The 576,716-nt window shown below is 44.4% G+C and overlaps 7 protein-coding genes and 1 long non-coding RNA gene across 19 annotated transcripts; 4 read left to right on the top strand and 4 right to left on the bottom strand.

The window, feature by feature from the left end:
- Positions 1–114,107: 114,107 nt before the first annotated feature.
- KLHL28 (kelch like family member 28) lies at positions 114,108–127,272 on the bottom strand. 4 transcript variants are annotated; one of them, XM_080397272.1, is made up of 5 exons: positions 127,159–127,272; positions 123,304–124,202; positions 119,850–120,293; positions 116,921–117,129; positions 114,108–116,290 (listed from the first exon to the last, which is right to left on the bottom strand). In XM_080397272.1, exons 2-5 carry the CDS (start codon positions 124,200–124,202, stop codon positions 116,127–116,129), a joined length of 1,716 nt encoding a protein of 571 aa, XP_080253398.1. In that variant the 5' UTR covers positions 127,159–127,272; the 3' UTR covers positions 114,108–116,126. The 4 variants fall into 4 exon arrangements, with proteins under 4 accessions (XP_080253398.1, XP_080253399.1, XP_080253400.1 ...); XM_080397273.1 differs by lacking the exon at positions 127,159–127,272 and adding an exon at positions 126,239–127,139; XM_080397274.1 differs by lacking the exon at positions 127,159–127,272 and adding an exon at positions 126,297–127,139.
- Positions 127,273–127,553: 281 nt separating this feature from the next.
- On the top strand, positions 127,554–172,628 carry TOGARAM1 (TOG array regulator of axonemal microtubules 1). Of its 3 annotated transcripts, none has more exons than XM_080397262.1 (22): positions 127,554–129,121; positions 140,357–140,513; positions 141,827–141,961; positions 144,013–144,306; positions 146,281–146,546; positions 148,473–148,705; positions 150,762–150,862; positions 154,318–154,476; positions 156,507–156,605; positions 157,043–157,212; positions 158,385–158,553; positions 158,908–158,985; positions 159,698–159,851; positions 160,455–160,560; positions 160,967–161,202; positions 164,999–165,157; positions 165,724–165,850; positions 166,158–166,276; positions 167,810–167,999; positions 168,936–169,155; positions 169,928–170,014; positions 172,085–172,628. In XM_080397262.1, exons 1-22 carry the CDS (start codon positions 127,646–127,648, stop codon positions 172,336–172,338), a joined length of 4,989 nt encoding a protein of 1,662 aa, XP_080253388.1. In that variant the 5' UTR covers positions 127,554–127,645; the 3' UTR covers positions 172,339–172,628. The 3 variants fall into 3 exon arrangements, with proteins under 3 accessions (XP_080253388.1, XP_080253387.1, XP_080253389.1); XM_080397261.1 differs by having other exon boundaries at positions 158,851–158,985; XM_080397263.1 differs by lacking the exon at positions 154,318–154,476 and having other exon boundaries at positions 127,555–129,121; positions 158,851–158,985.
- A 391-nt stretch (positions 172,629–173,019) lies between these two features.
- On the top strand, positions 173,020–189,292 carry PRPF39 (pre-mRNA processing factor 39). Of its 7 annotated transcripts, XM_080397267.1 has the most exons (15): positions 173,100–173,147; positions 174,412–174,474; positions 176,234–176,597; positions 176,857–176,982; positions 177,623–177,741; positions 178,520–178,687; positions 179,464–179,629; positions 180,289–180,396; positions 182,534–182,698; positions 183,016–183,142; positions 183,236–183,504; positions 184,108–184,292; positions 185,678–185,752; positions 186,374–186,494; positions 188,455–189,292. In XM_080397267.1, the coding sequence occupies exons 3-15, from the start codon at positions 176,268–176,270 to the stop codon at positions 188,503–188,505; spliced, it is 2,010 nt and encodes a 669-aa protein (XP_080253393.1). In that variant the 5' UTR covers positions 173,100–173,147; positions 174,412–174,474; positions 176,234–176,267; the 3' UTR covers positions 188,506–189,292. The 7 variants fall into 7 exon arrangements, with proteins under 7 accessions (XP_080253391.1, XP_080253392.1, XP_080253393.1 ...); XM_080397265.1 differs by lacking the exon at positions 174,412–174,474 and having other exon boundaries at positions 173,020–173,147; XM_080397266.1 differs by lacking the exon at positions 174,412–174,474 and having other exon boundaries at positions 173,067–173,161.
- Positions 189,293–189,869: 577 nt separating this feature from the next.
- FKBP3 (FKBP prolyl isomerase 3) lies at positions 189,870–194,739 on the bottom strand. Its single transcript, XM_080397283.1, has 7 exons — positions 194,578–194,739; positions 194,402–194,503; positions 194,216–194,326; positions 193,745–193,880; positions 192,684–192,751; positions 190,976–191,073; positions 189,870–190,105 (listed from the first exon to the last, which is right to left on the bottom strand). Exons 1-7 carry the CDS (start codon positions 194,689–194,691, stop codon positions 190,051–190,053), a joined length of 684 nt encoding a protein of 227 aa, XP_080253409.1. The 5' UTR covers positions 194,692–194,739; the 3' UTR covers positions 189,870–190,050.
- Positions 194,740–200,852: 6,113 nt separating this feature from the next.
- On the bottom strand, positions 200,853–214,667 carry LOC308067818 (heme-binding protein 1-like). Its single transcript, XM_080397282.1, has 5 exons — positions 214,405–214,667; positions 208,026–208,117; positions 206,615–206,756; positions 205,061–205,244; positions 200,853–204,614 (listed from the first exon to the last, which is right to left on the bottom strand). The coding sequence occupies exons 1-5, from the start codon at positions 214,628–214,630 to the stop codon at positions 204,443–204,445; spliced, it is 816 nt and encodes a 271-aa protein (XP_080253408.1). The 5' UTR covers positions 214,631–214,667; the 3' UTR covers positions 200,853–204,442.
- Positions 214,668–226,187: 11,520 nt separating this feature from the next.
- Positions 226,188–270,722, top strand: FANCM (FA complementation group M). The gene is made up of 16 exons (XM_080397264.1): positions 226,188–227,331; positions 231,016–231,209; positions 231,939–232,145; positions 235,027–235,261; positions 240,297–240,454; positions 241,093–241,251; positions 255,867–257,628; positions 259,799–259,878; positions 259,997–260,065; positions 260,616–260,753; positions 263,321–263,477; positions 264,437–264,540; positions 266,565–267,125; positions 267,847–268,231; positions 269,737–270,028; positions 270,478–270,722. Exons 1-16 carry the CDS (start codon positions 227,247–227,249, stop codon positions 270,620–270,622), a joined length of 4,731 nt encoding a protein of 1,576 aa, XP_080253390.1. The 5' UTR covers positions 226,188–227,246; the 3' UTR covers positions 270,623–270,722.
- Positions 270,723–272,128: 1,406 nt separating this feature from the next.
- On the bottom strand, positions 272,129–299,596 carry MIS18BP1 (MIS18 binding protein 1). The gene is made up of 16 exons (XM_080397259.1): positions 298,933–299,596; positions 295,874–295,999; positions 294,159–294,664; positions 292,366–292,442; positions 290,288–290,418; positions 285,686–285,773; positions 285,103–285,263; positions 283,772–283,938; positions 282,710–282,818; positions 280,316–281,144; positions 279,233–279,405; positions 276,632–276,774; positions 274,303–274,466; positions 273,563–273,647; positions 272,864–272,921; positions 272,129–272,667 (listed from the first exon to the last, which is right to left on the bottom strand). Exons 1-16 carry the CDS (start codon positions 299,459–299,461, stop codon positions 272,570–272,572), a joined length of 3,444 nt encoding a protein of 1,147 aa, XP_080253385.1. The 5' UTR covers positions 299,462–299,596; the 3' UTR covers positions 272,129–272,569.
- Positions 299,597–299,682: 86 nt separating this feature from the next.
- LOC308067810 lies at positions 299,683–505,962 on the top strand. Its single transcript, XR_013929746.1, has 5 exons — positions 299,683–308,752; positions 313,494–338,639; positions 393,292–393,404; positions 501,455–504,560; positions 505,081–505,962. It is a non-coding gene; the product is annotated as an uncharacterized lncRNA (long non-coding RNA).
- The last annotated feature ends 70,754 nt before the right edge of the window (positions 505,963–576,716 follow it).

The following is a 576,716-nucleotide window of genomic DNA, read 5'->3' as shown; positions in this document are numbered from 1 at the left end:
AAAATCTGAACCTACACAATAATGGAGCTGGAAACCAGAAAGAGAGACCTCTGAGAAGGTAAGGCTTTGCCAAACACACCTCAGTGCTTCCCATTTACTGACCTACAAATTTATTGGTGTCTTGGCTGGAAGCAGCCTACATCAACTAAGATATAAGTCCTTTCATAAGGAGTTTGATTTAGTTCTACAATACATTTGAACAAATAGCTTCCTTTGGCTCTTTCCAGCCCTCATCTCCCCAGCTGCTAGCGAGAGGTAATTGAATTTCAGATCTACATGGTGGACATTCAGCAAAAGCTTTAGCAGTGAGAGGAAATAATTTCTGGGTAAAAATCTGAATTATGCGGTGTGATCTTGGGTTTAATGAGTGGGAAGGCCAACACACATTACGCGGAAAAGCGTTCTAGGTTATTAGTAACTTCCAGGGAACAATACAGAACTGAAAAATCTGTATTCAGAAATTATTTGAACAGGGTTAATTAAGCTGACTTGTGCCCTAAATCTCTCTGCAGCACCCAGCCCTGACCACTCACCCAGATTTGTGCTTTCAGGCAGGAAATAACACTTTTCTATGTATAATTTTCCCCAAAGCTTTCCCACTGGTTTAGCAGTTGCCTCCTCTCAATTCTTATTTAAATCCATTATCCACCTTTGAATCATTTCTTTCCTTAATGGAGTTGTATCTGCTTCCTTCTCAAACATTCAAACTAAGTTTTTCTGTTCCATTTACCAAACCTCTAATTTCAGCAGCTGTGGCAGCTCTCCAGCCTACAAACAAAATGAAACAGAAATGAAGAGGCATCTCCAGGAGCAGAGGGGTTACTGTGAGGCAGCAAGGCTGGGGTCAGTGAGGACTTCAGGACAGATTGTGGTAGATCAGATCGCCCGCTGTCCCAGCCTAACAGAAGAAAGCATTGCTTTCTCCTCTCAGTGAGGCATCAAGAGCTGAAGCTCCTCTTTGAGCACTTCAAGCTTTTGAAGCCATCAGACCAACCCTGTCTTATCTCGGTGCCACTGGCTGCAGCACCCCTGCTCAGCTCAACAGAATCAAGCTTGGAGGGGGGGGGGGGGGGGGGCCTTGGGGAACCGTCCTCCCCCAGCACCCTTCTCTCCATGCAGGAATGCGGTGCCTGACCCCACTGCATGAGGGCAGAGCTGATAAGAGCCATCTGCCCCTGAAGAACACAATGGGCAAGCATGCATGGCATGAGCAGATGGAGCCCAGGGTCTTATCCTTGGGCTTCACCTGCTTTCATAAAAATAAGTCAGATTTAATATCAAACAGAAACTTTGATCAAAACTAGAAACATCTGAGCTGTGCTGCAGTGACATGGGGTAGACAAAGATAACGTGGGACCAAAAAACTTCTGCAGATAGTTGAGAGGTCAAAAAAATTAATTTAATTGGTAGAGGAAAAAGCAACAGGCTGCACTGCTCTAAGCTCTCACAGTTATTAGCGGCTAGCAGCACCAGGAGAAGGATGGCTGGAGAGGGTTTGTTTCAGCATCATAGTTGTTTGTCCTATTACAGTTTGAAAAACCTACCATGACAGTAGTTGGGTCTTCATCAAACGGAGGAGATGCTCCAGTGACATTGCCCATCCCATTGTGCCACTGCCTTCAGTGCTGCAGGTAAGATGTACCTCACTGACAGTTTTCATACTCCTCATTATGTTTCTTTTCCCAACTCAATTTTTTTTTGCTTTATTTTTTCCTGTTTACAAAGATTTGTCTATAAGGCAATTAAATACAAATTCATTCTCAGAAATCTGTGGCACCAAAGAAGACAAGTGTCTCACCATTTGTAGAGCAAACCTGGAGTAGTTAGAATCATAGAATCATTTAGGCTGGAAACGACTTTTTAGATCATCAAGTCTGGCCATTAACTCAGGACTGCCACCTTCTAATTTTGAAGGGTCAGCACGCTCACTTTTTGCAATCATCCTTCTGTTTCAGGAGGAAACCAAACAACAGCTGGATAGTATTTGAGAAAGAAAGATGCAGCTATTTTAGGGGAAAAAACAGCCCCTGACTTTGCCAGTAGTCACCTTTGCCACAGCAGACTCAGTTCAGCTTTGGAAAAAAGGAGTGGACTTCAGCACCAGCACAGGGGTCAGGCCGCCAGCCCATCTCAGTTAAGTTGTTTTCTTCTTCAAAAGGCAGAGAGATCCTTTTTGGAAACTTTCTCCATCTACAAAGAAAGGGAAAACGAGGATTTAGAATTAAAGCTTTCTTTAACCCATCGCATTTCCGATGTCTTAACTGTTTGACTATATTTCATAATTTTTTTTCAGTCTCATCCCTTTGGAATAAGTGCAATCTGCAGAAGATGCGGCAAATAGCTGGAGGACAGGTTCCTGGAGAAAGTGTCGTAAATGTAAGAAGGCAGAGTGCATGTAAGAGAAAGCTCTGGGGATTACCTGTTCTTCCATCCAAGAAAGAAAGGCGGCACAGGGAAATGGGAAATTTCAGGAGGGAACTTGGATATGGTCTCTATCGGTGAGGACTATTAATCCCTGGAGCAAAGCATTGCTGCTCTTCCCATGTGCTGGGCTGGACTTCCATGAGCTGGCAGGGCATGGAGAGGACACCATGCACGGGCTGGCACCAGCTGCTTCTCCCCGAGAGCTGTGCACTACCCTGCTCCAATGCTCCTCGCCCAGATCCAGGTCTCTGCACCGTCCCCATCCCTTGGCATTCTCCATTCAAGCCTGAGAATGTTGCTGGGGTACGTGCGTCAGCCAAATGCAGGTGCCCAACCTCCACATAGGAATAAACAAGGTGGAACATGGCTGATACCATCAGAAGTTTCTGACTGAATGCCATCAACATGCTACGAACCTTTATGAACACACTGTGAACCCTTATACAAATACAGACAGATAGGAGTTAGCTGGGGCTTAAGATTTATTAGAAAGATAATATATTTGGATTGGTGTGCAGAAAGTCTGGTGATTCTGATTATATTAATGTTATTTGCAACTGTTTAGTTGTTACAGATATTTAGGGAAAATATGTTTGCCTAAACCACAAATTGTTAGCTTATGGTAGTTTATCTTGAAACCAGCTTGACACGATACATATACCTACATGTGTGTGTATACATATTATCCAAAGATCATATGGGGACATAACAGTATACAAAATCAGACGATAGTGAGGGCTAACATGATAAAAATTTGATATTTGAACTTAATATTTTACCACCTACCTGTACTGCAACTTGTTTAGGTTTTACTCTGCTGATCTCCCAATGTATCTTGTACTCTCTTTTTCTACATGGTAAAATTTCTCCTGTGGGAGTCTCCCATAAGGATACATCAAGCTATGAGATATACACAGATGTTAGCTATTCCTGGTTCTGACAACTTCTGATTCAATAAAATATCTACATTGCAAAATGGAAAATGGAGTCTTTTTCTCCTCAAAAGCAGCAGCAGCAGGGAAGAAAACACTGAGACTGAGTTTCAACAGACACATGGATCTGGACAGAGATCCTTGGCCAAGGAGAGCACAGAGGACTCATAACTCAACAAAAATAAACAGGACAAAGAAGTAAAGAATTCAAGGAAGGCTTAAGCTCCTGAATCCGAACATCTACCTACAACCCATCTTCTGCTTCTTCTATGCCCTTATCTCAGTCATGTTACTTTCAGGATTGACATAATTGAAACAAAACTAAAAACACATCAAGAGCACAGGCATGGGACTGCACTGCAGGAGTGGTACTGTCCAGCATCCCCCTGTCCACTGCTGACCATGGTGTCTCCTAAGGGCTGGTAGAAATCAAGCATTTTCCCACTCATTTTCTACCCCCGTGCACTGCACGCCCTTGTGCTTTCAAGGGGGAGCAGAACAGACCCTCCCCGTGCATTCCCCGCACTGCAAGAGATGCTATTGGCACCTGCCCCGACATTGACATGGACACGTTTTCCCAGTACTTTCAGGTCCTGCATATCCATGGGTCAGCCAGGCCCCAGGTGACCACCGGTGCCTTTGGCCAATTTGGGCAAAACCACCCAAAGTCACATTAGTGACCATCATGCACCGCCGCAGCTGCCACAGCTCTTCTTGGCTGCTGTCCTCACCGTGCCCACTGGAGGCAATGGGTTTTCCACAGCAGGTGGGTGGAAAGGGTGAGATTACAGGAAGAAAGAGGGGCAGCAAAAAAAAAAGCTTTGTGCCTCGAAACCACCTGGGTGGCTTCAACAGTGAAAGAAAATAACTGCTAGACCCAAGAAACAGCAGCTCCCTGCCTCCTCCTGCTCAGCAGCCAGTGTACGCGGGGATTAACTCAGCTGGAGATGCCCCGAAGAGGCCATTAACCTGGAGACAAGTGCTGCAGGACAGTGTGGCGACACCACCAGCTGCCACAGACCAAACCAGGCCATGGCCGCTTGGTGGAAACCACAGCTATATTTACATGTCACCAGGAGCATTGCAGACCCTTTTTGACAAACCCCTTTGCTTTGGCACCAGTGACCCAAACATCTGCCTTTCAGCATGCAACTCTGTGTACAAGCGCTGCAGCAGGACTTCAAACCAGACACATTAGATCAAATGTTCTTAGTCAAATCCTTGCTATAATCCTCAAAAATTCAGCGCTATGAAGTTCCCATGACTGGAAGATGTGGCGGGAAGCGGGGCCCCATAGCAGCCAGGACCTCCATGTGTGGACACCCAGGCAGAGGTTTCTGCCATGGGACACAAAGGCTGCTGAGGTCCCTCAGCCCAGGAAGACACCAATGGCTCTGTAAGAAGCCATGTGCCTCAGAGCACAACATCCCCTCCATGCCAGCCCAGGTTTCTCATGCACTGTGGCTTGCAGCTCTGTATGCTGCTGACTGGGAGGTGTATTTTCTTTTGGAGGTGCATTTGGGGGTCACTGAGCCTACATATATTTTGGCCTAATATGAGAATTTTCTGATGCATTTTTACCTTTTGCCTTCCATCTTGAGCCCTTGCCTTTTTTCAGTTTGGCCAAAACCCCCATCTAACAATTCCTTAAATCAAGTACCTACACATTCTCCCCATGCATTTCTTGTACCTTGTAGCTCCTACCTCTACTTAAACAAGACTCAGGCTTCACTGACCAGCGCAAACACAGCATCCAGCAGCATTAATCCCCAAACATCTATGGAATTTTGAGGCGTTTGCTGCGGGTCAGACCACACGCTCATGTCTTCGTTAATTGCCTTATCCCCTAGCTATGTGCACAGGGAAGCTGCCCAGCAGCATGCCATTCTCAAGTAAGGCTCTGCATTTGGGGTATAGCCTTGTCCTTACGGTGGTTATTTTAAAAAGCACCCATCAGCCAGGGCAGTGGCACCAGCAGAATAACCTCATGTCATAAATGCAGGCTGAGGACCAAGCGATGGGCCATGCACTGTCCCATCTGCTGTTACTTTTAACAGCTGAGAACACAGGAGGGCATAGTACTAAGTGTATTTTCACAGCACATTACTAAATCTGGGGGGAGGGAAAAAAAAAAAAAAAAGAGCTATATAAACAACTAAATCAAAAATATATGTACTTTAAAATTATTAAGTTGGAGTGATGAAAACTGGGTTGTTTTAATTTTTTTTCAAAGATATGTAAATATATTTATATACACCACTGCCCTTTCTCCTTCCCCCACCAGACTTCACAGCTCCAAGTGATGTTTGATTTTTTTAATAATATGACTTAATACTCTAGCTCAATAGTCAGGGTTTTTTTAAAGTAATGTAATCCTCTCAGCTTAGCTTTTTAATTAAAAAAAAAAAAGAAAGCAAATATCTGAGCTCAAATAGGTTAGCAACTACAGCGAGTCTTTGCAGAATGGTGTTACCTTTGAAGAAGGCAGGGAATTCTTCATACCACTCAGGTTCTGACTTGAAAAATTTTCACCTCCTGCCACGTGCCCCCTTTACCCCCACCTCCTTAATGGAACAGGACTTTAGGTAAAAATTTCAGAAGAGCTGAAAAATTAATGCACCTGAAACATCTCAAACACCAGCTGCAAAAGACAGCTGGGTGCTTTGGGGTCTGAGTGAGGCCAAACTGCAGATTTACAGCCTCACATGCCCTGGTTGGGGGGGGGGGGGGGGGGGGGGGGGGGGAGCAGCTGCCAGCCCCCAGAGCATCACAGCTGCTGTACCTGTAGCAGTGCTCCCTCAGACTAGTTTAAAGCTTGTTCATGTATAATTACATGAGATGCCATTGCACCTCTAAACTGCAGATTGCCTTAAGTTATTTTTCACTCAAAAGCCAAGAGCATTTCAGTGAAGAATATGTCAATTACAAGCTGATATGAGGAAACATGATATATCATTGCTAATGGATACAAAGTTTTCTGCCAGACTGCAGCCAGAGACCACGGCTCCTTGGGCACATGGGGGTCCTTGCTGCCTTCCAAACCCTACACTTGGTATATTGAAAATAACATTAAAAAACCCCAAACCACCAGCTTCTAAAATGTGGATCTGCTTTGCTTGACCACCTTCATAACTCAACCAATTCACAATTAAATTATCTCAGATCAGGAGTAGCTGTTTGTTGTTCCTACCCCTGATGCCATTTAGTGCTATTACGGCACTGACCAAACTCAACCAGGGATGGACACCTGTGGGGCTGGGACCAGAGACCTTGCTTAAAACCCTAACATTCAGGACACTGACCACGGTCCCTGTCTCACATGGCACTGGTTAGCATCTGGGGTGGAAGTGAAAGGTGTGGAGGACAAGGAAATATATACAAAGACATACAATCTCTTTCCTTGTCCCCCCATAAACCAGAAACCCAATAGGTGGGGTGTCAGGTCACTCACTGGGTACATAAAATACAGATTTATGTCCTTGCTCAACACCACCAAGCAACACTAGCAGCAAGGACCATTAATGTTAAGACCTTTTCTCCAGCCCACCTGAAAACCTTGTGGTTCTTTTGTTCTCCCTTCCGTGGCAAATTATTACAGTTCTTGATTTCAAGTGCTACAAAACAAGAAGTGTTGAAATCCAGAAAAGAGTTCAGAGACAACACATCAAGCTCAAATCAGATTTAATTATAAACATTTTCTGTTGCTGCACTTTGGACGCACCATAAATCTTCAACTGTTTCTAAAGTTCCAATACCAGGCAGCATGTTCCTGTGCCATCTGCTGCAGGGTCACTCCTATCCTTGCTGTCTAAAATAAAACCTTGGTTCCCTGGAATGTCTCTTTTCTGAAGAGAAAGAATACCCTAAACACTTTGGGGGGAAATTCATCCATTAACACTTTCTCACATTTGCGGCTTCATCCAGGAGCCGAGGTATAAAAAACTTGCCATTAAGGAAAGTAATATTTGAAAGGAAACACTCTTAATACAGTGCAAATTGAAATATTCCTGTTAGATGAATGTAATATTAAGGCTGTAAAGTGCATTTGGACTTTTATAACAGCTATTATCTATGTAGACTTGAGGTCAGCAGTGACCATGCAGCATAGAGGTAACATCATGATACAAGTCATTCTGTCTAGTCTTCAGCAGTAATAAAAACCAAATTGCATAAACTGGCAATTTATTTGCTCATTTCCATTACAACTAAAATTTCTTTGAACAAGACCGCTGGAATTGTGTTACCTAGCAAGCTGCAAGGCCACAAGTTTTCTGTGCCTAAAAATGAGGCTGAAGAATCTATTTCCAGCTAGAAGTCCCCAGCTTGCAAAGGGAAGATGCTTTAGCAGCCTTGGGGGTTCTCTGTGGGGGTATTCAGGCTCTGTCAAACTGAGAAGACTTTGGTGTTTTTTTGCTTTAAATCCTTCCCATGCTGTTAGGGATCACATTTGGTTTACAAGCAGTAAGAATCAAAATCCTGGAATGGGAAGCTGAGCCAGGAGTGCTTGGTCTAACACCACTCAAGGAGGAGGGGAAGGTCCTGAGGCTCAGCTGGACCAAAGGTGCAAAAGTTTGGATCAGGGAGGATAGGACTGGTGTACCTGCATGGGAGAAGGTGGCCAGTTAATACAAGTACAGACCTAAATCTTTTAGGTATCAGTCTTTCGGTTGTGTTTTATCTTCATAAGATACCTGATGTTACATTTGCCATTTTCTGATTAAAGGGAGAGTATTTCAGTTTTCCACACCTTAATTTTGGGTAAGACCTAGCACCTTCAGATGACACTGCCTTCTTGGGGCATGACAAGTCCCAGGCCTCCCACTCCAGAATGCTATAAAATTCACATGGGATCACTTCTATTTCCATCATAGGCTGGGAATTCTAAACCTGAACCTCAGGTAGCTTTGCTTAAATGATGATGAATTTATCCTTGAGTTCAGCTGCACAGCTGAAATTCTCAACTCTGCTTTGGAGGTGACAGAGGCCTCACATGAATGATCCGGGGCTACTCCTTCCTAGGTCTGGGTCCCTGCCCCCTGCCTGCATGGTCTCCAGCTTTCCCACAGATGGCCCGACCATGGTCCCACACTCACTGCCCCATGGATGCCCCATCCCTGGCAGTGCTCAAGGCCAGGCTGGATGGGGCTGGGAGCAACCTGGGCTGGTGGGAGATGTCCCTGTCCGTGGCAGGGAGGTTGTAACGAGACAGTCTTTAAGGTACCTGTCAACCCAAACCATTCTGTGATGCTGTGGTTTTTGCCTGTTGCTCCTCACCTTTGGCAGGGGAGGAAGGAGCTCTGCGCCAGGAAGGGGCCAGACCACCCAGAGCAGGGGTCAATGCCAGACAAGCTCTCCAGTTACAAGCCCCAAAGCCACTTTCTTTTTACAAAGTCTTACTCCACAATTATCTCAGCAGCCACAGGACTGGAAAACGCTTTCCCCTGGAAGAACTCAGCATCCTAACAAACAGCTACACCCAGTGCCCACAGGTAGGGCAAAGAAGTCCTACCTGAAAAGCATTTGAAAAGGCACTGAAGGCATCATTTCTGGTCCCTGAATTCTAGGAAAAACTGCTGGATCCAGCTGAAATGTGAGCATGGGTGATGGGCTTGACAATTTATCTTCTGAGCCTGTAGGAACAGCAGCGGCACCCTCCTCTCACCAAACCTCAGCCCATGAGCTGTTGGGGGCTCCCATCTCCCAGAGATGCTGCCACATGGCTTGGGCTTCCACACTGAGAGCTTCACAGCACAACCCCGTAGGAACACCTCTGATCAAACATTCATTTGAGTATTTGGTCTCCTGGGAAGAACCAGTAGTAGCAATAGTCAGAAAGTGAGATGGCCAGCTAGGCCACCCAGCTCCTCTGTAGTTTTACAATATCATCAGCTCCAGCACAATCACTCAGCCCCATGCACAGCCCCATCAGACCAGAGTCAGGAAAACACCAGAAGGCATCAGAGCTAGCTGTACAGCACTGAAACCTAGCAGTTATTTTCACAAATGACTTCACAGCTCAAAGAAGCCATGTGCCACCGAGATCCGTGCAGTACCAAACCCAGGCTTTACAAAAGGGGCACGCTCCCCCCGCGTGGCTCAGCTGCCCATGGTACCCAGAAGGCACTGGGTCTGGATCTCTGCAACAGCCTGCCCACCTGGTGCCAGGTCACAGGGCTTAAGAGCTTTGAAAGCAGAGCGCTGCTGGGCTAAGGTGAGTGTGCCCGTGCTACCCCCAGCACACCTGCCTAGTTATACCTAAAGTACTTTTTCTTCCAGCCAAGTACTTCTAAAGTACAGCAAGGAGAAAAATGCTGAAACTTAAAAAAAAGAAGAATTCAATATAGTATAGTTAATTATTAATAGTTCTCTATTAGCTTTATCTGTAGTCCCAAAAGTCAGCTTGTTTCCCCGAGTGCCGGATGATGGACTGCCAAAATCTAATCTTTTTGGATTTACAGCATTCTGCAATGCCTATTTGCTCATCCTCATTTCTAGGAAGACACACTTGTCCCCACAGGACCACCAACATTTGATGCAGATTTTTAACCCAGGGTCATATTCTGATTTTTTAATGGAAGAACCATGTTGGTCACCCTCCCTTGTCCACTAGTAAGTACCAGCTCCAAGGTGAGGCAAGAAAACACCGTGCCAAGGAAATTACACAGAGAAATCTCCAAATAAAGTGCCAGTGATGCTGTGTGCTCAGGAGAGGATAGCTGTTCACACCCATACACACAGGTTCGGTTTGGTTGGTTGGTTGGTTTTTTTCTCTCCCCAGGACTTTCTAAGTCTTTAAGCTTAAAACCCCCCACCTTGTAGATCTCAATGTTACTTGTTGTTTGTGTTCATATCATAGCTTTTCCAGTCTTCTTCCCTCCCCCAAGGCCCGGAGACGAGTAAAAGCTTGGATGAACTGGTTACCAGCCCAGCTTTCAATAGCAAATGTCCTCAAAGGCTGCTCCCTCACAGGGACCCCTCACGCCTTCTGGGCCAGCAGCTCTAATTTGCATTGAAACACAGGCAGTAAAGAAAATCGCCTGTCAGCCTGCTAGAAACACCCACCAGTAGAGCCAGAAAAAGCTGCATTCTGTCCTACTTCTGCACTTAAAACAGGTGAGAAACAACAACAAAACAAGAGTGACCACCTGCCCCACAACCTGGAGCGATGCTCCTGCAGAGCACGCCACAGGCAAGGCAGCTTGTAGGTGCACAGGGGCCTTCCAAGGAGCAGCAGGCATTGCCTCGGCAGTATGGGGATCACCCAGCTTGCTGAAGCCCTGGGGGCCACCAGTGCCAATGCAGCACAACCTGTGCAGGCTCGGATGGGGGCATTTTTATTGACATTATTATAAAGCACTGAAGAAAGTGGGCCACTGGGAAAAGCAAGTTATAATGAAATTCTGGCAGCAAGAACTGAATGGAAGAGTTAAAACAGCTGCCAGATGCTTGTGTGAAACCCAAGTAAACCTCAAAAGCCAGTGCAGGCTGAGGGCTCTGGCACAGGGGTCTCACCAGCACCGCAGATGCATCTCCAGCTGGGCTGTCACCGCAGCAGCAAAGGTACCCGAGGCATCACCTGGCACAGGGCTTCCCAAGCTTCTTGAAAGGAGCTGTAGGACTGGGGATTTTAGGAAAAGCACAACTCAGACCATGAGATATTACACCAGGAGACAGCACCAGTCACAGGGGAGACAAGGCAGCCAGGGAAAGGAACATTAGAAGTTACGAGCAAAGAGACTGCTACACATTTGCATCCAAGGCCAGTGGTTTAGACAAGCTCAGAGCAAAATCTCCCATATTTGAGCTGCCAAATAAAGGCACATAACTCCTGGAAGGTCTGAAGACTTGAAGCTCTTTGCACCTGGAAAGCAGGTTTCAATGGGCTTTGAGTTTTCTTTGATTTGAATTGTCATGATAAAAGGCTTATCAGCATAGGAAGCCAGCTGAATGTCACACACATGCAAATCCCCGGCTACAATCTGGAAGCCAAATACCAGGCTCATTTCCTTCATCTTTCAAGAAAATTCTTTTACTCACCATCAGCAGTGCTACTGTGAAGGTCAGAAGCAATGCTGGGGGGACACCAGGACTAGCAGGAGAACTCTGTCACCCAAGGGACTGGGATAACTTGATGGAAGCTACTTATGGCACCACAGAAAACCATATTTTATCATAGAAATCTAATTGAACTCCACAGAAGGATGCTGTAGGAAAGCTTTTGTAGCAAAGGGCTCACAAGAGGTGCCAGATATTTCCCAAGAAGACCAAGCACAGTTTTCACCACTATCTATTAGAAATGTACACAAAAGCACTCAAGCCATCAGTTGGACTAGTGAGGAATGAAAAAACCCAGAGGCTCCCAGTGCAACATACCTCAAAAAGAGAGCAGGGCGTGAGCCAGCTTGCACAGCACCATATGGAGCAAGGGCTCCCAGGGGGATGAGACAAGGGACCCCAGCATGGGAAAAGCACACAGGGCCTTGCAGAGGCAGAACGAACCAGGGACAAGTCATAAGGCTTTGGGCAACTGTCCATCCTTTTAAGGAGAACCAAAAGTAAGGCTGCTCCACAAAGGATGGTTAGCCAGGGGCTTAGAGTGATCACAGCACAAGGAAAACCCTCACCAACCTAGCAGATCCAGCAGCATCCCAGACAGCACAGGCTGGAGATAGCAACAGGCATCTCTGAGAACCTGGTCATCCTTAGCCAAGGTGAGGTCTAGAATCCAGAGCAGCATAAGACACAGTAACCTACAACATGGGTTTAGGCTGAGTCAGAAGACTGAGCACAGGCACCAACAGCAAACCCCCAGCCAGGTCTAGGACCCAGGCTGAAGCTTAAACAGAGTTCAGCCCATGGCCAGGGAGGTGGGGCTGCAGGGTGGTGAGGCTCCAGGTGGAGCTGGTGAGGGTGGTGGTGGGGCTCCAGGTGGGGTTGGCCAGGACAATCAGCACCTACAAGGGCCACACACACTTTGTGGTGCCCCTTGCTGGGAGGCTTGGGGTCAGCATCACTGCCACTAGCTGCATACCTTGTGCACCAAGGCAAGCAGAAAGCTGATGTGGAGCATTGAGGAGCAAACGCTGCTTCTTCCCTGCTTGCCTTTTTGGGGTCTTCCTAGCAGCAAATCCTTGACTGTCAGATGCTCCTTCCCCTCCCCGTGTGGACTGATCTGATCACCACAGGACGAATCCATGAAGCCCCTGGGGACAGGTCCTTCCTGAGGTTTAACACCCAAAAACTGCACAGCCCAGCGCTGCAGGCAGCCCCAGGCAGCAATGTGCTGGGGGTGAGGTGTCCCCACTGTCCCTTGAACCCAAAGGACACCACGACCATCAGCAATGGGCTCGGGGAGGCAGAGGTGTTTACAGCAGCTGTTCTTGGGGGACACAGCAATGCCTATGTTGTAAAGAGCATCCCCAGCTCTGATGCAGCTGTAGTGTGGGGACCTGAACAACCCCCGCAGATATGAGATTAAGCTGTCACCTGATTAGTTTTTCATGAAAATGGCAAAAAAAAGAAATCAGCAACTCTTTTATTCTCCTGAGTTGGTTTACCAAAAGAACATTTTTCTTGACTTTGGTGCTGAGCTGCTGTCATAACCTTCCCCAGAACTGTTTATTTCCAGCAGTGAATAATAAACCTGCAAGACCCAGTCACCTTGTACTAAAAGTCAGAAACTAAGAAATTCTTAGTGATGCTGGGAAAGAACATTTTGGACCTGGTACCACAGACACTTGCTGCTGCATCGACACCAAACTTGTGCTGGGGGGGTGTGTGTGTGCGGAATTGCCAAAGCAGGCCAAAGCCTGGCCAGGAGATGGCAGCTGCAGTTCTCAGCCCAGAGGTCCGTGCAGGGGGTGCATGTAATGTAATGATATGGGTGATGAATTGTTGGTCATAAGGAGGTGGCCTGAGAAAGGAGGGTTTGAGGGACAGCTGTGCCTCAATGGCAGTCACATCCCAAATCTTCTGTACGCTGACTCTGCTGGGGCTGCATCCCCCCTGTGGATTTATGGATGCTGTCCCTGGAGAGGGGATGCCTGCGGTTCCCCATCGCCTCATAACCCCAGTGTGAGATTGACTGCACCTGATGCAGCGTGACCTACTGTTTGGCATTTCTGGTCTGGCTGGGAAAGCTCGTTTGCTCACTGCTATTTGGGTCAGTGGCAAACATAATTACTCTTACTGATTAGTTAGGAACTGCACACACAGCTATTGTACCTCAGACCAGTGCAGTTAATATTGCTATCCATCTCCCCCGAGCCACACGCCTGGTGGACTGTGACCTCGGAGAGGCAAAACCTGCACATCTAGAAATACATAACAAAGTCCTCAGGCATCTTTGTGATAATGCTGCTATTTGCTAACCACGATGGCGAGTGTGTTGTGTTATTTATAAAAGAGGAAGGAAGCATCACTGAACAGAGCACCCATCCTCCTGCCGAGAGCCAGGACCCACCGCAGCATTGCCCAGGTTCGCAGACAACGCTGAAACCAGCCTGGCGCATCGAGCAGGCCACCCAGCAGCAGGAGCGCTGTGTCCCTGTCCCAAGGACCTGAGAAAAACATTCCCCCATGCTTAACCTGTCCAGCTCCTCTGCAGTTTACACGGTAACATCTGCAGATGCTCAGAGCAGACTTCTTATACGTTCATAATGTTCATAAACATTTTGGGTATTCACCATGGGAATGGCAGCCAGTCCCCAGCTGCCTGTAGTTACTCATGAGGCATTTCACATCACCCACCGGGTAGCCTGTATGTGAGACATAACCCGTATCTGGAAATGACTAGTTATATTGTGAAGCATACTCAGCCTAGCCACTTTCTCTGATCCTTTTGTCTTGAATTATCTGCCTTGTACAGACAAAAAAAGTGTACATATGCAAATGTTTAAACTCCCTAAACTATAACCCTATTGTATCACCAGCTTGGTAGTTTTAAATCTATATATCCACCTAAAGACTAACCCATTTTCAAGATTAAAGAGGAAAACAAAAATAACTCAGTACCTTCCAGCTCAGAGAAAAATATATTATTCACTACATTAATCTAAATCTAGGTCACTTACTAAATACACATACTATTAAGGAAGACAAATTAAAATTTTCTCTTAATAATAGCTACTATTTCAGAAACTTGGTTTTATGCTATAAAGCTGATTTGCAAAAATGTCAGTACTGTCAGCCAACACCAACGCATTGCTAAGAGTTAAGCCTCTCACTGTCCTTTTAAGAAGGATGGAATGAGAGGAAAAGCCTGTGCCCGGTACCGTGAGGCTCTACCAGAGATGCAACAGAGGTAGAGCCCTTCAGAGCCCCCAGCACTGCTGGTGCCACGTTGATGAGGCTGCTAATGAAACGGGTCTGTGTGGAGGAGGCGGTGAGAAGCTGGCCAGCCACCCTCTCATTGTTACCTTGGATGAGAGCACCACGCTCCTCCTGCCCAAGGGGCTGTGGTAGAGCTGGGGGAAGAGGTGACAGACGGGAGTGCAGCATCCCCTGGGTGACTGAGGGTGTCCAAGGGGTGCATGGCCATGGGTCAAAGCTGGGGTAGTGTTATTTTCCGGGAAACGGACTGCTAAATGCAGCTCACTGCTACGCCAAGCCTCAGCATAACACAAACTGTGTCTGCCCCAGCAAGCTCCCAGCATCTGAGCTACATACCAACAGAGGCACAGGGTGGACTTGACATTAAGTCTTCCAGTGCTTATTTTTTCAAGATATTCTCTGAATGGTGTACACATTCAGGTCTATGAAATGGTCTAGGGCTGCAGGGACCAGAAGGAGTGACAACCAGATGGAGGGGGAGCAAAGCAGATGCACTTTTCTCTCCACTCATGGAAAACATCTTTTCTCATGAGGGGCAAAATCTGTGCCTGCCTAGTACCTCTGAGCATCTCCCTGCCTGGGCCAAACAGCTGCCCGGCCAAGTCACTTGAACATGCATGAAGAAACAGTTCAACATGCATAAAGCACGAAAGGAGAAGCAAAACCCAAATCAGGCACTCTACTGGCATCCAAGAATCCTCCTCCTTGGTTTTCTTTAATGAATTTGAAACATTGTGCTGCAAATCTTAATTAAATTCACATTTTCCAATATTCAGGTGCGTTACCAGAAAATGTTCAGCTAGGTCCTTCCACAGGAGCACAAAGAAGCTTTCTAAGTTTTTAGGACTTTGTCTTCCTATTTTCATTCTTAAAAGGTACTTTATGTTCTTCATTCTTTCAGATCTAGACTCCAGGCACTCAGGTTTTGCAACTTGCACATTTTTTTTTCCATCGTAACCAATGTAGTCTTTAAAAAAAATAGCTATAATTCAAAAGTTTCTGTTTTTCACTCAAACCTTGTTTTTCTCAGCTGTCTCCTGGGTTGGCTATACTTTTAATGCAAATTTTCTGTGATTATGCAAAAAGATCTAATTAGATTGATTGATATTGTCATATCAACAAAACCCAGACCTACTTTCAAATCCCTATGAAATAAGTGTACCAGCAGTATTATCATTTCAAGCTTTTTCTTTGGGGACTCTGTTTTGCATTTATCATTGTTTCGGAAACAGTGGTTGCTCCTCACACCACCTTGCTTAGAGATCATATTTCTTTAATCAGAGCTTTCATTTGTGGTGCTAATAATTTCAGAATTTTCCAGATGGCTTCGATGCTGCCAAAGTAAGGGGAGTGGTGCTGGGCCATTGTGCCTGCACAGAGAGCAGCAATAACTGCACCACTATGAGACACAGGGCCAGAGATGAGCGTATCCCAAATTTTCCTTGAAAATATGAATTCTGGGGGTTACATGTTGAGATCAGTCCTGGTTCCCGGAGAAATAGGAGCTAGCTGGTCCCAAGGTCAGATCAGTGTAGCTCAGAGCTTGAAAATTAAGTTTTTCTTGGGTGGAAGAAGCAGGGAGCACCAGTCTTTAAATACAAGCTCATGTGGGTCTGGTACATCCCACACATGTGACAAGCCATCAAGATGGAAGGGGAAATTTTCTTCCCCAGCACTGTGAGTCTGGCAGACCTCAGGTCCCTGGTTTGGGCATCAGCAGTGCCTGAGCCCTTCACACACCCTGCTGCAGCCCCCAGCCCCTTCCCAGGCAGACCTTAGCATCATCTGCATAAGGCAGCCAGCCCACACTTGGCTGCTTTTGGCCACTCAGTATGTAGCCAGAGAGGCTGTACGGGCAGGAAAGGTGCACAAAGCCAGGCAGGGAGCACAGCACCCATCAGTAAACCCCCTGCTCCCCCTGCAGGAGTGCATACAGACACCGCCAAGGTGTCCGACACTGCTTCTCACGAACACTGAAACTCTCACTCTCCAAAAAAAAATCCTGTTGCTACTGTAAGTCTATTCTACGTGCACCCAAATCCAGAGGAGTGGAAGAGCAGCCTGAAAAGGAGGGGACCTGCGAAGGCAAATCCCAGGTCTCACACAATGATGCTCTTACCCAAGAAAGAGCATCACCGAGGGTGTGGAGGTCAGTCCTGCAGCTGCCCAGCAGCTCTGCCTCCCTCTCCCAAGCCCTGAGCGAGGGTCTGCACCTGCCAGCAGCCAGCACAGCCTTTGTGACAAAGTTATGTGACACAGGATTTGGCAAGGGGTTGAGATTTTGACTGCAGCTTAGTAAGAGCTGTACGAACGAGCAGCATCCCAGCGGGGAGAAGCAATGCTCTGCAGCATCTGCCACATTCAGCCACGCAAAGTGCATGGCAACAGCCTCATCTGCCCCTCGTCCTCTCCCTCCCTGCTCTCCCACAAGGTGGACGGCGAGCTCAGCTGCGGGGTAACCTGGGAGTCGCTGAAGGAGGAACATCTCCCTACAAAATCCCACCTGGTTAAATTTTTGGTGAAAGTTAAGAGAAGCGCAGTAAGCTCTGCAGGTTTTCAAAGCAATACAACCCTGCTGTGAAAGCGGCTGGTAGCGCGTGTGAGCTGCAGACCCCGGCTCCACAGGACTCCCCAGGAGTGCGGGGACGGGAGCGTGGGCATCGGGGGCTGCCCGGGCCCTGCGCTGCACCGGGATTTCCTCAGCTGCAGGAACGGGTCCTCCAAGGATTTCACACAGCTAATTAGTGGCTGCACAGGTATTAAGCAGCTCAGAATACGGAGTGTTTTGAACTCAGTTTGCTCCACACCACTGAGCTTGAAGGGGGAAAGCAATCAGTGTCATTTTTACAGCGGGAGACCTGTACCTTTTACAAGTGGGAACCAGCAGCTTCGGAGGAGACTGGTTAAGCCCAACCTATCACTTGGAGATCGACGGTACGGTAATGCTTTTTTTAAGGGACAGGAGAATGCAACCGGACAGTGACAGATATGGGAAAAGGCTGTCCTGCATCTTGTTGCGCTTAGTTCAGAGCTGCACGGTGGTACACTCTGCAACAGGATGGACTTCAGGGCTGACACTCTAAAATCCCCACTGCCCGTGGGAGAAACATGCTGGACAAACAAAGAAATTCATCCCACCCACCTGCAAATAGCCCCCTCACTTTGCTGGAGGCCTGTGAGTTCCCCACAGACCCTCCCAAGACACAGCAGTTGTCTCCTCCAGTCACTGCCAGTGCATTTTGGTGTTCCCCAGTTTCACACCAGGAACATGTATGGAGGGAAATGGCCACATTTCAGCCTCGAGCTTAATTCAGTGGCGATGGTACCAGCTTCCTGCTCTCCAAACTGCAAAATGCAGCCTTTGCTTGGGACCCGATGTTGTGGTCATTGGCACTGCACTGCGAAGAGGGGCAGGGACAGCAGATGACTTAATTTTACCGGCGGTTCCATGCTGATGAGAGCAGCAGAGCTGGCTGCTATCCTCAGCCCTATCACCAACACCGCAGGAGAGCCCGGAGGCATTGCTACCATCTCTGTACTGTCTCTTCCCTCTCTGCAAAAGAAGGGAGAGACATGCTAATATTGACATAGCTTTTCAGGCAGGCTTGGAAACCCGCGGATAGAAAGTGATTAAGTTAGCATTGTTATTAATAGATTTCCCTGCTAATTCACATAAGTGGAAAGATTACTAAGAAACAGAGTGAGTGTAATGCTTTGCAATTACCCTGCAAGTAAAGGCACATGATAGCCGGAAAAAATCTGCTTAAACACTAAGCATGCTTAGTAAGCCAGCTCACAGGAGGGTACCCACCGCTGCAACTCAACAGTTTCTCTTCACCTAATTCTTGTATTTTGCCATATCAGGAATATGTATGGAGGTAAATATTTGTGCCTGACAATAGCAAGAAGTGCCCAGATCAAAGAGTGCAAAATAAATTCTTTCTCCTCTGCTTTGCTCAAAGGTGTTAGACCTGGGGAGGCATGGGGATGCATGTGGTGCCCGTGGGGTCTCCAGGGCAGAGGAGGGGAGGGACTGGCCGGTACTGACAAATGACCACTGGAGGTTAAGTGAGAAAGCTCTAATTTCCAGTGAGAATATGAAACACAGAAGCCTAAAGAAATGAGAAGAATAAAATATTACCTAGCTTGGAAAGCTGCTAGCCACCCATCTGAGGAAATAAGGAGAATAAAGATAAATATACTGCAAAAGGAAAAACATCAAGCCTTTAGAGAGCTGATATTTTTGCAGTACGAAGCAGGGCAAAAAGCTCAAGAAAAGTGTCTCTAGTCTTTTTAAGTCCTGCAAGCCTCTTTAAAGCCATGTTTCATAGTAGTTCTTATTATTTCTTCAGATACTAGTATTTTACCCCATTTCTGCTTTCCCAGTACTGAAGATCATCCAACTCTTCCTCTGTTAGAACGATGCCTCCCAGCTCATCGTTACCAACACATTCCCTTGGCATATTTCTGGTTGTTGCACCAGCATTGCTAAAGACAATATTAAATAAAATTGGTCCTCACTTTTGTCTTTCAGAAAATCCTCTGGAAGCCTACAGCTTCCACTAACACCGTTGTTTTTAATCTCTCCTCTAGGCAGTTATTCATCTCCTTGGTCATATTATGGCTTTTCATTATTAGCTATCCTCTCCTATTTAAGCAGTAATATCCCATCTGGTACAGCGGCAACATTTTTTTTCCCCTAGTCCCTATGTTTAACATAAACCATCCTTATTGAACAGAGAGGTGATGCATGTACTTCGTTTTGGCCAGTGTGCAAGTAACTTGTAAATTCTGTTCATCCTCTCCACTTATTCCTTTATTTCTTTTTACTTCTATGAACTTTTTATTTATATGAACATTTAGTGTTTAATATCCCTTATGAGACATGGCTGAGCCTGTCTTGAGGCACTCATCATTTCTCTCTCTGTTTCCTGACCTAGGAGCTGCTGGATTTGATAGCTGGTTCTTTTCTTCATTCATTGAAGACTTATCCTTAATCCCTTTCTGAGGCGGACTTGCATTTTTTTACCTTGAGACCCAATTTTGATTAGTTTTGGCACTGTGGACTCAAACAAATCGGAGTTTTATCCATATTTAACTACCCGAGTTCTTCCGACCACGTAATTTTACTAACAAACTCCCTGGGGTCTCAGTTTGTCCCTTTAAGATTTAAAGCTTGCTTGAGAGCTCGGTCTCTTCATTAGCAGCACAGCTCCAGCCTTTTTAATTCTTTCAAACACTGTAATTTGAACTGAAGTGACTTGCAAGTGTTCAGGTCAGGGCTTTTTCTCAAAAAAGACACCCATTCTTTACAATGTTCTCCCTGCTTACACAAACACTCAAAATACCATTATCTCCTATTGATCAACTGACTGCCAGGTAAATAAATCATTTGACTCTATGCTCTGAAGTATTATTGACTTGCCATTATTGCTGCAACTTTTTTGTCTTATTTATGCCTGGGAAGATAAAGTCTCTTCTACTGATTTTATTCTCATTTACCCGTATGAAGGCAATAAATGGGCATATTTCCACCTGCCTCCATACCCTCCCCACAGGCCAAGATCAGGTTCCTCTGTTATGCCAAAGAATCATTTTATCCGCTTTTATTTCTTTTTTTTTAATCTTGTCATCCAATGACTCACCCTCTTTTCCGTAGCTGTTGCTGTTTGTTATTATTGCTTGATTATCTGGTCTCTGGACCATGAAATCAGAGCGATATAATACCAATAAGAAATATCACAAGAGGGAATGTCAAAAAATAAAATACTTAATGCTCCTTAAATATTTTTATAATAGTATTCTACATGGAAGGAGCAGAGGCTGTTGGCAATGCTCCTTTGAATTAATGATGCTTAAATATACCAAATTTTGCTTTGATCTTATTAATTCCTATCAGAAATGAAGCACGGCTTTCACTCTGGGTTGGTTTTTTTTTTCTTTCCTGAAAAAGATCAAAATATATCTTGTGTCTGGTAATTAAACAGTTTGTTTCTAAAGTCCATGAAGTTTAATATTCCACTTGAAATACAAGAATAGGAAGCCTATTAATTGGAAATATATTAACCGTGCTTTATGCTGAGCTTAAATATTTTGCAGTGATACATTAAACTGATTTTGACTTATTTAAAGGTTTCTGAAAAGTGAAAAGGCAGAACAATGCTGTTCCTGGAAGAGAGGTGACGTGCAGTTCAGAGCTTCCATCAAAACAGTCCATAGGACATGTTTCTGAATTTTTTTTAAAAACCCAACAAAACAGAAAATAGAGCATTGCAATGCAGCTCTCCTTGTGTGGTATTTATGTGTGCTTTAATTGCATACCAAATGCTTTGTACAGCTAGAGATACTGTGTTATGGAAATGCTTTCACTGAAAGTCCCACATGGAAACAAGCCTTTCACCTGTGCAGGTTTTCCCAGGTGGCAGCTGTGCACCGGCTCAGCCTCAGACCTCAGAGCTGCTGCTTTTGTTGCACTTTCTTTTTAGAAAATAACAAGTTGAGCCCTTTGTAGATAGTTAGAACATAAAATTGAAGAATATTAGTTTACCTTACAGGCTCAAAGCCGGAAGGGAGCATTGGGTAATTTATTCCTACTCCCTTTACAGCAATATTCAGGGGCTGTATTTTTTCTTTTTTCTGGAGCCTTTTGATAAGCTGGGCTAAAGCACACTTGCTAAAAGTGTAACCACGCCTGATGTGAATACAGCAGGAGATGGAACATCTACTAAGTTTATTGGTGGTTTGTCCCAGCAGCTCGTTCAGCCACAGTAGGGCAATTAGCAACCAAAACACCATGTTTGCCCGGAGATCCTTTACCTGCCGTGATCACTTTGGGGGATGGGAAGATGCTCTGTGCTTTGCACAGCCAGTCCTCTAAGCAGCTTTTCTCAGATGGCAACGGCCCAGCAGCAGCACCTACAAGGAGCTAAGATTCTTTCTCAGAGGAGCTTGCATTACTTTGCAGGAAAACAAACGTTATGCCTCCTGCTGTTCTCCTGATGTAGCAGGCAGGAGTGTTCCCCTGGGGTACCAGACCTGCCCAGTTCCTGTTGCTCATCCTTACGCTCCTGCGCTGAACGCTGCTGGCCAGCCCCACTCTACCAGGAAATGAGTCCGGCAGCTCCAGCTGCTATGAGCGGGTCCTTCCCAATTCCAGCAAGCAGCTCGGCCTGCATCGTTGCCGGAATGGCTTTGCATCTGTCATCTGACATGCTCAACAACACACATTTATTCTTTAATAAAGTTCAGCAAAAAAACGGTATTTGCTTTCTGTTTTGGTGTTTCATCTCACTGCTGACTTTTATGGAGTTCTCATAAAGCTTAAAAGCTCATCTTGTAGTGTAATCAAGCTAAAAAGTCATGTTATCACAACAATGTGATTGCTTATGCAATATGTTAGAGGCGTTTTAAAAAAAACATATGTTCAGTCTGCTATAGAAGAGCAACAGGATGCTGTAAAGTTGATGCCTGTTGTTAAATCTGTCATAAACTATAATTTTTTATTTAACTCCAAGTAAAACTCAGCTGACAAAAATACTTTATGGTTGCCTATTAATGTGAATAGGAGCTGTGCATCATCACTAACGCAGGAAACAAATCATGTGGGCCAGCTGTTTAATAAGAAATATCTTTTGTACTGTATTTATCTTTGCCATCTAGCCCAACAGCTTTATCTTGTGTAAAGGTTCTTCCCTTGCCTTGTTTGTACTGAATATTTGATGTCACTGCTAAATGCATTAATTTCTGCTGAAAAGATAAGAAATATTTCCCTAAGTTTATTGGGGTGTCAGAATACAAACAAAATGGCTGTAATTTATGCACGAAGCCCACTGAGACAAGTTTAGCACAACCTCCCAAGAAGGACCAGCCCTCCCTTTCCTGGGAAGCCCAGGGAGAGAGTCTCCACAGCTCAAGCCAGAAGGCATCAAACCTCCCGTCCACTGCTCTCTTCCCAGGCACGTGGGTCCCCCCAAGACCGCTCCATCTGCTGCCGATGAGCCACCACAGAAAGCAGATTGATTTTAACATCAGACTCCGCTTTGCCTAATTACGGCAAGAGTTGTTTTGCAGAGGTGAAAACATCTCAACTGAATCCACCCTTTCCTCTCCCCAACTCCTCCCACTAAAGCGGGCGACCCACGCAGCCGTCACACAGGTGATGTCCGTTCAGGCTGTCAGCACGTGCTGAGGGGAATATAAGACTGCATAAGTTGTCATGCCCCTGTAACACTTCGGCCAGTGAAATATTTCCAGATCACTAATCTCCCTACCCAAACAAGAACACAGCATCAAAGCCAAAGAACAGGCTATCGGCAAGACAACCACAACACAGTTGGGCAATAACACACATGAGTGACATCAGCTACCTGGATGCTTGTTCTCTTCTTCAACCCTCTCGTGGGCCACATCCACACTAATTAATTAAATGGGGCCAGAGGGATCCAAACCCATAAGTTTTCCCTTGTGCCCAGGATGTGTTGTTTTTCTCCCTTCTATAAAAATTTTCAGAAATGAGCGGTAAGTCTTTCATCTGGAGTTTAGGGTTCAACTCACCTCTGCAAGCTGTCATTTCATTCGCTTTGAAGAAAAATTTCTTCTGACATGAAACCTCCTTATCTGTGTAGATTATTTCTATTTCTACAACCAATTATTCAAAAGATAATAAGTGTGGAAGATACAACAACTAAATATCAGGAGACAATCTCTTAACAATTGGGTGTTTGAAGGCACAATATTCAACGTAGGAAAACTAGTGACTTGCGTAGCTGGTCATGTCAGCTGCTGTCAGAAATAGCTACAAGAGGGAGCTCAACACACCCCGAGCAGGCAGGAAGAGGAGCAGCCACCGGGCAGGATCCTGAGTGGCTCCTCCGAGCTTTCTCCAAACCAGAAAGAAATGCAGGGTACAATCACTGCCTGGCCCTTGGCATTGGAACATTTGTCTTGGTTGAAAGATACTTCAAATGAACAGAGACACTTAATTTAAAGTCTGAAGAAAGAAAAAAACCCACCAGACTTAATGTGTGAAACCATCAATTATATCAGATATATTGGATAATGGGCCTTGAGAGCAAGCTGCAAGAAACAAGGAAATTCTTGCTCAGGGTCATTAGACTCAGTGCCTACATACGTGCATGCTCACATGTATAGGTATATAGTGATATACAAATGCACTTACAGCAGAGGAAGGGCTGTATTTTCAAATTACTATGTTTTGCAAGAACATAAAAGTAAATTCTTACATTGGCGATAGCAGAAACGCATTTTCAAAATGAAGAGGACACAGATGTGCACCCTGGGGCATGTGCTAACCCAACCTTCCCACCCAAATGCCCGTTTGAAGCATTGGTGTTGCCACCACCCCAGGGCAGCAAAGAACAAACCCTCCCAGAGTATTTCTGATGAAAATAAGAGGGGACTCAGCAGGACACTGCATGCTGAAACCCCCACTGTAAAGTCATGGTGATGCTTTAACTGAAACACCCGACGACGGCAGCTCTTTGAGAAGCCTGTGCAGAAGTGTCCTTAGGAAAGGAGACAAGAAGAACACAGACTCTCTGTGCCACCCAGCAGTAAAACAACCTGGAAATGGGAATGGAAATCATTTTATTATGCAGCTCATTTTGCCACAACACTCAACTTGATGCATGATGCAATTGATGACTCACAGGTACGTTGTGCTGCGAGAAGAGGACTCAGGCGTGAAGCTGTGGTGGTGGCATGCAGAGGGAAAGAGAGGGGCAGCATCCGCAAAGCCTGTTTCAGAGCAGAAGGAGGTGAGAGAAGGACAGGCTGTGCAGGAGCAGATGCTGGGGATGGAGGGGGATGCTCCACCAGTTATCTTTACAGATTCCCTTTGCCTGCTGTAAGCAGACAAATTATTTTTTTTGCAGCATTGAGTAGCACAAGGATTTCTTCTTCCTTGCCTGCACTCTCCTTTCTCACCCATTAGCATCCTGGATATGAGCTGTGCGGGTTCCTGCAGGGCCCTGAAGACCCACTAAATCCTCTGCCTGAGGCTCTGCACATATGCAGCAGGAAAGAGGAGCACGAGGGTCAAGCTGAAGGCACTTGTGCTCACATAGCCTGTTTCTGACTTTCAGGCCCTCCCTTGCCACGGTTCCTCAGAAATTTTGAGCTGAGGTCACAGCAAAGCCGACGGCTGTGGAGGGACTGAGCGGCGCTGTGCCTGCCAGAGCTGCTTTTACCAGAGGCACAGCAGGGAGCATGTAGCTGGAAGATGCTGGTGGAGCGGTGGGTGAGGTCTCTGTTGTCTGCTGAGCAGAGGATACCAGAAACGTGCCCTGGGGCATGCGGGGGCTGCTTGCCACTGATGGGAGGTGAAAGGGGAGCCGATACCTACACTCAGCTGTCAGAAACTGCTAGGCTCAAAGAAGTCAAGCTGGCAGCTTCCATCTCTCCTCAGAGATTCTGAAAAGGTCGTTGCACATTACTTGCTCTGTCCTCTTCCATGCAATGGGGGAACATCAGATTTTGTCATGTAAATGCAACTGTGAATTTTGCTAGCAAAAACTGATGGGTTTCTGAAGTGGAAGCAGCCTAGACAAGCACTGGGAGGACAGCTGAGCACCTCTCCTCCCAGTACTTGGCTGGCTCAGTACTCAAGCATGTGCAGTTTCTCTGACCAGCATATAAGAAATAACCAGAGGTTAACCCATAACCAGAGGTTAACCCAGAAATAAACCAGAGGCTAAAAGGAGTGGCTGACTCTCGACCTCAAGGCCTGATCTTTCAGCTCAAACTGTGTAATTTGAATACAATGTTCATTTATTATCCTTCATGATATGATGCATAATGTTGTACCAAAGTGTCTTCAGCAGGCTGTAACAGAGAAAAGCAGATGGAAGCCAGAAATGTGCTAATTAAGCTCGATAATAGAACTGTTAATTAAAAAACCCTGAAGAGGAAAGGACATTCTGTAATATCCTGGTGCTCTCAAGTGATGCAAACATGTCCAGCTGGAAAAAGCAGTCTTGTTAAGAAACAGTCGGGCAGGAATCGCAGGGATGGACTTTGTCCCAATCTCTGACCCCAAAGCCCTCCCCAGGGAGGGAGCAGGGCATGAGGCAGGGCCCATCCCAGGGAGTCGAAGCAGCTGTGCATTAGGAACAGCTTCGGGAAGGAAAGCCATTGTCACGGCTCAGCCTCATCCCTGCATCTCCTTCCTCCCCGCTGGCCACCAGTGCCATCCCACTGTGCTACAGCCTGGAAACTGCTCCAAGGGCTGTGCTTTGGGGAGCTAGGGGGCTTTGGGGAGGAGGGGCATTGAGCAGCAGCATGCTCTTAACTCCACTGAATGATTCCTGCCGTTGAGGTGGTCTAGGTTCTGACTCTCGCTTCCAGGAAAAAAAAATTAAAATAAGGTTAAAGTTGAATAAACTGACAGATCATTATTGTTTCATAAATTAGACAGAAACTGTAAAGCAACAATTCTTCTGAGACACTGCTGATTGCAGAAATCTGTCACTTCTCAGGTGACTAAGCATTGCTCTTGCTGAGTATGGGACTTAAAGTTATCTGACCTAAACAGAAAGGATGGTGAGTTCAAGAGGAACTGCTGCAGTCCCCAACCAGGAGGAGCCCTCAGCTGCAAAAACACCCTGTGCAGCCTTCAGCCACTTTCCCTGAACCCAGGCAAGGTGTCTTTTGGGAGGAGACTTCAGTCAAACACAAACCAATGAGTGCAGCTGGGAGACATGGCAGTGCTGGCATGACGACAGTGTCCAATATTGCAACAGGCCCCGCAGAGGCTGGCATCATCACAGGACCTGTCTGAATGCACCAAAAAAGCCACAGACACACTCTCTTGATTCCATGCCCTGGTGTTATGGATGTAAAAAGGAGACAATACTTGTTGGGCATAAATCTACTGAGAGCACAGCTGCAGCCAGGCGTCCCTGGGCAGGTTTGGAGGCTGGAGAAGATTGATGGCATTTGCTGGACAAATTACTCAGCTCCGTGCAAGGCAACTTGGTTATCGTGCTTATTAGCTGAAGTTGAGTGCAGAGTCGTATGAGAGGCACATCAATTAGCAGGGATAAAATATATTTCAAAGATCCTCTATAATTTATCAGTCAGCTGGATTAAACCGGGGAGCAAAATTAGCTGAGTCAGCAAGTGCCTGTATTATCTCAGTGCCTCTCCAAGATGAATATCAAAACCTTTCTTGGGCTGCCTCAAAAGGAGTTCAGCTGAAACAAACTTAATGAAACCAAATTATCAACAGGAACGTACTTATCAGGATAACCCTTTAATTCTGTAAAAAGCTGCTGTGATAATTGCAGGTAATTAAAGCATGGAGCCTCGGCCAGTGGAGAGGTCCCATTTGCACAGCTGGGAAGGAGATGCTCCAGACACGCTGCTCAGATGTGAGTTCCTCTGGGTGCGGAGCAGTTGGCTCTTGAGCTCTGTCTCCACCCCAGTGGTCACTGCAGAGTTGGTGCAGGAATGAGGCAGACTTCATCTACCTGAATGTCCAGCCTGGCCTCATTTCGTGATTTAATGCTACACTGGCAATGAGAAAAAACACACTTTTCCAATAGGAAAGTGATGGGGTAGATGCTGCAGAAGCTAGCGTGCCTAGCTACCTAGATGCCCAGATGTGGCGGGATTTCAAGCTTTATAACCTACTTTTTCTGTGTTTTCTCTTCCCTTTCTGCTGTATCTGTCTTCGAGTCACATCAGTGCACAAGAAGCTCCTTAGCTTAACAGAGGACATAGCAGCATAGACAGAGGCCGTGTTCTTGCTGCCCTTCCTCTGCCTGAGCTCTACTCCCGCAGCTGCTCAGCATCACTGTCCTGGTCACTCCATCTCCCATCCCATTCTGCTCTTGCAGGTCAGAGACTGGAGTCACTGAAGTGTTCAGAATACCATGTCCAGCCCTCCCGTCTTCACCCCCCTGCCTATATCCCTCTCTCACCCCGACTTAGCATCGGAGGTGCTTCATGAGTCTCTCAGGAACATGCAGTGTGTTACGTAGTGTGGGAAAAACACTTTAATGACAGTGTCCGAAGGAACACAGATAACACAAACCATACAACTTCCTTCAATTAATTCTCATATAACTTTTAAGAAAGTATCCAATCTTGATTGTATTAATTTCCAGTGATGGACAGTCCATTACAACTCTTGTTAGGATGTTGCAGTACTTCATTACCTCCAGTGATTTCTTGCTTCTGATTTGAACTTATCCCGTTTCAGCTTTGGCCACCAGATCTCATTAAGCATTTATCTCCTTGATGGAAACACTCTGTATTGATAGCAGTCCTACACTTATGCAGGTACCTGGTGCAGGGATCAGGTTATTTCTTAACTCTTTCTTGAACTAACCATCCTTTTCTAAGAGACGTACTCACACCCACTTTTCCTTCTGCTGGTTCTCCTCTGAGCCAGTGTCTTTCCTGACTTTCCTGATGTCAAAGCTGGACATCACCTGCCAATAACAACACTGCTTAGCACAAGGTAGTATAACTTCCATCCACTTGCTTCTCAGATGCTTTGTTATTTTGTAGAAGAATATACTCACTATGTTCCGGTTCTAGTAAACAGAAGATTTCTCCTTAGTGAGAACTGATTTGCAGAGATCATCTATGAAAGTCATCCTCAGAGAAGCTGTTCACGTAGCTTGAGTACATCCTTGTTGCTAATGAATCCCGTCTATGCTGTCCCACAGCAGCTCATATAGGCTGCCAGCCATGGTGGCTGTCACCATGTCCACATGGGCATCAGCTGTCTTTCAAAAGCCATACCATTTCATTTGCAGCAGTGGCCTTCAGAATTGCCTCAAGGCTTTTGCTGGTGACATTAATACAAAAAGCGAGACGTTAGAAGTGAGATGTTAGAAGGCTTTAGGGGAAAAAAGTTGGGTAAGTTATAAGTTAGGTGGAACTCAACAACTCCCCCACCCCCGCAAAAAAAAAAAAAAAAAAAAAAAGAAAAAAAAAAGAGAAGGAATTTAGGATAGGTCCTGAAAACAATGGTAAAAAAAGTGCTTTAAAAACCACTGTAAGGCCTTACCTGTCTCTCTCCTGGTTGAAGAATTTGTCATGGGACACTTTCATAAATGCATAAAAGCAGGAAGCTTTTATGATCCCACCAGATACCATGTTCCAGCCCCACCATGGGAAGGGGTCCTTCCCAGCAGAGAATGATGCAGCCAGTCCTTTAAGGAACATAAGGACAAACCAAGTTCCCATCCACTGAACCATAACAGACTGAGACTCCTGCTGCTGGCCCTCAACCACACCAAGGGTCTGGGTAGCATTACATTTCCCAGGGAAGCACATTTTGCAATAAGTAGAGGAGGTCTTGATACCAGAACTGTGTCAAGATGGCCAACATAATCACAGCTACCAGCAGCCCTTGCTTTATCTTGACTAAGACATGCAGAGCCAGAGGAGTAGATGAATAGATATATAGCAGTCTTCCTACCCATTAAAACCAGGAAAAGTGTCAACAGAGACTTGTGGAACGTTTCCTGGGCCAAATCCAACATTTCTTGTTGGTTTTCAAAGCAAGCTGCTTCACTTAGCTCGTCTTCCATATTTAGAAAAATTTCTATGGGGATGCTAGATGAAAACTTCTACCGTCATGCAGCACACAGTTGAACTTGATGAAAATTCGGTCAGTGTTACTCAATCACTAACAGCTAGACACAAGTGTACCACCAGTTCCACCTACTTCAGACCACACAGTGTCCTTCACATGCAAAATAAAATTATCTTCTCTCCATGAGCTTTAGGAGAAGCTTTTGGACCATACCCCCATGTAGGAGTATCTTCTGAAGTTCTGCCAGGGCTCTACCAGCTTGCCTTCCACACTGCAGATTGAGTTTTACTCTTCCTCTTTTTTTTTTTCCTTTCCTTTTGTTGCAAACCATACTCTAGATGTTTTTGCCTGCTGATCATGCTCTGCTGCTCAGAGGCATGCCCTCCCCCAGAAGGTGTTCTTTGGGTGGCATGACTTGACTTCCATTAGGTCAACAGATGCATTTACCTGTGGCTCTGTGGATGCAAAGCATGCGAAACAGCTTTAGAAGAGACCACTGGCATGAGATTCACTAAACGGAGAAAATCCAGACTGATCAGGAGCGAAACCCCCAGATGACGCGATGTACTGAACAACCACCCAGACAAAGCGAGGCCGCTGTGATGGGTGCCTGCCATGAAGTCCACTGCCTCCACCAGGCAGCGTGAAGGAGCCCAGATGATGCCAAGGATACTCTGTCTCACAAATTCACAGCCAGACACCAGGCAGGACACTCATGATGTGCCCTCTGGGATATCAGAGCGTAAGAACAACCCAACCTCTACCAGTAGGGCACAGGTACGCCCACAATGTACGTGTAGACATAGGCTGGCAGCAGAAGACAGAAAAAAACCCTGCACCCCCCTATGCTCTCTTCCCTCTATCAGTGTCTCCGTGAGCATCAATGCTGCCTGCTTAGCCAGATCTCCATGGCAACCGTCCAGGCTCAAATTAGCTAATGGCAGAGATAAGCTGGAGAATACTTAGGAAATTCTTATCAAATCATTACTGCTATTCCAGTTTGCTTCATTTCACAGTGTAAAAATGTCTTCCTGCTTGTGCAGAAATTACATGAGAACGCATTGCAAAGTGTTTGGTTTTGTGGCTTGGCTGATTTCCCCATAACAAACCTGAATGAATTATAAAAAATACAGAGTGCTTACAAGCACGAGAAACTGAAGTTTTATTTAGGTCATTACAAAAAGCCTCTATTAACTCACCTTGAGAAGAGTGCATATTAAAATGAAAGTATGTCTCTTCCTTAACTGCCTGTATCTACTCACTAAACTGGCTGTTTTTCATGCCACATACTATTATAAGTGCAATAAGTTGTGTAAAATGTTTCTTATTGCTTGTTGTTTGTCCTGTAGTTCCTAGAAAAGCAGACTCCAGCATGCATGTTAACATGCAGTGTGGCTTTTGGGCTTGCAGCTTACATGGAGACAGAGGCTCATGCTCACTGCCAGATGTTAGCTCCTGACCCTGCGATCATCTCCTGGCTGGGCAGACTCTTTTTGACCCCCAGGATCAGAGGACCTGTGCTTTGCCACATTACCTTGCAAGTACAAAGCTGTTGGAACTCTTCTGGTGCTATCTTCCTTTTTCCAAATATTGCTACTTGCAGCATCCAAACCATAGTTTTCCTTCATATCTCCTTTGCTTGATGGGTAATTGCACCCTCCCAATGGCTGGTGACCTTCCCTGGAAGCAGACGAGGTGATCACGCCTTACACTGGTGTCCTGTGCCATCCATCCATCTAAGAAGCTATCTAAGGCTTCTTCTATTACCTGTGTGAATTGAAACCCAGTGGTCCCAAAGCAGACAAATCTGAAATCAATTTTCTATTTACTGGTGCCTTGGTTAGTTTGATTTGTACTTTGCTCAGGCAATTGAAGATCAATGGTTTTTGCCACCTTTGGAAAAGTTAGTGGGAAGTGATGGTGCAGGACAGGAGCAGGCAGCACACGCCAGTGCCAGTGCCACAGCTGTGGAGGAGGATGCCTTCAGCCAGAGAGATGCCTACATGCCCGTCTTCCAAATCGACCCTCTGCAAACTCCAAAAACCCCCAAGTTATCTGAAGCAGAAGAAACTAGACATCTGTTAAAAATCTGCAGTTTTAGGAAGGGCCGCAAACTGATGCTCTGAATTCAGTGCTTTGGAAGGGGGAGGCTTGTCTAAAGCTCCCACACTGGCCAGCTGGATGCTCTGTATATGGAAGCAACATGAAAGAGGAAAAACCCATGAACCTCAAGGACTGATGGCTAGGGGATGTCACCGGAGCTTTGCTTGAGGTGACACCTGAGACGAGGCTGCCCTTGCCCTGGAGCGGTGATGCACAGGGATGTTCCCCAGGGTCCACTGCAGCTGCAGCATCTGGATTCTGTCCCACCAAAATGCCGTGAGAGCAGTAAATGGGAATGTCCTGGGCTCAGAGATAAAGCTGACAATCGCATCACGCCTGTCGCAGTTGGGCAGGGTCTTTCCACCGGGGGTGGGACAGTTCCCTGCTGCAGGGCTGGAATATTAACTCCAAGGGAGAAAAAGTACCATTGAGGTATTTTTTGCTGTCACAGCAAAAAAGAAAGAAGAAGTGCTCTGTGCTACAGCATGCTGAATAGAAAACAAGTTTTTTAAGCATGAAAGCAGTCTTTTCTATGCTCTTCACCCCTCATCCCACCCCCCCCTCCCACCCTAGTCTTTTTAATTCCGTGACATACAGACTAGAAATAAGAGGGACCCCAGGGTGGTACGCAGCCTCCTAACAACACAGCAAGCTAGACAACAATGAATTGCTTTGAGCACTTTTCTTATGAATTTTAGAGGGGGTAAAAGGGAGAACTTTTCTCTATTTAGGCTTTCTTTCAGTGCTGTCATATTCAGACTCACCTTTTCGCTCAGAAGCTTGCTCACGTCTGCTGGGATAAACCACACATGCTGAGGAACAGAAAGCGTGCCCAGGCTTAGCCACCTATGGAAAAGAAATGTTATTAAATTGTTCTCTTTCTTCTCCCTTTGTAGTCCACTGATCCTGGAAACGAAGATGACTGCTGGCTTATTGAGGCTTGTACATCCTGGGCTGTCATAAAGGAAATTGCCTTCTTGATCCGGGACGTGTGAGCCTGAGCAGATAAAAGGAGTTGGTGAGCGGTGGGTCAGAAAAGGCAATCCACTGCTGTTTACTGGGCTTCTGCAGCCTTATAAAACTTGGCTATGACTTGAAAAGAGATCCTCATTTAACGTTTAAGGTTAGCTGCAATGGATGGCTGTTCCCTTCCCCTAAGTTAGGAGAAAGAGTCATAAATATTTTACCACCAAAAAATTGCGTACCGAAGACATGACTACAGACCTGGCCTGATTTCTACAGCCCAGATGTTCCTTTTGCCATAGGTACTGCTGCACTGAGGGATTCTTGAAGAGGGGTTCTTGGGGTTTGTTCCTTACTGTATAATTTTCTTTGCTTTAAAAGAAGAAATTTATTACCCATAACTAAAAAAATAGAGAAAGCTGGAGAGGTATACATCATTTGTCCATCACATCTCTTAAAAACTCATTGTTTTTTCATTTACAGCAAATAACCTGAAAAATTATGTGAAAATAAAATCCTATCACAATAAAAATGGCTTTTTAAGGAGTTGGTAGAGACAATTTCAAACTAAGAAAAATAGAACACTGGGAAATAACTTGATATTCAAGATATCAGACAATCTTTATCAACCTGCATTACTAGATCAACTTGTCAATGGAAAATCTTGATTTAGTGTTTCTTGCAGAAGTCCTATGACTTAGTTATTGAAATTTTCCAGTAAATAAAGTTGTACATGTGGACAGATCAGCACCTTCTGTCAAAGCATTTGCTTAGGGATTTGATTTGTGAGTAGAATATCTTATGACATTTATTGTCAGATCACTGAATGACAAGTTTAAACTTCAGTTAAATATTCAGTCTTCTTTTAATATGGTACTTTCACTGTTTATGTATATCAAAGTATATTTATCATTCAAAGAATAAAGTTCAGATATGGGAAAATAAGCACAGGAAGAAGAAAGTCCAATATTGAAGAGCACTGAGTATGTTTTAGCTGTACTGCAAGCTAATTTTGAGAGTAATTACTCACTGAAATATTGTCTTTAGGAAAATTTTGTTAACTTGCAGCATATAGGGTAATTATGATTTATTATAATTTCTCTGGGTCCCCATGAATATTCCTGGTAAATGCCCAGTCAACCTCCTGGGCAAGGACATAGGACCCATCTAGAATATTTAATATGTCCCAACAGGATCACATCACATGATTCTTTTCATAAAATGCTAAACTTCATCTTAAAATGTACTACACGCTTTTTTTCCCATTTTTCCTATTGGGAACTATTCTACAATTTATTTTTCTGAATGCCATAAAGTTTCTTCTACTTCCCAGCCTAAACTTATCCATGGAAATTTTAAAATCCACTTGTCCTTGTGGCAACAGTGTCCTTCAGGACAAATATTTCCCTTCCATCCCTGGTGTCCAGTCCTCAAAGTATTTCTCCAAGGCAATCATATCCCCTTTCAGTGCCTGCTTTGCTCATTTAATTAAGCCATCCTTTTAGCCTCATATCAAGGGAGAAGCTCTTCATTTCAACTTGTTTTAGACAGAATTAATTTTCAGGGGACGCAAGTAGGACACTTAGGCTGCTGGTCCGGCTCAGAGCCTGACCTCCTCCCAGCTCAGGACCTGGGATCGTATTTTCTTCTACTCCTACGTGACTCCACAGCTTGCCAGCTCTGGTTTAGCAACGTTTGATGCCTTCTGCACCTACCCTGCAAAACAGATCCCAGCACACTGTGATATCCATCTGCTGTCATGCAAATAAGTGAGGAGGGAACAAGCTGTCCTTGCTCGCACCGAGTTCATTACTTCTAAGTGCAGATTGTGACTCTCCGAGGCTCCTTGTTTTCACTTCTAATGAAACAAGCTAAATTCCTCTCTGTTATCTGTAGAATACACGTGTATATAAAACAAAATAAGTACAAGAAGCCAGGGTGAGAGTATTTAAAATAGTAATCTCTAAGTGTTTTACTGAAGCGAGCCTATGAATAAAACCGATACCACCGCACAGGAAAAAGAAGTATTACCATCAGAAATAAACTTCACCAGCTGACAAGCTCCTAGAGGCACTGACTGAGAAAACCAGCTTCAGCACTAAGCATTAGCGCAGACACAGAGACCCCCGAAAAGGTTGCACGTGGAATTAGAGGTGTTGTTTCACCCATCAGCTTTTACAAGAGGGTTCAGAACAGTGAAGTCACTTTGAATTTCCAGTTCGTTCTGATTCCTTTTGCTGATGAAAAAGGCTTCAAGCAGTTTATTTGTCTGTCACATGCACCCTTTACCTTACAGCACATCATCAGTGAGCACACTGGTAATGTGATGTGTGTCACCTGCTCTCCTGCCCAGCCAGACAGGCTGGTGTCTCCTGAGGATGCAGGAGACAAGCAGCTCTGGCAACCATCAGCAGCCCCGTGGCACCCTCGGTCCTGCCAACAGGACATGGCTGTGTAGGAGTGACACGGACAGACAAGGTGGTTTCTCCCAAGCACACAACTTCTCTGTTCAGTGTTACTGTCATGGCAAGAACGTTCAGGGGTCCTCAAGGAAAGAAGCAGTGGAATAAGTAGCTGACTCCTTTCTTTCACCATCTTTCATCTGGAGAGCTTAGAAAGAGCTTGGAGATGTTAATTACCTTCCCCAGCCCTTGGAGACGAGTGCTTCGGTTCACGTGCACCAGAAGTGCATGGTGGCTGCTCACTCAGAGTCTCGTGCGGTGGCCAGGGGTCAAGGCAGGAGCCCTGGCACCAAGTTCATCCTCTAATCCTGGAATCACAGAATCACGGAATCATTTTGGTTGGAAAAGACCTTTAAAATCATCAGGTCCAACCGTTAACCCAGCCCTGCCAAGCCCACCACTAAACCATCTCCCTAAGTGTCACATCTATTAAAACATTCAATTACTTCTATAGAATTAAAAAAATTACAGCCAAAGAATGGTGCACCGGTTCATGGCTTGTGTGATGATGACCCCAGGTGTGGCAACCTATAGATTGTCCTCAGACACCAGCCCATCTTCGTGGGATTCTGAACATAGGGCTTCACTGGCGCTCGGGGCAGTTAGAGCAGCAGAAAGCTGCCCACACACCACCAAGGTATGGGCAGCTCTATATAAGATGGTCTCTTATCACCAGACCCTGGTATGCTGCTTCCTTCAGCAAATGTCACAAAACCAGGAAGAGAATAAACTAGATTTTCTTTTTATGCCAGAGGGATTCAAAGCAGTTGGAACAAGTCCAGAGGAAAATAAATCAGTATCCTTTGTACAGAGAAAGGAGTGCATATCTCAGCCCCCTTGTAGCAGTGACAGATTAATGGGTTTTTTTCGCTTGTAGGAATCAACCCTATCGCAAAATGCATCTGTAACACAACTTGCAATACCTGCCACACATTATAATGTAGTGTGTTACTTTAAAGCAATGTGTACTTTAAAATGGAGCAATGTGAAATAATAGAAAGAAATCTTTTTCATTAACACCTGCATGGCCTGACTGCCACCAAACACAGGAGCCACTGTTTGACCTACATTGACAAGACTCCTTCATGCCATAACCTTGTCCAGCAAATTATTTTTTCTCAGCTCTCTGCCCCTGGAGCTCATCTGTCCCATCCCCAGTGTGCCTGCAGCCCCCCACCTCCATCGTACCCCCATAACGAGGGCAGGGAGACCCTTGGACACAGCTCAGCTGCATCTTCTCAGGACCTCTGCACCACTGTTCACCATGGGCTCATGGCCACAAGATCTCTGGTGGCCTTTCACCACCTGAAACACTCCCAACGATGGACAACACTTCTTCGCTGCCACTGGAAGCCAAACTGCTAACATCCTCTCCAAGATAATAAAATACGGATTCACACACATCTCACCTCCAGACTGGGAAAAAGCATCTCCAGCCTGGTCTCCTTACAGACAGCACCCACCAGTGCTATGGAGCAAGAACAAGATGGGTTTTGCTTGGGGCATGCAGGCATGTGTGCATGCATGTGTTTATATGACACTGAAGCACATTTTTGGCTCCCACTAAAAGAAACCACATCAGATAGACCGGGTACATCTGCCCTTCTGCATGGAGGAAGCCCCAGGACCATGTGCCCCAAAGCCAAGCAGTTGGACAGGCTTCTCAGCAGACAGAGAGCACGTCGCCTATTTGGCGATGTCTCAGAGAAAAAATAGCCCTTCTTTGGAGCCCAAGAACCACTGACCCTTCCAACCTTGCAATTCGGGGTGAACCATTGCTCCTGACACTTCTGCTTTGCCTGAAATTGCTTTGGCAATCTCCAGTGACATTGCTACAACAAAGCAACCAAAAACTCACCCTAAAACTGGATTTGCCACTTTCCCACACCCCTGGCTGGTCATTCAGAGACCATGACTGGTTTCTTAATGGTATGCAGCCACCACCACCTTGTCCAGCAGCCTGGGAGCATCCCAGGCACTGCTTACACCTCCTCCGACCTCTGAAGCCATATCAGGCTCTATTTCAGACAGTGGAGGCAGTAACAGGTTTCAAGGACGTGGATCTCTCTCCAGCCAGCTGAGATATCCCTGGAAGGCAGCGGAGCAGCTGGCTGGGCTGGCTCAGCTCCTTCTCAGCCCCAGTGATGTGGTTAAAAATTGCTTCCTCAATTTCCCCAAGACAAAGATTTTTTCCTCATGAGGATGGCAGAAGAAAAAATTTGTTCTTGTCTATAAAGGGCTTTGGAGATGGAAATTTCCAAGTATTGTAATTTGTATTACTTAATTACACAAGGACTGAAATTTAAATTAGAACCAGGTTTACCTTTCAGTGTAGCGTATAAAAAGCTTGCTGTGTTTTCTTCTAAGCTTTCTTCATCTTCACCCCCAACTGCCCACCCACCCACCTGAGAGCAGGAGCAGGCACCCCTCCCCACCCCATCCCTGCAGTCGCACACCACTGCCAATTCCGCTCCACCACTCAAGTTTAATGAGGTGTAACAAGTAAGGATGAATCAAAACAATCAGCAGATTTTCAGCATCTTTAGAGCTAATGGCTGTTTGAAAGCTCATCAGCAAAGCAGATGTTGCATTTGATCTGCAAACTGGTGTGTGGCACTGTCTTAAGAAACCCCACGATGGCGAGCCAGCACCAGTAGCATGGGTGCCACCGAGGGAGGCAGACCTGCCAGAGGATTGTTGAGCACATTTGCATTGGCTGTTTGACTCCTTCAATGAGGAAGGAAAAATATGGTCCAAGCACTGGTGGAAACATCCCTTTACCAGGGTGTGCATTGCAATGCTGCAGCCACATCCATCAGGGGCCAGCGGTACGGCACCCCCTGTGAAGGCCGCGAGAGTGTATTTCCTTAATATATTTCATAAATTCATGTTATGGTGACACAGACGCCAGAAGAAGAACTAGGCAGGAACAGCTTTGTGGAGAAGCTGCCCACACTCCTGCGCTGCCTGCAGCCCTTCCCCTGGCCACTCCTGCTCCCCGCTTGCCCTGTGGCACCCTGGCACCAATGTTAGAAGATACCAATGTGTAACCAGTTACACCCTGTCACTCACAGCAGACACTGACGTCCTGCAGCATGTCCAGAGAAGGGCAACAAAGCTGGGGAAGGGTCTGGAGGAGTCTGATGAGGAGCGGCTGAGGGAACTGGATGTGTTTAGCCTGGAGAAAAGGAGGCTCAGAGGAGACCTTCTCACTCCCTACAACAAAGGAAGAAGGCTGGAGAGGGGTGGGGTCAGTCTCTTCTCCCAAATAACAAGTGACATGATGGGAGAAAATGGCCTCAAGTTGTGCCAGAAGAGGTTTAGATTGGATATTAGGAAAAAATTTGTCACAAAAAGGGTTGTTGAGTATTGGAACAGGCTGCCCAGGGATGTGGTGGAATCACCATCCCTGGAGGTATTTAAGAGACGTGTAGATGTGGTACTCAGGGACATGGCTTAGTGGTGGGCTTGGCAGTGCTGGGTTTATGGCTGGACTCAATGATCTTAAAGGTCTTTTCCAACCTACATGATTCTGTGGTTCTATGGCAGCACTAGCCACTCGTGTATCAGCACCTCTTCTGCAAAACCAATCCCAACTAGCATGGAGGCACAAGTGGAGATAGCATCTACCAAAGCCCCATGACCCCCCTACATGGAACAGATAATGCTGCTGTCAAAGTGGTATGTTGTGTCCTAGGATGAGGTCTGGGGGTGTTTTTCTGGGAACCTTACCTACAAACGGCAGAACTGCGCGTTACCAGGCTTAAACACGCACAGTTTATGACCATACACAAATTCAGGGATGAGTCTTTCTGGCAATTTATTTGGAAGAAAAGGGACGTGTGACCTATCAAAACTCACTCTTGCTTTAGCAGCTTGACATGATTAAAGGCTTTGCCGGCTCAGCAAGGCCGCAAGGTTGTCTGAGAAAGACACCGAGAACAAAGAAAACTGGATCTTTGGCAGTCGAGCAGGCAGAAAAAACAGGAGCTGAGTTGGGAGCTGACAACCACAGGAATGTCAACAATTCTAAAAATGGGATTGAGTGCTTGTATGCCTTTAACCAATTAGTATATCTATAACAGCGTGTGAACAGTGTATGTAACCGACAGAATTAAGGTGACGTGTATGGATATGAAAATTGTATATAATTTTGCAGAAACTTAAGTAAAGCGTCCTCAACTAGGATCAGATTGATAGGTCATTGAGTCCATTATTTCACTCCTGCAGGTCTCTACCATGCTGCACATCTGTCTGCAAGTGCGGGACCCACCAGCTGCATGGGTGCAGAGGCACTGCTCATCCAGGAGCACTGCAGGGGCAAGGTGTGTTGAACTGGGTGCAATTCACACACCACATCTCCCTGGCCTCCACACAGGCTGTGCAGGGCACAGCATGCCACGGTGCTGCTCATGGTATTGGATGTCCTGGTGTAAGAAACAGGACCAGAAGAGTCATGTAGCAGCCAACCGTAAGCAGCATGCTCATCATCTTCTCATCAGGTATTTAGGGCCAGGGACATCATGCCAATTGGCCTCAGCTGTCCATCTAATCCTGCGTGACTCAGACTGGAGCAGGTATTTATGCATTTCTCATATGTGCACCCAAACCCCTGCAGAGACTGGTGCCTGTAACAGAAACCTGTGAAGGAACAGGCACAAGTACTCAAGCTTCATGACTGTGTGAAGCTCACCTTCAACTCAGTGATGAAGATCAACATAATAATGCTGATCAGAGAAAAATTTATGTGCTCAAAGCAGGTTTTCAACAATACACAATAGAGCTAGAAATGATGCAATTAAAACAAGAAAAGAAAAGAAAAAGAAAATATTGATTGCTGTGCAATAAGATAAGTCCCCACTGAAGCTGCACTCCATTGGAGGTCAAAATCCTATGGAAAACAGAGCACATAATCATTTTTATTGCACAAGAGAGGCAGGTTGCAGAAGGAAGTCATCTCTTTCACTGTTGCCACTTCACTATTTCTTCCAGCTATACCAATTGACATAATAAAATAAACCAAAATAAAATAAAAGAGAGCTATCTAATTAAAAATAAATACCCTGAATTGAATTCTGCAGAATAAGGAATGGACAGCACGTCATTCCTGCCATTCCAAACATTAATGCTTGAGTAGTGCCCCAAACCACATAATTAGAGCATCAAGCTAAAATCACTGCCACAAGGAGGAAACCTCTAGTACATGAGGAATGCTCTTAGGAGACAGAAATGCATCTTCAGCTTCAACGGTAAACACAGCTCTTAGTCTACCATGCAGGGGATTTCAAGTGGCTCTTACCTGCAAATGAAAACCCATTAGAGGAAGGATCAACAGCAACAGCAAAACTTCCCTTTCATACAAAATACCCAGCTCAGCTGCTAATCTTGGAGCTGGACCTGCCACCGGTGAGCAGCCAGCCAGCCAAGGCGCATGGGAAATTGGCAAAGGGGAAAGAAGCCAAAACTGCAAGACCTGTTCCAGAGAACTGTGAAGAGTGGAGCTCCTTCAGCTGGCTCCAAGATACGCTAGGACCTTCACAAGGAGATCTTCCCCGTGGTATGGAGCAGCATCTCCGTCAGCACAGCTCTGGGGGAGCTGGGGCTGACGTATGCCCATCTTGGCTGTGCCACTGCTGCCATTGTTGGCAGGCCTGCAAGGAATTTGGTGCCTCCGGGAGGGCAGCTAGGTATAGCACAAGCTTTTTATTTATTAAGATCAGCCTTTATTAAGGGGCACATTTATCATTAGTGAGTAATTATCCTTTAGCTATGAGTCCTCTGTATTTTCAGAAAAAGAAAAAAAAATAGGAAAAGCACAAGAAAAGAGGAGACTTCCAACAGCTCAAGCACATATATCTAAATTCCACCCAAACACAATCAAACTGTGGCTTTCTCTCTCCTCAGCTCCTCATTTTACTATGCTAATAACCAACAGCACAACACAAAGCCTGCCTTCCGAAAGCGATGGGCTTCAGCTAAGGAATTTCTTGGCATCTGAGCCAGTGCCGCTTTAAGTCAATGTCCTTACCTCGGCATAGGGACAAGCAGAAGAAGTGGGAGGTTGGGGGTGCCCCCAGCCCAGCCAGCGGCAGAGCCCCCCCTGTGCCTGCATCAGCACCCGACAGGTGGCAAGGGGCTTGTGACACCACTCCTGCGCCCTTACTGTAACTGCAATTCTGTATCACTTGTATTTTCTAAATCAAAAAATGGGGATAACTATTAAAGCAGCATTATGAGACCTTTTAGATTTATACAGTGCATGCATCAAAAGAAATGGATGGCTACATTATAATGAGAAAGGAAGAAAAACCTTTTCCAGAGCCCATTACAAAAAGAAAAATCATCAATGTCTTTTGCTCTACAAAAAAACCCTCTAATTCAAAGTTTATGACAAACATGACAAAACAAGCGCACACTTCGTAGTATCATTCATGAAACACAGCAATAGACTGAAGAAACAGCCATAAGTAATGCAGTAAAATTTTGTTAATTAAACATTTAATGTAACAGACCCCATGAGCTGGCATGGGGTTTCTCTGCAGTTCTATTTTTAGCGCTTGCTGAGCTGAGCAGCAGTTCATCTACACACACTCAGAAATTATGGACTTGGAGTTCATTACAGATTTAGAAGTGCTACCTGAGAAATTCATTTTTATGCAGACCAAACAGTTAGACAGGCAGATGTCTGGTGCTGGCCGGGCTGGCGTGACTGCTGGTGCCGGCGCCCGCGTGGGGCTGGTGGGGTCTGTGCTGGGAACAGCGCTGAGCACACAGGGCTGTTCCAGTCGCTGCTGAGCGGGGCTTGCACAGAGCCAAGGGCTTTGCTGCGCCTCACCCCACCCCACCAGCGAGCGGGCTGGGGGGCACCAGGAGCTGGCAGGGGACACGGCCGGGACAGCTGAGCCCAGCTGGCCCCAGGGACGGCCCCGACCATCCGGCGTCACGCTCAGCATGTAAAGCTGGGGAAGCAGAAGGAAGGGGGGGCGCTGGCAGGGATGGCGTTTGTCTGCCCAAGCCCCCGTCACCGTGATGGAGCCCGGCTGCCCTGGGGATGGCTGAGCACCTGCCTGCCCTGGGCAGCGGTGGGTGAACTCCTGGGTTTGCTTTGCTGCTGTGCGCGGCTTCTGCTTTGCCTCTTAAAGTGTCTTTGTCTCAGCCTGGGAGTTTTCCCACTTTGACCCTCTGGTTCTCTCCCCATCCCAGCAGGGGTGAGTGAGCAAGCAGCTGTGCAGGGCTGAGCTGCCGGCCGGGGATAAACCACAACCGTAGACAAGGGAGAGGCGCTTCTCCTGCAAACAAGCAACTTCCCTGAAGCCCCATCGCCCCTGGTGCCTTTGCCTCCTTTCTGCCTCGGACTCCCTCTGAAATGCACCACCCACAATCGGCAATTGTTCCTATTTCAAGTGGCAACCCCAGGGAAGAACAAAATAAAGTATCCTTCCTCTTATGACAGCCTTATTAGTATGTGTGTTCAAATGCATCAACCTAATGAGGCCGTGCCACTACAGCAAACTGCTGGTTTGAGTATTGTTGAAACCTCAGAATATCAGAAGAATTTTAGGGCAAAAGAAAGGCTATTAGTTAAACACAAATAGTCACAAAGTAATAGTGAAGACTGCCAAAAAATACATTCTTTTCACTAATAACTGCTGTGCAAAATGTAAAGGGGAGATTTTAAACATACTCATATTTTATTTCAAGACATGAATAGCTACAAGCTACTCTCAGAGCAGCACAGACCATATAGCACTTACATAGCACAGGCAAGATCTATCACAGCTCTCAGACAGGAACATCTGAACCACACATTAAATTAGGCAAGATGAAAAAAGGCACATTATTCTAAAATGCCAAAGACACTCAGCTTCCTTTTCCCTTCAGCATTCAGCCAGTTATTGCAGATGAGGCTAGAGCTGAAATTGGCTTCAATGAGAATAAATGGGCATTCACAGCACGGCAGGGAGGGAGCAGAGAAATCTCCACGTGCCCTAGCCCCCAGGAGCACGGGGTCAGAAATGTCTGATAGAGATATTTAAGAATATCTATCCCTAGTAAGCTTTCAGCATTTTTGTTATTTTTGCTATTCAAAAACAAAGCTTGGGGGAGAGGTAATTCATCACTGAGTCACTGAACTGGGACTCGGGAAGCAGCCAGCCAGTTTCTGTCTCCAGCAGATCCACTATGAGACTTCAGGGAAATTGTTCCTTCTCAGACTGCCTCTGCCTGCAAGCTATATTTGCATCTTCCTAAGGAGGTAAATGGGTATTTATTATCCCATAATTACAGTGAGTTTTAACCCAAACAAGCAAAAAACTTCTCAAGAAACATGTAGGTGGAAGAGTAAAACAGTCAGATCTGTCCACTCTTCTACAGAAGTCTCCACTTTCCCACCGCCTGCACAAGCTACTTGCTTTGTGGAGCAGACTCCAGTCACCAGGAGTTTGTGTCAGTAGTAAATTTTATTACAAAAGAAAACAGCAATGGGGAAAGTGACTGCCATGAACTGATGAGCCAATGCCATGACCCATTTCTAGCAACCCACAAGACCTTCCCTGAAACCATCACTTGCCTGCAAATATTTTAATAAAGCAATGTCCCTATTGCACTTGAATTTTATTTTGTCTTTTATGAACCGTGTCATCTCCAGGTAGCCAGATGTCATGCTGATGCTCCCAAACTTTTGAACTAGCTCCTTCCAGCAGAAGCAGAGCGGGGGGACATCCACCCCTGGGCAGGGGTGCGGTGGGCACACAGGCACCCTGACATTAAGGGCAGAGGCTAACAAAAAATAAAATTCTGAAGACAGTTGAAGCTATCCACGAACTTTTATCACGGCAAATACATCGTGACATGTAATTTATTACTTGCCAAACACTTTGATGCACCATTAATAAACTACGTTATATAACAGGTTTTTATTTTTAAGGAGCTCAGAGCTTCTTGCAGCAGAAACCACAACTTGTCATTTATTCAGGACCAAAATATATTCAAAAGCATTCATGCTGTGTATTGAGCAGTCTGTTTGTGCCTGATACTCTAGCAAAACTGCTGAAGAACACTTTATTCCCATGTAAAGATCTGCTTTGTAACGCTGACGGTGGCAGCCAGGGCTTGGGTTATCTGCCGCCTGCTTGACAGCCAGGACAAAAGAGTTTTGAAGAAGCAGTTTTAACTTTCCAACTCTTTCTGAATCCATAATGTGATTTCTCAGTGAAGTTTTTTTGGGTTTTTTTTTTTTTTTGTAAAGTCTGCCACAGCCTTTAAGACAGGCAGCCCTGCTCCCTGCTCATGCCCCAAGGTGGCCACCTCTAGAGGGATGCAGGCCTCAGAGGTGGGAGCCTGCTTCTGCCCTGCTGTGCTGCAGCAAATGACCTCCTCAGTAAAGCAGGCTCACAGTGCCCAAGCAAACCAGCCACAACACTCTGGCACTCCTCTAGCTCTGTCAATGTCACTGGGCTTCCTCCCCTGAGTGATCCTCTTCCTGTCAGCTCACCCCCATGGAGCTCAGGGATTCCCTTTTGCCTTCTCGCTGCTGCACATTGCTCACTGGCATGCGCTGAGCCGCCGGTAGAGCCAGACCTCTTGGTTTCAGGGGTTTTGCAACACCTCCCTTTCACAGGGTTCTACATTAGACCCACAGCTGGTTCGTGCCTTCAAAAGCAGCAGCAGATGCAGACTTTGCTTGCAACAATTGCATCCTGAAAGGAGATGCTTGCCTCCAGGGACCAGCAGGTAGGATCTTCTCTATAGTTTAATCGCTCATTCAAATGGTACAGATAAATACCCTTTAAAAGTATTTAACAAATATGGGTAGAAGCTTTCCAACTGCAAAATGACACTTGGCTGCATTCATGAGCTGCATAAAGACTGGGATTTATGTCTGCCGAGTTAAAGGGGGCAGGATGCCAGCTACAGTTTTAAATCTTGCCCACGTAAGCACAGCAAAGGAGCAGATGCCGGGAGGTCAGCCCACAGGAAGGAGCCCTCAGACCACCGCTCCACACCACGTGGTGATGCCAAGATAAGCAATGAGAGCATAGGAAGCACATAGTGGCTGTCACACAGTAAGAGGTAGGGTGCTGAAGGATGCAAATAATGTTTTGATAAACAGAAAATAAAAAGGTTGATGCCTTGATTGAGGATCGGCACCAGGACACCTACCCTGTAGCCCACAGCCAGTGTTTTGCCTGTAAGCCCCGCCAGGGCTGCCCACCAGCATGGAAAGAAGAGCTGAGACTGAGGCGTGCGGCTCTTTGCTGTGCATTGCCTGCCCAGCAGTGCCTCTGCTCACACTCAGGACTCCTGAGCAAGTTAGAAAAGCAAAATTTTAAATAAAAGATTTTTACTGACACATCGGTAAAAAGGCTGTACAAAGTGCTTTGTTGAAGTACTGCATCCAGTTTCTGGGTTTAGAGTCCCGGGGTTTAGGAGCACCTTTTCTTCCCAGTCTCTGCAGCAAGTCCTCGTGCTCTGTCCCCGGCTCAGCTGCTTTAGTGGTTGTTCTTCCAGGCTGCCAGCCTCTTGCACTCACTCAAAGCAAATCACCCCTCAGAGCCCATCAAGTCCCAGGAAAAGCCAGAGGCAGCACCAGAGGAGCTGTGAACCCCTGGAGAAAGTAAGGGGGGGCTGGGACAGTAATCATGGCAACACCAGCACATGCAGAAACATGCTCGTGGGTCAGACACCTTCATCCCTCTGGTCTGGACTGGCTCGTACCGTGCCAAAGCACCCAGTCCACCAGCAGAAGCCCTGGGCTGAGATTCCTCAGCTGCCAAGATGGACCAGTAATGCCATGGACACCAGTAAACCCTTCCCTGGATGCAGCAGAGCCCTCTCCCCTATGCTTTTTGAAACCCTCCAGCAGCTTATTGCGCAAGGAATGCTGCTCATTATACAGCAGCTCTAAGCATATGGTTCGCAGTTGTGAGCATAAGGAAACGCTGAGCTAATTGCTGCTCTCAGAGTGGGAGTGCTCTCGGCAGCCTGCAGTCACCAGCACGGAGCTCCAGACTGGATGGAAATAAACCTCTCTCCCATCTCCTTCCCTCAGTGCCCTCCTTACAGAAGGCGCATGCTGCCCTGGACACAGCAGATGCTCTCGTGAGCGCCCGCTGCACCCACGCCGATCCCCGCACCTCGGTGTGGGGGGACAAGGACAGGGAGAGAAATGGGCTGGGAGGGCACTGAGGGCACCCCAAAGCGAGGCCGTAAGATGCAGCTGGTGGGGAACGGTTTCTTTGGCAACAGAAAATTAAAATATGAAAAGTACGGTTTGGAAGAGCCACTGTAAAGCAAGGGCTGTGCAGCCATCTCCATCACAGACTGGGCTTTTTATTAATCCTGCACTTTTCAGGGGTGGGTTATGAGTTGCAGAGCTGGGCAAAGCCCAGCAGCAGCTGTCGCTGCAGAAGAGCCCCAGCCTTGGAGCAGCCCGGGAGTTTTCCCTGAACCTCCTGGGCTCCGCAGTTAACTGCCTGGTCCTCAGTCAGAAACAGAGGCAGGACAATGAGAAATCATGGAAAGAAAACAAACCACAATACTAAAACAAATCTGCCTAAATTATTTAACAACCCTGAAGGTGTAAAACCAGTGAGCTGCAGAGATGCTGGATCATCCCTTAGTGCCTAACACAGGTTGGTTGTTTATGCCCAATGAAAGAGATTTCAGATCAACCAGCACCCATTTGCCCTTCTATCCATTCCCATCACTGAATTTTGCCTTGAGATGGCTTCTCGAGCATCTTCTCTGATAGCACTCCCACCCACACCAGTGGAGCTTCCGCCTGTGTGACAGCGCCAGGTCCAGCTGCTGTTTACACCACAAGACCTAGAGTTCCCAAAGCACAGTGCTCCTTGGTAAGGTAACTCCATCACCTCAGCTGAAGAGCTGACCAGCTCTCTTCTCTTGCACCTCACAGGCATTGCCTCGTTAGGGCAGCGGCTCTGCGAGATGCTTTGAGTTTGGAGAGTACACTGAATTCTAGCCTGCAGGTGCAGATCTCATTTAGGCAGAATGCAAAACCTGGAGCAGCACTGGTAAATTGGAGGAGAACCTGATGACAATTCACCGGGCCCTTACACAGACATAGTCGGTCTGGTCCTTTTCAGACCATCCAAGAGGCACATTTCCATCTTCCTCCTGCTGCAGCGCATTGCACAGCCATCACAGATGAGCTGCGGTCTTTCATTACACCTTGTTCCAGTGCCAATGGGACACGGTAATTTAGGATTTGCAGGTGCATTCAGGATTTTGCATTTAGTCTGTGTTCAGAAACAGGAGGGGAAAAAAGTAATTCCCACCCTTGGTTCTGAGCTCTTGTCTGAAACATTATGACAAAAAAATAAAATTCCTTCCTTCCCCTACCTCCAACACACATGATGATTGCTTTCTCACTTCCATTTGGGAAAGTTCAAAGGTAGCTAATAAAGGTACCACTGCACGGTGCTAGCAATCAGCTCGCAGAAGAAAATTGCTAGAGCCAGACAAATTGGCAAAAGCTGGGTGCCTTTCTGTTACATCTTCATGTGCCAATTACAACAAACTATGAAACCTTACTCTGCAAAACAGTATGTGATTTTGCTACAAATCTGGGAAGGCTGGACTTGCAGTTGCATGGGAAGGCTGGACTTGCAGTTGCATGAGCTGTGTTTTCCAAGGAAACATGGAGAGATCATTCCCATTCCTTTGAAGGTAACCGAGGAAAATGCAAGCAGTTGCCTCACCAAATAGAACTAAATTCCTATTTTTTTAAATTTAAATAAATGCAGCAGACCAGCAAGTTATCTGTTTTACCTTTCTGCCACCCTAGGAATTAAAGCCACAAAATGATTTACGCATATAAACACGAGACCCACAGACTCAACCCTCCCTTTGGCTGTCCCTCTCTGAGAGCACCCAAATTTCACCTCATTCCCAAGCCACAGCACTCTGCCTACGTGCCGGCACCCCCACTGCCCAGCCCTACCCCACCCCCCACCCCCAAAACACAGGGCAGCTCCACAGCTGGAGACATGAAGGGAGGGAGATTTCACTTCTCCATTCTCTTATTCCTGTTTCTCCAGATGTTTCCTCCGTGCTGCATCCTCTGCCATACATCTGGCCCGTGCCTGCAGGGTTAAACTCGTCTCCTAAACCAGGAGCGTTCTCCACGTTGATTTACTTAGAGGCCACGACCAAGCCACATCTTAATTCCTTTCTCTAGGATACCTGAGATGTGTCCTGGTAAAGCATGCTTCCCAAACCTCTCGCCATGTCTCCTGCCACACCGTGCTTGTTAGGTGTCATCAAGAAACATTTTCCTGAGCTCAAGAAAACAAAAGAAGGAACACAGAGTTTCTACCCTAATTACGAACAGGTTGTTTCCTTTTTTTGTTTCTCTTGTTTAGTATAAGACCACTGACTATTATGGCAGACACGCTGAATAAAAGGAGCAACCTCCAGAACCATGTACTTGCATTTTTGGAAAAAAACTAATTTTTTTGAAAGCCATTCTGAAGGGGCAATATTATACCGTTCCAAGCATATAAAATCATTTAGACTTTACCCTTCTCGCTAACCTGAGAGCTTACAAACAGAATCACTAACGCAAAACTCTGAAGTCTGAATACATATTTTTTTTCATCACACTGATGTTAATACTCAGCTCCTGGCCAGCATCAGATAAACAGCTCACACTGTCACCAGCAGAAGCAGTTCCTCCTGCTTCAGAAACCGCCTGTTGCAAGTGAATTTGGAGTGAGCATCTCCCCTCACCTTTTTTGGAAGCATGGCTCAGGTGTGCAGAGGGATTTGGGAGAGATGCTCAGAAAAGGTAGGGTGCTTTCAGATGGCATTTGTAGGAATAGGCAGGAGGTGAGTTTGCCATCCTGTGCGTTTGTCCCTGCGATGGCCAGCTGATATGATGCATCTTCGTTTCTTTTGTAGAAATCTCAATAAGTCTGCTACTTTCACTCCCATTTCAACTGCAGCTGGAGAACCTGCATTAATTTCAGCTACGAGAGGGTCCTCCAAATCAAAATCTGATGCGTTGCCAATTAATGTTTCAGTTGCCAGCTGCAAATAATAATTCCATGGATACTTTAATCTGTCCCTCTTTATATTTTATTTTTTCAGGTTGAGCCTGAATTCCTTGCTTTAAATGCCAATCACCAGAGAATGTCCCAACCACCTCCAGGCCAGAGGGTCCCTGCACAGTGCCTAGCAGCGGGCTGACTCTCCTCCACAGCGAAGGTTTGGCCTCCTTGTCCCTACAAAATATAGATTTTACCAAAGGCAGAGGTAGCTCACAGTTCCCTTTGCTGGTTAGGAGCTACTTTCATATATTTTGAGAATGTAACCAATGGATCAGGATTTTCTAGAAATTTTTCTTTGCTCACTGTCTTGCAGCGGGTGAGGGAAAAGCATGAGTGGGTTGTGCCACGCTGGCTGTCAACTCGCACGGCCAGGTGACGGCAACCAGTTTCATCTCAGCATGTCTGTGAAACTCTGGGAGCTTCCATGAGAATGTTGTTTTTCAGAGAGGAAGTTTAGCTTTAACATTGTCCAGTTATTTATAAAACAAGAGATCCATTAGTACACAAACAGCAGTTAATGCTGTTTTTATCGAAAACCGTAATCTTTTTGGTATGTTGCATGGCTATGTCTCCTTTTACTGCCTGGGGGAGTGCAGTCACACAGCTGGATCCTCCATGCTCATCTGCTTGCACCCGGTGAAACATCCCCATCCAAAGGTGACATTAAGTAGGTGCAAGGGGCGAAGAGAAGCTGGAGACACTGAGATAACACCGCTGTTGTGAAGAGCTGGGGCAGCAGCGGCAGATGCAGTCTCATCCCTATGCCTCTGAAAGCCTTCCCCAAAAAATAAAAATGTTTTCTGAGCCACACAGAAAAGTGAAAATAAAAATACATAATCAAGGCAGCTGGGATAACTTCCAGTGAAGATGTATCCGGCTTTTCTACTGCTTTGACTCACTAGTTAGAGAGGAGTGTAAGCTTTTCCCCAGCGTCACCCATGTGAGCATTCCCATGCAGGTTTTAATGATGTTTACATGACCTGCTTCATGATCTCAAAAAAAAGAAACAAAAGAAGTGAAGCTGATTTTGCTGGTCTGCTAGGTGAAAGCAGATCTCACCACTCTTGGCTCCCTTCTGCAAATAAGATTTCAATAGCGTTAGTAACTTGGGTCATGTTCAGTGTGGTCAGGTCCAAACCTGAGCACAGGGTCCCCTCAGCACAGTGGGGCCAGGGTGGCCGCATGCCAACCCAGTGACATCATCAAGCCTGACAACGGCAGTGCTACCATCCCACTGACCCTCCATCCCCGTTTTATCCTGTGGCTCATTCCACCTGTGACGATAGAGAAGCTCGTCCTGGGTCAATCACTTCAGCCATCCATGTCAGCACCAAGGGATTCCCCCAAACCCCTTTTTCCCAGTACAAAACATGTCAGAAATCCAAAGAGAATTGATACACGGTGACCTTTACAACACTTCATTGATAAAATCCCTGGACTGCTTTGACCTGAAATTGTTAGCACGTATCTTCCTAATTCCACCGAAACAGTGTAGGACATTAAAGTCCTAATTAGACCAAAGTCTTTTAAAATACTTATCAAAGTCATTTTACACACAAGATAAGGCACAATGCAGTAACGTGATAACAATTACACAGTCTTTTTACAGCCTGTTTTCCAATGGCCACAGTGCAAACTAGCAGATGATGTTTCCTTCCTGAAGAAATCTGTCTGCAAGGAACTGTCTGGAGATCTTAATTCTCAAAATAATGAACTTTGGGAGCCTCAGCTGATGAACAGCCAGGACTCTAGCTCATTTACCCTTCTATTATGGACATATCAGCTTTAATAGTGCAAAACAGCTGTGACAAGACAGTGCCAAATTTTTTCCCTGATCACATTTGGCCATCAGTACTGGCCATGACACCCACCAGTTCAGCGTAGCCTCAAGGAGCAGCCATCAGCTGAAAGAGGCACCGGTGTTTGAGGACTTCACCATTGTACATCTTTGCAGCTGGGCTGGAAGAGCTTTGTCTGACACGATGCAGATTTCTTTAAGCACCTTCCCCTTCAGCATCTGCACGGGTGGCTCTGAGGTCCCCTCCCCACAGGAAGGGCTGGGGGCACAGGAAAGGCTGGAAAACAGCAAAAGTTCAGCAGCAAAGTCTGCTCAGCAGAGGGACCTGATGGCTGAGGTCATCCCGCTGTGATGAGCAGCCAGCAGCGTGTGATGTTTCCTGTCTGAAAAAACATTAACCCCTGTGTACTTTCAATTTTATTGTGATTCCCACAAGAATATTATTCTACATTGGTATTTTGGGGAACGAGTGTGCAGCATGCCGCTTAAGCACCGTCATTGCTCGAAAACAAGGTGATTTCATGGCAGATGGATCGAGGCACTGGCTCCCAGACACAAATGGGTCCCACTAAGCCTCAATAACTGGCCAATAGCTGGTGAAAACTGCCTTGTAAAGAGAGCCCTCAACTTGAAGCTGGAGGATAAGGGTACAGCAGTGGCAGCTCATGGCATACGGGGAAGACTGGCAGTAACCCAGGGAGTCTGAAGCCCTCAGTAAGAAATACTTTTGTCTTTTGCACTTACAATTTCTATTTTAGATGTGTATGTATTTCTAGTTACTTTCATGCTATGCTACAGGTTTCTAACATTTTGTCTTTTGTAGAACTTCAAGACATCAAATGGACTTGCATTTTAAAGCAGGATGCAGATTTCCAATACAAACTATGCTTTTATGCCCTCTTTTCCCCGAATCCCCCACTTCAAAAAGCAATAGCTTAGTGCTGCTGTAAATTTCCTTTAAAATACATAAAACCATAAAAATCCAAGTTCAAGGAGGGAAACCAAAAGCACTATGTAGCCCTTCAGAATTAAAGTCAGAAAAAAACCCAACATCTAAGTGTATAAAATTAAGTCAAAAGGCTGCCAATGTTGATGAAAATGGTTTGAAGTCACGGTATCTAAAAAACCAATAGTAACTCTTGGGACTTTCTGTTTTCTTTCTGGAATCTAAATCTTTAGGATTTCTGTTTTAAAGCTTGATGCTACAAGCTGAGGGTTTGCTTTGGATTTAAAGCAACCTTTGAAAAGTAGTGTTGAAGGGTAAAAAGCTCACAACATCTTAAGAATTAGGGAGCTGGTGCTTTAGGAAAGAACTAAATCCTGCAAGGCTGCAGACGAAGCCGTGCAGGGGAAACCAGCATGGTAGGGAGCCCTGCACCCCTCCCGGCCACGCTCTGCTCCGGGAGGAGAGACCAGTGTAGCCAGGACGGGCAGTGCGCGGGTGATGCGCAGGGAGGGAAAGGGTCCTCTTATGCAATAGAATATATTGCCTTCTCATGTTGTTCATGCCTAGTGTAAGTCTAGCTCTATATTGCTTTTCTGTTCTGGTTTTGATGGGAGATGTGGCAAGCCAGGCTTTGCCTTGGGATTGCATTATCAATTCCTAGCTGTGCTGAGCTTCCCCCATTCCCCTTCCTCAGCATCATGCACTGCAGACCTATCCCAGCTGCCAGCGGAGGAGAGGGTGTGGGAGTCTGGTCTGGAAGAAAAATATTCCCCAGCAGAATAAGAGTTCAAGGCATTTTTTTTATTTATCCAAAAGCCTCTGCTGGGTTTAGAAAACTTTTGCTTTCAGCATTGTACATGCACAGAGGGTCAGGACAGCTGCTCTCCTGAAGTTTTCATCATCTCAGTAAAGCACAAGAGAAAGGAAAGCATGCTTGTCCCCATTTATGGGTGGAAAAATGAAAAAGGAGAGTCTGAAGGAAAAGTGGGGCCTTTCCAGGACACAAGGGACCAGTGGCTCCAGATACTGGCTATTGGTGTCCAGCTGCAACTCACAACAGGGGCTTGCTGAAGTGCAAACCCAATACCATGGCTGAGCAAGCGAGCCCAGGAAAACAGGTGGGATGGAGGACCTTGACTTGCAAACAAAGGTAATGAGGATAAATTCAGTGACTACATACAGTTGTTTTCCATTTTCTTTTATTGTTTTTCCTGTTTGATGTGGGTTTATTCCTTTTGACAACTTGCAGCTGTTATTTTTGGTCTTCACTGTTCTGCCTTTTCTTTTCATGTCCCAGATGATGATTTCAGTACTCCCTGGACCCATGCCATCTCTACCAGCTCCTCTTCCCCATCACCTGTAAGTGTCTCTTCCTTGCTGCCACTCCTCACAGAAGGGTTTTGCTCTTCTCGCCCGTGAAGCGGCTCCTGGCCCCGTGCCTTGCCCCTGAGCTTGGCAGAAATCAAACCAAACCTTGTGCTCAGCCAGGCAGCAGTGCCGCTGTGCCCACGGACCACACGAGGCTGAGGGGGAGCTGACCCAATGTCCTGAGGATTTAATGCTGATGCCTGTGTAAATGGTGTCTGTGCATCCTGTTACTGGCAGGGATGTAGCTGAGATGAGGGTATTAGAGACCATGACCCCTCTGAGCAGTGTGCAGAGACCTGTGCAGCAACAAGCATCGTTCAAACCCTCTGGTGAGGTTTTTACAGCCAGAAGGTACGTGTCTCCTCTCTTACTAAAGTATATCAAGAGAAAGATGTTAAACAGGATAAACTATGCTGACATACTGGTGACCTTTGTAATGGCATCACAGCACAAGCTAAGCTGTTATATTTCTATAAATGTAATGAGGTTACTAAGTCAGGGGCAGAGGTGTGCATGAGGGGGGGCAGCGAGGCTGCAAGGGGAGTAGAACAGCTGGAGAGGTGAGAGCAGATGCTGCCCCGTCCACCCCTGCCCTTGCCCCTGCCAGCCTGCACGTAGCCCTCTCCTGCCTGTGCTGGTTGGAGAAAAAACTTTCCGTGTACCAAAGGGAATTTTTTGTGTTACTCTTCAAGCTGCAGATTTTTGTCACCCAGTTCCTCTACAAATGCCCCCACTCCCAAGCCTGGCAACCCTTTGCATCCGGGGCTCACGCTGGGATTTCTTCAGCCGTTCCCTGTCAGCCGTGGCAAGGCAGCTGGCTGCTACACGGGGACATTTGCCCGTGAAGTTCTGGTACATCCACACCTGACAGGTGGTCTGGGGTTCACCCCACTCTTGCTCACCCCATGTGCAGCCTCCAGCTGCCTCCCTGCTGCTGCAGCATCCTGCTTCCCTCTGCTCCTGCACTGTGTCACTGCCTTTCTGCAGAGTGGCGACACTCATCTGTCGGCTTTTATTCTTCAGGAATTTGCCTGTTCTCCTGATCCAGAGACCCTTCCTCTAGAGAAATAACACTCTGTGTCTGCTGAGCAAACCTCTGGGGCTGTGGGAGGCAGCCGGGAGCCCTGAGGCAGCTTCTCCACTTTTGTCTGCCCCACCACTGTGCCAGGACTCAAGTCCCACCACTTGCAGCATTCCCTCATCTGGCTCACTGCACACCTTGGGGATGCTGGTGCCCCTTCCCTCTGGGACTGCTGCCTGGCAGGGTGCTGAGCTGTTTCATGGATTCTCTGAGTTACAATGTCACCCATTTCTTCATCACAGCTGATCAGGATTTTCCTTGTTCTGTCCATCCAGGTCCCTCCCTCCAGAGACAGGAGGCTGCAGGTCTGCTCCACTTCCCCTAGCCCAGCTGTGGAGCCCTTGAAGAGCTGCTCGGTGTGTTCTTCTGCTCTCACCTGATTTTTCTTTCTCCAAGGTTTAGCTGTTTGCTCCTCCACCACAAGCTCTATTCCCTGCAGATTGCCACACTTCAGCTTGAGCACCAGCAGCAGGCTGCTGTCAGAGGGTGATGCAGAGCCCTCACTTTGCCTGTCGGCTTGCCCTGACTCCTCTTCTCCAGGCTGCTGGGGCCGTGACTGCTGCCCTGGGACCTGCTCACTGCCACACCATGACTCCTGCTCCCATACCGGCTTGCTGCCATGCCGTGATTGCTGCCCTGATACCTTCTCACTGCAACGTTGTGACTGCTGTCCCAAAGCCTGCTGGCTGCCATGCCGTGACTCCTGCCCCAATATCTGCTGGCTGCTGCACTGGGACTCCTGCCCTGGGACCTGCTCACTGCCATGCCTTGCTGGCCATCTTGTTGTTTCAGGGCACATACCTGAAATTTCTCTTTCTGCCCCATTTAATGATTTAATCTCTGCATCAATACTGCTCTCAGATATTTGAGCAGGGGACTTCAGGATTTCTGCCAGAGCCTTCTTGCTCCAAACTCTGCTCATCTGCTGGCTCCTGTTCATGACCTCTCTGGTTGTTTTTCGGCTGACCCAGGTCATCCCATCCTTGGGGCAGTAGGCCACCCTCCGCACTCGCTGCTGTCTTTCCCTGGAGCCAGTGCTGAGCGGCACCTCCTGCCACGGGGGCTGGCAGCCACTGTGCCACGGCTCGTCCCCCAGCCAGGACTCTGGCCCCAGGGGCTGCCAGCTGCCCTTCCTGGAGATCCACTGAGGGCTGTGCCAAGAGTCCTGCCAAAGGGACCACTGGGATGCTTTCCGCAGATACTCCTGCTCCCGGGCAGGTCTGCAGGTTTGCTCCAGCTCAGAATCCTGGCCCCAAAGTTCCTGCCTTTGAGAAACATCCATTTCACTGCCAGGCTGCTGAACTGTGTCACCCATCTTACTGCGTGAACCTTTACTCTCCTGAGTTTCTCAGGCATCATCTGCTGGTTCTGGTCCCATTAGGTGTTGGCTGTGGTGCTGATGCTCTTGTCCCCATGCTTGCTGGCTGCTACCCCACAACTCCTGTCTCTGTGATGCCAGCCCCTCTGCTGCAGCCATTTCAGGATGTATATCCAAATTTTTCTCTTCCACCCTGTTTACCAGTGTATCCTATGTATTGATGGTTCCCTCCTGGTTTTGAGCAGGGGACCTTGAGGTTTCTTCCAGAGCCCTCTTGCTCCAAATGTGACTCGACTGGTGGCTGCTGCTTGCCACCTCCTTGCTGGCCTGAGAGCTGGTGCAGGCAGACCCTCTTCTGCACCCACACGTGGAGCTAGGACAGGCTCCTTTGCATCACCTGGGAGTCTCCAAGTGAGGGAGCACCGGCTGCTTACCCCCTCACTCCCCAGCAGACCATCCTGGGGCATGAAGCCCAGCACGTCCCCATGCAGGGGCAGCTGGTGGTGGTGTGGAGCCGGTGGTGGCGATGGGTTCCTCTGCCTGCCCCTGCCCTTCAGAATCTCCCACCACTATAAGGTCACCAAACAGCTCCACTGCTGCCCGGCTGCCACCCCCACCCCCAGCCACACTGCTATCCCCAGACTGTGCCTCCACAACCCCACAGCTATCCCAGCCTGTCTCCCCATCCCACAGCCTGCCCCTAGCTAAACACCCGCACTGCTCTCCACGTCTTGTACCCCCCTGCCCATGCAGCCCCTAATTGTCATCCCCGCTGCCCCCAACTTTCCCAAGCATTCCTCCCTGCAAGCTGTTCCCTGCTGCCAGCCATACTGTGTTCCCAGAACCTGCATTAATAACCTGTCTTTTTTATTTTCCCCCTCGTTTATGTTTAATTGCAAAATGAATTCAAGTTTTAAAAACCTTTAGCTCATTGCCTGGCTTGTTTGTTTTGTTCAGCTTATTCTGGAGAAACGTCTGCTTTAGAGTATTTTGGCAGAGATGGCTTCTCACAATCTGCAGCAGACGGGGAAACTGTAATTCATGAGCCAATACTGCTCCTTAACAATCTTGCACTCTTACGTGCATAATTTTTTTAAAAAAAATAATATTAAGAACCCTGTGGCTGCCTACAAAGATGTAGATGAACTGTGTGCCTCATTTGGGCTGTATGTACAGCTGAAAATCCCTTTTTAATTTGCTCTGTCACAGTTAAATATTGCTGCTCATACAGCATATAACATCTTTTACGGCAGTAAGACAAAAAAATAATTTGGATAAAAGAACTACAGAAAAAAATTTCCACCCAAATCTCAGTGCAAACAAAACCCCATTCCTAGTTCATGGTATATAATCAAGGCTTTATTAAATCTAAATCAGCAGGTATATGTAGAGGTATAATGCAACAAAAAGGTTAATAAAAGATTTTTTAGTGAATTCACAACATAAGGACGCTAAATTACTGAAAGGCAAAAGTGCCCAAGGAAGCAAATGAAATCTTAAGGTGTAGAGGCCAAAACTCCAGGCTATAGCCACTGTGATATGTGCCCAACATAAACCTGAAAATATCCATAAGCCCTGCCAGGAGTGACAGGACCTGGCCAGGTTGCAATGAACTGGAGCGGGTAGTGCTTTCTAAGCAGCGGCAGACACGTCACGCTTACGCACGATACACTGTGCTCTACCCTTGCTCTTCCCAACAGATCTGTAAAAAACCCATGCAGAGAGCGAAGGCAGAAGGAAAAGTGGGTTTGTCCCAGCTGGTGGAAGCGGTGCTGCTTTCCTCACCCGCTGGAGCATCACACCGTGAGAGCTGCGTGCCAAGCGAGCAGGTCGCCAGCCCCAGAAAAGAAATAATTCACTCATGCTGCACGCTGCATTGTCATGCGATTGCATGACGGGGTATGGCGGGGATGGTTCCCTCTGCCGCCACTTTCACCTGGCAGCCAGAGAGATGTGACCTCCTCCAGGTGCATTAACCACTGAGGTGTGAGAGCCAGAACTGGAGCCGGACTGCTGTGCCCTCATCCCAGGATGAGCACCCAAGGGTGCTACCCTGTGCCCTGGGACCAGGACCACATAGTCCTTTGTTCTTCATCTTTGTTTTGACCCAGCTGCGATCACCTTGCTTCAGAGTGGTCAAATGACATATGAAGTTCAGACTAATAGCAACCAACTTACCTAGTCTCACAATACTAGCAGGTAACTACACTACTGATAGCCACTAACTATACTAATAGCCACCTTACCTGTAGCTTACTTGTTTCCAAAGTGCCAGTTTACCATATGCCACCAACTTACACGGGCAGAATTTCATGTTAGCAGAGAGGTGGGGTTTGTAATCAGTATTTTTCTCCCAAGCCTCGTAAGATTTGGCTTGTTGAATTTTCTTGCTTCTATTTCTTTCCAATGTTTTAGAGTAAAGTAGCAATTACATTTGGTTGTGCAGGAGGTCATCTGAGCAACACCCAGTGGTATTTCACCACTCCTGGTAAATCCACTCTGTGCAACACCATCAACCTGCTTCAAGGTCCAAGGCCATTGCAATATAAATACTGTGAGTTTACACAGCTTGAAAGGGAGTATTTGAAAGACGAAACACTTCCAAAAGTACTGCTGGAGAAAAACATGCAGTTTTCTCCTTCCTTTGCAAGCCTCTAGTACTTGCTGGAGCACTCAAACTTTTGTGGAGGATTGACCATGGGGTAAAGCACATGGCCAAGCTTTTTACTTCTCTCAGAAAAGCCACAGAAAAATCACAATCCACACATATTCCCTATAGATTTGTCAAGCCTTTCCAAGTAAAATTCCCAAATGTTCTGTCCATGCCAAGCATGCTCCAGCCCAGGATGGAAGATCTGCCACTTACCCTGTCACTGCAGCAGCCCTCCCCAGTGCCCAGCACACTCACTCCTGATGTCCTCAGCCATGAAGAAGGAGTTGCTCCTCCAAAAGCAAAAGAGCAGCAGAGTGGAGGAGCTGCAGATGCTCCCACATTGAGCAGCAGAACAATATTCCTCCATCCCATGACGTGCTCTGAAGGTGGTTCCACTGCTGCCAGTGCAGCCCCCCCGGTGTCACAGCAATAGCCATAGCAAAGCCCAAAATTCCTGTTTCAGAAGAGACTGCAGCAAGCTAGTTCTGGCGAGGAAGGGCAGCAGAAAGGGGATGCTAAGTGGTTATCCAAGCTGCACTGAAACCATCAGGGTGAGACAAGAAGACTGTGTGGTGGTGATGTAATTAAGGACTTGCACATATGCAGATGGGGAAGCTAAAGCGAAGGTCTGGCTGCCCAGCAGCTTGCTGATGTGCTCAGACCACAGCTCGCCATGCTGAACTGTGTGCTTCTTCCCCTGCCTACTCATATATTTAGGCTCTGCCTCTTGTTTTATATTTCAGAAGCAGCCCTTTGGGGAGAGAGATCATCTCCTTGTTTGACATTTTGTGGAAATTAGTTTGCATTTGCCGAGTACTAAATCTCCATTCCTCGGCTAGAGAGTTCAGAAAAGTGCTTTTCCTGGGGACTACCGTCTTGAGCATGTATTTTCTCCCTACAGAAAAAGAATAAAAGCAGGAGAATTCCTCCATCTTCTCTCTTTCTCTTCTCCTTTGATTTATTACTATTGGCTGTTTCAGGTTAGAACTAGATATCTGTGTATAGACATATATATATGTGTGTGTATACAGGCATATATATAAAAATATAAAATACCTATCAATCACTTTGAAATTTTATTCTTTGAAAGTAGGCCAAAAACAGTATCATTTTTTCTCATCTACTTACAAAAAACCTCCAAGGTAAAAGTTCTCAAAATTACAATAATTTCCTGCCAAGAAAGTCAAATTTGACATTTGAAGCAGACACTTGGGTTCTCACTTCAGTAAGCACAGGAGAAATGCACACCTACATGGATTAGAGAGTGTCTTTTTGAGGTTGTTTGGATGGCTAGCTTTGCTTAGTTTGGGGATTTTTATCTAACATATTTTATAAAAGCATCTGAAAACAGGTTTGCACATGGAGTACTTTCATTATATATTATGAAGGACCAGTGTTTTGATCGTTATTTTAGAGTTCAATTAAACAACATGAAAACCTGTAAGAAAAACTGTAAATCAATCACTCAAGTCTTCAGAAGCAGCTACACCAACCATCTGAGCAAGAAAGACAGGATTGCTCGGTACGACACAAACTTTGTTTTCCTGGTGCAACGCTGCAGCACTAACGATGCACTAAGGGACTGAGCCACAGGCTCAACAGAGATATCAAAGCAACACAGGGCTGCAGGAGCAACCTGCATGACGTTTTGCAAGAGGAGAAGGAAGATGGTGATATTCATACTGAAATAATACAGCCAAACATCCGTTTACCACTTCAGGGACTTAACATGTGGGATTTAGGCACACAGATTTGATCTGTTCCAACCTACCCATTGCTCAGAAGACAAACAACCCTTTGAAATTTCACCAGGAAATCTCACTTTTGCATCATCCATAGGTATGCCCTTTCCAGCAGTTCTGTCTCTAAAAAAAGCACCCAAGCATTTCAGCTTTATTGAGGTGAAACGGGATCATCCCAAGTTGGATAATATCCAAGGGGGGGTGCACCCACTCCTCTCCGGACTGTCTTTCTAATTCCTACACATTTTGGGAAGTTTGGCCACCAAGATAATTTCCAGTGGAGTTGGTGTGGCCATCACTTCGGAGTTAGCAAAACATGCAGACACTGTTTCTTTGGGCATGTTACCCCTGAGGATGGGTATCAATCTGCTCACGGGCACCAGTCCCCGTTGGCTTAGTGCTGTGATGTGTTTGCAGCCGTGGTCCCTGGCATCCAGGCTGTTGTATATACATATGACTCCTCAGATGTCTGCTTACAGGATGGATGTGTGCTCCTAAACTGTCACCTGGCCCCCACACACCATCCACCTTCACAGGAAAAAGATTGATAAATGCTTTGCACTTCCAGCTTGCTCCTGTTGTAAGGTCTGTGTTGCAGGAGGAAGCCTACACGTAGAAGTGACCATGCTCCTCCAAGAGTTAACATCTCAGCACAGCAGGCTGCACTCTGCCCACTCTTTCTACTTGAGCCTCTCATCCAGCAGTCTCAGACTTGGCGACATGGAGGATCTAAAGTGGAAAAATGATGAAAAAGAGAAATCTGTGCTCAAGTTGTGCTCCCTATAAACTGCCGTAATTGGATTTGTGAATCCAATTACAACTGTAGCGTATAAGGCCACAATTGAGCTCTGTATTGTGCTTGTGAAACTGTGCACCTTGTGTCTGAAAAAAAAAGTGGGCAGAAACGAGCTAACTGCTTTTACCCTGGAACAGCTTGAGAAAATACCTCCTGACCTAATTCTAACCTCACTGAAGTCAACAAACCCAGAGCCTGAGGCACTCTAATTAGAAATCCCCAAAATGTATCAAGCTAGGGTTTAAATAAGTGCAACTCCTCCAGTAGAGCACTTGCAGATCTCACATTGTAAAGGGACCAACCCAGAGCTCAAAAGACATATATAATTAGAAATAATTCAGCTGAGTTACAAATTTTCACAACTGCAATAGGTGACAGAAGCCAAACAATATTGGGGGACAGTGGGTAAACTGCTGGCAAATAAGGAAGGTGGGAAAAATGAACCAAGCAAAATGAAATAAATTGTTAAAAAAATAATAAAATTAGTGGGTTCACATTGCTACGGTAGAGAAGGTAGTGCCTCAAAAATCTGTTGCAGTCCCTTGATGACACCAACATCTCTGTGCATAAAGGTGGGTCGGTCAGTCTAGCGTCTTGGGCATTAAAAACATCTTTCATCAAGAGCTTTGGAGAAAAGAACCTGTTGTAGGACAAGAGGAAAGTCTCTCTCCTGGGTCACTTTGTAGGGAGAAGACGACAGGCAGTCGGCCAACTAGGCAGTCATTGCACTGGACAAGAGTGCCAGGGGGCTGGCGTACAGGGAAGCACACTCAGCAGGATTATTTTGCTCCAAAAGAGGAGACGTGCAAGGGGGAAAAATTTGTTAAAGCAATAAAATTATCAAAGCTATTCACTGTCAAAACTGAAGTTCACAGACAAAACATTTCACAGTACAGAACAAGTTGGCAAGAGGAAGGCTGATGGCACTCAGTGTTGATCAACCAAAGTAACGCACGTGGGAAACCCACGGACACCCATCAAGGGCACGGGTCTGGTGCCCAGGGATGTAGCGGGGGAGGCAAAGGGGTTCGGGGATGTACCTCAGAGATGCTCAGCTGCAGCACACGGTTTCTTGCCAGGTGCCTGAACAGACCAGCTTTGCTTAGCCTGGAAAAGGCAGGGAGACAGGCTCTGGGGCCTGGGAGACACAGAGAGCCAGAGCAATTTTTCATTACACAGGTTGTAGGTTATCTTGTGAAATTATTAGGCATTAAGCTGAAAATAAAGCTTAAGGGGGAGTTAATCGCACAGTACATAATTAAGTTGTGGAATTCACTCCCCCACAGACTATTGCAGAAACTAAATTATAAGTAGTTTCAAAAGGCCTAGACAAACTCGGGAAAAATAGATCCGCTGATGGATATTAAGCATGATATGACTGCCTTTAAATTTCAAGCAGCCGTGAGGAAATGCTAGAGGAAAACCCTCCTACTATTTTTTAACCCCATAGCCTTTCCCTAAACCTTTTTACTGCCCTGAATGAGAGTATATCTTTTCCAGGATATTTGCTAGAAACATCCCATAAAGGATATTTTCTCATGGAGAGTTGTTCCCATCATCAGTCTCCACTGATCCCAGCTGTGCATACTGGTACATGCCTGTGCTTTGTGCAGCCGCGCTCAGCGCTGCCTGCAGAGGGGCTTCTCCCGGGGGGCTGCTGTGCGATTGCCACTGATTTAGAGAATCACTTTACCAATATTCAAGCGAGCGGAGGTTCTATCTTTATTCGGCAGCGCTGGGTGCATGGGGGATCATGCCACCAAAGTCATGCACACCGAGCGAACCCCTCAGCCCCCTCTTTATACACGTCACTCATGTCTATTCATTAACTTTCTGGGAACTCATTAACGTATCTCGAACCTGGACTATTAGCACAACATTCCCTATGTCACCCATTCAAGGATTTAGTACATCTTCAAGTTAACAATATTAACAGATCTTGTGCCTGGACAATTAGCACACTCCCTATGTCACCCATTCAAGGATTTAGAACATCCTCAAGTTAACAGTAAGGGTCTCCTCAGATAAACATGAGCACATCGTTCTTTAAATAAATCGTATATGGCCCATTATTCACCACACAAATCACAGCAATGCATTAGCTTTTCCTACAGAAAACACTGCTACCGCTCATACATGCGTCTCCTACTGCCTTTAAAATTCAGGTTGTGTACAGTTGCCCACTTTAAAAAATGAAAACATTTTCCTGTACATTGATGGTTTGGTGTATTGAGAACCTTTGCTTTCTAGCCTATAGTGAATTTTACTTTTTCAGACATTACCAGCTGCCAGGTTTTTGGGTGAAAAACATCACATGCAAACAATATAAGGTTCAATTAATTGTTCCAACATTAGCACTTGCTGGGTTTCTGAGTGGAAAATGTCTCATGCAAACAATATAAGCTTCAATTAATTGTCCCAGCACTCAAACACGATTCTGATGGAGCCCTGCTTGGACTTCCAGCCCTCTTCCCAAAAAACAGGTATTTCCACATCTGACAATACCATGGCTGACACACAACGAAAACTCCTAATTAAAACAACTTGAGAATGAGGAGATAAGCAAAAGAGCTACAACAGGACAGGGCTCCCACATGTCTTCCAAATCTGGATCATTTACACTGTGTCACTATCTTGAGGAGAACTACTGGAGAAATGCAGCAGGAGGAGAGGGTCTGCAGGGAGCCCCCCCGCTTTTGGTGACACGGCTTGTCACGGGTGTCGACGGCCACAGTGCTCCCCAAGCGGGGTGGCACAGGGGGGTCTCCCTGCCTGCAAGGGTGTTTGGGTGGAAGGCGGTTATCCTTTCAAACGTCTGGGAGAAACAGAGTACTTCAGAGAGAAAACCGAAAGGCAGAGGGTTTTATGTGACTTGATACAGTGCATGTAATGTGTTGTATATATTCTGCGAAGTATGAGAAAGAAACACGTAGTTGTACAACTTAAAGAATATGCCTTTTTACATTTATATTGATATTTCCAAAATGAGTATGGAATTATGAGGGACTAAAGAAAAATCGCAATGAGTTCTTAGAGATATGAGGAAGAAATTGTTCCCCGTGAGGGCGGCGAGGCGCTGGCCCAGGCTGCCCAGAGCAGCTGTGGGTGCCCCATCCCTGGCAGTGCCCAAGGCCAGGCTGGATGGGGCTGGGGGCAGCCTGGGCTGGGGGGAGGGGGCCCTGCCCGGGGCAGGGGGTGGGAATTAGGTGGTCTTTAAGGTCCTTCCCAACCCAAACCATTCTGTGATTCTATGATATACATCAGTAGATGATGGACACTTCACTTCTTCCGCTTGAAGGAGTACGTTTGTGTAGAGGTAGCTGAGGTAGCTGGGTGGGCTGCAGATCTCTATGTGATGGCTAAAGGGGGAAAGGACTTTGTTGTGGTCAGGCTGGCCATGTACGTTTGGTCTCACCAAACCAAAGAAATCAAGTGGAGTATCTGTTCTGGAGCCATCTGACAGAACTGTCTAGCACAGAAGAACTGGTGGTGAAGGAGGGGATTTTAATTATCTGGACATCTATCAGCAAAAGTGCACAGACATGCCACCACCCTCACCTTGAGCTGAGCACAGGCACAGAGCCCTGCTGCCCACAGTGTGTGCACAGCGCAGCCTGGGTTTCTGCAGGTGTGTTGGATGAAACCAAGAGGGCTGGGTTATTTATTCTAGTTTCCATTTCTTTCGCTAACAAAAGGCTCTTGCCTGATGCATGCTTTGAAATGATAAAAGATAATCCTTAAAATCCTGAAGCATAAAAGCAGCAGAGGCAGCATGTGGTGCTGCAAACCTGCATAGCGAGCTGGCCGGGCAGCACACAGCATATTTTTTAGGTATACATCTCCAGCGCAGAGGAGAAAATTGTTACAGCAAGGAATTCAACCACACTTGTGAGCCTCCCGATATTTATCGCTGAAAAGCAGAAGCAGCAGAAACAAGCAACGCTCAGTCGTGAGCATGGAGCAGCTGAGATGTCCCCACTGCCTCAGTCGCTCAGCTGCTGCAGGGATGCACAGGGGAGCGAGGCGGCAAGTTATGCTTCACCTCCAGCTGGGACCTCAGGTGTGCTCCAAGAGGGATGTGTATTCAACCTCTTTGTTTACATATTTCTCCAAAAATATCTCTCTGGCATATTTTCTTTAAAATACATTCGGTACTCTCTGTTTCAGAAAGTGAAAAACAAGGGCCAGGAGCAATTCACAGATGCAATTTAAATTTAGGCATGAAAGGGAGAAGCTTGTGCCTTTTCCCCGTGGTGTTGACCTACATAATCCTCATATGTCCAACCACGCAGGGACACCAATGTCTTTTTAGACAGTCCTCATCTACCTTCATCTGACCATCCTCTCTATGTAGATTATACACACACACACACACCCCCCTCTATACCAGTACATATATATACATATATACACACACCCCTATACCAGTACACGTGTGTGTGTGTGTGTGTGTATATATATATATATATATATATATATATATAAAAAAAATAAATATGCCTATACCAATACAGTACCTGAATTTTTAGGAGCAGATGGAACCCAAGTAACATTAAGAATATTGAAATTTTCTAATCCAAAATGATTGTTCAGTAGAAAAGGAAATTCTTTGAAAAGACAGTCACAACTCAAAGGAGTAGAAATCAGGTAGAGATGCAAAACTTTGATTTGCACCTATATACTTGAATCTGCTAATTGTGCCCTCTGGGAGCTGAGCCTTTTGAAAACAGTATTTCTTTATACATACATGAAATAATTCTTGAATATTTCAAGCACAGTCTTTATGTATAAAGTAAACATATGTTGATCAGTTATTTCTAGAATAATATGCCATCTGCTATTTGACAACATGTTCCTCTAAGTGTAGTGATTAGTGATGTGTGAAAGTGGAAAACCATTTTCTATGAAATTTTTGCTCACTTGCAGACATTTTGTGCAATTCAGAATCTAGAAATATGAAATCTGAAAAACGATCAAGAGGTTATTTAATCCGACCCATGTCACTGTGGAAAGAAGACCCCACCAGAAATTTTCTAACCTGCTCTTGTAAACAGCCACTGGTGCCACCCACCATAGCCACCCTCACCAGCTTCTTGGCTCCAAAATTTAAAAAGCTTTGCTCATTCTGAACTATTTCTTTTGAAAATGAAGTTTGCATTTTTTTCCAGATTATTGTATTAAAATATTATGGTGAAAATCAACTGGGAGCTGAAAGCTCACTTCATTACATCTCCTCAAGACCTACCCTGAGGACAAAGCCCCATGCACTGTCATGGTGGATGGGATCTACTGTGCCTCACACTCTCGAAGCAAGATGCCTTTTAATGGGGCTTTTTAGCCTGACATAATTCCATCCACCGGTCTTAACCATGCTCACGTGAAGACCTCCCTGCAGGGAACTCAGGGGACTCCCCAAACCACCTTCCCAGCTCTCTACCAGTTGAGTGATGAAAAAGTCTGCCCTCTCCTCAAGGAGGAAAATGAGACCTGTCAGTGTTTTACAAGTCAAACCATTTGGACATTATTTAAGATTAATCTGATAGCTGAATCAGGCAAAATCTAATGTTTGGTGGTGGGAAGGAATGATTAAAATATAACCGCAAGATATGTTGAAACAGAAATTCAATTCAAACTGAAAAGAATCAGTATTTTAATTTCATAAATACTAACTACGACCAGTACTCCAGGATCACCAGCACCTATCTGAAAAGCAAATTATGATTTTGAAAGATTTAGGTCAATAATCACTTCAGTTTTCACTGGACTAAGTCACAGAGAAGCTAATATCTTCCAGAGCAAGAAGTGCACTTACTTTCAGAGCAGATGGAACAAGATGGAGATAAAACACCATAGATCTCAAGAGAGATACAGCCCAGCACATTGGCGGATCGTGAAAACTGGTCTGAAAGCTTTCATCAGACTGTGCTGTGGAAGAGTCTCCTCACTTTTCAACTACAAAAAAGCTTGAGCAGCACCTGAAAAGCTCTTCTCATCTTGAAGCCTGATGCAGGAACAAAGTAGGAAGGGCAGCGAACATGTGGCACACCTTGTAGAGCCCAGAATAAAAGTGCTTTTCTCATGTCAGGCCTTTCAGCATGGAAGAAATGAAGAAAAAATTCTAGGAGCACCTCATAGACCTCACTGCCAGAGGAGGCTGGCACACCTAATGGTATCAGTGTGGGCATCTGTTCTTCATTCATGGCCATTGCAGATGGAAATCAGGTAGCAGACCCAATTCTCCTGCATCCCCTGCTGACCTATCTCCATTTAAGTCAAGCTCGGTGGCAGTAGACATCAACTGCAAATCTCACTTGACACAAATGCTTTTTTCTGTCATGCACAGGTTGCATTAAAGCCTGTCCGAGATGAAGAAAGGTGACAAAAATGAGCAGACCACAAGAAGGTCATGTGTCTCAGCTCATCATCCTACACTCACATCGGGAGCCTGGGCTTCCTCACGGCTCTTCACAGCTTCAGACATGCAATGCCTGTAGTGCTTTCTGGCCTCATGGCCATGTCAGTGACAGGCAGACTACAACACTGATGATGGAGTTGAGGTTAGTCTTTCCTTTTGTCCATGCCTTCTTTCCCAGCCCCTCGTGTCTTTTCCCACAGCCCCTTTCCTAGCAGTGTCCCTGGTCACCCCCTGCACCATGGTCCTTTCTGCCCCAGCAAACCAAGCATGGACACACTGACCAACTTTCAGACTGTGCATGCATGTGGCAGCACTAAAGGAATTTTAAACAAAATTACATCTTATTTATCAAAAGAGATGTTTGTCTGTTGATTGCCTCACCCTTAGAACATTTTCCTACCTTATATGTACTGGGAACATCAGCCGACATCACGCTAACTCCCTCTTCCCTCACTAAGCACGAGTATGTAGCTATGCAAATGCTGTATTGCCTTGCCTTGATCATTATTACCCTTTACAGAAATGTTTATTTCATTCTATGGCTTTCATTTTGTCACTGAGATTTACCTTAACACCTGTAGTTAGCATGTGCATAAATCACTAATCCTGCACATGCAAGTTCTCCCTTCCCTCACCCTCTTCCTTGTCATTAGTGAGAACGTACATATTTTGTTTAAGGCACTGCACTCCCCCTTGCTCATTTTTCTCTGTATTAGCTGAAGTGGCTTATTTTGGAAAATATGCTCACAAACATGTCTGATCCACATTCATTAATCCTCAGCCAAGATCATTGAACAGAATTCATAATAATTAAAAAAGCAAAGTGCTTTGTAGGTGGTATACAGTTAAAAATGTGATTTCTTTCATCAGGTAGCAGGAAAAAAAAAAAGTTTATAGGCCTGGCAGTATCAGTGAAATAACCAGCAGCCGAGCAGGGAGGGGGACCCCCGGGGCAGCCCTGGCTGCCTCTCGTGGGCACTGCACTCCCTGCCCACTCACCTGCCTGCAAAGTGAATGGTCAAAGTCACCAAAATATAAACCTGCAAACACAAAACCTCAAAACACAAGTTTGAAAATGTATATCAAAAAATGGGCCCAGACCAGCTCTATTTCACAGCTGGGAAACTGCAGAAAAGTATATTTTAGCTGCCGGCAGCAACATTGCAAATGGATGACCAGATGGCACATCCTCTGCTGAAATAACACTGTATAGACTTCGTATAAACACATCCACAAACGTGTACCTGTATTTGAATATGAGTTCATTTATGTCAGCCACATACATTCTGTGTGTTATGATGTAAAAGTGTAGAGACTATAACAGGTTCTCAAGCAAAACCATCTATTTCTGTGTATTTTTGTCCATAAGCATCCATGCCATCAAATGTCTGGGCTATCACAATGCAAAAGATCATAAATTACCTGTAATACGAGAGGAGCTAATCCAGCCCTTCGCATCCGCCAGGTGCGGCTGTAAGGGCTGAGCTTTGCAGTTCCTCATGCACACATGTAACGGGAGTCTCCTTCTCACTCCATCCCTTGGGAAGCAAACTGTGGTGGATCAGGATCTCCACTCTTCTCAGTTGATTTGCTTTACCTCCGTTCCTGGCATCAAGAACTTTGCCTTAGTCCACCAGCAGAGAATATTTTTCTGAGCTGCCTATTGCGTAGGTACAGCCATGGCAATGAGCCAACAGGACCGCGCTGCTCTCAGAGTTAGTGCTTGGCTCTGCTCACCCCTCAACGGGGAGCTCTGTCTGAGACCGTCTGAAAAATCCTTCGCTCCCGAATGCAGGTCCCTGGGTCAGCATCACCCCCAGGTCACCTCTCGTGGAAGTGGAAGCAATCGCCAAAAGCGTTGGCTTGTTACCATTGATCTGTGGCTTTTATCACTGACAGAAGGGAAGCTTTCAGACAAACACACGCAAATTTTCCTTTTCCCACCTTTCACTGAGGTATGTTCAGAGCTGAAAAGCATTCCTCTCCTGCCGTTGCCCGAGGGGCACAGCATTAGTAGAATTTCCAGGTGATCACCAACGCATCTTCCTACTTTTCCATCTGCCAAGGCTCAGAGATGGATTACAGAAAGATTTTCAGAGCGGTGTGCCTTCAGGAGGGAAATCCCACAATTCTTCAAATGTTCAGGTCCCAGTCTGTAAACAGCCTGCCCTAAGCAGAACTCAGAGTTGTTTATCCACAGGTACACAGCCATTTAGCACATCTCCATTCAGGAGACATGAAGAGTTTACCCTGAGCTTGTCAATGATTCTCAGAATTAGACTTTGATGTTTATCCAAAGTGGGAATATTTGTTGAATTTGCTTAGGAAGTGCAGCACTATTTTAAATGCAAGCAGGCCCAGATAAAGGATGGTTCTTGCAAAAGCAGCTCTGCTCTGGGTATCTGCAGACCCTGCAGAAAGTCAGACAAATCCAGGAGTGGTCGAAGTCTCTTGATTTGGGAGACACAAGTGATGTTCCTCTCATGTCTTAATCTGCTTTTGTACCAGTCTGGAAGGAAGCAAGCGAGCAGGAAGGCTTACAGCAGCAAATCTGTCTGGCTAGGTGGGAGCTCACCCACCACGTCCCATTCCAAAAAGGTCTCGAGGCATAGAGAGGTGGCGTGGTTGGTGTCTGTTCCTCCCATGGCTCAGAGGACAGGCACCAGCCTCCAGTCACTCTGGGCGATGGCTGTGGGAGCTGCAAACCCTGCCTGCACCAGGCAAAAGGTGCGGGCAGCTTGCCAGGGACAAGCAGCACCGGCTTAGGAGAGGGAACTTTACCCTCAGCTGTGGGCTGGCTGAATTTCTCCCTGGAACTCTAAAATCCCCAGCTGGTGAATACTGCACGGCATGACACACACGGCTGCACAGAGCTGCCAGGTGGGTGTCACGGGGGCTTGGGTTCATTGCACTCCTCATACAGTCCTTCTTCAATGACAGTACCTCTGCGTGATGCCTTGTGCCTCCTGTGTCTTCCCCCAGAGGAGATGGGGAAGGGTAGGAAGATGGGAACTATAAAAGGGAAGGGAAGGGTAGGAAGATCAGCAGCTTGATTTTAGAGTCTGTTAAAAAGATGTATTTTTTTAAAAAAAAGCCCAAGAGGGAAAATACCATAGCCTCACCATCCCTGTCCCTGCTGGGCAGAAAAGCAGCGCAGCACCGTGAATGAAGGGTGCTGGCACAGGGAGCTCTTCAGCACTTTAGCAGGGGAGCTGGGCCATGCAGAGAGCTCTGCTGCTTCCTTCTGGGATGGGTCCAAGAGCCAAGGAGCAAACGGCTGCTCCTGGAAACCCACGGGGCTTGTGCTTTGAGTGACCGACAATGCAGAGACCATCTCTGGGCATGCAGGGTGCCCAGAAATCCTGCCTCTCCTTCTGGCTCCTGCTGCAGGTCACAGGACAACGTGCAAACTGAACTGCTGAGCTGAAGCAGTCTACAGAACAGAAGAGGAAACAGAAATTAAACGTCTATTTGCATGTGGCAGCTAGGATGTAGTAAATCCCTGTTATTTTTGCAGAGCCAACTGCATTGGCCTCAGCATCCTGCCACAGCATTTCAGGTTAGAGGACAAAGGGAAGGTCCTGGCTCTGATCCCAATGCCCTGAGATGCTGTCCCATTGGGTGGTGGTGTAGAGCTGTGAGGGAAGTACATGCATCCATCCCAGCACACACCCCATCTTATTCCTAAAGACCACACAAGGCAGAGGCTCCTTCAAAATGTGCCGCTAGCAGAGGACTGTCTTTGCTATTGCCCATACGGGTGTGAAGCTAAGGTGGTGCTTTTCTGTCAAAGAAATTCAAGCTCTTTTGTCATCCTTTCATTAAACATATTGAAAAGCCACCTATGCCTGTGACAACTTTCAGCGTACAACCAAGGCGTTACTGGGAGCCTTCACCAACACAAACATGGGTGGGTGGGAAGGGTAATGGGGACATGAGCAACCCCAAGGTGGATGCACGGGAGGCAGGATTATCCGTGTTAATTCCTCGTGTACGTGCCCACTGGGAAGCTGGTAACACAGGGAGAACAGGGACACAACAGCATGCAACATGTAACACAGCTGATAAAACATTGATTATGTCATCTTAATAGCTCTGCAGAGATTGAGGCTGAAAATTCAGCTGCGTGGCCTGGGCAGAGGTATTGCACCAGGAGACCAATTAGGCACCAGTCACAGGTAATTGCCAGCCCCAGCCCACCCGTGGATGCCTGCGCCTGCCTGGGGAGATGCCAGAAGACAACGCTAGGATAAGCAAGGGGCACCCAGAGCCCGGCTGGTCTCCAGGCCCACAGCTCATGAAGTGTGTCTGGCCTCGGGGTTGGGGGTCAAGTGGTGTGGGCTCCTCTGTGATCCCCCTCAGTGCACCCTCGGCAACAGAGGCTGGGCACCCACCTCGTCCAGCAGTGACGTACCCTCCCCACTGGCAGGAACGAGCTGAGAGCTTTCCTCTCCATGAAAACAGAGAGTGCCTGGGATCACAAAAATCAGCAAAGCAGAAAAAAAATATTTTCTGGTTGTTTTTCTAGATGGTTAAACACAGACCTGCAGAGAGGATTGATTCAAAAGGGTTCAGCCAAGAGACTGAAGATAAAATGTGAACACTTCCAGAAGTCAGTCTAAGCAAATAACAGCCCTTTCCCTCTCGGGTAGCTGCCAAGGTTTCGTACATCTGTGCAATTCTTTTGGAGGCAAGGGCAGTGTGCTCTCCTCAACCCTACAAGTTCTCTTCAAATTAAAATGAGCAATATTGAAAATGGTTTCTCATTGCACGAGTTGTACACAAACCCATTTTGTGTAGGTAAGGTAAGTGCATGCCTGTATTATTGGATGCATACTTTAACATATACTAGGTTGAAAATATCAGAAAACTATCCCAAATATATATATATATATATATATATATATATATATATATATATATATATTTGGGATATGTATGTACGTATCTATTTATTAGAATATTTCAGTTCAAGGCACTTACAAAAATCATCTAGTCCAACTGCCTGACCTCTTCAGGGTGTCCAAAAGTTAAAGCATGTTGTCAAGGGCATTGTCCAAATGCCTCTTCAACACTGACAGGCTTGGGGCATCGAATCCCTCTCTGGGAAGACTCTTCTAGTGTTTGACCACCTTCTCTGAGCCCCGAAACTGAGTTAGCATGGAGAACAGCAGCCATCCCTAGTGTAATGGCTGTAGACTTTTTGGGTGATCTCTCAGTAAATCTATCGAAGTGAACAGAAGTTATTTCGGCAGGTACACATCTACTGCACCAATATTTAGAGTTTGCAGCATGAGTCATGTGGCCATAAATCACATGGAAAACAACAAAGCTTGAAGAGTGTGTCATGGCAAAATCAGAGCAAAAGTATATTACGACTTTCAAGAGTGGGCAGAACGTTCATTAATTATAGGTCCAAAAGATTGCTGTGAGTTACTAAGATGACAGTATAGTGTATTAGTAACTCCTTAGATATTATTTTGCTCAGTTTACTTGTTCCCATGGCATGTAAATGTTCTGATTTAACACTTAATGATTGGTGCACAGAAATACATGTGGAGCACTTTCCCCCTGATAATGATACTTTTCAAATTTCTTATGGCCATAAACAGGCAGATGAAGAAAGGCTGAAATAATCACATTATATATTACAGCCATTTAGTTGTAGAAATGAAGCATGAAATAAACACTTTAGTTCATTAGCCCTGGTAAAGCAGCACAGTGTGAGCCTGCTATCCATAATCACCAGTAATCCATGCTTAACCTGGTGACACACTTTATTACCAAACCTGTGAAGCGGCACAGGATCTCACCCTGGAAATGCAACTGGTGGCCCTAGGAAATGGGTTTTCGGAGGCAAGAGGCTGCGTTTCATTAATGCTGTGTGTGCACTGCCTTGTTTCCCCTCTGCTGCCCGCCCTGCCCAGCAGGTCCCCGCAGGGGTCCAGCAGCTGCGCCACAGGCAGGCGATGCCAATGTTGGCAGTGCTGCCTCTTCTCGCCATGGCCAAGCAAAATCTGTACCTTGAGGTCTGGCTGACTCACCACCTCAAACCATTGCCTTGAGAGCGCAGGGGAAGGCACAGCTCTCCTTTGATCAGTGTTTGCTCTATCTGTTAATTCATAGGTGCAGCATCCCTGATATTTAATGCAAATGCAGCTATATGGTGCTTGTGCGCATGCCTGGGAGGCACCAGAGCATCAGATGGGGACAGGGATAGGGATGGGGAGGGGGGTAGAGGAAAGTCCTGGATTTGTGCCCCAGGCAGCTTGAACCCTTTCTGACATGGTTTCCCGGGATGGGCCCAACTCAAGGACCACAATACAGAAATAGCCACTTCCACAACAGAGATGTAATGATTTTCTGGGATTGAGGATGTGCCCCAGGTTGTTCAGTAAAGCATAGTTTTACATTTTTTCCATGACTAGGGCCAAGCTATATCCCTGTTTTTTGAGGTTTGCTATTTGGAAAATGTAGCTACGATCCATCTTTGCAATGTCTGATCCACAAGGCCATCGGAGTCGATGTAAAGGCTTCCAGTGGCACGAGAGCAGGTTCAGCTGTCCCAAGACTGCCGGGCAGAAGCGCCACAAACACTGCTGACCTTCAGAAGAAATCGACCTGGTCAGAACTTCATATCAGATGCAAGTTCCTCCACCCTGAGTCTCTGGGGTCTAAAACTGGAGGCTCAGGTACAAGCCTGATTAGCTGAGAGCCACAGAGGCAGCTGATTCCTGTGGGCACACGCAGCCCTCCAACATCAGCAGGAGCTCCACACATGGGCATGTGCTGGGGGCTTCTCCTCCCACCACAGCGCACTGCAGAACGGCTGTGGCTGGCTGTGGCTGATGCGTGCCCTGGGCAGCAGCCCTCACAGCACCTTCTTTTTCCCCCAGCGCCCCCAGGCAGGGCTGCGGAAGAGGGACAGTGCACAGAGCCAGAACTGATTGCAACCAGTGGCTGCAGCATCTCTCTACCCAGCCTCCAGTGCTGCATTTCCCTGCAGGGAATTTCAGCCAGGGAAGGGCAAGGTCAAATCACCAGCAGACAGGGGCTCAGGGCCAAGCACAGCACTGCCACTTCCCCGGGCAGAGCCCTCCTTTCCCTGCTTTTATTGGTGTATTCCTCCTGCTTGCAGCGTGGTCCTTCTCTGGGAGAAAGCGATGCCAGCACTTTCAGGGAAAGTCGAACTTAATGACAAAATGGGCATGAAACAGTCTCACTTCATTAAAAGCAAATGGAGTAAAATCGACATGTAACAAAGCAACTAATTTGCCACAGCTGTCCGACTGGCCCTCCTCCAGAAACTGTTCCTCCCAGCCTCCTCCTCCCTGCTCGGGAGGGTGGCTTGAAATTTTGGGAGGTGGAGGCTGAGGTTATGCTGTTGGCACAGGACCTTGGCGGTGCACAGCCCTTGCGGCTCCCTCCGTGGTGCTCAGTGCCCTGCAGGGATCATCCCCTGCGCCCCAGCAGGGCCAGGGCTCGGCACACACATCACCCGGCTCAGCAGCACCAGCAGCAGGATTGGGCCCAGCACGCCAGCAGTGTTGCTTTATTTTCTTTCCACAGACCAAAGCCCTTTGTTTCATATCCATCTTTATTTCTTTTTTTTTTTTAAATTCTTTTTTCATCTCTTCCCGCATCACTGCATGGCCACAGAGGCTGGCAGAGGACCCTGCGCTCCCCACAGCCCCCATGGGAGGAAAGGTAGCAAAATACCACAACAGACTTGACTAAAAACCAAGCTGAACCTGAAAGCTTTGGGTTTGGTTGTTTGGTTGGTTTTTTTATATTCTCTTTTTAACAATAATCTGGCAATAATGAGAAAATCATATTTTCCACAGAGGAACAGAAGGCTGTTGTAGGCACTCCAGAACCAGAGAATATTTCAAAACATATTCAGTAAAATATATGCATGTTATCTACAGCTTTACTCTGTGGCTCAAATAGCTCTGTCTTCTTGGAGGGAAAAAATGAGATGGTTTCCATCGGAGGGAAGGAACTACATCTCCTTTAATAATTTCATACCAAACCATGTCAAATGCAACTCCTGTTCCTGTGTTCTTTTAAAAACCTGCACCCGATAGAATAGCAAATGACCAAAAAAAAGTATTCAGAACTCATTTTCATGCTCTGCAGGCTCTAACCTTGCCTCCAAAAGCCAAGGTTGATGTGTCCCATGCCAAATTACATCCAAGATGTATGCAGTAATGAAAAGGGTAGCATTCCATGAAAATCCCCGCTTTTCAGTTAAAGAGGTCATGGTTTATTAGGTATGCAAAAATTACAATGTCAGGGTAACTTTGCAAGTTGAGTCTTTTTCCTAAATGCTCAAGCATCTCACTGGAAGGAAGAGGTTAGTTCAAGATTTTCATAATTTATTACCTGGATACTCTAATTCAATAAAAAATTTCTCTAGCAACAAGAAATCATTTGTCTCTTAAAACATCAGGGAAGTATCCCCCAACAGGGTGGGGGCGGGGGGCACGGGACACCAAGCAAAGCAGGATCCCCACAGCAGCAACCTCAGAGCAAAGAAGCTCATGATTACATGGTGAGGCATCAGCAAAAATTTCCATTCTCTTACAAGATTTTGCTTCCCAACACAGAATAAAGGCCCCGACTTCCAGATCCGTGTTTGATATCTGACCTATTTACATGAATTCCTTCGCTGTTGGCAAGCTACAAACGAGAACAAGAGCTCGTTACCGATCTGCATAGCCAGATGAATACCCAAGGGAAGGCAGAGAGAAGCAGATCCCCGGGTCGGGGGGGGGGTGGGGGGGTGGGTGGCAGGAATTAAACATAGTCACTGAGTTATCGGGGTGAAGCCCACTGGGCTTGGTGCGGTCCCACTCCTGGGTCCGTCCCTGCGCAGCCCCCGTCCCTCCTGCTTCACAGCAGAGGGCAGAAGAAAGGAAAAGGCAAATGGCATTTTACTGCATTTGTAAAGTGAAACTGTGCATGAAGGAATCGAAAAAAAGAGCGGATTCAAACTCATTGCAATCCACAGAGCACATTTAATCATGATTTCTGTTTTGAAAGAAAAACAGTATTAGAAATCGGCAAGGCCCAAGATTTGCATCTGAGGCCAATACGCTTTCCCTTTCTCATCTCCATTCCCCTTAAATCTTTTATAGGAGTCATTAAAAAATGTTGCGCACTACCACAGTCATAACAAATAAACTTATGCCCATTAACAACTGCCTGGAGCGCAGCAGGAAATCAGGCAGATATATCAGTACCCCCGTGCAAAACAAATCTGCTCCCAGCAATCACAGGGCTTCCTGTGAGCCCGTGCCACGGAGGGCATGCAGCCCTGCCTCTCCAAGAGAAACAGCCTTCTTCCTCCACATGCCCCACGCTACCCCATGGCCCCGGCTCCCGCATCGTCACCCCATCACCTCTTTCATTCCCCAGTTATTGCATGAAAAAGCACATCAAAGCGCACCGCCCAGCACAGGCAAGAGCAGGTGAGGGGAAGGCGTGCAAGGAGCCGTTCCTCACACCGCGGCGGCCATACGAGCCTGCAAAGCTCTCCTGGGAGAAGCCTGCTCGCCAGCGAGGCTGTGGTCAGCAGCAGCATGGTCCTCAGCCATGCCTGCCCCTGCACAGGGCTCTCCAGGAGTGGGCTGCACCTGGAGCATGGGGGGTTTCCAAGGAGAGTTTTACGAACGGTTTACGAGCCACGGCAGGTTGGTATAAACCATGTTTGCTCTGTGAGAAGCCGGCTGAGGTGAGCCAGGGGCTTTGCGTCTGGTGCTGGTTTGATGTCTGCTACCCTGATGGAGTCAGGGGAAGTGCTGCTGTGATTTATTCATATCCTAGCAAACAAGTCTTCATTAACTCCTAAAACTTGCATGTGGAAAAAGCATGTACTGCCAAGTGCTGGGTGATGTCTAATGAAGAAAAATGAGGCAGCCAGCAAATACATGGCAGCCAGAGCTGGATCTCTTATTGGCTTTCTTCCCTGGGCAGCTGTTCCCTCCTCCCGTGTCACTGATTAATGTTTTAAGATTTCTGCAGCATCTCCCCCTGTGAGTCGCGGCTGATGCCCTCTCATGATGCTGCCCAATGCTGGTACAGCCCCAGGGACTTTATGCTATTTGCATACATGCATGGCCGCATCCTTCCCACGCCTGGGCTGTGCACTGGCACAGTGCTCAGGGCTTTTTGGACCTCTGGCTCAGCTCCTGAGGACAGTTAAACCATAGGGTTTAGCTAGCTTAACATCCATCAGAATAAGGGAAAAATCATGGCATTATCTTTTCCTTATTTTCTGCGCAGTCGACAAGAGCTATTTCTCTGCTTCAGGCCAAGCAAACTACACATAATACCATATTGCATATAATATATTGGGCTGCATTCAAAATTCACTTTCAATTTTAATGCATTTGAGGTTTAGCTGGCTATTCATGGGGAAAGAAATAATACAGGCAGGCAGCATAGTAAGACATGCTCAGTGCAAAACAGCAGCCTGAAGGGCAAACAGCTTGGGGAGGAGGTTTCCCCTGCTCCCCAAGGTTACCCATGTAGGACTCTGTATGCACAGCGGGGGTACAAGCACTCCACTGGTTGATGGAGATGTAGTAAAAGGCAGGGTTTAGGTTTAAAATGTTCAGGTTATAGAAGCTCAGGCCAGTCTGGGATGTTTCTTCACAAGCAAGATGAACCAGTTCCTCCACACAGGGTGGGACACCCAAAGCATTGCCACAGCCAAGAGGACCTGCTGCTGACGTTCAAAGCCTGTCCCACTGCAGCACCACTGCCAGCACCCAGCGGGTGTCCGGAGCCACCGTGGGTAGCGAGGCAGTCTCTGCTGCCTGCAAACGGCCAGCCCCTGTGCACACCCATTTGATTAAGCTTTCCTTTTTTTTTAATTGAAATATTTCTCACGCCTGTTCAAACACCTCTTCAGAGTACTGATATTTATCTAACATATTGAAAAATTATTGTAATCTTCAGATTTTTTTTTTTTCCTCCTTGGCAACCTGGCATAGATAACAAAGCAATGAACAATTCTCATTCATTTCATGCATTTCTGAACATCATGGCAACCACTGTCAGAAAATTTAATCATGTTTCTTTCATAACATTTATTTTGCATATTTCCACAGTCACTGCATGGAGCATGGCTGCGGCAAACACAACTTCCCTAAAGTCACATGCAGAAGATAGTCCAGTACTTCATCAAAATTTGATACTGAAAAGACCTGCAGAAATAAAAGCTTAGAATATAAAAGGGAAATGTTCATTACACCCTTCTTGTGCTCTTCTCTGCTTTTAATTTAAAGCTTGCTTGTGGTAAATAGGTAGGAGTCTGCTTTGCCTGACTGCATAGGGAAAGGGTAAGTGCATCTCAAGAACCACTTCATGTGAAACACTCACTTATCTTTAAACTGACTCCATCGATATCAGATGCGAAACTGCCTCCAGGTTCATATATCTCAGCTTCACTTACCTGGATTTAGCAGATAATAATCAAGGAAATATTATGTGCCTATGGCACCATCTGTGCACTTACACTGCTCAGCATCACTAATTAATTATGCCTTGAACAGCCTTCTGGACCAGCCATGGGGACGTACAGTACCGGTCAGAAGTCCCAGACCACCCTTCCTTTGAGGCGATTCATTTGCGATTGACATTTCAGAGCTCTCCAGCTTCATAAAATTTATTTCTGACTTGTTTCATGTAAATCAAATTGCATGAGACTTCTGCCTTCAGATTATAAATGATCACATTAAACCAGAAGATGCTTTTGGCCACAGTGAGTCTAAAAATGAGATTTTGTACAGTTGCTGTTCTTTTTCTTGTTTGGTTTGGTTTGGTTTTGGGTTTTTTTGGTGAACAGGCAACTTTGTATATTCCCAAATCAAGTAATTTTCATCTTTGTCTAAATAGAGATTGGTAGCTGGGCACATGCTGTGTTTGGGTGAGACCCCACCAGGAGTATGGCACCTGGCTCTGGGGTCTTCAGCACAGGAAAGACATGGAGTTGTTGGAGTGACTCTGGAAAAGACCACAAAGATGCTCAGAGGGCTGGAGCCCCTCTGCTGTGGAGACAGGCTGGGAGAGCTGGGGCTGTTCAGCCTGGAGAAGAGAAGGCTGCGGGGGGACCTGACAGCACCTGCCAGTGCCCAAAGGGGCCTTGTAAGGAAAATAAGGACAGACTTTAGCAGGGATTGTAGCAATAGGAAAGGGGTAATAGTGTTAAACTAAAAGAAGGTATATTTAGATTAGATATTAGGAAGAAATACTTTACTGTGAGGGTGGTGAGACACTGACACAGGTTGCCCCATCCCTGCAAACATTCAAAGCCAGGTTGGATGGGGCTCTAAGCAACCTCATCCAGCTGAAGATGTCCCTGCTCATTGCAGGGGGCTTGGACTAGATGAGCTTTAAAGGTGCCTCCCAACCCACACGAGTCTGTGATTCTCTGATTCTGTTTTGGCACGGGGTCACCGCTACCTGCCTGGTGCCCTGCATGGGCAGGAGGCTGCTGCGCTGCCTAGGGCATCCCTTCTCCGGAGCGCCCGACCTTCCTGCCCGTGCAGCAGTACACAGGCAGGCACACCGCAGGGCTGTAAACTCTTCTGTTTTCTGCTTTGCCTCAAACATGCCATAAACATGCTCCGTTCCCGCTAGCAACCACCGTATCGTTCCATTTCCAATGGAAACATGATTCCTACCGTAAAAATAAGTCATAGCAGCTCAGTGAATAATAACAATAAGGTTTTGCTTCCTTTTTCCATTTTCCTTTTTTTCCTTCCCCCAAGCTGGCTGTTGCACGAAGCTAAGCACTGCAAAGGAAAAAAGGAAAAGAAACATGTAACATCACAAAGGGCCTGGGGACTCTGCTGGGGCATCCATCCAGATGCCGAAACACCCAGATATGCTAGATTATTTTTCTAACGGCATTAAGATGGAGTATGGGAAGATGTTAGTGGGGTGCAAAGGCCTGGCCAGTAATGTCCTCCCAAATACCCATAGTTGGGATCAAAAATGATAAAAGAAAACCCCAGCATCTGGGAAGGGCTTTGGGAGCTTTACCCGTGGGTACAAGTCAGCCCTTAGGTCACACTCGGGGTGGGGGGGTGGGGGGGTGGAACTCCTTTGATCAGGCATCTGAGAAAAATGTGCATCCCCTCCCATGAGCATCCTCCAAGTGGGACCACATCTGTGTCTGCACCCTGGAGTGGGTCCCCAGATCCCAGTGGGCATAAGCCCAGCACCTACAGCCACCAGGCAGGTGGGGAAATTCCTGGACTGCCCCAGCCCTGCTCACACTGCTTCAGTCCAGGCTGTCTCAGGCTGCTTTGCTGTTGTTTCCTTTAATGAAGTGGGGAAATATCTCCCTGGGCTGAAGGTATAATTGGCAAAGCAGCCTGGGCACTCAGGAACTTCGTAAAAATAAATGTGGGAGGCTAAATTAGTTTCAGCATTTTTAAGTTGCAGAAGTGCTAAGGCAAAAAAACAACCTGACAGCAGCAACAACAAATATTCCCACTGAGCCCCGTTTTGCTTGAGGCTGAGGGAGGGAGGAGGAAAGCTGGAGAAAGACCTTGGCCTGGGTGGTCCCAAACCCACAGATTCCAGCCAGAACAGCCAGAGCCAACACAGCACCAGATCTCAAACGTGAAGACCATCCGTGCCCATGGGCACCTGTAGCCTCTGCTCCAGTCCCACCTGCCCTTTGGCCACCTCCATTTCAGGACTGACCCCACATCTGGGCATAAACCTAGTTGTTTGGCTGGGTCTTGATGTCTCCGCTCTGAATGCTCCCTGGCAGGATGCCAAGCAGATGATGCTCCTGCTGCATTGCCATGGAAATCTGGGACTTCAAGGGAAATGTTCAGGCATCTCCTTCGGGGTGGCAGGACCACTGGAACAGCACCAGGGTACTTAAAACTGAGGTCATTGGATCCATCCTTGGGGGAAAAAAAGAGAGCGAGCTGTGGTCAATCCTATGCTGTGTCACAAACCCACGAGTAGGGCAGCTCAAGAGGTCCCACTCCAGACTACCTGTAAACCTGTAATGAGCTCTGCCAGTTACACTTGAAATGTATTTAATCTCCCTGTTGACAGCCTGCAGGGACCCTCCACTCATAGGGCTGCTTGGCAGGACACCGAGATGGAAAAGGGAAACGGTGCCCTAAATCATGATGCTTTAAAAGGACAGGGCACAGGTGAGTATGAAGCCAAAGTCTTTGGTGTATGAAATATTTAAATCAAGAAAACACTCCTGTGCCTGATCCCAGGCATCCTGGAGGCATCCTGCAGCTCCAGGTCATTTAAGCACCCTGCCCTGACAGCCAAAGTGCCCTCCCAGCCACGACTTGCTGCTCAACCCCAACCCAAAGCACTGCAGCACATCAGGGAGGGAAAAAGCCTCGCACCCTTTTCCCTGCTGGTTCTCTCCCACTTCCCAGGAGGGAAGAGGATGCTCTCTCCCTTCCACCATCCCTACCCAGTGCACCCCTCCCTCTCCCAAACCACCCAGGGAGGTTACCCCATGTACTCACAACCTTTTTTACCTTTTCATTAAGTCAGTTCTCACACGTAACCACACAGTCAAGGAAATTTAATGTGACACACCAGTAGCTGTGGAGTGCCACGAGGTGATGTTCGTGGGTATTCTCCAAGTGATGTCCCCACCCAACACCCAATACCAACATGCGCAAGCAATGCACAAGTGTCCTGGTTTAACCCCGGCCGGCAGCTCAGCCCCACGCAGCTCCTCGCTCACTCCCCCCACAGCGGGATGGGGAGAGAACCCAAGGGTCAAAGTGAGAAAACTCCCGGGCTGAGACAAAGACACGTTAAGAGGCAAAGCAGAAGCCGCGCACAGCAGCAAAGCAAACCCAGGAGTTCACCCACCGCTGCCCAGGGCAGGCAGGTGCTCAGCCATCCCCAGGGCAGCCGGGCTCCATCACGGTGACGGGGGCTTGGGCAGACATACGCCATCCCTGCCAGCGCCCCCCCTTCCTTCTGCTTCCCCAGCTTTACATGCTGAGCGTGACGCCGCATGGTCGGGGCCGTCCCTGGGGCCAGCTGGGCTCAGCTGTCCCGGCCGTGTCCCCTGCCAGCTCCTGGTGCCCCCCAGCCCGCTCGCTGGTGGGGTGGGGTGAGGCGCAGCAAAGCCCTTGGCTCTGTGCAAGCCCCGCTCAGCAGCGACTGGAACAGCCCTGTGTGCTCAGCGCTGTTCCCAGCACAGACCCCACCAGCCCCACGCGGGCGCCGGCACCAGCAGTCACTCCAGCCCGGCCAGCACTATCAGGTGCCAGCAGCACCGCGCTTCCCACTGGGCAACACTGGGCAAAATACGGCCACGGTGTGATGAGAAAGAGATGGGAAAAAGGGAACAGCTGGCATCTTCTGCAAATTAATAACATAACTATATAACTAGATGTACATATACATGTGTAAGCATTGCTTATATAATATTTTATTAATATACAAATAATATTTTTATCTTACGTTACTAATATTTTGCAAAAAACAAACACATCAAACACTGCCCCAAATCACTGCCTCTGCCTGTTAAACCTCAGTCCCAGGGGGCTGCGTCCCACCCAGGGCAGAGCATCCCTTCAGCCCAGGCACTCGTAGGGGCTCAGCTGGGCAGAGGCCCCCTCCCTCACACACACAGTGGGGCACCCACAAACAGCGTCCCCATGGGGGGGCATGGGCCAAGCCAGGGGTGAGCTGCTGAGGTTCCATTGTAGCCATTTAATTCTGCTTTCAAGAAGTCTGAACTAAAAGAGTCTGTATCGAGCCTTTCTGTCAAAGACCACAATGGGTTCTCTCTCTCAGTCAGGCTCTTCCAGCAACACTATTTAATTATTTTCTGTGGCTGGTTTCCCCAGCAGGCAAATAGCCAATGTGTCGCCCATCACCCATTGCCCAGCTCAGCCCCGCGGGACACTTCCACTGCTGTTTTCAGCTTTCCTTCCTGCAGAAACCAAACAAGCAATGTAAAAACCCTCAACAACCTCTAATCAGCTTCCAAACTTGTGCCAATCAAAACAGTTATCTGGGGAGCCTCCAGAGAGACAGAGACTGGCATTGCAAGACAACATGGCATATGTATTTTCAAAAGAAGAATAGAATAGGAAATAGGTGGCAATTTGCTTTGTTATTTTGCTGGTTCGCTACCCTGCGGTCCTTTACGTTATTTTCTACAGCCCACCCAAGGCATCCTGCAAACGGTTGCCAGAGTCTTTTGTGGCAGGGATGCTTGGCATCCCTAACAGCAGTAAATACTAGGGAAAAAATATCTTCTGTTGTGTTTCAGGGTCAATCAGCCCCTGTGTAGGGATCTGTGGGGACTGTTTAGCCCCCCAAGGCAGCAAAACACAGAATCTCAGCCTAAACTCTTACTATTTCTAGCTAAAGCTCTTATTATTTCTTTCCTGAGGGCAACACTTAGGTACCCACTAGGAGGGGGCCAAAATGTCAGCCAAGGTCCCAAGATAGGTCCCCACCAGCATTGGGAAATGCTTGGGTCAAACCCAAATCTCCCAGGTCCTGCACAGCCTCCTGTTCACCCAAATTTCCTGCCTATTTTAAAGCATTTATTTAAAATTAAGTTTTGTGTACAAGCTTATTAAAAAAGTGTGGTTTATGGATTTAATTAAAGTACTGCATATGAGACCTTGCTAATCCTGTTTGTGCTGCAACTGTATTAAAGTGCTAAAAATCAATATATTTGAGTTTAAATATTTTATTATGGCAAGCTGTTAAATATTAATGATGTAACAAGTAATCAGTGTCACCGCTTCTGTCTGTTCTGTAGGAAATCTGCAAGAAATTAGGGAGGAAAAATAAGAGAAGATCTGTTCAGTTTGATGGCCAGGCAGCTATTTATTTCTCTGTTCAGGAAACAAGGGGTTTTGGTGATTTACATAAATCACAAAAGCATCTTCCCATGGCTGTTCTCCACCTTGTTACACACGGATGGAAAGGCATGGGGTGCAGAGCGGTGCTGGAGGGCTGGGAGTACGCTCATGTGCATCAACTTCCACAGTGCAAGCCAAGATGTGACCTTGCATTGCGTCAGCTGCTTGGACCTCTGGGTGCTGTGTCCTTCTCCACCATCTCCATGGCCCCAGGGGAATGCCCAGCTCATCCCACCAATTGCTCTGGCAGTGAAAATGCCCGTTTTCTGCCCTTCTTGGGATTTTCTTCTGGGCTGCTCCCACCAGTGGAAGCTGGAAGAAAGCCCCAGGTCACTCAGGTATGAAGGAGGCAGGCAGGTGGCTGCGGCCCCACTGCCTTACTGATATGCAAATATAATCATGAACCTTCTCGTGGCAGATAAAAGGCTATTTTTAGCACACTACATTTGGCCATGGCAGCAATCTCTGGCCTGATGGAAATCTGAAGGTTGCAGCCGGCTGCTAAAGGACTTTGGAAGTTTTTCACCCAAACCTTGTCCCTGAAATACACAATCCTTAACGATGCTTCTGCTTCTGTCAAATTATACTGCACAAAATGAATCGCAAACACGGGTTTTGTAATCACATTTTAGAGAGATCTGAGCTTATTAATATACATGATCTTGTAAACCTGGCTCCCACAAAAAGGCAATGAAGGAGCCAATTTGTTTGCGATCAAATCCTAATTCTAGAGCAAGTCAATCTTATTTTCTCTCCTGCCACCTCGCACACAGCACCCAGCGGGGTGATTTCTACCAGGACAACCCCTCAGCCGTGCCTTGCTCCCGGAGGAGGACAGTGGGTGCAGATGTTCCCAGGGGAGGATGCAGAGCGTCAGGAGAAGGAGCACCACACAGGCCGTGTGGACCAGCCGCTTTTGGAGGACTTTCTGTGGCTGATTGTGATTAACCCTGTTTTTAAGAAACCCACCCTGAGCATAACTGGGGTGGGAACTATCTGACTGTCTGTGGACATTGGCCATGTAGCTATCGACAACTGAGACAGCCTGGTCATGCTTCCCTCACCCCTTCACCCCCAGGAGACCCTGCACCCCGGGGGCAGGGGGGGTGTCTGCAGGTAGCCGGTGAGCACCCTCTCAGGGGTCCATCAGTCATCAGTCACAACATGTGATGCAGCCAGAGACTGGGAGCATCTCCAAGTGTCCACCCAGAAGCCGGGCACGGTGAGGTCACTGGGACCATGAAACTGCGCATGGCAGGAGGCTGCCGGCAGCAACGTGGGCCTTGGCAGCTTTATCCGGAAACATGGGTTCTCCCCTATTTTGAAGGCCAGATCTGGACATATTAGACCCCTATTCCCTCTGTGGTATGAGGACACACATCTCCAGTGCCTGAGCCCCAGGGACCCACAGCACCCCTTTCTCCCGTACACCGGTCCTCACCTCTGGCACTTGTTTACCCATTTCCTCTCTACGAGGTTGTTTACACACTCTCAGGTAAATTTATGCACCAAGTTTCTGACACAGACTTGTTCAGCAGCACTGTGCATCTAATTTTTAATCTGACTAATAGAGTTGAAATGTTACACAAATAGCGACTGCTATGCCTCATGGTTTTCTCCTATCAATCAGTCCTTCATTATCAGGTAATTGGAAATATTTATCTCATCCTACATCGCACATTTTTTACCTGAACAAAACCTAAGTTGATATTTCCGAGGTGTAAAAAGCCATCAGGAATGGTGCAGGGGAATGGCCTGGCACGAGGATGGGGTCCCTGGGCTGCGCACTGCCCAAGGTCAGGTTGGAGAGGTCTTCTCCTGGGCTTCAGACCCCCATCTCACACCTCATGCAGCCACTCCTCTCAAGGTGGGATCAAATCTTTGCCTTACTGGAGGGCAGCACACCTGCAGTGAGCTCCAGCCTGGTCCAGAGGCAGCAGGGACCCCCGTCGCCCACCCCCACCTCCCCGCAGTGGGGCATGGCAGCAGCTCCCCGGGTAAAGCCAAGGTCCATCCCACTGCCCTGCGTCCCACAGGCAGCCAAGGAAGCCCACAAACACCATCTCTGCTGGGGTGGGGAACGGTAAACCCTGACGGTGGGTCCTGAATGGGAATAACCAATTATCACCAAAACCCAAACCCCCAGCAACTACTGGAAATGTCAGGGGGTCCCTGCCCCAACCCCACGGCTCTGTGCTCCGGGGAAATGCCCACATGCAGAGACAGGGACACGGGCTCAGCCAGGACTGGTCCCCTGCGTGCCAGCAGCAGGGACAGGCACACAGCCCTCAAATCACAGAATTCTGCTGTCAATTCTCACTAGCACTTTTCCAGAAATATTATTTCTACATTTCAGTTTGTTTTTTCTGTTGTTTTTTTTTTTTTTTTTTCTAAGAAAACAAAAGACTGGAGAAAAAGACCCTTTCAGGTGTTTGACATATGGTAAGAAAAAAAAAAAAAAAAAAAGATGAAAACAACAAACTGATTCTGCTTTAAAAGTCATTAACAGGTTCAAATAGAGAAAAATCAAGTATTTGTAATTACTACCACTGGAAGTGGTTATTTTTCCTACTCTTGTTAAAATCTTCTTTGAAACTAACAGCATCCTTCCTGCCAAATCAGATCCTCTTCCGTTACCTTAATTTTTTTGCTATAAGGAAAATCACATCTTTGCAATTCAAACTGAAACCAGCACCCCTGGCTCCTGATGCACACGCTGAGCCCCTGCAGCTCTGGGTGCAGCCCAGCTCCCGTGGGTGCCCCAGTGAGGACGAAGGAGGGGCAGAGCTGATAGGAGCCCCTGCCCACACTGAGGGGCTGCCCCATTGCCCACCGCTGCTCCAGCGGGAGGCTTCAGGGCTGTGCCCAGCTCCCAGCTTGGCTCTCAGTTTTCTGCCAGGGCAGCAGGTTTCTGCTTGAACATCTGCATGACCCTGGGCCTGGCAGCGATGCTCCACGTGGCAGCGTTATCCATGAAAACACAGCTAGCTGAGCCTGCCGGTGATTTCTGCCTGCACGTACCGTTACAAATCCTAATCTCCGCTGCAGTAGCCCTGTTCTGTGTAACTCCCTGCAAACACTGTGATATCACATCACACATAACCTCTTACCTAATGCTATTTAAAGAAGACAGAGGGAGTCACGTGCTACTGAAAATGCCTTTTCGTCTCACAGAGCTTGTCGCTGTGGAAAGTACTTGCCAGCACTCAGCTGTTAAGTTGGAAATCTGCTGTGGTTAGGTTTAAAGGAGATCAGGAGTTGTTACTGAAACCCCCTGAGGGACCCCTCCAGGCAAACCCCAGCTGCCCATCAGCTGCTGGTGCCATCAATTCGGGGTCTACACACCATGGACCTCCTTCAGTCCTGCTCGGGCTTGCAGCCAGACTGTGAAGATGCTTCTGAGCGAGAGCGAGCAAAGGCGCCTTTTCCTTTTCTAGAAAGATGTGCAAGAAGCGCATTTCTGAGCAGTTGAATTCAAGGCAGAGGTGCTCGGCACGCTGCTGCCTGCCAGCCCAGGATGGAGGCCGTGGGCTGCAGTAGAGCTTTGCTACCATCTGCCGGGCACCCACCAGGCTGCTGCGCATCTTTAAGACCTGGAAGCCTAAGGCCAGTTGAAGGGAAGCTTCACCTATCCCTTGGCTTAATTCCCAAAGGCAAACCTGGACCTCATGCCAACAGCTATCCCAAACGGAGAGTCACACGCTCCATCACGGGCAGCTTCCCCCACCCCTTTGACCTGTTTTTAATAAAACACAAACACCAAGAGTCAAAGGCAGTGTTTTATCGGTGCCCCACAAAGGGAACACCAGTGCCAACACATTACATGCAATAAATATTTCTCCAGCTCTGTCCTTTGCAGGAGGCGCCCACCAGCTTCTGGAGCCTCCAGCTCCAGGACCACTGCACCTCACAGCCCCTGGCCCAGGGTGAGGGACCATCTTGGAGGAGATGAGAATGTCATAACTCTGTTTCCATATTTCATTTAGAAAAGACAGAGAGTGATGGAAGGTGGCACTGCCCGCAGGGACGGCATGAAGCCCAGGAGGTGATGCTCAAGTGAGGCTCATGGTTCCAGCAAGCCCATCCAGCACCCCTCCCCACCCTGGTTCCATGTCTTCCCAGCAGAGCTAGGTGAGCACCTTGCTCCTGCTGCTGTGGGGACCAGACGCATCTGATGGCGGGCAGGTTTCTGACCGCAAGGTGGGAATGCATCCCACCCCGTCCTTGCCCTGTTTTCCTGCTCCTTGGGCACCCAGTACTGCAGAGGTGCCTGCGCTTTCTGCATGCTCTGATTTCCTGAAAGAGCATCAGCATTTCTCAGCCGAGATGTCACAGTTGCAGTTCCACAGACACCTCTCTAGAAGACAGACTGTTCAGCCATGTGCATTTTGCTTCATGTCTCCAAGCGACTGACACCCTGCGACAGCAAGTGCAGAGGAATAGCCCACCTGCAGCAGCCGTCCCCTGCTCGGGAGGTTTCACGGAGCCACAGGTAGCCTTTGCAAGGAGATTCCCTGCCAAAAGCCAACCTCCTGCCTCCCATTGCTGTTTCTCTGTGGCACAGGACAGACCTCATCCTTATTCTTACATGGAGCCACCCAACTCCACGCCAGTGCTGTGATGGAGCGGGCAGCACAGTGGTGCCATGCGGGCGGCCCCTACAGCTCCATCCATCTGCGGATCAATCAGGGGATTTGGGATATGAGGTGATGTTGAGGATCAATAGTAAACACCCCAGGCCAGTGCTTGCAGGAGGAAGTTTTCCTGGCACAGAGCTGGAGGACAGCACCACAAGGGTCCCAGCAAGCACCAGCTGGAGGGTCCCCAGCGCCCCTGGCACGGCGGTGCTGTGCAGTGCCCCTCACATGCCCACTGCCTGCCGCATGCCCGCACATGGCAAATCCCATGGCAACACGCTACCGCTGTACAAACGCCAGATAAACTAAAATGGAAATGACTAAAAGCAAATTCCATCGTCTGCTCCGGTGACAGAGCCAATATCTGCACCCATCTGCCTGCATTACTCCTATGGAATTGGAGAAAGAAAAAGAAAGGGAGAACAAAAGCCACAAAGCGAGCGTACACTTACTGAATGCAACTGTCCTCAACTTCAACTGAAAATCACTCCCCCCTCTGCCCACCTCCTGCCATCCCACACCGGGTCACTGGTGAGGCCAGCAATGCTGGAGGAGAGCAAGACCCCAGGCCCGGGCAGTGGTGCTCAGCCTGCCTGCAGCATCCCCCCAACCCGCTCCAGGGGTGCTCCTCAGGGTGAGGACCTGTGCCAGGGTGGGCAGCTGGCCCCACACCGCCTTCTGGGGCTGCTCCAAAGCCCGAAGCACTGGAGGCAGGAGGAGCTGTAGCTCCCTGCTAATTCCTGCCCTGTCCTCCTCTGGTGAAACTTGTAATTCACTGCTTGATGGTTCAGAGAAATCCTGTGGCTTGCATTATTATTCAGTACAATCTCATCAGCTTTTATCCTTTAGCAATGACCTTATGATAGTAAGTTAAGCCTACAGAAATAGCATTTGTAATTAATCTATTTCCATAAGATTAGCATGTCAAATGTCACAGGGATACATGTAAGATCCCTTCAGAGCTTAAAATCCTTTTGTCCAAATTGCTTTAAAACCATGACAGTCTCATCAGTAAGCAAACAGCCCAGCGGGGTCAAGCAGGGCTCTCCATGGACCCCTCCCGGCTGGCCCCAGCCCGCCACAGAAATCACCGGCTCCGGCTGGTGCTGCCGAAACCCGCTTTCTGCCCCAGAAAGTTGACTCCAAAGAGCTGCTGAGCTCACCCCAAGGCAGGGAACAGCCCCCCGCGCTGCTGCCATCCCACGGGCTGAGGCTGGGTGTTTGACACCCTCACCCGCTCCTCTCCTCCCATCATCCAGCCCAGCTCCAGCGCTTCTGCTGTGGGATGAGTTGGTGCCATCACCAACCTCTTCCACTTCAACACTGATGCATCATTTAAAAACCAGTAGAAAAATAATGCCAGAAGATATCGGGAGATTTATTTTATCTTTCTTTCACAGGAAAACATTGTGTACAAAGTCCTACTTACCTGTAAGGCAAATCCCTGTTTCATTCCAGCACAAAACATTTTTCGAGTTTAACACTGTGTATTCTCCTGGGGCTTGTTAGAGAACACCCCAGATCCCTTCAGGTCTCTGCTGTCGCTCCTCACACAGCTTTGGTGCCCTCTGCTCATGCCAGCATTCACATTTCAGCTTAGCCACACTGCTGGCTCACAGCTCAGCCGAGCGCGGCTGGTCAGGGGTTGGCAGCAGGCTGCAGGGGAAGGTGAGCCGCAGGCTGCTGGGGCAGGATGGCATCCGCAGTGTGCCCAGCACCCTGGCACAGGGGTTTGCACCCCATGCTGCCATGGGGGTCTGCACCCCATGGTGTACCCAGCACCATGCCAGGGGGATTTGCACCCCACGGTGTGTCTGGTACCATGCCAGGGGGGGTTTCACCCCACGGTGTACCCAGCACCATGCCACAGGGGTTTGCACCCCACGGTGTGCCTGGTACCGTGCCACGGGGGTTTGTATGTCCCCTCAAGGAGCCTCCATACCCACCCCAGCCCCTGCCCTTGCTGCCACTGGTATGGGATCAATGCACCAAACCCCTGCATTACCCCCAGGTGACAGCATTGTCCAAAGGAGGCCACAGTCATCACTGAGCAGCAGCTGTGGGGCGCAGGGAAATGCTTTCAGCATTTCTACACCCTCCCCAGCACCACGCTCAAATGCATTGGTACCGAAGCAAAGCAAACACCCGCTGAGGGTGAGCAGGGGCGATTGCATTGCATGGACTTAAATATCACAGACCCCCGCACACACCGGCCCCATCCCACTGACCCCCACGCACCCCCACGTCCCCTGCCCAGACGGGGGCTGGCTGCAAGGACTCCTGCCATACAGGGCTGGGAGTCAGCACAGCAGAGGCAGGGGCAGGCAGCATTATAACTTCCTTCCCTTCTGGGATGGAGGAACTTGCTCATGCTGAAAATTTTCTTTTGAATTTTTATGCTTTTGTAATAAAAGGAAAAATCCCCTGGTTTGGAAGCACAAATTTCTTCCCTCTCAAAAATTTTCACCTTCAATCAAGTTCTCTGTTGAGTGGGGCTCTTTCTTTTTTAGTAATTGAAGAAGGGTATGCCCCAAAGAAGAATATTTTTTTCTTTTCTTTCTGCAGAATAAACTAAGTTTTCCATCATCAGATCCACATTGAAGGCAAGTGCAGGTGCAATTCCCTGGAGGGAAGGCTCCCCCCTAATGCCAGAATGGGGGTTATCATTAACCCTGTTTTCTGACACCTCAGTTATTCACAGTTTACGTCCCTCAGCACCTACCCCAGGAACAGGTAGGGCTACTGAAGGACACGGTGTGTGCATCCGCCGAACACAGAGATGTTCAACTCCCAAACTCTTTCACTGAGATGACTTTGCAAAAGTCATTGAATACTTTTACCTCCACAAAAGCACTTTAAAAGTGCACGTACACACAGACAGGCATGCACAAGCACACGTTCCTGGGTCTCTGCACCTCCTCTGCAGCTGCTCCAGATGGATCTTTGCTTGCACCCGCACCCACATTCACCCATGGCCCTGCTGCATGTGCTGCCCCAGGGACCCCCATGTGCCCACAGGCACTGGGAGCCCCTCACCCAGGGCTCAGGCCATGCCACAAGCAGCCAGGACAGGCACAGCCAGACCAGTGCACCCACCAGCCACCGTCTGCACGGGACTGGCCCTTTCTGGCCCTTTACCCTGCAATTTCCCCACGTTTGTTCCTCCCTAAATCACCTGCATTCATCCCTTTCTCCACCTTTGGTTCCTCCCTCAGTATCCCAAGCTAAATCCTGTGCAATCCCAAAATACTCTCCCCCACATCCCACAACGTGTCCATGCCCCAGGGTAGCGCCCCCAGCCCCAAAGCTGCCCTGGCATCGTGCAGAGCCCTGGCTGCTCGCTCCCAGGAGATGTCTGGGGCACACCAGCCTCATCCCCTCATCTGCTCCCAACCCTGTCTGTTCCCAGTGACTCCATACACCCCCAAGCTCCCAGCACTGCCACCAGTCCTGGTGACAGCTCCCAAACGACCCCTGTGTCACAGCTCATTGTACAGCAGCTCCAGGGAGTATTAAAATTATTATTACACACTCCTCTCCCCTCCTCACCCACCCCTACCCCCCCACCCCCCTTTTCTCACTCTATTTCTCTTTTTCCTCTTGGAAATACAGGATGACACTGTGTGATAAGGTCTGTCACTTTAAATTAAACCAGCTAGACTGCTTTTTATCCTGTAATAATCCGAATGCAGATAAAATGCAATATCCCTGGGAAGAAAGAAGCCATCAGAAGGAAGAAAGGCACCAAAACCCAGATACCCAGATATCTCCCAGGATTAAGCACGCACTCTTTGACTCTAGCCTCCCGACTCTTTTTTAGTAACATAACACAAATCAGACTTTGTTGTCTTCAAATATTTATAGTGCAGCCTCCGTGGAGTCAGTATTTGGGGTCCCAGTGCAAAAGAGATTCCAGCAGAAGCAGTGAGCCCAAGGGGCTGTGGGACAGTGGGCACAGAGGTCCTGTCAGTTGGAAGCCCACCTGCCAGAGCCCAAGCGGGCAACCAACACTTCTCCATCACCATCAGCACGTTTTGCTCTTTAGAGAGCCATGGCCAGCCTTCATAAGGACTTGGGACAGGTGGGTGACCACGTTAAAAGGAACAGAGCATCTCAACCTTTCCCACTCACCTTATTAGCTGCCCATTCAAAAGTGTTCGATGGTTTTGGAAAACCCAGCTTTGAGTCATAAATGAAATTGGTAGTGACCATTCAGAGCAAAATCCTACAGCTACGCTGGGCTGACGTGACCCCTTCGGTGTTGCGCCTGGCTAAAGGGGTTTAGGCAACTTGGGGAAAATGAGTCAACGCCATCAGTGAAGACAAACATGTCTCTGGGATTACAGGCACTGGATATCACATAAGGCAGAATTAGAGATCCTTCGTCTATCCGCTGTGCAAATCACGTTACTGGAGCTGAAGGTCCTTCAGCAGGGAAAACCACAGCAGGCAGATGTCTCCCACAGGTGGTGCCAGGAAGGCAAGAGGCTCAAAAGGGTGAAATGTCACCAACCTGTTTCAGCTTGTCCCTAGAAATATTTCTCTTTAATTCCAGTCCCTGCCTCCAGATTTACCACCTCTCTGACTGCTCCAGTCTCTCTGACCCAGCCTTGCCCCCAAATCCCCAGGAGTAGCTGTGGCTCCGTGGGCTGCAGCACCATTGCTGACACACAGGCAGGTGGAACAGGGTTGAAAACAACAGCAAACAACCAAAAATGTGTTTAAAACCTGACAAGAGGCATTTCTAGGAGCGGTGCCTGCTGCTCCTTGCACACCCCATGCTCCATCTCCTCCCTGTTGGTCACAGCCCACACACCAGTCCCAGTGCCTGGCTCAGACCAGGGACTCAGGACAAACCTCACTGTTTGGAAAGGGCACCACAGCACGATCCAAGCCCACCTCATACAAATCTACTTTTTCTCTGAGACCTCACTGGGGCAGGGCATTATTTTTTCCAAACTCATCCCTACACCCTCAGAAAACGAGGTGCTTATGGACTTGTGTCTTTGCCTCCCACAACCCCTTTTTCAGTCCCTTCTCTTACATGTTTCACTGTGGGGGGAAGAAAAAAAAGCCTGGACAAGTGGTTTGTGGGCACTGAGAAGCAGGTCTCTGCCGACGCCTGCCTGGGATCCCAGAGGAGTGGGGGGATCCTGTAGGTCCCCCCAGCACCAAGCTCCTATGCAGACGTGTTGGCTGAGCCTTCCTGCGAGCCCGGCCGTGCCCGCATGCTTCCCTGGCTAGAAAGGGGGGAGGACGCCCATCCAGATGAGGGGAACATCTGGATAAATATATTTTCAACTGGGATGCTTGAATAATACTGGGTATGTGGAATATGCTTACAGCAGTATAACACCTAAAATACACTGAGCAGCAGGTTACTGGGCTCTTCAGCTCTCCTAACGCTGCCAGCGGGTGCACACTACAGGCACAAGAAAAGATTTGCTTGCACGTGGTAGGGCTGTTTGTTCAGAAATAGGATGCCTTCATACGCACAGCTAGCCCATACAGCAATCCTGCAGTGCCTAGAAAATGCCCTGCTTTCCTGCACCATGTGCATTTAACCCTGCGCGGGAAATTTTTTTATTAGCCCATCATTTCTGGCTTTATTCTTTTTCCTCCACTGTCAGAGACTTGCCCTCACCAGGAGGAATACACGAGCTCCATGCTGAGGCCATATGCACAGTGCTTCTGGGTGCAAAGCACCAATTACCGGCCCTGGTAGCGGCTGCGATTTTCAAAGCTGTGACTGGGGGAGAGAGCCAGGTTTACAGACCTCGCAGATGTCATACCCAGGAGCAAAGACAAGGGACAGCGATGATGAAGACTTTGGGCCTTACAACATCTCATAACCATTAGTCCCCCATCTGGACCAGGGAAGAAAACACAGAGAAACAGAAGAGCTGTTTAAAGAAAGACAAACTCAGATTATCTCCAGAAGGTTCAAAGGGTCCTAATTTCAGCCAGAGGTGGGCGAGGGATGGGTTAGGGAGGAGTGTGAGCACCGCTTGTGCCTTGCCCGGAGTTCCTGGCCACAGCAGCCCTAGCACCAGTGGAGGAATGGGAGGGAGGACAAGGACAGGGGAGACGTTACTCCCACCACAGGCGCTACCATTGGGAACAGGGTACTTTTCTGAGGAGCACTGGACTGAAGGACGCAGCCACCATGTCTTTGGGAATAGCTGGAGCTCCACGTGCCACCCGATGCTGGTGGGAAGGCACCGGCTTTGCCAGGAGCACACTGTGCTACCAGCACTGCTCACACCTTTAATGCTCAAAATAAATAATAATAAAAAAAATTAACTGCTGGAGATTTTGGGTGAGTATTTGACCGCCCTCAGCCCCTAACCTGCTGGGGTACAGTCCTCCCCACTTCAGACACTGCTGTAACTGGAGGCAGTGGCCGCACGGTCCTGCCGACGGCTGCAGACCCGGCTGGCTGCTCGCTGGGTGCCTTAAGGCACATCTTCAGGATGAAGGTGCTGTGTGCCACCCTGCCGTGCTTCCCAGGCTGGCCATCCATGTTTTGGGGGCAGGAGGGACACTCTGGTGCCCTTCTTGTCCTCCTGGGGGGCTCTGCCTGCTCCCCACACTGCCACCCCGGCCAGTATCTGGTGCCTGTGGTGCTGAAACTTTGTGGTGAATGCAAAGGAGGGGAGACAGTGCTGGGGAGGGCACACCTGGGAATTGCCATTCTGCCAGCCCCTCCACCTGCCACCGTTAATATTTGCTGTGTTTCTCGCAGCTGTTAGCACATGCTGTCTGCTGCTTTATTCCCACTGCCAAAGCCCTTCCATCCCGCTACCCGGCTCGAATGCTAATATCTGACCATGGCATATTATTCATCCTATCAAAGGCAGAACAAGTATTTTAAATGCTGCAGTGATTCACAGTGATCACAGAAACTCTTGCAAATACTCATTCTCTTCTTTTTCTCCATCCTCCTGACGCTGATGGCAGAAATACAAAATATTTGTTGTTTAAGATGATGGGACAGGGATCATCAGCAAGCTGACATCCCCCCAGATGTGCCTTAAAACACTTTGTGAGCCGCTTGCTCACCCTGCTTCCCAGCCCTGCCACAGGGTGAGACGGCACCAGGGAGCACGTGTTGGACCCCTCCTGGCCCCCAAGCTGGTGTGGATGCTGCTAGCCCCAGGGACACCGGGGAGCTGCCAAAGTCTGCATTGATGCATATGTGACCTCAATATTAATTAGGCAAAAGCCAGATTTCCACTTGTCACATGCTCAACTGTACAGCCCAGCCAGGCACAGGGCTGGCCACTGCTGGCAGTCCTGCTGGGGTCTGCCGGGGTTGGGGGCGTGGTGGGGGCTTCAGGGGGCCCGGGGGGGGGGGGGGACGGACGTGTTATGGCAGGAATGCAGTGGAGACTTCCAAGGTCTCATGCTGCAGCACCCTGCAGGGCATTTGCACCTCTTCCCTGGTATGTGGAAAGTCACCTCAGCACTGGCACAAGAAAACTGGTGCCCTCCCAGTCCCCATGCTGGCGACAGTGGTTTCTGCCCAGAGCCAGTATTTGGTCCTCGCCCATGCTGCACTGGGACTGTCGGTACACCATCCCAGCCCCCACGATGCCGGCAGCTGCTTTCGCCCTTCCTTCACTCTGCTGCAAGCTAGCACTGCCTGGAGATGACAGATGACAGGGACATGGTGAAGGATGGCTTGTCCTCAATGAGGCAGCATCCCCTGCACTGCTGCAGAGACCCCAGGCTGGTCACTGCTGCCCTTGTGGCTCTGCCCACCAAGGCACAGAGGACAGTAGCAGCTTCATGCCAGGAATTGGGTGCAAGCAAGGGGGCTCTCTTCGATGCTGAGATGCTAACATGGCTTTGGTGATCACCCGCTCCAAGCCATGCTGCTGGGCACCTTGTCCTGTGTGCTTTCAACCGATGGGCTGCCTGCTGGCAGGGCAGCGATGGTGTTAGCACATGGAGATGGCCAGGATGCCCTGTGTGGCATGGAGGTGACAATGCCAGGATGGGGGTGAACACAGCTCCTCCCAGCTATGCACCTCTACAGAATGCTTGTGGGGCAGAGCCCACAGCAGGGTCATGCCCATGCCTGCCATCCTGCTCCCTGCATGGCTTGCTGATGGTGGAGAATTCCCTGGAATGGCGGGGATGTACCATGGACATGCCCTTCCCATCCCAACTAGGTGGTGCCATGGTGCAAAGCAAGGGTGGTCCAGGCACCAGGCTGGGTGATGGGATGCCCTCACCCCCCCTGGACCTGTACCTCCAAACATCCCCTTTCTCGAGGTGCCTTCAGCCCCTCCTGCCCCTGCTTCATTTGCCCTTTCCTGCAGCCTCAGGCATGGGGGCAGTCATGGGGAAGGTTTCTGGGGCAAGAGGAGGCGTTGTCCTCCTCTGCCCAGCAGCCAAGATGAGGCACCACCCCACTCCCCCGCCACCCATCCTCTCCTTCCCTTGCCCACCCTGTCATCAAGGACGCAAAGCTGGTCCCCTGCATCTGGGCACATTCAGCCTGCACAGCCTCCCCTCTCCTGGGATTTCACCACCCCTTCATTTCACTTTGTGTTTTCACAGATTTCTCGCTGAGCTTGGTGAGGATTTTGAAGAAAAAAAAACACACAAAAGACTCTGTTTGTTTCCTAGTTGGGTACCAGCCTGAAATGAATTAGTTTAATCTGAATAACCACAAACCCTTTGGGAAATTCATGTTAAATTTATAAAATATTATTATCTCTAGCTCTCCAAATTAATCTGCACAAGTACAGCACTTTTTCATTTAGGACAATTCAGGGTTTAAAATCAACAGTAAGGCAGAGAAAACTCAAAACATACTTTCTGTATGCGCCTGCATACCTCCAAATATTAACTTTGATTTCCAGTACCACATGGGAATGAAGTAGATGCTAGAATGCTGTATTTAAGAGACACTTATTCATAATCTCCACTGCCCAGTGGGAGCTGAGGGGAGGCTGGATGCCTCAGCGCTGGCACTGACGGCTGCGTGAGCGTGGCTGAAGTCAAACAGCAGCTTTGGCCAGGTGGGCAGCGCCTGCGACCTTCCCATACGGGGGCTTTTCCCCGTGCGCTGCATCAGTAGGTCTGGAGAGGGGCTGGGGTGGGGGGAGCTGTGCAGCGAGAGGAGGGTCCTGCCGTGGGTTCTTGGTCAAGGAGAGCAGATGTACAGAAGAGGTGGGAGCTCTGCCGAGGTGGAGATGCTCCCTGGGGCATGCAGGGCTGGAGGCATCCCACAGAGAAAAAGGGACCCCAGAGCAGTTCTGCAGGGATAGCTGCAGGTGAGAACCAGGTGGGAGTTAGGAGTTGGTGTTCCCTATGGAGACATCCAGGGCATACCCCGGAGGAGAGCCCTGCCAGCAGCGCCCAGTGGCACAGAAAGCCTCTGCCTGCCTGAGGGAAGAGTCACTTGGACACCAGAGCCCCCTTCATTGACACATTCCCTCTGCCATCTGTAAAGGCAGCCATAAGCTGGTGGGGAGGAGGAGGAAGAGGACATGAGCGAGCAATGCTGTGAGAGTCGATGGAACCTGTTATCAAGACATGGATCTGCGAAGGGAATTCCTGGTGGTGCTGCTGCAGCCCCAGAGCTCACCAAGACATGGGCTGGGAAGTGCCCAGTTCATTAAAGCGCATTTTGCAGTAACTAAAAGGAGGAGAAAAACCTCCTTGTAATGCCTCCACCACAGCAGAAGGCTTTACAGCAAGAGATCACTGGTGCCTTAGTACGTTTAACTCCAGCTAAAACACATTATTGCAACAGCTCAGCTGCGAAGCCCGACATTTCTCAGCCAGCTGGCAGTGTCTCCCATTACAGCAGCCCAACCCAACCCATTATGGGCCATTTCTGCACCTGCCAGCACCCTGGTCCAGGGGTGGGCTGTGCAGGAGAGGGGGGCAGCCTGCGGCAGGGTGAACCCCCCAGGATGGGAGCACCCCCTGATCTCAGCACTTCTCCCAGCGTCGGTACTGGGATGCTCAGGGCTGTTGGTCCCTCTAGCAGCTGGGAAGAGTGGAGGCATCGGCCCTCCCCGCAGCTCGCCAGCACCCTGCTTTCACAGGGGATACAATTTTTCCTCCTCCTTCTTTAACCACGGGCCAAGACCAAGCATGTTCCATGACTCCATCCCCACAGCAGGCTCCAGGGCTGGAGGGTAGCATTGAGGGGTCCTTCTCTGACCCAGCTGTGCCATTTCAGGCTCTTTTTCAGCCTCCAAGGGCAGCCTCAGCAGCCCAGACCTGCATTCCCTGCCAGCCCAGCGCTGCCCAAGACCCACTGCGCCGCCCTGCCGGGGCTGGGTTTGCAGGGGCAGCCCTGGCAGCAGCCCAGGTCCAGGAGTCCCCACAGCACCCACGCTCACACCTTTCCACTGATAGAGGAGGGGTGCCGGCGAGGGGGCATGGATCACACCCCACAGCCCACTCCCCAAATCGCTACCGGTGGTCCTGCCAGGGAGAAGGCCCTGCTTGCCCACCTTCCCTGGCCACGTGTGGCCTTGCAGCAGCAAGGACAGCTGGTGGGACAGGAGGTGGCAGCCAGGTAGAGCTGGGGACAAGCAATGCTGCGGGCTGGGACACTGCTGATGGGGGATGGAGCGCTCACCCCTGGACGTCGGGGGAAAGATCATGCCTGAGATAGCGGTGACAGGGGCACCCCGACATCCATGCCCACGGTCTCAGGACAGCATCACGCCGCGAGTGCGGTGGTGTTTGCTTTGATTGAACTCACGGCAGCTGGCCGTGGGCTGGGGGCTCTGGCTGGGTGTGGGGGGCTGAGCCTAGGGGTGCTGAGACCCCCCCCACCCGTGCCTATCCCTGCATGAATCAACACTGACATCCAGTGACCACCCAGCCCCACTGCAGGCTCCTGTTCCCAGCCATCACTCGGTGAAAGAGCTAGCAAATCTTTTTTAAAAGAAAGGCTTTTCATTTTCCTGAAAACAGCCTTTGAAAGCCCGTTCCTCAGGGAGACGCTCACGTTTTCTCCCATCTTTCTAAACACAGCGAATTGAAGCCGACAAGGAAGAGACGCGCATCGCTGGAGGAGCTCCAGCAGCCGTGACCTGGGCAGCCTCGGGCACCCCCCTCAGTGCTGAGCTGCCCAGCAGCCTTGGCACCGCGTACCTCCCCCCAGCTCAGTATCACCTCCCACCCCCCGGTTCGGGTACCAGCCCTGGGCAGCGACAAGGGAGCTCTGTCACCCCTAAAGCCAAGGTGGTCCTCGAGCAGCGCGAGCCAGATGTTGGGGTGTCGGAGCAGCGTGAGGCTCTGCCCAGTTCCCTTTACTGGGGATGGAGGAGCTGAACTCCTCCCTTCTGGCCCCAAAAACGCGTCCCTGAGCCTGCCGGGCTGTCATACATCCTGAACACAATGTCACTTGGGCCGTTGCCTTTTGCAGTGCCTCTAGTGCAGCTGCAGCCCTGGGCTCCCCCAGCATCCTTCATGCAGCACAGCAGAGCCTGAAGCTCGGGGGTAGTCTGGGTGCCTGTCTGAGAATATATGGGTGTAAAAAGCATAAATGTGAGTATAAAATATCCTCCCTCCATCTCTCCTCTCGCTGTGCTGTGGACATGGCAGAGCCACCCTCCTTGGGCTGAAACATGGGTGTTTGTGAGCCCCTGTGTGCCCGCTGCCGTACGGCAGTTTGGAGCTGATGGATTGGGGCTTTCAGCATCCCCTGGTGACTCAAACGTGTATCTGTGCTGGTGCAGAGGGAAGCAAACACTTTACCTCAATTTATTTTTCCTGACAATATGCGTATCAGTAATTTGGAAACATTAACATTTTATTTAGGGTATTTAGGGAAATATATCTAGTTGTTCATCCCTGAGGCAGGCAGCGGGGGATGCCTGAAGCTTCAGGTGCATTTTTTTAACCATATAACTGGGCTCAGCACCCCCCAGGCTCTCTTGAAGCTCAGCACAGCCTGAGCATTTGCTGATCCAAAACAAATGGTCCCCAGGGCCACCCTGTGCTGGGACCACCCTGTGCATGCCGGGAGCAGCACTGGCTCCCTGCCATGCCAAACCTCCCAACACAGCACTCAGTGTTGCTTTTAATGAGAGCAAAATTTGGAAGCAAACTAGTGTCAAAATAAATCCAGTCCATCCAGCTCCCAGGAAGCAGGAATTGTTCTGAGATCACCCTGGCTTCTGAGGACAGAGTATTTCCACTGCTGGTGATCCCTATTAGAAAATATCATTCAGTGAATGAGCTACTGCTGCTTCATGGCAAGGTCCAGCAGGGAACCACCATTGTCCTGAATCCAAATTATCCAGAGAGTGTTGATGAGACTTTAAACCCATATTTCTTGCTCTTGGTGTTTTGAAGTTTACCCTTTTAAAGTCAGAAAACTTCCAAAATAACAGGTTATGTCTCTTCATGGCAGGTATGTATAGTTTCTATTGTGCTGAACTCCTTTCAAGAAGGAAATGGCATGTTGTTTTGTGAGTGAAGGCAGGGAGAGGTGGCTGGTTAAACAAGGAGGAGGAATGGGGGTGATGGGAGATGTGACCAGTGAGCAGTCACTGATGGGGGAACCACTGGCAGAGGTTTCGGCCGGTCCTCCCTGGCATTGCCAGGCACCGCTTTGCCACAGGGCATCCCCCGCCCAGCTCCCACGCTGCCCCCCCGTGCCCCACCTGCGCTGCCACACTAAGGCATTCAGATCTATAAAAAAAAAAAAAAAAAAAAAAGGCTTAAAGTGGCCCAAAGGCCAGCATTCAGCACTCACCACTGGCTGTTTCTGCGTTTCATGCTGTAATCGTAACAAGTGTTATTGTCTTTTTAAGTTTGTTGTGGGCAAGTGTAAAATAACATAGCCCCTGTAGCTGCCCACAAAAGCAGTAGCAGCTTCGCAGGTCTCTGGGAAGCTGAAGCTGGGTGAACAGGGTCTTCCCCAAAAGCCTGGCTCTGCTGGGCATCTTCTGCCACCAGTATCTCAGCTGGGGACCCACAGTCCCGCACTGGGTGGGCAGCACACACGTACACCCCCGCAGATGGACAGGCAGAGCTGTCTGCAGCCAGCCCTTATTTCTGCTTTGTTTTACCTCCTCATTTCACCCTTTCTCTGCTTTAAGAAACACTCTAGCTTGTCTTCTGGGAAAGCCCGGCCTTTGCTGTTTGAAGAGTGAAAGCCTTTCTCTGTGGGAGCACTGCCAGAGCCAGCAGAAGGGCTGGGTGGCACAGCAGTGGCACTAGTCACCATGCACCAGCCCTGTGCATGGCACGGTGTGTCACCCCAGCAGGCATGGGGCAGCTGGTGCTGGGGGCAGCCTGGAAGTGAGGTCGATAATCTCATCGGTGACCCAGTGGTTTTCTGCAGAGAGGCACCAACCGACTGCAGGGAGCCCGATTTTAAAATTCGGCAGATAACACCCTGCAAGGTGTAAAACACGATCTGCATAACATCAGTTGTTTTTTCCACTGCTCCTGCTACTTTTAGGTACTTCCAGTATCAAAAAGCCTGCGGGAGGAAAGGCTGGAAGTGGCAGGGCAGGAGAGGAGGATCAAGGCTGGGGAGCAGGTCAAGCAGGATGGAGAAACCCAGGCTCCCCGTTTGTCACAGCACTCTCAAAACTAGCTGGCTGCAACAAGGCTTTTACCACCCCATACCAGGCTAACCTCAATAAGTACTTAGCACACCTTGCCCCGGCACAGCCACCGATCCCACACAAGGTTTCAACAGCCCATCTACTGTTTGTGCTCTTTCTTCAGGCCAGTCCCTCTGCTTCTTGCCACTGCTGCACCCTTCTCCTTGTCTCGCCTACCTCCAGGGTACTCTCTCTCCTCCCTCTGCTTCTTCCAGGTCTCCCTTCATCAACTACTCCTCTTCCCTCTCCCTTAGAGCTATTTAACTCCTTAGCAGGAACCAGCCACAGCTGCACCTTATCCCCATCAGCCAACCCACCGCCCCCAAGCCAGCCCACAGCTGTATGTTATCAATGGTAATCAACCTGCCTGCCTTCCTCTACACCCGTTGTGCCTAGCTGGGTCATGCCCAGCCAGGCTGGCTTTGCAGTGCTGAGGGGAGAAAAGCTCCCTGCAGAAAAAGCAGCCTGACAGAGGAGATGCAGCCTTCTCCAGTCTTTAAAGACAAACTGGGAAAACCCCAACCTGCAGCTCAGCTGCTTCCATGCTCTAAGGCCCCTCCATGCTGCCCATGGGCAGCACGCAGAGCGGGGCAAGGCAGTGGAGGGTTTGCAGCCCTGGCCGCACACCCCTTCTCTCTGGGCATGCTTGGGGGGTCCCTGTACTGCGCTCTGAGCTGCCCCCGAGCTCTGACCGCAGCTCCCCTCTCTTGCTTCGTGAACACTGAGCAGAGCAGGAGGCACTTGGCTCCAGCGAGGACAGCCACAGGGATTTCTGTCTTCCCGGGCTCCTCCTGTGAGACAGAGCAACCTGATGGGTGGGAGGGCAGGGACCACTGCCCATGGGTGCCCTGGGCCCTGCCTGCGGGAGGGCATTAGCCAAGTCATCAGTGCAGGCACTGGCCAGGTCATCAGTGCAGGCACCAGCCAAGGCACAGCAAGACATAACGCTCCCTGCCGTCAGAGCAGTAATGAGTACATTTTCCTTTGGTCATTTAATGTACTAAGACATCTTCACACAGGGCATGCAGTATATGTGTGCATGCAGGTCATGGTTTAACCCCAGCCGGCAGCTAAGTACCACGCAGCTGCTCACTGCTCCCCCCACACCACGATGGGAAGGAGAATAAGGAAAAAGGTAAAATTTGTGGGCTGAGATAAGAAAAAAATAATAAATGAAATAATAATCATAATAATAAATAACAATTGCAATGAAAAGGAGGGAGAAGGAGAAAGGAATAAAACCCAAAAGAAAAAAACAAGTGATGCACAATACCATTGCTCACCATCGCTCTGGCCAATGCCTATCCCATCCCCAAGCAGTGATCAGGGGCCCCTGGCCAGCTCCGCCCAGTTTATATACTGGATACGATGTTCTATGGTATGGAATAACCCTTTGGCTATTTCGGGTCAGCTGTCCTGGCCCTGCTCCCTCCCAGCTTCTCGTGCACCTCCTCGCTGTCAGAGCACAGGAGGCTGAAAACTCCTTGACTTAGGGTAAGCACCACCTAGCAACAACTAAACCATCACTGTGTTACCAACATCGTTCTCCTCCTAAATCCAAAACACAGCACTGCACCAGCTACAAAGGAGAAAATTAACCCTATCCCAGCTGAAACCAGGATAATGTGTGATTCCCATGGGCAGGGCAGGTGGCAAGGGGCAGCCAACTCCTTCCAGCCTTTCGCTACCTCTCCTTCAAGATGCATCTGTTTTGTGGGCAAAACCACACAAGGGCAGTTGCAGGCAACTGATGTATTATTACCTGCTCTAAGGCTTCGCCCCCACCCATATCCAGACTCCTACCATCACACCACTCCTGTGGCTGTGGCCCCAGCTCGGTGCTGTGCCTGCAAAACAGGCAGCAGCTGCCTGGACGAGGCAGCAGATCCACGCTTGTGCGCAGGAGGCTGCGTTTGCCTCCACTCGTCCTCTTTTGCTTGCAGAAGGGCTTGTGCCTGGTGCTGCATTATTTTCCGTGCTGTTTCTTTCAGTGCTGACTTCCCAGCAGCATTTTCCTGCGCGATTTGTTCAGTGGCTGGGCAATTCCCCTGCTTTGGCTCAGATCTGGCATCTGCAACTGAGAAGAGATGGCAGCAAGCTTCATTTTAAGAATTACTTGGAGAGCAGCTGCATCACAAATTGATCTAAAAGGATGCTGGCTACATGGGCGTGCAAGGTGACCGTGCTGTCTACAGCTTCCCTGCTTTAAAATGCTGTTTGGGTTAAAGCTTTGGGGAGTTTTTGTGTTTTAGAACCTGCATGCCGAAGAGGTGGCCCTCAGAGCAACAAGGTCAGACACACGCAGTGCATCACCCTGTTCGTAAAGCACAAGCAGACCCTGCAGTGGTCTATTCATGGGGGCAGGTAAGAGGCTGGAGCACTTGGGGAAAGGCTTTTCATACCCTTACATCTGCATCTTCAAATGCTTTCCCTGAAAGAGACAAAACATGTTGTGCCTTTAGGGACTGGTGCTGGCAGAGGGGGACAGGATGGGTCCGGGGGGCCCACAAGCACCCCCAAAGGTTGGACCCTCGAGGTCCTGAGCACCTTCCACAATGTTGGCTGTGATTTGGGGTGCCAGCACCATGAGGGGAGCAGGCACAGCCAAGGTCCTTGCTCTTGGAAGTTCATGCAGGGAGACCACGTTTCCCCATGCAGCTCAGGCACGGGGAGATTGGGGGGCTGAGCTATGGGTTCCCATTCCCTTTTCTACAATAAAGCCCCATGGGCACATCCAGAACCAACAGTGGATCTGAACGTTAACTCCATGTTACTGGAAGATTTTTTATTGGAAGCTGGAAACATGTAGTTTATCATGTCCGTACAAGGGACATAGACTGGGCTGGGTTTCCCATCAGAGCTGTGGAGCTCTTCCCTGACCCTTCACCCCTCTCCATCCTGCCCAGCCCACCCTGCTGGTGATCCCAGCAGCTGGGAGCAGCACCCTGCAGGTCCCCCCTCCCTCCTGACTCCAGTGTTCTGTAGCTGGGATGGACTGGGGCTCTCACAGACAAGGTCAGAAACACACAGCATTTTCCGACGGGCAGCCAAGCTGGTTTCCCCTCTGCAGGAAGCTCAGTGACCCGGTTGTGTTTTGTTTGAGGCCAGCCCCCGGTGCTGTGCCGGTGCTCTCCCAGGTTAGGCAGGAGGGGTCCCACAACCCCTTACCCACCTCCCTGGGGATGCTCTGGGCACCAGTGGGTTTATTCGGTCCAACAGCAGCAACCTGGCCGAAGAGTTTTCTTTTCCTTTTTTTCCCCTTTTTTCCCTTGCCCTAGGCACTACTGGAGGGAGCTGCCCAGTGACACGTGTGCCCCCCGCACGCTCTGCTCACCCACACTAAAGAGCTACGATTGCTCCCGTGGGCAGGGGAGCAAATCAGGCTGTTACCCAGGCACTTCCCTGAACTGTAAATTGGTTTTGGCTTCAGCAGGGCTTTTCTTCTGTGTTTGATTTTTCCACTTTCCCGCAGACAGCAGCCCCTCTCTTTCCAGGCTGTAAGGCTGCGTTTTCTTCTCCCTGGCTTATGGAAGTCTCTTCCATGGGATCATGCATTGGTAGCAGTTGTAGGATCATAGTATTATAGATTGGTTTGGGTGGGTAAAGGATGACCTTTCAAGGCCATCTAGTCCAACCCCCCTGCAATGAGCAGGGACATCTTCAACTAGATGAGGTTGCTCAAAGCCCTGACCAACCTGGCCCTGAATGTTTCCGGGGATGGAGCATCCACCACCTCTCCGGGTAATCTGTGTCAGTGTCTCCACCACCCTCACTGCAAAACATTTCTTCCTTATATCTAGTCTATACCTACCCTCTTTTAGTTTAACACCATTACCCCTTGCCTATTGCTACAATCCCTGCTAAAACGTCCCTCCTCATGTTCCTTACAAGACCCCTTTAGGTACTGGAAGGCTGCTATAAGGTACCCCCTAGAGCCTTCTCCTCTCCACGCTGAACAGCCCCAACTCCCTCAGCCTTAGATGAGATGTTTCTGCTCATCCCTGCTCTCCTCACACCCTTGATAGCCCTGGGGAACCAGCCTGTTCCATGGAGTCCCACTGGGATACCTGCTCCCAGGCAGCTTCTTCCCCACCGCTGGCATGTCCCTTGGCAAACTTCTGCTGATGGCAAGGAGAGTGCAGTTCAGCCCTTTGGGGGTGGCAGAGGGGGTTTATAGGACTTCCAATTCCTTCATCACACCCCCTTTGCTGCCTGCAGTTGTAGTGTAGTTGACAGATACAGCATTTAAGTTTAGCGTACACAGGAACCTTAAAATGTACCTATTAATAGTGCAGAAGGTGATCTCTTCGCTCAGCACTGTTCAACAAGCAGGGAGGGAATCTGCAAGGCACATTCAGATCTACATCAGAATTAAATACCTGCTGCATCCTAACATCTATAATGGGCCAAACAACTGCTCTGCAGCCTGGAGAGTTTAGGACTAAAATATCTACCAAAATGTGCAGCTCAAAGCTATTAGTATTTGAATTTCATCTCCAATTAAATAAAGCACTCAGGCATGCACTCAGCTCTAATTCAAGTAACATCACCAAAAGCAATATAATTTTTCTACTTCAGAATTCATAGGACTTGGATTTCTAATAGCACCACCTAAGAACACAACCTGCTGCGTTGGGGGGGGGCAAGGAGAGAGGTGCTTTTTCTCTCCTCTAGAGAAGAGAAGGGCCATGGCTGTTTCAATGTCTATTTCCCTTCTAGCTAAACACTGTTCTACCTATTCTGAAAAACTAAGTTTTGAAACTGAAGCGCTTTCCTTTTCCCCTCCAGCTGCCCCAGGCCCTGCTGTCCCGTCGGTCCCTAGCTGTGGCACATCTTTGCCCCAGGGTGTATCAGCTCTGGAGCGGAGGCAGCGAGAGAGCCTGCCCCTTCCCACACACCCTGAGAGCACCGGCAGGGTCACACCGTGTCACACCCCACCCAGGAGCCCCCCGGCCGGGTGTCACCACCAGCCAGCACAGTGCACCTCGTTACCTGCATTTGTGCGGGTCATCAGCATGAGCTAGGGAATTACAGTGCGAGCACGGCCAGTTAGTCGAAGCATTCATTTACAATAAAATAATACCGAGAGCACTATGGTGTGAGAGCACCTTCATAGCACAAGCCATGCACAGAGGAACAGCATCTCGGTACTTTGCGCACAGGTGCTGGACCAGCCCGGGTGAAGGATGGGTCTGTGCAAGGATGCGGTGCCCCACGCCTGCCAGGCAGAGAGGCGGGGGAGCAGGGACCCCACCCGGCTCCTGCCCGGCCATCTAGCCTTCCCAAGGACACCCCCGTGAGAACAGGTATTTACGTGACTCCTCCAGCTAAGAAAAAGTGTTTTTCTCTGGAATGATGAGTAACAGAAGTCACATTACACAGTTACCTTGCTCTGGCAAAATCCATCTATTGGGCTGCTCCTGCCACCACCTCCCTCCAGCTCCCCGCTGCAGCAGCGTCACCGTGGAGCTGCCCAGGGTGGCCGAGGGGACAGACCTGGCAAAATGCTGGGGCCAAAAAGGGCCCGAATCTGAGGGTCTGGGCAGGCGGGAGCTGCTTCCCCTCAGGCAGGGGGCTGATGGAGCTTGGGTGCCCGCCAAAGGCATGCTGCGAGTGCGGTGGCGGAGGGCGCGCAGGGTGGGCACCTTGTTTCCCCCAAATGTCTCCTCGCTCAGGCAGCGCACGGTGAGGTGAAGCGTGAGGAGCAAGGGCTGCAGGGCCGGCGGGACAGCACGGGCTGGCTGGGGCCGGCTCGGGGCAGTTACAGCACAAGGGGTGACTTGGCTCTTCTGACCACAGCTGGCTTCAGGGGCCCCGAGCTCCTTTTGGCAGCCCATGGCCTATGGTGAGCATCCCTCCTCCTCGCCTTGGCCGTGCCATGGCAAACCTCTCGGTGCTGCCCCTTCCCTGACTCCCGCGTAGCTCAGGCATGGCTCTCGGGGGCAAACCTGGGCCGTTTGCCATTTGTCGTTTGCCAAAGGGATGCATTTCTCTCATGACTGTGTGATGGAAACACCAACATTATTTGGACAGACGGTCATCACAGCACAGTTACAAGGAGAGTAACTCATTGCTGTGTTGCTTATTTCTAAGATGACAATTAAATTGCCAGGGGAATATTTATATTCTCGAGTGTATCATGTAATGAAATTATTTCAGTTTTGCCAATGTCCTGACTTTTTGCAGCTGATACTTTAATGTCTGGAAAGACTTTAATCTGTCTGTGGAAGATGAATGTGTGCTTCCAGCTCACACACGGTCTGAGGACTGTATAATACAGTTTCCAAATCTTTTTCTCACTTGCCAAAGGCGTTTCAAAATTACAGAAATGCTGGGAAATATTCAGGCATGGGGTCTGCAGTTTGGGCAGCTAGTAAGTTCTCTAGCTATTAAAAATTACTTTGCAGAGTCATTAAGACTTCATCATTGCAATTTTCAATTCTGACAAAGTTCAAGGCAATGGGAAGACACTTTAAATGGCTGGATACATCTCATTTTACAGTGCAATAATTGTTTTTATGTCAAGTCTTAAAATTGGAGTACTCTGATCCTGTATGTGCTGGAGATTGTGAAACTGCATTAATAGTAAATTAAAGCAATATCTGGGTAAAAAGTGATTTGATCATAAACTGGTTTCACAGACTGGGGGAGAAGGGGCCAGTGGCCACTGCAGCGTGTTGGGGCGGAGGTGGGAGCAGCCCCTGCAGCACATGGGGCTCCACGGCTCTGACTCACGAGCTGGCTGCTCTGCAGGGGAAAAAGGCAAGGCGAGGGTGTACAGGGGGTGGCACTGCCTTGAGAAAAGCCTTTCACACCTTGGTGCAGGAAGGCTCAGGCTTTAAAAGGGGGCAGGAGGCAATTGTAGGTCATGTCTGTGTGATGGAGGTTTGCCCAAGAAAGGGCTCAGTGGGGTGGTTGCGCTCAGGAAATCATCCAAACGGCAAGCAAGGGGTGTGAGAGGAGCTGGGTGCACACCCCAGCCATGCCTGTTCCCTTGGCCAGATCCGCTGGCACAAGCGCTGTGCTGACCCAGCCTCTTCTTGGAATCACTCAGGTTGGAAAAGACCATTGAGATCATCAAGTCCAATTGTTCTTGGGCTTGTACTTTCCCTGGAGGCCCATCGCCAGGCCTGGCACGGACCTGAGCAACCCAGTACCACCTCAGCCTGCTCCTCCTGCTAACGTGGGCAGTGGTGGGGCTGGCACTGCTGACCCTCGCAGGTCCTCTCTGACCTACATGATCTTCAAATAATTTGTTCCTGTCCTCCCCTATTCTTTCTATTTAAAGAGTTTCAGTCTGTGCTGAAGCTCTTGGATTTTGTTTTGATTTACCTTACGTACAAGTAGAACCAAACTCCTACATTTTCAATTTACAGCAATATTTTGTGTATTTTGAGATGTACATTCTTGTTATTTGAATAATGCATGAAAATATTAATCAGTCAAGAAAATTTGTCTTGTCACTTACAAGGTTAGCACTTTTGCCTTCCATTTCAAAGTGGGTAGGATACAGGCAAGCAATACTTTTTAGATACATCTTCTTTAATCTACTGTAAAAAAATCTAACTTTCACAAAATGGGTCTTTTTTTATGTGTATGACTTTTAGAAACAATTGTCATTATTGTTCTGCACTAGCAGATTATGGCAGTTTAATAACCAGGTCAAGTGATTGTGATTATTTCCATCTTCCACAAGAAATTCCTCATGGAGCCCAGACTCAGCTGCTGGACATCCCCGGGTCAGCATGGAAACGTGCTGGGTTTTTTTCTTTTACCTAGTAGTCCTTATTCTGGCTTGGGAAGATCACAACAGCTGAAATTTTCTGTGCCCACGTCTGCCCTCCACCATGCCCGTGCCACATGAGGTGTGCACCCATCTGCCCACAGCAGCTCTGCCAGGAGACCCGAGCGCGCGGGTGGGTGCCGGCACCCCCAGCCGCCCCTGTGGCGGGAGGGAAGTGAACACGGGGTGGGACGGGAGCATGGAGACATGACGATTTTTTGTTTGGTTTCTCTTGGTCTGTAATGATGGGAATGACCTTACCCATGAAGGAGACCACATACTAATGCAAAGTGGCAGATGATTAATCACTTGGACTCTCATTTAATCCAAAACTTTAAAATAACTGAGTAGAAGCGTGAGCACGCTGCAGCTGGTAATAAACAGTTCTGGGGTTTTTCTACACCGGAGCTTTAGTGGCAAAGAGAGACACCACTTGAGAAGCTTCAGGTAACATTAAACCAGTTTACTTTGCCGTATCTCCCAGATACCACTTCCCATCTGATAACGCTGGCGGCACGGTCCTGCCTTGGTACCAGATGCCACGGAGCAGCGAAGCACAGGCAGCCTGACTCACCGCACTGGGGATCGATGGCCAGAGGGGAGCCCAGATGGCCAAAGCGGTGTTTTCCAAGGAACGTACCAGTCCTATGAAACCTTTATGAACTTTATAGGCAGCTAGGTCTGTTAGACGTGAGTGCCAGGCACCTGCCTTTTCCCTGGGGCAGAGCAGTCTCAGACCAGCGCTGGGCTGCCTGGGGGAGCCCAAAGCCATCCTTTGGCTGGCAAGGGATCTTCTGGCCTTGCATGTTGACCACCTCGGGGAAAAAGACAGGTTTCTGAGAGCTGGGTTCAGGGATGACCCATCTGCAGGGGCAGGTGCTTGCCAGCCACCTTTTCCATCAGCAGATGTTTGTGCTATCCCTGTGAGCCTTTATTTTCAGATATTTATGGGAAGGTGCCATACTTTTTCCATAAAGAAAGGCACTATACTGCAGCTTTCCAAATCAATATTTACTGGATGCACCTACGGTGGGCTTAGAAATATTTTTTTTATAAATACTTTTATATTTTCTCCCATCTCTGGTTAATACTAGACAGCTAAACCCCTCTAAGCTGCATGCCTTTTACCATTATGTTCCTAGGGATTCCTAAAATTAAAGTCTGTGTACTAAGTACACTTGGGACCCAGAGAACGAGTAGGACTGCACTAGCTGTGGATTACACCGCCTAGTGCTGTTTGAAGCCAAATACTATTCAAGGTGTTTGTATTTTTCTGACACAATCTTATTTTTTTTTAATATAGGTAACTTTTATTTAACTGGGAAAAAAAAACCTTCACCTGCTGTGTCTATCCACCAAAGGTGTTTTGAAGTACCTGCTACATCAATGTGTAATAGCAACCTTTAAACCTACAGAAAGCTAAAACTAAGTCCTTGATGGGTATTACCTGAAAGTCTTTTATTAATGCAGTAATTTTTTTTTTCTTTTTACACCCCAAGGAACTCCTTTGCGTATTTTCCTTTTGTGCCAGCTTCAGCATGACTAAGCCTATAAAAGGCAGTGTTTTCTAGCTGGAGTTCATAGATGACGTGATACTGTCTGGTTTACGAACAGTGTTGTTGAGTACCTCTGAGTACCAGTGGTAAATGGCATCTCCTACAGCAGCAACCAGAAGCTGAATTCAGGCCTTGGGCAAGAAAGAGTTCAACACACTAATTCCTGCTCTCAGCTATGTAAAATATTAGCCGTTTCTGCCTGTATTTAGGTCAAGACAGTACAAAAATTGTTTCAGCGCACAACTGCCAAACCATAAACTTCCATTTCACTAATGGACAGAGGGGTGCCTGGTGTTACTTCATGTAAACCATCTCCCAGAGTGAAACCACCACCTAAAAGACAGGTGCAGAGCTGTCTAACAGCAAACTAGAATTATTTAGCTGCAAACCCCCTTAGGCCCTGAACAGATCATGTTTCTGCACTCACTCAGTGACTGCTGGGTCTTTACCAGGAGAGAATAGTCTGCACAAGAGCTTTCCAGAGCATGCTCTTCCGCCAATGAAAGTGGGAACAAGTGGGTTTCTGTTCCTTTGATGGTTACTGGTTCCTCAGGGAGGTGATAGTTACAGCTACAGGGGCAGATGGAAAATAGCAAGCCACATACTAAAATCCTCTTCCAGAGCTTTTAATACCAATGGGGTAAAGACCCAGTAACACTGTTATTGAGGTCAGGGTCCTCCAGGCAGCTCAACCCTCCCCAAAAAGGGCAATTGTCCTTCTGTCCCACCTGCCCTTGGGTCTAGCTGTTACCTTGCAGCACTGAGGCATCACCATTTTTGATCAACAACTCACAGAGATGTTACTGGCTTAGAAGAGAAAGCTAAAGCATTATTTATATGCACCATCCAATAGAAGTGTAACAGTGAGGGGGTTTTTCCCCATGTTTATTTACTAAATTGTTTCACATTCAATGAAACAGTTACAACAATACTTACAAGAGCATTATCACAAGAGCAAACACATTGAGAACACTAGTAAAGACCGAGAATGCAGGTTACAGTTATTTTCCTGTTGAACTCAAATGCCACTTTTGTAAACAATAACAAAACCAGAACGTTGCTGCTACAAAAGATGTACACATAAAAACACTCTACGTACACAAAACTACATATATCATTTTATACTCTCAACCAAAGCACTCTGGTCAACTCCGAGTACAATTTGGTATTCTCTGTACAATTATTAAATCCTGCTAAAAATTATACTTATCATTGGGTTTAAAATACAGCACAGCGCATAAGGCAAAAAAATAGGAATTATCATCCAGTTCTTTGTGTTTCAGTTAAAATATCAAGAATTTAAGGCAAGTTTGGACATTTTGCATTGTTTCATATAGTGAATGGGGACTTACAGATGGCAAATTCACAAAAGTAACACGCTATCTTCCAGAACAAGTTAACTGGTTGTAATGCGTACTGGACACATTTTCCCCTCTAGGAATTTCAACAAGACTTTCTGAAAGAAAAGCATATTCCTAGTAAGAAAGACTGTCAAGAAGCTTACAGATGAGTAACTGGAGAAGGAAAAAAAAAAAAGCGCAAAATTCAGGAACTGTATGTACACATATAAACTCATACCCATTTTAAAGTGCTTTACAGATAATTTTGAGTGATTAAGAAATAGAACTGGATGATAATTTATAGTTGTATGACATCTTATTTGAAGGTCCCTAATTTTTAAACTGCAAGACAGACATTACAATGAGAGTATTCTTCTTTAAATGCAGATTTAAACTGATTGTTGTGTCTGCTCTTCCTATAACCAAGCACTTCAGTGAACAGGACAAGCACCCAGAACAGAAAGTGAAGATGGCATGATTTTAAGTGACACAATCCCTAAGTTGATACCATGTTCAATCCATGTCTAGCTAAACAGTTTATTCAAGAACAGCAGTATAGTTCATTACATGTTTTTTCCCCATTTTTCATACCAAGCCAGCATTCTAAAAAAATGTTTATGCTGCTATCTTAAATTTAGCAATACCATGTGACACAGTAAGGGTCCAGTCTCTACAACCTAATTTAACATTACTACTGCCTAGGTAAAGAGAATAAAGCATTTTGCCATTTTAAGTGCTTTGACTTCCATAAATCAAAGGTGTTTATATACATATTAAATAACCATCAACACCACCCTGACCTATGGATTTTTTTGTTCTGATGAAGCCAAAACACCTTTTATACCTTGCTATATCACTGTCTACTAACTGAAAACAGTGTTTACTAATACTTCCAATCAGAACATGTATATGAGCATCTTCATTCACAAATTCCTATTGGAGTTAAACTCTAAAAGGTATGGCATATAATGAACTGCATGGAAAGCCTCCAATAAGTAAAAGGCATAAGCTTCTCTTTTAGGCAAGGAATTTTTATTATTTTAATATTAGTTTGTTAAGCATCTTTATCTCCAGTGTATATTGGAAAATCTGATAATCAATGGGATCTCTGTGAAACAGACTGAAAAGTAAAACAGCACAGGTAACCATTCCACTTGTGCATTTACCTGAACAGAACGAGAAGGCAATCTACGCAACAGGCTGAAAAATCTCTGTTAACCCCTAGCCCCAAACCTATTCCCCTTCCTTCTCCTCCACATGCACAAACACACAACATACAACCAGGTACCTACTTGTGTCCTATCAACAGATTCACTGGAATAATTAAATTATGCTATTATTGCTATATAACTAGAATCCTTAGTGGGTCAAACTGCATGGAAAATGCTGAAATTGTTTATTTTATTTGCTTTTAAAGTCCTGCTTAATTCTACCAGATCTGAAGAATACATGCAGGATTGTAAAATCTGTGCAAACACCTGTTACCTACGAATAAATAATGTTTTATGGTGAAAACACCCTTGTCTCCTTGACTGTTTAAAATCTGAACATTAGCATATGGAAGAACAAGGAACACCACTGTTTGCCTGGCTGCAATTAGCTTTGCAGGAGCTTAGAATAAATGAAGTACACTCAAAACCCTTCCACTTAGCATACTTTTAACAAAATGGCTTTTAAAGCAACTATTTCAAATATTATTGCACCTTCAAAAATAATACTATATGGGCTTGGAAAAAAAAGGGGGAAACATTAAATTAACATTAAACAAGGGGAAAATAACTCTGGAGGAAGAATTCTTCAGTACTAAGCCTGGCAATACACATACAAACATAAAACAGAAATTCAAGATAACCATGATTCCTAGTTAAAAAGCAGAAGACAAACTGTAACATTCTAAATTAGCTAAAATTCATATTTATTCAGTCATCTATTTTAAATAATGGTTGTAACGCACAGCATGGCTTTCTATTTCTCTGCCCAAACTTTCATTAAGTTTAGGGCTATCACAAAGTTTTATGTCTTGAGATTCTGGTTAATCACGGGAACTGACCTTCAGTATTCCATGGCATAGGACACACCAGGGATGATGAACTATGCCCTGTGCTTTTCATTCATTGCGACTTGTGTCAAAGGCAAGACTGAAGAACCCAAGATGGGATCTCACTATTCACTCCCTATGTATGTATTTGTGAGAACAATAAACAGATCTGAAAAAAAAAAAATAATGTAACAAACAGAGCTCGTTCAGCACACTGTAATTCTTGACAGTTTTCATAGGCACAAATGTATCAAGCAAATAAAAACACTAGAACAATCAAAACAATCATGCTTTATGCATACTGCACTAAAATCAGTAACAGCCTTATTGTTAAGTCCTACATTTAGCACCATTTTTATATCTGAACACTCTGAGAAAGCAGTCATACATTCTTTTAAAAAAGGAAGTTATACGGAATATGGACACAAGTGCGCTTGGGAGAAGGATGGGATGGATTCAGTTTTGAGTATTTATTTTATTTCATGCTATGAATGCTGCTGTGGCGTCTTCCGATGCATTACTGTTGTAATTTTTCCGTGCATTACCATTGAAAAGACACAGCAGACTAGCAAGATCAAGTCATTTAATCTAGTACTCATTTATCCACAAAAATAAGGGAAAGATAAAAACGTGATCTCTCTTCACCAGATCCAAATATTTCATTAAGAGGCAATAAATTTGCCTCTTCATTTTTTTGAGTAGTATCATCCCAGCCCTCCTATCAGTAAGCAGGTAACAAAGGGGAGTGTACAGGCAACATACTATGGCATTTATTATTTACAAACCTTGAGATACAGAAACAAGGCAGCCCTTTAGTTACTGTTCATAAAAAAAATTATGAAGCACTGGCAATTTCTTAATATGAAGACACAACCAGACAACAATCAGCAAACTGTCCAGTCATACAACACATTCACACATCTCCCACCCAAGCACAGTAAACTTCATGTTTTATAGTAGGCAGGAGGAAGAGAGAAAGCTGTAGAAAGTGAAAGGGTTAGATACACAGTAAGTTTTCTAACCATATCCCAGGCATGTACAGTACTCTCTAAAATTCACTGCCATTAACAGGACACTATCTAAACCCAGCCGGTAAATAAGCTTTCCGTTCCTTCTGCCCATGTCACTACGCTAACAAAGGCCGAATACCAGAAGAAAACAAATCCTTCCTCATTTCTTCACCACATTCCTCCAACCTTCCAGCTTCAGAAAATGCAGCTTATGGTCTCCGCCACCAAGGTTTGTTTTCAAGCAGATTAAGCTCCACCTTTGCGTCAGGTCCATAAAGTTCTGATTTTCATCAAAGTGCAGTCAAACCAAAATTGCATCGACAGTACATCATCCCAGCAGAGTCCAGCCAGGTATCCGAGATGGGATCGTATTTCTGTACAGTGTTCAGATAGGATGACCCTGAATGACCTCCAACTACATAAAGGTAGTTATCAATTACAGCTGCACCAACTCCTATGGGGGGAAAAAAACCCAATAAATCTCAAATAGATTGCATGATCACCAAACATGGAAATAAGTAGTACTTTTGTTCCTAATTGAACACTCTCCCTCGCCTCACACCAGCTCAAGGCTGAACAGACAAGTTCTCACAGCCTCTATTTTGGGCTGTTTTTAAAGAAAACAGGTGTAAATTAAGAGTCCCTCTCTGTTCTGGTCTTACACTCCTTTTTTACTGTTCTCGCATCCTTTCCTATAAAAAAAGCAATGATCTTCTGTCCCAGTGCTCCTTGTTAGGGAGACAGAAGAGGGGATGCACTACTGAGTCTCAGCGTAAAGTAAAATACAGCAGAACAGTAACCACAGCATTGCTGAAATGCACTCAGAATCAATGAAGAAATGGAAGGTAGAGTAGAAATATTACTACATATTATTTTTGTTACAGGTCTGTATTAATACACTGGACTAATTAAAAATGAGTAAATACTTATTCTTTCACACAGCTCATTAAGTGATATATATTTATAGATGAAATGCAACACTCTGTAGACAAGTCACTGCAACTTTATTGCAGCTTCTCTGAGGTCAAACAGTTTATTTCTGAATGGATATCACAGTTAACTGCTGAGTTTCATATGTCCCTACCTGTTCTGGGTTCCTTCATGGGTCGACACACAGTCCACTGATTTTGATGAGGATCATACCTCTCAATGCTTGATAGGTGAGACACACCATTGTGTCCACCTACTACAAAAATGAAGCCCAGCATGACACCGACGCCAAAGTTTATTCGTTTATCAGCCATTGAAGCTACTGTCTCCCACGAATTTTTACTTGGATCATAACGCTCCATGCTGCAAACACAAACAAATAACTTGTGAGGCTTGGATTTTAGTGACATTTGAATTTCACTCCACAAGCAATCTGCATTTGTCAGAGGTACATCTAGTTCTGTCAACCAGCGTTACCACACACAGCAATAATGCAACATAAAGAGAAAGGGCTTGAGCTGATGGAAAATTCTGCAATGTAGTTGCTTTGTACTACCCAATGGTAGCACACAAGAAGCTAACGCCAGTGTTATCACTTCAGAAGCAATCAATCACATCCTAGGGTCCTTTGACAACAAAAAGCAGCTGGAGGTTCTCAGCAGAGCATTGCCAAAAAGCAGTTTTAACATATTTCATCCCAACACAGCAACTGCAGTTCAGCTGCTTCTCTGATGTCTTCATGCCGCTACCCTGGATCTTCAGGTTACATAGTGAAACAAAGCAAGATTTTTCAAAGCTGGCCTCAGAACTGAAAGGTCTTCCAAGGATGATTGCTGCTATTTATAAAAAAAGCAACCCATGAAAAAATGGACACAATGCAGACCTGAAGTATATCTATTTGGGTAACACATCAAATCAAAAACTTAATTGAGGCTTGCCTGAAAATAACAGGCAAAAAATAAACCCAATGTGGAGAGCATATTCCTCAAGAAAAGTAGTAAAGAGGTTGCTGACGAAAAGACTAAGGACAGAAGAGGCCTTCAGGATAAAATGGAAATGAATCATAATTATCATTATTATTAATTTTCACCACTGGAGCTGTACAGATGGTCACAGCCATTAAGACACTCGTGACACACAGCCATTCCCTGTCCGAAGCACAGCATGAAGGGGCAGAAAAAAGGGGAGGAGAAAAAAATCAGAAGCAGTACAGCACTGGAAAAAAGGTGCTTAATTACACCGTAGTGCTTGTATGAATCTAGTGACTGTATGGTATAGCATATTACTCACATCCTTGAATAATTAATAAACCCAAAATTATTCAAAAAAAGGCAAACAATTAAATATCAGATTCCACTAACTCTACAGGAGCTACTAGCGATTCTTTTCTGACCGAAAAAGAGTGAAGGAGTAAGGCTACTGTAGAATTCTAACGCTGTTAAGAGCTTTCCCTTTAAAGGTACCAGCCTGATAAAGACATTTCCTCTTGCTGCAGTGGTAAGTCTCACGCTTCCTGGAAGGAGGTTACCAAGTTTCCCTTCCAAAAGCCTTGTGTACACTGAGTGTTCAACTTTTGGGAACCACTTCTGGCAAGATCGAGAGCTCGATCATCTTCCCTTTGTTACAGTCTGGGCAACAAGGCTGCAGTGGAGTGAGCACCCCCCAGTAACTCCCCATACACCTGCTCTACTCTGCTTCTGACTCTGCTTTAAGCTCCTACTCAAGCTAATAGTTCTGTATGGTACAAAGGTGGTACAGAGCAGAGTGACCACAAGAGGCATCAGCACAGCTGAATTACTGCTGGTCAAATTCTCACGTGAGGAAATCCTACAGTCAACAGAAAACTTTTGGAGATGGTTTCCAGGTCTATTAAGTATTTCAACTGTTCACACAGCTCAATTTAAAATATAGAGCATCAGAATGATATCACATTACATTTCATAAAATCCTGTCACAACCATACCAAACAGTTTAACTTATTGCTGGTTTGTATTTCAGTAACGGAATGAAAACTACTTAGTTATACTTTCCTATTTGGAAACCAATCCTTTGCTTCATAAACTGTTTTATATAGAAACATATCAAGTATAAAAAGTAAGTACCATTAATGAATAGTGTAATGTCATTACACTACACTGTTAAACAATCCATGTATCCCTTCCTATAATAAATAATAAAAATCTTGCTTCAGCTATTTAGATTTGTATTTTATTAATTTGCTTCCTGGAGGTCCATATGGCTGATTTGTTCCCATTTTAATAAAGAAAAGAGAGTACAAATGACTTTTTGGTCTAACTAAATGCTCCTGTCCATCTGTAGACAGCGATGTGGAACAGAACAATTGAAAGAGCCGTGCTGGTACCAGAAAACGTCCTCGTGGGTGTAAGGCCTGAAGGAATCCTAGTTCTACCCAGGGGCCAGACCAGTAACATCATCCTGAACTTTACTATTATCATTGAGACTACTTTAAGATTCCAGCCGAGATAAACACTTACTTTGTGTATATTAAGCACGTGGAAAATGATACTCATTTCAACAAGCGCTTTCAATGTTAAAGCTAGCCACACATCCTAGTGTTTTCCAGGCTTGAGGTGCAAGGATTTACAGAGCACTGGCAAGGTGCTAAGCAAGCCTCTCCAGAGACCTCAGTAAATGAGATGCAACACCATGACAGACACAAAGACACTACCTTGGGGCCTGAGCACATGAGCCCACACGTTATTCTGCTGAGTTAACCAGCTTGGGTGTGTGCAAGGTCAGGTGTCTTGCACCACCTTGCTTAGTAATATGTGTATGTGTCTTTGTCTTTACTATTTTTCCTTCTTGAGGATTTAAAAACAAAACAACACACAAAAACCACAGACAAACCAGCTCCGAGCTGGAACAAGTAAAGGTAAATTAAAATAAAGATTTCCCAGTTGAGTTATTAAACTGATACGGCCCAACAAGGATTAATGAGCTACACCGTGGATTTCCAATCTATCTTAGAATATTTTTAAATAGTTGCTGAACGTAAGCTTAAACAGTGAGTTTTGCTGATTTCCAGCCGATGATATCAAGCTAGACACATCAAAGGCACATACCTGTTCATATGGGCAGGACCATAACCACCAATGGCATATATCATTCCATCCAAGACAGCTGCAGCAAAACAACTTCTTGTTTTGTTCATCGGGGCCACTAGCTGCCACTCCTTCACTTTAGGAATGTATTTCTCTACAGTTCGTAAATAAGATTGCCCGTCGTAGCCACCTAAGGCGTAGAGTTCTCCCGCCAGAACCACCACTCCCAGAGTACTCCGGCTCTCAAACATCCTTTCAAGAGATGTCCAAGTGTTTGTATCAGGGTCCCAGCACTCCACTGAATTCTCATGCTTTCGGTAACTGATGCCTTGACACACGTGGGTTGCAATCCCTCCTACCACATATATTTTCTGGTCTAGGACACATATTCCAAATTCATAGCGGGGAATGCTAAGAGGTGCCAGGCCTATCCAGGAGTCATTCTGGGGAAAATACATTTCAACACTGAAACAGAAAGACAAAGATTATGTGACACCTAACTTGCTAAAGCTCTGTGAAGTGCAAATGAGCATCAAGGAACACAGCCTTAAGATTATTTCCTATGTCCCATCTGATGTTTGCTATTTCTTCCAATAACCCAAATGTAAGCTAAAATCAAATGCTGTTTACTGTTCTGATGAGTTAAAACCCCAGGGCCTCACCATCCAGTGCGATGCAGCAACGCAGCAAGAAGCCACAGCACTAAGTCTGAGACCTAAGATGATGGAATTTTGGAAGTACAAACCAGACAGACTCACGGAGAAGGTAGGACAGCATCGTGGATAACGCAAGGGAAGACTTGCTGATGTGCTGATGCCACAGCAGCTTTTGCAGGTAGGCTGTGACTGAGGTAAGCAAAAAATATAAACCAGAGGGTAAACTGGGTGTGGTGGTGGTGGTGGAAGTCAGAACAGCCACAGAGATGGGAGAGAAAGGAGAATTAAGAGGGGGAAGCGCGTGCCTACACATATGTACAAACATACATTTAGAAAGTGCCATTTGTAGTTTTGTAAATACCTATTTTACATGTACTGTATTGTTCTAATTTGATATTTTATTTAAACTAATTTGAAAAAGTCTGTTCTCAAAATACTGCTTATTTGCATTTTCTTTTAATTTTACTCAGTGCTAAAATACGGTGAGTTTAGCCTATCACTTATGAAGTCAGGTCAATCTACCTAAATAGTTAATAAATTACTTAAATGACTTAAAAGAATATCTAGTACACAGGGAATATGATCTGTTGGAAGAAGGGTTCGCCGGAGTCAAGAAGATGCTCAATATGAGTTATGCACCTTGCTCAACTTTATTAGTTTCTAATGCTACTTATATAGAATCGATACACATGCACATCCGTAAAGCAGAAATATAATTGGTTAGTAGTCTCTAAACACGCGCGGTTCTCACACCCCTAATTACCATGTCTAAAATAAGCATTCTATCCATGTAGCTAATTGTGTTGCTGTGCTTCAGCCTTGTAGTTTGTTACTATTTTCCCATACCGGTCCCTATCTTTCTTGGCCCTGCACCTGCTTTCCCAGCAGCTGTATCTTGTTACAGCCACGGCCTGTTGGCACAACATAATTACTTGGTCTCAGGATTCAAGAATAGCTCAAGGCCACCTTTCTTGTTAACTTCAGCACAGCAACTTCAGTACAATTCTGATTACAGGCCTATTCTAATACCAGGCCTGGATTGTGCAGATCTTCAGAGATTCTAAGGCCATGCTTCTGCAGCCGTTCTTCTACAATGATCCCTTCAAAAAACGTACAAGAAAATGAAGCCACTGGAGAGCCACTGATAGTCACTAAGAACCCAAAAGCAGAGACTGCCAAAACAGCACGCCGGCTCTTGATATCAACAGTCGGGTTAGAAAAGAGCAGTACTCAGTGTATTCTAAGTAATTTTGTTATTATGAAGCAGCAGCAGCTAACTGTAAATGAAAAACAAGCCTTCCTGCAAGTCAAAAGGAAAAGTAGAACAAGAATAGTGAAATTAAGGTTTCCTACTTCACAATTGTAATTGTATTAGGACTCTGTTTAATCCATCCGAGACTTCTTTTTTTGTATGTCAAGAGCAATTGTTTAACCTTAACTCTTAACTGAAACAACAATTTAGGAAAGACTAAAATGGATAATAAATTAAGGAAGAGTAAGTTTTTGTACACATTACAACATGGTTAATAGTAGTGAAGAACATTTTTTTTTAAATATTAAAATAATCCAAACTACATTGTTATGTAATATCATTACAGTCACTGAAGAAGCTGTGAAAGAAACAGAGCTGAGGAATATCAGAGGATGGAGTTAATAAAAAAATCTGTTTGAGTGAATAAAGCACAAAACTCCCTTTATTTTTTTAATTTATAAAACCAACAATTCCCGGTCCCAACATCTAGTTTACTATTGATCCCTATTATCAGGAAAGTTAATTTTAAATAACTTTAACATCTCTAAGCACAGCAAAAAAGAACATACAGATCTTCCCAGGCTTTTAAGTATATTTATATATACAGAAGCACAGAACTGTCACAGAAGAGAGCATCTCAGAGTAAACTATTATCCCAGAATTCAGCTGTGGAACCAGTCTGGGTAATCTGCTATAACACAGAAAACGTTTACCGAGCTGATAACGGTACATTCGACATCAAAGCACTATACATGTAATTGTAAGTACATGATATACACAGACTCACATATAGTTTAACTACCATTTCTGGTAATGTTAGTACAATGTTATCAGTAAACCCAACCATATTAGTACAGGGAAGAAATTTATTTTTCTCCCTATTATTTCCTTTTGCTCACATCACTAGTGTCAGCGATGTACTCCAGTAATTGGAGAATTATTGTTTTTATTTATTTATAAATATATCTATATATGAATTAAAAAAATAAAATCATTTTGTAAACAGAGTGAAGAAAGATGGGCACATACCTGTTCCTGCCAGCAGAGACTAAAGTCATGATTATATTTTGACCAAGAATGTGACACGGCTAAGAACTACCTCTTCACTCTTTCCTGATTAAGTCTATTTTAATTCCAGTAACTTTTGAGTTATCAGAAAGTATATTTGTCATATATTAGGTTAAATTTCATTATTTGATTGTCTGCAATAATAATAGATCAGGGAAAAAATTACGTAAAGTGAAAAGACCTGAAAGGATAAAGAAGTAATGTACAAACTATTATTAACCAAATTCTTAATCAACAGTATTAAAATCCCATTTTATAGCTATTTGTGTTGGCACAAACAAAACCCTGTGACAGATTACTGGTGAAATCAAAGAGCATTCTGAATTCAGAGCTTGTCTTTTTTTTCAATCTACTTAAAGAGATCTTATGAAGGAAAGCAGTAACTACAATCCTGCAGACCACAGCTCTTCAATGACTGTCTTAATCCTGACCCAAGGTGATAACAAACATGCGGGAACATCACACACTCAAGTGCTGCTACAACTTCACTATTACTTACCTTTCCAAACATGCAAACAGTCCAGCTTTTCCTCCTACAGCACAAAGAACTTTAGGGGCACAGCGAGGTCGTGTCATCAGCATGGTCTGGTGGGAAAGTCTGTGTTCAGGCATAAAGTGGTATTTTAGGGCCTCATTTAGCAGATGTTTACAAGTATGGTCATCACGAATGAGATGGTTTGCTTCATATAACCTCGTAAGAAACTTAACACTCAGCAGCGGCAACCGAACGCAATGTAGCAGCTGTGCTAAGTACTTCTGTCGCTCCTGCACATCACATTTGATCCATGACTCTAGTGCATAAAAAACTGTTTCTTCTGTCACAACATTCAAGCAGTCATTGGAAACAATTTCATCCAATTCAGAATGTGTAAGCTCAAAAAATTCTTCCGTCTGACAAACATCTTCAAAGTTTTGACAAATGTACTTGTTAGCAGCCAAGTAGAGGTCGTGGCAGCCATAGGTCTCTGCAAAACGGGAAATCCCGATGCAATTTCCAGGATCAAGCTGGCTTTCAAGAAACGCACAGCACTCCTTCACTACCAGTTTGATCTGAAGAAGATTTGCAGCTGGAAGAAGCGACTCCACAGTGTCTTGTGAGATAAACACAGTTCCCGTGTAGGCATACTCCACGATGGCCTGCAGGGCCGTCTCATCAATGCACTGGAACTCCACCTCTGAGTTTTCCTTCTCAGAAAGATTCCCAGTGAACATGGCTTTGAAGTACGGACTGATGCTGGCAAGCACCACTTTGTGGGCATGGATCTTGACATCACCAACTCTAAGGATAATGTCACAGAGCTCGTGATGTTGGCGAAGGAGGTTCAAGCCTTGCAGAAGCTGTTCAGAATGCAAGTGGGTTAAGTTGGCAAGCATGTAGGTTGGAGACGACTGGTCCATCTGTGACAAACAAGAATTTTAATGCGTTACTCAGGGCTTCACTTCAACAGCTTCATTAGTCATGTTACTTAGATATGCCACACGTAACATTTTAAAAAAATATTTTTCCTTTTTTGCTTTTATCTTAATTAGGTTTATTATTTTCCAATTTACTTTTTCAATCCCTGTGCACTATGTTTTTTCAGGCAAGTTAAATCCAGGACAATCAAATGTTTACTAACAGCATATACTATATTAATTTTTGACTTAAAACAACAACAATAAAACAACTGCCACCTTTTTTCTTGTTGTTCTGGAGTAAAAAGCATATTATCTGAAACACCTAATAAACAATAGGATTCTATATCAGGTATTTCAGAGAACTGAACAGCAACTGAAATAAAGAATAGAACCAGCTCATTTGCAAGAAAGTTTTAAAAGTTTTTAAACTACTTTGTGCTACTTGCCTGGCGGACTATGTAGGGCTACTGTGGTGCAGCCAAGCCCTGCTGTGCTTCCCCTCCAACCAGTGCTGTGGGCAGGGCCCCACCAGGCAGGCAGGGACCAGCTCTCCATTCCCACCTCCTTGCCCAGAACAGAAAAGTCCCTCCCTCCGCACACAGAGGGAAGACTCGCAGAGCAGGCTGGGCCCTATGTGCAGAAGCAGAGGTTACTGTACTCCGCACAGGCAGAGGAACACAGGAGAAGGGGAAGATCCTCGCCTCACCTTACAGAGTATCTTCCACCGTGACAGAAACCCCCCAGTGGACGTGCCCTCACCCTCTGGAGAGATCAGACCCAGGGAAGACCGGGAGCTGGGCCTTGCCACCACCATCAAGATGCAAGAGGTGGGAGCTGGTGCTTCCCAGGGTGAGCAAGGCGTGGTCCCAGGTGGGCAGGTCAAGCATCCTAGTATCTATCACCTTTTCCACACCCTCACAGCACCGGCAGCTACCCACACTTCCCCACAGCACTAGCAAGGGCAGAGAGAAGGATGCTCATTCCTACTTACAGCTCCACAAAACCTCCAAACACTTCTTCCACAAAATTTTAGTTTGTGTCGTGACACCTGAAGGCATTATGATACTTGCTCTAATTTCAGTATCGTTACAATTCAAATGGTGCTGCCCACCACTACCTGTTGGAGAAGCAGTTCTTCAGTTCTTTATTCAGACTGAATTATTATACAAGTGAGAGGGTGGAGAGTATGAATGTGTCAGGATCCTGGACCATGAGGAAACAGAACAATAGTTCTACAGAGAACACTGCAACCATCCAATTTCTGAACTGAAAAGCCGATTTAATTTTGATTTACTAAATGACTACACAAACTTCAAGGACTCACTACTTTTATCTTAAGCAGTTCATTTTTACAGCTCTTTAACTGACATCTAATTTGCAGTGAGCCTACCTAAAAAGCGCTCAATCTGAAAGAATAAAATTAGCTGCCAACATTTAAATACAGAACATAATAGCATCGACAGAGAAGTGAAGGCTTACAGCTAGGAATAGAAAACCTCTCACCCATTAAAAGACAAGTTCACAACTCTATACTGGGGAAAAAAACACCTATCTAAAAGAACGTATTTTAAGCAGCACAAATATTTTTTGGGGGAGGGAAGCTGTTCAGCAGCTAAAACTTTATTTTCCTTTTATGTTTGCAATCAGTTCTTAACTTGATTCTACAAATATGCAGAAATCATAAAACACAAGGTAACACTACACAGAAGGCAAAAGGAATAACTACAGCTGAGACACAAAACCTGTAAGAACAGTTATAAATAGCTACACTTAAGTTATTCTGCAGAAATAAAACTTTTTGTACCAACTTGGTAGAGATGCCTACTGGTGTATCTTGCATCCTTCCTGCAGGGCAATGCTCGCCCACACCACACAATTGCATGTATTTATTTTTTTGTTGAGCAAGAGGCTGGAATGTTAACCAACCCTGAAGAAGGTACACTAGCCCAACAATCTGCACTCACAGAAAAAATCAAGTAGTTGCCCCTAGGCTCTGGACTATCAGACTCTTTTCACAGTCTGTAGGTAAAACTTACCTTGAAGAGCAGGGAAAGAGTTGTTGGAAATAAAAAGATTAACTAGAAGTGTAAATACCTAAGCTCACTTAATGAAGGCTTTTACTTTTCTTGAAACCACAGTATGCAACAATGCCCAGTAAGTGATGCAGAGCACAGCATTTTCTTTATGTGAACAGCAGGAAGAGCTCCAGGCGCTTTTCTGTTCCACGGTAGAATTTAAGTGCTCGCTAGTTCCGTATTTAGGGTACAAAATGGTTGGATGCAGTCAGCAACTCGTCTAGTTTTGTTATTCACTACACAGCATAAAACCACAAAAGCACCCACTCCAAGCGCCGAGCTAACTTTGGTTCTAAATATCCGACACATCACAAAAACCATCTTCTGCATGCCAAAACCAGAAATCCGCATGCCAACTGCAAGAAATAAGTTACAAGCGTAAGCTCTCTGGCTTATGAAATCTTAGGATCTGGGAGCCGTTGCCCTTAGCCCCGTGCCCGCAGGCTGCCCGGGGGCGGAGGGGCGCGGGGTAGAGCCGGGCCGCCCTGCCGAGGGGCTCCCGGCGGAAATAACAGCAGCGCGGACCCCCCCGCCTCTCCCGGGCGGCCTGCGGGGAGCTCGTGGGACCGGGATCTCGCACCAGCCACCCCGCCGCCAGCTCCGGCACTGCCGGGACGGGACTGACACCCTTCCGCCACCGCTCCGCTTGTACCAGTGTCTTCCCGGGGTGGGTGGCCGCCCCCCACCCACCGAGTACTTGAGGCCGCCCCTGCCCCGCAGCACGGTGCCGCTCCATTCCGCCCGCACTCCGCGGAGCCGCTCGTGTAACAGCGCTCGCCACCACGATGCAAACGGGCACGGAGGCGCTGCCGACACCGAGGCAGCCCCGGGCGGACAGACCGAGCCTCTCGGCCGCGGGGACCCGCTCCGGCCGGGCTCACCTGAGGGCGGGGGTGGCGCAGGCCGCGGCGAGGCCCGGCCCGCGGTAGGCGCCTCGCTAACCTCCGCTCGTACGGCAGCGCCCGGCAGCGGCAACGTCACTTCCGGGCGCCACCGCCCCGCCCCCCCACCCAATCAGTGGCGGGGAAGCGCCGCGCACGCACAATCCCCTGGCTCGGGCGGTGCCACTCCACACGCCGGGGGGGGAAGGGAAGGAGGTTCCGCTCCACCGGCGCCCGCCAGCGCAGCCCCGGCCCCGCCTGCTCCCGCCCCGCGGCTCTCCGTTTCGGCAGCGGCGTCCCCGCGCTCCGCAGCGCCGTGTGTGTGTGTGGCGGGGGCGGCAGTGAGGCGTGTGCCGGTATCCCCCAACCCGCCGCGCCGTGGGCGGTGCCGCGCAGGCGCGGTGCGGGCCGGCGCCTGGAGACGGCGGTGTTGTGCCGCGCGGCGTTGCCGGGGCGGGGGCGGCGGCGGCTCCGTCCCGCGCCGCCCATGGCCGTGGCTGTTGCGCTGCCGCCGGCCGCCTGCGCCATGGAGGAGCCGGCGGGCCCCGAGCGCGGCGGGCGGGCGGCGGGTGAGGGTGATGCCGCCGCCGAGGAGCTGCCGTGGGGGCTGCGGCCGGTGCTGTGTGGAGAGACCCTGCGCGGCCGGCGCCGCGGGCCCGCCCGGCCCCCCCGCGCTCCTGCCGCCGCTTGCCTGCGCGCCCTCCCGACGCCGCCCGCTGCCCGCCGCGGCCTAGGTGAGCTCTCCCGTAGCCTGGCCTGGCAGCTGGGCGGCCCCGGGCCCGCCGGGCAGCGGGAGGAGGAGCCCGGCGCCGAGTCGTGCCCGCCCGCCGGCCGGCCGGGGCTGCTGGAGGGCCAGCTGGTCGCTGAGGGCTCGGCCCCGCCGCCGCCCCCCGCCCCGCCCGGCAGCACCGGCCTGAAGTTCGGGCTGTTGCCGCCGGAGCTGCACGCTCGCCTGCTGGACCAGGAGGACTACAGGAAGCGCACGCAAGCCGTGGAGGAGCTGAAGAGGGTGGTTGAAGGTGCCAGCCAGGCTGCGGTGACCTCCACCCCTGCCCCCAGCCTCCTGGGCCTTGTCCAGTTCCTCTGCTCCCTCCTCGATGATTCGAACTTCAAGGTGGTGCTGGGGGCTTTGGAGGTGATACGTCTGCTGGCCCTGCGTCTGGGCGACCAGGTTCAGGCCTTGCTGGCACCTCTGGTTTCTGCTGCTGCTAAAGTCCTGGGGGACAACAAGTTGGCCATCCGGCAGGAGTACAACTGCCTGTTCCTGTGGCTGATGAAGGCAGCAGGTCCCCAGGAGGTGCTGAGCCTGCTGCTGCAGCAGGAGTACTTGCAGCACAAGAACTCCAGGGTCCGTGAGGAGGTGGTTAACATCTGCATCGTGGCCCTCCTCACTTACCCTGGCGAGGAGCTGGACTTGGTCAGGCTGGCATTTGGGCTGGCTCCTGCACTGGTGGACAGCAAGCGCAAGGTCAGGCATGCTGCCATGGAAGCGTTTGCTGTGCTGGCATCTTCCATGGGACCAGGCAACACCACCCTTCTCTTCAAGGCAGTGGATGCAGTGGAACTCGAGGATGATGGGGATGGAGTGATGCACGCAGTGCAGGCCAGGCTGGCCAGGAAGACCTTACCGAAGCTAGTGGACCAAGGGTTTGTAGAGTATGCTGTGCCCTTACCATCATCTGGTCCTAACAGGGGGTCCTGCTTACCCCCTGGCGCAGATACAGACTGGCTGTTGATGGGCAACAGGACTCAGAGCGCACACAGTTACTGTGGGTATCATTCAAGGGATGATGCTCTGCATAATGTTGGCTCACACTATGCATGTGCCGATCTGGGTGTAAGTCCAAGAAGAGTCTTGAGTGCGGGTAAAGGAAAAAACAAACTGCCTTGGGAAAATGAGCATGCTGGAGACAGAGAAGGTGGATCAAGAGTTAAGATGCCTTCCACAAAGGGTGTGGAGCAGGTATGTACTCGTAGCTTACTGGGCTCGTTTATTCTAAAGCATGTTCCAAAGGGGGATTGGAAAGTTGTCAAAGGCTTATTAAATGCCGGGTATTTGCGAGGTATGGTTGATGCTATAATATTTTATGTGCAAAGATCTCTATACATGTATCAATCTGGGTAGACAAATTTGAGAGCTCCTTATGTCAGATTTAACACTAGTAGGAACCAGACAACTTACCACAAAAAAATGAAAAAAAAAAAAATTTTTTTTTTAGGTTAGCTAGATTCCATGTGTCACTTATGTCTAGCCATAGTGACCTGTCTCTGACAATAATTAGATAAAACCCAAGGAATGAGTAAAAGAGTAGGGAAACTATTTCAGAGTTTCTGTTTATATATTTGTATTTCAGAGTACTTGACTGACTGCAAAGGTTGTCCTAAACACAAAAGCTGTTTGGAGGAAAACTGACAAGTTACTTCATCTCAGGCTTTGAAGGCAGAGCACTGGAGTTTGGCTCAGCCAGTGCTTTTTGGCAGTGCACTGACCGGTAATAAAACTTGAGGATTGCCAATGTCTATGTGGCTCTTTTTCCTCAGTCAGATTTGACTACAAAAAATGTAGGTCAGGCTGAAATAGCAATTCTGATTGACTGGAATTTTGATTTTATCAGTTACTGATCATGTCGGCAGCTGCAAAGGGAAGGAAACATTGAAAAATTATTCAGGTCCTTTTTACTTTGGCAGTAGTTCTGTTCAGTGACATCTGTATCGGGTACTGTCCACGTATTTAAGACCTGGGAGTGTATTTGTGTGTGGTGGGTTTTCTGTTGTGTGTGTTTTTTTGGTTTTTTTTGGGTGGGGGGGTCGTTTTTGGTTTTTTTTTGGTTTTTTTTTTTTTTTAAACTGGACAGGTTTAATTTATACTTGATCTTCAGCAAGTGCGTTTAAACAAGTAGATCTTTTTAAAATTTGGAAGCTGTTTAGAAAAGACTTCCTCACTACTGTGTTTACGTATTCAGAATTTAATCCTTAGTTGCTTAGTAACTGTATTGGATGAGGTCATAAACAGGGCTACTTGGTGAGGGCTAGCTTTTAGTGAAGTCTCTTAATAAAAAGAAGTGCAAGTTAATGTTATTGTAGTGATAAAAACTTGAACTTCACATATATATTTGTACGCACACATGCCCATGTCCTTTGTTGGTGTGTTACCTTATTCCAACCCCTAAAGAGATTGATCTGTATCTTTTTGGCTTGATGAATCAGGCAACTAAGTTCCTCTGGGTTGTCTACAAAGCAAACGGTCTGCACAAGACATGTAGGAAATGCCTTTAGATCAGGAAGGGTTTCCTGTTTGAAACAGCTTTTCAGTATTGACTAATGCAACTTGTATAAATAATCATTAATTGCCAGCGTTCTCTAGGCAAATTGGGCAGAGTTCTGCACTGCTGTTTGGTGCTGGCTGGGTTCATGTTTTTCTGTAGACTTCAGACAAAAAGCAAGCCAGTACATGCACCAAAACCTGGCTGTTGCTTGGCGTGGTGGAAGGTCTTCTGCCTCAGACAGCCCTCTATTGAGTTCACCCTTAGGCGCTGTGGAAATCTTTCCTTTTTTTTTTTTTTTTTTTTTTTTTTTAAATCTCTTTGTACTTGTGGTTGGATTTATCCCTCTAAATGGGGAGGTGGAGCCAAAGTTTCCAACCCAGGTGAGAAAGCAATTAATTTGTAGTTTCATGGTTTCATGTTGCATATGTAAAGTGCATTTAGAAATGGTGTGAACTACATATTCATGGCTTCAAGTCACTGATGAGGAGTTACTCAGCTTACTGGGGAACATCCTTGATACTAAATGATAAAAGTTCTTAAGAATATATGCCCCATACCTTGAAGTGTTCAAGGCCAGGTTGGATGGGGCTTGGAGCAACCTGGACTAGTGGAAGGTGTCCCTGCCCATGGCAGGGGCTTGGAATGAGATGGTCTTTAAGGTCCCTTCCAACCCAAACCATTCTATGATACGTATTTTTAGATGTGTACTATGAGCTTTACGGGCATAAATCCCATTGCATAATACTGGGATGAAAACCAGCCCAGCTGCTGGGGATCTGGGGTGTGAAGTGTGTACATGTGGGGTTTGGGGTTTTATAGTGTTACTCTCAAAGGTGTGCAAATCGTAAACCAACTGCTGGAAGCTCTTGTGTAAGACAGCTAGTTACCCCCTGTATGTAAAGCCTAACAGGATAAAATAACATGACTTTCAGATCAGCTTCCTAGTTCTGACAAGCGCTTAGCTTGTCTCTTCGTCATCCCCACATTTGTCTGTGTGACTGAATTGTGGTGGGATGACAGGTTTTCTGCTTTTCTCCTTGAAAGACTCTTTCAGTTACATAACATTGTGCAAATACTTCAAGTTTAAATTGACATTTTCCTTTGTGATCGTCTGTTCATATGTTCTTGTGTTATTATGCCACATTTTTCACTTTGTTCTTGCTTATGAGCAGATGTAGAAGTTACATTTGTGCCATCTATTTTTTCAGAATCAGAACAAAATCAATTTCAGCCCTTATTTGGTAAAAGCATTGTTCTGAACAGGGACTACTTGTGACTATCAGTGCAGGTTACTTTCCCATATCTCTTTTCCTTTGCTGCTGTGCAGGGACTTGAGCTGTAAGTTAACCAGTCTTGTTTTGCTTTTGCTGCCGCACACAGTATGGAGTAGTACATGACAAACAGGATTTTCTCCCTATATATAGGGAGAAAATCCTGTTTGTCATGTACTGTATTTATTCCTTTTAAATGAGAAGTATTTTTTTTTGCAGCTAATGACTGATTCTGTGAGATATCCTGTGCCTCCTAGAGATTCTGTTTGTTCCTGTCTCTTCCCTCTGCTTTCTGACTTGCTCTGTTTGCCTCTCACTTCCATTTTGTGTTTTCTTGCATATTTAAGTTGGTAGGAAGCAGGTCGATAACTTTGAGGTGTCAGAATTTGAAGACTTCGTCAGTTGCACTCTGCCAAAGGAAACATGTTAATGCGCCTTTTGCACTCTTACTTGAAAGATGTCTGAATAACCAGAAACCTCCAGTTAACCAGAATTCATTTTACATGGAAGTATAACACCTCTCCACATAGCTTTTTGCTTACATGCGGGTAAGTCCTGACAAAAAAACAATTTGATGTCATGTTTGATAGAATTTGAAAGTTGCCAATTTTGACTTGGACATAAATGAACACAGTACCAAAATTACATCTGCATTACCAGCTTATTTTAGTTGTATTGGTTCACCTGATGTGAACAATGTCAAAAGTGTTCTTCCCATCATTACAAAGAAACATCTGAGGGCTGATACAATACAGCAGGTAATATTTTGCATTCAGTGGGTTTTAAAAATTTGGTTCGGTCCATGTGAGAATGGAAGCTTTTTCTTTGCCAGTGGGCAGAGTGTACTACTGGCAGACATGAGGTTTTACAATTACTCTTCAACTGGCTTTTGGGAGCAGTGGTTTTAAAAATTGCTGTGGATTAACAGCTGCCCACTTGCCAAGCTCCTTGAAGACACAGTAAGTTGAATGTAAGTTGAACCTGGCTCAGGGAGTAGCTTTGTGTCTATATACAGTCTCATATCAGTTTAGTCTGCTTAGCTGCTGTAACCATCATGCATCTCTCTCCAGTAGCGGTGGTTTAACTAGTGCTGGTGGCACTTGTTTATCACTCAGAAATAGTGGTGGTACTCAGTTTTCCAGGTTCCAATGATTTCTTTTTACTTCAATGTCTGTAAAGATAAGTCTAGCTGTAACATTGCTCCTGTGACAGACAAAACCATAATTTAATGTAGCTACTGCATCTTTGCCCTCTGTGAGGGAAAGGAACAGCCTTGTTTGAAAAAGCACATCAGGGAGGCCTTTTATTAGAAGGTAAAGCAAATGCTGCTCATCATCATGTATAAGGGAGGAAAAGAATAGGGATTCATTTTAGTTACCTAAACGGTGACTGCTTAAGCAGCCCCACTGTCAGTGGAGAACTAGTTTGTGCAGTCAGTAGACTGTGGAAAGCTGTCTTTGTTACCAGGGACCTGATTTAGCATGAGATTATTTTCAAGAGATTGAGTCCTATTGACTAGACTCACTTTTACTGCAAAGGAAATATAAACACCATGATTTAAGTATTGAAATTTATCTGATTTCTGTAGGTTGACAACTTTGCCACCCTGTCTTTGTATCATGATAATTTGTCTTATCTTACTGTTATGTCTTACTTAATAGATGGTAAGGCTCTCCGGGGTGGGCGACATCTTTTTATATGGCTTTGTGATTTTTGGTACGGTATTTGCTGGCTTGTTTTGTTATATCTGTGCCATGAAAACTGCTTTATCCCATGGTGTGTATGTATCTTCGATGCAAGTAGTAGGTGAACTGCGTTTCCACTTGAGGCACACTGACATGAGTAAACTTGGACAGTGTTTCCTGTACTTGAAGACATTCCTTCTTAACTGAAGGAGATTGCCATAAGCTGTATAAATAAAGTTCTTTTCCTTGTTCTTTATCTCTTCACTAAGGTATATCATGCATAAAATTTGGGTAGTTGATTTGTTCATGTAAATGTAAAAAATTAATTATTAATTCAGACATTCCTTTGAAATGAATTTGCTTAAAAATTAACTTTTGGAGTCATTCTGTGGCTGAAAGGAAGCATGAAATGAGCTTAATGTTTAAAGTTGTTTTTCTACTAGTATTTTTAGGGTCATGTTACACAGTGATTGTCCAACGCAGTGTGTAGACTTTCCTGATCAGATAAGATGTAAAGTAAAACATGTGTAAGTTAATGTGTACTAAAAATACAAGGTGATAAAGCACATTGCCTTCAAGGATTTGTCTAAATGCAGCTTCTGTCAGTGATGTTAGATTAGATTATTGATGAAATGTTTTCCTGTAATCCCTGAAGTCCTTTGACACTGATTTTATTTCATACCCATCTGTAAACTTTGGGCTGCCAGCTGTGCTGCAGGATTCAGAACAATGATCCAATTGTGCTGACAGACATAAAATAAACCAAGGGTGTCCGTCCTGCACGGTGTGTTTCTGTATGGCACAGTCCAGGTGTGACTGTGGTCACACGTGTGGCTGCCACCTCGAGCAGCGAGATACCACTGGCGAGTGATGCTTAGCCTGGCACTAGAGATGCAAGCACAGAGTTTTTCTTAATTTGCTAGATTCTCAGGAGACTGTAGTTATGTTCAACATTAAAAACACCTTAGTGAGATGCTCTAGAGTCAAGAGGTGCTTGAACTGCCACCACCCCAGCTTCCAAAGGATGCTTTTGTTCTGCACTCGGAAAGGAGTCTCCTCCCTAGTTGTAACAGCAGAAGAAAACAGGATGGATAGGTAAACACTGCAAGGTTCTTCTCAGGAAACCAGTGCCTCCAGCTGTCTCTTTCAGAGCCAGAGAGTGCAATCAAAGGCCTGGAGAGAAGTGGTGAGTGCAGCAGGACTGTGTGGTCACCCAAGGAGTTGCCTTGCCCTGATGCTGTGGCTGACTGGGAATAAGTCACAGAGGCACGGAGTTCTGCTGGAATGGCACCAGTGACATAGCTCAGCAGTGTTTGGTCTGGAGGTGTGCTCTCAAAATGTGGTACTCATGGGGTATATAGTATGCATCTCTTAAAAAGGTTGTTAAATAAAACATTTATACCAGTCTTTATTTAATCTGTGGGTCTTATTTCTGCCAACTAGTATCTTTTGTTAAAGTGCGTGATTTCACGCTTCAGTGCTTTATATATTGAAATTGAAGGCTTATGGCTTAAAAGCTGTTTACAGCACCTCAGGTTTCCATTTTTCTTTCTTTCTGTAAGCCAAACCTCAGTTTATCAAATAGAGCATCATGATCTGTGCTTCTGCGCTTCTGGTTCTTGGCAGCTGCACACATCTGTCAAAGCTTGAGGACAGACTCTGCCTTTGACTCTGTCCTCTTCTAAAGCCAGGTTTGAGTAGCCTGACCTCTGCCTCCTTACATGGGACAGGTAGTTACTGTCACCACTCAGCTTGCCTTGGTAGGCTGAAGCTTCTCTGGTTTCTAGCTAAATTAATAAACTGGTAACTGTTCTGGGTTTGTTTGGTTTTTTTAAGTACCTGCAGCATATTCTAAAGCAAATACAGGAGCCTTAGAACAGCACCAGAGGAACACTTTGTTTGCTAGAGATGGGAAACACTTGGCAGCACAGGTTGGTAATAAAGTGTATAACCCCATGAATTTTTTCCTTTGTACTTTGGTAAGGTCCTGTTCATTTCCAGTCTCAAGCTGGTAGAGCCAGGCTCCTGGTGTTCCATCTGTTACCTGTAAATCCAATGGATAAAGTTGCCTGAAGTTGCTGAAGTGAGCGTTCTCTTTCTGGAGACACTGATGTGCTATGTCTGCTCCCATTCCTTAGGTTTAGCTTTTGAAAGTATAAAAAATTCCCATCTGATCCAGACTAGATCCTATTAAAAAAAAAATGTTTCTGTTGTTTGCTTTAGGACTTGACGTGATATACTGATCTTTTGGGTGCTGACGTTAAGTAATTGAAATTAGCTTGCTGTGACCAAACACGTTGCATTCTCCAGTGGTTTGGCAGCTTGTGCTGTTTGTGAGGGGTCACAGAAATGAGTTTAAGGACGGTGTACTAGCAATCCCCCATTCCCTTTTTAACTTTCATCTTGTATAATTCCAGTTTAAGCAAGCTATCAGAACAAAACCACTCTGCAGTTTGGTGTACAATTTAAAGAACTAAACGTTGCTACTTGTGTAGACCTTACTAGCTCCACTGCCCTGCTGAAACACGAGAAACAAACTGGTTGCCACAAAATTGGCTAATAGTGTGCTGGGTGTTCCTCACTGATCTTTTGGTAGCTAAGCCTTCCTGTGTTTACCTTGAAAAGTCTATGTATTTTGAAAACATATGTATTATGTGCTCCGTGTAGAACATAGCGTGCCTAGTAATTATTGCAGGATTAGAGTTATCTTACCCCAATACTGTGAAAACATCTCTCCTTGTGGAACACACTCTGTGGGTCCCTTTACCTGCTGTTGAAAGCAGTGCCCTTTGCTGGGGAAGCAAAAGCATTTCAACATTTTACTGATGTTTTAAACCATGTTACAAAGTATACCTGAACTCTCTGCAATTTACCATAGCTGCCCTGTTTGGCAATATGTGTGGAATTCTTTGCCATTTACATACTGATCTGATAACCAGGTAACTCAATAGGTGGACTTTATGAAGACCTTAGTGAGTGTTCAAATGATCTGTGAAATTAGTTTTATGAAGCAAATACTCTTTGTTTTCCACAGTGATAAGGAGGAGTAAAGGGACACAGAGGCCTGTGTGATGAAGTTATCCTTTCATTGTGAGTTGAGTGTCCATCTCCGGGACGAGAGTTGTGGGGTTTTTTGGAGGCTGGGAGAATATTTGAGGAGATACCATTGTATACTTGTGCTATTGTCAATCTGTTCCCTGGTCACACGTTACTGATGGCTGCTGGGTATTATTTGGTTAGGAGAACCTTTTGTTTCATCCAGTGCCACTGCTCAGCTGGGAAGGGAATGTAAGAACAGAGCATTTGTCAGTGATGGGTCACTCACAAGCGCTGTGCTTTGGTGACCAAGTTAATATTTCATTTGGTGGATGGATGAAAAAATTTTCTGACATTGGTGGTACTAGTGGAATGTAAATGAACCTGAAACCTTTTGAGAAATCCCTTTGACAGGGTCTACGTCAATGAAAGGTCTGGCAGCTGTAGGTTTGCATTTATTTGCCACCACCCTGCATGCTTATGTTTAGGAAATTTATAATCACTGTAATTATAATTTGCATACAATAAAGCAGACAGTTTTTATTCCTGTAGCGGGGGCTGGAACAACTGAACAAAGCTGTACAATCATGTTAGTTTTGTGCATTTTGCTCCTTCTGCATATATCGTTTTGTCTGTGTGGAAAGATGAGGTGTAAGTAATTTGTGCAAGTAACGTTTATTTATGGACCGAAAGATACATAGATTGAAAGTGATGTTTTCTGATCGGTTGATCACAGAAGCAAGAATGCTGAGTTCTCATCTCTTCTTTTGTCCCAACTTGTAATAACTTGGAGAACAAACCATTTCACCTATTTGGCTGCTCTTCTTTTTTTCTCATTTGTAAAGTAAAACTGGTGTCCCTCAGGGTACCTGGGTGATAAAAAGCCAGCATAGCACTGAGGGTTATCGGTGCAACTGCTGTGATTTAAATCATTGTTCTTACTGTATACCCAGCAATCGGAATTTGCGTTTTTTTTCTTTGCAAAGCTTCCTATTTCCTGCTCTGGCCTTACTAGTAATTTTGTACCTGCTGGATTCCTCTGTTCTTCCATCACAAATAAGATTTACACAGATCCATTTTGTATCAAGGTTCCTGAAGTTTTCCCTCGCTGTCATATGCTTTAAGCAGTTGTCTGCAAATATTTTAAGTGAGAGTCAAATCCCTGAAAGCCAATTAAAAAGTCTGGTCCTACATTAGCACCGGCTTTCAGGAAGGAAGGTTTTATGTAAATTTTTAAGCTTATGAGCATTTCAGTGTGTTTGCTTAAAATACCTCAGGCTGAAGACTTTGCTATGCGGATGAGTTCAGTCATATCTGCTGAACTTTGAGCCCGTGAAGTGCAGTACGTAACAGTAAATTGGAACATGCCATTTTGTAAGTAAATAAAAAAAAAATGCCATTTTTATTAACCAAAGATGTCTCTGGGAACAGGGAAGCTGTCTCATCTGAGAGCCTGTGTCCACGTAGCTGTGTACCTTGGCACTCAATGCAGGGAAGAACCGCGGTTCCTTTGGGAACCAGCTGGGTTTTTAAAGCACTGAATGGAAATACAGGCAAATTGCTGCTTCACTTATTTATGTACTGCTAACAGGTACCCTGTGTGAGTTATTGTTTTCGTTTTTCAATGAAGAGGAGGAGGAAAACTAGAAATACGTTACTTAAAAGTTTGAATTGTGGCATTTATTTTTTCAAGAGGAGTCTTGTTGGTTGGGTATGGAGATTTAATTTCTCTTGCCTTGTGTGTGTATCTTGCTAACGTGTTGTGAATCACCTTTACTTGGGAGGGTCCTGAAGGTTTTGTTGAAACTCTTAAGTATATATGCTGTAACAAGGAACAATTCCATTTTTAGGATAATATGTGACACAGTAAATTTTATAACATTTTAAAAACAATTAGTGTATGCGCTCGTAGTCATGCAACTCATGTCATGACTGTGCCGCTTCAAGTTGTCTGTGCTTTATTTTGTGATGCTTTTGTGAAAAAAATTGTTATGGTATTAAATTAACCTCCATCAATATACTAAACCAGAGCATTTAGCTGCTGTTTATTTGACCTAGTCATTTAACTTTCAAGGCATTGTAATCTGTTGAATCACTGTGCGATTTCTCCCGGCGCATGGAGGATGTAGCAGAGTGGCCGTTTGCAGGCGCAGCGCGGCATGCCGTGTCCTGCGGAGCTGGGCGCTGACGGCGTTCTCCCTGTCCAACACAAGCTGCATTGTGTGGGACGCTGTGCACTGAGGAGATGACTGAGTTACGGACTGATGGAGAACTGCAGGTCCGTATTGCAAGAGTTTATGTGAAGTTCCCAGTCTGAGAATCCATCGTTACGGTCAACTAAGATCTTCAGTGAAATTAAAAATTATGTATTTTTGTAAATGAATGTACTGTGTATGTGTTAGATGACAAATTCTCCATTCACACAACCAGTATATTGAGTAAAGGCGGGTGCTAGACTTAACATGATGCTGTTCTTTCCAATACTGAATAAATATTTCCATTTCTGTTCAGACTTCTCTTTTGACCTCTGTGTGGAGCCTTGACTGTGAAAGGGCAGAGCAGAGTTAATATAGCCAGGAAGCGATTAAGTTACCGATTTTACTAATTAAATCGGAAAGCAAGAAACCTTTATATAAAGCATGATCTTTTCTTGGCTAAGTAATTATATGATTCAGATGTTTCCTTTACCTATAACCAGTTCTCATTACAAGGTGCTGATACTGCCAGATGCAGCTTTTAAAGTAAATCTGAAGCGTGCTGTTTTCACACCTCAAGTAGCGGCTGTCTGTTTAAACACTTACATAGCTAATTACATAATTTAAAATGTTAACATTTAATTTTTAAAATTAATGACTAGGGCAATTCTCTACTATTTTTTTGTTGGTTTTTTTTCCCCTTCAGTGTGAGTAGTGTCAACCTGTAAACCAACTAAAATGCTTTCTAACTCTTAAAGAAAACTTTAGTGAAAGTGTTTTGCATTTAAAAATCAACTGCCTTTACTAACAAAGGAAGTCATGGCATTTTGTATTGATGACCTGTGGTGCTCAGTGCTAAATTTCAAGGATTTAAAAAAATTATCACACGGTGTCTTTTCATGTGAAGGATCTGATTTTTTAAGCCACTGACCTGGCCGTGCTGCAACAAACGTCACACTTGGTTTCACGATGGTGAAAAGCTTCATATCTTGTCTTACCCATCTCTTATTGAAGGCTTAGGTGAGACTGTTTAGTGTTGGGAAATAGGATTAGTTCTTTTTAGAAAATTGGGTAGTGCTTTGGGTTTAGGCAGGTGGCTGCTGGAGGGTGAGGCTGAAGGCAGACTGAGCCATGTCCCAGCCCTATGTCAGTGCCAGGGGCACTGGGGACAGCTCGCCCCTTCTTGGCACCCTGGTGGCACAGCAGCAAGTCACCCCAGGGCACTGTGGAATACACGGCTGGATGGCTTCTGTCCATGGGTGCTAATTTTGGTGCCTTTTGCAGTTCACGTCCCACACCACTGCAGTGCACAGGAATAAATACACGGGGGAGGCTGGGGACAGCCGGCACTGGGAGCTTCTACTCTGGTCTGCTGTCACCATTCTTGGGGTCTGCTTTTTTTTTTTTTTAAAATAACCTTTTCTGCTTTTTGCTCTCTTTGTTCATTAAGCTTTATCTGTGGATACATGCATGATGAAACCCATTTACTTCTGTGGATACGGCTCAATGTACACACGCTCTTCCTTTCCGTTGTCTGAGTGATAGGGAAGAAAAATTTTCTGTCAATTCTGTCTTCTTAAACATATTGACAGTGTTTTGTGTAGCTTTGTTATAAAGAGAGACAGGTCTGCGTGGTGATGAGGTCTAGATGACATTTAAGCGGGTAATTCTGCTGTTCTTACAGAAAAGGGTTGTGCATTCATTTCACACACATGATTGTTTCTTTATTTTCCTTTCTCCTACAGTTCTCTACATCTAATGATTTTCTTCATTCTCCAAAGTTAAGGCCCTCTCAAGGAGAACCAGTCAGTGATGAGTTATTTTTTAGTAGAAAAAGAGCTTCAAGGAATTTATTTCAGAATAGTATAGATTTTAACTCTGAGCATTCTTCTGTTTGTGCTGGTAAGTATTGACACAAAAATGTGTTTGACCTCCCATTTACAAAATAGATTTAGAAGAACCTGAGAATGAATTTGTAGCTTCATGAGCATGTTTTAACATCTGTTGATTATTTGTTTTGTTATTTATTTTCATTTACTGCAAGGAATTGAGTACTAGGCAAAGGGCTACGCCTCCAGCTGAAGCAAGCGGCAGCAGTCCTATCCCTGCCCCTGGTGAAGTGTACACCATCTCAGAACTGCTGTTTTCCACTCCTGCTGTACACACACAGATTTTCACTAGTTTAGATAGCCACAAGAGAGTTTATAGATCAGCCTTTTTTGCAGACAGCAAGACCCAAAAGATACAGTGTGGTTACGTGGACAGATGTATTGAAGAAAAGGGCTCGGGATATCCCTGAGATACAGAGCTTTCTGCCGCTTCTGCAGAATTAGGGAAAAGTACCATGTAGATCAGCAATAGAGTAATTCAGCCAAAGTTCTTTCACACTGTAAAATACCATGTGAATTGCAGGTAATGTAGCAACTTAAAAGGAGACACAGAATTTTACTGACTTTTGAGGAGGAGTACGTTGTTTGCTAAAATAGCAGTTGTTATTGTAAAAGGTATGGTGTCAGGAGTCAGCTGAAAGTGGTGGCAGGGTATGAAGTATCAAACCATAAACTGGGCAACATGTCGGGAAGATTGTATTTATGTATGGTGGGCTGTTCAGAAGAGCAGATCAGCACATATATATTGTACATTGGCATGTTTTTATCTTTTTGCGGTGTATAAACAGCTAGGGTAGAAAGCTATCTGGAGAGTGAGCTCTAAAGTTTGTTTTAAAGGATGAAAAATGTCACTTTTTTGAAAACCAGGTCTGTAGAAGATTATAGGCATAATGCTCCACTTAATTTACACTAGCAACATAAACTCAGTGATTTGTATTTTAATAGCAAAAGGCGTGTGAAAAGGCTGGGCAAGACAAGGCCTGATTTCTTCTCTTCACTTGGCAGAAGGTTCTATTCTCTGCTTTTCCCAAGGAGCGCTGGCATGTGTGGCATGCCAGGTTTACTCACTGTTATGCTATGAGTGACATCACTCTAAAGAAACTCATTGCAAAAGTGCCCTGGAAGAACAGCCAGCCATTTGTCCTTTTTGTGTGTATGAACGGTATTATAAGGTTGCTTAGAAACTCAAATTAAATACTTTGATTTTTTTATATTTTACACTGGAAGTTAGACAGAGAGTCTTAATTCAATATTAAATATTATTACATATATTTTAATGCCATATGTTAAGTTTTTATCTAATTACTTGTTTTTTTCTTTTGAAAGGTGCTATGGGCTCTCATCAGCCACAAATTTCACGGAAGTGTGGAATGCTTGGATATACGCAGACATGTGGGAAGAGTGGTAGTGTGGACTCTGATTTACAATTTTTAGGATTAAGTAACTGTCAGCAAGACAAAGGTATATGGATTCTAACTGTATTGCAAGTCAGTGCACGTTGCTTTGGAAATGTCTATTTATATGCTGCCTTTAAGAAATAGCAACTATTACTAATATGTTGTTCAGTCCCTATTCAGATGTATTTGTGCCTCCCTCCTGTGTAGTGCTTTTCATTTGTGGTTGCTAATTTGCAACCCACACCTTTGGTATCTGATGGCATCAGTGTGCTATACAAAAAGTGGTGCTGGAGCAGAATCTGAATTTTTCTTGAAAAAACTATTTTTAAGATTTCTGTTAATATTATAGGTCAGATCAGCCTGCTTAACAGCAAGGGCTGGGTCTGTTCAGAGGTTAACATACCTCTCTTGGTCCCCTCTAAGGTGTGGAGGGTGGTCAAGGTGTCTCGGCAGGAGTGAGTGCAGGAGGAGGTACAGGCTGCTCCTTTCTTCTGAGCACAACAGCCAGATGGAAATGTCCTCGGTGTGCTGCAGAGACACTGTGTTGGTACAAGTAAAGCTCCTAATTCTCACATCAGTGCTTTAATTTGTGGTGGTTTGTCTACAGCTTTTAGTAGACAGATAGCCGGGGCACTGCCATGTCAGGTGGCTTTTGCTGCTAGCTTCAAAAGTGAGGCTAGGGATTTGATGGAGTGCACCTTACCCTTAGAGCTGGAGGCTGAGATAAATCAGGACCTGTAACAAATAGAAACTTTTCTGTTCATCAGTAATAATAATAATAGTAAATGCCAGATAAACACTTAGTGAAGGAATAAACTCACTGTCTGGATTAATAGATGGTAACAATACGAATCTGTGGACAGAGCTGCTTTGAGCGGTCCAGATGTGTTGGACAAAGGATAGAGCTGATAGCCTTCTTGGAAAATATATAGGAACTTTGTCTACTTCTAGACACTTAGGGGCTCTTAGATCCTGTGGTTTTCTCATGCCTACGGAAAGAAAGAAGAAATTTCCTCTTTTTTTTTTTTTGCCTCTCTACAAATCAATGTTCTTTTCTCTTAGCCTTGGCCTTCAGAAGGGCATCGGGTACTTTGCCCACACTTGCCAATTTATTTCTCTGCAAACAGTTTTTGTGCCAGATATTACTTTTCCTTGAGCCTCTCTCCAGTAACACAACCCAAACCTGACTTGGTTCTCTTGGTTTTGCTGCCCCAGGGTATCTGGGGAGCGCCAGGATGCTGCAGCCTTGGAAAGCAGCAGGAGCAGTAGATAAGAGACCTTGGAGCAACCTGATTTGTAAAGGGATTTTTTAAACTATAACTAAAGGCACAATTGAATGGTTCTCTTTGGAGTGACACAGATGATTAATAGAATAATAATCTCTGAGCCTGACTCACATTGTCACCTGTTCTTGCTCCCTGGCTCTGCTTTCCCATTCTCCCAGTTATGCCAGTGGAATTACTTGTGGAGCTGTTCTCTCAACAAGATTGCTGAGGTGGCTGAATGTACCATGATCCTTCCAGAGGCTGTCAGGAACTGTGTTAATACTTGTCCTTTTTTTCACTTGCACGGTTAAAAGCTTGAGTGCATGTGGGGGAACATGTTCCATGCTGAATAATTAAAACAGTCTAGTTCCAAATCTAATCTTTCTATTTTTGACCTACTGGTTTCTGGGAAAATAATTTTTGGATTTTTTTTTTTTTTTTAAGGAATAGAAGTAATAACATTTGTGTTTTATGTGTACTTTTGTATCACTGAGTTTTGAGAGTGGCTGCAAATTTTATGCTATGCAGGCTTGGAATACAGAGAGCAAGCAACAGAACAATTTTCAATCTACTTGCATCATTCATTTTTTAAAATATAGTTCTTCAAAACATAACTGCAAAATAGCTTAGGCTTAAACTCATTGGATCAAATGCAGAAAAAGGAAATTGCTGTTTTGAGGAACAATGCAATTTATAAAATGAAGTTAACTGATTGGCCTGTTTGCTTTGGTAAAATGCTGATCTTCAGCTTTTGACTGTCTAAATGGTATATTGTTTCCTTGTAAATTATTATTATAAGAGCTGTCAGAGGCTAATTACCACAAATACTGTTCTCTTTTTCTTTGCTCAGGTTGTGGCAGCCTAAATCTTTCCAGCAAGACCCAGAGAAGTTTTTGCAATCAAGCAGAGCATACGATGTCCTTCCAAGGTTCTAATGTGAGCCAGGGCTCCTTCATTCTGCCGTCTTACCCTCTGTCATCACCCAGGAACAGCCCAAAGCACACCTCTCTGGCTGACTCTCCAAAGAAGTCACAAGATAATGGCATGAGCTTCTCAAACTCCTGGCCTCTTAAAAGCTTTGAAGGACTGCCTAAGCCTAGTTCACAGAAGCAGCGTCTCAGACAAAAGTCAGGAGACAATACAGGTAGGAATGCTGTCAATATGAGGAAAACTGATTTCAGGTTTGCATTTTGAGTGACTTCAAGCAGCGGTCAGAAAACCTACAGTGGCAGGTAAATGCGGAATTATGCAATGCCCCAGTTTCGGTTAGAAATGTGGTTTATAGCTTCACTAGGCTAATCACATCACTGGATGCTGCTCTTAAAAAGTGATATCTTTGTATTTTGTCATAAAGCGTGATAAGCTACAGCTCCGCTTTTCTTCTCAGTAATGTATTGGGGAAAAGTTTTTCTTCAAACTAAAATAAAATAAAAACAAACTCCAAAATCTAGCATTTTTAGAGAAAGGCAATACAGAAATACCTGTTACTTTTAATACTTTAATTAATACATGTGCAAAAAATATACTACTCATTGTATTTTGCCTTTTTGCCTCTATTCTCATTTAGAAATGTGTGTCTTGAATTCCCCATGCTCAGAATAGCTCTTTAAAACCTGGCTACAAACAGCTACATCTCTAGTGAGCAGAACCTGTGCTGATTTCATCCCAATTCACACTGACAGCTAATGGCACAGACTGCCGTTTATCGTCTGATTTCCCATCTTTGAAGACCTCATGTACACATTGGTTAACCTGAAATAGTTTAAAGTTTATTTAATTACGGTTGCTTAAACAATTTATCTTGCTTTCAAATACTTGCTAAAGACAATCTTATTTTAGGTTAAAAATAGCTTTGCAATCTGTTTAGCCTAAATTGATTCCTAATCACTCATGAGGCATACCTTCTGTAAGCAAAGTAACAGTTCCCACATAAGATTTTGCACTGATTTAAAGAAAACTGTTTTAAATGTTGTCTTCATTGAGACTGGTATTCTTGTGCATATGTAGAAAATGTCTAAGTTAATGCGTTGGAAGTCACCTGTCCCTGGAGTGCAGGTAACTTTATCTTCTAGGTGTGTGTTCATCACTTGTTGATTTTCTGTACATTGTCCATATGTATTTAATTTTTTTCTGTTTCTTTGGAGTAACTTTATTGTTGTTAGAGCAACTAGTCTTTTTTTCTTAATTAAGGAATTAATTACTTTTTAAAGGTAGTATATGTTGGCACACACATGGATGAAACACTAGTTTATATTTTTTTAAAAGGAGACACTAAGTAGAAGAGATTGGCAACTGAGCTTGGAATGCAGGGGGGTGGAAGAGGTAGAGTCAGGAGGTAATAGACAGTACTATGCAAAGAGGCAAGTCTGGTAATGTTCCTAATGATTTTGTAAAATTAAATATTGCAAAATGTGTGCAAACAAATATTCAGGAACAGGAGTTTGGTGCATTTGGAAAATTGATGTTGGAGAAGGAACGTTGAAAGCTTCTCACATGAGGAATGGTATAAAAATGAAGTTAGATAGGGACTCACTATCTACTCTTGTTCATGTGAGAAACTTTCATCTGTGAGTGTGCATATTTGTACACATGAATATGTGTATACACACATACATGGAGGAGCTAAGAAAGGGGTTTGGTGACATCAGGTTTTATAAAAAAGGAAGTGCTTTTTTAATGCTCATTGTAGAGCTGACTGCTGCAGGCTGCTGAAGATGCCAAAAGCAAGAGCTTATTGATAAAGCAAGCCAATGTATGTACCAGGACGGTGCGTCAGCTTATGTCAAGCCTCTGACCCAGGAACTTCCTAAAAGTCTGAATACTCTTTAAGTGTTGGTTTCTTACCTTGTTAGGGGACAGTCCTTTCATCTGACTCAGTACAGCTGTTTTATGTTCTTACTGGTTTTATTTACATTTGCTGATACTCAGCCAAACAAAACGTCCTTGAAATGTATTTATAATAGTAGATAAAATTGCATGCATAATTATGTTTGACACTCACCTCATTGCAAAAGGAGTTTTCTGGTGTGATACAGAAATGAGACATGAAGTTTATTCTGGTGCATGCAGTGTTCTGTCATCCCTCCAAAGGGCTGAGATCTGCTTGTATCTTGTTCAGGGGACAATATGCAGGAGAAACATTCTCCTCTGCAGCTGAAACCCACCCTGGTGAGACACCCAGCCTCCCGCTGGGGCCTGAATGGGACCAGACCTGTCCCCCCCATACCCCGCCTCACCAGCCCACTGCCTGACAAGATTGACTTAAACGTGATGAAGTGGAAGAACGAAGAGTGTGAGGACATATGGCTGAATGAAGTGCATAGGAAGATTGCAACTGATCTTTCAGAGCTAAATGTTGATGGCGAGGAAGTGGACCAAGAAGAGGTTGGTTCAAATATGACATAACACACTTTTAACAGTTGATCTGTTGTAAGCTTTTTTTTTTTTCTGAACAAGAGCCAGAAAATACTGTTTCTGACTTAAATTTTGTGACGCTGTCATCAGTACAGCAAGTTTTGATGAGAAACCATTGAGCATCTGACAAAAGCTAAGTAAAGCAATGAAAAGTGATGCTGAAGCACTCTTCCCATGTTTGTTCCAGATAGCTTAATTTCCCTTGTTTTTCTCAGAGCTCAAGTCCAAATGTTTTCAGTTGTTGTAGTACCAAGGCAGAACTGTAAGCCTTTCTACAGCTTCTGTTCTCATTACCTTGACTTCATTTTAAATTTCATGTCAGATTTAAGTAATAATCCTGCCTTTAGTTATAATAGAGGGCTCAAAATAGCAAATAACTTCCTTGATGAAGGGTTTGTTTGACTCAGCCTGGGAACTTCCTCAGCCTCCTGACTTTGCTGAAGCGGGCTGTCACTGATAATCCACGCAACTTGTCACAGCCCTCTCAGAATTCGGTCATTTTTTCATGGAGTAAAATGAGAAGAACTGATGTGAAGCTGGATTAGTATGGTGTCACCTGCAGCTGTTTGGTATGACACAGACATATTTGACACGAGGCCTGGCAGGTCGGCATCCCTCCTGGATGTGGGAATCCACTAGTAATAATTTGAGCCGATTATGTGTATTCAATGGCCAGTGTTCTGGCCATTGTGTGTGGCACTCCACCTGTGGCTTAGAAAATATTTGAAATATTTAATACCTTTAAAAATATTTACCTTCTGTGACACGAGACTTGTTCAACGGACTTTATTCTAGCATCTCTGTGTGCTGTTCCATGAAGTACTGAAGCCAGTGTAGCTGCACATCCTGCATAGCTGTTTTTCAGTTGCATGGGTTGTCTGGTGAGACCCCCCTGCATACAGGAGCCTAGACGTATGCCAACCCTGGCCACTGTGCCCAGCGCATCCCAAAGGAATCTGTTGCTCGAGTCTCTCTGATTTTTGAGAAATACCAAATAGCTGCACCAGTCTGAGGCACAGAAAAATACTGCTGAGGCATGCTGGATAATTTCCAGGGAAGGTGGAACTGTGTCGGCAGTATCCCCATCAGTACAAATTGAAACCGTTGCAATGTTGATTATGTGGGTAGCATAGCTATGGATTTTGTGTCATCTTCTCCGCATGATCCCACGCAACATGTCCTTATTTCTGTCACAGTTCATGGCGACTGCTTGAATCTCAAATTCCTTTGTTCCCTGTGGATCTGAGAGCAGTTGCAGTAGGGCTTAATGGCTTTGCCTCACTGTCTTTATCTTCCATCCTCTAGTAACTACTGAAAGTAACTTGAGGTGGTAGTGGTAAATGGACAGAGGAAGAATGTTTTCTACACCAAATATACTTAGCAAAAAGAGGAGAGAATGTGCAGTAGCATGAAGCTTTATTCATTATAGATTTTCCTTCTTATTTGAGTAGGCGCTCTGCTTGCTAGGCACAGTTTTCAGGATTCACTTCTGCAAATTTAGCAGCTGGGCACAGTTCTGTTGTGAATAGCCTGAAGGTCCCAATGTGTGTACTAGCAGCCATCAAATGCTTCCTTTCATCTAATAAAAAAGAGAAGAGCAGCTCATGTATTTTTGTAGGAATCTATTCTTTTTGCAAAATGAAGCTAGGATACAGTATCGCTGTGAATTTGCATTTACTTGCAGGATAATTATTCTTGTGAAGTAAAACAATGAAAAGCATCATTATCATACTGCATAACCTACGTAAGTGGTCAGTCACATTGCCCAACAGGGACATGTGCACTGAACTCCTGTGAATTGAACTCAACACTCAGAAACATAATTTCTTTTGCTTAAAAAAGCTTTTTACCTGTGCAGTGAATAAAACCTGTCATTTTGTTTTCAATCCTGTTTAGATGCAGAATTCACTTAGATCTCTACGAAACAGCGCAGCTAAGAAAAGGGCAAAGCTAAGCAGCAACAGCAACATTTCAGAACTTGAAAGTCCTGATTCTGCTCTTAAACTTGATCTCTCTGCGGACTCCCCCTCCCATGATTCTTCCCCCAGCGCGGGCTCCTGCAGCGAAAGTGGAGTTTACAGCCAGGAGTCTGTCATTTCACCTGAGTCCATAGTCCTCCAGAGAAGAACGTGAGTGAAACTTGTGTGTTAACTCCGCCCTGCAATTCTTACACACAGTCTCTGCTGTTGTTAGTTAAATATCAAAGGGGATGAAATCTGTACTGTATTTTTTCTATAGAATTGCTTTGCTTAATAGCTTGATTTTTAAATGTGAATTATTTTCCTATCTAAAAATATAGTGCCCTGTACAACAGCTGCTTAACTATATTATTCTAGATTGTGCTTGCTTTTAATTTGAAAGAATTCCCTGGTGCAGCCATAGTAACACAGTGCCGTGAAGTACTGCCAGTGGTAGTAAATATTTTATTAAGACTTTAGCCTCCCATAGAAGTTATGTGAACCATAGCCTAAACAAATGAGTAAGAAGGCAAATGTGTTAAGAGGAAGGATAAGGTTTGCCAATTATAGCTTGGAAATGAAGAAGGAATGGCTTGGTTTTTTGCAATAAAAGGACATTGTAGATGTTTCTTATTATTGCAGATCATGAACTATTTCCATTTTATTACTGACAGACTATTGTCAAGTTAAAACGCTTCACAGAGCTGTTCTAGAAGGAAGTTGTGTGATAACACATGCTGCTGTGACTTTAAACAGCAACGTTCTAGTTGTTGATGAGCAGTATATTTTATTTTTTAATGAAATAACAAGGTTTTTGAGGATTTTTGCAAATTTTTCAGTACAGAATTTCCTTTTCTGCTGTCAGAGCCCATGAGAAAGCTGCTTGTAGCTCTGATCCAAAGATGGATCTTTTATTTTTGTGTGTACTCGATGCATCTTTATTATGACTGGCATACAGCTGTATTAACAGAATAGGAAGGAAGAGAGACAATAAGCAAAACAAAGGTTTTTCATACAGAGGGAGACTGGAGTGATTCAGAAACAGAAGGTTTTCACAGTTATGCAGTCTCAGAACTAATGAATACATACATATCTTCCCTGTATGCATTACTGCTGAATCACAGTTGTAAAAACAACACATTCAAATGCTAGAATACCTAAAAAGTCAAGACTATAAACTTCTGTGTGTTATGTTCTTCCAGGCAAGGTTTTGGCTAAGGACACATTCTATACAACATGCCGTTTCCATTATTCAGTGACACACAAGCTTGATGTTTTGCAGAATTCACAGATACAGGAATTCTGATCTAGCAAGGAAGAGAGGGGACATCTGGCAGTAAGACTGTATTTGTAGAAGTGACAAAATATATCCCAGCAGACACTGAAAGCTTTGGAAAGTTCATAAAATATCAGAGAGTTTAGTTCAGGTGCTTTGTGAGCATTGGAAATTGGTATTGTCTATTCACAAAATGTGTGTAGCTGGGCAACAAGAACACAGGCTTTTTGTGTCTGTTTACTTTTAGAAGGATTGGTTTATCTACTGATAAACTACCATGAGAAATGGGAGCTTGATACTGGTATTAGTGAAGTTTCTGAAGCATGTGCTGTCCTCAGGGTCTTAAAAGCAAGTCCCCTAGCTGTGCATATTTTGGTCCCAGCAGAAAGTGGAACAGCTGCTGTTTCGCTGTGGCTATGACGTAGCTAGGCACAGTATGTAACCATGCAGGGCTCTGGGTGCCTTCAGCTTTAATATTCAAATGCGTAATTTTAAAGATTTTCTTGTAGATAACAGCATTTTCCTGGTGAATGTTTGTCTGCTAGACACTAAGCTGGAAACAGCTCATTCCTGGAAGTGAAAGGTTAGTGTATTTGGTCACTTTCATTTGCCATTCTTTGCTGGATTGGAACCAGCATCATCAATCCCTAGGGCAAACAGTTCCTTCGCTTTTCCAATATATGTTAAATTTCATCTTAGTGGGAAGTTTACTTTTAAGGATTGTCTTTATGGTGTTCTTCATAATGGACCTGCACATCAAATAATTTCTACTGAATTTTCTTTTTCTACTCAGTGTGAACATTTGTGGAAGTATACTGGAAATGTTTGTCCACCAAGTACATTGGGGATGAGAAACTGAAATCTGTTGTCTTTGCTACAAAGTGTTATGTAGCTGGGCTTTCACTACTGTGTAGAATTGTACCTATAAAAAATCCTTTTCTATTTTCACAGGTCAGACACCTTTCCACTACTTGGCAGCAAATCACAGCCTGCAAGATTGTCTTCAGCAAGAAACAGAGACCCAAATGTGGCAGAACATAACTCCAGCACAGGTATTGCACTGTGCTTTTCAATATCTGCCTTGCTTCATTGATGTAACAAAACAGTCACTTGCTGTGTCTGTTCTTATTGTTCAATGAGCTCACATCCCTTCAGCATTTAAAAAAAGGTAATTGCTAGATGCTGTTTGGTCAAATTAAGAATATACTGTGATGCTGCAGGTGAGAAGGAACTCCAGGGTTCTGCCTTTCTATGTCAGGATAAAATGTGTGTAAATTCATTGGACACCAGCTGGGTAAGAGCAGGAAGGGTCACAATGTTGCAAACGGTTAATTTCCTAGTAGGAAATTGAATTTAAGTGAAGCTATTCTATTTATGCTTACAGTGAAGTACAGGTAACTGCAGATCTCTGTAATGGGCAGAAACCAATTCTTTATGATTATTTATGCTTAAACAATTTTGATTCAACTGGGTGGACGAAAGGAACCGAGGGAGTTGTGTCCACAAAGTTGTTTTCAGACCTCTCTTCCCAAAGACTGCTCTGTTGCACCCCATTGCAGCCTCAGCAGCTAAGTATTTTTTCCAAAAAGTTTACAAAACTTAGTTAAGATTGAAGGGCACCTTACAGGCCTGCATTTGCAAAGCCATTACATTCACAAACGAGTAGTTGCTACTGAGACTCACGACCTTTTTTTTGAGAAATTGAAGCTATTGATCCCCATTTCAGCTAAGGCTACTTTTCTCAGGATAAATTAGCAAAAAGGTTTTTCAAGTAACAGCATAAGCCAGAAAAGCAAATACTGCATGTACATGGTAATACATACTGTGGTTAATGATTTTCTATTCTTTATATGAAAAGACCTTCTGTGAGAAGTTGTCCTTCAGTGTTAAATAATGAGGAGTGCATTTATTTTGCTTATTGAGCCAGCTGATCAACCAGAATGCACAGCACTGGACCTCCTGCGGAGTGCTGACAGCCTACTACCGATAAGGCTGGTGTAAGACCTGTGCAGCTAATTGCTAAAGAAAAGTAATTTGCTCCTACTGCTGGCTGGACTCGACCCATCACACAATTCAAATCTCAAAAATCTCTGAATTTTCACACTGGAACTTGGAGAACTTGTAAAAATCAGTTTGATATTTAATGGGTCTTACCAGATGAGGTTTTTTTCTAGCACTGAATATAAATCCCCCTTGCTGTAACTTACCTCACTGCATTTTACTTTTATTTCAAAGGACAGAATGTCGTCTTCTTCCAAGCAGCTCCCTTTTTTTTTTTTTTTTTCCTAATTCTTCCCCCCTCTTTTGTTTTCTGTCCTTTAGACTAACTCCTGTTTTTTCTAGCCTTCCTTCATAGGTCAGACTCTATGGACTTTCTAACTGCTGTCATCTAGGCTGTTTGCAACAGATCTGTCTTTCTTGCAATGTAGTACCCCTGCAATACCCGTTGCACAGTTAGAGTTGAAAGGGTTGTTTTGTTGTAAAACATGCAAAATCAGTCCTGTCCTTCCTAAGTCCTGTTCTTCTTGGATCGTTGTTCTACTTTATCATGAGCTCCTTGAATTTAGATCCTGTCCTCAAGCACGTGTGTATGCTTCCCATTTGCCAACCTTTATTTGAATTCAGCGTGCTGCCTTGTTATCCTGCTGTTTGGGCAAACTGCTGGATAGTAGTGCATCCTGAACAGACTGTGGCAGAAACCTGCTTGATATATCCCTCCATTTGGAGAGTGAAGCTTTTGGTAACTACTCTGTGTATGAATGCCTGGGATGATACATGGCATCTCTCGCTTCTTTCCTGCCAGATCCTGCCAACAGTCTGTTGCTGTGTCATAAAAGGAGACCAGATTTCTCTGATCATGCTGTTTTCTGGTGGATGCTTCCAAATGCATTAATTTACCCTGATAGAGCCCCGGGAACTGAATTGCCCAGCATGTGGGTCAGTCGTTCCCTGGCTCCTTCTTCAGTTTTTTTTTTCTATTCTTTTTTTAAAGAGTTTTACACTTCTGCTCCTTTTTGTTCTGGAAATCTATTTGTCCCTTACCTATCATTAACTTGCTAATTCTTCTCAGATTGCTTCAGCTGTTTCTCTGAGATGAATTTTATCAGCTCCTCTTAGCTTTGTTATAATATAATGGCAGCTCTCAGACATTTCTTACTTCCCAAATTCTTTCTGTAAGAGGAATTTTGTGCAGCTTTTAATAGTCGACACCTTGAAAACCTCTCTGTGACCCATCTTTCCTCGGGATCCTGACAGTTTCAGAGGCCAGAGGGTGCTGTCATACTAAATACAGCAAGATCGGTCCTAAAGTGTGAAGTCTTAATGTTGATATATGAAACACTATAATGACTAGACTCTGTTGGGACAGTGCAGAAACTCATGGTTGAGGAGTTGTTGGACCTTCAGGGATCTGGCCGTGTAGTAATTTTCCAGAGCATCTCACGCCAGTCTGCAGTGTTCCTTGCTGGAAGAGCCGCACCTTCTCAAGCATCCCACAGCAAAACATGCCCTTCAGTTTTTGTCCCCTAGCAGAGCAAAAGAGTCAGCTCTGATCCAAGCTCTCAGCTGAAGAAGAGAAGACAAGAAACCTTTGTAAGGATTTCAGTACAGCTCTGGACCTCATGTGGATGTGGGGGGGGGTTGACAGTGACAGCCGCCAGCGCAGAGCTTCGAGGCAGACGGGCAGGCGGGTGTAGGAAAGGCAGCAGCACTGTCACGCCTGCGGCTGTGGGAAGCAGGGCCACCCCAGTAGCCCTCGCAGCACACTGGTCACCAGTGGTCAGCATTACCAGAGTTGGGTCACCCAGGTCGTGCCTGTCAATCTCTTCAATTAAACGGGAGGCTAGTTCAGTGGGATTTGTGGAATATGTAGTAAAACCACATATATAAAAGGACTTTTGTCTTCTTAGGTATTTGAATTTTAGGGGTATTTGAAAAAGCAGAAATGATGCTTTTAAGGATTCTTGAAGTAATTAGAGTTGGGGATTGTTGTGTTTTTTTTTTTTAAACCAAAACTAAAATGTATTGAGAATGGCATTGCACAATGCATTGCAGACATAAAAATGCTCCATTTCTGTTGTCTGTAACTGTAATGTAAAAATGTGTTTTATGACTTCTAGGCTATGTAAATCGAAAAATTTCATGTGTTTTAACTAGTATTTTACTATTTTCACTTAGTTGACATATGACTTAATTTGGCTTTTATTGCTGAATTACTTAGTATTCAGTTGTTCATATTTGAAAGATTTTAAACTAAAAAATAATTTTTCAAACTTTGAGTTAGACTTTCAAACTGGGAATATCTGTTGATGACACGCTTTGCATGTGAAAAATGAATAAAGCTTGAGCAGTTTTGTTGAAACACTCAGAGGCAAAAATGCTCATACTGTAGGCATAAAACTAGTATGAGTGCCTCTGAAAAAGTAACTATTGGAGAATCCTGTAGTACACAGGAAAAACTATTACTGATTTTATTTTAATATTTGATTTTTTCCTTTTGTATGGCTAGCATTTGATGATAAGGGGACTTCTAAGGTTAGCGTAGTTGGCCAACGTTTGAACTGTGGCAACGGATGTGGAGATTATGAGGACAAGAAGCAAGAAGTGTCACATGCTATTTTTCAAAGTCAAAATATGGAACACCAAAGAAACTTTATGTTTTCAAAAGGTTTGTGAGTTTGTTACATTGCAGTTCATCTGAGCTCTCATTTATGGCAAAAGCTGAGGCTATGTATAGCCTTCTGTAAAATAGGTTATATAGAAAATACATTTCAAAGTTTTTAGCATGGTTTCCTCTTTTCTAGTCTTTATACTTATGCTATACAAGTAGGGTTTTTTCCTGACATTAACTGAAGTTACACTGCCAATTAAATTACAATTAAAAGTCAAGCGACAGTACATGGCATGACAAAAGGACCAAATTGTTCATTATCTCAGTCTGAATGAATGAACAGCTTTAAAAGTTTGTGTTTAAATTACTCTGTTGTTCATTGGGAAAATTAAGGAACTTCAACCATTATATTTTACTCAGTTTTAACTGTGTCATTTTAATGTGTCCTAGGAGCTGCTGTTCCCTACATCAGAATTGTTGTGTGTGCAATACAGATATGTTTTGCAACTATAAGCTTGTTAGAACAGAGCAGCAACTTTTTTTTTTTTTTTTTTTTTACATCAAAAGTGAAATGTAGAAGTCAGCTTAAGGAGCTTGTGGTTTCACTGTCTCCTGTTCAGATCTCCCTCAGAGCTGGCAAAAATAGATCTCAAGTCATTATGTTTTAGTGACAAATAGAAAATTAAATAGATATTGAATAACGAATGTGAACTTTATGCCAATAAGATTTTTTGTTTTCTCCATCTCTTGGAGAGTTTTGTCTGTTCTCAAGGTTTTATCAATCTGGTGGAGTGCTATTTCATGTGAAACTTCTAAAGTTGAGCAATGGAAGTAAACTTTATAATCAGATTTGTAAATCCTTCTGTTTTTTGTTTTTAACACCTGCGTATCCTGCGATGCCTGTGAAATGAAGTTTCTGCTTTTTTTGGGCTAGAAACTGAGGTTAGGATAGAAGGTCCTGATCTGGGGTAGGTTCCAAAGAGGACCAGTATTTGATGCCCATTCAGTTATGGTCTAAGGGAGAATTAATTGCTCGTGAGTCCTCAAGATTATGTTCAAGAAACTCCCAAAAGACCAATTTCAACAGTTCTCAAATGTTAAAACTTGGAACATTCAGCAGCCAGTGACTGGGTTTGTGGAAGGACAAAGCAACACTTTGAGAAAAAACCTTTTAACTTGATCTTTCTTCTCATAATGTATAAAAAGGACAGCTCCAAAAGTAAAACTGTGGAACCGGGTCATTTGTAAAGTAAAGAGGCATCTGTCATACTCTTACCTGTGATTATTTTTGACAAACTGAAAACTGAGATGAGGGCAGAAAGCACAACAGAGCTGTCAAGAGCCCCAAATGACATGTTGGGATGCTGCAGTTTGCCTGGCAGAGGGCATTGTACAGCAGTCATCATTGCAGACAGAAGCTGTCAGCTTATTGGGGTGTTTCGCAGCAGGGACGGTTCACTGGTCCACTTGACTTCATTTATGGACTTTCTAGTAGGTGATCAGGCTTTGCGGCATCATCTTTTCTGTTCAGAAATTTCAGTTTATTCAGGTTAAATAGCAAAAGCAAATGGTCTCCTTATTTTATCGCAAACTAGCATTTTTATTTGCAACTAGTTTAGCCAATACAGAAGTGCAAAATACATGTCATCCACTTTGGTGAAGAAATTGAGGCACTGCTTTATATAGGAAACAGCATTATGTGCTGTTTGGGGTAAAAAAATATTTTAGCAAATTCTTGTTTGATTAAATTGTGCTGAATTATATACAAAACAGTGCTATACTTCCACTAAGTGAGTTTGAAACATCTGGTTGTTTTTTTCCAGTGGAATCAGTTGATTTAAAAATCCTCTTACAAACATTGGTTTTCTTTATGGTCTTTTGGCAAAAATTTTGTTTCCTATAATCTTTGCATGATTTTGAGGGTAATAATATTTAGTAAATCTTGTTAACTCCAGTAACTTGAAAATATACTGATTCATAAAGGTGATAAATTCAGATGTCAGCGTATGATGACATAGCAGAACAAAACAGCTACCTAAGTGTAAACTGCATGATTTACTTTGGGTGACTTTTTTTGTTTCTTTAAGGTCTTGCAGAGTCAGCGCCTGATTTCCCACAGATGAACAATCTAGATTTCATTTCACCAAGTGTCCTGTCTGAAGATGCAGTTGTGATTGTTCATAAAGGTATTAGAAAACCAAAATTATCTCCTATATGCCATCATGTTATTAAAATGAGGGACACTGCACCTTTAGGAGGGGGGGAAATAGATTCCATACATCATTTCAGATTGTGAACAATCTCCAGTTTAAATTGGAATAAAAAGAATTACACTTGGAAGTTTTGCAGTTACTGGATATGCAGTTCCATTCCAACAAAGAAGAGTGGCAGTTTTATGAATTATGAAGGTTAGGTTGTGGCTGAGCGCAGTGTGCACGCATGTACGTGCATCCATCCTACCTGGTAGAGTAAAGGAAGAGTACTTTTGGGTGGAAACTGGTGCTAGTGGTATAAAGCAATGTTTTTTCCTTCTTGAATTACTTTTCGTTTTCTTCAGTTTTTACTATGTTCTGCTGAATAAAATGGTTATTTTGGTGAGGGCACAGCATGATATGCCTTTCAGGTGTTTTTGGAACGCCTCCTTCTGCACGAGCGTACAGCCCGTCCCTAACATGTGTAGTGAATGGAGATGACCAAGCTGTCAGAGAGGAGGCTGTGCCATCGTCAGGGGTCTGTGGGAGAAGCATCCAGCAGCACAGTGCTTCTCATTTCTATGTTGAAAATGAAAAAAAGGTAAAAGTTTCAAAACTTTTTTATAGTCTCACTTTATGTTTTTATATGTGTGAATACAGCTTGATAACAATTTTTTAGCCTGTATGTTATGGTAAAAAAAGTTTTGATTATAATAGCCTAGAGCCTGCTTTTTCTTTTGGTTCCTCTTTGGATATTTTATAATGGCAAACTGCTGTGTCAGAATCTTCCCACCTAACTTGAAAGTCTCTGGGAGAAGGGCTGCAGGAGGGACTGGAGCTGGAAAATGTCCTTTTCTTGGACTCCCACAGCACATAAAAGGTGGAAGGAGGAATTTTCTGGGTTTGGTCATGTCTTGTTTTTTTGATGGACATATATTAATATAGTTCCATTCTTAAGTTTTTTAAAAAACACTGTCTGAATATCTGTCCCGTAATATGAGATCATAAAATGAGGAGTGGTGCTGCTTTGTTAAATACTATTTTCATCCGTTATAGTGTGGAGCAAGATTTATCTGAATGAAGTATGATACAAATTTTAAAAAATTTGAATTGAAAATGACAAGTCTTTCTGAAAGCATTTAAAATAACATTTTAAGATACTAAAACTTTTAAGTTAATTATTAATAGTGTCTTAATTTTCTGATTCCCACTGAAGAGATGAATGCTTGGAGGGATCAAATTCAAAGCAGTAAATGGAAGAATGTTTTAAATGTTACTAAGTTTTCATGAGGAACTGTGAGGAACTGTGTCTTAAATATATGAGAGAGTAGGGTCAGATCATGCTGTTAAGGACCACCGTTTAAAAAAAACCCTGTGCAAATAAATGTGAGTTAGCCCAGCCTGTTCATTTGTTAGTTAAAATCCTAGGAAACTACTCAACGCTGCCAAGGAATTGGTCTCGTAGACCTTAATTCTTTAACTATTCAGATGTTTTAGAGTAAATGATTATTTCTCTTAAATGTTTAAACCCGGAATGTTGCTTCTTTTTGCCAGTAGGACTGCTTACCATGCAGAAAGCCTACATTCAGCTCTTTTCAGGATTTGAGTTTAATATTTATACGAATAATTTCCTTTTGCTGTGTAGAATAATGGTAAAAATAGTAATTTTCCATGCTTCCCTTAGACAATATCAAGAAGTGGGTAATAAGTTACTGTGTAACTTCTGCATTATGTTACATTGCATATCATAATGGGTGCATTATTTTTTTGCAGATAAAAGTGACCATGTCAAAATCTGCCCAGGATAAGATGAGGTGGAAGAAAAAAGAAGAAAAAGAACACAATCATAAAGAACATCAGGAAAGCAAAGACTTCGAAAAAAAGGAAGAAAACCCTTGGGGAAGTATTAAACTGAATGAACCAGAGCAAATGACAACAGAAAGTGAGGATTAGTGTTTGTTTTAAATGAATGATATACTGTTAAATGCTGCTGAAATGGAAATTACAATTTTATAATTACCAAAAGTCATGACTGTTTAGTGTGACGTGAGGTATTACTATAATTAATTTGTTGTCAGTCTTATAATGCAGATATTGGAGAGTGAAGTGCTTATGGGAAATAATTGAAAGACTGTAGTTTAGAAAAATTTCATGAGACAAATTAGGACTGGAAATACTAGGTTTTTCCTTTTTTCTTATATGTTGCTTTGTAGCTTGGGCATTTTATTCTATTTTCTAGAGTTAAATCTCTGTGGGGATATATTAACATCATCAAGAAATGTGTCTTTGTCATTAGAAAATGTGGCCTTCAATCCTTCATTAAGAAGAACATGCAGTTTGAAGAAGACAAAATGTTCAACCTTGCTAGATTCTGGTAAGCTGTTACAGTAAACTAAAGACTGTTAAAATGTTTGGACATGTGGACTGGGACAGTTCCACAATCAGATTTAATGTGTTTTGTTTGTACAGTGGGCAGTCCTGAGGTGCTCTGGAAGATCAGAAGTTTGCGGGTGGTGGTGAAGGGGATTTGAATTCAGTATTGCTCCCTTGAAACATTTTTCACCTGTAATGTCTTAGGAAGATTTTGGAAACATGAAAGGGTTTTTTATTTGCTCAGATGTAATGTATTAATGGCACCTTGTCTCCCTTCTGTCTCCCCAAAAAACATTTCTGGGTACATTTTGTCACCGAGATGCCTTTAAAATGCACAGTAGAAATTTTTCAGAACAGAAGCTCATGCTGCTGATGGTCAAGGGTCTTCAGATTTTCACAAATGGCTCTTCAAGTTTTACTGTATTGTATCTTAACCACACTGTGGTTTAGCACATTGTGCATCTGCTTTTACATTAAACAACCCACTACATTTTGTTTGTGATTTTTTTATACTCGTGATTGTCTGCAAAAAAATTAATTGACATGAATGACATGCTGAATGATCGAGGATGTAACTGGAAAAGCTGTCTTTTTGAAAACCTGGTCCCTCAGGAGCAGCAGTCTATACCTCAGACTTTTTGTATTTCCTTCCTTTGAATGAATGCGTTTCTTCAGGTTATGCTAATTATTTCTTATGCTTTGTGGCTTTGCAGATGAAATTTCTCTTGGGGCACGAGGACGCTATAAAGACCAGACCCCATCGGTCACTCATAGCCCTGAAATAATGGACCCATCAGAACTGCAGCCCTTCTCAAAACCAGAACTGGCACTGACAGAAGCCTTGACGCTTTTAGCTGATGATGACTGGTAGGTGTAAACATCTACCTACAACCTGAATGTAATGTAGAAGGTGTTTATTTTGATAACTTACTTTAAAAAAACCCAGCAAAATGGACATAACTTCAAAAATAGTGAGGATTGCAAGTGATACATGGGAAAAAAGAAAAAAAGTCATTTTAGTCCAAATCTGCATTAAACTGTAACTGTTGTAAACTGAGGCTTAATAGCTAAGCCTTCAGAGATTTGTAGAGATGTCTGAGTTTAAGCCCTGTTTTGGAGAGGGCCTCCACCAATACCTTCTTGTCACTTTCTGTGGAAGATAAGGCTTCACTTTGCTCTGGCTGGTGACATGGGCTTACAGTGCTGCTGCCTTTGCAGACTGGGGAAGCAATCCTTTAATTGCCATTACTGGAGCTGTGGACAGAACTGTAGGAAGGAATTGAGAGACTGGTATGCTAAAACATTCCTGCTACCACATTAAAAGACTCACGTTGAAAGAATTTCCTAGATTATATGTCACTGCCTTATTTTACAATAATTTGTTTGCTATTTGGTTTGTTGGAATTCTGCATTTTAATGTTTTTATAAAAATTTGCAAATGTTTTGAATTTAAATATTTTTTGTACATAGGAAGAAGAAAATCAAAGGTCTGAACTCTGTTAGATGTTTGTCTGCCTACCATGCGACTATTCTTACTGCAAAGCTACATGAAACAAGTTTGGCTGTGGCTCAAGAGGTTAAATTTTACTATCAAAATATTTCAATGGCTTTATGTGTGTATATGTATTTTATAGCTCTCAGGTACACTGAAGTGAAATGGTATGTTCGTCTGTGGTTAGTTTTCCTCTGTTGGACAGTCTTGAAAGGATGAGTTTGTCATTTGGCAAAGCAGCTCACACTTCAGATTACCAACACTTGATCTGATTTGCTAAGAGACTAAAAAAATTTAGATTGTAACTTTATAATATTCTTCATGTGTGTGTGGTTTAATTCTCACATATTGTGAATCAAGTTAGAAATGTATTTCTTAGTTGCTTTTAATGTTACTTAAAAATTACAAAGGGAAACATTAAGTTTTACTTATTTTAACGTATATTTTATAAACATTATTCATTGTTTGTTTGGGTTTTTCCTGTGTGCAGGTCAAGAATTTACGCTCAGGTGTTTCTCGAGCTGCTGTGGTCTGTTTAGGGGATTTGTTCACCTACCTGAAAAAGAGCATGGATCAAGAACTAGATAATACAGTAAAAGTCCTTTTGCACAAAGCTGGTGAATCCAACACATTTATAAGGGAAGAGGTAGACAAAGCACTGAAGGCTATGGTTAATAATGTGACTCCAGCACGTGCACTTTGTTCTCTTATAAATGGAGGGCAAAGGTAATTCTTATAAAGACTTTATAAAGAAATAACTTGTTAATAGATTAAAATTATCAAATATAGTCTTTAAAAAAAAATCTAAGGCAGAAATGGGAAAATACAGTAAGTCAGCTCTGCGAAACTTCTACCCAGGGCAACGTTTGTTGGGATGAAACCAAATTGTCACCCCCCTGTTCCTTTCTGTACATTATGTAAAAGTCGGCTCTTAATTTTGGATCTTAGTATATTTTATGGTCATTTTGCAACACTTTGGTGGTTTTATTCACTGTTAGTATAGTATTTTTAGGAAGCTGCTACTTGGCTTTGCCTAGTAAAGCTCACATAGCATTCTCATTTTTCACTTGCTCTGCAGTCAAATGCCTGGCTTTTCTAGTTTTTAGAAATGCTTTTTATTTAGAAAGATGACTTTTAACTTACAATTCTCTGTCTTCAACTATCTTGATTCATTTCCTCTTCTTCTGCAGACTTAGCTGGTTAATAGTCTTTTGTCTGCATTTTAATTTACTTTGCAGTGGTGGTGGCCATTATTTTCTTGAGTACCTCAAACATACAAGCTCCATTTCTGGTTGCATGGTTTGATTCTGACCTCTGGCTTACCTCACTCTGTAGTAGAAGTTAAATTCCTTTCTTTCACTTTCCCTGTTAAGTATGTTGTTCTTTTATATCCTCATTCACTGTAATGGCAATACTTAATTAAGGCATTAGGCATTCCAGTATGTTAGAGACATATATACCTACTTATACTTAATCTCTTATCTACCTGTCATCACTTAATGACATTTAATAGGCTACACTTCTTGTAGCCTATCCCTTTCATTAAATATTTCAGACGCTACATTATAAATGAATCCTTAGGCTTTCTGCACAGCTACAAATTGTGAGAGTTAGTCTTGATTGAAAGTGTTTTCTTTGTTGTTTTGTTTCTGGGGAAGCTGGTTGTTGTGGAATACATTGATCCTGTCTCCTGAAAGCCAATGAGAACTGTACTGCAATTACCTGCACTTGAAACTGAAAGGCAAATATCAGCCTTGGGATTTAAATTATTGATGAATCATGCCCACACATAATTGTTCTTGTGAATTTAAGAGCAGCAGACAGTAACTGCACATCGCTTTACTTCAAAAGCCATGCTAAGCAGTCTGTTCATACACTCCCATCTTTTCTTTACAAACCCTTGGCCAAGCAATACTCATGTTCGTAACTGGCAATGTCTGAGCTCCGCATTTTCAGTGGCTGAGTCAAAACACACTGACCTATCCTTATGGGTTTTCTAGACCTATAAAGATTTGACCCCTCCAGTTTGTGAACTCAGGCACATTTTCAGATATCTAAAGCATCAAAATTATCTGAGCTGTGAGGCTGAATACAGCATTTGAAGCAGGGATTAGTTTCTTCACAGCTCAGAAGACTTCAGTCTAAGTGGTGTCTCAGTTGTGGAGTACAGTATGTTTTAAATGCATGACACATCAGTGGATGGCCTAAGTAGCACCGTGAGTTTCAGCTTTTCTAGTACTGGCTTCAGGAAGCTTTGGCCGTATTAGCAACAAAGCCTGTGCAGCACATACAGATCTGTGATCTCTAGAAGCTGCAACAGTGAATATGAGAATTATCTTTCAAAGTGGAAATCTGGCAAAAAATGGCATGTCTTCAGTTCAAAGTGGAAAGGTTCTGTTTGACACCACTGTGTAATTACACAGAATATGTATTTTCTAAATTTGTCTCCTACATTGAGTTGCTTATGTTCACCCCAACTTACATATTCAAGTTAACAGTTACGGTTTTGCCTGCGATTCATTAGACCTTTTAAAATCTACCTATTTTCTGCTCAACACATTTTAAGCCTACTGTGATCATAAGTATTAATGCTGGAAACCCTGAGGAGATATATGTAGTGATTCCTTATCTGCTACAAAGTTGGTTTTGACTTCACCAACAGGAATAAAAACATTTTGTTTGCTTTTGTGAGCTGCTGCTCTAAAGACACTGGACTATTGCTGTAAATTTGCCTCTGAACAGATGCTTGATCCAAGAACATGATTCCAGGACTAGATCTGAAAGTGATTGTATCTCAGAAGTTTTTAAATCATGTTTCTTATCTATATGAATTCTGTTTAATTCTAAGGTTTTATGTGCAGGCAAAAAGATTGCCAACGATTTTGCACCAGCAGTGGGCATTCATGGGGAGCAAGGGTTTATAGTAGGGCCTATAGTAATAAGACAAGGGCCACAGTGCTTTTAAACTGAAAGAGAGTAGATTTAGATCAGGTATTAGGAGGAAATTGTTCCCCATGAGGGCGGCGAGGCGCTGGCCCAGGCTGCCCAGAGCAGCTGTGGGTGCCCCATCCCTGGCAGTGCCCAAGGCCAGGCTGGATGGGGCTGGGAGCAGCCTGGGCTGGGGGGGTGTCCCATGGCAGGGGGGGTGGAACGAGATGGTCTTTAAGGGCCCTTCCAATCCAAACCTTTCCATGATTCTTATTTGCTTCCATGGAGTGAGGCCTTTAAGCCTCATAGTTTGTGTTTCCCCATTGGTACGTGCTGCAGGAGTTGGTCTGTTACTGTCACCCTTCTCCCAAGCTCCCAAGACCTGTGGCTGCCGTACAGACCTAACTGCAGGCGCTGAGCACCAGCCAAAGCTTGTCTTAAAATAGGTGCCTCAGCAGCAGCTGAGTCCTGCATGGGAGCTGCCATGCCACAGGATAAGATGTTGCAGCCTGGACTGTATTGAGCTGCCACGTTTTGCAATTCGGATAGACTCGGTTAGTTGTCTTTGTGCAATTAAAGCTGCTTTGTGCAGTATAATCCAGTGGCAGCTTTACTTCCAGTGAGGCCATGGTAATCTATCCAACCAGAGAAAACTAAAATCTTGGTGAAATGGCAACAGTCATTCAGAAAGAACACCTTGAGGATGTCTGTGTCAAACTGCAAAGCTGATGTGGTTTACCAAGTCAATTCTTAGCACTCTCCTCGAAACCTGTTTTTCCCTGTGAACGATGAGCCATACAAATGTGTCATTTACTGTGCAGGGAAACTGTCCTCAAAGTAGGATTTTTTCATCCAAAGACAAAAATGAATTTGGAAAAGTTTGAATTTGCAGAATTGTGTACTCTGAAAACACATGGGACCGGCAGGTACAGCAGAATTTCTATACAAGTTTAGTTTGCTGCACAAGTTTGAAAATGGATTCCAGTTTTTCTCTCATTTTCATCAGCACAGGTGTTTAATAGCCCCCATTTTGTAGAAAATAGACTTCTGCAGGATTTTTAGAAGTCAATAGAATACTGCTTTATTTAATACTAAATTTATATAAAATACACAGGATGTGTTTCTGAGCATAGTGACTTGTTTTTCATATAATTGATGGAAAGAACAACCAGAAAGTGTGCTTTCTAAAACATTCTACAACTATTTTAAGGAAAACTAGAAATTAAATTCTAAAAGGAAGAAAACTATTAGTTTTATTAATCCAAAAGGTACAGTTAGAGGTTGAAACTGACTTTGAACAAAGAGGATATATTTTTTCTTTTTTCATTTGCATTCTTGTAGTTTCGGATTTTAAGTGTATGAAATTAAATCTAATCAAATGGATTATCCTTTTAAATAAAGTAAATAAAATAAAAGACTTTGCTCCACAAGGTCTTCTCTTGTACAGCCAGAATACGTATCTGCATATCAGCAGCATACTAGTTGTAGATATGCTAAAGATGAGAAAACTTGTGTACCGTATGTGGTAGAGCACATAAATACTGCTGTTTACCTCCTGTGATGAGTTTTTATTAAGCAGCTGTGTTTTCTTTAGCCACCTGCATTCAGCGGTGAGAAGATGCACAGCCCAGCACCTGTCAGACATTGTAGAACACGTGGGACCAGAGCGGATTCTGTCTGGAACCAAAGCTGTTGCTGATCGGATTTTCCCTGCAATAGCCAGATTTGCACAGGATAGTTCACAACAAACCAGGTTAGTAAGGTTCATAGTTACGAGAAGCACATTCCAGGTGGCTGAAAGCTCTGCCTAGCTCGGTGTGTGTTCCTCTGCAGTGACAGAGGATAGAATCATTTTGGCTGGAAAAGACCCTTAAGATCATCAAGCCCAACTGTTAACCTAGCACTGCCAAGACTGTTCAGATAGCATCTGTGGCAGGAATTACCTGCATGCCTGCTGCAGCTGTGCTCACCCTGGCTGCAGGAAGAAGAGGGGCTCAGGGGACATACCGTGCTGGGCACAGATGGGATACAGGCCATGGAGGGAATGCTGGCACTGGGATCCACGGCATCTAACTGACAAGGCTGGGTCATCCTATTTAAAGATGGCTGAAATGGAAGATTGTTCTCATTGATTTGCTTGATTGTTGATTAAATCATGATTCTTGAGCATAGTTTCTTTGTGAGAGGATGAAAAGTGTGTCTGGTTACACATATAGATAGCAGTCTTCCTGAGCTTTTTTATTTTGGATTTACACACCTATAATTATCAGTAGCAAATCCATGTTTATGGATGTATATGTCATGGTCTGTTTCCTGCAGGTATTACGGTCGAAAGATGCTCTTCAGTATGATGAGTCATCCTGAATTTGATAAAATGCTTGAAAAGTATGTGCCAGCCAAGGATTTGCCTTACATTAAGGAATCTGTTAGCTATCTATGTGAAAAGGTATGTGGCAAAGCTCATGTTTAACAGCCGAGAAATGTAAACGTGTACTAGTGGGTGGGAGGTGTAGACAGTGAACCTACAGGGAACGGGGGAGTGCATTCAAAGCAAGACAAGCAACCAAGTGACTACAGCATGGCAAGGTACTGCTTGTAAGCAGCCCTGGGCATGCCTTTACTCCTTGCAGATGCACTGAATGAAATGTACTTTGCTCCTGTGCTTTGCATGACTATCAGACTTGCTTGTACAGGGTCTCCAGCAGTGCAGAACTGTACCAGACATGTTAATTAATGGTTACAACTTTGTGCAGGGTTTGGGGGAGATGCCATTAGATACACCGTCAGCAAAAGGAAGACATTCCCATACCAGTAGTGTTGGACATCTGAGGTCATCATCTACTTCCAGAGATGCTCTGAACATCACTGACAGGTAATGATCCTCAGTGTTTTACACTGTTAGTAACTTGACCGTTAGGATAATAGTCTCACTATTATCTTCACTACAGAAGAAGAGAGTACAGAAACATTCACAAAAGGGTTATGAAAATTAAACATACCTGAAGGAAAAGGAAAAAGTTGACATGTCCCAGGTAAACTCCTTTAAATAGGGTAATCAGTAACATTAAAATGGCTTTGTGAATTTTTAATCTTAATTTGTCTGTTGACTGTCTGGGAAAACACACACACAGCACACAAAAGACTTTTTAAAATTCATGGTAGATCCATATCACCATCACTTTAAGATACTGCTGTTCGGACTCTGTAGAAAAAACTTGCCTAGTGGTAGCCACAGTACCGGTTACCTATTTGTGCACTTACCTGTGGAGTAACCATTTAGTTAGCTCCTAACTGGGGATGCTGAAGGTTTTAAATGATACTCTGTTCATTTTTAGTTTTCTGGTTTGTCTTCTGATAGGTCTTCTATTGAAGTGAAAAAAGAAACCCTTTCCAAAATTTAAACCAAACCAAAAAGCTGCATCCAAGAATACAGAGTTCCTAGGGGCAGTGACTGCCTCCAGGTTGAAGAAAGTGTGTCTGTTCAGGAATAGGATTTCTTTAACACACTCTCTACTATTCAAAATAATAACTAATTCCACATTTGATGGTATATTTTGCTTTGGCATGTGAAACTATATGTCCGCATCCTTAGAAGAGGTGCTATTTACTGCATTATGCCAAAGACTCTCTTATCTTTGATTCAGATACTTTTGGTAGCCTGTAATACACTAGCAGGACAGGAGAGTTTGATGCCGCCTTTTGTTCTCGCAGAGCTGATAGGTTTGAGTTTGAAAATGCAAGAAAGATGCTTATTCCATTCTCCATCAAAGACTTCTGTTCACGAATCAGGCATGAGCTGGTGACTCTGTCTGGACTGGTCTGTAAATGCAGGGTACTTATGTGGACAGAGGAGTGATTCCACAGATTTTATAATTCTTTCCATGATTGTGTAATGACACTAGATACTACAGAAAATTTGTTTCAAAATATTCTATGAAGAGTTGTTGAATTACCACCTCAGCACAGCGTGTGGCTTAGATGCCACCTTGATTGGGATCAGTGTTTAAAGCACTTGAAGAATAAAGAATTAAACTACAGTACCTTTTTTTTTGACCTGTTGGTGTGAAGGGAGTTCACAACTGTTTCTGGTCACAAACTCAGCCACTTTCATCCAGAAACATGAAACAGCACAGGGCTTCTGCCTAGCCGAGGCTTACCTCTTGTGTGATGGGTATAGATGCATTTAGAGTGGAATGTTATTGAGACTTTAGGAACAACAATTATTGTAAGGTGGTTTTTTATTTTTTTTTTAATAATAGCACCATGTTTAAAGTGAAAGTCCTTCATCAGAAAATTTTATGTTTGCTTCTCATATTTGCACTATATGGAAAGAGGATGCCTGAAATTAAAGACTCCTGTTTCAACTTGCGTATGGATTGACTGAATAACTTTTCCTTTCCAATAGAGAGACTACAGAAGCCTGTGAAGTCTCAAGAAAACCAGCTCCTCGTAATTCACTAGAAAGCGAAGAATATGCTAAAAACATTATAAGTTTATTGAATGCAAAAGATTTCCGTGATCGAGTAAATGGCATTAAGCAGCTCTTATCAGATACAGAGAACAATCAAGGCTTTGTTGTTGCAAACATTGTGAAGGTAACTGTATGCAAATATTTTATATTAAAGGTCTTTAAAGTTGTGTCACAAAGTTTTCTGATAAAAATCACAGCTCCCTCTTTCAACAAGAATGTATGATTAACAGGAAAACATTGAGGAATAGGTGAGGTAAGCTCAAGGGGGAGATATGTAAGCTACAAAGTTAGTAAAGGAAGTAAATAGGAGGAAGAAGCTGGAAGCTTTCACTTAGAGCACTCTGAACTATTTCTGGAATACTCTGTGCAGATTTTCTTGCCACTGTGCTGAGTAAGTATCAAAATATTGAAACAGGTTACAAAAAGAGCAGCAAGGATTAATAAAGATCTGAAGAACTGTCTTTGAAACACAGCTGTGAGTTCTGCCTGCTTTGTTTGTCTAGAAGCTGAGGAAAGGTCTTTATTATAATCAAGCTTGAGTTAAGTATCCTTTCTAATAGGAAAGGAGGTTCTTTAGGAGAAAAGTACTACAATGGGGTCCAACAGCTGTAAACTAAAAATAGGTACAATGAAAGGAAAACCAAGATCGTCTTCTAACAGTGCAGTGTCTTTACTGTGAAACTACAAAATGCTTTTGTGGAACTTCACAATGTCTTAACTGTAAATGTTTTTGAAATCTTTAGAACATTCTTTTTGCTAAATAGAGCTGTGTCTTCCTAAAAATACTTGCAGAAAATATTAGTCATACTGAAAGTTACAGATGGCTAATTTACCTCCATTACATTGCATAGGAATGATTCAAATTCAGATAAGGTGAGATAAAAGTATGAAAGTATCAAATGTTGCTTTACTTGCTAAAAAAGTATTTCAGGTATTTACATACCAGAGCCATCTTTTGCTGAGATGGACAACTAAAGTGTAACAATAAAGCAGGAAATGTAATATCTGGCTCAAACATTAATTGTTAATTCCAGTGAATGCTGTTTGGATACTTTTTCAGATCTTTGATGCCTTCAAGTATCGCTTACATGACTCAAACAGTAAGGTAAATCAGGTTGCTTTGGAGACGATGCACAAGATGATTCCACTGCTGAAAGACAGTTTATCACCTGTGATCAACATGTTAATTCCTGCGATAGTAGACAACAACCTGAACTCCAAAAATCCAGGGATTTATGCAGCTGCCACAAACGTTATTCAGGCTCTCTGTCAACACTTAGGTAAGTAATTTACTCTTAATTTTCAAGAGTTTTAATTGTATTAATGAAATTCTAAATGTAGAGAGTTACTCTTTCCAATAGTTTCCATCTGATCATTACATTTTGTAATGAATTATTTGTTTTATTCTCACAGTTTTTAAACCATACAAGTCACCTTAGTGTTTTGCCAGTCTGATACAGAAATACAGATAGCTGGACTTGTAAGTGCATAGGTGGTTTTGTTATTTTTCTATAGCACGTTCTTCTTGCTGTCAGGGTGACCAAGTGCTGTCTCAGGTTGCCCAGGGCAGCTGTGGAGTCTCCATCCTCGAAGATACTCAGAAGCCATCTGGACACAGTCCTGGCCAGCTGGCTGCAGTGGCCCTGCTTGAGCAGGGGGTTGGGCCAGATGATCTCCAGAGGTCTCTTCCCACCTCAACCATTCTGTGTGATTGTGTTTCATTATCCAGAAGCTTGTCACACTGCCAAATCTCTTAAAACAGGTCAAAGAAATAGATTCTTGCTGATTTGTGTATGCCACAACTATTTTCCTTGGCTTTGTAGCAGAATCTTGGTGTTTTCCGCAAATTAATATACTATGTTCTACCACATTCTAGGAGTCAGGGCTTGTTAAGGGTATATTTTTCTGCTTTTATGTCCTTAAATATATCACTGTGTTTTCTGAAGTTTAAGTAAGTAAGGTTCTTATTTACATTCTTCCATATTGTATTTATTACCAGACTGTTTAATTTTCTGTTTAAGAATTTTAACGTGTTTTGTTCTTTGCATTTAGACAACTATTTGCTCCTCCAGCCATTCTGCACAAAAGCCCAGTTTCTGAACGGAAAAGCAAAACAAGACATGACAGAAAAGCTTGCTGGTAAAGTGGTGTTTTACTATGCTTGTTTGTTTGCTTGTGTACCATCCTAATTAGGCAAATCCACTGTAGGATGGTGGTGGCTATATATCTTCCCTTCTGTCACAGTAGATTGTGGGCGTTAACGATGCAGCAGTTGTCAAATTTCACCTCCTTCCAATGCAAATTTAAGCCACTGCTGATAAACCAAAAGATTATTATTATATAGTAAGATGGAAGATGGATAAATACCTGGGAGATGTATAAATACCTTAAGCTTATAGTAACTTTAATATGGAATTGGAGAGAATTAGCTGAGTTTTGTTTTCTAATGAGTTTCACTCTATCTGTAACCGAGTGGAATGTACTATATTGAGGCTTGGCCCCCATATGCCTACTTCTGCCCAGCCAGCACGTATCTGTTTGTGTGTAGAGCCAGAGGTGCAGGGCTGACCGAGGAGCTGAAGCTTGCATGCCTCCCTTGCTTCAAGCCATATATTCCCTCTCACAGTACTCATTCCTCATACTCTTGCCAGGAAGAAATGAAAGGAATGAGTGACTCTTTTTTTTCTGAGATTTCCCAGAACAGAAAATATTCTGTTCTGTAAGGCTGGCTCCTGCAAACTCGTGATTTTTACTTGTGTACCTTTTTGCTTTTCGCAGTTGGTCTTGTTCTCATTTTAAGGCTCTTGGTAACACATACTGGCATTCAGTCAAAGGAGACAAGCTGGCAAGCTGAGCTGCAGTCCACAAAGACAGCAGACTTCATAATGGTCATCTTCCTAAACTGGTGTCAAAAGCAGAAAGACCCATTTGCTTAAAAATTGAAGGCAAATTTTACTTAGATTTTATATAATTTTTTTAATAATGGGGATTATTACTAGCAGTGCTGAATTTTCTTTTGATGTTTTAAGTGAACAAGGCATGTCTTTATGGGCAATATGCTTGACCCACGCATGTTATTTGACTTACTTTCAGAGCAGCTGGGTGTGTAGTAGCTATGAAATTCAACTAAACATAATGGACAGTCTGTTCTTGAAACATTCCTAGATTTATGCTGTCTGAATGTGTTAGTCACCAACCTTTAAAGAATTCATCTCTTGCTGGCATTTTTGGGAGTAGTTTGTATATCAGAAGAGTCTGTTTTAGCAAAAAGGCAAAAATTTGGAAAAGAAACACTTAATTCATGATGTAATTATCCAAGTAGGGGAAATGTTTCATCTTATATATATTTATAGTATAAGGCTACTTTGGTCCTGAAACTCAAATACTTACTGCCTGGTTTTGAGGTAGAGGGGAAATCGTGAAGTATTAGATGTTACACAGTGCACTGTGAGAAATAAAGGTCCTTATGATAATCCAAACTAAAAAAATCTTAATTTCTTTTACTTGTTTTAATTTAATGGAAGATTGTAATTATCAGCAGTGTAAACTCCTGAGAGAGGATGAAAGGGGAATTTTTTGATTAGAGTGCTGATGCTATTCCAACAACAAGCTCATGTGTATAGCAAGCATTCCTTCATTAGTTGCCCTGAGAAGATGATTTAACATTAAGTGCTTTTAAACACCCCTCAAAGCAGGGTATTACTTCTGAACTGTATTTTTAAAATTAGAATAGGCCTGTAATCAGAATTGTACTGAAGTTGCTGTGCTGAAGTTAACAAGAAAGGTGGCCTTGAGCTATTCCTGAATCCTGAGACCAAGTAATTATGTTGTGCCAACAGGCCGTGGCTGTAACAAGATACAGCTGCTGGGAAAGCAGGTGCAGGGCCAAGAAAGATAGGGACCGGTATGGGAAAATAGTAACAAACTACAAGGCTGAAGCACAGCAACACAATTAGCTACATGGATAGAATGCTTATTTTAGTCATGATAATTAGGGGTGTGAGAACCGCGCGTGTTTAGAGACTACTAACCAATTATATTTCTGCTTTACGGATGTGCATGTGTATCGGTTCTATATAAGTAGCATTAGAAACTAATAAAGTTGAGCAAGATGCATAACTCATATTGAGCGTCTTCTTGACTCTGGCAAACCCTTCTTCCAACAAAAAACAGTCTTCAACACTGCTCAATCTATTACGTTTCTTGCAGATCTTGTTACGGAGTTATACCCACGGAAGCCTTGTGCTGTGGAGCAAAAAGTTCTCGTTGTCCTTTGGCACCTCCTGGGAAATATGACGAACAGTGGCTCTTTGCCTGGAGCAGGAGGAAATATCCGAACAGCCACAGCGAAATTATCAAAAGCACTTTTTGCACAGATGGGTCAAAGCCTGTTAACTCACGCTGCATCTCAGCCACCGCACATCAAGAAGAGTTTAGAAGAATTTTTGGAAATAGCAACCTAATATAACTGTCTCTTGTGTGTGCGTGAAAAATCACTCAACCATCTGGCCTGGGCAGAGGGACAGCTGTTTACATGGAGGCAGGCAGGCCCGTCCCCATGCTGCTGGCTGGCAGTGACAGCGTTCCTAGCGTGGATAAGCTGCTGCGGGGACAACCGGCCGTGGGGACAGCCCGCCGAAGGAGGGCCAGGCGCTCCTGCTCGCCTGCGCTTGTCTTTAGAAGTTAACAGCACAGCACCCAATTTGTAGTAACGGACGTCACGTTGTAATGAATAAAATATACTTACCATATAGTCATGTTTTGACTTGTCTTAGCATCTAAGCTATACGTTGATAAGTGGAGGAAAACCCTGGAGATAATTATACAGGGGGTTGTGTGGTATTTGTGAGAAATACGTATTTTTTTAACCCACTTACAGAGCTGTGCAGCATTAGCCGGTGACGTTGCCGGGGAACGTCCAGCTCCGGCAGCGCGCGGGGAAGCGCAGGGGAAACCAACGAACCTTTTCCTTTTCCCTCTTCCTTTTCCCCTTGGCGCCAGTAGCCGCCGGCCGCGGTGCCCCGGCGCCGGCCCTCCCGCTGCCGGTACTGTACGCGTTCTACACGAACCTGACGCCAACAAACGGATTTATTTCTGTAACGCCGCGGCCGCCGCCTGCCTGCCTGAGGGGGGAGGGGACGCCGCCATTTGGCGGGAGAGGGCGCGTGCTCCGGCGCCTGCGCGGTGCCCTGTGCGCAGGCGCAGCCCGCCCTTCCTGAGGCCTGGCGGCGGCGGGCGCGCAGCGGGCTGGCGGTCACCGGCCCCGCGGCAGGTACCGGGGCTGAGGTGGGGGCCGCCCTGGGGAGCACCGGCCCTCCGCGGGGCGAGGGGAGGGCTGCCGGGGCCCGGGGGCGGGAGGGGTGCCCCTCGGCCCGGGGAGAGCGGGGCCGGGCCGGGGCCTGGCGGGAGGCGGCGGCAGGCAGGGGACTCGGCCGGGCCGGCAGCGGCGGCGGGCGGAGCGGGCTGGCCGTGCCTGAGGGAAGCTGCACGCCTGCCCTTGCATCGCCCCGCCGGCTCCTGCAGCCGGCCCCCGGCTAGCTGCTAGCGGGCGCCGGGGCAAACCAGCGTGCCCGCCGTTTTCACTTCATAGTGTAAATTTTGTTGTTAGGAAAAAAACTCTTTTATCTTTATTTTATGTGCTAGAATAGTCGCAAAATCTCTGAGCGAATACTACGCCAACTCAAAGCGTTACAGGACTTTACTGTTTGAATTACTGCTATGTTTTGGCCACCAAGACGCTGTTCTGTGGGCAGCGGCCGCGCAGGGCCCGGCCCGGGGAAGGGCCCGGCAGCTGCTTATCGGCGTTGTGCAACGGCGTCGGGAGAGCTGGGAGAGCCGGGAGGCGAGGCTTGAAATCCCTTGGTGCTGCCCGCTCGTATTTTTTCCTAGATGCCTTCTGTTAGTTCAGTATTTATAAACGCCGGTATTGTATGCAGTAAACGTTTAATGGAAGCAGGCTAAACAATATATGTTGACGTAAATGATTTAAAACTAGCGCATGTAGTTATCTGATATGCATATTATTTAGCCTGAGTCATGCGAAAACGCCAGGAACTTGGTTACTCTGTTACGTGGATTTCTGTACTTGATGTCTGTCGGCCTCATCTCAGCTGCCTTTGTAGCTCCGTGGATTGGATTGACGGGCGCTTGTTCGGTACCGGGCAGGGCTGATCATATCGGCTGTTTTAAAAGTCAACTGTAACCTCTGGTTACTGTGGGAGTCTGGGATGGGCCTTGGCTCCCTGGGGGTGGTTTAGACCAGCTTCTGTTGGTACTGAACTGTCAAATAGACTAAGAGTGTGTTGAAAACCTTGTTGCAGAGGTTACCCGATACCGCTTCTCCCTCAAATCTGAAAACCACTGGGTTTGAGGGAGTTGGTTTTTTAGGCCGGAATACATCTGAATTGGCTAGAGGGGGAAAGCATCTGTCGAATGCCAGAATAAGTTTAGATCATAAATTATTGCATGTTTAAAAACAGTTGCATTCATTTTCTCAAATTTTAGAGCTGTAAACTTCCTTTGAACTTTTTTTCAAGTGTTAGGGCTGCTGTTTGGATAACGCACTCCTCTTACACCTCGATTTTGTAATCTTTACAGAGGTAAGCTATGAATGGTAGCACTTACTTTTAATGATGCAGATGTCTTCTCTATGTTGCACTGGAAAAGACATAGTGATACTGCTTCGATATTAATTTCTTAACTTGCAAATTATGTTTATTCTCAAAATCAGTACTGAAGACTCATCTCCAGCACTCACTGAAGAAGCTGGCTTTTGATGCAGGCTTTCTAGAGTGGGCCAGGATGTGGGCAAGGACTAGTTATTAATGAAATAAACTGCTTGTCTTACACAAGCATCCTCTTTTCCTGTGGAACAAAAGCACTACAGTGCTTTGTGGAGTCACATCATGTTTGTGTGACTTCTAAATGGCATGACCCATTCATTTTTTATGAACGCTTACCATGAAAAGTTGCAAAATTATGAACTGTTTACCTTAAAGGAAAGAAATTGTGTTTATACTAATGCCAGATGTTGTATACAATGGAAAATAGAAATACTTTAAAAAACCTGTTATTAGAAAACTTACAGAGTAGACCATGTGGGCTTTCTAACGCTATGCCAAAGTTACTTGGCTTAGTGAACTCCTAGGAAAACATGAATTGTTATCTCACATGTTGAAGCAGCTGATATATATAAATACTTTTCCTTTCTGTCAAGAATTTCCCCCTCGCTAGATTATTGATGGTTGAGCTATGTGTTTGATGTGTTTATTGATGTGAAAACAAGTGATTTGTTTGTTCCATCTTCAGGATTTGAGTGGGAAAGAATTCTGGAGATACTGGGTGGGGTGGGCACTTTTTTTTTTTTTTTTTTCTTACATGCAAAACTTATTTGCCATCTTCTCTGAGGAGAACTGAAGGGAAATAGTAATGACAGTTACTACAGTGCATGTGAGAATGATAGTCTCACACTGTTCTTCATCCAAAATAGATTTACAGCTAAGAGCTATTGTATTCGATGTGAGTGTTGTATTACCTAGAATCAGTTAGTCAGTAGGATCTAGGTTGTGTGTGGAGAAAGTTCTGTTGAGCGCCTTACAGCCAGGCTGCAGGCACTGATGGCTGAGATCAGTTGAGGCTGAGCAGCATGCAGCCAGGTGGGCTGGACTGGTGTTTGCAGAGGTGCATAGAGCTGGGCAGAACTAGGCAGCAGCATTTGGCAGGAAGATCAAAATGAAGAGTAGGGGGAAGATGGGAGTCTGTCCTGAGGGTTAGGAGGAAGCACCTGGCCCATGAGTTTTGTGTGGGAGCAAGTGGCTACGTATAAAAGGTTATCCTAAACATTTTTGTTGCCCTCTGATGCTGGGTAGTTTACATAGACATCCTTGATACGGACTGAATCTAGTGCTGATAGTAACTCTTCTTTGCAAAGTTATCACTTAAGCCGGCTCAGCTGGGCGTTGGGGGTACATTTTAACATGTATTTATTTTGCGAAGAAGTTATTGATTTGTACTAAATAGGAGAATTGGATAAATGTGAACGTAATGTGAATGAATGCTAGACTCATGCAGGAAAAATATATTGGTTCACTTTTACACCTTGTTGGCTACTTGTGATAGTTTTTTAGAAAAAAAACAGATGGGCTTTGACTCATCTGTGCAGTTTTTAAAACGTGTGACTGCTATTAACAGTTTATTAATTGTGAATAAGGGTCATGAGTGAAACAGATATAATTGATAACAGTTTGTGGTGAAATACATGGGTGTCTGAAGCGCTTGGAAGACTCTTAGCTGCTAATTCACACCCAAGTTCTACTTGGTGGTTTGCTACATGCATACTGAATCTTTTTATTTCCACAGGATCTAGTACTACAAAACAGCAATAACCTCAGCTATGGAGAACACAGATAATACAGAGGAGGAGAAGCCAACTGTAAGCAATGAGAGCACAGACAATGGTGCTGAAACGACAACAGAAGAACAGCATATGGACTTCAGTACGGAAATCATGAGCGTAACTGAGATGGAACAATCGCCTGATAGTTCCCCTGACTTGAATGAAGAGAATACACAGGAGAGTGAAATTCCAAATATTGAAAGTTTACAGACAACAGATATTGAGGCTTGCTTCCCTCCAGATTTTGACAAGTTCTGGAAAGTAGTAGAGGACAATCCCCAGGATTTCACAGGATGGGTATATCTCCTACAGTATGTAGAGCAGGAGGTTAGTACATGCCCCCTTTTCCCTTAGACTTCCAGAAATAAACAGAAAACCAAAGCAAGTCATAGATGTTCCAGTGACAAATCTAGAACTGTACATCAGGCTTTTGTAGATAACGTTTTAAGACAGTTGCCCTTGCCAGTGTTGTCATCACAGATCAGAACATAAACCCAGTGGTTTTCAAAGCAATGTTAAAACAATAATTGTTTTTAAGTTATTTTCAAGGAGAGGATTCATTGCTTGTATTGTGTATTTCTTGCAGAACCACTTACCAGCTGCCAGGAAAGCATTTGACAGGTTTTTCACGCATTATCCATATTGCTATGGGTATTGGAAAAAGTATGCAGACCTTGAAAAGCGACATGACAACGTTAAACAGTCTGATGAGGTATGTAGGTAGCTGGGCACAGCTATTGCCGTTGGTCCTGTTAGCCAAATAATGACTAACCTACTGCAAGTCATTTGGCTGCCAGTACCTGCCATGTATGGTCAGGTTTGTAGGGATTTTGTTTGCACTTGTCACATCTGTGGCATTTGTAGCTAATGTTTTTTCTCTTTGTTGGCAGGTGCGTTAAACCTCTACAGTTTGTCAAGCTTTGCAGTGCAAGCCTCTGTATTACACTGCAGCTTAACAAGTAGGGCAGGGCTTTTCTGTCACTTACATTTATTACTCATTTTCAAAACAATATAGTTGGTTTGCTGGTCACAATTGCTACATCTTATTGCATTTTTGGTCAGACGCTGTCAATGATGCTCTAATGGGTCTGTGCCCTATGGTCTGTACCCCAAAGCCTGCCCACACAACCTGATCAGAATGCAGGGACCGCTGCGCTTTGAAGATCAAGACTCTGCACGTGGAGATCAGAACATTGCCATGTTCTATCCAACCTCCACCCAAATGGTAATGGTAGATTATTTAAACAAAATTCCAGTAATTAGTATTTCTAAGGTTCACCGGATAACACAGTGTTGCCTCTCTATTAGGACGCCATTAAGTATTTGAAGTACAGTTCATGTTCTCTTCATAGGTTTATCGCAGAGGGCTTCAGGCAATTCCTCTTAGTGTTGATCTTTGGATACATTATATAAACTTCTTAAAGGAGACCTTGGACCCTGCTGATCCTGAAACTAACAGTACTATTCGAGGGTAAGTTGGAAGCAGACTAAGTGATAACAAGAAGCCAGTACATACAGTTACATAGCCATGTAGTGGGATTAATATGTTTAAGCTAAGGGGCAAGCTAGTAACAGCCTGCAGTTACTTTAAGGAGTTTTAAGAGATGATAAAGCCAAATTCCAGGAGAAGGGGTAGACGATACAGTGTGGTACAGGGGTCAAAAGTTGTGACTTGAGAGTGTTAGACTAGATGTTAGGAAATACTTAGCGCAGCACTGGAACAGATTCCCCATAGAATTTTTGAAATATAATTCCTTGGAGGTTTTCAGGGTATGGCTAGGTTGCATCTGACCTCATCTGTTGCTGGTCGTGGTCCTGGTTAGAGGTTGGACTAAAGTTTGATCCAAAACCTTAACTGAACTTTAACTGAAGCAGCTTCTAGCTGCGTGATTGATGTATAGCTTTTGTGTGTTAAACTGCTGAAGTAATAACTGTTCTAGAATCTTTACAATATAGAAGTAGTAGTGGTTGCATACCTCCTTAGTATCTTGCACTGCTGCAAGTGGCTTTTTCTGTTGCCTTTATTTGTTCTGTTGTGGTAGTGCTGAAGGAAAAAAAGTGGGCAAACTTCCTGAATTTGTAGAGATCTTGCTACAGATATCTAGAAAATACTTTGAAGAATTTAAGTAATGAATGTAAGTGTTGCAAGTAAATGAGGATGGTTATAATTTTTAAGTAAGAGCCAGAACTTTTCTTCCTTGTTCTGTCATCACATTCAGAAACACCTATAAAATTATTTCATTTTTCAGAGCCTATGAACATGCGGTCTTAGCTGCTGGGACAGACTTCCGATCTGACAGGCTATGGGAAATGTACATAAACTGGGAAAATGAGCAGGGAAACCTAAGGGAAGTTACATCCATCTATGACCGCATCCTTGGAATTCCAACGCAGCTCTACAGTCATCACTTTCAGAGGTAAAGAGAAAACAAAAGGTTTAGTTAATGCTATGAATTGCTTAATATATGCTAACCTAAATCTGTAAATGTAAAAATGTTCACTCAGAACAAGAACTTGGAATAGTTTTATATGCTTGTTTACTTATTTTTGTACTCATACAGTTTTGACTGCTTGTTTTAAAGTACTGATAACACGTTTTAGGAATTTGATTTTAGACAAATTCACAAATTCTGCTGAGGAATAAAGGAAGGCCTTGAAATGGTGAGGAAGAAAAGAGGATGTCTTAGAAAAATCAGAATGAGCAGTTTTAAACTTTAATTCTTTGTGTAACGCTCACGTGTGGAGAAGCACTGATTTAATTGGCTAAAGAGAAATACTTGGTTGAGTTTAGGTAGTGGAGTTCTGCATTAATATGGAGCGGTTGAGGGAACCAGAAACCTTAAATTGTGCACCGTTCTTTCCCCATAATTTCTACAGGTCTTTTGGTCTTGGAAATAAGGTATCATCATCTGAAACTGATCTTGTCCTTTGTCATCAGTTTTACGTGGCAAGTGGTCTGTCTTTGCCACTGAAGTTCATTGTCCTTTCATTTCTCTCTGAAATGTGAAGCTTTTAAAGTCAGATAGATAGCAGAAGTTGCATTTTTTTGTTTGTTGTCAGAAGTTGTGTTTTCAGTGTTGCTCTAGATCAATAAAGTAATGCAGAACCCTGCTAGGATTTATTATTGTTCTCTGGTTAGGCAGCGTGTTGCAACATGAAACATGAAATTTATGTTGTTTCCAACTATTCTTAGGTTTAAAGAACATATACAGAACAACTTGCCTCGAGACTTCCTGACTACTGAGCAGTTTGTCCAGCTGCGCAGAGAACTGGCATCTGTGAACGGCCATAGTGGGGAGGATGCGCAACCTGGAGATGACCTGCCCTCTGGCACTGAAGATATAACTGACCCTGCCAAGGTACGTACACAGATGATGTTTGTCAATGTTTCTTGCCTTACTTTGTGGCTGAAGGCAACTTTATTTACGGACAATTCAATGTATCTGTAGCTGAGGTGTTCCCATAGTTCTCTTGCATATCACTGCTCTTTGGCTCATGTGCTAATGGCTTTTGTCAAACAGGACATACGTTTCCAGTGTTTTCATAGGTAATAAAGAAATGGAGTTAAAAAACAAAAAGGAAAGAAGTGATGCACAGAACTTTAAGAATGAATATTAATTATTCCAGGTTAACAGATTAGGGTCTGTGTTCTAAGAAAGCTCTTAGACACAGCAGTGGTCTGTGCAGATGGGTAGCCTTCACAGGCACATGAGACTTGGAGCTGTCCAAGAGAATTGCTGACTGTAAAAGCATAGACATGCAGAAGCCAGGTTTGACTTGGATCCAGATTCATGTTTAATCTCAATCATTTTTAGCATAAGAGCAAAACTTCAGATAGAAGACCAGTTCAGCTCTGTTGTGCTAAGGGCCAAGGCACCATCAGGGCAGTGCCCCATCAGGGTAATATTTAATACATCTGTGATAATTTTAATTCATGCATATTACTGTCATCATAAGATGCATTTACAAAGGTGATGCAGTGTCTACCTGTGTTACATTTTTTAAAATTACATTTTAGCTAATCACTGAGATAGAAAACATGAGGCACAGAATCATTGAGATTCATCAAGAAATGTTTAACCACAACGAACATGAAGTCAGTAAGAGGTGGACGTTTGAAGAAGCGGTAAGTTTGTTTTTTCTACGTAAGGCAGCATGCGCGCAAGTTTTGAACATAAGACTGGGAGCTAGGAAATTTGAGTAACAGGCCTTACAATTTAAACCATTGTGGGGCTTTAAATAAAGATAAATTTCACTTCTGTGCCATTTTTCTTGTGAAAAGGCAATTTCTGAGATCAACTCTGTCATCTGATGATTTAGAAATCTTTGAGGAGTATTTGGAGAGAGGCAAGATTAGTTACTAAGCAGTCTTTAAATTACGTGCATGAAATGCTATGTAAGTTTATACTGCCTTATGCATCTGAGGTATTGCAAAATAATAGGAGGGAGAATGTTCCTTTAACTGCAAAGATAAGCCTATCCTAAAAGGAGAATGAAATCTGTATGGTTTTGTATTTTTATGCACTCAAATCTGAAGTCAGTTAACTTTTGTTTTCCAAAAGTAGCCTTCATAACATGCAGCTACTAGATATAACGTATTAAAAGTTGTGTCACTGAAGATAAAGAACTTTTTCTGTGTAGAATTAAGTTTGGTTACTTTGGAAAAAGCAACCTGAGTTTTTAATTCTTGGTCTTTCCAGGTAAATACCATGTTGCATACCATGGTTCTTGTTTTAAATGTACTTTCAAAAAAGAAAGTACATTGTATTAAACAGTGGGGACAGATTTTTGGAGACCTCTTATGTGGTGTCAGAACTGTTATGTTGTTTTATTGCATGTTACTGGACTAGGCCAGATCCCTTGTAAGGCAAAGGAACTCGAAAACATAGTATGTGGCCAGTCCTAGTGCCATAGACTGGAGCATGGTCTTGCTGGGGTGAGTTCCTCATTCTGTTACACAGCAGCCTGAAGTGCCAGTGCGAGCGCTACATGTCACAGGCTCACTTTGTACCAGTTACCTGGCGCAGAAGGAGGCAAACTGTGCAGTGTGTCCCTAGGGTAGGTGAGGCTGAAATCTGCTGATGTCTTATGGAAAGCAGTGGTCAGTATAGGTACTCCTGGCTCAGGAAAGCTTAAGCTGCAAATCATTGAAACTTGGAAGAATGCTAAAACTGTGGACATGCTGCAGAAAATGTGTGAGAAACAGGGTGTCGTCTCTTGCTCCTGGCCAGAATCAATACTTTTCCTACCAAGAGAGTATATCTGCTATGTAGATACCAATGTGCTGGATCTATGAGGGTTTAAAATACAAAGTTAGACGTGTTTGTAACGGACAGAAATGAGGCAGATGGGCAACAGGTGTCACATAAGTGATGGAGACTGCTTAGACCCGTTTTACTGTTGTTTTAGCAGGAGCAAACACTCCTCTGAATTTGCCAAAATGGAAAAAGAGTTTTGGGTTCCATAGTAGTGTTCATTGAGAAGCAGGAAGGGGGTGGTTGGCTTTCAATTTCAGGTGGCCCTGAAGAACTGAATGTTACTCCTTAATTTTTGTAAGTTCTGTGTATCTGTATCTGAGATGGAATTGCAGTGCAGGAGAGAAATAATGAAGTAAAATTCAGGATGAAGGGGAGAAGAAGCAAAAGATCTCTGGAAGAGTGCTTTGCTACGTTCAGTTCAAAGCAATGTTTAAATTTTCTGTGCTGAAAAAACTCTGGCTCACCCAGCTCCTCTTGTAGTCATCAGTAAGAACGCACTCTCGCTAGCTTTTGGAATAGTCATCTTAGTGTAAATATTTCCTATGAAGTTCATTTCAATGCTGTGTTGTTCCTTGTCGTGTTTCTCAACCAAATCTTGAATTTAATTTGTAAAATATACGCTAGTACGACAGTAAATAACTTCAGTTAGATGTATGTATGGCAACAGTGTTCATTGTTTTTTATAGTGTTGTTGGTACATTGTGACTGCAGGTTTGATAGGGCTTTAACTGCATTGAGTTCCTTTCCAGCTTCTGTAAACACTTGCACTTAAAAAGCTTTCTAGAAAATCAAGTTACTAACCTAGAATTTAATTGTCAGCAAAATCTCTTGATCAGTACTTGGGTAACCCCAACAGACTTACTTGAATAGATAATGACGTGTATCAGTTCTGAAGTCCTGTTATTTAAATGGCATTGCTTGAGTGGTGTGTGGCTGTTTGGGGTTTTTTAAGCAGCGTGGTGGTATGCTTATTAGTGATTAGTTGACATACTGTGACTCTTGCAGATAAAGAGGCCTTACTTTCATGTAAAACCTCTGGAGAAAATTCAGCTGAAAAACTGGAAAGAGTACTTAGAGTTTGAGATAGAAAATGGCACTCATGAACGAGTTGTGGTCCTCTTTGAAAGATGTGTTATTTCATGTGCCCTCTATGAGGACTTCTGGATTAAGGTAAGGGAAGTGGTTTACCACCTATCTCCTGCCAATTGCATACATTGATCTAGTGACTAACCTTTTGTACTCTTGTGGAATGTTGTTCATATATAACTATATCTGTTGCATTAGGAGATGGTCTGCTTGCAACCAGATTTGACTGCTGCATATGCCAACTTCGTTGCCTCTCTACGTCCTTCCTTACAGAAACTAGTCTAGTGGTTCAATAAAGGTGCTGAATGGGTTTAAACAAAAGAATTTTATCGTTCTGTCATGTTTTTAAAGACAAATACAAGCTTTAAATTTTTCAATCTCTGCTCTGTTTTCAACTATAGTATGCCAAATACATGGAGAATCATAGTATTGAAGGCGTGAGGCATGTCTACAGCAGGGCTTGCACAATACATCTTCCTAAGAAACCAATGGTTCACATGCTGTGGGCTGCCTTTGAGGAACAGCAGGGTAAGAGCAATGTTAGTTTTTGCTGGGCGGGATTCTGGTTTTAAGAGGCTGTTGGATGTCTCATATCTTAAAGCATCTTCACCGGTGTTTTAGGCAACATCGATGAAGCAAGAAGAATCTTGAAAACATTTGAAGAGTGTATTCTAGGGCTAGCAATGATTCGCTTGCGAAGAGTAAGCTTAGAACGCAGACATGGAAACATGGAAGATGCTGAACACCTGCTTGAAGATGCTGTTAGGAATGCCAAATCAATTAGTGAATCGTCATTTTATGCCATCAAATTAGCTCGACACCTCTTCAAAGTACAGAAAAATCTTCCAAAGGCAAGAAAAGTGCTGTCAGAAGCCATAGAAATTGACAAAGTATGTGTTCCCTCTTCGCTGTATTTAACAAAAACAAAAAAAAAATCCTGGCATTTTTCTCTCTTTCTGAACCATTTTTTAAAAAATATGGCAACAATGATGACAGGAGTTTGTAACTGTATGTAATGTTTGTTACTACATGGAGACAGCAGTCCCTCTAAACTGATGTTGCCGTATTAGCAGCTTGCAAATCAGGACGTTTGTGATTTTTTTTTCTTTAGAAGCACAATGTGCTTCATACCTTTGTTTTCCCTTTTTCAAATCTTAACTATTATAGGCATGTTCACATCTCAAGGCAAGCCAAATTGATTGTGTAGGTAGTACTTGTAGATCATTCTGTATAACCACAGTATTTGGCACTCCAAGTACTATTAGCTTGCTTCTAGCGAAGTGTTGCATCTGTTTTTGTAGTGTTAGACTGTTACTAATCTATTTGTGAAAAAAACAGGTCAAAGATGACAAATGTAAAAAGAAAATCTTTTTCTTGACTATTCTGGCATATATTTATGATGTAAACGTTCTAGTATGCATCTGGTAGACATACATTTGGTGTTAAATACCCAGCATGACAGATGTACAACTTCTAATACATCTTTTGTACAGGAAAATACGAAACTGTATCTCAACTTACTTGAAATGGAATACAGTGGCGATCTCAAGCAAAATGAAGAAAACATCTTGAGCTGTTTTGATAAAGCTGTCAATGGCGCATTGTCTATAAAAATGAGGATTACGTTTTCTCAGCGAAAAGTGGAATTTCTTGAAGATTTTGGTTCTGATGTGAACAAGTAAGATGTAATCTCTGCAAATGACCACAACAGGGTCACCGAAAGAGTGCTTGTAGAAGTTGTAGGGAAGGGGTAGGGTCAGCGGCATCTATTGAATTGTTTCTTCCGTGCCATCAGTTCTTTGTTGAGGGATAGCTGCTTTTCTAAACCAAATTGTTGTTTTTAAATAGGAATCTCTTCTCAGAAAATTATGCCTTTTTTTTCTGAAATACCTAACACCTGATAGAGAAAAATTGTGTGGCCCATAACTTCTTACTGTAGTTTTCTCTTGCTAACCCTTAAAAGGAGGATGTTCCTCAGAGAGAACATGAAGTGTTTTGTGACACAGGTATTGTTTGATGCTCTGTACACTGTGAGCGACTGCTTGAGGTTTCCAAAACCACATAAATTTGATTTTTCTACATTCAGAAGTACTAACAATGCTGTACGCGTATGTGGGAGGATCAGATATTAAAGTGCCACTTTGTGATTAAATACTAGATATACTTTTTCAGTCTTAGTTCTGTATTGTAAAACAAGCTCTTTTTATGCTCATTTTGCAGCTAGATAACTTGGACGGACTAACGTTGAGTTAGTTTTTCTGCTTTATATGCTGTTAACAGTAGCTGTCTTTAATTTCTGTTGACTCTGACCATTCTAACTTGCGTGTCAGCCAAGCATTGCAAGTTTGGATCCCAGATACACTAAGCAAAGTGAAGTTTTCAGTTTCCAAATAATACTAGAGTGTAAAACAAGTCCAAGAAACTTTTCACCAAGAGCAGAAGTTTTTTTTTGACAGAAATATTGACAGAAGCAGCAGTTTTCATGTGATACCTTGTAAACTGGTATGCAGCAGATGAAATGATACTTTGCTATTTGTGGGAATTTTAGCTAGGGCTCTTCTGTGCTGCATTTAATTCACTTTTCTTCCCATGCTGTTTGGGAAAAGGCCATAGGTGCTACTTTGGAATTGTAGTAATCTTGTATAATACTATTTTCCAATATTAAAAAGTGTTGATTCCTAAATATCAATGCTGCTCTCAATGGCATCAGCACACAGCTGGGGGAGTGCAGTCACTGGAAGGAGCAGCTGTATCACAAACAAGGTTTAGAAAACTTATTTCTAAAGGAACTTTATAAAAACTGCATGAAGTATTGAGCAAGGTGGGAATTTCTGAGCTAACTGAAAATTCTTTGCTATGTGTCGTGGAATCAAATTAAGGGTTTTTGGCCTTCCTGCCTTCATGATGGATCACTTACTAAAATTTGGTTATGATTGAGTTCGGCTTAGAATGTTTTTTGTATTTTTACAGTTTCAACTAGACAATTTACAATGGTTGGGCATGTGTTGAAAACGTTTACATGAAAATGGTGAGCAAAGCTTTATTTCTTTTTGTCTCCTTCAGGCTTCTCGATGCCTATGATGAACATCAAGCTCTTCTAAAGGAGCAGGATTCTTTAAAAAGGAGAGCAGAGAACGGGTAGGAAGTCTGTTCACCTGAGGGTATAAACTGCCTTGGTAGCTAATGCAGTACGGGGTACCTGGAACACATGCTACACAGGACTATAGCTGATACAAAGCACTTTGGAAATGCTTTTAAAATAGTTCAGAGAAGAATCTCAGAGACTTTTTTATTTTTTCTTTAGTCTATGAATATATATACACATCTTTTTTTTTTTTTTTTTTTGGCTTTAAGCCTACTGCTTGCAAGAAGAAAATCACTGGTTCTTTAATCACATTAAAGCGTATACTGAATAGGGCTGTACTGTTGGCGTAAATATTTGGAAAGAGATTTATTGGAAAATAACTTTTGTAATTAAGTTTCACAGAAAGGCTAAACAGTACTGGTAAAAATAACTTTAAGCAGAGACACGCTTCTGCTGTCTCAGTTTGAGCACCCAAACAATTTAAAACCCAGACTATTGTTCTGAAGCACAATATACTACTGTCTTTCTCTCTCTAAATCAAATGCTGTTATCCTGTTTGGACAGGGCACCAAGTTAGAAAGTACTACTTCACCTTACCCACTACATTTCTCACACAAATACATGCTCAGAGTTTAATCTAAGGTACCGTTGATAAGCACGTATTAACTTCACAGGTCGGAGGAGCCAGATGAAAAGAAAATGCTCACAGATGACCCAACTTTGGCATCAGCACAGATGATGGATGGCGACATGCAAGTCAATCAGGCAGCATATAACTACAATGCCTGGTACCAGGTTGGGTGTAGGCTTTGTTTGCTTCCTTTAACATGCACAATTCTCAATATTTATACATTGTGGTTTTCCCTGTGACTTTATCTGTGGCTCAGTGTCAGTTAGCAAGGACAGCGTGGAGTGAAAACTTAGCTCCTGTTCTTGTTGATACCTCTTTGGCCTGTTGTGCAAGTGTAAAATATGTCTTTCTGTGGAGCGAGGTGAGCAGTTTGCGGACTAGCTCTTCACGTGAAGGGATGTGCGGCAGCAGTTAAGAATATTGGTGGCTAAGGGCAATACACCTGTTGTGTGCTGAAACATTTAGCCCAGGAGGCTCACTTTGGGATGCCGATTTACTGCGTGTTTTGATATTTACTTGCTCCAACTAGTAGTTGCTGTAACATCCCGGTATGGGTTCTGCATCGGGACATTTGTGTGCAAAATCTGTCTGTTGGGTAGCTTGTCTTCTGGGACTATTCTTGCACAGCATTTCGTTTGGTCCCCTGAGGGGCTTAAGGAGTGAGTCAGTAATACTATACCTTGGTTTTCTCTTCTTGCTGGTGGCAGCAGCAACCTCCAGCACGTGCTCTGCTTGCTTCTAGACTGAGAGTCCATTTTGTGTTCTGCCTTGTCTGAGGGGCAGGCTGTAAAGTCAGAGCTTCAAAACTTGCCTTTCTGTAGGAGATCAGTGCTGGGGAAAGTGGGTGCTGCTGGTGTCCCTCTGCTGGGACAGGAGTGATGTGCAGGCTTGGAATGCTTGTTCTTCTGAGCTACCAGTCAGGGAGGGTCCAGCTGAAACTTTTGCAGAAGCCGTTCAATGGGAACTGCTATTCAGAGTGCAAGGAGCCTACCGCTCCAGCAAGAGCAGTGTTTGCAGACAAGGCTGTTATCTGACTGGTTCAGGGTTGCCCACATTAAGGTCAAGTGTTATTTCCAAAGTCAGGCGGTGCAAGGCGTCTCGCCCAGTGTGGGGAAACTGCTTAGCTCTACGCCAGGAAAAATGCCCCAAGTTTTCAAACACAGAAGGTAGGAATAGCAGGCTTACGGTGTTGGTGTTGATGTAGAGCTCCGTCCTGTGGTTGGCATGGTAACTCCATTGCTGTCTGCCATCTGTGTACTCCACAATCTGATTGAGAGCAGCAGAGAGAAACCCTTTCAGAGGGAATGGGGGCATTTGGGATACCCCAAGAACCTTCTGCTGCTGAATACCTGCTTTGGCTCAGCTGGGGTTGTTGGGGTATGGCTGCTCGTAGTAAGACCATGGAACTGCCTCAGTGCTGGTCTCTGCTAGCTGCAGACTGGGGGATTCAGAGGGAGAGGTGCTGGGGTGGTTCAGCTGCATGCCCTGGCTCTCCTGCCTTGTGGCATGTGCTGTCGTAGTGGACATGGAGCTGGAACACAAAGCACACTTCCTCACCTTCTGCTCCCTCCCTTTTTCCTTCCTTTTATGAGACTGTGTTGCAAGGGAGGTGACAGGGAGCCCCAGAGCAGGTACCAGAGAAGGGATCTGAGGGGCACGAATGAACCTCTGACCTTCCTAAACTGGAAGATGTAGCACATGCATGTTTATTAAGTAACTAAAACTAATGCAGACAACAGTGCCAGCTTCTGTGCTGTGCCATGGTGCAAACCTGACCCTGCACTTGCAGCTGAACCATGCTTCAGCTTTCCCTCCCTCATAAAGCAGATCTTTAGGGCGGTTCGGAGTTCACGGGCTCACACTGCAGAACTGCACCCTCGCTTGTTCCACTCTCTGCATTGGGCGAGATACAGGCTGCCCGCAAAGGCTGGTAATGGGGTGCTGAAACCCCCGACATCATGGGTGTGACGTGGGCTGTCAGTGCTGGCGTGGCCACACAGAGCCCTTGGTTACAAAGGCGTGTAACTCACCTGTGCCTCTCTGGAGCCATAGCTGGCTTGTTAGCAGGCACTCCTCGTGGAGCACGGCATCGTGACTTAATCATGTTCTTTTCTTTCTTTCTAGTACAATTATCAGAATGCATGGAATTATGGACAGTATTATCATGCAACTTGATCTGAAGAATGAGTGAAGTTCACTGTGCTGCAGTTTCAACAAAGATGGAATAAAAAAAATATATTTTTTTAAATTAGGGATGTGAAAGAACTGTTGTAATACCTGCTTTTTGGTCTTTTGCATGTGAAAATGAGCTGATGTTCACAGGGTATGTGTGAAGCAAGATTTGTGTGCTGGTAACTGATAAATGGTATCTCTGTACAATTCTAGTTTACCATAAATGCATTTTGTTTTTTAATGCCCTGCACTAATTTATGGAGATATCTGAAGATTTTTTTTCAGTCTCTTAATGATTCCATAGACTTAATAGGTAAAGCCGCAGGGGTTTTGGTTCGGGTTGTTTTTTTTCCCTGAAGCTGTTCTGCTGACTGGTGTTGGCCATCGCAGGAAACAAGCAGGTGGGGATGGCTGCCAGCACGGGAGCCAGGCTGTCCTCTCCCGCCTGCTCTGCTCTCCAACCAACTGTCACGACTTGCTCCTATCATGACATCCTCTCTGTGCCCAGTGAGCAAATCCCAGGCCGCTTTATGTTGCTACGAATGAAACTCTTCAGATTACAGTGGCAGCCTTTGCAAGCTGCAATACGGATTTTCTATTCTATGTGGGGGTCAAAAATTAAAATGCAGTGCAAAATGATGTTGCATTCTTTTTTAAAAAAAGCACAAACTGTGTTTGGGATGATGATTTTTGTATTTAGAGTTTTTCATGTACACAGTGTGAGCAAACTTTTTTCATTTTGATCAAAGTGATCATTCCCATTTTTGTAATAAAAGCAAGGAATTCAGTAGTCCTCTGAGCTTTCTTGGATTGCCTCATTCAAGCCAGCAGTAAGAATGGCAGAGTTGCAGTTCAACACCTGATTTATTGAAACAAACTTCTGTGGCTGCAGCGCAGAGCGCCTCAGGGCAGTTGTGGGGGTGTGGTTCCCTTCTACAAGGGGGTGGGCATTGTGCCTGACACTTCTATAAAACACCTTTAAAGGAGAAATGGGGTGGATTTTTTTTCCCTAATTCAGCAAAGCTTAGAATATAAGTGTGAATTTTCCTTCTCTACCCCTCTGCTAGTATTTTAGGTTAAATAAAATTGTGGGGTGAGTGCTCCTGTAAGACTCAGCAGCTGCACAGAAGATAAAGCTGAAAGGGAAGTACCTGGTTGGAGACTTGAGCTAGGGGTGCAGCACATGCTCTCCTCCAGTATAAAAGAGATCGCTCGATACTGCAAGGGATAATAAAAGCAGCTGGGGCAGTTTCAGGATAGGGCTAGTTCTTTAAGTGTTTGCTGGAGATGTAGACAATTCTTCCCCCCTAGTAAAAGAAAGAACCTTGAAGATGAGCATACACAGAAAAAGTGAAGTCACTTGCATGTATAAACTATGTTTTCTTTAGTGGTGTGTTACTGTACAGCAGTCGGGAGCAGGGAAACAAACTTGGTTTCAGTACAAGGCCACGGTTGTAACTATATCCTGAAGTTACAAGAGCAAAACTGCATTGTCAGAAGCTTTCTTGATCATAAATGGATTCCCAGCAGCAAAGGAAATGCTTAATTTCATTCAATATCCACCAATTCCACTTCAAAGAAAAGTTTTGCATTTGGTGGAATCCTGTTCAAACATGTTAAGGAAACTTAAAAAACCCCTCCAAGCCAAGACCCCACCCCAGCAGACAAATTGGTGTTAAGTGACTCACCACCTGCTCTCCCATTCCTCCTGTGGCAGTTTTATATTTCACTGGCCCGTTTTAACATCTTGGATTTAGTGCAAAACCACAGCTGCTGCCTAATGTGAGCTGTCGGGAGGCAGTTGGTACCAGTTCTGTGGATACACCTGCCTCTCATCCTTCCCACTCCTCTGAAGGTGAGCAGCTGCATCTATCTTACCTGAACTGCCTCCATTTCTGGGACACAGTCACTGCTCTCCCTCTGGGAGGAGGTTGGGCTGTCCTGCTGCACTACAGAGTGAAGAAGAATGTCTGGACAGTGCTTTAAATTACCATGACATAGGAGTCCAGTGAGAGAGAACAATCCTCCCTCCTGAAGCGCAAGTCAAAAAGAAACAGAACTGCCTAAGGTGCTCTGCAGGGTCACCGCTCAATCCCATATTCCGGCTGTATCCTGGAACTGGTTCTTGCCAAGGTTTAACTGCTGTCCCCGCAGTCACCCCTCCTCCCACCGCACTGGTGAGCATCCCTGTTGGTGCTGCGAGAATAAGTGCTTGGAAGCAGCCAGAATAAAAATGCAGGCAGAAAGTAGCAAGTTCTCTACCGCAGTACTCCCTGCAGTTCTTTTTTCTTCAAGACAAATGGGCAATTGCATCTATCCGCTAAGTTCACATAATTTTTCTATGCTGTTAATGTTCTAAGCCTGCTGTAAGTAACCAGTGAGCGCTCCCCCCTGCTATACCCCTGCCCATAAAGCACTTTGTTCCCCCCAGCACTTCCAGTTACTGAACGAGCAAGTGGCTGTGGAAGGATACTTGGCATCCGGCTGCCCTTTCTTGCCGTATGCCCACTCGGGTTCAATTTCCAGTTGAGCCTTCTCTCCTTTACTCATTGTCAAGAGAGCTTCATCCCACTAAAAAAAAACAACACACACACACACACAAAAAAACCCCAAACTGAACTCAAACAAGGAAAGAACACATCAGCCTAACCAGCACCTCAAAAAAAGTACATTTCATACGCTGTTCCCATTTGCTCCTGTGATGCTGGTGTAATACCACATCACCCTCCAGTGGGCTTGCCCCCCCCCCCCAGCGGGTGCTGTGATGTAGCTTCAGATCCCTTTTATTTGTGGAAACACTCCCCCTTGGCCAATGTTCCCTGCTCCCACGTTAGCCTGGACTGTGCTTCACAGTGCAGATCGTGCTTTGATGTTGTGATGATACTCAGGAACCAATAAAGTACCGTGCTTGTTACTAAGTATTCAGTCTCAGAACGCATTTCACAGTGGACCACCACACACACACTACCAGGGGGTTTCTCTCTCTGCCCCGTGTCTCCCCACCATTCTGCAGTACCAATGGACTAGTGTTTGTTTAAGGCTAATGCCCGAGGGCTAATTTTATTTCAGTCCTTGTCCCTCTTCAAGACCCTCTCGTGTGGCCCAAAGCCAGTATTCGTTTAGCACCATATCAACATTCCACAAAGAACAGCTGCTGCTCTGTCCTGTAGCTGCTCAAGGAAGCTACCTGGCACCCACACAAGCGCAGCAGCGCTGCGCCAAGAGACTAAAGAAAAACCCAGGCAACTGCTGCTTCTGCAGTACTGGCCACAAGCCCAGAGATGCTTTCCCCGTCCCATTCCCAACCCCATCACTGCTGAAGGCCTTTCTCCTGCACAGCAGCAGCATGGAAGATTATGCTGGGTGGGGTTTGTTTTGATTTTTAAAGTCAGGTAAGCGTAAGATCCTTCTTGCATTCCTACTTTGCACAGCTGGCCACCAATTTCAGCACTGGCTCGACAGCAGTGAGGTAAGAGTTAAGCACCTCGTTGGCATTGCACACAAGCTGTATCTCCCAGGCACACCAAGTTCACAGCAGGGTCTGACTTCCAAGATGTAAGCTAACAGATGGGCGTGCAGAATCATTCTTCTACCTATTGCTCTTAGTCCACCTAGATACTCCCCTGGCACAGCTTCTACCTGTGCTGCTTCAGCACTCAGCGCTGGACACAGCAGAAGAGTTAACAGCATCAAAACTGCAACTTGGTTCAGCGCACAGCAGCACTGGGAATTTGGAGTTTCAGCATCCCGCTCAGAGTTAACAGATGAACCGATCTACACATCAAGAGGCACCAAGGCCAATACAAAAAAGCTGAAGAGAGAAAACAATCTTCTGACAGACTAAAGCACACTGAGTGCATACTATGAGCGACAGAGCTCCAGGAACCCGATAACCTTGTCTACTGTGCAAAGCACTGGACAGACAGGCGCAAGAGGCTGCACCTGTCCCAAGGAACACGTAGTTGTTACACTGTTTTCCACACTTAATGAGGGGAATTACACTGCAGATGGATTCATGCATCCATAAAGAATAATTATTACATCCACAGGATGTAAATGCTTTCAACTTGCCTTTTTACCGCCACCAGAATAAAACCAGCAGCTCAAAATTTGCACCCCAGTCATAAATCTGGCGGAACGAAAACTCTTTTCGGATTCTGAGGGAGTAATGGTTTACTTACACCTCTGATTACTTTTCCTACGCCAACTTTGAAACTTAAAGGCTTTGCTGCTTTTTTCTTCTTTGAACCTGAAAGACAGTTTGATGTTCATTTGCTTTAACATGACACCAGCTCATACCACACTTCCATCTACAGTTACTATTATGATCATGCTCTATATAAGTATCTTTTCTTATATTATTTTTAGCCCTCTATCAGATTTTTAGGGGAAAATTTAGTGCTGTACACTGAAAATGTTGTGAAATGTTGCACCAAGAGCTAAAGTGGATCAGCATCTTTCAGACACTGATGCAGTGGACCTCAAAGACTTACTTCTGAATTACTAAAGTTGACAGTACAAGTTGTAAACACATTAGCAAAGTGAAAAAAGTTAACACAGAATGCACATCATACAACAAGTACAATGACTCGCAGACAGTATTCCAGTGACAGCCCTGCTGTTCCTCTCAATGTCAGGCATCACTGCTGGAAAAGCATTTCTAGCACTACAGAATTTCATACACCCAAATTCTCTGATTGAGAAACTGTCACAAAAATAGCAGCAGACTTCTCCACAGTGGATGTGGTACCCCAGACTATTTCACATCACTCTCATTCCAGTGCCTCCGTGTTTAAGGTTTTATTACAGACGTACACCAAGAGGTGTCCATCTAGAGAAGCTAACTACACTGTTGGTGCTCAACTTCCATAGATAAGGGAAGCTTCCAGAGCGGGAACCATCCTTTCTCCAAAGCAATTTCAGCACAGATTAAATCCCCTCATTTCACATTATCTATGGCCCGGAGAATGCTGAACGTGAGGTCTGGCAAGACGCAGCAGTGTCACTTGACACCAGCCGGTCCTAAAATACTGCATTACCTCACGGAAAATCAGGTTTCCAGAGCAGGCTGCAGGGACACCCTCAGTCAGCTCAACCAGACGATGGCAAAAGCAGTTTGTCAGGACTCCCGCCATGCATACCTTCCAGAAGCAAATGCCTACCCAAGGCTGCTTAATGAGTCCAGCTAATTTCCCCTACGTGCATTTGCAACAAGATGCCAAACGTATATACACGACCTTACTTGTTTGAATATTGGTATCGAAGACAGTTCCGTCCTGTAGCTTTCCCGTATACCAGCAATGAACGGTGTCTCCTTTCTTCGGAAAGTTGGTTTTATCACCCTTCTTTAAAATTGACTTTGTATACTTTGGTGGCCCCTAAGTTTTTAAAAACAGAGTTATGAGTGCTGCATGAACTAGCCTCAGCCCAGCTACATTTGAGATCCAACAACCACTTAGTTCAAGGCACCAAATGAGCGCGCTAGCGGACAGCACGTTCACGTGTTATCGCAGGGCTGCAATACTTGGGGAAAATGTAGCCGCGTCGCAGCTTTCAGCGCAGGCTGAAGCTTTGGGGGATGCATTAGTGACGGGCCCTGCGCACGCTACAGACCCCGCGCGAGGTGCGGGCGCGGTACCAGCACCGGCCCACGGCTGTCACAGGCTTCTGAAGACGCGACCGGCCAGCAGCGCGAGGCCGGGGTGCCACCGACCTCCTCCACGGCCTCCTCGGGCTTCGCCGCCGCCTTCCCTTTGGCCTCCTCCGCCTTAGCGGGCTTCGCCTTCTCCGCCGCCTTGTCCGCGCCGTCCGTGCCCTTGAACCGCTGCGGGGAGGAGGAGGGGCGGCCGTCAATGGCGGCCCGATCCCGGCCCCCACCCCGCGACCCCCGGCCCCGCACCTGCGTGTGGAAAAGCTGCGTGTAGGCCGCGATGAGCTGCTCCTTATTCGCCGTCTTCGCCACGTTCTTCACCTGCCCCAGCAGCTTGTACTCCGCCAGGAACTGCAAGACACGCCGGTGAGCAGCGGCGGGACCCCCGCCACCCCCCACCCCGAGCCAGCCCTTCCCGCCCGCACCGCCTGCGCTGCGTGCTCCTGGAGGAACTTGATGATATCCTTCTTGGGCAGCGCCTCGCTCCGCAGCTCCTCAGCCGTCCAGGGCTGTGCCGGAGCCGCCGCCGCCGCCGCCATTTTCCCGCCCGCCGCCGCCTCCCCCTCACGCACCGCCCAGCCTTCCCGTCGGCCCCGCGGGAGCCGCCGCACGGGACGAGGGCGGGGCGGGGACCGGCACCGCCCCAAAGCCGCGGCTCCCGCGGGGCTTTCAAGCGGCGGCGGCGGCGCTGGGACAAAATGGAGGGCGGTGCGGGGCGGCGGGCGGTGCCGCAGGGCCCCCGGGAGCGGCGCGGCGCGGCGGCGCCCTGAGGGGGGATGAGCGGCGGGCGGCAGCGCACTTTGCCTCAGCTCTGGCGGGCGGCGGGCGGGGAGGCGCCGGAGGGGGCGAGGAAGATGGAGGAGGCGGCAGAAGAAGAAGAAGCCGACGACGACCTGCTGTTGGCGGCAGCCGCGGCCGCGGCGGAGGGCCCGAGCCCGGCTGAGGGCTCCTGCGCGGCGGCGGAGGGCCCGGCACAGGGCTTCTGCGCGGCGTTGGGATCCATTTGGATCTACCCCACGAACTACCCGGTGCGCGACTACCAGGTGCGCATGGCCCGCGCCGCCCTGCTGGGCAACACGCTGGTCTGCCTGCCCACCGGGCTGGGCAAAACCTTCGTAGCCGCCGTCGTCATGTACAACTTCTACCGCTGGTTCCCCGGCGGCAAGGTGCTCTTCCTCGCCCCCACCAAGCCGCTGGTGGCTCAGCAGATGGAGGCCTGCGTCCGCGTCATGGGCATCCCGGCCCGGCACATGGCCGAGATGACAGGTAGGGCCGGGAGCCGCCGGCACCGCGGGGCTTGGCTTGGAGGCGAGGACAAGCGAGGTGTAACGCTACAGTGTGCGTGTGTGTGTGGGGGGGGGGGGGGGGGAAGGGCGGAAAAAGTCCCTTTTTAGGACAAGAAGGTTTTTAAGGCGTTAACTCCAGCTTCTGTAATCGCTGCAACCCCAGGTCACCGACGTCAGGGTGGGCGTTCTGGGCTCCCCTGCCCAGCCGCGGGGCTCTCGGCGCTGCTGATCTCTGCACAGAGAGCTCCCTGCCTGTGAAACTTAACACTAAGAATAATGGCTTTTTTTTCTTCTTCTTTCTTTATATATGCAAACCCTGCGAACTGCAGTGTATTGTTTACTGCAGTAGTGGCCTTAATGACTGAATCCCTAACTTGTTTTTAAGTGTGGGTGCCTAGGCGGCGGCTTGAGCTTTCTGGCCTTGTTTTACACGGCTCTGGATTTAGTGTTTTAATGCAAAAAAAAAAAAATATTCCTAGCTATTGCATTGACTTTTTTTTTTCCTGAAAATGGGACAGGCGTCAAGGTGTGCGCTAGTTTAAAAGGCACTTATTTGCCAAAGCTGGTATGTGCCTGCCAGCCCCGTCGGCCTCCTGCTGTCACTCCCAGGTCAGCTTGTCCTCAGCAGAACCGTTTGCTAATGTTACTTCTTTAATTTCCAGGGGGAACCCAAGCTCTCAGTCGGAGGGAACTGTGGACTACCAAGAGAGTCTTTTTCCTTACGCCTCAAATAATGGTGAATGATCTTTCTCGTGGGACATGTCCTGCTGTAGAGATTAAATGTTTAGTTATTGATGAAGCCCACAAAGCCCTTGGAAACCATGCCTACTGTCAGGTAATGCTGGATTCACCCCGCTCTTGTCTCAAGATTACAAAAAACCTCCCCCAGAATCACTCACGGGGTCTTAATAAAGTGTCACTGTCATCACTGCTGGAGGAAGGTTCTCCATTAGGTCCTTAGCTTTGTTTGAAACAGATCAAACAGTCCTCTGTGTCGTCAGTGCCTTGTTTTTAAGTAATACCTGTATTAAAACTTCGTAAGGTGAGGTGAGAGTTTTTCTACTGTATGAATAAAATTGCAATTTTTGTTTCAACTGATGTTTTTGACTGGAGCAATCTAACAAAAAAGAAAGTCACTATGCTGTTTTTCAGACATGTTTGTATTTGCAGGTGTATCCGGTGTGTTTGTGCTATGTTGGAATAGCTCCTCAGTGGGGGGAGGCATTTTTTGTTGTTTTTTTTTTTCCCAAGAAAAAATGCGTGCTTTTTTGGTAAAGTTCTTTATTTTAGAAATTCTGAATTCATTTTAATTTTTTAAAATAGGGGTTTGTATTGGTTAGCGAAGACTTTGTTGCATACTGTGACTTAATCTCGTAGTAATAGGTGACCTAATAGAAAGTTAGTTTTATATACTGGAGAAATTAAATATATGTGGAGTTATGTATAGTTGCTTACTAGGCCTCTTTAAAGGAAAGTAGGTGTTCTTTGGTGTTTGTCTGGCTTGGCATGCTGGAAAAGAGACAGTAGCTTGGCAAGTTAAAACAGTGTATGTTGGTTTGCCAGTGTCGCAGTTTTCTTTTATCATTTATCAGAACTATATCCACTTTGTTTTCAAAGGACTTCAGTTTATGCATTACTTTATTTCAAAATTCTGTATAAAAATATTTTCTTAAAATATTTTGCTATTAACGAATCACCCAGTAACACACAGCCAAGACTTGCATTCATTAGCTTTTGCATCAGCTATAGCTGAGAGAAATCTCTTCTGTCACCCCTTGTCCATCCCCAGGGCTGTGAAATTGGCACGCTTTGTTCTCTGGTTTGGCTGTGCCTCTGGGTGATTTTACAGTAGAACTATCAGCACAAATGGAATTCCTCTTTAGTCTCTGTTCACTTATTCTCTGCGCATTGCAAGGTGGGTCAGAAGTTCACTGACAGCTGGCAGAGTTCAACTCTGGGAGAATGAAGTAGGGAGGCAATTTGGTTGTTGCCTGAATGTTCAGCAGCAGTTGCACTTGTCTCAGTTTTGGTCTTGGAGAGGGGTTGCGAACATGGGAAGTCTAAGGAATATTCAGCCATTTTCCCAATTGCTAGTGCAACATTTTCAAGTTAAGACTCGACTGAATGCTGGTTGGCGTGGTGGTTATCATCTAATCTCTGTTCAGACTTCATGGGACTAATCATCCATGATTTACTTTTTCTGGGGGGGGGATGGTTCTTTAAACTTACTCTTTCCCAGCTTGCTTGAGTTAATGTGCTGTTAATCTTTTCTGTTAAATCCAGTGAAAAATCCTTTCATAATTTACCAAGGTGTTTCTGCTGAATGGGACTGAGGTAATATACTTAATTGAGATTAAATGTTCTTGCATAAAATGGTTATAAACTGAACACTTCCTGGTTTCCATTTCAATTTAGATACACTTTTTAGAATATTTTGTTAAGCTTTTTCAACTTAGTGGGTATTTTCCTTTGCTTATACAGTTAATCTCCTTTAAGGATATTAATGGAAATTTTCCTGGTTTTAGGTTGTAAGGGAACTAAGCAAACATACAAGTCAATTTCGGATCTTGGCTCTAAGTGCCACACCAGGCAGCGATACAAAGGTGAGTTACAACTACTTGCATAACTGAAATAATTAAGTTTCAGTAGAAGCTAATGTTTAATGCCAGTTTGAACACTGTGCAGAATATTGACGTCTGTTAGAATTCCGCATAAAAACTGAATCTCTTTGCAATCCATTAGTTGTTAAGGGTTTGTCTTTTTCATGCTATAGACTATTATTTCCTGGCCTTTCTAAAAGGAAGTTAATACCTTCTAGTTTTTGAGAATACAAACTTACTTGAACCAAAAAGAATATACTCCCACTGCAAAATGGGTTTCGTGTTCTGTTCCGTGTGGTGTACTTGCGTAAATATAAGTAAGGCTTATGTTTTCAGTCTAAGGTAGATGGACATCAAAATTCAGTTTAAGCTGCTAGCTCCAGGTTACTTCTCACTGGGTATTTCATAGTGCACCTAAAGCCAAAGGGAGAATCCTGTCGCTCCAGCCCCAGTGCAATAGCATGCTTTTTGCATTCATGAACTTACTATATGGGCTGTTTATATAATACTTGAGATCTTTAAGTGGAGAGTCTTTCATTTTTCATCTATAGTTAGTAGGTGCCTTTTCCTTACAATTATATTCAAGGCCTGCTAAAGTATAAAGATAGTTACTTTCATGTGATACTGACTTGCACTGTTGGAGTGTTAAGCAAATAGTCTTTTTTTTGTGGCTTCTCTAACAGGCTGTGCAGCAAGTTATTTCCAACTTACTCATTGCTCACATCGAGTTATGTACTGAAGATTCTCCAGAAATTCAGCCTTATTCACATGAGCGACAAGTGGAAAAAATTGTTGTTCCACTTGGTGAAGAATTGGTAGAAATTCAGAATGCTTACATCCGGGTGAGTTGTTCCATTTCTTTGTTGTTAAATGGACAGTGTCACTAAATACATAATCTCCCTTCCTATTTTAACATTTCTATCTAGACTAGCAATATCTTATAAAAGTAACACTTTTCTAGGCAATTAACTTTGCCTTTGAGTATAAGGCAAAGAAAAAACCATGGTTTTGACTACAGCAGCTGCAGTTTCATTTTGCCAGGTAACACTGGTGTAATTACTTAAATAGCTCTGGTGGAAAACTTAGTTGAATTAGTTTTCTCATCCTCTTTCAGGAGTCATTGCCAAGTTGACATGAGACCTAAACCAAGGGCTTCTAAATTTGCCTGAATTTAGTAGTATTAGGATGCTGGGAATGGCCATGCTTGCGTTGTCCAGGTTATTGCCAGCCTTATGAAAATTGTATATTGACTGAAACGTTTTCTCTTAATAGGGAGTATTCTTTAGAGCTTAAAGTGATCTGTAAGTATACTTAGTTCTTGATTTTTCTTTTGGTTGGTTGTTTTTTGGGGTTTGTTCATTGTTGTTGTGGTTTTGGTCGTTTAGTTTTTTTCTCTTGAGAGCTTTTTTCTTTTCCTTTTTACCAGTAGGCAATGTCCAAATACAGGACAGAGTAGCAGGGGCCAGAACTGTTGACACAGACCATTAAGTTGTCATTGACTGGCTCTCTGTGAGGTACCAGTAGACAAATGATATTACATAAGATACTACTGCAAAAAGTTCAAAATGCACGGGTTTTTTTTTTTTGGTTAGAGACATTAAAAAAAAATAGTATTAAGTCAGTATCAGACTGTTGGCCTTAGAGAATGTTTTCAGTTAAATGATTTTGGTATAGTTTATGTGAAGACCATTGGAAGGCAAACTTGGTCGTTCATTTTCTAGTTTGAATTAGAGCAGCTCTTTTCAAACCGGTAACCTGAGAGTGTATTTAAATGAGGAAGTTCCACTGATAAGCAACCAAGAATTTTACAGATAATTTTGCATCACTGCAGGTGTCTCTGAACGTTCGTGTTGAGTGCAGGCATTTTATTTGAGGTGTTTCACTTGAGATTTAAGCTGAAATAAGTTTGTAGGTTTGGCTAATCTGGTGTAATTGAGGAATACAGGCAAACACTGGCTAAACTGTCGCTGTGGTTTCAGCGTTTTCTACTTCCTTTCTTTGATCTGGTATTTGCATTTGTATTGCTACTGCCTTACTTAGGAAGTATGACTTGTGAAAACACAGAAGGTATGAAAGGATGGTGCCCCAGCCTTTTCTAGTGCTGGTAGCAAGCCAAGCTTCAGTCTTGAAGATCTCAGCACTTTCAAAAGTGGCTCATATACTTCAGTTGCTGTGGAGGTACTTCTGTGGCTGTGCAGTTTTCAGCAGCACACCTGTGGACCTTTGTCTGTGCCCTGAAATTAAATTACATCATTTACTGTGCTCCTGTGTTCTGGCCTTTGAGCAGTTTGAGATCAGGTTATGTGAGTGCAGCCACAGAAGCAGCAAGTATATGTTGCATTATCCTTGTCCCTTGCCAAAAGAATCAGGAAGCATGTTCTGTATGGTGTCAGGATTTAAGAGAAAACTCAAATGCTTATGTCGCTCTCTGTGAAGTATTGCTTCTCTACAATTTGATTCTGAAACCAGTCCTACCCTAGCCTGTGCTGCAGTAAGAATTGTGGGAGACTGTGCTGGACACAACAAAAATGGGGTTGCAGATGGCCTCTGCAGTGAGGAGGAGTGAGTTTGCTAGCAGACCAGCTGACTGCAGCACAGAGACTCCAAATGTATGTGTTTATTTCGAAGAATGCATGGCTTTTGAAAGTTACTTAAGTTTTTTGATGTCTTAGAGTGGCCATCTCAAATTTGGGGCTTAAACAGCTCTTGTAAAATCAGAATAGCAACTTGTGACTTCCGCTGCTCCCGTTCAAAGGAAAGATAATTAAAGGACTTGTGTCTTACAAAAATGAAAGCCAGGTGTACACTGCACAATACAATCATTATCTTTAATTTTGACAAACAGTAACAGTAAACAAGACAACACTTCAGTGAAAATGAAGGACAGTGTGAAACAGCACAATGCAATAACACAACGGGAAGATTATATTTGTGTACATACAATAAGCAAGGCCCTGAGTATCACAATAGCTGGAGTAAACTTCTTAGGCACTAATGCTTGTTTGAAAAATACACAGTATGCAGGACAACATTTATCTGTTAAGGCTACTTAATTTAATCTTCAAAAAATATGGGTGAATTCTGTTTTATTATCTCCTTTGAATAGTGGAAATCTAATAACTTCAAATTTAAAATCCATTAATTAATGGCTTACAAAGTAGAGCCACAGATGGATAATAAAATACCTATTCCGAAAACAGGAGATAACCATGCTTGACATAATGTTTTCAAACTGTCTGAAATTATGTATTTGAGTAACAGTGATGTTTCCGTGGCATTCACTGGTATAACTATTAGGTAAGCTTTATTTGCGTGTTGGTTAAAACCTGCAATTCTTTATGCCCGTGCTTGTGAGGGCCAGTTACGGAGGTTGCTGTGACATTCCATAGCCATAAAGTGTATCTTCAAACTTGAGATTAATGGGTTCTTTCCCAGCAGCAGAAGCTGTCTAACATAAGTCAAAATAAATACTATCTTGGAATTCACAGTTTTACATAAAACAACACTGAACACTTTGCTGCCGTTAGGATATCAGCACATTCAGATAAATTATTTTTATATTTTAGTAACAAGAATGTTTCTATAACATACTGACAAGTAGCTGAGTCACAGAAGTATTTAGGTGAAGATTGCCTATGGAAAGAGACATAAGATATAGCAAATGCTTTTTGCAATAGACATTGAAAATGTAAAGTATGTACAAACCAGTACTTTATGGTGAGAGGATTTAACTACTTTCAACAGCTATGATACCGCTGTGCCAAAGCATTAATATAATTGGCAAAAGCAATCAAATTGCAAGAACTTCCTCAGTTTGCCATAAAATCTTGTCAAAGGTGAAAACTTTCTATTGTCTCTTGTGAAAATATTTGGGAGGCCAGATGAGGGGAAACCAAAACCTGTTATTTAATGCCTCCCTGGGCCTTCTACTCAACTTTGTTTTTAAAAACATTGTCATTAATTTGTTAGCTTTCACTTTAATACTGGCTGGCATTTCCAGCGGTCTGAGGAAATGTTAAAAATAAATAAAAAGCGAAATAAATAAAAATCAATAGGGATACGATCCAACATATTGAAAAGGAAGTTGTTGGGTTTGGTGGGTTTTTTCCCCCCCCTCAGGGCCATGATCCTGTATCTCAAACAAATTGAGAAGAATAAGAGACGTGACAGGTACCTTCATAGTCTCTTTCTGTTAAGTAAGAATTCCTTTGATGTGCATTTAAATTGGCACATCAGACAAAGCAGTTCCTACTTCTGGCCACAACTGGCACAAGCATTTGTCCTGTCACCTGGCAAACCAGACTTGATAGCTTTCTGGCTGGAGTAAGAAAGACCCCAAACCCACTGTCTTTTTTTGAGATCCCCCCACCTCAGTTTAACATCCAGTTAATTTGTGGCAATATGAATGTCTGTGCTGGACTAGTGCAGGGTATCTGAACAGCTACAGGTTCAGAAGAAGCGAGGATTGCTGTTTTGGTTTGTTTGTTGGTTTTTTTTCCCCCTCTTCCCCCCAGACTATCAGTTTGTTTGTATTAAAACTAAGGCTTTTCTCTCTCCCCCAACCCTTCTCCTTGCTGTCTCCCCAGCAGATCTGTGGGCAGCAATCACCAGAGGGCACCTTGGTCATGCCTAAGCCCAGTCAGCCAGGGCCAGCCAGCACTCTCTGATCCTGCTGCTCAACAAGAGGTTTTAGGTTAAGCATAAAGTCGGTTTTGTGCAGCGGAGCGCCTTATGGAACTGGGATGTTTAAAGTTCTTGAGACCTATACGTTCATTCAGAAGTACTACAGAAATTGGTTTTGCTTGCCAGCTGACTACTGTAAAGCTAGCAGACACTGGCTCTGGTTGCAGTTTGTATGTTGTAACTGAAGAATACAAAAGCTCTATTTAAAGCCTAAATCCTGTAATCCATAAATAGTGCTGGTGATGCACTTAATGTCTTTTTATATAAAATTTAATTTACTTCTATTAAGTTTAAACTCTACCTTTGTATCCGTAAGAAAGAGGAGACATTAAGAAGCGATTTTTGAGAGCAAAACTTTGCTACCCCAATTCTCCAGAGCAGTAGGCACTCTTTAACTGTGGTGAACAGCAAAGTTCACTCTCAGACATCACTCTCAGACCTGATGTGCACAGAGCTGTGTCAGCTTGGCTTTCACTCACAGCGTGCCAGACCAGCAGTTGTCTGCTTCAAGAGTTATCATACGGATGAAGGGTAAAAGAAACAAGCTGCAACACAGAAAATTAGATATTAGGAAGGGAAAAATTATCACAGTGAGGATGGTCAAATACTGGAGTTGGGCCCAGAGGGGTTATGGGCTCCTTATCCCTGGAGATAAGTAAAATCTGGGGGTGTGAGGCCCTAAGCAGCCTGCTCTGCCAGCAGCGCTGGCCCTGCCTTCAGCAGAGGGCTGGGCTGGGTGACTGCCAGAGGTCGCTTCTAGCTGAATTTTTTTCTGTGATTCTGTGAAGTGTTTGTGTCACTTACAACATTAGTAGTGTGGTACTGCCATAAAAGTGTAAAAGGTACTGAACAAATTAATGACTTCAGCTGCAGTGTTTTAACATTCAGCAAAGCTGTGAGAAGAACATGCTCAGGAATCTGAAGAGTTAGAAATAACCACTTTCTATTAAGGAATGCCAAATATAGTCATGGAATTACTATGTGTGTGTGATTAAGGTAACTTGTAGTTTTTGCTATCAAAACTTTAGTGAGCAGTAAGACTCTTCTGCTTTCTTGGCCTCTTCTCAAAGTTAGAAGTACTTTGGTTGAATGCTTTTTGAGGTAAGCATTAAGAATCTCTGTTCCACAGATGATGATGTTAAAAGCAGTCAGCATTGGCCTACTCTTACTCCTTGGTTTAATCCCAGTGGTCTAAATCTGGTAGTTACCTTCAGAAATTAAGACCTGAACATTCTTTTCCTGAAGCGTAGCCTGCACGTGTGAGGTGGTTTTACTGTGTGTCCCGCTGAAAGCCCCACCAGGGTCCTTGTGTAGCTGGTGCAGCACTAGGTGGCTAGGGTGGGGGCTCCAGGGTCTCCCCTAGCACTGTCCTAGGCCACCAGCAGTCTAGAGATGCTAGTAAGGGGACGAGGAGAGAGGTCTCTGTCTCCCTTATCTTGTTAAAAAAAAAAAACAAAAAAAAAAAAAAAAAAACTAACTTTTAAAGTGCTAAAAATCTCCATTAAAAATTGTGTAAAAACTGTAAAAGTTGACACAGGAAACTATGTTTCAGGTGTTACCTCTGATTATTAAATTGGAGCGATTGCCTTGCTAAACTGGCTAAAAGCCACATGTCTAAAATCTTTGAGGGTCTGACATCTAGTCTCATGCAATTCACGTGTAAGATTCTGCCAGTAAATCAGAACTGATTCTTGTGGCTGACGAGCACCAGAAAGGGGAGGCTATGGTCTCTGGAGGAACCAGATCTCGTTGTGTCGATTGGCAGCAGCTGGGTTTGTATATCCTGCAATGATGAATGTATCCTGCAAACATAACTCGGGACTCTCCAGAATTTCTGCCAACAGGTTTATTTCTCTCATTATAGAGTCTTCATTGGTGATTCCTCTGAAGCTCCTGTAACAATCAACTTCATATCAAGTTCTTTTTAATACCCACAGTTTTTCCAGAGCCTAGACATGCCTCCTAAATCATTTAGTCATGTTTCACAAATGATACTGTCTGACTGTGATTGATCTCAAACAGATAACAGGGTTGGGTTTTTTTTTCTTAAATTTTCAGTGATATGTCAGGCGCTTTGTTCCCAGCTACACAGAGTAGTCTGTGCTTTGAGATGCTGTTACATCTCACACTTACAGATGCATCATTTTACCAAGTAAGCTCGTAACCGTTATTTCCTGAATATACCAGTTTCATGAAGCAGGCAGCTTTTAACCATTACTGAAAATCAAGTTTTACCATTTATTAGCTTTTAGAACTTGATTCAAGAGACATAACATGCCCAAATTGAAAACTGCATCTTTTTACCTTTTCTACCAGAAAAAAAATTAAATGGTTCTTACCTACTATAAACAATAGTAGAAGGCCATTCTTCAATGCTGATGTCAGAGTCAAAAGGGTGAGGTGGCTCATCCTGCAGCACTTCAGGCAGGTAGTACGCTACTGTCACTGACTGTGTCATCGCCGATTGAGATTCATTTGTATGGACTATGGTCACAATGGGTATTGTTATCCCCAAGTACAGTCCTAAGGAGACATACGTGATTTCTTAAAAAGACAAAAAAAGTCTACATACTGTGCTCCACTTCTGAACTCATACTGAATAATATAAAGTGAGTACCACAGAGCAGTTTTGTTACTAAAAGGAATTCAGTAAGACGTTTTAGAAAATGGAGTTGTGTATTCTGACTTGGAAGTAGCATTTTCTTATGCTTTTTAGTCTGTGTGTGTGTATATATCTCTCTCTGTAAAACTTACATGTGCAAATGTGTGTGCATGTATGTCTAAAATGTAGTATATGGTGAGCTCTCCTATCTTCATGTAGGGTGAGGAGTTTTAACTTCCATCCCCCTCTTAAGAGGGTTGTATTTGTCTTGTAAACTGACCTTGTGTGGTGATTTAAATATTTGGGAGCAAAGAACGTAGTTGAGGTAAAAGGGCTGCCTTGTGAATTCACTGAGAATTCGCTGTTACCAAAATGTTGCTATGTTCTTGGAACGCTATAGGAAAAGGTTGACTTTCTTGACTGCAGGTAACAGTGATGACTAGGAGTGGGTTCTGTACACAGTTTGAAAACAAAACCTGCACTGTTCTGGAGCCAAATTTACTTTTAAACGATGTAAAAGTGTTAAAAGAATGAGGAGAGTGGGGAAAATACCTGATTAAGGCAAAGCTTTTGTGATCAATGCTTTTAGTTTCTTGGAAAGAAAATTAAGGGTTGACTTGATTACAACACACGTGCTACTGCAGAACAAAACACTGGCCATTACAAGACTTCTTAGTCAACTGGGGAATGAAAAAATGAGAACTGATGGCTGGAAGTTGAAACCAGATCAAACTGCATTGGAAACTAGGTGGATGTTTTTTATGCAGGCACAAGGACATTGTGGACTTGCCATTATTTTAAAGTACTTGACTTAAAACTGGATTATCTTTCTGGAAAACATGCTTCGACCACATAAATTTTTGGTGTCCATTCAGACATGCACAATTTAAGTATCATAAACTAAAATGGAGGCAAAACATTATAGTCTCTTCTGGCCTTACACTCTGAGTAGATCAGTACTGCTGTGAAAACTAAACCACTAAAATTCTGTAGTGAAAGCCTTATTTCGAGCTGACAGCTGTACAAAAATAGCCATTGTCAATACTCAGGTAGTTGTCACAATGGCCCTGGAAACAGGGATGGCTTCCTGCAGATGTTCTCTTCTAGCACATACACAGAGGAAGCAGCACTTTGGTTTAGACTCTGCTGGAAAGGCTGTATTGTGGGAAGATGTCCCTCTAGGCAGGGTGGTGTGTTTGGAAAAAGCTAATAAAAGTATCTCCCCAGTTAGGACATGCTAGTGCATAAATACAGTGTTTTAACTTTAACGTAGAATTGTGGTACCAATTACCTGAGGAATTCTGCTCACAAATGTACCTCATAAGCTTCATGAATCCAAGGCATATGCTCTGTTCATACTGCTTTTCTTTCATTTTTATACAAGCCCACTTGGCTTTTCCATATTGACGTTTTTCATAAAGCAGATCTCCAAGCTGCAAGCACAGTAAGATAACAATTTTGTATTTTAAGTTAATCATCTAGAAAACCCAACCAAACAAGTAAAAGTCAAACAGTATTTCAGTGCTTTACTTACGGCATCAAGAAATCAACTTCTCCAGGTGTGTGACTAGGAGAACAGCAAGCATAAGGAATGATTTTAAGTCTGTGCCAGCTGTACCTTAAATGCATACTATTTAATACTTAGATGCGTTTAATTTCAAGGTCTAGGCTGGCATATAATTAGATAACCAAAACCAATGCAGTGTGTGCATCTTCCTTGAATGGAAGAATAACTATTTTCAACTGTTTCAGCTGTCGGTGAAATGATCTTGAATGTGAATTGCAGTTCTCATATAAGTCAAGAAGGGGTATGCTGCTGATCTTGGACCAAAACTTATTTCAACATTCTTTAAAATAAGAACCTGTCATCTTCTGGACTTGCAGTATTAAACATTGTTGCAATTAACACTGAATAACCTTATTTTTTTATCTGCAGTTATTACAGTAGTACTAAGAAATTGCTTTCAAGCATTTAATTACAACATAAATAGCCAGGAGTCCCATACTGTATAGTGAAATATACTCACGTGAAATATAATCAAATTGTGATATTTATATGTTTGAATTGTATAGCTTTGCTTAAAAGAAATGTGACAAGAAATCTTCATGTGTGGTTGGTAAAGATTTTCTTGATTTGTCATATATTGAAAGTTAGACACTTGTTTGCACATTTCCTGAGCTACAAAAAATTTCCTGGACATCAATTTTAAATTTTGATTAGAGGGTAAGATGGTTTTGATGAGATGGGTTTGGAAATTGCTGCTTTGTTTGATAATGATCCATGATACAAAAGTACATGTTTGGCTTTAAGTTCAGATATTAATCTCATTCAAGTACTCTTTGCTAAGGTTTGATTAACATGATCATGTAAAGAAGCAAATGCACTGATTTAAATGAAAATAGGTATTTCAAATGTCAAAATACAAGGGGTTTTTGTTAAATTAATTATAAAATGTCATAAATGTGTAATTTGGTCATCTGCTGACTTCCCTGATAGTTTCTGCTTTCCAAAAGGGAAAAAATTTCATATGTAAAAATGGTGAGTTTTTAAAAATGAGTAGTTATCCCATTGTAATGCTTTGTGCTTTTGACGTTAAAAATCCTAGATGGTTAAAATAATTTTCTAAAGAAACATATTTTTGGAAGCTAGGTATTAATGTTGAAAATATTGTTAAAACTTCAGCTGGGAAGGGAAACAGTACCTTTTCTTTGCGGTGGATCAGAGTAAATGGGATGGTCTGTCTCTCCTGGGGGTTGTTGTTTCTAGTCAGCTGCTGAATTGGCTCTGCCATGTCTGCAACAACAAACCACACTTCCAGTTTTAGACATGAGGCTGTAGAAATAAAGATTAAATGTGTTTCATTCTGTCCCTTAGTTAAACTTCAGGGAACATTGTAACAAGTTTAGGTTGTCCTTCGATACTAACGGAAAAGGTTAACTGACTTCTGTCTCTGTACTGCTAGAAACAGCTTTCACTCCTGCTCTGCATATATGACAAATTACACCTGCCTATGGGAAGCCTTTGGCGATGCTGGGTGTTCTGGCCCTGTACAGATGATGATGCCAATTCTAGCAGCTCTTTCATGGTGGATTGATGTGTATCCGCATGAAGAAGTAAATTGAGTTGTCTGCTCTTGATCACAGGTCCCAGGAAATACTACTGTGCAAACTCAGTCTTTCCAAAAGATGTCTTACGTCTAATATTTCACTGTATGCTTGAAATTACACACTTTTCAGTGCTACCTATTAGTTGGGATATACATTGAGTGGGAGGCCTGTGTTTTCGCTCAGAAGCCACAGTGCTGGAGCCGTTGGTGCAGCCCAGGCTGGCTGTTAGCTGAGTGTCCTGGCTAGCCTGGCCATTCCTGCTGCCCAGGTACCACACTACTTTTCTCTGGGATGCACTGCCAGCTGCAGTCTCTGCAAGTGATAAAACAGAAACTGATGGAGTATGCATTCCAGCTGTGGGGATCCAGCTTCAGTGATGAAAAGTGGAGTTTTGAGTGAATTGCATTTTATATATATATATATATATATAATTTTCTTTTTAATGCAGGCCCTTCTAGTAAGACCTTACAGGAGGGGAGGACTGCAAAATAAAATGCAAACAAATGTTTTCATTAAGAAGTAGAGAACATGAACTTTTGTTTGTAGTTTCAGAAGGAGACCACACAGAACAGGACACATGCTATATCAGCAAGACTGCAGTCAGCCAGTCAAGGGAGGTGACTGTTCTGTTTGGTTCTCTTGAAGCTGCATTTCACATGCTGTGCCTGGTTTGGGGCTTCATGGTACAGAAATTGCATTGATGAACTCGAGATACTTCAGTGGAGGCCACCCAGATGGTTAGGGCAGGATGAAGTGCAGAAGGGTCTGGGAGAACTGGATGTGCTCAGGCTAGAGGACAGACAATGAAGGTGAGGTGTGGAGTGGGGACTGAAGGGCAGAAATTATAGATGAGGGAGGAGAAAAGTGTCCTGTTAAGTGAAAGAAATATAAGATGAGGAAACTTAACTCCTCAATGTAGACTTCACTAAAGAACTACTTCTTAACAAGACACATGATTGTTTAACAAAGAAATTAGAACATAGATTTGTGCTAACACAGTTGCTTTTTGTTTCACAGTAGTTTTATATGTATGTGCTGTCTGATCAGATACCAAGTACATTAGATGAAAGGTTTTATTTCAGTTTGGAAGGGGCAGAAGACTGTTGACTTAAAGCAAATACTAACATTCTAGCAAAACTATAACAATATATATTATGGTAGGAATACAGCAAAGCAAGTTTCAGTGTTCTGGCTGTCAGGATCAGATACATCTGGCGGAAAGAAATAGTGGTTCAATGTTCTCAAATAGCCATAGTCCACATAAAGCATTAGTAAAGATGAAATGGAACATACCAACTTCATTTAACTAACAGGGATGGTATATGTTTGGCATGCTTTTTATGTTTGCTGTTGCCTGTTGTCTTGCCCTTTGGAACAAGAAGGACTCAGAGTGCAGTCTAACATGTCATCATTTCTGGTCTGAGTTTGCACACTGTGGTGGCAGATCATTATGTGAAGGAGAGTGTTAATAGTTGATAATTGCTGAAGTACTCTTAAGCACCTGCATGCTCACCAATACTGAGATGGAACCGAAATGTGCGGTGACTTCTTTAATGATTCTCGTGATTTGTAAGGAATGAAATAGCAAAGCTATCCTATTGTTTCTAGATGTAGTGACACTAGTAATCATCCAGTCTGTAGCAATCATTATACTCCTAGCCAAACTCAAATGGATAGAAGGAGCAAAAATATATTACACTTGCATATATAATACTAGCATATTCTAGTACTTCTGTTCTCCTACATTTTTGTCATTTAAATGTGGTTGGATTAGGTGTATTTGCAACTGTTGTTGTCTTGACATCAATTCTAGCTGCAGTTTATAAATAAATTCTGCTTAGAAGTTGATCCCTAACAGACAGGCTTGGAAACTATATACAAGTTTTTTGGAAATGAGTCTTTCCATTCTTAAGATTAGAGTATTTCCTTGTCTTTCAAAGTTCAAGTAACAGACATTTGTGTACATAAAAGTTAAGTTTCTAATCTGTATCTATGTACAGTGTTTGAAAGTCTGGTTGTGAATTTCTGCCATATTCTACCTCATGGTACATACCAGATGTGCATGAAAAGGACTAAAGTTTCAAATGAAGTAAGAGGCCTTCTCTTGAGTGTTTTAAGTGCCTCAGTATCTTAAGTAGAAAAGTCAGGATGATGGGGCAGGAGAGTATAATCCATGTTTCAGAGAAGAGGAGAATTAAGATGCAGGAGAATTAACGTGGCCTTGGTCACTTAGTAAATCTGTAGCTGAGCTGGGAATCAAACCTACATCTCCTGGCATCCCATCCAATGTAGGGGTTTTAGGTTTAAGACTATTTGGAGTAGTAAAGATCCCTTTTAACGAAGGGGGAAAGGCTACACTTCAGTTAATTTTAACATTTTTTTTTAAAATGTCATTGGAAAACATTTAAAATAAAGTGATAACTGATATGTAAAACTGATCTCTTTGGAGGCTGAGAGAAAAATAATTGTAGATTAGACTTCAGCACTGAATTTTCCAGAGTATTCAATAATTAAGAAATGTTTTAGGACTCTAGAAAAGTTAACTCTATTTTTAGATCCCTTTATTGATAGGATCTTGATTGCAGGGCTTTTAAAAGTTTTTCTTCCCCCCCCATTATTGCACAGGATGGGGATTGCAACTAATTAAAGTCCTTTTAGGAGTTTTATTCTTCTGTTTGTGAATCCCATGCCTGTCAGGCAGGACAGTATAACATTTGGATTGTAAGTATTTTAATCTGCACAATACTTAAGACTATACTGCCAAAAGCAAGTGAGTTGCTCCATTTACACATCCAAGCTTGCAAACTTGAATAGTGGTGTGACAAAACAAGGCACGATGAGCTGTAGCAGTGCAGCTAGGTAAAGGCTTGGTTCAATTATATTTCAAAATTGTGATTACAGTTGCTACTATAGGTATTGTGAAAGTGGCATATCTTTACTAAGGGATTTATATAGATAGGACACACTTGACAAGACTTGTTCATAGCAGCAAGATTGAACAGTATTTAAATTGTTGCATTTCTTAATTTGTGTCTGACTGGACCTGTTGGGAGTATCACTGAAGCAGGATATACTTGTCAGCTGCACCCTTAAATAACATACATGCACATGAAACTTTGTCGTTCTGGACTAGAGGAGACAGCCTTTGTAATGATGGGAACCAAAATCTTGATTCTGGAGAGAACTAGTAGACATGCCTCTTGGAGAGAACAATCCAGAAACAGCTGTGGGAGGTGCCTAGGAGCACTGTTGGGGACGCAGGCTCAGGGCTGGGCTTCAGCATGGGGCTGCACACCCAGGTGACCTCCAGCAGCAGAGACTTTAGCCCGTCCCCCCATACTTCCTTCAGCAGACAGGGGTTCTGGCTGGTACAGAGGCTGCTGGGCTGCCCCTTACATGAGGTAACCTCAGCAAGGGGGGGTATGGTGGAATACCACCTGCCATTCAGAGCTGAAGTTTGATCTGGAGCCTGGGTACTTGACCTCAGAGCACACTGCTTTGTACGCTGAGTATCGTTAGACAGCTTTGCACTTCAGCAAGCAGATGTTTTTGATGGGTAGCAGCTTTCCTGAGCTTGCTTGTTAATGGATGTTCATAAATTGAAACTAGAATTGAGAAATTTAAAAGTAACAGCTCTAGCATGTTTTCTGCTTCTACTGGGAGTAGGTAAAATACAGTTTTCAAGCCAAGAAAGTTAGATTGTACCTTTCTGCGCCTTTAATTTTCCTCTTACCTTTTGGTTGTAGGGTATGGCATAGGCCAGTCAGTCAGTCTACAGAATTAAGATCTTGGTAACAGTGATAAAGTGCAGTGCCAGCCATATAAGTATCTGTTGTTCATATCTTGCAAAATATCTTGGATTATCTTTTTTTTTAAGAATGCTTGCAGTGTTCCTGTTATCTTTAGAAGGTGCTAACGTAAGCTATGAAGCAAGTAATAATTTAGAAAGCTAGACTGTCACCATAGAGCAAAACAAGTGTCAAAGCTTGAGAGGGATGGTGATGTTCTTATTTTGCAGACTTTACCATTAGACTACAAGAAACCATGTTTTGTTGTTAGAGTCTTGAGTGCTCTGTTGGCACAGTCACCACGCTGGCAGTCAATAGTCAGCCAAGTAAAGCGCTTGTATTTTCTTGTATTGTGGTGTCAGTGACTCCAGCTGCTTGGATGGGGCACACCAGTCAGGAGAGATGCTCTGCTCCCTCTTGATGGGGGGGATTTCTGTCCCCAGAAAGTCATCTCTGTGGCCCCTCTGTATTCCCTGAGGCTCAAGTACATTTTAGCTGACTGGGTACTAAAGGTGGGTATAAAACAGTTAACTTAAACTTTGAATGGACCATGTAAACTACTCAAACAGCCTAAGAGAGTTTGCCATAGTTGAGATGTAGTCTGCTCCTGTCAGATAGCCCTGGGCAGATTTTTGTAACACTTGTTTAGCATTACAGAGTAAACTTTTTATAATACAGTAACTAAAATCTGGTAAAATGCTACTTTTGAACATATTTCCTAGACTTCATATCCTGCCTAATAAGTCCTAGACATTTCAGTGCTTCGTTTCACTATGTTGTCAGAATATATAATTTTGTGAGAAGGAATCTTGTTTTCTGCTGCACAAAGCTACTCTTAAGGAGCAACTTGGCAGCCATCTGTTCACCCCTCACTCGTGTACAGGTAAATAGGGAGCCCCTCTCCTCTCCCCCTCCCTCTGTGCTCCTGCAGAACCTGAAGCTGCCGGATCCGATGCACACGGGTTACAGATCCACAGCTGCTGGAGCTTGTGAGGCTACTGGGTGGCACAGCCGGTGCAGAGCACCCAGAGACCCCTCCTGCAGGGCACTGGGAACAAGGCAAGCCCTGGAACTCTGCTCAGACTGACCTTGCTCTTTTAGCACCTGACAGGACATTAGTTTTAACTGTTAAAACGTTAGAAATATGAGACTTCCAGGCATGACTTGAAAAGGAGGTTGTACCCTGACTGCAGTGTTGGAATATAGAAAAAGTTTAAGTAATTTTATTTTGGTAGCATCTAGTGCAGTCTGTTGTTTAGGGATTTGCTGCTTCCCACCCTCTTTAGGGGTGGATTTATCAGAAGAGCAGAGATGCTAAAGATCCTTTTCTGCTTCTGTCTGCAGGACAGAGCAGATGAGTTAAACTTTCTGAATGAGCCAAGTTTGCAGTTACTCTTTGCTGCTTGTTAGGAGTTACCTGACTTGTTATAGTCTTTCAGATTCTTCAGTCTTTCAGAAAGTTGAAAATAATTTTTTAATAATGTAAACCTGGGAGGTTTACTGTCAAAAAGCAAAGTCCATCGTTTTACTTGTTTAATTCTGTGCTGTCTTTCATTTCAAGCATCTTTCCTTAAAGAGCTGCATCGGTACCAGGGAGATGTTCTTACGAGCACTTTTGCAGGTAGTCAATTTAATATTTAATTAGGACTGAAAACTCACGTCAGTCCTTTTAGACTAAGTGGGTCAATCCACTACTACTACAACCGCTTCTCTAAGCTAGAGAAATCCTTCGGCTGGCCCTGCGCAAAGCTCCTGCCGGGCTCTGTGCACCGACGCGTGCGGAGCCGGGACGGGCACTCCCGCGGTGCCCGGGGCTGCCCCGCCGCCCCGCTCCTGCCCCGGTCCCGGGCCAGCCTGGCCCTGCGGCCGGGGGCGCGGGGAGCCGTGCCTCGCCCCCTCCCCTGGGCAGGCAGCGGGGTGCCGGCCCCGAGGACGGGCTCCGCCGGGGCTCAGGGGGAGGTCTGGGGTGTCGGGGCCGATTGCCGTGGCCCCGCCGGCGGGGAGGGGTCCCCGGGAACGTGTCACCAGCGTGGGGGCAGCGGCTGGAGCTGCCGGCCGACGGTGAGCAATACCGGCGCCGGGGGCGAGCTCGCGTGCCGCCTCCCGGACGCCCCTGGCCCGGCGGCCGCCGTGGGCGTAAGCGGCTTGGCCCGGCCCCAGCGCTGCCCGGCGGCGCGGCTCTTACCCCGGGGCACGTCCACCTGGTGCCCTCGGCCCACGCTCTGCCAGTAGCTCAGCAGCCGCTCCTGCTCCTCGTCCTCCATGCGCTCGGCCTCCTCCTCCAGGCTGCTGCCGTTGCTGTGGTACGCCGAGTCGGGGCTCTCCTCCGCCATCCCGTCCAGGTCCTCCAGGGTGATCATGGCCGGGGCGCCCGGCTCCGCGCCGCCCATGCGGCACCCGCCCGTCTCCATCGCGCCCAGCCGGGGAGCGCTGCCCGCGCCGCCTTATGAAGGGCTCGCCCTGCCCGGGGATTTGAGGGCGGGGGGGCGGGAGCGGGGTGTGCCTGCCCTCCCGCGGGCTGCGCCCCCCGGGGCAGGGCTGCGGGGCAGGGCTGCGGGGCAGGGCTGCGGGGCAGGGCTGCGGGGCAGGGCGCTGCCGGCAGTCCTGGTGCTCTGTGGCTTCACCCGGTGCTGCAGGCAGGATCCGAGCAGCACAGATGGGAAAGAAGCCGGTGTTTCGTATGTGTTTTCGCATTAACTCGTGCTCTCTTTCCTAGCCGTTCTCTTCATCGCCTTTTTTCCCCACTGCTCTGCATGTCCTGTTAGTCCTCCTTCATTGTGATTTTCTTCTCCTATTTTCATACCACGCCAAAAAGACAGATCTTTCATTTTATTCAGGAGTGGAGTGTCTGTGAAGTCATTCCAAACTGGCTCCGGTTTGGAGTGCAAGAGCCATGGGTCATCTGGTTGTTGGAAGTCCAGCAGTGGAAGGTGACAGCTGTGTAATTTTGCCATTGCTGAGGCGAGCCTTTGTGAGAGAGGCAGGTGAACAGACCTCTTACAGGGATGGAAGTGATAATTCCAACAGGACCTGAATTTGAATCAGGAGTCTGTGTCGGTTCTATTTGTAGTTGTCTTTCATTCCAACTTTTAACGTGAAGTAAGTGTTGTGGTCCTTCTTGTGCAGGCAGGAAAGGGGAACCTCTGGGCTTTTAGAATTTAGAATAATAGGAAAACAGTCATCTCCCATACACTGTTGAGATGCTTGCACATCTCAAGGACAGCCAAAGGTTAGGGATGGAAGTGTTGACTCTGTGATGTGATGCTTAATCTCCCCTCTCCACCCCCACCCCCCTTTTTTGTTGTTTTTTTTTTTTGTTTTTTTTTTTTTTTTTGTTTGTTTTTTTTTTGTTTGTTTTTTTAATCAGTATTTTTCTCCCAGGCTCAGCTTTGGTTACTTAACCCCAGGAGGTGATCTTGGTGTGACAGTGAAGTATTAATTGCCTTAGAAGCCAGAGACGTGCAAGTCCTGACTGTGTACTTCTGACACTACAGACTGAAATCCTGCTGTTCCTATAAAATGTTTCTTCTATCGGCTAAAGCTGACCAGCCAGGGACTGGTTTCTTTGAGAATTTGAAAATGGAGGAACAACTGCCGGTGGGAACATCCTGAGAGAACGGTTCTTTCCTAGTGAATTTGGCATGTGGGTTTTTCTGCAGAGAAGTGGGATGCACTGGTGGTAGTAAGTGAAGCAGGTGGTTCTGCCGTGAGGATGTTTGGCCTCTTGGCTGTGGGCAGCGTGTCAGAATCACAGACCCCTCTCTGATCTGAAATTCACTGAGAAGGCAAATCCTTGACACATGTTGGGGATGATACTTGCTTAAGTTTTGGTTGTCTGATTATTTGATTTCATGGTCAGCTACCTAGTGTGCAGAATCACAGGATTCATTGAAAGCATGCCAAAGTAGACTATTTTCTGGCAGTTATCAGATTTTCCTCACAAATGTAGTGGTGAACTTCCTCTGCGGGGCAGCTACGTGGCTGTGGGTAGGAAGGTAGCTTGAAGTAAGGCACGATGTGAATTGATCCCTGTCACAGGTAGTTTCTACTTATACTTTAGTGCAGTGCTAACACTGACTTCAGTTTTGTGGGTAAGGAATTTTCCACATTATTTTGGAAGCTGGATTATTACTACCAAGTGAGGGCATCCTGACTTTTGGAGATTTCTTCCAGGAAGCCATTACTCTTGAAGAGCTGACTTTTTGAGGCAATGTGTAGAGGCTCTTCCTCTGCCTATCCTGCATAAATAATTCTGGCACTTTCTTGCAGAAAACAGTCCCAACTCTTTTGTTCAGGCATTTATTATGAGAATGAATAGTTGCTTACTTGAAATTATTTCTGTTTAGAGGATTGCCAAGCATCATTGCTGGAGATGAAGAAAAAAGAAACCAAAAATACAACCAAAAGAAAAATTATTTAAAATTACAGCTAAATTTCTCTGTGTGAGAAATGCCAGAGTACTGACTGGCTACCTGTGAGAGACTGATAGGAGTTTAGGATGCTATTTTAAAGATCCACCTGCAGGAATTACTGTGTGTATATTTTTTTTTTTGTCTTTGGTTTGTGATGTGCTTAGAAATTATGTACAAAGGGCTACATTTTACAGAGTACTGAAGATGTATGGTGGGCTGTGTCTAGATGCTGCTGTCAGCTCAGATAATAGCGTAACTGATTGTTTACTGGATTTGAGCAAAGCTAATTTCTGTTTATGTTTTTCCCCCACTAACTTGTTAATTTTGTTTGTGACTGCTGGCTAATAAATAGTCACTCTTGAAATAATGTGGTTTTGGTAGTGCTGTATTCTTTGTGCTTTCCTGGCAGGTTATATCTCTGAATATATAAGAAAAATAAATATTCAGTCTTGCAAGTTGAGACTATGAAGCATCCTCAGTAGGGTGCTTCTTTCTGTCTGATGGCTAAGTGATGACATTTACTGGGTGGCATATTGATGTAGAAGAGCCACTTATAAACTCTCAAGTGAAAGAGTAAAAACGTTCTCGGTGAAATTAGTTGAAAAGTAAAAACTCTGTAGACCTTCTTTTTTTTGTAACTTTTAAGAAATGAAAATGCTGTAATAGGAGAAAACCAAGGTGCTGGAAGAGGACAAAGTGTTATATCTTTTTGATGAATACCAGCCTCCAGGGAAGAATGGTATAGGTTCAGTGTGTTACAGGCTCCTGGAGAGTGGGAAGACTGTGAAGTGTCTGAATGAGTTAATATAAACTTGACAACAAAACTTTCAGAGGTGCCAAGATCATTACTAGGCTGATCAGTATTGGTTTTGGAGAATTATAAGGTCACCTCAGAAACACTGCACCCTGCTGTGTTCCTGCTGCTTTATTTTCGTTGTTGGAAAGATAAGAAAATGTCAGTAGAAAGCTTACACAAAATAGCACTTTCCTCTTTCTTGTTTAGAGTTTGTTTGTCATGGCTCTGAAGTTTTACAGGGAGAGTAACTAAAAGTGAGCACTAGTCATAGTTGCCTTCCCTGTCAGAAACCCAAATACTCTTTTTCTGTTGATAGTTGTCCTCCTTCCCTTCTTTGATGTACTATACTATGGTTTGAGAGGCTTCGTCAAATGTTTATGTTTAAAGTACAAACTTTATGTACTTTGTGGGCCTGAAAATTTTCTTTAGTCAGGTAAAGGATAGGCACATGCTGCCCTAGCTCATCTGTGAGATACCACCCTGGGGCTGGCCTGTTCTCTTATCGCTGCTGGGCTCTGTGACCCCAGGTGCTTTCATTTTTGATGGATTCTCAAAATCCTCTCACTAAACCTGCAGTTATGGTTGGCAGTGACTAAACATGGTTTGTTACTGGGACTTCCTTCTGGAAGTTACTTTCAGGAACATCAGGTTTTCCGCACTGACACGTCTCAAGATAGCATGGTTTGTGAAACCCAAACCTTTCTAGTTTCAGTCCTAAAACAAAACAATGAATGCTCTAGATCTTCATCTGACCTTCCCTGGAGCTGTAGAAGGCCCTGGTTGCTTTCATGCCTTCCTGAAAAGTCTTTGCTCTCCCCTCAGACAGTATGATCACAACTCTGTTGTGAAGACTTGTGATAGATACACCTTCTGAGCTGGCTTTCCAGCTGTGGGTGGTGGGGCCAGAGCCTGGAAGAAGGTGGTTCTTTCCCTTTCTTGTCTTCCTTCACCCTCTTTCTTGAAAACTTGAAAATCTGGAACAGAGTGGTAACAGTGTGATGTCCATGTGGTGCACAGCCACAGCACAAATCTTTGAGTTCTGGAGTTGCTTGAGTTGCTTCCATACCCTTGGTTTTAGTGGTCCCTTGTTAAGGCAGGCCACTCTGTCGGTGGTCTGTGTTCACATTCTCGCACACCTGTAGGTGTGATGGTACCTCACCACCACACAATGTAGTCTCATCTTCTTGCACACCAATTCTGCGTCTGCCCCAGCACGTTTGAGAGGTCTCTGTGGTGTATTGGGCACTGAAGATGGCTGGAGCTGGGTGAGTTGGGAGAGCAGGGAAAGGAGATGAAGGGAGGTGACAGCTCTATTTAAGTACAGTGTGACTGTATAAAAAAAAAAAAACAGTCAGGTGTATTAGTTGAGGCTGGGTGTGCTGTGGAGAGCTTCTGGCGCTTAACCTTTCCTGTGGATAGAAGTGGACCTCCTGAGCCTCTGTTTTGTGAAGATACAGTCTGCTTAGTGGCTGGATTCTCTCAACCACCTCCTTCTCCACTCTGGAAAAAAAAACGGAATACAAGCAGTTATTTATGTGTGGCAGATTTCTTGGTTTTCTTTGGTAAAGAAGGCTTGCAAATCTGCAGTAAAATAATTAGGCCGGGTCATTTCTTTAGAGCCTTTGTTTTTTACTGTGCCAAGAGAAAAGAGATTAATAGCAGGTTTTTTTTAGTGGGGTGTAGATGAAACAGTAATGGTTCTTTGCCTTGCCAGTTCAGTTTGTAATGCTCATGGTGGTCCTCAGCTAATGTCCTAGCTCCAAATGGCAGGTCCTAAGCTAATCTCGGGTACATGCTTCACAAAATCAGCCTGATTTGCTGTGGAAGATACCTTGTTCAGCAAAAACCTCTGTGTTCTTGTCAAGTTTAGTGCAGTACGTGACAACTTTGCCACGTTGTCTGTTATATATCGGTAGGAAACCTGTCATCTTCCTGAACTCTATTTAGTGAGTTAGCAGAAGCCGTGAGTCCTAGTAAGCGGTTAATTTAAATTAGTTCTACAGTTCTGTTTTTAAATGGATAACATAAGGCTTAAGTGTTTTGGAAAGATTGAGGAGACTTTCTAGAAGTATTATCTTTTTAATTAAAAATAAAGGTACGGAGGCAAGATAAATGTAATTACCCTGAGTAGTGCTTGTTTCTGTGTCTCTTCTAAGTAGGTTATGTTTACTGTTCCTTATTAGTTTTGAAGCTCCAGGTGACTGGATCCTGCTGTCTTCTATAATAGTCTTCCTTGGTTTGTTTTGCAGAAGGTGATTAAATCAGACAGGGGTGTACAATGAGCAAACAGGGACAATATAATTTTCTTACATGTTATAAACTAGGTCAAGGGATGAAACATAAAATTACGTGTAATGGAGATTTCTTTTTAAAAAGCTATGCAACAATTATAGGAAATAATAAACCAGTGCTGAACTATTATACTTATGTGGGCATTACTTTTTAATGAAAACATTAATTTTTTTTCTAGAGAAACATATTTGTGTTCAGAGACTGACTTCTTTTCTACTACACAAGACATAGTTTAAACTTGGTCTTCAGCATTTCAAGTGTCCTCATGTCCAACTGTTTAGAGTTTGGTGGGAGGGTAAAGAGCTATTTCAGTGGGATCCCATTAAAATGAACACTGAGTTATCCCTTGCATGGTCAACATTTATTTATATTTTTAGAAATACTTTTTTTTAATAAGCTGGCACAAACATTTCTATTTCTGTCCTTTTAAAATGACTTGTCAGATATGGGCCAGATTTAAAAACAAACTGTTTGGTAAAAGGAAGTTTTGAATTTTAAACTCTTAAAACTAAACCAAATATGAGATATTAATTTCTTATGCATTTAGACTTCTAAGTGGCTTGGTGGATGTTCTTGACTGTATTTTAAGAAAAGATTCTTTGATTTCTTTGTATTTTCTTTTCCTCTGGAAATTCCTAGCAATAGTGTAGTTTTCTGTTGGTGTTCACTTGTTGGAGTTACTAGTGTTAGTTGGTTTGTTTGGTCTAAGTAATCCATTCGTGTTAATTAGAAGGAATGCTTCGGGATGGAGTCTCTTGACTGTGCTTCGCTTTGCCCGGGTAGCCGTGTGAGGCAGTGACCCAGGCTCCCTGTAGGTAAAGGTAAACCTGAAGATGAGGGTTGGAAGTGCCTTGGGGCTCTTTGGCCCGCACAGCTGGTCTGGCATCTACTGCCCCAAGAGACCTGGAGCAGGCAGTGCTGCTCAGCATCATCCTGCCCTCGGCCCTGCTCCTGTGGGCATCGCCTCTAGGCACGAGCAGGTGAGCTGAGCTAAAAGCAGCAAGCTGCCTGAGACCTGCTATCCCAGTCTGAAGGCCCAGAGCAAGGAAGAGGAGCAACCTAAGATGCCCCAAAGCATTCAGAATTTAGGCTTTGTTTCTATTGTCAGCAGCCTTTATCTGTTGTAATCTGCTTAGCCTGCTGACTCCAACTAGCTGTTTTTGAAAGACCTGCAGGCATGGAGTGGGCAGTGTGGAAATTCCCCAGCCCATTGTTTCCCCAGTTTCGATGGTGCTTTTGCAAGTTTTCCTTCACCCTTCCGAAGTTTTCTTTGCCTTTTCGATTCTTTGGGGGATTGATGCCACTGTAGTTGACAGTGGCAATTATTCCCACCCTTTTTCTCAGGATTGGCCATTTAATGCCATATAGGCACTGTATGCAGAGTAAGAAGCTACAGGAATAACATATTATAAAATAATCAAAGTTACTAAGCTGCCACTGTATTGACAGGGTAGTATGAGTAGAGTGTGGTTGTTACTAATATTTGTGCATCCTAACAGGCTCTAAAAGCCCAGCATACACTACGTGTGTGACGAGGACAAATGGAGTGTTGTTACTTAGTGTATAAACATGCATTTTACTTTTACGGTTGTCTTTCTCTTCCTGTTTAGGGCATTTTGTCTTTGCAAGCTGAAGAGGTACTTAGTTCAGTATTGTTCGAGGCCTGAAAGTTAGACCCGTTTCTGTTGGTTCAGTTGTACCTGATCTTCAGAGGGCTGAAAGACCAGCAATAAAGGGATTAGGTGTTTGTTATGCTATAGCCTTCTTAGTGTCGTTCTGCTGAACCGATGTTAAAATGCCTGGAAGACCTGGGGAACACTGCATACATGTAAGGGAACCATCTGCTGGCAAACAAAACCAAGCCTGCCTCTGGGGAAACTTGTTATTTTGCACCAAGATGTTCTTGGTGCTACTAGCCAAGTGGGCCAACAGATTGTAAGTAGTTTTTGTAGAACAAATCTGATTACTCCAATTATTACAGAGTTAGCGCTCATGCAAAACTAAGTCTATGAAAAAAATTCTGACCACCTAAGGCTGAGAAACAAACAGAGGAAAAACAGGATTAAGATGAATTAGTGCAGTTCACTTTCCCTGTTTCACAGATGTGGAAAGCAGATACATGTGATGTATGAAAACAAATTGTCTTTTGGCACGGCTTCCGAAAGAAATGGGGCACGCTGCTGTGCCAGGCACATCTGCCGGATGCTCATTCCACTCTGCTCACATCTCCCGACTCCTATCCCTTCCACACACAACTTGCTAACCTGTTGGCTGGTCCTCCACCTGCAGTAATTTAGACTTCTCAAAGATGAATACAAGGTTTCCTGAGACTGAAATGCCATTCAGGTTAGGGGTTACTAGTGAGTGGGAGCTGCAGCATGAGTTCAGTACCTGGTTACACGTCCCTTTCGTTTCCTCTCTGCTGGGTCAGTACTTGCGCGATTATAAAAGCACAGCCCGTGTTTCCACTTCCTAGTTATCTGATGGATATGGGGTTTTCTTGGGGGCAGGAGGATGTTTGTCTGTAGAATGGAGGGCACAAATCCTTAGGGAACAGAGTTTTAATAGTTCTACGGGTCTTAAAAAAAAATCTGTAAATAAGCCTAGAAACATCCTAATAATGGAGAACCTTACGGTGAGGCTAAGCACTGCGTTGTCATGTAGGTACAATGACAAATTATTTAGAAACCAGTGTAGTTTGTTTTGAAAAATCCAATGTTTCAAATAAAATAAATGAACTGCTTGTGTTCTGTTGTGTAAGAGCCGTAAAAATAAAACGACTTCAAGGGGCTGAATACATACCTTCACATCTTTTGTATACTTCTGTGTTTTCTTTGCAGGTGCTAGAAACATTTGCTGGACGCCTGATTAAAATAGGAGTTTTAGCAAGGCGGGATATTCCCAGCCTTACAAAGTACCAGATAATTCTAGCAAGAGATCAATATAGAAAAAACCCTTCTTCAAAAAATATGGTAAATGACTTTATTTCATGTTATTAAAGTAGTGAATAATAAAGAAAGAAATAGAATAAAAAGTTTCCTGATACATTTTAAGTTAATTTCCTTTGTAACATTCTACTTTTAGCCCTGAAATAAAATGTGCTTACTTGTTTGACCTTTCTTGATGCTAATATAGGAAAGTTAAGGAAAAGCTGAAGAACTCAATTTCCAAACTGAAATTTTTTTGAGAACTTAACTTGGCAGTCAGTAATTACAATCTTATACTTTCCCCTCAGAACTACATCAGTGCTTCTATTTATCTGTAAATTGTCATGGAGTGTTCAAATTTTGCAGACTTTACAAAGAATATTACCTAGACAGAAAAGACAAAAAAAGACTGAGTACCTTAAAAAGAACATTAGGAAATGCACTTCACAGTAGGCAAGCCAACTTTCCTGGCTTCAGTTTTGTAGCCTGGGTAGACGTGCTGGAAATGTCTTGTTTTGCCAGCTACTGATTGATGGTTTCGCTGTCAGATCTTGAGTATTGCTGCATTGGAAAGTAATGAGCTAATCTTGGTAGATATTACAAGTATTTTAGGGAGAACACTGGAGGTGGAAAAAGATTGCCTTCATTGAGCATTAAGAATTGTGTAACCTGTTTCCTGAAGGTTTTGATAGATAGACTACTCACTGTGCATTAGTTTGTGCTTTGGCTCTTTTCTAGATGCCAATCTTATTTTTGTCAGAAGAATGGCAGTATGATTCCTGCTGCTTGTCAACTTACTAATTTAATGATGACTCTTTTCTTTTTAAAGGAAATACATCAAGGCATAATTGAAGGGGATTTTGCACTTTCTATCAGCTTATATCATGGTTATGAGCTGCTGCTGCAAATGGGAGTACGATCGTTATTTATGTACCTTTGTGGAATTATGGACGGATCAAAAGGTGAAATATCTTCAGAAACATCCTTCCTTTTGTGTTCACTCACTCTCGTTTAATTCACCTCATCTGTACAGCTAACTGTGCCCAAAAGAGCTTATGTAACAGATGGATTGTAGATGTAATTAGTATTTTGTTCCCCCTCATCCCTGTTGGAAATACGTTAGCACAATGTTAAAGATAGAGTATCTTTGAAAAGCAAATACGTCTATATGGCAGCAGTTCTGAAAAAAATAAGGAACAAACAGAACGCAGAGTAAGTGGCAGTAGCATTTCTGGAGAGATGGAGAATAACCATTAAACAATTTACACTGAGAAATCGTTTGGTCTTGTAAAGCAATTCGCCCCCCTATAGCAAAACTCATATATGCGTGAGTTTGGAGCATCTTTGCCAGAAGATTACAGAATTAGATACATCACATTGGAAGTTCTATCCCAGCTGTGCAACATCTTCTGTGCTCACAAAGCAACATATAAAGCTGTTACTGCCTTTCTCTGTACCTCTTCACATTTTCTCAAATGAGACAACAGTGCACACTATTCCAAATCTGCATACAGCATGAATTCATACAGTGAGGCAATAATATTTTCTGTTCTGGCCTTGTCTCATTTTCCTTGTTCTACCACTAACGATTATGTGTCTTTTGCAACTCTCCATGGCCATTTTTAGACCTGTTGGGTTGTCATTGCTATCTGGAAGACCTGGTTTGGTGCTGATACCTTTTTTGAGGGGACAAGTTTCAACATGGCAGTGTCAATCCAACTGCAAGCTTTTTAAACACTGGATGTGGGAAGGGAAGGTTCTGGCTTTTCATCCATGTGGCTGTCAGGTTTCTTGTTTCGTTTTGGTTTACACTTAGCTGTGTGACTGTGTGTTAACTTAGAAAAGCTAGCCTGCCTGCAGCCCTGCTTGATTAAAATGACACTGCTTCATCCTACGTCTGAACCAAAAGCATACAGTGCTTGCTTCATATTATAGAATATCTATAGGATATGTTTTTATAGTATACATGTACTAATAATTTCTCATTTAATTTTATGCTTTTGACATTTTTACAATTTATTCCTTTTGTGCATGCAGATTTTTACATTTCTGATGGTATAGTTCTGTTAGACCTGGGTAGCAGAGAGTGTTTCATGTATTTCCAAGCTTCTCAGATTCCTTAAATCCCTGTCTGCTATTGAAAAATGATCGATGGAAAATAGTTCTAATAAATAGATCTTCTGTGCTGGTGTTCTGATCAGTTTGGTTTCTGGTTTGAGCAGAAAAAAATTCTTTTCAACACCAACATGAAATCATTCAAGAAACTTCTTATATTTAGCTTTTAGTCTAGGTTCCCTTCTCTTTGAGTAGCTTGGCAGCATTTCATGGAATCACAGGATAGTTTGGGCTGGAAGGGACCTTTCAAGATCATCTAGTCCCACCCCTGCTGCCGTGGGTAGGGACCCCCCTGCCAGCCCAGGCTGCCCCCAGCCCCATCCAGCCTGGCCTTGGGCACTGCCAGGGATGGGGCACCCACAGCTGCTCTGGGCAGCCTGGGCCAGCGCCTCGCCACCCTCATTTCTGGATTGGATGGCCTTTCTAGTGCTAAATGGTTGATGTAAAACTTTAGTTTACCTGCAGAACCAGGCTTCTGTCTGTACATATATTTTTCATGTTTGAATTCTGTAACGGCATCTTCCCTAAAAAAGTATTGACGCAAAGCAATATTTATTACATTTTCTAAAGCTAACGTTTCTCTTGGCTCTCGAAAGGAACTTGCTACTTTTGAGAAAGCTTGTCCAAAGGCAGCAAAAATTATACTTGCTCGGGAGATTAAATACTAAAGTATTTCAACTTTTTACAAAGGATTAACTCGTACAAAGAATGAACTTGCTCGTAATGAAGACTTCATGAAGCTGTATCAGCAGCTTAGAGACATGGTTTCAGACACATCTGCGGCTTCAGCAAATGGAAATGTTTGCAAGAATGGAACAGGTCAGTATTTCCTTTTTAGGGACAGAATATTTGCTTTCTGTTTAAACAAAACTGATACCTCTGCATAGTTTGTAGAGGCACGAAGCTACTCGTTGTGATACACGTGGCTGGTATGTTTTTGATTCCAGTTTGTTTTCCTCAGACTTTTACCTATCTGTCTACCTTTTCTCAGTGGTTTTAGCTACCTTCAAACATGTTATCTATATTTGAAGTTATTAATTTGAGCGAAGATGAAAGGTTAAAATATATTTATATTTGACTGAATATCTTTTATAGTCTGACTGTAACAAAAGTAACAACGCTTTCTAAAAAACTTGATTTAACAACTGTACTTCTGTAAGTAGTTTACTAATTTGTTTAGGTCAATGCAATTAGAGCTGATGTCAGGAATTTGGATGTCTGACTCATAATTATAATGGGAGGAAGTGTTCATTAAACCTTCATACTTGTTGCAGGTTTAGTTATATCTTTAATTGCTTTATTTCCATTTCAGTGTTTGAAAATAAAAAGGGATTTTTCTATAGCCATCCAAAATTAAAGAAATTGGAGGAAATTGTAATAGAACACTTCAAATCCTGGAAAAAGGGATGTTCTGGTAAGTAACAAGTCGAAGAAAAAATATCTGAACAGTTGAACCTGTGGATGAAAACAAATAATATCCTACCAAATTTATTTCCTAATTTGTTCAAGCGCTTCTTTATTGTTCTGTATGTTTGTATATCTTTTGTATGGAAAAGTCCTCTTCAGAAGAACTATACCATAACACTTCTTTAAGAAAAAAACACTCTATAAGTTATTATTAATTTGATTTAAGCTGTTAGAACAGTTTATATAAAAAATAGTGATAGTAAACTCATTCGTAGTGCTACTATGTCTCAAGATTTTCATGGCCACAGAATTTGTTCTGGAGACCATCACTCAGTGCAGTGCTACCATTATCTCCTGCAGTTACATGCAACATATTTATGGAGCTTAAGGATAAAAGCGCTGTTATCCAGCCTGTTGCCAAGAATGACAAACTCTAAGGCATCAATTTGAAGTTTAAAACCTTCAGTTACATTCATCTGTGTCTCATTTTTTTCATCTTGACTGAAACGGAGAACAAAAATATGTCATACCGTAGCATGAGGCTATGAAACGAAGTATTCTGAATCGTTCAGATGTCTCTGGAATTAGGACATTTCAGCTTTTTGATCCAGTTGCTGCTTTTGGAATGGCGATATCAGCAACTAATTGTTTTTGCAGCTTCTTTACTTTTTTCCTTGTCTGTTTGGATCATTGTGCTCTGTGAAGTTCTGATGATTTCTGACCTGTCCTTCCATTTTGTTTTTGGTTTGGGGTTTTCTTTTTCTTATCTTAGATGCTTGATTCTCAGAATACACTTTAAATGATGGCTGCTTTCTAGTAGGCGACTTTAAGTTTCGTCATTTCTGGGTTTGTTAGTTTAGAATATGTGCAAATTCACTTAATCAAATTACTTCTGCCTTCCACCCCCCTTTCTATTCATACTTCTTTCTGTCCTCTCTGTTTCTGTCCATGCCACTGTCTTGTTTCCTGTAACGGTGTCTTTCTAAGCTATTCCTTTTGTTTTCAAATTCTGTATTCTGTACTGGAGTTACTTTAACTGTGTTCTATATTTAACACTCTTCCATCTTCTTTTGATAGCATGGATTTTTGCTGTCATATGAATCCCATCAGATATGTTTTACCTTGCAATGTTGGTCAGACATGTCTTTTAATATTACTAACAGGTAATTAATATACAAATATTTTGATTTTGTGTTTTGTGTCTGTGTGCATGAACCTCTGAAGTGAGTAGACATGAACCGTAAATATTTACTGTTATAAATGCAAAATTACAGTAATTGTGAAAGAAGAAATGCATAATATTTTGTGGCATAATTGGTGAGCTATGGTACCACATTTGGTTATATCCTGAGCTAGGTGTGTTCGGCTTTCTTGCTGTCCTTCCTTGCTCCTGTTCCCTGTAACCTTCTTTATCCTCGTAACTAATGTGCAAGGCAAGGCCGTGGGGGATATAATGCAGAGTCCTGAATGTAGTTCTCTCAATGCATGTAGTTAAATTTTCAAGTAAGTACAAAAAAAGTCCTCAAAGCAAGGTCAGAAGGCACTTTACAATTCATAGACTGATCACAGAGTTCAGCTATTCTAGTAACCTAGGGAATGTAGTAAGCTCCAGCTTGTGTCTCCTGTAGAGCTTGTGTATCTCCAAATCAAATGCACCGGGCAGTAGACAGAAATAGTGAGACACTGAATTTATTTATTTGCCTTATTATTCACTGTGTCGTGGTGTCTCTGGTGATACCTTTTGAGCAATAACCCCAAACCTGTATTTCTACCCTTAATCCCTGTTTCTTGCAAGTAAACTCTAAATTCACATGTACACAAGTAGTTACACCCTAAATTCTGGTTTTGGACTCTGGCTGAATAGAGTACGCACCCATGTCCTGATTTCTCCCTCCTCCAGACAAGAATTTGTCATGAGTCTGTCAACAAAAATTTGAGTACTTATTAGGATTCCAGGCATAATTGCATGTATCTTTGCTCCATCAGAAGGGTCTGAAATAAAAGCCTTAGTCGTTATATGAGCAGTGGAAAATACATGCAGCATTTGTTTCAGGAACCCATGCAAGTGGGTAGTATTTCTAGGGGAAAAAAAAAATCAGAAGCAAACAAAACTCCTGAACTTAACTCTGCTTTGTTCCAATTATGCATTACTGAACTACTCTGCATCATAACTTACTGTGTTTATTCCCATGTAATTTTTAAAACAAATAAGTACTTCTGCAGAGCATTTTCCTTGAAAAGCCATACATTTGAGACAGAAAAAGAGAGTGTCAGTACCTCTAAGTCATTAGCCGTATCGGGAACAACGCTAGCTCTTTTTGCTGCATTTGAAGTGAAACCTCTCACATGAGAACTTGTGGGAGTAGTGCCAAGTTGCTTGTGCAAACTAAACCACTTCCAACTAGTGATCAACCAGGTTATGTCTGAGCTTCCTGAGCACGTAGCTATCACCCCTGCTTTGCCAGATGGACTTACCAGCAATTCAGGTAAGTGCAAGATAACATTCTAGCCAGCCCTTAAGAAATGTAGGCTCAGCATAATGAGCTTCTCCCAGTTAATCTTCCATACCTGGATTACTTGTCAGATTGATTATGGGCTGCTAACGTGTTGAATTTTCTAAGTCTGGCTTTAGGTGAGTCAAGGAAGTAATGGCAGCAGTGTATCTGTATATTTTTTTTTTACAGTACAGGGGCAGATGCTACTGAGCATTATTGCTATTCAAGTCATGAGACTGTGCTAAAAATAGCTATAGAATAACGTTGTTCAGTGTAAAGATAGTGAAGGAGAGTAACATGAACTCATGTAAGATATGTCCAACCTGCACTTATTATGAAATATTTAGCTTTTCAGTCTTCTCTGGATGGCAAATTATGCAGAACACATTATATCAGTGTTGCAATTGTCTGGTTCCTAGCTAAAAATATTGAATCATATTCACAGCACAGTTTCATTTCTAGGCCCTCACTGGGGACTGGTTTTTGTATTTGACAGATGACCTCCCATTCCACAGTGCAGTAGAATATCACAGAATAATTTAGCCTAGTTGGAAGAGACCTCTGGAGATCCTCTTGTCTAACCTCCTTGGCTGTCAGCCTCAAGAGTAAATTTGTTTTGACCCGAGGCAGCCATCTTCATAATCTGCCTGCGGGCTCATCTTAAATGGGCAGAACGGTTAGCTTCGGTTTCTCCTTTCTGACTTAAGCTGCTGAAAGCATTTCTGCATGTAGATGCGTGCAACTAAAAACTAAACTGGAATTTCTGATAGTTGGTCAGAAATATACACATACTTACCTGTTACACTTAATGCTTTAACTTCAAGGAACAGGTTGACACTGGAATTACAGGCATAGTGTGAAACTGTTGTCAAGCTCCAAGTGACTGTTCTTTGGATGTTCGGGAAACAGGTTTTTACACATTCAGTCTTGAGAATTTGAATTCTTTGTCTCACCTTTCTTTTAATGAGATAAAGGTGTTTTGTGGAGAATTGTGCATAAGTTCTTTATCGCTGGGAATCTGTTTGGCTTGATCTGAGGGCTGTGGCTAGGTAATGCATGCAAGCTGTGCCAATTTCAAATATTCATGTATATACAATACAATACCGGTTGTATCCTTTGAGAGTCTGTTTTTTTAACATGGTAGGTTTTTACTTTGTAGTGTGCAGTAATGGGCATGTTGGTTTAGTATTTGGTTAAGTGGAAGCTGACTCTTCAAGATTTGCATGTTGCATAGATAGCTTTTGCTTGTGCTCATGATGGCAGATACCATTATATGTTTAGAAAAAAAGAAAAAAACCCTACAACCCCAAAACTTAGTGCCCAAAGACAAAAACTGTGATGGTATAACATAAAAAAACAAGGTTTTGGTCAAAGGCACCTTGCTAAAAAATTCTGTATCAATGCAATTATTTTTCCCTTTTCTTTGAAAAGGGAAAAGATATCTTTGATGTTGAAATGAGAGATAATCAGTTGTGATCAGCATCCCTGGAAGTGTTAAAAAAAAAAAAAAGTGTAGATGTGGCACTTAGGGACATGGTTTAGTGATGGACGTGGCAGTGCTAGGTTAATGGTTGGACTAGATTTTCTGAAAGGTTTTTCCAACCTAAATGACTCTGATTCTATGATGGGAGATCATTCAGAGGCAACAAATTATAGTATCAAGGTAAGTTCTTGCACATTTCTGCTGTCATGAGGATCCTAAGCTGTAGAACTAGAGATAACTTGCTCTAGTAAATCATAGAAAGTTGATCGACATCTCTTTTGTTCTACCGTGCTGTATCCTAGACTAATGCTAACTGGTTTTCATTGCTATATATTGCTAACCTCAGCTGGCCTGGGGACATTTAAGTAGCACATTTAAAAGTCAAATTGTAGGCTTTTTGAAAGAAGGCATCTTAAACTTGTTTAAAGACACTTGCCATCAAACCTGAGGTTTTTAAAGTAACATTAATAATGGTAGCTCAGACATCCTCACCATAGTTGGTGTACATTCTCCAAAATTAGAATACTGCTTTGATTCCAAAGAGCAATTGTTTGAGCATTTTCTGGGATATTGGCCTAAATAGGCCGAGAGAGGCTCCTAATTGCCAGTTTTCCCTGCTGTTTTGGTTGTGGGTTTTTTTATTATTATTTATTTACTTAGATTTATTATATTTTTTTAATTAAATTTCTTTTGAAGAAAATTTCTTTCAAAAAACCCAAAATGAGATATGCTTTTACAAAATCTTCCCAGTAAGTGAGATGAGAGCTGTGAATGTGTAGCTTGTGGGATGACCTGTCCTTACTTTTTTATTGGCAATTATTTTTAAATGATGCATAAAAATGTTTTTCCGGCTTTTCAAAATTAAACAGATCAGGTCACAGCTGAAAGTACATCTGCAGACACTGTGGATACCAGAGTGATGATCTTCTCATCGTTTCGAGATAGCGTGCAAGAAATTGCAGAAATGCTTTCCAGGCTTAGCCCAGCTGTTAGAGTAATGATGTTTGTTGGCCACTCGACAGGAAAGAACACAAAAGGCTTCACACAAAAGGAACAACTTGAGGTAAAGAAAAGATGAGACTTGTATTAGGAAATGGTGATAAAGAGTATTAATTGTGTAAACAACTACATGAGTATCAATAGCGATTGTATGGCAGTGACTGAATTTTAAAGTGTCATTAGTAAGTTCCTATATAGTTCAATTGCTTTTGGAGTATCCAAAATTATACTCGCTGAACAGAATGTGAAAGTAGAAATATTTTATATATTTACATTATATTAACTGCTAACTTACATATATTTGAAAATCTGGGGAGATAGTCAAATACTTGCTTAGGGTTTTTTTTTTTTCCTTGTATGTAGAAAAAATAAGATATATCCTTAAATTTTGATCTAGCAAAGTTTTAAAAAAAAAAAAAAAAAAAAACAACAAAACAACCAACCACAAAAACCCCACCACAGAATGCAACTCCCCCTCAAAATGCCCCAAAATACTTAATTGCAAAGTTGGGAAGAATCAGTTTTAGAAGAATTACATGATTGGAGTCAGAATAAGGTGTACTTTTTCCCCCCCTTTATTTTAGAATTGAAGAGTTGATATGTTGCCATTGATAACGTTAGCTTGTGGCATTTGATCATGAGCTAGTAGTTGACAAATTGAGAAAGACTTAATTTTGTAGTTTTAAAATATAAATTAACTTTTTCAACTTCTGTCTGAGCCTAAAAAACCTGCAAAGTGTATATAAGGGGCTTTTGGCTAACCTGTTAAATCTAGTTTTAATCACTTACTCAGGTGGTAAAACGCTTTCGTGAAGGTGGGTATAACACTCTGGTCTCTACCTGTGTTGGGGAAGAAGGCTTAGACATCGGAGAAGTGGATCTCATCATCTGCTTTGACGCTCAGAAAAGTCCAATTCGCCTTGTGCAGAGGATGGGCCGAACGGGGCGCAGGCGGCGAGGCAGGATCGTTGTCATCCTCGCCGAAGGGCGGGAGGAACGGGTGAGTTGCTTTCTTCTCGCTGGGAAAACAAAGTGACTTGTTTAGTCTGTTCCAGGATACTATATTTGTATGTTTCAACTATTTTTTTAAAAATCACAGCAATCCAGAGCACTCCTAGAACCGTTCTAACTACCCCTACAAGTAAGTATAGTAGCCCACAATATTCTAAAAATATGTGCGCTTCCGTGATGTGAAGGGCTTGAACCCTTTGTAACACTTATTTTGTAGATGTATATTCTGAATTTCAGTTTATCCATTATTTTTTTTGCCAAGGGTACAGAACAAGGTGTAGAAGAGATAGGGCTGGAGCTCGGCAAGGAGGAGGGCTGGCAGCGTCTCGCTCTGACCCGCTGACGACACTGTGCTTAGTGGTAGCAGACTTGTGTGTGAGGTCTGAAGAGATCAGCTTAAGTGGAAATCTACTTTTGCTAAATTTCTGAACCTCAGCACTCAACTCGGAGTATAATTAATCATCTTTGAGCGCAGGCTGCCCTTGGTAAACTAATGTACCGGTGGCAATCTAAGCCGTGGGTTGTGAGCAGGGGGATGGAGTTTCAGCCGAGCTGGCACGCCGCCCGGCTTCATCCCGTGGGCACGCCGTTGTTGGGCCTGTGCCAGGGAGGCTGGCACAGCCCGGGTGAGGGAGGAGGAGCAGGAGGCAAGGCAGTCCCTCTTGGCATCTCCTAGGTGAGCATGGGGGCAGAATAATGTGAACCTGCATCTTTACGTTTTCATTGTGCACCCCCTGTTTGAATGCAGGGCATTTTTAGGGTGCACCTCACTGTTCTGGCTGAAATTGATTTTATTCTTCGCTGGTTTGGGTTACTTGTGAGGTTGGTTCTGAGTTGGTTCAGAATTCACGACGGAGACGTCTGAGATCTGTGTAAGCTAATTTGAAACCCAGAATGTCAGTCTTCCTATTATTGCATTTATTCCAGTCAGTGTTGTGCTTATGGTTTAAATTTGTACGTAGCAGGCATTTAGTTCTAAATGGAGGTACAAAGAGCCCTGCCTGAGGAAAAAAGCCCCTTTGAAGGGATGGCAGTTAAAAATTATTAAAGTGAATGGTATTTGTAAGTAGATATTTTCTCCTGCTGCATATGAAGGCTGGTTACTACTGGAAGCTCTGCTCTGTAATGGGATATTAAAATGGTCCCTTAAATTCCTTAAGTGTCAACTAAAGTAGTTAGATTACTGGATTCTTCAGATTTTCTCAGGAATCTTTGAAGCAGAACCTTCCCCCAGGTAGGATAATATTTTTGTTTTGTTTTGTTTTTTTGAGATCATGAAGTAAATTCAATTGCCGAACAATATTGGCTTTGTTTGATTTTGCTTGGGTTTTTTTGTTGTTGTTGTTTTGTTTGGAATTTTTCGTTTGTTTTTTTTCTGTTTTTGATTGAGTCTCCTTCCAGGTCTGTTAATGTGGAGATTCTTCCCCATCACATAACTTGCAGCCGAGTAATTAATGGTCTGATATTAACTTGTGGGAATCTGTTTTAAATCAAACCACTTCAAGTCAATTATAAAGCTTTTAAAGACATTTTATTGGGAAAAATTAGTAAATGCAGGTCTGGAAGTTTGCCTTTCGACAAGAATCTTCGTTACAGAAGTGTTTATTACTCTGTTCCGGTACTCGCCTCCCCACGTTTCCCTGCCTGGTGCAGCTGTCCCACGTGGATGCACACTCGCTCTCAGCGGTGCGCTGCACGTCATGGGCTACACCCTGCTAATGCCCCGGCTTCCCTGAGCGTTCAGCTGATGGATCGTCTACCTTTCTAATTCGGCCATATTCCATGATGTGCTGTGTTTTGGGATTTTTAATGTCTTGTGACAGCTTAGCTGCATGTGCATCAGCCTGGAAGGGAGCTGTTAGCTGCAGGTTTAAACCAGCACAAAAAGAAGCACCAGGGAGCTCATAGCCTCTCAGGCTCCTATCAGGCCAAGCTGGCACTCTATGAAACAAGGGAAAAGGAAACATCCTTTCTTAGTAACAGCCAAGTAACAGTTCTTTTAAGCAATGAGTTTGGTAATACTTTTTTTTTTTTTTTCCCATAAAAAGAGTTTTCTGCCTGTTCTAGGATTAGAAAGATATATGTTGGAATGCCTGAGGGACAACTTATTAGAGCTAGCTGTTAACCTCTTCCCGTTTTATTCAGAGAACATATTCTTCTGTCTGTGCCCTCTAACCCTGGCTTCCAAAGATCACCTCTCAGAAGAGTGTAGCTGCCATAGCATCACACTCGGAGCTCGTAGTCTAACTGGGTGTGCTGTCTCCATTGGTGACCTGTCAGAGAGACTCAGAGAAGAGTATTAGGACAAGAAATATTTGTTTCTTTGCCCCCAGTTTCTTTCCTTAGTTTCTCCATCTTTGTCCTGGTTTCTCTGTTGCACAATAAAAATGAAGTGTAATTAAAAGAACTTGGAGCATGTATGACATTAACAAATAACCTTATGCCTTTTTTTGCCTTGACCTCCTTTTTTCGTTTCGGATGTAATCTAATTGACATCATGCCTGTATCTTACGGACTGTAAATTCCCACAGGCAAGGACTGTGTTTCTTTTTCCGTCAGGTGCTGTGCCACCTTCTGATCTATTTACAAACACTAAAAAGCTGTACATTGGCACTAGTTCAAGAACTTGAACAAGCAATTATGTTGACCTGCCTGGCGATATTGAGGGAAGACGCAATATGGTTGCCTCTCGGGGCCTTGCATCATATTTCGTTTTAATTGTGTTTGCAGAAAAAAACCTCCAAAAAACATTTTGATGATGGAACATAAAATAACGAGAAACCTGACAGACACTCAGATGTTCTTTTACTTTTGAACAAATCATGTGAAAAAACAATCCAACAACATATGATTTATCTTTTCTTTTACAGACTTACAATCAAAGCCAGTCTAACAAAAGGAGCATCCACAAAGCTATTTCAGGAAACAAAATGCTTCATTTCTACCAGCATAGCCCACGCATGATTCCAGAAGGCGTAAATCCAAAGTTGCATAAAATGTTTATTACTGCTGAAAAATATGAACCAAGCAATTCAGGAAAGCTTTCCAAAGGGAGAAGACCTAGTTCCCTCCAGCATAAATCTGCTCTCTTTTCCTATGTCACCGGTAAGAGGATTATGGTGCTTTTCTAAGCACTGCGTAAGCTGCTATCTCATGTTGTTATATTACAGCACATCAAACCGGCATGCTCACATGAGTTTTGGGTCTCTAGCAAAAGCATAATTTCTGTCAGCTGTAGCCTTTTGACTATGATCCTGTGCTGACTGTTGCTTTGATTCCTCATCCTTTTCCTTTAACATCCTCAAATCACGGTCTTGTCCTTAAATAACTCTACTTCAAATCAGACATTCATTTTGTCTTTTTCTATAGAGCTTCTCATGGAGTCAGTGCCTAAAGGTCAGAAACTCCAGCTACAAACAGAAGAGGCAAATGTTAAGACGTCTTCTTAAAGGCTTCTGATAGACCTATGTCAGGCGGCATAACTGTCACTGAAATATTTAGTGGTAATTCCAAGCCAAATCTGGTTTTGAGCTTTAACAGTTAGACTTAATAGTGGATTTTTTGATCAAAGAAAAGTACCTTTGTAAATGATAATAAAACAGAAATGCTTGAAAACTGAAGGATTTTGAGGGGAGCAAAAGGAGGAATCAGGGGTAGGCTATTTATATTGGAAGAAAATTAATCTAAAAAGAGATATGGCTCTTTAGTTGATGCAGTTACATGGCAGTGAAATGCTCAGTAAACCATACAAAATCATAAGATAAGAAGAAAGAGCTAAGTTTTGTAAATACTTGGAAATCATAGTGCTCGATCTCTTTGGTTAAGTGCTTTCTGTGAAGACCAATAGCAACTTCTTGAAAGAAAAAAACCCAACTCTTAAAAACTTCATATTTCATATTCACATAAAAACTCTTGGGAAACTTCGTATTTCAATCTCAGAGTATTTAGACTTTAGAATTGGTGTGTTTTAAATGCTTCTGATCACAGAAATTGTTACAAAAATCTGTATCTGATCTCTTTCCAAACACCATCCAGGGCAAACAAAAGGCTGAACTTGGAAAGAGGAAGCAAGCTACAAAATATTGCAGAAGAAAATTCAACTTCCTCTTTGGCTTCCAAAACAGTTCATGCTATCTCCTGTTTTGCAGGGTAGGGATGTAACGGAGAAGAATTATTATCAAGAAATCAATCTGTACATGCCATCCTCAGCCCAAACTTTTAAGTTTGCACATGCTGCAGACACAGCTGTAGCACAGTTGTGATGGTGCTCCTGGTGACCGTGCCCGTTATGCCTCCAGAGCCTTCTGTAAGGCACGCTTCTCTGGGGTTTGTGCACAGCCCGGGTGGCAGCCAGCGAGGAAAACCGAGGATGGAATAAACAGACACAACGTGCAAGAAAATAAGCAGAGCAAACCATAGAACGAAAATAATCGTTTTAGAAAGTTTCTAAGTTACTCTTAGGAAAGAGAAATGAGAGGCAGTAAGTGCATAAAGAAGATAATATGTGGAACATTATTTCCTGCTGTCTTTCAGCCACTTCAAAGGCTGTAATTACCAGGTTCCTTTTGTGTGAAATAGCCTAGCAGCTGCCACAATTGAAGTACACAGTGTGTGCGGAGGTCTGCCAGTCGCTGAGGGTGAACATGATTGAGTGCCTGTCTTGCAAACAAGTGTTACAGGAGCGCAAATTATTGAACACCAGTTTGTGTTGAAGTCCCCTTCATTACTGTATGAAGCAAGTGGCTGTTTCTGATTTTAATGATAATGATTTTGAGATAAAACTCAGAAAGAAGAGGAAGAAAGGTCTTGTTTTTTTCATTTTCTCCTCTCCTTATTTCAGTGCCCTTTCCACATTATAAAATTGAAAAAAGCTAATAGTAATGAATAAGCTGTGTATGTTCTTATTTGTGCTTTCTTACTTTTCATTTGTTCTTGAGGTTCGGTTGTTCTTCAGGTTTGTCCATGGAAGAATACATGTTCACAGAAAGTGAAGTATCAAGGCCAGAAGTATCATAGTAATTTCAAGCATTCTCCTTTTCTACTAAAAATTATATTTTTCCTGTACTTCATTTTATTCAATTTCTATTAATTTTACATTATCTTTCCATTTCACAACCTGTTTCATAAACTTTATGTTTTTCGGTACCAGAAGGACACGTTATTCTTGTCTTGTCCCATCACTAACCAAGTGTGTTCTCAGTTATATGAGCTTTTCCTCAACAATGTAGCAACGAGATCAAAAATCCCATTACTTATCAGTCCTCTTATACTGTTCCTTACAGTTTGAGATTCTTTTCTCTCTCTGTTTTGTTTTTTGTTTGTTTGTTTTTTTAATTGTGTTTTTTTACAGTGCTCGTGAAAATTAAATAGCCTATTAAGTGCAGTGAAATCAAAAAGTATTTTAAAAATAATAGCTTTGTGCTTAACATGGCTTAGACTCATTTGAGGAAAAGTCTCTGAACATATATCTTTGGAGACAACTCATGGGTTTTTTTATGCTCATCTTTTTTTTTACTTTTAATGAGAATAACTGTCCCACAAAGTAATTGAAAACATGGAAGTGCTGAAAGGTCTGGATAATCGTGTCTAACGTTATCTATGCAAGTTCTTTGCCAATCTTCCTGCTCTGTGAGAGGTATGAAACCACAATGAGCATGATAAAAAATAGCTGAGGTGCCTTAAAATGCACTCTCTGCATACCCTGTTGTTCCTGGTAGCTGAATGTGATTTTTAAGGCATCAGTTATTTCTTTTGTTTTTCTTTTTTTGCATTGCATTTGTCGAGATGAAATCTCATTTTTTTCAGATTGTATCAATTTATAAGTTGTCTATAGCTGTGGGTTTTTTGATCAATTTTATAATTTCATCGGGTTTTTTAATTGCTGTTTTTATCTTAATGAAGTACACTTCTTTTATTGTCTCTTTCTAAAATATACCAATGCCTTCCTTACTCTTTTAGACCTTGGGGGGGCGGGGGGGGGGAGCTATGCCTTTCCAGTTGCCCATGTCTTTTAATATAGTTCTGGCCAGGCCTTTGGATGGCTGATATATTTTTCTGAGTTGATCTATCTGAGTTAAACATGCATAGTAATGCACATCACCTTCTGAAATGATTGTCAGAAAACTATGGAAATACTGCAGAAAACTGCTGTTTTCGATGTTTATTTTCTTTGAAAAAAAACCACCAAAACAGTTAACCGAGGATGTGTTTATGCACTTCTACTTCTGTTCCTTAAATTCAGATTTCTTGTCTTGACAACATCCATGTAGGAGGAAGACACCCTGCTTTGTGTGCTGTGTTAAGAATAAAACACTTTATATGTGCCTTGTACCAGCTTTGTCTTGTCCTGCTTTTCTCAGTAGAGAAATGTCTTCATCCGATTCAGACATCTGTCCTTTTACATCTGAAAATTCAGTTGCTTGCCTGCTTCCTTGTGTGTATATATGTATGTGTGTTTTATTATTAATTTTTTTTGAGAATGTTTTAGCTTTGTCTTTCTTGGGTTGCACTTTTCACTGCTTGAGCTACATGAAACTTTCCTAATGAGGTGGTGGGAGTTTTTAACTAACTTCAGCTACGCCTATTTTGAAATTATTATTTTTTTTTCGGTCACTGACATGGCTTCCCTAAAATACCAATTGCATCTTTTTCTGTAGTCATGTCTCCCCCAGGCAAGCCATTTGTGCTGTGTATGGGAGCATGAATATCAAATTTACGGGGTAAAAGTGACCTCAGCAGAAGTATTGTGCTCCTTGCTTTACCTGTCGTTGTTCCCTGCCCACTCCCCCCACCCATTCGCAGTTCCAGCAAAGGAAGCACTGTTCTGCATCGGTAGGGCAAAACCAGCAGAACCTCTGGAGACTTGGAAGCTTCTTTTGCACCAGCAGCTTTCTTCTGGATTGAATCAAAAAGATTTTAGTAGCAATTTTGATCTTCTGAGTTTTTTAATGGTGGCCTTAAACTTCAGCGTTGGTTAGTTTTTTCCAGCTGTGAAAGACCTTTTCTGAAGAGGCCTCGAAGCTAGAACTCTCAGGGATCAGTTTTTGAGTCTCTAACACATATGTCACACCATCCTGTAGTGACAGTCTCTGGCAGTTGTAACTTGAGAGGACTGAGTGGTATGGGCTGCTTCCTTTTATAGGACGATCGCTGCAGATTCATCCCAAATCCTGTCTGCAGAGTGACCATCAACTTAATTATTTTTCTCCAAGTTTCATACATCTGGGCTGAAAGCTATCACATTCTTAACACGCTCAACAGCGATTCTTGGGACATTCCTTTCCTGTTAGCACCGATGGCTGTTTTGAGGGGTTTGGCATTTTTGGGGATAGCAGAGTTATCGCGGCTTGCTGCCAGCCTACCGAAACTGACTCCGTTTCTCTTGGTCACTGCAGCGTGCTCGCCCAGAGCCAAGCTGCATCAGCGCCTTGTCTTCAGTAAGCTGCCTTATGAGCACTTGTTTTGTTTTTATCTAGCATTGGTGCTCACAGGTGCCCTATACCTTTCCACTTACGGTTATGAGTCTAAGTAAAACTCACTAGCCTCTTTTTTCCTTTCTGTGCTCCTGGGGAATTTTTACAGTACTTCTGTTTCTGTCTTCTTATTTATGTGCATGCCCTTAATAGGGGAGATCAAATAAAAAAATGAGTAACAAGTATTTTTGTTATAACGAATTAATGTTGCTTTCCAGTATTTAGAGAGTAACTTTAAAAAAAAAAAAAAAAGAAAAGAAAAGATGGGGGGGGCAACCTTTTACTTATTTACAGTTTGTTCCCCAGGGTCTCAGAGACGCATATTTAGAAATTCAAGCCATATGCTTTCCCTGTTTGCTATACTGTCTTCGGGACATATAGCCCTTTAATTTACTTATATCTCTCTGTCTATCTATATCTTTGTTTATACGATGCCTTCCCTCAAAACAATCAATAGATAATTTTAATAAATAGTTTTATCCATAATTATAACATATGCAACAATTTTGATACTTGTTTCTGACATCATATTCTCTATATCTGTTTTGCTTGTGGCACAGAGAAGGTATTTTTTCTTTTGACTGGTATCATACAAAGTTCTTTTTATTCTGTGTATCCTTTTCCTTAAAGTAGTTAATGTTTTCCTGATACTGTTTTCCTCCTGGTAGGCCAAAAGCAAATACACGGTCATGAGAACTGGTCTCTGTCACCTGAGGAATTTGAAACATGGGACAGACTTTACAGGATTAAGGAAAGTGATGGAGTAAAGGAACCGATATTGCCTCAAACTCGGTTTGAAACCTTAGAAAACATGGAAGAAATACCAGTGAGTTTAACTTAAATATAATGCTTCCTTTGACATGAGGCCTAAAGGATACCTTAAGTAACAAAGTTAACTATGAATTTGAAAGACATCTATATTAAAGATGCAGTTTTCAGAATTATATGTAGGCTTTTGAGGTTAGAATTTAGGAATTAGATATTTGAAAATGGTCTTTGATGTTAGGTCTCCAAATTAAAAATGCATTAAAGAGCCTCTCAGTATCTGTTAAGTTCTATTATCTGGATATTATCAATATCCATTAAGTATCCTGTTTCTAAGGATTTCATGCAGGATGCTGTATTCATCATGATGGTATTGTATCTGTGCTTTTTCATTCCCTTGCTTTTGTAACTGCAAAAGTGTTATTGAAATGAAAACCAAGTTTTACAATCTCTTTTCTGAATCAGAAAAAATATGGTGCTTTTCTGTCAGTTTACCGCTTAAAATAACCTGTCTTCCATGAAAAGGTGTGACAACACAAATTGTGGAATTTTTTTGGTTTAGACAAGACTTAAACCTTTGTGGTGATGTTTAGGTAGTTCTCTGCATATGGAGTATTTATTGTCCCTGACAGAGAAGTGGACATTAGTTTTGCTAAACAATTTCTTGATTAAAACCTCCTTGTCAATCTTAATTTCAAGCTGCAGGAGCATGAAGAGGAGGAAACTCACAAACTTTCCTTGTCTGAATGGAGAATTTGGCAGAATCATCCTTTTCCTACATTTGTGGTTGATCACTCCGATCGCTGTTACCATTTTATCAGTGTTATGGAAATGATAGAACTGATGAGATATGAACAGGTAAGGTGTTTATGTTCGTCTGGGTGCAAATATGCACAAGTATTTAATGCACAGTTAGAATATTTTAAAAATAGTGAGTGCTCTAGTTCTGTCTGGTCAGCTGAAACAAAAAGTGGGGAAGTGTTTGTGTGGAACTAAGTTAAGCATTGTGGAATGAATAATGTGTATGTAATTTTGTTTCAAAATGCCTGGCACTGATATTCTCTAATTCTTAATCTTTTCCACAGAAGTTGTTTAAAAACAGTTAGTGTTTCCCTACACAGGAAAAAACAAACAAACAAACTCAAACCCACCCATAAATCATTCTTTTTTTTAATGCATCCAAGTATCAGTTTTTTTATAAAAGGACATTAAATACAAGAACTATATATGTCAAGGAGCAAGTCATCAAAAGTGATATTAGAATTATTCCAGAGTGTAATAGCAATAGGAAATAATTTTATATCATATATGTATGTCAAATGCATTCCATAAAAATGATGCAGGAATATATTGCATGTTTTAAGGTCATTGTGTTTTGAGGCTTTTTGGTTTGTTTTCTGTGAAAGCTTTAATAACCTAATTGCTCCTAAGAATTAAAGGATAAGAGGAGGGCGGACAAAGAAACATGGACGAAAACCATGTGGGAGATGAGAATTTTGTGTACTAACAGTTATGGATAGCAGATACGCCTCTATAATGAAGGGTGCATACAAGGAAGTGTGTGTAGAGGTGGATGCACTGACACTACCTGAAGACTGCAGTTGTTCACCATGCTATTTTTCTCTCCAGTTTAGCTCTTCCGTGTTCCACACATACTGCTTTTTAGTGTGTTGAAATTTTCTAGGTCATCAGAATCTGTTGCTAAGCTGCCAGAGTTTCCAGAATAACTAGACTAATCAAGGAAGAGAATAGAGACATTGTAGTTGGGCTCCTTGCTAGGGAAGTGTATTAATGGAAAGTTGTAAATAGACTTTCAGAGCTAAGATAAGCTCCTCCACTTCATCACAGAACAATGGCATTCTTGACTCCTTTGAGAGCCTGTGTTCCCAAGCTAGGGTCAAGAACATACTGCCGGAGAGAGAGGACTTTGGAGAGACCTCAGGTATAGAGAGTTGAAGGAAGTCAGGAGGCAAAGAAATGGTTAAAAAAAATTAAAATTGTGTTTCTAATTGAGGACTTCCCTCCCCAAGATCTAATCAGGCACTTGAAGTATTTGCAGCTTAAGTTCCTTTCGTGAAAGCGTGTTGATGCGTGAAGTCTGTTCAGGCTCCCAAGTGCCTTCAAAGTTGTAGATGCTAAATCACCACCTGGCACCCTTAATATAATGTCCCGAGCAAATTTATTTGTCACCGAGTCTTCATTCTTCTCCCCCAAACTCTACCAAAGTAAGTGCCAGAAATCATAAGCGAAGCAGAGTATCAAATGCTTGCTTTCACAAGCAAGCTTTTACAGAACTTACAGCGCTAGGTCTGCCTGCTGTCCCTCGCAGGAATGAGACAGCCCAGCTCACCTACTTCTGCTCTCCACTGTGTAGTGAACAGAGAGGATGTCCCTTCAACAGGTGGGGCCCAAAACTGTGGCTTTTTACACTGTGGTCATCGCTTTACATTCTGCTTAACTCTGATGATGGCCGTCCAGCATAGGCAGGGTGTGTGGTGATGTGTTCTCTGTGCTCTGCTCAGAAATCCTGCTGCTGCATGCCATCACGCAAGCCCTCTTCCCAAGTACTTCAGAGCAGTCCTGCATACACCACATGGCAGTGCTGCAGAGGTCTGCAGTCTTGGAAAGTGCTGGAAGAGCTGCATCAGAAAAGAAGGGATACAGCTATTAATTGATAGCAAATGCTAAAGAGTTGGTTTTCACTGTTTCTAATTGAACAGCCGAATGTCAGCTGAATCACGATGCACTGTAGGTAATGTTCTCGCAGTCAAAAGGCTGGGACTGCCTGTTATGTCATTCACCTGCCTCCCAGCTCAAAGTTTCATGCATTATCTGGATTGACTTCCAGACAGCTTTCTCTGATCTGTCTTAACTGGTCATAGAGGAGACATTGATCTTTCTCATCGGTTAGAGGAGAAATCATAACTGAATGTCACTGGCATGCTGAAAACACCTTCTGTTGACTCCATTGAATACGAGAGGTTACAACATGACACATCACTCCACCCTGTTGAATTCTTCTAGGGAAAACCAAAGCACGAGCAGTAACAGTGTCTGACAAGGTTGACAAGGCAGAAGCTGTAATTGGCACTGACACCCGGTTTTTAAACTTCCGTGCTTATATCTAACCCAACTTGTCAAGGTTCAAGGACATCAAAGCTTCACCAGAATCATTTCACTAAAAGCCAAGGATGCAACATGTCTTAATCTATTTTGTCAGCACTGACAGTGGTTTCTTATATGTGAGTCTGATGAGTACATTCTTTAGTCATCCTTGACTTCTCTGAAAGGCACCAATAGCCTTTCCAAGACACGATGTGTTCCCACTGAAATTCCCCAACGGGAAGGGAAGTGGGTGATGTGCGTGATTTTTGCAGTGGCATTGCCTTGGAGCAGTCACTGCACTGCGGCAGTCCCCACTCATCAGGCAGATAACACCAGCAAAAACTTCTTGCCCTGCGATTTGGAAGAGAGCAATCTTCCATGCCAAGGCCAGAGCAGGTGTGAGTGTGCAGAAGGTGGTTTTGGTTTCCTGTAACTACCAATCTCATCCTAATTCAGTCTGCCTACAACTTCAGTTCTGCTGAATCAGAAAGAAAAATGGGTATAATTATATAGTAAATCAGCCAATGAACTATTCAGTATAATTTATTTTTTTTAATATCTGTGTTATAAACAATTTCTGTTAGCAAATGCTGCTTTGAGGGCTGTCACTGTTACCACAGAGCAGTTTGGACATGGAGCTCTCTGGCGCAATCCAGGCCTGTGTAGATCAGGTAGCTGGGGCTTCAACAGGTCAAGCCTTCAGGATCTCCAAGGTAGGAATCCCACAGCTTCTCTGGGCCCCTAGTTTGGCATTTGATCACCCTCATGGCAAAAAAGTTTCTAATATCTAATTGAGATTTCCCATGTTTCGTGTTGCGCCCATTAACTCTGGCCTCAGTATACCTCCAGGCAGCCTGGCTCCCTCTTCCTTCTGCTTTTACACTAGATAAGACTGTAATAAAATCCTCTCTTCTTAAGACTGAACAGAGTTCCTTTGTCTTCCTTGTGCATCCTCGTGCTCCAGCCCTGTGACAGTTCTGGCTGCCTCTGTTGGACTTAATCCAGTCGGAGATACTTCTGTACTGGGGCCCCAAATCTAGCCTAAGACTTCCAGGTGTGGTCTCACGGGTGATGCACAGAGGAGAATAATCGCTTCCCTTGCCCTGCTGGCAGCTGTCCTGCTAATGGAGCCGGGGTGCTATCGTCGTTGTTGCCACAAGGGCACACTGCTGTCTCATTTTTCTGTCCTGAGGTTTCTGTTCCTGTTGAGGACCCTCTGGACAGCAGCCCTGCCCTCAAGCATGTCACCTGCTTCCCCTCACCTGGTATCATCTTCAAACTTACCACAGGTCCACTCTGTACTGTAGTCAAGGTCAGTAATAAAAATGTTAAACGTGAAAAACCTCTGAGAAAACACCCCTAGCAGCTAGCCGCTGGCTGGGCTTCATACCAATCCTCAAAACTCTTTAATCATGGTGGTCCAGCCAGTTTTCCACCCACCTTTATTGTCCATTTATTCAAACCATATCCCGCCAGTTTAGCCAGGAGATTGTCAGAAGCCGTGCTAAAGCCGAGGGAAACAACATCACTGCGCTTCTCTTGCCCACAAAGCTGGCTACGTGTTTGTAACAGGTAGTCTGGAATTCTTCATCCCTATGCGTTCTGTATGTTTGTTGGGATATTCTCTTGAAAGCTTGAATGTTTTCTTACTAGTTTGATTTGAAGTTTGTGCTTTAAACTTAAAATTAATGTAGCATTCTAATTTCATACATTTAGATTTTCCTTACGATACAGTATTCCCAACACTATCGTATGTAAAATTGTTCACATCAGGATCTTTTAAAAATTAAGAAAGCTTTGCCAAAAAGTGGTTATGCCACGTCGCCCATAGCCAGATGTACGAGGAGGCATGGATGGTTTGCTTTGACACTAACTACTACACCAACTATTTATTTATTTATTTATTTACTTGCTTATTTATTTTGGTTGAGTGCTTGTTCTTAGAAGAAAATATTAATGAGAAAATGGAAAAGTAGAGCAAAATTAAAGGAACTTAAGAGATTTGTAGGCAGTGTTTTGGGTTTCTGCACGCCTGCTAAGGTGTGTTTGTATAGGTGGGGGTGTCCTGGCTGTGTTCCCAACTGAGCTGTCAGGTATGAGAGCAGCTGTGCGGGCAAAACTCACTGACTGGCCGAAGTGTGTTTGCGGGTGCAGGGCTGTACAGTGCTGGCCCCGAGCCTTTTTCACCACTGTAGTTTTGTGAGCAGTTCAGCATAGGATTGGGAAAACCTTGAGGTTTAAAATCGTGCTTTTCTACCAGATTTGACTTCAGGCCTGTTTAGTATCCTGCTCCGTTTCACCAGGAGACCCCACGGATGCATTGTGCCTGCCCGAGGCGCAGGCGGTTCAGGGACAAGACGGCTGCTGTCTCCTGCATTAGCTTCATGTGCTTCTGCTGTGGCTGGATTAACGGATCCCCCGGCGCATGACGTGTACTCCATAGACAGCACAGAGATCCAGATGGTCTTAATTCAAGCTCGGTGTTTTACGGACTACTTTGACCTAGGCATTCGTGATGAAGATCATTTCTATAGCAAGTTTAAACTTCCAGAAGCTTTGCTTTACTGTGGTATTTTGATGTGTTTTGAAATTGCAGGAAGTGTTACTATTAAACAGTAGGATGGTATAAAGGGATATTACTCCAATCAAGCCTGTTATGCCTAAAATGTTAGTCTTCTATGGAAACAATATTTTTTTTTTTAGCAGTGATTCAAAGGTTTTTGCATGTGTGCACTGTGCACACCCAAGTTCCTACTATAAATATTCTGTTGCCAAATATACCGCTGCTAATCTGTCTGACGTTAATTTACAGTTCTTAATAGCAGAGGGGTTTAAGACAAATGCAAGTCGAAGCTATTTTCTTAAATAACTAAGATACTGAACTTCAAACCACAGTTCTATTGATTATTTTCTTATTGAGGGATAAAATAGAAAACCAGGCAAATCATTATTTTACTGTGAATAACCAAATGATCTGGAGGTTTCTGATGAAAATGATTATTTCTTGGGAAGAATCTCATTCAGAGATTAGTAATAATACGAGCCAGCTCAGGAGGTGTTTGTGTGTTCTTGAGGTGTGTTTTCTATTGCAGAAGAAAGCTCAGGAATTCACTGGGGTGTAGCTTTCCTTTCCTTGTGTTCATGCAGTGATTCCAAGAAACCTCCTATGCAGTTGTGGTTTTGCATAATAGATTAAAAAAACTCAATTAAAAGCTTTAGATACTTTTAAATAGATGAAGTGAAAATGTTTGGAAAAAAATTCTGTTGTATTTACATGCTCTTAAAAACTTGGAGAAGAAGTTGGCACAATCAAAAGTAAAGAAGTAAAAGAAATCCTAAATATGAACCCTGTGATGGGCACATCCACTGCAGAAAAGCCTTTAATGCCTGTGTGGCTTTATTACTACAGCAACGAGAACTGGGCAGATGGGATTGGATTTTCTACTAGCTTCGAGCAGGGATTTTTTTTGTGTAACATGGTAACAAATCAAGTTGTCCTTATGCAAAATAATTCAATAGCTTTTAAGCATTTTTGAAAATTAAACTGTACTGTTTGGAAACAAGGTCAGGGTAAAGTATTATTTTTTATTGAAATGGTATTTGTTCAAGTTTCTGAGGATAAGTAACAGGAAATACTGAAGTGCCAAGTGCATTTTTTTTTTCCTGGGAGGTTTTAAAAGTCATAATGTCAAATGTGGGAGGAAGACTATGGGTGTCCGTTTCCCACTTCGAAGTGTGAAGTAATTATCCTCCTGAGAAAGACAAAAGAAACCCCAAAGACTCCCAGTAGAAGGTTTTTCTCTCTCTGTTTCACTCAAGTAATCTCTGATACCACACACCTTGGGAAACAGGGTTTAGAAGGTGAACCTGGAAGAACTGCCACTAAAATCATCTGTCATTTATCATCTGTCATTTGTCATCGGTCTTAGGTTGCCTTGAAGCATCCATTTCATTGGATGAAATGCCTGACGGCAGGAAAAATGTATCTAGGTTATCCTAAAATTCCAAAGAACTGGAAAAGGCTTTGCATGATTATGAAGCTTTACATCAGACAAGTTTGGGGGGAAAACACAGTGTTTCCAGCCAGCTGTGACTTTCCAGGAGACACTGAACGCAAAGTTAAAAGTGGTTCAAATAAGGATGATGCAATGTTTGTTTGGTTTTTAGACCTTCATTGCCAGCAGTATGTCTGGTTAAAATCCTGATCGGAGATGTGGCAAGACTTCTTCCCCAGCCAGCACCAAATTAAGACAGCAAATGATGTTCAGTTACAGCATTTATGACAGGCAGACTGATGCATCTGTGGAACTGCTGGCTTGGTCTGCGGGACACTGAATCTGGCTTAACCAACAGAGAACAGATAATCAAAGCAAATAATCTGTTTTGGGATTCTCAAAAGAGAGCTGTGCAGGCATGGCCCAGCTTGTTCTTTATTCCAGAAAAACCCAACAGGAACACACTTCCTAGCGGGAAGGTGGAAGGATGTTTGTTTTGTTCATAGCCAGTAAGGCTGCCAGGGAGACCCTGCAAACCCAAAAATGTCAGCTCTCCAATTAAAATAGTTTCTTTGTGCCATATTGATTCTTCTGATCTTGTTGCCAAATTATTTGAGCCTGAACGCTAATTGAGACCTGGTTTAGATTGTTCAGACCTCTAATTGCAGGTGCTTTCTGTTTTTAATGATCCTGTGGGGCTTTGTGCTCACAGTGAGAACAGAGAAGTAAGAGCGATTAGGCAAAGGATTTTGGGGTGTCAGCCATGTGCAAGGTACAAGGGGATTGAGCAGACTGCGTGGCACCTGGAAGGGCTTAGCTGTGTTAATTTGAGATAACTTATCTACTGTGTTTAGGGGTGACTCAGTGTTGCTTTATAGTGCTGCATGAAAGACTCCCATAGCCTTTATGCCATGGGTTCAGGCATACCAACCAGAAATATTCTTTCCACCCAAGTTAAATGGTCTCAGTCTTTTGGAAAATGTGCTATAATACTACATCTTATGGAAACCAAATAAAATACCAAGTAATATAGAGCTGCCAACTTAAATCTACAGAGAAGGGAAACTTCATGTGCGTTCTGTGGTATGGCATATTTAACACCACTGTATAGAGCTGCATGCCCTTTGTAGGTTCTTATTGTAATGTATGCACTCCTGAGCCCCCTCCCTGCTGTCAGTAGAGTAGTAGAGTACATACCAGTTCTGGCCACTGTTGACTTCTGTTGGTTTTGTTCCATTGTTATTTTATTTGTTTAGCGGGGTGTGCCTGTGTACAGTAATTTTGCATTTAGGTTTCTGGACTTAAAAGAGTTATATGCTGTTTTTCAAAAACTGTCACAACATTTATATATGTGAATAAGTGGTTGGCTGTTCCTTAACTTTTTACAGAAGACTGATTTGGCAAAACTTTCACAGTAAGCATGCCAAGTGTAAACTGGCCATCCATTCGTATAGTCTTGGAACTCCTACAGGAGCTACTACACACCAAATATCTTGGAAGATAATATTTCAGTTTTGAGAGGGGATAATATTTTTAAATTGGTTTTAATATTAAAATAATGCACTGGTGACAAACCTCAGTGCAACGTAATCACATTAATTTAGAAACACTGAACAGCTACTGTAGTTGAAAAACTACTTTTAGACGCAGCAGTCCTGCTATCTGCTTGGATATACCTGTTGTTGCTGGTGTTTTTAGTATTGGCATGGAAATGCAGTAAGCCTAGGAACATTTTATGGTCACTGAGATTCAGGAATGTCTTGCTATCCATATTTTCATGGAAATTATGTATCAGTGTCTAGGTCATTGCTGTATATCTCCCTGTAGCGTGCTGGGTTCCCCCCTCCCTCTGTATATTTTTACAGCATTTAGCACAGGGCCATCCCATCCTAGGCTAAGGAAGTCAAATAGTAAATGTCAGCTTTCACCTGTCTGTAGTGTCAGGAAAGAGAACATCTGCAGTCACCAGGTCAGACACCTCTAATCCTAACTAGCTATCACTTCTGTCCAGGAAGTTTTGTAAAATAAGCAGTTACTAAACCAGAGATTAATTTATTTTCAGATGGTCTTGAACATTGACTCTTGCCCCATAGCCTCTTTAATGATACCTGTTCCCCAAATTGCTGGCGTACAGACCCCGTATTTTGCTAATAGATCTCTCTTTTTTTAGGGATCTTTTGAGTGTTTTTATTGTATAGCTGTGTTTGCTGTATAGGCAGATGCTCTCTCTCAAATTAGAGTATCAGCAAAATAAGTACAAGCAGACAAATGAATAGTAGCCAATTGCTACTAAGCAGGAGGAGATGGTAGCTCTTCAAGAATTCCCAGCTGTTTAGATCATCCCGGGTGTCGCAGGAGTAGGAGGTGTTGGACACTGACTTGGGTTTTGAAGAAAGTCGTTAGTGGCTGTGTGAGAGAGTTAGTGATTCCTTCCAGGCAAGCTGCCTGAAAGCAGAAAAGCGATAGAATTAATAGCTACATCAATAAAGTGATACTGTTAGGAATTAAAATACCACAGCTTTTGTAGAAGGAAATTGTGGGTTTTATGTCCCTTAGGCTTCTTTCACAAATCAACTAAATATTTTTTAAGGGTCATCTAATATAATATATTTGAATTTCAAAAAAAGGTTTTTGAAGGTGTTCCTTCTCCTAGAGTATCTTCTGGAAACCATCATGGACTAGGAGAGATTGATTATTCTGTTCACTAACCCATCCCTGAAAGGTATAAATAGGGGCCTGTGCTCAAATGCAGGGTGGTTAGCCATGAAATCATGTAAACATTAAAATTGTTTAACCTATTTGTAAATCATTCAAAAAAGTGATCATTTCTACAACAGTAAAAAATTATTTTTGGTAATAAAAGTAAAAGATGATCATAAAGAATCAAGATCTAAAAAGTGGGCGAATTAAATTCCATACCAGTAAGTTCAAAGTTGAGTGTAGGAGAAACCTGCATCAGCCAATAAAAGTGATATTTTTGGAAACTTCTGTGTAAACGTTAGTTTAATGATCACTGTTACTCCAAAAAAGGCTTAGAATTTCAGAAGTCTGGAGGAAAGGAATATAAAATAAAGCAGAAAAAACTTCATGATAGTTAAAATATGTCGTATACCCATATCTCGTATATAGTGAAATTCATCCACTGCCCTTAAGGTCATTGGTGTAGATGTAACTTTTAGCCAGTGTAAGCTCATAGTAAGTGGCCTAGGCGGGCAGATGGACATGTTTTGGGGAAGGAGCATTCTATAATGTCTTTATTCCAATATTTTTCCCAGTTCTTGGTCAAATACAACAGACTGTTTAAAGCAGCCTTTGTCTGGCACCTGTGGTGTTTGTCCTCTTGCATTCTTGGGCTTCAGTCTTGTTCCTAGGCACTAATAAACACTATGTAGTACGTATTTTTTGTTAAACCTTAGTATTTTAATGCCTGCAGCCCAGCTTGCCAAGCAGGTGAGCAGGATTCCTGAAAGGCAGAAGCTCTCCTTGTAGGAGTAAGAGGAGCTGGAGGGGGACTGCACGCTGTCATTTCTCTATCCTCCAGAAGCCTTCCATGGCAATTGAAGTGCAGTTTAGCTTCCTCAGTGAGTGTATGTGTCATGGTTTAACCGGGACATATCTGATAAATTAAAAGCGATAATCACGGCCTAGGAGATATTTGTAAACGAAAAAAGGTGTTTGTGGGGAGTGGGTAAGAATGGTCATGGCTGAGAGCATTTGAGGCACAGCATTCCGTTGTCCAGAATACACAAAAGGCTGTCTCTGCATGTTGAGGGTCATGTGTGAGGGCAAACACAAGGGTTTTCCCTTGAGTATTAAGGGACCAGCTGATCACCTACAAGGGAAAAATTGTAACTACTTCTCATTGGAATAGATTGGAATATGCTGCTTTGATATCTGCTTTACCTACTCATGCAAAATACTGTAGGAAAACCACCAGCCTTACTGTTGTAATTTTTGTTAATATTCATGCTAAAGCATAAGTTAACTGGAAAATATACCCATGTGATTAACTATGTTTGACTCCATGGGATTTAACACTCAGTATGAAAGCTGAAAATCCAAAAGCTTTTCTTCCTGAGATCTAACCCAAAAACTGTTCAGAAAATAGGTTCTGGTTTGTGTCAGGAAAGACTTAAACACCAGTTGTTTGTGCTGCTTTTACCTCTGTTTCAACCAAGCTTTTGATTGAAGAAGTTGATTGCTAAAATCTATATTTTATCTGTTTACAGACTTGTCTTTTCATTTATAAATAGTGAAATCGCCAGGGTTTTGGCAAGCATCTGAATCTCGTTAGAAAACATACATCCAAAGCAGCTTATGAGGAGAGAGAGGTTAATTCTGATTTTGGTAGTAGATGCCTTAAATTTAAATGCTAGAAAACAGCGTGTATGTGTGTATTTATATGTATATTTATATATTAAAATTTAACATTTTAATATCTTAAGCTTACTTTTTCCTTTCTGTTTTCTGTATCTGAAAGGCTATCGTTTTTTTAAACCAAATCAGTAATTCTAAGCAAGGTCACTGATTTAATATCATAAGAGAGATGCCTGGTTTTCTGCTCCTGCATGACCTATTTACCGAGTAGCTGGTACGCACTGGAGCTTACTGGGTTACAGAAAGACTGATCAGGTAATTTAAGATTCTACAGGCTGTACACATTCCAGCTAGAATGTGATAATTATAATTCTGTCCTTTCACTCCATCAGTATTAACTAGACTCACTGGGAGAAAGTATTTTGTTTGGGAGAAAGTATTTTGAATGACTGAGTTGAACTAGAACAGTTATATAACTTCATGTAAGCCTGAAATTAGGTTACTAAAGTTTGTCCTAGATGCTAAATTTGTCTTCCGGACTGTTGTCCTGGTACACAGCAGTTCTGCTGGACTCTTCCTTGCCTCCCCTCCACGTTAAAACATCGTGGATATATGCAGTGGCCTAATGAAGTCCTTAAGTGTAACAACTCCTCACTCCTCCTGTTTTCTGTATTGTCCCCAGTTATTTATTCACGCAAGAAATTTCTGTTGTGCTCTCTCTGTTTAAGTTTCTTTAAAGATTTTGTCAGGGACTTTTAAAAGCCTTTCATAAAGGTGGGAAGATGGTAGACATAACAGCATCTCGATTTATTTTGCTTGTTGACCTCTTAAAAAAAAAATCTAATCGTTTGGTAAAGTCTGATTATTTTGGTTGGGTTTTTTTTTGTTTTCAAAAGCAATATTGACCCTTCTGAAGAACACTCCTCCAGTAACATAATATTATTCGTTACAGCTTCTACCAATTATTCACTATGGAGATAAAGTTAGCAACCTATTTGTTTCCTCCCTGACCATTACAAAATGGCATCAATTTGCCACCTCCTAGTTCCTGAAGTACACAGGCAAGAGATTACACACCACCATTACCAATTTAGCAACTTCATTCTTGAGTTTCTGTAGGTCCTTTGGGTTACATGATATAGTTCTGTCTCCTCTTACCATCTTAAACATTCAGCTTCATGTTGGGCCATATGAAAACATAAATTATTTGCTCTTACCAGCTCTGCCTCTGATCCAGTTGTGATTTGAATTATCCTTTTACCCGCTCACACCCCTTGTCTTTTCCTTCAGGCCTGATTAGTTTTAGGTTGCTTTACTTTGGGTTACCTAAACCCACAGAAGACTGTAGAGCCAAGAATGATGTGTGCTGCACCTCTTTGACATGTACTGGGCAGGCAAGAGCATCACCTGCTTCTGTTTCAAAAAGGTTTAGTGGTTTGGCAGCTAATCAATCTTAAATCCATTTAATACACTTTGTGCTCTTCTAATGCTTGGATACTTTAATTTAAACATTAGCAACATCCAGTCGTTACTTACATAAATCGAAACATACAATTATCAACCCTGTTATCTTGTCAACCAAATGTGTATTCTCCTCAGATGACATTTGTGAAATTAATTGGACCAGGTTGCATTGGTTGTTGCTTGTTGCTCTTCTTTGATTTCATACAGGGACTTCCGTATCTTGATTCTGTGTTTTGACAGAGCTCGAGGGAAACTAATTATTTAGAATGCACATGTATCAAAACATTCCTTTAACTCTCTTATAGTAAATGTTCTCATCACCATTTAGGTATTAGGCCTTCTTAGAAGCCGGCTGGTATAGTCTGAGGATCTCCTCGGAGATCTCCTTTTAAACCATTCTAACTTTGAGTTACTTTGGCTGTGTTCATAAATGGATAGCCTAAGCATAGGCACCAAGTGTGTAGCAGCTGAGTAGCATCTTCTGTAGTGACAGTGTTTCCTAGCCCTTAAGAGACGGTTCTCCAGCAGCTGACCTTCCTCTCCCTGCTCTGCTGACCCGGCAGGAATTGCATACGTTGTCGCTGAGATGCCAGTGTCGTTGCTGTAAACAGGGTTTGCAACCAGCTGTGCCCCTGACCCCAAAACAGCCTGTACACAGATTCTTCCTTATTTATTCTGATTATCATCCTTTCTGTAGCGTGTGAATGAAGTTAGTGATAAAATCTAAATATTTGTTATCATTATTATCGTTGAGAGTGAAAAAATACTGTTGGTACTCAATAGTATGCTTTATGTATTGTAACCAGAAAGGATCCACAGCTGTGTTAGGATGCAATCAGTCTTCAGATGCTCAGGAGACAGCTTTGAATCCTGTTTTCAGGAATACATTAAGACAAGCCAGGCAGCAGTAATTTTTAGGCATGGTAATTTCTGCCTTGTGTGATGGGGTGGAATGACTTTCCAGAGTATTTTTCAAACCTTGTTTTTCACAATTGACTCCTCTCGGTCCCCTAAGGACTGTAGCAGTAAAAGGTTGTTTAACAACAACCCCAGACGTACCATCTGTGGAAACTTTGACTAATTTAATTCCTTCACAATCCCTTTCGGAAGAGTTGTCCCAGGGGTCCTAGTTCTATCAAGATTTTGATGTCACACTGTCATTGGTTAGAAGAGCTCTGGAAGCTTTCTTAGCAGCTCAATTACACAGAGACCAAGTGTTGAAGAAACGAGAAGTCATATTCTCTGTGAATGAAGACCAGGGGTTATGCCCATGGGAGAAGAGTCTGCACATTGCTGGGGTACATATGATAGGGAGTGAAGGGTCTAGTTTGTGAAGAGCTAGAGAAGGTCGGGATGCTACTGTAAGATACAGATGATGATGTTTGAATAGTGAACATCAGCACAAGCTGAGGTAGAACTGCTCAAATAATGTTCTCACGGGGCAGTGAGGAGGGTTCAGGAGGCTATGATTATGAAGACCTTAATTTTTTCCTACTTATATATGGTAGGATTTTTGGTGAATGTTACTTGTATAGGAAGCAGATAACCTCTTATTGTAAAAGTCAGTTTTATCACCCACTGTTCTATAAATGTGTCTTCTTTAATTTCAGGGATTAATGAGTCTAGAGATTCATCTTACTGAACTGCCACAAAATAATTGTACCTTCTGTTTAGATTTTACATCCCCGTTTTTATTTTTAATAGTGAAACGGGTTTGAACTGTGAAGGCATGTTTCAAACCATTGCTTTCAGAGCCTCATTTCAGTCTTACTGTTCCTTTTGGAGATTGCATGCCTTAATTTTGAAATCTTAATTTAAAAGGGAGAGTGAGAAGAGCAATAAATAAATAGCTTTTCAGTCCAGGTACATACCTTGTATGGGTACCTAACTGGGAGTGATGTCAAAGTCTATTGTGCTTTTTTCAAGTGTATTTTTAAAAGAGTTCATTGCCTAGGTCAGTGCCATTTTGAACAGAAGATTAATAAGCATCTGGGAGGGGGAAATAAGTTGGGAGTATGTAAGTGAGAAGATCTTAATGAGCCGTCAATGGCAATAGCCAAATTACAAACAATAGTACAAAAAGAACAGAGAGCTCCAGGCTCACCTGTGCCTGAGTAAGGGGTTCTTCTGCTCACAGCACCTGTCTCAACTTGCTAGTCCTCCCGGAACTACAGCCTGTAAACATTAGCCTGTCTGAGGACAAAGTGCCTTGCACATTTTATTAGCAAAGTGATCTTGCTTGCTGTTAAGGTTCTGAGAACTGCATCTTAACTGCATGACACGGATGCTCAGTGCAGAATGCTGTGCAGTGGTGCTCAGCTAAATGCCATCTTTATTCATGCACGGTATCTTGTGGTCTTCCTAAAACATTCAGGTTTGACTGCCCAAGCACGGATTTGCTGTTACTGCTAGCAAATGAAAATTGTGACCTTAAATTCAAAATGCTTCACCCTACCCCACCCCACACCGCACTCCCACTTTCTAATAACCTTTCGGAGTGTGAAGACCTTTTTAACTTCTTTTAAATATCCTTAGGACAGGTCTCTGTAAGCCTGTATGCATTTATAGTAAATATTACACTGTGTTTGTCAGCAGGGAGATTGCAGCTATGAACTGGAGATTCGGCCTCACTTACATCTCGAAGACGTTAATGTTCAAAGGAATAAAAGTCATCTTTTGACGACCAACTCCACATTTGATCAGAAAGCATGCTCATCTAGAAAAGACATGGCACACAGATCAAAGGTAAAACCCTTTCTACCTGATACAAATGATGATGGGAGTGACTTTTTTACCACATTTAAAGTAACAAAAGCAAAGACTCTGAAGAGAACTTCTGGATTAAATTTGGAAGCGCCTGTGTTGCCTACGGATACTAATACTTCAGCTTCTTACTCAGCAGGAAGGCTTGCTCTGCCTGAAAATACTGACCAGGGCAGTCCAAAGGATAAGGAACTAGAGGTGACGTTTGACTTAAATGCATTTATTGACCTATGTGACAACAGTGAAAATAATGTAATTCATGAAAGTGCAGCAATAAAGGAATACAAAACTGTGGATAAGGCTTGTAGCTCACTGGGGACAAACCATGCAGCTTCGGGTTATAGTGGCTTCACAGCTGAGAAATCGCCAGTGTTCTCTGACTTGTTTTATCTTCCTGAATCATACATGGATTCCTTTGCGCTTGTGACAGCATCTGAGGGGCCTTCATGGTTGAAAGAAAAATTTTCCCATGTGAGAAGGCTTTTATCACAATCTCCTCCCTCTTTGAATAGTGATTTTGAAAACACAATGAGAAATGAAGAAACAATATGTCCTCCTCAAAAAGGTACTTCTGGCAGTTATTCAGAGAGACTGCAGGACAGAGTCTTTCCTGTGTCCTCAGAAGCTGATCGTTCACTGCTGCTCTTTGAAAATCCTGAACTGAAAGTCACCAGTGAATTGTGTGATTCTGTAAGTACATGTTTTTCAAAAACTGTATCATCTCCTAAGGCTGCTGCTGTTAAAGCCAAAGAGGAACTTCACTGGAACGACAGCTTTGATAGTCTGTTTGACAATGAAGAATTCACTGAAATTCAAAAGAAAACTCCAACAATAAATCACACTCTGACAAATAACCCTTCAAATGAGTATTTTGTTCAAAAAAATAAAGAAGATCTTGAAATTAACAGGAACAATGTGATTATTGAGGAACAGAAGAGTATGCATTTATTTGAAGATGAACACGTTTATGGCACAAATAATGGAAGGTTTTCTATGAGCAATAAGCACGTAGTCGGGCCAGATTCAGGTGAGAGTGTCGTTAGGCCAGTTGCAGAGCAAGGCTGCGACTGGTTTCCTTCAGAGGTGTGCTGTGTGGGTGCTGACAAAACCTGCAAGGAGCAGCCAAAAAGCAGTAAAACCACAGCCACGGAAATGCCAGGTGATACTAGCGTGAGCGAGCTGTTTCTGGATAATGAGAGTCTTTACGACTGTTCTCAAGAACTGTTTTCTGTTACCTTTGATCTGGGATTTTCCATCGAAGAGTGTGATAACAAAATCTTGGAAGAAAATGCAAATACTAATAATAGCATAAAATTAAAGAGTGCCTCGGGGAGTCATGCAGATGTGAAATCCACTCAAGATGGAAAAGAATTATTGAATGATGGCTCCAGACTTGAAACATCGCCGAAGCGGGATTGCAGAACTCCTGAGAAAAGAGACTTTTCCACACTATTGCCGTGCCGGAGTGGGAGCATGAGTGATAGGGAAGGGACGGAGGGTGGTACCGCTGCAGTACCTTTCCTGGAGTCAGGAGGCAGAACGGGAAGCAGATCACCTGAAGCTTTGGCTTCTGCACTTTCTACTCCAACAGGTAAAAAGGTTATGAATATTGAAGCTATCAGAAGAATTCCTATGGCTGTCTTCTCTTAGTGCCAGGGAGGAAATTCTAGAGGTGCCTCTTACAGATATAGTAAATAAAAGCCCACGCAGGCAGAACTTTGCAAGTTCAGCTTTTGAGGCACTTGATTGCCCTTTAGGAAGAACTGAAAACCTGGAAGAGACCAACCTTCTTAGTTCACCTGTGACTCCTGCTAAAGGTAGGGAGTTCAGTGGTGCAGTTAGTTCATACCTTCTTGTTTAAATAAATAGAATCCAGTATCTTTTGGATCCTCAATTTGGTTTTATGACTTAGGTGGGAAGGATGAAAGGAAAAGGGAATAATGATTGTAATACTAGAAGCTGGGTCAATGAGGAGACTTTCCTGGATCTTAACCCGGCATACAAGCTTAGCCAGTTGAGGCTGAAGTGAGTGCGTGTGTACTGGAGGAAGTACTTGGATTTAAACCTCTTGTACCTCTTCACAAGTTCTAACAGTGCAGCCGTGTGAGACACAATTGTGTGAGCTAGAGCTGCCTTCAAATCCCTTTCTTAAACTTTTCTGGATCTGTTGCATGTCAGTCACTGAATCCACACCTTCTTGCTTTCTTCCTGAGGAACAGAAACTCTGCTGATGGATTTCTTCAGTTTAGTTGCATGATAACTGACTTATGTTTAAAATTTTCTGATTATAACTTCAGCACAAACCCAGATTTTCTTAAAAATGTGCACTGCTTGTAGGCTTTGTTCTATTTTTATTTCCTCCCTATTCTCTGCTCTTCTGTTTTTTTCTGGTTTAGCACCAATGTACCGTAAATATTTCATATTCAGATATTACCAATATATAAATGAACGTTGTTCTTCACCCATAGGTCACTTACAGATCACGTTCACACCCTTTGTTGTATTTATCTCTGAATAACCTTGAATTACTTTCAGAATAATTCAGGCTTCATAGTACTTGGCCTGATTCATAGGGCACAACTGAATTTTTCTGAATGATTTTGTTACCGTCCTTAAACACCGAAACAAAGCATAAACAGTCCTTTTGATGGTTAAAGCATCTTTTTTTCCTTCTCTTTGAATTTGTCTGATAGGCATCATGATTTCTGAAGATTATTGTTGAATACTGCCTTTCTTCCTGAATCATCACACCCTCAAATTGATAAGTTAGTTTGCTGAATTCAAAAATTGTAATCTGTGTAATGAAAAATAGTTATTAAAAAAACACCCAAACCCGCCCCCCGCCCCCCCGCCCCCCCCCCCCCCCCCCCCCCCCCCCCCCCCGAAACAAAACCACAAAAAGAAACAGGTTGCTGTCTTAGAATTGCAGGTTTGAGAGTGAACTTTGGTCTGGCTGTTGAGGGCTTTGTCCAGTCAGGTCTTGAAAACCTCCCTGGATAGTGTGTGTTGTTGAAATAATAGTTACTGCTATTTAAAGATGTTATTTTAGAAGTGGAATGTTTGGGATTTTTGTGCTTTTCCTTCAAGAAATTCAAAGCTTTGACTGATTTAATTAGAACCAACTCTCTATCCCACCCTACCCTGCCATACTCCCCAAGAAAGAGAGTTAAAAATAAGCCAGGGTGCTGTAGCTGCGGTTAACCCCTGCTTTGGGGGAGGAAGGGGGTCATCGTGGGCAGCGTATCGGCTGCACCAGGCCCAGGGGCTGCCTGGCGGAACGGGAGCCTGGCCATGCAGAGCAAGAAGGGAGACCTTGTGTTTCATAAACGCAGTCCTCTGTAAGAACAAAAAAGGCTGTAGCTGGATGAGGAATAGGAAAGAGGACTTTTTAGGGAGTTCCTCAGTGCACCCAAACGGTATGTTGTTACAAGATGCTTCCAGAAGCACAACTCTTATTCAACTTTTAAGGGCTTTTTCTCTTGGTTTCATTTTTCACCTCCCTTTTTCTGTATCTGCACTGCCAGGGGTAATCACTTCCACTCAAGAGACTCCCCAGGGAAGTAGGATTTATTGTACGTCTCAGCTGGAGGTTATTTATTTTGATTAACAAGGCTAAAGGGAACAATATTTGCCACAGATCCATAAGTAATGTCCTTTGTAGGTACTTTTATAAGAGACAGATTTTGACTGCTCAGTTATAGCAATATTGTATTGTGAAAAATGCATTTTCTTGTGAATGTTGTTTACTATTTTTTCTGTAGGAACCAGCAGTGAGAGTGAAGAAGAGATCGTTTTCCGGAGAAAAAATAGGAAAAAAAAGAATGTTTTGAAGTCTCCTGATGTGAGTCTTGGAAAGAGAGGGAGGAAAAAAAACAACAAAAAGATGAGAGAAGCAAAATGAAGTCAAACACCAAAACAAAAATCCTCTTTGCAATTATACTTATGTTCTGTTTACATAGGTCACGAATAATAGTGATTTTGAATCGCCAATTCGTGCCGTCAGGAAACGTCGACAGCCACTTAATGTGGTTAGTAAGTGCTTTATTGTGACAGAAGGAAAATAATGCAAATTCATTTATGGAGTATATATTTAAACATTTACTCTTTCTCCAGTCGGTAGGCAAGTGTTCTTATTAAGAATATTTTATGCCATCTGACCTGAAGCATATTAAAATGTAATTGCTTTCCTGCCTTCAGTTCTTCCCCAGGTCTCCAAAGATGATTTTACAGTTGTTGTTTGGCAGTGAAGTATTGCTATGGGCCGGAGAGCTGAGCCTCTCCCTTTGTGAAAGGCAGTAAAATAACTTCTACTCCACGAAGCTTTGCATTGGGGGGGGGGGGGGGGGGGGGGGAGTTCCTGTCAGATTTGACCTGATTTTTCTTCCAAATAACATGTTTTTCTGTTCTTTTGTATTTAATAAGATAATTGGGGTTATTGCATTACTTTGCCATAGCAAATCAATCACAAAAAGATTAGGTGCTGCTTAAAAGAACCCAGATGTCGAAGTTTGACTGTGTAATTAAAGTATTGCTTGTTTGAGTTTTATTCATTGAAGTTTTTGTTAAATATTCCTGTAGTCGGACATGTCCAGTGATGATGACAAGGATTTTCAGAAGAACTCCAGTAGGACCATGAAGAGCAGCTCAGCAACCTGTAGCAAAAAACAGCTGAGAAATACAAAACAGCAGAAGGTCAATAGCAAATTTACATACAAGGTATGTGACATGACACGTCTCTCTTAATATGTTGAAGGTCGTACTTGGAGCAGTTTGCATTCAGGTGGCAATGTGGATAATGGCTGTGCTTTGTCATACGTGTGTGTGTGTAAGTGGACGTTTGCAACATTGCAAAATCTAGCTCAGAAGAATGTGTCTGTGAACACAAGCAGTGTGTTACAAAACAAAACCAAAAAGGAGACAGAAAGAGACTTGGTGAGATTCTACTTTGTGTTCAAACTGCAAGAATGAACTGAAAATATTTTCTAATTTGTCTATATATTTAAATTAAAAAAAAAAGAAAATGCCAGACAAAAAATTACGGTGTCATTAAATTACTTGTTCTGGAGCCTGTATGTATTTTATGGTCTAAAAAATGGAGCTCCTGTCTATTTTATGGCCTTTGTAGGCACTCATGGTACAACTGTATTATAGTAGGCCTGCAGCGGGGCAGTTGTTTGTTTTTAAGACATGGTTTAGGAGGGTTGAGGCTTGTTGCTATTTCACTCAAGTTTATTGCAGACATTTGAGATGAAATCTTGAAACACTGGGTAATGACCTGAACCCTCACATCCGTTGCCTGGCTCTCAGAGGAATCTGCAGGGCCCTGCATAATAATCTTCTGAAGGAAAATAACAATTTACATTGCAAGTAGAAGATACTCAAAGATTAGTCAGACTCGGGAAGCTTGGTTTCTTGTCCAGAATTTATGCTATTAGGATACTTGATCATATGAATTTACCACTTATGCTAATGGTTTCAACTTTGAACATGTTAAGATAGCAATGGTCCCTCGCCCCAAAAGCTTAATTCTTAACTTAGCATTTTACATTTTAATCTGTCGCTGCATCAGGAATGGATGCAGGAGAGGATGTAGGGCCAGAATCCTGTATTCATAGTAAATTGAAAAGCTCTTAAATATACATTGATGTGGAGATGGAGACTTTCCTATAGTATCAGTATTTTGTGTTCTGGAATAGAAAGAATGAGGTAGATGAAAAATCCATTTTTCAATTTTTATTTTTTTAATGTGAGACCAAAAGGTTCATGGAAAGGGAGTGTGTATACTTACGAAATTCTACTCTTCCTTCACGTATCATCTTAGCTAAATATCCATAATGATGAATATGTCAGAATTTCAGGTCTACAGATGATCCAAGACATCAAAATCATTTTGATCAGCCCACCGCCTGTTACGGTGTTCAGTGTACAGAAGTACAGGTAATGGAGCTGTAAGTGCAGCAGTGATCTGCAGTTAGATTAACTGAGACTATGAAAAGTCCCAAGGTGACCAAAATAGCTGCTGGCACTGAATTCGGAGACTCAATAAGGAATTTAAGAACCTGGTAATTTATTGTTTCCCAAGTGTGACCAGACTCCTGCCTGTTAGTTTCTGGTGTCACAGCGCTTTTACACCACAGGGTTTGTCCTCTCCGTAGTCCTTCACTAGTTGTGAAGTCCCCCACATAGTCTTAATCACAGGATTAAGATTAATTGGCAATAGCATTGAGAGTTCTTTCCTGTAAACAGGTAACCTCCAGTGTGTTTCACAATAATCAAAACTGTTCTAGAAAAGGAACTACTAATAAAGCCTGTAATTAAGGTTTACTAATTGATATAAGCAAATAATTAAAAGACTTAGGAAAATCTGAAAATCAGCGGTGTCACTTACTGTAGCACAAAATGTCCTAGTCTTTCGTGTACACATCTAAAATTTACAGCTTTGTGCTTTTTAGTAAAAATAAGGCAAACAAATCATTCTTCTAGAGTAATTGGGATACATAATGCTTCTAGGGGGTTTTCGTGTTTTACTTTAGTACTTTATAGCTGAAACTATAAGTGACAGAGTTAGCTTAATATAAACTGTCTCTGAGAAAACAATTTCCTGAATTCATTTGTTTTGTTTCCATGTGCATTCTTGGAACTTAGTACCAAGGTTTGTGTCGTGTCTCCTGGACTGCAGTTCATGTGTGAGTGTTTCATCTTCCCTGAAACATGACATGACCATTTCTCCATAAGGAGTTGGCATTGTCTGATGAATTAATGAAACAATTCTAAATCCTAAACAGAGAAGGACAAACCAGTGTGAAGTCTGTATCTGAAGCTTCTAGTGGACTTGGGTTCAGAGTAATCCAGCACTGCGAAATCAGAACAGATTTCTGAAAGCAAATAAAAAGAGTAAAACTAGATTTGTAAGTTACAAATTAACCTAATATTTTTGGGTAGCTTAGCTACAGCGTGTTAATAAACTCTGCCCGTACTACTAACTAGCTTGGGTGTAAACAGTGCTACACGCTGTGGTTGCTTTGGCCAGTGCTTTGAAATGGACACCAGCTTCACTCTTCTGTGCTGGTGGGACAGGCGTTTGTGCGCTGGCCTGTGTGTCACTGACCCGCGCGTGCTTTCCTTCACCTCTTTTCAAAGCCAGAAGCCTAGTAGCTGTGACGACCTAGACAGCTGATGTTCAGAGTCACGAACTGATTTAATCAGAGGTCTCATATGTAACATTAGTTAACTGGGAGCCAGCTTCTAACTAAAATTTTGTTTGGATTTTTTCGCTTTTTTAGAATGCAGCAAGGCAGTTTTTAGATGAAGAAGCTGAGCTGTCCCAGCAAGATGAAGATGCTGTTTCATCTGATGAGAGTGATGATGCAGAGGATGAGCTGAACTCTTCACTTGCTCAGTTCTTGAACGATGATGCAGAGGTCACACAAGTGTTAAACAGTGAGTGAGGAGAGTTGTTTATGGTTTTAAGATAGAGTGTTGCTTAGCAAGTGGTGTGGGAGAGGCACGGCCGTTTTGCCAGCTAATGTGTCAGCTAGTAAGCAGTAACCTCCTCAGCTGTGATAAATCGAGTGCTTTCCATTATCTCTTTTTACCTTTTCTGGTTTTTTATTCGCATGGGTTTCTTATGTACTATGTTCCTCACTGGAGTCTCTACTGTGTGATAGCTTTGGGCTGGCTGGAGTCAGTTCTTTGAGGACTGTCACCTCTTATGAAGCATCAATGCTCCATCATCACTGAACAGAAACACAGTTTTCCATTTCACTTAGAAATTTCTGATTCCTTCAGGTCTTCTGTTACAGAGAAACCTAAAACGTGATATTAAATAACAATAGATAAAATTACAGTGTTGACACTGTCACAGCTGAGAAGGTACTGCTGTTTTTTGGCCAAGATGGTTTACTTACCCCTGTGCTTATGAACCTTGTCCTTCCCTGGAATATTTAAAATTCCTAGGTGTTGCTGAGGATTTTCCTTCTCCACTGACATTGAGTTGTTCTCTGTAAGATCCTGTGTGGGCTTCAGTAAACCCATCCCTTTCTCACACAGTTCCTGAAACCAGTTTTTGCATCTGTTCTGGGAGAGACTTAAAACATGGAAACGGGAGTGATGTGGGTTTCCTGTGGCAGTGTGGCCCTTCTCCCTGCTATGGGCCTCCAGAGCTCTGCCCGCTGAGAAAACCACCTATGTGGCAGCGTTCAGGACGGCGAGCAGGGTAGACCCAGTCCTTTGCTTTGGGATTTTCATAGATGTCTGGAGAACTGAAAATTTTTGGTTTTTGAAATACAGGTTTTTGGGACACTATAAAGGAATTACTTATTGTTCCATCATGTGTTCTATATTAATGAATTTAAAATCATATCCTTAATAATCCTATATTCTGTCTTGTTTTGATTCAGACTCTGAGATGAAAGGAGTTTACCTGAAATCTGTGCGTAGCCCAGCTCTTGGCAACAGATACAAAATGGTTCATCGTGAATTCAACATGACGATTTTCTCTCAGGTACAAAAGGAAATGACAGCCGTCCTCATGCAACTGGTCATGTGTGACTGTATTTAGGTTCTAGTCCTACTCTGAAGTGTAGCTTGCGGCCTATTGCTGATAAATAATAAGTTCCAACAAATTACTTTTGACTTAATTTTGATTTTTAAGTTAAAGTGTGCAGACACTTATGCTTTGATAGAAGCACCCCCACCCCATTCCTCAGCCAGAGAGAGGCTGTCAGCCAGTCTGAAGCAAAAGCATCCCAGTCCCTAGTTGTCTTCTCACTGAAGAGCAGAGCTGTTACAGTGACCACTGTTGATCAGTGTAACACTGCAGATGCTCCAGGGTTGGAAGCTGACCTCCCCGTCCCTGCTGCCTTCCGCTGTCCCAAAGGATGCTGACTGACATCTTCCGAGGAAGAGTCCTCTCACCCAGCGTGTGATGTTTCCAGTCTCTTAACCGACTTCCCAGTTTGGTGAATCAAACAAGCCCCATGCAGATGTGGAGCAGTTTGGGTGTATTGCTGGAGAAAATCTCTCTGTCTTGGCACCGCTGCCCGTTACCCAGTTGTATGTCAGATTGCCGTGTGCTCTTGCTGCCAGAGAAGCCGCAGTGCCAAGAGATCACATTTTCTCTAGAAACTAGGTTAGCTCCTGAAACGCAAGTTTGGAAATGTTTATGAGAAAATAAAGTAGTATATTTAACGGTGCTTGTTGCTGCTCCTCAGCACTCTCTGGCAGGGTGCCTCTTGCTGTCCAGTGTCGCCAGCGTTACTGGGGCTGACCCTTTCCGTGGACCCCAGATGTTAGTTGTGCCCCTGCTGCATGGGGTAACCACTGAGCATGAGGGACTCTCCAAAGCGGATCCTTAGCCACTTTCTTGCCCTATTACGCACCGTATTGTTACGCACAAATCCTGCCTACTCATAAAAGGGCCAGTGAATGTATGATCGTGACGGAGCTGTTTTCAAAATGATAACTTCTTCTCCTGCCTGCTCCTGGCTCAGTTCAGTTCCTATCACACCTGGCTGTGCTCCCCCTCAACATGAACGCTGCATGGTGCTCAGCTGAGATGATCTACAAGATCTATCTTCTGGCTTCTGTTTTACTCTGAACTCTTTGTATGTCACGTGACATAAGTCACTTGTAGAGCAGTTTTTAGCTACTTCAGTTTTCCCTTGAAAGAATTATTTTGCCTTGGAAAACTAAGAACCTAAGTAGAATTGGAAAAACAGATATTCAGGATCATTCCTTATCCCCTCTCCACATTTTTTTTTTCCCCCTGTACCTTGTATTCCTGTTTTCTATATCACCTTCAGCACAAGAAAGTGGAGATCTGTATTGGATGAAAAGGGTAAATCACTTTTTTTTTCATTACCATGAAAAAATGCAGGTTGTGCTCACTGATTATTTGCAAGCAGATAAGAAGAATTCATAAGGCTCGATTTCCAAGCAGCCTCAGCTTATGATGTCGGTTTTGTTGTTGTTTCAGCTGAGGCAGAGTGCTGCTGAAAACACAAAGCTTGAACTTCCATTTCATTTTACACATTGCAAAGGCATCATGAAGTGCTTCTGTCAGCAAGCCTTGTGCGTGTGGTGTAGGGTGCGGGGTCTGCCTCAGTGCAAACCTGCGACCCAGTGGGCCAGTGTGGCGGTTCGGTCCTTCCGCCTGTGCAGACACGCGCAAAGGAGATACTCCTGCGGGCATCCCAAGCTGTGTGGTAGCAGTATTAGCGAGCAAGTCTTGCTTCTGTTGTGATGCTACAAGTAATATTCCCTTTAAAATCTTTCTGGTGAGAAGCCATGGGCCCAACTGAGTGTATGTGTGTTCCAGCACAGCTACATGTGCTGGGCCTTGCGGGGCAGTAGCTGAGGAACTGCAGAACGTGCTCAGCGCGGAGGTTCTCAAGGTGTGAGAAGCCCCTTAGGCCCCGCAGGACTCGTGCATAGGGTGGGTTGGGTAAGCAAAGTGCCTTTATGGAGTGGAGGAGCAACATCGTTACCGTATTTCAAAACTAACTTTGGGTTTCCCCCCTGCCCCAGATTCCTGAGCAAGACCAGTCTTATGAAGAAGACAGTTTCTGTGTTGGAGAGGTGGAAGAGGAAACTTGCAAAAGTGAATCTAGCGAGGAGGAAGTGTGTGTTAATTTTGATCTCCTAAATGATGAGAGTTTCACTAGTGGAAGAAAACAATACCTCACTCGCCGCAGAAAAAACTTAAACCAGGCTGGAATGAAAGAGGACTGTTCTGTCCCAGTGCCAAAGAAGAAACCGTCCCGAATTATTGTTGTCAGCGATTCCAGCGGGGAAGAAATAAGTGTCAGCAATGAGAAGCCTGTGAAAACAGACTCTTTCAGGGCAGAACAGGAAGATGCTCAGGTACCCAAGTCACTGCCTTCAGCCTCTTCTGCGCAGCCCAGAAGACTTGCTGGGGAAGTCATTGTTCACCAGGCTGTTGAGGATAAGAGCAAGATGATTCTCAGCTTGAAAGCTTCAGTATCGGAAATGCTGGATTTTCACCCAGACCAAGTCAGGAGCACGTGCTTTCCACCAGCTGTCGCCAGTTCTGATGCAGGGAAGGAGGCTCTCCAGGCTCGCAGTGAGGTTGGTGTTAACTCAAAACCAAGGACCTTGCCCCTCACGTTTTGCTAAAGAATCCCAGCCGGTGGGAATCCGGCCCATCGCGCTGCTGTTTCGAGGGCTGTCAGCAATACAGCAGCGAGCGAGCGTGCTTCTGGTGGTAAGGGAGCAGGTCCAGGCTGCTTCTACCGCGTTAGGTAGCTCCCTTTTCTTTGGTATCGGAAGCTTTTGTACTCACAGGGTAACCTGGCGAGTATTATTAGTGGTCGGGAAACAAAAATGGGGGCATTAGATACTACCTTGATTCTGACAGTCGTGGAGGAGTATGGATCTGTTTTGAATAGCAGAGAGCGTCCACTAATTCTCTGGGTTTTGTAGTTGCAAAATACTTGTTCAGTGTCCTGAAGTAACACATTCACACTTGGAGGCTGGGTTCCTGATCTCGTACGCTGACGTCTACCATGTATAGTATTCGGGTTTTGTTGAACTTATTAGTGAAGGCTGCATGCTTTCGTCATTGGAGTTTGGAAGACTTTATAGGGGATTAAAGTGTTAATAAGTTTTGCAATATTCAGAAATACTTTTTAGATTCTATTAATTTGATTTAAAAAATAAACTGGAACAAAGTGTATTTATTTTTTTTTATTAAGCTATAGGTATTTGAAAACTTTTTTTCACCCATGTTGTTCTTTGGCCTTATGCTTCTGCGATCAGTTAGAAATACTGTGATTCTCAATATTTACAGGTGGAAAGTTCTTTGAAGAACACCTGTAGGAGCACTTCAGTCCCATCTCATTCTGCTTCCACAAACCCCTCTTCAGCTCCAGCTCTGTTTTCATGTGACCCTCTGGAGAAAAAGCCTTCGCTCTGTATTCTGGTAGACAGTCGTGAGATCTCCTCTGGAGCGGAGGTGATTTCTTCCTTGAAGGCAGTTCACGGAGTAAAGGTGCAGGTTTGCTCGCTGAGCAGCAGTGATTACATTGTAAGCAACTGCATGGCGGTGGAGAGGACGTTTCTGTCAGACTTAGTGAACTATGTGAACAGGAATAAAGTCACCCAGCGGATCCAGTGCCTGCAGAACATGTTTAAGAGAATATGTGTGATTGTGGAAAAGGACAGAATTAAAACAGGTGGGTGTTACCAGCCTGGGGCAGCACGGGGACGCGCTGGTCTCTGCTCAAGGCTTGCACTGGCTACACTGGCTTTGTGTATAATACAGGATGGAAAGTAGATTGAAAACCTGCATTTCACCCTCTGTAGGAGTATTACATTAATAAGCTGAGCGTTAAGATTTGTTCTGCTTTTGAGGGCCTTTTAATATAGGCAGAAATACACAGCCAGAGCCAGAGGGATACGCTGCTTACTAATTACTGAGGGAGGGCAAAGCAAGTTAACTCAAACGTTATTAACTGACCTATTAATATGTGCAAGAATACGCCAACTTCAAGATTATTTGAACAAAGAAGGTGAGAATAGTAGAAAAAAGGAACAAGCACAATCTTACCTGTGCTCAGCACTAAAATAATAGCGGACTCCGGAAAAATACTTTTTTCGAGCAGCAAGCTAAGAGGTTTAGAACCAGTGAGAACGGCAGCTGGCCTGAGCACAGCACCCCGCATATTAAGCCTACCTCCAAACTGCAGAGGCCAAACCACGTAATGACTGCTGCTTGAACAAGCAAAAGATGAGCTGAATAAAATATTTTAGAAAAAAAAGGGCACTCCGACACCGAGTTGCTTTGGGAAGGCTGCGTTTGAGCTATTGCCTCGTGTCACAGCACACGGAACAGAGGAGTCTCAAGAGCAGCTCCTGACTTGATTAAACATTTGTGGAAAATTCAAGATTATTTCATTAATTTATATAGTCTGGACCAGCCATTTGTTTTAAAACTAAAATCCAAATTATGCAATCAAATGATTTTACTAACGCTGCCTATTCTCAGTGCCATCTAGAAAATAATGGAGAGGTCTTGCTTGCACCTGCTTCAACTAGAGCTCACCATTCCAGTTAAATGACAGACGCTCTGGGCTATAAAACACCACTGTTGAAATCAAGTTGTGGACGCAGCTTTGTTTTTGTGACATAAATTTAATTAATTGATAGTTCAGATGTGGAAACGATAGAATTGATCACTGACGATGTAGCTGCTCAGAAGGGGCTATAGATCAGGGGATTGCGTTTGAGCTGCCTTTTTACCCTGCTGCTGAAGGTGTCATTCATTTTCATTGGTGTTGTCCAGTTTTTCTCATTATGCTGTTTCTGGAGTGCTGCTGGTTTCTTATTTGACAGTGTTCAAGTTCATTGTTACTTCTATAGCTTTACTAAACCTCTTCTGATTCAGTCTGTCCTGTCATTCATCACTTATCCTGTGTTCCTCTCAATCCGATGTCCTAATGACATTTCATTTGCAATTTCTGTGTTAATTCCTAAACTGTACCTCTCATGTAACCAAGTCTTGCCCCTGTGACCTTTACTTGTTTCCTTTCCCTGTGGTGTTCTCCCTTATGTTTTTTGTTGCAAGTTCTCAAAGCAGGTGATCTTTGAACCATTTTGTTTTGTGAGTGATTCATATTAGATTTTCACAGTAATTTAGCACTTAAATCTCAGTGAGTTTTTCTGTATTTTCACTCTGCAGGAGAAATGTCACGATTTTTCCAGAGGACACAGTACTACGACAGCATGCTCTCAGCCTTGGTCCAGGCTGGGGTTCAGATTCTTTTCAGCTCTTGCCAAGAGGAAACTGCTGGTTTGCTGAAAGACCTGGCTTTGGTGGAACAAGGAAAAAATGCTGCCATTCGTGTGCCAACGGAGGTGGAGGGTCACAGACAGGAAATGCTCAACTTCTACTTGACTATTCCTAACCTCAGCTACCTGGCTGCTCTCAACATGTGCCATCACTTTGGCTCTGTGAAGAAGATGGCCAACAGGTAACAGCAAAGATGTGTGACAAGTGCTTTCAGGCCTCCTGTCTCACCCGGGACCTCCTGCCAGGGCGGTTGCTTAGGGAGACCCTTTGTACACCTCTCTGTTGCTGCTGGCGCTCCCCTGTCCTGTTCTTCATGCATTTCTCAGTCTCTTCAAGCAGAGCAGGGCAATGACACGAGCTCTGCGTCTACCGTCCCCCCTACTGCCATACCTTTTCCTTTCCCTTGTCGTGGTGTTCCCTGTTTTCACTGCAGTTTTCTTAGGCTTGCTTAGTCTGGAGTGCTCACCGCCCTCAGGGGCCTGAGGAGGGGAGATCACCGGCAGCTCGGGCTGGTCCTGTTGCTCTCTTGACGCTTCTTGCTCACTGGCAGTTTCCCCTTTTGTCCTGGCATCCTCCACTGCGCTCCGCAGAGCTGCAGGTCAGGTGCCCTCCTACTGTGGTCTCTTACAGCTCCCCCTGCGACATCGCCGCCGCTGCCCAGGTCAGCCCGCAGAAGGCAGAGGAGATCTACCGCTACTTCCACTACTCCTTTGACAGGCAGATGCTGCCTGACCACCTCTGCCCCAAGGGGAAAAGCAATGCAGCCAAGGACTGAACGTGTGAAAGTTCCCAGGGCCCCAGGCTGTTTTCTTTTAACTGCACTTTACTAAGTTTTGATTTGCTGTAAAATATGTAAATAAACACTTGTAGAATGACCAGGGGCTCAGAGTGTGCTACGTGCTCTGCTGTTGGGCACCTACTGGGAGGCTCTGCTGGGCCTTTACCGATCTGCCTCTGGCAGGGCCACGTGCCCGCCGTGTCACCCAGGCCAGGGCCTCCCTGGTAGCTTCGTTACAGCCAGGCACGTGGCTCCGAGCAGCGTGGCGGCTGCGCTTTGGTTGCTGGGTGCGATCATTCCAAAATGCCTTTAAAAATGAGAATAAGGGCTGAAGTGTTTTGGCGAAGTAAAGCTTTCTGGTGGTGACAGGGGAAGGAGCCACCTGCAGTTACTTGCCATTTACTGCAAGATTGGTACCGGTTTCCTAGGAAAAATGGGAATTAAATCCCAGACTGGTGGGGGCTGGAGGGACCTCTGGAGATCACCCGGCCCACCCCCCTGCTCAAGCAGGGTCTCCCAGAGCAGGTTGCATAGATCCACGTCCAGGTGGGTTTGGATGTCTCCAGAGCAGGAGACCCCACCGCCTCTCTGGGCAGCCCGTCCCAGCGCTCCGGCACCCTCACGGTAAAGACGTTTCTCCTCACGTTCAGGTGGAACTCCCCGTGTTGCAGCGTGTGCCCGTTGCCCCTTGTCCTGTCGCTGGGCACCAAAGAGCCTGGCCCTGTCCTCATGACTTTCCCTTAAGGTATTTGTGTGTATTGATGGGATTCCCCTCTGTCCTGTCCAGGCTGAACAGCCCCAGACCCCTCAGCCTGTCCTCATCAGGGAGACGCTCCCGTCCCCTCATCGTCCTCGTAGCCTCTGCTGGCCCTGTCCCAGCTGTTCCCTGTCTCTGTGGAACTGGGGAGCCCAGCACTGGACACAGCACCGCAGAAGTGGCCTCACCAGGGCAGAGCAGAGGGGAGGATCCCCTCCCTCGACCTGCTGGCCATGCTGCTCCCAATGCCCCCCGGGGTCCCACTGGCCCCTCGGCCGCATTGCTTCCCCCCCCCCCGACTCCCAGGCCCTTCTCCGCAGAGCTGCCCCCAGCCCCTGCTGTTCCTCACTCTCCTTGCCCGCAGCACTGAAGGGGTGCTAGGGCTGCAGCAGGCTGACGGCAGGGAAGTGAGTTCCCTCCTCTCAGGGGGCCTCCCAGCTGCCACCTCCTGCCCCCGGGCCCGAGCCTGTGCCCACCGCCTCCCCGCTCCCGCGGGTGCAGCCCTCCTGCAGGGTGCTGCTGCCAGCAGCTGGGGCTTATTCCTCCCTCCCCTGGCGCACATTCCCAAAGAGGCCCGAGCAGAAGGGCAGGGAGCAGTGGGCCCCAGGCACCCACCTGCCACGTGCCCCCATCTAACACCAAAAGAGGACCGAAACCTGCAGGCCGGGCCAGCAAGACAAACGGGGCTGCCACCTGGCTTGTGAACGCTGCTTCTCCCCCCCCCCCCCCGCTGAGTCCCATCCATCTGAGATGACAAGGCCTTTTTATTACATTAAGAAAATGTAAAAATTCAAACTCTCAGTAAACTAAAAAGCAATTCCAAATTATTACACACTGAACCATTACAAAACTGCTGTACAGCCATAGTACAAAAAGGTGTTTTAACTTAAAATGAACCACCGCTCACCAGCGACAGGTACCTGGGTACAATTCTCACTCCCCCAGGAGAAATGGGGGGGCAGAAAGGAGGCACCCGAGCATGAAATCACCATTGTGTACACACACACAGTGGCACATGCTGCTGAAGGAGCTGCAAGGTGAGCGTGGTGTTAAAATCAGTGCAACCATCACAGATTAAGTTTTCCCAAACATATTATCATAGGAATGCCATCTCAGAAGGGCAGCCAGACCCCTCTGGCTCCACCTGAGAGGCACATTAAGTGTTGAACTAATAAAACCCACAGAGTTCATTGAACAAAAAAATAGGAATCATCCTCTTTTTCAGCTGATGACTCTGCCGCCTCAGCCTCAAAGAGCTTCCCTACCAGCAAGGTCTGTTTTGCTTCTGCAATAAAAAAGAACAAACAGGATTGTTAGTGTGTGTGCCCAAGCTTGAAAAGCAGTTACAGCAAGTCCAACAAGTAAAGATGCTTATGAGAAAACAGATGGAAGAAAAGCTGTTAAACACACAGGGTGGGGACACCCAACAAGCCAGCACGGATGGGAACTTAAGTGAAGGAGCAGAAACAAGAAGTACTTACCTTTCTCAAAACTGAACTTGGTTCTGCGTGAAGCCGGTGTGCCAAGCACACCCTTGGCCTGAGAAAGGACAAAAAGGCTCCGTTCCAACAGCGGCCCCAGCACCAGCCCAGGGTGCTGAAACAGCCAGGCGGGACTGGCACCAGCTCAGTACTGCACCCGAATTAAGCTGCCCTATCACTATGCTACATTTTCACTAAAAATTTAAACTGTTTAACCACCACAAATGCTTTCACTAGAGGCACCAGCCATTTTTCTGCTGCCGGGATCTCAGCTTTTCATGAAAAAGCCAGAAGAATTACAAAACCCAGGATACTGAATAAACAAATAAATGCATAAATTCAGGGACTATGATACAAGGTGAGAATTAGTTTCCTTGCCCATTGTACAGAAGAATATAACAGAAACAATGTACCTAAATATCACAGAATTCAAAAGCAGTTACAAATCCTGAAAAAAAAGCAACATACTTAATACTGACAATAACAGCTCTTTTCTAACAAAAAGAACTTTTCTCCCAGAGAAGTAGATACAAACCCCAGCAGTCTGGGAGGAAGTGTGTGTGTGTGGGGGTGTGTTCCTGCTTTCCATCCTGAATATACACACCAGTCTGTGATCCTGGGATTCTTCTCCCTGCTCCTTTGCAAAACTTTGTGTCGTTAAGGTGTAACTAGGCAACGTATAAAGGAAATCAGCATTACCGATGACTTCTTTATTTTGTCCCAGGTGCCTCTGCTGCCCCATGTGTTCTTCTGCATTCTGAACACGTGCCTGTCATAATCCTTCCTGCAGATGTAATCAAGCAAGTTAGTGTCACCAGCATGCTGCCTACAGAACCCACTGGATACAGTTGAAGGCTCTGTACATACAGCTCTAATTCAGAAAGAAAACTAGCACAGCCATTAAGAACAGTTCTTGGTCAATTAAATGTAACAGCAGCTCTGGGAGTACAACACCAGATCACATGCTAGAACTCTTAATGCAAGCATCAGACAAAGCTTCATCATCTTCCCAGATGAAGTTCATTTCTTCTCCGTTAGATAAAACACCACTTACTCTGCAAGTTTCAAGATGATTCCAGCTTCAGTAAAGCCTGAAGCAATCGCATTAACAGGTTAAGACTCAAAACGAGCAGAGAAACCTCTACTGAAGCCAAGTCGTTACCTTCTCTGGGAGCAAAAGGACATGTGGACAAAAGGATTGGTATTGGTTTTGTCGCCCACAAGTTAGCAGAGCTGTTCAAACAGCACGCACTGTCAAAGGAAAGAGCTTTTGCTAAACAAATCCCTCGAGGGCTGCAGGATTTACTACGCATGCTCTAGGTCGAGAAGTGAACTGGTGTCCCAGTCGCAAGAGTGATCTTCCTCAGAAGACAAAACACAATCTTGGCAACAATGAGAAAGGAAACGGTTAGCAGAGGGACAGCAGTAAGAGTTTGTACCTGTTGATGGGTGCCAGCATACCAGGGCTGATATGCTCACACTGAGGGGTTTTCACCATAGGTAAGAGAGCTGAGGAAGGTGTTACCGGGTTGTCTGTAAGCTCAAAGTCATCATCATCGTCATCGTCATCATCATCATCTTGGCTTCCCTGGAACATTGGCAACTACAAAGCCATATCAGAGCAGTCAATGACCTGTCTCCTTCTTAACAAAAGTCTGCTGAAAAGGCTTCTTGTGGGTCTGTCTCAGAGCAGCAACAGGACACAGCCTCTTTGTAGCTCTGTGAGCCTTGGCTGTGTCCCTCTTCCCCAGAGGAGTCTCAGACTCTCTAGCCTCTCCTCAGGCAGTCGCTCCATCCCCTTGCTCACTTCAGCTGCTTTTTTTGACTCCACTATGTCCCTCTTGAGATGCAGAAACCAGCCATGTGCACCATACATAGAACTCAGGCATGCGAGGACTCAACATCGCAACCAAATGATGCCTCAATCTTGCTCTTAATACTCCTCCTGCTGATGCCCAGCATTTTGCTGGCCCTTTTTGGCTGCTACTACACAGTCAAAGAATAACCTCTCATGAAAATTACAAGCTCAAAGCTGACCATTACTAGTCAGGAGGAGGATTTCAGGATCACTTGGTGAACTTCTGGTCCTTCCAGTTTGAAGAGAGAGGAGAACTGGAAGGATTCAAAGAGGAGCACAACAAATGATCAAAAGCAGAGGATAGCAATAACTGGCATCAGGGGTGAACAGGGACCAGGACAGTTATTTGCTGTCTCCTCCCCAGGAGGAGAGGAGGACAGAGTTGAGAGAAGCAAGTTCAGAACAAATAAAAGATCATTGCTTCTTCACACAGTAAACAATTCAGCTCTGGAACTTAGCACGAGAAATTGCAGATGGGAAGAGTCTGCATGGGGTCAAGGAGGGGCTGGGCTTGTTCATGGAAGGGGAGCTCACTCATGACTCCTAAATACAGAGAATTTCTCTCTGGAGGTACACAGTATACCTCTCCCCATATACTGCACGTTTCTTTTGTACCACACAAACTAGGCAAAATGAGTTTGGAAAAAAAAGAGGGGGGAAAAAAAAGAAAAAAAAGAAAAAGAAAAAAAAATATGGAACCCTTTTGAACCACTGGCTGAAATTGTATTCTACCAAAAAAGGAGTGTCCTGGAGAATCCCTCTGCAAAAACACAGTGTCTTGGACATGGATGCATCTGTTCCTCCATAGCCAATTCGCTCACACTAGTCGCAGGGCTCTCTCCATAGCACATGGCAGTTTATAGAAAGCAATGAAATTCACACTGCTTAAGTTTCAGCTTTCCGACAAGCAATGGCCTTACTCTACTTATGGATGGTGCCAGAATAAGAAATGCACTGTTGCTAAAAAGAAAACTCACAGAAGAACACGTGTCAAAAGCCATGCAGGTGCTGTTGGGAGTCCCCGCTGGAACTGAGGCACTAGTTTTAACAGGCAGAGCTAGCTTGGTCAGGTAACAGGAAAAAGATGCATTACAAAATATACTTCAAAAATTCTCTAGAATGGAAAAAATAATAATAATAAAAAATCATTCTCTTGACAAATGAGTGGCTTTCTGTTTACAAATGAAAACAGAGTTAACTAACATCTAGAATGCATAACTGCGCTTCGCCACAGCGAAGCGGAGGTTTGCTGCAGGTACGGTAATCCCTCCAGCTCTGGTGCTGCACCTGCTGGGTGTGGGGGTGTCTGGGGGCTGCACGTGGAGCAGGCCGGGAGGGCACTCCGGATTCGGCTGCTGAAAACAAGCCTGACCAAGAAAAGGGGGCAGCTCTTCCACCCAAATAGGCAGCAGATGGGGGGAGTACATAAACAACAGGCAAGGACAAGAGGGTAAGAGAACTCCCAAAGAGAAACCGACCCACAGGCAGCATCAAGAGAAGTGGCTTTAACTGTGAGATGTGTGAGAGGAAAGAAAAAAAACCCTGTCAAATATCAGCACGACCTCAGAAAGCACCTGGTTCCATGGCATGGGGATCCAACGGTCATCCCCAGGACACACATCACTGCACAACCAATGCTTCACAGCATCCAAACTTCACAGAAAGCACACCCTTACCACAGACTGCTTTTGCACATCCATTTAGCAGCAACACTTGCCTGAAGAAGTCATGTTCCACACTTTCTCACTGCTGGCATTCCAAGTATTGCAACAACAAATCAAGGAAATAAGCCTCTGCCCCCAAATCCACAAGATTTTATTGGTGGAACTGAACCAGCAAACATGTAACACACCCTTGGAAAAACCAACCAGAGAAGCATACACATACACACACTGTTTTCCCAGATTTACCTTGACTCTTCTATTCTGAAAGGGTGTTGCAGTGAAAATATCATCATGGTTGTCCTTTGGCAAACGGTCCAGGAAATCTCGCATCTGCTGCTTTCTTCGAAAGGTCCCCTCTTTGGCAGTTATCATAACTGGCTCTTTCTTACCTACATGAATCACAATATTAATAGTTCTAAGACATAAGTTATGTAGCATGGTTTTAAAATTCTCCAACTACAACCAAAGCTAGTGAGAGTCCAGTTTGTCCTTTGTGGAAACATCTTATAGCTTTGTGATCCTTTGAGTTCTTACACAATTTATGCTTTAAATAAAGTTTTCTCTACTACGTCTTAATTGGAACCTTACTCTACAACCTTATGTAGCCATTGCAAGTGTCACACATCAGCTATTTTATTACAATTTTAACAGAATTATCCATGCACCTGCATTTCAGAGACAAAAGACACTGAGATTTATCGCCCATGCCAAGAGGCATCAAGTGAAACAAAGGCTCTGCTGCACAGAAACCAATCCAGCATTCTTGACATGAGGTTTATGGAATGCTCATCTGAGACTTTAGCGTATACAGTCGTATCCTTACAAACCTTCATCCAATTACCGCACCTAAACAACAAGCCATTCAACCTACTTGAAGGAAAGAAAGGACATTGTCACATCCACTGGTGTATGTATTCCTATCCTCTGTTTTCCGTTACAAGTTACTTTCTGGTCAAATTTAGGAGAACACCTTTCCAGTATCCCCATCTTCAAACAAAAACTAAGATAACTGCTTACACAGGCAGTCAAGTCAAGAAGAAAATTAATCTACAATCCATAGATTTTCAGAAGAATAAAGTATTTTTGTCTCTGTGCTAAGATTCGTTGTTAACAGGATGCACTTACTTTCTGTGAGAAAGCCAAAGAACAGCTCCTAACTGCCAAGAAATATCCTTGCTTAGTATTATGCAGGATTGCATTTAGTCCTTCACTTTGCTACAGTCATTTTAGATTTTGTTAGAATTCATAGAATCACAGAACTGTTTGTGTGGAAAGAGACCTTAAAGACCACCCACCCCCACCCCCTCCTGCCATGGGACACACACCCCCCCCCGCCCAGGCTGCTCCCAGCCCCATCCAGCCTGGCCTTGGGCACTGCCAGGGATGGGGCACACACAGCTGCTCTGGGCAGCCTGGGCCAGCGCCTCACTGCCCTCAGTCAGGAATTTCTTCCTAATATCTAATTTAATTCTACCCACTATTCTAAATCTATTCAAAAGGCCCAAGTAACTCAGAGAGCTCCCAGATATTGCTTTCCTCAGAGCAAAAAACCTTAAAACCACTGTGGCAGACTGACGCTTTACAAATGCTCACTAAACAAAACAACTGCGTCTTCTACTAAGCTGCAGTCTGAAAGTGTCAAACACCACGGTGAAACAGGAAAAATTCTCTGTAGGAAGTCAACAGTGCAGAAATGAACAGCAACATTAGAAAAAAACTTCCATAACCACAGGAGTGCATAGGATTTTGATGCCGTAACAGCAGTCAAAATAAGACTGTTTCTCTCTATGCTCCAAAATGCTCGAGAACACAATACCACCCCTATCCCATTCGATTCATTAAAAAACTAACACCCAGTAGATTCTCACACAAATTCTGTAACTGCAACACTCATTTCAAAGAAACATTCAAGTAAGAAAGTGCATTGTCCTGCACTTGAACCCTCAGTCTGCTGCTTTTTCAAGTCTGCACAAAATAAGTTTCCCCAACTCCAAGGGCAGGGAAGCCTACTGAGATCATCTGGTCTGGTCTTTGTTGCAGAGGTTACAGAAGTGGAACCAAGCACTCCCGTGTGAAGTCCAGTAACTCCGAGTAACCTGGGTCATTTCATTTGGACAGAAAAAACTCATTTTAATGCTTTCAGTATATGGAGACTGATGCACAGCTTTAACCACTGAGAAACATCACCTGGGTAACACTTAAAGCCTCAGCTTCCAATGACGGCATCATTAACAAGTCCTCAGCTCAGCGACGGCATCTCTTTGTCAGCTACAGGAGTTGCTATCAAATGGCTTTCCTTACCTAAACACTTATTAAGCCATTGTAACTTTCTCTGTGTTAAGTAACCGGACTGAGCATCTTGCACTTTTTACTTCAGAGCATATTTGCTCTCTGCACACATGAACTACTGACTTCAGAGCTGGATAGAAAACAGCAATAGGCATGTCAGTGGCAGACACCAGAGAACGTAACTCTGCTGTTCTTACTCTACATTGCCTTTACTGCATCCATGTACCCCAAATTCTTTTTGGATAGACAGCTCTGAATTATCTACTAGGCCCCCCAAGAGCCTCTTAAGATATAAATGGCAATTTTCCCTTAGGTGGCAAGGCCAGTTTAAGTCTTCCCATCATGCCAAAAAACTAGAAAACTAAATATACTATTTTGCTTCTTGTTACTTCAGTTGTTAGCGACATCCTCCAAGGTCTGCAACAAACCATTAACTATAGAAGATAATGTTCTTCACTATCAGATCTTGATGTGTTTATGTCTGTACCTCTCAATATAAAACAGACTGAATTTAAAATTTAAAAGACAACAAAATACCCAGAAACAAGACATCACTACCTTTCTCTTCTGATTTTCCTGAAGCGGTGGTGGTCTTGGCATGCTTTTTGGAAACTTTCTCCTGTTGCTCTTCTATGTACTTTTGATGGCATTCTTCAGCAGAGCGAGACCCCACCGCCATGGCTACGTCCACCCAGAAGCCCTTCTTGTGCTTGGGAAATGAAGCGACGGCCCTGCAAAGGGGAACAAAGTCACAACCTTCGCCACTCACAATAATCCATGCAGCACTGCCAAGTAAAATACCCAGAGACCAACTGCCCTTCCTCAAAAGGCCACTGTGCATCGTATGTAGAGAGACTTGTCTCTGGTGTCTTTTCCAGATTCATTAAGATGTGCAAATCTATTTGAACAGTTTAAGCCAGACTTTACAAGACAGATTTCTTTCTTATTTGCAGCAGACCCCACTGAGACACGAGCTCACACCTTTTCTGGTTTCTAATCTGAAAGAAAAAAATTCTCCAAACATGGTCATTTTATTTCTTAATGTATGTATAAAACACTGCCCAGTAGTTTAAGTAATTGGATGACGTATTTAAGTGCAATAATGTTTAACTAATAATCTCCCCTTTACAAAACTTAAATACATAAGCATGTCACATTTACCATTTTATTCCATGAGGAGATAGAGTATGCTTCCTCTGACTTACTGTCTAAATCATATATATGAATACTTTAATTTTATTATATACTTACTCTTGTTTTTTAAATTTTACTAATGGGAATGTTTATCACTTAACAAGATTAAATATGTGTTTTTGAAAAACAGGTAGAAGAGTAGATCTGCAAAATGTTGCCTACTATTTGTGCTCCTCTGATTTTACACTGATGACAGGCTGCTATAAGTTCATGCATCTGCAGTTATTTTAGAAAATACTCAGTTGTCTCCTTTATGTCACTGTTTTCCAGTTTGTTAAGAAAATTTCTTTTTTAAGAGGGAATTAAAATGTAAAGTTCTAGATTTAAAATAACGTGAAAGAGATTGAATCTGAAAAATCCAAATCCAGACCATTTGAACCCTCCACATATTATGCCTCCCAGTGTCCCAGGGAAACTTTGCCCCATGAAGAGAGGGAAACCGCTTGCCTGTACAGCTTCTGTAACTCCTTTTCAGACCAACCATCAGTTGCCCTTGGAAAAAGTTCTTGGGATTTCTGCACCTCTTCCCTCTTGGATTTTCTTGACTTTGCTGCTGAAGTCTTGGCAGTATTAGAAACTTGACATCTTGAGGTTTTATCAGATACTTTTGAATTCTTTTGTTTTATGTGAAATTCCTCTTTGTTGCTTTCGGGCTCAGATTCAGAGAAATACTTTGGAGGGTTGGTTTTCCTTTTTGTTCTCATTGCCTTACGAGGCATGAGGGAAGCACCAGACTCACCAGAAGATGTTTTTCGTTCAAGGAAATCAGAACCACCAGTGGATTGGGGTGTACTTTGCCTTACTGTCCTTTGTTCACACAGCATCTTGTTTGCATCATCCTGTGACCTTTCACAGTTAGAGGAAGATTTAGAATTTTGAGTCTCTTTATTAAGAGGAGGTTTAGTTTTCCTTTTGATAGACAGTGGGATATCTTCACTGCATTCCTCTTCATCATCTCTGCTTGACAATTCTTTTGTTAAATGCCTATCTTGAAGTTGTTTGGCTGAGTACTTCTCAGCCTGCTGACACACAGTCAGTTCTCCATACTGTGCTTCTCTCTTTTCCTTTGTCCTTTCTGGGCTTCTGCTTTTACAATTAGGTTTTAGTACTTTGGTGCTTAAGGGAGTCAACCTAACAATAAGCTCTCCTTCACATGCTGCACTACTGACTGCATGATCACTTTCTTCATCATCTGAAAACAAGTGCCTCCTGGCCTCCTTACATCCAGTGGACCTGGTTTCTCTTTTGGAACTTACTCCTTTTTCATTGTTTTTCCCTGAAAGACATGATGTCACTATAATATTGCACATTGTAACGTAAATTACTGTGTTCTCAGACAAGCAAAGACTAGCCTGCCGCAGGATGCAATGCAGCCCACTATCATTAAGATATGTGAACTTATATCTGTTCTATAGTCTGTAGGAAGAGACAAGCAGCACCTCCAGCATTCAGCTCCCCATGTTGTGCAGAAGCCTCTCCCCATATTAACAGAACAGTAGAGTTCTTCAGGACAAGGAGATATTCTGTTGAATGGTCATGTTGGAATATAAAATTAAATTAAAACACTGCTTCCCTCCAAAACACAGCAAAGCGTCGCTTGGGAGCGATATTGGTGAACCTAGGAAACACTACATCAAGCTCTGTGCTGCCCCTCCCTTCCTCATTTAAAAGGCATGTAGCACAGGTAATCTGCAACCGATTTCAAAAGATTTATCCAATTGATACTATAAGCTAACTTCTGCTGTTAAGGGATGCCCGTAACTTTACCAAACATGACTGAGTAAAACCAGCACCTAGTGAAGCTTCCCGAGATTGCTACAGCTCCTTTCCCATATATGCATCTCAGAAGGATTAAGTCAAGGCCTTCTGCCTTCACACACTCCTATGTATTTGGAATTAAATTCTTCAGGAGCAAGAGGCTACATGATGCAGACGTGTCCCAGCAGGCAGGCCATTCCTCTGCAGAGAAGCAGAGGAAACCCATTTACACACAACTCTTACAAAGAACACAGCATGAAACCAGTTACAGGCATCGAATTCATTCTGAGCAACAGTCCACCTGCTCGGAAGGAGCACAGCCAGCAGTGGGGCAGACTCCTCATGTATGGGAGACATCCTGTTGCTGCCCAGTTCACTTGCATGGCAGACTGCCTCCAGACAACCAAAAGAATTATCAAGGCTACAGTAGGGAATGTGAAAGTATTAAGCAGGCAGAGAATAATATAGTAAACAGGAAATGTTGCTAAAATGCTATGACTGAAACTGAGCAAACACTAATGTCCCCAAAGCTTTACTTGTGCTGTGAATAGCTTTTCTGCAGGAAACACTATGGTCACTTTAGAAGAGAAACTTCTGCTTTTATTTTATATTGTTTTTTAGCATTCTGTTATTTCCCAAATTTTATTAAAAATAAATTTTTAATATTTTTTCCTACGTAGGCATTTATTTTAATTCATCCAGCTTAAAAAGTAAAGCCAGACCAACAGTTCACTGGACTGGTGAACTCTGCTTCTCTTCAGGCTCTCTCAAGTCGCATGCAATAGCTATGTTGAGACATCCAAAGTACAGGAACAGGAACAACAACAACAACAAAATCATAATCCTTTCATTTCAGTTTCCAGAAGGAACTCTGCATGTTCCTATTATGTACATAAAAGTGACTTACAAACACAGTTTTATATTCGGAGCTGTAAAACTGGACATTAATGCTACTCTGATAATTCTTCATAGAAGCAGCAATTGACCATTAAGATTTAAATAATTTATTTGAATGAACAGGACATCACCATGCTGCTCCAGCACTCAACTCAATTTCACGGGTTTAAATAAATTTATTTTTACCTTTACTTTGGCTTTTTGCGTTTTTTTCTGCTGTCTTCATTACTTCCTTCCTTTTATTTGTTTTAGAGAAGGAAATGGACTTTTCTGAGGATTTTCCATTAGCAAACTCCTGCAAAATAAAACAATTTAATCTAAACATCAGCAGAAGATTACATATCAAGTCTACTGATGCCAGCTCTGAAAAAGCCAAATATTTACAGGGTTGGTAGGTACAAAAATCACCTACGCTGACCAGTATCTACTAAATACTATTTGATAAACAGAGGTGTTTATACAAATGCATGCAAGCAAAGCAACTTAACTAGGCTCCCTTCAAATTTAGATGTTGTAAAATGCAAATTAAAATCTTGAGACCTAGAACAGCTTGAGTTGGTGGTAAACTGGACATACACCTTCACTGCTGCAGATGGTGACTAGTGTTAGTACTCCCCCCATTCCATAAGGCTGACTAACTGTGGACAGATTAAAATAAATAAATAAATGCTCACAGCTACCACAGAGAAAGCTGCTTCAATTCGCCCATTATATTATCAGAGCTGCTTAAAGTGTCATAATAAGAGCAGCAAGACTGGGGTGACCTTGACAGATCAGGACACAATAAATGAGGAAGTGTCTGGTCCTACTGAATGGGAAACCCTACACAGGAAGGAAAGAATCCAGAACAGAACAGATTAACAGAAAACCTTACCTGCAGCGCTGACATCCCTTGTGTGACTGCCCTGCAGCAGGGACTTCGTTACAGTATTACAGCATGTTTTACCTGGGAACCTCTGTGACCCAAACCAATACCTGTGTGCACCTTCCCATTTGATATATTTATCTTTAAAAATACCACCTATTTTTCCACAAGTAATTCCCCATTATCCCCATTTCACAGGCATCAACTAGCTAGTAATACAGAGATTAAGACTACTGGTTCTGTTTTAACATGTTTTTATGATGTTTTCAAGATTTCCTGCCTCTTCAGGTACTTAGAAGAGCTGGACTCTTTCTATTTGATACCTAGCAAACTTTGCTATAATTTAAAACACATTTAAGTAACAATACGCAAAAGGATCTTACCATGCTCAAATAATCTGTTCCACCTTCTTCTATAGTAACATTTAGGTTCTGATCAACAAATGCACGTTGCCCACACCAGAAACTAAATGGTCGTTTAATAAGGCGGCCACTACGAGTGTGAAGTCCGTTTGAGTAATTCGATATAGAACTGTGCTTTGGTGTTGCATCTACAAGAAAAACCACAAGAAATATAGCTTTGTCCCAAATACTGTACAGAAAATTCAGTTTTGTAGACTTCACAAGCATAAGAGCAAGCCAGCTCATTTGCACTGACTACATGGAAAATATAAAACTCGCTACAATGTCAGGTTAGAAATAAACATACCTTAGCATGACTGAAGTAATAATCTTTACAAATTATAAAATTCATTGTTGTGAAATTATATTTTTACTTTGTTTAGAATGTTATAAATATTGTGGAAGTCATATAGGGAAGTAACATGATAAAGAAAAGTTGTCAGACAGAACAAACCTTAACTATAATGAGGGAAAACAATAAAACAGCTTTTAGATTGTTAGCAAGAAAATCTGATTACAGTATTAACAAATACTAAAGTTTGGCCAAAGCCCCTATTGGAACCTAGGACAAGATAGTAAAAATAAGTCAAAGTTAAAACCAAAAGCTATTATGGTCCATAATAAAGCTAGGATTGCATTACAAGGCAAAGAAAAGCCAGGATCAATAGGTTATGACTTTACCCCCACTTCCTTTAGGAACAAAGCCAATTGAATGAATTTTTGCACCATCCATCCCCAATTGTTATGACTCTATGCCTCAACTGTAGCAAAAATATTAAGATGCCATAAAATAAACCCACTCAAGGACTTGACGCGAGCTAGAACTAACCCAGCTAAAGAAGGGGTGGGCGTTGCAGGGCAACAGTCCCAAGGATGGAACCTTGATAGAGGTACTAAATCCCACAGGTGTCCCAGGAGGACTAAGAGAAAACGTTACGCAAAATGACAAATGGAAAAAAAATTATGTCATCTGATGTGAGAATAAACAGCTCACGAGTCACTGCCTTCAGGTTCTACAGAACAAAATAGACTCCTGCTTCTTTCCCAGGGTTAACCCTCAGAACAGCCCCTAAGCATTTGCTGTAGCTCTTGTACATCAGCACACCAGAAATAAAGAAACAAGTCAACAATCTTGGTCATTGCAGTCTAAGCGAACACAAACAAAAAAACTTCACCCAACTAGTTTGTTACCTCTTCCATACAGCCTAATTTACAAGATACAAACCAGACATATTACACAGCTGTTTTCCCCAGCAAAAACCATCAAAAAAACCTTAACTTTTTTCCAAAGAAAAGTATTATTAAATACTCACCAGTGTTTTCATCATTCCTTGGTAATACTTCATAGGTGGTCTTTCCAGTTTCAGGTTTCTCTGCATCTCTTGCTGAGCCTTCTGCATTTTTCAACACATCAGTCCCCTCTGAGTAACTCTCTTCATTTTCATCCTTACTAGTATTTTGTTTTCCTTCTTTCCTGATGATTTGGAGTTTGAGAAAAGAAATAATAAACATCTAAAAGTCTTGTCCTTTAACAACACATTAACTTACATACACTTGAAGTCTTCTCATCTCAGCAAAAGCCCAATTGCGTAGGGCAGCTGTACTCACAGAGACACTAAATTATTTAGCAAGCCAATAAAACAGTGAAGCCCTTTGCTTCTGTTTGCTCTAAGGCTACGTAAATAGGTGGAACAAAACCAAACCAGTATAGTAAAAAAAAAAAAAAAGGTAGAGGGATATCCCTCCAAAGCAGTGACCAGTATTTGCCTGGAACACAGTCTTCATGCACACATCTACAGTCTTTTATACTCCTCTAGTATAGTATTCTTAAAAAGCAAAACCTCAATAAATACTTAAAAGAACACTGCAATGAAACAATCTCCAAGGAATTACCACCTTCTTTCCTCAAGAAACTCTTCAACATATTTCTTCCAGTTTTTGGAAAACCCGTATGTAAATCTTCTGATGAAACGGTAGGGAAATCCTGTTTGAAACAAAAGCAGCATTAACAATAACTGAGAAATACTTGTAAATAAAAAAGGATAGAAATAATATCCAGTACAATCATGGTTTTGGAAGTACCTCAGAAGCTCGCAACATCTTTAAATGCTAGAGAGACAGGTTTCCCCAGTTTAAGAGAACAGTGTACTTCATAGAAAAGTCAACCAAGGGGTCATTAATTACAGGCGTCAGCATCTGGAAACAGCATGCTGGCTTTCTGGGAATAGGAGGACAAGGATTCCTGATTCATCTAGCTGGACTGGCACATGGTGTCTCTGCAGAGTACCAGCTATCCTTCAGAAAGCCTGAAGTTTTCAGGCTCCGGTTAGGTCCAAGCTGTTCAGGACTTGCCAGATCAAAGGAACTCCATTTAGAAGAAAACATTATTTTGCTTTGATAAGCTGTTTGATGAAGAGCGTACAGACTGCTTATGAGACAAAGAACATCAGGATCAGATGTGGTCAAAGTATCTAGCAACAATGTTACAACCTGGAAAGTTCTTCATGGTATACAGATAAAATAGGATTACTCTAGTGTTGTCTCTGAAACTGGAAAACAACCCTAAAAGCAAATATTGATGCAAAAGTATAATGTAATCCTTTGCTGCAACAGAGAAGGAAAAAAGCATCACTTGAGCTCCAGCCTTTCTGAGCAAAAGGCTACACACACTCATGGATACTATCACGTAGCCATCTTGACAAGATGAAAGCTGTGCAGGTGCAGGAGCACACCACCACGAGCCACCGCTTGCCTGCTCACATGTAAAATACCAGCTGCGTTGTCTCTGATAATGAGATCACTACTCATGAACTACTACAACTACCCAAAGAAGGGGTCTACAAAACGTGATTAGAAAACAAGCTTAAGTAGTAGGCTATTTATCTGAAATTATCTGAGATCTGGGAACCAGTATCTTTACTGGAAAGCCTTTAAGAAGGACATAGTCAAAAGAAAAAAAAAAAAAAAAAAAAAAAACCACCACATCCACAAACTTAATCTTGGGAGCTGAAAGGCCATTAATACCAGCCTGCACCAACAGAGTTCCAATAACTGAGCTCCTGCAGGATGATGGGAAATGAGAAAGAAAAAAAAAATTTCATTGATTTATTTAGTGCACAACAAATGATCCATCTAGTCCCAATCAGGAAAAGGATACCAACAGCACAGACCAAAGTAGAATATAGAAACAAGGTGAGTATACAGGAATATTCCCTCCAAGCAATCTCCCAACCTGCAACTGAACTCAAGACTGATTTCTATGCATTTAAAAACCCAAAAGGAATTGGTCTTCCAGAAGATGGCTCAGTTTCCAACAGAACCTGTGTAGAACTTCAGCATCTATGAGATCCTGTGCAGGGACTTCCACAAACGAGATGCATGCTGCATGAAAAACCTTATTTCCCCTCTACTAGGATTTTTTTATTTCCTTCTGTAATTGCAATAGACTGCACACAACTAATCTTTATTTACCACCTCCCTTCCCTTTGTTATTTCATTAACCTCTCCAACACCTCCTTCGCCAGTTTCCTGTTTTGCAGGCCAAAAAGCCTTAGCTTAGCTTTTCCTTTGCCCTGTGAAAACCTTTTCATAACTTTAAACACATCATTCTGCTCCGCATATTTCCTACTTGTTGCATATTCTTTTTGAGTGCAAGTTGCTGGGGCTTCTGCAGGGAGGGGAAAGGAAAGATGTGGAGTTGTACTCAGTGTTCAAGACGTTTATGTATCAGGTTTTACAGCTGATGGCAGTCTTTTGTTGTTATTGTTGCTCCATTCATTTTCAATGTCCAAGCTGTTTAACTGGTAGTGAGCATTAAGCTCTTAGCAGAACCATCTATCAAAACCCCCAAACCTTGTTCCTCAGTTCTTACAGTGAACTGAGGGTCTTACATGATAGATCATCATATACCATCACATGGGGGTTGGACTAGATGATCTTTAAAGGTCCCTCCCAAACCAAACTATGAAACCATTGTGCGATATATTTAACAATACGCTTTCCCCTACCACTGCAGGCATTTTACATTTATCAAGACTGAATGTCACCATTTCAATGCCCATTCTGAAGCTCTGATGACAAGCTTTGTGGCCAGCACTCACCCCTACCATCTGGAGCAACTTAGCAACGTCAGATTGCAGCTGCTGCTTCCCAGCTCACGTTCCTTTCTGCAAAGTTATGAATCCGCTCAACAGTCCACAGCAGCATGGGATTCTTTTTATTCCTTTCGTGTTCTATTGTTACGTAAACCCACAGAAGCTTCTCCTCCTTGTCGCATAACTGCTTTGCGTCCTTACAAATCTTTGTCTTTCTAAAAGCCCAAAGTATACAGGCCCCATCAGGAAAGTCTTACACCATTGCAAGGCATTATTTCATCTACAGCAGCACTGTAGATGCCTTCTCCCATACCTTACTATCTGTACACCTACCAATCCCACTTGTTATTACAGTTTCTATTAGTTTACCTCATATGAATGCAAACACCACATTTGTTAATTTCAAGGGACTCAGGAAAACAACTTTGTTAAAAAAAAAAACAAACCAAAACAAAAAAACCACCAAAACCCTGCACTCAAATAAACCACTTTTCATCAACCACCTTTCAGGCTCATAGGCATCAAGACAGGTTTGTTGTGAGATCTTACGTGCTAGTTATTTCATCCTTCAGCTCCTTTAAAGTGCTTTAGGAGTAGCACTTCATTACAGCACACAGGTTCATTCTCTACATGGACCAGATGAAATATTTCATGACCATCAGGAAAGGCTCTAGGCAAAGCCCAGCAACTGCCCCTGCACTGACACAGGCTGGAATGGAGGGAGCACCACAAGACATTGTTGCAGCACTCCTGCTGGGGGGCTGCTAGGACATCGGCCACAGAAAACACCTTTCCAGGGACAGAGCCTGCAGCTAAAACAGCCTGTACTGTCCTTTGCAGTCTCATCAACACTGACCAGTGGATGGGTTTGGTAGCACACACAGAGTACTGGACCACTAATAACCACTTTTGATAATGAGGCAGAAGTGCCCAGCCTGTGCTCTTACTACAGTTACAGTGCTTTGAAGAATCCTTGGAGTAATGGTACACAGTCAAATATTTTGCACAGGCAAGTAGTTCTGTACTGGTGCAGCTTTCTTCACAAACCAATGATGCCACTGCTGACAGCCCCAGATGTCCCTGGCTGCCAGTACCACTGGTTTAGGTAAATACTCAGGCCAGACTTCAGATGTGGCATTCCTTCTCCTTTCTACCTACATTAGCCTGTCTTTTTGTTTCATATATTAATATTGAATCTGTTCAGGGTATTTCCAAGCTATTTTCTACACCAACCTTACAACAGGGGGTTTTTTGTGTGCCAGGGGATATGCTAGGAGGTGAGGGGGAAGCTGAGAAGCAAGGACTTTTTGCTGTAAGTGCAAAGGTCAGAGGAACTGACCTAGCACAGTCCATTAATTCTTAGGAAACCTCCATAGTACTTTTGAGCCACTCTGCTCAGAAGTCTCCTGTTGTCAATCTTCCTTCTCAGAATATGAAAATACAAATAGAAGTAAGTATTTAGCAAAGGAACTAAACCCACAAAATTCAAGTCAGAGAGCAGCCAAATCAGGCATTTATCAGAATGCACCTCAGTACTGTAAACGAGAAGAAAAAAATGAAAGCCACAGACACATCTTTGGATGCCTTGTGCTAGGCCTGAAAGAGCAAAGAGTGCACATATGCTCCTTGAAAACAAGCATGAGCATGTGCACAAGGCATGTCTGTATTAAGGCAAGCATTTATTCCATCTATGCCACAGACAATTTTACACTCCTAGATCTGTCTGCAAACACTAACACAGCAGCTCATTTACTAGTGAATATGACAGAGGACACAGGTGAAGCAAGAAAAAATAGAATAAAGCCTAGCCTAACTTTAACTTTGTGTGTAAATTAAATTTCCTTTAAAATTCCACATGCTTCAAAACAATCTGAGCTGGATTTGGTAAAATGTATCACATAGACCCTAAAGATGGATCAGTTTACTAAATTCTAAAGCGCTGATACCATAACTCAACCGTCTCTAAACAGAAATTCCACATAGCATTGCAAAACTAGTTACTAATTACTGAATAGTAAGTCAGATAGAATGTGAACACCAGAGTAATTTCAATAGTGTATAAACAATTCCTGTTTAAATGTCTTAGCACTATTTAAATGCAAAAACATCAACCAAAATGACAAAGGAAATCTTAGAAAAAAAATCAGTTTCTTTAAAAGAATATACCCATTAGTTGACTCCATGCTCTGAAAGCCCTCTCTCTAACTGCAGCACTCTAAAAATGCCAGCTACAATTAGCACAAGATAGTATTTAGAAATCTGATGCTGGAGTCATTTTCCAGCATGTGCTGAATACCCACCAAGCCCAATTAGTAGAGTAATCAAAAACATTTGCTTCAGCAGTAGGTTCAATCATAAGTCTAAAGCCCTCCTCCGTTTGCAATGTTACATTGAATCATCTTACCTTTTTGTTTCATTGAAGTTGAATCTATATTTCCCTCTAGTAAGTAGACACGGCCAGATGATGTTTTAACTTGGTTGCTTGCTATGCGTTCTGTAATTGCATTACTATGCCAATACAGATCTTTCATACCTCTAAGAAAGGACAGATAACATTAAGAACAGAAATAAAAAACTTGTTTCCATAAAAGAAGGAAATTAAAACTAGGATATTAATATTCCCTATGAGACTGGCAGTGTTACATATTTCATGAGCGATACAGACACTGGCAGGATGCACTAGGTTTTTTTTTCTTGGCTTGGAAGAGAACCATTTCTGGCCTTGCCTAATACTTGGACAGGAAACAAAGTTAGCATGTTAACCACAGAACATTAGCTTGACATCAGGCTGCAGAAGCAAAATGGATTAAAGGACTCCATCCAGCTCATTACTGCCACAATACCATTACGCAAGTTACAAAGCTACCATTATACAGGTCAAATGTATATTTTCACCAGGATTATTGTATTTATTTCTGGCCTTCCTATTTAAAGACATGAACAGCTGAAAAAGGAGGCCTAATATGTGCAAAAATTAGAGTTTAAGAAATTATTAAGAGGCTTCTCCATGAGAAATAAAAAAGCGACCCAAGCATTGAAGTAGAAAAATCTACCTTTTTGGTTGGTTATTTTTTGGGTTGTTTGGGTTTTTTTTAACTATACTTTTACAACAGTAACCCATAGATCAAACTACAGAACAATATTAAGGACTGAAACCCAAGACAGTGAAGACATGCAGCTTTTAAAAAAAAATTAACAGATGTCAACTCAGAGAGCCTGTAAAGCAGATGAAATATATACCTTGTGTAAGCAACATGCATCAGATGCACACCAATGCATATGAAAAGAGAATGCATTGCTAGTAGTGAAGGGTGCAAAGTGAGAGAATCAGACATTTTCAGAGCTGTGAGGCATGTAGAATTCCTCTTACAAATCCTACCACCGGATAGTTAGCCTCCCTACCTCTCTCAGTAAGCATACTGAATTACTTCCTTTCACAGGGCTACAGCTGTTGAGTGAAGTTCTGAGCTCTCAGTAAGTAACTCTGTTAGGTAGTTAGTAACTACAGAAAGAGCAGAATGATTTTGCAAAGGTATATTTTCACAATGTCTTCACACAACTTTATGGCAAGGCAAATCTCTCCTTTATTTGGACACCTATTTTCCTGATCTTAGAGCTATTTGAATAGGATCTGACCAAAAGCAACCAACAAACCCACAGCCAGTTTTCAGGTATATCAGCTGCTGCCATGGTTCACTGTATAGTTGTAGGAACAGAGCCATCGCAAATGATAGGGCAGGTACATACAGCTGATGGCAGTCCACACCAATTTTGACTTAAAGCAGCCACAAAATAGTTTTTGTGAAGTGAAGTAGAAATTTGTAAGACCACTACTCAGCACCAGTTGGAGGGATCTATTAGATAAACACATTTATCTTTATTCCTCTTAAACAGTTTGATTGACTCAGGACTGGACTTTGAAATAATTTTTTAACAAATAGTTTCCTGTATGTAGGCACTCTACCTCTTGCACACAGGAGTGAATTAATCTCTTCATTGATAAAGAAGTTTAAACTACAACATCACTTTGTACCTACCAAAGGCTAAAAATAAGTTCCACAAAGGTGCAGCTCCTATGGTCACCTAAGCCAGGACAACCACAGTTCCTTCTCCCCCACCATTCCTCAGCCTCCAGCCATGCAGTCCCTGACCCACTTGTGCACCAGCAGAGCAATTTTGCAGGCTCTGAAGCAAATGGATTCAGCATGCTTAGTCAGGAGATGGGTAACTGTTTATAAAAAACAGTAAGAGCTGTCAGCACTGTCACAAGGGTTCGGATGCAAGCAAGTGGCCAGATTCCCTGTGACTGGGGCGTAAAGCAGTAGAAGTGTACAGAACTGCTCCCAACCAAGATATTCCAAGAATACAAGTCTCAAAACCACAGCTATTCAGCCTGGCAACGATGGTAGAGCCTTTCTAGCTCAGATGCTGAAAGCCCACCAACATTTTATACTGCATTTAGATGCGAAAACTTCGTCTTACTTCCGTCTTCCTTTAACATATATTGCGGTGTTACCATCCATCACTTCAATTCTCCAACAGGTCAGGGAGATGTTTTTCTGTAACAAAAACAACCAACCAAAACATCATTTTTAAATTAGGCTAAGCTACACAACTAAAGCATTAGCAAAATAGAAATAAACTCCTGTATAACCTGAGAAGGTATTTAGGCACCATCCTCCAGTCCCCCAAAACTGAAAACAACTATTGTACAGATAAATGTTGAAGCATAATCAAGATGAAGTCAAACACACAAGTGAAGACAGGAATTTAAATTACAGAAACTTTGAGTAATTTAATGTTGACTTTCAGAAGACAGTCATTGGCAGAGATCTCTAGCAAACCCAAAAAATTCCTCGCAAGAAATACCAACACTATGCCACACCTCTTACACTTAGTTATCTGTCATCCATTACTGTTGAGAAGACATAAAAATATAATTTTTGATGAATTTATAAATAAAATGAAAAATAGTTGTATTTATTAGCTACATTATTGCTAAAATTTAGACAGTATTAAAATGCCTATAAATGGCTTGTCAGACTACTGACACACACACACAGAAAGCTGCAGTACCTTCATTTTGCATTAAACAGCCAGTAAGTCAGTTGCACTGGAGTTGCAGTTTGGAAAACTGTGTGAGAAACATGCTTTTTAGCTTTAAAAACAGGTTCTCAGAAAGCAATTTTTTTTAACATCTGAAACTACCACCATTTCTCCTCACAACTTCAGTTAATAAACTCCAGATCTTTTCTTCAGTGATGTTAGCCTTCCGACCATCAGCCTTTACTTTGCTGAAGATCTTACCAATGATTTAACTTTGACATGGGCAGCCAGCACATAGCCAACGCTCAGATCTGTAGCGTCCAGTAACAAGATCTCATTCAGCGTCTTTCACTCTGCTACAAACCTTCAGTATTAATGGATATCTGTTCCTTATCCAAACCAAAGCTCATCATAAAGGTGACTTTTTAATACAGGAACACACAAACACACTTGACAACAATGAAGGAGAACAAAACAATTAACTTGCAGAGGACTGCAATCTCACAGATTTCTCCAGGGAACAAAGGAAACTCAGACCTTGGGAAGGTATGCTTCCATCCGTTTCCTAGGGTAATCACTGAGGCATGCAGCACACTTCAAAATACACTGCTTTCCTTGAGAATTATTCAGAAAGTTGTAATTACTTCCAAGCATGTATTTAACTGAAAATAAGGTCTGCAGACTAGTCTCCTAGGAACAGATTCCTGTCCCATGTAACTCAGCTTAGATAACTCCGTAGGAAAGCCAAGACTTCCACCTCACCATCAACTGTACAGATTCAGTTAACTTCAGAACCACCTCTAGCCTACAGCTAGGAAGGATCTCTCCTGCTTGGCTTGGTGCAGACAGCCAAGAGCTGACTGGCCAGTGATTTGTTTCATGTCCATCATACCAACACAGGGCAATTAACATATCAAAAAGATGATTAGGTGGCTCCTTCAGCTAGAAAACTCTTTCAGCCCATACTGCAGCTTGTGAAGACTAAACCAAAAGGCCATTTTTTATGCCAATAAACAGTAAAAAACCCCACCTGAACGTGGTTACCTTGGAGTATGGGAAGAACGAAGTTCTTTTAATGGGAAAGCGTTACTAGTAAGATCTACCAAAATCATAACTTTATTGTCCTCTGAGCGTGCATTACTTTGACAAGGAAAAAGTAAAATCACAACTATGAGCTACAGGCAACCCCCAGGAATATATCAACTGCCCTAAAATATAAGTTCTCTCACCTCTTTGTCTGCTTTGCAAGGAACTTTATTTGTATGAGGTTCATCCAAAGAGGCTTCACAGACTTCTTTCAGCTTTTGCTTCCTTGGAATGTGGACTTTGAGAGGAGAGTTCATATTACCTAAGCACTGTGAGAGCTTTTGAGAATTAGTCTCCAGCATCTTTCCTACTTCAGCAGCACCTTGCTTATTACTTGGCTGCAGCTCTCTTATGGCTTGATGGAGTTCAGTATGGTTTGCTTCTCCACTTCTGTGTTTTTTTCCTACCTCATACCCATTTTTTAAAGGGGTGGAGTATAAACATACAGAACTAGTCACTGTATTTTGAGATCTCTCTTCATCAGCATCCATTAATTCCACAAGGAAACTATCCCGATCATCCTCATCAGTGGCCACATTACTTGTAGGATCATTCCTGAGCTGCTCAGCACAAGCAGATTTTACTAAAGGCTCTTCCATAGTTGTGGAAGGAGGAATGTTCTGCTTGACTGCGTTGGAAGGTATTGGATCTGCCCATTAAAAGGATAAAAAGAATAACAAACAAATCAGTGATATTTCAGAACTAACCAAAAAATACATTCATCAAGCTAGCTCCATTTTTAATACAAGGAGGTTGTATCAATTAAGCACTAAACAACTGTGAAAGTTAAACTGCCTATTTAAATTGTCAACATTAACAGCAAGCCACTCAATTTGTTCAGACTACCTTTTCCTCACCACCAGACCAATACCCTCTGCAGTTAAACATTTATCAATATACCACTTTCCCCCAAAACCAAACTAACACATACCATATATATTAATAGTATATCTTTACCATTCTTCCTGTCTTTTCTTTAATTAATCCTCTTAGAGCAAAAAAAACCCTGTTTTCATAAAACCCAAAATGTCAACTATTTCCACCTTCCCAGACTTCAAGATCTGGACTTGCAGCTGTGCTGCTGCTATGCTGGGAGCTACAAGCATCTGGGTTTGAGTTTTCAGATAAATTAAGTTCAGTTTTGAAGTTGAACACTACTAAGACTTTGACGTGCATCACTTTCTTCCTCTGCATTTTCAAAACTCAGTTACAGGACAAAAGCATATACCAAATAGGAGTTTGGAGGTGCCTACAGATGGGGTGCATTTCGTAGTAGCATGGTCTAACAATACTATCCCCTTCTGGTAGTCAATCAAAAGCCATTTCTCAGTTTTTGATGCAATGATGCAAGGTTTGCTATTGAGTAACAATATGGAAAAAAAAACCAACACAACCAAATACATGAGAATTCCTCACAGAACCAAACATTTTCTCTTTATGTACTAAAAGCTGGGGGTGGGTGGAAGGAAGAGGCAGCAAGTAAGAGGTTTAGGATTTTTCCACCAAGTTTCACATTCAAATGGCAAAGTGTTACACTTAGCCTCTAAAGAACTCTTAACCACATCAGGAACATGAAGGTAGATGGCTTTTGTCGTCAGAGGAGATAGTGCACTCAAACAGACTAATAATGTCAAGTTTCACGGTCAAAAGTCTATAGCCCTAAAACCTAAGCCACAGTTAAACCAAGTCTAATGCCATCTCCAGGTTTGAAAAGATAGATTTGCAGGTTTCTTCCTTCATTTTCCACAGCATGCAGTCTTCAAAGAAAGAATGATACTCTGCCAAAGCACACAAGAGACTGTAAGCAAGAACTGAAACCCTGAAGCCAAGGAAGCTTTTAAAGAGCTATACCAAGTACCTTTTCGCTGCTGCTGCAATTTGTATTTCGTACGCAGGAAGAAATTCTGAGGGGTTTCCATTACAAGAGGGTCCGAGGGTAGTGCTTTCACAGTTTGGTTCTCAGGATTCCGAGTGCAAAGTAATTCTGGATAATAATAATAGAAAGAAATGTTTGAATTTGGGGACGAAAAGAGTTTTCATGTGGGGGGCAGTGGAAAGAAAGTAATACTTCATAAGATACTAAACTGCACTATACAACAATAAGTTTTCTTTTCTTTCCCCAAGATAGATGGGCAATATGACCTTTCCCCTTTCATCAGACAGCTGTTCTGTTGCCTCAGCTGCACATGAGAAACACTCGCAGGTGTGCATATACACATCTGGATGTAACCCAACCCCCAGGGATCAACAGGAGTTTGGAGGTGCCTACAAATGGAGTGCGTTTCATAATAGTAAGGTCTAACAATACTATCCCCTTTTGATAGTCAATCAAAAGCCATTTATCAGTTTGTGATGCGATGATGCAAGAGCAAAAATATACCTTTTGGGAACCTGTTGTTAAAAAGAAAGAAAACTTCAGGAGCTTTCACTTTTTACAAAAAAAACCAGAGAATCATAGGATGGTTTGGATCAGAAGGGACCTTTAAAAGCCATCTACTCCAACACCCCTGCTGTAAACAGGAACATCTTCAACTAGATCAGGTTGCACAGAGCTCCATCCAACCTGACCTTGAACATTTTCACCACCCTTGTGAAAAATTTCTTCCTTATATCTAGTCTATATCTACCCTCTTTTAGTTTAACACCATTACCCCTTGCCTATTGCTACAATCCCTGCTAAAACGTCCCTCCCCATCTTCCTTACAAACCTCCTTTAGGTACTGGCAGGTGCTGTCAGGTCTCCCCAGAGCCTTCTCCTCCAGGACGAACCACCCCAACTCTCTCTGCCTGTCTTCACAGGAGAGGTGTTCTATCTGATCATTTTCATGGTCTCCTCTGGACCTGCTCCAGCAGGTCCATGTCTTTCCTGTGCTGAGGACCCCAGAGCTGGACACAGTACTGCAGGCAGGGTGTCACTAGAGTGCAGTAGAGGAGGAAGAATCACTCACCTCTCTCCACCTTCTGGTCACACTTTTTTTAAGAACTTCACAGCCCAGGATATGGTTGGCCTTCTGGGCAGTGAGTACACACTGCTGGCTCACATCCAGCTTTCCACCCACCAAGTCCTTCTCAGCAGGGCTGCTCAAGCCCTTCATCCCCCAGCCTGTATTGATACTGACTCATATACAGGACCTTGCTCTTGGCCTTGTTAAACCTCATGACATTCACCCAGGCCCACTTCTCAAGCTTGTCCAGGTCTCTCGGGACAACATCCTGTCCCTCAGGTGTGTCAACTGCACCACTTAGCTTGGTGTTGTATGTAAAACTGCTGAGGGTGCACTGTCTGTCCCTGATAAGGATATTATACAGTACTTGTCCCAGTATGGACCCCTGATGGATACTGCTTGTCTGGATGGAGATCAGTGACATTATGTTGTTGACCACTACCCTCTGGATGCGACCATCCAGCCAATTCTATATCTACCAAGCAGTCCACCCATAAAATCCATATTTCTCCAATTTAGAGAAGGATCTTGTGGGGGACTGTATCAAAGGCCTTACAGAAGTCCAGATAGATGACACCCATAGCTCTTCCCTTGTCCACTGTTGTAGCCACTCCATCACAGGCCACTAGATTGGTCAGGCAGGACTTGCCCTTGGTGAAGTCATGCTGTGTGGCTGAAAGCACCCCCCATCCTCCATGTGCCTCAACATAGCTTCTAGGAGGATCTGTTCCTTGGTCTTCCCAGGCACAGAGGTGAGGCTGGCAGGTTCCCAGGGTGCTCCTCTCTACCCTTTTCAAAAATGGGTAACATGTTTTGCTTTCCCCAGCCACTAAAATAATGGTTTAACCTTACTTTTATTCTATCCAACAGAAATAACAAGTGGTTTTATGTTGCAGCATGATGATTTAGAAAGACTTTTTTCATATTTAACCATAAGATTGAGGGCATGCCTCCCTCATAACAGCAAGTTCTGAGAACTCAGTAACTTTTCCCCCCAGTGAAAACAGCATACTACCCATGCTACTGGCCAGATAAGACAGGCTGAGCAGTTATCCTAGCTTTCTGCAATTATGTGTTAAAATGAACACAGACAAACCAAGTAGGTCTTAACCCCCACCCAAAACTGTTTAAGTTTAGTACAGGAGATTCTCAAGTACTGTACTTGGAAGAGGAATACGTATAGCGGTGAAGAAGGTGACCCTTCTGATAAACAAGCCAATATTTCAGTGGGTCTCCTGCTGCAGGCGATCATAGCAGGAGAATAACATGGCACCACTGCAGGACACCTTCCCCTTTAAAAATTTTTGTTACCTTTACAGATACACATGAACCAGGAAGAAGCCCATTCATACTCAACTGTAGCGGCTACGGTACCTTTACAGTAGGGGGCACGGTGCTTGCAAACTCCTATTAAGCCAACTACTCAGAAGATGCACTGGAAAAGTCACCAGAGTACCCAGTGAAGTGCCCCAGAACGATTTCAAAATGCAAACAATTCTTCCATGAACCTTTCCCCTTTGTGTATTGACTGTAAAGAGTAGTTAAAGTAATTGTTTGATATTTTTTTTTTACTTATTAAGTTTAATTATCTGGTTTTCAATACGTTGTAATGGGTCAATCCTATCCACAAACACAACAGAGGGAGAAGTTACAAGTCAGACTGAGTAGAAGAGAAAGAAAATACCACGGAAGGAATTCTAAGGTAAAGAAAGGGGAAATCAACTACGCTACAGACGTTTTTGCATAAAAAAAAAAAAAAAAAACAAAAAACCCACACCATCCAATTTTTTTTTTAAAAAAATCTCAGTCACCTAGGGGAAAACCCGTCCTGGTACCAATGGTTTTTTACACCTACAAACACACATTGGTTGCTTTTTCCTAGACCCTGGAAGAGTCACGAGTGAAATGAGAAGTCACACCGAGCCAAAGGTTAAATATGAGGCAGGTTTCTCAGAGAAACAACCAAACTCACCAGTTGCTGGCCGCGCACGCCCACAGGGCATCTCGGCGGACCCCTGCGGGGCTGCCGGCACAGGCGCCCCACGCCCTGGCGCCGGCCTGGCGGGGCGCGCGGTGGGAGTCACGATCACGTCAGAGCTGCCGCCGCTCGCCGGGCCCTGCCTCCTCCACCGCGCCTGGGCCTTCATCCGCTGGAAGATTTTGGCCGGGGACTCGCAGGTGGGAGACTCGTACGCCCGTCGCTTCAGCTGCCGCTCCAGGTCAGAGCCGGGGTCGGCCCCGTAATCCGGCACCTCCTCGCCGCTGGGCGCCGGCCCTCCAGCGCTGCTCTTCTTCGTGACCTGCAGCAGGTCCTTCAGGGGGGTCAGCGTACCCACGGGGATGCTGTCGAAGGGCACCGACCGGAATGGCGGCTTTCTCCAGGGACGGGCAGGGGTTCTCGGGGGACTTCGGGAAGCTGTTACGATCATCTCGTCACGCAGTCCCGTTAGGAGCCCTACCCGGCAGCCCGCTCCGCTCCCCTCAGCGGGCCGCACTACCATACGTGCGCGGCTGCACTACCATACGTACGTCCGCGCCGCAGCGCAACCCGCCTTAGCTGTTAGAGAATTTGAACGCATCCGCTGCGCCCTGATTGGCCTGTCCATCACTGCCTGCCTGGGCGGGCAGCAGGAACCGGCGGGGGGTGGGGGGGGTGTTAATGCCGCCCGCCGTGAGCTGCGGAAGGACATTTATAGGGAGTTGGTAGGGCGGCTTCCTGGTGCAACCCCCCTGGCGGCGGCGGCGGCGGTGGTGCGGCCCGTCCCGCCCCGCGGCCGGCTGGGAGGCCGAGCGGCAGAGCCTCTGTGGAGGTGGCGGGAGCTTAACGGCTGCTTGGTGCAGCTTTCCCCGCGTTGAGGGGCGTGAGCTTGGAGCTTGGGGCTTTGGTGAATGTCCCTGAACCCCTGAGGTGGCATCTGGTCAGCCTGGCTGCTAGCAGCAACGTGTGAACGCTGAAGGAGCGGGGCACCTGAGGGCGAGGAGGCTGAGAGGGGGTGGCGGGCGGCGGCAGGGCCGTGGCTGAGTGCACAGGCCTGAGGGAAGTGGGGCAGGGTCGGACAGAGCCCGGAGCGCAGCCGGGCATGTGTGCTCCTTGCTCTCGGGTGAAGGAACGACGCCGAAAGTCTGCGTGCAGCCTTCACCCCCGCGTCTTTGCAGTGTCAAGGCTTCTAGGACCTCGCCTGCAAAGTGACTCCAGGCTGTAACTATGTGTAGGTTTTTTTAAAAGACAACAATAAACGCAGTCTATAACCATTATCTTAAATGAGGGTTGTAAATGGAGCTCTGAAAATTTAGGTGAGCTGTTGCCTCTGTCTTGGCTGAAAGGTTAAGTGGTAGAGTTTTGTATTTCAAGTGGGAAAGGAGGGCAGTTACTTGCATGATATGTATAGCAGAAATCAACAGCTTCACCTGGCAGCCAGGCTCCCACCTAAAGAGGAGGCACAGTGAATAGTTGTGGAATCAGGTGTGCCCAAGACTCGGATCAGGCCAAGTAGGCAGGCTTAGAAATTCGGTTTGGGGTAAGAGATGACCTCAGTGTTTACAGTAATTGACCAAATGACTGTTAATGAAGAATAGCTGCATTAAAAAAAGAAAAAGTTATGCCGGGATATTTTGGGGTTCTATTTGGTATTTTTCAACTCTAACTTTTTGTTTGGTAATTGAAGTCTTTTGGCTTCTTCCAGGAAACGCATATGCTAATTACTGGCTCAGATAATACAGCAAACAATTATCCTGTGCTTGCTGCCCCTAGAATGCCTAAGAATTCGTATGCAGAGGAGAAAACCCCAGGTACGCAGTTGTCAGTGTTAAGAATCAAAGACAGGTGTGTCTCTGGGGAGTGTGGTCATGAGTTATAAAAATAGTTCAGTGAGAAGCATGTTTTAGGTTACATGACTAGAATAGGTTACATGGCCTTGAAGCCTCTTGGTGATGGTTACATGTGTTTCTGAGCTGCTTCCCCAGTTAAAGAAGAGTATCTGCTACAGAGATTAAAACTTATGAGTAAACTGTGTTACTACTGTTAGGCAGAGGTATATGGACACTTGGAGGCCAAGAGCGAGTGTTTCAGAAGGTGTTGGTCACAGAAGGGATCTCTGCAAGCTGGACTAGCTGTTCTGATGCCTGCCACTCGCCTTGGCTCTGTGTGCTGTTCCTTCTGCCGCAGGGGAGTCACAGGGCTGGTAGCTCTCTTGGCAAGGAGGACACTTGGAGAAGGCAGTGGGGAAAATTAAAATAGAGCATGAAAAAGTTTAAATGGAAATGGCAAGAAAAGGCTGTATTTAATTTCACGTTAGTTGTTACATGCCTGATTCTGGTTTGTATAGAATTCACTGTCCATTCAGCTGGTGTGGGCTCAGCCTGGCTAGCACAGCAGTGGTAAGCCAAAAGTACTAGAACAGTTTAATACGCTGTAGTATTGCCAGTTTCTAATGGTGTGTGTTGCACTGTAATGGTTCAGCTCCTCTTAAAAGGCAAAAAAAAGCTAAATTCAACCCACAATTTATGGGTTCTCTAATGTTAACTTATTGCTACCATAGTTTCTTAAATACTTGCCAGATCAGCTTTTGCCTAAGTAATCAAAAGCAAAGAAAATTTTGTTTTGCTCATTACTTGCAGAAGCCATCAGACTTTTTCTTCCTTTCAGGAAAAAAAAAAAAAGAAAAAAGTAGGACCTGAAGGAGGTTGAGTGAGTGGTAGTTTGTTCTTTCTAGTAAAAGATAGGTTTAAGATTTGGGGTTGTCATTTACATAGTTGTGGGTGCCCGTGCTTATTATAAGTTTTGTTAACAGGGCAAAGCAAATCCCCCTTTGGTACCTACTACCAGATACTAGTGGTGCTTCCTCAGTAGTATTTCTTGAATAATTTTTAAGCTTGTTTGCTGATCCTTTGTTCATAAAGGAGAAAACACGTTAATTATATAGAGAAGAAAGAATAATCTAGACTAAGTACGGTAAGCTGTTAAGGTGGATATAATGAATTTGATTGTTCATTGGGTAGTGTGGTATCAGGTACTGCATGTAGTTGGAACAGCAGCTGTGTACACAGGAGAGCTTATTCTGTGGGAGAACAGATCCAGCTGGAGGCAAAAAGTGCAAGTTCTTTAGTTCAAGGCCACACCTCCAAGTGATGGGTGCTTGATAGCCTTATCAGGTCTTTGCACTGTGGGCTTAAAAGAAGACCTATGTATTTCACTAATTAGAATGCACCTAGTTTAATCTTAACAATTACAAGAAAGGACCTGAACATTGGCATCCTGACAATTGGTTCTCTTTGGGCAGGCTGCTGATGCCAATAAAAGTCTCTGGAAAGAAAGGATTAATCACAGGACAGATTATGACTGCATTACAAAGGGGGTTGCCAAGGTATTTTTTTCAGACTTTCTGCCTCTGTTTAGTTTCTGGTGGAGATGCAATCCATGCTGATGAACTTGAGTCGGTATTACTCTAAGCAGTGCCTCAAGCAGAGTATCAGCCAATAGACCTGCTTCTGTTACTTGGTTGCTGTTGTCCCCTTAGAGCTGATTCGCCAGCCACCACAATCGTAGATAACCTGTATGGAAGGAAACGCCAAATGTGTCTGTAAACATGTAAAGTGTCATTCTCCTGACTCGTCTGGCGTAGGACGTTTTGGTAGTAGCTGCAAAAACACGAGCCAGAAAGTCTGGTTTGTAGATTATATGTAAAGTCCAGTAACCTCAAAGCCAGATCTGTAGCATGAGTTTAAACTGAAAAAGAAGAAAACTTGCATGCTGTTTGGCTGAGAGGTGCATGCTTTTTCACATTTTCTTAATGGAAATACTTAAGGTTTTCTCTTTTTACTTTGGGTGGTGATGATGGTGGTGTCTTTTTAACAGCTACTGTCAATGAGGCAATCCTGCAAATTATGTATATATATAGTAGGTATACAGGCATAAGAATAAATGTCTGGAGTCTTCTGAGTGATTTTACCTTATTGCAATCTGGCAGTCACTCTTCTGTATAATGTTTTTGTCCTGGAGAGATGCCTGATGAATGAAGGACCAAGGGGACAAACAGATTCCGTTAGTCCTTTATTGGCTGCAATACCTGTGAGAGAATGCGAAATGTTCTGTGTTCCCAAAACAAAGTTCCAATGGGAGAAACGGAGCAAAGGGAGGGAGCTTGTTTGAAACTGAGTCTCTTTTGTTGCATCGTGTTTAGCCAAGATAGATTACTGTTGATAATTAAAGAAATGTCTTCTTGCCCTCAGGATTTCTATTCTGTATTCCTGTAGTTATTGTGAAGCTCTGTGAAGAAGCTTAGTCTTTTATAGCTCCTTTCCTTTCTGGAGCTATTTTTCTGGTAGCTTAGTAATTATGTTGGTCATATCTACACATCTGCCTAGCTAACTGTTGTGTTACTTACTGGCAATACCCGTACTGCGCTTTACCCATTTCTTGATGAAAGGCGTACTCCCAATTTCTGAGAGAAAAATAATTGTTGTCTTAATTTTCCATACATTTTTATCATTCATTTTTTCCTTCATTCAGATTTTTGAAATCTTAAATGAATTGTATGGCTGAAAAAACATACCCTACTGCTTCCTTTGCGGGAGGGGGGCAGAAGAAAATCGTTGTATGTTACATATATGTCTACATATAGGTATATACAGAATGTTTTATTACTGGCTTTAAAATATAAAAATACAGAATAACCTTCATTAAGCTTAATTAAACCTGTTCCCACTGCAAATTACTGATAGAATTCACTGCATATCAGCTTTCTAGCCTATATTTTACTTTCCTGTTTTCTTTGTAGGATTGTCTTGAATGAATTAATCTGTTTCATTACAGCTGTTAGCTGTGGAATCTTTACCTAAGCTTACTTCAGTTTCCAGAGAGTTGGAAGGTGTTGAGTGAGTTAACAGAGTCCTCAAGACAAAAATAGTCTTGTGGTTACCCTGTGAGAACTTTGTGCTGTCTCCCATCTGCTTCTGACAGAGTTCAGCAGATGTCCTAAAGCAACATTTTCATGGGCAGACTCACAGAGAATATTCAGTTTTCTGAGGGCCTGATTATTAAAAGCCCCAGATACTCCTGAGAGCTGCTGGAGTCCACAGAGACGTTGAGCTGCAGGGGCAGCGTGGTCTGGGTAACAGGGCTAAGTCTCCGTTCAGGCTGGCTTCTCATTCTTCTTCTGCTCCTGCACCACTCTGGTCTTCTCTCCTCAAAGTGGGGATGGGGAGGTTTCTTACATCTTTTTGATGACCTTAATGGAAGTTTTGGAGACATATATGTTTTTGTTTATGTTAGAGAAGTGATAGCTTGCTGCAGTTACCAGAAGAAATTTTGATGGTGATAACTGGATTCCATCTTCCTGTAGAAAAAGCTTGTGCCTTGCCACCTGCTGTCTTGGAAGGTATGTGGCTGGCCTTCCCATTTTGTGGTGAAAGAGCATAAAGCCCTGCAGTGGCTAAGCACCGCCAGTGCCAAGCTCAGGAAGGATGTCACTGCTGTAAGCTCAGCAGTCTGCATTGATCAGTGGAGGCAGATGGTGACATTTCTTCCCAGCCTGCTAACTGTGACTGAGGATTCCCTCCAGCCTGAGGGTTTGCCTGAAGCATTTCAAATGCTCAAGATCTCCAGGAGCAACACTTGAAAACATGGGTATTCTGTCTGAAAAAAACATAGTGGTGGGAGTTCTGCATTTCCCACCACTTGCTGTTGCGGTTCCTGAATGCCTTTGAACCGATCAGACTCGCTCATGTCTGCACGTGCTCTCTGCTGGGAGAAATCTCTGCAGAATTTTGTACTCCATTTTCCAAAGATAAAGAACTACTTTTCTCCCAGGTAAAAAGCCCTTTGTGTTCTGAGCTGACTTTCCACAAAACTAATTTACCAGCTGCTCTTCTCAACACCAGCCAGAATTAGTAAATTAATGGGACTAGTCAGGATAGTTAAGCATAAGTTTAACCACTTGTAACGTTCGAAGGAAGGGTGGAAATCTGTGGAGTACTCAAAACAACGTTTACGCAACTTTTCACTTGTGACTCACAGGCTGAGGCCTTGCTCAGTCAGACTTTACTGGCATCAAAACAGAGCAGTGTGAAGCTATGCTGCAGGGTGTATTTCAGACAAAGAGTATTGCTGTCCAAGACTTGCAAAAGCATCGAGTGATTTTTACTTGTTGCTGTCCTTGAAAGAGGAGGAACATTACAGGTTTTGGTTTTCAGATGCAAGTCTCATCTGTTGAAAGTGGGACACAAGTAAAGTGTCTTGAGTTGGATCCAGTCCAAAGCCTGCAACTGGAGAGAGCTCTCTGAGGACATTGTTTTAGCATTTATATTTTGTTTTGCATTTAAAGATCATGGTTAACAATATTTTTAAGAACATTTCTCATTCTTAAGCCCCTAGCTATACCTGTAATCCTCTCTCTGTCATGTGCTAAGTCAGTTAGTTTGAATATTGGTCAAACTCCCTAGATAAAGGCCTTGCTATAAATTGACTAAATTAGATCAGATTTGAAGTTTCACTTAAATGATGTTGATTAATTGAAGTGCACTCACCTGTGGGCTCCTTTACTTGCCATTGATCTAAATGTACCACTGATCTAAATTTAAAATTAATCTAAACGTGACCACCCTGATAACTGGTGGAACTTGTGCTGTTGGACAGGAGGGGCCTTTTGGTAAATACCTTGTTGTTGTCGTCGTCTTTTTTTTTCTTTTCTCCCCATCCTTCAGTGCGAGCACTGTCCCAGTGCATCCTCTTTGTGTACCAGTCTCAAAGCAGTGGTTATAGCTGTTTGACAGAGCATTTTCTCTACCATTTCTTCATCAGCATGTCATTGCTGTCCACCTGTCAGACTTGGAGAATACCTTTGGGCAAATTCTGAAGAGCCTTCCAAAACTGAATTAAATCGTATATGTGGGTAGGCTCTACATTGTTGAGCAGACTGTCATACAAGTTTGCGATCTCTTAAATGCTCTTCAGCATAGTAAACTTATTTGTGTGGGTATGCCTCACTCTATTGTTCCTTTGAAAGAAAATCAGAAAGAAAAAGAGCAGCTTCCTCAAGCACAGTGCTGCTTCACACAGCTCGTAATGCTCTAGTTTCCAGTGGCGTTCCTTGGACAGGGTCATGTTCAGCTTGGCTAAAATGGGGCTTCTGCAAGGCCTTGCTTGTCATTACTGGAAATGGGAACCAGATTTAAGAAGCCGTTCCAGATTTTGGTATTGGAACAGTCCAGTTTGTCTTCTAAGTACAGCTGCTTGCAAAATATCTAATAAGTTTATTTTCTTTTTTATTTTAAGTTCAATCTAGCACAGTTTGGAGTTATCCAGGTTTCAAATGCATGTCTTGATTTTTCTGTAAAGTTCTGCTAATATTCCACCAGGATGAAGGTGCTGTAGAAACAAATGATAACTGAATAGCTGTTCACGGCAGCAGGTGGTTTATAAGCAAAAAAAGCGAAAGGTCTTTTGTGAGTCTGTATGTTGGCTTGAGCAGTAAACAAATACTGACTTTTCTACAAATGCTTCTGAATGAAAGCACTACTTGTCACTGACAAAACACCGCCACTCTCTTCTTTAGGTGACATCGGGTTGCTGCCATCAGATCTTATTTTTTTTTTTACTTTTATTTTATTTTTTTGCCTTCTCTGAATGGTATAGTATTACTTACGTTCTCAGCCAGCAGCTCAGAGGGAGGGAAGAGGGAATGGAATAGGAAGCTGTCATTTAGGGATATAAAAAAAATATTAAGTGAAATTAATGAATAAATGAAGTGTTACTCCTCAGGCATCTGATATCATGAAAATTGATTAATGTGTTTTGAATCTAATCTGTACCTACCTTTTAATACAAGACAGTGATTACCACCTTTGATAACTGTGTTTCCTTAATTGATTTTTTTAAAGAGTTTTTCAGAAGCCTGTAGGAATCAGAATAAAACTTTTGAACTGATTTTTTCGCTGCTCTCTTATTCATTCTGATATATGACCGAGGGATTTTGTTTGCGGAGGTAATATTACTTATCGAAATAAGCTAGGTGATTTTCACAAATCAGAAATAGTTTGTGCATAAATGAGGTTTGTTGGGCTCTCATTTCCAATGTACCTTTGAGATTTTCCATAGCCAGGAATATAATACTTGTTTATGTTCAAGAGATCTGGATATTGTTTGGAAAAGCACCGGATTTATAAGCAGGTGCTAAGTCTTTTATTAAAAATGGCACATCAGATTGCTGTGAACAATTTGCTTCCTCAAAACATGTTAATGTCCAGCATATTCTGTCATTAAAATTGAGAGTTTCCATCAACCCCTTATTTCTTACTGTTTCTTTCTTATTGTTGTATTTTCCCGATGGTTCATTCTTCTGAAGGACTTTATGGATCATCAATGAGATTTACACGTATAGCGGTTCCACTCCATGCTCTGGTGACTCCTGAAAACAGCTTCTAAGTAAAGGAATCCAGAAATGTGATCTCACATTGATAATGTCACAGCCTCCGTAACAAATACTAAGCCAAGACTGTATGACAGTCTATCCGTGTTCCTCCTAAATGTAGTTACTCATTGATTTCAGTTACACACAGTGTATATGGCCATGTCAAATTGTACCTAACTAAAACTAAAATGGAGAAGAGGGGCCACTGTGAAGAGAATCTTTTGAAAGAGCTTCCTTTGGCCCATATGTTTCTTCAGAAAATGTCATCCTAATTGACAGATTTTCTTTGAAATAAGACCTGAAAGTTGTTTTCCAAAGTCAGATCTGGGATAGGCAAGTGCTGTAACAGGTAGTGGCTTTGCATCAGGATCGATGGCACCATGAGGGTTCGACACCATTAAGTTTCCCATTAGGCTCTGGATACCCTCTGCCAATGCTTTTCATGTTGGTTCCTCAGGCCTCCCCTCTGCAACTGGAATACCTGTCAGGCTTTTATGAAACAAAATGTTTTGACAAGTAGAGACCACACTGGAAGCCAGCCTTGTTCTGTTTGTTACCAGTATGTTGTCTTGCTGCAGCATGTTACCATATGTCTGTTTTAGCCTTTCTTCTGTTACATATAAAATAGCAAGTGAAATTACTGTATGAACACCATTTTAATAGAGCAGTTGCAGTCCTTTAAGAGCAGTGTGTCGCCTTACGATAAGTGAAACTTGATGTGAAATTTTGACAGCTGTATATCAATAGGTAGACACCGTAAGAGGACTTTGCAGGCAGCGTTGTTTAGCAGTGGATATATGTAATCTGTTATTTGGTGCATGAGTTTTGCTCTCATTTTATTAACAGTGAATTCATTTGCATTCATAGTGTTCATGCTTATTTAGTAATTTTGGTTGGAGTACAAATGTGTTAGTGAAACTGATTTGTTTTGCTGTGAAAGATTTGCCCTTTATTCAAGCTTTGTTCATGACTGAAGAGATATTCAGGCAAATAATGGAATGAAAGTTTTAATGACATGGACAGTGTTAACCAGTGTGCTAACCTGTTGTTCTTCAGAATATTCTGCGTAATGAAATGATAAAAAGAAAAGAAAGAACTGAGTCTGGTTTTATATTGCCTTCTCAGAAGGCTTTCTGGATGGAATGCTGGCAATGTTTCTCATCTTTTGAACATACCATCAGACAATTTGGATTTACATTTAAAAAAAATAACATAAGACTTTCAGAAATGTGCTTCTGTTCTAAGCCCTTCAGTAAAGATGGATGGAGCTGTTGGACTAGCTGATGGAAGTGATGCTTTGCTCTTTTTTCAAAATCAACAACCAGGTTTAAAGCTACTGGTCCAGTTCTGGAGCTGCTGGAAAGAATGTCAACATGAGCTGAGAAGGTAATATTTAATTAGTGTGCACTGGGAATCTCTCTCACTGTGCTGTTAGCAAAAGTCTCTTAGTCTTGTGAAGAGATTGGTTGTTTTGACGATTGTACCACTCTTGTTAGAAATGATCTGGCATTGGAGGTGTGGGTGCCATTTTGCATCCCTGTCTTTGACTACTAGACTTGGCTTCTGGAGGAAAAATGTGTGGAAGCAACACAATTAGTTAGCTAAGTAATACATGAAATAAATCTAGGTCTGGTGCATGTGAAAGAAGCCCATGGGAGAGCGTTGTCTACCATGGGGAGCCTGAAAGGAGGCCAGGTTTGATAAAAGATGTGGAACAGGTCAAGCTCGTTCAGACGAGGGGAGATTGTCAGGAGCTTTCAGGAACTCTTTTGGACTACACAAGAATTAGTTTGCTGCTAAAGTCATCCCAAGACACTTGTTTAAGTCTGTGCAATTGTAATGGGTTAGACTGCAACTTGGTGTGATATATACCCTGTACCACTCGCTCACCCCTATGCCCCTGTTGCTGGATTCCTTGTTTTAAGCATTTCAGAGCATTTTTTCCTCTTTAGGAGTAGCCGACCATTTCTGTCCTTTCCATGCACACTTTCTTTCTGCTTGCCTGTGTTTCCCATTGTGGCTGGATGTGTTTATTACATTCCATCTTCACCCTGGCTGTTTCATGTGCTGATTGACATTCTGGCCTGCTCTTCCTGCTTCTGGCCTTGCTAATTGGATTTCTGTGAACTTTTCTCCTGCTGATGTAGCAGTGTTGCTGAGAGCCATGTGCCTTGTGCTTTTCTCTAGGGCTTTTATTTTTGTTCCTGTTTATTCCTCTGCTTGGCATATCAATATCACCTATTGCAGTGCCAGGTCCATCTCCCTTAGTAACCATTCATATCCTTTCCATTGTTATTTCACTGAGCAATCTGCTCTTTAATGAGACTCTCTTTAATAGCCCATGTTAATTTTTTTTTAAAGTTCTTCTGTTGTTTCCTTGTCATTTGGCAGTGTATTTGTTATCCTTTTGGGGAAGCTCAAAAGAAAACTAGAAACAGAACAGAGCCGTGCTTTCCTGGAAGACATCATGGAGGACACGCTGGGGTTGGCTTATGGTTCTGTAAAGCCAGTGAGATACCCTGCAGCCCTGGGGAGGAAAAGTGTGAGGCCTGACAGGGAATCCCGGCCAAACCGTGGGTAGTTGGGATCAAAGATTAGGGGCTGAGGAGGAGAGGTTTGAAATCAGAAGCCAAAGATAGCCAAGGGCAAAATTAGGTCCTGAGGGCTGAGCAGGAAGAAGGTGCAGGAGCCAAAAGCATGTTGAATCAAAGGCAGAAGCATGATCAGAGCCCTGGTTGAATATAGGAGATCGAAGAACTTCTAATTTAAGGTAAATGCAAAGACAAAGTGCCAGAAGGACTGGTACAAAGGCAGTGGGCTGAGCAGAAATTAAAGAGGCAAAGTGCAGACACTGAGGAGTGGTGAAATGGCACGATGAGTACTTTGTCTCCTACATCCACAGGTTATGCATGAGCTCACAGACTCAGGCTTTTGAGATGTTGTCCTTTGTCACTAGAGCGAGCACCTGAGAAAGTGGAGAAGACCTAGAATGCAACTGAGATACAGGAAAGAGAAAGGACTGGACCAGACAGAGTACCTTGCAAACAGGTTGGAACAGAAATGCTGTCAGCTTTCAGATATACCAAATTACTCCATATTTCTCTAAGCAAGGATATTTGTAGAAGCCATTTCATCTATTAAGTTAACTCTTAGCAGGGAAGATGGCATTGGTTCTGTTTAATTCTGTTTCCAGTGATAATTACCTTTGAGGACTGTGATGAAACATACACTTACAAAGGAATAAAGAGAGGATAAAAAGAATTACAGCTTTCTGATGATATTGGCAGGAGGCAGAGCAACAGAGCTGAATGCTCTGGGCCTGCAGATATCAGCCATGACAGCCGGTGCTTGAGACTGTCTCATTTCCCTGATTTGAGACACACTTAGCTCCTGTGGTTAGCGCTTCTCTATCACAAGAAATCCCAGACTGACCAGAGCTCATTGTACTCTCTTGCTGTGTTCTGTTAGTGTTGCGGAGTGCGGCTGATCTCAGAGCAAAGAGAAAAGCTGAAAGAGCAGGAAGAAATTGATGGGGTGTGTGGGAGTGGGGCATGCAGAAGGGAAGATGGAAGAGGAGCTCTTTGTCCCTGGATGGTCCCTCCATGATGCACAGCAAAGGTCTGACAGCTGTATCTAAATTCTCTATACAGACCTTGCCCCTCTTGTCAGTACCTTTCAGCAATGTTCTCTACCCTTTTCCCTTCCTAATTCCTGCTTTTATTTTTTAGAGGTCAGGGGGAACTTGTGGTACATGGAGTGCCCTATACTTCCCTATTTTGCCCACCAGTAGGATCTAACTTCTAATACAGCAGTTTTCACTGTGGTATCAGGATTATATTTCTGTGTTTGGTAGGATGTCCATAGCATGTTCCTTCAGTGAACAACACAATAATTTCTGTTTGGTTTGCTTCAGTGTTTCACCCTTTAACACCTTTCCCATCAACACATCCTTTTACAAACCTTTGTTCCCTTTCCCAAGCTGCACAGCTCACAGTAAAAGGAGTTCCTCCCTCTTCCTTTTACCTTTTCCCTTTTTTGTTCACCCTCTTCCTTTTACCTTTTCCCTTCTTTGTTAATCTGTATCTTTGGGCTCCTAAAGGCGTGAGTTTTCTAAGGCTGTGGCTGTCCCTGCAGTCCCAGGGTTTCTTTTATGGAGTGGAAGGAGAGGCAATCAAAGTAGCCTATGAAGCCATGTGAAAGCAGATGTCTGAATGCTTGTTTCTTTCCACTGGGTGTGTAGATAAGATCAGTGTGGGTGCAAAAGCCTGTGCTGCAGACTGCTGAAGTTAGACAAAGTGAATTTCTCCCTGTGTGTGCCCAACAGGGAGCCTGTCTCAGCTGGAGCATTTATAGCCACGTTACTGGCCTTGGCTTGCTCCAGCAGGAATGCCATTTCATGAATCTCAGGAGACTGATTTGATGGCAGGGTCACACTGAGATAAGAATCATGTTTCTGCCTTGGCCTTGGAATTTTGTTGTACTTCTTGGTGTTACTTGCTGGGTGTGTATCACTTCCCTAGTTTTCTGTGGTGAATCATCACAGGAATACTGTAGAGGAACAAACGTGACCTCTAGAGGAGTGCTCAGGATAGCTTTAATTACATGACAGATAAACTGAAACGCTATAAAACCTGCAAATACTCTTGTTTCAGGACATCCACTCAGCAAACCAGGGTTAGGAGAGAATGCCTCCTCAGAAATGCTACAGCACACTTGTTTTATTTTTGTAAATGTTTATAACATACAGTCATGGGTTGGGACTGCCTATGCTAGGCACTGTACAAAGCGCTCTAGAGGCATGTAAGCCATGCAGGAAGACGGTAGGTGGATGGGATGAAATTGAGAAAAGCAATGAGGCAGTGTTGGTCAGAACAGTGCTTTCTGCTTCCCCACGGTCTAGGTATAAAGGCTTTTGGCTTTCATAAGGCAACAAGATGTGCTGGTGTGCTGTGTCTACAGCTGTGTTGCTGTTCCATCCCTTGTTCCTCCCATACTCCTGGCCAGAGACTTGGTTTTATTGGCTTGTGTCAGTTACAGTTGATGGAGAAACTCAAGTGTGGAGGCAAAAGACCCGAGACTGATCCATTTGATGTAGTATTGGGTTAGAAGCCCATCTCTTGTCTGATCTGAGAGACAGCAAATGGTAGCTGAATTTGGGTTTCTGAATAAGACCGGCGTTGTGCAGAGGTGAACGAGGACCAAGGGCAGAACTGGTGGGGTGCCAACAGGTGTCTGCTACAGACAGCGGGGAGTTCCTGGAGGACGCGTGGATTTTAGCTCAGGTGACACTGACAACCAGACAGGGAAGACAGAAAAGAGAAGGGAGTGGGAATAAAGGAGTGTTTACTTAACTGTGAAGATGTATGCCGTGATTCAGCATGTGCTAAACTCGGAGCTCTAGGGTTTAGTGGCTTAGGAGCAGACTTTGGCACAGGGATACTGAGTAGCATGGCAGTTTGTAACTTCTTACAGATGAAAGAAAAACACTTAAAGCCTAAAACTGCTTTTTTAAAGTATGCTGATTAAAATTTCCAAGGCCTATTCATATACCGTGATAGAAAAGTATCCAGTGTGGACCCTGGTCCAGTTTTGTTCGGTGTGTTGAGATCCTATTAATGAGCTAAATGTCTTCAGCTAAAGTATTAAGCTGCTAACGTGCTAATTTGGCTAAGCATCTTTTAAAAAAAGTTTAAAACCTTGAGCTTCACTCAAACATTATCAATATACTTGTTTTAAACTCTAAAAGGAGCTACTTCATAATTTGTTTTACAAAGATACATCTGTATGCTGTATAGGAAGTGACAGTTTCAGCTTTGTAACATCTTGCATAGGTAAGATGTAAGAAGTCTTTAAAATATTTTATTGGTTAGAGATTATCTACTTCATAAAACCTTTCAAAATTGGATTTTGTCATAGACAGTCTCGCTATCTTAGGTGTAGAGACAAAAATAACTAAGCTGTAGGGATCAGCCGCTAAATGCCAAGTATTTCCTTCTGAGCCTCACCGGGCTGAGCACCGACTCACAAAATCCATAAGCAGATCTGCATTTCTCCCCGATGCCGTACATGCTGTGTGCGCTGGTGGGGGGCTTCCTTACGTCAGGGAGTGTTTTTCTTCTGCGTCCAGGTGGAAAGAGCCGACTGAGAAGCGTTTCCAGTGAGGAGGTACCGAGGGAGGAAAAGCGGTGCATGTTCCAGCTGGTTTGGTGTGGGATGCCGGAGCGGCGCTGGAGGGTTTGTGTCCACGAGATGGCAGGAGCTGCCTTCCGTGCTTCACCAGGGCTCTGCCAGCACCCGGCTCTGCCCGAAACGGACTTCTGCTGGAAACGTAGTTATGAATAACACTTACAAGCATTTAAAGGTGCCCATCATCTTAGAAACATAAACATAAGTGAGAGTTCAGGAGGATGTGTTGCGTTGTGCACAGCTAAGCTAAGCTTGTCTGGCATTTTGAAAGCCATGCCTCATCTCCACGCTCTGTTCTGTTGCTGGTTACACCCGCTCCCACAGAGCCCTGCCCCTGGCAGCGGGTTTGGAACTGGTTTAAGGTCCATTCCAACCCAGACCTTTATGTTATTCTGTGATTTTGCAAGAAGTTATGCAAAAGTAACATAGAAGTTTAAAAATTCTTATGGCTCATAATTAGGGCTGTCTTATAAAAACTGAATTTTGCTGGGAGTAATTTCCTAGCAGTGTTTGTATTGCTGTATTTCCATTCATGGAAGAGAAATCACCTCAGGAGTACCGCATATATCAAAACATACATGTGTGAAGAAGTCCCTGACCCAAAAGGGTGCAAACTAGGACAGTGCTTTGGGTGGAGTCCTCCATGTTTTTCCTGGTTTTGTCTCTTTTTTCCCAAAATACCTGCTTAGGCCAGCATCAGAGCCAGGGTGCTGAGCTTCACAGACCGTTGATTCTTGCATTCTTTTGTAGTAAAGGTGATATGTCCTAAATGCTGAACAAGATCAGTAAATTAATTTCTGATCCGAAGGGTTTCCAGCCTTGTTGGATCGGAGAAGAAACATACTGACCCCATCCTACAGGCCAGTTTGAGTGACTGAGCTGAGACTGGGACAGAGCTGGAGGTCCTAGGCCAGTATTTGGAGAGGGACACAATGGCTTCACTGTGGGTCAGTGCAGAGATCCGTGTTAGGGCAGTGCCCTTGCTCTGACTGTAGCTGTTAGTGGATGCTCAGGTAAAGAATAGGCACCAAGTGGAGCGTGCACCAATTGGTACAGTCTCAGGGCACAGACCCGTTTACCTGTCCAGAACCAGTCCCAAAGTGTGTTTCTGTTTTCATTAGTGATGTAGGTCAGGGCACTAGTTAGCCTACAGAAATCTCAGAGAGAAAATTATGGTAATGGCATGGGTTTATGTGTTTTTAAATCTGTTCTTTTCACTTGAGAAACCCAGAAGAGGTTTTAGGTGTGAAGAGCTTTCAGAGAAAGATCTTGTTTGTAAGCTGTGTAACAACATTGCCATGTTCATTTCGATTCTGCCCGGAAGCCGTGTGGAATTACTTTGCAGTGTCACTGAGAAGCACTTACCACAAAGATGTATTTTGCACTGCTGATGAGGGCAGAGTGTGGTGACTGTGATCACATGGTCCAGTCTCTTCTGTAATGAAGTCCATTCCTCTGTTCCACTTTATCCATTTAGAAATGCATCTGATCAATCTAAAATCACCCCTGACAGAGGCCAGTCTGCTGACATCACTGGTGCAGTGGTAGTGGGTGCTGAGAGCTGTAGGAGGATGAGCAGCAGAGAATAGCCTGGTTCACTACCCTGACAGAGATATTTCCCCTTGCTGTTGCAAGGGTAGAGCTTGGGGACAAAGGTAGCCGAGATTCAGCCTGCAGGACAGTGGTCCATGCTCTTGACTCCATCACATCCATGGTTCTGCTGCTTCGGCAACTACTTCCTCTATGCCTCCCCCACCCCCAATTTTTCCTGTTACCTATGTTCATAGCATCACAGAATGGTTTGGGTTGGAAGGGACCTTAAAGATCATCTAGTTCCAGCCCCCCTGCCGTGGGCAGGGACACCTTCCACCAGACCAGGTTGGTCAGAGTCCCATTCAGCCTGGCTTTGAACATTTCCAGGGATAGGGCATCCACAGCTGCTCTTGGTTAATTTCAGCCTTCAGGCTTTGAATCTTAAGGGGCATTAAAAATGGGCAGTGTTTTTACATGGATTGTGAGGGCAGGAGGGGCAGTTCCTGTCAAGTGATCTGATTGTCCATCCAGTACTGGTGATGGTTCTGCTCTACCCTGTTACATGGGAGAGTTTCCTGGACAGGTTTTGCTCATGTGCCAATTTCTAGACTGCGATCAGGTCTTTCCCATATCTTCTTTGATAAGCTAAATAGATCAACTCCTGAAGTCTCTTTATTCTAAGGCAAACTTCCATATTCTCTGTTGGCTCTCCTGGATGAGCCCTCTCTGATTGATCAGCCTTTTCCTACAACTGTGAAGGCCCCATGGGAGTTGGCATTGCATCTGCTGCTGCCTCAGAGCCACACCAAGCACCTCATCTCTCTCTACCTGCATATCTCTGTGGGCAGTGGTGTGTCCAGAGGAGGCAGCAAGGTTCAGGAAAAGGGCTGAGTGAACACAGCAGGAAACAGCTGAGACCAAGGTGGGAGCAGAGGAAGTGTCCCAGTTCGGGAGGTGTGGAGCAGCACAGCCCCCTGGAGCCAAAGGCCAAGTTGGCCCTGACAGGCACTACTGAAAAAAGAGAAATCCATAAGCACATTTACATGACTGTGGGTAAACTAGCAAGGCCTGGGGAATGAACAGTGTGTAGAATGTAACGTTGATCGCTGGAGTAAACAGATTTGGTGTTCTGCTGGTGGGGTAGTTAGTGGGCACGAGCTGTGGAGTGGAAGCTCTAGGCACAGAGAAAGCTTCCTTACGTTGGCATGGAAAGAAGATGCAGAACAACCTCCATAACTCCTGCACTCTCTGAGACAGGTTTCACCTCAGCACTGGACAAGTTGGAGTATTTGTCCCCTTCCCCTGTAAACAGCAGCTGAATCCTTCTTAGCTGAGGAGTAGTAACAGCTTCTTACCAGTGAGCTGCAGTGGGTAAAATCAGGCTGTTCACCCACTGTGCAGTCTTCTGCCAGTGGCTGGTGCTTGCAGGAGTTCCCAGTCATGTGTCCTGTTGATCTTGTGGCACAGAAAGGATGGAGAAGTTCCCCTTTCTCAGATGCTGTTCTGGGCTTACCCCCAGGGACATCTGCCAAAGGCAGGTGTTAAACAGGTGTCCTGGTTTCAGCTGGGATGGGGTTAATTTTGCTCTGAGCAGCTGGAGCAGCGCTGTGGTGTGGATGTGGTGTGAGAGCAATGCTGACAGCACACGGAGGGTTTGGTTGTTGCTGGGGATGTCTGTACTAATTCAAGGGGGTTTGGTTTCTCAGACCCTGGCAGCAAGAGGGCTGGGGGGGCACGGGGTGTTCGGAGGGGGCACAGCCAGGACAGCTGACCCAAACTAAGCAAAGGGATGTTCCATACCATAGAACATCATGCTCAGTATATAAACAGGGGAAGAAGAAGGATGGGGTGGGGACACATTCAGCATTATGGCGTTTGTCTGCCCAAGCCCCCGTCACCGTGATGGAGCCCGGCTGCCCTGGGGATGGCTGAGCACCTGCCTGCCCTGGGCAGCGGTGGGTGAACTCCTGGGTTTGCTTTGCTGCTGTGCGCGGCTTCTGCTTTGCCTCTTAAAGTGTCTTTGTCTCAGCCCGGGAGTTTTCTCACTTTGACCCTCGGGTTCTCTCCCCGTCCCGCTGTGGGGGGAGTGAGCAAGCAGCTGCGTGGGGCTTGGTTGCTGGCTGGGGTTAAACCATGACAACAATTTAAACCACTTTAAACAATTTAAAATAATTTAAAAATAAAGGCAAAGTGCTTGACCAGTCTAGTGCCTGTAAACTATATGCAGCTGCCTTTAAATAATAACAAACTGCAATAGCATTGATACTTATGAATGTTAACTGTAAATGTTAAAATACATGTGCATTATGTATTAGAACAGGGAAAGTGACGTCTGTTTTGTCTGAGGGGTAAGTTCTTCAATGCTGCTTTCTGGTTTTGTCACTTAGGAGACATTTTGATCTAGCAGAATGCAGGAATCTTTAGCCATGCTAATGCTTGTTCTTAACACAAATTATAAAGCCATTAGCAAAGTAGATGTTGTATAGCTGCAGATTATTCATTGGTGAGCACTTAAAACAATTTAAAATTGTTGTTACTATTTTTTTAGTACATCATTTTGTAAGTCCCTTGGATGTTTGCTAAATGCACTGCCTTGCTCAAGCATCTGCCTGGGAAAAGTCATCTTTCAGGTCTGAAAGCTCATGCAGTGCACTTATAGTTCAAGTCACACTCAAGCTTTCCAAATTTCCTATTTTTTTAGTTTCCTGCAAAACGTTGTGCAGCATCTCCATGCAGGAAGATGAACTTTTCCAAGCAACTACAGTGTGTTTCTGGGATGCCTCACTCAGGGAATCCAGCCTGGTGCATAAGCGCTATGCCCTGGATAAATCAGAGTGGTTGAGGTTGAAGGGATATCTGCAGGTACTCCCTCCTTAAAGCAGGGTCAGTTTGAGCCGCTTGCTCTGGGTTGTGTCCAGGTGGGTTTTCACTGTTTGTGAGGGTGGATGTTCCAAAACCTGTCCAGGAAACCTGTGCCAGTGTTCTATCAGCCTTGCTTTAAATGTTTTTTTCTTATGTTTAGATGACATTCTGTGTATTTTTGTGTGTGCCCATTGTCTCTTGTCCCTCCCCTGGGTGCCACTGAGAAGAGTCTGGCTCCGTCTCTTTTCCAGCCTCCCATCAGGTATTCATATACATTAATGAGATCCCTCTGAGCCTTCTTTTGTCCAGGCTGAACAGTCCCAGCTCTCTCAGCCTCTCTACGTATGAAAGATGTTGCAGTCCCTTTAGTCCAGTCATCTATGCGGGCCTTTGCTGAACTCTTTCCATGTAAGCTCCCTTCTTTGACTTGCTGCCAACCTCTGCCTGTTGCAGCCCAGGAGGCTTGTGGCAGTCTTTGCCATGCTGCTGTGTCATGTTCAAGTTGTTGCACATCAGGACCCGCAGATCCTTCTCTGCCAAGTGCTTTCCAGCCAGTCAGCTCCCAGGTTCTATTGGTGTGTGGACTTATTCCTCCCCAGTTGCAGGACTTTGCTTTTCCCTTTGTTGAACTCCATGAGTCCTTCTCAGCCTCTCTCCAGTCTGTCCAGGACCTTCTGAATGACAGCACACCCATCTGGTATATCAACTGCTCCTCCCCATTTTCTATCATCTGTGAGCTTGCTGAGGCTCTGTGCCATCTTCCAGGTCATTAAAGAAAGTGATGAACAGTACTGGCCCAAGTACTGATTCCTGGGGTGTGCTCATTCCCCAAGGCATTTAGTCAGAGCAGGCAGGGGAGCAGGAGAAGCACATGCCCAGAGTCAGTAGGGCCGGGATTACAAGGGGTCTCTCCTCACTCCCTTTTCCCTGTGTAACTGCTTTCCTGCTGCATTTTAGTTCTTTCATGCCTTTTCCAGAAAAAAAAAAACCCAAAACAAATGGCAATACATGTTTGGGGTTGCTTGGCATGAAAGTGGGGAGGCAGTGGAGAAACCTTTCCAATCAATAACTCCATTCAGACCATAAAACTGAAGCAGAAATTATCCAGAAGGCAGCCAATCTCCTGGCCTCAAACTCCTGACCGTAACCAGTTGAGTTGTGCATGATAGCATAAATCTGACTTCAGCAGGTGCTTGACTTTAACTGTATGAGCAATTTTGCTACACTGGGACTGCCTGTAAACATACAGGTAACCACATACTGAATTGACATGCAGATGGGGACGTCTCTGATACTGGCACTGATGTAAGGTAGTTCTGGTTTGCACATCCTGACCAACCTTTTTAACAAGCCCCTCTCATGCAATTATTCTTGTGGGCTGAGCAAACTGCATCTTAAAGTATGGCAGAGGGTTTTTTGCCTCTGCCAGTACCACTGAGAGGCTGTCTCAGAATTTCACTGCCATCAGGTTTATAAATTTTCAGATAGCCAGCCTGGATTTATGACTGTTTTATACCATTTATAGTTGTGCAAGCATTTTTGCCTTTTAGTTTTAACATCTCTTCTCCCTCCCTGATGTTTGTATCCCTAAATACACTGAGGAAAAATGCCCTCTTACAGTTTTTTTTGTTTGTTTGTTTGTTTTGGGGTTTTTTTTTCTTCCTCACTGAAATAAGCCAAGCTCTCTGGGGGTCTGCTTGGGTCATGCTGTGATTGTGGTGCAGAAATCTCTCATCCAGCAGACCTCTTGCTGGCCTGGTGACAGATGCAGGATGACACTGCTCCCAAAGCTAATAAATCCTGCTAAAGTGTTCAGTTTAAAAGACCAAGCCTGGCATCAGTATGTTAGTACAGCCAGGGCTGGCTGTGAGAATTTCCCCATCTCGGGTTAGTTCTGTACTTCATCTGATGTGTTTGCCTGTGTTTTTCTGCCATTTGCAAGGTCTAAACCCAGTTGATTTTTAACATTTCTGACATTACTGTATATTTTTGTGTGCTCTTTAGAGATGTCAGGTGGTCCATCTATTTTCCAGCAATTTTCAAAGCAGTGATTGTAGATGCTGTATTCCCAATATCCTTTTAGAAAAGGTTGGTTCATATAAATAGCTCTACTTGGTTTTCACCTTGCTGGATTAGGAGTTCTAACATTTTCAGACTTTCATGTCACTGATGCATACAAACTCCTCAGTCCAGTTTTCTTAAATTTGCTCATTTAATAAGAAACTTGTGAAATCAAGAGCTGTATTTATAGACCTTTTCATTAGAATGAAGCCTGTGATTCCTCACATGTCTCAAACCTTTCTTTGACATGCTCTTATTTTTACACGACCAAGGTGGAAATATTATTACCAATTTTTATTTCAGTGTTTCTTTGATGAAGGTACGAGTGCACTATCAGGGCCCTACTGTTCCTAGCAAAATCTGGATTTTGTTCTAAAAAAGATAATATAAAGTCATCTGTAATATCTTTTTCACTTCCAGTTGAATATGCTATTTCTGTTGGAAGGGACCTACAACAATCATCTAGTCCAACTGCCTGACCAATTCAGGGCTGACCAAGTTAAAGCATGTTGTCAAGGGCATTGTCCAAATGCTTGTTAAACACTGACTGGCTTGAGGCATCGACTGCCTCTCTAGGAAGCCTCTTCCAGTCTTGGAATTTCGGTCTCTTGCAGCGTAGGAGAAACTGCGCAGTCTGGTTGTATGGGTCTAGAGTCGGTTTTTCCATTAGTCAAACTCCTAAATACTGTACAGAAGGCTTAATAAAGTTAGATGAAGTGATCAAGTAACCTTCTCAGGTAACTGCTGTCAGGGGTTCAGTGTAGCTTTTATATTAAAAAAGTCCCACAGGCATGTTGTGTGTGTGTATCTGTTCTATTTTGCTCCTTTTGTCTTCCAACCTTCTGTTCACTAGTATGTCTTGTACAGGAGCTGCTCAGAGTTAGAGTTTTTTGGGAAAGACATTTAATGGTACCTAAGTAACAATACATTAATATTTGCCTACAAAGAAGGAAATCTCATTTCCAGGCCCATTATTTAGGAGAATCATCTTTCCCAAATGAAAGAAGGGACTTGGGTTCTGAAGCCACTTTCACAGTCAGAATGAGCTCTGCAGTTTTCTCATGTGGGTTGTGGTGTTCACTGTTCTCATGCATGTGTCAAATACAGTGTCCAGACAAGGTGGCTTAACCATGGGCTTTGCTACAGTGCTTCGGCCAAATCCTAGGAGGTGGTGGGACCTTCCTCTGAGGCAGTGAGCATCCTTACAAGAACCTTACACAGCCCCAGCAGAAGTTGGGACTCTTCAGAACTAAAAAATAAAACTTTAGATGGGTTTGGGGGCAGTGTTAGATTTCCACACATAACCTGTATCTTAGGTAAAGCAAACCCTTTTGATGATTTTTTTCTTTGAAAGTGAATCCTTGGCTAGCCCATGTCTTTGTGTCACCCAGCCCCCCTCCGAGGCAGAAGCATGGGCTTTTGTGGGAAAAGCATCATGCCATGGGAGAATGCGTCGGGTATCAGGGAGGAGGTGGATAAACCTCCCTTCATGTTACCTGTGCTGGGGAATTACCTGCACTAGGTAGGGCTGCATCACTTGATTTTTGGCAGACAACTCTTTGTATTATACAAATGAAAATATTTGCTGTGTTGTCTTCTGTTTGATGGCTTAAATCATGAGGGTGGGGCAGATGCATCTCTTCCAACTACCTTCCCTAGTGGATAGCATCTAATTATTTGGCAACTTGGAACAGGTACGTGAGATGATTAGGCAGCTGTGTATCTATGAAGGATCTGTATATACCGCCACCTTTATTCTTCACCTGAAGTCCATGATGAAATGCAGCAAACAGATAGGCCAAGTGGTTGAAGGTGGTGTAAGCAGTTGAAACCCTGAAGAAGGTCTCGTTTAGTGGTATCCAAATGGCCATCTCCTTCTGGAGTTGTTGGTCTCTGGTATGTTCCTGCCTTGAGATGTGCAGTACTTGGCATCTCATAGCTCTTCATCGTAGCCTAAGCCAGTAATAGAAAGACTCGCCTGCATAATTCTCTGCCATCTAAGCTCTGCTAATTGGAAATGAAAAAAAAAAATGTTTCTCTCTGTTTTTAAAATCAAGAGTTAGTGATTTCACTCTCTCTTGCAGTGTTACTCTAGTGGTTATGAAATTTAGCTTAATCTGCATTAATACTGCCTTTTAGCATTGGTTTAGGAAAGAGACCAAAACCCCGCATCGAGCTCCAAAGAGCTATTATAGAATAGTTGCAGGCAGAGTGCTGGAGATCCTTCCTTTATGGCGGATAATAAATGTTAATGCAGTCCTTAGCATTTCAATGTCATGATTAAATATTCCAGAGGCTTATTAATTGAATATTTTATATTCGTGCAAATGGTCTTGATCTGCACAATGGCATACTAATTCCAAAGTGCCTTTTAAAGGAAAAGGAGAAAGAACATTTTCAAATTCCTTCAAGGAAACAGTGCAAACAAGTCTTTTTATATAGAATGCATTAATATGTTCTTTGGCAATTTACTTTGCATGGAGCAGCTATGTGGAGGAAATGTAAATATCTTTGCATTTTCGTTTTTTGGCGGCCCCAGAGTCATATAAGATGGCTTGCTATTGGTACTGCACAGAAAAACTGTCAGTGATAAAGTATCTGAGGGAATTAAAATTCTGTAGATAGTGGTCATGCATCCTTTCAGTGACACCAGCATTGTGGTTCTGTAGTGGTAGATATTAACCTTTTCCCTCATGAGACACCATGTTGCAGTTTAAGGAAGTTTCAGGCTTCTACTCCCCAGAAGTCCTAAAGAGGCAGAAGGTAGTTACAAGCTGCAGAACCTAGTTCATGACCCCTTTCAGCAGACAATGTTAGCTAACTTTCTCCTCTAGAAGATGTTACCCAGTGCAGTTCTAGGTAGTGTGTGATAAAATGGTCTTCTCGTATACCTTGATTTGAGGTTTTGCTTGACAAAGGGCTTGGAACACTTTGTCTCTCTAACATGCATCAGGCATGGCCTAACACAACGATGTTTGATTTGGACATGATCTCACAGGTTTCACGGGACCGTCATACTTGCTTGTCCTGTTCATTAACCAGTTGTTTTTCTTCCAGCAGAATTTTCCTTCTGGTAGTAGGTGATAATTTCTTTGCCAAAATCTACGTAGCCCAAATCTATGCTGAAGCAGGAAAGTTTCCTTTCTAGTTAAAATTTGTTATCTAGGAAAAGCTGTGCTGCTTTCATGTTTGTGATGATAACATGAAGTAAGTTCCTCTGCGGTGAGGTGAGGTTCCTGGGTACTAGCTATTCCTACTGTGGTATCAGACACGGACTCATTGCAAAACTGGTGTGTGGCTGGTGTTAAGTGCATGCACTTACAGCAGACCATTTGCTTGGGTAAGTGTTCCTGCTCCTTATGTACAAGTGTAAAAAAAATGACACATCGGTTTCCTTGCATTTAGTTAACTCTTGTAGAGCATCCTAATTTAGTGCTTGCCTGGCAGAACATCAATGCAACATGACAGGGAGTACACATTATTATAAATTTCAAATGCATCTCTTTCTTTTCTTCACTCTGTCCCCTCTTCCTCACATACTAACAAGAATAGTAAATAAGTGATAAATAAGTCATTAAGATTCTGCAGGAGGTAGCCAATTCTGACAGCAATAACCTGCCTCTTCTTTTGTGAGGGTGAAGTTCATCAGTCCATTTATGATGAAATTTAGTGCCAGTTGTATGGCTTTTCTCTTGTCCTAGTTTTGCCCTAAATTAACCTGTTTGGACCACAGGTCAAGGCTGACCTTTATACGATGGGCCCTTCACATTGCAGAAGTGAGGTAGGAGGAGAGAGCCAGCAAGTCTGGTGGGTGAAGCTTAGAAAAAGGTGGCTGCCTCTGTGGTTTCTCTGAGAAGCAGAGGTTGAGTCCTGCGGTCCTTACTTTACTTGCCCAAAGTGGCTCCTGTGCCCCTCTGTGCCATGGCTAGCTGCAGTCTTTCCACCATCCCTTCTGCTGTCTCTAAGAGGAGCACCAGTGGGTCACAGGGCGGGTGAGGGGCCTGTAGCTGCCTGCGAGGGCGAGGCTGAGCACAGATGCCCGAACGGGAGTTACCTGTTGGCTTCCAGGCTCTCCTGGTCACAGGAATCCCGGCAAAACAAAGCTGCCATTTTCACGTAGGAATAGTGATTCAGAGTAACATACATAAATGGTTACACCAGCTTGCTGTCTGGTGAGACTAAGCACTGGTGCCATTTTTTTCCTTTCTCTCTCCTTTTTAGACAAAATCCAAGTTCACTGCAGCACTTTTAAGATGACAAGAAGAAAGCCTGTTAATAAAATTATTTTCAAAGAACGTTAGCATCTCAGCTGGCTGGAGATCAGTTGAGCCTGCGGCTTTTACACTATGATACAAAATCAGTAGCATAAGAGAAAAGCACTAATCCAGTAAGAAGGAAAATAGATAGCCACTGCGGGTTGCTGTGTTTGGATGTCTTCATTCCAGCGTTGGGTTGTATTGCTTTGCAGCTGTGGTCACTGGTAGCGTTGTGACCATGAGATGACCAGTTTCAGGTACAGCTTGGTGCTCCCAGTAACACTTGTAGTAGTCTGCAGCTGGAGCTGCTGGTGTTATTCACAGGGGCAATGCGTGGGTTTGCACGGGACAGGTTCTCATGGAGATGAAGAGAGCAGCTTACTGGTGGACAGTGAGGCTCAGTAGGGGGTGTGGAGGATTTCCAAATCAGGGCTGCTTCTATCAGCGACATAGTTCCTTGGGGCAGAAGGGGTGCAACTGCTCAGGTCCTTATAACCCTCTTGTTTCAGGAAACTAAGTTCCATCTAATGATCACTGTCAGAGACTGCTGTCATAGCCGGCTGCTGGTGTTTGCTCCTGATGATGGGGAACATCCCTGTTTGGTTAGAGATAAACATTGTACACAGAGTGAGTGCCGTGCTTATGGCCGAACTGGGACCTCCCCAGGGAGATTTCTGCCATGTGATGTTTTATTCTCATTGCTGCAGCACTACCCTTTCCCCTGCCTTCCCACAGCTCAGTTCATAACCTCTGTTTAGCAAAGCACTTTCAGCAGATTCTTAGCTCCAGTTACTCCAGTGACATACTCCAGTCACTAGCCACATAATGCCATGCAGCATCAGAGCCTGGATTTTCAAAGAATCATCCAACTTTGGGTGCCTTTGTCAGAGTGGGACACTAAAGGACATGGGTGCCCACTAGTGAGAGATTCCTTAGTTTACACCTTCAGAGTCTTCTGCATGAGTCCTTGTGTGCCTTTGACCTGTTATTCATGGATACTGTTAGCCGCTGTGCCAGTCATGGGCTTAAAGTAAGAGGATGCTTTACTTTGGCATCCCACGCTGTCCTGCCCGAGTGTGGGAAAAGCCCCTTCTCATCTGGGGAGTTGAATACTTCTGAATTACTTCCTAGCACCTCCCCTTCCATGATTCTACATATAATATTTTACAGTCATTCTGTCTTCTATTCCAAGTCCGTGTGTTTTAGAGGAACAAGCAGTAAGTTAGCTTTCTGTACTGGTTTTATATCTGATAATTCTGCATATCATTTTACTTTTATCATGAACATTTTCCCATTCCAGTATTTTGTAGTGGACTGCTTCTCCACGTTAGAGGAGAGAGCTCTGCACTACTGCAGCTACCACAGTTTACGCAGAGATTGACTTGTGTGTAATGTAATGTCAGTGATGCCTACTACTGATCCTTCTTCACTATTAGTGCATGGGAGTTACTGTACTAGAGGAGGTCATGGAGAGACCTACAATAGGGTCTGCTGTCATTAAAGAAAAAAGTCAGGCCTTGTTCCATCATTCATTTGACAATATTACTTTTCTCTGCTGATTACCTATCACCTTGCTCTCCAGGGTACCAGGACTGATGTTGCCTTTCACCTGCTAGCCTGGTGTGAGCAATCTGTTCTTCCTTTACTGTCATGGTGGTGAAGTTTGCACCCAGACACTGCAAACACAGAGCTTGGGTTCAGAAAACATGCATGCTGCTGGCGCTCTGCTTGGCTTTAGGAAGAGATGCTCCATGGGGCTGGAGTGATGGCTCTGTGGGCTGTGTTTGCACTAGTAAAATACAGAGCTAATGATCTGTGCTTTCTGTGGTGGTAAAACTGATGTGATACTGTCTTTATTAAAAGCAAGTAAAGAAAGAGTATCCACCTGTCCTGAGGGGATGCTAATCTATAAACTAATTGTGAGGAAATGTCATATTTCTGGGCTTTCTTTCTTTACTCAGCATCCTTTAATTAATTCTTGCTATTCCCTTGTCTTTCATAACTCATTTTTATTAAAGCCAACATCTGTTGTTGGTTTGAAGTTGATTAAAACTCTCTTTAATCTTTTTTTCTAAAATTGTTATTAAATTTCCAAAAGAAGCAGTAGAACCACAAAAATGTCCCTCCTCTTTGTTCATACTCCCAGCCAGGAGGAGCTCAGATGAAATACGGTTTCAGAGCAGATAGGAAGGAGGAAGTGTTGGTGTAGGAATGCAGTGCAGCATCAGGCTGACATCTGCGTATGTATGTACCTGCGGTGTATGAGAGAACTCAGGTGCCATTACAAGATACCTGTGTCAGCTCTCAGGCCTTTAGGGGCTAATTTGCTCTGCTGAGAAGTTTGTTCAAAACTAGAAATTCAGAGGGCTGGAGCCCCTCTGCTGTGGAGACAGGCTGGGAGAGCTGGGGCTGTTCAGCCTGGAGAAGAGAAGGCTGCGGGGGGACCTGACAGCACCTGCCAGTGCCCAAAGGGGCCGACAGGGAAGCTGGGGGGGGCTTCTTACAGGGGCATGGAGTGACAGGACAAGGGGGAATGGCTTTAATCTGAAAGAGGGGAGATTTAGATCAGATATTGGGAAGAAATTCTTGACTGTGAGGGTGGCGAGGTGCTGGCCCAGGCTGCCCAGAGCAGCTGTGGGTGCCCCATCCCTGGCAGTGCCCAAGGCCAGGCTGGATGGGGCTGGGGGCAGCCTGGGATGGGGGGAGGGGGCCCTGCCCATGGCAGGGGGGTTGGAATGAGATGGTCTTTAAGGTCCCTTCCAACCCAAACCATTTGGTGATTCCTGTCTGGATTCTTCTAAATACTTTAGTATTATTTTTACACCCTCTAGAGAAGCCTGATGTTCCCCACGTGCTGGGAAGAACTTTGGCAATGCATGCTGTATTAGAACTGGAATGGGTGGACAGAAGATGCAGCATCTGTCAAGATGATACTAACACAGACCTCTACTCACAGAGCTCCACTTACATAGGTTATTGGGACAGTATCATACCATGAATGTCATGTTCTGTTTAGGGCTGGATTGGACAGTGGTTGTACAGTTTATTAAAATATAAATATTTATTTTGTTTAATGACATTGTGTCATTTTCCATGTCACTGGGAAGGGGAGGCCCTTGTGCAAGCCTAAGCCGTGTAAAAAGAATGGTGCGTAAGGTCTGCTTAATCTCTCCTGTCCTTTCTTGTGAAGACATCTTGGGGCAGAGAGGCCATGCAGAAACCACTTCCTAGAGGCTCAGGTTTGTGCAGTGAAGGCTCCCTGAGGTGAGGCAGTCCTGAGAGGAATGGGCATTCATCTCTGTGCTGCAGATGCTCTAGAACGGTCATAGGGCAGAGTATGGCTTTAACCTAATTGTGGGGCTACTGATCAGTGAGTGGTCTAGCTGTGGTCATTCTGGCCAGTCTGATAACAACCCCCTTGTTGGTGTCGCCAGAGCCAGGGTTTCTGACTGGAAGTCTAGAGCAATCCTCTCTCCTGGTCTTGGTCTCCTGCATTCTCTGTTTCTTGTCTCACTTGTTCCAAAGTCTTCTCTCTTTCTTGATGTATTTTCATCTATCTTTGTGCTCCTGAAATGCCCAGTTAGAGGAGATACTGTTCTGCCTCAGCTTGCATGGGCACTATGCATCTGTGAAGCTCAGTGGTAGCTTAGTTTCAAACTTCAGGGTGGTGGATCTAAGTAACACTGTGCTCCTAGAGCAGATGCCCAGAATACAAACCATCCATGAGACAATGATTACTTTCAAACAAATGAGCTGGCTAGGCAGATAGGGCTCACATCTTAACAACAGAGATGATGCACATTTGTCACCATCCTGCGTTATTTTGGTTGGTTTCATGAGAACTGGCACAACCCCCTGGAAGGGACTCATCAATTATTCATTCATGGTGCAGACAATTTACTTGTCATTGGTTTTGATGTTCCAAGTTAGCTAAGGGTGTCAACTTTCTACCTTAATAATGACAGAAATAATGACTTGGCAGTGTATTTGTGTGCTGTAGTCTTTTTTTTTTGTAGTTTACTGAATTGAAGCCCAGGATGTTTGCAAAAGGAGCAGAGTTGAAAGATGTCTGAGACAAGGAAACCTTTGTTTGTGTAGGTTTTTTTAATTCTATAATGAATGTGATTAATACCAAGTAAGATTTTTTCTTGTTGCATTGTTTACTGTGAAGCTACTCTGCAGAAATTAGGTTTTTGTAACAATTGTGTCTTTCTGTGTAAATGCAGAAAAGATACATTCTAAATATTGTTTAATTATGAAAACCTTGCTAAAGCCAGCTATGTTATGGATCTTCAGGCTTGCTTGTGCTTTTCAGAAAAACAGAACAACGTGGTAGCGGTTAGTAGTTTAATTTGGAGGTTTTTCCATGTGGCAGATAGAACAAAGCAGTAATTACCTGAACTGCACATTAGGCGGAGGCTGTGCACTCTGAAACAGGCAAAATGTGATACATAAGGTAAGCAGCCGTGGCACAACGTTCTTCTGAAGTGCAGGTAAGGGTGAGTGTGCAAATGATACCCTTTGAGTCTTGGGTAAATCTTTTGCTGAGTAGCCTGGAATGGTATTCCACATGTTTCCATCTCATGGACTGATCTGTAGTGGGGTTGGTTTGGTTTTTTTGGATGACTCCTAATTCTCACTCTCTTACCAGACTAAATGAGCTCTGCCTATGAGTAGATGATGAAGCATAAGGAAAGGAGCAGAATTTTAGTATTAGACTAACTATAGAAAGTTAGTGAATTATTCTCTGGGTTCTTTTTAAAGAATTAGTAAAAGGTATAAAAAGAGTTTCTGAAATTTTAGTCCTTTAGATATTGCAGAACTGAAGGTTTCTATTTCAGGAAGTGATGAATGATACTTTTTTTGGAAATGTTTTTACTCTTTAGAGGTGTCTTTCGCAGCAAAGAGGCGGCCTCCATTTTTACAAATGCTTAAAACTTAGCTGGTGGTGCCCTTTCAGTTACTTTGAGTGATCCCTTCTGGGGAACTTAAGGCATGGCTTATCATTTGATTGATACAGATGCTGGCAGATCAAATTATGTTTTCCTACTGAGAGGAGAGCATTCCTTGTAAGATCTCTTTCCTCAGGGTTTATGAGTTAAATTGGGCAAACAGCTACCTTCTTGCGTAGCTGTGAAGGATTTCAGAACATGCAACCTCATGGTACATGCTTTGCTCTTGAAATTATTGCTTTGTAAATCCCTGAAATCTCACTTTACCTCAGCTTTCGCTCGCAGTATTCCTTTTAAGCACGAAGAGCAGTAGGAACAGAGCTGAGGAGGCAGAAATATGCCGTCTTGTTCTCTTACCAGCCCCAAAATGCAGGGTGCAGGCAGGACTGCTGCACACAGGCAGTGCTGGCTGCCACCAGATTCAGTCTGTTTTTACCTTATTTCACAGTGCGCTGACAGCAGGTTTTAACACTGTGGTGGATGTTGCTCATCTTGCTAAGGTTATCTTCATGGCTGTCTCACATTAATTACGCTATAAGCTAAAGTGTGCTTTGCCAAATGACTTTGCAATTTTAGACCCATCACAGAAAGGCAGCTGCTGGGGACTGTTCTCTTACAGAGACATACTTGTGGGAGCTGGTGGCTGGGAGATGAGGTGACAAACCTTGTTTTCTACCGGTGGCTGGTGGCTGTTGGGTACCCATGTCCTCACTGTCCTCTGACATTTGTCTGTCCACCGGAGAGTGCCCCAGGGGAAATGTGGGAATGGGAAGCACAGCTCCCTGGCCTTCCCTGCGCTTCAGGGCAGGTCCCTGCTCAGCTCTTCAGCTCTTCTGTCCTTCACACAAGGACTGACTGGCTTCGAGAGACTTGCCCTAGCAGAATTTCTGGGCCTAAAGGGCATGTTTTCTTACTTTTTTTTTTTTTTTTTTCCTCCAAGAGATTAGATAGGTGTTGCAGTTTAACCCTGATCGGGAGAGAACCCGAGGGTCAAAGTGAGAAAACTCCCAGGCTGAGACAAAGACACTTTAAGAGGCAAAGCAGAAGCTGCGCACAGCAGCAAAGCAAACCCAGGAGTTCACCCACCGCTGCCCAGGGCAGGCAGGTGCTCAGCCATCCCCAGGGCAGCCGGGCTCCATCACGGTGACGGGGGCTTGGGCAGACAAACGCCATCCCTGCCAGCGCCCCCCCTTCCTTCTGCTTCCCCAGCTTTCCATGCTGAGCGTGACGCCGGATGGTCGGGGCCGTCCCTGGGGCCAGCTGGGCTCAGCTGTCCCGGCCGTGTCCCCTGCCAGCTCCTGGTGCCCCCCAGCCCGCTCGCTGGTGGGGTGGGGTGAGGCGCAGCAAAGCCCTTGGCTCTGTGCAAGCCCCGCTCAGCAGCGACTGGAACAGCCCTGTGTGCTCAGCGCTGTTCCCAGCACAGACCCCACCAGCCCCACGCGGGCGCCGGCACCAGCAGTCACTCCAGCCCGGCCAGCACCAGCACAACAGGAGATTCAAAACAGCCCCCTCATGTTTTTTCAGCAGTGGCCGTGTCCGAAGAGGTGGTGCCGCCAGGGAGCAGGAGCAGTCTGGGACTGTTGTCAGTGCAGCTGTGGCACCTCCTCGGCATCTTGGATTCAGTTCCCTGCACTGGCAGGACTTCGTGTGACAGTGGACAGACAGCTTGGAAATGTGCTGTCTGCATGTTAGCAATCCTCTTAGTCAGAGGCAGTAAGCTAATGCATAACAGCAAGTGTCTTTTGGTCTTTTGGATGATTCCGTGCTTTCTGCATTAGTCCTCTCTGTAAAATAAATGCAAGAATTGCTTTCCTTGCTCTTGTTCATTGAGACTGTGTTTGTGTGCGTACAGCCTTCAGTGCCACAGAACTCGGAGCTGAATTATCACTGCTTTGGTGTGAAATAATAATGATGGACAAGGTCCTTCCTTTTTGTTTATCCATGTAGGCTGCCAGACTTATGCCTCGTTTGGACTGTGCATTTGAACCGTGGCAGGCTGTGAACCACTCCTGAGGACGTGGAGCCATTTTTAAACAAAATAGGAAGGGACTGATTTGAATTTCCACAAGATATCTTGTCAACTCTTCTTTTTTCCTCAGCAGAGAAAACCAACTTTTGTTGTAGCGTATTCCCCTAATGCTGGCACACCTGCAAAAGCAACATCACCCAAGCTGCATTAAGGATATTTTTTCTTCCAAGTTCTTATTCATACTGACATCTGTCATGATAAGGTGATTGTCTCCTCCCTACGTTCTCATCATCTCAGTGTATTCTGTCTCCCCAAATCATTTTGGATAACTGTAGGAAATAATCAGAGTATCACAAATCTGTTTATCACTTAAGACTGGGCAACAGCTGTAAAAATAGTTATGATGACAGACAACACATGGGTATATGTGAAGTGTGGAGAGAGAAGAGTGAGGGGAGCGCAATGTGGAAACTGTTCAGTCTGGAAGCAATGTTGGTGGTCTCCCAGGTGCAAAGACCCTGTGTTCCTGGCCACACGTTCTGGAGCCTTTCTACAGTCTTGGTCGTAACACAGACTAAAGGAAGAGTCCAGCACTCCATGTTACTGGTAAATAACATTCCTGAGGGTTTTTTTTTACTAGCTCACGTGGTGTGTCATGAAATTACAATACGATAAGCAAAGTTTTATTTGCCCTCTACATGGGAGACAAAGTAAATTTCACTTGATATTCAATTTCTGCCTCCCACATATCAGGAATTCTAAATGAAATTAGCAGACAGTAGTGTGACAAAATGACATATTGGAAGTCCTAAACTGCCAAAGAGTTTTGCGTGCAGTCAGTATGTAAAAAACCAGATCCTTGTGCAAGCTGGGGTGCTGCCCGTGCTGACTGCTCTCCCTGAGAAAAGAAAGACAAAGAACCCATTTTGTTGTCATAAAGAAAAAATAGTATTGTTGTTCCAAGTGTCTGGTATGTTTCCAAACTGTTCTATTAAGAAGCAGGAAAATAAATGCATATTGTAAAATGAGTTTAATTTGGACAGGCACTAAAACTCATCATAGTGCAAGGATCAGAAGGAAGCACAGTGATCATACAAAGCCTCTGATAACTCTAAACTGTGAATGGACCGTCATTTCTCTCTCAGTGAGATCCATGTTGCTTTGGAAAAGGGGAATGGGTTTGGCACGACGTAATGACTGGTTTATTGCTGGAAGAGCACTGTAATACAGATACCTGAGTCTGTACTGCCTGCAGATCACACAGCACGCTGCAAGTGAGTCCAGCGTCAGTAATCTTTTTATCCAGTATCTTTTAGAAGAGGAGCCTAGCTAGAGGTACAAGAGTGACCATCCCAAAGTCACCTACTAAACCAGTGGCAGCACATATTACTGCCTGTCCCACCATGCCACACTATCTTCATGTTGGCATTCAGTATTTGGGGTTACCTTTGTTTTCCACATGTTTGGGAAACTTAAGTTTACAACTGAAAGCATGAAAGTGCTTCTTTTCCCAGCGCTTTCAAAGTATTTTGAGCATTCCAGTTTCCCTGTAAATTAAAGGGATAAGACTCAGCAAATAGTTAACATTTATCTTGCAAAGGGTTGACATTTGTTAACCAAGGGTTAACATTTGTCTTGCTGGTTTTAAGAGACAGTTTTTGGATTAGAGCTGACATTCCAAAATTAGATGGTGCCCTGAGAGAGCAGGAGATTACCAGATCTCCTTGCAAGAGTGGGAGTTGTTGCTGTGACTAATTCAGGGAGCCTGCAGGCAGTGCTGCAGTCAGCAGTAGTCTTTAGGGGGAAAGCAGCTTTATCTTTCTGGATGTCCACAGAGTGCCGTTTCCCTGCTGATGTGTAACATTCCTATTGTAGGAACAGCGGAAAGAGTTCGTGGTTACTGTCTTCTAAGACACGGCTGGCCAGAAGGCAGATGGAAATAATGTTTCTGAAGCAAACAATGGAGAATAGGTGTTGTGTCAGCTTCCCCTGGTGTCTCCAAAGGCTACTGAGAATCTGCTTGTGAAACAGAGCAGAATTTCACTTGCAGTCATGGTTCCCTGCAGATACATGAGTCAACAAGAACCGAACTTGACTTGCCAACCCCAGGCGAAGTCTGAGGAGCAAGCAGAAAGGAAGTTCATTTTTTAACTTTATCTCTGGATTCTGTGTGGCAGTGGCATTTTACAGAGTCTGCACTCTTTCAGCTTGTGTTCCTGTGATTTTTCTGGTTTGCATTTTAGCAAAACTGAATCCCTAGATCTTGCAATGGGCATAACATAACTGTATTCATTCCTAGATGTTTTACCACTGCAGGGTTTTGACCTTGTGCAAAATAATAATAAAAAATAAATCGTTAAACACTATTTCTTTATAAACATTAAAGCCACTAATGAATGCAGTCCCAGTCTGCTCAGTCTCACAGAATATAATCAGACTCTTACAGAGCTCAGCTGCTGCTAATGGGGATGTGGTAATCAACCACAAGCCTTGTCCAAACCAGCCAGGAAATACTCAAGATCATGAAGGAAGTGATGAAAGGGTATTAGAACACGGAACCTGGACTTCAGGAGAGCAGATTTTGGTTCTCTTTGGAAACGGGTAGGTGAGATCCCATGGGAGGCATGTGAAGGACAAAAGAATTTAAGGAAGCTGTCAGGTCTGTAGGGAGAGCACCCTTCAAGCACAAGAACTGTCCATCTGCATATTCTGGAAGAGAAGCATATGCATCAGGAGACAGGACCAGCTTGGCTGAGCAGAGGAGTCAGGATGGAGGTCCTGTGCAGAAAGGCAGCACATGGGAGGTGGAAGCAGGGGCAGGCTACGAAGGAGGAATTTAGATATATTACCTGGGCTTGTAGGCATGGTATCAGGAAAACCAAATGCCACCTGGAGTTGAGACTTTCAAGAGATGTCAAGGGCAACAAGAAGAGCTTCTACCGCTAGATTAACAATAATCTGAATAAGGAACATGTGAGCCAGTTGCTGGATGGCACAGGTGATTTAGTGACAGCAGATACAGATGAGGCTGGGGCACTCCACACCTTCTTTGCTTCTGCTTTTACCAGCAAGGTGTCCTGGGCTTCTGTATGTAGTGAAGGGGTTCAAGGAAAAAAACTACCAGCAATGGATAAGGATCTATTCAGGAATTGTTTGTGAAAACTTGATCCATACAAGTCCATGGGACCGGAATGGATGCATCCAAAAGTACTGAGAGAACTGGGTGATGTCCTTGCTAGGTTGCTGTCATCTTTGAAAAGTCATGATCAAGGGGAGTTCCCTTGCAACTAGGGAAAGTCGGAAGTTGTATCCACCTTCAAGAGAGGCCGAAAGAACAATCCAGGGAACAATCCCAGGGAACATTACAGTGAGTCACCTTGGACCATACTTCTGGGTGCATGAAGGAGAGGAAGGTGATGTTATGCTGACTAACCTGATTATCTCCTGTGATCAATAAACAGCTGGATGTGCAGATAAAAGCAGAACAGCAAATGGCAGTTACCTTGAATTTAGTAATGTTTTGGACACAATATTCTTCTGTCCTACAATATTTGCATTTCTGAGTTTGGACATTACAGTTGGAGCTGGCAAAAAAATAGGTGAGTAAAAGCCTGGTTGGATGTTTGGGCTCAGAGGGTGGTGGTGGTTCATAGGCTGTAGACCCGTGGGGACAGTCCAGGAGAGGAACAGGTTGCCCAGAGACATTGTGCAGTCTCCATTCTTGAAGGTTTTCAAGACATGACTGAATAAAGCTCTGAGCAACCTGGTCTGACTGCACTGCTGACCCTGCCTTCAGCCGGAGGTTGGACGAGACACCTTCCAGCCTGAGTTTTTCCATGTTTCTGTGATACTAATCCATCCATCAATGTACTACATATGCAACAGAGGTCTAGTTATACAGGACCAGTACGTATCCTCAAATTTTAACACTTGATTTATGACTTCACTGAAGTTTCTTTACTAGTTGTGTTTATGGAAAAATAAATCCAGTTGTCCCATTGATGCCTACAGCCTTGTGACCCTTTCAGCCTCTGCACAGATCTCTGCCACCCCTTCAAACAGCTTTAATTAGATCTGCTTTTCTGTGCAGAACATAGAAAAGGTTTCCCTCTGAACAAACCAGGGGTGAGATATGCATTGTGATACAGCCTTTATAGAAATTACATGACACAGCTGAGACATTTAGACCGTGTACAGATCTCTGTTGCTAGCAGAGCTAAGGGAGCAGAAGGGTGATTTTCACAGCAGCACTTGCAGGGAGCAGGACATGCATGGTACTGTGGGATGCCAGCGAATGGTGAATTAGAGGGTTCTTCAGCTTTATTCCATGCTGGAGGCTGTGCTCCAGGAAGCACTGCCCTTTTCCCCCAGAGTCATGAGCTTTTGACTTCTCTTTGCTTATCTTCATCCTTCCTCATCATTCCAGTCCCTGCACTTTTCCATAAATAACCGTGGTCTATCCAGGTTTCTCATCCCTGTTCCCTCCTTTCTCTTCCAGTTACCGTTCCCATCATCCTAGTTCCTCAGCCTAGACCAGGGGTCCTCAAACTACGGCCCACGAGCCGGATACGGCCCCCCCAGGGTCCTCAGTCGGGTCCCCCTGTATTTACAGACACACACACACACATACCCCGCTGGGGGTTGGGGGGGGGAAACCAAGCAGCCGCAGATGACTGCCTGCCACTTCATCCGCGCGCCGGCCCCCTGGTTAAAATGTTTGAGGACCCCTGGCCTAGACCATGGGCCTTCACCTTCTCTTATGTTTTTCTCTGCTATTGTTCTTAGAAATAGCCTTCTTATTGCAGTGGAAATGCTCCAGAAAGATCAGCTTGGGACTGACCTAGCACAGGAAATGAAAACTGAGATGCCAAAAGCTTGTCCAAGATATAGACAATTAAAATAAGGTACTACAATGAGAAACGCCAAGTAACTTCCTTAGATGGAATGTTATCCTCTTTTTATCAAGTATTTTCCCTGCCAGGGAGCAGGGTCGGGCATGGGCACTGTGGGGCTGTGACAGGGAGCACCCAGACAGGAATCGCAAATTTAACTTCAGACTCTTCTCCTGAGTGTGTTAGGATTTCTGCCTGCCCCGATTGTAGGCAGAGGGGAAAAGTCTAGCGAGTGCCCAAAACTGAAGCACTGCAGAGATGAGCTGTTGCCTGTATGTTAACCAAAACTATCTGCCCCTTGCCTTAGTCAGCAGGGATTCATTTTGCAGAAAATGCTTGGAGACATTTAAGGGAAAATGGTACAAATAAGTGTGCAAGTGGGTGTCTAGTGAAGTTCAATAGTTGTTTCCACAAAGCCAGGTTTGGTTTCGCTCTGAGAATACAAACTCTATTGATCTATGTAGCACTTTCATTTTCTGTATAAATACAAATAAATAAAAGTAATAATCCTATACACATGTAATTCAGTTCAGTTCGTGTAAGCTACATTCTGACTTTCCATAACAAATCAGAAAATTGCAGCTCTGCTGTATATTTGCTGCTCTAACCTCACTCAGAAGCCCACCTCAGGAGAGCACAATCAACCCGTATGTATTCTCTTCACATCAACTTCACAAGGTCACTGGCTGCCAGAGCAACTCTTTTATGCAATTTCCTACCTTTAAGTACAGTAGAAGTAAGTCAGCCTTGGTAGTTTATTTATAGATCCTGTAGATGCACAGTTCTCGCATTTTATTAACGAGGGCAGAAACAGGATGAATTTTTTATCCATTACAGACCTTGTGCTGCGTAAAATACTGTGCATTTTTACTAGAGGCTCTACTGTTTTAATCTTTGACAAGCAATTAATGATCCAGCTGCTAGCATTTTACTGATATCTTGTGTAAGGCCTGTGTGGTGCATGTGTACTTAGCCACTTCATACTCGAATTCAATATATTAATTTGATCTTGTTTATAATAATAAGTCCAAATGTTCTACATCACCAACTGTGAAACAAGCATTATTCACTTGGAGAACACATGCTGTTGTGGCGAGTCATATGAGGTGATGAGGCCAGTGCTCCCTTCTTTCTTTTCACGTTCTTCTCTCTCTATTTGCATTTTGGCCACCACTTCAGGTTGCAAAACAGAAACATACTGCCTGGGTTTACCTTCACTGCTGACCCTTTGGGAGTGTCTGTAGTGATCACTTAAGAGAACGAAATTGGTACTATTATTGCACATGTGGACAGCAGCCATAATCAGCAGGGGTTGCTAACTCTTCTAGAGTTCTGATAATTTTGTTAAGGTTTCCTTCCACTGTTTTTTTTGCTCTGTGTCACAGGTCTCTTGTATAGGTGTCACGGGTGACACCCAAGGCATCATCTGTGGTTCTAAAGAGCAACGTCAGCAGAATTAGAAAGGCAGCACAGCAGCTCCCCTACCAGGGCCGCTGAAGGACCTGGTGATTCAAAGGGACATAGAAATGCAGACATACTCTGAACACTTTTCTCACAGTCTAGAGTAATTTCTGTGGGAGAGCAGAAGGGGACATCCTTAAATAATAGAGACCTGGCTCCTGAGATACAGAGAGGTGCTGTGGCTTGCGGTTATCCACCAAAGTCCAGCAAAGAGAGATGCTGAGGTAGGCATTTCTACTGGGTGACTTGATCCTGGCGAAAGGAAATGTTCTTATTTTTAAATTTTTAAAATCCTATTAAATTTCCTATCCAAAGGCTTGGAGTGTGCCCACCACAGGGACTAGGCTTCTGTGGCTGGTGAAAGGGGGTTAGAAGCCTTCTTCCACTGTCAGAGCCCAGTCTCCTTGGTTAAGCACCCAGCCAGATGGTATAAACACTGCTCCCCCATCCTACCCACCGCCTTGAGTGCAGTAGACCTCTTTAAAAGGTGCCTGCATCTCCCTCATTGAAGCTCTTCAGTGAAGAGATTGAAGTGAGGTGCAGAGAAGCCAGCTTTTGCCTTCCAAACACAGTACATAAGCAACGGGAACTGAGAAAAATGGGGGAAGACAAGAGCCATCTCATCTCTGATTGCTGACAGTGTACTCCCTGCCCAGAGCCTGTTTGTAGTGTGACGGCACGTGCAGTGCAGCATGGCCGTGCAGGTCTTGGCAAAGCTGAGTCTTCAGAAAAAGGCTTCTCCTCACCTCAGCTCACCCTGCTGTGCTTCTCTCCCCTACAGACTCAGTGGACAAAGGCATGGATGACTGGGTCTGGTGTTGGCGATGGTCTCTTGTCCAGTGAGAGGTAGGACCAGAAGCCTTCAGAGGTCTCTTCCAGCCACCACTTGTGTGACTTCATCTGCGTTTTCTACCCTGGCAACCCTTTGTTCCTAAACCCAAATCTTTTTTCTTTTTGCAGGGCCCACATAAGCAAGGAGGAGCCCACCAAACATAGTCTTGCCACAGCTGTAAGCAGTGACCCACATGAGGCCAGTTTGATTTTTGAGTCTGTCCTTTTCTCTGCGTGGCTGCAAACATCTGGTCCTTCAGGATGTAAATGGTGAGTGGTGGGCTTTGTCCCTCTGGATATTCAACTTCTGCTCAGTGAAGTGCCATGCACACGGCGGTCCCTTTCCTGGTCGGTGTTGCAGGGAACAGAGTGGTGGCAATCTTCAGCCTGTGATGCAAAGCTGTTCTTCAGCAACGGTGGGGCAATGGCATGTCCCATGGAGCAATCCTTCCAGCATGTTCTCTAGTCTGGCCCATCCCTCTCCCTGTTCGTTTGCAGACTGGGAGCTTCACTGGTCAGCTGCTACCCCTGACTGGTCTTGGGTGTTTACACCAGTCCTGGCCCCTTTTGTAAGAGTCCCATCAGTTCGTATGAGGGGATAGCTCTGGGCTAACTCCACCTGCCTTTCCCGTTCCTTGCCATGGTCCTGCTGTGCTCGTACCGCTCTGACGCGATGTGGAGATTGGCGAGCTACCTTGTAAAATGCTCTCAGAGGAAAGTGTTGGGCATCTCAAAGCTGGGACTCGTTGAGGGGGTTGTCACTAGTCATTTTTCCAGCAGACATATTTCCCTCTAGGATTTCAGTGGGTGAGACGGCTGCTGACCACCTGCTGTAGGCAAAAGCTTTTCCAGGCTGATGTGAAATGTGCTCTCCCTCGTCATCCCCTCTGTGTGTGAAGTGGGTGGGACAGGAGGAGGAAGATGCTGCATGAGGAAGGCACAGGGCTGTATGGTCTGTCAGGGGCACCGGTGGCTGTGGCTTTCAGGCAGCTTGTAGGGGTCTTTGGAGAAAGGCTTTTTTGAAGACACTCCAGTCATACGATGGGTATAGAGGCTTGGGCCTCCTGAGATTTGAAAGCCATTAATCATGTGGAATTAAGGCAGTTAATCAAGTCTCAGAAACTGACAAAAGATTGTCCCTGAAGCTTTTTAACTTTGGAAAATGGTAGTTTCAGCTTTCCACTTGACTACCTCTGTAAGCTAATTCATTTTCTTCAGAAGCAGCCCAAGGTCAGCCATTATGCGACTGTGTCAGCCTGAGATGACGCTTCACTCACGTTAAACTTGAAGCTCTGCTGTGCCCTGCACTGACGGTCTTGGTGTCATGAGGGTGCCATCAGGTACTCTGGCAGGAGCTTAACTAGGGGGAGCAAATGCTGAGGACCTCGGTTTATCCTTGTCTGAAACTTGAAATATTTCGGTCGCCAAATACACCAAATGAGCTCTTGCATGTGCAGTCATGGAGAGTGCTAATGCAGAGCGGGAGTGCGCTCAAGGCACAGGCCGTGGTTGTGCTATCTGCATACTGAGTTCATGCAGAAACACTAATTTAGCTAATCTTTTCTCATTACATAAATTATATAATTAATTCCAAAATTGAATTGCTCCAGATGCTGATTCTTTCTGCCCTCTCGGTTGTCTGCTGCTTCCTTTCCCGTCGGGCCCAGTAGTGTTCCTAGCAGGGGCTGAAGTCCACCGTAGGTCTGCTCCCCGTGCTGCCCTGCGACTGGCCTGCCTGCCGGTGAGCGCTTGGGCTGCGGAGTCCCCAGTGGGGAAGAGAGTGTGTGGATGTGGTGCAGCCCTGACACCACACTTGTCTGCAGCATCCACACCTCACAGGCCTCCTGCCAGTGCTCTGAACTGCGTGTAATGGTAGCCCTGGGCTCATTTCCCAGCTCTGTAACTGGGGTGCAGAGCACAGTCGCTGGAACGAAGAAACTCAAAACATTGGAAACACTGAAAGTCAAGAGAATCTGCGAAATCCTCAGCATGTCACTGTCACCCCAAATTCACACAGGGATGGTGCTGAGAGGTTCCCGTGTGAAGCTTCCCATGCAGGTCACACTCTGAGATTTGTTCTCTGCAGTTTGAAGGAACGGGGAACAGTTTCCCCAGTGAGTGCGTGGATGGGCCGTGGTGGAGAGATGGGAGGGCGCTGGGTGGAAGGGCTGCTACAACAGTGTGGTTCTTTGCCAGGAGGCAGCAGCACTTCACTCCTTTATCCCGTACACAGGCAGGAGGAGAGTGGCTGCTTACATCCAAATAATTGTGTCTCTGTATGCGAGAGTTTCTCCTGCTTTGGTGGTAGGTTGGCAAACGGTCCAGGGCTTAGCAGAAGTGCTAAATATCTAACTCCTGCACTGCACCTGTGTCACGCTGGAACACTGGGAGCACTGGGTTTGTGTGGCACAGAGGAGACGTGTTCTAGATGTGGGTTGGCCTGTGGTCCCAGAGTGATTCAGAATCAAAGTACTGGAGCCTTGATGCAGAGCCAGTTCATATTAGTGGGATATTTTCTGCTAGCTTCAAGGGGCTTTGAAGTTATTTCTTCTTGAAAAGCTGGATGAAATAGTGCGTGGTAGGCATGTAGACACACACAAAGTGCCAGCAAAGCACTGCGTAACAGCAGAAAGGTATTTAGCATGTCTGAATCTAGAAGATGGTCCATTTCTGCAGGTGCAAAGCTGCCATCACATGAGCAGCTTTGACTAGGAAAACAAATCAGATATCCAGCCTGGGGAATGCATCTGCACCGAAGCAGGCATCCCAGGCCATCCACTTTGCAATGCAAATGGAAGAAACAGCAGCTGTTTTGTGTTCTCTCAAAAAACTGCAGAGTAACAGTGTTCGTATTGGCGTTGTACCTGTGTGGCACTGAGCAAGGCTCCATCTAGTTCTCCATCTAGTTCTGCAGACGGCAGTTAGGATAGTCCAGTTTCTTTCGTGTACAGTTTCCCTGAGAAGGCAGGTGGAACACAGGACCAGGGCATGCCATCGCTGCTCTCCTGTAATTACCATCAGTAGCACCAGGTGGCGAGAAAAGTCTTTATTTCATGTCCTGCTCGGTGCCTGGCACCAGCTGGCAGGAGTAGTGCTGGTAACAGCAAGGAGGTAGCCTTAGAGAGGGCAGAAAAGAGTTATTTCTTCCACTTGCATTAGCATCACAAGGCAGGCGGGACAAGATGTGTCAGCTCCTTGTGTGGATCCTGCTGCAAACGTTTCCCCCAGCCGGGGTATGCCATGTCCCCCAGAACAGACCCCCCAGCCTTTCCCACCTGGGGAAGAAACATCACAGTGTTCATGCAGGCTTTAAAATCAACACAAGCAGCAAGCGTTCTCCTCAGCTGCAGAGTCCTAAGCACCGTGTGGTAGGTTGTCATGGATTCTCTGCTCCACTTGTTTCACCTCATGCACTTAAAAGTCTAAGGCAGGGTTTGAAATTGCTTGGAAGTGCTTGGAGGACTCCTGGGGGGTAAGCTCTCAGCTGGTGAAATCTATTTCAGTATCAGCTGCTCCCACTTTTGCATCAAGAGCAGGCAGTGCTGGAGCAGGGGCTTGGACCAGGTGATCTCCTGAGGTGCCTTCTGACCTCCAGTGGCCAGGGGGTCCGGGATTCAGTGGGCACAGCGGGTTGCAGGGCCTCAGCACCACCCCTGACCTCAGCAGTACCCGTGCTGGTGGCATGGAGACACACACTTTAGAAAACTTTCAGAAGAACATGCCCAGAAGAACATCTGCAGTATTGACCTCTGGCTTTTGTACTGCCTTACCTCTGGAAATGCCTTCCTGTCAGGGAGCTGAAAGTGTATGCAAAGAGAGGACAGAAAAATGCAATTAATGGGAGCGGGTGAAGCAGCTTCCAGCTGCATGAAGCCACTCCAGCAATCTGACTTTCTCTTTTTCATATTTTTTATCGCTCTGTGGAGAATAAATTAGATCGGGTCAGAGATGTTGCTAGAGTGAAGATAAAGAGGTCAGAGAGTATCTCTTCAAGTCTGTGTTACCCTGCACACCAGCCCTGTTTTGACTTATCAAAAGAAATAAGTTGGTAGGAGTTGGAGTTATTAGTACAGCTTAACTAGAGAATGGCACTGAATGAAATAACTAGAACAGAGTGAAGCAAGAAGCCTCTTCTCTGACAAATTAACTTGAATCCAATTACAGAGATAAGTTTCTAAAAAATATTTTTTTCCCCCCTGTGATTATTTCAGGGGAGAAATTGAAAACATTTCTTGCAAGATGTGTCCAGGGATGATCTCAACTTCCTGGCAAAACCTGAAACATGGAGACATCTGCCTAAGGCTAGAAATGCTGCTGGGGGTGTTGTGTCTTGCTGACTAGAGCAGGGTTTAAGTTGAATTAGTCTCCTGTGATTGTGCGTCCTTCCCATTCGGATTTCATGGCATCCTTTCTTACATGAGGCATTACAGTGTATGGCGTTGGGGGTGTTTAAGTGGGGTGGCATTAGCACATATTTGGATGGCTGTGCCAAGGCACGAGAGCAGGATTTGTGGTGGAAAGTATTTTGTTTGATATTCTGAGCTGGAGTGCTGTGGCTTTTGGAGAAACACTTTCTGCACAAAACAATCATTTTTCTGAAATATGTTTTTTTGGGAAAAAAACCCAAACAAACCTGCAGTCAGGGCAGAGATTTGAGTTTATCTTGATTCCCCTGCTCACGTCACAGAGCCTGTCCTCATTGGGTGTCCCCTGGCACCTGCACGCAGCAGGACAGCAGCAGCCCTGGGCAGAGCCAGGTGGCTGGCAGGCTCCAGCTCTTCCTGCACGGCTCTGCGCTGCAGCTGCCACTCAGCATTAACTAGCGTGGGTTTCTGACAAGAGTTGTTATCTCGTGTAAAGTTACTTGAAATTAATATTTTCTTTAGTAAAAGTTAAAATTTCAGTACAGATAATCCAGCTGAAGCTCTTAGTATTAGTACATCCTTCTCCTCCTGTCTGAGGGACAGAAGCAGAGTGAGAAGTTTTTCCATTGCATTTCCAACTGCACAACTGGACAATACCAAATGGACTGTGGTTTGGATCTGGGCCATGAAGACACTGCCAAGGAGTGGTTGTCTTTCCCATGTCTCATGTCACCTTCTTATGTCCCCGAGCAGTCCAGCCCAGCTCTGGGAACAGTTCCCCTGCTGCCAGCAAAAGTTTGTGGATATCTGCTCAATGCATCACATGCCTGATATCTTCTGGGAGACTGCTTGTGCTTCCTAACAGAAGGCAGTGACCTGAAATTTTTCCACAGAATCACCCTCCTTATTGTTACTGCATCCTGTAGAGCCCTGGTGTCCTGATGGTACCCCACAACCCCAAGCCCTGTAAGTGTGGTCTGAGCTCATCTGCAAATCCAGACCTGTTCATCATCCATGCTGCTTACCGCAGGGTCACCCTGCCGAACACAGCCCAGGGCACCACAGGTTTCTGGAGGGGAAGTCCCGATGTGCTGGGGGCCATAGGACAGTCCCAGTCTGTTGTCTGTGCAGGGTGGGCAGATGAAGCACAAGTGCAGGTGGCCACACCACGGTCCAGCCCCTCAGGGGCTGCCCTGAAGGTGGTGTGGCGGCTCTGTGTGAGGGCTGACCACAGGCTCACAGCCAGCAAAGCAGGTGAGAGCAGATAGATTGTGATTGGCACCTCTCAGGGCAGCCTAAAGCCTACGTGAGTCCAGGATCAGTTCTGGAGGCCAAAACCGTATTGCTTTTTAACACACAATATTTTCATTCTGTGTGGGTGGCTCTCCAAAGAAGGGAGATGCAGCAGAGAGGAGATACAGCCTTCACTGCTTCTCAACAGGCTGCGAATATTGTGCAGCTGCCTTCCTCCTGCTGTTCTCAACCTTGATAACAAGTGTAGCATGGCATCAGAAATAATGGACTAAGAAACCATTTGGAAGGATTTTAAACCCTTGGTTGCACATCAGTGTGCAGTGTCCTCGCACCTTTAATATTCTGGAGAGAGTAATGTAACACAGCCATCTCATGATTACCGTGCTGATTACAGGGCATCATTATACGTCCCTTTTGGAGCTTTCAACTGGCTGTATGCTTTGAAGCTGAAGACAAATAATGAAGGTGCAGAGCAGAGAGCACCTTCTCTCTCAGTATCTTCAGGTAAAATACCTTCTTTGATTTATTACCTACTCCTAAAAAAAGCAGGACATAAATTACTAAACATCACCAAATCTTTCAGTTCTCATAGGCAAGGCTATTTGCTAAGTAGTCTATTTGAAGGTCTTTTTGATGCTGCTAAACATCCTAGTCGTAGTTTACTTGGAAACATGAGTTCTTGATGAGTTTTGCTATTAAAATATACAGGAGGTTTTTTTCTTACTCAGAGTATGTGTCTTAAATGAAGAACACAGTTCGGGGGTTTTGTGTGTAACCATGGTATCATCTTCTGTGGATACAGTCTGAAATAGTTTTATTAAAAACATTGGTTCCTCTCAGTTGCCTTCATTTATGGAGAGGTCTGACTATGGGTTCAGAGTGTCAGTCTACAGAACAGAAAGGCAAACAAAAAAGTGAGATAACAAAAAATAAACTTGGTGTAGATGTTGTCAGGCAGACAGTATGCCTGTATCCTTTTTGTACAAGGACCCCCAAAAGGGAGGAGACAGCACTCTGGTTGTGGTACTCCAAGAGGATCAGTTCTCTGGACCTGCTGGCTACACCAACTACTACAGCCCAAGAGAGTCCCATGGGCTTGTGTGTATGCAAGTGGGCTACAGGACTGGTGACTCTTTCTTCCTCTACTTTGGGTACTGCTCCCATGGAGTATTAGATGGCCCAGGGACCTGGGAGGCCTGAGGACAAGCCTTACTTGTGGAAACAGAAGCAAAGATGGCATTGAGTCCTCAGCCTTTTCTTGTCTCTATCTCCCCTGCCCCACTGAGCAGTGAGCCCACATTCTCCTTCGCCTCCCCTTTGCTAATGGTGCACTTAGAGAAACCTGTCCTGCTGCCGGTCTCCTTCAATCCCACCGGAGCTTTGGCTTTCCTGACTCCATTCCTGTATGTACAGGCAGTGTCTTTGGTTTTCCTTCCAAGCAGCCTGTCCCCGCTTCCACTTCTGTGTATTTCTTTGTGGTGTTTGAGCCCAGTCAGGAGCTTCACATTTATCCGTGCTGGCCTTTTGCCACACTTGCTTGACTTTTTGTGCATTGGAATGAACCGTTCTCATGCTTTGAGGAGACTGTCCTTGACCATGTGCCAGGTCTCCTGGGCCTCTTTGCTCCCCCCAAGGGCATATTCTCATCAGGTCCTGCCAAGCAGGTCCATGAAGAGGCTAAAATTATTTTCTTCTGAAGCTCACAGCTGTTCCCACTGTTTATCTTACTCATTCCTTGCAGGATCTTGAACTTCACATTTTCTCATGGTCACTATATCCAACGGTTCTCTTCTTTGTTTGAGTAGCATATCCAATGGAGCATCTACCTTGCCCATTTCATCAATCACTTGCATCAAGAAATTATCTTTAATACACGCTGGAAATCACCTGGATTGCTTGCACCCAGTCGTAGTGCCCATCTGGCAGATATGGAGCTGTTTGAAGTCATCCATGAGTACTGGGGCCGGTCTGTAGGGTGTTCCCCAGCTGCCTGCAGAAGGCACACAGGCAGGACTTGATCCGCCAGCTCCACGGGCACTAGGCTGGGGTGCAGTTGGCACTGATGAGACCCCTTCATCCTCCTCAGACTGCCGCCTGAACGGCACATCCACAGGGAGCAGGAGCCATGCCCAGACCGAGCCACCACAGGCAAGTCTTCTCAGCCTGGTCCCAGCATGTGCCGTCCGTCCCATCTCCCCCGAGCCCACCAGTGTGGTTGTAGGTCACTGCACTGCGGCTGCACCCGGGTGGCTAAAGGCTTTGCCAGGCCACAACTGAAAAATAAATTAAGGAACGAATGATAGCAGAGGATTGGAAACTGAGAGAGAGCACGATGCCGTTGGGTGGGGGAATGACTTGTCAGCTTGGGTTCAAGGGTCAGAGGAGTGATTTATTTTTAATTTGGATGGTTGACAGCTGTAATTTCATTTGTTAGCCTCTGCAAGTGAGGGTATGACATACCAAATAAAATGTGTCGGCTGGTATGTCACATCAGATAAGACCATAATAGCGTCTCTGCTACAGCCAGGGACACCTTTTACTGACTCCCCTGCAAACTTGCAGCCATAAGGCTGGAGTCATAGAATCACAGAATCAGAGAGTCATTTCAGTTGGAAAAGACCTGTAAGATCACCGAGTCCAACCGTTAACCCCAGCACTACCAAGCCCACCACTAAACCCTGTCCCCTGCAAATGTAGCCTGACACAGCTCATTCAGGGCCTGGGGATGCAGATCTTGCCGGTTACAATGAGTTGTTCTTTTGGTCTCTGCATGCGACATCCCGCCACAGCAGAAGCAGACGCTACATGCCCTCGCTGTGCCTTTACCCACCAACACAGTCCGTCAACAGAGATGCACTTCCAATTGCCAAGCAAGAGTGCTTTTTCATGCCTCGTGCCTCACTGTTCAAGGGAGATGATCTGAAATAGGCAACAAACAAAACTTAATTGCAATGAAGGACAGGGACAAGTGACAACTGCTTTAACCTGGATGTCGTACTGCCAGGTGAGGGTGAATCGCTCTGCTTGCTTATAGGGATCAATCATTGCATGGTGGTGAATGGGAAGAAGAGACTTGGTTCTTCTAACCGTGTCTTGTCTTGGTGCTGTTGTGTGATGCTTTTAGACCTGTTTGCATCAGGTTTTGCCTCAGGTTATTGCAAGTTCAAACCCAGAGGTGATAGTCAGCGATATAATTCTGAGAGTCGCAGCGGGAAAAGAAGAAAAGTTTAGTGTTCAAGAAATTTATATAAGCCATTGACATTCAGCAAACACAGTCTCTGTGCATGTTATCTGCAGCCTGTTCAAGTCATGATTCGTGAAAATGGTCTGATAATATACATGTAGGTTTAAAGCCTAAAATGAAACTAGCCTTTTATTTGAAATTAATATTTTGAGTGATTGAATGTGAATCCAGATATTTTCTGCATACTTTTCAGTAATATCTGAAGGAACCATATTATAAGTAATTTCACTGGCAACAAAAACATTGTAAGTAGAAAAATACAGAAAGCATTTCACATCTATCATACTAAAAAGATGTTTTACCACTGCAAAGAAAGATAAGGATTTCATTTGTAAGCGACAAAACAAAAAATCTTTTGAATTAAAGTGCTGTAATACATTAATACTAAAAATTAATGCATTTATTATCAATGTTGCTTTTGATGACTGTTAATGGATTTATAAAACAGCTTTTATGTGGATCATGGGCAGATTATGTCCATCAGACCATAGCATGAAACACGATGTCATTAGATACTTCAAGTGGTTATTAATCTTCCTGCAACGTACACCAATTACTGCTCTATCTTCCTAGCCTAGCTAGCGGACGTGCAGGAGAGGCAGTGTGACATTTCCATTCCCGGGATCCGTACCACCAAAAGACCGGTGCTCTGTCACAGCCCAGGCAGTGCTGTGCTTGCTTTTACCTCCGAAGAGCTCAGAGCAGCTGCCCTGCGCCAGGCCAAAGCTGCATGCAGCCCACATCCCGCCTCTGGCTGTGGGTAACAGTGGGGGCTGCTCAGGGAAGGGTGTGATAATGGCATGGGACGGGGATGGGTGGTCTGTAATGATAGTTTTGCAGTGTATTCCCTTAGCCTTCAACAGGTTATGGCTGGCTTAGGAACCTTCTGAATCAGCCGGGGTATCTTTGTGCTTAACAATTCTCCATGGATTTTTCTTCTGTGGATTTATCTAATTGGCTTTTTGCAGCCCCTGAAACTTTCATTCCTGACCGTGGCCATGCCACCTGTGTTCAACCTGGTTTTGTTTCCTGCTCCGTTTTCATGGTCAGATCGAGAAGCCACTGTTTGTGCTCAGGCTGGTGCCTGGCGGGCTGAGCTGTGGCTGTGCTGGTATGCCTTCCAGCTGCACCAGTGTGCGCCTCGCACCATACCCCTTCCATTGCAGTGGCATTGCATCCTGCAAAAGCAGAATAAGCGTGTCCTGTATGGATCCTGCCATAAACGGCAGTGAGAGGGAGGTTGCAAAGGAATTAACAAGTGACTTGAGGATACCAGTTTTAGGTCCTACTTCTTGTGGAACAATGATTAAGCCCTTCCTAGATGTGCAGAAGCCGTGAGATGTCTGTGAGGACACCCAGCATGGGACTCACTTACACAGAAACTTCATCCTTGTTGACCCTAGGGAAACAGAAATTATCGGTAAGCTTTTGCTGTTCTACTTCCATGCAGTTAGATGTTCCCATTCAGATTACACTCTCTTTGAGACACATTTGCAAATGATCAATTATTTTCTTCTTTGAAGAGAAATTACTGTCAAAATTGAAAATGTGCTTGATTTGCTAAGGGCAAAGGGAGAAGAAGACAAAACCTAACAACTCAAGATCTGAATCTGAAAGAGAAAAGGAGCAGCTCTTTAATTTCCCAGACAGGGTTTTGCTGTAAGGAAATTTATGCAAAGCCCATAAAATGCGAGAACAACCCAAATTACTACAGAGGCAATCAGAGTCCATCAACAACATATGTTAGAAATGTAGGGACTCAAGTCTGCTGTGCTCCTGAGTGTTTTGTCTTCCTGAAAACAGAAATAAGGATGGAGACCACCTGCATGTCGCAGTTATGATAGCTGGATCATGTGTATTGAGTGCTTTTTGGATAAGTTGATTAAACTTTCTGGTGGAAAATCAGGTGTTTGCAGGCACCGGTTGCAAGGCAGTGCCAAAGGAGGGACAACTGCCCTGCTTTTATTATTCTACCAAATGAGGAAAGGCTTAGCTGGCTGAAGGTGGGGGATATTGTGTAGGGGGAATAATATCTTTGGGATCTTCACTGCGGGTAGCAGTCTGGTCCCTGAGGCAATTGCTCCAATTATGTCTGTGCCTATTATTATATCTGCGCTGCTAAAAGCAGGAGCCTGCTTGTGCCAGCACTGCAGAGCAACTGGAGTGGCATCAGGCTAAACCTGTCCGAGCCCTGTGTGTCAGGTTAGCCCAGACATGTTGTGCTCCAAAACTGTTTCCTGGTGGCTCTGCTGACCTCCGTGGGGCTTGGGCAGGACTGTGGCCAGCTGTGGAAGCGGGTCCTCTGTGGGGCCGTACCATGCGGAGAGGGAAGGTGCTGAAGAGGACAGTAGCCCTCTCTGAGCACACCGCTATTTGTGCATCGCAGACTGACCTTTGCCTTTTCCCCTAATGACTGGGAATTACTAAATAACAATGCAATTCACTTGCAAGCCACTGTAAACCCAGCCCCTTTCTGAGGATCTTGGACAGGGGGCAGTGGGCACAGGCTGCAGCACAGGGAGTTCCATCTGAACGTGAGGAAAAATATCTTTACTGTGAGTGTGGCTGTGCTGGGACGGGCTGCCCAGAGAGGTGGTGGGCTCTCCTCTGGAGGCATCCAAACCCGCCTGGACGCAGCTCTGTGCAACCTGCTCCAGGAGACCCTGCTTGAGCAGGGGGTTGGGCTGGGTGGTCTCCAGAGGTCCCTTCCCACCTGGACCATTCTGTGATTCTGGCCAGCCCGTTTCCTCCCCAGCCTGTACTTCTGCAGCTCATACTGCTTCATGTAATACCGGGCACTTCTCATTCTTCAGTTTAAATACTTTTTTTTCAAATCTGCTTTTTTTGTTTGTTTGTTTTATTTTTTTCCAATTGTTATGATTCTTTTTAATTCTCAGTCTAGTTGACCAAGCTACTTACAGACTGCCCCAGACAGGTCTCAGCTCTGCCTGGCATACATGTGCTGGCTTTTTCCCTGTTGAGGAGAAAGTCAAATAATATCAGACCCAGAGAGATGGAGAAGCACACTCAGCATGCTCCCCTGGGTCATGGATTACTGCTGTCTTGGTATGATGTTCTCGCTTCCTACCTCATCTTTCTTTCATCTAGGCCATGTTTCCCTAGCTTGCTTGGAAATGTCACGCAAAAGAGCCTCAGAAGCATTATTAAAGTCAAAATAAATGACATTTACTGTCTTCTGTTTTCCAAAAGCCTGTTAGCCAGTCACAGAAGAAAATCAGTTTTTTCTAAAACCTGGCTGCCTGTTGCTTTCCCTTTTTCTACCATCCTTTCTTCCAAGAATAAATTCCCTTTGTGTTTAGTTGGAATAAGTAATTACGAAGTTAATGTAATAGTTACCTGCAGTGCTGGGCACAGTGCCCTGTGAGCACGTAGTACTAAACTCACAAGAGTGAGTTCTGATATAAAACCTTGTCCCCAAGGTGTTACAACAACAGGCCACATGTAGGCTGGTGAGAACTGGGAGCCTCACACCATTCCGTGCCTGTGGGGACCCCCTCAGAGCTCCCACAGCCCTGGAGCACAGGGCGCTCAGCATCCAAAGTCTTGGCCAATATCATGTCAAAAAAGCCTTTAGGCTGTGTTATTCCTGCTTTCTGGTTATCAAAGACGTATAAACAATAAAGCAAGCCAGGTCTTCAACCAACAACTGACAGATGGGGGGTTATTCAAGGTATGTATTTTATATGATACAGATTTCACTTGGGCAGCTCCCCGCTTTCAGGACCACTTCCCACCTGAGCAAATGCTTGTCTTCTGAGGAGGAATAAATATTTGGGGTTTGGGATTCTTTTTTTGAACTGTATGGCAATTTGTGAATATTGCTGCCAATACAAGAGTTTGCAGAACTTCGATCCTTGTCACTATTTAATTCTGTGATGCCACACAGTGCCATAGCAGATGACAAATGGTGCTTTATCAGTAGCTAATGACAGAGACCCAGCTTCTTCACAGCGTTCGCTGCAGTTGCTATGAGTAGCCCAAGGAGTACTGTAGTTATGGTAAGTGTTTCCTTGAATATAATTTCCCAAATGCTTTTAGCTTTACTGTGGCAGTTTGTCTCTAATTGCAGAAATAACAAAATGCCTTGAGCATATTTATTCGCTTGAGTTTTATTTTAGTTACTCATTATAAAAGTGTTAATAACAGCCTGAAGGGAAGGAACAGAAATGTGTTTGAGCAACAGAGAGCCAAAGACAAGTTGGTTTAAAATTTTGCTTAATGGACCATTATGTCCTCGGAAGAGTTTTTCTTTTCTGCTGTTTTCATTTTCCCTTCTGCCACTTCATGGTTGAAAACCAGAAATAAAAGGCATCTGAGTTATCTAATACCATGAGTTTGAGATTTAATAACTTGGTAAAAGTCAGTCCTTCAGGTAAATTGACTTCATTGCCAGTGAAAGATGAAGGCTTTTATTGAAGGTGAGCCTTGATTTTTTAGTACACTGTGGACTTCCTCACTGAAATTAAAGTTCATTTTAGCTCTTCAGAAGGTGTTCAGAGGCGGAAGAGAGGGAAAGGACTGGTGTGAGACCAAGGACAAGGAAAACCAATAATGAAAACTCCTGGTTTCTGCCAGTAACAATCGTTAGACCCCACCAGCCCTTATAAGCTTGACTGTCTCTTGCATGTTACGGACTGTCTTCAGTTCTACAGTTCTCAGTCTTATTTAAGGAGGCATTGATTTCTTACGGCAACGGGCAGTGGCTCATGTCTTACAGCTCTGGAGATCCCAAGTTTACTTGGCAGCATGCTTGCAAAGATCTGCTCCTTTTTGCCAAAACAGCAGTGGGCCATACTTCAGAAAGTTCTTTTGGATGACTCTGGTTTGCATCTTGAGGACAGCTCACGCTGCCTGAAAAGCACTACTGCAGCTGGATGATCACCCCGCAAACGAGGAGCAGGATAATGCCTTTCTCTGCCATACAAACCTTTTGTGGTGTGCAGTAAGGCTCTCTGCGCTTCGTGGGAGGGGAGGCTGTAAGTGCAATGAAATAAAAGGCAGCCTGCAGCCCTGATCACTGTGCTGAACAGCAGTACCTCTTGAAAGCTTTGTGCTTCTGCCCACATCTTGGCCTTGGTGCCTTTGAAAGACATATTTGCAATGGTCAGGTCTATTTTGATCTTGCCTTCAAGTGTAAAACTAGAGAAGAGGTAATGTGAGGGACCTGAGGAAGGAAGGAAGAACTTTCTTTGTGGTCTACTTTCCAGGATGTTCCCCCTTCAGCTAATAGGTACTCAGTCACCTTGGAGAGCCATTGTTGCTGCAGGATTAGTTTGTGAGGGACTCTGTCCCTTGCTGATCAGGGTGGTCTTGTTTTGGGACCCTTGCTTCTGGTTCAGCCAGCATAGGGATTATGCCATCCAGCACAGGATTATTCTAGTGGGTGCACTACTTTGCATCTTCTTATGCAAAGGAAATAATGATCTTTTTGAGCAATTTGTCCTTAACTCTCTTTCCATATGCAAAGGAGGGCTGGAGGCCAAGAAGGGAGTTGCAGTTTCTGCTTTTTTTGTTTCTGTCTCATAGCAGAGGCAGTGAGATAAAGACAGAGTGTTCACCTTTTTGGGGGGTATATATCCCCAGAGAGAAGTGCCTTATGAGTCAGTCCTTCATGTCATGTTGGTGAGAAGTTAAGTTTTTCATTTTAATACGAAGTTATGCGATCCATCCCGTGGTGCTCTCTCTGCCCCTTGAGCTGAAATGCAAAGGCTTTGTCATGAGGGGCAGCTACCTAGAAATCTTGTCTGGGACTTGTAAATTGTATCCAGACATCTCAGGGTACATGCTGTACACCGTGGCACCCATCTGAACCTGACTTGCTTAGGAAACAATCAAAAAAATCCTTCTCATACTCCTTCTTCCTCTCTTTTGGCAGAATGATGCTGTGTTTCAATTTAAACCCCAGCGTTGTTTGCTCTGTGAATTATGAATATTAAAGCATGACTGTTTACCTTCCAGCAAGGCTTCTGAGATTATTTATACCTTTAGAATTTGTCAGAGGGAAATTTCAAAGTCATTAAAACAAACGTAATTTATTTGTGCTAGTACAGATAGTCTGAGGATTTTAATTCCTGTGCAGATTAGAAGTAGGAGACCCATTTGTCAGGTAAGATAGGAAACGTGGTGCCATACTGGATTAAATACCTTTGGTGCATCATCCTAAATTGACACTTTTGAGGCATGTGGTTTGTTCTTTTGGTGGAGGCACCATTTCCCTTTCTTCTAGACAATGTATTAATTTAACATGTAATCTCAAATGTCTGAATGAACACAGGATCCTTCAGGCACCAGTATCTGTAGATCAGCCTTACTTCATAAAATGGAGAGTAATTTCAACGTAGATCAATTTGTCTGCTTACTGCAGGCAGGGGAGGAGATCATGGTGTGATCTCAGCCAGGCTTTCTAACACTGGTGCATGCAGCAAGAGGGTAGCCGAACTAACTGGCTTGTTGTTCACGTTGTCCTAAAGCATTTGAAATCAAATGTTTTTTCCACGGAGTGAAGTTACTTTGCAAAATGGACAGATGAATAAAGATTCTAATTTGAAACTGTCTAACGTTAAAAGTGCCTTTCTGAAGTGTATTGGTTTTCCAGCTGTGAGGGTAATAAACCTTTTTCTGCAGTTCAATACTTGTTTTCATTCTTATTGTTCAATAATTCCCCGCGCCGGGACATGTATGGGGAGGTGATGGGAATAAATGAACTCCAAGGCTGCTGCTCAGGCCACCCTATGTTTACAGTGAGCAGCAAATCATTAGCACTTCTGGTGTCTCTTGCCACAGCATCGTTATTCAGAATCGTTCTCTTTCCTTTAAAGTTTTCCAGCTCTCTCTCCACCCCAAAAATAAAACGCAACAGTAGCTTAATTTTTATTTGATCTCTTGGTTTGGAGTTTTGAGACCTGCCACTTGGTGGTGGCCTCTCCCGGCTGGGACGGCAGGAAGGCTTGCTTGTGTCTGCCCTTCAAAGTACGTTTTTGGGGCCCTCATTAGCCCAGCACCGGCAGAACTACTGGCTCTGTGACTTTGCTCTCAGCGCCCCATCGGCACTAGCCTGTAAGCTCTGATGTTAGATGGTGCAGCCTGGTGTTACAGTCCTACAAAGGATGAAATCAAGCATCCTTGAGCAAAACTTTACCTTCCCAAGGCCCGAATGGCTGTTATGTCCACTATGGAATCTGTCTTGTTTGGAAGCCTTGTTTGTATGGAGAGGGTAGCTAGACTAATGGTAAGTCCACTGCCTAAGCTCTTCCCTTTGAGAAACGTCATATGGTACCTGCTCCAAGGCAAGTGGCTGTGTGAGCATCAGTCCCAAAAGTTAAAATCAACACATAAGTTTCTAGCTTTTTATTTTAGCTATGGTCTTCTTTGAGAATCTGCAAATTTCTGTGTGTAAAACTCGATTTTCTATTACTTAGGCTTGAATAGGAAACCACATCAGTGTCTTCCTCCACAAGGGAGACAGAACAGAGTGAAGTGTGGCTATTTGTCTGTCTGGCCTCAAGGAAGATATGGCAAATACGAAGTTGCAAATTAACTTTCAAGTCCTGGAAACGTGTCTTCTTGTATCATTACCCAGCTTCTGCTTCAGGGAACAAAGCACCCAGTAGAAAAACGCAGAATCTAGTGATATCAGTGCACTGTCAGTCCTTTCATTTTCCGTCAGCCTTCATAGAAAATGAGATGCTGCAAGATTTTTAGAAGTCTGAAGATGGATTTATTGCTGCTGTGTCAGAGCCCACAAGCAGTAATGAGCACTGGCATCCTGACGAGGTTCTCTGGTGTAACTTTGTTAATGTCAATGTGCCATTGTGCATACTAGAAGTGAATGTGGACATGCACACTTGCAGGCTGCAGGAGAGCTTTCTTCTTTGCTGATCAGTTAATGAACTGACCTTTACTGATGAGAAGGGTTGGAAGAAGCTCTGTGTGATCCCATCAATGCTGCTTTGTGTATGTTCCTAAAGAACCAGTGGAGATGTGGATGAGATCTTACTTTACTCAAACCTCCTTTGTCCCCTCCATGTCTTGATGCTTTAGCTGTGAGACATACCAAAAAAAAAAGCATTTTTGTGTGTCCTTTAAAAATGGTCTTGAAGCTGTTCTGGAAGTGGGTCAGTCCTGGAAAAGTTCTGCAGGCCTTCTATGGTTGACATTTTTGCTAATAGTTTCATAAGAGAGTCAGTGGCATCCTCCTTCTCCTGTCGGGTCAAACTGGGATAACATCCTATCACCATTGATAAATCACCATGCATTAGGATGGCTACTACTCTTCAAATATAATTACTTGGTTACATGGAGAAGCAGGGGGGTTTTAAAGCAGGGGGAAAGACAGCAGCACAGAATAAGGTTAAATGTCTGCCAGTTTTGGGTTTTTTTCTTTAAAGTGGTCATTTTTTACTTCAGGTGAAGCAAAACTCGGGCTGAGTGACAGTCCGCTAATGCAATTAATTATTTATGTTTTTCTGCAAGCAACAATCAAGGGTAGCAGAACTGAAATGAAATTTATATCTCAATTGATTTTTGAAAAAAGAAACCAAACCAAACCTGCTTGTGAATGCAGATGCAGCTGTCCCTGGGCTGTGTCCCTGAGCGCAAAGACCCTGGTACGCAGGGGAGTGGGCAGGGAGCTGCCTCGCTGGCAGGGTGGGCTCCATCGCTTCCTCTCCTGCCAGCCCAGAGAAGCCAGGTGGGACCAGTCTGCATGGGACTTGCTGGTTTCTTGCCACTGATTATTCTAGAAGCCCAAACAGCAAAAATTAGGGGAAAAGAACTCACCCAGCAGCTGAGGGAGCGTATTTACCCTGGAACCAGGGTGACCTCGGCCCAGGCGGTGCAGAAGCATCTGTGCGGGGAGGTGGATGCGCAATGTTTTCCAAATGGAATATCTTCGACTTCACCTTGGATCGTCCCCACTGCCAACCTACTGGTTAGCTGCCTGGGACCAAGCGTCCTGATAGCGCCTGGCCAAAAACTGGTGTGAGGAATGCTCTCAGTTAACTTCGCTGTAGTTAAACCCAGTTTTTCAGGACTCTCACTGCCCTGTTTGTTTCCTCCATCAGAAAGCCTTGATCTTTGGGACAGACCCATTTCCCTCTGCAGGAACCCAGGAATTCTTTCCAAGCCAGCTGGCAAACCGCAGTGGTTATCCAGTGAGAATGAGGTCTAGCATCTGGCCCTTGTGAGCAGTGGGCTGATGACACTTAATACCCTCATGGTCTTTACACATCCATGCTGGTGGCCGCGCTGGCTGGAGGGTTGCTATCCCAGCCTTGCTGACAAGTCCTCTTCTTGCATCTAGGGCCTCTGCTGCTTGTGCAGTTGGTGTGAACTGGGTCAGCAAAGATGTCTTGGTGGGGCAGTGACAGCTGGCAGGAGGTGTGGGGGGGGTGGGCTGGCCAGGAGTAACCTCAGCTGGTACAGCTGGGCTGAGCGGCGTGTGGGAGGGATCTGCCTCTGGGTCCTCCTTTTGGGTCTCTTCCCCTCATTGTGTCTTTAACAATGAATCCCGTGTGCGAGGCTCACCACACTGAGATGAGAAAAGGAGGCTGGTACTGCCATGAGGAAACAGAAACCTCTGAAGCCGGCACAAGCCCAGTGCACCGAATCGCCCTGCCCTTGCAAACCTTGTATCCTATTATGATGTGAGTGCCAGGTTGCCTAGAATGAAGCAAACTGCCAGCTTCAAACTCTTGCTTCATGGTCTTAGCAGCTGCCACCGTTCTCCTAGATGTCACATTTCTTTTCTGCAGGGATTTTGTAGTTCCACGTCTTCATGCGGGATGCAACAATACCACCTGCTTCACTGTCACTTACCCTTGTGCTCACTGTTTGAGCCAGGTTACCTGCTCCGTTGCTGAGCCCGCCCCGATAACTGCAGTTCCAATTATTTCAATTGTCCTGTTTTGTTCGCTGCCTTAACAGCTGTACCACTGGCATGCAGGGAAGGGAAAAATGCTCTGCCAGTGTGGCTTCAGTGAGCGTGGAGTAGGGATAGGGACAGGGTATCAGCTGTGCCTCTTGTTGCCCACTCTTTTACTGGAATACTCTATGGCTGCAGGACCCTGGGCACATCCCCACTGTGCTGTGTGAGTATGAGACTCTGCTGGGCTGAAAAAAATATTAAATATGTGTTTGAAAAAATTAGTATTAGAATAGGTCTTTGATCCAAACCTGTCTCAGCTTATTTTTTTGTGTTGCTTTGATTGAATGAACAGAGTGAGGACAGAAGATACTGTAAGTTTGTTACAAAATAATCAAGTACTCTGCCAGTGTAAATCTTCATTTCAAGAGCAAAGTTTTGATGGGCCCCTTATTATCTTGCATATCTGGAGTTTAGAAAATAAAGTTCCTCCTTCTATAAAACACTTTTTGCTTCCTTTGCTGGTGCACTTAAGTGCTTTTCCAGCAAGAACTTACCTTGCTGAGGAAATGTTGCCGGGATTGCAAAGCTAACAAAATGAAGCAAAACAATACTTTTTGCCAGCCTTTTATTCTTAATGTTCTTAGTTTCCATTTGTAATTACAGTGGTGCACAGTTTTCAGGCACATATGGGATTTTTCATTTGATAGTATTCAATTATAATGATTATGTTGTGTCTCATATAATAAACTGTTTTCCATATGTTAGATATAATAAAAGCATAATACCCCTTAGTGCTTTCCACAATGATCTCCATATTAATACAATTTTCAGATGGCATAAAATGTTTGTGTGCTTGGGCTCCACAGGCACAAACACAAACATTTAATTTTATATCCACAAGAAGTGCCATTGATTTCAGTGGGACTATAGTTAAACACATGCATGTTTATAGAAGGAAAGACCTCTTCATTAAGCAATTCTCTCCACTACAGGTTTAGCAGGAGAAGCTCTTCTCACTGTCTGTGCAGTACGTTTCCATCCTGCTCCGTAGATGATGGCATTTGCATGTTCGCTGAAGCGCTCCCCGTGTATAGGTGGCAGAGGTGCTCTCATTTGGAAGGCAAATAATGCAGAGGACACAAAAAAAAGCCTTGGTGAGGAAGCCCCCTCCAGCTCAACAGGGATGAAACCAGCTGGCATTTGGAAGTTGCCAACAGACCTTGTGATTGATCCCTCTTCCCATGCTTTTAAATCAACACACAGAAATTATTGGCTGAGGATTATATAGCAGCTTTGCAGTTTTACTGGAGAAGCAGGGAAGCATCGTGGAGCGAGGTTCTGTTCTCTGCAACTTTTCAAACAAATGCCAGACAGTACTGCATTTGGATTATGTTTCAAATGGAGGCAATAGAAAAGGAAAACTTTAAAAACCTGAAAACTTAAAAAAACAACAAAGAAGTTAAATTTCTTTTGACACAAAACCAACACAGCATGTTACATACTTGTAAAATTCCTTTATTTCTGATGCTTTCTAATGCCTTGCACTATATACTACTTCTTGTGCTTCTTTATTTTAATCTACCACCAAGTTTATATATCATACCATTACATTCTCTGCTGGTCTCCAGGATTTCAGAGACTGGAGGAATACTTCCTTTTACTTTCTGCTTTTTTTTTTTTTTTTTTTTTTTTTTGGTGAGAAGAAATTCAGACATAATGCCATTCTGAGTTTTATTAGCTGCATTGCTCTAAATCAGGGTGATGACTCCCCCGCTTAATTGTTCCCTGGAATAGACATGGATCGTTTTTATTCTGTTCTGTACACAGTTAATAGCCTGGTGCTGTAACATAAAGCACAGCTGAAGAAATCTGTAGGGGATAATTTCCTTTATTTCTCTGAAAACCCCACGAGTCACAATCAAAGCATGCATCCCTCTGCTAGCATAGTGCTCTGTTTTTTGGGGATTTTCCCCCCTACATGCTAGTGTAATAACTAAATCCATTCCAATATAAACTGCTGGTTTTATGGTTTTTATCTGAAATCAGTGTTGGCAGGATTAGGCGCGGGAAGAATTGTTTCCCTAAATATCTTAGAGGTTCTTTACTTACAGTGTGATGCTGTCTGCATAGACCTCTCTAATAGAGATGGAAACCTCTATGGTTGAACAAGAGGAGTGGCAAAGGTGTCAGGGACCCAAATAACCTCTCCTTCCAGTAACCCAATGTGTGTTTTTCAGATACTCTCCTGCATGTGAGTGCTGATTTTTCACATGTAGAAACCATGAAAAGTGAGCATGAGCATGTAGATGTTGGACCATGTGTGTATATGACTGTGTCTCAGCAATCTGGTGGGAAGACCTTCAAAATAGAACAGTTTAATACTGAAGAAGGTTCACATGAATACCAAACAGAACATGATATACTGAATTATATATACGTATGAATTGATTATGTATATATTATCATATATGTATATGAAATAATATATGCACTATTCCACTGTAATCCATGGAATCTGAATAACTGTAACCAGTTATTCCCTTTCAGATTCAGTGGGGTGATACCAGTGCAGAACAGGCATTGTGCATGGCGATGTGAAGATAGCCTGTGTAGTTCACGTTGTGTGTTTGGAAATAGAGCAAAAGAATTGTGTTTGTGTTTGTTGCCACCAAAAATCCTATATCCAGTGACTGGACTATTTAACCCCATTATTTCTCTGATGGTGTCATGACACAAGAGGCTGTATATACTCTTGTTTTTTTACTTAGTCACTCTCAGCCTTGGTACTCTTAATTCTGCTTTTTTGGATATTCTTTATCAATAATGGTGCTACAGATTGACTGTACACAGCAAGGACTTAAATAATTGAGCTGCTTATAGTGTATGTCTTCTGGAGAGCAACCTGGAGAAGAGGGACAGGAGGCAGAGCTGTTTGATCCTAGGCTTTTATCTTGCAAAGTTATAAAGGTCCCTAGTTCATTCTATTGTGTGTCACCCTGATAAAATGGAGTTTGGATGTTCAACTTTTGCTTCCTTGAAAAAGTCCTGTGTACTCCCAGATCCTCCAGGTGTGCAGCAGCCCATTTTCCCAGTCACTGCAATCACAGATGGCTCTCGCTCCTCTGCCTGTCATTGCGGTACTCTTACCAGGGAAGCCTCCAGATGAGAACAGCTGCTGGTATCTGGTAGAGAGGTTTTGGTGGAAGGTGAGATCAAGAAACAAGTCTCGTGCGTGCTCTACCAGTTGGCTGGGACTGTGGTCCATGTAACTCTGCCAGACTACTTTCACCTCCTCCCATCTAACAATTTGCATTAGCTTTTATTTCACCAGCCATAATACACATGTCTCATTACACCTTTAAATGTTTCTAAATAGTCATTTTAGGACGTTAAATTGCCAAAGGAGTGCTAATGTCTCCTTGGATTTTGATTTTTAATGTGCCCCATTGTGGATCAATCTGGAATGCTGCATATGGCAATCTGCATGTCAGATATTCATGGTTATTGTTATAAGTGTCCCCCAGAGAATCTTAACAACTGAAGTGGACAATTACTTTATTTTAAATTTAATTAAAAAATGATCCACATAGGGAGAAAAGTTTTAATGTGATCAAAGGATTCATTTCAATAAAAGCTATTGGCACTTTGCTATAAGTAGTGGTTGATGTTTGCAGCCTCTAACATCTATCAGAGCTGAGTGTGCATCTGGTATTGATGGCACATGACATAAAGAAATGCTTCTGGTTGTAACAACAACCGTCAAATTATTCCTAGAATTTTTCAGGATCTCTAGAACTGAAGTGATGGTTTTGTTGAAATAGTTTCCCATGAATAGTGATTGGGGCATTGCTTAAACCAAGGATGATTTCAAAGGTCTGCTTTTCAGAGGTGGCAGAAGCATGAGCAGAGGGGTTTTTCTTCACACTGGATAACGGGATGGAGGAAAAGGCCGTGCCTGGCTGCAGCAAGGCTGGCCACCCAGCCACTCGCAGCCGCCTTGAAGCCAGGCTGCAGGGGATGTGCCCCAGCTTTGCTTTGTTCTGTGACCAGCGCTGGGGACAGCCAGCTCTTCCTGAGAGCATCCTCAGTGATCAAGACGTGGAAGCTGTAACATATGAAACAAAATTCTGGTCTCAGCTCAAAGAAATGCTTGGTCCCGAAGGCGAGTGGGGAAGGACTTGTTCTTCCCCTTGGAAGAGACCAAGGTGCTGGGCAGGGATTCATTGTACTTTTGGCCGGTGTCCTGGTTTTGGTTGGGATAATCTTTTCAGTAGCTGGAGCAGCGCTGTGGTGTGGATGTGGTGTGAGAGCAATGCTGACAGCACACGGTGGGTTTGGTTGTTGCTGGTGATAATTGTACTAGGTCAAGGGGGTTTCAGTTTCTCAGGCCCTGCCGGCGAGAGGGCTGGGGGCGGGAGGCAGAAGGAACTGGGAGGGGGCAGGGCCAGGACAGCTGACCTGAACTAGCCAGAGGGATATTCCATATCATGGAACATCATGCTGTTGTATATAGACTGGGGAGAGTTGGCTGGGGAGATGGATTACTGCTCAGAGAGGGGCTGGGCGGTCAGCAGTCAGTGGGTGGTGAGCAATGGTGTTGTGCATCACTTGGTTTTTTTTTCCTTTTGGATTTTATTCTTCTCTCCCTCTTTCTCCTTTTCATTACAATTATTATTGTTACAATATTTTATTTTATTTCGGTTATTAAATTGTTCTTATCTCAACCCAAGAGTTTTACCTTTTCCCCAAATCTCCTCCCCATCCTTCAGGAGACGGGGGGAGTGAGCGAGCAGTTTCATGGTACTTAGCTGCTGTCTGGGGTTGAACCATGACAGCTGGTGATTTTGTCACCTGAGGAGTTGGCATCCTGCTGAAGTGCCCTGAATCTGCGATGCAAATAACTCGGCTCCACCTTTAGGGCACTTTCTTTAACCAAAAAGGAGTAGCCCATCAGATGAACTGATGCATGGATGAGTTGTGGACCAGGAGTTGTAACTGAGTGCTCAAGAGAGCAACTGCCGCACCAGCACAGCTCCCAGAGCTCACGGCAGGGTGGTGTAAGCCCTGAAGACCTTTGAGTGAATTTCAGAGAGGTCAGTGGTGCTTCCCCAGCCTGGCCTGAAGGACTGGGCAGTGGGAGGGTGCTCCTGATGTCTGAGGGGTTGGTGCAAAGGTGCGGCTGGTCTGCTGGTAAAGCTTGCTTCAAGTTTTTACAATTATTTTGTTGAAAAGAAAAGCTATTTTCAGAATTTATTTTGCATCACATAGAGCAAGTTAATGCTATGAGATTGAGTTAAATTATCACTCTTTTAAATTACAGCAAAGTTAAGGCGTGCCTTCTCTCATATCCTTTTAGCACTGGTTCTGCAATGCATTTGTGTGATAACATGAAGGAAAGCCTGGGAATTACTTCTTTTATGTACATGTAGCTTAAATGAACCCAAAATTAAAATGATAGGCATATCATGGCTTCAAATTAATGGCCTTAGCAGCTTAAATGACAAATTTGTAAGTGAGTTAAATATAATGTGGGTTCATTTTGCCTCTGTCCTTAGCAGCCTGGTATTTTCGATCTTCTCAAAGACAGTGATTTCACCAGCATTTAATGGAGCTGGAAGCAAAAGCACAGTAAAACTCTATATATGAGGGAACATGATAAGTGAGAAAATGGATAATGGGGTGGCTAATGCTGTTAAATACCTTGTGCTTAATGTTGGCAGGTCGATTGGTTTTGCCAATAAAAAGTTTTAAGTGGTTGCAGGCCTTGACTGTTGGAAGCTTTCTCCAAAAATAATCCACCCAATGCGCTGAAGTGTAAATCAGACTTTTAGCAAACGGGTGTCATGATTTATTGCCCCTTTTGTGTTGCCATTTCGGAAGCCTACATTTTCAAATGTTACGTGCCTTCTCAGGACTAATCCATTCTGCTGTAGTTAGGGCTGAAAGAACAGAAAGAGGAAGAACAGCAGAGTGCACCAAGCCTTGGAGCAGGCTGTCTGCGGGCAGCGTGGAGTCATCACCATCAGGGACTGCCGAAAGTGGCTTGCAAAAGCCCATTAGGAGAGATTGGGATTTACATCTGCCTTAGCAGGGAGGGTGGACAAGGTGACCTCTTGCAGTCCATCCCCAGCATTATTTTCCATTATGATTGTACATTTACAGGAACAAACACTTCAACTCAGGGGATGCTGGCTTGCACATTCAGAGGTGCTGGAGGGTGGTGTCCCCAGCCTGCTGGTCATTTGCTCATCTGGTTACCCGAGACACTTCCACCAAACCTATGTGCCCATTGCAGCCCAAAGGGAACACGGAGATTGTTTAAAGATCTGGGACATTAGCTGCATGAAAATGCATCCATCAAAGCACAGGCAAAGGCTCTAGTGTTCTTCATGTGTGACTTCCTTCATGAATATAATATTATTAACTTTTTTTCTGAAATGCTAACATTCTAGTCATGTGATAATTGAAGACCCTTTTCCAAATAAAAAGTTTGAGGACATACAGGTGGCAGTTAAAAGCTTTACTCTGCTCATGGGTTGTACAGATAAAAGGCTTAGAAACCAAATTTCAAGTAGAAAAAAGTAATCTGAAGTATTAAAATGATTTGTAGATTTTTTCAGTCTTTTTAATGAGTTGTCAGTATCGTAACGTCTGTCATGATTCACGGTGTATCATACTGATTTGATTGTTGGTTTCATTGGACTCTGATTTCCCTGGTCATCAACTAAGCAACTTTTATTACTACCCTCCTGCCATGTGTTGCTGGCAGCAAAATGAGAAAAGAGGGGCTGGACTGGGGTTTATAAAGACTGTTACCATAGCCGACCCCTATCCAGGTCTAAGAAACACCTTCCTACCTGTTGGTAGGCATGTTCCCTACTCACAAGCGTCAATGAACAGACTCGTCTCAGTTGTCTCAGGGCACTTAAGGACTAAACAAAGACCATGGTCAACTTGTATTCTTCTGCAAGCTGTGATGAACCGTGGGCCAGCCCAGGGCAACTGAGGTCACCCAAGACCTGAATCATGCACTTGCAGTCTCTACCACCTCTGATGGTTCTGGAGGGACCGTTGGATGACTAGGCTACAACTTTGCCTCCAATATTTGTGTGGAAGGTTGGGCGAGTGCCTTCACAGAAGAGGTCATACCTCACAGTCTTTTTTGTGTTGCTGTGAATGTCAAGTAGGCAAATGTTTATCCTGGTACCTTGCTTCCCCACCGTTCCCTGTGCCTGTGCTTTGGGCACTGACTCCTCCAGACCGCGGAGGAGAAGGAAGTGCTTTGCCTCTCAGTTACCACACTGGGGATTTTTTGGCTGTGACCCTGGTGCTGCAGATGGCTTTGGCAGCCCACCTCTTTGGCCCCATCCGCACTCCCTCTCTCAGCTTCTCTTGGCTGCTCAGTCCCATGTGCCTTGCTCCTTTGCTGAGCTGCTCACTCATGGAGATGCACCTTTCCACCCATTCCCTTTCCCCTGTGACGGAGGAGCTCTGGAGGTGCCCGGGCAGCTGTGTCTGCCCCTTCCAATCTTCCACAGAGGTGGTGATCCTTACAAAAATACTTGACAGCGGATTGATGAGAGGTGTCCCAAGCCTCTGATCTATAAACCTCCTGTGCTTTCTGTGTTTCTGTTCACACCCAGGCAGTGTCACCCAGGCCATTTGTTCTTACGAACGCTCTGAGGACAGAGACTGCCTTCCTGTAGCCTAGTTGTGCAGTGCCTAGCACTGAGGTTCTCCTCTCTAGTGAGGCCACCCATTCCTTTCTCATACTTTCTGCTTCACAGGGAGACAGCAGGTTGTCAAGAGCAGGATCTGCTCTCAGGGCTGTAGCTCCGCTGATGCTCCAGCCTGAGCTCCCACTGGCAGATGGGATGTGCTGCTGGTGGTGAGTCTGCAATCCCACGCTGGGCTGAGCTGTGTAGGGGTTGGGAAGCAGCTGTTACTGCAGTGCGGTGTGAGGCATCTGCTTTCCAACACCCTTCCTGGTAATCCTCGAGTCTGGATTTCCGTGTCACTCATGTAGAATGCTTGTTGAATCCAGAGTAGTTCCCTTTGTAGGCTAGGTCTCTGCCCTTCGCATCTCTGCTCTGAGTATTGCAGGATATCTCTGTCCTAGATGAGGTTTTTTACCTCTGCAGATCTTGAGGGGTTTCATCTGAGCTAGGTTTTACTAGCTTTTGTGGTATTTATTCCCTGAGCAAAGTCTGCAATGAAAAGCAAAGTCTGCAATGAGTCTCGAAGTCTTTCTTTAAACTGTACGTCCAAGTTGTATGTGTGAACTTTCTGGAGCTTTTAATGAAGATAAGGCAGGCTTTTGGAAGTTTTTTGTGTTTTTGGTTTTTTTTTTTTCTCTTTAACCATTAGTGTGTCTCTAGGAAATACTTTACAGATACAGAAAATATGCAGTTTTCCTATGTTGAGGGCAGGGTATTTAGGAAGCCAATGCGGTAGCAATTGAGGATTGTAAAACATGTTTTACAGTATCTTCAGTTCCCTAGGAGGGAGCCTGGGAAGCACTGCACATCTGCAGGGGACAGAGAGCTCCTCCAGGGTGGCAGCCTGGCCCCCCCAGGGCAGGCAGGATCTGACTCCTCACATCTCCTTCTGATGGCTTACAAAATCCCCACCTCCCACCTGAATACTTCCTAGGCCTTTCTGTTGCATCTGGTACTCTGTTTGACTAATAAAATGTTTGCTTAATTTTTATGTTGCCATATTGAGACAGCTACAGAAATGGAAGAAAAAGGCTTAAAACAAAGATATAAATTCCCCTGGTTTTTGTGTCTGATTTTGGGCATTAATAGCAAGGGAGATTTAAACAAAGTCTTACTGATGGCTACAAAACACTCAAAAGGAACATACCTTGAGCTGTCTGCAGCATGCTTTCCGATACACCGATGCTGTTGCTGTTGAGAGACAGATTCACTATCAGGGGATTTGCAGTGGGTTGTCTGGAGCGCCAAGCAGCTACTTCTGTCTCTTTGAGAGAACCTTTTGGTGCAACAGGAGGGGTGAGGATTAGGAGAGGACAGCTTTTGTCAGTGGAGGTGACAAAGGGTGTCTAGGGGAATAGTAGTCTCTGTGGAAAAGTCATGAGTATGTGCTCTCGGGAGAGTTCTGTACTGCTCTGTGCTTTGCGTGATGCCCAGCACCGTTCCCCAAGGTCTGGTACAAGTAGGGGGTTCCTCTGAAAGAGCTTGGCAAGTCCCAGGTGCAAGCGGGGTGTCCCCTAGCAGGGCCGTCAGCTTCGTTAGCCCAGGGCAGAGATCTGCGTGCAGGGGCTGCTTGCTGAGCACTGCAGGTGGGCACGCACTCAGGCTCCTACTGCAGCAGCTTCCACGTGCAGGGAACCTGGGGAAAGCTGCAAGCACGTTTCAAGGTTAGATGTGTTTTAATGATTAATCACACTGTCTTTAAGACCTTTGCCTCCACTGGCTCACTGAAGTGGTAATTAACCTGAGCCTCCAGCATTGTAAAAAGTTCTTGACCCAGATAATGACTCTCCGCAGGTGCAGTGGCAGGGTCTCAGCAAAGTCTTTCTCCTACTTTCCCGCTCTCCAGGCTGGTTAGCCTGGGGCAGGACACAGCCGCAGGTGACCACAGGGATGTGGATGCATAGGTAGAGATCAGTGCTGGTTTTCGTAGGATGGGGTGCAGGAAACACAATCCTGGTGCCACTCTGCGGAATTCGGAGGAGTTGATCTCGTGGGCTGGTGGTGTGGCTGCTGCTGCTGCTGGAGATCTCAGCGCTGCCTGGGCACCTCTTGGGGGAATCTCCCCGTCTCTGCCGATGGTGTAGCCATTGAGCTCGTAGGGCTATACCACCTACCCTGAGGTGTTTTTTTTACTGGAAGACTCCCTGTAAGTGTTTCATCTTGGTGATACTGTACATGGCTGCGTGCTGTCCTGTTTGTCTTCTCCATCTGTGTATGTTCATGTTATTTATCATAGTACATACAGTGACTTCTTCTGGCTTGAACCTGGAGAGAAAGAAATAAAGGAAATTCAGTTTTAAAGAATAAGGGCTAGGAAAATAACCCATTATCTTAACTTTTGTAAAACTGCAAAGTTGCAGCTAAGGCAAGTGACATAGCTTTGTATTAAAGTTGTCAACATTTTCATCGTGAGGTTTGGGTTTCCTTGCAAAGTTTTATCTGTATGAATTGAAATTTTTCTATGCCAATTGTTTCCCTCAATTTTTTTTTCTTTTAAATTCAACCAGAACACACAATGTTTTCTATAAAAGCACTTAGGGATAGAAATATTTTCATTGTAATATTACAGATTTTTAACATATTGCCCCTTATCCAAAACCCATTACACCACTTAATATCACCACGTTCATCTTGCTGTGCTTGCTGGAAGGGGGTTGCAGGAAAAAGCGTTTTATGCCAACTAAGTTTAGATACCGAATAACTAATTAGGAGAGCCAGGTTACTGTGCAGGGAGTACAGTAAGACAGGTAGAAAAAAAAGAAAGAAATACCCTATTGCTTTCATTTAACAATTTTTACCTGTTGTCCAGATGTCTTTCATCTAATGACCCATTCTCACCACATGTACAGCTTGCAGTTGGCAGTATTGATTCACCCTTTTTCATACAGAACACAACCAGGAATCCACACTAGCGTATTTTATGGCGAAGAGCATCCTGTTCATTACTCTTTGGGTTTGTTTGGGGTTCATAAAAAAGCAGAATATTCCTGAAATGATGAGTAAGGGCAGACTGCTCTTTCTGGTGGATCTGGAGGGATGGCATGGCTGTTGTTTCAGCGTAGAAAGCCACTAAAATTGCTGGGTTGGGGCAGACAAAGGACTGTTCTTGCAAGGGCAGCAGGAGCAGGAGAACATACTCCCTGTGCTCATGTTTCGTGCACCTGATGGCAGCTCTCAGCCTCTCCGTTGATGGCATTGCCTGCCCCACAGCGGGGGGCAGGGAGGCTGGTGGGACCCTGTGCTGTGTAGGGGTGGGAGCATGGTGTCCTTGGCGTCCCGTCCCACCCAGCGCTTGTGATGCTCAGGGCGAAAGTGCAGGTAAGCCTCTCATGAAAAGGCACTAAAATAGTTCATTAATGCCTGTTTTCACTCTGTCCTCAGTAGGCCTCGCTGCAAATCAGTGGAAAAAGATGTCAACTTAGCGGGCTTTGACTCAAGCTCATAAAATTAGTAATTGAATGTACTAGTTGGCTTTTATTCTCTTTCTTCATGGCATGGTTCATCCCTTGAGTGCTTACAGGCTTTGGTCACGTGTTACCAGACTTGTTTAGTTACTGTTGATGTTGTTAACACATGCTGTCATGTATAAATCTACTTATTATTGGCAGTATAAAAGGAGCCAAGGATACTTCTCCCTGGGAAAGTAAAGCTTCCAGGGCTAATTGTTTTCCTCTCTCCAGCTGGGAGCAGAAACTGTCTGCCTGCTTAACTCCCCATTACTTTTTCTTTTTATAATACTACCAATTTGAGAAAGGACACTCAGGCATCAGGAAAAGGTGATCTGCAGTGCTGATTTACATGGCAATCTGAATCTGATGATAATTTCAGATGGCAGGAGGAACTAGCAGAGTTTTAGGAATGTTAGTGCAAAATTGCAGTTGAGCGGAAATAAACTTACTCCCCACTGAAACAGATATATATCTTAAAAAAAAACCAAACAAAACCCAACAAAGCTGACCAGAGATACCATAACTGATGAGCAGAGGTGTAAGTCAGCTGTAGTCTCTGAATGAGAACTTGGGTGCACTTGGGTGCTGTGCGAACTCCAGGTATACATTTTCATGGGGCTGTGAGTGTTCACAGTGGTGCAGTCATTTGAAAATGGCATGTCCTGGAGGAGGAGCCTGTGTACGAGGCTGTTTCTCACATCCTCACTGCTTGCTAACACAGCATGTATGACTGCCAGGATACTGATCCCCTGTGGCACGTCTCTGAGCATCTCCCCTGTCTAACGCAGTGTGAGCAGCAGGGTTTGCACTGTGCCCTTGAAGGCCTGGGAGCACCACAGGCGCTGCCTGTTGGTGGCTGCTCTTTCTGTGCAGGGATTTGCCATTCCCAAAGAGCTGGAGTTCCTTGAAACTGTCAGCTTGTTGCCAAGGTTAGTTGATGGATAAGTTATAAACCTCCTGTATTCTATCAGAAGCAGAAGAGCAAGTGCAGCAGCAGGGCACAGTGGAGCAGCCCTGCCCTGCCCACCCTCCTATCGAGTCCAGCTGCTTTTTGCACCAGACACCCATCAGCCTTGGGTGTGTTAGGTACCGTTCAGGACCTCCCCTTGAGCTCTGCAGAAAAGACTTCCCCTTCCAGCTCTCCCAATGAGACAGGCCTGTAGAAGGGACTCAGCACCCTGACAACGCTCTGCCCTATCCCACCAGTTCTGAGGGTGTTCACTTCACATATTTCAATGCCTAATCAGCATCACAGCATGGTTTAGGTTAAAAGGGACCTTAAAGACCACCTAGTTCCAACCCCCTGCCATGGGCAGGGACATTGCCCCCCAGCCCAGGCTGCCCCCAGCCCCATCCAGCCTGGTCTTGGGCACTGCCAGGGATGGGGCACCCACAGCTGCTCTGGGCAGCCTGGGACAGCACCTCATACCCTCACAATAAAGAATTTTTCCTAATATCTAATCTAAATTGACTGTCTTTTAGTTTAATGCTATTCCCCCTTGTCCTGTCACTACATGCCCTTGCAAAAATTCTCTCTCTGGGGGATCATCATTTAAAGATGTTTCCATAAGCTCAGAGTCCTGGGCCCTTCCTCTACAGCTGATTGTAATTCCCTGCAAGTAGGGGCAGCTATCAGCTCTTTATCAGTCTTCTCACTTTCTTTTGTTTGTTGATCACAGCAAGGCTTGGTGCTGCAGAACTCGGTGCCCGCCTGGACCGCCCGTCGTGCCCAGTGCCGTGGGTGTGGGGAGCAGCCTGCCTTTCCCCATCATCTGCTCACGCGGTGGCTGCGTGAGAGCAGTTGGCTCTGCACACTGGGGCAGGGGCACCAGGACCTGCCATTCCTCCAGTTTGCAGCTCTGCTGTTAGACTTCTCCTCCCCCAGCAGCATGGCTGTGGGTGGCAATTACTGAGTTATATTAAAAGCAGATGTCAAAAAATCAATAAAAAAATCCAGGAGCATTTCTAGACCCTTTCCCCACCTTTCTGCTTTCAGACGCGGGGTTTCTCTGCCTGTAAATGATGGTGATGTAAATGTGAAGCAATGGTTTTGCAGCAAGGAGGTGTGGCAGGATTTTAAGCATTGTAGAACTGACAAAAGTACTTTTTTTTTTTTCTCCCCTCAAAATTGATTTCTACAGTTAATATAGAACATTTTTCAGTTTGCTTTAAAAGAAAAAGAACAGTTCACAGAAATAGGGTCAACAGCTCCCCAAAAGCAGTAAAATTGTGGCTGGTGACAGCCTTTGCTGTGGCACTGGTGAGTTCAGCATCCCAAATAAATAAAGTTTGAAGCCAGAGGGGGAGTAAGGACTGGTTTTGGTGAAGGGAGAGAATGCGTCTGTCCAGGTGATATCCTTGTTCAGGGCAATATGTTGCCCTAAAAATCATATCCGGTTTTGCTCACATTGCAACAAAACTCTGAGGATTCTTGTGTCCAAGATTTTGCAATGACCAAGACTGAGCATCTCTGCAAATCCTTCTTGAAAGAGAATAAGTAGCAATGGAAGCATGAGAAAATAGGAAGATAAAAGGTTCAAATACAGATTCAGAGAATTAAGCTACACATGAACTAAAAGCACAAAAATACTTTTGCACAAGGAGAGTCACACAATTACTGAGCTCACTCTAATTTATTCACTTTAGACTCATGTCTTTGGATCAGTTAGCTTTTGTGCTTGTTCCTAGGCTGAGGAGCAGCAAATACAGAGATTTCACTGAGACATCCCATAATACACACACCTGTGTGCTCGTTACAGGCATGAGAAGGGAGCAGCAAGCTGTTGTGTGTTTAATTAATGAACCCCAGGCTATGGTAAAAATTGCTCCCACCCAGACACAGGACTGACGTCTCAGGTGTTCTTCTCAGGTACCAGCATGGCTCCTGCACAGTGTCTTCCCAGTGACACCAGTGGTACCCAGGAGCTGGAAGGGAGAGCTGTGTGGCTGCCAAGCTTTGCTGGAACTGCCTGCAACTTTCAGCATGCAGGTGAAACACACTCATACCTCCATACTCAATTACTCCTCTTGAAGCAGATATTTCAATATCCTAGAAAGATATGCTATTAATTATACCACAAGCACATTGTTTGCACAATGAATTTGAGTATAAGCTAAAAAAATCAATATGTGTCTAGTTTCAAAAACTATTTTAGAGCTGTGCTTGACTATTTTTTTGAACTTAATTAAAATGTGTATTTTCCTGGCATGCGGTTCTCAGTGTGACCAAATGCTGCTTGGTCTTTAGAAAGAAATATCTTTAAAGTGTCCAAGATGTTTATGTTTGAAAAACTGCTGCTGTGTGCACCAACTTTAGTACATTTCATAAAATTTTTATACCTAATGTGAGCAATGTCTATAAGATGTTATGGTGGAAGTGAATTTATAATGGTCTTCCTGAACACATAACAGCTTTGAAGCTGCCACACCAGTTATGCTGTAGACGAATGTGAAAAATAAAAGAGGAGGGGTAGTAATTAATAAACCCATGTTAAAAATAACAACAAACATCTGATGAAGTGGTTACAGCCAATTCCTGTGCTTCCACCCCAGTGTGGCCACAGGTGGGGCTCTGGGCAGTCATCACCCCTCTGTTAATTGCTGCCAGCCTCATCAGCCTGGGAGAGAAGTTTTTTAGTGGGGATGCTGATGTGGTTTGAGATGTTGGCTGAGCAAGCTGGGGATGTTCCCCCAAGTGTGTGGGAGAGGAGATGGCTCCTTACTGACCCTGGTGTCAGTGTGGAGCCTTGGAAAGCACTTTAGAAAGGGCTTTGGTATAAGATGAAGTCAGTGATGCAAGCAAAGGCTGTGTGCTGGTTTTGTTAGGCTGGGTACTGGGGAAGCTGCTGGATGGGAAGGAGCGTGCCATGCCATGAAGCTGCTGCGCTGGTGTGAGGTGTGAACAGGCATGGAGGACTAGGCTGCGATACAGAGGGCACTGAGAAGGAGGAGTGCTGAGCTCTGTCTTAAATCTGTATAGCACTGCACCTGGACTGTGGAGCCTGAAGCATCACCAAGATAACGCATGGTGAGCAGGTGACCTGTGGACTTTGCAGGGGTTCTACAGAGGATTACCTTTGGTCTGCACTGAGGCAGTAGCAGAAACCCCAGCATTCAGGGCATCAGCTGAGCCCTTTCCAGAGACAGGAGGTGCTTTCTCCCTGCTGCATGCTCCCCCAGAGGCATGCCCATTTCTGTTCCACATCAAATTTTGCCCAGCCTTCCTGGGAAGCAACCATGGCTGGCTGAGGGGAAAGTGTGGATCATGGCACAGAGGTCACACAGATGTCCTAGCCGTTATGTTGCCAGGACATCCTTGCACGCCCTGGGGAAGCTTCCAAAAGAGCTGAGGAAACTTCATCCCCGTCACGCTGATGAGGAGATTTGTTTGCTGGTCTGCTGCTTTCTTCTTCAGCATTGCACACTGATCTTCTGCTGGGGTATGCTTCACTGGTAAGTCCGCTGTCTGTGCTAAGCTGTTGAGCATGCTGATTTTTTAATTTTTTAAATAATTAATTCTTTCCTTGCTGGGTCTGCCATGTGACCTGTTGTCACCAGGACTCTGGAGAGTCCAGAAACTCAAAAGAAAATACTGGGGGGAAAATGTAATGGAAAAACTCAAAATGAATGACTGTACAGTCTGTGTTGCTGTTAAAATGGATAGCTTTAAAGGTAAATTTCTAGTCATATCATCAGGGAGTGTCTGATGGGAACACACCTGCCTGAGTCTGCAGACACCTTCCTGCTATAGATTGAAGAAGCAAGCTTCTGCGTCCTGTAGTACAAAGATGCGGGCCAGCAGCGATGCCCCAAATACCACACAAACACAGCTGTCCTGTTCAAGAAAAAATGAATGAAACTAGGGGAAGGAGAATTTCATATTATATGTTTTTGAAAGGTGAATAAAATATAGCAGAGGTTGACAAGGTGTGGGTGTGGAGAACAGAGGGCCAAGTCCTGAAAAGGCTGCAATATTTATATATATTAACACCCACTGCAATATTTGAGGATGCAGACGTGGAAAGCTGTGGTTCAGTAGAGCTTTTGCTTATAGCAGGGTAGCTGAAGCAGGGCCTGAGCAGTCGTCTAAGTTTTTTTCTGAGCTGAGTGTAAGTGTACAAGGTTCATGGTCATGGATACTTTGGCTGCAGTAGAACTGATTGATAAGTACTTAAAAATATTTTATGATCTTTCAGCTGTTGCATTCAGCACTATTGTGAAAAATGTAAAGAAATCTGATAAGCACTTAGTTATTTTGTTAATGTGCTCTGAGAATAAGGTTTAACTGAAAAGGAAAACTAAGCGGTCTCCATTTACAGCTATTTATGCAAGGAACAAAATCTAATTAAGCAGTTTTAAGGGGTATGATACTAAGGTGTGAAGTTTATTGAACACTTGGTTAACTATTCAATTAGTCTGTGAATTTTGCGAGCTGGTATAATTCTAATTCATGTAAGGATCAATTCCTTGATTTAGAAGAAAATATAACATTAAAATTTAATTCCAAGAATGGTAGAAGTTAAGTAATTGTCACAAATTGATTTTATTAGCATAATCATTACCAATAATCTTCCAAATAGATAAATATTGCTTGAGAGGTTTGAAAAGATTTTAGGATTTGACATTCAGAGTAAGCAAAGCTTCTTTTATATATGTATATATATATTTAATGGTAATTGGCAAGTTTACATAAAATTGCCTTCTATGTCAAAGGATGGTCCCTTAGGAAAGCCCAACCTTTTCTGGTGTCTTACTGCCTAGTTGTAATTGTTGAAGGCTTTTATTGATAAGAAGTATAGGTTGTGACTTTTCTGCCTTTTTTTGTAAACGCTGGACCAGCTGTGCGCATGTCACCCCCCTGTCGTCGTCCCCCGCCCCTTACACATGACAAATCAGTGTATTTAACCAAATGAAGGACAGATACTGATGCAGAACTGAGTTTGTTTAAGGAAGCTCAGCAAGAACACCTCCCCAATACGTGCTCCAGGGAAACCCAGTCATCACGGAAGAACTGGCATTTTGCTGACAGAGTGACTATGGTGTAATTGGAGTTTTGAGTTCTTAGAGTCAAAAATCTGTTTTCAGCCTGAGTGGTTTGTGAGCAAATGAACCTTCCAGGTGGCAAGACCTGGGCAATATCAGAGAGTTTAAAATCTCATCTTCTGGGGAGTGTTAGCCCTGCTGAACCGTGCTGAGAGGGAAGAAGCCTTTGTGTGTGCGAAGGCACAAAACATAGGCAGCTGCTGTCTTGGATATAGGAGGCAGCGTCTGTCCTAGGGATACCCAAGCTTAGGAAAATGCTTCCATCAGTTGGAAATAGTGTGTTGTTCCTGCTGGCAAATTAATGTGGGGTGTAACTGCCGGGTTGCAAGGTCCTGGGTCTGGTCATCGGCAAAACAACTTTCCCCCCTGAGCTGCTGGCTGGGGACATGCTTGAGGGGTGGCAGAAGTCTCTGTCCTGAGCTGCTCAAGATGAAGCAGGGCAGGCAGACATGGGGGTGCTCATGAAATGGATGGGGACAGTTGTTAGGGGACTGAGAAGCCTTAAGGCTGGAGGCTTTCACCTCTCTTCTGTCCCTGTCTTCCGAAGACTGTGTTGCTCTTCAGTTGCCTTGCTGACTGGATGGGTTTTCTTGCTTTTATCCCTGGATATCTATATTAAGAGTAATTATCCAAGTGGGGATTACAGTCTGGTCATAGGAACAGAGCCGTCAGTGCTGCGGCTCTGGATCCTTCACAAGAAAAGGCAGGCAGCTTTTGGTGTGGCTGGGCTGGGCTGGGCCAGTCTGAGCAGGAGGGGGTCTGGGTACCATCACCAGCCCCGCAATCAGCCCATTTGCCAGCAGATCCCTCAAGGGACCGATTAAACCCTTTCTTTAAGTCCTTCTCCCAGCCGTTTGTGGGGAAGTCAAGTGCAGGAACCCATCTCACTTGCTTTCTTAAAGACACCTCTTCCGAACTGCTTCTGGCTTAAGATGTACAGATCCCCCCAGGTCTGACCAATGCCCCTGAGCACAAACCTCTTGCTCTGCCCAATGCTCGGCTCCAGGGCAGGGGTGAAAGGGGGTGCAGAGGCTGGCTGCAGGGATCTCGTCACGGAGCACCGTTCCCTGGGCGGCCTCACCTGGGACCAAAGGCTGCTGGCCCATGTAGGTCTTGAGTCATCCTTGCCGAGAACATCAGGAAAGTATCACTTTCCTGGAGACTGTCATCCTAGATAATGCTCAAACCTGCATTTTATTATTTCTTTTGCTATGAAGAAAAATGCACTATTTGGTTACAGAAGGAAATTCCTTCCTGTGCGGCATGGTTCTTCCACGGGGCCCAGTGTCTGGAACGAGACAGGCCCATCAGGTATGCTGCCAGAGGGGGAAGCTGAGGCACGAAGGACAGAAAAGCCCAGGTCCTGCAGCAGGGCTCTGGCAAGGCCAGGGCAAGGCACCTACTCCCAGCTCGCTCCAGCCTGCGCTCCTCTGGCCTTGAACAGCGCTGTGTAACCTGCCCAAGCCGTCTGGGGGCAGGACTCGCAGTGCTTAATTCCTGTTCTTCTCCTCCTGCCCAATGATGAGTCAACAAATTTCAGCTTAGAAAAGGATCGGAGAAAGAAACTGTCCCAAAGCCGTATGGGTGAAATCTTTCTTTAAAATAAAAGGCTGAATTATATTTTTTTTTTTTTCTCCAGGAGAAGATTTAACTGAAGGGCAGGAGAGATTTGGGGAAATAATCCACTTCTCCACACAAGCTATTCTGATGCTTCCTCTTTCACAACAAATCAATGGGGATTAAAAATACCCCTGTCACTTCTGTAAAACTTCTCGCATAGTTTGTATTCAACCCACCAGCTTAGTTTGGACAGGAGGGACGAGCATGACAAATATGCTAATGGAGCTTTGCTTGGCCCTCAGTCAGGCAGTGACGCACCTAGGAATCTGTCTGGCTCTTGCCCTGGCAGACAGACTGAGATTAAACCTTCAGTAGTTATAACTAATTAGGTTTCCAATGGCTAAGTGTTACAAAGGGGCTTATGGAAAGCACATGGACTGATTGTACCGAGGCGTGAGTGTGACGTATAAGGAGTGCATCAGATCTGCTCACTCCGAGGGGGAAATCCAAGCAGATTTGCAAAGCATCCATTACTCCTGATTTTTGGGGTTATAGTAATGGTTAGATGAACTGTAAGTAGGTCCTTGGGGACTACTAGATGCCCTAGATCTGCTAATGCTGAGTTCATATTGATCACGTCACTGCAGAGGAAAGCAAGAAAAATAAGATGGGAAAAGGAACATGTCTATTCCCCCTACCCCACTTCTGGTCAAGAGACACCTATTTCATCTTCTATTTGCAGTTTGTTGTCCCCTGACCAAAGCGATACCTGATTTCTTTTGGGGGATGAAGAGAGCCTTCTGGAAATGCTGTATTCCTACCACAGGCCTCTGCCTGAAGCAGTGGTGGGTGAGACAGGGTAGGAGGATGTGTGATGGCTGTGTCCTGGCTCCAGGCTGGGGGCCTGATGGTGCCCAGCTGTCCTTGGCATGAGGGCTGCTCTGCTGCTGCTGGGGTTCACCCACACTCTGCTGGCCTGGGGCACACCAGCCCAGGGAGAAATTTTGTTTTAAGTGTTAGAAGTGTCAAAATTTTGTGGGGCAATATGGGACAATTACTGTATTGACAGAGATCTGGATGAAGCCTGGAAGACAAGCTACATACCCCAGGAGAGGATGGAGTAGTTCACAGACTTTTTAGTAAACACTTCTGGGTTGTTCTTATTGGGGTTAATGTATCATTAAAAGGAGTAAAATAAAGCTGAAATCCATTATTTGAAATTGGCCTTCCTGTGAGGAGTGGCTGGGGGTCTGTGTAGTTACGTGCCAGGAGATCTCCACTGCCCGAGGCTCCCCGTGGATGCGCTGGGTTTGCAGACATTATGCCCCTTAGGCTGGGCTTATGCCCTCCCTTCAGGCTTGGCTACAGGGGGAGGAAGCACGATGCCAAGGAGGCTTTGTTTCCCAGGTTTCTGCTGTGGAGGAGCTTGCTTGGTCCAGCAGGAGAGCACATGTGGTGGTGCTGCAAAACTAGCAGGGGGCTGTGCAACAAACTACACCTGCAAGTGCTGGAGGTGTGAGCTGCAGCCCGTGAACAGTGGGGGGTTCGGTGGTGTTTGGGTTTTGGTTGTGTGGTTTTTTTTTTTTTCTTTCTTTCTTGTTTTCCTGTTACCTAGAAGTACTTGGAGGTAATAAAAACATTCTTCAGACTGGTGGAGTTTGAAGTTGGGAAAATTAGCTTGCTTGGTGTGACCTCCCAATCGCAGGTAATGGAATTTTTCTCCCAGAATGGATCTTGGTAACTTGTGCGTTTGTCAAGTAGCTTTCCTGAAAGACATCCAAATGTGGCCTGAAGAAATGAGAAATGGAGAAATCGCCTTTCCACTCAGAGTTTATTCGAGTCTGTGTGATTTGAACATTTCTGGCTTTATCTTTTAACAGTTGGACTCTATGATCTTAAAGCTCTTTTCCAACTTAAATGATTCTATGATCTTCAAGCAGTCGGTGCTTCACATACTTTTATTTGTTAGGCAGAAGAGTGTTGAATTACGTGGCATTTCTATTCTGCAGCAGTAGTTATGCCTTTTACCCAAGGTGCCTCACAGGCTTCCCTTTGGGAGCCCCCAGTTGTGGTGTGTTTAAATAGAATGGTTAGGAACTCTTTCACAAAGTGCTTTATTCGCTGGCCGTTCATCAAGATGGTACTTTTTTTGGAGAACGTCTGTTATTTCTGTCCTTGCTAAAGGGAGGAAGGAACATGTAGCTCGCGAGGCTGCAAGCAGTATTGCTCAACATGGGACAAGGACAGCCATGTGCTGCACAGGTCCAGCATGCGTCCCACCGACATCCTGGGGGCTGGGTAGCTCTACCCACCCTTAGGTCTATTGAGTAAAAAAAATAAAATAAAATAAAATAAATTGTTAACTCTTTGGGTGCAAAGGCAGCTTATGACTACTGTCTGTCGTGTGCAGCGAAAGGGCTGCTGAACTGTCATGAATAACTGTGGAGCAAAATAATCACTCTTGCCACAGCCATGTCTCATCTTGTGGGGTCTTTAACTTCCCCTCAGCAGTTTGTTCCCTGTTGTTGCTTTTGTGTTGTGCTCCTCTGAGAGAGATGAGGCCAGATTTGGCCCAGGAGCTGCATCCTGGCATCCCTACCCTCCAGGCTGATCTGCAGGAGCACAGCGGCTGGACCGTGGCTTTGTGAAGTGTGGGAGGCTTGGGCAATCTCTGGCCAGATCCTGCCGATGCAGCACCGTCCCGACTGGGCAGGCAGCAGGGACGTTTTGGGGACTGGAGCAGGTCTCCCTTTCCCTGGGACAGAGATGGCTTTGCTCCAGATGTTGCCCCCCGTGATGAGGGGACAGTGGTGGCATGCAGACAGCTGGGGGAAGGGGCAAGAGCTGGTCTGGCTGTGATGCATTTTAATTGTACGTGTACATTATTAATTCGCTGCTGGTATGATTTCTGCCCCTGCCAGGGTGCTTTCTCTTGCTTTACCTACGGATGGAGTGCTCCTGGCTGGGATTGTTCCGTGTCCTAGAGGTGTGCTGGGGAACACATAGCATCACCCAGGCGTCTCGGTGGGGTTGGGCTGGTGGCATGTTGAGGGGTCAATGCCTGGCAGAAGGGACATGTTGCAGGTGCCCTCTGCATTTACCTCCAGCATTGCTGCCTCGGGGTTTGAATGGAAAGTGGGAAAGGCTCTGTTTCCTTCTAATGATGTTGAAGATTTCCAATGTTAAACATTGCCTGTTTAAAATAAAGCTGCCTGTGTGTTGACTGCATGTTATGTTCCCTCTCCCATGAAGAAGTTGAATGTGATCTGTCACTTTGAGATTAATATCAGAAATACCTAGATTTTTTATTTAAATATTCTGATGAGCCATTTGTATTCTGAAATCCTGCTAAAAATATTTAACCCAACGGCTACATTGAGGTGCAACTACTATGTGTAGCTAAATTTGCTCGTGTATGGTAGTGTCTTATCTTTCTTTAGCTGTGGAAAACCAGGTATTTTAACAAAAATGTAAATGGACCCACATGTCTGACTTTATGTAGGCTGGCTGCAATTGATTTTTAAAAATCCTTTACGTGCTGGCCTGCTTTTTGTTTGTGAAACATCAAGCCAGAAATGCGTACAGGCCGCGCCTTGTGCTGCCTTCGCTTGCTCTCTTGTGCTAAAATAAGCTCTGTCACTCAGAGCAGCACGCAGCCACGGCTGCTGGCTGACTGTGCTAGGAGCTGGTCCTGCAGAGTGGGGTTTGCTATTAAAAAGCAGAGGAGCAAACCATTTATCACTGTTCCACACTGGATGGGGACAGGGGTGTCCCTAACAGCATGCCCTCAGTGCTGTGGAGCTGAGGGGCTCTGGTTTGGTCAGGATGATGCTGTGTGGGGAGCAGCCTGGTGCAGGGGAAGGGGGGTGAGGAGAAGGGTCAGCAGCAGGTGAGAATGAAATGGCAGAGGTGGTTGGAGAGTGTAAGAGCATCAGGGTAGACATGGTGCTTATTGTGTTTCCTGGGTGAAGCTGATAAATGATAAGAAGTGCGTCTGGGAAATCACACGTGTTCCTCTGCAGCCCTGGATGCCTTGTATTGCACACGACTGTTCTGGAAGTGCAGTAACTGCCCACATCTTGAAGCAGATTTGTGTATTTGTGTGCTGAAATGAGCACCTAGGGCTTTGAAATGCAGGTGGAAGGCAGCACCACTGTTTCAGTGATGGTTTTATCTATTTCAAGGAGCAGTCAGGTGTCTGTATTCCTCAAAGAGTTACTTGCAGCACAGTGTGGCTGGTTCAGAGTGGGGTTAAGTGGGTGTATATGTTATGCACAGCTGTCACTTGGTGTCCTGGCTGTTCACATGCTTTCTCCTTTTCACTTGAATGAAAGCCGCTAAATGGACTTTTCTTCCCTTCCCACATACAAACAAAACACCTCATCTCTCCATCCTGTTGCTGTGCTCCTGCCCAGTGCTTGCAAATGTGCTACAGTATGGAGAGTTGATTGATATTAGTGTTGGATAAACCTTTTCGGTCCTTTCTGGTATAGCAGTGTGATCTCCCTGCAGAAATGGTGGGCATGAGGAGACAATCCAGTGTAGCTGGTTTTATTTATTCATTCATTCTTAATGCCTCCAGAACTGGCAGCTCCTACTTCACTTTGTCTAGGTGAACTCTCTCTGATGCAGAGATGTTGGCATTTCCAAGCCGTTTTGTATCCTTTTGTGTCAAGAGATGGGCATGTATCCATCATGCCGGTGTGCAGAAGAGAGCAGTGAGAGCTTTTGGTAGTCCTTTTTCTTAAACGACAACAGATGTTTTAAAGCTGGAACTGAATTTATCTTAGTTCTCTTACAGCTGCTCCCAGCCAGTTGAATCATGGGTGTATGGGAAAAATGGGATTTGAAAGAAACCTGAAACATTGCCCCTCTGCCTCACCAGAGTGTGTTGGGCTGCAGCCGTTCCACCTTGTGTCTCCAGGTGGCTGTGGCTTGTGTTGACTTCAAGTGATCAGGGACTGTGAAGATGCAGCTCCACCAGATGGACATCAAACCCTTTCCCTTGTTGGTATATTTGCATATCAAGGCTCCTCTGTAATAATTCCTGGATTACTGGCCTGGAACCAGTGCCAGCATCACCTGTAGTGCTAACAGGCACTGAGATATTTCCAAACCTTAATGGTGATGTGGAACGATCTTTTTAAACTTTGAGCATTAGTTTCTGAAGACGTTATCCTGATAGAAATTAGTGTGCTGGAGTAGCTGGCATGATTTTGAGAGAGGGTTTCTCTGTTCACTCTGCTTGGACTGAGATGTGCTTGCAGGTTCTCAGTGGGCACCTGCAGCCCTCCCGGCAGGGGGATGACCATCCTAGGGAAGGAGGATCACAGCTTGCTTTCCCCGAGGGTGCTCCGCTGAAGCAGGGAACTCTTGTGAGGATCTGTGTGGGTAATTCAAGGGCAAAGAACTGAAGCTGTGGAAGATGTCTTGACAGTGGAGTTTTCAAAAGTGCCTGTTTCTTCCTGTGCCACTCCTGCCGTGTGCTGGGGATGGAAGTGCATAGCAACTTGCACACGGGATGGGGCATCCCCGGCAGCGCCTCAGGGCAGTAGTTTGTGCTATGTCCTAGCTGATGGCAGGAAGGGTAGAAGAAGGGTCTGTGAGGCTGGTGCCTGCTTGGATTCATACTGTCGTCTTGGCTGGGGGGGGGGGCTGTTAAGACAGCCTTGAATCCCAGAATGGTTTGGTTGGAAGGGACCTTAAAGACCATCTCATTCCAACCCCCTGCCCCGGGCAGGGCCCGCTGCCCCCAGCCCCATCCAGCCTGGCCTTGGGCACTGCCAGGGATGGGGCACACACAGCTGCTCTGGGCAGCCTGGGCCAGCGCCTCGCTGCCCTGACAGTAGAGAAATGCCATGTCTGTGCTGCTTACACCATAGCTGACAGAGCTGGTACAATTTGTATCTGAAATTCTCACCTGTCGTGGTCAACTCAGTTTTGTGCTAGGGGTTAAAAAGCTGAATGGAAATTTTCCATGGGTTGAGCTTCCTCGGGCATCTTAGAGCAGTGGTATCCTTCAGAAACGGGCTGCTCAATGGGGTTGAAATGTCCATCCAACTTGCTGAGAATAGTAACGGTGTGGTCTCTTCAGGTGAGACACCAGACAGCATGAACCCTTTGTCTCCTGACTTGAGGCTGACCTGAAATGTTCAGCTCTGGTCCTAACTACATTAAAACTTCATGACCAGCTTTGAGAACAGGAGGATGCACACATGCAGCAGCTCTGCAGCTGCCTGGAGAAGTCAAAGCAACGGGATGTTGGAGGACTAATACCTGTGACAGTCTCAGTTCAAGTGACACTGCTCTCTAGCATTTAAATCAGTTGGGTGCCACCTTCAGACCTTGCAGGGGCTGGGCTGTCTCGCCTTCCCTTGTTCAGTTCCCATGGCATGGGTGTGCATGGCCAGCTGTGGAGAGGAACTTCCCAGCAATCCCAAAGAAAACAAGAATTTGGAAAACACCTGGAATGGTGCATTTCTTCTGCCCTGTCCTACCTCTTTGGTTTACCTGTGGTCCTGCTATGAAAGGTCTTTTTGCAAAAATAGAAAGTTGGATGAAAAAGGACAGTTTTGGACTCCCTGCTTTGCTGTTCTCTGTTAGCGAGTGCAAGTTCGACCCTCGGCCAGCCCTGAGCACTTACTGCTGGGGTTAACTGCAGTGCTAAAACCATTGCAAGCCCTGACTGGTGGGGGCCCGATCATCAGCAGCCCAGAGTTCCAGGGCAGGGTTGGTACCCGGAGGATGCTGCGCAGTGTGGGCGGCATGTGGCTGAGGGCTGTGCTGCAGGTGGCACTCGTGGTCCTCCGATAGAAGCCATGCTCCAGCGCTGGCACGGCCCGTCTGCAGGGACCTGCCAAGAAGCTCTGGCACCAAGCAACCTTTGAGCATGTGTGTCAGAGTGCTGGGGCTGCAGCAGCCCTGCGAACGCCTGGGCAGAGTTTGATGCCAGGGGTGTGCGTGCAGCTGCCCGGCACGGCCGTCCTCTGTGCGCACTGCAACAGGGTGCTCTGCCTGCTGGCACTGCCTCTGTTTTGTAGACATTTCTTTGTAGTTTTGCTCTTTTGCATTTTCCCAGTGCTAATGGCATTGTTGTAAAAAAGCAAGCATTTAAAATTAATGCAGGGTGTTCCTTAATACAGCGTGTGGGAGAGCAGCGCTCAGTACGTGAGACGCAAACTGAAGAATTGAGGAATTGGTGCTTGAGGGCTGCTGCAGCACACCTGTGTGTGCATGGGCACCTTCTGCTCACCTCCCAGGGGGGCTGGGAGCCCTTCCTCACAGTCTCCGTCTCCACAGTGCGTGCGTTGCGAGTGGGTTTAACTCTTTAATTGGAATTTGTGTTTTGCACGTTGCCTCAGCAAGTTGTTTGGGTGATGCTGGGTCACCTTTCCCTCCCATTGTCCCCACATGGTTCCTTCCATAAACATCCTCTTCCTTGGCACTGAGCGTTTTGCATCTGTCTGCAGCTCATTCTTCCCCACCACAGCATCAGCATGGGCATGGGGAGCTGCTTTCTGCTGTTTCTGACCCATCCCTGTGTGCTCCGGGGTGATTCCTGGATCACAGAACCAGGGAGGATATGCTCAGAGGAGAGACGGCTGCTCCAGCGTGGAGGCTCTGCCTTTGTTCTGCCTTGTCTTCTCTTCTGCTGAAAGCTGGATGTAGAAGTGTGGGGCTTTTCATTCTCTCCTGCTGAACAGGTCCTCTGCTTTTTGTTTCTTGCTTCTTCCTCCATCTCTCTACATAGCCTGCTCTGCATCTTTTGTGAAGGAGCCTGTCCTTCTGGTAAGAAACAGAAATACTATTTTTCTTTATCCCCAGCCCTTCCTGCTGTTCCCAGGCCAGAAGCCTTGCAGAGCAGAGCAGAGATAAGGAGACCCCTCAGCTGGGGACTACGTGTGGGAGAAGTGGGTAAAAAGGGTGTAGGGGAGATGAGCACGGGTCCATTTGAGGCTGCTGCAACTGTATGGCTGTGTGCCCAGCTCTGCTGGGAAAGAGATCCCAGTGGTTGCTCCTGTCATCTTAACACCAGTGAAACTCTCCCCTATGCCTCAAGCTCTTGCCCTTGTGCTTCTATCCTGGAAGCAAGAGCTGAGAGTGCTCCTAAGCCTGGCATGTCTTTAGTTATCTGTCATGACTGTAGAGAGAACAAGCAGGATGGTGTGTAGGCAGGTGTAGCAGTCATTGGTGGCTCAGCCAAGGGCGATGCAAGGAACCTGTCTTGAACTCAGCTTCGTGATACCGACAGCACTTGGCTGAAAGTCAACCAGTCCTGACCTGGTGTTGGACATCGGTACTCGGAGCTCAAGTCAGGAGTTCCAATTCTTGCAATGATACAGTACACTGGTGAAAGTCATGTGTGAAGGTGGGACACTTTTATTTTTAGGAGGGTATTTACCTGAGCAGGTGCTCTCCTGGTGGCGATCAGCTAAGCAAGACAACAGTGTCCTGAAGCTTTTCTGGTACAGAGCTCAGTGTGTCTCACGTTCCATCCCATCTCAAGTGCCAGCAGCCTTCTAAGGTGAAAGATGAAAAGAAAACAAAGAATTTATTCCTAAAAGGAAAGTTGTCCCAGGCACCTTCTGGCAGCAAATAGAAATCCTGAAGCATGGGATTAATACAACATTGTCCAGAAATATGTAAATTAAGCACCTTGAGGTACCTAGTAAGGGTTGTAATGTATTAGACATCTAAAAACTTGTGATATAAGCTTTCACTTCTGGCTCCAGCATCTCAGCTGTCCCATTTCAGAGCTGTGGATGTGAGCTCACCAACCTCTGCCTCCCAGCAGTTTGATGCCCCGGCCCCATACTGTGTTTGGAAACACAGAGCTCCTCTCTTGCAAGGCCTGGGGGCTTTCTTGTCACTTCCAGTCTAAACTAGTTCATGGCTAATTCATATCCATATGAGATTTGTCCTAGTATTATATACTCCTTCCTGTCTCTTAGGTGCTCCCTCGCTCTTGCTTCCTTCACAGAAACTCATCCAATTTCTTCCCAATGATTTCATTAGACAACACAAATCAAACTGGGATAATCTTTACGTAAACAGTTTTCCCCACTCTCTTGCCCAATGCGCAGTGGACAGAGAGCTCTCGATAGCAGGCGATCGCTTGGTACACACAGGTGTCTGGCCAGTTCAAATGGCTGGTGTCCATCTCCCTTTGAAGGACCTTCCAGTGCTGGTGACCTGCTGGACCGGTGCAGGCTTCCCAGGGGTGTGGTGGTGGAGCAGGATGGATGAGGCCTCCGTGCAGCCCAGGTTACCTCCTCTGCATCCAGCCTGATCTTACGTGTGCTTCCACCGTGATGGGGTTAATTAACTGCATGGTGTTGTGAGAAGCTAAACTGCAAACAGCAGCCCCATTTAAGAAATGTTCAAAAAGCAGAAAACAAGCAAAACCGTAACTTGGCAGCACTGCTTCTGTCTCAGAAGATTTATAGCAACTGGAAATTGTTTTTCTCTATTATCTGAATATAGAACTAATCATAGTTTTATTATGCTGTAATGGAAGAAACTGTCTTAACAAAGGCTCTTCTTGTTACTACCACTGTTAGACCTCGAGCTATAAACCACTGAACCATCCCTTTGTTAACTGTGTTAACAACTAGTGCAGAGATGGTGATTGCTCCTACAAGCATACTCCAGTTTGTTCAGAGCGGCAGCCCAACAGGGCAGTGGCTGCAGCGCGTTTGGACGCTTCTGCTGGGGCTGAGGGAGGAAAATCTATTTTTCTTCCTGGCAGCCCTCATCACTGCCATAACCTCCAGTCATCAGCATTCAGGATGTTCTCCTGGTGTATGATTTATAATGTGGTTTTAGAGAGTGGGAATGGACTTGGCAGGTGCTATTCTTGGGGACATCTAGTGCCGTGTTAATAAATTTCAGGAGCCAAGGCAGCAAAGAAACCAAAATCTCTTTAAATTTGTGTAAATTTACAGGGCTACGTGATGGTCTGTGTGGCTGGTGGCACCTGCGCACCCCAAGGACAGGGGAGACGGTGTGCTTCAGGCTGCAGGGAGCTCAAACCCTGCTCTGGGTGCTGTGGCAGCCCTGCTTGAGGTGGCACGGTGCTTTTCTTCCAGGTGGATAATGTCCATCCCCACCTCTAAATCCTTTTAGTTCCATGCAAAAGCCCCAGCAAGGGCTTAATGGGGGTGTATTTTCTTTGTGAAACAAGACTTGCCCCTTCGAGAAAACAACTGCTCAGGTTTAATCCCCAGGAGACAAATAGCTGTGAGGAATGAGCCTGTTTAAAGCTTATTCGAAGTTGAAGCATATTCCAGGAGAAGGTCACCACCTCATCGTCTGCAAGAGGTTCATCTGCATGTGGTGCTTTCTTAAATTTTATATTAATTTCTTTAGTTAAGACTGTGCAATGTCATGTAGCCTTTGCAGAGTGGTTTTCCTGCAGTCCAGGAGACCAGGATGAGGTGGGACTGCAGGCTCCAGGCCCTCTCCAAGCCCTGATGGCAGGTTTCTCAGCAGCCTGGCTGTGATCCCATGAGTTGGGCTCTCTCCTGTCAGTGGTTGAGTGAGAATGGGACTTCTCCATCCCTTCCCCCAAGGTGTACGTATGCTGCTGGGCCTGGGAAGGAGCGAGTGGTGCTGGCCAGGTCAAGAGTGGGCTGGAGATGAGCAGAGCTGGTGGCCGGGTGCTTGTGAATGGTCAGTGCTGGGTCTGAGCCTGGCTCTGTGGCCATGCCTGGTGAGCCTTGCTCACCTCCTGGTCCAGGCAGAGGCTCTGCATGGCCACCCAAGTGTGAAAGGCCCAGGGACCCTTCAGGTGGCATGCTGGGGGGCTCCTTGCAGCCTGTGGTGGGTGGGTGGGTAATGGAGAGAGGAGGAGAGGTTTAACCTCCGAGCAACCACGAGGCAGAGCAATTTCCAGATAAAGGACACGTGTATTTGGAAGGCAGCAGCAAATGCTGGGAAGAGCAGCGTGCCCTCAAAGTCAGGGAGCTGCCACAGCATCATAAATCTCCTTGGGCTGCAGCATTACAGCTGGTGCTGCCCCATCCAGAGGAACAGCCTGTGCTCCTCTCTTTCCCTCCAAGCCCACTGGTCATGTACACAGTGCCCTGTAGTCACGTTTGTGCTCCGTATGCCTATAAAGGCAAGGAAACACAGCTTTTCTGATGCCGGAATTGATATTTTAACAGTGATATTGTTGTACTGTGTAACAATTATAAAATTTAGTATCTTCCTCTAGTCTTAGCAGGGTTAATTTATGTTCTTATCTGAGGAACACAGGTTTTTCAGGAAGGCAAAGAGGAAAACACAATGTTTGGCCTTGAAGAGTTAGCCAAGGGCAAACATGAGCATTGGTACAGTACTTCTGGATGTGGAGGATGGTTATCGGCTTTTGTAGGACTTTATTTTGTGGGCCTTGTAAGCATATTCCTCAAAAACACTTGCTGCTATGTGGGGAAGAAAGTAACATGACAGGAGGCAGTAGGAATGCAAATGGCACCTACCACGCTCTGGCCCACCAGACCTTGATCCTGGACTGTAGTATGGAAATACCGTTGCACAAGGATATTAGAAATAGTTCAGCTCGTCCCTGCGTGATGGGCTGAATACTGAGGGACGGACAGTTCCTGTGCCAGGCTGTGATTTCTAGCAGCGTGCTGTGTATATGGGAAAATGCTTCTGTGAGCAGCTGTATTCTGTGCATTTCTGCAAAACTGCCTGTACATGAGTCTCCTTGAAAACACAAGATTTGCCATTTGTGGAACAAAATCACTTGTGCACAAAGCGAAATGTGGATAAATGTGATTTTAAGGAGGTACTATGTTTTTCTGTGTGGCTCTTTCCCTCCAGAAAAGGATTTTTTCTTGATCTTGATGCTTGCAAATATTGAATGCAGATCTTGAGGAGCCATAGCCTCCCCTGAAGACCTCCCCGGTGCCGGTCTGACTTGCAGGTAGCTTGGCTGTGTGAAGGTGCTTGCGCTGTGCTCTATGCAGGGCAGCAGGGAATCTGCCAGTCAGGCAGGTTAGAGGTGGCACCAGTAGCACAGTGAGGGCACCCCTGCTTGTACGTTTATGGAGTGCGTTCATGGAGGGCTTCTTGTGGGAGTCGGGAGTCCAAAGGCTGCTGAGCCAAGCCTTAAAAAAAATCACTGGTTCTCATAGCCCAAAAGCACATGCATGTGTTTCGAGCGATGACATGTTGCAAAGAATTAAGAGATTAATAATATCCACATCAGTCAGGCAGGTCCTTGCTTTGTGGTGGCATTGATTGGGTGTGCATCCACTAAATATTTTCCTTTCTTCTATGTATACTTTCAGTCTCTGTTGGAGTGAGCCCAGAGGAGGCCACGAGGATGCTCAGGGGGCTGGAGCCCCTCTGCTGTGGAGACAGGCTGGGAGAGCTGGGGCTGTTCAGCCTGGAGAAGAGAAGGCTGCGGGGGGACCTGACAGCACCTGCCAGTGCCCAAAGGGGCTGACAGGGAAGCTGGGGGGGGCTTCTTACAGGGGCATGGAGCGACAGGACAAGGGGGAATGGCTTTAAGCTGAAAGAGGGGAGATTTAGATGAGATATTGGGAATAATTTTTTGACTGCGAGGGCAGCGAGGCGCTGGCCCAGGCTGCCCAGAGCAGCTGTGGGTGCCCCATCCCTGGCAGTGCCCAAGGCCAGGCTGGATGGGGCTGGGAGGGGGGTCCCTGCCCAGGGCAGGGTAGCTGGAACTGGGTGGTCTTTAAGGTTCCTTCCAACCCAAACCATTCTAATATGCATAAAAAGGCTTTAAAAGTATGTTAGTAGAAGGGCCTGATTGTCTTCTTTCCAGGCTGGGAGCCAGATGCAAGTCCCACCTTGCTAGGAGGTGTTTGGCAGTGGCAGCTCTGTACAGCTCGCTTTCATTGCTGTACCCGTTTCTGTGATGCGTGGCAGTGTTGACAGCCACCACCTACCCTTTCAGCCAGTACCATGGCAAAACGGTAATTCAGCCAGTTTCACACGGCCCCTCCCTGTTTGTAACGAAATCAGGAAGCAGATGCATTTCTAATGGCACTGCCTCTACAGACACCCTGAACAGCTCTTCTAATAATGAAACTTGTTTCTATTCTCCCTTTGCTCCTCCTAGACAAAATTACCTTGCGGCTAGTCAAAGTGACAGAGGTAATAAAAAAAAACCAGAACCCATTAGATATTGCAGTTTTAGTTAGATACCGGGATTAAATCTGATCAAATTTTCTAAGAGTTGTTTTTGCAACAGATCCCACATTTAGGCATGCATCCTGTAGGCTGGAAGCCAGGATACGTACTGAAAAAAGTTGTGTTAGCTTACTCGTCTCTTGAAGGTCAGTAATACATTAGTAAGTGTGCTCTTCTGAAAATAGGCTTTAATTTTCCCCTTTCAACCTTTTGATTGGTTTGACATTTTAAAGGGTGGAAGGTAATTGGGAGGTTTATTATATATTTCTGTTAAGTACAAGATGAGAACGTTTAAATACCTTGGGTAGAAAGTGCACACAAGAAAACAGACAGCTTGCTAGGAAGGAAGGAGACAGCAACCTTTTTCTCTACCTCAAATGAAGAAAAGCTGTAGATGATTGACAGCAAACTGTAGTCAACAAAGGAAAAACAGAATCATAATGTATGAAGACTTTTTTTCTCTGTTGACTATAGTTTGCTGTCAATCACTTATTGTTTTTTCTTATTTCAGGCCGGGAAGAGATGATGGGCTTTTGTACTATGTAATCTGTCCATCTTGCACAGTGGTTTTGTAACCTAAGGATTCTGTTGTTGTTGTTTTGATCCCACACTTAAAAGAAATCCATGACAAACAACTTCCTAAACTTCTGAACATCCATAAATTAATGACGGTTTGAAACAGAAATAGGAGAACCTAAATTTCATAATTCCTGTTTGTATGTTATAATAGTTTCATTTAATTGTATGAGTGAAAATCCAAGTTATAATTACAGTTGGGTGAGAAAAAAAAAACTCTTAAAGATATTTCCTTGAGCTTCAACAAATAAAGGCCCAGGAGTTTGAAACTCTGCCACCTGGTCTGTGTGGTGGAGAGGTCCTGCTGTACCAGAGAGCAGTGAGCAAGTCACTTGATCTTGGCATGGAAACTTTGATTTTGTGGGTCCTTCTTAGTATAAGCCAAATCGCAGTTTCTCTGTAGTGCCTTGGTGTGAGTGAGAATGGATTGCCAGGAGGTAAACAGACCAGGTCAAAAAAGTAGATTTTTTTTTTATTTTTTTATTTTTTAAACCAAGCTGATGATACACGTTCCATTTTCTTGAACCATCTCTGTCCCTTGGTGATATTGGTGGGCTGCTGCTATTTAAGAACAGAGCGTAAGTGCCACCTGCAGCTACACACAGGTTGGAGCAACAGTCCCTAACATTTACTGGGCCATCAGAAGCAGCAATGTAGATGAACTACTCTTGACAACATCAGATTTTGTCCTTGCAGTTTGAAGAGGCCAAACGCTAAAGAGCTGCATTGGGTCGCCATCTGACAGCCGGCGTGTTGCCCAAGAATTGGGACACATCATCTATCAAGAGAGAAGATACTTGTGACTGGGGAGTTCTGTCTTGATCTTCAGAAGTGTAGTAAATCATCCCTACTGGGAGTCATCAAATCATAGAATCATTTAGTTTGGAAAAGACCTTTAAGTTCAAGTCCAGCCATTAACCCAGGACTGCCAAGTCCACCACTAAACCACGTCCCTAAGAACCGCATCTACGTGTTTTTTAAATGCTTCCAGTGATGGTGATTCCACCATCTCCCTGGGCAGCCTGTGCCAGTGCTTGACTACCCTTGCAGTGAAGAGATTTTTCCCAATAACCAATCTAAACCTCTCCTGGTGCAACTTGTCTCTGTCATGATGATGAACATCCACTGTGATGGGTGACCCCAAATTAAAAATGCAAGTGTTATCACCTCTGAGCTTTGCTCAGAGTGACAAAAACTGGATCTCCATTTAATGGCAGGTCAGTGTGAGGACACCTGCCTTGCACTGTTATGATGCTTTGGTTAATAGAGGCTGCAGCGGGGGTTACAGCTCAGGGGCACCAGCATGGTTGTGAATTACAAGAAGGTTTGTCACACCATCCCTTGAACTGCATTTGTGGCTGTTCTTGCCTGAGGTGGCTGTTCTCCATCCATGTGGAGAGCAGGGGTCTGACCAGCTGCAGGGGCTCAGCGGGGAGCAGTCTGGGCCCTTGTGCTAGGGACTAACTGAGGTCCCAGGCATGTAGGGAGCCCCAGGGATGAAGGAAGATCTGCTCACAGGGTTTGTGGAGCGGGATAGCTCGGGAAGCTGGAAGAGAGATTTGGAGCCCCTTGCCAGCAGACTGTCACTGCAGAGATTTTTGCAGGTCTGGGAGAAGGTGGTGGTGCAAAGAGGGAGGATTTCTCGATGCTTGAGGAGAAAGCAGCTGTTTCTTAATACTTTTTTTTGGTGTAAACTCTGCTTAGTTTTGGATCCTTATTTTTCTTACTGTGTTCTTGTCCCCTGTCCTGCAAAACACCCTCAGTGCCACTCCTACAATCCCTTGCGTGATTCAGAAGCAGAAATGCCATTTGCAGGTCAGAGAGATTATGCTTTTAAGACTCTCTGACAAGTCATTTTCAGTGATCATGCCTTACACAGAGCTGTTGCATGCTAGCTGAATCATCTTTCCTCTTTTTGATACTTGCCTGAAGGTAATGCTCTTTCAAACGCTTATCTTCAGTGAGTGCTGGCGCTCTGGTTCTAAATATGCCAGGTCTTTCCGTGAGGATGCCACAAGCTGTGCCAGCCATCTCCGGAGCACGCAGGTCCTGTACCTTCTCTGCTGTGCCGTGTTCCTTGTGTCCCGAGCAGGGCATGGGGACCTCAGGCAGCCGTGCAGCTCAAAGTTGCAGCCTCATCACTCAGAGCTGTTCTTGGCAAGGGGAAAAATCCTCATTAACTTAATCTTGATTATCCCAAAGTCTGGCTTCTCCTCCATGGCTTCTTTATGCTAGAAACAGAAACTGCTTTCCCTAATTTAGTTGTCAGTGCTCCAGATCTCGCAGCCCCATCCTTCACTGTCATCTGGTGTCCCTCCATCCGCTGTGCCTGCTGCCTCCCTGGCAGTACACGGGGCAATGAAAGTAAGTAATGGCATGAGTCACAAACTGGCAATATTAAATTACAGTGGATTGTGAAACGCTTTCTACAGCTTGATAAACACAAGGCACGTGTTTCTGGCTTGCTATGTGACTTTTGCTGTCTTAATTCAGCCTGTTGTACCTGCTTTCTGGTGTTAGTCTCATTTCAAAGGTAACCAGTAGGAATAGTAGGGTCAGATGCTCCTTGTGGGTTCCCCTCCTGCAAGGAGAATACTTAGAATATGCCAAAGAAAGGTAGAAAGGAGCGAGATCAGTGGCGTGTCCTTAACACCCATGGGTAAGCTTGCCCACCCCCCCCCCCCCCCGATTGCATGCACTGTGTGCAGCTTGGTGCTGCAGCTGAGGGGCAGGCAGGGGGCACGCGTAGCTGCGCCCCTTTCCTCTTTTCTGAGCTGAAAACACTTTGTTGGTGCTGCTGGCTGGTGTGCTGGCTTCCCAGCTAAAGATTGCAGGGACTGTCCTGGCTGACACTGGCGTTTGGAAGCCGTAGTGATGTGATGTGCCTGGCGTTACAGTTTTCGCCTCTGCCTGAGAGCAGAGTGCATAAATTAAGAGAAGTGACTGGGGAGCATGTGCCTTTGAACAGTCTCTGCTGCACTGGTGAAAGCGGTGCTAAATCAGAGCTTGAGGCGTTTACAGAAAATTCCAGGTGTTGAGGGCTCTATTTAAAAAAAATGCCTTTGTAAATGTCAGCAAATCCAGACTCCCGTGCTAGCAGGTGTGCCTCAGTGCTCACTGTCGGTGCGCAGACCCTGAGCGAACGCTGCCCATGAGCGTGGTGCTTGCTCCATCCCTGGCAGCACGGCTGATCTGAGCTGTCCAGACCGATGTGTCCTGGCTGTCTTGTTGGCAAGGATGGGAGATAACTAGTTGAGGAAGAAAAATAATGCCCTCTCCTCCTGAAGTTAGAGGGCAAATGGAAAAAATGAATGGGGAAAGTGAAGGATGGGAAAAAGCAAGATTGCATACCTGTATAAAACACTATGACGAAAGCAGGCTGTGAAAGGAAGTTTTTCCCTCTAGAAACAAAAATACTGACAGCATGATGGCTGTGTCAGGAGCTATAAAACTTCACACCTCAGTGCTTCATCCGTGGCTTGTGGTTGTCTGTCCTGTGCAGTGCTGGCATGTCTCCGGGCTGTGCAGAGCACAGGACAGCAGCAGCTGCACAGGTCCTGCTGGCCACGGCAAGAGGAGCTGCAGCACAAACCTCCTGCTCTGCCTGCTGAGGGACCTTAAATCCTGACTGGGGTTGTAACAGTATGATTTATGTGTTTCTTTAGGACATCTGGAACTTCTTAAGAAAAATAACTGCGTTGCTGGAGGAGATGCTTTCTGGTATTGTCTGAGATGGCTTTACATATAATCCAAAATCATTAATAGAGAAGCACACTTGGTAAGCTCTTCTGCCTTCCCTCTGCTGGTATTCACCTGCCAGGCAAATGCATTCAAATAAAAAGAAAAATGGAGTCCTGGATCAAATCCCACACAAACATTGCTCATTATTGATTGTAAAGTTATAGCTAAAGCTTCAGCAGCCTTTTCTTTTCTTCTTCTTTGAAGCAGTTATTATGACATATCATTTAGTAGATCAAAAAGTTTTTATCAAATGTAGAGTCTGTTAGATGCCACTGAATGCACTCAGTGCTCCCAGATAAGTCAACACCTCTTGCTTAAATGGTTTCATTTATTTCTGAAGAAGAATGTCCCCAAATCAACCGAAAGTTTTACAAGTATGAATGTAGCTGGTGCATCTTTACACTCAGAATCAGGGGAAAAAACTCATCCAACCAACCAAAACCATGAGAGTTTCTCCAGTGTGCTGGACAGTTTGATTTCTTATGGGTCTGTTTGCAGGGAGCCCTGAGCAGGTCCTGCCTGGCACACTCCCCCAAATCCTTGCTTCGCCTATCTGGTACAGCCTGCAGCGGAGGGGTAATTAACCACTGAGGCTTCACGGGTAATGAGGGGAATTTTAAAGTTAACCTGTGCTTCTTGGGGAAGCTGGAAGGTGCAAACAGTGTACCCGTTCTACTGAGCTCAGTCTGTGTCTTGAATAGGTGATTTTTATTTTTTTTTTTTGCGTAACAATGGGATTTAGAGGTCAAGTACTGCAAAATGATGTGTGACTGCTCCCATTCCAAATTGACCTGTCGCTTGACCTTGTCTGTAGTATCTTTTATTCATTGCTAATATATTTTGGAGTGACAGTGGAGGGTGCCACAGAAGACGTCTTGGGAAGAGGTTGGTTGCTAGCAGAGCTGAGCAGTGAAACTGGGATTTGAAAGACAGCTTCAATTTCCAGCTGTTGAGGTACAAGCTCTGTGTGCCGGGATAGCCGCTATCTTTCTGTATGATACTTAGCTCTGTGACATTTGATGTTGTTTGCTGGCCAATTTTTGAAAAAGATTGATTTTGTTATGTCTACAGGATGACATATTAATGCTGGCTTACTAGTGAGTCTTGCTTGTAAAAGTATCTGCATTGAGAAAGTATTTGTGCTAACCTGTAATGCTAGGAGTTTAATTGTCACAGAGGGAAAATGGCTCTTTTAAAGTGAAGAGAGAACATTATGGGAGACAGCATCAGCAGCTTAAAATAATTGCTGATTTGCTAATATTTGCCTTTAGAAGATCATGTAAGAGTTTCTGTCTTGGCAAATAAACATCTTCCATGGCAAGATTTGTTTAAGAAAGTTATTACTCTCATTAAACACCTATATTGTGGCTTCTGACCAGAACAGAGAGAGGAAAAGAATACTGGATGATGGTTTTGCAGTGACTAATTCAGCAAGCCCTGGTTAGATTTCAGGGGAATTCTTAACGCATTTTGCAACATGTCTTCTTGTTCTGATTGACTTTGCCGTGATGGTGAGACACACTGTAATGTGAAGAGCCCTTGATATATTTATTGATAGATAAATTGGAGGGCAGAACAACCAAAACTGTCTGTGGTGAAGTCTTTGGCCAGACTTCTGTAGACTTCAGTGGAGTCAGGGTCTTCCTGATGGTAGTTGGTGGCTTTAGTTTAGTCACTGGTAAACTCTACTCAGGCTGCAGAAAGGCAAATGCAGTGTCTTCAGTGGGACTGAAGATGTGAGAGTGGTGGGGACTTTCTGTTCCTTCTGGAGGGGAATGCAGACTGGTATTGCCAAACCTGATGTGCTGAGGTGACCGTGGTCAGCCCCTCTTTCCATGTCCCACATACACTTGGCCTTATTTGGACCTCTCTCATCTTGCCTCCTATTTGTCATATTCATGATGTTTTAATGAGAAATTTAATGAGAAAGTTCTCTCACCTTGCTTGGCCTTTCCAGGGGTTGTTTCTGTGATGGTGCCCATGGCAGACTGGTGTGTGCCTGCAGGAGGTTGGACCAGTTCAGGGAAAACGTAGGTGCCAGGCTAGGAGGCCAGTCTCACCACAGTCTAGACAGCCTAATAGAAATAAACATCTCGGTGGGATAATTTAAAGCATTTTTGTTAGGAATCGGTGTGAAATGGGAGCCTGGCTCTTCACAGGAGCTGTCTGGTGAGCCAAGGGAACAAACCCTTCCGATGCAAACACAGCAGCGTGCATCTGCAGTTAGGTGATGTGAATCCTGTCCTTCCTCCCCTCTATGAAATCGCGTAGGAGCATGGGCAAGTCCTACTAATAAACATTAGCCTTTTCTTTATTTTGGAAAAAAAAAATCTAAAAAAAAAAAATCTGTAGGAATATTCATCTTAATTATTGCTAGGGGCAGCCTAAGTAGAGGCTTCCCTGTGAATTCCTGTATTCCTCACCAGAGCAGATTTCCTAGCTGCTTTGCAGCAGTACAGCTGGTGGAAAACCCTCGCACTGCATCCGCACAATATCCCTGTAAAACCTCCAGCCTTAAATTGCAGGTGTTTGACAGAGGATGATTTCTCTGGGTCACTGACTGGGTATGGCCTCGGCTGGGCCATGTGGGAAGGCTGTACAGCAGGACAGATTGCAGGATCGTGCTGCCAAGTAATTAGTGTCACCTTTTCACATTACCTGGAATTTTGCACTGCGTGTTGGTGGACTGATAGAAACAGACAAAATGAATCAAACCATGATTGGTTTCATATCCATTCCCAGTGGAAGTAAGGTTAATGAATTAAACATTGCAGGCTGTTTGATTTCTTTCTTACAGTACATTACTTATTGAAATCTCTTACGTATGCAGACTAGGTCTTGGATTTTTGTGTGTTTGCCAGCTTTTCACCTGGAAATATTGAAAGTGTCAGCTTCATGCATCTAGACTGGGACAGCTTGGTGTGATGGAGGCTGTGAGCAACAGCCACCCTTTGTGAATGTAGAAAGAGGGATCCTGGAGGTGCTGCTGAGTTGCTCGTCCTCCACATGCTTTGCCTCCTACCTTGGGTCTTGGTAAGAGCCCTGGCAACTCAGTACTGCCTTCCCTCTCTCTGATCCTGTTTTCCCATTTCTGGGAGGCTTATCACCAAATGAAGGGATGCTTGCCTAGTTTGTTGGGTTGAGGAGAGCAATCGTCTAATCCCACTAATGCTCTCAGTCTTCGCATTTGGCATGGGAGCCATTCAAAATATGACAAAACAAGCACTGTCTTCTCTTTAATGTTTTCAGCATCCTGCTGAGGACCTCTCGGTCTCCCATAGTAGTCCTCGGTACTCTCTTAATTTTAAAGGACTAAAAGGCCACGAGGTCTTTTTTGAGGTCTTGGCTTTAAAGCTGGTTGAACTCACTGGACTCTGTTGGCTAGATTTTTTATTTGGCCATTTCACACATAGGGTGAAATTAAAAACATTCTTAGGCAATTGCTGCCATGCTACCTCTGCCCATAAAATCCTCCAAGAGCAAGGAGGAATCCTGAGTTTTCCTCATAATGATTAGAATAAATGGAAGTTTATCTGCACCTCTTTTAGGAGTAGATAAAAAATTTAAATCCTGTGCAAATAAAACTTCCCAAATAAATCTGGTTGGTCATTGCAGTGGTTCCCTCACAGGGCGGCCTTGGTTCTCATGGTGGGTTTGCTGTTGCAGGAGTGCTTCCAGGCTCTGCAGAAGGATGCAGCTGATGCTGGTACCTGGGTGACTCTGCAGATGTTAATGCAGTCACTCCAGGGACAAATCTGACTGGTGATGGGTCTCATGGGAAGCTTAGTTACTTGCTGAGTTATGTAATATCTCAGAGTACGAAACCACATGGTCTTTTATACTTCTTTGCACTAACACCTGCTTATGTCTTCTCCAGTATGGGGCCTTGTAGGAGAAATGTATTTATGTCATTTGCCCAAGGTGACAGGTTCAAGCAGGCCTGTGATGTGAGTTCTGTGGGTATCAGTTGCAACTGTACGGGGCTTCTGCTGTATCGCCTCTGACAACTCGAAGGATTTCCCGTGGGGTTTACCCATTACCAGACACGGGCAATAACGCTGGCGTGAGTCCCCTCTGCTCCTCCAACTCGAGAATAACCTGTCCTCAACTGAGAACGGGGAGGAAGCAAGCAAAACGCCTCGCTCCGAATCCCCAGGACAGTAATTCACACAGAGGAGTTGTCGTTCCATGTGGTAACAGTGAGGTTCCTGGCCTAAAGGTTGGAGATCATGTCCTTCATGCTGGGCTGAACACGTACCAGCTTTGGAGTGAAGTGGTGGGCGTTAGGAGGATTTCTTCACAGGTAACAGATGAGCTTACAGTCCAGCCTGTGTGGAGAGCTGTGAACAAAGGCTGTGTTTGGGTAAAACTAACCCAGAGCTTTGGGGGCAGTTGGGAGGCAGAATTATGTGGGTGCCTCACGCAGCTCTCGCTCCAGGTAGCAATCATACCTTCCAGATACTTAACTACAACAGTTTCTGATTTTTCTTTCTGCTGAGTCCAAATGAGATCTGTCTGGCTAAAGCTGGGGAGAGAAGCAGCCTCATTAATCAAGAAATGTGTCTGTTGTGCTGAGCCTGTGGAGGTGCTCTCTTAAGAAAAGCATCTAGGAAGCTTTCTGCCTGCTCTCTGATCCTGCAGTTTTTGTAGGTAATGGGTCTGAACACCCTTTAGTTGGCTCAGGTGGAATTCCTGTTATTGCCATCCCAGACATAACGGCAACATTAATAATTTACCTAATTTAGCAAACATGCGTAATTATTATTTTATTATTTTTCTCATCTGAAAAATATTGCCTTTTTATTAGTGCTGGGGGACGCAGTGGAAATTCTGACACGAGCGTTTTTTGGATAAGATATACAGATTGCTGAACGTTTACCGCTTAGTAGTTTTTGTGATTGGCTTTTTAAATTTATTTGTTTTAACAGAGAACAATAAAACTAGTCTCATATGTCCTGACATAAGCATGGGAAGTGTAGAGTTTATTGAGATTTCTCTGTAGTGCAAACAAGGGGGAAGTCTGTAGGCTCGGAGTTAGACCCAGTTTCTCTGTGCTGCCTGCAACTGTGTGGCTTTTGTATTAACAGCTAAGACAAAGATTATTGTGTAGCTAATCAAGGTATATTCTGGGTCCTCAATAAGTTGTGGGTTTTTTCTTTTTTTTTTTTTCTTAGTTTAATAGGAAGCCAATCTGAGAAAGAATCTGATTTTAATTTGGCTTCATCTGTGTAGTCATAGAAAATAAGGTGATATCAAAGGTACCCTTTTTGGTTTGGGGTTGCAGCTGAACCAAGGGAAAATAAATCCCGTCATGCACCTGTTGCTGCCGCCATGGTAATTATGCTTGTATCTGGGTGCATCAGAAAAGCCAGGTTCCGCGATATGAACAAGTTCAGTGAAACTGTGCCCTCCATCCTAAGGCAGTCCTCAGAGTCCAGCGTGCCCCTTGCCCAGCCAAAGCTTTTTGAACCGTAGGGAGGGAAAGAGCCACCTGCTGTGACACTGTGAGGAGGTCTCAGTGTAGCCCCTGCCTCCTATACCAGTCACTTGAGCAAGATGATTTGGGATCTTCTCTCTCTGTTTCACCACTTGAATGCTCAAATACTCAAATGTCTGCATGATATCTCCTCTCAGAGTGCAGGTTCACCTGTGATTGAGAAGTGGATTGGAAATCTTGTTTCACAACAGCTGTACACCCGTACTTTGTCTCTCCTGCCGCCGGCTCCCCGGGACATGCAGGCTGGCCGGTGAGCATGCCCACCAGGTGGTTGAGTGGGGTCCTGCTGGAGCTGCATGGAGCTCCTGGTGCTGCAGAACAAATACATACAACTGTGAACGCTGTGCGCTCTACCTGGTGTTGCTGACATGCAGACAGAAACAAGATCAGCCTCTTCTGATTGTCCTTGAGGAAAAAAACCTCCCAAACTGAGTTGGGAAGAGAGGTCTGAGTAATCTTTCTGTAATACCATGTGGTAGTGAGAATGGATGCCAGTTGGTTTACTGATGCCCAGCTGATGTTGCAAGGACTTGTGCCTAACTGAAAGTGTCTGGCTTACCTCTTGCTGCTTACGTCCTCTCCAGTCAGTCACAGGGGAGGCTGGTGCAACCACCTTTTCTTCCTTTTCCTGACCTATGAGGCCACCATTTGTCCCAACCACGTATAAATTTGAGGAGAGAAGTGACCGGCTGTTTCTGCTCTGGCGATAAGTGACTCAAATAGATTGCTCTGTAGGTCTTGTACTGAGCTGTGGTGAAACACAGAAAACTGCAGTAGCTATATTGTGAATGTTAATTCTTCCCAGGTGCTGCTCCAGCAGTCACATGACAATGGGAGAGTCATTTCACTGCTGGTGACTTGAAGTTGATCTGCAAAGGAACGGCACAGAGTCAGCTTTCTGATCTTTTCACAGCTAAACAGGCAAGCAGTGTATCTCTCTAATCAGAAATCAATGCCTTATTCAACTTTCCAGCTTTGATTGAACTCAAATCTCAAAGGACTGAAGGTGTCAGAAGTCCTTGTATGCCATCCTTGAAACTGCAAAGACTTCCAGAAGCTGCCTTGCCCGGCTTTGTTTGGGGTGCAGACCTCTCCGAGGGGTTGTAACAGTGCTGCTGGAATAGCCTAAAAAGCTAGGCTACAAATTCCTCCTTCCTGCCGTGGCTTCTCCTTCGCCCATGACTCGCTGGTGCACGGGGTACAGTAGTTTGGATGTTGTGCTCGATATCTTATATTATCTAGCTCTTGGTGTCTGAATGTCTTTCCAAATCCCGTGTCACTTCTGGCCCTTTGTGCTAGTGACAGGCTCTTCAAATGTACTTTGGCGGTTGCAAATCATTTGAGCCTATCACCCAAAAGCATTTGATAGCCCAGACTGGCGATGCTGATGAATTAAAGCTAATAAGAGTATGTGCTTTGAGTGTTTCAGTGTCATAGCTGCTTTTGCAGCAAGGGTCCTGATGTTCACACAATTCCAAACACAAGCACAGCCATAAGATTTATTTACATGACCTAGATGACATAGTGAAATGTCCCTCTTCACCACCAGTTTGTCTTGGAGTTTATTTTATTACTTGTTTTTCTATGCTGCATGATAATGGAACTCTTTTTTTAACCTATTTCTTTTGTATTCTTCCTTACTGCAGCATATCACTTGTGCCGATTTCTTCGTGTTATTTTTGGCTGTACTTGAGTTGTTCAAGAAGCAAATTCTGCTTTCATGGGCTCGGTTTGTTCCACCAGCAGCGGCTGTTTTACACTTCTAATAGCAGTAGAAATGTGCATGAAATCCCTTTTTGGAAGTTGTGATCTGCAAATTCCCACTGGAGGCCGAAACAAACTCTTGAGCTGGTGCTGAGGCTGGAAGTAGCTGGGCAGCTGTGTCGCCGAGCCTGTCCTTTTCTTTCTTGCCTTTCTTGTTTGGGGCTTCAAATGCTTCATAGCTAAATAATCAGCTTCTATTCTGGGGAGCAGGGAAAATGAAACAGGACTGTTGCTGGGCAGGAGAGAGGCTGCCCTTCTTACTGCCTTCTGCTGGGGAGGCTGCAGTGCTGGTGGTGAGTGATACTGGGTTTTTTACCCCATTGGAAAGGCTGCTTGGTGGCATGGTTACTACTCACTGCTTGTAAGTCTTTGCCACTCAGGAAGCTCTGTGATGGATGAGGACCCCATTGCTCCAGCTGTGTACAAATAAGGAAAAAATGACAATCTATTTTGCAGAAGATCTTCAATCTCAGTGTGAAATCGCAAACAGGCTGGAGGAGGAAAAGGATGAGATGAAACTGTGATGCTCCGCATTGCGGTAGGACTTGTTTCTTGAGTGCTGTGAATTGCACAGAGCCAGTTTTTCCACGCATGAGAGTTAACTGGAGCAGCTGACCTGCAGATGGATTGCAGGCGCGTACCTCCAGGGCTTCACTTGCTCTCCTGTGTCCCACTCCCCATACAGTCAGACGTGTCACCTTCAAGTCTGCTGTCTTCCCCCCTTGTGTAAGTGCAGTGTCACTGAGCAGGAGGATCTCCAAGAGTATGACTTGGCTTCTCTGATTGTCTTTCTCACCTGGCAAGGGACAGTCTTGACGCAGGTGGTTTTCTAAACTGGCTGTGTGAGGTGAGGTACCTAGGAAGCTGCAGCCAGCTGAGGTGCTGGGGTGGTGGTAGATTCGTGGTCTATGGGCAGGGATTTCCAACGGCACAGCGTTCCACACAGCACCGTGTTTCAGTGGTGTTATGTGGATCTCCTCAGCCTGCATTTCTGGATAACAGCTGTGACTGTCTCAGGTTCTTAGGGATGCCTGGACATAAGGTTCATTTGGCTGATGAGTTGAGGAGCAGGTGTACGCCGAAGAGTTAACCCATAAATCTGTCTGCTGCTGGGAGGAAATACTTTAAAGGAAAGGAAATAATCTGGACTGGGGAAATTAATGTCCTCTTATACTGAAAATACTTCTATTTTCCTTTCAGTTCCTACAAAAACAGCTTTGCAGTTAGTATTTTTTTCATCTGTGATGTGAATTAATACTAATATATGTGGATTTGGCATTTTGCTTTTAAAATCGCTGTACATCCAAATGGTTAGTTGGTGCTTCTGCCTGTGATTTCAGTGACTGATTTAAAAAATTCATTGCAGAGGATTGCCTGGGAAGATGCATGCCTAACTAACTATGCATCTTTGGAGACATCAGAGAAGGAACATTGCTGTCTTTAATGGAGGAACACTAGCTTTATTCTGACCCTTGTGGCTTTGTCAATGTTTTGGGGCTTTATTATTGAAAAATAAATATATTCTGTCTCTTCACTAAAAAGGTTTCACTTGCTTTCCTGGGAAGTTTTTCTTCTTAACACATCTTTCTGAGGAATTTGACAGCTGAAGATTTTTTGGAAGTAAATTCAAAACCCAGTGCGCTCTTGCTGGGAATAAGCTCCTGAAGTGCTGGAAACAGTAGGAGGTGGAATTAATAATTCCCTTCCATCCTGCCCTTTTGAGGTGAGGCAAGGCAAGGGAGTTGGAGCCACATTGGTTTAGTCTTTGGATTCAGCGGTTTGGCATCAAAGCAAAACTCGAGATAACTTCCACCACTTTGTTCAGCACTAATTGGTTTCTAGTCTACCACGGGAAGTGGAGGGAAGAGATTAAATCCTGGAAAACGGCTGGCAACAAATCCTCCTCCTTAGAGGCATGCAGAACAACAGTGCAATCTGCTCAGCCCTCACCGTGAGCTCTGCGGTTCAGTGTTTGCTTCCCTCCCTGTGGGTGGGGGAATATGATCATCAACCTTCTTGATTTTCCCAGAAGTCCTCCATGCATGTCTGGGTGGCTAATATGCTTGGTTTCAGAGAGCCTGAATTCATCTAAATCAAGACAGTGCTTCTGAAGTGGTGATTTCACTGTTTCCTGCGCTGTTCAGCAGCAACTCTGATTAGGTAAAGAGTTTTAAATTGCTCAGAGCTTCTGATTGCTTTGCAGATTCTCTTCAGAGGTGGACTCCTGCTCTGCTGAAGGTGTTCCTTCTTGGGACTCACCTTCCTAGAACTCTTCATCTGACCAAGTTGGATCCCTGCTGCTCTCACGGAGCAGTGTGTCCTGGCGCGGTGCTCCCTGTCCCTGGAGTGGTGTGGCTGGGGAGCGAGCTCATGCCTCTCCCAGCTGGTGGAACCTCCCATCCTGCTTCCCTGGACTTTCCTCTTGGAGAGCCGGAAAGCAGTGGGCACAGCTGCTCTTTGGGCATTGCTGTGTATTTAAGAAAAACCAGGGTTTCGCTGGGTTTAGAGCAGATGGCTTAGGGAAGCGGATGGCCAAACTATCTGTCAAAGGCATTGGGGCTGAGGGATGAAGAGGTCCTCTTGGCTTTGGAATCGCTGGTAGGAGCTGCCTCTGACTTCTGGTCCCTTCACTCAGCCTGTTGCCCAGCCTCTCCACAGGAGCTGCCATCTCACTTTACTCTGGCTGGCTGCCACCAGGGAGGTTTCTGCCTCCGCTTCTGTGCGGTAGAGATGTAAGGAGAATGTGTCTGCATTCCTCCTAAATAATAATTAAAAAAAAAAAAGTAAAAACAATCCAGGTGCTTGGCTACAACTCCTGCAGATTTGCCGGAGTACAAGGTGCTGTTGTACATTTACATGGCTCACCGTTCTGTAGGCTGATAAACTCGCTGAATCGGAATGTTCCCAGGTTCCCCCCAATGACAAGGGAAGAATTTACAGGAACGGGCTTGTCTGCTGGAAAAATCTGCAGTGCACAAAAAGGGAAGGGTTCTGGTTTTGTTTGAGGCTTTGTTTTTAAGATGGGAAGAGCTTCTCTGCATAGGGCACAGGGAAGAAAGACAAGGCACTGCAGGTTTAGATCTGGGGGAGCAGATACCCTTGGAGTTTGACTGTCTCCATCAGCCCCCAAAATGGCAGCACTGCTTAGGGCATCTTCTTGGAGCCCTTCATCACTGTGGTGCTTGTGCAGAGGGTTACCTCAGCACAAACCCAACAGTTTCTTGTTTTTTCCTGTGACAGCAAAACTTTATTTCACCTCTGCATCATGTTGTTTCTGTCCCAGACTGGCATCCCAGCCTCTGTTATCACAACTGACCATGCATGGTTTTGACCGGAGCTGAACTAACCAGATTAGCAGTTGTGTTTTCAGTTGTTCAGCTGTGACCCCTGGCATGGACTGTACGACCTGGCAATAAGCCCTTCCCAGCCATAATGAACTATTTATAATGCTAAACTTCTGTGGCTCTAGCACTGATGAGCAGAAATCACATATATCTTCCTTTATTATCTGATCAGTGCACGTGCATGTCGACTGGGGGGGACAGCCTTCACAAGGGAATTTCTCAGGCATCGGTACCGCTGGTTCTGTCTCGTGCTCTTCCACTGGAAATTATGCATCTTCTCTTCTGAATATTGCTGGGATATTACATTTTTATAGTGAAAACACAGGACTGAAATTAGTTTTCATCTTTTTAATATGAAGTCTTCTACCTGACAGAGCTTCACATTTGATTATCACAGGCAAAATGAACGGAGTTTTAAGCCCTACCCTGTGCCAGCACGAATTTACTCTGTATGCTGAAGAGGTCCTTAGAGGGTTTACAGAGATAACTTGGGATTTTTTTAAATTTTTTTTTTCCCATTAATGAATTGCTAAAATATCCTGAAGGCTCTCCTGGAGCACTTATTGAGGATAGGTATATCCAGGCACATTGCCTTTCCTGATAGCTATCTACTCTTGTTGAAGCCAACTGAGGCTTCTACTGAAGTGGATGGGAAGAAAAACAGGAGAGGCTTATAGTGCAGTCTTAGGTTTCACATTGGGCCAGGTGGATGAATGTTAATGAGTAAATTAATTAAGGAGATGACCTCACCCTCATTTAGGCACTTACAATGAATTTTGATGTCTAATTTCAGTTTCTCGGTATCAAGTGCTAGTTGCTAATGGCTCTGTTCAATAGGTGTTGAATTTCCCACAATTTTACTTGCTTCAAGAATTCAGTCAGTCATTTTAACTTTTTGTGGTGTTTAATTGATGCATGAAAACTCCAGGGATTTCTACTTTGTGAAACTAGAATTATTCATTAATTTATTTACTTATATTAGAGAAGGAAGCTCAAGTGTCTGTCTGACAATCATTTTGTTCTACCATTTTTTCCCAACAGTATTGTATGGATTTAACTGGCCAACAAGGGTGTTACTGCCTCTGTTTCTTTTTTTCCTCCTTTTTTTTTTTTTTTTTTGTTTGTTTGTTTTGGCTTTTTTTTTTTCCATTGTCAAAAGGCTTCTCAAAGGAATTGAAAATACTTAGGTAGATGTGTTTGGAGGAGATAATTGTGTGGTAGGGAGTAATTATGTCCACCCTCCCTGCTTTGCAAGGACCTCACCACCCTGGTATCCTCTGCAGCAGGTGTCTGGGTTTTTGTGCTCTTTTAACTGTGTATTTGTTCATGGGATTGCTTAAGTGTTGACCTGTTAGCTCTGAAGAGGTGGTCTTCTGTCTTCTTGGGGTGAGTTCCCCACCTCTTTGGCTCCTTAGTCATTCCCCTTCCCCAATTCTGTACTTCAGCCCCATAGATGAAACATTTGCTGGTTGCTGTTTTGTTTTGTTTGTTTGTTTTGTGTAGCTCTTATTGATCATGCAGGCTGCCTCTGCCCAGAAATCAGATGTGAGGTGGTCTGACGGATGGCATGGGGCCGTTCCCATCCTTTGTTACTAATTTATTATGTGGTCTTGAACCCCCTGGATTCTGGAAACGAGAGGCTTGCAGAACCGAGGGAGCTCAAGCAGCATGGAGCAGGGTCGCTGTGCGTGCCGCTGCCTGGTGCTGCTGGCACCAGAGCTCACTGTGAGTGCAAGGCAGAATGAACCCCAGCTATATCCCGCCTGTTGGTAATTTGGAAAGAAAAGCTGCCAGAAATCAGCAGTCTGTGAGATTTTCTACAGAACTCACTGTGCTTTCTGGAGAAGGTCCAGGTGAGCGGTTCATTACCTGCAGCTTGACACTAGAAGCAGATTCAGGAGGTGACACGATGGCCTTGACTTGGAGGAAAATGTGTCTAAGTGAAAGATATCGGTAGTGTCTGGAACTGGTGTGGACCCTAACCATGGTGGTGTTGGGGCTTGCTGATCCATTCTGGGGTTATTTTGAACAACCTGAATCAAAGAAAGTTCTGTGGTCCCTCTGACGAGGAAATGAAAGACCTGGGCATAATACAAATGGTAATTTTAATGGTGACCCCGTGCATACATCATTGCCTCAACCTTTACATCAGCTCTACCTCTCTATATTTTTATAGGTGTCTCCTCTTGCATGTGTAAAACTCATTTAGAAAAAGAGCATTACCAGACAGTTTTATATCCCTTTGCAGTACCGTAGTAGTTCTGTTGCGTGTACATTCAGAAGTGGTTCATGAAAGACACAACTGAAAGACGTGGAAGTAACCAACTTGCCAATCCATAGCCTAACATGTGAGTTTCACTGTGAGGGACAGTTCAGTACCAACCCCCCGACCAACAAGCATAAGATCTTAATTAGTAAGATGATGGTACCAGTAAGAGATCCAAGGGTCCACCAGGCTCAGCCCACAGTCTGTTTCATGTCCTTGGGGTGGAGAACGGACCATCCTGGGCTGACCCAGTGCTGTTGCAGCACCAGCTCTTTCCTGGCTCTTCTCACAGGTCCGGGCTGGGCAGGCATGGGGATGTTTGTCTGTGCGTGGCACCTCTTGAGGTTTGCAGTGGAAAGATGCTTGTCATTGGAAAATCCCTTAATGGCAGGCATGCTTGGATGATGCGTGCATGAGAGGCAGCACTGAGAGCTGCTGGGGAGGGAAAGGGTTGGAAGGACCCTGGCTTGGCACAGGATGAGCTGTGTTGGGTTGCATCTGAAATCAGCCCCGGTGGGATGACTTCCTCAGGAGGGGTCAGGGGGCTGGCAGTTTGTGACCCTACAAGTGCTTCACAGATCACTAATTACACTTGTTTTTGATAGACTCTCTCCTGTGGCCTGACCCGAAAGCACAATAAGGGAAATCAGCAGCAGCATAATGACAGGAGCATGAAAACTCCTTGGAGCTGACAAGTGGATTGGTGACAAGTCCGTAACAAACTGTGGTGCCTCAGCGAACATTTCTGGAGAGATTTGGTGTTTTTCTTAACATGCACAGAAACAGTCTACCCCACATGGCTGATGTACTGATACTGAGACCATGGGTCTCCAGCGGGTCAGAGGACTGGAATTCATGGGTGCAGGGTGCACCTGTCTTCCAGTAGCTCTTCTGGCTGTGGGACCTCCAGGCTGGCCAGGCATGCCCTTGCCATGGTAACAGGAGGTGGTGCACGCTGTCTCCCTGTGCTGGCAAGCTCAACATCCCGGTGCATCGCTCACCTTCCAGCTTTCCATTGCAGACAATGATGACAAATGGTGTAATGATGCCGTAGCCACCCAGCCCTTATTTGAGGGAGGATGTTAATGAGTGTGTCTACTTTTATATTAATTCTGACAAGATTTACTGGAGCTTGCTGCTCTACAAATTCCCCAAATGTCAGCAGCCAAAAAGGTCAGCTCAGCAGCAGTGCTAAGGGTTGCTGAGCCAGCTGTCAGGCTCATAGTAGCGAGGGCAGCAGCCCGTGGCATGCCTTGGGCAGAATTGCAGTTCCCAAGGTTTGCATGGCCACCACGGAGTGTGCAACACTTCCAGAAAGTGAGCTGGTACGTTGGAGCCTAGAAATGGTCCTACGATTGATTTAACGCCAAAGCAGCAATTTGACAGTGTCATCTTTTATAGGACGTTTGAAAATGGTCCTTTGAAAAAACAAATGAAAAATATGAAGCATGCAGATGGCAGAGCTAGTGCTCCTCTCTGGGGTGCTCCGGATCGGAGTACCCCGCATTTGGCTTGGTTTTATTTTGAGCTGCTGTAGCATTTCATTCCCACATCTTCTGTTCTCCTGTCCAGACCGGAGGTGGCTGGAATAGTCAGTTTGCTTTTGATCTTCTGTCAGTATGCCAGATGCATCAGGCAGCACTCAATTTCATGAAGCTGAAACATCAGCTTCCTTTTCAAAATAAAACAGCCACCTCTAGCAAAAATTGTACACACTCTGCTTTCTCAGAAATATAAGCAGTGATCTTTGGGATCGTTATGAAGTCCATACATGTTGCATGAAGTTAAAAGCCAGGTGTCACTCCTGTCGTGGTTAAAAGAAGGACTGTTGTGAAATGAAACTCCAGGGCACTGGATGTATCACTGAACAGTTCCTGGTGTTAGCTTTTTGGGCATACAGTGTTAGATCTGTAGCCTTATGTTAGCTACCTAGAAACATGATGTTCAGCCTGGATGTATCACTGAACAGTTCCTGGTGTTAGCTTTTTGGGCATACAGTGTTAGATCTGTAGCCTTATGTTAGCTACCTAGAAACATGATGTTCAGCCTTAGATAAAATACCCTCTGGCAAAGGATTGTTTGGTTTGGATGCCAGGTCTGCTTTAAAAGGGAGCAAGTTTATTATCCAAAGCTACGTTTTAACCAGAAGGACTTTGGTGATACTAGTTATCCATCAACAGAGAGACTGGAAATGAGAACTGCAGACCTGAATATACGCTGAATATACAAACGCTACCAGATCAGTGCTCTGAATCCGGTATCGGTAGTTTTTCAAGAGCTGGGCCAAAAACTGGGCAAAGCTTCCTTCGGAGTTGGCTTACAGCAGAAGTTATGGGTAGAGGTGCTGAGATCTCCTATGCAAGGTGACTGGGACGTCCGTGGTATGGCTCCCGTGTTTTGTGTTTCCCAGCTTAACTTAAGCTACTGAAGTTGCATCTTATGTTATTTTTCTGCATATCTACATCACCATGAAATAAATGAGGCAGATTTTGGAATAATTTGTTCAGCTGCTGTGATTTTTAGGTTTCCAGTTTTGTTCACTGAACAAATTCTTAATTATCTCAGGGCAATTGAAATGCTCTACAAATCTTTGTGCCGTCAGGGTTATTTCTGTGAATAATGTACAACCCTGTCTCCTGGGAGGCTCTCTGTATTTGAAAGGTTTTCTAATGGGTCATCTTTTCCGCTGCACATATGCAGATTTATAATTTATGGCAGCCTTTCAGGACATGTGCCTGACTCCGGAGCACTCCAGCAAATGTTACTTCCAATGCACCGCGGCAGCGGCTGCCCTGGCTTCCTTTGGAGTCTGCTTACTGCAGGTCTGTTAGAGGAGCATCACCCAGGCTTATTCTGCAAATCCTTGGGCCCCGTGTTCCCAAAATTAAACACTGAAATGCTGGGAGGCCATTCCACCTGTGAGTCCAGTCTGTGGAGGGAATATTAGAAGAAGACTTCTCAAGGGACCAGAACAGTGGCACATGGCTCTGGGTGTGTTTTACTGGTTTCCGTTCACTAGGAGCTGCCAAAATATTTTTGCCGATGTATTTCAACCCACCTAAAAGTGGAAACCAATCTCATTTCCCTTAATTCATGTAACTCAAAACTGCTATTATCCACCTAAACCCTTCTGACAAAGCCCTGTCAGTCAGAGGGGAATGTTCCTATCCGTATTTCTGGGTGGCACCAGCGACTCTGCGGTTTGCAGAGACACGAGGAGCAGTTGCCAGCCATTGCCACGTGGCCCCTGTCCAAGAAAGAACAGTAAATAACCAAAAGAGCAAATCTAACACCTGATAGATAGTGTTGCAAGCGTCTGGGCTCTCAGAGCACAAGAACATACAAAGCATACCGGGAAAGAAGTGAGAAAAATCCAAATTTTTCTCATCCCATCCAAATCACCCATCCAAAATTAGAGGCCATATTCTTCCCTGCAAAGAGGCTGTGACACCATGATGTTCCCTCACTGGCAACATTTAGCGGCACAGCCTTTGCCAGCTCCTTCTCAGCCAGACTCGCATGCCTGAAGGAAGGTTAATATCCTTGTAAAATTCCCTGCTCCAAGGAAGAGGCAGCTGGTGCCATCCTCCCTGTCACCCTGGGTATGGCCAGGCCACCGCTGCTGCAGCTGTGCAGTGCCACACGCAGAACCGAGCCACTTCTCTTCCCGGGGGGCGGCTGGGAGGAAAACCAGTAACTACCAGTACTGCTGTACCAGCTGGCCTGGGCTGCCTGTCACCCGCTGCCACCACCCAAACGGTCACAACCAGCAGGGCAGTAGCTGCTGCAGCAGTCCTGCCTCTGCATTTTGGGGGTGAATCTCCACAGGGTTCGTCAGGCCCGGAGGTCTGATGAGGGTCACTTGTGCCTGTCAACAGGACTGTGGGCTCAGTGCTTTTCACAACTGGAAAAGACAGGTTCCTCCTGTCCCTTGCCACTGCTGTGCAGTGCCTGTGCTGCACTGATGTGCAATAGCACAGGGAGGGATGGTGCTATTAAAATTACAGTTAAAAAAGTTCCCAAATGACAAACATGAGCAAACCAATAGGAAAATATTTTCTGTTGCAAGAAAACATTATTCCTAAGCTGTGCAAAGGAACTGTTTGATTTCTGAGGGCTGCTGAGCTGTGGTGTCCCCATCCTGCTATGTTGAGCATGGTCAGAGCTGTGATGTCCCTGTCCTGCTATGGTGAGTGTGGTCAAGCTGTGATGTCCCCATTCCCGCTATGGTGAGCGTGGTCAGAGCTGTGATGTCCCCATCCGTGTCATACTGTCAGCAATGATTTGGGATGTTGTCAGTGTGGTTCCTGATGAGACTGGGAGCGTGTGCGATGCCCATTGTGGCTGGTGAGAGGTGGCTGTTTGTTCTCCCCACCGCTCCTCTGTACCTGACAGGGCCATCGGTGGCTGACACACCGGCTTGATTTTTGGCTTTGCAGCTTGCCCTCGGACAGCACCCTTGGGTGTGCTTGCTCCTCTCCACGGTATGCGAGTGCCTGACGGCCTGACAGCAGAAATGCTGAATAGTGAGAGCAAAAACAAATGCTGCAAGTTCAGATAAAATTATAGTACTAGCTAACTGACCTTAATAAAAAAAATAATAAATAAACATTGTAACTAAAAATGCTGATGCTGTGGTCCAGACCTACTCTCATTGAAAGGCTGGGTTTCAGACAGAGTGTATTCCAGCTGTGTTTTTACCTCTCAAAACTGGGGTTTGGGTCTGTTCAGAACCGGAGGGGCGCTGGATCTTGGGGGCAGCTTTTAATGGACATGACACGTCCCAGTGTTTCTGTGCTGTGTTCTGCAGCTTTCCCTGACCGCAGGGAGCATCGGGAAAGAAGTGCTGGGACAGGTTCCATGTCACCGTCACCTGCTGAGCCTGGCAAGGACCTCCAGCTCTCAGCACCACTACGCTGCACATAAAGCTGGGGGGTAGCTGCATCCATCTAAATACTCAGCTGGAGAGGCCGGGTCGGTGTCTTCCAGGAGTGGTGTTGACTCTTCAGGGCACAGCTGGGCAGAGTTTTTAATAATTTTGTGTGTATGTGTAAACCATTCTCCTGTTTTAACTGGCTGTTGCAAGATATATTGTTCTTAGAAGAAGCTTAATGTCACTCAAACTCGGTGAACTGCTGTAGTGCTTACCTGTGACCCATCGCTTCTCAGGCAGGGCTGTTACACAAGACCCTACCTAAAAAAAAATCCTCACACCACCACCGAAAAATTTCTGATGTTGGCATGTTTACTGCGCCAAAGAGCCCACCTCTGGTATAGGCTGGGGTAGATTTACTGTACTTTTTTTATTACTTTGTGATTCATTGCCTTTCTCATTGCATTTTGTCATTTACAGCATGTCTCACTGCTGTCAAGGCTGGGCATTAGCGGTACCAGTTTGTGAGGTGTGACTTGGGAAGTGCCACCAGCCATGCTCACTGGGTGCCGCTGCCTCCTGGGGACCCCGGGCTCTGGGAACCCCCACGGCTCCTTTTTTCCTGTTTTCTGTCATTTTGTGGGGTGTGAATGAAGGCTTAGGGTTATTTTCTGTATGTAGTGAACTACCTCAGTCTCCTGATAGGATTGAACGCTATTAATGGCCAAGGAGCAGAAGCAGCCACCTACATTGCCCATGCCCTGGGGTGTGTAGTGATGAGGCTCCAGCTCAGGGCACTGAGGAGGGTCGCATCCTGCATCAGGGAACAGCTGTGCACGTAGGAGATGATGCTAAGATGGGGATTTTAGACCTAGTCAGAAAAAGTTGTTTTTCTATGGGACCCTAAGTGGGAAAAAAATCTATCATCACAACCTCATGAACTGTTTCTGCTATTAATGCAAAAAAATATCTCCTTTTAACTGATATTTAGGGGAAACTCCTTCAGTAATGGGGCTGATAAGCTAAAGCAGAAACACTGGTTTTCCTCTCTCCTCCCGCAGAGGCTTTGATCAGCAGGTCTGTGCAGCGTGCAATGGGTACGGCTGGGCTAGGTAAGGGTCTGCAGGCAGAGGAGGGAATCACATTTGCTTGCTTTCAACTTCAGAGTTTGTCCATTCTCACCTTATTTCCCCTCACACGTGCACGTGAGCAGCGCCCCACCGCATGGTGTGCACGTGGCTGCCAGTGGGGAGCATCGAGGGGGTCGGTCCCATCAAGGAGAGCCCGCAGAATGTGATCTCTGCTCTAAGGAGCCCTTTACAGCTCCGTGCAGCATGGAGCTGCTGTGATCAATAAGTAAATAATAAAGCTCTCACAATGTTCTTTAATCAAAGCAATTGGTATAATTTCAGCAAAGAGGAGCATGAGCCTGTACTGAGCTTCCTCCCACAGAGATGATGGCCATCAGTGGGGCTCTGGTGTCGCACTAGCTGAGGGCTGTGAACTGGGGAAAAAAATACTTTTCTGCTTGCTGTGTCTCTGTAGATTTAAGAAGCCATAGAGTGCACATACAGGATGAATCAGCAGGTGTATGGGTGTATATTGCCTGCTTGATGGGCTTGCCACTCAGTCAGCGAGCAAAAAATCTTCATGCTTTCTTACCGAAATAAAAGTAGAGTTTAAATGACCCCTTGGCTTGGTTTGGGATTTGTGGATGTTCTGCAGTGAGCTGGATGCTCCAACACTTTTGATCCATGAAGTGATACAGAAGAGCTGTGCTTGGCTTTGCTTCCCATCCCAGACTGGTTTCATGAACTTTTGAATGGGAAAGTATCTGGCAGGAGGTGGTTGCCATGGTCTGGTGGAAGGGCTCAACGCAGGGGCTGGGTGCACTGGCCAGGCAGGGGCGGTGGTCAGGGCCAGCAGCAGAACAGGCTCAGGTGTGTGAGGCAGTGCTTGCGAAGTGGTGTAAAGCCTCTCTCAGCTATAGCAAATCTAAGGTAGCTCTTTCAGTAAGGATGGATCCAGTGCCTTCGCTGAAGCTGAGATTTCACTTAGGTGCATCTGTGAAGGTGTCTAAAAGGAGGTTAGAAACCAGCTGCTACTTTCTCATCTGTTTATTGATACTTCTATTAAAAGGTGAAAGCCTGTGTAGGGAGGGAGGACAGGGCGTTATTAGCACAGGACCCCAAACTGCTCTTTGGGCTCTGGGATATGTTGGGTGGTGGTGGGCTCAGACCTGGCTTGCTGACAGCTTGAAGGTCTTGGAGGTGGTTGTATGAAGGCTCTGAATAGTCAAGATGAGCTCAATGAAGGTGGAAAGATTTTTGTTTTTTCTTATTATAAATACAAAACCTCTTAATTTTGCAAGGCTCTCCTACTAGCCCTGTACAAACAGGCAAGATGAGCCTCAGATGTCTGTACTTGACCAGCGCCACTGAAAGGGAGCCCCCTTTCCATCACTTTGGGAGGATTGGAATTGGCAGGGGACTGGTCTTGGTCAGTCTTGGGAAATCTCCTGTTTCTATGGGTCACTCTGCCTTTTACAAATGGTCATGAATCTGTTTTTATTGTAAAAGTGTCTTAATGCTGTAGCTATTTTCTTCTTTAATTAATTCAGAAGGAAGAAGCAAATATAATTGCCTGATTAAGAGTCAAAGCACTCTTGAATTCATCCCCGTCTCTTCCGGTGTCAGGTATGAAGCTCATTATTTTCTGAGAGGCGACTCCTGTTTAGGCTAATCCACTGCAATTAAGCATGGATCTAAGTGTAATTTAGATAATGTAGGACTGATACTATTTTTTAATGAAGCTCCCCATCAGCATGCTGGCCTCCATTTCGGTATAGGTTCTGTTAATAAATAACGCGTACCTTGGTCTGTCAGTCAGATGTTATAGAATGCTCCCTCCTAACTCCATTTATTTCTTGAGCTCAGCATCCTGGTTCCCCGAGCCAACATCCTGCCTTGCACTGGGAAATACACACTGGTTTAATTAACCAATTACCTATCGTGTGTTTTTCACAAGTGCATTAGATTTTGCGCTGCTTATAGTGGATACGGAAGAATTTGTATACTTCTATGAGTGTTATTAATTAGAATTATATGGTGTTATATTGGACCTGCACAGAACTACATAAGAAGTGCATTAACGTTACTGTAAAATTCAAGCTCAGAGGAGCCAGAATGAAATCAAATTAATTCTAGCAAGAGTAAAGGGAAATAAACAGCCAGAATTAAAACAGGTCGTGTAAATCCCTGATTTAATCTGTAGATTTTTCTGGGAGATTTTTTAATTCTTGTGACCTCTTATTATCATAAAGATACACAGGCTTTTTGTATGGGTGTGCTGGGTCTCCCCCCGTCCCATAGTGCCCAGGCTGGCCGGCGCTGACTGAGCAAGTAGCTCTGAGCTGTTTTGCTTCGCCTGCCTTCAGTGCTGCTGTGCAGCATCTTCCCACCGGCTTCTGCTTGTCATCTAAATCCGTAGGGCCCTTGCGAGTCCCTTGCCACGGCTCAGCCAGCAGCTGGTCCAGTGGCATGTGGCACTGGGTGATGGGAGCAGGGGGAGAATGCCCGGGGTGAAGACCCAGGAGAGCAGGACATCTCTATGAGGGAGTGGCAGATGAACTGAAGTGAAATGGTATCACACTCCTCTCCAAAACCTACAGTTCAGCAAATCTGAGATCTTCCTGGAGCTGCCTGAGTAGGATGAATATAAATATTTTTAAATTTTTAAATATAAAATAAGTCTTTCATGAGAAACAGCTAATAGTGATCCTGTTATGGGTGAAATGACTATAAACACAAAACCTGAGAGGAGCTCATCCTGTGCAGACACTGTTTAGAGAAGCTCACAAATGACTGAAGGCAGCCTCAACGGTAAGGTACCATAAATTCAGCTGTAGGTGCTGCTGCTGTCACAAGGCTCTCTAAAATCACGGTGCCAACATTAAATCACTAAACTTAGCACAAGAGATTAAAAATGGACCCAGAGGGAATACGTATGAGTTATATTTGTGCTATAATTTTATTCTAATTCCTCATGTGATTGTGGGACGCATGAACCTACAAAGCACTTTTGAAGCTCTTTGATAAATGTTGATCTAACATAATAGGACTATTTAACCCCAAAATTATATTCACATGGTAAGCAGTTAATTACAGAAATGTCATTAACTCTTAATTAGTCTTTCTGGGCAAAGATGATCTATCAGAAAACCTTGGTCACCTATGCATGTGGTGACCTCCTGCACTATGTGCTGAAACAATCCCGCAAGCCCCCTGGGGATAACCCCAGTGGGGATGGTGGGATGTGATGCCCTGCCCTTGGGAGGCTGTGAGCCTGACCCAAAAACATCCTGGGAATTCAGCACAAAGCTTGTTAGTAAAATAACACTGAAAAGGGGCCCAAATATAACTGGCCAAAGTTCAGAGCCAAAACAGAAAGACGGGGAATGTATTGAAGAGTAGCCAGTTAAGCAATGAAAGGAGTTATAGCCAGGTAAAATGCAACAAAATAAATCATACTCAACAATAGCGTTATAAAATTGCTGTTTAATCTATTTTAGAAGAGCTTATAATTTGGTAGGAAGTTAATACATAAACCCCTTGTGCATTGGAAAGTGAAGCCTTAGTAGTGCCCTTCCTTTCCAGGTGGTTTGAGGGTATAATCTAATTTTGGGGAGGACCTGGGGCTCACACTTGCCCAGCTCATCATGCAGGAGGCAGCGCGCTCTAGCAGGCTGCTCTTGCTAAACTTCATGAAGTTCAACAAGGCCAAGTGCAAGATTCTGCACATGGATCGGAGCAATCCAAAGCACAAATACAGGCTGGGCAGGGAGGATGGATTAAGAGCAGCCCTGCCGAGAAGGACTTGGGGGTGTTGGTGGATGCAAAACTCAGTATGGCCTGGCAATGTGTGTTGGCCACCCAGAAAGCCAACCAAATCCTGGGCTGCAGCGCCAGCTGCGTGGCCAGCAGGTCACAGGAAGGGATTGTCTCCTTCTACTCTGCTCTGGTGAGGCCCCCCTGAAGCGCTGCATCCAGCTCTGAGGCCCCCAGCGTAAGGAGGACATGGACCTGCTGGGGTGAGCCCAGAGGAGGCCAGGAGGATGCTCAGGGGGCTGGAGCCCCTCTGCTGTGGAGACAGGCTGGGAGAGCTGGGGCTGTTCAGCCTGGAGAAGAGAAGGCTGCGGGGGGACCTGACAGCACCTGCCAGTGCCCAAAGGGGCTGACAGGGAAGCTGGGGGGGGCTTCTTACAGGGGCATGGAGCGACAGGACAAGGGGGAATGGCTTTAAGCTGAAAGAGGGGAGATTTAGATGAGATACTGGGAAGAAATTCTTTCCTCTGAGGGTGGTGAGGTACTAGCCCAGGCTGCCCAGAGCAGCTGTGGGTGCCCCATCCCCAGGGCATGGCAGGGGGGCTGGAACTAGGTGGTCTTTAACGTCCCTTCCAACCCAAACCATTCTGTGATTCTATGAAATCTCTGAAGGACTTTCATGCTAGCCTGAAATGCAACATCTGTCTGGAGACTGCAACAGCCACATCAGTTCTGTGATGGACAATGCCATTAGGTGGGAGCAGATTTATTTGTTCAGAGCAGCAGGCAGGGGTGTTTCTTGTAGGTGATGGAGGAGGCTGTGGTGGCATGAAATTCTCCATAGCTCTGCTTGCCATGGCACTGCTTGGCAGGTGCCACGAAGTTGTCTTTTGCACAGTAAATATCTCCAGCCTCTACTATGCAGTGCCTGGTCCCAGCATCACTTTGTACGTGAAATACCTCTGTTAGTCTCCAATATTTCAGCTGTTGAAGCAACAGATACACTGCTTGCAGCCAGAGGACTACCTACCTTTACATTGTTATTTAGAGCACATTCCTGTGCTGGCCGTAGTTATAACCATCAGTCTTCCAGCAGACTACTGCAGGTGAAATGTTTCTAACACACATTTTCTGACGACTCCAAACAAAATAACTACCGGAGTCTGCAAAGAGTAAGGCTCAGTATATTTTAAAGTGGTACCAGACTGGTGTAATTCCCCTGCCCCGCCAGCCCCCTTATCCCCACCAAGGTGTGAGGGCTGAAAGTTGTCACCTGCACGATGCCCTTCCTCAGTCAAGTGTTCATTTTTAGGTGGTCTGCCACATTCCTTGAAGGGGCTAATGTGGTGGGTGCTGGAGGAGCCAGATGTGCCGCAGGGTCTGCACACCTCTTCTTTGCTGCAGCTCCAATGCAGGTTTTAGAGTCGAGCTGCTGTTTGTTGTGCCCTTCCCCTATGGATCTCATTTGTAAATTTAATTTAACCTGTGCTCACAGTGCTTAGTAACTTCCAATATTTTATCGTAACTGAAATGGCACTTATCTGCCTGTCGTGCTGGCTTGCCATCAAAAAAGCAATGAACTAAACACAAAAGTACAAAAAACGCTCTTGTTGAGAGACAGGATTCATGACATGAGTCTTACCTACATACCACTTGTGCTGGGCTTTGCTTTAAGGTATGAGGTTGTAGCACTATTCTTGTTTGCTGTCTGTGTTTTAATATTGCTGTGTGCATATGAGGTCCTTCTCAGAGGCGTCTGTCATGGGGCCGTGGTGGTGGAGGAAAACCCTGGGAGACGTTCAGTGTTGGCAGAGCATTAGCTGTGCTGCAGCTTACCAAAATTCCCTCTCGAGACACTTTCTGAAGCACCCTGCAAACCCGGCAGGCAGTGAACCAGGAGGGGCAGGTGAGGAGCAGCTGGTGACTGGAGCTGCTTTGGGGTGGGCTGGGTGGGCTCCCCTGCAGTGCCCCTGACGGCACTGGTGGGGCCGAGCCTGTCCTCACAGCTCGGAGCTCTGCTGTTGGGGGGCCGGCAGCAAGCCAAGCTGGGCTGCTCGGAGCTGGTGAGGGGGACACCGGGGCTTCACCTCCAGTTTCTTAGTGCTCCCGGTCATGGGGACAGGCTGTCGACCTGACAGGGAGCAGGAGCCTCCCCACTGACTATGGAGAGGAAGGTGACCTCACTTCTCATTGACACCTGCACGCATCCTACTCATAGGTCTGTGTGTGTGTGTGTGTTAGCAGCACACTGTCAGAGCATTTCTGCCAATATTTTAGAGTTTCTTTAACCTCCTTTGTGAATGTTTGCTTTTTTATTGTCTGTGACTTTGTATCTCATATTCTCTCTACTTTCAACATCTTCCCTGACTAGGAGCTTCTCACTCCATCTTCTTCCACTGTGGCTTTTCCCATCTCTTTCTGGCGAGCCAAGAGAAGCCCTTGCCCCAATGTTGGTGTTGTACAAGTCTCCTTCAAGATTTTATGGTTATTGCCTGATCGTGTCTGAATTGGTCCACATCTCCGATTCACTGGCTCAGGCCTCCCACGGGCTTTGGAAAACGTCACTGGTGCATTTCAGAAAACTGGATAGTCTGAACATCATGCTTCATGGTTATCTTCACAAATGCATGAGCTGGTGATGCTCTTGAAGACACAGGAATGCTCTGTGGGAAGGGGCCCATCCAGAGCTTAGTGTCTGGAGATCTTTATCTAAGACTGCACCTTTGCTCAGTCTCTTGCAGACCAGGTATACATGGACCCTGGATCGCTTGCTGAGGGCTTGACCATTTTCATCCCACTCATTAAACCCAGAGTGAACGTGTACAGCTACATCTCAGAGCAGCACTTCAGAAATGTGTGAGTGGACTAAAAGCTGGTGAGGAAAATAATGTTCCACACCTCTCTTGCCGCCGTGTACCCAATAAATGCAGATTTAATAGGAAGGAAACGTAAGGTTTAGTGTCTTATTAGTCTGTTAGTGTGGTTGAGGATCTGCCACACCAACTACTTTATCTGAATGTGAGTGACAGGCATTGCTGTATCAGTGCTCAGCTCATGTCTGCAAAGAGAGAATTTAAAGGTGGATTAAAAACTTTTAAATAGTAACACGTAATAAAATTACAGACCTTAAATCAATACTAGAACAGATTCCCAGGGAAAATACATTGAGTGATGTCCCCATCTGGAAGTCCCTCAGCTGTTAAAGTTCCCCAGCAGCGTGGGGCTGAAGGTTAAGTCCCAATGCTTTGATTTTTCCAGCCAGCAGAAACAAATCCATGCTGCCTTCTTTCCATGCCACTGGTGTGGCCTCGTTTGCTGTATATGTCCCGTGCTTCTGCTCTGTAAGGCTAGCCTTAACAGCTTCCAGTTCTTCTGAGGCCAATATAAAATGGCTTTGATCCCTTGCTTAGGCTTTTTCATTCCTTAATTAATCTTTTTTTGTCCTTTTAAATATTTTTGTGATGTTCTTGTTACAATCCTGTAACCCCAACAGAGACTGGTATCCTGGTGCTGTTAAACAAAGAAAAGAGCTCAATCTTACTTTAATAGCAGGGGCTTGGAGCAGACTGCGCTGACTGCTCTGTGCTCATCACCTTAATTGCTATCTGCCAGATTTCATCACTGAGTGCTACTTCTGCCAGCCACAGCCCACACTTTGTCTGGGGACAGGCAGATCTTTTTGGTTAGGGTTTTGGTTTGTTGGGTGTTGGTTTGGTTTTTTTTAGTGTTAAACTGTTTCTAAGTCCCCCAAACCTACCTGATTTTATGTAGTTTGTGAATTCTGTGTCTGAGACTGCAGCGATAATTTGTCATGGCTGTAGGAGGACTGGGAGTGCAGAACCACCAGCTGCTTGTGACAGTACTGGTGTCCTGCTGGCGCATGGTGCCGTGGTTGAGACGTGACGGGTTTTACATGGAGTTCATGCCTTGGGTGGATTTCGTCCGGCAGCTCTGCCTCCAGCAGGGTGAGCTGGAGCCTCCAGCTCTGCCCTTCTCAGGCTTCTTTTTGACTCGAGACAGCGTGGTGTTTACCAGACCGCTATGTGTGTCATCAGTGCCTGGTATCTTCCAGCAAAACGCCTTCAGTACAGGACACAAACCCAGAGGACTCTGCAAGTGATGGGAAACTGGCCTCGAAAATGTTACCCTTTTGTGTATGCAGGTCAGCAAAGGCACACAGATGCATGACCAGTAAGTGTGTTAACTTGCTCTCTGATTTCCAGGGAAGTGAATTTACTTTTTAATGAGTGCTCCTCCTGGGTAAAATGGAGCATAGGACATGTTTATTATGATTACAAGAGGCTTTATCTTTTCTAGGCTTCTTCCTTACACACATTTCTTATTAGTCTATTAAGAAGGGGGTTTCTATGTTCAAATTAAATTTAACAGCTTGCCCAGTGGTGTGATGTTCAGCATTGGTATATCTGAAATGGATTCAGTGTTCACATCTGCATCTGTCCAGCTCTGGCCACATTGCAAACAGTCCTTGGGGGTTTGCAGACTCACAGGGCTGTGTAATCCACTGCAAGTTTCCTTGTCCCAAAGACAAACAGCTGCTGTTTGATATTCATTGTTTGACGCTTCAGGTACTTTTGGGGACTTTCAATCTCTGTGTGCTCTTCTGAAGGATTTTCTTTTTCTTTGTCCAATGTTCAGGCACTGTCCACCTTTCCTACAGATCATGGTGAGCAGGATGACTTCTTTCTTGTGCTCTTCTTCTTGACACAGTACTTGTGAGATTAATGTTGCGTCTTATTTTAAGTTTGCTTGAGTTGTTACTTGGTGTCTGATCAAGGACTCCTACACCATGAAAATGACAAGGTTGACTCTTCAGCCTGAAATATTTTACAAACTTGCCTGAATTTCCACCTGCCCTTTATAGACATCTAAAGCTCACCTGTTGTAACTGATGTCTTCCCACAGAGTGCAGCACTTAAGCTCATGAAACACAGCTTTGGTGCTCACCCTCTCTGCCTGGGTGAACCCAGAAGCTGTAAAAGCCACCCAGTGTTTCTGAGGCTTCTGTTGTCAGGTTGGAAGCACTCCTGTGTGGAAACCCACGTTTCCAGAGAGCCCGCTCACTGGTGCGCTTTCCCTCTCTCCCGTTCTGCAGGCAGGTTGGCTTTGTAGCTCGGTTGGCTGCTGGTGTCAGGAGTTATTGCAAAGCCACTTTGCTGGCCAAAGAGCATGCCAACACCAGCGTGGTTAATGCCACCTACTCAGTGGCCTAAGGCATCTCTACATTTCCAAAATTTATTTTTTGCTTTGTGTATTTACATGGCAGTGGGTTAAAAAGACAACCGCAAACAAGACTCACAGGTCTACTAGGAAATTAATCCCTGAATCGGTCTCAGATTAGCATGCCTGAGTGTGTAGGCTTGCTCTGTGGGTCCTGCTGCACTGACACGGCAGTGGCAGGGTTTGTTCCTGCTGTATTTTTATAACCTTTTCCACTTGCACCTTCCTTCCTCTGGAGTACTTTCTCACCTGCTGAGGTATTCATAGGTTTTAGCCATTTAGTGCCAACCTTTCACTTCCTTGTGTTTACAAATGGTGGCTTTGGTGCTTTGTGCAGCTCTGGAGGTTCCCAGCTGCTGTAGCCACTGACCTGAACGAGTGAGATTATTAAAGGATGGCTGTCATGTAACTATTGGCCCAGCACAGTGCAATTCAGTACCTCCGCTGCAAGTTGGTTGCATTTTCTCTGCAATCAGATATGTTATGGGAGCAGCCTCAGGTGAGGAGGTATTTGGTTCTTCAGCATGCGAGGGTGCACAGCCCTGCTCAGCACTCTGCTCCTGCCAAGGAGGCTTTCTTACCCCCAGGCCCAGTTCTCCATTTCTTCTGTCTTCCCAGCTGGTGCTCAGAGGCAGAATGGCTCAGAAAGATCATCCCAGGGAGCAGCCGGGGGGCTCAGAGTCCAGCCTGCCGGCCCCATCTCTACATCTCCACATGCACTGGCATTTGGAGCCCCGTTGCTGGCTGGCCCAGCTGATGTCCTGGAGCTGCACTTTCTGGCACGGACTTAGAAGTAGCACTAAACCGTACGTCTCTGGGCACATCTCCGTCTCTTGCTAACAAAAATGTAGTCTTTATAAATTATGTTATGTTCATTTGTTTTTCTCCAAAAAAAGTTCCTGCAAGAACTCCTACTCAAAGCCTTCTTTTTGGCTCAGTGTCGTGGTCTAACCTCAGCCGGCAGCTCAGCCCCACGCAGCCCCTCGCTCACTCCCCCCACAGCGGGACGGGGAGAGAACCAGAGGGTCAAAGTGAGAAAACTCCCGGGCTGAGACAAAGACACGTTAAGAGGCAAAGCAGAAGCCGCGCACAGCAGCAAAGCAAACCCAGGAGTTCACCCACCACTGCCCAGGGCAGGCAGGTGCTCAGCCATCCCCAGGGCAGCCGGGCTCCATCACGGTGACGGGGGCTTGGGCAGACAAACGCCATCCCTGCCAGCGCCCCCCCTTCCTTCTGCTTCCCCAGCTTTACATGCTGAGCGTGACGCCGGATGGTCGGGGCCGTCCCTGGGGCCAGCTGGGCTCAGCTGTCCCGGCCGTGTCCCCTGCCAGCTCCTGGTGCCCCCCAGCCCGCTCGCTGGTGGGGTGGGGTGGGGTGAGGCGCAGCAAAGCCCTTGGCTCTGTGCAAGCCCCGCTCAGCAGCGACTGGAACAGCCCTGTGTGCTCAGCGCTGTTCCCAGCACAGACCCCACCAGCCCCACGTGGGCGCCGGCACCAGCAGTCACGCCAGCCCGGCCAGCACCAGCGCACTCGGTTGTTATATTATCGAGGAACCAGAATGCTTTATTTCAGTCTATTTTGGTTCTTTTTTTCTTAGCTATTTCTTTTATTGTAGGGGACAGAATGGCCTGATAGTTTTCATATTTCATCTTGAGCTTGAGGCTGCTTTATTGAATTGGCCATGAGAAACTGGGAGTTCCCTCAGTAACAGTGGAAAGCAGCCACTTTGCAGCGTGTGCTCAGCATGGGTTGCACTTGGAAAGGAGCAGGGCAAGGGAAGGAACAATTTAAAATGTCCTTCTGTTTCTGAAAGTCATGCTTGGATCCGAAATGTCAGATTATGTAGCTGTGTTGTCTCACCCTAGGGTGCCTCAGCAGTACCTGTAGCAACCACTGAAGCAGAGGTCCGTACCTTCTTGTATTTGCAGTAGTGACACCGTGACCTTCAACATTGCTCTTAAAAACTGCTCCAGCATCAGTTTCCCACAAAACTGTGGGGCCTCTTCTTACTGATGCCCAGGGCAATCTGATTGACAAGCACATCCCATGGGAGCTCCCTGTGCTCACCCTCATGCTTAGGGGTGGTTTGTGCTTCTGTTTTATTGCCATAGTGCACAAGGCACGAGACACTTTCCCCAGTCTGTCCTGCATGGCTCGGAAATTGACTCTTTAATACCAACAAGTGAAAGCGGAATTCAAACACCCTCTTGGCAAAACACCCGCAGGAGGATAGTGAGCACATGCGTGTTGTTGGATGCTTTTCTCTGAATATTTTTGTAGCTGGTCCTGTAGCTGTTCCAGAGAGAAGGGCATTACCAAAAAAGTCTGGCTGTGCATAGTCCTTTGCTTGCACGTTGTAGATGAGCAATATAAGCCTGTATTAAAGCCAGTATAGAAATGTCATCTACCAGTGTATAAAAGACGTTCAGGTGTTTCTTTGTGCCTTATGCCTTATGGTCCCTGGATGGTGGGCTAACCCAGATCAGTGTGGAATGGCCTGGAATTGGCACGCTCATGTCCAAGGACAAAGCAGTTGCATCTGGCTGTCCAGTGCTGATGGGCTCTGCTGAGAGACGGCGGGGTGGGATTTGTGTAGTTACTTGCAGCAGTTTGGCTGGTACGTGTTCAATGGAGAGTTGAGTTAGTCACAGAGACCTTTATTTATTAATAACGTTTCATTCCTTAGATATAATGGTCTTTCTGCTGAAGTATGCAATAAATCCCATCCTCATTCCCAGTGCCGTGAATTCTGGTGCTTTGCCTATCAGCTATGAGCTGAGCTACACCTTCTTTTGAGACTGGATTCCATCTCGGCTCCTTCACTGCAGTGACACTTGAACAGGAGCAAAACGCTAATCCAGAGGCAAAGACGTGACAGGAGATTTGTTTATCATAATCCAGTAGCTGAAGGCCACCAAGAGGTGTATTTTCCTTAGCCTGTGGTTTAGGTAGGGGAAGGCTCTGTAGCTGTTGGCAATCAAACGATGCATTTGTCACAGCAAATTTGGGAACATGGCTTCTTCTGGGATGCAGCGGAGGGAGCAGTGATCTGGCTGCAGCACAGCACAAGGTGCTGGCCCAGCACACCGGAGTTCATTGTTTGGATCATCTGTGCACCTTGTAACCTGGTTTGAATTTTAGAAGTACTTCTGGAAATGTCTTTAATTGGCTGAATCGCAGTCGCAGTCCTGTTACTCAGTCTCCCAGTGAATCTTTCAGTGAACTTGTGTGGCCATGCAGACCAGTGGCTCCACACAGCCCTGCCGTGCACAGCCAGCCGCTTCCCTCTGCTCTGGTCCTTGCGGCAGCGCAGGTGTAGCTCAAAGGGTGATGCTTTCCATAGCCAGCCCCCTGGCTTTGTGCTTTTTTATCCTGAGCAGGCAGCGGAGTGAAGTCACCAGCACAAGGCCGACAGCTGAAGGCGTTTGTGTTTGAGGCACAGAGAGTCTGCTCTCACTTCACTCACAGATCGTAGGTCACAGCAAAGGTTTTTAAAGGCTTGCTCCTCTGTTCGCTGGGGGGGCTGCACTCCCAAAGGGTCATGTCTCAGTGCTGGTATGGGCTTAGTGCAGCTTGACCATCCCGCCTAACCCAGGTGACAGAAAGGAAGGCACAGTCCCAAACAGCAAGATGCCGACCAGCCACTTACCAGTGAAACAACGCTGGGCAAACTGCCTGTTTGGATAACATCTCTGGTAGTCAAGTTTGGACAGAAAAAAACTTGGCCAGGATTGTCATCAGGCCTAAAGATGTTAGAGACTCGGCTAATGTCAGATGAAATGCCAGGCTGCATGAAAACCCTGGCTGGGCAGCGACTTGAGCTGTGGGGCTTGGGGATAGGAGTGTGTCCTGTGGCTGCTGTGCCGGTGCTCGGCTAGCAGGGGTTTCTGAATGTAGTATTACAAAGAAGATAAGCAAATAAATCTCACTTGTCAGCTGCAGTGTTGCTGAGAAAACAGGTCAGGAAAGGCTGTGGTACCACTCCTGGAGTGACAAGTGGCACTTGTCACCACTGCAGTTGTTGCCATCCCGGCATGCTACCAGCTTTTGAACCCAGGCAGTACCTGGGAAACCATAGGAGCTCGAGGAGGGCAACCCAAAGATATGAAGCTTTTCCTTTAGTGGATGGAAATAATTTTACCTACCAATTCCATTAGAGAATACAGTAAGAACAATGAAGAACAGATATGATAGGATTCATGGTTATGCTGATATGAAACATGTGGAAATGATGATTATGTGAGTACAGAATGAAAAGGAAACCAAGTGTCAATGAAGACAACTACTTAGATGAGATCAGCACTGGAGGTACTTCCATATAGCTAGGGCAGCTGCCTGCTGGGGAAGGAACGTGTTTCAGTTCAGCAGTGGCTCTGGGAGAAGACTGCGCACCTGCAGATGGAGGCTCTGCAGGAACTTCAGTTCGAAGAGAAAAATTCAGTCTGGATTCTGACCCTCTTTTTATGTTAAAAATATTTTCTTAAAAAGCCGTAATCTATCGGACATGATCATCTTAACTTAGTGTAAGAGGCAAGGGTTTCTCCTGTCCTTTCAAATCCACATGTATGTGCTGTTTTCTGACTAGGTAGCTTCCACTTAGTGTCTGTAAACATAAGCCGACCTAAGGTAGTTACTGTGTTCTTAATTTTCAGTTCTATTTTGAATCATTCTGATGCATTGTTTGCTGTCCTTCACATTCTGACCCTGCCCTGGCTGAGCTGGGATGAAGTGCTGGGTCTCTGCTGGGTAGCCGTTCCGAAGAGCTGCAGGTTGGCAGCAGGAGACCTTCTTATACATGTTCAGTCTTTTTATCTTGATGTGTCTTCCCTTTAATTGTCCTTTGAAACACCTGCAACACAGGTGTTTCAGACCTGCAACACAGCTTTTCTCCACGTTTCAAAGGTTGTGACAGAAGTAACCTGGTGGAAGTGGATCAGAGGAGCTCTTGCACCTGGAAGGGAACTGGGAAAACTGCCCTAGATTTGCCTGCAAAAGCCCTTTTCTCATCTCCTCCACAGAGCAGTCTGGTTTGCTGGTTCTGGATTTGTGCAATCGACTCTGTGATTTCAGGGGTTTTCTGAGCAAACAACAGAGCGAACTGTCACTGTTGCTCTAGCAGAGCATCGGCATTTATGCCTCATAGGAACACAGGTTGTATTGCTGACTTTAAAAAATGCTGTAAACTCCTAGAATATCACTGGCAAGAGTGGTTTGTGCACTGGGGGTCGATGCTGGCTCAGGGTATGTCATCACGTGCCTTTTGTAGGTTGGATCAACCACTACTTGTCATAGGTTCAGCACTGTGCCCAGCTCTCCTACCTGCACAGAGAAGCACACAGCACACCATGTAACAGCCTACATTCTGTGGAAAAAAAGAGCAAAGAGAGAAAAACAAAAGAAAAATAAAATGAGGGCATGAGGGCTTTTTTTTTTTTTTTCCCCCTCAGAAATTGCAATCTTCACTGATAAACCAGAGACACCTACCACTGGAAATCAATGTCCTTGTAGAGTACCAGCCAGATGGAATAAAACTTTGATGATTTATTCAGTACAGAAATCCCTCTTTTCTCATTATTTCTTCTGGGGAAGGAATGTGTTTATTTGTGGAGCCTGCTGGGAAGACATACCAGTTAATGTCGGGGCAGGTGGACAACTGTGTCCACCGTCATTGCCTGGGGGTCTGAAATGAGCCCTGACACGGCTGGGTCTCTCTCGTTTGGACTTAGAGGGAGGTCTTGACACCCAAGATGGAGAGAGAGACCCAAAGGCAACCAGCTCCTGCACTGTGGCTTTCTATGTCCTGACCACAGGAATGTCTTTAATATCATCCAGGATGCTGTCAGAGATTTTTTCCCTCTAAACCAGAAGTAGTAAGGCTTCAGCTAAAATGAAAGCTTGACCTAACACTTCCATTTCATATGCCTGTACTGTTTTTATCTATGTTTTTGGTATCTCTGTCAGAAAATCAAAATGTTTTTCTTAACGATTCTTTTCTTGCCATGGGATTAAGCAGTCCACTGTCTTAAAAACCACATGCAACCCTAATTCTGTAACACCGCCAGGTGATGTTAATATTGCTTTTGACTTTCTGGGCCTATTTATTCTACTGATGTTTTGAAAATCAGCAGAATGACTTATTTATATATTGCATAGGACCTTGTGAGGTGTTTTGATGTGACATCGGGGTGGTACAGGAGGTGCTTAACCCATAGCAAGGGTAGCACCGTCACTGTGCGTGTTCCATTTTCTTCCTATCCTTCCAGGTCAAAATGTCAGTCAAAGACAAGGTCATTTGTAATTGCCTACTAGAAAGGCACATGTCTTTTCTCATTCTAGTCTCTATTCCTAACTATAGGAAGAATGAGTTAAATTTCTCCCTACCTTTTTTTTTGGAGTGTCTTCCCTCTTGTTGTATTCATAATAATTTTTTGTATTTTGTAAAGCAGGAGAGAGGACTGTCTTTAAAAATGGGTGCTTTATTACTCAGTATTGCAAAACAAATGTAGCTGGGGGTCTGGCTCACCTGGCTTTTGACGTTTATTGAGGAGGAATGTGTGCTGGAGAAGGTCCCGCTGGAACCTTTTTGGTTAGAAATCAGAGGGTTTTGCTGAATTATCAATATTGGCTCTGCAGTTCAAAGCAGAATGGCTCCAAAAGTGTCTTTCCTGAAGTTCAGGCAAGTGATCTCTGCCAGGTATTTTCTAGCTTGTATCAACCATCTCATGCAGTATCTGTGCCCAAGTTCCAATTTTGTTTGTGCTGGGCAGCTGTACCAAACTTCACCTTCTGATGCCAGCTCTGTCTTGTTGAGAAAGATGATCGACTCCATTTCTGTAGAGGAAGACGGGGCTTACCAATTGGCTCTTTTTCTAAGGGTGTGGAAAATCTTTGGTTTTGTTACATAAATATATTTATACATGTGTAACTTTACCGATGTTCATCATTTCACCCTGAGGGAACTGCCTGGTTCAGCAGGTGAAAGGCAAGTTTTCCTTTTTGGTGAGTATTTGATGGGGTTAAACCTCACCAGGCAGCTGGTCTCATCGGATCTTTTGAAGTCTCTGTATGTAAAGCAAAAGATTTTTGAAAGACCTGCTCCCAGCACCTTCCAGTGCATCTGGGACTGGTGGTGGACCCGTTGCAAGTACAGGCCCTGCTCTTTGTGCCAAGATTAAAATAATAATAATAATAATAAATCTCATAAGTGAATGTTGTTTAATTTTGGTGTGAGAGCTCCTGCACCTTGTTGTGGGAGCACGCATATTCTGGGCAGGTTTCTGCTTTTTCTCTTTTTCCCATTTTTTTAAACCAGTAATATCGTTAACTTATGAATTAATTAAATCAACCTGTCAGGCTATGCTAGGCGATATCAGGTGGTGTCACACCAGATAAAACAGAAGCAACCGGCTGGCATGCTCAGCATCACTATAATTGGGAGCCCCGTTTGTTCTCCAAAGCCAGCAGTTACCCCATCTTTGGGTCTGTGCTGTTCCTGTCAGCCACGACGCGTCTCTGATCCGATCTCAGATTCCCTGCGAGAGCTGACATCTTGCCATTGGCTTTGAAATGACTGTTCCAGGTTTCTCCTGCTCTTTCTGACAGTTTATTACAAGCAGGAGGTAATTACTAACAACAGCTTTTGTTGTACAGCATCTCAAGAAAAAAAATATTAAAAGTCTGGGAGAAGGAATGACACTAAAATTTACTGTGAGTAATGTTAATAGAGCGGATTAGCTTCATAATGGGAAATATTTTAATCTTCTGAATTGTGGTCATGTTTTAGCCAGCTGTGAGGCTGCCTGAGCAGCAGTTGTGGTAAGGTGAGGCAAACAGTATAATGATTTTAAATGAGCCTGGATTACCTGTGATGCTTTGGGTCTGGTTTTGTTAGGGGTTTTTTTTGATGTGGGGTTGTTTGGGTTTGTTTTTTTTTTTTGCATAGGGGTGATGGCTGTGTGGTAGGCATAGAGGGACAGGTATGACATGCTGACCAGTGTTACCTTACACTTTATAATGCTCATGTATGTTCCAGATAAATTGTTTAATGGTTAAGAGGAGAGCTGTTAGGCAACATCTTCAGTATCCTTTCTACTCCCTTACTAGGGGCACGCTGTATGGCTTTAGATGAATTGCTAAAAAGTTTGGCCTTTGTTCTCTATGTGTACAATAAAAAAAGATTTTAAATTTTCTTTTTAATTCTTGAGTTCTAAAAATGTATGACCTAAAGGCTGAAAGAAAAACAGTAGTGATATGTGTAACAAAATTTCTAAGACCAAGTCGCAAGCAAATGAAGCTCAGTGCAATGATATTGGAACCGAGTGGATCAGTGTCTTTTCCATGGAGTAAGCACTCAGCGTGTGAAGGCAGTTTCTGAGATCAGGAAAGTGTTTCCACCTTAGAAAAGATGTTGAGCATAAACAAAATGAACTAAGATACTTCCCTATTCCCAGCTGAAAGGTCAGTACTTTAAATATCCTTACTGTCAGCAAATTAATATGCAAAAGTGATGGTGAAGATCCATCAATTTGTTTCCCTCTTTTCAAATTTACTTTGTGGTGTTAATTACCTTGAACTTTGAACAAAAATATCTATTTTGAGCTATGAAAAATCTATTTGAACGGGGGATTTTCTCAAAAAGTAAAAAAAAAAAAAAAAAAAAAAAAAGGAATATAAGCTTCTTGGACTTTTACCATTTTCTGAGAGGTGTAATTACGGACCTGCCTTGGCTTCTGGCTGTGCACTTTGTGTGTGTCGTTTCCTTTGGTTTCAGGTGGGCGACAGCTTCGCTAGGTCAAGGCTGTGAAGACAGTCTTGTGGTTGAGCTATGCAGAATGGCGCAAGGGAATTGAGAGGCGGAAAAAAAGTAGTATTTTATTGTTTTCTCTGAGTACGGCCATCTATGAGCATCTTCATTGCGTGTAAACTGATCCCACTGGTGCCCCTAATGCCTTAGTTTGGAATCCACTTGCACTTCAGGAAGTTGCTTTAAGTCGTAGAAGAGTAACAGGGGCGTTCACTAATAAAATATGAAGAACATGCATGTTATTATAATACAAAAATTTGCAATTATGTCTTGATCACAGCTCAGGGATTACATGCTTTTAATGAAGTGAACATTGTCAGTGTGGGAAGCAATAAAAATGAAAAAAGTTACAGAACTGAAAATTTAATATATATGATAATACACATAAATCTATTAGAAAAAGTAAAGCGGAATTAATTATATTTCAGTACCCAGTGGCTGAATAAAAATGGTAAAGAATTAAGAAATAAAAAATTCATACTGTAATTATAATTTTGCATACTAAAATTAGAGAAGGTGTTTTCTGATAACATCCAGAATCTTTTCTAACAGAAAAGCATAATGGGAGCCGGGCATATTAATTATGCACCAGAGCCTTAAGGTATGAAACCTATACACAAGCGTGCAGAGCGGATTACATATCCGTTAGGTTTATGTGTAAAACTTTTAATTTTTCAACTTTTCATATCCAAATTACAAAAAAAAAGAAAAAAGAAAAATAAAGAATACAGAGAAGCACAGTCGTGTATTATTTATTTAGACATTTAATGAATAAGTGAAGAGTAGTTCTATACAAGCTGTAGCTAAGCCAAGAAAAACTTTCACCACAGCCTTATACATCCTCCACATTAGACTACAGATATTTGACAAGGGAAAATTTCCTTGGTTCCAAAAGGACTAACCCTTGGTGTGGTGCTTGCCAAGGTGCTGCCTTCCCAGCCTGCCCCAAAGGGTCAGGACGTGGGGAAAAACAGGCAGGTGGTTTTGTCCCGGGCTCTTTGGTTTGGATAGCAGAGGACAGTGACTGCCTGCTGGGGTATGTCCCAGCAGACCAAGGGAAGGGCAGAGGTGGCTTCCCAGCTGCTCCTTTATACCGCAAAGGCCAGGCAGAGCTGCTGTGGCTCTGCTTTTTGCAGCTCCTGCAGCCCCCTTTTTTATAAAACAGTGTTTTCTGTTTTATACTCTTTGGTCATGTTCGCCCTGCTCGGCTCATCCTTGTTTCTGTGCGAGACCCGGCTCTGCTTGCTGTCAGAGCTATCCAGGTACTGGACTTTGGGCTGGATCTTCGTCCCTATCAGTTTTGCCCAGGTTTTATTAATGCTTGAGAAGAGTTTATTGATAAGTGTCTTCTGCCTTGTAGGGGGTCATCTGATGGCTTCCACCATGAGACTGGTGGCCTGAGAAGGGGCTGAAGCTGAAGGAGCCAGGCAGGCGCTGTAATCACCCTCCTGCAAGCCCTTCTCTCACACGTTCTTATCCAAAGAGGAACATGTGCACTGGAGATACGGCAGGTGATGGTGGTAGCAACTGAACAGTGAATGCTGTACCACTTATCTGAAGGATGACGCACCTATGTTCAGTTAAAGTTGGAGAATGTCCAGGGACCCTTATTGCAACGTGACGGATGCACAGACTGCTAAGTCCTTGGGTTGGTTATCTTTAAAAGGGACATTTTGTCTTACATTCCTGTTGTACATGCAATGTGGCGAAGATGGAGGCTTTAAACATGGCCGCTAAGGAATAGAGTCTGCATAGAGACAACTCCTCAAGGACATTGCGCAGGCACGAGATATGTAAATAAATTCTCAGAATTGTAATGAATATGTAAACAATTTCTTGGAAAACTAATGAATAGGTATGAGTAGCTTGTATAAAGGGGGGGCTGAAAAGTCCCCTTGGTGTGCATGACTTTGGTGGCGTGATCCCCCACGCACCCAGCGCCGCCGAATAAAGATAGAAAAACTCCGCTTGCCTGCATATTGCTGACTGATTCTTCAAATCACAACGGCCAACAGCCCGGCCTGGCCGCCCGCCACCCTGAGCGCTCTGACCTGCAGGCCCGGCTATGTCGCACCCCGGCTGAGCAGCTGGTGCCCACGGCTGGCCCTTGGCTCGCTCTTCAGGGCCCGGGTGCTCTTCTTTTGTTACGGAGTTGGGTGTGAGCGAAGAGCAACAAATCTTTATTTATCGTGTTTCAAAAACGTGGGCTGCCCTGACACACTTCAGGGCCATTTTGAGGGGAATTCCTGTAAATTCTCATCCTTGTGGAAGTCAGTAGGGAAAGCCTGGTTAGGGGAAGGAGAGGGGGACTACGCTAGCTCTTCTGGGTTGGAAAAAGGGAGGGCAAACGCAACTGCTCTGAAATATTTTGGGGTTTGATATAATGTAGTTCTGACTACTGAGCATTTGTATGCCTAAGGAAGGCATTGGTGACATGAAGAGTCAAAGGCGACAAACATCTATATTACTGCTGTGATTTCCAGCTCTTGGCTGAATAGGACGTAAGGGTAAATGATGGGAGATGTGATGCAGTGAAGTGTGAAAATCCCTGCCGTAGATTAAATTGGTGCTGTATAGACAATTTGTGTGCGAGACAGAACTTGAGTGCCACCATGAACATACCCTGGTGATGGGCTTTGGGTGTGGTTGGTTCTGCCCTGAGGTAGAGGGACAGACTGGGTTCTCTCCCAGTTTTTTCAAGTACTAGCATCTGTGATTTGATGGCATCTGAAAACTGAACACACACAAAAAAAAAAAAAAGTCTTGAGCTAACCTGGGCTGATTCAGCTGGTAGGAACTGTTTGCAATTGATGCCGTGTGAGCTGAGCACGTGTTGCTGTTACAAGCTATAGCCATAGGAACCTAAAATGTAACATATCCTGTGTATGGGGATGAGTTTGTTTTCTGTTTGCATAAATCTGCATAAATATGTTTAATTGTCATCTTTGGAGCTAAATGGCATCCAGAATGAAGATGGTATTTGCTATATAGGAAGCTTGATACATGATTAAGAAATCGTACAGTAATGATAGTACTTATTAATAACTAATGTTATAATTAAAGCTGCGTATATGAGAGGGACAGAAGTCTTCAATATTATTTGCAAAAATTAATGATAATAGGTGGTGGCTGCGATCTGAAGAACATGATAATGTTGGAATTGTTGCCGAACTGTTTTGTTTCAACAGGCAGTGTCCACCCTTCCATTAAGAGCTGGTCTTTTGGACAGAGGAGAAGGAGGACTGGTGGCGGTGGCAGCGCAGTGCTGGGACCGGGAGGTGTTTGCTCGGCCCGAGCTGTGGCTGCTTTGGTTCGGGGCATGCGGTGGGACGCGCGATCCTGCACCGCTGTTGTCGGCAGGCAGGCACCCTGCTGTGCATCATGCCAGCTTCAGCGGTGCGAGGGAGGGTGCTGGCCCTGCATTCCTACCGTTCTGCCTGTGATCTCCAGCACCTTTTCTCCCATCTGCTGAAATGCACCCAGGTGCTTCCAGCCTTTGCTGAGGGTTTCAACCAACTGTAAATTTATGAGGGAAATAAAATGCTTTCAAATAGGCATTTTCAATGGAAACATTAATTGTTCAATTACAGTAACTATAATTGCATGCTACCAAAGTACTTAGGAAGAGGAAACTACTATGTTTGCTAAAGTAGGCAGCATCTAACCATTAGAAAAAGAAATGAATCTGAACCAAAAAGCATCTTCAATTTAAGCCTGTCTCTATTTAGAAGACTCATTAGGACTCTTGTATAGCTCCCAGAAAAGATTACTGATACAAATGATTTTTTCATTAATAATCTTTCCAATATGAGTAATCTGGTCATGGAAACAGAAGAGCACCAGAGGTTCAGTCTAATCTGGCTTTTCTCCTCCCATCCCCCTAAACTCTGCCAGCTCTGTCCAGTGCCTGGATCTATCAGGATACCAGTAGGCCGATGTAATTTTCTCCTTGTGCCCTTGGAGCACAGTCCTCCTTTTGAGCTCCCCCACAATTTTGCTGCTTATGTTACTGGTCTGGATGCTGGGCTCTGTGGCACAGCAGTGAGCGCAGGAAGAAAAGTGGAAGATAAGTGTCTAAGTAAATTTATTTCTGTTTCTGGTGCATAAAACCAACTTCACCCCAGCCTTTATTTCCATTTGAGATGGTTACTGCAGAAAGAGATGTCCCAGCCAAGCATGATTCCCAACCATTTTGTTCTGAAAGGGAGTAGATCTGAAATTAATTCTAATCTGATGCACAGCTGTGTAACTCTTTCAGCATACCTGAGAAGATGGTATAGGACAGCCTACACCAGCAAATACGTTCGAAATAAGTGTTAAAGTAGAAGTTTTCAGGGGAGTAAGATACTCACTCTTCTTTTTTCTCCTGCTTTCCACATGGATGATACCATATTTTGCTCAACAATAGTTGCATGCAGAATGCATCTGGAGAACATTAAAAAAGAAAAATAAGGAGAGTGAGAGACAATATTCTTGCAGCAACCATTATGTTGTCTTTCTAGGAATCACCTAAGAAGAATAACACTCAACTGGTTATAATTGAAACTTTGCATCTCAGAACTGGCCTTTAAAGCAGCCATTGAGCCAGAGCAGCTTTGCAGTAGTGGTTTTCACTGCAAGAACACAGACAATATCTCCATTTGAGCACTGCCCTCCAGAAAGTGCTGGACCGTGAGAAGGCTTTGAAGGAGTGTGATGGTCCTAATGGGCTTTGCACAACCAAAGGGGAGTGACTCCAAACAGAAATGCACTGGTTTTATTCTGAGTTTTTTGTTTATTTTGCCTTCCCAGTTTTGACTGTGTTTTAGATCATTGAAGCATGTAAACAAGGCAGCTTCAGCGAAATGGGAGAGTGGTTCGTCCTTGACCTCTCAATCCTGATCCTCAGGGGAGTCCTACAGTACAGCTTCCAGGAGAGGGCTGGAAAACAGCTCTTAACTCTGCTGGAGATGAAAATTTGAGATCAGTGACAATATTGCTGTCTGATACAGACGTATAGACCATGCATTAGAGTCCTCCATTGACCTTCCCTACTGCCAATCTTTACAGGGATGCTACTGTTCAGGAAAATTTACCCTTGCTAAGATACCCCTCTGAAATTGTTACATTACCATAATTAACTGGTCTTGAAAGTTGCCCCCTCTGTTTCTTACCTGAAGAAGGACTTGAATGCATGTACCAGTTCCCTAGGGGAAAGCCGTTTTCTGTCTGTACACTCTCTCCTCCAGGATGTCCTGCTGTCAGGATGTTGGGGAACTGGGATGCAGCTCTGCTCGGTCGGTAGCTGTGCCAGGGCAGGTTACTGCCCTGCCAAAGGTCAGGATGACCTCCTTCAGCACCAGTCCTAATTTCTGGTTAAAATATAATCTCTTACACTTATGTTGCCTAAAAAAACAAGTCACCTTTGTGTTGAACTTTAAAAGTTGTAAAGTCCTCAAGAGGACTGCATTCAATGTGTCCCTTCAGGGTACCATCCTCTTAAAATCAGTGTTTTATCATCCCATCACCTGTCACTCCTTGTATCTACAAACACACATCTGGTTTATGAAATGCTTGTTTGAGAGATGACACAATTGTTATGTACTTCTATAGTTTCCCTGTTCGATCGGGATATTTTTGATATTTCTGCTGCCTCTCATCCCCTCACCCTTATCAGTAAAATGACAGGAAGGAAAAATTACCAGTAAAGCCTGGGCACATTTTTCAGCTGCTGCCTGTACTGAAGTTTCCAGCAGCCTCAACTGCACTCAGATCTAATACCTGTGAAATTTCCATTGTTCCCAAAGTTACTGTTCCTTGCTGGCTGTGCCCTTATCATAAGCCTTCATCTCTCTGTAACCGTGTTCTGCCTTGTTTTAAAGGAATCTTTCTCTTAAAGAATTTTTTTTTTCCTTCTTAGCTTTAGTTATGATGAGAAAGTGGGAACCTGCAATGGGGAGAGGGAAGGACTTGCACATTTTCCCCTTTCATATTTCAGACGGGACTCTCTTTCTGTTCTGCTACAGTTCTTTGCAAGCCTCACTTTCCGCAATGACAGACTCTGCCGTGCCTTCCCGGAGGCTGGCTGCGCACAGAAACTTTGAAGCACACAACGAAAGGAGGAGGGTATGTCTAAGCAAGCAGTTTCATATTTTTTTCTGTAGTCCATAACCAAGATTTACCATGAACAGATTCAACATGCAAACCAGGGACCCTTCTTTGTGGCCTGTATCTGGCTGCCCTCTTCAGGAGCTATTGACTTTTTTATTTGCTAAACACCCGATGGCATAGCCAGCATGGTGGGAGACACAGCCAAAGCCAAGAGCCCCAGTGTTGCTCCAGGAATGCCGTGATCCTTCCAGTGGTTTCCCATTAATAAAAGAAGTGCTGTTTCAGGTTGCTGCCAGCTTTCCAGAGAGTAAATACTTGTGTGATAACGACGCAAATGTATGATGCATAGTCCTCTAATTGTTGTCTGAATGCAAATTTGAACAAAGGGTGATACAAAAACAGTGACTGCATGAAACAGGCAAGAGCTGAACCGGTATGATAAGGAGCAAAGAAAGAATTGAGAGATTATAGCAATTCTTGTAATACTCTAAATAGAAGTCTGTGATATCTGCATGTAATTCTGGTATCAACAAATACTGGCTTGCTGGGAGTGGAATTAATGTGAGAGAGGCAGAGATCCCCACAGCTTAGCTTTCCTGTGGTGGCAAGCGTTTGGAGCTGAAAGTGATGAGGCTCAGCCAGGGCTGGTGTCCCCATGCTGGGTGGGATGGATGGAGGGAGAAGGCAGTTCATTATTTCTTGTAAAGGGCATGTGATGCCGTAAGAGTGTCTAGAGTGGTTATCCAGAGCAAGCCAAAGTAAAGCAAGTTTCCCATTCCCCAATTATCCGTTGCTGACATACCCTGGTACCTGACTAAGCTGGTGGGACTGTTCTGGTTTCAGCTGAGATAATTTGCTTCTCAGTAGCTGGTGCAGTGCTGTGGTTTGGAGAATAATGTTGATAACTCACTGATGTTTTTAGTTGTTGCTAAGTGATATTTATATTAGAGTCAAGGATTTTTCAGTTTCTTAATCCCACCCCACCAGCGAGCGGGCTGGGGGGCACCAGGAGCTGGCAGGGGACACGGCCGGGACAGCTGAGCCCAGCTGGCCCCAGGGACGGCCCCGACCATCCGGCGTCACGCTCAGCATGTAAAGCTGGGGAAGCAGAAGGAAGGGGGGGCGCTGGCAGGGATGGCGTTTGTCTGCCCAAGCCCCCGTCACCGTGATGGAGCCCGGCTGCCCTGGGGATGGCTGAGCACCTGCCTGCCCTGGGCAGCGGTGGGTGAACTCCTGGGTTTGCTTTGCTGCTGTGCGCGGCTTCTGCTTTGCCTCTTAACGTGTCTTTGTCTCAGCCCGGGAGTTTTCTCACTTTTACCCTCTGGTTCTCTCCCCGTCCCGCTGTGGGGGGAGTGAGCGAGGGGCTGCGTGGGGCTGAGCTGCCGGCTGAGGTTAGAGCACAGCTGACTGCTCTGACCTGGCAGGCACATTCAGACCTGGCTTTGCATTCAGTTCTCCCAGGCAGGAGAAGGCAGCACAGCCCCAGCTGTGGTCTCCTGCTTGTTTTGCTGCTGTCCGTGTGGGCTGGGTCCACAGAGGACATGCCTGCTGTCCCCAGGTGCTGCAGGGGCTGGCTTGGTGCCTCCTAGCTCTTCTGTGCTGCATTAACAGCCTGAAGTACCATTTAGCTGATGGGATGGAAGAACAAACTGTTCTGGGTCTGAGGTCCTCACAGTGCTCATGAACTGAGTGGAGAAAGCAGAGAGCAAGCGAGGTAAATTTTTCAGAAAATAGGAAGACAAAAAGAGATGCTGAAGGTGGGGCTGTGGCATAGGTCAGAGGGATGAGCTTGAAGATGAGTCCCTAGAGGAAAGGGATATATGGAGATGAAGACCACCAGTAAGCAACAACAAGGAATGGTTGTGCACTTTGATTTCCCTAGCAGCTCCTTGAGTCACAGCGCTTCAGGATTTGTGGAGCTAGGCAAGCTCTTAATCTCCTGTGGTAGTACAAGTCTGTTTATAAATAAACATTAATCAAGAAAGGCTAGAATCCCAGCGTCCTCTCTCTGCAGTTTGGTGTCATAATTTCCATTTCAGATGGTGGTTTTCCTCCTCTAGGTAACCTCTCAGTGAATACTCATCCCTTCCCACAGAGTGGCTCCACCAGAGGATGTTGGGACTCTTGCACAGACTGATAACATCTATTAAGCCATTTCTGTATGGACAAAGATGCTTTTTGTATCTTAGCCACCTTTCATCACTAGGAGTGTCCATGTGCCAGGGCCGAGGCTCATTGTCTCTCTGGTCGTATCTGATACTCATAACTGAACTACCTCTTCTCCAACAAGCCAGTGAGAAACCTTTGCCTGCAATCTTTAGGAGGCATGTCCCATCTCCTAAACTATCTGATCCTCTGAGGATGCTGTTCTGAAGAAGGATAGGCTGTAGAGAGGAGAGTGTGGGAGAAGATAAAAGGGAAAAATTAAACCATTTATGAAACTTTCATCAAAGCACACTGTTTATAATGCTGCAGGGAGTGCTGTCTTACCTTGACACAAACTTCATTCATAAACTAGACTTCATTATTTTTCAGTGTTATTTCTGAAAGACTTTGTCAGCAGCTTGGCAACTTATATAGACAAGCCCATGATTTGCTTTCTTCTGCAACTAATCAAAATACTAAATATGGGCATTTATGTGCCTCATATCATCCTGAAGTTTTGTGCATGTAATTTAAGTTTGACTGAGTAGAAAAAGAGTAATAAATAGTAATATTAGTCCTGCGATTCCTCCCCTATTCAGAACGTGAAGCTTCTCACACGCTAGTCTCGTAAAATACTGCTGAAAAGTGAACAAAAAGCCTGAGATCAAATAACTTCAGTAGGAGCCTTTTGAATGATTGTGAAAGCAAAGGATGACTGTTAACATCATTAAACTGAGTCTGGATTTGATTAATGCCTTAGGAACAGGGATTCAGTTTCCATCCTTTCACACAATTTGAAAAGAGTGTGATTATCTTTTGATTTTTAAGAATAAGTAATTTTGTTTACTTGCAGGGAGTAAAATTGCATAATCTTACTCACAGATGGGTACATTTCTGTTTGCCCTTCAGCAAAGTCAGCAGGTTGCATGAACCCTGCTTCTCACTGCAGAGCTATTGCAGCAATTGCCGTAACGGTTTTTGTGCTACAGTACCAAGTAAAATGTATTGCATGGTCTGAAAGGAGGATGCAGGAGAGCGTATGGTCCAAACTGAAAATACAAACAAAGGATGAAAGCAAGCCCAGTGGTCAGAACGTGGGGACTCCCCCATGGGCAGAGGCCAGGCTGAGCCTCCCCATGGCCCACGGTCATTGACAGCTGTGATACACCAGTGTCCGTGTCTCCTATCAGCCATAGCTGGTTAGCAATGATATAACACGCCTGATCTTCTACTCACAGAGTGCTTGAGGTCATGTGTCAGTGACCGAACAAAGACTCAGTGTAAATACTGTACAGGGCTATGTATAAGATCAGGAGAGGCAGACTTTATCACCCATGTCGAGCACAGCCCGGAGCAAGGAGGGCATGACCCATATCAAATGGGTTTTGCTTTGGAGGGCTTGTGCTTCAGAGACACCTTCAGGGGCACAGTTCTCACCTTGGTTTTTCCTGGAGGCACTATGCAGCCCTGCCGTGGTTTGTGTCAGCAGGAAACTGAAGTTCTTCACAGGCAGATTTCATACTGGGAAGTGGGTACAAAAGGAGTTAGACCCAAATGGCTTGTCTGAACCTGGCATGCAGGTAGTGTAAAAAGAGGGATAAGGATGATTGACTCCCTCTTATGATCTTATATAGATATAAGTCAGAGTTCAGTCAGTATATACGCTGATAGGCATACACATGCAATGTATACTGACAAAAGCACACGTTTCTATTAGCTAGCAAAGTGACTATTTTCTAATTTCAGTCCCTTGTTATCCTTTGTGACAGAATCTTTGAGGCTGGACAGGGCCTCTTGAGATGATCTAATCCACCCCCCTGCCCAAACAGGGTCAGCTGGAGCAGTTGCCCAGGTCTGTGTCAGGTCTTGCTTGGATTTGCTGACTTGAATTCCTATTGGTGTGCTGAGCCTGTATCTGTAGTAGTTCCCAAACTATGTCCTGTGGAACATCCATTCTTCACCAGACTTATTTTCTTTCTGGAAAGAAAGCAGGTAGCAGTTGTTAGGCCAGACTTGTTTTGGTTTCCAAAAGCAGAAGCAAGAAGAACTTCCTTATTCTGTTTGATTAAAAATAATAAATATGTATGTGTTCTATCCTAAAATTTTTATGGGGAAAAAGTTATGTTCTCTTAATACTCACATTAGTAGCTAATACTGGCACAGCAATTCTGTAGCCAGTTCCCTCTTCAAATGGGGTTTGCACTGCTGGAAGTGCTAAAAGCAGCCTTTGCTGCGCACCATCCCGTGGGACACTGTCAGTGGTGCAGCCGAGCACACTGCTGGCTGTAGACCACTTCCACAGTGGAACAGCACTGGGCCAAACTGGGAAGTGAATGTGAGAATGGATCTTTCACCATCCAAGTTAGGTCCCTGCTTGCTTCCTTCCTGTCTTAACCCAGCAAAGGTTGTCTTTTCCTCCAAATAATTAGTGACTTTGCAGTGTTTCTAGTGAATAGCAAGGTATGAAACCTCCAGCTGCTGTGTCCATTCTGCTGTGCAGGACCTTGGATCACCTGAGCTTGTGCTCCCAAACAGACAATGGATACCAGAAGAGCAATCAGCAGGGTCAAGCATCCCAAGCAAGGTCTGTGTGTTACTGCCCAGTGAAGAAAAAGTAAAATCATGGATTTGGATGGGACGTTGAAAACAAAAGATGCTGAGGAAAGACAATGAGACCTGGGTTGATCCCTCTTCTGCCAATGGGGAGCTATAAGCCACCTCGGTGGATGCTGTGATTGCTGGTGGGTCAGTGCTGCTGGCAGGTTTCTGCATTTTCTCATGGATTATAGTGGGATGCTGAGGACTCTATGTTCTTCACTCAGTCTCCTTAGCTAGCTTCCTAAAGCTGTCGGAGAAGAATCCAGGGTTGCTGATCTTAACACACTTCCGACTTGTCTTAACCTAGACTGTGGCTCTATTCTGGTTTGTGTGCCTGGAGAAGGTCTTGGGAGTATGAAGGGCTCGATACCCCTTTTCTCTGCATAGTTGAGTTCTCTTCCATTGACTCCTTGTGGTCTGGAGTGTTCTGTCTGGAGTGATGGTGTGGTTGGCTCACAGGAAGACAGCTGGCCTGGGGAAACAGCCGACGACTCTGGTTGATGCTCCAGCAGGCTGTACAGATACTCAGGCTCTGTGGTGCCTTCTCACTACAAAATGGTAGTGCAATGGTTTTTGTGAAAACTATTTCTACTGTAGAAAATGTGCACTTCTCAAATTTCCCTTTTGGATAGAGTTGGGTCTGCTTTTTACTTTCCAGCAGCTGCTCAAAAGTATCTTCGGTAGCTATACAGATGGTATTTACATCTACAGATGCTTCGCATCAAGAGTACTCCGTCCTCCCTGGGGTTGGGCCCAGAGAGACTGAATGCAAACCCAAGATGTCATTCTAAGAGTACGTTTCACAATGCACTGACAATCCGGGGAGACTTGAAAGGCAGTAACGTGGTTTCACTGTTTTTGAAAAACTGCAGACATTTCTATTAGACAGATGCTCACAGTTCTGCAACGCTGGACACTTTTATTCTTTGTACTTTCAGACTTCTTCTACATAAAGGCTGGTTCCAGCACAAGAAATAACAAAAAATTGCTCCTTAAAGAAGAAAGGATAAAACAAGATAAAGAACTTCAAAGCACATACCATAACTATATATCTAGAAAGAAACAAGAAACTACGAGGCGGAATCTGCTATTAAAATCTGCTAAGATTTTCCAGGGAGAACACATTTATCTTATCGACAATGGGGCTGAGCAATCTCCTAGTTAATGCAAGTGAAATATCCATCAAAAGGCAGGGTCTTTAACAGGCAGACTTGTTGCTTGATAGTTTCAGATCTCTATATGGGTTCAGCAGAAAAATATGGTTTATTATAAAATGTATAAAACTGAAAGTTTTATGTCACCTTAGGAAACTTTTTAAAATACTTTGCATCTTCAAAGGGGATCTGCAAGTTCAATTGAAGTTTAGAGGTGACACAAGCTCTCATTAGGAATTGGCCTCAAAGACTTTTTTTCATCAGTTTTTTTAAGACTCTTTGACTAATACAAAACCTGTAATAAATTAGTCTCCATACATTGTAGTTAGAGTGGAATGAGGAAATTAATCTAATAACTAATCAAAAGCCCTTTGGTTGTAGAGAAGGGCACTGCAAGTACAACTGTAAAGCTTTTTTTCTCTCTTATCAGTCTAGTTTTGAATTGCTCAAAGAGTAACAAAACCGGTACTCACTTGAGCAGCAGGTCCCACCAATGCAAAACCATAGACTGATCTATCAAGCGCATCACCAGCCTCATCTGGGTGTTACAGGAATCTACTATCTCTGGGTTATCTTTTCCTTCTTCTTAGCATCATTTTGCATACACAAGTGAAGGCTTGTTGGGCAAGGTCATGTTTAACGTCGTTGGTGAGCACACCCAACAGGCCATGGCACCACCACAAGGAAAGGGGTATCTTTAATTTAGTAGCGTATGCTAAAGGCATATTATACTGTCAGATTTATTTCTTTGCTGGTCATCTTGGTGACTGTCTCCTGTGAGACCACTGGAGCTGAGTTGCAACCAGCTGGCTGGAAGAGAAGTTTGGCTAATTGGGAAGGACTGGGGTCACTGGGCATTCTCAGTATGATACCTTCCAAGACCATGAAATATCACATGGTTTTAACAATGTATGATTCCGTGATGTGTAACAGCAAAGGCTTCATCCAGCTTGGGTTACATACCAAGGGAAGAGCAGACCACCTAAATTTATAGGCAGTTCTCTAAGCTCTATCTATATTTTCCCATATCTCTGCCAAGGGAAACCCTGCAAGAGCATCCAGAGCTCAGCACCCAGGAAAAACATATGGTTGCATGAAGAGAAGTCTGACCCTACCGCCCACAGTGCCAGCTGTTTGAGCCCCATCTCCATCTCACCACCCACTGTGGTGTGTGTGAACCGTGATGGGGTGATGCACCGTTTTGTTGGGTGCTTCTACAGGCCTCATGCTGTGCTCTAACCCCGGCCGGCAGCTCAGCCCCAGGCAGCCCCTCGCTCACTCCCCCCACAGCGGGACGGGGAGAGAACCAGAGGGTAAAAGTGAGAAAACTCCCGGGCTGAGACAAAGACACGTTAAGAGGCAAAGCAGAAGCCGCGCACAGCAGCAAAGCAAACCCAGGAGTTCACCCACCGCTGCCCAGGGCAGGCAGGTGCTCAGCCATCCCCAGGGCAGCCGGGCTCCATCACGGTGACGGGGGCTTGGGCAGACAAACGCCATCCCTGCCAGCGCCCCCCCTTCCTTCTGCTTCCCCAGCTTTCCATGCTGAGCGTGACGCCGGATGGTCGGGGCCGTCCCTGGGGCCAGCTGGGCTCAGCTGTCCCGGCCGTGTCCCCTGCCAGCTCCTGGTGCCCCCCAGCCTGCTCGCTGGTGGGGTGGGATTAAGAAACTGAAAAATCCTTGACTCTAATATAGATATTACTTAGCAACAACTAAAAGCATCAGTGAGTTATCAACATTATTCTCACACCAAGTCCGAACCACAGCACTGCAGCAGCTCTGGGAAGCAAATTAACTCCATCCCAGCTGAAACCAGGACACAGCACTTGGGCGAAGTGATGCACAGGAGGCTGCTCCCAGTGCGGGTGTCAGCTCTGCACCCTGAAGTGCACTGCTTGATGGTAACAGGTAACTTTAGGAAGTCCAAATGTGCTTGAAACCAGAAAACTAGAAAAAGTCAGGAAATTATCGCAGCAATACCAACCATGAGTCCAGCTCCCGTGTCTCACTGGGAAACTTTGGGTAACTGCAATGCAGCTTTGCCCCTGAGACATGGGGGGAGGTAAAAAGCAGCCTTTCCCACCCTGGGGAAAAAAAATGAAAGAAAATAAAAGCTCAGTGACAGTTTTGGAAACAAACAAACCAACCTTTTTACAACCTCTGAGAGCTTTGGGTCAAAATGGGCACAGCATGACTCTTCGCAGTTAATTGGCACATGGAATTGTTTGAGGAAATTGCAGAGGTAAAGGCAGATGGAAATGCAGCTCACTTCATGGCAGCAATTTACATCTTGCAACCATTAGTGTCCTAATGCCACATCCTCCTCTAGGCTACAGGTCATACAGTGTTTGCTTTCTGACAGCTATTGGCACATAATCCTGAGTAATTCAAGTAGCTTAATTTTGTTAATGGTTTTCCTTTAAATTAAAAACAACAACAACAGAAAAAAAGAAAAAAAAGGAGAAAAAAAGCTAGAAGGGATGTTAGAGGTAGTGGGTTTAGTTTGTAGCGTGCCTTCGCCATTCTCACTCTGCTGCAGCAGGTTCAGCGTCGTGAAAGGTGCTGGAGTGAGTCCCTTCAGGTGCAGTGACGGTGTGCTGTGCTGCAGGAGTGAGACAGAGGCACCTGCTCCTGCCTCGCGCCACTCACAGAATGCAGTCGCGCCTTCCCACCGCATGTGCCCTTAGCCTGCCTTTCCCTGCTGCGCAGGCAGGATCATGTACCCTTCAAGTGGTGAGTTGACTTTGGCTACAGAAATTGTTCTAAACTTAATTTTTGACAGCCAAATGTTACAAATAGAATTTGTAGCCAAAGGATCAGTTGTCAACTGCTGCAAGTTTTAATTATATACTGCTTTCTGCCCCTTGAATATGTAAATGATAATATTACATAAGTGTGGGCTGTATAGTGAGTTCGAAATGATGCCATGTGAAACAGAAATGGCAGTTTGAATCCCAGACTGCGCAGGAAAGGTGATACCTGGCTGACACGATGGCTGATGTGGGCAGCAACCTTCTTCCTGCTCTCCCTCGCTAGAGTTGCCTCTGCCTTTTTGAGTGCACCACTGCCATGCTCATGACTCGAAAGCAGTTTGTGTACTTTCTTGTATGGACAGGATGGGAAAACAAGTAGTTTTAGAAAGAAGGCAGGCATGAAAAAAATACAGGGAAAACATTATTAATATTGGATTCGTAAAGCAGACAAGCGTAGGAGGATTCGCAATCTCTGAGAAGCACTCGTGCATCCCGTCACGCCTGTCTTCCATCACTGAGTGTGCCGCAGTCCCTGCGTGTGCTACCTGCGTGCCAGCTTGCCAGGGACCAGCGCTGCTCCCCGCGCCGACAGGAGGAATGGCCACAGCTCTGCTAGTTGCTTAATAGCGATATTGACTCCAGGCAGATGAGCATTACAGTGCTCATCCCAAACGCGTGGTGTTAAATGCAAGGTTAAATTAAGACAGTAAAAAGAGCTTGTCTTCTCTGAGACTTTATGAAACAGGTTTCTCGTGAGGATTTGAGGCACTGAGAACAAGAAAGCAGTCTCTGTCTCTTGTGTGCTTCCTACATCCTGCTCACAGGCAAAGGAGACACAAAATGATCTTGCTCATAACAATTCATTTTTTAGCTGCCAGGGACAGTCCAAAATCTGCAGTTTCATACAGAAGAAATTGAAGTGTAAGTTGTTCTCCAGATTCAGACCTTGATTTTGTGCTTTTCTGTCCAACTGGAAAATTCTGGCGTGTGTTTTCTGAAGGGAACTAAATGCCAGCTCTCGTTTGCTTTTGTCAAGCCAGCAAAGCGCAGGGCTGTATTCTCTTCCCTCTGCGTGGAGAGGGATGTGCTGCATCTGCTCAGCTGCTCCTCTGGAGATGTGTGGGACTACCTGCAACCTAATGTCCCTCCCAGCACCCAGGGAGTGCACCAAAACCTGCCTTCTGCATGGGTTTTCTTTTGCTTTGTGGTTTCTATACCTGATTTCATGGGCCTAACAAGGCAGGTATTCCTGAAAAGCAGTTTCTGTTGGCTGCGGTCACACTTGAGTGTTCATCCTCACGGAATCACCAGCTGTCTCTTGCTGCTGCCTCCAGCCCTTGCTAGCTGGACTCCACTCTGTGGTCACTCACAGTCAGGCTGTTGGACTTGCTGTGAGGTTACAAAGGAGAAGCCTCCTGGGTCCCTGCGGCTGCCCCACTGCTGTCCATCTTGGTCTCATCAGCCCCAGCTTGCAAACAAGATACAGTAATAAATCAGAGCATCTGAAGCACTGCCAGAATATTGCACCTCATTTGGTAGATTTAGTGTGTGACTTTGCTTTGTGGGAACAGCTCTGTGACTGTTCTGAAAAAAATTAGAAATTAACTATTTAAAAGTTTTAATTCCATTTTGGTTGTTGGTTTTTTTTTTCTACCTGCATAGCTACACTGTGTGGCTGCGTGCGGAGAACCACAACGACAGTAATAACCTGTCTTCGTACTTCTCCGGTGCCTGCCCTGTGACAGTTTTCACACCTTACAAGCATTAATTTATTGGTGTTATTATAGTGCCCCGAAGTATGCTCTGCACATTCACAACACATAATTAGATGTGCCTGCCTCTGGGGAGTCTGTGGTTGAAAGATGCAGTTGTGATGTGGGTGTATGTGCTTTTGCAAGGTGAGATGTAAACCCCTCCCTGCCGTGGGCTCCTCAGGGCTCCGTGTGGGGATGAAGGAGGACTCGGATGCTGTGCTCGCCTGGATGGATGGGAGCAGGTGATGAACAGACACAGGGCTGTAGCTCCGTGAGCTGTTAGCCTGATGTGTGGAGTAGATGATCTGACGTGAAGTTATAACTTGTTGATGTTATAAGCTGGAAGAAAGATTTTTCCTCCCTCTCCCTTTCTCCCAAGCTGTAGCAGATCAGAGAATTTGAGTCTTGTGCCCCAGATTAAGTTCTGGGGGCAGCACTCCATATTTTTTGCCCATACATTACTTCTGGTAGCTCTCAGTGCCTATCTATCATCATAATGTTGTATTACACATTATTTGGCAGTGCTGGATCACTGCCTTTCTCACAGAGCCAACCTGTATATTTTTCAGTTTTTATATCTGTCCTGAAGCATGAAAAGCAGGACTTTTAAAGTGGAGGCTCTGCTGCCTGCTCTGTCAGCATCAATTATTTTTTCATCTAACCAGACCCCTCTAAAATCCTGTTTCTGTACAAAGCTTTTACATCTGCTTTTACAGGGAATTTGTTTACCAGATGGACTTCAGAACACTGAATTTCAGGGTTTTGGCCCTGCACAGGTTCTGTTGTCACCTGCACTCCATCTGCTGCCATTCAGGATAGGGACCTTCTCCTGTTTGCTTTGCAGGATTATTGATGGTGTTATGGATGTATCAGGGACCTCCTTTACTAAATGCTTGCTTTCTTTTACTTAAGGCAATGAATTGCTAATACAGCTTCTTTAAGATTATTATGATGATAAACCAAATAGTGGTAAAAAGTAGGTAGGAGACTGAATCTGTAAAATGTAAAGGGAGCTGTGGATCACAAACTATTTTTTTTTTATTTTTCTTCACAAATGCGTTAAGTTTCACTTCCATCCCTCCAGGCAGCAATCAACTTGATCCAAAACTGTTTTGAAGGTTTATGGTGCAATGCTTTTGTTCTCCATATTTTGGGATTTGTGTATTTCTACTTCAGTGTAGCTTATGGGGATGGCTTGCACTCTCTGTTTAGCTTTCTGCGACCACTTGGCTTGATTCCTCTCATTGACACTGACACAAATCTGCTGTCACTCATGTTAATGCAAAACTGGGGAAGCAGGGGAAAACAAGATTTCCTAAATTTTACCATTGATTTGATTTAATGAGTTGGTAACTCCTTGACTTATTCAACAGAGTATTCATAACTAGCCTGTCTAGCCAGTGCTTGCCACTGTCCGGTGACCGACAAGTGGCATCAAGCTGATGGAGCAGCTAACCAATATGATGTTGGACTCAACCTCAGCTGGTGCCATCCCTGTGGATACTCGAGGGGAAGCTGGTCCAATTTTTTTCAGTGATATATACCCACTTCTACTGTAAATGTGAAGCTGCTTCTTCTTGCTTGTAGATTTACAGGTCCCTAGAATTATGGTAAAATTTACAGTCTTCTTGAAAAATACAACCTTCATCATATGCCAAACAGGTGTCGGGTGCTTGCTGCATAAATGAATTTTTAAAAAAGTTTAATAAACCACTGTATTTAGAATTTGAACTAGAGAAAAGTACTGGGTTAGATCATAATCTGTCATGCACATTTCTAAGACTGTACATTATATGCTGCTTACCGAGGAGGCCTACTCGCGAAATACAATTAACCTTGCAAGCTGTATGTATATCTCATAATTTTAATATAATAGGGTTAAATACTGATTTGATTAGTGGCATCAGAATTTCTCAGAAATGTGTCTCCTTTATTTTACAGCGTTTATGGAGTTTGCAGAGATAACAGGTGTAAAGTATTGCAAGTGTTCAGAACAAGCCCTGAATGACCTCTAATTTAAATTTAAGTCATGACTGAACAAGGATTTTAAATGTCAGGATGGCTGTTATGCTAAACTAAAGAAAAAAATGCGGCATTTGGAACGATTGAAGCCATCACCATATTTCTTGCCTTGGGCAAGTCAGAGTGAACTTTCCATCAGTGGAGCTAAATCAGCCTGACTCCTGCTGTGGAGGTCGGCATGTATGCAGGAGGAGCCGGCACGCCGCCTGCCCCCTCGCTGGGTGCCAGGAGAGGTGGTGCGGACATCATCCCTTGCCCTGCGGCCAGGATGCCTCGGCCACCTGACCTTCACCCCGTCCCACCATCAGCCCACGGTACTCAAGAGCTGCCCTGCCAGGGGAACTCCCGTTGTAGCTGAAAGGCCATCTGCCACCTTTTCCGTCTCCTTTTGTTGGAATGGAAGAAGAGGCACCATGCTGCTTTCAAGGCACTGCTGCTTCCTATGGCTTTCAGGCCACCGGGGCGGCACATTTAGTGCCTGACCATGTTAACTTGGGGAGATTGTGGGTGGGTACGCTGCTCGTTGTGTTTCTGCAGATAAACTGTTGCTGCTACTCTGGAGAAAACATCAAAATCATAGATCATAGAGTGGTTTGGGTTGGAAGGGACCTTAAAGATCCACTAGTTCCCACCCCCCTGCCATGGGCAGGGCCCCCTCCCCCCAGCCCAGGCTGCCCCCAGCCCCATCCAGCCTGGCCTTGGGCACTGCCAGGGATGGGGCACCCACAGCTGCTCTGGGCAGCCTGGGCGACAGTCAAGAATTTCTTCCCAATATCTCATCTAAATCCCCCCTCTTTCAGTTTAAAGCCGTTCCCCCTTGTCCTGCTGCTACCAGCGGTACTAAAAAAACCCATGATGTGAACCCCAATGTTAGAGAAAAGGTCTTTTCCCAGGGGACAGGGAGTAAGGACGGTGACCACAACCAGCATGGGGGATGAGTGAGCTGCTGCAGCACAGCAGCAGTACCAGGGCAGGATGGTACCCAGCTCTTGAACACCACATGTTGTTTGGGAGTGACTCGAACCGCGCTACATCCCTACAAGTGTATTTGTGAGCTGTAACTGCCCCGACCCCATCATGCACTGCAGGGGACAGCACAGCCTCCTTCTGTGACACATCTGCATTTCTCTGCCCCACTGAACGTGGGGTGAATTTCATCCTAAGGGAAAATAGCATAAATACTCGCTGTGTGAAATCAAGGAGCCAGGTCAGGGCATGAAATGGTGGATGTGGTATACCTATGCATGTCAGGAGGAGACTGCAGCTCCAGACTGGCCCTTCAGCTTATGAAAGTGAACGCAGGAAAAGCAGTTTAGCAGAATGCTGTGAAGAGGTTTTGGTCACAGTAGATGATGGACAGAAGTCCTGAATCACCCCCTCGGTGCCTGGCAGCAGTTTGTGTTGTGAACAGAAGAGCGAAAGACTGGACATGGTGGAGGAAGAGAAAGCAGAGAAACCTTTTCTGAAGGAGGGTTTAGTGGGCATGTCAGAGAAGGGGCAGGATTTAGTAAAAACCTGGGAGTAAAATGTCACTATTACATCTAAAACAGGGCGTCATATTCCATTCATTATATTTACAAACTGAGGAAGTGAAAATAGCAGTGTGAAGAGTGGTCTGGATGGACATGCTGGGATGTACATGATTAGCACGTAGAGTTGATCAAACACTGGGTTGATCAAACAGCGGGATGTTCTTCATCAGAAGGAGCTGCTTTTATATGTAATTAAAAATCCATTGGGGCATTTTGTGAGTCAAATATTTCATATCTGAAATGAATTTTGAAAAATTAAAAGTAATGGATATGTGAACAGGGTGCCCAAAGTCAGGGACTGGAAACTGCAGATCTGGTGAGGTGTGTTTGGAAATTCACATCAAGAAGTAGGTGTGAGAAGGAAACCCTGGTGTGATGACCCTGTCCTGAGACGGACAGTCTTTGGGGTTAGAGAAAGCTCAGTTCTCCCCTGGGAAATGCCTCCATGTGTGACTAGGGAGTGTGGTACTGACACTTTTGGTTATACCAAGAAGCCATAATTATTTTACTCCAAGCAGCATCCCCTAAAGCATTTTACATGTTGAGGTATTAACTAAATTTGAAACTAAAAATTCTGCTGGCAAGTCAAAAAGAAGAAACCTGAGATGAAACAAAACTGCCTAGTTTGTAGTGGAACTGATTGCTGTCAGTGGAAAGTAGCGCTTTATATTTCGAGGCAGTTTGCTATGGATGGGGAAAGCCCTGACAAATCTAGATTTTTTTAATTATGTGTGGTCATAAAAAACCCAACAGACATGCTTTGTATTCAGAGAGATCTATAAACATTGCTGTTAGTGCATGTAGTTTTTCTATAAGACTTTAGGGGAAAACAAGTGTGTAGAGTTAATGTTTGCCTTATTGAAGTGGCATTTACATGGGTAAACATGGCATTTTCCAATGGGGAAGTGATTAATGACGAGGAAATAGAGCCTATTTCTGCTTATCCGTTTTCGATATTATTGATCTCTGCCAGTAGGTTACCCATGACCATGCTAACTTTGATGTGAACCTTCTCAGTGCTCATTTTAACAGCCTATTTATCAACGATAGGACCATCAATAACTACAGGAACTGTTTGTCTTATCATTATTTTCTCCATATTAATGAATCTTTAATTTTCTCTCCTCCTACAGTAGAATTGTCGTGAAAGTTCAAAGCTTACATTTCAACTGCACTGTTGCAGTTAAGAAGTCTATTATTCTTCATAAATTGCTCTACAAAGCTATTAACATGCGCATCTCTTACTCAGAAGTAATGAGATAAAAGAAGCTGATGGGCCTGGGTAGGGAAGATGTTGGCGTGTTATGATGTGCGCTCTGATTTCATTACGGGAACTCCTTGTTTCTCCTTTTCATGAAAAGACTTGTTATATGAAAGGTGAAAACCAGGAATAATTAACTTGGTCTTTTATAATGGCTAGGTTGTTGAAGTTTTTAATGACACTAACAAGATTTCTTTAATCCAGTGTTTCACAAGACAAAGGACAGGATAATGTATTCCCCTGGGGGTTCAAGCTGGGTAAGATAGTATTGAAAGAAAATTGCAAGGAGATGGGTTACTGACATCTCAATCTTTCTAGCCTTGCCTACAATGGAGGAGATGCTGCTGGGGAGCTGACAGCAGCACTTGCCTGCCTTTGCAACTTCTAGTGTAGGTAGTTTGCCTTGTCTGAAGCATCTCAGAGTGTTAGGGTGTTAGCTGCTGAGCCTTTCCTTTCCTCTGTTTTGTTCACGGACTGCAAGCTTGCTGGATGGTGAGCATTTTGTTTCTACTTTAGATTTAAAAGAAGATAGAATCAGAGTCATAGAATCATTTAGGTCAGAAAAGACCTTTGAGATCATCAAGTCAACTGTTAACTCAGGATTACCAAGCCTACCACTAAACCATGTTGTGAAGCACTGCATCTACATGTTTTTTAAATACCTTCAGATGGTGATTCCACTGACTCCCTGGGCAGTCTGTTCCAGACTTCATAACGCTTTTGCTGAACAAATTTTTCCTAATATCCAGTCTAAACCTCTCCTGGCTAACTTGAGGCTGTTTTCTCTTGTCCTGTCACTTGTTACTTGGGAGAAGAGACCGACCCCCTCTGCCTACAGCCCCCCGTCAGGCAGCTGTAGGGAGCAATAAGGTCCCCCCCGAGCCTCCTCCTCTCCAGGCTGCCCCCCCAGCTGCCCCAGACGCCCCCCATCAGCCTTGTGCCCCAGCCCCTTCCCCAGCCCCTGCCCGGCTCTGGCCACGCTCCAGCCCCTCAGCGTCCCTCTTGGCGTGAGGGGCCCAGAGCTGCACACAGGGCTCGAGGGGCGGCCGCACCAGTGCCCAGCACAGGGGACGGGCACTGCCCTGGCCCTGCTGGCCACACTGTTCCTGGCACCGGCCGGGGCGTGTTGGCCTCCTTGGCCACCTGGGCACCCTGCTGGCTAGTGTTCAGCCGGCCATTGAGCAGCCCCCCGGGCCCTTCCCCGCCGGGCAGTTCCCAGCCCCCTGCCCCAGCCCGCAGCGCTGCCTGGGGCTGGTGTGACCCACGGGCAGGCCCCGGCACTGAGCCGTGTTGAACCTCACACACCTGGCCTCAGCCCATCAGCCCAGCCTGCCCAGCCCCCCTGCAGAGCCCCCTGCCCCCCAGCAGGGCAGCACTGCCCAGCCTGGTGTCATCTGCAAACTGACTGGGGGTGCACCCCATCCCCTCGCCCAGATCACTGATAAAGATATTAAACAGGTCTGGCCCCAGCACTGAGCCCGGGGAACACCACTTCTGACTGGCCACCAAGGGGATGTAACTCCATTCACCAGCGCTGGTTGGGCTCGGCCAGCCAGCCAGCTCTTAGCGCAGAGCACACCCAGACCAGCCATGAGCAGCCAGGTTCTCCAGGCAAATGCCTTGGCAAAGCGTGTCAAAGGCTTTACTAAAGTCCAGGGAGGCAACATCCACCGCCTGGCCCTCATCCACTCGGTAGGTCACCTTGTTATGGAAGGAGGCCAGGTCAGTCAAGCAGGACCTGCCTTTCACATACCCACGCTGGCCGGGCCTGATCCCCCGGCTGTCCCGTACATGCTGTGTGATGGCACTCGGGATGATCTGCTCCGTAACCTTCCCCGACACCAGGGTCAGGCTGGCAGGCCTCTAGTGCCCCAGATCTTCCTTCCAGCCCTTCTTATGGATGGGCATCACACTGGCTAACCCCCAGCCCACTGGGACCTCCCCGGTTAGCCAGGGCTGCTGATAAATGATGGAGAGTGGCTTGGCAAGCTCCCTCAGCACCCTCGGGTGGATCCCATCCAGCTCCATACACCTGTGTGTATCTAAGTGAAGTAGCAGGTTACTAACTTTGTCCTCCTGGACTGTGGGGACTTAATCCTGCTCCCTGTCCCCGTCTTCCAGCTCTGGGTGCTGGGTACCATGAAGGAAGCTAGTCTTACTATTAAAGACGGACGGGAAAAAGCGTTGAGTACCTCAGCCTTTTCCTTATCCTTTGTGGCGATGTTCCCTGCCACATCCAATACAAGTTGCAGGTTATCCTTGGCCCTCCTTTTGCTACTAATGTATTTGTAAAAACATTTTTGGTTTTTTTTACAGCAGTGGCCAGCCTGAGTTCTAGCTGGGCTTTTGCCTCTCTAATCTTTGCCCTGCTCAGCCTTGGAACATCCTGGTAGTCCTCCTGAGCTGCCTGCCCCTTCTTCCAAAGGTGGTAAACTCCCCTTTTGTCCCTGAGTTCCAGCCAAAGCTCGCTGTTCAGCCAGGCCAGTCTTCTCCCTCACTGGCTTTTTTTTTTTTGGCACATGGGGACAGCCTGCTCCTGAGCGTTTAAGACTCCTTTCTTGATGAATGTCCAGCCTTCCTGCACCCCTTGGTCCTTGAAAACTATCTCCCAAGGGACTCTTTCAACCAGGCTCTTAAACAGGCCAAAGTTGGCCCTCTGGAAGTCCAAGGTAGTGGTTCCGTTGACCCCCTTCTTAGTTCTCTGAGAATCAAAAACTCTATCATGTCATGATCAAGTTTAATCATTTATCCTATACTATAGTTAGAGCTGCTATTGCCATTGTCTGGATTACTCTGAGCTCTGAGAAATTATCTGTATGTTCATTCACTGCCTTTAAACCATTATTAGTGATAAGATCTATATAGAATAATAGAGTCATTTAGTTTGGAAAAGACCTTTAAGTTCATTAAGTCCAGCTGTTAACTCAGGACTGCCAAGCCCACCACTAAGCCATGACTCTAAGCGCCACATCTACAAACAGGGGCATCAAGGCTTCCATTCAGTACGGAAGACAAGACCAAGCTGATAATTTGACAGAGATCACATTTTAGCTTGTTGGACTGAAAGGGCAGACTTGTGATATCCTGAAGAAGGGGCCAATAGCAGTGCATTAAAATAATTTATTAAAGACTGTTTAAACTAGATTTTAAAATTTTATTTATAGTCTTTACAATTGTGATGCGGTTAAAAGGCTCAAGACCTCCAAAACAAATCTGTGGAAAGCCTTTTTGTTCGAGTCTGCCAAGCTGTCTCTTGACCGTTAATCCAGTCATCAAGAGGAAGAGTTTCTGCAACAGATATATGAACAAGTCTAGGGAAGATTCATCAGCTACATAAATAACCCATTCCTTTTCAATCATCACACTTTTTGGACATGGAAGGTTTGGCTCTGATGAGCAATCTAATAAAAGGGTATGGGGAAATGTAATTCACTTATTAATAATTTGTGATGTGCTCTGTTAAGCATCCAGAGATCAAGATCTACAGAAAAGTTTTGAAAAAGAATCCAAGCTGTAGTTTGATTTTAATTGGAAGCTGAGACATGCTCCAGGGCATCTTATGAAGAGAACAAAACCCACGTGCTTCCTGTCTGCAGCATTGTTTTGTAAAATACCATAGTGAAACTCACTCGGAGGGACCTGTCCTCAGCCTCACAATTCACCATCCAGGTTGAGATCTGTTGAGCGAAAGGGGGGTCCTCATGGATGATACAGCTCCATGGACCTAAGGGGAAGTTACGGCAGGCAAATTTTAACACAGCTTCAGTTTTGACATGGTTAATTATTATAAGGTACTGGGGCACACAGCCATCTCATGCCTGTGTGAGATGGTGAGTGAGTGGTGGTGCACCACAGCTGCAGAGCTGTGCCCTGACAGTGATGCCGTGTCTCCCTGGGGAGAGAAATTCGTCTCTCTCCCTGCAGCAGTGCAAGCAACTACATCTGCAAGGTGCTGGCACCTTCTCAGCCAGCTTTTCATCTCCTGTTGCATCTTGGGTCATGACTTTGCAATAAACAAACATATTTGCTTGTTGGTATTAGAATGAGATTATATATATATATATATATATATACACATTTTTTTTCTTTTATGAAGCTGGGGAAGGGTCTAGACCGTAAATCTGATGAGATGATTTAGCCTGGAGACAAGGAGGCTGAGGGGAGACCTTCTCACTGCCAGGAGGTCAGAGTGGGGTTGGTCTGGTCTCCCACAAAACAGGCAATAGGACAAGAGGAAACAGCCTTAAGCTGCACCAGGGGAGGTTTAGATTGGATACTAGGAAAAATTTCTTCACCAAAAGGGTTGTGAAGTCCAGGGAAGTGACAGAGCCACCACCCATGAAGGTATTTAAAAGACATGTAGATGTAGCACTTACAGACATGGTTTAGTGGTGGACTTGGCAGTGTTATGTTAGTGGTTGGACTTGTTATCTTAAAGGTCCTTTCCAACCTAAATGATTTTATGATTCTGTGTACACTCTTACATACACATATATAGGCAGAAGATGATTTTCCATTACTGATTAGCTTAGGGCAGGGATGGTGTGAAGAATTTGTCAAATCTTGTAAATTCAGCACTGCTTCACTGATGCTTGTGACAGAGAAAAGACCACTGCCGGGGAGATGTGATGAATGTGAGAGCCTGGAAGAACGGTCTTAGCTGCAGTTTTTTAATAGTTTGAGTTTGCATTTGTCAAGGTCCCAAAAGGGATGTTGCAGTGATCAAGACGAGAACCCTGCTGATGGTCTTACCTGTGTGAGTGGATGTGAAGAGCTGTAACTTAGAGAGATTATTCAAGAGAAAAAGAGTGAGCATAAATTAGGTACTGTCTGTATATGAGTGCAGCTGAAGATAGCAGCCTAGTTTATGGACTCAGGGGAGAAGCTTTATGCAGTGGCTGTGAACAGCCTGTTTAGCAGTCTTGGAGGGTGATGGTTGGACTGTAGCTGAAGAAAGGGCTGGGGCAGATGGACAGAGCAGGACAAGAGCAGAGAATGGATCAGATCCAGGATCTGGATGTGTGCTTATTGAAGGAGTGGGGAAACCACCATGGAAAGGGGAGAATGCAGGTAGACCTGTTGTAACAAACTGGAGACAGGAGGGGTAGGAGGATGGGGCTGTATCAAAGAGATGCGTGGCAAGGATCAGCAGATGTTCCAGGCACACTGCATCAGGGAATGCAGAGGTTTGGAAAGCCTCTGCCAGTGCCCCTGTGCCAGGAGGTGGAGAAGCATGTCTTCTGGCTGCAGAGGCAGGAGATCCCAGTCCTGGGCAGGGAGCTTCTCACAGAACTCCAGGGAATGGATCATGGGAAGACGTGCTGAAGGCATCCTTCCCAAGGGTGCTTGGGTCTGAAATCATTGTCCTGTGCTGCCGTGAAACACAGGCAGGTGGAGAGAGCTCTTTGCAGCTAAGCTGTGCACTGGAAGACCTAAAGATCCAGTTTAAAGGACGGCCGTGTGCATTTGTAATGTACTGCCAGGAGAGCTGAAGCCTAGTGAAGTGCAAGAAACATTATCTTCATCCTCAATCCTTTTCCCCAGGATAGCCTCAAAAATGACTTCAGAGAGGCTTTTGCCGTGTTGGACTGACCTATGGAGCAGCAGTAAGGCGGCCGAGTAAGATCCACCACCCATGGCTACACAGGCTGCTGTTGCTGACGAATTTTTCCTTTACCGAGGATGACTGTGCAGAGCCAGAGATACTGCCACGGGTTATGATGGGCTTGGGTCAGAGCGGTTCTCCATCACTCCTGTGCTGTGTAGCACTGAGATTTGGTGCGTCAGGGCTGGACAGTTATTAACATCGGTGTTGATGTATAGGTTCTGCCTCCCTGAGGGAGTACAGTATATCAGCTGGCAGCGCCAAACTGCCCTGGAGTAATCAGGGTCTGTTGTCATGGCTAAGAAGTGTGGTGGACCCATGTATTTCGATCATAATTCTTGTCCTATCAGGGAATAATGCTCAGGGAACCCAAGCTGCCACTTACAAATTAAAGTGGAAGTTAATAGCCTCCTTTGAAATGAAATCACCTGAAGTTCAGTATTAGAAAGCACCTTCTAACCCAAGGTATCATTTTATTTAAAATGCTTAAGCAGATGCATTTCTATAGCAAAATTTCACTGTCAACTCAATTGCCTGTACTATTATTTTTTGTCCTTAAAATGGCTGCAAATGCTTCCTCCAGCCACTTAGCATAGCCAGGCAGTGTCCTGCCACAGCACTGAGAGATGAATCGAGATGGTGGCTTCTCTGACTATCTTGTAGGTTTTATTTACACCTCAGCAACAGCAAGTGAAAATGCTACACCCAGCAAACTGCAAAACTGAATTATGTTTCTCTTTGTGTAGACACGTGCGTACATATTCAGAGTATTCCAGGGAAGCAGTCGTACGGCCGGGCTCCTCGAGTGAAGGAAGGGGATGCGGTCAGATTTAGAGGTCTGCTGGCAAGGGTGGGTTAATCAAATATTTATACATCTCTTGCTAGCAAATTTCTGATGTGTAATTTGTAGGTCTTTACTTTTCACCTCTCCACTGCAGCTGTCTGCAGGGCTGGAGAAGGGCAGCTGTGGGCTGCTCACCCGGCATGCAGCCCGTGGTGCCTGCTCAGCAGGTGATCTTACATACCCTAAGTACCACACAGAGCCAAATGTGACGTTTCCTCGGGCTCCTGAGAAGCTGCATGCCCTGTATAGTCAATGCTAATGCTGATGCAGGGTTTTTTCTCCCCTGACAGCTGTGGAAATTCCTGCTCATAATCACAGTCTTCAAATATATGAGGCAAATGGCTTGGTTGGAATGCAGTTATTTTGCAAAGGGACTGCCCTGACCTTGCTGCTTGGCTGCCTATTTCCCAGCATCAGTGCCTGCCTGTGTTATAGCCCAGACACTCCCATGAGCTCGAAGGAGCTGCCCACCTGTGAGGGCAGCATTGGCAGGGGATTGCTGAGATGTCCGAGAACTGGCGCAGCCTTCACGGGGGGCGCTGCATGGGATGCGGCTCCCCAGCTCGGCAGCAGCCAGCCAGCTCAGACCCTTTGGACACAAAGTTTTTGATCAGGGTCTGTTCCCACTGTTACTCATAATGAAGTACAATTAAAACTGAACATTTAATGAAGTTCCTGGTGAGCTTGTATAAAAACAAAGACTTCATTTAATGGTTGTCAGTTTTACTGAGGTATCATAAAACTTATGTGAAAATTATGTGCAAACTGTTGTAACTAGTTAGTGTGCAGAAGAACATGTTTGGATCAGCTGTGGATTGAGCTGAGCACTGAGATATGCATGGGATGTTGCTGCTGTAGAGTCGTAACTCCTGGGTTTAACATAAGGGAGGTTGTTATACTTAGGCAACTGCCAAAACTGAATTATGCTAGTCGTTATGTTTCTGATAAGAGAAATGCTTTTAGCAAATTTAATTAGGGAGCTGCAAACTTTTTTAAAATTTAAATTAGCTCATTGACAGCGAAACTAGAAATTACATGTGAATAGATTACAGCTTGTTTTCAGGTATTAATAATTGTTTTACTGATCCAAAAATAATATGGTTTGCATTTTGCAGTCTGGCTAAAAAGCCCTGCACCATGTACCAGTGTTTTGGATCCAGCAAAGCAGCAGTGACGCAGCAGCGCCTTGCAGAGCTGCTCCAGATCGCTGTGTGCAGCACAGCTTGGGGGAGAGGGGGACCGGGAGGGGACGTGGGGCTTCAGGTGAGCTTGGAAGACTTTGAGAGGCCATGTTGGGCAGGAATTTCTCCTTTGCTGACCCCAGCACATTTCCTCCTGGCATCTGCTGCTGCCTCTCCTTTCCCCTGCAGCACAGGGCATTAGCCAGTGATCTGGTTGAACCTCAAGAGTTTCCTTCTTCTGGGCACTTGTCCATCTCTGCCACCTTCCCATCCAGTAGCCCACACCCAAGCTCTTACTTTTGGCCTTCCAGAGAGGGAGAGGCAAGCGGGGAGACTCTCTGGGAGACCAGTGACTTTCCTGAAACTGGACAGGTTTTGTAGGGCTGAGGTGGGAAAGCATCTTTGCAGACATCTAGTGAAATGTCATCATAGATGCAAAACAGGAAAGTTGCTCCCCTCAGCCACACTAGCACATCGCTGTTGTCAGACTGCCTTAAGCATGAGAAGTACCCAAGAAGCTGCTGAGCACTTGGAAGGCTGGATCTGTGCTGCCCAGCCCGTGGCATCGCACCCCTGAGGTGGGTTCTCTCCTGATCTGGCACTCCACGTTTGGGGACTTGAGGTCGAGGTTTACCACAATGTCAAATTGCCATAGTCTGCAACATGGCCCTGGCCCAAATTAGCAACCTGCCTTTCAGAAGGTGGCTTGTCACACTTGCCATGAGCTGAGATCTCACCGTCCCAGCATCCTAAATCCTACAGGGTGTCATTGCTATTCAAATATGAATCAATAGGATATTAAACTTTTCACCGAGCTCCTCTGTTCAGGTATTTAAGAACTTTTCACATTTAAGAATGCTTAATGAAGCATGCTATAATATGTGCCAAGGCTGATGAACTCATTACTTTAAAATCACAGAATCATAGAATGGTTTAGGTTGGAAGAGACCTTAAAGATCAACAGTGTTGTGTGTTTTTACATCCCATACTGAAGAAGCTGTACAAACCCCATCAGAGGCAGGGAGAAGTCAGCCAGTTGATTGTCTTTTACAACCCTAATCTTCATGCCTTCATTGGGCACCCTTCAGTTTGGAGACCTCCTCTCAGTCATGAACTTGTGGCCAGGTGCCTGTAGCCCCTTCTCCTCCCTGTCAGGGAGAAAATAAACAAAAAGCCACAGGGACGGGGTGAAGCAAAGGAGAGACCTGTCTGGCATCAGTGAAGCGGTTGGTCTCCGATGGATGGGCTGGTCTTGTGCTCTAGCTGAGGTGTGAGGGGAACTGTGCTGATGACTCAGGACAGGATCAGGAGTCACTATTCTGTCAAAACATGCCTTAAATTTTAAGAAGGAGTTTCTGCAGGTTTTCAAAAAGGCTCCTGATGACATATACTCCATATTTCTCTACTCTTTTTTTTCCTACCATTACACGTACCTGTACACATATCCTTAGTCAAGTACAGCTGCACGGGACAACACACAAATATTCATGAGCTCACTAACTTGTACTGCTACGGTGTCCAGACTCGTGTTCGTGGATCACCCCTGGCAATCCCAGGCCCTATACAAGCACGGGGTGGAAAGGTGCCTCTGCAGGAAAAGGAGCAGCTGACAATTGCAGGGAGAGCGGGGTAGAAAGGAAGGAGATGCACAGGTCAGTGTGGTGAGTGGTGGTTGAGGCATCAGCAACCCAATTATAGGCACTGCGGCAAAGCAGAGTAGTAAGGAGGGATAAAGAAGTAATGCACAGCTTTGTGGGTGTTACGGGGATTTCCTCCAAGTCCCCGATGTGGCAGGGAAACAGGCAGCCAGGTCTTTACATTGTCCTTCCAGGGAGGGTCATGGTCTGTTCTCTGTTTCAGCAAAGAAATCCCTCTGTAGCTTTTTTTTTTTTTTTTTTTCTCAAGCGTGAACAAGCCTCAGTTCCCCTAATCTCTGCTTATGACCATCCCAGCATCCTTCTTCTGGGCTCAGTTCCTGACCATGCCGGTGTCCTTCTCCCAGACTTTCTCCATGATGCCATTATCTCCCTGGAGTGCCAGTGACCCCTGGATGCCAGCTCCCAGGTGCCAAACAGAGGAGAACCCTTCCCCGGGGGTGGGAAGGGATCTGCTGCCCAGTGTGTGACTGGCCTTCATGGCTGCAAGGGCATCCCGCTGGCTCCTGTCCAACATGCCCACCAGAAGATCTGAGCTGCCAGAGCAGCTGGGCTATGGAGGACCTCTGTAGGAAAGCCAAGTAGCTTATCTGCTCACAGATCATCTTTATGCCCTCAAAAAAGAAAAGAGAGAGACATGACGGGCACAGAAAAAGAGACAAAGCTGCTTTCTGCTTTCTTCTGCCCCATTACCTCCCCCCACCCCCCCCCACCCCCCCGGAAGGGTTCATAGGCAAGCACCTCAGAATATAACTGATAAAGGGTATTATTAAGTATGTATTGCTTCTTTGGTGTCTGCTGTTGAGGAAAACCAGGTTGTCCTTGATGATTTCTCTGTGTAATTGTCAAGTTTTGCATTATTTTAATTAGTGGCTTAAACTTGTGTTTATAAGTTAATCATTTAAAAGCTTACTTTAAAAAGCATTTACCTTCAGAATTTTACATCAACTGCAAGTTCTAGCTAGCTCATATATTAACTAGCAGATAATGAACTAAAAATTAACAAAATTGTATGCTTATGCAGTCCATTCACTCTGTGAGTTAATTATTCTCCCCTGTGGATTCAGGAGGATAAGAATACTAAATTGAATCTGTGACCTGAAGGGCAGCGGGAAAGGAGTTTGTTTGTTTAATGTTAAAAGAAAAAAGCACCCAGTCCTGGCAGCCACTGCCTGGAGAGTATATGCATATTTCAACATGACTATTTCATGAAGTTTTTGTATCTCTTTCCTCCAGTCTCACTCTCTCTCTTCTTTGTAAATTTTATGCCAGCTGGAGGAGATCCTGCACCTGGAATGCTCACCAACCAAATTTTAGACTCTAGCAGTAGAGAAAATACATTAAAAATCTAAGGTTTGGTTATATTAATGGATCATTAAGATATAATTGGCAAAGATTTTAAATGCCTAGTATAAAGCCCCCATGGAGTTTGGAAAGGAATTTGGTCCCAGCCTGCTCACAGGACCCGAGGGCAGCAGGGAGGGCCATACTCCCTGTGCTGTGTTGCTATGGCCTCTGCCGTTTCACAATAAGGAATTTTTGGGAAGTGATCGTGGCCTGTGGCATATGGAGAGATGTACTGTCCATATATTGGTTTAGTCTGCTTCTTTGCTACCAGTTCATTCTTATAAGACTGCTCTCAGCTCTGCTGTATGGGTTTGTTCCTCTTTTCAGGCTTTTATTTTTCCCCTTTGCACTGAGCTTGACACAGTTTCCCACTGATAAGGCATCAAACTGGGTGATGTTGCCCATTACCTAGGAACTGGAGAAATGCTAGAAGGCAACTTCCCCAGCACAGCCTAAGGAGCTGGATGCTATGGAGCAGTTTGGCTGTTGCAAAACACAGATGTGAGCAGTGCTTTCGTGGTGATGATGCTTCAGTTTTGCAGTGCATGAAAGCATCATCCTCTTCTCAATTAGCCCTGTTTAGTGAGGGGTCTTGGTGGTCCAAGGATTGAGGGGATGTCTGCCTCACTTTTGCATTTCTCCCAGATGTGAGCCATGCCAGCTGGAAGCTGCCTGTGCTCAGCAGAGATGAGACAAAGATGTGAGTGCACGGTGGGGGTCAGTTTAATATTTCTAAGTCGATTAGTATAATGCTCTAGGATTCATTTTAGCTTTGTGTAGAAAGGCACAGAAATTGCAACAGGACCAGGAGGCTAGTTTTTCTCTGTAGCACAGAGTCTTAGAATGGTTTGGTTGGAAGGGACCTTAAAGACCATCTCATTCCAACCCCCTGCCCTGGGCAGGGACCATCCCCGCCCCCAGCCCAGGCTGCCCCCAGCCCCATCCAGCCTGGCCTTGGGCACTGCCAGGGATGGGGCACCCACAGCTGCTCTGGGCAGCCTGGGCCAGCGCCTCGCCGCCCTCACAGTCAAGAATTTCTTCCCAATATCTGATCTAAATCTCCCCTCTTTCAGATTAAAGCCATTCCCCCTTGTCCTGTCACTCCATGCCCCTGTAAGAAGCCCCCCCCCAGCTTCCCTGTCGGCCCCTTTAGGTACTGGCAGGTGCTGTCAGGTCTCCCAGGAGACTTCTCCAGGCTGAACCACCCCAGCTCTCAGCCTGTCTTCATAGGAGAGGTGCTCCTGCCTTCTGACCATCTTTGTGGCCTCCTCTGGACTTGCTCTACCAAATATGATGGATAGTGGCTTAGCAACTTCATCTGCTGGTTCCCTCAGGACCCACAAATGCATGTCATCAGATTTCATGGACTGGTGAACCTTCAGGTTCCTTAGATGGTTTTGAACCTTATCTTCTACAGTGGGCAGTTCTTAATTCTCCCAGTTCCTGCCTTTGCCTTCTGCAACTTAGGTGGTGTGGCTGGAGCACTGCTGGTGAAGGCTGAGGAAAAAAGAGTACCTCAGCCTTTTCCATGCCCTAGGTAGTCAGGTCTCCTGTTTGTTTACAGAAAGGGCACACATTTTCCCTGGTCTTCCTTTAATCACCAGTGTACCTACAGAAGCTTTTCTTGTTGCCCTTGATGTCCCTGGCTAGATTTAATTCTGATGGGGCCTTAGTTTTTGTAACCTGATCCCTGGCTGCTGGGACAGTGTCTCTGTGTTCCTCCCATGCTGCCTCTCCTTGCTTCCACCTTCCGTAGGCTTCCTTTTGGTGTTTGATTTTGTTCAGGAGCTCCTTGTCCATCCATGCAGTCTCCTGGCGCTTTTGCCCAACTTCCTCTTTGTTGAGACACATTGTTCCTGAACTTGAAGGAGCTGTTCCTTGAATATTAACCAGCTTTCTTGGGTCCCTCTTCCCTCCGGGGCTTTATCTCATGGTTCTCTATGAAGTGTATCCCTGAAGATGCCGAAGTTCACTCTCCTGAAGTTCAGGGTAGTGTGCTTGCTCTGTGCCCTCCTTGAACTTCACCACTTCATGGTCACTGCAGCCAAGACTGCCCTTGGGATTCACATTCCTCACCAGCCCCTCCTTGTTGGTGAAAACAAGGTCCAGCATGGCACCTCTCCTCGTTGGCATCTCTATCACTTGGAGAAGGAAGTTATCATCAATGCATTCCAGGAACCTCCTGGGTTGCCTACGCCCTGCTGTGTTGTCTTTGCAACAGATATTGGGGTGGTTTAAATCCCCCATGAGGACCAGGGCTTGTGAATGTGAGGCTGCTTCTCTCTGCCCATAGAGGGCTTCATCCACTCAGTCTTGCTGGTCAGGCGTCCTGTAGCAGACACCCACCGCAATGTCACATGTCTCTATTCTCCCTTTGATCTTGACCCATAAGCTCTCAGTCAGGTCCTTATCCCTCGCCAGGCAGAGCTCCACGCACTCCAGCTGGTCATTGACATAGAGGGTGACATCTCCTCCTCTTCTCCTCTGCCTGTCTTTCCTAAAGAGCCTGTATCCTTTAATTCCAACACTCCAGCCATAGGAGCCATCCCACTACATCTCCATGATGCCAATAAGATCATAGCCCTGTAGGTGTGTACACATCTCTAACTCCTCTTGTTTATTCCTCATGTTATATGTGTTATGTTTACATAGAGGCATATATGTTGGGCCCCCGATGCAGCTGACTTACTGCCTGGGGTGACTGGAGTTCCTTTGTGCTGCTCTTCAGGTGCTCTCCTGCTGATTCGTGATCCCTCTCTAGACTCTGGGCATCTGTTGCTGGCACTGGCACCAGACTGGTAGGAATGGGATTGATCAAGGTTCCCCTTCGCTCACAACTTTAGTTTAAAGCCCTTTTATATTTTCTGATTTGTGCATCTTGTGTCACATTGGGCATGGTAGGGCTTGGATGGGGAAAATGGACATGGAAAACCATGGAAGAGGTTTTCTTTGTGGAAGGGAAGGGAAGGGAAGGAATATTCCTTAGTTGTTCTGGAAACTCAGATCATGAACACCTCTTCTTATTCATACCTTGGACTAACCATTGCAGTATGGGGCTCTCCAGTTCCCACTGAGATGTGTGGTGTGCAAGGTGCCAAACAGCATGAGAAAAAGCTGTGTTAGCATCTACACATGCTAAACAAAGCTTTGGGTGCACACTGTGTGGCACAAGAGGACCCCCATAAAGCCTCTAGACTATGTACCACCTGCCAGGCCGACTCACCCAGCGCTGCTGGGCTGCGGAGGTGCACAGCAGCTGGGGGTCCTGCCCAGCAGCCGGGGTCCTGCCCAGCAGCATCTGCCTGCAGTGCACAAGCCACTGCCGGGGAGCTGGCCACCCTCTCTAGCCACCTAGTGAAATGCTTGAAGTGCCTTTTAATCTTTGTTTTAAATGAGATTTTTGTGCCTTTGTGTATTTTTTTATCAGATTGGGTGTGGGGCGAGAGTGACAGACTGGTTGAGGTTGGAAGGGTTCTCTGGAGGTCATCTGGTCCAACCCCCGGCACCAACAGGGCCACCCAGAAACAGTTGCTCAGGACCATGCCTGGTCAGGTTTTGAGCATCTCCAAGGATAGAGGCTCCACAACTTCTCTGGGCAACCTGTGCCAGTGTTTGACCACCTTCAGAGGAAACAAGTTTTCTTGTGTTCAGACAGAATTTTTTATTTTGTAATTTATGCCATTTGTCCTGTCAGTGGGCACCACTGAGAGGAACCTTCATTCCCTCCCATCAGGTATTTATCCACGTGGATAAGATCCCCCCATATTAAAATAAAAGTGTGGTTTGCAAATGACAATGGCACTGGGGCATGGTAATCTGTAATGAACTCCAGAGCCACAGAAATGCAGAATAGTCCCCCTAGATCAAACACCTACAGCCTACAAAGTTTCTGTGGGGATTTTCTTTTTCTGCCAGAACTGTCTTTGGTGGTGAGACTGAAGTAATGTAAGGTTCATCTGCTGGGAGCAACAGGTTAGTGTGCTTCTGTGGGAGAAATAGATGAATAGCGACTAACTGTGAATGATCCTGAGAAACAGCTTTCTTAATTGGCAAACTCAAGGTAAGTCCTTTTTCTTGTATGTGGTAAAAGAAAGATGAACACTTAAATTCTGCAGTGTCATACATACTTCAGGCACATTATAGGCAATTTTCCTGGACGCATGTATTATGCTGAAGGTCATCAGCACAGTTCTGTGTTTGATCTTCCTCCTGAAGGAAAATGCCGAAGAGGTGTCAAAGCTGTGTGTGATAAACTGTGTTGGTTAGAGCGATCTCCAGCAAAAGTAAGGAAAATTTTAGTTATCCTAGAAAAGCTCCAAGAAGAATTGTCTTGTTGAATAACTGGGGAGGGCAAAAGTTTGGCAGTCCTGGGGAAAAAAAAAAAAAAGAATTTTGCTTTTGTCCTTGTGGAAAGGACTAACTTATTGATATGTGTCAAGGGAAGAAATGTCTTTTAAGATTACCTGCAGATGATAAAATGAACAGAACATGAATCCTCTGAAGCTGTGTTGCAGATATGCCACTCTTTGTGATTGTTGGAAAAGTTCAAGAAGTGAAATATGGACATCTGCATCACCTGAGCTCAGAGAGAGAGAGATGAAAAGGTGATGTGCTTCACTGAAAAGACCAGAGTGACTGCAAAATACATAATATGTCAAGATACTCTGCAAGCACTCTGTTACTAATTGAAGAGCAGCTGATTCTGCCAAAGAGGTGTATTTGTATAAACCTGGTGAATAAGCTATCGAGGGTCAATTTGTGGCAATGTTACTTAGTACTGAGCAGTGTTTTCTTATGGGCTGAAGCTGGGCTCTGCTTTGTGTGCAGCTGGAGCAGCTCAGAAGGCACCAGGCACAGCTGGAGGCCACCACCGTGACTGCGAGCGCTCCCTGATCCGCTCCAGTGCATACTCCACCAGGTCGGCTCTTGCTGCTTTCGACTGTGATTTAAGCTAGCAAGCTAATTTTGTCTGAAAGCAGATGGGCACGAGGGCCATGAGATGGCCTTTGTCAACCACACAGCTGAAGAGGAGAAAACAGCACCCAGGGAAGGGGAAGAAATATTTCCCCCTTATGACCAGAAACTCGTAAGAAAAGTAGGAACTGCAGGAGTGAGTAACACTGTTCAGCAGCAGCTCTGAGATGTTAATACCTTTCAAAATTATACAAGGTGCTTGGTGTTATGTTTTAATGTTCCAGAAGATGGCAAACACTGTCCTTGCCTCCTTGCTGATGGGTGTTCAAGAATCAAAGGACCAAAAAGAAATACGTGGTGCAAGAAGCTGTCACATGGCACCCAACCATGTCTATGGGGAAGTGAAGCTGAAGACCTTTGTGGGCCTCACCAGCTGAGCAAAGCCCAAGGACCAGATTTTATACCCCACTGTGTTTAAAGCACTGATGGATTTGGTGAGGCGAGCAAATAAAGTGGAGTACAGAAAGGATATCACGGTTATCTTTAGTTAAGGGTTATTGGACTTATGTCTGCTAGATGTGTTTTCAGGGATGTAAGTGTACTGTTTAATGAATTAATGAGTTTCTGATTAAGTTACCTTAGCTCTGTGTAACAAAAGAGTTACCTAAGCTCTGTGGCAAGCGTGCCTGCAGGAAACTTGTCCCGTGACTTCATGTTAACTCAGTTTTTGACCCTGTAGATCTATTCCTAGTTAGGGAAGAAGGACCTGATCCGACTCCGGCTCAAAGCACTGAGCAGTGCCCCTGAAATAGCAAAATTGAGTCTTACTGTGGTGCCGCGAGAAGCCTGTCTGACTTAAAAAAAAAAAATCCCCTTTGAAAACAGGGATTTGTGCTGTTGGCTGTAGCTGCATCATCTCAGGTCTCTTCTCAGTAGTCTGGAGGCGCCTGCAAAGCTCCGTTACACTGTATGCCATCAGGCTTTGGAGGGTCGAATGCAATGGTTGCTGTGCTGTTAACTGTGGTGTGAGCTGAAGGGTTGTGAAGCAGATACACGTGTGATCACAGAAACACTTCTGTAGTGTAATGATGGGTACTATTTTCCTCTTGAACGTGAACAATTTTGAGGGAGAACTAGAGCCTTTAACGTGGCAGAAGCAAACACTTGAAAGTGATTAAGTCACACAGGGCTGGAAGAAAAACAAGCACTGCTGTCACTGGCTCCTCCGGAGGGGAGGATCTGCAGTCTCCTCTCCCCAGTCCCAGTTTAGCCCCAGTGCCACTCTAGATCCAGGGCATTGCTGGCAGCCAGGAGCCCAGTTGGGTGCTGCCCTCCCCATGGGAGCATCAGCCCCACTCCTCCAAGCCCTCCTTCCTGCAGTCCTCCAAGTGAATGGGACTGGCGGTGGCTGAACCTCTCCAGGGCAGGATGATTCAGCTCTCCAGCTTGACATTGTGGTCACAAATTAGTTTGAATCAGTGACAAAAGAATTACAGCTGTGCAGAAATGCACTTTTGTATGCCAACAGTCAGAGTCTCAAATACCACAGAAATGTATTTTGCAACCAGAAATAGCTGAGAAGGGCTGGTATAAAGAAGAGAGGAGTGTGATGGCACTGAGGCTTGGCCCAGTTCCTGCCCTAGCTGTCATCTCCTGAATGGCATACCTTGCCCTCCAACCTGGAGACATGTGCCTTGGTCTTGCAGGACCTGGCTTTGGGTCCCTCCTCCCTCCAGTGGAAATAACACATTTTTCTCTGGCTTCATGATGTTTATTTATGCAAAGTGGAGCAGCTCAAGGGAAAGGAGAGGTGTCTCTTCTCCCACGTAGCCTGGCATCGGTGTGATGCATTGCATGTTTGTCCATCCAACATTTTGTACTCTGTCTGGGAGGACAACTCTGAAGATTCAAGACTCTTCTGATGCAAGAGAGGTGGCAAAGAAAACCAATGCTTCTACAGTCACTGAAACACAGACCAAAGCACTCGAACACTGGTATGCTGGTAGTAGGCTGGGGCAGTATGATTTTTCACCCATGAAATAATGACTGGGTCCTTCATTTTTAATATGAAGATGAACCTGTTTGTTCATATGAAGATGAACCCCTGAGAGCTCTGAAGAACATTAGAGAGTCTGTCCAGTTTGGACACTTCCTCTGAAGAGAGATGTGGGCCAGCTGGAGAGGATCCAATGGGCACTGGCAGAGGTCATCAGTGATCTAGTCAAGCTATCATAGGAAGAAAGATTAAATGAACTGGAAATGTTTAGTCTAGAGAAAAGCGATTCCGGGACGCAGGACAACAGTCTTTTTTACAGTAGCCCCACCAAGGAAGCAATAAACTGCTTTCCATGACTCTTGCAAGCAGGACTAGGACTGATGAGCCAAAATTACAACAAAGAGGAGCTGAGCTAGATATAGGGGAAAAAATGTTGTTTTCCTGCTGTGTGTTGAGGGGCCTGGAAATCATCACTATTAAAGGTTTTACAGGAATGGATGGACAACCAACCAGTGAGGACAACCTGAGTCTCCTCGATGCTGTGTTGGGGTACAGGGAGAAGTTAGCTGACCACTTGAGGTTCCTTTCAAACCTATGTGTTATGATTATTAGATAGTATTAAATGTCTTATAATGTGCTATATAGTAACTTTTAAGATCAGGACTTAAGGATCCTGATTAAGGGACACATGTTAGAACAGAAGTAGAGGTGGAGGAGAAACATTTTTGAAAATCACCACAAAGAGATTGTCTGAGCAAAAGAGCATCAGATTTCAACAGTTTACCACAAGCCTAGATTATCCAAAAGGGCAACCATAGCATCAAATGTTGGTAATTATCAATTCATTAAAATGTTTATATTCTCCTATCAGAACTGTCTCAGAGATACTCCTTGTCCATTTCACACTGAAACGTTCCAGCATGATCTTGGCCGTTGTGCAGCTGAAAGGCGCTAAGTATTGAAGAATGATGAGAAGCAGCAGGCGAATGCTGGGGCAGCATGCCTGGGAGTGCTTGCCACAGAGGGAAATGTATTATATTTATAGGAGTGAGGTGTTTTTTCCCCCCACAGAAGTTCGAAACAGATGACCCTAAAAATGCTATTGCAATTCATCACATCATATTCTTCATTGGTTTAGGCTCTCGATTTGCAATCAGCTTTTAATGGATGATCTCAAAAATGGCTCAAGGTTTCTTCGTGACTTTTCATTACACAAAGAACAAACAACAGAAGATGCGTTGGGCTAGAATTGTATTTATTATAGATTAAGGGCAACATTGCCTGAAATAATAAATCTCTGCATGACAGAACGCAGGAGTAGGAAGTGTTTGTGTGCTTTGCTCTGTGTTTCAGTGACTGGAAATGTTTTGTTTCTTTGCCATCTCTGTTGGGTCAGAAGAGTCTTGAGTCTTCACAGTTATCTTCCCAGACAGAGTATAAAACATTGCCTGCTACCAAGCACCATATTACTCAAAAGAAGAGGGTTATGGGTTCCTTAAACAGATTTGTGTTATATCCAGTTAACATGAGAACTGATGCCATCAATGGCATATGTTACAGGAAAAGGAAAGTGCAGGTACAGAGCTTAAACACAGGGCTGATGATTCATGGTATGTGTGGCCGAATCTGGAGTAAATGGTACTGTGAAGCCTTGCGAGGGGTCCTGGGAGTGCGTACGGTTTGTGCACAAATCACCAGAACAACAGGATCTTAACCACCTGAGATTACAGATAAACTGAGTGTTTTTGATTAATGGGCATGACCCAGGCTGAACAGCTCAGGGCTGTGGGAATGGGCTCATAAGTTATAAAATAAGATCCTTTATAGGACTCTGAATTGGTTTAGACCGGTTTGCAGATTCAGAACTCAAGAGCTCTGCAGAAATATCTAGGCTATTGCTTTGAAATGCTTCTTGCTTTTGAAATGGAACTCTTATCAAATTTTCATTTCGTTGACACAAGACTTTAATGCGCTTGCGTACAAATGTGGGACAAAATAGCAATTTTGAAACAAGTCTTTCTTACGGAGGAATTTTTGATTACATATACAATAAATATATGTAAAAATTTTAAAAGTCAAATTATAAAGTAACAGATCAGCTAGAATCTAGAAATAAACTCTAGCCTGGATTTCGCTGGGGCTCAGTGTAAGACAACTTGTGCCTGTTTTCAGACGTGGCATACATTTTCCTTTAGCTGCCCTTTGATTCCAGGTGGGTTTACAAAGGCTTCTGAGTCTGGAGCAAAATGACTCAAAGTGTGTGCTCCTGCTCCCCCCTCTGAGACAGTGGGTGGGCAAAGTGAGGCTTCAGAGTGTGTTTACTAGAATTGCAGTAATCCAGCCCAAAGAACCTATCTTCTGCCACCTTTGAGACACCTCAGAGCGTGGCAGAGGGAGGTGGTGGGGCACGATATGTTGGTGTCGGCTGTGGGTGGGGGACAAGCCCTCGTGCTGCAGCCTTTGGCTGTGGTCAAGACGGGTCAGCTTTATCTCTGGGATCGTGCAGCTTCCCTAAAAATACTTGAGAAGATCCAAGTCTGTGAGGCAGCCTGGCCTGTTCGAAGGGGCTAAAGAAGTGCTGAAGGCTGTGAATTTCCTTAGGAAGCCTTAGGCTGTGGTTTGGAACTGCTTCCTCACCTCCTGGGGAGGTTTGTTGCATATGACCATTAATATTCATCAGCAGGCTCAGGACAGGGAAGCATCTTCATTAGGGGTGAGTTCTCCAGTCGCCTACAGACATACACCTGGGCAGGCGGAATTTACCCCATTAGCCATGTTTTCACTTGTTCTTTGGTTAAGGAATATTTGTGGATGGGGGAGCTGCTGTCTGAGTTCATGTTAATCATTTCCCTGATAAGGCTGTTGACACTTCCAGGAGGCATGTGGCTTTAGAGGTCTGACTCTTCATGGTCGCAGGCTCCAGATGCTCTCTCCAGTGACCCCTTTGCAGTTTAAAGCTGATGACGATGCAGCGTCTCACTAGTTGTCTCGGAGCTGGATTCTGGTTTCCATTTATTTGGGTCCCACTGCATTTCTTTAACTGCAGCCTCTCGTGCGGGGTCCTGGGTAGCGGCTGGTATTTTAATTTCTGAGAGATGATTTGCAAAGGGCTTGGCTCTGATGAACTGTCGTTCTAGGCAGGGTGTGAGGCACTTCACACTTCAGCCTTCCCTAGGCTCAGTCCCAAGACTTCTGAGTTGGCTTTGTCATGATTCTGTCATACTGCACTGAACCTAACTTCACAGAAGCATTGTGCTTGAAATTCTCTTATCTCATTTCCAGTTAAATTGGACTAACATCATTGATTTATATTGGCAATACAATCCAAGCTGCATGTTGCTGCTGCAGAACTGTACCGTGCAACCACATTTATGGAAACACAGGTGACATTTAGGGATTTTCTCACATATAATCATTCTTAGTAGAAAACAGAGCATGAAGCAGAAATTGAAATAGACTCTCAAAGGAGGAAGCTGGTACAAATGACTGACTCATTTCCCGTGAGTTTCATCGGCACATCCCTAGAAGTGTCAAAATAAAACAAAATACACAAGCACTGCTCCCGTTGCTCCTTCTGGCTGAGCAGGGGCAAAATTTAAATTGCAGCAGCCAAAGGATTTTTCCTGCCCATCCTTACCTCTGTGGAAACCCATGGAGTTTGTTCCTGTGCTCTGTAGAGGGATGGCTGGAAGGATGACTCAGCTGGCACTAACCCATGAGGGCCAGCGATCAGTGTGGAGGAGCAGGTGAGGAGGTGATGGAGAGCAGCGCTGAGGTACCCACTTGGAGGCCAATCCAGCGTACAGTCAGGTGGAGTGTACCATCTGCCTGTTCTTGTTCCCACGTTCCCATCAGCTGCACCGCAGTGTTTGTTCCCTAATCTTTAGGCAATTAGGCTTGTTGGACACAGAGGAAAAACATCTGCCATTTCTATTCAGATTAGCTGCTTATCATGCTGTGCTTTAAATACCTTCAAATGTTATTTTCTCTTTCCATCTTTCCACTCTAGCTAAATTATTGAAAAATCTGTCAAATAGTTTCACACATGCATTTGGCCTTAATTAAGGAAAGAGGAGTTTTTTAATTGATTTTAATATTATATTGCAAGTACAAAGCCTTTCCAACAGCCTGTCATGGGAAGTCTAGCGCAAGAATAGCTGAGGCTCTCTGCTTCATTTTCTGTTGTTTTCAGCCTGGATCTCTAAGGAAATGGGCTGTCTGTGAAAATGCTGTTTGTCCCCAGTTAAATGTTCAATCTTCTGAATATTTCAGTCAAAGTGGAGAAAGAAAAGCATCAGATGTTGACTTACAGGAAAGTTTGGTTTTGGAGCTTACCCTTAGATATTAGTGTTCCTTTGCTCACCATATGACTTGGCCTTAACACTTTTTCCTCCCTGAGATCCTGTACTGCACAAATCACTGCCAAAATAATGTTTTATAGTTCCATGCTGAAGGCAAAAACTAGCCTTTGCTTAATAAAAATACAAAATTCAGTGCCAGCCTTTATAAGGTTCAGTTTAATGCCCCCAGTTGTGCTCTTACCCAGCAGCATATATATACCCACATGTTTGTGGATTTTCCAAAAAATACTTTTTAGTAGTGAACTGTTACTTGGAAGTGTTTGGGAACTTCTTCCTCTTTTAACAAGCTGATAGCATGGTCAATAAGGAAATATTGAGAGCAGATGCCTGATGTAATGTAACATAATATCTCCTAGCTGTTGTATGTCAAACAATATTTTTTTACCTCTTTCTCCCTAGAACAGTGCAGTGATTTGTAATACATTCATATTTTTTATTATAACCCCCTCCCTATTTTTTTCCCCCAGAATGAATTTCAACTCCATATTAAACCCCTGAGAATAAAATACAATAGAATCATAGAATGGCTTGGGTTGATGGGACCTTTAAAGGCCATCTTGTCCAACCCCCCTGCAATGGGCAGCGACATCTTCAACAAGATCAGGTTGATGAGAACCCTGTCCAGTCTGACCTTGAATGTTTTCAGGGGTGGGGAATAAGCCCAGTGCGAGGAAAACTACAACAGCAGATCTAGAAAAGAACAAATTTCACTCAGTTGCTTATGTTCATGATTTCAGCAGAGCCCAAATACGTCTGTGTCATGGCCAACACAAGTCTACAAGAAAACCACAGCTGCAAGTTTTGGATTCAGCTTAGAGCAAAGCTCAGTAAAAGAAGTAATAGGGAATGAGAAATACTAAAGGCAGTAATGGGCCAAAACCAGCCTCGGTGAGATCCTCCTGCAGTAAGCAAAGTTATATTAGGGATGAATTTGACCTCGTTAGCTTCTGTAAGCGCTTCTTCTCTAGAGCAAAGTTGTGAAGTGGTGCAAACTGACTGTTCGCTGCTGGCCGGCGGTCCCCCACGGTGTGCAGATTGGATGCAAATACAAGCAGCAGGCAGCCGTCCCATTTCTTCTTGGCTGTCGGAGTATTATCTTTGCTTGAGTGAGAAGCACTTTCTTCTTGTCACTGCACAGCATATTTAGGGCATAGACAGTGGGTGTACAGTCAGAAAGGTTTCCTAATGTGTTGCTGTTAGCGAGTCATTAATGTTACCAGCAGCATCCCCTCAATCAATCCGGAATGGTGTTTCAAAGGAACCTAAAAATTAATGTGTCCAGGTCCTCCTGACGTTGTACAGACGCAGGTGCTAATTCCCTGGACTCCTTGAACAGCTTCAGCCTCACCAAATGCCTGTTCAGTCTCGTAACAGCCTTCCCTGGTATGGAGTTTGCTCTCAGTCTCTGTTTATACCATTACAAAAAGTGGTGTAAATAAACTGTTAGACTAATAAATACTTGGTGTTCATTTTGTTAGAAGAAACCAATAAATGGATACCCAAAATCAAGGCAAATCGATTTGCTACTGTAATTCTTACAGACCAAGAGATATTGTTTTGAAAATTTAAAATTCATTGAGATCCCTGCAGTACTGGCAAATCATTTGTTTTCCTATTAATGAATATTGTTTACGCTGTTAGTATCAGAGCTGTAAATGAACAAAACTACTTACAAAGAACAGCGTGAAATGCGTGTGTTTTAGATGCTGGTGTCATGAGATAATGGAAACCTTGTCCCAAATTCACAGAAAACAAAAGCACCATCTCCCTTGGTTCCTGTAAGTTTTGGGTCAGGACCCAGTTGCATAGCTTTTATCGTTGTGGAATTTCATTCCTGATTAACAGGTGTTCATTTATGGGCTCCCGCTGCTTTGTGGAATATATTACAGTGTTCTATACAAGAGGTATAATCATGTTATATTGTAATCAACAAATGTTAATCAGGCAATTCTTAGTTTTACAGGTCCAAAATGAATTTGATGTCCCATAGCATCTTTACAAAAAATGTTGCAATAACCTTTAAATTGTTACCAGCAACCCAATGAAGGTCTGTGACATTTAAAGCTTTTCTCCAGTGGCTGACCCATCAACAAAAAATTGAGAATGAAGCAGAGCTCCCATCCTTCTCCTCATGGGATGATGCCATCGCACAGTAAGTCCCTCACGGGGGTCTGACTGCCCTAGCTGTGTGGGACAGCTGCGTACTGAGCTGTACCTGCGGCCCAGGCTGAAGTGCTGGGACAATTCGTGGGCACCCCATGCTGCACCACCGCAGCTTCAGTGCCTTGGTCATGAGAAAGTGGCATCGGAGCAGAGCAGGGTGGCGTAAAGGGGATACCAGGTGTTGGGTTCCTTCATCAACAGTTTTTAGAGAATCTTACTGTTTTCTTCATGGTATTTTGTGTGAGGTGGGTACACCCAAGACACCTCCTCTCATTGCACTGTCAAAGAATGACTTTCCTCCTACAAGGACAATAGGTGAGGGGTCTCATCTCCCAGTGTTATTCCTATAGTTGATAGTTCATCATGCTGCTTTGCTGTTACAGGGCTCCTGCTGTTGTGATTGTTGTGATAATGGTTTTGTCCCTGGCATTTAAGCAGCCTGTGTTTGCTCTGCGGAATTTGGTAATAGTAATTTGTCCTGGGCATTTTGCTGCTGTAATCTGATGGCCTGAACACTGTTCCTTTCAGTCCAAACAAAGCAGTTACTTGTTGGTTTTTTTTTAGTTCCAACGCTGTATCTTTGTTATTCATAGCATCCCCGGCTGCATCCTTTACAGAAACTGAAGCGTGGCAGTATCACTCACTTTTCATTCACACACTTGCTGTAATTGTGCTTTACTTTCACCCTTATCAGAAACCTTAGTGTAAAGCTACAGTGGCAATAATCAGGCGGAGGGATCTAGGCAGATCTGGGCAATATTAATTTGTGAACTAATTTGTGCTAAGTTTTAAAGGGTGTCTTTCATCTTGTATGAAGAAGACACGAGCTCCATGTCAAGGAGAATAGGAACACAGTGTGGTAATTGTACTGTGGTAATTGGATTAGGTAACTGGTGCCACAGCCAGCTGGATTCCAACTCATACAGATCACACACAGAGGAGCCAAACTGAGCCAAGACAAAAGATCAGTCTTCCAGAGTTAATGAGTAAGGACATATAAAAAGTTTTGTTTCCTAAGTGCATCCATTTAAAAAGATCAAATGAGAGCTGCATAGCTGGATGGAAGTGCAAAAGTATTGTGGAGCTTTTGTGTCGATGCATAGCACTGAGAGCTACAGCTCTTTGGAAAAAACTTTGGAAGAGTATCCTGCCAGAAAGTGCATCGCCTGTAAATGGAAACAGTTTTTGTGAATTATCTAAGACTGTCAAAGGATCCCTCTTCACTCTGAAAATGTCAAGATGTTTTGAGTTTAGAAATGACTTTTCATTCAGAGTGACACAGTAAGAATGGTATCACTGTTTCAGGATTGTCAAAATGAAATGTTTTCCTCGATCCCAAACATCTGTTAATTCATTGGGTCCTGAAAACCCTGGAAAGTGTCTAGGTTTCTGGCAGGTTGTAACAAATGGCAAATCTCCCCCAAGAAGCAGAGTTCTCATCCTCTGTAATGCTGATTATCACATTCACGTCCACACCAACAGCTCTGCTTATATCTATCCCTTTCTCGCATCACCTGTTTTGTCAACAGGCAGTTTAGACAAAGAGAGGAAGGGACTTGCCCGGGATCACCCTGATCACATTTTCAAGGCTTCTTTTGCAATCGTAACAGCGAGAGCCGAGTTTTTATTTGTCAGCTTGATGTTCAAGGTTGCGTTTTGTTGTTCAAGGTTGCCTTGAGGTTCCATTAGCACAGTTTACGTAGCACTGTCAGCATCAAGTCACATCTGTCTGATGTCAGAGAGATACCATTAAACTAAACAGCCTAGCAGGAAAGGTTGCATGTGTTTAGGGAAGAGAGCAGGTGTATATAGGGAGCACTAGTTACTTAGTGCAGCTAATTTACTGCCTGAATCAAGTCAAGGAATGAAAAGGTCACATTAATGAGAAAGTGCTCCATCTGTTTTTATTATTCTCCAAGTCCAGTGCTGTGCTTTGTCGTGTTAAATTATATGCAGCAAGCCCCTGACAAAGGAGATAAAACAATTCATTTGCCATTTGAGGTAGACTGTTTTCGTTGTAAACAGTTTGATGGGCTGACATTGACAGTTTTCCTGAATTTAAATCTTACAGGCACCCTGAGGTTTTCTCAACATGACTCAATTACTAAACCTGAATTTTAAGTAGAATCCTTTTATGTGACAGTTGCCATTGAATGGCATCATGGGGAGGGGCAGAAGCTCCCAAATGTCAAGTTGTCCCTAGGAAAGGCTCTGAAAGACAGGTAAAGCAGGACGGCAGATGCTTCCTGAGTCAGCACCCACCGGAGACCCGCTGTAGCCAGGAGCTCCCCACAGAAGCAAATGTCCACTCTGCTGGCTTGTCTCTTCCTCTTCCTCAGATTTTCTATTTCGGAAAACGTTTAAAGTTCACCTAAATTATTCTTTTGACTATACCCCAGCTAAAAGGGATGTGATTGAATCTATGTGGTGATAATATTTTTAAGAACAGGGACAAACCAGATGCGATGGTGTTTTGCATCCCACAGATGCCTGGCTAGGGAGCGACAGACCTGTAATGGAAACAATTCCGCAGAACGTGGTGACCTAGCCACATCCTGACACTTTGCTCCCCAGCATCTCCTTGCTGTGGGACCCCAGGCCCTGGCTCTGGGCAGGAGAGAGCACAAACCCCAGCTGGTTCACAGAGCCCCAGGTACTGATTAGCTGATTTGTGTCATGCTAATTGGCCTTTTGGCAGCTGCCAATATAATTGAGTGAGTTTTCCTTGCTTTTGCCTCCATCTGGGTACCACTTTTCAGCTTTCTCTTCTTCAGTCATGGATTTTCACCAAAGCGTATGACTTTGTAGCTCTGATTCTCCTATTGACCCTATTGTTTTGTATGATGGAATCAAAAGCGGGGCAGCTGGCAGCTGGCAGCGGGACAGGCTAAACAAGCACATTAGCCTCATCACTTCAAAAAGTCTGTAAACGGGAGCAGAGCATACACAGCAGGAGATAAAACCTGCTGGGGTGGTGCTGGGACTGTTCCCTGCGGGGCAGAGGGGCCGCTCAAAGCAGGGGAGCACAAAAATGCCTCCTGGGCATCTCTGGGTGCAGCTGCCCTGTGCAGGGACATCCTGACAGAGGGAAAACACCCATGTCGTGGGATCAATGACACACTTCACTTGTAAAAGAAAAGCAGCAATATGTTTATTGGTATAAAACAGCAATTTAACAGAGTCTGCTGGTAAATGCAACAGTGGTTAAACAAGATTTGATGGCAAGGTGCACTTGATTATTTGCTGCACAGAGGACAGGCTCAGGCAAAGCTGTCAGGGTGACTCTCCTGGTGTGCCTTGAGGTTCAGAAAGGACCCTCTTGTGTCCTAAACTCCTTCTCAGAGGGGGGTTTAGGTGCAGCTGGATCCAGGTCTAGTCCCAGGCTTGTTCAACTGTTTATGTATAAAGGATTATACGTGCACATTCAATTCTTTATACCACTTAGCTAAGATGTCAGTTTAGCATGCTATTAATTGCTTACCGAGAATCTGTTGTGGCAAGGAACCCCTCAGCCCCCAGGAGCCCCCCAGGAGGTGTCCCTGCTCCAGGGGAGGTCCTGGCGTGCAGCTGCTGCCCTGCAGGAGAGCTCAGCGGGCCCTGGGCTGCCCACTGCTTATGGAGGAAGGTGATTGACTCAGCCACGTTTGCATATTGGCTATGGAAGTTGGTTTCTTTCAAACTTGGCTTGAGTTGGACCTTGACCAGCACCAGGGGGAGGTGGGCACATTGTTCAAATTAGCCCCTGGCTGTCGTATTTTACCTGTCTCCTCTGAATCCACTCTGACACAGATACAGCCATCACGACCAGAAGCATCCATCACAATCACCACTGGTGGGTATCAGCTGAGCGGGGTTACAGGAAATAGAGGACAGGATGCAGTGGGGAGCACATGGTCACATCCAGGGATTCTGTGCGTGCTCCGTTCTCCCTCAGCCCAGGCTTCCCCAGCTGTGTGCTGCCCTGCCAGATGTGGTGCACAGCTGTGCCATGCAGCCCTCTGCCTGCCAAGAGCACTGAACAGGCTCTGCTGCCAGGGCATCTCCCCCCACCTCCCCTCCCCTCCCCCATTTTCTCTGATTTTCTTTCATTTTTCACCTGTCCAGTGAGCCAAGAGAGTAAAGCACAGCATGAAAAAATGGGGTAACATCCTTACCCAAACTTTTCCAGACTTCACTACTTAAATAGAAGACCAAATGTTAATAATCTTCTGTCCCATAATCTCATTTTTTGGTATGAACAACTTCTATTGAAAAAATGAGAAACCAGAAAATGTGATCAGATCTGCTAGCTTACATCTCATCATCAACAACTTCCATGCTTCTCTTTCTTTTTAGCATCCCCTTGGCTTTCTGCCTCTCTCACTCACCTCCGTCTACACCCATCTCATATATTCACCAAATGACCAAACCGCCCATTGCTCCTCACCAGTTCCTGTGCCATGCCGTGCTCAGGGACTGGTGGCACATGCACATCTGCTCTGCAAAACACTTGTGCTGCAGCACTGCTGTCCTTGGAGGTCACCTTTGGGCCCTGGGGTATCATGTCCTGGGTCACGAGACTATGAATATGCCCCATCTGCCTTGATGAGCATGAAGCCCACTGGTTGAGTGGGCTTTTTTATCATTTACAACACTAGCCACAGTGTCCTATTATGTCCCTGAGAGCTATGGGACAGACTGGGAGATGTATTTGTGAGCTCTTGGCCATCTCCACCAAGGCTTTGCAGGAGGTGACCTGGCAAGTGCTGCAGCTCCACCAGTGACAACAAGGTGACATCGGACTGCCTTTTCCATTCGGTGCACACAGAGTTAACAGTTTACATCTGAACAGTTACAGTTCCCAGTTGATAATACTCTTCTCCCAGAATTGCCTTTTTCATCTGGTTTCTCTGCTCCCCATCCCCCACCCACTCCCCAGTCTTGCTGATGAGCTGTCATCCTTTTCTGTGATGGAAGTGGTTGCCATGACTGTTTGCAATTTTCGGCCCATAAGACTCTGTCCCACACTGCCCTAATACATAGTTCAGCACTGTTATCTCCTGGTGTGATACCTAAGCCTGCTCCCTCTGAACTTAATGTGGTGCTTTTTAACCAACCTCTACCTCCAGTTGTTCAACCCTACCTATTTTTGAGATCCAGATGTATTTCAGTTAAATCCATCATGTCGCAGGCCTTTTTGGCTGAGCACTCAATCCTTTCTTCACCTACATACCCACCTCTTTACTGATCCTTTTGGCCTTAGAAATGTGTTTTCCAATGTAGCTTGCTATGAAAGTTTTCCTCTCTGATTAAGATTTCTGTTCTCTCCTTCTGAGGGAGGTTTTATTTTATTGACTGCCATGGAAGTCGTTTGGACTGCTCAGTGGCCACCGTACCCACTGCGTTACAGACACTGCTATGTACAGTGTGTGTCTAAGGCAGGGGGGGGTCAGTCTAATGTGAAGCTATAAAGTTTATTTAGGCTGCATGTGTCAGCTGATTAAACACATGGAAGTTCTGCAGAGTTTTTTCTTGCTGAAAGCAGAGGTTTCAGTCCCATACCTTCCTTGACTTGCCAGTCTTAGTGAGCTGGAGGAAGGGCCCTTAGCTTTCCTTCACAGAAAGCACATTTCGCTCCTCTCTGTGGATTTCCCACCATCAGCAGCCGACTCCTCTCTGCTCCCACTTCTGGGAACATTTACCTGCCCTTCTTTCCTGGCTGTTAGTTGCATTTCCTTCTCCTCTATCAGTGCAGCCATTTCTTTCCTGAGTTTAGCAGTCATCTTGGAGATGATAGATTTTCATGTTATATATTCTTATAGGTCTCCATGCACCTGCCAGGTCTCTCTGTGGGTAACTCTGATTTCCGATAATTGGCGAAGATTTATCTTTAGAGGTGTCTCACTACTCATTTGGATGCTTTTTGAATTGAGTTCTCAGATAAGGAGTGATCCTCTTAGCAGATACTGCTGGGAGAGGAGTCCTGGTATCTGCTTTACCAAGGTCAAAGCTTCATGAAGTCTGTAACCTTTTGGTTTTGACCCAGCTACTGTATTTACAGTATGTAGCAGCATTGTAAGGCTCTCTTTTTGTTTTGATCCAAAGAGATCACAAATGTTGTCAAATAGTATTTCAAAATAATATAATTGGTTACAAAAACGTTGAAGGTGGTGTATGGTCTGTGAATATGCATGTACCTCTTTATCATTGAGTATGTTGTGAAGTTTAAATAAATGTTATAGCTTCTTATTAGGCAGCTTTTGCTTCCTCAGATTAATATCATAGATAATGTATGTGTGTGTGTATATATGTCTATCTAAAATTGACAGGACATTTATTTCTCTTTCCAGTGGCAGAAATCCAATAGAAGTAAACAAATTCTTTACTCTTATCAGGGTGCTTTGTGTTGTCTGCATTTAGAGATAAAGCTCCACTATTTTATCACAGAGTAGGCGTGCATTGCCAGCAGTGTTAAAGGCAGATTGTGCTGCATAATGAAGTTACAGTTGGCCGCTGCAACTGGAATTTCATCTGAAACACATGTTGCATGATAGGTTATGGTTCGTGTTTTCTTTTATACTTTTCCTTCACACATTTGTAAAATAGCCGCAGTTTTCTGAGGGTTTGAGCTTTTATGACTTTTTCAGAAGTACAGTGGAGGTCAGAGGGGTTGTGCTCAGCAGTGAGTCACGCGGTGACTGTGCTGTTAATTAGTGAATGCTCTGCCACTGAAGTCACTGCTGCTGCAGCCCCTTGAAACCACTCTGGTTATATTTGGGGATAAACCCATTAGACTTCCAACGCTCAGAGATTCCCCCCATAGTCCTGCAGTCAATTTGCTTTCCTTATTTCACCAAGTGAACGTGATCTTCTTTTCAAATCCACTGAGAGATGCTGCAGTCTGTTAAATTGCTTCCCTCGGTCTATCTGTTGTTCATGTGCCTTACCATGCGATGCAGGGTACAATAAAATGACTTTCAAGATAAAATATTTATGCACAGGCAGGATGCAGTGGTCGTCAGAGAGCAGAAGAAAGAAATGACATTTGTAGAGGGGAAGAGAACCCGCACACAGCAAGGGCTTTCTTTCTAGCATCTGCAAGACCTGCAGATTTATTCAGAGGTCTCATAAATGGGAATGATTTGCAAAGTAGTTGTACATTTATTTCTGCTTAGCTTCTGGCATCATCTAGTGTCATCGTTCACCAGGGAGTTTGTATCAGTCTTGTCATTTTGTGTTAGGAAAAGAGCTGAACTCTAAAACAATTCCTCATGCAATGCTCAAAAAAAGAAAAGTCCAAACCAAAACTAACTGTTGAGCAAGCTCTGAGGCTATCAGAGTAGTCCTGGTGTGCAGGATGGTTATAGCAGAAGAAGTTGTGGTGCATGCTCTAAGGTGGACACATCCAGAGGGTGGGAAATGGTGAAGCAAGGAGTGGTCTGTCTTCTGTAGGGGAACAGGGCTGAGAGTTATCAGCTGGAGTGTAAAAGCAGTGAGGAGGAAGAGTTAGAAACCACAGAAACAGGAGGATATTCCAGCTCGGAGAAGGTGGTACCCACTGAGACAGGAAAGGCAGGGTGCAGGGTGTTTGCAACTGAAGGGCTCAACAGCCATTTGGGGTCCATACAGGCTATGGAGCAGTGAAACCATGATCTCCGACAACTGAAATCTTTGGTCCTCACCAGCAACAATTGTCGTCCCCACTGTGTTGGAGAAAGAGGTATATAGTCTTTTTTTTCTTTGCTGTTTTTGAATTTACAGATAACTTGTTGATTACAGTTGACATGGATGAGTTATTTTTAACTCTTAATGAATTAGCTAATTCGGTAGTTACTGGCAGTTAACAGATTTCATTCTGTAGTTGCAAACCCCTCAGAAGCCCTTCAGGAAATAAATTTCTCAAAGAATATGAACTGCAGACTTACTGAAATAAATAATTACACACTAAGCTAATCACTGGCTTTGGCCTGTGTTTGAAAAAATATGTCCAGACTATTATATGGAGACAGTGGTGGCTTGCAGGGGCTGACAGCAGAAAATCTCCCTCTTGGGTCTGAAGCATGCTTTTGGGGCAGGCTGTGGCAGAAAAATGCCATGAGCCAGCTATCCAGATGATGTACACTGGCACTGGCTGCTTTTACTTGGACAGCTGCTTTCCATGCCTTTCCTTCTCAGAGTGGTTTATTGTCAGCCACCATGACTTGCCAGGTAACTAAACCCCAGAATTCCCAAATTCTGAGCTCTATTTGGGGTGCAAATACAGATGCAGCTAAACCACCAACAGTTTGAAAGCTGCATCTCCAAGGTAAAGGACAAAACCAAGACATTTATCTTAGGAGCATAGCACATTTTAGCTCTGTTAAGGCAACTACATAGCATCTTCAAGGAGCTTCTCTCGTGGTTTGTCCCCATCAGTTGTCCTCCCATCTCTGTCTACTTTAGGAACTCCAGGGGACTGTCCTCCTCCCTTCAAGCAACCCTAAGTGTCTTCCATCCCTTCCCTGCTTGACTCCCCTTCTCATTTGCCCCTTGCAGCTCACTGACTCTTGGACCATCTCTCATGGTCCTTGTTTAACCTCCTTTACTTACTCATGAGCTTACCCGGTTTATTCTTCCCAGGTCTCTGATGCACTTTGTAGAATTCTGTCTTCTTTGGGAGTCCCTGGTTTTCTTAATTGTTATCAGTGACCTTTAGCCCGATAGCCCCTGCAGCTTTCCCTTTGATTTCTATCCCCAGTCTTTATTCCTTTATTTTCATGCATACATTTCCCCAAAAGCTCTTCTTCCCATTAGGCTCCTGACTGTGCATGAACCTCCAGCCCTTGAATCCGTGGAGGCAGGAGGACGGTGGAGCTGTGACTGGCTTGCCGTACTTGGCACCATGGGGTACACAATTTTCCAGTGAATTGAGCTTTTCTGGTTTTCTGCTTTGCATTGAATTCTGTAGTCTTGGGCCGCTGAAGACTTGGAAGATTACCTGAAGTTTTTTAATGAGTGACAGCAAAACAGACAAATGGGAAATTACGGTGTTTAGCAGGAGACTTTCCTTCACTTGATCTGCAAGAGTTAGGAGAAGCTCACGTATAAGAGACTGTGTTCAGAAAATAGCCTCGAAGGGTTTTACTCCAGATGACTAGGAACCATAAGTCAATTTTCAATTCCCTTATCATAGGTGATGTACGGAATATGAAAGAAACAAGGCATCGTGATATTTGTCTTTTATTTTTAAGAGTATAATAAAAGATTTACGGCATTTGTGGTCAATAGGAGGAAACTTTAAGGTCATTTAATATGTCAGAGCACTAAAGAATATCAGCTAAGTCACAGCGTGTGCTCTGGAGTAGCAGGGTCCAAGTGCTTGCCCCTGTAATGGAAAAGAACAAATGTTAATGTGTCGCTATCTCAATTCCAAATTATAATTGTGGTTGTATGTAATGTAGCTTGTCTGGCAGGTGAGAAATAAATGCTTTAGAGCTGTGTTACTTCATGCATGAAAATTTAAAAATCTGATCTTTGAGAGTTATTGTGTGTTGTCAGGAGTCAGAGCACATGGAAGACAAGTGTGTGAGTGGGCTGGGGCAGACAGCAGCTCTGTCTGAAGAGACGAACCATAATGGAAAATCACAGAATTCCCTCTTAGCCAGTTCAAACAAATACAATCTTGTTTTACACTCCAGTGCCTTCAATTGCCTAAGAGAACAGCATTTTTAACATCTAATTTGAATCATCTGACCTACTGTTGTGCAGCTTTATGTAGTTTTACTGAGCAAAAAATTAAGTAATCAGTAATGTTTCAAGCTGGTGGTGTGGTATTGCATACTTAAATTTGGTATGATAATGTTCCTATTTCCCAATATGTGATTTTCAACTGAATACTTGATAAAGCTTGTTGAGATATTAAATTGATGGAAAACTTCAATATCTAAAAGCTCTCATCTCCAAGTACTGAGAGCACATTTCTTCAGTCTCCTGTAGTGTGCTATGGGACAAGTGCCCTTGTGTTATTCAGCTGCAAAGTCTGAAATACATATGTATGTGTTTCTTCAACAAATATAGCAATCTGATGGTGGTTGCTTAAACTTTAATGCAGTTTATGACAGACAACAGAATTCTCCTCCTTTAAGCTCAAAGGCTCATTCACACCTGTCAAATCCTGCATCCCAGTGACGTGAATGATTGGGGGACTGAATTCAGCTCCCTATGAAGAAACCTTGCCAGTCATGAATTGTCTGAAACCTTAATGAGTTATTTAATGACAAAGATATAAGTTGGTTGGCAGGGTATGTTTCTGTCACCGGTAAAGGGAAAACAACTCTCACAGCCCATGAAACAGAAAAGAAAAAAAAAAATCAGTTAAAAGTTTATGAGAAAAGTAAAGTATTTCCATTTTCCACTGCAACTTTTAAAAAGAAGCAGCATTTTCTCATGGGTTTCTTTTCACTGAAAATTTTCTATAAAAGTGTGAGCCGTTGTTAAAATAACATATCACAAGAATAAATTGCTTGTGAGGAGGTGTGAGCCTAAAGAGGAGCATGGGAGGCGGGAATAGAAAAAGGAGAAATAAATTGCCCTATTCATTACTTTTCTTGACACCTTTTTCCACTTCCCATCCTAATTGTAGTCTGTGAAACGCAGTTATCCTGTGCTGACAGCTCTATGCAGAAGCTCTTTGAGGAAGTCTTCACCTCTCCAGGAGAATCATTAGGCTCCTAGGATGAGCATTTACCTTTTGGGTCCATACTTAACTATGAATATTTGAAACACAGGGACCAACAGCTTCATACAGGTACTAGTGCTGCAGCAGAACTTCAGAAAATTACTTTGCTTGTATCTCCATGTAGTAATTTTATTGAAATTGATAAAAAAGGTTTGCTGATTCTCCATCCTTTATAGGACATGTGGCAAAAAGACACACAATCTCTCGCTGCAGTAATGATACAGACTCCAAAAGAAGCATGCTCCATTTCTAAGTCTAATCCTAGTATACAGGTTGAAAAAACCCAAGCAGCTCAGTTACACATGAAGTCATTGCAAAGATGAGCTCCTAAAAAGGCTTTGGGATTCTCAATCCGTTCATGATTTTTGGCTTTGGTTTCTGATACATTTAGGAGAAAAGGCTCAGCTCACATGGTCCCAGTGTTAAGCCAGCAGGTTCAAGAATGAGAAGCTCAGGATGTGCCTTATCTGGTTTGTTCACAAAGAGGTTGTTCATGCTTGCAAGGAAATTGCAGTTACTCTGACCTGATGGTCCTTGAGGTTACCATCTTCAGCTTCTGAAATTTGCCTCATCGCTTCATTGGGAAGTGCTGGTAACCCCTTTCCTAGGCTGGCCCATTGCCTCGTCACGGGCTGAGGTCTGCACCCAACATCTTTCGCCCAAAACTGCCCTTGAGTGGTCTGGAGACAACACAGGTGCCAGCCCAGGCCCACATGGACCAGTCCTTGCGCGTGTGTTTTGGTGGTGGTCAATTTTTCTCATGTAGACGTTACCTACAGGGACTGTAATAGTCAGGTTTGCAAATGTCTTAAAGCACATCGTGTTTCAAATGTAAAAGTAGCAGCTGGCAGGACCATCCCTCCACTTAAGCATGTGCCCACCATGGTCAGTGCAAGAAAATCTCTCTCACCAGTGTGCAATGTGAAGCCATTTAGAAAATCACCCCAAAACTGGGCAGTGATGTTGCATTTTTAGTATTTTCAAATATTCTGTATAAGTTTTCCTTCTGGTCCATGTCACTGCTGTTGAGAAAAACGTCCTGCAGTTTATTGTTACATTCCTGCTGTCGGTCTGATTTTCCAGGGAGAAGGGCCACTTTTGCTGACCTTCTTTTCACAGGGATTTCAGCCGGAGTGCTTGGTGATTTTGAATCGAAACGATATAATCTAGGCGTGTAGCACACTATAGTGTTGCAGAAGTTCTCCCCGTGGGGTTGAACTGAGTGCCAACAATACATTTAAGCTTGGTCTTCAAATTAATTTTGGCCCAGGTGGTATTCCTGTGTTTCTGGGAAGGGAAGGAGGACATGAAAGACACTAATTGCCTGGCTTGTCAGATTAGAGTGCTCAAGAGAACATGCACTCGTTGTTCATGGCTTGCTGCTTTGTGAAGTAGGACAGGTAGGACAGCAGAACTGGATTTGTCACATAATTGTGTTATTTTGGTCCAGGTACTGGATCTGTGTGAATGGGGGCTGATTAATCCTGGCAAAGATTTGCAGCTGGTCCTTTTAATGAATCAAAAAAATGTGAAGTGAAAGCCACCCTTATCGTCTGAGCACTCCCTTTGTTCATTCTGACATAGCATAAAGCAGCAGGTTTTTCTTGTGTCTTTTATGCAAAACTCTAGATCACACGTATTTAGGCAGCTCTGCAGTCACCTGTTAAAAGTAATATCTGATTAGTCCACATTGCCTTGAAAGGTATATTTATATTAACAAAGCTCCTAGCAAATACAGTCTGACATTTCCTTTGTAATCATGATAATTTCCAGTGATTTAACAATGTGATTTTTGGCTTCCTATTGTTTTGTTCAATATCCCCTCCATCAAAAGCCTGTGAGTTCTGCCAGAGACCCCCCTGCAGTCACTAGGACCAGAATTACATGTTATGGAGAAAGTCTCTTTTTATGGCAGCTGGTGATCAGCGTTGCCCTAAAATGTGACTGATGACTGATGGTCAGAGAACTGCAAATTATGTATAAGTGGGCTAGAAATTACCTATCTCTTAAAAAAAAAAAAAACAAAACCAAAAACCCAAATCGCCCCCAAAAAACAAAAGAGCAACTTCACAGCGATGACCTGGGGTGGCAGCAATTTCATGTATTGTGTGAAGCAACTTTTCCTGTTATGTATCCTGAATTTACTGACATTTTGTTTTACCAAAAGGTCGTCTGTTTTGTACCAAGGTACAGGATTAAAAGGAGACATATCTGTGTTCAGGAAAGGGGTAATGAGTTCACTAATTACCTCGACGCTGAGCCTCCAAGGGGAGGTCAGCTCCTTTCCTGTTCATCATTTCTCCTCACCCTTGCTACAATATGTTCAGTAATGACACCAAAAGCGAGGGGCTTACAAGGCTTTGGACTCATTAGTGTGCACCTGCCCTTGCTCCTGCTCGCCCGTGAATCCCATCCCCTTTAGGAGAGATTTCTTCTTGGTAAGACCCTTCAGAGGTCCCCACCTGCGTGCTTTCAGTGGAATACTCTGCTGCAGTAATGGCTCTGCCTTTGTTTACAACGAAGTAACTCAGTGAAACCACCGGCATTTCAAAAAGCTGAGGACAAGGCTGGAAGACACTGATGAAGTGCTCTGTAGTCATCAGGCAGCTCACGGTGTGTAGCAGGGGTGGATGGTCATGGTGGAGACCACCAACACCACAGCTGCAGCTGCTGCTCTGCTAAGCTTCGGCTGGGCTCCTGCAGCCACCGCACCCGAGCTGGCCACGCTCAGCTCCCTTTCCCTGGAAAGGAAGCAGGTGCCTTTAGAGCATGGTTCATCTAAGCAGGTGGAGATGCCTGCTTGAGGACAAAGTGAATCATACCCTGAGGCGCAGTGTCACCATCAGCTGGATTTCTTCTGACCATAAAGAGGCTTTATCCCATAAGACTTCTAGGGTCCTTCCTAGTCACTGGAGAGAAGCAGACACTTTAGGGATGCAGTTCTCCTCCTGCAGTGAAAGTCTCATATAGGTCACCTGAATTTTACACCTTTAAGGGGCCTCAGGTAACCAACTGGATGTGACCGGTTTACACCTGTGATGGATGCTACCATTATGTATACAGCCTTGTCATGGAATCATAGCATCACAGAATGGGTTGGGTTGGAAGGGACCTTAAAGACCATCCAGTTCCAACCCCCTGCCCTGGGCAGGGACCTCTGCCACCAGCCCAGGTTGCTCCCAGCCCCATCCAGCCTGGCCTTGGGCACTGCCAGGGATGGGGCACCCACAGCTGCTCTGGGCAGCCTGGGCCAGCGCCTCGCCACCCTCACGGGGAACAATTTCTTCCTTAGATCTGATCCAAATATTATGTACAGATACAGCGGTTATTTAGGCACATGCAGTGTCTGACATACAGCAGCAGCTGACACCTTCAGGAACAGAAGCAACCTGGCTGAAGATGCTGTGTTCCTGTATGTCCTGGTGAGGACAAACAGCCATGCTGATTACTCCTGCATCCCACTGCCTCGTGCCTTGGGGACACCCTCTCTGTTTTAGGGGAGAAAGTGGCAAATCAGTCCAGCGCTGTGACAGCACAGGATTGTGTGGGAAGTCACCAGGACCAGGTACTTTGATCTCACCTGAGACCTCTGAGCAGTTCTGTAAAATAACTACTGCAGAGGTGGGGGAGCCGGAATATGGCTGGAACTGAGGAGCGTGTTATGTTTTATAGCAGGGAAGTTAGAAGAAAACCAGAACAGCTGGTAAGGCAAAGGCAAGCCCTAGGGTAAAACTGAGACAAAATGAATACTTGGAAAAGTCAGTCTGATGAGCTAAAAAAATTAGATTTCTCCCTTCTGAATTTAGATGTCTGGTCTTTTTAACTTGGTTAGTCTTTTGCTAGAGCATTTAATCATGCTAATGCTACATGAGTTGTTATCTATTATTAAACCTTCTAGAGCTTTTAAGTAGCAGGCAGAAAGAAAGCTCGGCAAAGTCACAAATGGGTCCATGAGAAACATTGCTGGACAAATACCAGGAAAACCAGCTGTGCTGTGGTGAAAGCTGCATTGCACCCATGGAATAAATATCTTACAATATTTACAAATGAGAGAGAACCTCTAAAAAGCATATGTCTCTGCTAAATGTCTCCCATTAGAAAATCAGGAATTCCCATTAGTTCCGAGAAAACCAATTCCATTTCAGTTGCGAAGTCAATATTGCAAACTACTGAGTTTTAATGGCGTTAATTGCATTGCTCAAGAACTTTTAAACCACATTAGTCTCATTTAATTCAACTTAAAGGAACACAAAGAGAATTGAGTTCTCTAAATGTGGTTGGGTCTATTTTCCAAAATGCCCTTTTGAGTACCATTCATGTTACATAGTAGATGACAACAGCAAGAAGAAATTTCCCTTAAGTAGATGTAGGAAGCAGGCAAACCCAGCCAAGGTTTCTGTTGATGTTCATCTGGACTGACGGGGTGACTCCTCTCAGAGGAGTGTAACAGAATACTGTTAAACATCATTTGTAAGCTTGCTGGGCATTTACTGGCAGGTTCAGCTGTCAGAGGTGTGCCGGTTCCCCTGGTGGCAGATGAACTGCTGCTGCCGTTTTCCTGTACACTTCACGTGGGCTTTTGTGGTTCTACTGGAAAACGACAACCCCACCGATCAGATACTGAGGGAAGACGTATAACCACATATAACCCCTGCAGGGACCCCGTGGTAGAGATTCAGTCAAGAAGTAGTCAGGCCATGGATGTGCAGGATGCTCAGGACTTTGTTCAGATGTTGTCTTTCTTTGAAACATCTTTCCCGAGAGATGGGAGAGTGATTTGGGAATGCATTACTTATAAACACCTGCTTTGCCCACAAGTATCCTTTTTTGGACAGTTTTTCTTTTGAAGGAAGAGCCATAAGTATTATGAAGGAACTGGAGCATCTTGCTTATAGGGAGAGGCAGCGAGAGCCGAGGCATCAGCCAAGACATAGATCTCCTCAGCCTGGAAAAGACCCATGTCTTATCCAAATGTGTCGTGGGAGGGAATGATGAAGATGGACCCAGGCTTCTCTCAGTGGTGTCCCCTGACAGGACAAGAGGCAACAAGCATGTACTAAAAACCGGGACGTTCCATCTGAACAGAAAAAAACACTTTTTTTCTGTGACAAACACTGGCACAGGTTGTCCAGAGAGGTTGTGGAGTCTCCATCCTTGGTGATACTGAAAACCCAACTGGCCATGGTCCTAAGCAGCCTGTTCTGGGTTACCCTACTGGAGCTGGAAGGGTGGACTAGCTCACCTTCAGAGGTCCCTACCAACCTCAGCCATTCTGTGAAGGGCTGAATTGATATATCCTGGCAAGGACATCATTCTCTCCAATTGAATTTGTAGGGATATTAGTGGCTATTCTTGTGCTGAGACAATGAAGAATTTGTTTTCATCATAAAAAAAAAATTGTATTTGCTTTTATTTAAGGCTAAAATAGATTTACAAGTTGATACCTATCAAGAAAATTTCCAAGACATGCAAAACATATCAACAGGTAATTTTCTTTTTGTAACTTTTTAATTTTATTTTCACCATATGGCTTAGATTGTGTGTGAATTAATATTATTCATAGATGCAGTTCAAATAGAAATAAGACCAATTATAGCAGAATATTCACCATCTTTTTAATCTCTAAGGTTATGGGAAAGGCTGTTCTCTTGCAAATTTAATATCTTTACAAAAATCACATGGTATGCAATGTTTGACTTTTGCCCTGTGGTACTTGTCAAGTTTGCAATATTTTGCCAACAAATTAACAAGGGGTATATTTCAGTGAATTTTTATAAGCCAGAGGGAATCTGCCATTTGGCTTCAAAGTGTTTGCAACATGCTACATGAATAATTTGGATCTGGTAGGATTCAGTTAAGAGTTTCTGGTATCTCAGCTGGCACAGTCCTTTCTGGCTTCTATTTTGGGAAGCTGATAATTGCTTTGGGCTGGCTGCGGCGCTGCGCTCTCAAGTCGCAGGGGGGTTCTCTTCTAGAGTCAAATGTATGGTTTGGATATTGCTGTAGAGCAAATTACACCGGATCTGTAAGGCCTATTTAGAAATTAATAACAGCAGAATGGTTGATTGGCCATGATTCAATAGCGTATCTGTTAGAACTTTGTGTGTGGTGGTCATCCGAGCCTGAGGTCACTTGTGCTTGCATCAGATCCCAGCTCCATCTCTCCCGGTATCCTCATTCCCACAGTGACTTGGAGAAGAAGAGACACAGACAAATTCAGAGTGATATTTCTGCTAATCTGGCTTACTGCTGGACATCTGCAGCTGAGGAGTTTCATAAGCAAAAATACTTACCTGCATTTTTTTGTGTATAATTCTCCTTGATTGACTATCTTTCCAGTAGTCCGTAGAGGAGGATGACGCTTGCAATAGCTGGTGTGCTTATTTGCATTACACACCTAAGCACAGAATAAGAGGAGCCTGTTCACCAATGATGGAAGCCATAGCCTGACGAAGCTGGGCTTCAAAGAAGCTGTATCTAGGCATCAAATTCTAGGATATTCCCAGAAGCTGGACCTAAGCATCAAATCCAGTATCAGCAGAGCTTGTTTCCGTGATGTTTCCATGGGAAGGTCCCAGGAGGATGTTGGAGGGAGTCATCTGCTGATGAGAAATTGCAGCATACCCTTCCCTCTTCTCAGTTAAAATGCAACTTCTTTTAAATTAAATTTTTCTGAGATTAAATATGGTCAAAATAGGGTTAATTGACAGCTTTTTGCTGCCAGAACTTCGAATCATTTTTCTTACAATTTTTCACCTAAATGACTATACATCTCTTCACTAATCTCTCTTGGTATTTACAGTTGAGTTCAGTTAAGATCATTCATTTCCTTTCTCGTTGTTGGTATCCTCAGTGTGTCATCCTGTAACATCTGCAGCCCAAAATATGTCTTCTGAAGCTGAAACCTCAGCTGCAAGACTCTCCTGCGATAACACATCCCCATGTTATCAGCACTGCCCACTTCAGGGTACCATCTCCTGGGCTCAGGTACCTGCTCAATGGTTCATCTCTGACACTCAGCCTGTTTTCTTTTTTTGTTTCAGTATCACGTGTCTGAAGTTTGCTGTTTGTGTTATTTGAAGACATGCAGACCCTGATCTTCTCATAAATATGCCTGTATGAGGGCGATGGCCCTGCTCAGCTGGTGAAGGCCTTCCCTGGCTCAGCCTTGATCCTGTTAATGAATCAGAGGATGCTGCCCAGTAAAAGGCAGTGGACAAACACACTTTTTTCACCCTTTGAGTGATGGAGCAGCTCCTTCTGCAAAGGAAAACAAGTTTTCTGTAGAAACTGAGCCAGATTGGCAGCAACCATAGTCCTGCCTAATGCTGCCCAAGATCGTGTTGCAGATCCAGCCCCATGACTGTTTAATTGTTAAAACAAAGTCTTTGAATCTAAGAGTTCCTTGTGGTGGGCCGTTATGTCCAGAGACAAGATTTTAATACACAGAGCTGATTTAATGAAGCGAACTTGACTGAAGTTGTGAGGGACATCAACAAAGTCTTTCAAGAAAAGAAAACAGTTTTGCAATAAATTAATGCCATCTGGTGCTATCTATGTCATACGGACTCCCTGCATCTGTTACAGCCACAAGAGAGGAGATGTAAAAGAGAATAATGAGAAGAAAAACAAATAACACACTGCTTCTGAATTGTACTAAAGCCTAGCCTCTAAGTGGTCCCCCCCTTCCCCACCCCCCCTGCCTCTGCATAGTGAGAAATACATAGAGATGCTTGAAAGTGTATCACCTATTTTCCATAAAGAAGACTTTATTTTATTATTTTTTTACTTCCCCCACCCCCTCTTATTCAGAACCTATAGGTTCATGTACAAGCTTCGTGGCAGTTTGGTTTTAAACAGGCTGCACTGGAAACACCCGTGGCTGCTTTGATAGATTGTAGTGAATTTCTTGCAGAGAGTACGGGGTTGAACTGAAGCTTTCATCTCTCCCCCCTCGCCAGCTCTGGTTCTTTGCAGCTGAAGTTTTCATTTGATATCCAGTTCCCTCCTAGCCATTTGTATCCCTTTTTCTTTGAGCCTGGCTAAACTTACAGGGTTTAGTTAGTAAATGTTCAGCCACCTCTGTGTAGACCTGCAGCAGAGAGCAGGATTGTTGTAGGGGTGTGTAGGAAATACCTGCTAAAACCATCCCCAGATCACGTCCTCTGTGACAGTTGTTAATTGCATTGGTCAGTTCTACAAAAGCAAAATGAGCCTGTAGAATAAAATTGGTACAGATTCTTTAGGTTAGATTCTCACTGCTAATTATTTGATTTCCTTTATACTGTGTTGACATTTGGTACGCAAATCCTCTAATTTATATCACTGTACTTGGAGTGTAAGTCTTCCAGCTCACAATAAGAAGGAAAAATGAATCTCATGTTTACCTCCTTTCTCATGAGGGTGCTTTGTGTGTGAGCCCTGTGCCTGGCTTCAGGCTTTCACTGGCAGGTGTGTCCACGGTCCCTCTGCAAGGTAGGAACAAGACAGGCTGAGCGTGGCGGTTGTGCTTCGTCCTTCAGGGTCAGAAGATGGAAACTGAAACAGAGGCATCTATGTTTTTCAGAGGTGATGTCCGAAAGATTTTCCTGTATTTCTCAGAATCGGCACTTTCCGCTTGCCTCTTCTGATGCCAGCAGTTTAGTTGCAGCTGTGGTTCTTCATTCCCTTGTGTCCCCCAGACTGGGCAGTGTGGTTTCACCCCATCGTGCTGGCTGATCACAGCAGCCTGTCCCAGGGAAGGGAGGAAATGCATCAAAAGAAAATGCGACACGGCTCCTGTTTGATTTCCATTCCTCCCATTTCATTTTGGCTGACAGGCGCCAAATGGCCAGGATCATTTGAAGTGGATCAGGCAGCTTGCTGGTGAGCCTTGGCTCCCACTGCTGCTGGGTTGGGAACCGCACTGGTTACCTCTGAGTCCTTCAAACATAAGTGGCCCATCCCCATTTTGCCAGGTGGAGAAAAGGGAACTGTGCTTTTGGCAGAGATACCACTTTCTGAGAGCATCAGTTCTCCAGAAACCCCCTTCTGCCATGCCTCGAGTCCGCTGTTGCCCTGCAGCTGACCAGGTGTGATGCTAAATCACGCCGGGCCCTGGACCATGGGCTCTCCTTAAGTGGTGGTCTTTGGGCCACCTTGCTCCTGCTATGAACGGGCTGCAGTGTTTCACAGGAGGGGACAGGACAGCTCTTTGTCAGCTTGTCTGTGCTTCTTTTAAAGGCTTTATTTTAGCCTTAATGATATCTAATCCTAGGTGAGTCTAGGTGCAGCATTCCTGGTGTACATCTGATTGCACCAAAGTAATTAGTATTATTGAAAAAAGTTATTATAGTAGTTACATTGCCTCTCTCTCTTTAAACATACATGTGCTAATTATTTTCATAAATAATTTAAGCTGTGTCCCTTATTTTATTTCTACTTTGCACCTAAAATGACTTTCCAGAACGTTAACGGACCTTTCTCTAACCCCAGATCTTTACATCTAACACACTCTCAGGTGTAGCAATGCAGTGGCAGTCACACACTAAAATTCTCATCTCCTTTATCCATTTTTATTTTCCCTTATACACTGACATTTGCACTTAATTATAAATACTGTGTGGAGCAGATCATTTGTCATTATTCAGTATACTCAAGAGGCTTTATTTTTGTTCGTGGAATTGGAAATACAACCACTTTGGAAATTGTGAGCCAAAGTTTTTCATGATTTTCCCAAAAGTCTTCAGAATTTCAGAAAAAGTTTACAATACAGAATATCTAGAAATGCTTCCAGGACTATGCAGAGGATCATTTACCATAGCTGTCTTCATAACACATCTAATAGTGTGAAAGTTCATGTAAGTCCTTACTTAAAATTACATACAGAGTGGAGCATGTGGACTTCCAGCATTCATCAGGGAGCAGAGCAGCATTAATGGTTTGATGGATAGCTTCACTATCAGCTCTTGAAATAATTATGTTTTCTAAATGTAATGCATAAAGAACTCGTCAGCGATGCTGGGCTATGTTAATGTGTGAAGCTGAGCACACGCCATTGAGCTGCTGAATGGCAAAGGTATTTTTTTTTTGCTGCAAACTGTAATGGTGCAGCTTGTGCTCTGAAATGAAGCTGCTGATGCCAAGGCTAGATGGGATGGGCTTTTGGGATCTGCTCTCACAGGACCTCGGAGTTTGCGTTTCAGAGCCACGCTTTTCCAGGGAAAGCAGGACTGTATAGTACAGGGGAATTCCTGCTGAGCCCAGCAATTCCATACCAAAGGCAGCTCTCCAAAAGTGGGCTTGTGGAGGTGAAATCTCAGGGCTGCTCCTGAGGAAACATGGTGTGTGCAAAACATGCCACTGCTTACACAAAACCCCTTCCAACGTTGCAAAACCTGGTATGCCTAAACTGCTGCCATTGAGTGGAGGGAGTTTGAGAACAGGTTTTGTACTTTTTTTCCTCTCATGGACAATATAAATAAATAACATAAATAAATTCAGCTCAGCCCTATCATCTGAAAGAAGGGAAATCAAGAGTTTTGCTATTACAATCCTGATTGCAGGCCAGAAAGATGCTAAATTTCCACAGCACTGTTGTGGAAGCACATTGTACATCTTCTTAATCACTTGAACAATGGCACAAACCCGTTCCTTAATTAGTGTTTAAGCATTGCTTTGTCCGGTAATTTGTTTTTATCTTGCTTTTCTAATAGATGACTGTTTCCTGTGTATTTAGAGAGGTCCTGGATCTCTGTTCCCTGGAGGAGCCCAGCAGTAGCCAGAGGGGACGGTGCTGGTCGGTGCTGTGCCCTGGTCATGGAGGTGCCAGATCTCTGGTGCTGCAGGACGTGGTGGCACTGGCATAGCTCTTTTGCAATGGAGTGCCTGCAGGCAGCAGACACGGTTTTGAAAAAGGGCTGCCAAAGGTCGGACATATCCATCCACTTCTAGAAAGCTTTAGTAAATGGCCTGAATTGGGTTTTATTTCCCAGTGTATGGAGAACGAGTTGCTCCTGGCTGGACATCTTGCTGGGGATCCCCTGGGAAACCCCCAGCCTCAGTCCATGTCTTCTCACCTCCTGCCACCCTCGGGATTTCTTTTGGGATGGGAGGGGTGATGATGGGGAGGGCACTGGCTGTAGGTCATGGCACCATCACTGGTGTTTTCTGAAGGAAACTCCCCAAAGCAGTGTTTTGTGGGAGCCCTGGTCTCGGTGTGTGTCTAGGTACCCCAAGTTTCACGAAAGGGGCAGTGTTATTGCTTGGCTCAGCCTTTCCAGAGTGCAATGGCTGGGGCAGGGCAAGAATGAATTTGTACTGCAAGTGTCTCTGTGGTGCCAAAATGCTTTAGGGTGCTGGTGTGAATAACCACAACAGGGAAGGCTGATCTCCTTCATCTCAGACTCATTTGCATGTGACCAAGACTTTCTCCCACCCCATCTCAGTACTTCACCTCCTCTAGCCCATGTGCCTCTTGGAGAGGCTGTGGTTCAGCCAGGAGCAGTGGCACTACCTCGCTTCTGCTTCACTTAGTGGCTTGTTACAATCAAGGAGGATATTAGGAATTTTCCGTGAAGAGCTGTTTTTGAGGACGCTGCCTATCTGAAGAGGCAGCTTCTGGGTTCATCTATACATTATCAGCATGGGTGTATTCATTATAGCATTAGTGCTGAGGAGCTAATGCATTCTGTTTATAAAATATTGCAATTCTGAGCCAGTGTGTAACATACACATTGGAGTCAAGGTATTGTTATTTGTCTGTGCTCTGCAGCCCTGCCTGAATGTACCACTTTTCCTTTGCAGAAAGAACAGTTTTCATGCTTTGTTTCTCCTCTCATTCAGGTTTTAACCCACCGTGATTTTATTAAGTGGCACCACTCAGTATTTACAGAACCGCAAGTAGGGTTAAAATTTTATTTTTATTTAAAAAAAATAAATTACACCATTTGAAATGGCCAGAAGAAAAACAATAAAGGAAGAACTGTGGTTTTGGCAATAGATTCTGGATTTTTAGTGATCTCTTTCAAAATACAAAATCTTATCACAGCCAGTAAGGATAATCACACATTTTTCTATGAAAAAGGAAAGCCAAAAACCTCTGGTCATGGGAGAGAGTGGCTGAGAAGCGAACAAGGATTTTACTGAAATGGGTCTTTGCAATGTGTCCAGCCCCCAGCCACAATAAAAGGCCTGGCCATCTATTGTGTGGTAGCTTCTCTGTGAAAGGGGACACTGGTTCCCCAGAGCACTGGGGTTTGCAGCAGGTAGGAGGCAGCCAGTGCCTGTGCTGCTGGCTGGCGCTGCAACAGTGACCTCGCAGGCAGCCCCATTCCTCCAGCCCTGGGAAGAGCAAGCTTCAGACCTGTCTTTGAGCTGCGCCAAGTGCAGGGGACGCAAACAGCAGTCACTGAGGAGCTCTAGCATATACAGAAAGCTGAAAAAAATGAAGGCACTAGTTGGATATTCCTACTTTTCCGCATGGAGATGCATCATGCACAAGGCCATCTCTGCAGCAAGCATTGCACAGGGTCTGGAGGCCTGCAGGGTGGGTGGGCATGCTCTGGTTCTGTCTCCAGACAAGTGTAAGAGGGATCCTTTGGCTCCCAGAGCCATGTGCAAGCTCGGTGTCATCCCTGAGCTGTGTGAAAGCCAAGCTGCACTGAGGAGTTGCACCCCAGGGAGGATCAACATCAGTGGGTGATCACAGAATCATAGAGGGATAGAAAGGTTTGGGTTGGAAGGGACATTTAAAGGCCACCTAGTCCAACTCCCCCTGCAATGATCAGGGACATCTTCAACTCGATCAGGTTGTTCAGACCCCCATCCAGCCTGATCTTGAATGTTTCCAAGTATGGGGCATCCACAGCTTCTCTAGGCAACCTGACAATGCTCCACCGTGGCCACAGTGCTTGTGGGTGTCAGCTGTGCTGGGATCGGTTGTGGAGGTCATCCACTGGTGCCACAGGTCAGGGGTTGGTTGGGGCTCTGTGGTGGTCAGGTTGGCTTTTGAGCAGTTGCTGGGGACAGTGTGTGGTGTGCACTGTCCCTGCCTGCACAGGAAGGCTGCTGTCCCACCCACAACCCCCCTGAGACTTTAAAAGTTGGGATAACCATTTCAAAGCAGCCTCTGAAGCCTGCTCAAGTGGCAGTGATCTGATGATGAGCTTGTGCTGGCACCTCCACCTCTGCAAACCCCATCCTTCTGCAGCACTGCTCTCTTGAGTCCATTACGCTGTGCACCATACTGCTATTTATTTTCCTTCTCTTAAAATGTGTGTCCTTTTTGCTCTCTCTTTTCTCACCTGGGCTGGATTAGAAGTGCTCTGTTTGCTGTTCAATTAAAGTGATCTCTCACACACTCCAAAGTTCAAATAGTTTTTGCCTTAAACATATCTCTCTGGATTTAACGGGCTTTGCAGGCTATAGTTTCAAAGTGGTTGTTAATGGGATTTGTACAAGGAACTCTTTGTGCTTTTAAAAATAATATAAGAAATCCTTCCATTGGCATTTAATTTCATCAATTTGGGCATGTCAAGAGATATCTGTCAGGCATCACACTAAGGCTTGACTGTATGTGGTGGGTCTGCAAAGTGAGGGCTGCAGTACATCTGGCAAATTCAACAGCAGCCTGCTAATTAACTGAAATTATTGGCTTTTGCTTTCTTTAACACTATTACTGTTGTTGTTGTTACTGTTATTATTATTGTCATTATTATTATTACTATCATTACTATTACTACTACTACTACTAATTATTATTATTGTTGTTGTTGTTGTTGTTGTTGTTATTATTATTATTATTATTATTATTATTCCCTGGAGAATGCCTCCATGGGAAAGGTCCACCAAGATATAAAAGGTAAAAACAAAACTGGCAGCTGGGTTAAATTCCTACCCCCTGTATCACAGTGATGCCCTGGTGGTAGCACTTCTTCCAGTCTGCCATGGACTTAACATTCATTTCAAGGATGTCTCAAGGACTGGAAGATCCACAATGCGTCGATTTGCTCCGAATCCCTGGGGTGGGATTACAAATCCTGTTTGAGTTGAGGTGATAGAGGGGCCCTGCTAGCCTCACCCCCTGCCCACGGGCCAGAGCCCCAGCCAGCGCTGCCCTGCAGCATCCTCCCGTGAAATACAACCATGGTTTAAAGCCTGGTCAGCTGCCCGTCCCGCTGACACCGCAGCTTGTGTTTGTGCAGCGAGTGCTTGTGCTAAAGGGTGTTAAGGCATATTTACTAAAATCCACTCAAGTCTGTTGTGCTTGTTGGTGTTTAAAGGTGAGGAGAACAAGGCATGTGCTGGGCTGGGGAGATGCAAAGTCCTTTCTTTCTCAGTCTTGTCTGCAGCCGTGGCACTGGTTTGCCTTGCAGTTCGTTGCTGAGGCTGATGAGTGTGTCTCTGCTGTTCAGAACGAGGAAAGGCGACAGGTGGGAACCTCCAAAAAAAGTCTGAGCTGAATGGGAGACAGAGGTTCGGGGTGGTCTTAATTTTCTCTGAACTGGCTTTTGCCTTGGAGGGTGCTGAGAGGAGGACAGCAAGAGCAGACATATTTCTGTTAGTGGCTGGTGTGTTACAGTGGTGATGTGTGAAACAAGCTTTTCACTCCTCTTTGGGATATTTTCTTGTGCTCCCTTCCCACCCTCCCTTTCTGCCCACCCATGGCTGTGAGCCGCCAATCCCACCCCCACCAAAGGTTACCTTCTGGGACCAGTCCAGCGCTCTGGGGAAGCTGGGACCCAGATGGGCTTTAACCCAAGCACTGCAGGACAAATCCCAGCTCACCGCGACCACCTGGGGGGCTGCTGGGGTCCAAGCAGCACCAGGCACCTAGTGGTGAGCGGTGCTGACCCTGGCGTCTGCCTCCCACTGACCAGTGTTCTGGTTTAACCCCAGCCGGCAGCAAAGTCCCCCGCAGCTCACTGCCCCCAGCCCCAGCGGGACAGGGAGGAGAATCGGGAAAAAGATGAAACCTGCAGGTTGAGATAACAGCAATTTAATAATATAATACAGTGCAATTCAATACAATATAATATGATATAATGTAATGTAAGGTAATAATAATAATAATAACAATCACAATGAAAAGGAGAGCGAGAGGGAGGAATAAAATCCAAGGGGAAAAACAAGTGATGCACAATACAGATGCTCAACTGACCAATGCCCAACCTGTCCCTCAGGGGCAATGGACCCCTCCTGGCCAACTCTTCCCAGTTAATGTACTAAGCGTGACATTCTGTGGTATGGAATATCCCTTTTGCAAGTTTGGGTCAGCTGTCCTGGTTCTGCTCCCTCCTGGCTTCTCCTGCACATCCTCGCTGGCAGAGCATAGAAATCCAAAAAGTCTTTGATTTAGAGTAAGCATGACCTAGCAACAACTAAAACATTAGTGTGTTACCAACATTATTCTCATTCTAAATCCAAAACACAGAACTGCAGCAGCTAATAAGAAGAAAATTCACCCTATCCCAGCTGAAACCAGGACAACATGTTGATGTGCACCGCTTATTCTCAGTGCTCAGTGCTTCACAGCAAGTGCCATTAACAGACTCTTTAATTAACCAGGTAGGAAAATACTGCAACTATAATCTCAAGTAGCTACACATGTCTGTTCCTTTCAGGAGACAATGCTTGCTTTCTTCCTGTACATTCCCTAAAAGTCAATGACCTGGGTGGGTTTTGGGTGCTGCCAGATCCCACCATTGTGCCTCCAGCCCATGGCGATGCTGAAAAGCAGAGCCAGTGAAGGAGGTGGGGCAGCGGTCCCTCATCAGCACCTGGAAGGGATGGCAATGCCTGCTGCTCCATGGAGACCTGCAGCATACAGAGCCATAGACAACGGGTCAGAGACACACGTCGGCATGTGATACGTGATGGGGAACCTCAAGAAGCCTTTTCTAAAGGAAAGCCCAGCTTTGGGGGTCTTCGCACATCCTAGAGTGCTGCTGTTTTGCTGCTGTCTCAAGCATAGGGTCGCTGGTGGAATTTCCTTTGGAGAAGAGGAGCAGACCCAGGGTTTCTCAGGATCCATTTAAAAACAGACAGTTAACTTCATGTTTGGGGATATTCTGTTTTGAGGTGAGACGTGGCCAAGTTCCTACCCAGAGGCATGTGTCTACCAGCAATGTTGTGTGCTGTGCGTGTCTGTAAGACAGGCTCACGCTCTTTGCACTTGCCACAGACAGGAGGTGATGAGGGCTGGCACAAACCTTTCTTGCTGTTGCTTAAACTTTTTCAGATTATCTCCAAGATATATATCCTGCAGGCCTGGGGGAAGCAGGCGGGCAGTTCTGCCAGCTCGGCAGAACCGTGCGAGTGCCGTGTGTCGGCGTGCGTGCCTGCAACACAGAAGGATGCTGTGCCAGTGGTGAGCCCAAATCTATCATTGCTTTTGCAAACCTGAGCTCACATCTCCCCGAGTCTCTGAAATCATGGGGAGAGAATGAAGATCATCATGGAAAGCAGAGCGATATCTCTGCCTTTCCTACATACATGTCCAGTGCGCCCAGTCTATGTGGTCTCTATTTAAAAAAATTAGGTGTGGTTAAAACGCAGATGTCCTTTTATTAATGAAGAAAAACCAGTGACATGCTCTTAAATGAGGGGAAAGCAATTATCATTTACTCAGATGAATCGGCTGCCATGCCTCCCTGCCACTGCCTCTCTCTGTAGCTAATGAAAATGTAATGCATGTTGAAGTCATCAGCAACAAATTTTTGAATTGCGCATTGTACTGAGTGCAGCTTTAATAGCATCTTCCTGTGAAATGACAGGCAGAAATAAATGTCCTTCAGAATGATTTATACCCTGGATTAGGTGCAGGTTGTAAAAATATACCAAGTTTAAATCACTGTCAACCTTGAAACAACAGCAGAGAAGGTGGTGACCCCAGTTAAAAAGTAAACAAAACAACTGTGTTTCCCAATAGATTGAACCACAAGCTGTCTTTAAAAATGAAATCCATGACTTTAATGTTGTCTGCTTTTAAATTAAATGGGAAGTGGGGGTGTTGTGTGCATTTCACAAATTCAAAGCGGATGAATGGGAAACCATAAGCCATAGCAAAGACTTGAAGGTAAAGTTGCGTTAGTAACCTACATTAAACTGCTTTTAACTGGGAAATACAGATAAAACAGGAGGGTGAAATAGCGTGAGGAAGAGTTTTTTGGAAGGAAGAGCAAAAAACCCACTTTTATCCAGTAGTAATCTAAAGATCTTTTGTGAAGTTTGTTAATATCTTTTCATCTGTACCTGTGAATTGCCATCAGGACCCAGCTTTGCTGCCTGGAAAGCTCCTTCTCCTGGTGTCATGCAGCTCTAATCCACAGCTCCAATGCCAGTGGCTTCCCAGGGCTGGTCCAGGTGGAGTGCAGAGCCCAGTTTCCATGGCAATGCAGTGGCCCTCCATCATCAGGGCAATGGTTAATTAAACCATACCTTCTTTAGATGCCTCGGCCAACTGAGAGGGTCATTCCTGGCTTTCCTTCAGTTTGATATTATTTTGTAAATGTCTTTAACTTGTGTTCAGCTGAAAGAGAATAGCCTGATAGCACAGCTCTACAACGTGAATTTTTCTTGTTGTTTTGTCTTCTTTGGGAAAAAAAAAATATCCAAAACCCAAACCCCACAATGCATGCACTAATTAATGCAGTGCAGATAACGGCAATGCTGGCTGGACCTCATCAGCCCACTTGGCATACGGGGAGGTGGGTGTGGGTGGGGAGCTGGTGGGAGAATAGCCTGATAGTACAGCTCTACAACTTGATTTTTTCTTGTTGTTTTGTCTTCTTTAGGAAAAAAAAAATATCCAAAAAGCAAACCCCACAATACATGCACTAATTAATGCAGTGCAGATAATGGCAATGCTGGCTGGACTTCATCAGCCCACTTGGCATATGGAGAGGGGGGTGTGGGTGGGGAGCTGGCTTTAGTGGTGTAAAGGGGTTAGAACTCCCTACCAGGTTTTTCGGTAGTGGGATGTGGGGTCCTCCGAGAGTCCTGTGTGGTTTCAGAGCAGGGTCTGCCACCTGCCTTGCCCTGCTGTGCATGCACACACTGTGTCTGCTGAAGCCTGTGTTCACCCTTGGCACGCAGGAATCTGTGGGTATCCCATGGTCTTCTTGTTTTATTGTCTTTATCAGTACAGGTCAACATGAATGTATGGTAAAAGAAAATGGGAGCAGTAAATATATATATGTGTGTTTTTATGCATGAACCTGCCCAGTGCTGTTTCCAAAATTAACTTGACATACCTGAAGAAGAGATAATCAAGCATTTTATTTTATTTTTTCTGTGTGAACAGGTTAGGAAGAATTGTTTACTCCTGCAGCTCCGAGGTGAGCTCCTGCAGCAGAGCCTTGGCAATACTGCTGCCACCGAGAGCCCCCTCAGAGAGAAGATCTTGCTGGTTGTCCTCCTGGGTGCTCGGCATTGGCACACTGTGACCTCCCTGGAGACCAGCAGTCCTTTCATATGGACAGTCCACAGGTGGTCCTGGCCAGGAGGATGCTCAGCAAACAGAAATGGCTGTGTTGTGGGTAAGCACTGGAGGAGCTGCCTGTGCCTGGGACAGCCACAGTCTTGGCCCTGTGCTCAGGCAGGGCAGCAACAGGGGGGTGCTGAGTGCTTCGGAGTGGGGTTTGATCTACATGGTAGATGGCAAAGCTGCCAGGGGACACAAATCTGGGCTGACTCAGAGCAGGTCCTGGAGCAGCCCCTTATCAGCAGTATGTGTGCGTGTGTGTGTGGAGATGGCTGGCATCCCACCAGTACACACCAGTGACAGTGCCTACACAGAAATACCTGCTGCTCCAGCAACTGGAAATCTTGACTGTTTAACACCTTGTGGCAAGGTCAGAAGTGAAGTCTCAGCAGCATTTCTCTCAGAACATTTCTTTCCCTCCCTCCCTCCCAATAAAAGCTGGAGTAAGACATCCAGGAGGAGCGCCAGATGTGGAAGGAGTGGTATCAATTCAGTACACATTGCTCTCAGGGCCAGGATGTATTTCTGACTGTCTCATCCTTCTTCTTTTGGTTTGTTGTTTTTTTTTTTCCCAGCAGCTCCGTGGGGAGAGTTCAATTCCACCAGGAAGAGCAAGGAACACACAGTGTCACCACAGCAACATGACTCACACCAGCCTGACCGTATTTTGGCTTGCTGCCTGTCCGCACTTGGTGCCTGAGAAATCTTTGAGACACATATCTCACTGGAATATCTTTCTCCTGTTAAATGCTATCAGTCCCTGCTCTGAGCATCCACGGAGGATAGCTGGGGCGTGAGAGCCAGCCCTGTGCCACCTACGGGCAGCAGAGTCTGGAGGGACACAGGTGTGGAAGCATCCTCCAGCATTTCAGTGTGGGTGGGCAGGCCCCTGTGAGGGCTTGGCCGAGGGCAGGCCAGTGGGGGAAGCAGAGGCAGGGTGGGCAGCATGAGGTTATGGTCCGGGCTTTGCTTACACGGCCCTTGTGGAGGGCTCTGCAGTGTGGGGTTAGATGCAAAGGGAGGGAAAGAGAGGAAGGAAGGGAAATTAATAGGATCTCACCGGGCAGAGCTGGAGGGGAGGAGTGGGATTTTTAGGGGCATCATCTACTCCCATCCACTGAACCTGGCCGAGGAGACCCCTCCAGGGAAGTCCATTATGTGGTTGTTTTGAACATAGGCACCCGATTGCATCACAGCTGCTGTGAATATTAATGTGGCCATTTAATGATTTGCCTTTTCCCATGGCACTTCCAGCAATTGTTTTAAATTAATTATAAAATTACTGTTCCTGGTTGCCTTTTAGGAGTTTTTGTGCAGCATTAAGTTGGTTTACCCTGACAGGTTAATGCCTTTGTAAACACTAATATGTAACTAATCTCACAAATGCAAAGTTAAATATGGTCTCTACTATTATTGTGATCATAATTTGATTAAACAAGTTCCCACTGTTCAATCCAGAGGAACGGGTGACTGCATTGTGTTTGCTCACACATGGTGTTGATATCTTCGAGTGGAACTGGGACTGATTACGTGGGTATTTTTTTCATGTAAGTGCATTATTTTTACACTCCGTTCAGAGGGAATGTGTTCTGCACGCGGAACTCTTGACAGCATCGCAAAGACTCCGTAGATGAGGATGCAGTAGAAACCCATTGGAAGCAGTGAACCGAAAGAAGAGGCAACATTTTGACACAGAGATGGAGCTGCAGAGGAGAAAAGGAGCATCCCAAGGATGGCAGGACACAGCCCAGCCCAGCCCCTCATATGGATCAGAATATTATGCTTTTTCTTTTCCATCTTTTGGGGCAGAACGGGTGCTGCTGTATAGGCAGCCAAAGCTCCTTCCAAGCTCCCGTTCCGTCTCACAGAGAACTTTGGGCTGTTATCAAAACTTTTTTATCACAATTTATATGCAGGAAGGCTGCCAAAGTGTAAATGAGTCAATACTACAGTGTAGAGTCACAAATGAAGTTACTATAGAGGATGATTAGCTAATTGCAGTTAATTACTTTGAAAACGTAGCACCCGGACCAAACAAATTATCATAAAGAAATTATTTTTTGTCACTTCATGTCTAACAGGGTAATAAGGCCCCAACTATTTTCCTACAAGTAATTCTTTGTTTGCTTTACAGGCTGATACCTGCTGATAAGATGCTTTACTTTCAAGTGATAAATTATCTTAATTAACTTTAATTGTTTGCAGACAATTTTATGCAAATGGAGACATTTAAGGAACAGAAGCAGAGATTCATCTGTGGCCTGGGAGATGGCTCAGGAGCACTGAACTTTCCTCATATCAGTGGGTCTTCTATTCTTAAAAATAAGCTCGAGTATCCCGGGGTGGGATTCTGCGGTGAAGTGGGATGCAGCCATGTACCTGTGCATGGCATGTAGGAGCAAATGCAGTCACAGGTTGTTTTCTCAATTTTTCCCCAAAGACATCCCTGGCCAGGATACACACTGGACTCTTACTCCAACCTCTCCTGAACAAAGAGGAAGCACTATGAGCATGGCTTATCTTCCTTGTAGCTTTATTTCCCCAGCTGCTAAATCGCCATAGCCCATTTTTCTTGCTGATTTTCTCTTTGCACATAAATCAGGCCATGCCACTTGCTGAGAGTTCTGGTGACTGTTGAGATTTTTCACCCTAAAAAGTGAAGCAGGTACCAAGAGTACATGTAGAACAAAACCCCCCTTAAAGTGAGTGTATTCAACACTAACAAAGTATTTTGAGCTCTTTACTAACAAACTGGATGTGCTAGGCATCTGATGGGAGGTCTCAAGTGCTGGGGGGGTGCCGAGTGCTCTGTAGCACCCAGTAGGACAGCTGGTGGGAGCCCAGCAGTCCCCAAGGGTGCTCAGCTGAGGCTGCCCAGCAGCAGCAAGGTCTGGAGCAATACCCCATGATTGCATCAAAACTCTGCTTGAATGTTACAACCAGGTGTTTTCAGTTTTCATCAAGGAAGCCATCTAATGAGGGTTTGAGGCCAGGTTGGTGCTGTGGAGCAGAGGAGTGGGGTTGGAGAGCTGTAGGTGCTCTGTGGATAGTCCTGTGCTGCAGCTCTTGCTTGTTGGAAGTGGTAAGTGTGGTGCTTTGTGCATTATTCCTTCCCCACCCCCCCACCCCACCCCCCCCCTGATTGAAGTCTTTACCGTTTTTTTTTATTCTGGCATTTCAGCTTTCCCCCTGTGTTTTATGTGCTAGGGAAGAATGAGTGGTTGGATTTAATGAGGGGAGGCTGAGCTCCCCCAGAATTTGCTTCTTGCTGTTGCAGGTATTATGTGTTGATGTTTTTAGTGCCAGATTAAATGCCATTTGGGTATTACAGCTCTCTTTCTCTGGAATTAAAGAGAGGCACCTAGGAACATAATACTTAGTGCTTTCTTTTTTTAATGTAGGATCTCAAAATGTTAATCAGATGAGCCTGTAGCGTACAGCAGCCCTGGGACTGGCTGCTCGCTTCATGAGATAAGTCTTCTAATAACAATTTCAGTGGAGTGAAAATGTGTTTTCATTTAATAATTCTGGAGGAAAATACCAGGTTAAGATGGGGGAAGGCTTCTTTTTTCCGGGCTACTAGAAGAAATGACACTGTTTCCAAGTAATGGCACTGTCATCTTCTGTGGTTAATTGGCTCAAGCTGGCGCTAATGGGGTTTGCTCTTTGCTGGGGCTGTGGAGAAGGCAATGAGCTGGCCAACTTCTGTGCACTTGAGCTTGCAGTGAAATGGTATCTTTGGTACTTATATTTATAATGTAAAAGAGTCTGGTTTTATTGCAAATCAAGCTGCAGCAGGTGAGGTGCATTTTGACTTAAGTGAAGCCAGGAGTTGTTTGCTTTTCTGTTCGGGGGCAATTTGCCATAGTGGATCAACAAAAAGCCCCTTTGTGGTGCCAGCAGTGCAACAGAGGGCAGTTCTGTAACTAGTAAGATAGGAACTCCTGTGTAAAATCCTGCTCTTGCAGGCAGGAGTCCAGATGCCCGGTTCCTGGTGGCCTCACAGGCGATGTGGTGGGGGTTCAAAGCACAAGACGTCGACTTGTTTCTAAATAGACACAGCTGGGCTGTACTGGGTCTGGGGTGGGGGTTTGCCAGCCATTATGCAGAGCAGACCCACCTGCTGGCTGGCCCCTCTCCTCATGGCTATGTCCTTGTATCCCCTGCTTACCCGGGGGCTGTGCGTGTGCTGACCTGACCCATCCCCACGAGCAAAGAGGTGGCAGTTGCCTGGCCAGCTCAGAGCTGGATGCTCGGCAGCCACCTCCGTGGTGCTAGCCCAGGGAAGAAAGGAAATAAAACATATATATCCCCTGACCTCCCTACACTTCTTCAGTGCCTGACTATCTCTAAAAATCAGAAAGGGCCTGGGCAACTGGGCCCGTTGGGTGCTGAGCCGTATTGCGGTAGCTGGCTGTGTTGCATTTGGCTGAAGTGTTAATGCCTTCCCCACGTGGCGCTTAGCCCAGCGCCTTCTGTGAAATGGCTTGTGGCCAGCACCAAAAATGCTTTAATCAAATTGCACCAAACTGTAAACCTCGTCAGTAAATTTCAAGTTTTGCTTTTATGGTTTTGGAATGTTAGCATTCCTCAAAAAATGCAGAGGCAAACATGTTTTCCTTTGCTTGTCCCATGTGGCTTGTTGTGCTTGGGTGACATCTGAATTGCAATGACTGCCTTTGCCCTTGCTCATTTTTTCTCCAACATCAAACAACGCTTTGTTCTAAATGGCGAACATGACTTCTCCTTTGGCTCTAGGATCACAGTGGGTTTAAAGAATTGCAAAATAGCCCGGATTGGAAGAGACCTTGAAAGACCATCTGGCCCAACCTTTCCATGGCAAAGGGAGCTGCTATGAGATTATGGATGTATCTTTATCTTGCTGCTACTTGGAAATGTAACCCAGTAGCAAAATGAGCTTTGCAGTCTAATCTTGATAGGATTTTTGTTTAATATCAGTCACTATTAATTTCCTTTATTCTCCAATTTACCGAGGAAAATATTAGATTGTCGTGAAAGTAAATTACATTTCATGAAAAGTATAAGTGAAAATGAAAACCGTTGACATTAAAAACAATGTCTTATTTTAGTCAGTACCCGGAACCTGAACATCCATTTTTCTCAAAGGTTTACATTTGCTGTAACCTTGGGCTTTGGCTTGTCAGTATATCCAGGCTTCCCTTAAGTACTTTCAAGCTTCACTGATGAACATCAGGTATTTTTAAGTTTGAAATCCTCACGCTGCAATCATTCTATTTCCCTGCATGCTGGCTTTACCTTGTGTGCATGCCTGCCACCAGGTATGTACAACACCATCCAGAGGTACTGGAGAAAATGAGACTAAGGTCTGTCTGCACCTCTGACGATATTGCTTTTCACGGCACAGGAAACCGAGTACCCCCCAAACAGCATTGGCTCCTATGCAATTGAATAACACCTGGAAAGGTTGGAAGCTGGTTTTCACAACTATTTTCTTACATATATAACAATATTTTCTGTGAATTTGAGACAAAACTAGGTGTATACTCCTTATTTTTTACCATGGCCAACATTTTTCCTTGTTATTGCAAGAAAAAAAAAAATTCTTTTGACCTGTGATCTTTTCTTGCAGCAATTACCTTTGTGACCTTTTCTTATGGTTTAAAGATTGAAAACAATAATAGTTTCTCAGTCTTTGTAGCTTGTAATCTGTACTTATGATTCAGAAAGCAGAAACGATGAACTATGATTTATTTGCTGAGCAGTTACAGTGTACCAGAGATGCTTATTTAGAATATTTTCTCCCCTTTTCTTGACCCAATGTCTAACAAAAAGTCTGTTACCCAGCCTCAGCCATCTGGCTCTCTAAAAGAGCTCATTGGCATGTTATGCAGCCCTCCTGACTGAGGGGAGGCATGTATAATCCCAATTGAAGTACAATGGGATGTGCTTTTTAGAAAGTTAGATATGTGAGCAGAGACTGAAATTCAGAGAACTTTATTCTCTTCAAGTTTTTGCCTGAATAGAATCAAAGCATTATTTGCAGAGGGGAATGTTCAGTTGGGACAGCTGGGTATGTGGGTCCAGGTCTTTGTATATCATTAGTACTTCCCATGCTTAAAAAAATATTTGCATCAGGTTAAAGAGCCACCCCCTGATTTGCAGAGGAAGCTGCTGGAAGCATGTTTCTTTCCTTTTCCTCAGTTGTAATCGTTATACAAGGTACTGTTTGAAACCAGTTATTCTGTTGGGTTTTTTTTATTATTTTCTCACTTAAACTCAGGCAATGCAACAATTTTATCTTGGTTTCTTAGATTTGATTAAACTCCATTTGAAGTGTGAAACTGGGGTCAATGAGAGAAGAGGGGTTTAATGGAGGGAAACCAGAGGGATGTTATATGTGGCTGCATATGAAACTGGCGCACGTCCTGCAGTGCTCTGACATGGGCTGCTTCAGGAAAGCCTTCTGCCCCTTTTTTCCATCGGTCAGTGTTGTTGGTGGGGGGTGTTTACTCCCATGGAGACATCTCTGTAAATCCATAAGCCACCACCCTTCACCGCTGCAGTCCCTGTGCCTCCATTGCCAGGTTGGGGCTGGTTACCTCTTAGCTGGGTCGAAATTCCTGACGTGCTGCTCCAGCTGCTCCCCGATTGACTCTGCTTTAGGTGTATGAGCATCTCGCAAAAGTGAGAAATGAATGAAGGGTAGTGGAATGAAGAAGAGTCAGTAAAGAATGAGGCTTTAAAAATGCCCTGTTGTTTCAAGAGATGTGTAATTTTCAGTTGGCCAGGACCGTTTAGGAGAATCCAGGGGCGAGGGGGCTCTGTGTGGTGCTTGGTGGCTGTGGGGGAATATCAATTACTGCTTTGCGGTAACAGGAAGGGGATGGCAGGCAAACAGTCAGATGCTACTCGTGGAAGCCTCTTTGTATTTGGTGAAACACCCAGCCGGAACAGGGCACGAAAAGGCAACGTCTAGTAGGAACCCAGCGGGTGGTGTTACCTGCGTAAATCACTGAGCTGCAATTCGCTGCCCTTCAGTCACTCTGGGCCACCAGAGGAGTTCAGCAAGGTCTTGGTAGCCACTGCGCCACACTTGCAGGCGCGTTACTCAACCCACACTCCTGCTTGCATCCAACAGATGGAAGAGAACCAATGTGGTAATTTGGTGTTTCAGTTCTGTGGGTTCTTTTGTCTTACAAAGATGCTGATGGCCCATAGATATAAATTGAAGTCAAAACCATGGGTGATTCCAAAGAGCTGGAGGGAAAGCGCTGCTGAAAGAGGAGCATCGTGGGCAGAGATGTGATGGTTCTGTGGTGTATAAAGTGACGGAAACACAAAGTATTTGTACTGCATCTCATCCCTGTCTAAAGTCACCTACGCGTGGCGGCTGCAGAGGTGTGTTAGCACCAACAGCTAAATGTTTGAGAAAACCGTAAATTCAATGTGGATTTAAAAAGAGGCCCCAGAAGTTTTCTTGGCAGGTTTTCCACTCCTGTGACCCAACTGTGCTGGGACCTTTGACTCTCCATGTGTGAAAGGAAAGTGGGGGGCAAAGTGTTTTCGGGGTTGGGGTGAGCCAGCCTGCGCAGAGGTTGGCTCCCCTGCAGCTGTGGGGGGAGCAGGCTGAGGCTGAGCTCTTGGCGAAGGCAGTCCAGCGGGGTCCCTGATTTTAGAAGATGGCAGTGCCTCCTGGGACAAGGGGTCTTTTTCCGTGGAAGCCTGGAGCTTAGGCTCATGTGGCCAGCGTCCCTGTCCTCACTTCTGCAACCACCACACTGATGTGTTGGAGATAGATGGCTTGGCTCAGCTAGGGCAGAGTGAACCACAGTGGGATCACACTGGAAGTGATCAGTGAAACCATAATATAGATTATAGTATTTTTTTTAGCAAGTTTGCAGAAAAGTACTATTATTAGCATACACCTGCTGCTTTGAGACTGGCAGGGCACGTGCTTATCTCTGCTTGCTACTTGCTTTAGCCAAGAAGAGGCATGATTCTGATGCTTTGTTCCCTATAAATGTTGCAAACCAGCCTGGGAACCCTTTTTCTGGACTGCAAACACTACCTGTTGCCTTCTGTTCGCCTGTGGATCCTGTCATCCAAACTCTTTTAAAAGATGGCAGATATTTTAATATGGCTTTTGATTGTTTAAAAGCAGAATGCTCAACACAAACGTCTTCCCAAGGTGCTGGATGCTTGCTCTCCCATGCTCAAGCAGGCAATCCCATCAAGGTAGATGTTTTCCAGAGCCTGCGAGGGAAGGAGGGTGACATCTGCATTGAAAGCCTGCACATGGAATTCTTGAAACAGTCTAATTACTCTTATAAGTTCTGTAATGTGAGTATCTCTTCCTCTTCTGCACATGGAGATAGTTTATATGTTAACAAAAACTTCTGGAGTGATTTCCCCTATGCCAGGATGTTTTTTGGTACTAATTTAGAATCAAAGGACCTTGACATAATTGCTTATTCAAATAAGAACCCAGCTGCATGTAAAATATTTATATTAATTGGGGAATTAATTGCTTATCTAGCAATGCTAAAATAACTGTTTCATGAATCTCCAAGATAAGAATGACCTCTCTAAGGACTAAAACAAAGAGACCACATTGTCCTTAAGGTTTGCTTAACTTTAAAGATTCTTAAGAATTATTTAAGAAAAAACCCAACACTATTGTAGCACAAAAAGCCTTTTATGCAGGAAAGAAGAGCAAACAGAAATTCCACTGCTATTAAAGCCTCATGGAACTTGAGGAAAATTTCAGAAGACTAAAGTGCATGAAGAATATTTGAGTCCTAATTGCAGAGGTTCTCTGGGGACATCTTGCAACGCAACACAAAAGCAGGATGACTGCAAAGCTGCAGAACACAACTTCCAAGCTCATGTTGGGAGTGTGCAAACAGCATTATTTGCAGGCTGATAACGTTACCAAGAATGAGTGGTGACAACATCCCACTCTTGAAAACTCTTCAAGCCGGATTTCTTTGCTGCCTTCAGGGAGAGGACATGAGAACTATATGTATCTTTCGAAATCATTGGCTTGGCGCTGCATTGTCAAATAGACTTCTCTTGCTTGTGTGTGTCTGGTGCAGCTGGAGGAGCACAGTCTGGTGCAGTGTGGGGAGGGGGGGCTCTGACTGACCCACACTGCTTCTGCAACCCAGTGACCCCCTGGTCCTCAGCGCTGCTGATCTCTGCAGTGGTGCTGCCGAGGCATCGGACATGGGCTGTTCTGACACGAGTTAGAGAAATGCTGCTCGTGCTTTAGGTGCAAAGTGCCCGGCGCTGTCTCCGTGCCGACCAGCGTTCATGACTAAGCAGGGCAGTGCTGGCTGGGTTAGAGAGATGCTCAAGCTAAATTTTGATAAATGGAAGGACTTGCACTGAATTTCAGAGGCATAGTGTATTTACTTATTTTTCTGCCTTCAAGACCATTCCATACAATGAGGTGCTTTGTTTTATTTAAGGCATTGCTGGGTAATGTCTAGCCTGTAAATGACTTCTTTAAAAGCAGTATTTACCAGAGGTACTTTAACTTTATTGGTTAAGATCACTTTTAGTCTACCCATCTAGATGCTGTGCAGTATGCTTATGGCAAACCAGACAGGATTAATAAAACAAAATTCTTGGCAGGTTTAGCAGTCGGTGATAAACTGAGAGAGGAATTGCCAGTCTTCTAGCGATAATGGGGTGAAAGTAAATATCAAAGAACTTAGTGTGTTTGTTCCTGAAGAGTCTGGTCATCTCCTCTCCAAATTTCTGAAGGAGCTTGCACATCAGTAATAAGCTCAATAGGTTGGGGTTTTGGTTGGTTGGGGTTTTTTTGCAGATTCTCTGGATATTTTCACAGGGATATAGGGATGGAGCTGTGAGACCGGGGGGCTATAAATACGGTATCTTCATTTAAGAAGGGGCAAGAAAAGGTATTATTACACCCTGCAGGCTTTTTAACTGGCATAATTAAGCAAGACGTTATAGTGGTTTTTTAGGAAAGTATAATCACAGACAGAAAGAGAGAAAAAAAAATTTGTGTGGACTTATCAAAACCAGCCGGTGCCAGATTCCCATCCCAAACTGGCTGCCCAGCCGCAGGCACTCACTGGTGCTCCTTCCTGGACTCGTGCTCATTTGGCAGCAGCTCCTGCCTGTTCACTGCACCGTGCACAAATCGAAGCGTGTGCTTCTACCCCAGCTCACATACTGAAACCCCCTGTTCGCCCCTTCCCTTCCAGTACCAAGGGAAGAAATGCTACCTGCAGAGCTTGTAATGTGTGTGCTGTCTCAGATGCTTTTTTGCATAATGTACACGTTTCCGTCAGCGGTATGTTTCTCTTTCAGTGCCCTGATGACAGCTGATTTAATTAAGAAAGTACATCAATCACTCCTGTGTAACTATTTCTCTTCCTGTTTGCTGGCAATAAAAATGTGCTTCAAAGTGATGACCATTAATATTGTCTTCTTCCCTTATGGGAAATATCTTGCTTGTTAATTTAACCAAAAATAAGAATGAAAAATTAATGAAACTGGGATGAGGTTTAAAAGCAAGAATAAAGAAAAGGGAAAACTGGCTATCATGGCAATCGTAGGAGGAGATGTGACACTATGACAAAAAAGTATTGCTGGACTGTAGTAAGCAGGAGGAATATGGATTTACAGAGAAAGACATTAAGAGTTTGTTTGTTGTGGGGGTTTTTGTTTGGTTTTTTGTTTGTTTTTCTCAATAAGTAATGGAAATGACTTGTGGGTGACACCTGAGCTTTTCAAATAGGAGCCTTGTCATTTTGGGTAGCCTTGATGTTTTGTCTATAATGATTTCTTGGACAAAATAAGAATGTGGCTGCCAGGCTTTCCTTCAGTCAGGGAAGGCTTGACTCGGTGCCCTGCTGGGAAGTGATATATTGTGTTTGTGTCTGGATTGGAAAAGCAAGGAATGTCCTTGGGAGCCAGGATGTGTGGTGGCAAGTGGGTGATGTCGATATCATCCAAACTGGACTGTTGGACACTATTCCTTGGTAAACCATGACTATGGGATGGCAGGAACCCAGGATCTTCCCTCGTGGCAGGTTATGTTTCCTTACCAACCACTCGCCTTCAGAAATGGACAATTCACTTCCTGGCAAAATTCATTAAATAGGAGCGTTTGACTATTGAGCACAACTAAGCCTTTAGTGTCGGCACGGGTGATGTTGCAGTGACAGGACCTTTGCAGGGGTGATGACAGGGAGGACCTGCTGCCCTGGGGGTTATATCGATGGAGACTTTGAACCTGGTGGTAGGTGACCACAAGAGGAGAGAGAAAGGGGCTGGTTTTGGGGACCTGTGAGGAAGGCATTTGAGGGGACTTGTGTATCCACCAGCCTTTTCTCTGGGTTTTTTCCTTGTGCTCTTGGTGCACAGGCTCAGATGCAGACCCTGCTCTGGTGGCTCCATCACTCACAGTGTGATCCAGCTGGGAAAGGCCATTCCTCACGGTGCCTCTAACTCCCTGGGAAGACAGAAGTCTGTTGGGGATAGAAAGCAATCTGTGTTTGTCATCTACCTGCTGGGCCTGCATTTAACCAAGTCTGACGCGGATCTCCAAGCGCTGAAGGGGTCAAGGACCAGGCAGGGGCAGCTCTTCCGGCAGCACATGGCTCACACTGGCCTACCTGAGGATATCATGTTTATTTTGGTGCCAGAAGTAGAAGTTTTGCTACTATTTTTATCCTCTCTCAGTGCTTGCTATAAAAGTGTGGGGCCAAGGGTAGTATTAAATCTTTATAATAAGACTAGACAGCGTTGTCTGGTGGGTGTCAGCTCAGCATGGTTGGCAGGATTAATACAATCCATCTTGCACATCTGATTGCTCGTCGTGGAGGCTCTGGCACTCGCTTCTCTCATCGTTGCAAACAGTGGCTCTGGATAAAGATGGGAACAACTAAAGCAGGTCCAGAGCAAACTGAATTCTACAGCAAATGTATCTTGCATCAGCACAACGTGTCTGATTTAGCAGCACACCTCAGTAATTTACCACTTTTCAATGGCATGCTTAAACGTGTACCTAAATCCAGTTGATGTCCCCTGAGTCTGTTTTGCAAAGAGCTGATTTCTGAAAGGTGGTCTGTTGTTTCCTGGAAGCGTCATCCCGGAGGCAGGTGCCCTGTCCGGTCATGGCTGGGATCTGAACAGGCTGGACTTGATGTGCTTGGGGGGTGAGGAGGGATAGGGGAAGCATTTTCTCCAGCAAGTGGAAGTAAGTGAAAATGGAGCTTGTTGTCAGTACCAACACCAAACAAAACTGTTATTTTACTTTTTCCTTTCAGCAGTGCTTTTCCCCTGAAATAACAGAAATCTGATATGAACTTAAATGCTGGGCCTAAATAGGTATTTTTTAAAAAAGGTGTCCATGAACAGGTCAGGAGCTCCAACTGGAGTCTGCAGTGAGCTCTTGGGACAGGTGAGGTTCCCCCATGTCCTCCCAGACTGGGCTGCCCCAGCCAGAGTGTGGGTCTGGGAAAGCGTCCCCTCTCTCGGAGCAAGGTTTGAGGCCACAGCTGAAGTGATAAGCCTGGTTCTGCACCCTGGTACAAAAGAGATGAGGATGAGCTGGGTCTTACAATAAGGCATCTTGCTGGCAGCAGGAACCTGATGGGGATGTGTCAGTGAGAGACCTGGGCTCATCTTGGAGGGGTGAAGGGATGGGGGACAGGCAACCACACAAGTCACAGCAGGGGAAAAATCTGATTAAATGTTAGGAAAAACTCTTTCCTCACAAAGACAATGAAATGCTGGCATGGAAATCTGAGGAGTCTGTGGTAGCTCAGTCGCTGGGGATATTCAAAACTCACTTGGACAAAGCTGCTGGTCTTGCAGCATTTGCTGCCTTCTGGTCATGCCTGTCTGGTTTGAAGTGCACCAGTTCAAGATGGTCGAACGGCTATAACCATGTGGGTAAACTCAGTGACAGTGTTACTAGTCTGCATGTAATAAAGCAGTCTTTTTCTTTCCTTTTGAATCGGGAAACCAGAGGAGAGAAAAGGGAGTTACAGAAAAGCCTTTGCCTCCTTGTCATTGCATTATGCTTTTCATTATGAGTCAAACCTGACAGGTTGAAAAATGCTGGTCTGCTGGACTTTGTTCTGTAAACACAGAGATGAAATGGAGGCATTTGTTTAATACTTGACTAACTGGGTAATGCTTAAAAACTTCATAAAGGTGCATTATCAACTTTAAAATGTTCCTCTGAGAACATATGTTCAGCTGTTTCCAAATACTGAAGCCAAGGTTATAAATGAAATGCATTTAGAGGTGTTTTAGTGAAGAAATGTCTTGCTTGGAGTACTTAGTGGCACTGATTTGGCTGAGGACCTGAAGTAGCAAGTGCCCTCCTCCAGCGCGCCATGGTCTGGCTGCTTGCACTCATGGTACAGCAGGATCCAGCTTCTTTGGGTTCTCCACCAGGTATAGATCCCATAGCTTTGGGTGGCCAAGGGGTCCCTTATTTTGTCCTCTGGACAGGAACTGATGGATACTTCTACAGACTATTGACAAGGATGGCCCAAGCCATGGAGAGGTGTCTCTGCATGGAAAAACCTGGTACTGAAAATTTTCAGCCTGATACGATGTGAGAAGGGTATGAGAGAGAGATCTGTAGGGCAGGGTCCTATGGCAAGGGACTAGGTAGCAATTGTTGATTGTCTCTCTGATAGAAGATTGTCAAAACTGTTTGTTTAGGGGATGGAATAGCATAATACAATGGATACAGCAATTTACAACAAATTACAGCTTTTACCACCTTCTTCAGCAGCAAACAATTCTTGAACAACTGATGCAAGCTTATGTTATTATCAAGAAAGAGTGAAAGCACTTGGTTATGGCTGGCAGCCTGCGTAATTCTGAGAAATGTGAAAAACTTTGTAAACAAGCAGGAAACCAAAGTCAAAATTAATTCCAGCCAAGAGCTGCCATAAAAAGGAATAGTCAAGAAATCACTGGTGCATTTTAATAACCACTATAAGGAAGAGGATAAATACAATATTAATTTTATGACTTATTTTTTCACACTCCAGTGAACATAATTTTTTGTAATTGTATTTACTGGGTTTGGCTGTGTTGAAAGATAAGGGATAATTGCATTCTTGCCTGATGGGAAGGAGTCTACAAAATCATACCTTTTTTGATATGTTAACAATACTGTAGTATTAGGGAATTTAATCTGATATTAATTAATGACAAGAGAAAACCTTATCAATGAGTAAGTTCTACAGACTTGCTCTGTGTTTTGAGAACTGAAAGTATTTTTGCGTTTCCACTGTGATTACAGTTTTGTTGGTCAGACCTGACAGCGCCAGCCTGCTATAGCTGTGTTGGCTGGTTGCTGCTTTTTGTACAACCGCAGGCTGCGCTACTGGAGCTGAGTGGTTTATTGCCCTTTCCAGTTTTGATTGGGTTCCCCAGCTGTTGTATTGACTTCTCTCAATATTACATCTCAGGAATTTCTAAGCATCCGTAAGAGATGTTGGCAAGTTACCTCACAGTGCTGATTGGATTGGAAAATTGCACGGCAGCTCTAGGTTTTATGGTTTTGGAGTGAAGAGATTCACTGTAGGGCTACACTTGCATCCAGAAACTATGTGGAATGCCTCCACATAACCCATGCCTGGAAGCTGTGCCTTGCTGTACCTACAAGCAGCAGGACAGAAGTGGAGGTGAGGGGCTGCCTCGTGGGGGAGGGGGGGGGGAGGGGGCAGGGAGTACCTGTGTTGGGCCTCTGGCCTTGGTGAGAAATGACAAAATATTAACCATCACTGGAACTGTAAACCTGGGTGTGAAGCGCTTTGATTTGCAAACCAGGAGGTTACGGTTGGTTGCTAAAAGCCTAGTAATACAGATGTCCACTTTTTCTGTAGCCCTTGATGTAATGCAGTACAATCTTGTCACACCTGTAACTCTTCTTCGTTGTGGTGAAGGTGGTGGGGATGCTCACAGCCATTGCCAGGTACTCGTGCATCACCTCAGCTGTAGCTGGCACCCCTGTGGCTCTGTAGCTGGGAATTACAGCTCACAGGGAGCAAGGGCCTGGGCAGTACAGAGGGGGCTTGTTTGGTTGCCGTGTTCTCATCACCCACCACTGACAGGAGTGTGTTGGGACTGAACATCTAGAGGAGGGTCCTGGTTTTCCTGTAGTTTATCACAGTGTTACCCCCAGGCTGGAATGCCTTGGTCTGGTGCCAAACTACTTTTTCCTCCCCTCCCTATTTCTCTTGCCTCTGTTTACCCACTGTAATGTTAATGTGTTGTTTCCACCTTCATTCAAGTGTGGTTTACTGATCTTACAGGAAAACCACAGTATCAAATGCTTTGTTTGAACTGCCATAATCCCTCCTGGATTTAATAATCTGCTTTCAAAATCAGCTCTAATGTCCTTGGTGTGCTTGCATGTATATGGGTCTGTAAACACACACAGAGCTCCAAATTATCTGTTGATCTCTCATGGGATTTTACACAATACTTATATTTCCTCTTATTTCATCCACTATGGGAACCAGCTTCACTGCCTTTTAATTCCTCTCCTTTTCTCTTTCTTGAAGACTGTGTTCTTAAGTGTTCTCAACCGATAAATGCATATGCTGCTCGTAAGTGTTTAGAAACAGCAGTCTGTTAGGAATATCTTTACCTGCTCATGCTTTAAGTGCCAGGAGGAGTAACTCCTTCAGATATATTTGTTACCCAAATCTACTTACCTGCTCTATGAAAATAGACCAAGCAACGAGTGATAGGATGAGAGGAAATGGCCTCAAGTTGTGCCGGGGGGAGTTAGATTGGGTATTAGGAAAAATGCCTTCACCAAAAGGGTGGTCAAGCACTGGCACAGGCTGCCCAGGGAGGTGGTGGAATCACCATCCTTGGAGGTGTTTAAAAGATGTGTAGATGTGGCGCTTGGGGACATGGTTTAGCGGTGGGCTTGGCAATGCTGGATTAACAGTTGGACTCAATGAACTGAAAGGTCTTTTCCAACCTAAATGATCCTAAAAGGTGTCCAGCCCCGATAAGAACCTTTGGTTCTGGGCTGAGACAATCCAAGCCCAGGAAGGAAAACAACTTCAAAAACTATCTGCAAGATCAGATGGGGAACACTTCTGAGAAGATGGGAGCAGAAAGAGGTGCAAAGGGAAACTGCTTTACTGTCCCTTTTTGTGCAGGAGAAATTTTGTTTTATATTGCTCTGCTGGGTTTGAGGGTGAGTGTTTGAGTCTCAGTTGATGGTACCTGGTGTCAAGAGGAGGGTTTGGAAGAGTGGCTCTGGGTCTTCCCCACCTGGTGATAGACTGCTGTTCTCCCTTTCTGCAAGAAACTGCATGACCATGCCAGGCAAACTGCAATGGTTAGGGGAAAAGATCAGCCTTCCTGATTTTGCTTGGTGTCCCTAGTAATTTGACCAAACAATAGAAAGAAATATCGATAGAACTTATGTTGGAATAATTGCAGTGTTCTGATGTGTCTGGGGGAATGGGGGTTAATGAAGGAGAGCTGAAGGGTAGTGAGGGATAATGGTCTCTGGGAAGATGCTGAGGTGCTCCGAAAGGAAATCGCCTAAAGGATTGCATCTGATCTTTTGACCTGAGTAGTCTCCTTTGGCTTGGAGCTCAATCTTCCTGTCCCAAGCAGGTAAAACCTCTTCCTGAGTTTGCTCTTTATTATGGTGTAACATCACCGACTTTGGCCCTGCAGTGTCACATTGGCATGCATCGGGGGCTTGGGACTAAATCATGCCTGTAAACACTTCCCCAAGATTAATTGTTGTGGCTTTGCTGTGGTCCTGTTGCTCCTGCTTGAGGATGAGAGGAATGACTGGAGGTTTCCAACAGTTTCTTTCCTTTCCTTGAGGGGACAGTCCAAAAGTATCCCAATTAGAGCTCTGTTGTGCTGTGAAGAGGGCAGCTCCTGTCCCAAATGGGTCTGTAAGCATGAAATAAGAGATAACAAGGCATGCAACCAGCAGACGGGGTATAAAACTTGAAATTTGAACGTGCTTAGGTAACCACCGAGTGAGACTGCCTCTGCTGCTGTGTGTTAGGACACAGAGCTGGGCTCTTGCACTAGCATTTGTGCGTGTGAAACTCCAGTAGTTTGCACTGAGTCCTTCTTGGATGAAGGGAAATGATGCACATAAACAATTAGAAGATGTTGAGGTGCCTCTGTGCAAGTCTTGACTCTGCTGCCTGGTTCCTCCTTGACTTTGCGTGGATCTTTTATCAGGTGTAATCACCCATCTGTATAGAAGCAATGACACTTCTGCTTGCTCTCCGGTAAAGTGATGCTCCGAAATGTAGGCTGTTCAGCTGGGGTAGGCTGGTGAGATGCACAAGCAGCAGTGGTGCTCATTGCTGATGGGTCCATACTCTGGGGTTGAGTTGCAAGGGCTGGCGAGAGCTGTGGATATTCAGGACCTTGTGGGTGTGAGAAACAGTGATGTCTCGTTGTCACCTGGATGTTGCAATGCATCACTCTGCTGGGAAGCAATTCTGGACTCCGCCATCAACAGGTAAAGCTGAAGTGATCTTGCACGTTCTGGTCCTGTTCACTGGAGCCACCAGGCAGTTGTAAGCACCTTCCAAAGTGGTGGGGCAGAAAGATCACAAGATACAACCATTTGGAAATTAGGACCTATAATGAAGTGCACATGGAAAGGCCAGTTTCTTCAAACTAAGAAGAGTTCTTGAGAAGTGCAGTAATCTCCTTGACTGCTCAGCAGGGTTCAGGAGAGAGTTGGTTAACTCCCTTTTAAGCAAAGTAGAAGTTACTTGATTAATTCTCCATAAAACTCCCTGAAAATCTACCTCTTAAATATCTTGACAGAGAGGCTGTTTCCAGTTTGTATCCTCTGGAGAAGGCAGGTAGCATCAACAGCGTGGCTGTTTGGAAAGCTTAAACAGGTGAGGATTTGAGAAACTTCTTTCTGTGGCTCCCACTGAAACCATTAAAATGTTCAGAATATAAAGCCTAGTTTGTTTTTTCTGACTCGCTGTGCTAGGGAAAGGAGAAGCCAGGGGATTTGACTGCATGCAAAACGATCCTGGTTTTCTTTCTAAAACTACCTTTTCCAGGTTGGGACAAACACAAAGCTTGCAATGGGATCCTGTAGCAGGGCACTGTTGGGAGGGGGAGGAGAAAATAAAAGAATAAATTAGCTGTAAATTTGGTGAAATAAAAAAGGCAGAGGGCTGCTGAATGCAAGAAAATCAGTATTGACATTAGCTAAGAACCTTCCGTTTTATGTCAGGAAGCCAATAATAACATATAAAGAGCAGGAAGCTTCAGCAAACTTCTGCCTCCTTTTGCTCTTTAGAAAATGTAGTGAACTTTATTCAACTTCTTCAAAAAGTGCCGAGGTAGCCTTCTTTCCTAGCCTGGCTGAGCAGAAGGTTGTGGTGGCTGTCCAAAAATCAACAATCTCTCAAGGCTTGACCTTTTAAAATCCAAGCCTTATTCTCCTTTATCTTCAAATTCATTTATACGTGAAAGAGCACTTGGAGTTAATCTTTTGTTTCCCCGGTTCAGGTTTATATCTAGTTATATAGGCTGCATAGGTAACTAATAATCAATAGTGCTCACAAGAGCTGTGTTGCTAAAAGAAAAGAAGCTCCACAAAGAAGAAAACCCCAAAATATTTAGTACAATACTATCAGATCAACTAGATGCTGTTAGATCATTAACAGTGCAAAACAGGAGAGCTGTCATGTAAGCCATATGGGTCCTCTGTCTTTACAAATGAATGAAGTTTCATCTGAAACTTATGTTGCATCGAAGAGTTTGCATTTTTCTTTTTAAGCTAAAATAAAAAGAAATTTTTAAAAAATGTAGCTGTTGCCTTTCCAGAATCTGTATGCTGCGTCTTCTCAGGAGAATTTAGGATCATTATCTATGCTAATTAAATTTGTACAATTCATTTTGTGCATTTGACTTAACAATATCTGTGTAGCAGTGTGCCCCAGCAATATGTTATTTGACCACATGCCATGTTCAGGCTCTGCTGCCCTGTGACAATTTATTAGAGTAACGGTGACTCTGGAGCAGAAGGGACTCCTATGTCCAGAGGTGAACTGAGTAAAAGGAGTCTTAACTGCCTCTCCAAAGCCTCCTAGAACTGGAGGTCACTTAGTTCCAGCTCTTCATCCACCAGTTGTATGCTGGTATGGCAGACATGGGTTTATGGTACCAAGTTTGTGGTCAGTCCCTTCACTGTGCTTTTATGTAGGGGGAGAGCTGCAGCTGGTATGTGTCTTGATAATCAAGACCTTGGCACCTGTTTGTGTTTTTTTTATGGGTTTGTGTGTTTTGGTTTGGTGGATTTTGTGTATTTGATTCAAAGTAATCTACAAACAGCAACCAGCTAACCAAGAATTACAAGGTGTCATTTGGGGAAACTGAGGCAGGGTGTGGGTTCCCTCCCTCTTTCATGTCTGTGTCCTTTCAAAGTAATGTTGGCTCAACTCTGTTATGCTTGTGGCGTGCAGTTTTTGTGCCAGTCTAGGGTGCAAAACTCTTCCAAGAAGGGAGATGACTTTTGAGTAAACAGTGCACAAACTCAGAACACTTCAGGGAAATCGTATATACTTCAGTCCATAAGACTTTTATGTATTTCTGCTTCAGTTAATCATGACAGTCACTGCTGATGTAACAAAATCGGGGCTTTAAATAGGGTAGTTGTTATTTACCAGCCTCTTTTTTTTTTTTTTTTTTTTTTTTTAACTAGGAAACTGTTCTATGTTGACTCATGGTGTGGTACGTGGCCCCTCAGTCCAATGTCTACTGGGCAGGTGTTAATTTCACAGATAGTTGCTGATAGTGACATTAATTATGCTCTCTGGGATGTTGTGCATCACCTTGGCATTCCTTCCAAACTGGCCCTCCCCAGTCAGATGGGCATGCTACAGAATAAAGTCCTGCAGTCAGTTTGTCGGACCATGCCCTTGAATTGTGGAGTAGATAAACACATGTGTCCTCTGAAAACCACCAATTGTTATACTTGCATCTCTTCAAGGCAACTCACTGAAGCCTTAGAGATGCCAATTTCATCTGCTAAAGGATTATTATTGTTGCTCTGCTATGTAACTAATTGCTGTGGGTTAACCCCATCCAGCAGCTCAGCCCCAGGCAGCCCCTCGCTCACTCCCCCCACAGCGGGATGGGGAGAGAACCCGAGGGTCAAAGTGAGAAAACTCCCGGGCTGAGACAAAGACACGTTAAGAGGCAAAGCAGAAGCCGCGCACAGCAGCAAAGCAAACCCAGGAGTTCACCCACCGCTGCCCAGGGCAGGCAGGTGCTCAGCCATCCCTATCACGTGTGTCAGGTGCTTGGGAAGGCAAATACAATAGTGCCAAATTCCTGCATCCGCCCCCCCGCCCCTGTTTCTTTCCCCAGCTTATATAAGCTCAGCATGATGCCATATGGTATATATGGTATGGGATAACCCTTTGGCTATTTTGGGTCAGCTGTCTTGCTCTGTCCCTTCCCAATTCCCTGTATGTCCCCCACCCTCTCGCTGCCAGGGCCTGAGAAACCAAAACCCCCTTGATTTGGTACAAATATCCCCAGCAACAACCAAACCCTCCGTGTGCTGTCAGCATTGCTCTCACACCACATCCACACCACAGTGCTGCTCCAGCTGCTCAGAGCAAAATTAACCCCATCCCAGCTGAAACCAGGACACTAATCCTCAGATACCAGCCTCTCCCATGTGCTGAAATACCAAAGTGCTTTATTTCTGTTGCCTGAAACCCAAGAGTCTGGGGTACTCGGACAACTGTCAGACCTCACATTTCCAGGCACTGTGATCCTGTGAACTTCATCCAATTTCTTGAAGAGTTGTTGGCTCTATAGAGTGCAGTTCAGAGGCAGCTGGCATGCTCCCTTTGCTCACTCAGGGCACTTCTGCAGCAAATGGCATCTGCGTGTATGTCTTACGCTACAGAAATTAGTAGGAGTAATTTTCCTGTGAGTTAAATTGTTTTGAGCCATTTCTAGGCAGGATTTTTGTAAAACTTCTAAGTTCTGTTGTGCTGGGTTCCTGCAGTCCATCCTCCTTTCCAGCACCGTTCCCTTACACCATGAGTTGCTGGGTTCCTTAAGGTCTAAGTCAGGTGGTCTGAGGATCCTACTCCTGTTTCCTATCCTACATTTCACCTCCGTGTCACAGTGTATCCCCTCTGTGCCCTCTGGCTTTGACAGAAGCTTGGTGCAACAGCCTGACGTTGCCCACCGAGCTCTGGATGATCCAAGAGGATTGGGGTGCAAGGGCACATCACAAGGCTTGTCTACAGATCAGTTTAGATGCACTCTAAGTCGTTGCAGATTTTTTTTTCTGTGGGTCTTGGTTTCTTTATCCTTTGTACAGGAACAGTCTTGAATTCTGGCTGTACCGGGGACTAACTGCAGTTCAGTAAAAGATATTCCTGGGACAGTGGGTAGAGGATGGCATCCTGCTGATGGACTCCTCTTGGAGAAAAGATGGGCTCTATATACAGTAGGCTATGATTTAAAAGTGATTCCTTGTAGGTACCGGCTTCTGATTCAGAGGGATCCTGAATCCCAGCACCACACAGGAGCAACTTTCAACAAAGTCTACGACAGGGTGGTGGCAACCAGCACAGCTTTTGCCAGCAGAAGACTGATCCCAAGAAGGTCTAGAAAGTGTTTTGGCTACTGCTGTAGCCTTTACAGCTTCCATCCCTTAAAGCTGCTTAATCCCCCCTACTGTGGGTTGGGGTTGGTTAACCCTACCCCCTGTTGTCAGGCATGTCAGGCTCTGGAAATAAACTATTGCGGGTTGTGGTCACAGTTCTGGAGCCAACACATGGGCGATGCGGAGATGGTGCTGCAGTAGCAGGGACCAGGCGCCCCAGCCAGCACTGGGCAGGAGCTCCGAAACCAAATCCAAATGCAACCTGATGGACCCTGTGGACCTGGGCACTGACAACCTGCTCGGCTGCAAAAATCAATTTACAGGTCAACCGATCGGAGTTTCCTCTGCATCCTTTTCAGTGGGTTTGAGACATTTCTTTGCTTTCTTACTTCTTGATGCAGTGCTGTGCTGGGGGTGAAGGTGTTGTGCCCATCTCGCGCTGCTCAACTGCTGTTACTCAACCTGTTAGGGTGCTGTTTTGTGTTGTACCAGGTGCGTTGTAGGCAAATACCTTTTGGGAAGGACTAAGTGCTTTAAGAGTAATGGGCCAATTTTATCCTTTTTTCAAGAATATTTTTTAAAATATTAAGTCTTAGCTTGAAGTGGTAATGTGAAACCTTTTCACCTTGAAAGACTTAAAGGAATAATAGACTTTAAAAATATATTTAAAGTATAAAATGGCTTGTTTCTATACATTTGCAGCAAGTTAAAGAATAAAATAGATAACAGAGGTTACTTATGAGTAGATAGACAGAATCCAGCAGTATTTAGCTGAAGACAGAAAACTGTAAGATCATGTATCTTTTCATACAATTTTATTCTATATTAATTACTCATTTTTAATGGCCTATTGTAGTAAATCATATTCTCACATACTGGTATGAATTGAAAGTAAATTAAAAGTTCCATAAAGAAAATATACTAAAACAGTTCAGAGATCTTATTCCAGTTCTGTGTGGCTCCTCCTTTCTCTAACTTGTGATTTCCCTCCCCTCCCCCTCCCCCCCCAAATGATTTGAATTTCCAAATCCCTTTAATTTCACTGTAAATTACAATCTGTAGTTACATTTTTCATCTTGAAAGGATTTTTTGGGGAATTATTTCCATCACAGTGTAAGAAAAGAAAGCAACAAAATAGACTACTGCACCCTCTGTTTCTCTCTTAATCTCCAAAAGCTCAATTACTAATGAATCTGAAAGTTCAGTATAAAAAGTAAACATAAACTTATTATTTCACATTTGGAGATGGATTTTCTTTGCTTACAACTTAATACATAATTCCTAAGGCTAGGTTTTTAACTATTTTTTTTGTTGTTGTTACTACTACTTAATATTATTATGTAATTAAGGGAGAACTAAAATTGTAAAAGCCTTTGAAATTATTAAACTTTGATATTTAAGGTCCTTTAATGTCGAAAGGTCTCTAACAGATTAGGAAATGCAATGATGTAGCTGGTTGTGCAGCATTTTATGGTTTAAACTAAAGATCTGAATTAGAGTTTGAAAATGGCAAAGAACTTTAGTGCTGGTGCTGGAGATGGAGTGACTGCTGGTGCCGGCGCCCGCGTGGGGCTGGTGGGGTCTGTGCTGGGAACAGCGCTGAGCACACAGGGCTGTTCCAGTCGCTGCTGAGCGGGGCTTGCACAGAGCCAAGGGCTTTGCTGCGCCTCACCCCACCCCACCAGCGAGCGGGCTGGGGGGCACCAGGAGCTGGCAGGGGACACGGCCGGGACAGCTGAGCCCAGCTGGCCCCAGGGACGGCCCCGACCATCCGGCGTCACGCTCAGCATGGAAAGCTGGGGAAGCAGAAGGAAGGGGGGGCGCTGGCAGGGATGGCGTTTGTCTGCCCAAGCCCCCGTCACCGTGATGGAGCCCGGCTGCCCTGGGGATGGCTGAGCACCTGCCTGCCCTGGGCAGCGGTGGGTGAACTCCTGGGTTTGCTTTGCTGCTGTGCGCGGCTTCTGCTTTGCCTCTTAACGTGTCTTTGTCTCAGCCCGGGAGTTTTCTCACTTTGACCCTCGGGTTCTCTCCCCATCCCGCTGTGGGGGGAGTGAGCGAGGGGCTGCGTGGGGCTGAGCTGCTGGATGGGGTTAAGCCATGACAGTGCTGCATTGCCCAGTTTGGCGTTCTGTAGTGTTGCTGTGGACTCTTTCTAGCAGGGCTATTTTTGGTGCACGTAAAAGTGAATGTACCTTACTGAAAATGTTTTTTGGGTTTTTTTATTGAACACGTTCCTCTTATTCACTTCTGGTGAAGGAAGAGATGCTTTTTGGAGTAGTATGTGTGTAGTAGAGTTTTCTGAGGGAAATGCCATTAGTGGAGAGATATGTTGGTGTTCAAGCCCTACCTTTCTTTGCAGCCGCTGTTCTGATTTTTTTTTTAAAGTGAGGTTTACAAGTTTGATCAATACATTAGAAGGACTATACATCCATAAATGTACATTGGGACTTCAACTTCTGAAAGTGAGCAGCTCTTGCTATTTTTTGTTAGCTTTCATGGACATCTTAAATGTAGTCCATGAACAAGGGACGTAGAATTTTACAGAGTAGTGCTGGAACTCGCAGTACTATTGCCCCCTGTCTTTGAAGGTTGTGTTGTCTTGTGCTTTTTTTTTAATCCTGGTTGCACATATCACAAGTCTCTTTCAACTAATGGACCAAATCTATCCAATATGTGCTAAGATACAAAAGGAAGGAAAGAGCTAAAAGCAGACGGAAGGACGCAGCTTGCAGCTGCCATGCCCAGTTCTCAAGCTGTTGCTGAGTTTTTCTTACTGAGGACGTGCAAGTCAATTAGGCCATTTCTGACCTTCAAAAATTAATTTCTGAACTTCTAAATCCTCAGTTTCTCCAAAAGTACGGTATTACTGTGAAATACTTTTTATTTTGTAACTCAGTAGGAAGTGGAAAGCAAAGTATGGATCATCAGCCCTCCAAGGCTCTGATAGTCTAGTCCCTTATTGTGTTTCTTAGTCTTTTAAAATGGACTAAATAGGATGTACAAATTATTTCATTAAATCCTTGGGGTTTATGTTGTTTAGGCCATTTACTGGCACAATGCCATATATTTCTAAGGCCCTTCTCAATGGCCTTTATAAACTTGTTATGCTCAACCTCAAGGAAATGAATCATATAAACATAAACCAAATTTTGTTGTTAATGCAGCTGAAATCTTCACAGCTTAATGCAAGAATTGGTAGTACTCCAGACATACTTATTACAGAAAGATAACTGTGCAGATAAAGTTTCCACAATGATGCAGTTAAGACTGTTACGCATGCTTAGTTTCTACCCTTTTTTGTGGTGGTTTACTCAACACCTCTTGGTGCTGCCTTCAGGGTTTTGCCCTGGGGTGTTATGGTGAGTGTCAGCACCAGGGGTCCTTCGCCAGGAGGAACACAGTGTCCATGCTGGTGGCTGCTTCTTCCTCACACCAGAACCCACCTGGTCACTTCTGTGGGTCTGCTAACACACCTTTGTAGCTATCCCTGCACGTGTTATGGAGTGGAACTAGGTGATCTTTAAGATCCCTTCCAACCCAAACTATTCTACCATTTCTTTCTTCATGAGTCTTCAGCTCCGTGTTGCATCCTGATTTATGATATATGGTGGCTCTTAGGAAAGTTAATGAAAGCAAAGAAACTGTTTCTTTTACCCTGAAAACCAGCTTTATCTAGCTTTAGCTTGGCATTTCTTTAACTGACCATGGGTGGATGGATTGTATAGCTGTGGGGTCTCCTGTGCATTTTCTGTCTTCTTCTATCTAACATCTTCTATCCCCTCAGGCCTGTACCACCCTCATGCCTTGTCCCAGGTCCTTGCTTCTTGCTGCTCTTCTGCTGTTGTACCACATCTGCATTTCTCTATGCTGCATCTATGCTTTGGTTGTAAATATTCATTGTACATAGAATAACTGCTTTTTATTACTATCCATATAAATCTATGACTGTACCATACAGAGTAAAAGCAGATTGACCCATGGATACCTGATCAGCTAGTTTAACAGCAGTCTTTCTAAGTACAAATAATCTATCTCTATATATGCAAGCAGGTCAAGACAAGGTCAGGTAGAGCAGCCTAATGGTGCATGCAGAGACTTTCGCAGACCCAGTACTAAGCTTGTAGAGAGGCTGTATCAAAGGGCTACGGGGTTAAAAAAACATGTGTCTCATGCCCCAAAGAGATGGGATGTGCCACAGCTGTCCAGTAGCTCTTCCAGGTCCTTGGGACGATTTCAGTGCAGCTCTGATCTGTTTGCAGAGAAATGTCTCGAAGTTTTCTTTCCCAGTACTTTACTAAACCAAACTAATGTATTCATAGGATAAGTATTCCATGACCAAGTCAATATACAGTATAAATAAATTATATCAAGATATTCCCACTTGTACTACTCATGTTCTCTTAGCATTGGAAACCAGGCACAACAGAATAGTTTTCTCAGCCAGTCAGGCTGGTAAGGATACAGATGTGCTAAGACAGGCCAAGTATGCAGCGAAGTCTTTGCACATCTGTCACTGTAATGCCTCTTCACATGTCCCTGCAGTTTAAAACAATTGGACTAAGATGGGAGTGGATTCCGGCAGCACAGCCTGTAAGCCAGGTTTTGACAGAAGTCTCCCCTCTTGTTTTCTCTTTTAGAATGAGGCTCTGGCCATACTGTATCTGTTTCACCTTTTGAATATTTACCTTTGTCTTTTGAAGTTTGGGGTCAATTGTGAGTGAAATCCTCCTGGCTGTGCTGGTCTGCACCTCCATCCCTTGAATGGCGCAGATGCTGGGAGGCTGTGCTTAGCTGTGGAAAAGTTTGGGTCTCCCAGATGTAACCAGAAAATGAAACCAGGTTTCTCTTTCCTTATAAAACAAGTTGTTGAATAAATAACTCTGCATGAAGTGGAACTCTCTTTGGAGACAGCTGGCCACCGCGTCAGGAGGGAACACAGTATCAAGAAAAGATGAGGCTCCCTTACAGTGGAAGGAGATGCTTGGGGCTGGGGGGCAATCTTCTATTTAATGCAAATAATAAGTGATAGGTTTGGTATGTGAATCACAGTGACTGAGGGGATGCTAGCGTGTCATGTCAAAATCAAATTTTGTTTGTTGGCTTGAGTGCACTTTCCTGTGGAAAACTGCCCTAATTACCCGTGGAGAGCCTTCTATAGTTCCAGCAAGGACAAACAAGAGATTGCATTGGCCAGCCTGCGCAAATGGTCATCCAGTATACTGTGTGGTTTGCGCTTAGGTTATTTTAGTCAATGGCTGTGGCTAGATTTTAGATCAAAGATAAAACAGAGAGTAGCGTGGGGCAGAGGAATGGGTAATGAAGTGAGGGAGACCCAGAGTTGGTCACTGGTGTATGAATATGCCTGGAATCTGAAAGGTTCTCTGAGGGATGTTTTTGCTGTATATTAATCCATGGTTGTAAGCCAAAGTTTAGTGCCTAACTTACCTTTTACACAGCTGTTCCCATGCTGTAACCCCAGTGGTCTCTGGCTTAACTTTGTTTAACACCTGATGTAAGACTCCCCCTGTGGTTAATGGGGAGCACAAGATAATGGGGTGATCCTTCTGGCCTTTCCAAAACATCTCCTTTGTGGCAGAATCACCCTTTGGAAGGGCTGATGGTGGGTCCTTAGGATGTGGGCACCACCCTTCAGAGCATCTAACCCACGAAGGGAGCTCAAGTTAAAAAAAGCCACCTTGAGTTAGATGCACAACATTTTTACAGCTGAGGTTGAGAAGTCTTGTTCACTTCCCAAAAATTCTTGCAGTGGTGGCTCTGCATGTGCAGCTCCTATCTGGAGAGGGTCAGGTCTAGCTCAAAGGTGCTATATGAAGTGCTCTTCTTTACTAGGAGGTCCTCAAGTGTGGAGAAGAAATGCAGGAATCCTACAATTTCATGTGGATTTGTGCTTTTATTAAGTAAAAATTGTTACTGTGTTCACCTGGGCTGGATTGAGTAGTACGAGAGGCTTGGCAGTATTCTGCAAAACGGGTTGAAAACAATGTTTATGAAGAGGTTAGGAGCAGGATCCTTCCTGGTTTGGGTTTTCTGGCATCAAGATTTATAATAAATAGTTTGACTTTATGCATTATTTTATTTTTATTTTTATTTCCGAAGTTGATTATGGCCAAGAGAAGGATTTCCGAACAGTAGCTAATGATGTCTCCTGAGCCAAGCTGAGGCATAATGTAACTTCACTGCCTTTGATGGGATTATAGCGAACAATGCAGATGCAGTTGCCTTCTCTGCTGTGGGAATGCAGTATGGTATAAATATGTGAGCAGGGTGAACAAAGGGAGCTTAGGAGGTGTGTTAATGAACAGGAACGATAGCATTATACAAAACTAAGGTTATAGCTGCTGCAACTGAGAGTGCTGACATGTCTTGTGTCCGTGCTAGACGTGCAGATTGATTTGAAGCATAAACCAACTGTTCACACTAAACAGTGTTGTTTATCACCCACTGATTTCACCCCAGCCAGCAGTCAATCTTTTTGCACAGTGATGCTGGGGAAGGGAGGGAAGCTGGATTTTGCAAAGTTGTTTTGTTTTTTTTGTTTTCTTTCTCTTTCAACTAATTGCATACAGTGCTGCTGCAGTTGGTTTATGGAAAATGCTTTAGGAGAAAATTGCTGTAATGATAGAAAACCATTAGGAAATGGCTCTTGTAATAGCTTTCCATGGGAATTTACAGGTATATTTAAAGGCTGCTGGGTTCTGGGTAGTTAAAAAGCTTTCTGAGTGGGGAGTCTTGCAGTCATTAATTTAGTGCCTAGACTCTGGGCTGAGCCTGCACTGATCCCATTTGTAATACAAGAGTTTTAGTAGTGTTGGATACCTGTGGGAGAAACCTCCTTCAGTAGATGGTCAAGAAGGCAAGAGAGACTCTATTAAGAAAAATAAAAATAAAATCAGTACTTTGGTGACAAAGCAGTAAAGAAAACAAAAGATTGTGGACACCCTTGCTCTTGTTATAAACACAGCAGAAGTCGATTTGGGGCTGGGAATAGTGGATTCTGGAGCCATGGTTCAAAGGTGCAATAAGCCTGGCTTTAGTGTTTGTACTACTTCATGTGGAGGACCTCAGCTGTGTGGGGGTATGCAGTGGACCCATATAATTTCACTGCCGCTTTGAATATTTTTTTTTCCCCAACTTTTACAAGCTATGTGCAGAGTCAGACATTGCATCTCCACCTGCAGCAATTTTTAGACCCAGCATGAAAGCATAAGCCTTGCAAAAAACCCTGCATTTTTGCACTCTGGCTAATTCTGCAGAATTATGACTGTATGGTCACACCTCAGACAAGTTGAGTTTGTGTCAATAGATGACCTAGAAAAAATACCATAGTAGTCTTAATGGTCATGGGACCTCAGCCTCAGAATAACAGTTGCACTGAAATATGGACAAGGGACAAAAATAGTAAAAGAAGGCTCCTTTTTCCTCACATCCCACCTCTTGCAAGCTACTTGTGCTTCTACAAAAGCTAATTTCATAGAATGATTACAAAATGGTTTGGGTTGGAAGGGCCCTTAAAGACCACATCATTCCAACCCCCTGCCATGGGACACGCCCTCCCCCCCCCCCCCCCCCCCCCCCCCCAGCCCAGGCTGCCCCCAGCCCCATCCAGCCTGGCCTTGGGCACTGCCAGGGATGGGGCACCCACAGCTGCTCTGGGCAGCCTGGGCCAGCGCCTCGCCGCCCTCACAGTCAAGAATTTCTTCCTAATATCTATGGGATGTCTAACCTCTTTCAGTTTAAAGCTATTACTGTTACAGTCCCAGGTAAAGTCTCTCCATGTCTTCCCTGTAGGCCCTCTTCAAGTATTGAAAGGCTGCAATAAGCTGTCCCCAGAGCCTTCTTTTCTTTTGGCTAAACAACCCCAACTCTCTCAGCCTGCTCTTCATAGAGGAGGTGCTCTGGCTTTCTGGACTTGCTTGAGTAGGTCCACATCTTTCTTATGCTGGGTGCCACAGAGCAGGGGGGTCTCACCAGAGCAGAATAGAGGGGAAGAATCCCCTCCTGTGATCTGCTGACCATGCTGCTGGTGCTGCAGCCCAGGGTGCCAATTGGCTTTCTGGGTTGCAAGTGCACATTGCCAGCTTGTGTCCTGTTTTTCATCCCCAAGTCCTTCTCCTCAGGGCTGCTCTCATTATGTTCTCTGCCCAGCCTGTATTTGTGCTTGGGATTGCCCCAACCCAGGTGCAAGACCTTGCACTTGGCCTTGTTGAACCTTATGAGGTTTGTATGGACCCCCTTCTCCAGCCTGTCAAGGTCCCTCTGGATAGCATCCTTCCTCTCAAAAGTATAGACTGCATCACTCAGCTTGATGTCATCTGCAAACTTGTTGAGGTGCACTTAATCCCACTGCCCATATTGCCAACAAAGGTGTTAATACTGGTCAGATATGGACCCCTGAGGGACACCACTCGTCAATGGTCTCCACCTGGACATTGAGCCATTGACCACAAATCTGTATTCCCTCTGTTTTTGCTATTGTTATCCATCCCCTTCCAATTGTGCTGGATTCACTTCAAGTAATACCTGAAGGAGCTGATTCCAAGCTCTGCTGCACTATTGTTACATGAGTATATCCGAAAGCTTGTCTACCTTCTCCAGCTATGTTAGTTGATGAAATTTGAGGTTTTATCTCTTTTAAGCCCATGCAAAATTAATCAGTTGCCTAGCTGGAAAACAAATTGGTGACCTGAGAAAGGGACAGTGTCAGAAACTGTTTGTTTTGCAACTGATAGAGTTGGTCTAAAAAAATACAATGTTTTTATATATAAATGTGGGTGTTTCTATGTTTATTGGTTTTCATAGTTACAACAATACAAATGCATTTTACCACTACCGTAGAGAGGTCCCTCACTCCGCGTTCATTAACTTTTCTGCTTGCCATGGTCAGGACGGGTATGGACCTTGCTACCATACTTCTGTCAGAGGATAGAACAGCCTGTACATTCCCTGCCATCCTCCTGTCCTCTCGCAATAAACCCCAGTAAGCCAGAGCTTTCACAGTGGTTTTATTGCTGAATTGAAGGCCTATAATGTACAGCCATTTAAAAGAAATTTCTGATTTATTTTTTAAATTTTATTTCTGTCATAACTTTCATCCAGGTACTGGAGCAACTATTGCTGGCCAACTGAGCATGTTCTAAGTTATACCAAGGTGAAAGTTGTCTAGCGTAATGCAAGTTAAGGTTAATTTCCTTGCTGTAGCTACTACAGCAAAGAAGATGATAGTAATTAGAACAGTCTTAAAAAGCAATTTAAACTTGTAAGTGTTGTTTAATCAACAGTAATGAGGTTAGGGAGGAAAAAAAAAAAAACCAACAACAAAAACCAGTCCTCACTATGTGTTCTGGTTAGTTTGGGGGGGTGGGAGTTGCTCCTTAACACGTTTGTGGTTGCTGTACTGCAACCTTTGTGTCGGTGCAAGGGCAGAGGAAGGCAAGTCCTTGCCCCTCGTGTAAACAAGATGAAACATCTCAGTTGTGTACATTGTACTTGTATCTGGGAAACGTGAAGTCTGCATGCCGGGAAGTAAGCCACTGCCCAGGCAGTGCTGCAGAGAGTCTTTCAGAGTGAAGGGAGCCCGTATGTGGCTTCTCTTCTGCAGAAGCGAAAGGGGAGATACCAGGAACGAGCAAGATCTTTCTAGCTCTTAGACAGAAGGTATCTTGAGAAAAAGCAGTTAGCTATGCTGGACCTTGTGAGTGACAATGAGACCCTCAGAGGAAAGCCTAGGAAGTGTGGAAGAAGGCTAGATCGAGATGGAACAGCAACATTAATGGTGTTTATATTAAAGCTATCTAGATTAGCTGATGGCATGCACTACCTGCAAACATAAGCTACATTTCAGCAAGTCCAGGTTCTTAGCTGAGCTTGATCTCCCTGCTAAGTCTGTGATTCAGTGTGGATATGCAGGTGTCTGTGGGCAGCAAACAACATTAGGGCTTCTGGGAATGGCACGGAGGGATGCATCAGCTCAGCTCATCCCAGCTCATCTGGAAAACTGTAACATCCCAGAACTGTAAAGTCAGGAATGATCAGCTCTGCTGGGTTGGTCAGAGCTGCTTTACAGTAACCGCTGTGTCACGGGTGCTGTTATAAACCAAGGACTAAGAACATTCCTGGTTTGGGGAGTCTTTAAAGTATGTTTGTGCCTGACAGATGTCCAACTCTAGAGCTGGTTTCAAATCCTTGTAAAAGCTAAGCTGCCAAGAATGTAAAATAAATAATAAAATGTTGCAGTGTTTTTGGGGGACCAATTTTATTTTTCTTTTTTTAGGCAAGTTTATTTTTTATGTAAACTTCCAAAATACATGTCCAGACTTTCAGAAGAAGTTAGTGGCTTGGATGCTCGTGAATGTCTAGTTCTAACTTCTCCTTGAATGTGAGGTAGGATGTCAGTATTATGAGTATTTTTAACCTCCTTATGGGTAATTAAAGTGTTTTTACAAGCTTCAGTTATTTTGAATTCTTTCACTACTGGAACATTCTTAAAAGTTTCAGCATGTTTCTCCTTGTGCTTGCTGCTCTGTTGCTTTGAATCACATTCAAACGTCTTCTGTATTTATGGGACTCGGTTTGATGTGAAAACTTTGTTCTTACAGAGTGGCACTTCCCCTCCCTGTTTTGAGATTGGGTTTTGGTTGGTATTTTTGGTTTGTTTGAGTTTTATGTCTTTACACCAAAAGTTTGCTATTTGGGATATGCAAGTTTTTTAGCTCAGTTTTACTACTGTCCTTGATCAGATATTGAAATACAACATACAGTACTGAAATACTTGAAATTATTGTCATAATTTCATTTCTCTAACTTTACATAAGCACTAAAGTAAAGCTCCTTCTGTGCTGAACTCAGCATCTTCATCTTCATAAAATAACACGTGGAAAAAAAAGTACTTTGGGTTGGGTGAAATTTTGAGCTCAAATGTTCAGTCTGATATACTGAAGAGGATAAAGAACCACAAGACAGATGGTCTTATACTTTTCTTGCCAAGATCACCCAGCCATCAGGAGACACAGGATTAGAGGGTTTTTTTTGCCAAAAAAAGAGATTATTTTTTAATGTAGGCTTATAAAAAACAAAAGGTTTGGAACACTATCATGTGGTGATTATGTATCTATTAATGAGGAAGAAAATGAAAAACAAGAGTGCTCCTGAGATCCTGTAAAACGCTTTGTGATGAAATATAAGCCAAAGCCAGCCCAGTCATGGTAATAAAAACAATAAAAGATACATGGAAATGAGGACAGTAAAAAGTTTGAATGAATTTAATTTTGCAAATCATTGTACTGTTAAGAAAAAAAATGTAAATGAGAAATGAATGGCTGTATAGTAAGAGAATATAAGGGAAAATGAGAAAGGGAACTTGGAGGCTGGATGATAAACTCACTCCATATTAATGATGGGAACAAATGCCTAACTGTCTTTCAAAGCCTATGATGTGCCATTACAGCAATCAAGCATGAACAATATTTAGCATCCAGCAATTGTTGTCAATTTTTCATATTCCTGGGTATTTCTGACAATCGTTTTGCCAGAGGCAGGAAATTGTTCATTGGCAAACATTAATCAGAAATGTGTAGTCGAAGCTGAACTATCATGTTGGGATTTGGAGGGTAGGATGCGTTGACTGTGCTGCTAATGAGCTGTTAGTGATTACTGAGGACATGAGCTGAAGGCTGTTTCAGTCCTTGGACCCTGGTGACGTTTGGTGTGTGTTGCCTCAACCAGGATTTTGAAGGATGTGGCTCCTGTCACATGCCACACTTACAGTGAAACATCCCACTTGGAATGGCATTGCCACTGTTACCAGTGAGCTCAGGGCTGTTGTGGGAACATGGGCTCATGCCCTTGTCCCTGTGATGGGAGAGAATGTCCCAGGAGCTCAGAGCCTGGAGCTGGGAGTAGAAGGTCTTGGCTAAGGCAGGAGTTACCTGTTCCTCAGATGGCTTGAGAGGAGTCATAGGTTATTTGACATATGGATTTAGGGGCAGGATCTTAAATTCCATATTTTAACAGGAATGACTGCTGTTATTCTCTAGCTTGTGAAACACAACAACGTGAGTACACACAATTCTCTGTTTCATCTGCTTTTCCTGAAGTGCCAGCTACCATGAAGCTTGGTGCCTACCTCCTTCCACTAATGACTTCCTGAACTTCATCAGGGTTCATCCTTCACCATGTTAGTTTTCATTGAATGGCAAAACTCAGTCGTGCTCAGTATCTGATCCTGGCGTCCTCACTCAGGCCAAGGAATGTGGTCCTGCAGTCTGGTCTCATTGGAGGAAATGTTTTCTAAATATAGACACTGTCACTCCAATAGTATTTTTACAAGCATTAGATTTCCTTGTCAATAAAACATGATTAGTTGGTTTGAAGTGGCTACCTGGAACATGCAGAGCGCTGCTTCTCCCTCAGCTTCTTGCCTTGCCCTAGTGGGGGCTGGGCAGCCTGTGCTGCTGTGGGCAGTGTGGGAGACCACGCACGCACCAGCTCATCTTGCCTGTGATGCTGCTTGTGTAGTCAACGTAGTCAGCTGTGCTGTTCGTGCCATAGCTGTTTCTTGCTGGAACAACATGAAGAGTGCAGGTCCTCAGAGAAGCCCCCCCCAGACTGTGGGAAGCAGAGCCGGTCTTGGCTGGGTTGGGATTCAGCAACATTTTTTGTCTGGTTGTGCTTTTGTAGGTTTCATATCATCCTCTTCCCTGGCTGCGGAGCCACAATCTTGCTGGGCTCTGCCCAGCCAGGATTTGTTGGGTGCCCCTCACCATCTTGGTAGTCCATGTCTGGACCTCTTCCTCTGTGGAGGAGAGCTTTGAGCAGCACCCAGATCTCGAATGCACCATGCCTTTCTCCAGTGGATGCATAATGAATTTACAATCTGTCCTTTCCTGGCTTCTCACAGAGGGGTTGGGACATGCTGGAGCAGGGGTCCCCAGTCCAAGCCCCATCCTGGGCTTGCTGCCTGCTCACAGCCCAGCATCTTTGTGGGTCCAGCCTTTAACTGGACTGCCTGCCTCAGTTTCTAGTTCTAAAATAGGTGTATGTCTCCTATACTTGTGTCTTATTCCTAATTTCCCCCCCTTTATGTATAAGTCGTATATGAGCAGAGAAAGTTACTTAAAGATGGGTTAATGAGATGTGGCCCAGAATGTTCCAAAATGCAGCCTCCAAACCTATTGCTAATTAGGCAATGGATCCACTAATCTAATTTTAGCCAGTGACTGAATTTATTCCTGGCGGAATAAAATGCACTTTAAATCTCATTTAAAAGCCACTGAGATACTCTTGACAAATTAAAATATGAAATTAAAAATATATTTAGTTTGTTTCTGCCTCATTAAAATAATCCTCAGTGCAGATGAATCAAACCCCATGCATTTGCATTTTTGTTTTGAAGGCTGTGTTTACTGCTGGAATTATGAGCTGAGCCCTGTCGCCCTCTCTGCATCTTGCAAAATCAACTGCTGTGCGCTCACAGATGCTGCAGCTGCCTGGATGTGGTACACGGGACGGCAAGACCATAAAGAGGGGAGGCAACAGATAGACATTGGGGGGATAATATATTTTGGTGAGAGAGGCGGATTTAAATGACTAGACATAAAACAGTGCAGAAACAAGCAACGCAAAACGGCAGTCTTAATGCTAGCTAAGCTTGTAATAGAAGAAAGCTGTAAGTAAAAGGAAAATAAATATTCCTATCAGCTATATGCTTGATTGGTTCGTAGTAATAATTTACTTCTCAGCTACAGTAACCTCCTTTGCATACACTAATATCCAGCATGGCGTGGACGAAATAAAAGATGCGGTTTTTATGTGGGAAGTGGGGCTGTGAGGCAGAGCGGGCTGGCAGGCGTGCTGAAGGAGGGGTGCAGCTGCAGCTAGATGGCACAGTCATCTCGCTGTGTGAAATCGGCCGCAGACCCCGGTCTCGGGGGGCTATGCCCCAGCCGGGCAGTTAGCCAGTACCCGAAGCTGTAGCTCAGATTCTGTTAAAGCCTGTGGGAATTTGGAGAGCCGTAAACCTTCCCTGGGTGGGGTGTTGGTGCTGCATCCCTCTGGTCTTCACCGTTATCGAGCCCTCTGTTTAAGAGTACGTTTTGATAATTACAGTAGTTTTAAAAATGGCAGGTTTAAAAGTTACGGTAAGCAAAGCGTTTGTCTCGCACAACTGCAGGATTTATGCCTGCAAGAAAACAGGGGAAATTGTTGATAGATTACCTTCGCTGTGAAAGGAAAGCCAAGACTGGCTGTTTGCACACTGGTGCTTTGCCTGGCAGGTTATGCTTGCTGCAGGTGATGGGGCTGGGCTGCACCCTCCAGCTTCCAACCCTGGCCAGGGCTGTGAGCGTGTCCCACCCCGACGCAGAGCTTTGCTCCTTCATCCCGCCTTGGAGACTATGGTCCTGCCAGATCTGGGTGATGGGAACTAGGGAGACACTAGTACTGACATCATTATAATGTCTATGGGGGAAACGCTGCATCTTTTCTTTTTGGTAGAAGTGCTCGGGGCACACGTGAAGCCTGAGCAGCAAATTTTGCACAGGTCTGGTGGGGGTCCCGCAGGTGGAGCTGCTCCTAACGCTGGGCAGAAAATCACCTCTCCCTACACACTGTGTCTAGAAACCTCTGGGAACACACGGTTCTGCTCAACAAATTCTTACAGGAATTGAAACAGAGACTAGAGAGATGTATCTTTTAATTATTTTTATATTTAACTGGCTTAAAAAAAAAAAAACAACCCTCTGAATTCCTACAAAAAGCCGAGCTCTGAAAGCCCACGTAACAACTGCATGTGCTTTTAACTTCCTGACATTTCAGCACTAGCGTTGATAAGCCTCAGTGTGCTCAGAGCGGATCTGTTTAATGCACCCTTATCATGAAAGGAAGAGCGGGCTGGGGAGGAGGAGGCATCTAAAAGGTCAGATGGCATCGGGAGCAGGAGAGAGGAGGAGGCCAGGGTCGGGGGACAGAAGATGTTCCAGTAAAATATCATTTAAAACAAAAAATAAAAAAAAAGAAAGAAAAAACGCAGAGGCATCTGGGGTCAAAAAGTACTGCCGAGTGGATCCTGTCTGCTTTTCTCTTTTGTTACCCACAGAAGAAAGACAGGGGTGGCAGCTAAGTCTCAGCTATAGAGCAATGAGAGACTTTCACCAAAAGAAATTTATAAAAACTTCTTCCAAGAACTATTTTAAAATATTTTGCTTTTCTCCATTACTGGAAGAACAGCAAATCAGCTTTCCTGCTAAATAGAAGTGCTAAATAGAAACATGAAGTATTGTTTCATGTATACTTAAATAAATTATATATATAATCAGACAAGCTGGTTCTACGGTATGTTTCCTGTGATTCAGAATTCTTGGGGAGGGGGATTATTTATTTGAAACTGATTGGGGGGGGGGGGGGGGGGGGAAGTACATTTTTGTTCAAGGTCTCTACTAAAATTCAGCTTAATTTGTGGTAGAAAGATCTCCCATGAACATTTGTAATTAACGTATATAAAAAAACCCTTTAGAAGCTAGCACACCTGTGAAGTAGAGCATGTTTCAATGCTCAATTTGGGGAAAAAACGAAACCAAAACCACACACGCCCCTCAAATGCTAATTTACTTAGATATTCACTTCCCAGTGTTACTACAGTTTAGCTGCAGTTGCACGCAGAGGAAACGGAAAAAAGTAAATTTTTGCATGTTTCACTATCTGGATTTTCCTGTAGATGTGCAATACAAATAAAATTGAAAACTTGCAGCAAATGAAAGTAAGTATAAAATGTCAAAAGACTTCTCAGTGATGTTTTGCAAGCACTGACTGTTTTTTGAGCTTGTAATGCTCTTTGAAAAGCTGCTCAGAGGTCTGTACATCAGACCAGGACTAAGACTGAATACATCTACTCTGGCTCCATACAAATACAACTTGACCTACGGCCCGATGCCTTGGGAGAAAAGGGAACTCACTGATGATGTGTGCTTACTTAAGGGTAGGAATAAACCAGAGTTGCTCCAGGCAGAGGCTCCTCAGAGCAGGGAAACAACTGGCTGCCAAGGGACTCCGTTGCACGAGTGTGACATTAGAGACCAGGAGCATTTTCCTGCTAATCTTAGATATTTTTTTAGTTTTTTTCTTTCTGAGTGGACAAAATCTCTCATGTGTCCAAGACAAGAGCCTGTCTGACAGCCTGCTGTAGTGGCTGATGCATCCCTGGGCAAAAGGAAAAGAGGAGGTAGAGAGGGAAAGAGGGTGGATCTAAGAACATTTTATGTTGGTGTGTAGGGCTTTCCTGGGTCTTGAATAGCCCAGATTTGTGTCTCAAACCCAGAATGTTAGCACATTGCTTTCAAAGGTGGCTGGTGGTACTGGTGGGGTTTGGAGGTCATGAGCAGGGTTTGGCAAGGACTGGGGTAGTGGTGGAGAAAGCCAGGTGGCTTGGGCTGGAGGTACCAAGGCTTAGGCAGGAGGTACCAAGCCTTGGTCTTGAAGAACACCCCCAGCAAAGTGCCTGTGGGAATATTCCTTGATTACATTTCCAGTCCTCACATTTCAATATATGATGCTTGAAGGAGGTGCAACTGCCTGGCTCTTCTCTCCCAAGCCCTAACACCTGGTTTACTTCAACTCTGATGCAAAGCCTGTTGATGTTAATTAATATTTCCCAGTGTGGAAAGGATCAAGTCCCTTACGTGAGAGACATGAAGAATGATGAACTATAATTTCAGCCTGGGTATAGATATAGACTCTAAATGCTCTTTATATCTTTTTTTGACTTGCTGAGCTGTTAACAGCAACCATGTGTCATTAGATGAAGAAACCTCATGAAATTACTCAGAATCCCAGCAGCATTCCTGTCCTTTTAATGGTACTCCAAGGAGTGTTTTACGTGATGCTGCAGTGGTTCACAGAGCAGAGTACAAGTAGCTGGTTCCAAAACGTAACTGCGGTGCAATTCTCTCCAAGTGGAGTGAGTGTGGGAGCAGGAAAAGCAGCTGCCTTGTCTCTCTGCAGATACTAGCACAGAGGAAATGTATGATTACCAAAGACCAGCCTAGTAGTTTGGATGAATTACAGGGCAAAGTAAGCATTTATTGTTGCTCAAAAGAATTTGGAGGACCTGGGCTTTTTTAGTATTGACCTCTCCACAGCTACAATGCAGCCAGCTCCAGGCACTTAAAAAATCCCAAGTCAAATCTAAAAATCCATGAAACTGCTTTAAATTGTGAAATGTTAATAACTTCAGGTTCTGATTTTATTTGCTTTCTGGGTTGCTTGGTTTATGTTTTTAAGCTTTTTGCAGCAGCAGGTGCCGAGGCAGGTGGGGCACTGCTGAGCTCGTCTGCTCCAGCTCTGAGCTGGTTGACCCTCCTGTGGTACTGCTAGTTCTGCTTTTATGGGACAACCTGCCTGCTGAAATGGAAAGGCCACGCTGCTGGTGCGTGGTTTGTGTCCTTGGATTAGGGCGTCCTAATTGTGCAGTAGAGTCCCTTGAGGCTGTGGCTCTTCTCCCAGCTTGGTTGTGCTATAAGCGTACATGTCTTTGGTGGCACCTTCTATGCTAGGTCATACCTGGAAATGTTGTATGACCTTTGCAATATACTTTCAATGGTAATACTGAAAAATGCCCTTGCTGATGACTTAGGGGATTAGTCTGGACATTATGAAGACCTGGGGTGTGTTTTAGTCCTCAAAGTCTTATGAGAGAATATCCATGTCTCTTTCACCCATATTCATTTTGATTTGAAATGTTGATAGAATAATTTGATATTTCAACAGCCACGAGAGCTGCTCTCAACTAAGGCTGTTGAGTCATCTTCATTCCTTCTCTGATGGAGATCTCAGCATGAACAATTTAGTGGTTTTTTATCAGCTGTAAGAATGAAGTCTCAGAACATTGCTGAGAGCAATGGGTTAAGGAGATGAACTGTCTAGTGGCTGTAAAATGGAGCACAATGAGCTTGTAAATGGGTTTTGGTGTAGTGTCCTTTTGATAACACAGGATTGGATCTAGTTACCTAAATGACCTATGTGCTAGTTAAGAGATTTCTAGTGGAGTGTGATACATATAGGGTGGCACTTGCTAATTTATTGATTTTGATGGCTCAAGTGTGGAGACGACTTCATATTCTGCAAATGTTGTCCTCCAATGTTGTCTCAAGGGATCTTTGGGAGGGACCCTATGGGGATCGTGTGATAACCGGTTTAGTCCCAGCTCACACAATGTCACACAGCTGAGTCCTCCTTCTCCGGGCTGCAGTGTAATTTACAGACACTTGACGGTCTCAGATCACTTAGGCTAGCAGAAGCAGACTGGCTTCAGCTGAACAATGCTTGGCAAGGTGGATGAACCCAACCCGAACCGTGTGCTCTCCCAAATAGGTGCTTTGTACTACCCAAACAAGATTTAAAAAAAAATCATTCCAGGTTGCAGTCTGTGTTCATGCTAATTTCTCAAATGCACACATCTTTTTCCATGCTCTGTTCGTCTTCCAGGTACTTAATCTAAAACCATCACAAGTATCATTGGACTTTTGTCAACCTGATAACTAGTTTTATTGTAGATAGAAGCTCAGGAGCAGCACATGCATTGATTAATTTACCAGACATCTGCTAACAAAATCTCTGGCACAATCAGTGTGATGTCCCAGCTGCCACCTGGCCAGAAGAGTGAAGCCATGCAGCATGCTGAGTCTGCCCTGAAAGCCCCTGGTTTTTCATTTTCTATAGTATTTAGTGCTACTACCAGGATGCTGGAGTGAGCAGAGGACTCCCAGTGCTCTTTCTGAGAGCACTTCTGCATTGTTATTGTTCTCCAACTATCTGTGACTTTTGGTGAAAAACACTTTTTGTGAGAATGCAGAAATTCCTAGAAAGCAAATGCATAGACTAGTTATACTTTGTGTTGCAAATAGGAACAGCTGTGCTATATCTGTTCACCCCTATTCTGTTCCCAGTCACTGTTTTTCAGGCTGGATGACACTAACAACATATTTAAGTCCTAGCGCCGTTTTCTGCTCACACGTCATGCAGGTAGAGGTGAACCATCCCGTAGAGAATCCCATAGAAATGTTTACAAATCTCTTTACAAGGTTTTTCTTTCATTCTTGCTTAAGCTTTTCTGATTCTTGTGTGTGTTGTGGTAGCCCATGCTATTAAATTAGTGACACTGGCTACTGCCACGTTTGCCTGTTTCCTTGGAGGTGGTGGACATGTACTCCTTTTGCTGAGGTTTGTCAGCAGTTCCACATGTGGATGGCTTAAACAGCAAGGGCCTCTGATGGTCCGGTACAAATACATTTTAAAAGTCAGAGAATAAGGTGTATTTATTTTTTTTTTTATATATGAAGGACTTGTAGAGGACTTTGCTCTTGGCCTTTGTTTAGGAGCAAAAGCCAGACTGCTCTGTTAAACACTTGCCAAGGACTTCTGATGACTGCTCAGCTTGAGTCCCTGGTCAGCTCATCTGTGGGGTGCTTAAGACCCTCTCACTAAGGAGTTCCAGGAGGAGTGCTGTACAGCTGTGCTTTTCTAAGCCAAATTTATGAACTCCGCTTATGTCAGCTTCAGACTAGCATTGACTCTTATGCTTTTATACTTTGCTTATTGCATTGGAGATTGGTTACCTGCCGTTAGTTGGTATCAGTAAAATTAGCCGTATTATGTGGATTAATAATTTGATGAGAGGATTCCATTTGGATTAAAGAAAGCTGTTAATCTATCATGAGATTTGTTTGGAATATTTTACGTTAGTTCTGTAGGGCCCATGTGTGTTTAATGCCTCTCTGAAGTCTTTCGTCTGGAATAACAGGGTTAGATTGCTGCATATAGAAAAATGCAGGAATTAAGTTGTCATGGGGTGTCATTGAAAGCTTGTCACTGGGAGTGAATCTCATTCATCTGAGTTGATAATAAGAGCACTATCTGCTGATGTATGCCTCTAGCAGGTAGAAGATCTGCCTCCAGAATGTACAGTTATGGGTGAGAAATTCTTCATTCAGTTTCTGAGAAGTCCTTATTCTCTTCTTTCTGAATGTACATTTGGATTTGAAAGAATATATATCGTCTTCTTATTTCTAAACCTGGTTCTTCTAGTCCTGGTACCATCTGTATCAGAATATTAAGAGTGATGCACTTCCTACCATTGAAAAATGATGCTTCTTCTACCATTCTCCCATTCTCTCCACTTTCCTTTTCTTTCTCTTCAATGAGCAAATTTTCCTAATAGCTCGATTAAGCCTTAATGCAATCATGTCATTAATTCCACATCGTATGGTAAGTCTGAATAATTCCTTTCCTTAATTTAATTTCAAGATAATTTGAAATTCTGATCCAAGCCTTTTCTGTGTCCTTTTCTTGGCTAAGATGGGGCTTTTTGCTGGGTATTCTCAATCCATACTTTTCAATTGTAGTGCAGGTAGCAATGAAATGTAGGCTCCCAGGGTGATGCACTTGCTTTAGTACACAAGTTAAGAATAACCAAAAGAAAGCTAATAAAAAGGCCATAGAAATAACTATTTTTTTTAATGAAAGAATTAAAAAAGTTGCATTGTGTAAGAGACTTACAGCTGAAATGGTTTGTTAAAGCAGGTATTTTTTAAGAGGGAATATGTTCATGATCTGATTGTTCCCACATGGGAAACAAGCCTAGACAGCAAGGTATTTGTATAGCTTCATCTTCCATGTTTTTTCACCTAGAGCAGCTTTGCTCTCAAAGTTTAGCACTTGGCTTTTCTCAGGTTGACAGAAACATGCAACACATTCAAAACAATGATAAGAATGCTAGAAGTTAAAGGCGGGGGGGAAGAATAAAAAATGACCCTGCAAGATTTTTCTTTCCGAAGTTTAATGTAGTTCGCTTTATTTATATCTCATCATTTAAACTAGGGTACATCACTCTAGTTCCCTCCCACAGCGTTTAAAAAATTTTAGCTGTGGGAGAGAAAAGAGGTAACTTCTGTGAGCTCTTCCTGAATTAAGTCCCAAGTCCCACAGGATTTTGAGGGATCCACAGTGACTTCACTGAGTGAGAGACTGTTCCTGTGTTCAGTGCTGAGCTGTTTGAAAAGTCAAAAATACATGCATTCATTTTCCTAATCTGATTATTTTCCATTTTCATAGGCTGGAAGTTCGTCCTAGTGTTCTAATGGTCACTGAAGCCCTCATGCATAACCAGCCTGGTGCTCATTAGCAGCTCAAGCAGGAAAAACTGTGCAATTTTTCTTTTCCAATCTATGTGTCAGAGTTGTACAACTATAAATCATTGTGACTGTGAAGGACAGTTGTTTAATTAAATGACAGCTATAAGTCACTCTTCCTGTAACTCATGCACTAGATAATGCTTTCCAAACATCTTTCCAATTTGAGCTGTAATGTTTAAAATCTAGGAACACATTGCCTGTAATACTCAATTTTGTGAAAGGTTTTAAGCCGTTTCTTCTGTTTGCTGTAAAGTGTGTCATGCAGCATTTCAGCAGCCAATGTTTAAGTACCTATTTATCATTTTTCTGCAGTCAAAGATTTTAAAAATACTCAACGTGCTGATAAATAGTCACACACTTGCAGCAACTGCTACGTAAACATTCATGGGCAAGGCATTTTAATGCATGGATTAAAAAGTATTTATAATCCTTTTTATTGGATTAGCATGACATTATTATTATTGTTATTATTATTGCTATCATCATGCACAGTCACCCACTTTTTTTATAAATGTATGTAACAGAGAAATGGACTCAGCTTCTCTGGAAGATTGTATCCATCCTGGACTAGAGGACAGCTGTGGGTAATCGGCTGCCTTACAGCTGGGCAGATAAAGGCTGACAAGCCATAGGGCCAAGCACTCCTCTAAACTCCAAAGGGATTTGCAGTGGTTGCTATGTTAATCCAGTGCATTTTTTCGACTTCGAGCACTGCAGTCGGAACAGCCCAGATATTTTTCTGCGTTAATTTGAGCCTCTGGAAAAGCAGAGGGTTCAGCTGCTCCTTCCTGGTGTATATTCTCCAACTGGATTTGGGTTTTACTTAAGCTGTGAACAGTCTCTGTCTCCAGGAAGTACCTTGTCTAGATGGTGATAGTTTAGGAACGACGCTAATGGGAGGCAATTACTGAAGCATCAAAGTGCTCAGAAACTTCCAGGAATATATTGTCTGAGCACTTATTAAATATTGTCTTCCTTTGAGGGTGAGAACCTGACACAAAGTGCCTCTTTATTGCCACGTTACCACAGTGGAATCCCTGAAGTTGTGTCTTGATATTTGCTGAAATACTTGTGTAGTTGGAAATGTCAGTAAACTTTGGATGTGGTTAATAGATTTCTTGAGTCTCCCAAAATGCTCACCTTGGCTTTCTCACAGATTTAGCAGAGCTTCTTATAAGCAGGACAGAAATATCTTGGATACTGAGGAACAGAGATATGTTTTCTAGAGTATTTATTGTTGCAAAAGACAATCCCAGAGCTTGTGTTAGTAGGTGGCAACATAACCACAGTTTCTCCTGGACCTAATCTCGTCTTGGCTTCCTTGGTCACTAACTGGGAGTCATGATTTATGGTTTTCTTCTGTGTGCTCTCAGTTCAGCAGTTGCAATTATCTCAAAACGTGTTTGAACTCTGTGCTATAATCTGATCAGTCTTTCCATAAACTGAAAGGTCACTGATATAAAATCCCACTCCTCCCAGAGGGTGGTTTTTGTTGTCAAGAGAGCAAACAAAAGCAGTTTCTCCTCACTGACATTTTGAAAGCTGCACCTCAGGGCTGCTGCTGAGCAGATTATATCATCTACCCCAAACCAGAAGCATGATACTGGAAATAGGAAACTGGGAAGTCGGATTTCCCAGGGTGAAGGAACTCTCACTTCTTCCTCAGCCCTTCGTTAGGCTTCAGCAGATATACGCATCACCTTTCTTTTCATCCACACGCACCCTGGAGGGTACCACTATGTCATACTTTCAGCATGTTCTGCTGCTATATTCTTTCCAGCTCCTCCAGTTCTTCTTTTGCATTGTGGATGAGAGTAATTAGGCTGCACCGAACCCTTGTGATGAATTCTTTACCAGCTCTGCTCATGCGCAGTTATACCTCCTCCATAAGGGACATCAAATACCTATGATTTTGATTTATTCTTTTGACTTCTTCACAGCAGCTTGCTTGAAAGGAGAGATGTTCTACCCATCAGAGGTCTTCTGGCTACTTCATGCAATTTGAACGTTCTGATTAGTAATGATTGGTTCTGCAGAAAACGGGATATTTGGCTAGAAAAAGTAAAATTATCATAAATATGCATAAAGCACATGGAAAAAAAATAAGCTATTACTTTGGCTTTAAAAGCTAGAAGCAGTTTAGCAGAACAGATGGGTTGCATAAATCTGGCAAAAATGAGGGCAAGAGGGATTTGTGTGTGTGTGTGTGTGTGGCATGCAGCAGAGGATAAGACCAGGGTTTGCATGATAAAGAATTTATTGTAGCTTGGAAAGTGTCCGTTCTCCTATATTTTTCACAGGAAAAGTAGTGGCTGAGATGATTAGACAAGGCTCACCTCAGCAGTGTGTGGAAGTGCCTGTGAAACGCCCATCACCGTGTAGTCACTCTCTAACACCATCAACCCCTCTTTGTTTTCAAAAGTTTCCTGCTGCTCCCCACTTCCCAGCCTATCTCCCAGTGACATTATGAAGGATTTTCAGATCTCAGTCACAGTCAGGCCATATTGAAATGGATAGCGTTTGAAATTTGGATAACTTAGTGGTATCATAATGCTTTCCTGGCATGCTGTTTTATTTTTTTAAGGGGGCGTGTGGTGTCCCCTCTCCTGTGTTATGAACAAGAGCCCATTAATCGATGTGTTTATCTTAAGCTCACTGAGAACATGAGAGCTTTTGAATACCAAATGTTAGGCAAAAAACCCTCAACTCTGCAGACTCCTCCCTGAGAGACAACTGAGAATAGTTTTGACATCAACAGTATGTCCTATCTTGTGCTCCTTTGGCAGAAGCATGCTTACAGTAACGGCAAAAATGTCTTTATGTTGCCCAGCCAAAGCCTGCAGTGGTAGCTTGTCCCAGATTCTCAAATTCCTAAGGATGGAGGGGGCCATTGCTGATCAGCAGGAACACCCATTGGTTTTGGTGCTTTTCTATGGGACGCTTTTGTGCCATCTTGATTTGAAGGTCTCAGGAGATACTCAGCCCACCTTGTCTGTAAGGAAACGTGAGGCCTTCACAGCTTTCTCTCTTGCTGTGTGTAATATACTCCAGAGTCTTGGGCACAAGATATTCTGGTTTTACCGTGCTTCTAGCCTCTTTGATCCAAGGGAGTTGATAGGTCTGAACGTGTTTTCTGAAACACATGCAGACCACGTTGGTCAAATCTAACCAACGCTTGGGTGGCATCCCAAGGGAAGTTTTCTGAATTGATTTTCATTTTTATTGCCATATATTTTTCCCAGGTCAACTTTAAAAATCTCTTGACAGATTGTTCCATCATTTGGGTGCTTTACAAATAAACGTGACCCTTTTTTGTAGTTGTCAGCAGCCAATTTCAGAGCAGTCTTACCTGGAAGAAACAGCTTGTTTTGTGTCAGTCTGCAGCTGTATTTGGGGAGCCACAGTATGGATTACTATGGTGGTGCATTAATTATTTTTATTTTTTTAAAGCTTTGCTTTTTTAAATTCACTTTTTTTTACTGATTTGATTATTCATTGTGTTGCGTTGAAGTATAAGCATATAGAAGGCTGAGGGCTCATAATTTAAATCTAATTTTATATCAGACAATATATCAGACAATCAACAATCAGTATAAAATAAGTTCAATTCTATAGGTAGCAGATGCACATTTTTTACACATGAAATGGACTTTATAAGCTGTGAGTCTGTCTGTGTTACAAAATCTAATTCTGCTACTAACAAGCAAATGGGTAGATTCTGTGTCCTATTGATCTCTGAATTACCTGACTGATGCTGAAGATCAATCAAAGGCCTCTTCTGAGCAGTCACAAGGCAGGATCCTTTTTATTAAGCCTGTCCGTGATTTATAGTTTTGCCATTAGTGTTAATGTAGACTTAAAATATCAATACTTTATTCTAACACCTTCAAAGTGGCATTGATTCTTCCTTATCTAAGCTCATTCTTTTGCATGGACACTACCCAGGAAATTTTTTGTGGTCACATGGATACATTTGCTTGAGTCAAGCTGCAAACTCATTAAACCCGTTGGTTTGTATCAACATTCTCATGACTGGCAGCATCTTCTGTAAGTGTAAGAACAAAACCACGGACCCTATCTGTTTATTAAGTGATTTCTTGTTGGAGATGGTGAGTGCAGCTTTCTCAAAGCAGTGTGCTGTTTCTAAGGTGAGCTGCTGTCCTACCTTCATCAGCATGGGTTAACATGGAAGGAATGACACAGGACCCCCATCCCAAGCCCAAGGAAACAGAAACGATACACTATTAAGCACCATCTTTAAACAGCCTCCTCTTTCCTGCATCCTCAGGCATCTGTTATGTTGGCTTCATACTAAAAAATAGGCAAATTTACTTTATAGGTAAGGCAGAAGGATTAATCATATTTTGGGGAAAATATCTCACTTGGGCAATTATGTTTGTGATGCCACTCCTCTTTTATTGATGGATTTATGCCCTTGCAAAGTTTTGGGAATCCGCAGGAAATGAGTTTTGACCTTGGAAGTTTATGAATTTTGTCTCTCTTCAAAATTGCAAAGAACTGAAGAGCACGTAAATCACGGCAGGTCAGATATAAAAAGGATTTGAAGAGGACCCTTCAAGGGATGTTCCAGCTGGGTGGTAGAAGTGGGAAGCCAGCAAGGGAATCAGTGGAAGAGTCTGATGGCAGAAGTGTACAAGAGTTAATTGGGAATGACAAGACCTAAAGACAAGTCTGAAAGGGATTTGATAAATTAAGGTACAATGCAGGAGCGGGCTGGAAACTAGGACCATGCGTGGCAATCAGTTAGCTGAGGGGAATGTGCTCCAGCTTGTCTAGACAACAATTAACATGATGAGGCATGTTTGCAGAGCACAGGGGAGTCGGAGACGGATGCACCAAGGAAAGATAACACCTTGCTGTTAATTGCTGGCAGTTAACCACCAATCGGGGATTGCCTAGGATGCAAGGCTTAGCTTCAAGAACCAATCTGTTTAAAACGCGCAGCTTCTGAAAGTGTATAAAACCTCGTGCTTCTGTACAATAAATTGACATTTGCTTGCATCAAGCTGCGTCCCGTCTCTCCATCACAGCAAATTGGTGACCCCGACGTGATGGGTTTAAGGATCTGACATCAAGGGCTCTCGAATCGCCTGTCTGAGCGACATGCAGCGAATCCCACAGAACTTTGAATGATCTGCTGAAAGGAAGCAGGAGCCGGCAGAAATCCCTCCGGAGTTGAGAGGTGAGCTGTGGGAAATCCGTAATGGGGAACCAGGGTTCGTCCCCAGAAAGAGACGTATATGGACTCATGAAGGGTCTTCTAGTCAGATCAGGGAGTCCGTGCCTCAGTCTCCTCAAATGGTGACCCCTATGGTGGTGTTCCGAAGCCTTGGAAGAATAAGGACGGAAAAAAGACAGCTCATGGAAGAGGGCTGCGTTCCGGAGGAGACGGCTTGGCTGAACTTGCTGTCTGGACCAGGCGGACAACCTAAACCCCGAGGATAACACCTGTATGCATCGAGACAGGTGAGCAGCCAAGAAACTTTAGAGACTTTGAAAGAATGAAAATGTGTACATACAGCAGCCAATTGTATGATGCTGCCGCGGAGGGGAACTCCGTGTCGGGAATGCATTTAGCATCTTGGTGGCAAATTCTGACTACTCTTTGCCAAGTGTGGACTAATTCTACTAATGGTGCTAAACCAGAGGAAGCTGTAAATTCCACCGACAGCGCGACTCTTCTCAAGACACCGTCAGTGATGGCGATTCTGTCCACACCTTCTCTGCCCCCAAAGCTTCTGTCACTGATTGCAGCGACCCTCACAACACAGGACCAAGCACGGGAACAGGGCAACTCGGACAATGATTCCATTGACACTGATAAACCTTTTGATCCAGGTCCTATAGATCTGGAAAAGGAGCTAGACCTTTCCCCCACCCCCTTGTCTCTCCTGATGCATTGATTGTATTTCTGGGGAGGGTGAAAGGGGGTCTGAGGGATTGGTGGCAGGAATGCAAGTGGGAAACACTTCAGTGATGGGTTTTGGGAGTCACTATGGCATGTTCAGTATTTTGTCAGACAAATCAACCTGCAGAGTGGCAGCCTGTGCAATACGAGGCTGTTAAAGGGTTAAGCAAAGCAGTGCGGGAAGGGAGGATTCATAATACATTTGCTATGTTCCTTCTTGAAGTGATGGCAGAGCCTTATACGCTCACACTGCATGATTGGAAGTTATTGCTTTGTATGGTACTAACTGATACAGTATATGATGTGGTTATCTGATTTTTGTGAGCTATGTGTAGTGGCCTTGACTGAAAACCTTAATCGGGGAATTGCTGTTAACTATGAGCAGTTGGCTGGAGCAATTAATTGTGCCGATTCTGTGACTCAGGCAAGGTATCCCAGGAACAACTGTTTGCAAATGAATGAGATGGCTATTAAGGCAATCCGGATGCGGGAGTCTTGCCACAGTCTTGCAGGGTCCTAGAGAGTCACTAACTTTAATACTAACTTGATTGATTGGCTTCAGAATATTTTGCAACAAGTCGAACATCAGGAAGCTCAAGGGTTGCTTTTAAAACAACTAGCTGTGATAATGTCAATGAAAATTGTAAATGGGCAACTTTCACAATCGCAACCCCAACATGTGTCAAATGATTGTAACGCAGAACTCACAGCAGACTGTAATTCTCAGGCTGAGTTCTGGAATGCAGCATAACAGATTTTTGCTTCTCTAATCTCTTCTGTAAGAATAGTACACGCTCTTAACTTGCTTAGTAAATTAGGCTGCTAGCTTGCTAAACAAAGTAATACTACAAATACTGTTCTTTTTTTTAGCGCTTATTAACAGATGTTGATTCTGTCCATCATATGTTGCTACAGAACCGAGTTGCTATTGATTTTTATTATTAGCACAGGGACACAAGTGTGAAGACTTTGATAGGATGTGTTACGTGAATCTGAGTGACCACTGTGAATTAATTTACAAAAGTATACAAAACTCAAAAGCCTTAAAACAAAGATCTGCAACAGAGCCAGGGGTGGGATGCCTTTGGTCTCTTCTCATGGCTGGGAAACTTTGGGCCATGACTCAGAAGTATTACAGGATTTGTTATAATTACCTTTAACCACCTTATTGATGTTTGCCTTATGTCTCCCATCCCTTTTTTTTCCTGTATTCAGTGTTTAGTTGATTGTAACATAAAGCAGGTCATGGTCACCCAGCTACACACCCCCTTTGCCTCCTCGCAATTAACAAGCAAAAAAGAGGATAGAGAATGTCTGAAGAGAGAGATAGGAGAGGAAACTGGAGAATATTTGACCTAACAAGGGATGAGAGAACAGCTAGGTATTGTGAAGGAGAACAGGAAAGATAAACATGGTTATCTAGTGTCTAATAGGTGTCTGCATGCTTGTAGAGGTATATAGCTGTGTAACTGCATGAATGATTCCTGCCCCTGAGCCTGGTGGCGCATAAAGCTGTGGTTTGTGTCCGGGCTCAGAGATGTAAATAGGGGCTTCTCTGTTATGGTAAAAGTTTTTCTCTTTGCATAAAAAAGAGGGAATGAAGGGAATGACCCCAGAGGTATGTTCAGAGAAGGCATGCTATGTTTCGAACTTTTTGACTGAACCAGTTCTTGTTTGGTGTGCTCTTCCACATATGTATAATGTTAATCCAAAAGAAGTTGATATTGTTTACACTTTGAATGTCGATACTTGTCTTTCTGTAGATGCTAGGGTAGGAGGAGGCTATGATGGGAATGTGTCGCAGCGGTTCTTCTCTTACCCAGAGTAACAGCAGGGAAAGCATTAAAGAGTTAAATCACCTTGTTTGGTAGGCAGTTAAGAATTCGAGTCAAAATTGCCACTGCTTTTTGTTGTTGGTTCAAGGACATGGCTGTGAGGATTTTGATGGTATGTGCTGAATGGATCTTAGGCACCCCATTGCAGCAAGATGTTATCAAAATCTGAGAAAATTTCAGCCTTTTTGGCATTCATTCAATCAATTGGCAGTATTGTTTGTTTGCTATTACCTCGGTTGCTGTCATGTTTGCAAGGGCCCTGCAGAACATGGCAAACCTGGTACTAGCTGTTCAAAAACAAAAAGGGGAAATTGTAAAATTGTACGGAACAGAGACAGTGGGTTATTTTGACACTGATAATATGTCTTAGTTGCTTTTTTATTTGTTCTGTTACTTACACCTTGTTTTTACTCGTTCGGTTTCAAAGGTTCTTTTTGTGCAACAGGAAGGGGGAGATGCAGGAGCGGTCTGGAAACTAGGACCATGCATGGCAATCAGTTAGCTGAGGGGGATGAGCTCGAGCTTGTCTAGACAACAATTAACATGATGAGGCATGTTTGCAGAGCACAGGGGAGTGGGAGACGGATGGCGCCAAGGATGGCACCAAGGAAAGATAACACCTTGCTGTTAATTGCTGGCAGTTAACCACCAATCGGGGATTGCCTAGGATGCAATGCTTAGCTTCAAGAACCAATCTGTTTAAAACGCGCAGCTTCTGGAAGTGTATATAAACTCGTGCTTCTGTACAATAAATCGACATTTGCTTGCATCAAGCTGCGTCCCGTCTCTTCATTCGCCGCAGTACAAGACTTTTAGAGCAAGCTGTGTCTGACTGGATCTCCTATTGCCACCGCTAGAGACCACACTGAGCTGCACAGCCTCTGGTTTTGACTCCTGTTTTTTCATCCTCATGGAATATTTGTTTCCCTCTGGAGAAAGTGAGGGTAAGTTGTGGAAGACCAAGCTCTGGCACTGTGCTGACCCTTTGCCTGTGGGCTCAGTCTTGAGGGTTTGTTCCTGTAATAGCCCCCGGTACTGAGCCCAGCGCTTGGTCTGTATTCTGTCTGCTGGGAAGGTGAATTACTCATTTTAGTCACAATTTACAGCATGCAGCAATTATCCCCCAATCTGCATATGTTTCAAAAGTTAATGGAGAAGAAACACTGTTTTTAAAAACCCATTTGAAAGCTTTCCAGTGGCTCTAGCTGCCTCAGCTGGTCACAAAGGGCAAAGCCACCAACCTTGCTGTTTGACTCGCATTAAGAATGAAATCCCTGCATATCCAAGTAAATGCTGGAGCACCGTATGTTCCTGGCATCTTGTCCCTCTGGATGAGATTCTCAAACCTACCTATATTGAAGGCCAAAAAGAAGTTTATAAAACTTTCCTGCATTCCTTTTAACCCCAGGAGTGACCTGCAGTACAATTCACGTACCCCCTCAGCTAAATCGCAGCCTGTAATTCACACTGTCCTGTCTCGCCTGTGCTTCCACCACCTGCTCTTTGCGTTGCGCAGGGACTTGCAGAAGCTCTCACCCCTGCCTCCTGGGTTTCTGTCAGCTGAGCCCCCCACCCCCCCACACCCCACCCCACATTGGAAGACATTTCAGCAGACATTTTTTCATCAGCGTCCTTCCTCCCTTCCCTTAAACCATGTCTGATGGCTGTAGGCAAGGGTGCCTAAGTGCAAGTAGCAACATTTTAAGCTTGCCTGCTGTGCCCAGATCAGTGGTCACTTTGTATCTTTTGTTAATGCTCAATACCTATTTTTCTAAACTCTGCCTGATTCCCGTAAAAATGGGTTTCTTGCCAAAGACACTTTTTCTTGTAAAAATAAATCCTTGTGGGGTTTGGTGGTTTTGGTTTTGGTGGTGGTTTTGTTTTGCTTTGCTTCTCCCTAGTCTATATGCACATCTGTTGCTATTTCCTCCTGGTTTTCATTTCCAGCACTCATGGCTGTTCAGACTTTCCTACCCAGAGGCACAGAGAGGCTGCTACCTGCTGTTGTGGGGGCTGACCTAAATCCTGTCCCCGGTGCCTGTGTTACATCTTGTGCTTTTAGGTGCTTTTCACACAACTCTGACCCACTTAGCTGTTGCTGGGGGAGGGCATTGGCATAAAGATCTTGCTCCTTGGAGGAGCAAAGGGCTCTGTTCGAAGTGCTTCAGTCTGGAAGATGAGTTTATGGGAATGGCAGGAGGCAACCTAAGATGAACTGGGCTTTTCATGCAGTCGCAATGAATTCTGATGTTCCCTCGTGTATCAGAGATGAAACCTTGGATAGGAAAGCTCGTTTTGTGGTACTGTCGGTTATAGCTGTGTGCTGTGAGGGTTGGTGGCTGTGATTAACCAAGGTGACCACCTTCCTGGAAATGAGAAACCCAATCAGCTAAGTCCAGGCATGGAGGAGCAGCGGAGTCTGTAACAACAGGATCTCTACACCAGTAGAGGATTAATGCAGCTGGCCCGGTATGACTTCTTAGGAATGGGATTTATCCTCCCTTCCCACCCTCACATGATCTAAGAAGATCTGACCATGGTTTGTGATCAGTCTCAATAATGGTTGATAAGGGAAAATGCTGAAAACTGGGATAATAACCTTCCTTTTCTTGGTGTGGTCTCTAGCAGAAAAAAGCTAGAATTCAGGTTGTTTTGAGGGGATTGAGTTTATAGACAAACTAATAGGTGCAGTGAGAAAAAAAATCAGGCAATCTCAAAAGCCACATCCTCAGACCTGGATCAGTAAAAAAAGAGAGAGATAGGTATACTACGGTCTATGAAACCCAGGGACGCTGAAATGAAGGGGGACAGTTATGTGGCAGGGTATTAATGTCTTCATCTCGTGGGTTTTGATAGCAAGCAGAATTATGAATTTTACCTCCCAAAGCCATCTTGCTTTGGTTTTGTGTGTTTTCCATACAAATCGGGACTGATACCGCTGAAAGAGTGATTTCCTTGTGAGAAATGCTCTGCTGCTGCCATTCAGGCTTATTTTTCCTGTACTCGGACTGGATGACTTCGCTCAGGTGCTTGGTAGTGCATATGCAGAACTCTGGGTGCACGGGGTGCAGCATGCCTGTGGGAGGGGTTGCTGGATATGGAGGTGCTCACGGCTCAGCTGGGAGGCATTTACTTTAGTAGTAGAGAAGATGCATTTCAGGTTGGGAATTTCTTGTTCCAGAGCAGTTTGCTGCATTTTGGTTTGAAGAGAGTTGTTGATGGCTTCAGTGTGTCTGAGGACCTGTTTGGAGGCTGCACCTTCTAATTGGGGAGACCCTTTCAAAACAGGATCTGCCTTCATGGCTTACTGATCTTCTTTGGAGGTTCTTGGTAGGACAGTATGAGACCCAGGTGCCTCAGCACTGGGTGTGTGTCTAGCTGGCCCCTTCTCTAGCCTCCATTTGTAGATTTGGAGCTCATTACTTCTTTTGGTTACATCTGAAGGGTGCAGGAGGGGTTACAAAGACTTGTGTGTTCCTACAAGTGCTGTGGAAATGGCTGGCTGAACAGCGGAGAGGTGCCTCGGCAGTGATCCCACTCGGGGAAAAGGTCTGCTTACCATGTACCAGAAGCTCCACGTGGTTAAAAAGTTAAGGTGAGGGGTGAGATCAAGGAAACGTTGATGTATGTTTCAACTGGGAAAAACCTAAATAAGAGGTTGTATCTTTTTTGGTATTAAATCAAGTGAAAGCAAAGTCTGTAGGAAACCAGGCTCCATGCTTACCAGCCCAGACTTTCATGGGATCATTTCTGAGTGTTTGTGTAAACAATAGTTGATGAAATTGTCATAGCAAGAGATGTAAAAAGGCCTGTAAAATATATGGCTACTCAATGCAAATGGAAAACTACCTGTTGCATTTCTCACCTGCATGTTCTACTGCTGTAGTTTGATCAGTTGGTTGGAGTGTGCCTTGACTGGGTGCCTTTGTGCATAGGTGACCAGCTTTATGCAAAATATAATGTAAAATACATGAGTAGTTTCAGGAACTCAAGTACAAATATTCTTTTTATATTTGATAGACCAATCATTGGAAGCAATTAAAATTCTTGCACAATACATGATATACTCATTTATACTCATATACAAATTACATGAGTAGCTTTAGGAACTCAGGTAGAAATATTCTTTTTATATTTGATAGACCAATCATTGGAAGCAATTAAAATTCTCGCACAACACATGATATAATCATTTATACTTCATTCAAGCTGGAAATTTTAGACAGCAGTTTTAAGGTATCGTTAATGCTACTAGTTGCCCTATATCAGCAGGTTTGCTTTAGAGCTTTCAAAGGCTCAGTTAAAAGCACAGGTAATAGAGGAATGGTGCAATAATAAAAATAAAACCAAGGAGGAAGACTGGAAGATGTTCCAACTAGGTGGGGAGCCTGAGCTTTGTCGTGATTCAAGGAGGAGGCATCCCCAGTTTCAGTAAGATTCGCCTGTTAGAATACTGCCTCTTTTGCTTCTTGTAGTTCGTGGGTTTGCACAACTTTTTTTTTTTTTTTTTTTTTTTTTTTTTTTTTTCCTCAGTTATCTTCTCTTCTACCAAACTGCTTTGAGTCAGCTGCCTGGGAGCTGATATGGCAGCAGGGTGAAATTTAGAGAGCAGAGGAAGGCCAAAGGTGTCATTAGCCTTCAGGGCTGTGATGTACAGTACAAGCACATGGTATGATATAATGGTGTAAAACCAACACCTTTTTATTAATTACCAAGAAATATTCCAGACTGAGGGGGAAGTTTGAGGGAACAAGTTTGAGAAAATCTCCTCCATAGCAGTTGAGGGAAAGAAACACAGAGTGGACAAGCAGCTTTTCAGCATGAAGTTATACCCATCAAGCAACATTTGAAGGTTTTAGAGGGCAAGGAGGAATAGGTGAAGCTCCGGAGAAAGGCATTGAGCTTGGAGGATAAGAAGCAGGATGGAAGTAACTGTGGCTCTGAAACAGTGATGAAAGGGGGGCAAGAAATAAAGCGTGTTGGCATGAGCTTGAAGTGGAGAAAATCCACCTGGTCTCAGGAGTGACACAGATATGAAGATGATGGAAGAGCTAAGCTGGATGGTGGTGTATCTCTGATTCCTTGTGATAACAAAACCATGTGTCACATCAGGTGGTGATAACAAGGACAGGCACCCCTGTTTGCTCCAGAGAAAGATGACAGATCTGGAGCTGGTTTGTGATATTCTTAAGATACCCACAAGTGATCCTTGTGTAGGAAGCCTTTTTTATCAGGGCTGTCAAGATACGAAAATAAAGGCCCTCTCAGCAAGGCTGAATTGCTGAGGCTGAGCGCGTGCTGGCACTCTGAGCCTGGACTCCCCAGGTGAATGCTGAACACTCAGACCAGGCATAAATTGTCTTTTCTCTCTGGGATCTCCTCAGATCAGCAACTTTGGAGAAAAACCAAACTAAGAGTTGAAATCTCAGCTTCTAACAGAGGCATCTGTGCAGGGCTTGGAGCTGGAAGGAGCACGCTTTGGTTCAGAGCAGAGTTAGGGATCTCAGAGTCATATTTGCAGTCAGCTTGTCAGCTGGAGAAATGGGATCATGGAGACTCCAGGCCCCATTTAATGATGTGTCCTGGGGTGTGCTTTGCTGGGACCTGCCATTGACTCCCTGGTGTGTGGTGGGCAGATGGCTGAGGTGGGTCTGGAGCCCAGTGATGACTGGTGTTCCCCTGCTTAGTCAAAAGCAAATCCACTCAATAGGCATCTCTCCACTGTTTTTTGCAGGTTTGAGACTGACCTTTTATGCTGTAAATTTTTCAGGGTAGAAGGGATTTTTATCTTGGTGCTTGCATGAAGCTGGGTGAAAGGAGGCTCTGAGCTTGAAGGCCACGTCTTCTCCTCTAACATGTTTCTTGCTCACCGTTACCAACTTTGGTTGGGGTCTCAGTCATAAACGGGAAAAAAATACAGTCTGTGTGCTGTGATCCTCTGACCTGGTCCTGAGCCCATTAACAGCTGGCAAAAAGGTTCTTAAAAACTCCTGTGTTGTTCCTGTTACCTTTCATTAGGTGTTGAAATTTAAGCAAAGAAGAGACCATCAGAAGTCCCCCACTCCTGGACTGTGATCACACTTTGGCTCTGTGCTGTAAACTAAGGCCCTTGGAGGCTTCGCATCCAAACCAAACTTCTTTTAAATAAAACCCAAGGGGGGGGGGGGGGGGGGGGGGAATGGAACAGTAGATGTCTTCAGGGTTTGTTGTGTGAAGGTGTTATTAGGGACCTGCTGTGTGAGGAGGTCTGTGTCAGTTTATTTTAAAACCCAGAACTGCAATACAAAGCCACAAATGGCAACAAAACCAGGCTGTTTATATATTGGATAATGGGGCACTGTATAGCACTGGGTGGGGAAGGAAGTTCTCATCTGAGAGCCATTAATTGGAAAATGCAAGAGGTATCATTGATTTTGCTTAATGATGCACGTGGGGCTTAAAATGCTTAGAATCTGCTCAGTAAAAGTAAAATCAGATTATTTTTTACCCATGCAATTTTACATCTAGTGTTTCAGGCATAAAAAGTATTTCATGCATCATTTATTTACAATAAATTAAAAAATCTCTATTAAGTATTAAACCACTAAAAAAATTGTGTTATGAATATAAAATTACTTTTATTGCTACTTTGATGTGTGGCTGTTCCTGTTGCATACCATGCTTGGGCACTAAGTGATTAGGATCAAAACTGGTTTGGCACAGCATACTCAAATATTTTCCTTTAGAAGTATTTACAGTGGGTTAAAATCAGCTATACTAATTAACAAACAACTGTGTTCTGCCATGGCACTTAAAATTAGTGTCTGGGTAACCGACAGTGATGTAGCTGATTCATTCTTCGGTTGGTACAGGGCCCAATGGAGAGATGAAAAAAACACTGCAGAGGATGGAAGCAAGGAGAGAAGAGAGAATAAGCGGGTATCTAAGCTGTGGCTTGCTGGTCTCTTGGACATCAGTGACTGTGTTAATGGAAACAAAAGCTGAGGATACTATTTATAGTCTGTAAATGCTCAAGATTTTGTTTGCACAGGAGGCTTTACGGTCATGGTGGTTATGGAGGACAGATCTAATCTGAACTATCACTATAGCTGTGAGACTTGGGGCTCAACAAATTCTGGACAACTGGGGTCACAGAACAGTGCCGACTTCGTAAATCTTCCAATGGGTTAAAGCTGTGGTGGGTTTAAGCACCCAGTCAACGCTGGCTGTGAAAGTGTCTGTCCATTGCTTGCATCTAATTTCTCTAGGAAATGAACTTAGACCTATGTTACACAGGAACTACTCGCTACCACCTGTACTACTACATGCTGCTGCCTCTTATTTAATGAGGAAAGCCATCTTCCAAGTTTCCTTTGGAACATGGATGCATTTGCTGTTGTAGGCTGTTTTACAGCAACAGTTTAATTAAAGCTTTCCACAGGAATGGAAGTGTACTTTTTATAAAGTACATTTGAAGTAGTAGCTTACAATGTGAACTTTCGTATCTCATATATTTAGTCTTCCAGAAATTCAAAAAATTGCTGGATTTCACACATATTCTTAGGATTTTAGTATGTCATTATTTCAATAGAGATGACTGAGAAGTCATTGAGCATTTCTAATTTCATATATAGTGGAAGTAATATAAAAAACTTTCTGCTATAAATTATATGCACATTTAGACATGCTCGTATTTTCCTTTCAAAGATGATCTTTCTTACAGGAGAAAACAACAAACTTTAAATTGAGCCGCTTCAAAAATTTTCCCTATTCAGTAGTTTTGTTTTCAGCAGTAGGTAATTATTCTTGCTCCAGAAAAATCAGAAACAAAAAGTAAGAATGGGTTGGCCTTTCCCCTGGTCCCATCTTGTAAGGTAGGATTTGATGGCCCATGTATGGCAGTGGAGGGTATCCAAGAGGGACACCTGCCTGGGGCTAGGTGATGCAAGGCTGAAGGACCACCTCCGTCCTTAAAGAGTAGGAGCTGGAAACTGGAGAGGATACCCTACATAATCTCGAATGACATTCGATACCAATGTGTACGGTACCAAATCAGAACTAAGCTACTGATAATTATTACTCTGGGGATTTTCAGATTTGAGCCGTATATTTAATCTGTTCTTTATACCTTAACCGATCTGTCCTGCAGGAATTTATTTATTTATTTATTTATTATGGTTCTGACTATCACAGTATGAATAATTCCATAATATACATGAACCTCTGTAATATCTGAAAAAAATCATTATATCTAATTTGTTTTAATAGCAGTTTTGAAACTACCTGATCACTTCACTGCATGTACTCGGTTGCTGTGTTTGGAAGAACAAGGAATAATTATTCCTTATTCAATCTCTGCACACCTATTAAGACTGTAATGCTCTTTGCCATATTATCATCTCTGTTGGTCTTTTGTTCAAACTAAGGAACCCACAGTCTCTCATCCTGTAGCTCTTATAGCATCCTTCACTCTACCTGACCTAGGTGCATTGCCCTGTCACGCAGAGGTTGGCCACCACTGAGGGAATTGCTCAGGATGTGGGCATATAATTTTTTTAATCTTTTTTTTCTTGTTTGCTCTTTGGTCCTTATTTTGATATTTTAGTTGTCTTTTTGTCTGCTGCTGGGCTTTGAGCTGATGTTTTTCAACAACTTTCTACAATGCCTCTGCAGTCCCTTTCCTGGAGAAAGGGCTAGCGTAATATCAATTGTTGTGTACAAGAGATACAGACTTTTGTTTCTTACATGCATTCTTTTGTAATGACAGATTCTGACTTTTGTCCACCATTTTATTGTCCTTCAAATCTTCACAAGCAGGAGTAATTTGATTATCTTGAACTAATTCCCTTCAACCTTGTCAGCTCACTGTCTGCTCGCTCTTCCGGATCTTGCTGATGATATCTAATGTCATTTGTAGTACCTCATTTAATGGGTTTGTACATGCCAACATGCCATGCTCCACTTGCTTGAAATTCAAATGGAAATATGGGCAGTCTTGTGTCTGTGTATGGCACAAACAGCCAGTCACTCTTATTTTTTTGTTTCATCCCCTCTTTATAGTTATATATGCTTACTGTGTTTGGAGTGTACAAAATAAAGACCTCAGCCAACACAAAAACAAACCCCTCAACAACACCCCCACCCCCCACTCCAAACAAAAATGTCAAAGATGTGCAAGGTCTATGGAAATCAACTGAGGAATTTAAGGATAGGGGTTGTATTAGAAATACAAAAGCTATTTTAAAATTAAGAGGTATGACTGCCTAAATATATAATGTAATAACTTAGAATAACTCAGAAATTTATGAGAATATAATGTTGTAGAAAAAGGGTAGAATTATTAATACTGGTAACGACGGAAGAAAAAAAAAGTGCTAAAAGCTAAGCATAAATAGGTAATGAGCTGAGGTTAGGAAGTGCGTGTAGTGGAATACCAGAGATGTTAAAAAAAGAAAAGGCGGGGGGAGGACTACTTGAAGTTTGTACCCATTGACATGGTCAATTTTACTTATTTAAAAATTGCATAAAGCAGCTGCTGAGAAGTCTCTCTTCTCAGTAGCTCAGCTTAGTTGCTTTCTTCTGCACAGCTCTCCTACATCAATGCAGGAGGTGTATTGTGGTTTTTAAGATGAGGAAAATGCCACATTGAAAACTGCAGTTGAACTTTAGGGACATCAAGGAAATTCCATAACCTTTTATCTTTGAAATACTTACGATGGAAAGTACCGGAAAAAGGAGACATAGGCTTTAGGTCTCCAGGAAAATGAGATGGCTACCAAAATGCTGCCTGCTCTATTGTTTTGCAAGGGGAGATGGACTTGAGAAAAGAGGAGAGGATTCAGAAAATTAGCAAGAGAAGCTGGCGGTTTTCCTCCTGTTTAACTTTAAACTCCAAATGCAGTCAAGGCTGTTGTTATTAATTAGACAAAGAAGGATTATTATGTGCAATAAAGTCAGTTTTGTGTGATGTCATCAACCTGACCAGGAAAATGTCTGTAAGCAAAACCTTTTAATACATTTAATATCCGTGTAGCTTAGTGCCCTTAGTTTTTGGTGTGTAGAACTGGGGGCCTTGACTGTAAAACATTAGAATGGGGACATCTTTCTCAAAACATACTGAATTTGAGTTCATGCTAGTGGTAGAAATTATGTTAAACATGTTTTCATGATGCTATATGAAAATCAAAAAGGGTAAAATTCACCAAAAGCTGGGAGTACGTGATATAACCTGTAGGGTAGTTAAAACCCAAGCATTTGTGATATAAAATCCACCTGACTTCTACAGGCCAGTGAATTTTCTGTAGTAATTTTCTTCCTGGATCTGAACTGTAAAACATTAGGTTGAAAAAAAACAAAAAACTTTCAGAAGCTTATATTACATATGTACTGTTAGTTCTGCTTTCATGAATGGCTGTGAATTTCACGTGCATTTTCCCACTGTTTTCCTCTAATCTCTGTGCGTTGACAACCTTTTAAATAATTAACCTTTTAGTACCTGCAGAGGTTTTATTATCTTAAACACAAAATCCAGATATAGTTAAATCCCCAATTATGCTGCAGCTGAGTATCCTTTTAGATGTGATTTACTGCACTATCTATATCTTGGGGAAGGAGAGAGCAGAGACTGGGCTGCAAGATGTGCATGTGTTTAAGGTGCCAGTAAACAATGATGGCAAGGAGAATTTACAAGGGAGAGTAACAGGAATCGTATACTGTACCTGGATCCTGTCATCCGTATATTTGTTTGTTTGTTTATTTTCTGCAGAACCATAGAATAAATTTACATTGTAAAGTACCTCTAGAAGTCTCTGTAACGCAACCTCTGGTTCCAGGCAGGGATAACTTCAAAGATGTATCAAGTTGCTGAGGTCCTTGCCCAGTCAATTTTGGAAAACCTGCAAGGGTGGAGATCACATCTTTTTTGGACCCTGTCCCAGTGCTTCAGGACACTTAGTGAATTTATGTTTTTTCTCTAACATTGTGTTGGTGTTTTCCCTATTTCAAACTGTGAACTGATGTTCGAGGGTTTTTTAGGATTTTCCTATTGACATTATAAGTTTAAATTTCCACCTGTTCAGCTTTGACTTCCGTGAAGGCCATGTGGCAGCAACGTGGAAAGGATTTTCATTTTATGTGAGATTCTTTTATGATCAAATGATATCTTGGTTTATTAACTATGGACCTTTCTCTCTAGATCCTCACCTCTATGTAAAGTTGTGATAAGCAAAGATGAGGAGCAGTGCAGGGGCTCACAGAACAGTCCAAAGTCCCGTAGGCACTAACATTTCTGACTTTGCATGAGTTTGTAGCAATTTTCATCATTTCTGGACCACCTACAACATGAGCCAAGGGAGATCAATTCTGGGCAAGCATGGCCCCAGGGAAGAGGGACCATGACTGGTAGCAGATCTGAGGGAACCAATGCTCTCAGTATATGAGAACAATGCTGCTAAGCTTCTGGTGTTTGAGTTGGTGATCGGAAGATGACCAGATTTAACTTCAAGGCAGAACCAGACAGCACGTGCACCCATAACTTTGCACCCGCATGCTCTCCTTGGCTGCAGCCCTACCACAAAGCTGTTTTCTTGTGAGACACTTGCACTTTCTGCAGTGTTTATAGCTGCACATGAAAGCTCAGAATTGAATGTTTCAGCCCAAACAACTTCTCCCCCCGTGCCACCCCCCCTTTTTTTTTTTGAGAGACGTCTGTTACGAGGTTGATCAAAAGCTACAGGGGAGTGTAGTATTGCCAAGTAGGAGGGGGAAGGAGAAGGGCTGTTAATTAGAACAGAAATTATTCAAGAGCTGAACTTTTAATGCATTTAGACTGAAATGTTGAGCTAATATGTTCTTCCTATCAAAGTAGTAACATTCAGTAGTAAAACTCTTGACCAGTTTCTTTACTTTAGAAAAGTTTAGGCATCTCTTGGAAGGAGGTGCCTGATCATTTTTAGTGGGAAGCTGCATTTGTGCTCTGGGTCAGTTTAGTTCTGGTTTCCTACATTTCTCCCACCCTGCTGCCATTTCTCATCAGTGTAAGCTTTAAAGGAACTCACTTCGGCGTCGGTACCATGGAGCTGTGGCAACCTGCCAGTCCTTTAGCACATCCAAACCCCCAGTACTACAGGTGATGCTTAAACTTGTGGATTAAGAAATCCTACAAGCATCAGCATTCGATAGAGTCGATGCTCCCAGTTTGAAGCCATGTGCTGAAAATAAGTCAAATCTTAGGCAGTTTTTGCCTGCTTTTGTATTCCCTGTCAACTAGTTTCTCCTGATAATGGTTCTAGAGGCAAAACTTTTTTGGTTTGCATCAAGCTAGGAAATGAGGTGGCCAGCGCTGCCCACTGGCAGAGCTCCCATCCTGCGGGAGCCTCACGGCTGCCATCCCCTTCCAACCCTGACGTTCTGCAAAACGTAAAGTCTGGGTTAGTGATTTACTTCTCATTTGCAAGGGCACTGTGGCCCAGATCATTGGAACATCCTTCTGAAATAAAATGTGACAGTGTTACTACGCGTGTCTTTGGGGACAGAGTGTGAAAATAATCAATCCTATTGTTTAGCGTACTGTTAGAAGGTGAGCAGCTATTATAGTGATGAACTTGATAAAAGAGTGCATCCACCAGCCCCCAGCCTGAAATAAATCACTGGTATATCGTATTGTTATCAAGCTGTAATGCACAGCAAGCACTTTATCACCCTTAAGGATGCGTCCTACCACATTTGTGGCCCAAATATACCCTGAAACCTTTTCAAAGTATTGAAGAGATTAGTGATGGGCTGTATCTAGATCAGAATGTAAAGTTTTTCAAGTTATATAGGACGCTTCCAATGGTGCTTTATTGTGTCTGTGTTCATGGGGGAGAGTACAGAACTGCCAGAAACTTTATTTTTCTGGGAGTGCCAGAAATAAATCCTAAGTATTTCACATGTGTGAATAGGCTGTTGGAGAGCATACTGGGACATCAATGATTTTCCCCTGCTCGCTCATCCTTTAAGTGATTCACAGGCAATGCCAAAGGTCATTACACGTTGCTTCAAAATTAACTTGCTTGCCAGACCTTTCTCACCAGGTTAACAGCAAATTTGACCTTTGCACTAACGAGCCATTTCAAGCACCATAGCATTATGAAGAATGCTGAAGAAATACTTAATCCTTGAATTAGGTTTCTTTTTTTTAGGATGTGGTTTTTTTTGGTTAGAAGTAGGTTGGATAGCATGTCTTTCCTGAGGGAAAGCCAGTGCTGAAGTTGAGCGAGCGCCTGCATCTCCTAAAGCATACTGCCACTTGCTGAAAATCCCAGCTGAACTGGACCATTCCCACCCAAGACTGTGTGTGGGGGAGGGTTGTGATAAAAGGTGGGGGAATAAAATGAAAAACCTCCAACAGATAATTGATTTGCTCAGAATTGCACTTTTGTGTTGTTAGAAGTTAACGGTGAAAGCATATGAAACGTAGCCACGAGAGAAGGATGCTTTGCAAAGTGATGATATGAATGACGTGATTTTTGTTATGGGATGTGTTTAGGATGGAGACGAGTCCTTTTAAGCAACAGAATCTGTTCCTCCTTTTGGAAGCACAAAGATCAAACGATTTCTGAAGTTTTTCATGTTTATTTAAAGTTTATTCAAGTGTTGTGTATTAAGTGGACTAAAAGCAGACACTAGAAGAGGATGTGGAAAGTAATAGAATACAAAGGGCATGTCCCTTGTTGCAGTGACTCTTTAATCTGGAAGCACATGACAGAACACTGCTTTATTGCTGCTCCATCCCAGTCTGTTGTGGGCTTTTATGAGAATATTTAGATTACTTTCCTTGGCAGACTGTGCCTCTCCTTGATATTAGTACTGTCATAGCAGTCTTCAAACTGCTCCTTGCGGATGAAGTTTTTATTTAGGTTATTATGTCATTTGGAGAAAAATATAGGATTAAAATGTCAGGTGGTTTTCCTAGGCCACCTATTGTTCAGTGTCTGCAAAGATTATGGGAAAATTATTCTCCCTTAGAGAGGGAAATTCTGGAGGTGCGTTATCAAACATCCTACCTGTAATTAACCAGTCTGCAAATGGCTTTCACTGTGCCCATTTGCACTCTGGTAGTCCTGGTAGGTTAAATACCACCTTATTATAATCTCTTGAATGAAATTCTGACTGTTTATGATCTCTAACATTTGGAGACAGCTCAGGTTCTGCATCTAAATTGTGGGTTTTTTTCAGTCTAGCACAACATTTTTTTTTGTTTCGGACAGATTTAATCAAATTGCTGTGGTATGAAAAAAAGTATGTCTTTGAAAGACGTAAGTTCTGTATTTCAATACCATTCTATTCTTTTGAAATTGTGTATAATGTATCATTACAAAGTTCATTTCAATTTTGTGTGAAGATACTCTAAGCTCACACGTAATGAATCATTTTTTTCATCTAAAACTATCAGTAATAATAATAGTACTCTAACTGTTTCATTATTGATTTTTTGCTTTCAGTGCTTTCTGTCTACAGTGGGCACCTAGTTAAAGCTAGTGGATATCTCTATTTGCATGTAAATTTGACTTGAGACATTTCAGGCTTATCTGTGGACAGGCTGTGTGTCTCATTTGGATACTTTAAAATTCTTTCCTATGTTGTGTGGGGGTATTTTCTGTTTGGTTTGTTTTTTTTTTTTTTTTTTTTTTTTTCTAGGTATCCCTTGTTTGCTGTTCTGAACCCCATGACTTTTTGCTAAATGACTGTTACCTTATAGGCATGACAGGATGTGAAACTAATGATGTGTGAAGGCAGAAGGGCCAATTAGATCGTGTAATAGGACTCCTGAAAAACTCCTGTTGTGACATTTCATGTATTAAGCCCTGTAACACAACCAGTAGCTTGGTTTTGGCTAAGGCAGAGTGCATAGAGAGAAAAAATGGGTTTTCCCAAAGAAGTTACTGCTTGGCTGCTTGTTCCAGGAGTTTAATCATATTCTTTTATTTTGGTTCAAAGGCTGGGCTAGTTTTAGTAGTTCTCTTAGAAATAATGCATGCTTTGCATAGCATGAATTTCTCTGGCCTCATGCTTCTAAAACCCTTGCTTCTGTTCAGCTTTCTCTCCTGAATTGTAGAACCCTTTGGAACCCAATATTTTTAATTCCTTTGAAGGTATTTACCCACTTAATCAAATGTGTTCATTCTCTTTTTTTTCAGCAACACATACTGGTCTCTCTAAATTCCTTATTTAATAGCATGCCAAGCATTGCAGAGATACTGGCTTGAATAAACATCTAATTTACTCTCTGTAGTAGTTGAAAATAACAGGGTCATATGGTAAGTTTTATTAACCCATACAGAAGTTATCAACAAATAAAAATTATCCTAAATCTGACAAGATAATTATATATGTTATGGTATTGTATAGACTATTTACAGGATCTACAGAAATAAACTTTTAGAAGTGTTCCTCTAAGATCCTTTTTATTTTTCCTTGCAGAATTTGCTTTTGTAATTGTTGTCTTTATTTGGGATTATCAGAAAGAATGTGCTTGGGAAGTGTGTTGACTTATGCTCCTTGATAAGGAGCTCCTTTTTAGCTCCTTGATGTAGAAGTCGATTGCTTTATTGAAATTATACATGTGGAGGTAAACATGATCAAGTGTCAGCAGGATTAAAGCCTGAAGTTATTTAACCTCCTGAAATATTGCTCTGTTAGATTTTACACACTGAAAACCAAGAAAGCAATCTGGAAGTCTGTTGCAAAGGCTGCTTAGAGATGATTAGGTTTCAGCAAGCACCTCCCTGTTGACTTAAATTTTCTAGGTGTTGTTGGACTCAAAATCTAATGATAAGTGATTTAAAGTGTAAGTAGAAATCATTTATGAGTGGCATTGCTCAAAGGTGAAATATTGATATGAATTTATTGGTATGTCAATGAACTTATCAGTATGTCAATACGTTCTCATCAGTAAGTTGGTTGATGGGGAACTCCCTCATCAAGTTTGTGGATGACATCAAATTGTTCAGCCAGGAGAAAGGAAAGTTGGAGAGATCCAGTCACCCCACTTAAAGCTGAGTGGTAGAAAAGATGGAGCAAGACTCTTCTCAAAGGTGAATGCTAAAAGACAAATTGCAGCAAGGGAAATCCTGGCTGGATGTGAGGAAAAATTTCTTCTCACTCAGTTGCCAAGAGAGGCTGTATGATCCCCATCCCTGAAGATCTTCAAAATGGCAAGGGGAGATCCTGAGCACACTGGTCCAGCTTTGAGCAGAAGGGGCATGGACACCTCCAGGGGACCCTTCCCCTCAAAGCCTTTCAAGGATTCACTACCTGCACTTGTGTCTATGCATGCTCAAGGGTAGTCAGGTCTAAAAAATGTTTGACACCTCCTTCTATGGATGGGGTGGAAAGAAGTTTGTTCAGATGCTCCTGGGAGTTTGAATTTTTAGATGTCAGCATTCATACTAGAAATCTGACTCTTGGAATTATGTTGATCTTAAAGTGTTCCACAGGACTATTTTTTAGTCTAAAGTAATGAAACGGGAAAGAATTTGGGAAAATGACAAAATGCTTCAACGTGCAACCACCAGTGCTGAGTAATACAATTTAATTTAGTTGAATAATTTTAAATACAGAAGATTATTTACATTTCAGTATGAGAAAAATATGAAAGAAAGTGTAGTCTCATGTACTTAATACTGTGCAATATATAAAGCAAAGCTTGTAAATTTGCTGCTGAAAACACTGAAAATTGAGGAGGAAAAAATAAGGTGGAACTGCTGAGGTCAATTTAAGAGAGCATACTCTACAGGATTCTAGGAAAGCAAGGGCCATATCGGTGACTGCAGCAGATTAGGAAAAGTAAGCTGAGCAAATCTTTGAAGCTGATTGAGATGTAACAGTTCAGTTGCAGCCCACTGAAGTTTCTGAGGATTTCTGTTTCCCTCATTTCACTTTGGATCAGGTTCATAATGGCTGTATGGCTGCAGTGGATCATCCTTCTGGAGAAAATGCAGGTAGAACTCTATAAAAAGGATACAACTCATTGTCTACTGGTGCTGAGAAAACAGTACTCCATGTTCCCTGACAAATAACATCTTGAAACACCTCTTAAATGGAAAGCCTTCTGATCTGATGTCAGAAATTTGATGTTAGAGTTATTACCAGGATGTGTTTTCAGATCCCTTTCATTATGGTGTTAGAAAAACGTCCTGCTTTACAGAAAGTAAACCAACAGAGATGCCTGGGTAGAACTCACACGGTTGCAGCTTGTAAAAATGTGTTTTGCTCCAGTGGCAACAACAAAAAAACAACAACAACAACAAAAAACCCCAACAACAACAAAAACAACAACAACAACAACAAAAACCAACAAGGGAAGGGAAAAGGCTGAGGAGAACGCAGCTATGAAGAGTTACGTTGAAGCAGGCCTGCCATGGCAGTTGCTACCACCACCCTCCCGAGGAAGGATGTCCTGTCTCGGGATGCTGTGTGGGATGACACCCCTGAGTTGTGTAGCTCTGCTGTAAGAGGGAGGAGGAGATGGAGGCACCTTGAGCACAACTTGGCCTCTCTTCTGGGGGCTCGTGGCTTGCGCTGCACTGCCTGCATCGGTCCTTGGCCATTACTCTTCCCTCAGCCTGGAGCGATGTAGCTGCCTCTTTTGGGAAAAGCATATTATCCTGTTAGAGGATGAGGACTACTCCTTGGTCCCTGTGCTGCTGAAGGCACTTCTATGAGTTTAGTTGGTGGTCTTACACTAGATCGTCTGTCAAAACCCCCTGCTACTCTTGTTGCTTGTGCTGGATTTGCAAAGAGGGAAGGGCATTTGCTTGGGCTGGAAAGAGGGCACAAAGACCTCATCCATCAGTGACTGCTACTGGTATTTCCAGCTCTTTATTATCTTAATAAATAAATAAATAAATAAAACTCATTCCTGTCCTCCACCGAAGGATAGCAGCTGGAAGCAATTTGGGTGGCATTTTGAATCTTTCATCACAGACATGGGTTGCCTACATTCTTGTTGTCGAATAAACACCTCTTAATTACCAAATACTCTTTCCTCTATAAAGCATGGAAAGTGAACTGGCAGAGAGTGTTTGTGATCCTGAGACATGCCAAGCACGCCCACGCTTTCAGGCAAGTCTGGCCGGTGCCACGTTCTAGGATTCAAATGCAGGATCTAGGATCCTAGCCCCAGCTGCTGTGCATGTACATGATGCTTTTTATAAATGTCAGATGTGCTATGTGTGTGCTACCCAGCAGAGTTACGGGAAATTCCCATGGGAGCAAGAAGACTCATTGTCCAATGTCTGCAAGCAGGGGGCTCCTTCTGTACTTTTGTTCTTCTGGAGAAAAATATGGGGATTCTGCAGGAATTAACAGATTATTTCCTTTGCTGTTGTGATACTCAGTTGGAAAACTTCAGATAGATGTAAAATAGTGCTGTATCATGAAGGGCACATCCAACACTCCTACTGGGAAAGTGGGATGTAATGAAAAGACTTTTCCTAAGGTTGGCTTGTAAGACTGCAAGAGCTGGATGTATTCCCCAGATGCAATTCTAGGCTTTCTGTCTTTTACTGTGGTACATAGCTCCCAGAAATCCCACAGAAACAGTGCTCTTCCCCCCCCCCCCCTTCTCCCCTAGGTCATCTTGTAGACTCCCCAGTGGTTGGAAAACAAACCCGTGGAATTAATTGCTACCCTTTCACACAGGTGAGGTTTAGCTGGAAGACAGGGAGAAGTTGTCAGCTGCAGAACGTGGAGAAGCCCTTGTCCCTCATCTGGTTGAGATGGCAACGGCATAATGATGCTGTGGTGCTTGGCTACCGTTAGGGTGGAACAAGCCATTCTGGCAGATGGTCCAAACATGCTGGTGATGTGAATGACTAATTTTTCTGAGAAGTTTGAGTAGGCTGAGGGTAATTTTGTGTAATAATTTGTATTTGAGAGCTGTCTCAGTATTTCACATCTCTATTGAATTGGCTGTGATCCATCACTGTAATTGCCTTTCCTTGGTCACTTGAATTTATATGCTTGTCTCTAACATACTTAAAAGATTGTAGGTACAACCTTTCTTTCTTATTTAGATTAGTATTTTTTTCCCTAGTCTTTGAAAGGTTACTGTGTCCCTTTTCCCAGAGATGATAGTGTGTATAAATTTTAGAGCATTAGACCAGAAACGTGAGGCAGTCTTCCTAGACTTAAAATGGTTTATTAGTGCTGGTACATGTAGCTCAGCTAATATTAATGCATCCGTGGATGGCCAGGAGCTGATCCTCTGATGTTGCAAACCAGCTTAGCTCCTTCAGCTCCTGTGGAGCTACTGCAGTTTAGATCAGCCCATGTGTTTCCAAGGGGACCAGGCAAAAGTGTCTGAGTGACAGTGACATGGATTTAACGTAGAAGAGGGAAGATTTGCAGAATGGCTCATTGCTTACCCTATCTGAAATTGCACTGCTTTAAAAGATGTTGAACAGATTTAGCTGAGAGGCTGCAGCACTCACATGGCCGTTCTTGAAGGGATTTAGTGCTGGCTTTTTGATATTGGCTTAATTTGCCCACTGTATCAATAGGAGCCACCCAGTTGTGAATTGATTCAACCATTACAGAGGCTGGATTGGTTTGAAAAAAATCAATTTAAAAAACGATGTCCCTAAACCAGTAAAAATTGTTATGCGTGCAGGGTCTGAACAGGAGCTGAATGTGTGGAAAAGGAAGTAATTCTGGCAGTAAAATGAACTGACCACATTAACTTTGGAGCTTGTTTCTTAGCAGCACTTATCAGCCTCTCAGAATTAAGCCTCATGATAAGGACAGGTTTATACTATTGTTATAGATGCAGGAGTGACGTTGTTATCCCTGCTGTAATAGACCAATAGTGAGATAACAAAGTAACCCGGCTGTACATTGTTTTATTTCTATCATATTTTAAGTAGTGTATGTAAACTTCAGAATCCTGGAGCCTTACATTTTGCTGCTTGTTGTGTTTGTTGGTTTTTGTGGGGTTTTTTGTTGTTTTTTTTTAACTGTATTGGAGAAAATCATAGATTCTGTTTCACAACCCGTACAACAATTAGATTCTCAGCCTGTGCTGACTGAATGTGCAACTAATTTATTTTATATCTACTGTACAGGCAGAAGTGAAATCAATAGTACAAATGTAGTATAATTTTAATATATTATTGTCAGAAGAGCAAAGAAAACTAAACCTTATAAATGTTTAATATTTCACTGTTATTTTCTTAAATAATGGATGCATATTGGAAAGGCTACAGTGTAGTATTGGTTTTCCATATACCTGAATTTAGTAAAGATGTTTCTCACATACACACAATTAGAACAGGTGAAAACAAACAAAACCAATGGCTTTGTCACAGTCTTAGTTCAGAACTTCATTTAACAAGTTTTCTTAGAAACTTTTTTCAGAAGTGTTGAAAATCTGCATATTGAGATTATTATTTAAAGTTTTAAAGCAAAAGAAATACCTCTTCCTGCTTTTCTGTTACCGTGACTTTTTATTTAAAAGATGTAACCCCTAGATACGTCATAACAAATGTATGGATCTGTATTTAGAAGTGGTTTATCACTGCTGTCCTTCATGATGTATATCTCTTGAAATGATTGGCTTGATGAGAAAAATACGATTGACTTGAAAGGTCTGCACTAGGATTATCAGGGAGATTTCAGGTGCAGGATGGCAATCAAAGCACGAGGCTGGGACAGCTTTGCTGCCAGTCAAGGACAAAGGATAACCCTGAACTTCCAGGTTTTTCTGCCTTTGTAACTTCAGCCGAGCTCTGGGAAGCGGTGGTGCTGCTTGACTGTGGTACCCCCTGGTGATGGAAGCATGGAGAGCAGCTGTCCTTCAAGGCAGCTGCTGGTGAGGCTCAGACCTTCCTGAGAGATGCTGAAATGATGGTAAAACCTGTAGCAAAGGGGAATCATGTTGTCCCAAGGTACCTATTCCAGCGTTTTACTACCTTTTAGTTAGAAACTTCTTGCCATTATTGCCTCTAAATCTTGTATGAACCTTTTTCCAATTACCTTTAATGTGTAAGCTAGAGGGCACGGAGAAGAGCCGATGACCCTTCTTTTAACCAGTGTGTTTTACATGTTGGCAGTCCATTTTCCTTAGTATTCTCCTATGTTATTTTTCTAATCTTGCCTCAGAAGTTACGTTCTCTAAATCTGTCGCCTTCTCTCTATTTGACACTTTCCAATTATTTTAGATATTTTTGTAAGAGCGATGCTAATGACTGGACCGTGTGCTCCAGACCTCACCAGAGCTGCACAGAACCGAGTAATTGCCTCCAGTGTTTGCTGTCCAGCGGTCTAATTAATAATGCTCAGCGTGGTATTTTCTTTTCCTTTATGATCTCTTCAAACCCTCTCCCCACAATTTGTGGCAGTATGATGAGCTAAAGGTTCTCCATCATCTTCCTTCTGTATATTTTAGTTTTACTCAAATGTAGAGCTGTTATACTTGTTGAATTTCGTGCTGTCACTTTTTCCTTTTTGGATTCTCTCTCTCAACTGCCAGCGCTGCTGAGATTTTGTTCCTGGACTCCAAAGTTGCTTGTGATATGTCCTGCTTTCTTGTCTTCCACAGATGTTTGTAGATGTCCTTTTTTGTTTCTTTATCTAGCTC

This window comes from Falco punctatus (assembly GCF_963210335.1).
Source record: "Falco punctatus genome assembly, chromosome: 7".
Classification (NCBI taxonomy): Eukaryota; Metazoa; Chordata; class Aves; order Falconiformes; family Falconidae; genus Falco; species Falco punctatus.
The sequence above is the reverse complement of the archived record's forward strand: the minus strand, read 5'-3'. Positions and strand labels throughout refer to the sequence as shown.

Bases quoted from the DNA above. Each gene is read 5' to 3' on its own strand.
- KLHL28 (XM_080397272.1), bottom strand. From the start codon at position 124,202: ATGGACCAGTCGTCTCCAACCTACATGCTTGCCAACTTAACCCACTTG. The intron at 120,294-123,303 runs GTAAGTAATAGT...TTTCTGTTTCAG, and splicing joins CTGTTTGCATGTTTGGAAAG to TGTTGAAATGTATTTTCCCC. The intron at 116,291-116,920 runs GTAGGGACATAT...TTCCCCCCATAG, and splicing joins CATGAAGGAACCCAGAACAG to GAGTTGGTGCAGCTGTAATT.
- TOGARAM1 (XM_080397261.1), top strand. From the start codon at position 127,646: ATGGCCGTGGCTGTTGCGCTGCCGCCGGCCGCCTGCGCCATGGAGGAG. The intron at 161,203-164,998 runs GTAATTCTTATA...TGTTTTCTTTAG, and splicing joins CTTATAAATGGAGGGCAAAG to CCACCTGCATTCAGCGGTGA. The intron at 168,000-168,935 runs GTAACTGTATGC...ATACTTTTTCAG, and splicing joins TTGTTGCAAACATTGTGAAG to ATCTTTGATGCCTTCAAGTA.
- PRPF39 (XM_080397265.1), top strand. From the start codon at position 176,268: ATGGAGAACACAGATAATACAGAGGAGGAGAAGCCAACTGTAAGCAAT. The intron at 178,688-179,463 runs GTAAAGAGAAAA...AACTATTCTTAG, and splicing joins TACAGTCATCACTTTCAGAG to GTTTAAAGAACATATACAGA. The intron at 186,495-188,454 runs GTTGGGTGTAGG...CTTTCTTTCTAG, and splicing joins ACTACAATGCCTGGTACCAG to TACAATTATCAGAATGCATG.
- FKBP3 (XM_080397283.1), bottom strand. From the start codon at position 194,691: ATGGCGGCGGCGGCGGCGGCTCCGGCACAGCCCTGGACGGCTGAGGAG. The intron at 194,327-194,401 runs GTGCGGGGCCGG...TCCTCCCCGCAG, and splicing joins CGCAGCTTTTCCACACGCAG to CGGTTCAAGGGCACGGACGG. The intron at 191,074-192,683 runs GTAAGTAAACCA...GTTTTTTTTTAG, and splicing joins TAGGAAAAGTAATCAGAGGT to TGGGATGAAGCTCTCTTGAC.
- LOC308067818 (XM_080397282.1), bottom strand. From the start codon at position 214,630: ATGGAGACGGGCGGGTGCCGCATGGGCGGCGCGGAGCCGGGCGCCCCG. The intron at 206,757-208,025 runs GTACTGTTTCCC...CTGTGCTTGCAG, and splicing joins TGATCCACCGCAAAGAAAAG to CTTGGAGATCTGCTTTATGA. The intron at 204,615-205,060 runs GTAAGAACCATT...TGATTGTTACAG, and splicing joins TCTACTATTGTTTATAGTAG to GAGCTTCAGAGGAATCACCA.
- FANCM (XM_080397264.1), top strand. From the start codon at position 227,247: ATGGATTTTTGCTGTCATATGAATCCCATCAGATATGTTTTACCTTGC. The intron at 231,210-231,938 runs GTAAAGAAAAGA...TCACTTACTCAG, and splicing joins CACAAAAGGAACAACTTGAG to GTGGTAAAACGCTTTCGTGA. The intron at 263,478-264,436 runs GTGAGTGAGGAG...GTTTTGATTCAG, and splicing joins GGTCACACAAGTGTTAAACA to ACTCTGAGATGAAAGGAGTT.
- MIS18BP1 (XM_080397259.1), bottom strand. From the start codon at position 299,461: ATGGTAGTGCGGCCCGCTGAGGGGAGCGGAGCGGGCTGCCGGGTAGGG. The intron at 292,443-294,158 runs GTGAGAGAACTT...TTTTTGTTACAG, and splicing joins CTTGCAAAGCAGACAAAGAG to AAAAACATCTCCCTGACCTG. The intron at 285,774-290,287 runs GTAAGATGATTC...TGTTTCAAACAG, and splicing joins AACTTCAATGAAACAAAAAG to GATTTCCCTACCGTTTCATC.